Raw genomic sequence first — 576,716 nt, 5'->3', positions numbered from 1 at the left:
TGTTCATTAGATCCTCAGACCTTATTCACTGTATAGCTGAAAGTTTGTACCCTTTTACCCACCTCTCCCTATTTCCTCCACCCCCCAACCCCTGGCAACCACTTTTGTACTCTGTTTCTCTGAGTTTAACTTTTTTTTTTAAAAGATTCCACATATAAGTGATACCACGCAGTATCTGTCTTTCTCTAGCTGACTTATTTCACTTAGCATAATGCCTTCAAGGTCTATTCATGTTGTCACAAATGGTAGGATTTCCTTTGGCCTCTGGAGAAATTATGTTCTCTCTCAGTCCCAGTCTAAGTTTAACATCTCTACTTCTTGAGACGGTTTTCTTTTTCTTTTTTTTTTTTTTTAGTGATGAAAACTGGGCCAACCTTTTTTTTTTTAAACCCCACATTTGTTTATTTTTTTTTTGGCTGTGTTGGGTCTTCGTTTCTGTGCGAGGGCTTTCTCTAGTTGTGGCAAGCGGGGGCCACTCTTCATCGCGGTGCGCGGGCCTCGCACTATCGCATCGCGGCCTCTCTTGTTGCAGAGGACAGGCTCCAGATGTGCAGGCTCAGTAGTTGTGGCTCACGGGCCTTGTTGCTCCATGGCATGTGGGATCTTCCCAGACCAGGGCTCGAACCCGTGTCCCCTGTATTAGCAGGCAGATTCTCAACCACTGTGCCACCAGGGAAGCCCGAGACGGTTTCTTTTTAATAATAACAGTAATAATGATAATAAAGCAGTTATTGAGTACTTGTGTACCAGACACCGATCTAAGCACGTTGTGTGTTATACAATTCAGTCTTCACACAACCCTATACAGCAGGTAGCTTTGTCATCCTACCCCATTTTAGGGAAGAGAAATGGCACAGAGTTGAAGCCACATACCACAATTCAGGCCCATGAAATCTGGCTCCAGAGCCTTTACTCTTTTTTTCTTTTAATGTTTTGTTATGAAATGTTTTAATCATCTCGAAGAGTAGAAAGAATAGTATAACTAGTCCCCACACACTCACACCTAAACTTAACAATTACTAACTTGTTGCCATATTTGCCTCATAATCTTTACAAAACTATTTTGAAGTGATTTGCAGACATCATAACATTTCACCTATAAATGCAGCATGCATCTCTTAAATATGAAGGCATTTTCTTATCCACAACACTGCTAATCACATGTAACAAAATTAACAGTAATTCCTTAATATTATCTAATAACCAGTCTATATTCAAATTTCCCCAACTGTCGCCACAAAATATAGAACTCTTCATGAGTTTGCACGTTGTCCTCACACAGGGCCAGTCGAATCTCATCTGAATTATTCCAATTTTTGTTCATATGCTGCACCCAACCCCACCACCACTGTGCTATCTGCTCCTTGCTGTGCTTTTCCTCCTTAAATAGTCTTTTAAAATGAAAAATCTTCTCTCTTACTCTAATTCTCCTTCCACTCAGTTTGTGTATAAATCGAGTGCAAACCAGTCTTTCCTGGTAAGAAAGATGAACCTCCCCAATTTAGCTATGGCTTTACTGCAGCCGAGACCTGTAAGAGTCACAACAGAGAGCACGCACAAGACACAGCACTGCTTATGTCATTGTGAACAACTCAGAGAAAAGGGTTAAGGTGGGGAGGTTCCTGAAGAGATGGATGGGGGTCTCTCTGGGGTGAGTATTCTTGCCAAGAGGGAGGAAACTGGCAAATTTTGCTCCAGGTCTTTGTCTCTGTCACTCTTGTTCTGAAAACAATGTGCATGCAGCTCACGTGGTGGGAGGGAGGCGGAAAGGAAAGGCAAGGCTGGGTCACTCCAGGAACAGAGGGCCACTTCTGAGAGTCCAGACACCAACCAAAAGCAGTCCTCATACACACACCCGGTCTTTTCCTCAGGGCCCAGCTAATGAGCTCCTAATCAGATGTCATCTTTGGGCGCCCTCTCAAAAAATCTCAGATCTTCTCCCACCCCAGGTGGGCAGCGTGTGTGGCGGGGTTTAAGAGGACAGGTCACCAACACTGTTGCCTTTTATCCTGCTTCTGACCTCTTTGATGAAGGAAAGATGATGAGGAGAGAAGTGAAAGAAGACGAGCTCAGAGAAGAGCTGACTCGGCATCAGCTAAGTCTTCCCTCTCTACTATTCAGGAGCTGAAGTCCCTAACATACCTCTAAACACCAAAACCATAGGTCCTGCCTCTAAAGAGCCCCCAGAGGGACTTCCCTGGTGGCACAGTGGTTAAGAATCCACCTGCCAATGCAGGGGACATGGGTTTGATCCCTGGTCTGGGAAGATCCCACGTGCCACGGAGCAACTAAGCCTGTGCGCCACAACTGCTGAGCCTGCAATCTAGAGCCCGCGAGCCACGGCCACTGAGCCCAAGTGCCACAATTACTGAAGCCCGCACACTTTAAGGCCCACATGCCGCAACTACTGAGGCCACATGCTGCAACAGCTGAAGCCCGAGCGCCTACAGCCTATGCTCCGCAACAAGAGAAGCCACAGCAATGAGAAGCCCGCGCACCACAACGAAGAGTAGCCCCTGCTCGCCAGAACTAGAGAAAGCCCGTGAGCAGCAACGAAGACCCAACACGGCCAAAAATAAATAAAAGGGTGCCAGAGGAATCACAGCATTCTTCATTCACTGATTTTTTTAACAAAGTCTCTTACCGTCTCTCAGCAGTTTAAACTCCTTCTTGTTCTTTAAAGCTTAATCAAAATCACCTCCTGAGTTTGACATCCTCATCTATGCCTCGTTAGCATCCTGTGATGACCCAGCTGCAGGATGTATCACGATGAGCTATAATTATCTGTTTCCTTGGCTGTCTCCCCTGCTAGACTTCAAGCTCCTGAGGCTAAAACCATGTCTTATTTATCTCTGTACCCTCAGTCCTTAACACAAGGCCTGTCATATATCAGTCATTTAACAAGTGTTGCTCAAAATGTACTGAATTCTAGAACTTCTCCCAAAACCACCTTCTGTGTATTGCTAACAGTACTAGTGTTTTTCTTTATTTTTCTTTACTTAAAAAAAAAAAAAAAAATCCCCCGTTGCTCCTCAGTAGCTCACCTGATAATCAGTGGCTGGAAAACACCACACATCCCGAAAACTTGAGTCTGTGTCTATAGAGAAGTAAGCCTGCCCCTTATCAGTGTTTTGTGCATCAATCCTTTTATACCATGACTCCTGAAGGTTTGGCCTGGCCTTTTTTGATCCTTGCTACACCAAAGTCAGTGCTTTACATATGGCACACCCTCAAGAAACGCTTGTTGAATTGACCTGATGGTGTCCATGATCCTATCTCCCTGGAGAAGTTGACCATCTTCCAAATATAGCAACAGTGTTTTTTTGGTTTTTTGTTTTCTTGGTTTTTTTTGCGGTACGCAGGCCTCTCACTGTTGTAGCCTCTCCCGTTGCGGAGCACAGGCTCTGGACGCGCAGGCTCAGCGGCCATGGCTCACGGGCCCAGCCGCTCCGCGGCACGTGGGATCTTCCCAGATCGGGGCACGAACACGTGTCCCCTGCATCGGCAGGCGGGCTCTCAACCACTGCGCCAACAAGGAAGCCCCAAATATAGCTATAGTGTTTGAATTATGTTAAGTAGCTAACAAAGTTCAAGCAAGGAAGAAAATTACCAATCCCTCCTGGAAGTGAACAGAGAGAAGGGCTTTCTTGCTTCCAAAATGTCCAAACATCTTGTTCTAAATACTGACATCTGTTTGCCTCCAGTTTGCTGCTCCCAATGTTTGCCAGCTGGCCAAGAATATTTGTGTCTTTACCCACCATCTTTCCCCACTGCACCCACGTCACTTCCTTCCCGAGCTGGCAATCACAGGCACTACCATGTAAGCACCAAGGGCAAACACCCACCCCCACTGAGGAGGTGACGCCACCGCCTCTGTACCCTGGACAAGCCCTCTATCAAAGTGTTCCAGTGGCTCACCCCTCTACAAAAGTGCCATCATCCCAACACAGTCCCCATTGCCCTCCCCTCCTCTGCTTCTCTTCCCATTGCCCTCTTAAATCACATGTAATCTGGCTGCCATGACACCTTTAAAGACACTAAACCCTCATTCCAAATGCATGAGTCCTTCTGGAGACAGACTGACCGGCCTTCAGTGTTTGGTGACCACTTTCACACTCTTTATTCCTGAAGTCCTCCCATCGAGCTGTCCTAGCTCTCCTTCTGCCTCTCCAACTCTCCTTGGATGTCTTATGGACTCCGCAATCCCTCCCACCCTCTAAATCTGAGCTGTCCTGAAGTCATCTGTGAGCTCTCTCCTTACACAGCCCGGGGACTCCCACTCCTGGGAAGGCTCCACTGCCTTGTGCAGAAACACCTCCTCACACTTAAATGCATGGCAGTCTTTCTCCTTTACATCCTTCAGTGTCCCAGTCCTACCTCAGGCACTCCCAAATGCAAAGCTCAACCCTCTTCTCTCCCATACACTTTCAGCCCCACAGCCTCCAATGTGTTCTAGACAACTGCATTTTAATCACCTGCTGTCACCTCACATTAAATGTCATCCCTCTCCAAATTAGCTCCCTTTCCCAATGTCCTCCTTTCTTCCATTGTGCCTCCATTTTTCTAAGGCACCAAAGAAGTGTATGACGTCAGAAAAACAAGAGAAATAATTAGAGAACCGGTAGAGACTTTTATACTTGGAAAGTAGCAGGGAAGTGTTAACACCTACAGTGGAACACAGAAGTTAAAGATGTGGATTTCTAGGATCCACTCCCAGAGATTCCACTTCAGAAAGTCTGCGCTGGGGGCCAGGAATCTGAATTTTAACAATGCAGATTCTGATTCTAAGTGATTCTGATACAAACAGTCATAAGTCACATTCTGGGAAAAACTGGGTCTTAGAAGTTGGGTACAGGATAAAGATGACAGGACTAAAAATGTGTAAATGCCCAAAGGTGGCTTTAAATAGACGCAATAAACTGTTACAAAGCTCTGTTGCTTAGGGATTTCTACTAAAACCATAGAACCGGGATACACTGCAGAAATGATCTGGTATCACCCCTTCATTTAACAAGGGAAAACTGAAGCTCAGAGGATGTTAATTACCTACCCAAGGCCACACAAGTCTTCATAAGTGACATAGAATGTCTTTTCTCCATAGAAGTAAACAAAATAAGTACGCCCATACACACACACACACACACACACACACACACACATGCACACGCAAGCTTAAAATGGTACTTCCCAAAGTTTAATGTGCAAATGAATTCCATGAGGCTCTTTTTAATATGCAGAATCTGATTCAGCAAGTCTGGGGGGCCTGAGATCCTGCATTTCTAGCCCCAGGTGATGTAGGTGCTGCTGGTTCACGATCCACCCTTTGAGTAGCAGCTCTTAGAAAGTAAGGTAACTGCCCTCCTGTTGTTCTAAGTAAATGGTCTATTTCTTTACAGTGAGCACTTGTGCCACAGAAAGCCGAATACCTCGGATTTGGCCGGCCCATACTGTGTGAAGTGAATGGACTTACTACATCACTGCCTCAGGATTCAGGCCACTAATCACCTATTGACAGATAGCAGAGGTAGAGCTCAGAACAAAGGGGGACTAATAAGCCTCCAAATTCAGCCCTGTTACTGAAACTTTCATGTTGAAAAGTGTGATGAGATTACGAAATTTTAAAAAAGGATTTAAAAAGATGTAGCTATGTACTTTTCTTGAAAACATATTTAGAAAATCAGGAGATTATTTCATTTTGAAGAAAACTTTCAAATTAAAAATAAACGTCCTTGGCTTCCCTGGTGGCGCAGTGGTTAAGAATCTGCCTGCCAATGCAGGGGACATGGGTTCGAGCCCTGGTCCGGGGAGATCTCACATGCCGCAGAGCAACTAAGCCCGTGTACCACAACTACTAAGCCTGCGCTCTAGAGCTCGCGAGCCCTAACTACTGAGCCTGCAGGCCACAACTACTGAGCCCATGCGCCACAACTACTGAAGCCTGCATGCCTAGAGCCTGTGTTTCGCAACATGAGAAGCCACCGCAATGAGAAGCCCGCGCACCGCAACGAAGAGTAGCCCCCGCTCGCCCCTCGCGCGCAGCAACAGAGACTCAATGCAGCTAAAAATAAATAAATAAAATACATTTATTTTAAAAATAAATAAATAAATGTCCTTGTCTAGAAATACATGTAGAAGCAAACAAAAGGTTTTGTTTGGAACCAGGAAATAAAGATGCACTTGGGCACCATTACTATGAACAAAACTGGACGACACCCAGAAGGAGAACGCTCTCCTGACTCAGAGGTGGCCTCTAGCACCACACTGTCGGACCTCAAAACTTGGCTCCATCACTTAGATACCACAGGATATTGAGCAAGTCATTTGAGCCCAGTTTCCTCATCTGTAAAAGGGGGTCATTGTGAACATTCAATGAGTTCCTAAGGAAAGTAGGAAAGAAAGGACAGTAAACCGCTTAGCAGGATGTCTAACACATGGTGATCATTCAATACAAACTGGCTATAAATATTTCTAGAACTGTGAGCACAGCCAATGAACCACAGTTTAGTGAATTCCTCAGCTACTGAGGAATTTAGCTTGATCAGTCACAAGGTAGAACTCTCTACTGTACCTGCCTCCCCAAGGCTTAGAGGCCTCCTCTGGAAAAAGAGACCCACACAAAAGTTCCTGGCTCAGTCTCTCCCATCTACCTTGGGGCCTCTCAAGTGCAGGCATGTGGTCTGTGACAGGGGCAAGCATCATCACTGGCTATGTCTGGGTACCTGTTGCCCACTTAGGAATCCTCCATCAGCAGGGCCAGCTTTGGGGGTATGTAGTCACACAGGGTCTCACACTGAGAAGGCCCTGTGTTTGGGATTTAATGCTCTGTGGTCAATGTCTCAAAATTCTTAATAATTTCATCTTTGAATATGTGTTTTGTAAGGGAAGGCTGATGGGAAAAGGGAGCATGCGCCAGGGGACTGGGGCCCAGGCTTACACACCGTCTACCTCCAGCCACCTTCCAGAGGTGGGTTCTCAGGCCCCCATTCCCCCACCCTCTGGGGCTCCGGGTCTTGTCTGGCCTCCCCATCCCTATCCCCTAGCAGAGGCCTGGACATAAATATGGCTGGGGGAGGGGGTCAAGGTCAGGCACATACACCCCACAACGTCTCAATGCAGAGCATGGCAGCCATCCCTCCCCTGGGCTCTCTGCGCCACAGCATGCTCAGAGGGCGACTCAGCAGGAGCAAGCATCTCTCCCACCTGCAATCCAGGTTGCTAGCATGCCCCGGTGCTTGCAGTATCCTTGGTGGTTGCCCGTCTACTCTGGGTTGAAGCAGTGGGCCCATGGGAAGGAAAGATGCCTGACTCAACTTCTCTGCCCCTGGCCAAGGGTCAGTCTTGCAGCTGGTAGAAGGGGGGATCCCAGGAGTCCAAAGGCCACATGCACCGAATCACAAGGAGGGAGGGGGCCAGGCACCTGTAAGAGTCTGCACTGGCCCCCCGAGTATCCCGCGCTAAGGGAGCACATCATTAAATAGCAAATTTGAAACACCATGACAGGTCGAGAGAGAGACTGTGGGAAAAAGGAAAGGCTTTATATTTTAACAACTGTAATAGCACTTTTGCCCTGTTTTTGAACAAGAAGCCTCGAATTTTCGTTTTGTACTGGGTCCTGCAAATTATGTAGCTGGTCCTGACTATCAGCCTCCAGCCCCATCCCAACTCCCCTACTTGGTGCTATTTTCACCTCCCGCTCATCTCACGATGAGGGGGTAAGACCTAGCCCTTTCTCGTGACAGGAATCCCTGATAAGTACCCATCGGCCTCAAGAATGGTCAGTAAAGCTAATAAAGAGTGGAAAAGAAAAGTCCCTTGAGAATCAAGCCCACCTGGAAGCAAAGGAATTCTCAGGAGAAGATGTCTGACAACCTAGAGAATAGCAACTAGGCTGAGGAGATAAAAGGATTAAAATCACCCCCAGAAAAGAGTTCCCAACATTTATGCCACTATTCCCACGGTTACCAAACTGTATGTCCAATGTACCCTGGAGCACCACAGCAAATTCATAGGGGTTCCATGCGATATTTAAATTTTTGAGGGAAATACATCAATGCTTGACATCTGTCAGACACCACATGAGCTACTAGCACAAGATTTTAATAGTTCTCAGTTACAGCATTAAATCACACTTCATTCCTTTCGATGACATCATATCTTTGCAAAACTAGATTTGGGGCAGTTGCTATGAAAAAAGCAAGCACAGCACAAAAATAAATATAGAACGGGAAATGAAAGTAATATTCAAACTGATTCCAAGTTCTGAGAAGTTGTGCAGTGCCCAACAAGGGCATCTGTCTCAGTAGTAAGTAACCATAGTTATTTAAGAATGAAATAAAAATACTTTTCTTTCGATTTATGTGTATTACTTCTTCAAATGGCTACTACATTGTTAGGACATATGTACTTATTAAGGTTTTTGGACCTAAATATTTAATGAACAGATCTATGAAGTCCTTGTTTGGCCTAAGAATACCACAGAAAAATTAGTAAGATGTTAAAGAAGCATGAACTGAGAAAGTTCAGGAAGCTCTGCACTACACAACCACTTCCTTTTATATAACGAGAGTCTCTGGAAGGAGAGGACAAGGACGAGGATTGTGAGGAGCACATACTCAGTGGAACCAGAGTTAGAACTCAACCAGGTATAAACCAACAACTGACACAGGGACATTTCTCACATTACATTTAAAGAAGCTATGCCCAAAGTTCAAACTTCAACCTGAATTTAAAAAAAACCAACATAATAAATCTAGATCCTTTCATCTTCAGCCTGGAGGATGGATGGTCCAATGTGGAAAAGGGTGAAGGAGATGTTAAATCCAAAAGTGAGGGACGAAAAGACAGAGACCAGAGGGAAGCTCATTGATTTAATTGGACTGGATCAATACTAGTTAGAAATCACAGGAAAACCCAATTGCAGGTCAAGGCTATGAAGCCTGCAGTGCTGAGCCAGGCCACAGATAAGGCTGAGGCTCTCTGGCACCACAGGGAGAAGGGTAACTTCAAAACATTCAAGCTTGAGAGGGAAGAAAAAAGATAACTGAGAGAAGAGTTTGGATCAAAAAGCAATCAGGGCCTTCCATGTTGACAGAATCAAAGCTTGAAGATAAATGGGCCTCTTCAGGTCACAACATGTTTTATTTGTGGCCGGAAAGAGCATCTGGCCCACCTATCAAAATGAGTTAACCCCACCCAATGCCTCAGGAACACAAAGACGTGGCATCTGCCGAAGAGACAGAGGAAGACATACAGGTAGCTCCGTTACCATGAACTGAAGGAGGAATTTACATATATGAAGACGCCCTAGGGCTAAAGGATAATGTTCTGTGGGGAATCTGGATGCCCAGCACCTCACTTTCTTAATGTTGTCAGATGGTTTGAACCATGTAACACCAGGCTTAGGGAATAAGCCTGGAGGCCAGCAGGCTCACCAAATGGAGAGGGCATCTGTGAGCAGCACAAACAGTAGAAACTCATGTGCTGACTTGATACAGAAAGAGGCATGGGGACAGTAGCTGATGACATCAAGAGCTGCATCCCAGCCAGGTGCTCTCAGTGGGCTCCTCCTGCTTGAGAGCTGGTGCCTGCACATCCAGGGCACAGGGCCAAAGCAAGAAGAGTCCTCAGTCAATAAGGACTGCTGCAGCGAGAGCTCACATCCGTTGTCCTCTCTCCTGCTGCCCCTTCAGCTTCCGCAGGTGCCCTGGATGCTGAGCGGATCTGTCATTACTCTCCCTAACTGCCCTTACTCCATTTCACCTTCTTGGCCGTTATCTCCCTTCCTTGTCCCAGCCCCTTGATGTCCTGAATCTGGCTTGGGGGTGCACTCTGACCTGGCCACCCTCTCTTGGTCGTTCTATAAACTTTGAGAATTTCTTGACCTTTAAATCTTACTTGTGTTTCCTCAACCCCAGTTTCTCATCCTCAGCCCAGCTTCCAGAATAATACTCCTATTTGAAGACAGAGTGGCAGAAGAGGCAGTGCAATAGGGGCAGCTCCAAGAAAAAGAACAGGATATGGTCCTGGAGGCTTAATCTCCAGAGGAAGAAGCACGCTGAGGATGACCCCCTCCACCAGCTCTTCACCAGGCCAAATGTGATAAAGGATAAATCAGTGGAAGTTAAAACTCCCTCTACTAGAGAGGGAAAAGAGCTGGCAGGGCCAGCCAAGACAGATCTCTCTGGGGAAGAATATTTGCCAAATATCCAATTTAAAGAAGTTGAAGGCTCTGAGAAAATTCAAACAAAACTTTTCTCCTTTCAAAAATCCTCTCTACAGGCCAGGAGAGGAAACAAATCATGTTTAAGAGTACTTGTTATATATAGATTGTGGCACCCCAAAATTGTTGACTGCACTTTCTTGGGAAGCCTGTAAATATTTGGCAGGTCCTATAAAAGTATGAACTAAGGATACTCTAACTGGCTCAGAGTTTATCCTGTACAGCTCACCCAGAGATGGGCAAAACTGGGAGTTTGTCATTGCTGAATTTCTAATGGCTGGGGACAGATATCAGCCAATGACAATTTATTCTGAATTCTGTGTGTCACGTGTGAAAACAGGGATTTCCTCCCCACCCCCCAAGGCAATCTTTATAGGACTGTCAGAGCTGAGATAGGCAGAGGACCACCCTTCCCTAAAGAACGTTCTCAAAGAGACCTTGTAGACTTTCAACATGACATCCATTTCAGCACCTTCAGTCTCCAGGGAAGAAACTCAGGCCCAGGGAGGTGAGTGTCCTGCCCAAGATCACAGAGGAGGCCAGCACAGGGCTAAACGCAGCACACAGCTCTCCCAACCCCAGACGGGGACACGGCCCTCTGTACCACACTGCAGCCATAACTGTGCCACATGCCAGCCAGAAGACTTGTGAAGGCCTCTACTGACATCCAAAGCTGGGCCAACTTCCACTGATCACACTTTTGGGGAGTCCTCTGGCACCCCCCAAAAAAGATCATCATATATAAATTTCATTTCAAGGACTGAGCAGTGCCTGCAAAGTGCAGCCTCAACCACAGAATACATATGACACGCAAGGCAAGGGGCCGCAGAAGTGTAAACCACACTGAAGTCGACGATGAAAAACATAGGGTTAAAAGTCCTGACACCTGAAGAGATAAATTGCTTCCTCTATTCTTAACCTCCACAAAGCCTCTCCAGGAATTCACAGGCTCTCCCATTTAAGCTGATGTATGGGGAAATCAAACTGAATCCAACAGCCCAGAAATGGAAGAGTCCCGCAGAACAAAGCCTCAGGAGTACGTATATTGAGGGACCTGGAAGGAATGAATAAAGTGTGTACCTGGATGCAGAACCATTTAAATGCAGAAGAACTGAAAAGTCTTCGCATGGAAAAAAGCAACACCCACCAGAGTGCTTGACAGAGCCCTAAAAGGATTGGCCTTCTGCTCTACTTTAAAGAGATTTAGAGTTGGATTTGATGATGCCACCCCTGCCGTCAGATCCTGCCAAATCTAGAGTTCTATGGCCCTAGGGCCTGGGAAACCTAAGGTAGCACATGACTGCACACTTGGCCACGGGTCTCTCACAGAGGACCTAGGGGATCTGCCTTGGTCTCTGTCATGAGGAAAACTAAAACCTAAGGGGAAATCACAAACATGCTTATTCAATACCAACTGTGGTGCTAGATGGAATAATTAGGGTGGTCTGAAAAAAGTCTCAAAGAATTACCTCTATGCATAACAAATCAAATAAATCTTCTAAACAAACTCGGTAGAACAACTGAATGGCTGTAGGAGCTTAGCAACTGGGCCAGACCAGAGAGAAGACATTAGGTGATGTCCTCTTGGATTCAAGAGACACACTGGGTGGCATCAGCAGCAGGGCAGAGGGAGCATTCTGGCTGTCAGCAGACTTCTGTGAGCCCTGCACTCCTCCAGCAGCCCAGTTGTCCCAGCTCAAAAACCAGACGTTGCAATCAGATTCTATGAGAGTTACAGAGCACTAAGTTGTATAACCAAGCCTGAAGTGTGCCTGTGCTAGAAGTGATGCACTATCGAGTCTGTTGGGAAATGCTAAAAATCATTTCTGTTATCAATTTATGTAAAAGTTTTTGGCGAATAGAATTCAAACCCCACCTCCCTCCCCAAAAAGTAATTGTAACACCAGATAATATGGAAATCTAGCATTTTTACTCTTTGGCATGAGGAATTCACCAGGCTTCTTTTTAAAGTTCCAGAGGTCCTGAGGTTAATGGTTAACTAAATGAGCTAAGATATTTGCCATAATCCCGCTAATTCAAGAGCTACATTCAACTAGACTATAGACAATAAACTCCTAGAGAAACTTTGGCTAGACCTACTGATAATCATAACCCACAAAGTTTATCTTAAAGTTACTAAGTGCTAATCAGGACATCCAGAATTTCAGGTTATAGGAAAAGAATACACAACCATTCTTAGGGGGACTTTATCACACACTCACAAAGCTCCTACTGCCAAGATACTAATTAGTTCATCGGTGGACAGTACAGTCTAAACCACCCTGCTGTTCACAGGTCAGTAAATCAATGGTTCCAACTGTGGGAAAGATAGTCTGAAGGTCCCTGGTCTGGTGTCTGGACTCAGGCACAATGTGGTAAGGCTGGCTGTCTGGGCACCATGAATCTAGGGGCTACCTGTTATGAAGGGCCTTATGAGGATCCACCAAAGCCTGCAGGGAAGCATCAGGGCTGAGGCGGAAAAGAGAACCATCCCAGAGCTCTCTGATGCGTCAACACAGGTGGGTGGAGAATGATAGCATGTTCTCCATTTGTTTCCAGAGGCTTCTGCAACCTTTTAAATAAAGCAGTAATAGGAAGATGGGAAATAGAAGAGGAAATGGTACCACAGCTAATGCTGAAAAGACCCAAGCCTCTCGTATGAAGCCATCTCTACCCAGTCCCAAGTTTTCCTGTTGCCTCGGAACAGTCACAAAACATGCTGGGAAGGGTAGCTTAAGTATCCAGGTGCAGGCTCTGTGGGTTCCCTAGACCAGTTCTTGACCCAAACCTGACTTTACTCGTCTATCTGAGCTTACATTTGGCTAGAGGCCTAGGGACTTCCCCATTTTGCACATGTCAGACACTCTCCCCGGGAAGGAAAATGAATTAATTTGACACAAGCAATCAATCCCACTGGAATGTTTGTGCACACCGAGCCAAGCAGAAATGGATCCTGAAAGGAGCACTTCTGGGAGGTGACGGGAATTTTAATGCTGAAAAATGATACTGTGTCAAGAACCCAGTATGATGGAAGAAGCACACACATTTGTATCCAAAGCATGAGCAACACCACACACATGCACGTTGCACATATATGCACACAGGCATGCACACTCACCATCTTCATGGAAAAAGACGTCTGGGTACATAATTGTCCAGGCTTCCATCACTCTGTTTATGCTTTGTATTCAAAATGTTTTAAGAGGTTGAAGAATAGAGCAGTGCTAAACCCCTTTAAAGTAGAAAGCTAGAGGAGCCTGTGAAATATTCCTATGATTCCAACGTGATCCCTGTGGTGCCAGGCTTGGTGAAAGCACCCACAACCTCTAATCCCCCACAATCTCACACAACCATCTGCCTTTGACCACCCTTCTCCCTTTGCCAGGAATTTCCTCCCGACCCTGTCACTCTGGATAATGAGCGCATCTTCCAAAGGCCATTCAAGCATCTCCTACTCTATGACCACCACCATATCTGCCAAAATAGGCTTCACCACTCCCCTGTTTGTGGCCCTGGATTCTACTAGTGTAGTCGTATTATATACTTGGAATGTTTCGATGTACTTTAAAAAAAAACTCATTTGTTTCCCTCTATCAAAATATGAGTTCTCTGAAGGTCGAAAGAATGTGAGGGAAAGGAGATGGAGCTCTGGGTAGAAGGAAATGTAGAAGAAAGCCAACACAGCAGTTCAATTACCCAGTGCCTCCTCTTGAGATGATGCGGTTGGGCTGGGTTTGCACATGCCCTACGAAATGAAGATTTGGGATTGCTTTCACCATCTTCTCTAGGCAACTCAAAGGAAGAAAAGTTCAAGAACATGAGCTGGCAGGAAGATCATTTAATTAGTCCTCATGCCTCGAGAGAAATGGTAGAGCAGCTCTGATGGAGCCCTGGTGAGGGCATCCTCTAGGGTGTTTAGACACATCCCTAATGACAGACTTAGGGTCCAAAGGAACAGGCTGAGAAGTGTAGGCTTTTCAACACAGACCCAGAAGTCCCAGAAACCTAGCCCTTCTTTCAAAAGGTTCTAAGGGCCAAAATAGTTTGAAGCTACTGCTGACCGTCAGGATGATTCTCCTCAAGGGAATTAGAGCCCTTGATCACCAAGCAAGGATGTGGGGTCACCTGTGAGCTCTGGCACCAAGGGTCTGACCAAGCAGACTACAGCTGCTCAGACCAAAGGCCTCAGAAGGATGGAAAGTCTTCAGAGAACCACAGCATAAAGGTCCTGAGACCACTTACCACGGGGTTTCTATCCCTGCTGGCTTTACTGTTGTCCAGTTAGCTCAGAATGTTGAAGATGGAAGATACATTTGAGACTACCTAGCTCACCTCCCTCATTGTCTAAGAGAGGGAAAGGGGTTTACCAACCTCATCAATCAGAAAACTGTGCTCCTGACGCCCAGCTCCCCACTCTTTCCACTTGAACCCAACCAGCTGGCACCATCATTTGCCTGCTTCTTTGGTTTTTTTCTGTACTTTCCTGGCCCTCCTGTTTTGCCAGTCTCCCAGTTTCTGCCACCTTCACAGGGAACAGAGTTCTCATTTTCCCTGGTCAAATGAGAAACACTGCTCATAGCTACTAAGGCTACTTGAGTCCCAGAGCCCTGGAGTGAAAACAGTATATAAAACACAGAAGTCTTCCTGTGTAAAAGAAGTGGAAGAGGACTTCCCTGGTGGCGCAGTGGTTAAGAATCCACCTGCCAATGCAGGGGACACGGGTTTGAGCCCTGGTCCGGGAAGATCTCACATGCCGTGGAGCAACTAAGCCCGTGCACCACAACTACTGAGCCCGCATGCCACAACTACTGAAGCCCGCGCGCCTAGAGCCCATGTTCCACAACAAGAGAAGCCACCGCAATGAGAAGCCCTCACACCGCAATGAAGAGCAGCCCCCGTTCACCGCAACTAGAGAAAGCCCATGTGCAGCAACGAAGACACACGCAGCCAAAAATAAATAAATTTATTCTTAAAAAAAAGAAAAGAAGTGGAAGAATTTTGGTTAAAAATAACAGCAAATAAACAGCTCCACCACAAAAGAAGCAGAGCAACAGCCCTAAGCTGGACTTCATTTTTCTCTTTTTTTATTATCTATTTCAATTGATCTTATTTAACACATCCTTTCTATAGAATACATGTTCGTGAAACCCTAGGCTGATGTTAAAGGAATTAGCTTTATTTGGAAAAAGCAAAACTGACTAGAACTGGCCATTTTAGGAGGCTGAAGAGACTCGGAAAGCAGATCCTAGCAAGGTAAGAGGGAACCCAGACCCATTAGAGGCCCCTAACTCAAACATTAGTCATATTCACCAGACAGAAACGCAGGCATCAGCAGTGCAGCTCTGTAAGTAATCCATCACCACACATCGCCCTCCTAAAGCTGGAAGCTCCTTGAAGACAGAGACTGCGCCATGCTCCCCTCTGGACCACAGTGCATGGGATGTAAGAAGTGCTCACCAAATGCTCGCTGGAAGAATTGACAATGCCGTGCTCTCGCATGCTTACATGCACATAAACGCATACATGTATGTAGACAGAATCCCCGTGAAGGCAGTCTTAGAAGCCCCATTTCTAAACCTTTTTTCCCCAAAATTATTGTTTTAACTAGGGTAACACTGTTTAAAAATACAATGTATTTTTCTCTCTTGCATGTCCTTACATATGCTTAACCTCCCCCTTACTCTGTCAGAAGCATCTACTTGCCTCAGGGAAGATCAGGATAGTCTTAGCAGCAGGCAAAGAGAAAGGGTCCATGTTCAGCTGCTGACATCCTGGATAGGAATTTTTTTAGTGCAGCTTGAATTCTCAACACATTCTTGAGGTGTAGGAATCAACATATCAAGCTCCAAAATGGGTGTACTTGACCACAGAGACCATCCTAAACCAAAGGTAAAGAGTACTCAAGATGCCACATTAGGGAGATCCTTGCTACAAGAGAAGGAGAAGAAGCCCTCTCCCTCAAGCAGCAGGAGAATGTGGCAAAAATCCAGTCTAGGAGATGGGACACCAGGGTCCCAGCTTCCTCCTATCTACCACCTCAAGGCCCAACCAGGGTTTGGGGTGAAGGGGGCAGCTTTAGAATATAACATCTCAATAGGTGTGAAGGCACCTGAGAACCCTAAGGCCACTCCTGAGGAGGCTGCAGGCCTCTAGCTCGATGGCTGCCATTCAGTCCCATACCCTGATCCACACGGTGTGGAGGTGACGGGATGAAAACGCACCACTGGCCAAGTGGGTATCTAGTTAGGCAAGCCAGGCGTAGAGGTCCTGTGTTTTCATAGTTGGTACTGAGTAAGCTGGGGATCTATATATTTCTTCATCCCCTGACGATGGTACTCAGAGATGCTTAGAGAGCCACTGACTAGGCAGAGGCCTGGGGTCAGGACTAAGAGGCTGCCACGTGTGGGGACTTTGACCCCATAGGCAAATAGTCAAGACACGAATGTTAGTGCTGTGTATCAGCACAATACCCCAGAAAGCAAGACACCAGTACAGGGATCAGATCAGACCAGACCAGCCCCCATGAAGCAAAGATCAGGGGAATCCAACCATCATGCCATGGCTCCAAGCACCCCTCTCCCCTTGCCCCCGCCACTATCACCACAAGTTCACAGGTGCACCTCTACACACCCAGACCCAGAGAAGTGGAAAAACAGAAGAAAATCGCAGTGAATGAGAAATTCACCGGAAAGAAACAGTCATCCAAAAAGACCAATCAGGGGGGAGAAAAAAAAAAAAAAAACACATGACATACTATAAACTAGCCAAGTTGGGGTGGAGGGAGATTAGCTCCACATTAGAAAATTTTAAAAGCTACATTTTCTTTGCACGTCTGGGTGATAAAGAGTGTGCAAATGAGCAGCAGTGTCACCCATCAGAGAGAAACCCACAGCCATTCTGGGCAGTTAGATGAACCACTCTTCCACACATCTCTTTTCCAGAAGCAAATGGAACATATCATGAAACGTTTCACTCCATCTCTAGTGCTACCAATTTCCTACCAGACATGAAAAAATGTACAGCCTCAAACGCGGTACGGCTGTCACTCCCATCTGAGTACCCTAGCTCAGCTTTCAACCACACTCAAAACTAAGGGAGACCCCAGAGAAAGGCAGCAAACAAAAACCCTTTTCATTGAGTCAGCAATTTTATTTGTCCAAAGAATTTTCCTTCTATTATCTCACTTTATCTCATACTACTCCTATGATGTATGGCAGGGCAAGTATGTTTACCTCTTTCTTCAGATGAGGAAAGACAGGTTCCATCTGTAAAAACAGACATTTTAACTGGCTTAGCCAAGTCACAGAGATAATTAGTGGTGGGCAGAATTGGAAACCGAGGTCTCCCAAATCACATCGTTGAATTCTTCTAGCCAAACACAGACTATGGCTTTTGCACACACAACCTAAAGCACTTCCATACCTGTGGTATTGGAATTAACTTTCACTCAAACCCACAAAACACATGTGGCTTTTTTTGGCTAATTGTGACTGCAAATCTGGCTCCTAAGTCACTTAAAGGCATACAGCAAAAAAAGCCAAGAATGGCCTCTATCATTTATTTAAATGTCATTAATAAAAGCGTCTGTAAACATTGCACAGAAAATTAGCCTCCAGAGAACAGGACTGGCTGTTCTCCCTCCCTCCTGAGGATAAAAGCAGAAGAAACATCCTGATCTTACGGCTGTCTCACAGTCACCTTTGAAAACGATCAAATAATGGGTGACCCTTCTTGCTACTCTTTGGGCCAAATAATGTCCCAGAACAAACATTGGTCCTCAGAAAAGCTGGTTTATAAATGTCCATCATTAGGAGAATGGTTAAATAAAATGTGGCACATCCACACAACAGAAGGTAACACAACTCTTCAAACAAATGAGGTAGAACATATGCACTGACATGGAAAAATGTCCATGATTATAAAGTGATAAAAACAAATTGCAGGGGCTTCCCTTGTGGCGCAGTGGTTGAGAGTCCGCCTGCCGATGCAGGGGACGCGGGTTCGTGCCCCGGTCCGGGAAGATCCCACATGCCCCGGAGCGGCTCTGCCCGTGAGCCATGGCCGCTGAGCCTGCGCGTCCGGAGCCTGTTCTCCGCAACGGGAGAGGCCACAACAGTGGGAGGCCCGCGTACCGCAAAAACAAACAAACAAACAAACAAAAAAAAAACAAACTGCAGAATAACAGGTATAGCATAATTCTCTTTTTTTGTTAAAATATGAAAGAAAGCTATGCATTTGTATAAACACATATTTGTATATGTAGCAAGTACATACGTCCATTGAATTTATCTTAACATCAGGGAAAAGGAGGGAGAAAGAGCATTCACTTTTAACCATAGATCCTGTACTTCCATTTTGTTTAACTATTTCTTACAACAGTAAGTTGACACTTTACCCCTCCAGACAACCAACAAATCCTCTGTCTTCTTACGTTACCCCATGTAAAGGGTACTGGCTTATGAATGACTCACATTGCTCAATAGATACGTGTATACTGATATAAGTTAATACATTTGTATTAATTGGGGAAAATGGTTTCATTTAGGAAAAAGTCTAAATGTCTAAATAAATGTTCTATGAAGTATAAGAAAATCAAATCTCTCTAAATGAAACATTGTTTACCACTTACTTAAATTATCTTTTAGCTTACAGACAATAAACACATATTAAATGAATCAATGAATGAGTGAAATTCCCTTTCTGATTGACTTCCAATTAGCCATTTTTTCCTATACTAGTCTCCCCCTAACCCAACAGAGCATAAACTCTTCAGGAACAACGTGGGTAACATTTGTTACCCACCTTTAGCAGCCCCCTTAGTATCTGGCATAATACTGGGCACATTGCAGACACTCAGTCAATATTGATTAGTTGGTCCATTTGAATGTTTGAACTTCCCTATGTGGATTTTTGCAAAAGAAGGGTGCTTCTTTAGTTTTCCAGTGCCTATGGAATATTTGTAAACAAGCAATAAAAGGGATCCCCTCTAATTAATCCAGAATAAACAAGAGTTTTTCGCTATATTTCACAGTAAATATTGATTTCATAGGTCTTTTTGTTTGAGGTACAACTGCCTGTCCACAAAAAAAAAAAAGATTCATTTCCCTAACATAGTGTTTAATTATAGAACTCCCAATGACCTACACACCAATAAATAGCTCTCTAAAAAAAAAAGTCAAGGCAACAAATACAAATCAAGTAAGTATCTGCAAGGCACTAAATTGAGTGTTGAGAAGCAGACAGACAATTCCAAAGCAAAAGGTACAGCCTACTTGGGGTAACCAGACATGACCATTTTCCAAGGTAGGGCTTCCAAAATGTCTTGGAGTCATCAATGTTGAGTAAAGTTCTGGTAAGAGACTAGTGTCCAAACAACTCTGGTGCACACCTCACCTCCACCTTGGACCTCTCATCCAAGTCACCAAATAAGGACTCAAGAATCCTGTTTTCACCTCTACTCCAGAGGCTCCAGGGCTGAACAAGATGCAGAAGTCTGAACACCTAGCCCACTCTGAACTCAACTAGACAGATCATTCTTTAATGCAATTCTCACTCATTCTCCAGAGAATGGATCCAATCCGTCTCCTCTCTTCGCAGGATCTCAGCACCCCTCAGTCCTTCAGATGACCTTGGTTCCCAATCCCAGAGAAGACTGAGGTCAGTTTTCTTACTGAGTTTAGTAAGGGCTCTACTGTCTGACCTGTACACGTGACCTGAAAACCACCTGGTCTTTTCCCATAGCCACAGAGGAAGAAGTACCCTTCCATCCCAGAGATAACCTCTTCGCCTGGGAATTCTCATCCTTTGCTGACTTTTGAAGAAGCTGGTGCCCATTCTGGTACCCCATCCCCACACATACCACCTTCTATCACCTTCAGTGCCTACCACTACCTCCTCCCATGATTTTTTCAAACACTCAAAGATTTTTCTCTCTCTTTAAAAAACAAAACTTCACTGGACCTGATAACCTTTAAAAAAATTTTATTGAAGTATAATTTGCATGCATAAAATTGCACATAAGTCTACAAATCATTGAAAGTGCACACACAGATCTCACCTATCATCAAGAAACAAAAGAGTACCAGTACTCCCAAAATACCCCTTCAATTACCATCGTATTAGTCTCCTTACTTTTATTACCAAACCTCTTCAACAGTGGTCTATTTTCGTTTTCATCACCTCCTCATCTATTTCAGCATAAGCATCCCCTCTTCAGTGAATCCTCGCCACACTCATGCAGGTGAGGCTGTTGATCTTTCATTATGTTCTCAATGTACAGCATGCAATCCTTTGTTTGTGTGTCAGGCAACCCCACCAGACTGTTATTCTCCATGTGGGAAAGATGATTTCTAACTTGCTGGTGTAGCCCCAGTGCCTGGCACTTATTAGGTTCACAGCTGGTATTTGATACTTGAATGAATGAATGCAAGCATGAATGAAGAGATCCACTCACTTAAATCTAGTGTTCGCTGAAACTGATCAGTCTTTGTCCAGTTCTCATCAAAAGTAATCATGATATTTAGCTGTCAAAACTCAATGGCTAGGACCATGAAGAATGACTAAAAAATTATATTGTTCCAATAGTTGGTTAAGCATTCTCTTTATATCCAAGTATTTGAGCCTGTTATGTGCCAGTGGACTGGGATACAGAGAAGAGACAACATCTTGCACCCACCCTACAAATTAAAGCTGTGACATCACTCCCAATGGCACTCTGTCCTTCCATGGCCACAGACCCAACATGGAGTCCTGCCAATCTTTTCCCCTAACTGCTCCTAGAGATACTCCTCCCTCTCCCCACAATCTCCTTTCCAGGAGAATAAGAAGTCAGAGACAGGAAACCCCCAGGAGCCCCAGACCCCTCCCCCAGTCCCCTTTTGTCACATCCAATTAACCATCTGCCAGTCTCCTGGGTCTCCCTCTAGGCCCACTGTCCAGCTGCCAACTGAACACTGTGTTTCCCCACCCCCATTCCCCATAGATGCCCATTGTCCCCAGGCTGCAGGGTAAGAGTGTAAAAGGCAAGGGGTGTAGGCACATTCCCAGACCCTGTCTGCCATACCCTGGAATAACTGTAACTGCAAGCTTAAAAATCACATCCCTGCCTAACTATGCACAAGGAAGGGAGCAAGGGAGGAAAGAAGGAAGGAAGCAAGGGAAGGAGGAAGGGAGGGAGGAAAGATGGGGAGGGTATCGCAGGGGAGGGGAGTGGAGAGGAGGAAACAAGCTACTGAAGCATAATTTTCATGATTTGGAAATTCTAACTAATAATATATACAATATAGTTTTACTAGTAATATTATATATAGTCATATTCTATTACTAGTAATATAATGGCATTTCTATTACTATTTACAATATGAATATAACTATCACAATCTATAACTACCAAATCAAGTGATCCTGATAGGTAAGATTTTTTTTCACCCATTCTACTCATGAGGAAACTGAAGCTCAGAGAGGCTGTACCTTGCACAAGGTCACACAGCTAGTAAGTTCCTGTACTAAGACTCTATGATTCTGAAACTGAGCCATATCTAAGGAAACTCCCACCTCCTCCTGCTCTCGGAAATATAAACCCAGTCCCCCACAGCCCACCTTTTGGTAACAGGAACCCCTGGATTCCTACTTCCATCCCCTAGAGGGCCATATAAGATGCCTCACTTGATGACAGTTCTTGGGTTTGTCCCTAAAATGAGAGCTGAAGGGAGTACTTTGGGGCCAAAGGAATGGGTGTTCTCATTGGCATCTTTCCTCTGCTGTGAAGGGCTCCTCTTCATGGAGAAAAATGGGAAAAAGGCTCCTCCATGACCCCTGGTCTGCTTCCTCTTTCTTCTAGAACCTCTAGAGGCATTAAGGAAACCAAAAATTCAAGGGCAGGTCCATCCCTCACAGAGACAGTACCCGATGGCCAGGCATGACCCCTCCTCAGGAGGCTGCCCCTACACCTTCTTGTCTGAGTCCTCCTCCTTCTGTCCTGTCCTCACTCACCCTCCACCCCACCCCCCAACTTGCCTTTCTGACTCAGACTCTGTAGGAAGTGATTCTGCAGACCCCTCTACAGCCTGAAGCAAATCCCACCTCAGCCTGCCAAAGGAAGCCACTAGCACTTCTAAAAGGATTGCTATTTTGGGACCTCCCAGCCTTGCTTTCTAGCTTCTCTGTCCAAGGGGCCTTCTGGAGCCACACCAACCCAGCTCACCCATTTCACAGCTGCCTTCAGCTTGAACCATCCGCCCCAAGCACAGTACCACAAGCCCCTGAGTCTCCAGGCCAGCTGATGCTCTCTGTGCTGGGGCTGTTGACCAAGCACATTGTGCCCTCAGCAGAGCTGCTGGCCAGCCTACTACTTACTGAAGTCTGCCTTCCCCCAGTCTCCTCCTCTGGCCAAGGCTCACCCCCCAGCTACCTTGAGATCCACCCTTACAGGCTCATCCAGGATCTACTTCCTTCAACTGCTCCTCTTTTCTAAATATTCATTCCCTTCCCCAAGCCTGCCTTCTCCCTCCTCCCCACCCGTAGGTATTCACAGATCTTCCCTACCTAAAAAAATCCTCCCCTCAACTCTGCTACCCATCTCTAACTACCTTATTATTTTTAACCTTCCCTTCACAGCCAAACCTTTCCAAAGAGTCATCTATATGCACTCCCACCACTTCCTCCCCACCCACTCACTCCCCATTTCCCTTGAAATTTGAATTCCACCTCCCATACACAAGTGAAACTGTTATTTCAAAGGTTACCAGTGATCTCCCAGTTTCCAGAACCCACAGGGTTTGCTCAGTCCCCCTCTCCCTCAACCCCTCTGCAGCATTAGACCCTATTGATGACTGGACTGTTTCCAAGCCCTGCTCTCTCCTGGTTCTCTTCCAGCCCTTCACTTGAGTCTACAGCTCTGTCCTTGGCCCTCTGCCCTTAAGACTCTATATGCTTTTCATTTATTATCTCATCTATTCTGATAGCTCCAGCCACAACTTCTTACGGATATCTCCCAAATCTATATTTCAGTCTCTGGCCTCCCTCCAAAGCTCCAGACTCCCTCCGCTATCTGCCTACTGAATCAACACCTCCCTAAGCTATTTCACTGACACCTGAAAAGCAACACGTCCCAAAGTAAATTCCCAAATCCTGCCTCTCCTCCTGCCTCCCCACAGTTTCTCCTCTTCTTCCTTAACTCCTAATTTTCATTTAGGGTACTTCCATCCTCCCCAGTCACCCAGCTCTAAGAGCTGGAGTAATCTTTGAGTCCTGACTCTTCCTTAACACCTCTACATCCAAGTTAACAAGTCCTGTAGACGCTACATCCACGAGCTCCCTCATATCCATCCCCTCCTCTCCATTTCCACTGTGCCATCTCAAGTTCAGGCCCTCCTAACCTATCACAGTGGTCTCCCAATCCAGCCCTGGCTAGCAGTTCCTCCCCCATTCCAACTGACACTCCGCAGGACTGCCAGATTTATCTTCCTCATCATGTCACCACCCCATTCAGACACTTTTAGTGGCTCTTGAAAGCTAACTGCAGAAAGACCAAACTCCTTGGCCTGCCATTCAAAGCCCTTGATTATCTAGGAGTCCAATAAAGGTTCAATAAATGAAGCAGTCAATCAACTTGGTCTTTACCCGCTTCTGATTTTTATCTCCCATTGATCCTCCACCTGAATCCTCTAAGTCACACAAACTGGACCACTTACTGCCCCCAAATATGCCATGGATGGTCGTGCCTTTTTCTAACACTGTTCCAATACCTTCTGTCTTCCCCATCCAAATCCTACCCATCCTTCAGGTCTCAGCTCGAGAAGTATCGCTACTTCCTTGAGAACACAGTTCATTTGCCACTTTTCACTCTCCTTGTTTATCCCTCATATCTGTGTTTTCTAGCTAATAACCAGCTCCCTTCTAATAATGCCATGGGACAGAAGGGGAAGAGACAAAGCTAATTCTCCAAGTTTCTTACTTCCCTGTATTAATTCCTCTGTTCTCCCAGCTAATTCCTTCTGTTCCCTCACTCCTCAGCAGACAGGATTTCAAGCAGCTCTATTGATCCAACAGCCCTGTGGCTGTCAATCATTTCCTAGTTCTTTTGCTGCCAGTCATTCACACTCAAAGGCGTGGCAGGAGGAGTCTGAACTGCACGCAGACAGAGAAGGAGCGAGAAGGGACTGATTCACTGCACCCACCTGAGGCTCAGTGGAAGCAGGAACCCCATTCTCGCTGGGCTCCTCCAGATGGCATGGGACCATGTGGGCCAGGGTCTGGGGAACTGGCATTTATATACTTTTGTGGAGGAGGAGAGAACAGGAGTGCCCTGATTTGTTGTAAGGAGGATGCCCCATCCAGTCTCCTTGGGAAACCAAATTGAGAAGGATTGAAAAATGTCCCATGAAGGTCAGATTAAATAAGATAATACTTGTCAGAGGTGGTACTTAGAGTAATAGAATGTTTGATTTGGAAGGAACTATCTACACATATTTGGACAGAATTGTACAACTTATAAAGACCTCTCACACACACGGTATCTCATTTGAGTCTCTCAACAGCCCTATAAGGAAACTGGGTGGTGGGGCGCGCTATCCTCATCTTACACAGATGTTACTCACTTGCCCAAGTCATGCAGATAAGTAGAGAGCAAAGGGGAGGGTTCACCTCCTGCTCTCTTGCCTGACCTTTCTGGCTTCTTTCACAGGCTTTTTCTCCCTTTCCCACCCCTTAAATTCAAGTGCTCCCTGAGGAGGGTATTGTAATTCTATTCATTTTCCTTCCTGCTCTATATTCTTTCTTGCAGTGATTTTATACACTCCCAGAGCACAGTACATGGCTGCACTAGGAACTCGATAAATATTTGTCAAACAAATGATTAAATTAATGAATGAAAAAGAGCTGAGGCCCAGACCCTAGCCTTCTGATTCCACCCAGGCTCCTGCACACCATCGTGACGCCTCTCCAGCACCCCTGCCGCCCCGTGTCAAAAACCCTGCACAGTACCCTTTCTGGAGATTCCCTCAGCCTCTGTGCCATCACATTCACTTAATAATAAAAACAACAGGAACAGCTAGTATTTTTGTGCTCCTACTGTGGGTCAGAAACCACTAGATGCTTTTTACACATGTTTTTCCTATTTAATCCTCTCAATCTGTGAAACAAGCATCCTTGGTCCCATTTTGCAGAAGACTGAGGATGACACAGATTATATAATTTACCCAAGATTCTGCCCCTGGTTAGTGCTGAGCCTATCTGATCCAAAGCCCATGGTCTTCTGGCTATAACCAGGGTTTCTCAGCCTCAGCACCGCTGACATTCGGAGGCTGAAGAACTCTTGTCCTGTGCATTATAAGATGTTTAGCAGCACCCTAGACCTCTACCCACTTGATGCCAGTACAACCCCCCTCCCTGAGTTGACAACCCCCAAAAATGTCTCCAGACATTGCCGAATGTTTCTTGGAGGACAAAACTGCCTCCCGTTGAGAACCACTAGACTATACCATACTGCCCATCTCCAGAAGTAAACTACCAAGTTCCAGAACCAGAAAGAACTTGGAAAAGTAAAAGTGTTCATTCTCCAACGTCTATAAAGGACCTGTAGTTCACCTGTTCTAGTGTTTTATTGACACCGACAGTCAGGAATATTTTTTGTCACTTCTCACCTAATTTCTCTCTGTAGCTCCAGTTTATTCCAACACCTCTTCCATCCCCAAGGGATTATCAAATACAATTGGACAGAATGTGCCAATAATTGAGTTCTTGATGATTGGTGGCTCAAGGATAAAGCCAAGCCCCCCAAATATTATGGAGGTGTACCTAAATGTTGTTGATATGTTCTAAAATATATTAATGTAGAAATAGCCTTCCCTCTTCAGAACAACAAAGTCCTCTCAATACTCCATCAAAAGTTCTTGGGAAATGGCGTGACCAAAAGCCCAAATCATGATGGGTTTAAGTGGAGGAGAATCAAGAAGGAATGGTAAATATTGAATTAAGTGTCACGTTTACATTCTGGAGCGTCAAACGCAACGTCAAAAAGAGATGTTTTCCTTTGCTACAAAAGAGAGCTCAGGAGGTAAAAGACTCTACCCCTTTTAGGGTGCCTGGCAATGCCCAGACAGGGTGATATTTACTCAAAAAACTGCACACCAACATAGGTTGTTATTCCAAGTCAGATGTGGACCTGACAATGACCAGTTCTCTGTCTAGGTGGGATGGGGTTTTTATCTGAGAAAAGTCTAAAGAGTTGTACACTGAATACCAATATATCACCACCTAAATTCAGCAACTGCTTATATTTTTCTGTGTTTGCTTTATCTGCACAGGGGGGAGACAGTTTGTTTTGGTTTGGTTTTGGTGAATCACAAGCTTTTTAAAAGATCTTTTAAAGGACAAATCACTTCATTGTATGAAAAGGATAAAAACAATACAATACCTCTGATGAAGTGAGACAATGAGTATAGACAAGTGAGTGTTTATGGAATTCAGAGGAGAGAGTTGGTCTTGTGAGCTATGAAAGCTTCCAGAAGAATGTGGTGTTAAAGTCTTGATGAATAAGTTGCATTTGTAGAGTAGGGGTGAAGGGGTGGATGATTCAAAGGGAACATGAGTCAAAGTGCCCTTGGACTCGAGAAGAGCAGGCTGGCTCTGAGGTGTGAAGGACAGACTTGACCCTGAAGGCACTAGAAAGTCACTGTAGGTTCATAAACCAGGTGTGACGAAAGTAGTTCAATCTCCTTTAGGAAGTGCAATCTGCCTGCAGATGCCAGTTGGAGTGGGGGTGAGAGAGCAGAGTCCAAGGGCCAAGAATACAGGCTAGTGAGTCCATGAGCACCATAATGGGTCTCCTGGCCTAGGGCAGAGGCCCTGAGGATGAACAGCATGGGCTCACTATGAAAGCTAATAGAGTTTGCTAGAAGATTGAGGTTTCTCAGAGACAGTAGCAAGGTGCTAAATATCATGACTAGGAAAGGGAAGGTGCCACTTATAGGATTAAAGAAGACAAGAGGAGAAGCTAGTTTAGGGACTTGGAAAGACAGAGTTGAGTTTGAGGCTGACCAAAGTCCAAGTAACAGCAAACAGTCCAGTTAAAAATATTTGGACGCACAAGACCAAAGCTCAACAGAAAAAAGATATTTCCACATCAATCTCATTAAATTTATCCTCTGAACTTTCTTCCTTTGAGTCTTATAGAAGGACGTTTCTCCTCTGCTCACCAAAGTCAAGATTTTACTTTCGCTAGGGAACCTCCTCTTGTCTCACCTCTTCAGGTATCTAACTCAAAAATCAACCAAGCATCTTCGGTTCTTCCTGTGCACAATCTCTCCCTTCCACATCCAAACCTGTTCTGACTGTCCGACCAAAAAATGAAAACCCCTTTTCTTGGTACTAACATGCCATCTGACTAGCACCCAAACTCTTCTTCCTTTCACTGGTAAATTCTGCAAGTAATTGATTCCTACCCACCACCCCAAATCCCTGCTCTGAATGCCTCTTCTAATACTGTGCTCCCAAGAGCTCATAGTGGCTTTCTTTTTATCACATCCACTGACACTTGACCGGCACTCCTCTTATTCAACCTGTCTGCAGCCTGTCATCACATCAGAACCCACGCTGACTCCCTGGGGTCTCCAGGATCAAGTCTCCTTTGCTGCCACTTCCTAAACAAGGGTTTCTCCCCCAAATTCTAACTTTAGCCCTCTCCTCTTCCCTCCACGCCCTCCCTCTGATGCATTCACAAAGCTTCAGCTGCAGCGAGCCTTGATTCAGGAGGCTTCCGAGGCCACAATGCCAGCCCTAACCTCCCACCTGTGCTCCTGTCTGAAGTCCCATATCTCCCACAAACCAGCTCCACCTGGATGCTCCTCAATCACCTCTAATTTTCCACATCCAAAGCTAACAGCATTATCTGCCCTGCAAATCCAGCTCCTGTCCTCAACCAGAGTGCTTCAGTCAGGACACTGTTGGTCCTCTATGCTTTTAACCCAGCTACTCCCATTATTCTCGAGGGCTTAATTTTCTTTCCCCCTACAACTAGTTTGTCAACAAATACCCACATTTCTGCCTTTGACAATGTCTCTCAGAGTGGTCCCTGAGTCCCCGTCCTTTCTGCCACCAGCCCAGACCAAGCCCCTCCCCCTCAGTTCCAGATCACTTTTGCATTTGGATCCTTTCTCTCTCTTTCCACTTCATCTATCATGTGACCCCCAGATTAACCTTTCCAAATACCACTTTCTTCAGGACATGCCCTTGCTCAGGAACCTAAAGTGACTCCCTATCAGTCCTGAATCAAATCCAATCTCCTCTCTTGGGGTCCCAAGATTCTGCCTATCTGGCCTTGCCCTACTTACCCAACGCTGTTTCCCATTCCTCCTTACCCTACACCTTCTACTCAGTCTTCCCAGGATCCTCAGTGTCAATGCCTCAACCTCCCTGAGCTTTTGCCCATGATTCTCTTCCCACCCTCCATCTCCCCTTCAAGGGCTACCCTCAGTTCCACTCCTCTGTAGTTCTGCCAACTTTTTATCTTATAGCACCATAATGTTCAGCAAGTAATTAATCTCTAATTGAGCAGTAATTGTCAATCTTCTTTTAAAAGCTCTTGGAGGGTAGAAACCAATTTGAATATTTCTTTGTATCCCATAGCACCCTGGACAGCAGAAGGGTCCTAGTAGAAGCTGAAAAGACCTTGCTGGTTTTCTATTCCAACTGATTTCTATTCCCAGTTCTGAGTTCCCATATTTCCCCTCCTCTGCCTCATAACCATGATCAATAAAATTATTGTGACACACTTTCCCAGGCGTGGATCAGAGAATTCCCAGAAAGACGACACAGAATACACCAATCTATAAGAATAATGGTGGGGACAGGGGGTGTGCATGGGTGTTTCTTTCTGTCCGTGTACATGTATGGATGTAGGATTTGGGGAATGTCAAAAGAACTGAAATACCAAAATAATCAGAAGAGGACAAGTAAAGAACCAAAATGACAGAATAATTGGAAACATGCCTAATTAGAGGCACAGTATGCCAGGGTTTTGACAGAGCAATTGCCAGTGTGGTCTCTGTGTATGCAAAATCTTCCATCAGAAAGTAGGGGGTAACCCTGGCACGAGGGACTTTGAAAATGTGTTTGGAGCTTTTTCAACTGTTCAACTAAATAAATTTATCATCTGTCCAGCCTACCAGGTGTAGTGTTATGTTCCATAAAGATGGGGACTCAGAAGGGAGACGATTAAGAAATATGGCCTTTTCCAGGTTTAAGAATCCCCAGCAAAAGCCCAGGCTAGAGACTGGAAGGGGGTAAGATCAGGAAGCAGAGCACAGAGGACCACTCAGGGTGGGTGGTGGTCCTAGACCCTACCACAAACAGTCTGCACCCCCTCGTACAACTTGTTACAGGTCGTCAGTCATTTCCAGCCTTATGCGCTAAAGATTTCACCCTTCTCTGATTCAAAGTGCACATCAGACCTAGGCCCCCCTCAACAAGGCTGCCTGAGGAGGAAGAATATCCCCAACAGGATTCCATAGGAGAGGGACCCAGTCTGCTATTTACTCTGTGATTTGAGCCAGGGCTAGACAATGTAAGCCCCATGTTGTGTTTTGAAAGGCCCTGGGAAAAGTAACACATTGGGCCATTATAGGCCATTAACACCATTAACACTGTGTGAATTCATTTGTCAGAAATTAGCAAGCCTCCAGAAACTGAGATCTGCTCCAAGGGCCTGGGACAGAGAATAGACAGCATCTAGTGTTTGGATGGTAGAAAAGGCGAAGGAGGAGTGGATGCCAAAAGATAAAAGTGGGTCCAGAAAGGGAAGGTGGGAAAGCTCACACTCCAAGAGTTTTCCCCAGAGCTAAGAAAAGGCAGTTTTGTGCCAGATGGGAGGCAAAGGGTGGATGGTAGGGGTGTCAATGAAGATGTCCTGGTGAATGTTTCCAGGTATCACTTCACCCCCAGAACCCCTCCCCTAGATAATAAACTAAGGTTATCAGGTCAGGCACCTCTTTAGAATTCATGCTTTGGTTCCTGGGCTGTGTGAGTGAGTGAGTGAGTGAGTGTGTGTGTGTGTGTGTGTGTGTGAGAGAGAGAGAGAGAGAGAGAGTATGTGAGAGAGAGAGTATGTGAGAGAGAGAGAAGGGGGGGATGGGGAAGGTGTATATTAGAATCCACATCTGGGGAAAAGGAAGGAGGGAGGCAAGGCTGAGCCCTGAGAAGCAGGATAGGATAACAGGGGCTCCCTCTGCTTTCTCCAGGTCAGCTCCTATCAGCTCCTATCCTCCAGCTCTTTCCTCTTCAGACCAACTAGAAAATGAACATATGGGCTGACCAAGTCTTGACTTCCAAAGCCACAAGTCTCCCCAACAAAGCACCCCACCCCTTCCCTCAGATGACCTCCAGGGCAAGGCAATGAGGTTAGGAAACAGATGGGTGTGCAGGGAATCTTCAAAGCCAACCTGCTCTTTGACCCCATCAGTTCACGTCCTCCAATCCAATTTACAGAAAGAGGGGAGATGCCCAGGGTCCCCATAACTTACTGGACTCTTCGGGAAAAAGATTCCAGACCACATGGTTCCAGACATGGAAGATGGGGAGCTCTACCTACCCCGTTGGTGGAAGCCACAGGTAAAGAGGAGATGGAGAAACCCTGGTCATCAGAGAAACAGGGCCACAGGTGGTGGCAGATGAGGGTGGTCGGTTCTGCTCTGGGAAAGGGGCTGTGTAGCCAAGGAACATGAGGAGCTATAGACCTGGGGGCTGGGAAGTGGCAGGGGCCGAAAATAGCCGTTAAGGCAGATCTGGGGTGGGGGGCGGTGCTCTACATACCACAGGCAAGCAAAGATTCAGTGGGTGTGTATGAGGGGGACGCTAACTCACACTTCCAGGAATGAGTGATTCTTATGAAAAGCTCATCCGTTCCCAGAACTGGAGAAGAGGAGGACAAGGAGGAGGTCCCAGGCGCCCACCGCCCTCCCTGCCGGGTCTGCCTCTCAAGTCTGAGACTCTGGCTCCCCACACGCACCAGGCACTACAGTCCTCGGTCTGCCCCGCTCCCGACTGTCAGTCTGCAGCCTGCGCGACTCCCGGTCCCCACTGTCCCTCTTTGCACATCGGGGCCGGGGGCCGCCGGCCGGAGAAGGGGTGCCGGCCCAGGGCGGCGGGAGCCGGGCTGACAGGCGCTGGGGGGAGGGGGTAGCCGAGGGAGGGGCGGGGGACGCCGGTAGCCGGAGCGGCGCACTGCAAAGTGATCCAACATCGCCCCATCCCCGCGCTCCCGGAGAAGGCGGCCCGAGGGGACCGCCTCTCGCCTCCCCAACACAGACTCCCGCAAGTGGGGTGAACGCCGAGGGGCGCCGAGCTCCCAGCCCCCACCCCTCCCAAAAATGCAACCCGCATTGCCATAACAACAAGAATCTCGGCCACTCCAGCCCCGGCGACGAAGGGGACTGCCCCCCAATACGCACACCCCAGCAACAGCCCTCCTTTCCCAAACTTGTCCAAGACGCCGCATCCAGGGCAGCAGCCTCCTCCCCAACCCCCCGCGCCCTGCCCAGCTTACCTGTCCGGAAAAAGGCGTCCACGTCCGAGTCGGCGGCTCCTCCTTCCTCCGCTGCCCCCTCCGGGGGGTTCATGACTGGGGGAGGGCGTCCGCGGGCAGCCGGGGGCCGGCGAAGCCTGGGGCCGAGGGCTGCTCGGCGCCCTGTGGGCGGAGGGCGCGGGGCGCAGCGGCCGCGGCCGCAGACCCGGAGGACACCGGGCTTCAAGGGCGGGCGGCCGGCCGGGGTGGCAGGGCTAGGGCAGAGGACGCCGAGGCTCCCTCAGGCAGAGGCGCGCGGCGGGCTGGGGGCGCCTGCTGCCGGCTCCCCCATGGTCCCCCTTCCCCGGGGGCGCTGGCCGCCTGCGGTCTGGCCGGGGCCGGGGTACGAGCTGCCTGGGCGCCCGCTCTCCCTCAGCGGCGGCAGCTGGCTCTCCTCCTCGCCCGTCTGCCTGTCTCTATTGTTCAGCCCTGCTAGTCTCTCCTCTTTATTTTTCCTCCTCCCTCCCACCCTCCCTGTCTCTCTACCTCCTCCCTCCCTCGCTCGACCGCCCGCTCGCTCTCAGCCTCCCTCCCTCGCTCGCTCTCTGGCTCCCCCTCTGGCTCCCTCCGCCGCCGCCGCCGCCTCGCAACTCCTCCCCCGGCTCCCGCTCCTCAGTCCCAGCCAACAATGACCCGGGCAGCGCCGAGCTCAACTAAAGCTCCGGCCCGGGCCGGGGTCTCGCTGCGGCCCCCCGGCGGCGCGGACGCCTCCCTCCCCCGCCTCCCCGCGCCGGCCTCTCCCGGAGCCAAGCCCGGGCCCCGAGCTATTGTTCGCTGCTGTGCTAGGCCGGCTTCCTGAGCCCCGCAGGAAAAGCGCCGGCGAAGGAGGCGGCCGGGGAGGGGGCGGGGCCGCCGGGCGAGTCCCCGGCCACCGGGCGCAAGCCGGGCTCGCCGTGGGGGCTCTGGTGCCCCAGCCTTTTGCGCTCAGCCTCGCCCCTCGCGCGGTCCGGGCTCCGGGCCCGGCGGCCGCCTCCTCCACCCCACCCCGTTCCCAGGTGTGAGAGGGCCCGCCCCCCCAAGCTGCGTGTCCCCCAAGCTGGGCCGATCCGTCCCTAGTGGCTGGACTTTTCCCCTCTCCTTCCAGACAGGCTCTCTCCAGTCTCCTTCACCTCCTGAGCCTTTCGCATTTTCCTCACCAACTCTCCTTAGTTCCTTTCTTTTTTAGCTTTTCTCTTCCTTTTTCCCCTTTTCAACGCCCCTTTAAACATCCCTGCCTGTCGCTGTGACTCTTTGTCCAGTTCATTCCTATTGCGATGTGTCCCTATCTTTCCCTCTGTGACTCTCTTGTCTCTCATTTGTCTCTGTCCTGCCTCGGTACTTGGCCCGTATCTCAACGCTCCTCTTGGACAGCTGTCAAAACTCCTTAATCCCCCGGGCCTTCTCTGTTTTGTTCTTCTCCCTCTTGTGAATGGAGAGATCCAGTTGGCCAGGAGAAAGGAGGTGTTACAGCAAGCTGAATTTCAATTAAAGTGGGGAGTGGGGCTGGGGAGGAATGGGGAAGACCTCAAAAAAGAAAGCAGATGCTGTATGGGGTAATTAATGCAGTGATTGCATTGTGCCAATTGGTTTTTTTAAGCAATAATTAAACAATAATTAGCCAGTATTCTGTTTATAGTCCTAGTGACTGCGAAGCTTACAAAACAGAGGCTCTTTAAACCTGAGTACTTAATGTGGTGTGTTGGGGGCTGTTGCTGCTGCCTCATCCAGCCAGATGGAGAGGCTGTGGCCTGACCTAGTGTGTTAAAACACGCCTCACAGAAAAACCAGGTCCTAGTGTAAAACTGATGGCCTGCTACCCAACAGCCAGAATCTTCTGGATCTATCTTCGCTGACCACCTACTTGGTTCCATCTCTCTCCAGGTCAAAGCACCTGGAACCTTTCCAGATCTATTAACCGGCTGACTCTAACAGCAAACAGGATTAATTAAATATGTTTTTAGTGAACGCTTTCTGGTTCCCTGTACTCCTTCCTTTCTTTACTGAATGTCACAATTTTTTTTTCACCCATTGAAAAAAATAAGTACAGTTGCCTGTCCCCAATCTTGGCTACATGTATCAGACCCTGTTTCTTAAAAATTAATAGAGACTCTGACATCACAAGTTCGTTGCCATGAGATCTAATTCATCTGGTCCTAATAGCCTGAACTGACTTAAAGTAGCCAGATGCTCCCTTTCTTACCACCTTCCCTGACAATGAAAGTACTTCTCATTTGTCTTTTCTAAATTTTGCCTTCCCCTTTACCCTGAGCCGAAACCCTGGCCTACACTCCCACACATGCACATGATGGCAGAGCTGCTGTTAACTGGCACCACTGTGCAGATAGAGAACTGGAGGCCTGGCAAGAGCATTAGCTTATCCCAAATTCAGAAGAAACATAACATGTTTAGAGAAAGGTTCATATTAAATTTTAAAAAGATGTGGACAAGAATGGGGGAAAACCTTATGTAATGACACATATATTTTTGAGAGGAAATTTTGTAATGACACAGATATTTTTGAGAGGAAATTTCTATAAAGATTTTAGACGTGTCTATTAAGCAACTTCTATTAAGATTTTAAATGTTCATAGCTATATTAATATCAGACAAAGATTTCAGAGCAAAAGCTGTTACTAGAGATAAAGAGGCACATTTCAATTCATCAACTGCACATAACAATCCTAAAATTTTTTGCATCTGGGAGAGTTTCAAAATATATGAAGCAAAACTGATAGGACAAAACAAGGAGAAATAGACAAATTCAAAAGTATAGTCAGAGATTTTAACATCTGTCTCACTCAATACTTTATAAGGAAACAGATCACCAGTAAGGATATGGGAGACTTGAACAATGCTATCAACCAACTTAACTGACATATACAGAATACACCACTCAGTAACAACAAATATACATTGTTTTCAAGTGCACGGCTATCAGCTGCATAAGATAAACTATATGCTAAGCCATAAAACAAGTGTTGATAAAGGTAAGAGGATTAACATCGTACAAAGTGATATGAAAATTATACCTCAGTTGTTTTGTTTTAAAAAATCGTACAATGTTCTCTGAGCACAATGCATTAAACTAGAAATTAATAACAAATATATGAAAAAATCCCCCAAATATTTGAAAACTAAAAAAATAACCCATGATCAACTAAGAACTCAATGGAGATAACAGAAAGAATTTTTAACCAAATAAAGATGAAAAAACATCATATAAAAATCTATAAAATAGAGCTAAAACAGTACATAGAAGGAAATTTGTAGTACCAAAATACCTATTTTGTAAAGTCTCAAATCAATGATCTCCTGTTCTAGCTTAAGCGCAAATGAAATCCAAAGCAGAAGAATAGAAAGTTTAAAAGATTTGAGCATAAAGAAATGAAATATATAACAGAAAAACAAAAGAGAAAAATCAGTGAAACTAAAAGTGAGTTCTTTGAGAAGATAGATAAAATTGACAAACCTCTAGCCAGACTGCAATAAGAAAACAGAGAGAAGACTCAAATTAGTATTATTAGCAGAAATAAGAGAAGTGACATCACTATAGATTATAGATAGGTAAAAAGAATAATAGGGAAATATTAATGAACAATTTTATGCCAACAAATTTGACAACTTAAAATGGACAAATTCTTTGGAAGACACAAACTACTAAAGCTCACTCAAGAAGAAATAGATAACTTAAATAGCCATATAGCAATTAAAGAAATTAAATTTGTAGCTTAAAAGCTTCCCACAAAGAAAACTCAAGACCCATATGGCTTCAGTGGTGAACTCTATGAAACATTTAAGGTAGAAACAATACCAATTCCATACACACTCTTCCAGAAAAAGTGAAGAAGAGAGAATATTTCCCAACTATTTCTATGAGGCCAGCATTAATGATGCCAAAACTAAACAAAGACCATGTAAGAGAAAAAAACAAAACAAAACTATAGACCGCTATCCTTCATGAACATAGATGCAAAATTCTTAATAAAATTTTAGCAAATCAAATCCAATAATATGTAAAAAGGATAATACAACGTGACCAAGTGGGTGGGTTTATATCAAGGAGGCAAGATGGATTTAACATTTGAAAATCTATCAATGTAATTTAACATATGTTATGGATTGAGTTGTGTCCCCCAAAAAGATATGTTGAAGCCGTAATCTGAGGTACCTGTGAATGTGACCTTATTTTGAAATAAATCTTTGTAGGTGTAATCAACTTTGGATGAGGTCATTAAGGTGGGCACTAATCCAACATGACTGGTGTCCTTTTAAGAAGAGAAAAACTCCATGTGAAGACAGAGACACAGAGAAAACACCATGTTACAATAGAGGCGGAGATTGGAATGATGCAGCTGCAAGCCAAGGAACCCCAAGAATTGATGGCCACCACCAGAAGCTAGGAAGAGGCAAGGAAGGATTCCACTCAGAGTCTCAGAGGGATCATAGCCCTGCTGACACCTTGATTTCAGACTTCTGGTCTCCAGAACTGGAACAGAATAAATTTCTCTTCTTTTAAACCACCCAATTTGTGGTACTTTGTTATGGTAGCCCTAGAAAATTCATATACCATATTTTAAAAGAAAAACCATATGATCATTTCAATAGATACAGGAAAAGCATTTGACAACATACAACATCTATTTCTGATCAAAACTCTCAGCAAACTAGGAATTGAAAGAACTTCCTCAACTTAATAAATGGCATCTACAAAACACCGACAGTAACATTATACTGAATGGCAAAAAACTAAATGCTTCCTCCTAAGATCAGAACAAAGCAAAAATATCCACTCTCACTCCTATTCAACATTGTACTGGATAGTCTAGCCAGTACAATAAGGTAAGAAAAAGAAATTAAAGGCATCCAAATTGAAGAGGAAGAGGTAAAACTGTCTTTATTCATAGACAACATGATTGCCTATTTAGAAAATCCATGAAATCCATCAAAATGTCACTAGAACTAGTAATGTATTTAGCAAGATTTCAGGATGTAAGACCAATATTTAAAAATAAATTGTGGGGCTTCCCTGGTGGTGCAGTGGTTGAGAGTCCGCTTGTCGATGCAGGGGACACGGGTTCATGCCCCGGTCTGGGAAGATCCCACATGCCACGGAGCGGCTGGGCCCGTGAGCCATGGCCGCTGAGCCTACGCGTCCGGAGCCTGTGCTCCGCAAGGGAAGAGGCCACAACAGTGAAAGGCCCGCGTACCGCAAAAAAAAAATAAATAAATAAATTGTATTTTTATACACTAGCAATGAAGATTGTAAATGGAAGTTTAAAAGCATCACTATTTATATTAGCTTGGAAAAATATGACATATGAAGGCTAAATCTGATAAAAGATATGCAAGACCCTTGCAGTGTAAACTATAATATATTCTGAAAGAAATTAAAGACTTAAGTAAATGGAGAGTTATACTGTGTCATGATCAGAAGACTCAAAATGCTTAAGACATCAATTTTCTCCAAATTGATCAGCAGATTTGATGCAATCCCAATCAAGATTCCAGAAGGTTTTTATGTAGATATTGACAAACTGATTCAATGCAAAGAAACTAGAAAGCCAAAACGACTAAGAAAAAGAGGAAAAAAGTTGAAGGACTTACACTACCCAATTTCAAGAATTATTATAAAGTTACGGTAATCAAGACAATGTGGTGTTGGTGTAAAGATAGACAAATAGATCAACGGAATAGAATGGAGTACAGAAACAGACCCACACATGTATTGTCAATTGCTTTGCAACAAAGATCAGAGGGAATTCAGTGTAAAAAGGAGAGCATTTATACATGGTGCTTGAAAAGCTGAAAATCTATATTCGTTTTCTATGGCTGCTATAACAAATTGCCACAAACTCAGTGGCTTATAACAACCCAAATTTTATTTTCTTATAGTTCTGGAAGTCAAAAGTTCAAAATGGGTCTCACTGTGCTAAAATCAAGGTATTGATGGGACTGCGTTCTTTCTGGAGGCTCTGGGAGAGAATCTGTTTCCTTGCTTTTTCCAGCTTCCAGAAGCCACCTGTATTTTTTAGCTTTTATCCTCCTTCCTCCATCTTCAAAATCACCTATGAGTCTCTCACACTGCCATCTCTCTGGTTCTCCACTTTTAAGGGCCCTTGTGATTATAGTGGGCCCACTCAGAATAATCTAGGATAATCTCCCTATTTTAAGGTCATCTGATTAGCAAACTTAATTCCAGCTGAAACCTTAATTGCCTTGTAATTTGCTGTGTAACCTAACATAATCACAGGTTCTGAGGACTGGGAGGTAGACATCATTGGGGAAATGCATTATTCTATCACAATATCCATATTAAAAAAAAGATAATTTGGATCAATATTTCACACTAGATACAAAATGGATCATAGACCTAAATGGGTACCTAAAACTATAAAATTTCTAGCAGACACTGAAGAAAATCTTTGTGATTTTGGTAGGCAAAGATTTCTTAGCTATGATACCAAAAGCATAATCCTTAAAAGGAAAAAAATGATAAACCTGACTTCATCAAGATTAAGAGGTTCTACTCTTCAAAAGACATTGTTAAGAAAATGAAAAGACAAGCCATCAGGAGAAATATTTGAGAGTTACATATCTGATGAAGTGCTATACCCAGAGTATATAAAGAATTCTCAAACTCAAAATGAGAAAACAAACAACCCAATTTTGAAAAATTGGGCAAAAGATTTGAATAGACACTCACCTTAGCAGATATATGGATGGCAAATAAGCACCTGAGAAGATGCTCAACATCATTAGTCATTAGGGTAATTAAAATCACAATGAGACACTACAATCTATATGAATATCTAAAATAAAAAGACACTCATATCAAGTGTTGGTGAAGATGTGGAATAACTGGAACTCATACATTTCTGGTGAGATTATTAAATGATACAACCACTTTAGAAAAGAGTTTGGCAGTTTATTTTGGTTTGGTTTTTTTGTTGTTGTTGTTTTCTTTTTTTTGAATTTTATTTTATTTTTTTATAGAGCAGGTTCTTATTAGTTATCTATTTTATACATATTAGTGTATATATGTCAATCCCAATCTCCCAATTCACACCACCACACCCCTGCCACCCTCACTTTCCCCCCTTGGTGTCCATACGTTTGTTCTCTACATCTGTGTCTCTATTTCTGCCTTGCAAACCAGTTCATCTGTACCATTTTTCTTGATTCCACATATATGCATTAATATATTATATTTGTTTTTCTCTTTCTGACCTACTTCACTCTGTATGACACTCTCTAGGTCCATCCACATCTCTACAAATGACCAAATTTCATTCCTTTTAATGGCTGAGTAATATTCCATTGTATATATGTACCACATCTTCTTTATCCATTCGTCTGTCGATGGGCATTTAGGTTGCTTCCATGACCTGGCTGTTGTACATAGTGCTGCAATGAACATTGATGTACATGTGTCTTTTTGAGTTATGGCTTTCTCTGGGTATATGCCCAGTAGTGGGATTGCTGGGTCTGGCAGTTTCTTACATAAACATGCCCCTATGTTATGGCTCAGCCATTCTTGGTATTTACCCATGAGAAATAAAAGCATACATCAATGCAAAGACTTGTACACACATGTTCATAGCAGCTTTATATTTATAATAGCCAAAAGCAGGATGCAATCACAAAATTCATCAAGTGATGAGATAAACAAATTGCAAGATATTCATAATACTCAGTAATAAAATGAATGAATTATTGATATACCAACAATACATGGATAAAATAATTATGCTGAATGAATAAAAGTCAGACCAGAAGAGTCCATAATAAATTATTCTATCTATATAAAATTATCGGAAATGCAAAGTAATCTATACTTATAGAAAAGTGGATCTGTGGGTGGAGATGACCAGAACAGGAGACTGGGAGGGCAGGAGCAAGCGGGTAGGATTATGAAGAGGAACAAGGAAACTTCTGGAGATGATGGATATGTCCTTGATTGTGGTGATGGTTTCATGGGTGTATGCTTATGTCAAAACTTGTCAATTATACCTCAATAAAGCTATTTTTTAAAAAAACAAATTTTTAAAAGAACAGGGTAAAGCTGTAACTACTATATACAAGGCTATAGTAATTATCTTGAGGGGGATTATATGGGATTTTTATGGACTATAAAATATATATATATTTAAATTTTCATAATACGTATTCTTTACAATGAGGAAAGAGAGAGAGAGAATCATGACCTGGGGAAATTTTTCCACACGGTGCCTAAGAATTCAGGGTGGAGGAAGGAGGAGAGATGTTCAGGACCAAGTATTTAGAAAAAACTCTCAAATAATTTGACAGACACCCCCTTCTCTCCACCCCTCTTTGAAGATTTAAGGAGGAAGGGGACAGGATGATACAGAAGACTAGATGGAAGAATGATGAAGTGTATTGTGCCCAGAAGCCTTCAGAGTGTTACTGACCTGGGTTCTTGGACTCCTTAATCAACAGAAATTGATAACAGGCCAGAAGAGGAGTTCAGGCAAGGCTTTTATTGGGACTCATGCTGCAGCACGAGGGAGCAAGAACAAGTAACAGGTGCCCTTGCTCATTCCCTGAGGCGGAGGCGAGCTGGTTATGGGGTGAGGGTAGGAGCGGATTGGTGGGTTTGGTTGGAGGGGTGGCTTAGGTGGTCTGCCCCGCCCCTTGGTGGTGCTGTGTGCAGGGAGCATGCGCACTACCCTGCTTCCGTTCCTGACACCTCAGAAGTGGCAGGTGGGTTTTGGCCTTTTTGTATCTTATTGTTCGTAATTTGCCCCAACTGCACCTGTAGGCAGTTAATTTTATTCCCTTGTAGTTTCTTTGTATCTGTTGCTGGAGGAAACATGTATCCAGGTGCAAGCACTGTAGCAGTGCAGCAAAGGGTCCCAGGCCCCAGGTCCCAGCCTGCCTCAAGAAGAGTTCAGAATTCCTAGAAATAATCAAGGAGCAAGGCGGTAAGCACCTCAACGACGGTGTGGCTGTGGGAAGGAAACGGAAAACTGTGAAAGTCTCCAAGAAGGAAAAGCAGTAGCATGTGTTGATGGCTTATATGTGGAGTGGGCAGAAAAGAGGAAGAGGTGGTGAACTGGAATTCAAGGCACCGCTGGGCACTAGGTAACAGAGAATGGTGGCATGACTAACAGAAGAAAAAAATCTAGAGGAGAAACCAATCTATAGAAAGATGGGGAAGTGATGATTTAGTAGGAAGGTGATTTACTTAATCTAAACCCTCATTTCATCATTAGGAAAACTAGAGAATAAAATGACTTGTCCAAAGTCACATAGCAGACCCTAGAATTCATGCCTCCTAGGCCAGTTTTCCATGCTGCTTCCCTGTAACACATTTCCTCCTACCTGAGTATCTGATGTGATGATGGGCATCGGGTGGTAATGTCCAATCAGCAGTTAGAACTGTAAGCACAGAACCTGGGAGGGTTAGGAGCTGGAAATATTAAGTAGCTAGGAGCTGGCTGAAGCAGCAAGGGCAAATGAGATAAATGCTTTTCTATCCATTTCTATTAGCTTTCATCTTTAGACATATTATCCACTTGTATGTCCTGCTTTCCACTCAAATAAAATTTGCCTTAGAACCAGCACCTCTTCCTGTCTCTCCTGACTTCATTATTCCATTCCCACAGACTAGAACCGTGGGACACTTGCTAAGCTTCTCCACCTCTTCTACTTCCAGCATCCATGCCATCATTAAGCCAAAGTTTTCCTTTGAAATGTCACCCGTTGCCCCCTTTTCCCTCCAATGCCATCCTAGCCCAGGCTTCAGCTCTGTAATCTTTTTTAAAAAAAATAAATTTATTTTTTTTCGGCTGCATTGGTCTTTGTTGCTGCGTGCAGGCTTTCTCTAGTTGCGGCAAGCAGGGGCTACTCTTCATTGCGGTGCGCGGACTTCTCATTGCAGTGGCTTGTCTTGTTGCAGAGCACGGGCTCCAGGCACACGGGCTCAGTAGTTGTGGTTCACGGGCTCTAGAAAGCATTTGTGACACTCGGGCTTAATTGCTCTGCGGCATGTGGGATCTTCCTGGACCAGGGCTTGAGCCCGTGTCCCCTGCATTGACAGGCGGAATCTTAACCACTGTGCCACCAGAGAAGTCCCTCACCTCTGTAATCTTGAATTTCCACAATAGCTTGTCAACTGGCTTCCCCAGGTAAGGTGGGGGGGAAGTAAAGCCAATGCCTGAAAAAAAAGATAGACCAGCAAGACAGACAAGTCAGAGAAACATGTTGGCCTTGGAGACGAAAGACAAGAGGGTGTCAGGGACCAGACTGGGGTCAAAAACGGCAGATGCCACAGATAAGTGAGGGGCAACAAAGACTGGGATGTGGAGACAGGATTTGGGTAAGTGGTAGATTTCAAGGCATTTTTGCGAGAGAAAGAGGAGGCTGGAACCCGATTGCAGGAGAGCATATGTGGTGAGGGAGCGAAGCAGAGGGTGGAACCCGAGTGTAGACAGAACCGGGGCCAATGTGTGAAGAGAGAATGGGAGGAGCAAAGCTGAAACATCTGTTCATGATGTTTGGTCAGTGATAAAAGAATATAAGACAGTAGCTAGACCGGATGGTCAAGTGTCCAAATATTTATTTCATTTTGTTTTGTTTTTCAAAATGGAGTTAGCTGTGCAGAGTTGAAGGACACAGCTGAGAGTAGAAGAGAGGGATAAAAAATTCTGAAGCTGGAAAACGATGAATATCATCGCAGAAACCGGAAGGGCGGGTGGCCTTCCCTGTTGCAGGGATCAGCCGGCATCCTGAGGGTTGGTCTGCATAGAGGAAGCTGGTGGAAGGTATTTGGGCCTCAAATCTTGATTCCCAGCCCTCCATCCATACTACACAGGAAATTTCTAACACAAAGCTGTTTCCTTTGTCACACCATATTCTGTTCAGAGTGAGCATAGGAAGTAATCTGTCCTGTTCTTTTAACACTTCCAAGGGAATGCCAAAACATCCCCCAGTCTTCACCTTGCTTGATATACAGTTGTGACAGAACCAAAGTTCTTCCTGACCTCTACTCTTAAGCCTTCCTGCTGCAACTGAAGCCCATTCCCTCTCATCCTGTCTTTGGGGAAAGCATGTGGGGGCCAAAAAGCGTGCCTGCATGAGGAAATCTGCAACAGGTAAAGATATGGATTTCCTCCAGACCCTGAGGAAGTTGCGCTTATAGGCTCCACACCCATGTTCCTGTCAGCCTTGCCTATCCTGAAGAGAGGGGGTAACTCAAAAAGACAAAGGAGCATTCAAGTATACCTCAGTTTCCACTGAAATTTTGAGAGAAAGACCCCCTTAGACAGTTGAGAGATTCAGGTCCAAAGGAAGCCAGAAGAAATTCCACAGCTAATAAACCAAAGCATATCTGAAGCTACTCAAGAGTTACATGTGCTTAAGAAGTGAAGAGACACATAATCCAGTCAGCCCAGGAGCCTCTCTGTGTCACTAAGTGGACTCGAAGAGTTAAGTCTCCTCTCTGATGCCATCTCAGAGGATAGGACCTGCCAAGCATCCCTAGGAGATATGTCTCACAGCAAGTGACAAGAAAGGAATCAAGATGTGAAAAAGAAAGCGAGAAACAGAAAGGTCAGGATGGAAAACGAATAAAGACAAAGGTGGAAGAAAGATGATGATAAGAACACAACAAAATACGAGAGAGGGCACGAGAGAGGTGGAAAAAGATGTAGAGAAAGGGAGAGAATGTCTTCCTGCTGTTCACTTATAGCAGAGGTTTTGTAAATAAAGTTTTATTGGAATGCAGCCATGCCATTCTTTTTTTTTTTAAACATCTTTATTGGAGTATAATTGCTTTACAATGGTGTGTTAATTTCTACTTTATAACAAAGTGAATCAGCTATATATATACATATATCCCCATATCTCCTCCCTCTTGTGTCTCCCTCCCACCCTCCCTACCCCACCCCTCTTGGTCATCACAAAGCACTGAGCTGATCTCCCTGTGCTATGTGGCTGCTTCCCACTAGCTATCTATTTTACATCTGGTAGTGTATATATGTCCATCGCGCCATTCTTTTATTAGTGTCTATGGCTGCTTTTGTGCTACAACAGCAGAGCTGAGTAGTTGTGACAGAGACCTGTGGCCTGCAAAGTCAAAAATATTTACTATCTGGCCTTTACAAAAAAAGGTTTGCTGGCTCCTGACATAGAGTAATAATGTCATAACTTCCTCTAACGCTAGTAAGCTCTCCCTGGTTTGTCAACTATTCTTTATGCCTAAAGTTATCTTCAGAAACCATTATCCTGAAAGAAACCAAGGCGAGAGCCAAGCAATGGGAAAATTATTCAGAGCTGTAGCTTAGAGAGTGACCGAAGCAAGACTGCACCAAGATACAAGAGAAATCTCAAAGCTGAAGAACAAATCTGACTCTCAGAAAGATAGCTATAGATGGAAAATACATATGTGTGTATATATATATATATATATAAGTATGTGTGTGTGAAATATGAATTTAGCCGCATGTGCTAAATACAAATCAGAAACATATACATAAATATATATGTATATTTCTGAGGAGCATTATGTTTCTGTATATACATCTTTCCTGATTAGTATTTTAGCAATGCTAAAATCACATTTTGTACATTACTAAAATCACAGTTGTTTCATGGTGATAAGATTAATACGATTTGGGAATTAAAGCAATTGATCAATACATGAATAATAATAATATAAAACTGAAATATGGATAACAGGGGAAATTAGGGAAAGAAAATAGTTTAAATGTTTCCATTATCTTCTTCTGATATTAACATGAGAGTACATGTTTGAAAGTGGTATTTTTTATATCTCTATCCAAGGTGCTTGGTAACATGAGACTAAGGAGGAAAAAGACTGGGAGTAAAGGGTGAATTCTACCCCATGAAATGTGAAACAGAGTCATCTAGGCTGTTCTGGAGATCTGCAAAGAAATTAAAGAACCACATGTCTCCTGCATTTTGACTCATCTTTTTCCAGTCTTATCTTCCTCAGATTACTCCTCCCCAAACTCCATGAAGCCATCCCACTCTATCTTGTCCTGCGCACTCAAACACACACACACATTCATGACTCCAGGCACAAGGTTCTACTCTTCAGCCTCTCAATTATCCAGCAATCCTCACGCTGTCCCCATTTCTAGGCTCCTGTTCGAAGGCAAAAACACTGCTGGTTACCTACCCAAAATCCATTCTCCTTACTAAGACAACTGCAGTGTTATCCAGGAGGGCAGTGTGTCCAGCTAAAATGTTCACCTTCCCCCAACTCCTTTGCAGCTAGGGGTGACCATGTAACCTATTTCTTGTCATGAGACATAACTCAGAGAAAGTCTGCTAGGGAGTTGGGGAAAGTGTTTGCCCTCCTTATACAGGCCCTCCCTTTCCCTCCTACATGCCTCTCTCCTTTCTCCATTCTCCTTTCCTTCCTTCCTTTCTTCCTTCTTTTTCCTGCCTGGTCCACAAACCGGAGGCTTGAGATAGAACAGCCATCTTGGGAGCATGACACAGCAAAGCCACAGGCTAAGGATGGGAAGCCTAAGGAGAGAAGAAGCCTGAGACCCTGAGGACAGCTTGGAGCTGCTGCATCAGCCTTGGACTTCTCATTAAGTGAGAATAACATGCTGTCATTTAGTTAAGGCTCTATAGGCAGGTTTAGGTAATGAGTAGCCTAACGTAACTAATACCCTTCCCTCTACCTGGAAAGTCACTCTCCCCATTTCATAGCCAGTTTTTGAAGACCTACACTTCCTTCAAAATCCACCTTAAATCCCACCTCCTTAAGAAGGCATTCCATAACGTCTCAAGATTAATCTCCTTCTCTCCCGTGGTCACATAGGGCACAATTAAAATCATTAAAGTAGCATGGATATATCAAGCATGCTTCATGTCATAAATAATTACGAATGTTTATTCACACATACCACGCCACTCCCAGATTGAGAGCTACTAAGGGCAAGGATCTTCTTCACTCATTTTGAATGCCCGGCAGCACCCAGCACCTTGTCCAGAGCAGTCACTCAATGAAGGATTGTTGAATTACTTTGATAGGAGACATGCTCTCCCTTCCCAAGTATATATTATGGGTCATATTAAAACAACTGGCCTCTATGTATATAGGGTGGAAAAGTTACCAAATGGAAAATAGACTTTAGAAATCCTGGTCATGTTTTGACCACATTTTGACAGTTTTGAAACTGTACAGCCTATTGCTGACTAATGGACCAGATGTATAAACTGAAGTTAAAGAAGGGACAGAAATGAGATGGTATTTAAAGCCCAAGACTGGGCCTATATACTATCAAAATAGTATGCTGGTTTCACCAAACTCAACCTCAAAACAGTATCTGCTGAAGGTAGACCCCTATCTACAGCAGTTAATCCAACTTTTACACTTCTACTGCTTATTTATTTCCTTTGTTTGACAATTTTTTTTTGAGCACCTACTATGTGCCAAGCCTAGAGTGACCAATCATCCCATTTTGCCTGTGACTGAAGGGTTTTTGAGATGCAGGACGTTTAGTGCTAAAACCAGAGACTCCCAGGCAAACCAAGATGGTTGGTTACCCAAGAAGCTCTGTTCTCGATACTGGATATAAAGCAGTAAAAAAGACAAATGTGGTCGCTGCCCATATGGAGCTCTACAGTCTAGTGGGCTTTTATTGGGGGGATCCTAGTAATTACAAATAGGTTTGCAGCCTTTAACTATATTTTCAAGTCATTCAAGTTAGATTTTATTACACAGGAATCAAGTCCATCCAACACTTCCAGGTGCTAACACCACAAATCTCTCAGCACAGCTGGCTGTCCATGTGGAGGAAAGATGAAGGATTTGGAATAGGAGAGTAAGCAGAAGTTCAGTTCATGAATGTGGTCATTGTTCTGCCGGCTGTGAATTCCAACCAACTTTAATCACAGCCTGGACCAGTCATCTGTTGTTCTTGGATCAGCAGGCAGACTCTATCTTCAGGTTCTCAGCCCTCTTTGTGACACAGATTTTGACCTGTTGGGTGGAACAGTGCCTTCTGTGGAAAGGGCCAGGAGATGTCAACTTTCCCTGGGGGAGTATGGAGGTAATCTGACTGTGGCATCTGCTAATGTAGCCATTGCAGCTTAGTGGGGATATGGCTTTTTCTCCATCATTGATCCATATGCATTCCTCCTATAGCTGGATACTGGATTAAAGAGAAAAACCCTCTCACTCTTGGGTCAAGGGCATATGATGACTTATTCTCCCTCTCAGAATGTCAACCCTTCTCCCAGGTAGATACAGTCAGCCCTCTGTATCCACAGGAAATTCAAGGACAAAGTCTATTTAAGAAAAAATTTAAAGAAGTTAAAAAAAAAAAAGAGCCTACATGGCACAAAAGGAGGCATAGCGTAGTATCTCATAAACAACAGCAAGGGTCACCCCTATAACAAGGTGTGAATCAATATTCTAAGTAAAGTAAGTAAATGGCTTTTTTAAAAAACTTCAGCCACATTGCAAGGAAATATCTCTTTATACAGCAGACCCTCTTTATCGGCGGGTTCTGCATCCGTGAATTCAACCAACGGCAGATCAAAAACAGAAAAAATTCCAAAAAGCAACTTGAGTTTGCCACATGCTGGCAACAACCTACATCACATTTACATTGTATTTACAACTATTTATATCGTATTTACACTGTATTAGAAATAATCTAGAGATGGTTTAAAGTATAAAGGAGGATGTGCATAGGTTAAATGTAAATACTACGCCATTTTTTTTTTTTTTTTTTGTGGTACGCGGGCCTCTCACTGTTGTGGCCTCTCCCGTTGCAGAGCACAGGCTCTGGACGCGCAGGCTCAGCGGCCATGGCTCACGGGCCCAGCCGCTCCGCGGCATGTGGGATCTTCCCGGACCGGGGCACAAATCCGTGTCCCCTGCATCGGCAGAATACTACGCCATTTTATATAAAGGACTTGAGCATCCCCACATTGTGGTGTCTGTGAGGGTCCTGGAACCAATCTCCCATAAATACCAAGGGACAACTGTAATATGCTCTTCTGAGTTTAATAATCTGAAGTTCCTGTGCCCCACAGTAGCTATCAACGCAACCAAGGCTTAAGGTCTTGGTTCCTCCATTCCCAGAATCAGTGGATTACTTCTTACCCTGTGGTGGACTTTTTCTCTTCTATCTCCAGACTTCATTTCTGTTTGGCTTTAGTAACCACCAATTAGTTTTCTACAATTGGCTAGACACCATGCTAGGTATTTTTTATATCCATTATCTTATTTAAACAATAACTCAAAGTAGATATTGTTATTCCCACTTCCAGATAAGAAACCGAGGCACAGAAACATTAGGGAACTTTCCCTGGGTCACATATTATAAATGGACAGAGCATAATTTGAATCCCACATAATTTGAATCTCTCTCAGACCTTTCTGAGAGCTGGTTTGATGCTCTGAAAGGGAACAGATCTTGTACACTTAAAGATAAGTGTGAGGGCTTCCCTGGTGGCGCAGTGGTTGAGAGTCCGCCTGCCGATGCAGGGGACACGAGTTCATGCCCCGGTCCGGGAAGACCCCACATGCCGCGGAGCGGCTGGGCCTGTGAGGCATGGCCGCTGAGCCTGCGCGTCCGGAGCCTGTGCTCCGCAGCGGGAGAGGCCACAGCAGTGAGAGGCCCGCATACCACACACACACACACAAAAATAAGTGTGAGAAGAACTTTGAAAAGAGAAGCAATTTTGGGTCTGTTTATTTCTAAATTTTGCTTGGGGAGAGGGCGGGTGGAACAAGGAACACACTCCAAATCAGGGAGAGCGGCTGGACAAAAGTGTTGGTTTATTGCCCTGCACTAGATCAAATGTTAACTTAATTTATAACTATATGTGAGTTTGTGCTTTGAAGCAATAAGGAATTAATTTAAAAACCACCTTAGAGGGTTTTAAGAATATTTTTTTCAATAAACAAAACTAAAATGCTTAATTTTATTTCCATGGAAATTTTTATGGCAAAGATGCTTTAAGTGGCCTAGAATTACCCTTTGGAAAGATACAGACCAGAGTAGTTAGGGAGTTCTCTCTTTGTTGTTCCTCCTGGGCAGCTTTATCACTGAGGCACAGCATTGTGGGTCTCCAAGCCTGACCACACCACTACCCGTGCCTTCCGTCGGTACAGTGGTAGGACGTTGCAGGGACCCCAGAACAGCCTTTACAAATGAGGCAAGAAAAACCTAGAGCCATGTATCCCCAGGGTCTTGCCGATGGCCTGATTTGTAGCAGGTACTCAATAATTTTATTGAATAAATGAATAAGTGAACAAATAAATAAAGCGATTTTTTTAGAAGGTCACACAGCAGGGACAAAAATCCAGTGTCCTAAGTCTTCACGCCATCCTTGATCTAGTTACATCATTCTCTGGGTAAGCCTGCCCAACTTTAAAATGGATATTTGGATATCAGAATGAATAGGGCACTGTGCCTGACTTAAGCAATACCCCAAATTTAATTACAGATGTGGAAAAGATCGAGTTGGTGAAGACCTTCTGCTATCTAGATGCCAAGACCATTCGGTGTGGTTGGTTTGATTTCTAATGAGCATCTGCCCCAACTCACCGACCCCTTTACACTTTCATACAATGCACAGCTCACGTCACAAAGTCAACAGTTCTTTATTATCTGCGCGGCCATTCACTCTTTTGCTGTCTCTCCCTGGTAATTGTTTAATCTGGCTTCCCCTACCACATTTCTTGGCTGCCTGCTCCCCCTTGCCCCTGTCAATCAGGTTGTACTCAGGGAACGTAAAGGCACAGAGAGCATTCCAAAGTGAGTTATAATTGATGAGGTGTTTATCTACTGCTTTGGATTAGCCCCATGCCCTGTATGGATACACACAGCTTTGGCTGGTTGAACAACCATCCACGGATAGGGGCGCATTCTAAGATTTAGTCTCAGCTTTCCATTGTCTGTGCTAAGAGAGGGGACAAGGAGTGTGGATGCACAGCAGATACATTTTTAAAAATCAAGGTATAATTTACACCCATTTTAATTCCACATTTTAATGAGTTTTTCCAATGCTCTACACCTGTGCTACCATCACCATACTTGAGACAAAGCACATTTCCAGCATCACAAAAGTGCACTTGGGCCTCATCTCTGTCAGTCTTCCCCTACTTTGGCCTCAGGCAACCACCAATCTTCTTTCTATCACTCTAGATTAGATTTGTCTTTTCTAGGGTTTCATGTAAGTGGAATCAGAGAGTATGTACTCAACAAAAGTTATTTTTACTTGACTTTGAAATAGCTTCTCTGATTTCCTTCCCAGTGATGTCTGGTTCAGGCTGATATTAAAATGAGTTCATGTTTCCAGCACCCACACTGATTTGACAGGGCGGGCAGAGCTAGGACTTGGAGGAAACCTGAGAGGTAAGAAGCAGAGGCTGATGGAAATAATCACTGGCAATGAGAAGAATGCTGGCTCTTCCCAGCATTGGTAGAATATGATCAAGAGTGTGTGACCACTTTGTGCCCTGAACCCGTTTTCAGTGTCGCTCAATACGGCTTCTCCAAAACCTAACTGCCTGGGAATTTTGCCTGCTTTGCCTTGAATGGGCATTTTATTTGGAAACTCCAGCCTCCAGCCAGCCTCTCTCAGCCATGGAGTCATTGCACCCTCTGGTGTAAACACAGGGATCTGTCACCCCCATGGCATGAGGCATTCCCACCCCACAGCCATCCATCACCCACCACAGCCCTGCCCTGGAATGTCAGCTCCCTCCAGCTGCTGTTAGGTTCATGGGTCAGAGCTGAGCTTGTGAATACATGAACGTACAGGGATCCCAAGAGTTCAAGCGCTTAAGAGAAGACAGGACCAGAGAGAAAGGAAACCGCAGAAAAGACAGAGCAAGCTAGACGTGAAAGATGAAGAGGTGAAGGGCAGAGGCCCGGCCCGAAAAACAAAGCAGGAAGGAATAGAGGGATGGAATTTCTTTTCACTCTGAGAGAAATCCTAAAAATTCACTCCTCTGTCCAAATAAATAGATTCAGACCCAGGCTATGAAAATCCTTGAAAAGTGGGTTTTAACAAGGAAATGCTGATAAATCTTTTCGACCACCTACAGCTCCAGGTGCTGCTGGACCTGCTTAATTCCTTTAAACCTCCAATAACTTGAACTATGGTGTTTAAAGTCTCATAAATCTTCACTAGCTTAAAATAGGGCTTCCCTGGTGGCACAGTGGTTGAGAGTCCGCCTGCCGATGCTAGGGGACACGGGTTCGTGCCCCGGTCCGGGAAGATCCCACATGCCCTGGAGCGGCTGGGCCTGTGAGCCATGGCCGCTGAGCCTGCGCGTCCGGAGCCTGTGCTCCGCAGCGGGAGAGGCCACAGCAGTGAGAGGCCCGCGTACCGCAAAAAAAAAAAAAAAAAATAGGGAAATATAAATCATGTTCAGGAGCTTAGGCGTAGGGAAAGAAGATGGGCATCCCAATGCCATTTAAAACCACACCACAGGCTTTTCATCAAATTATTCCAAGGAAAGCTGAAATGGGAAATGCTCAGGTTTCCGAGCTGTTGTTCCATGCGTTCTCAATTTGTTCTTTTTCCTTTTCTCAGGGGGTGAGGTGGAGTGTTAGGGAGTGTTGATAGGCTATTTAGTTGGAGAGAAAAAGACTGCAAAGACCTAGCACATTTAGTCCTATTTTTACACAAAATAAAACCAAAACCAAACAACAATAATTTTTAAAAAAACGAAACCTACTGCCAGAAGTTATTAGAAAACAGCACTGTTTCCAGTAAGGTAACAACATAAATGATGTCTAGTTTTTGTTAAAATATTAATTCATGCCAAAACATAAAAGTTATGGATACTATGCTACTAATAGTATATTTATCTATTTCTAATCTAATCTATCTATTTCATCCTCACAGTAGCCCCATGAGAAATATTATTTTCTCTGTTTTACAGATGAGGAAATGAGGTTCAGATGGTTTAAGTAACGCACCACCAAGTCGCACAGCTGGTAAATGATAGAGCAAAAGTTCAAACCCAGAGTTTGTTTTGAAAGCCCTTATCTTATCCAGGATGCCATCTATTGGGCTGGCCAAAAAGCTTGTGTTTTTCCATAACATCTTACAGCCTACCCGATACCTTCTGGGCTGCAGTGGAACCAGCCACAGACCACCTGGAATAATCCCATATATCATGCTCTGAGAATTGATGCGTTTTCCTCTTTCTCTTTCTTGGCCTGGTCCCATGAGCTTTTCAAACCCCAAAGTCTTAGAAAAGTCTGCTATATTAGTTGAATCTTTACTCAAAATTCAGACAACGCAGAGAAAATGAGAGTCCCTCACTTGTGTTGCTGGCTGCAAGTCGCAGTCTTCTTGCCGTGGTGTACTACCAAGTGATCCTGGAGAAACCTCTGAACTTTAGTTTCCTCACCTATTTAATAAGGATGTATATGACCCACCTTCGGGGTTGTTATGAGGATTAATGTGCGGGAAAGCAGTCTGGAGACTCTGCAAAGGCCAAGCAATTGCTGGGTCTTATAATGATTATGGTACCTGAAATATAATAAGGAGGAACAGCCCCTTTCCAATGCCAGCTTCACAGACAAGAGAAAAGGGAAAAGACATTTCGGTCACTCAGATGGAGACCAGAACTCATTTCAAAACACTCATCATTGAAAGACCTGAGAGAGGGAAAATACACGTCTCTCTACCATCACTTCCCAAACTGTCTTCAGTGGGGTATTGACAGATGGTTCCTCCAAAAGTCTGTGGCCAGAGAGATTTGGAAAACACCATATATGTGATCCCTCCCTCAGGGAATCACAATGTACTCTGTCTTAAAGGTCCTGAGAAGTCCTACCATAAAATAGTCTCTGCTTGATCCAGCAATTCCCAAACATTTGACCATAGGAACTTTATTTTGGGGTTTCCACTTATTAAGCATCTCCCAGAACACGAGGGAACACAGTGTAGGGGGTGCCATTCTCAATACCCACAGTTCCTCTCACTCACCGTCAGCACAGAATCGGATCTACTCTCATTCATTCCACTGTGACCCGTGTTCCTTCATCAAACACTCACATCACAATGAGGAGACCCCCAACGCCTGTGAACATGTTGTTACAATACCAGGCTCTTCACAGGGGACAGTATATGCAGCACATTCCACAGATCTCTGGGTTTAGTCCCCACTGCCTCAGACAAAAACAGAGGAACAAGAAGAGGAAGGGGTGCCTGTCTCATCTAGCAGCTCTTCTGCAACGTGTGTTTAATGATGCTAACTTAACACTAGAGAATCGTCTTCATTTGCTGTCCTTCAGAAGCCGACCTTGAAACAAGGATTTGAGAGCAAGTAGTTTGTTTGGGAGTTAATCCAAGGAAATACCAGCAAGAGAGTGAGGAAGTGAGTCAGGAAGGGGAAGACAGCCAATAAAAAGTGAATTATTAAGCCAACTATAGCTTAAGTAGACAGCTATAGCTTAAGCCTACAGGGAAACAGTGTAAAACACACACTTCAGCATTATCCCACCCACGGGATGAGGTTGCTGGGATAGTCACACATCATCTCCCATCACTCGTTGGTTGAAGGATGCTCTGGGTTGGTGGGGGGGGGCGTGCAGGGCAGTTCAACTTCCAGAACTTCTGAGCCCCCATGTATCTTGGGCATAGTAACCTTCCAGGGTTCCAGATAAAGTCTTCAAGCACCAACTTGTAGATACGTGCAGCTGGACGATGTCTGGAGCCCACTGAAAATGATAAAACCTGAGAGATATGGGTCTGCCTCACCGTGTCTCATACTTGCTTTGTATTTTCAGATGGGAAAACCAAGTTTGAAGAAAGTTAAATGTACCCTTACTTCCTGAGCAGCTGTTCCAGGTATTTTTGAGGTGCAGGGTGGGCAGAATGTGACCTTGAGTCTATAGTCCCAGGCCAAGAAGATAACTGAGCCGAGGACACAGACGACCGACCACCTCTCCTCTTCCCCCTGAGACAGTGGCTATTGGACTTTTTCTGGCTCCACATCACTAATATTGCTCATTACAAGCAGTGATTCTCAACAGCTGAAGGTGAGGAGAAGCTACATTCCACCAGAGCTGTGCATGGGAATCCAGGGGGTCAGAATCTGTACTTAAAATATCTGTTTATATGACTGCCTCACTCCCACACCTGATGCTAGGTCACTGTGATAGCGGTAATAGGAACATAGGATGGGCTAAGGACTGATCAGATGAGACAAGTCAATGTGCCTCCGAAACCAGCAACTATTTCAGCTGAAGGCATCTCTTTTATCTAAACATATAAGAAAAGTTACGGTGCGGCAGCAAAGGAAGAAGTTTTCACTGTAAGCCAAGGATGTTTGAGTGTTTCAAGAAGTTGGCAAAAGACCAGAGTTTAGGAGAAGCTTCAAGGAAAATTGTAATTGACTCAATTTATGGTTGTTCAACTTAAGACCATCATTCAACATCCAGTTAAGTTGAAAGTCAGAGGTTCCCTGTTCTGTTTCAAGGGATTATTACTTTCTGTTCCCTTTTCCCCAAATCTTACCTGCTACCCTTCCTCTTTCCTTGAGTTCATTCCTATTATATAACATTTACAGATGTGGCTAAATTTGGAGCAATGTCAGTAATTTACACCGAAGGGAACTCAGTTACTTTGTCTCCACAGTGTTCCAAATTATAAAACCTGATTATACCTATGGTTTGAACCTCTATTTCATCAGGTTATGGAAAATAAGTTAAAGAGAAGGAAAGGCAGCATTTTAGGAAGGGCCAGGGTAGAGATTCCTCCACCTAAGTTGTGCTTCTTTTACCAACATTACATCAAATGATTCTTTGGCCCTTAATAAAAGTAGCCATCGGTGCTTATAAATTTTCTCTCCAAGTTCCTAAGCATTTTAACTCAAAGTGCCTCCTTTCTTGGTTGACATCTTCATTCCTGGATACAGCTTTCAAGGGAGGCAGTAACAATACTGCTTCGCCTGATTCTGACCTCTCCAAGCTGGAACTTCTTTTCACAGCTCCTCTAAAAACAATGGCCTATACACCATTCATGATGCTAGAGATACAAGAGTGGAAGAGTGGCTTTCAGATATTGACTAAGAACCTCCATCCATCTACCCTTTATCCCTGGGAAGAGAAGGAACGCAAGCCATCTTTACTTCTCCCCATGTCCCTCACCTCTGTACCTCAAGAAGAGGTCATGCCAGTGTGATGGAGAGATCTTAGCACACTGAGTGGGAGTGGCTTAGAAAAGATGGTGGGCCCCTCTCTGCCACCCTCCTTTCTCCCTATTCCCTTTGCATTGCTGAAGAGGGCATCTGGCTCACAGTTTTCTTTTCCCATGCCTGCTGCAGTGCATTCATCTTTTTGGCGTCTTGGCCCGTGAAGGTGCCCAAACTTGGGTTTGTGCTTAGGAGAAGGAACAGCACAGGTAAGCCTCTGGCCTCTGCGTTGTGCTCTAGGCCACCTAACAGAGCTTTCAAATGCAAGCTCCTTCGTCATTGCTCCCTGTGCATGTATTATCCTTAGGAACCTTATGGAGAAGAGAGAGAGAGAAGATTATGTGCCTTGTTTGGGAAAAGGATTTGGGCATTTCCTAGGTGTCCTGGCCTCCTAATTCATCAACTGTTAATGTTTTGCCACATTTGCTTTATCTATATGTATGGTATGTTTGCATGTGTATGTTTGGGGTGTTTTTATTTTTTCTTGTTTTGAACCATTTGGAAATAAGTCATAACATCACAGTTACCATTTTAACCGTTTTTAAGTATACGATTCAGTGGTACATTGTTGTGCATCCATCTCCAGAACTTTTTCATCTTCCCAAACTGAAACTCTTCCATTAGGCAACAACTCATTCCTCCTTCCACTAGCTCCTGGCAACCACCATTCTGTTCTCTGTCTCTATGCAATTTGACTACTCTAGGTAACACAGGTAAGTGGAATCATACAATATTTGTCCTTTTGTGTCTGGCTTATTTCACTTAGCATAATGTCATCAAGGTTCATCCATGCTGTAGCGTACGTAAGAATTTCCTTCCTTTTTAAGGCTGAATAATATTCCATTTAACATATATACCACATTTTGTTTATCCATTCATCCATTGATGTCCACCTGAGTTGCTTCCACCTTTTGACTATATTAAGTAATGCTGCTATGAATCTTGGGTACACAAATATGTGTTCGAGTCCCTGCTTTCAATTCTTTTGGGTATAAACCCAGAAGTGAGATTTCTGGATCATATGGTAATTCTATGTTTAATTTTTTGTGGAATTACTATACTGTTTTCTGCAGAGGCTGCACCCTTTTACATTCCCATCAGCCATGGTTCCAATTTCTCCACATCCTCACCAACACTTGTTATTTTCCATTTTTTAAAATAATAGCCATTCTAATCGGTGTGATCTCATCGCGGTTTTGATATGCATTTCCCTAATGGTCAGTGATGTTAAGCATATTTTCATGTGCTTATAGACCAGCTGTATATTTTCTTTGGAGAAATATCTTTTCAAGAGTTTTGCCCATTTTTTAATCTAGTTCTTATTTTTGTTGTTGTTGAGTGGAAGTTCTTCATATATTCTGGATATCAATCCCTTATCAGATATATGATTTGCAAATATTTTCTCCAATCCCACGGTTTCCTTTTCACTCTGCTAATTGTATCCTTTGATGCATACAAGTTTTTAATTTGGCTGTAGTCCAATTTATTTTTTTCTTTTGTTGCCCATTGGTGGCTACTAGAAAATTTTAAATTACCTGTGGTCCACATTATACTTCTGTCGGACAGTGCTGGCCTGAAAGTTTGATTAGATTCGCTTTGGGTGAGAATATGTTACAGATGATGCTGTGTACTTCATAGTGTATCCCAGCAGGAGGTGTACAATTTCAGGTTGTTCCACTAGTAGTGATGCTAAGTTTGATTGTCGGGTTAAAGTGGTAACTTTCATATATTTGGATTACAAAGTATATTTTTGCCTTTGCAGCTTCCAAATAATTTGTGAGATGACACTTTTTACCAGAATATTTTTTTAATTATCATCAAACCTTCTTAGCTCTCTTAGAGAAACCAACATCTACAGATCAACACTAAGGTTAATCATCAATGAGTCAAATCCTGAATGCATGACCTTCCTAGGGAGGGCAGTTCAGATAACTCTTGGCCTTTTCAGCCCTTGACTTTTCCATGGCTGCAACAGGCAGAAAACACACCATGCCTGACCTTCCCCAACCTCCTTCCTAATGGCAATAAGTAATCCATAGCACTCACTTGGGCCAGTCGTTTCCATTGTAACTGTCCCTAAAGCTTACCCAGCTCGCCTTTCCTGTCTTGTTATTGGCAACAACCTACTACTCCTGAATTTTGGAGAGTTCCCCAGGGGAGTCTCTCATGCACTCCAGAACCTCTCTTTTGTTTTTCAACTCTGTCCCCACTTCTTTTTTTCTGTGACCACACTAACATCTGTGCCAAGGCTGGTGGCTCTCGGAGCTCCCAGATCGGCAAACTCCCATGGTGCCAAAGATGCCCTACACTTCCCAGAGTCTTCCCTGGTTAAAGTCATGCTGGGTCTATGTCAGGTGGAGAAGACCACCTCTGTAGGGCACTTTTCCCCTGGGTGCCAAGATAGCATCTCTGTTTGTATTCCTCTGCCTCACAGCATCAGTTGTGAAATCATGTTTTTCAGTTTCTGCTTGAGTCTCAAGAACTTGGTTCATCATAAATATCCAGGATAGACACCTTGCTTTCTTCTGATCTCCCTTGTCTTTCCAGAGGCCTGAGCAAAAACACCTTCCTTCTTCCTTTAGCCAAATCAGTTCTTAGCACTCCTGCCCACTTTTCTTCAGAGGGATATGAAATTCATTTAGGCTCCAGATGGGACAACTAGTCATATTCTACATTACAGTCCTAAGTAGGAGAGAACCACTCAGTGAAATTTCTAAATTTTCTTCTATATGTTTGTGTGGCCACGAACCCATATGGCTGATGATATAATCAAAGGACTCCAACTAGGTCTTAAGAGTTATTCCCATTACAGATAAAAAGAGATGCTACTGACCTTTCCAGGAAAGACCCACGACCCAAGGATATCAGAGAATAGAGGAGGAAGTTAAGATTATGCACAAATGCTATAAAATCTTAAACCATTCTAAAAGAAAACATAGGAGAAAATCTTTGCAACCTTGGTGTACAAAAAGATTTCTTAGTGTACTCAAAAGATAAAACAAAAAGTTAATAAATTGGACCTAATCAAAATTTTAAAATGTTGCTCTTTGAAATACATTGTTTAAAAAATGAAAAGTTATGCCACAAAATAGGAGAAAATATTTGCAATATACATATCTGGCAAAGGATTTATATCCAGAACATATAAAGAACTCTTACAACTCAATAATAAAAATACAAAAAAATGCAGTTTTTAAATGGGCAAAAAATGTGAAGCAACACTTCATGAAAGAAGATGTATGAATGGCCAATAAGCACATGAAAAATGCTCCACATCATTAGTTGTGTGCTAATTAAAATCATAATTGTATATCATTTCACACCCATTAGAATAGCAAAATATTTAAAAGACTGACCATATCAACTGCTGACAAGGATGTGGACAAACTGGAGTTCTCCTATAATACTGTTGGGAATGTAAAATGGTACAACCACTTTGAAAAAGAATGTGGCAATTTTTTTAAATGTTAAGCATACACCTGTCATTTAATCCAGTCATTGAACAACTATTTATCAAAGAGAATTAAAGTAAACATGAAAGTTTGTACATGAATATTCATAGCAGCTTTAATCATAACAGCCCCAAACAGAATGCAACTTAAATGTCTCTCAACAAGGAAACAGATAAAATGTCATGTACTCATACAATGGAATACTACTCAGCAATAAAAAAGTATAAATTATTGATATGCCAATAGGATGGATGAATCTCAAAATAATTATGCTGGATGAGGGACTTCCCTGGTGACACAGTGGTTAAGACTCTGAGCTCCTGATGCAGGGGACCCGGGTTCCATCCCTTGTCAGGAAACTAGATCCCACATGCATGCAGCAACTAAGAGTTCACATGCCACAACTAAGGAGCTGGTGAGCCACAACTAAGGAGACCACCTGCCGCAACTAAGACCCGGCGCAACCAAATAAATAAATATTTTTTAAAAATAAGCTAATGTATACTTAGCCATTGGCACAAAATAGACATTTAATAAATGCATTTTGAAAAATTATGCTGGATGGAAAAAGCCAGACACAAAAGAGTACATACTGTAAAATTCTATTCATGCAGAATTCTGGAAAATGCAAACTTCCCTATAGTGACAGAAAGGAGATCAGTGGTTCCATGGGGCTAGGGGCAGAGGGAAAAATGGGCTGCAAACATGTCTAAGGAAACTTTTGGGGGATGCTGGAAATCTCCTGTGGATTGATTGTGTTGGTGGTTTCCCAGGGGTATGCATCTGTCAAAATGCATCAAATTGTATAAATTTTCAAAGTGGCAGAGAGAGTTAAGGAAGAGGGGGAGTTGGAAGCTGAGAGCCCCTCATACCCCCAGGGAAATTCAGAGAAGATCTCTTTCTTTGTATGGGAGGGCTATGGGAGGTTGGAAACAGGCTGGACTGAGTGCCAGATAACTATAGTCAGAGGAGGAGAGATCACCTCTGCCAATAAGGACCACTCAACAGTGATCAGTCCAAGCCCCTGTGAGCCCTGCACACATCCTTCCTGTCTGGAAGGCTTTCCTCTTCCCAGCCACATTCATCACTTCTTGTAAGACTCTATTCCTCCAAGAATTATTTTCTAATTTATTCCCAACCGTTCTGCATTCACAGCATGATTTCCACTAAATCACCTATACTTCCTTTCACAGCTACTTGTTGCCCATAAATATATGTGCTTTTTGAGTCAGCTATTATTAAGCATTGGCAAGGAGGTAGGGAAATCGAACCCTCATCCATAGCTGGTACAGCCATTCTGAAGGAGAACTGAGTACCTTAAAATCTACCAAGCCCACTAATAGGTATACCCCCAGAGAAATTCTTCCTGGGGAACACAGGAGATGTGCCTAAGGAGGTTCATTACCTCAGTGTTGGGGGCCAACTAGGTGTCCATCTCTAAGGCACATGCAAGTAAAACTTGGTATATGCATACAGCAGAGTAATGAACTAGATATTCATACAGCAATCTGGATTGAACTCAAGAACAGAGTTGAGAGAAGAAAAGTAAAAACAGAATGAGATTTATAGCCAATTCCATTTATGTATTACACACCCACATAAAACAGCTTTGTGTATTTTTGTAAGGGTGCTCATATATCTAAATAAACATCTGTCAGATGGATTGGAAGGACTGTATTAAATATATTAGAGTGGATGCCGATGGGAGGAGGGCAGGAAGATTGGGAATGGTGGGTGAAGGGAAAAAACATTAAAATTAAATATTTTTTCTTAAAAAGAAAGAGGGTCGTTCCATGGATAGATGATGATATTCCATGAACTGAGAATGGGATTAACTCAAGCATGTGCACCTGAATCCCAAAGGATACAAAAAAGAAAAAAATTAGAGATAGATGACAGGTAGATAGATGATTGATAGATAATTGATAGATAGGTAGATAGATAGATAGATAGATGATAAATTTTGCCTTTCACATTCAAAATGAAAGAACTAATTGTTCCCTGGTGTGATGTATTAGTTCCCTATTGCTGCCATAACAAAGTTCCACAATTTTAGTGGCTTAAAACAACATAAATTATTGTTGTACAGCTCTGCAGGTAACAAGTCCAACAGAAGTCTCAATGGGCAAATATCAAAATGTCATCAGGGCTGCGTTCCTTTCTGGAGGCTCTAAGGGAAATCCATTTCCTTGCCTTTTCCAGCATGTAGGAATCACCCACATTCCTTGACTCATGGCCCTCTTCCTCCACCTTCAAAGCCAGTAAAGGCAGGTCTAATTTTTCTTACATATCCTTCTCTGACTCTGACCTTCTTTTCTGCCTCCCTTTTCCACTTTTCAGGACCTTTGTGATTACATTGAGTCCATCTGGATAATCCAGAAATATCTCCATAACCTAAAATCGTCTAACTCCCCAATACCATGTAAGTTAACATATTCACAGGTTTCAGGGGTTCACAAGTCCCATGTTGACATTTTGGGATCCACTATTCTGCCTCCCACACCTGGGCATATGGAAAATCATGACAAGCACAGAACCACATGTCCTTTGTTATTTTAAGTCAGTTATTCAGCTAAATAACAAAAACAAAAAGGTGTTGAGTCCTACCGTACGCCAGATCCCTGTGAAAAGAGCCGAGGTTGGCGCAGGGGTCAGGGATTGCGAGTTTGATGATTTCTCCCTCCCTTTCAAACAAAATTCCCATTCCGGCTTATTTTAGCTAAGGGATAAATGAGAAGTAATCTGCTTAAACCATTCTCATTATATTGTAAATGACTGGCCTATGGTAACCTTCTAGAAGAGACGTTTACATTCTTTTTTAAAGGAGCACCCTAACGCAATGCTTCTTTTTTTTTCTTTTTTTTTTTAACACCTTTATTGGAGTATAATTGCTTTACAATGGTGTGTTAGTTTCTGCTGTATAACAAAGTGAATCAGCTATACATATACATATATATCCCCATATCCCTTCCCTCTGCATCTCCCCCCTACCCTCCCTATCCCACCCCTCTAGGTGGTCACAAAACACCGACCCAGTGCTTCTTAACCTCTAATGAGCATACAAAACAGCTGCGAATCTTGTCAAATGCAGTTTTGATCCAGTGGGTGTAGCATGGGGCCTGAAACTCTGCTTTTTGACAAGCTCCCTCCCAGGTGGTGCTGATGCTGCCTGTCCAGGTCGCCAGGTGGAGGAGCACAGCCCTAACTCAAATAAAGCTCTAACCCTAAGCAATACTTAGTCTGACCTTGCCACCGATCTATCCTTATGAAGGGTTTGCCTCCATCTAAGAGTTTATAGTCGTCAATCAGTTTGCCAAAACATCACACTTTGTCACTGACAAAACACCTGTAGTAGAGGGGACACTCTGCCTATTGGTAATGGCCTTGGTTTCCCACCAAGGTTTCTGACCAAGACTCAAATTTATCCTTAGATATGGAGCATACTATTCACAATCCTTGATATAATAGTGAGTCACTTGTCTCCTAGACCAGGACTTCCAATATCCAAGGCTGACAACCCCCAGACAGTGACCCAATGACCCAGTACCTGGATTCATACATATTGTCGGAAATTTATAAGGTTTGAGCTATTTAAGGATTCCCTAGACAAAGGGATAAAATCTGATTTAAGATTCAAAGTTATCTGTTGAACAGGGTTGAGCTTTTGCATACTAGCTCCTTTGGGGCAGTGGGGAGAGATGAGCAAGAAGCAACAGAACCTCTACAGGTAGCTTAGAGATCATCTTGATAGGGACCTCTGGCCAATGAAACAACCTTAGTAAAGTTCAGGAACCAATGAGAGGACACATGATTGCATCAAGGTGAACTGATAATGTAATGTGTAAGGTAAACGAACGCAGCGTGTTCCTGTATATACCACATGGCTGCTCCTGATTCCTGAGCTTGGGCAATACTACTTCAGAGAACACGTCTCAGTATTGGTGCACTTTGATGTCCTCTGACCTACGACCTCCCCAAATCTTTGTTTTGGCCTCAGAAAGAGATCACATTGGGGAAATGAAGCAGATCCATACCTGCAGTTCCATACCTTCTATCTGCAAGACAGCTAGGTCCATCTCATCTCCTTGGCCGAGTGCTGTTATGTTGTTCCCCTCAAGGCCTCCTTGAGGAGCCCCCATTTTATGTTCTCTCTAGGTCTCCTTCCCATCTTATCCTGGGTGGGTAATTGCTAAAAACTCTCTTGTATGGGCTAACACTACTGGGGCCCCCTGATCTACTCTCAGCATTCATCCAAGTGTTAAAATATAGAATTTTACCCCTGGCAGCAGCTTTTAAGACACAGTCTAATATGCATCAGTGTATGGATAAAGAAAAGGAAGTCTACAGAGGGGAGTAAGTAGATCAAGATCAACTGCAGTTCATGGCAGAGTCTATATCCAAACCTAGCTCACAGAGGTCAGGTGACTTGTTTGAGGTCATATGTCCAGTTGATGGCAACACTGAGTCGAGAACCCAGCTCCAGCTCCAAGACTTTTTTCCACTACAGCCTCCTTCAACCACAGCTAGACCACCACTGCCCACCCCTGATGGGAGGACCCCCCATTATTGATTCACTAATGCCTTTGAAGATATTCACCTTGAGGGCTGAGGGTCAAGGTCTGCTTTGGGCGAAAGGGTAAATGGCGCTACCTGGGAATGCTACTGACCAAGTCTGGTCTTTTATCTCACGACTGTGTTAGCCTTCCCACCTAATTCTGTTTTTATGGCTTAAGCTTTTTAATTCTTTTCCTACCCAATCCCTGTTTCTGGCCATGTGTGATTACTATCCTGCTATTTCAAGTTTCTTTCCAGTTGGGTAAGTCTCCACTCTTTTTCCTAGCACAAGGTTTTTCCTTTTGATTTCATCTCACCTGCCTGGGGGGTGTGGTGCGGGGAGCAGCTTACCTTCACACCCTTCTGTTCACGTCTCACTCACTTCTTTCCACCTCTCCACTTTTCACCACTGTCTTACTTCCCATTTCCTCTCTCCCTTCCACTTCTCTTGGAATGATGGCCCCTGAATTTCTTGCCCCCATCAAGATGGATGGCTTTCCTCCTTCTACTTAAGGGAGGGGGGGAGCCGTGAAAGCCCCAAATGCCATCTTTCATCTTATTTCCTATTTCAGCACATATCCTATTTATAACTCTGCCTCCTTCTTAGCAGATTGACACAGCACTCTGCTTGGTTCCCAGAATAAATGCAATTCAAGAATGAGTGGCAAGTCCAGGCTCCCAGGATTCTTCTGTAGGCAGGCATTTGTTAGGCGTGTTGCTGCCAGCACTGGAGAAGTGTCTCTGCTGCATCTGTGCTTCTCTGAGCCCATCTTCCGCTGTCCTGGAAACTCCTCCCATAGAAGACTTTCTTCCTAGCAGATTTCACTTCCTGATCATGTTAGCACCAGCTTACATTAAAGGTGTTTTTTACTCCCCTAGCATACACTGACTACACTATAAAAGATACTTAAGAAATACTTGTTGGGTGAATGAATGTTGGCATATTAATAATAGGTCATAACTGAGTTTGTAGGAAGCCAATTTGGAATTATAGCTGATCGTCAAAGTGAGCAATACACATTAAAATTCACATTTTAAAAATAAAAACCAATTTCATATTACACCCAATATTGCTGATGTTCCCAAATCATTATAAAACATGAATGAAGGAGCACATTTACAGAGCAACTTCCACTACTAGGAACTGTACTTTCGTTAAATGATTTCATTTATTCTACAACCTCCGAAATAGGTACTGAAATTATCCTCATTTGGGGGTAAAAAAACACAGACTCAGGTAGGTGAGCAGTTTGGCCTAAGTCACAGAAAGAGTAAGTGAATTCAACCCAAGCTATGTGCCTTCAAAGCTCACTTTAAATACTGAGGGAGGATTTGGGGGTCTCTGAACACAGCATCTAAAGTAGCACAGGCTAATAACTTCTGCTTCAGAAGTTGTCTATTTCTTTCCTGTCTATTTCTTCCCTTGTCTATTTCTTTCCTGCCTGGCACATAGTAGATGCTCAAACAAATATTTGTTGAATTAAATAATTGAATGTACCATTTAGACTCAGTTTCTTAACCTGGCATTATTCTAATTTTCCGGGCTTGACGTACACACATCAGAAGAAACCCAGCATCGAGCCTTGGAGGGTTATCAGATGGGGATGCACGAGCCAATGTTTCTGTCTTCATAAAGGAAAACAGATATGGGATGAAACCTTCACAGGCAGGATTTAGGTCAGAACTAAAGGAAACACTGTAAGATACTGGAGCGGGCCACTGAAGAAAACCAAATGTTTTGTCTACAGATCCCCATCTCTCTGAGATGAGCCAGATTCCTGCCTGCTGGGAAGGCTCTGCTTCTGAGGGTCTGCAGAGGCACCAGAAGCTGCTCTTCTGCACTTGTGGTAACAGTAGGAAGAGTGCTGCAGAAGCTGCCCTAGTTCAATGGCACCCTCTTCACAGTAATGTGGAGTTGTTAGTTCCCTTGATTGCTCTCTGATGCGTAGCTTTAATTGTATCCTTGCTTTTATGGAGAGAATAGAATCATGTTCCCAAGAGGAGAGCTAGGAAAACCCACTCCCAGCCTCCAATGCAAAGAGGAGACTGCAGAAACTGCTGCTGCATGGGTGGGCACAGAAGAAAGGTGATGAAGGAGGACAGCTACCTCCAAAGGTGTGGGGTTTATGCATGGAAGGATCACTGTCCCCTTCGCCTCTTCTAAGAGTATAAACAGCAGAATTGTATTCATAGGAAGCTGCCTGGAAATTGCATAGGAAATTTCCTATGCATAGGAATTGCCTGTGGAGGAGGGTTTATGTGGTGCTGAAAAGCTACCATCCTCCGAAAAAGCTGTCCCTCACCCACACTGGAGCTTCCATGGACTAATACCACTACTGACATAATTGTCTATTGCCTTCCTCAATTTTTATGCATGTTTCTATGCAATTGAGATCATACTGTATATACATTTTGCAATTCGCCTTTTTCACTTAACACTGTAGTTTATAAGCCTTGGAGGGTGGGAGGATTTGGTAAAATCCAGCCATTTTATAGTTGAGGGTGATATCAGGCAGAAACAGCAACAATGACCAGCACTGCTGGGTTGGCTCCTGGGAGCTGGACCAGCCCTGTCCCACTGGTGGTAGGGTTCACCCATTTATACAACTTCATGAGGCAGTAGGCAGTGGTTGGTTCTAGGAGTAAAGCAGTTTTTTAAAAAAAATCTGCTCTTAACTGTTTTTTTCCAAATTTCATAATAAACCAATATCACCTTTATAGTCAGAAAAAAATTATTGTAATTGTTTCTTCTCTGTGCTGCCAAGAAAGCAGCAAGGCATTAGAATCTGAACCAGCCGCAGAAGAGGAAGCCACCCAGGCTCATCTCACCACGCTTCAGGCTCTCCATCTAACGGGAAAATCACCCTGGACCCTCTCAGAGTAGAGACTGTAACACCATCACTATCATACAGAGAAGGTATATGGGACAAGGTAAAGAGATTAGCATCCTGGATCTGGGAGGTGGCTGAGCTTCATGGTCCACAGCTGCCCAAGCCTCCAGAGCCCACCCCCCCACACACACAAGCCTCTCAGAGGAAGAGCATTTCATTCACCTTATTTATGATCATAACCTCCCAACGTAGGCATCATTGAGAACAGATTGGAACCCAGGTATCTTTAGACCCTGAAAAAAGGAGTCAAGCTACTTTCTTTTCCCATCGCTCACTTACAGAGCTGACTAATTCATTATGCACAGGAGACACAGTGCCTAGGGACCAAAATACTTTTAGGGGTCCATAAAAATGTTTTAATATATTATATCAATGTATTTGCCATATGCCAACACAGTTGTAAAATATAAGTTTTGATGTTTTTAATGGTGGAAGGGGCGCACAAAAGCAAACGTGCCCAAGATTCATGAAAGTCATAATGTGGTCCCACTCAGCCTACATCAGCTTTGTTTTTTCCGGGCCCCACTATGAAATCACCAAGGTGGATTGCGGACCAGAATGCCTACCATTCCTCTTCTTTATCTTTCTGGTACAAAGGAAACAGAACTTGAGTGTGGATATCTGGCACGACAAATAACCAGAGCCGTGAGGTGAGACTGAGACCTCCACAGTAGAGTTAGGCAGATGGAGACATATTTCGCAGACAGCAGAAGAAACAGGTCTTTTAATTGCCCACACAAGCAACCATTATAACACAGGAAGGACAAGAAGCCACAACTCTAGGAAATAACTTGGCATTTCCCCCTTTTCTTAAGAATGATTATCCCTTATTCCTTAGGATAAGGTTTCTGTAAAATGTGAACACCCCCTTTAATAACTCTGGTCCTTCTTTTCAAATTAGAGTTATAAATAAATAAGTACAATTTGCAAACCATTTGACTACATCCCTGTAGTTTCCCAAGATTCCCTGAGGAGGCACTTACACCAATTTTTGCCTCATTAATATTTAAATAAAACCTCGAATTGAGTTGTGGGACAAACAGGCATTTACCAAGCACACGTTTGGGCACAATGCAGCACGAGGTTTAGACTTAGGGAACCAGTGGAACATTTGGTCTTTGCAGACCAGCGATAGAATAATGCAGCAAAGACTTTCGAAGGGAGAGAATATTGGTTTCAAGAGAGGAAGCCGGGGCAAAACCCCCCAGTTTTACTTGGAGTCCCTTATTCAGCAGCCACAAATACACAGGCTGCCATCAGCTACCAGGAAGTAAGCGAAACAGAGCAGCTGAGCAGGCAACCTCAAGTCCCAAGCCCAAGCCTCAGTCATTTTTAAAACATCAAGGAAAAGTTACTAAGTTCAAATCACCAAGATACTTGTGCTACAAAAGAAAATAAGTAATTTCAATTCCAAATGCTTTGTTTATAAAATGAGGTGATTTTTCAGTACATTTTGTTGTAATTTTCATTGGTAAACACTTATAGAGCACGGCACTTTGCCAAGAGAGTGTACACGATATGCTCAATAGCTCAAGCCACAGGGGTTTGCAATGTGTTTGGGAAACATGAGAAATACCAGATGTAAATGGATCACAGCAGTGTGGGGCGTACACGCTGAATGACACGGCAACAGTCCTGACTCTAAGATCTGCATGGGAGCCAAGAGAAAGGCGAATCCTCAAGTGACTGACGTGTCATCAAGGATCCAGCAGGAAGCAGATGGCACGCTCAAAGGATTTAACTGAGAGTTTAAGAAAATACTGACTGGGGTGCGGGCAGAATTAGCCAGCTGATCACAGTGGCAAACAGGTCTAGCAGCAGTGGGATGCTGGTACCACTCTTGGCCTGAAGGGGCAGAGCAAGGAACGAGTCATGGAGCCCCACTAAGTGCTGCTGCCTGAAGAGGGGGTGCTCCATAGGAGCTGAGGCCAGAAGCTCGAGATGGGGCTTGCGTAGTAAATCCCCAACTGCTGGTCACCTGCTGATGCCTCCCACAGGCCCAACCAGAAACTGGAGGGCAAGGGAGCCGGGAGATGCTGCCGTGGGGCACAGATCAGGACAGACGAGTGGAGAGTGGACCCAGCGCACAGTCTGGACACCTTACTATGGGCTTTCAGAGAAAGGGGAGATTTCTTGGCGTAGAAATGGAAGGGGGAGGGCACCTCGGACAAAGGAAGACATGCATGTATAAAAAATGGGAAATAATTTATCTTTCGGCCAGGAATGTGTGCAGAGTGCATTTTCTGAAGAGGCAGGCTGTAATGTTCAGGAAGCTTGGAGGGACAGACATTTGTGGTGGATAATGCTTTGTGCATTGCAGGATGCTTAGCAGCATCCTTGGCCTCAATAGCACCCCACCCCCAGTTGGAATAACAAAAAGCGTCTTCAGACATTGCCAAACGTCCTCTAAGGGGATGCAAAATTGTCCCCAACTGAGAACCACTGGGAAAAGAAAGGAAACGAGACTATAATCAGAAATCTGTTGAAACACAGGGCAGACAGGAGATTCTAAAGGCTTGGAACAATGTGGAACAGTAAGATGGACAAGAGAAGGACAAATGACACACACCCTTAAAAAGAGGAGCAGGCAGGCTGTGTGAGGAGAGGGGGGAGTGGTCGAGGGTAACTTTCAGGTTTGCAGACTGGACAGCAGGGAGGATTATGTCTCCGCTGACAGAGCAAGGAAGGGCTGAGGATGGTCTTAAGCAAAAGTGATATGTCTGTTGTGAACTTATTTGAAGGAAGCCAAGGATGTTTAGACAAGGCACTGAGTTGAGAAGGGAGATTGGGACTAGAGGTGTAAATCTGAGTCATCCACACAGAGACAGACTTCTATCCTCCTATGGAGAGAAGGAAAAGTAGAGAAAACCAAGACTATGGTTTTCTTTTTTTTCAGGGGAGGAGGGGGGGCGTGGGGAGGAATGGTGTTCCTATTTAGAAGAAGAATGTGGGATGGAAACAAAAGGTTCCAGAGACAAGAAAACCAGGCAGTTTTCTGAGGGGAAATGGGCTGAAGCCCAGCTCCTGCCCCACTCATCAGTTCCTTTGTCCCAGGGACTATGCCTGCTAAAAAGGAGAGACCACCTTCTTCTAATGTATACAAAGGTGCCACGTAGGCTGGGGGTGGTACTGAGAGACTCAAAGCCCCCCACAAAAGCCACAGGAGGGAGGGAAGTCAAGGAGGGAGGAGCCTTGTTGGTCCCACCTCCCCAGTGGTTAATGGTCCCCTTTTTTTTTTTTTTTTAATCACTCAAATCTGTAAAGAAGCAGACTTTGGGGGCTTCCCTGGTGGCGCAGTGGTTGAGAATCTGCCTGCTAATGCAGGGGACACGGGTTCAAGCCCTGGTCTGGGAGGATCCCACATGCTGTGGAGCAACTAGGCCCGTGAGCCACAACTACTGAGCCTGCGCGTCTGGAGCCCGTGCTCCGCAACAGGAGAGGCCGCGATAGTGAGAGGCCCGCGCACCGCAATGAAGAGTGGCCCCCGCTTGCCACAACTAGAGAAAGCCCTCGCACAGAAACGAAGACCCAACACAGCAAAAATAAATTAATTAAACTCCTACCTCCAACATCTTCTTTAAAAAAAAAAAAAAAAAAAGAAGTAGACTTTGATTATGTAGACATTTTCACTTAAGTGGAATAGACAGTTTGTTCTCCATAAGTGAGTGGTAATAGGAGGTATTACCCCTCCAGAGTTCTGAAGAAAAAGTGACGCACAGATATAAGCGGGAGGATCATGGGATCCAGAAACACAAGGGGTATCTGTGCTTCTCTGTCTCTGTGGTTCACTCTGAAGAAAGATGATGGATCTTCTTGCTTTTTTCCCTCACAAAGATTCATTTTGTGGTAGGCAGAACTCTCAGATGTCCCCCAAGATCATGGGCCCCTGGTGTATGTGCTCTGTATAGTCTCATCCCTTTGAGTGTGGGTAGGACCTGTAAATACAATGGGATACCACTCCCGTGAGTAACGTCATGTGGCAAAAGGGAATTTTCAGATGTAATCAGGTCTCCAATTAGTTGACTTTGAGTTGATCAAAAGGGAGATTATCCTGGATGGGCCTGAACTGATCAGGTGAGTCTTCAATGCAGACAAGCAGATGCTCTCTGCGGACTGGAGGAAAGCCAACAGCCATGCTGTGAAATGCTGTGAGGGCCACGTAGCTGGGGCCTGAAGATGGCTTCTAGGGGTGGAGAGGGATCCCCGGCCAACAGCCAGGAAGGACACAGGGACTTCAGTCCTACAGCCACGAGAAACTGAATTCTGCTGACTACCAGTGAGCATGGGCCCCAAGCCTCATACCAGATGCAGCTGACACCTGAATTGTAGCCTGATGAGACCCTTAGCAGAGGACCCAGCTAGGCTTTTACTGGGTTCCTGCCCCAAGGACAATGAGATCGTAAATTTATGTTGTTTGTGATAATTTGTCATACAACAAAATAAAACGAATGCCTTTATGGAGAGAAATCATGTCCACAGGGGGTACTGGCTCCACAGGGAGACTGACAGCCACACCACACAGCTGAGCCCCAGGAGTACATGGGGCCTGAGAGGAGACCAGACTGGGGTGCGACCGTCAGTACTCCTCGGTCCCAGCCTCACCGTGACCCAAGCAGCCTGTAGGATGGGGTCACATCTCATTTCCTGGAAATGGCAAACTTAAACTTAAGATCTAGGAATGTGAACCATGACATAAGCCACACAGGAGAGGCAGAACTTACTTTCTGAGCTAAGATGGTGGTGACACAAGGACGGTCAGGAGTCTAACCCTCATGCCACACTTTTCCTTACTTGACCAAATACAACGTTAGCCCCTAAGACACTGAGCTAAAAAGGCTGAATGGACACTGAAGTATCACTTTTCAGGAGGGCCTCTTGGAAGTAGAAAGGAGGAGGAAGAAAAGTGGAAGGAGAGGAAAAAAAGGAGAACATTATTCAGTAAACAAACATTTATGGTGCCCATTATGTGTGCAGTCCTGTTCAAGGCCCCAGAAACACACATGAATAAAACGAAAACCCATGTACTCCAGTGAGAGAATATAAGTAAATTGATAAAAACAAATCTTTAAAAATACATAGCATGGGGCTTCCCTGGTGGCACAGTGGCTGAGAGTCCGCCTGCCGATGCAGGGGACACAGGTTCGTGCCCTGGGCAGGGAAGATCCCACATGCCGCGGAGTGGCTGGGCCCGTGAGCCATGGCTGCTGGGCCTGCGCATCCGGAGCCTGTGCTCCGCAACGGGAGAGGCCACAACAGTGAGAGAGGCCCGCGTACCACAAAAAAAATAATAATAATACATAGCATGTAGTGATAGTAAAGTAGGAGGCTGGTATTAAATTTTAAATAGAGGGGGGAGGTCCATGAAGTCTCCCCCAAAAGGTGACATTTGAAATAGACCCAAAGGAGCTGGGGAGTGAACCATGTGGTTATCTGAGCAAATCACATTCCAGGCAAAGGAAATACAAGTGCAAAGGTCCTGGGGCAGGAGAGGGCCTGGCCTTGCTAAGGAAGAGCAAGACACCCAGTGCCGCTGGAGGGAAATAAGGAAGAAGAAAATGATGGATCCAGAGAATTTAAGGCCTTGCAGATCACTTTGTCTTTTGACAAAGTGAGGTGGAAGCCACTGAGGACTCTGAATGGAAGAGTGATGAGATCAGTCAGGTTTTCAAAGAATCGCTCTGGCAGCTGAGCTGAAAATAGACTATAGAGTGGCAAGGGCAGAAACAGAGAATTGAGTTAGGAAGGCACTGCAGTGGTCCAGGTGTGAGATGAGGTTTACTCTAACCAGTGTGTTGGTGGTAGAGGAGGTGAGAAGCGCTCAGATTCTGGATATCTTTTGAAGGTAGAGCCAACAGTATTTGCTCAGATTGGATGTAAGGTGTGAGAGAAAAAGCAGCCAGGGATAATGCCAAGGATTTTAGCCTGAGCAACTGGAAGCATGGAGTTGCATTTGCTGATATGGGGAAGACTAGAGGAACTGGTTTGGAAAGGAGTATCAGGAGTGCAGTGCGGGGCGTGTTAAGTTCCAGAAGCCTCTTAGTGGTGCTATCAAGTAGACAGCTGGATATGCGGGAGTGGAGTGTAGGAAAGGATTAGAGTTGGAGATATAAATTTGGAATTGAAAACATGAGATTGGACGAGACAAAAAAAGGGGGTGAGGGCTTCCCTGGTGGCACAGTGGTTGAGAGTACGCCTGCCGATGCAGGGGACACGGGTTCATGCCCCGGTCCAGGAAGATCCCACATGCCGCAGAGCGGCTGGGCCCGTGAGCCATGGCCGCTGGGCCTGCACGTCCAGAAAAAAAACAAAAGGGGGTGAATGTTGATGGGCAAGTCCAAGGGTAAATCCTGGGACACTCCACATTAAGGTATCAGGGAGGGGAGGAAGGACCAGTGTCTTAGTCAGTTTGGGTTGTGTGATATCGTGATTTATAATAAATACATATTTGGTCTTTGTTGTTTCTGGAACCCTCGGAAATTCCAAGGGTTCCAAAAAGCCTTGGAATTTCCTAAGTGATGAGAATGACAAAGGTGACTTTTGTTATGTTAATAAAGTGACTTTTGGATGTCGCTAAGGATGGGGGCTGATTGCCAGAAGAACTAGACATGTCATTAGAGGGTTGGAAATTTCAGTGCCACTCCCCTGGGGAGGGGAAAGGGGCTGGAGGTTGAATCAATCACCAATGGTGGGTAATAATTTTATCAAACATGCCTATGTAATAAAGCCTTCATAAAACCCCAAAAGGACAGAGTTCAGAGCTTCCAGGTTGATGAACCAGAACGCATCCACGTGCCACAGAGCAGGGCCCCAAGCTGCACAGGGACAGAAGCTCCTTTATTCTGGACTTCACCTTATGTAGCTCTCATCTGACTGTTGATTTGTATCCTTTATACTAGTCCTGATCTAGTGAGTAAACTGGTTTCATGAGTTCTATGAGCTGCTCTAGCAAATTAATTGAACCCAAGGAGGGGGTTGTGGGACCTGTGATTTATAGCCAGTCGGTCAGAAGCACAGGTGACCACCTGGATTTGAGACTAGCATCTGAAGTGGAGGGCAGTCTTGTGGGACTGAGACCTTACCTGTGGAATCTGATGCTCTCTCCGGGTAGATAGTGTCAGAATTGAGTGGAATTGTAGGACACCTAGCTGGTGTCAGAGAATTGCTTGTTGTGTGGGGGAAAAACCGCACACATTGGAACTGGATGCAGAATAGCAGGCTGCTATGACAATATACCATAGACTGGGTGGCCTAAAAAACAGAAGTTTATTTCTCACAGTTCTGGAGGCTGGGAAGTCCAAGATCAAAGTTCTGGCAGATTTGGTCCCTGTGAGAGCCTGATTCAAGGCTTACAGACTGCAACCTCCTTGCTGTGCCCTCACATGGCAGAGAGAAGGTCCCTCCCTCTTCTTAAAAGGACACTAATCCAGTCATGGGGCTCCACCCTCATGACCTCACCTAAACCTAATCACCTCCCAAAGGTCCTGCCTCCAAATACCATCATACTGGGGTTTAGGGCTTTAACATATGAATTTGGGAGGACACAACATTCATTCTACAGCAACCAGCAAAATAGACTGAGAAGGAAGAGCTAATGAGGAAGGAGAAAAACCAAGAATGTGTCATATCCTAAAACCAAGCAAAGAGTTTCAAGGATGAGAGAGTGATCAACAGGGTCAAATGCTGCTGATGAGGCTAAGAGACAACCTTTGATTTAACATCATGTTGTCTGAGATCTTGACAAGAGTACCTTCAGTGGAGTAATGAGGATGAAAGCCTGATTCAAGTGGACTCGAGAGAGACTGAGAGGACAAAAATTAGAGGCAGGAAGTACAAATAACTCTTTTAGAGAACTTTGCTGGGCTTCCCTGGTGGCACAGTGGTTAAGAATCCGCCTGCTAATGCAGGGGATGCAGGTTCGAGCCCTGGTCCGGGAAGATCCCACACGCCACGGAGCAACTAAGCCCGTGCACCGCAACTACTGAGCCTGTGCTCTAGAGCCCGTGAGCCACAACTACTGACCCCGTGAGCGACAACTACTGAGCCCGCATGCCACAACTACTGAAGCCCATGCACTTAGAGACCGTGCTCCACAACAAGAGAAGCCACCACAATGAGAAGCCCGCACACCACAACGAAGAGTAACCCCCGCTCGCTGCAACTAGAGAAAGCCCACGCGCAGCAACGAAGACCCAACACAGCCAAAAATAAATAAATAAATTTAAAGAACTTTGCAATAAGGGGAGCAGAGAAACGGGGCAAAGCTGGAGGAGAATATAATGGGAGAAACTGCAGAGTATTTGTATGTTGCTGAGAATAAAGGGAAAATGAAATGATGAAAACAGATATAGTAAATTCTCAATTACACAAGAAAACAGACAAAAAATAGTGTGACCTATTTGATGAGTTTACTTTAAAAGATCTTATGGACTAATATCTGAAACATATTTTTTTAAGTGTATGTAAGTTGTGAAACATAATAAACACCCACAAACCCACCACCCACATCAAGAGCTAAATCACCACCAATCACATCTATTCATGTGCTCTTCTCTCTTCCATGACCCCTGCCTCTCTCTTAGAAGAAAGCAACTTTCCTGAATTTTATGATTGTGAATTCCTTGTAAAGTTATATTCTCTTCACTACATCCTGTTGTATTTATTGACTGACGGAACTTCAACCTGGCCTCCTGCAGACTGTCACACCACTTCGGTCAGACAGTAACATGAAATTACTTTCTTACACCTAACCTCCCACACTAAAATTCCATTTTTCACCTTCCATCTCTAGCTTTGCCTAAAACTCCCCTTCTTCTGCATGAAGATAATTATTATTCTTTCTTCTCTGTATCATTTACCCTGCATGAAAGCAGGAAGGGCCCAGCACACCTTCTTCCCTTGTACACACACAGAACAGACCCTAGTGGCCACAGCATTCTTTTTCTCCTGGAAGATGCACCTGGAGCCCTCAAACCTCCAGCCTCCCTGTCCAATCCTAAGGCACACACTGCCCAGCAGATGCCTATACCAACAGCTGGTGGCCCCTCAACAGAGGGCTCAGGAAGGTGAGTGATGGCCAGTGATTCTGTTTCTTTTATCCCCTACTTGCCTGTGGACAAGTGGCCATCCTCAAGTCATCCAGAATTCTCCACGTGTGCAAGGACCTGCAAGACTCTAACAAATGCCAACAGACTGGACCCTTTGCACACAGATGACAGCAAGCTCTGAAAGCCCTCTGCATACATGAAACAAAAACCCAGCTCCCCCACTTGCTCACAGATGCTTGAAATTGCTTTAAGGAGAGACAACAGCTTTCATCTCACAACTACAGAAACCTCTGAAGGCCCTGGATGAACTAACTCACTGATTTAGACCAGCGCACACTACTGTTGGACTGAAAGAGTGGATGACGCAATGGGCACCTTAAAAATGGGTATGAAATGCCAAGGGTTATAGCAGAGAAAGAGGGGGCTTTTTTTGCTTCCTTGGGAGCTTAAGAAAGAAAAATCTTGAAATCAGAAGACTTTGGCAAAGGTCTTGTCAAACTCAGCCTCACTGCCAGTTGTCTGACCATAGGCAAGTTACTCAACCTTTTAAGCCTGTCTCTTATTTCTAAAGGGAAGGTAAATATTGATACCTACCTCCAGAGTTACCGTGAGACTTCGATGCCATTCTGCACGTGACTATTTTCCTTCTTACCCTGTTGCCTCTGGCATCTTGAGCTCTGTTCCTATCCACACTAGCTCCATTCCCCTTTCTTAGCATTATAGATGTTAAAAGCGAGAAGTCTGGAACCACGAAATGTGGGTTCAAATCCTAACCCTATCACTTGCTGTGATCTTGGGCAAGTTACTTAGAGCTCTGTGCTGTTTTCTCACCTGTAAAAATGAAGACAATAAGAGTACTTGCTTCATGGGGTGATTGTAAGGACTGAGCGAGTTAGTATGTTAAAAAAAAAGGGGCGGGACACTGCAAGAACTGCTGTGACAACTGTTCCCCAGGGCTTCCCCTCACGTGCTCACTTTCCGCAAGCCAAAAAATCACTGAAAACTCCTCCACTTCCGCTCTCTAACGCACAAAAGCCCACTGTAAATTGCTACACATTCCCCCAGGTTTCTCAACGCCCCAGTCTCATCCCTAAACCGCTAGGCCGTCTGGTCCTTCTGCCACACACAAAAAAAACAAAAAAACCCGAAGCAGTTCTGAGTTTCATAGCCCCGCCCCGGGCGGAACTTCGGGAACCCAGACTGAGCTGGAGGCTGTGGCAGAGGCCTGAGCGAGACGGGAGGGGCGGAGCCGCGGGGTGGGGAGCGGGGGAGGCTCGGTGAGGTCGCGCCCGCGCCCGCGCCCCCGCGGCAGCGGTTGCCAGGCAGCGCAGCCGGCGTCCGCGTTGCCAGGCGAAGGCGAAGAGCTAACAAAGCCGGGTCCTGCCCCGCCTCTCCTGCGCCTTGAGGCTGAGGCCGGTGCCGCCCTTCCCCGCCCAGATTCTGCTGCTTTGCGCCCGACGGAGGTGCGAGGGCCTGGATCTCTCCCCACACCTCCCGCCTGACGCCAGGCGCGAGGTGTCGCCCGGTGCCGGTGCCGGTGCCGGATAGCCAGTTTGGGAGCGAGCCTCAGGTAACCACCCTGAGGGGAAGTAGAGGGAGGGGAGCACCCTGAGCGCCCCGACGGCCGCCCGGGTCGGAGGGAAGAGTCCTGCCCGATGGGCCCACCTGGATTTTGAACCCCTCTTCTTCACAAAGCAAGAGGAGGGGACTGTGATCTTTAAGAGAACGTAACCATGGATGATTACTGTTCTCTACCCAAAGTATATGTATATTTTATACTCAGAGCTACCATTTTATGATTTCTTACACGGGGGGCAGTGATTTGGAAACACAACAGAATCTGGGATCAGATCCTCCCATTGACTAGACAAACCTCTGCTTTTTCACCTCTAACATGGATATAAGAATACCTACGGCGGGATTGCCATGAGGGCCAAAGGACATGACTAGTACTTTATAAACCGCTTGTCATTCATTCATTTTCCTCATATATATTGAGAACTGACTGTATTCTAGGCACCAGGCTAGGCACTGGGGATTCTATTGTGAGCAGAAAGTGACCGTCCCTGCCCTCAAGTTTACAGTCTATTGGGAGAGGCAGGTGTTCATCAAAAAATCATACAAATAATGTAAAATTAGAGCTGAGCTAAGTGCTGCCAAGGAGAGGTGACTAAGTGATGCTCTGAGAGGGTATAAGGAAATTGACAGTCAGAGAGGTCAGGGAAAGCTGATCTGAGACCCAGAGAACCTATGGAAAGGTGAGGAGTGCATCCAGGCAAGGGTAACCATGTGTCCAAAACACATCATCTCCTATTCCAAACCCAAGCAAGTACATACAGTTGCCTGGTCCTTGGTTCTAAGAGCAGTTCATAGAAACTCCCTCCGAAATTCTGGTGTCTGGAGCCTTTCATTCAGGTAACTGCAGGCTTTCATTTATATAGTTGAGGCCCTGTTTAGGGCACACCAATAAAACCAAATAAGAAATTGCAGAAACAAATCTATATTTCATATTGGATAAGACCTATATTCTTCAGCACTCAGCACACACGTGTTGGCCTGCCTTTCCACGTTGGGAGGCAAAGAGGAAATCTGTTGAATTTTAAGATTTGTGGGAGCAGGGCTAGAATGGATAGACAATTGAGGAAGGCCTACCATAACGGGAGTTTTAAGAACAGAAAAGAACTTCACAAAGCATTGGAATCATGGAATGTTAAGATAGAATGGACCTTTCCCCACTTCTTTTATCAGATGTGAACAAATGGTCCACATTGCCAAAAAGAAAACATTGGGATTCATTGCCTTTCCAACCTAAGGAGTCTATGATCCTAATTCTCTGTGGCTCAAAAGTGCATGGAAGTCCTGAGAGATCCATGGGGACACGGGTGGGGAATTTGACCTGTGTTTGCCATTTCTACTGTGGTGCCACCATCTATCCAGTCATCAAAGCTTGAAAAGTAGGGAGTCACCCTAAACTCTTCTCTCTTCTCATCCATCTCCCCCAGTGGTTACCAAGTCCTGTAGCCCCTGTCTCTCCTATCCCTCCCCATTGCAATTGCTTTTCAAGGCAATGATGCTCTCCAGAGTTGTCACCAAAAGTGCTGCCATATTCTCCTAACCAGGCTCCCTGCGTAAAGCTTCACTCCACTCTCTTCAGCGCATCTCCACAGCTTTCAGTCAATGTGTGTTTCCGAGTCCAGCAAAGAGAAAGAAATCATACAACAATTTAACAAAGACAGTTCAATATAACTAATTTTTAACTATAATCGATTGGAGTAATGGAAGATTGGTTAGCAAGACATAAAGATCCAAAGTATACAGGAATCACAGATATACGAAGCAATCACTACCCATAAGATAGATCGTCCAAGAGAGGGATGACCTCCCAAGAGTGTGTCACAGAGGGTGTAACCACAGCTCATTAGATGGCAGAGAAGTTGCTGAGGTTCCAGGCAGCCAGAAATCCACTGTCTGGGATGCGAAAGAAGCCATTCATGAAAAGGTGAGAGTACACTGGCTGTAGTCTGCTGCAAGCCTTCCCAAAAGAGGCGTCAGGGGAGGCGGCTAGCCACCGGGCGCTGCCGACTGCTGTGCACCGCGGCCATCGGGCACTTAAGAGGTTACATACTGCAGGCGGCCCAGAAGCTGCGCACTGCAGGACCCCGGCACTGGGGAAACTGCACGGTCCTGGAGCCTAACGGCAAGAGCCTGTGGAACCCACAAAAGAAGCCCCTTCCTCCTCCAGTATCCCTCCAGCGCCCTCTACTGACAAAGCTTCACATTATGCCAGCTGGCAAAGGGAAACTAAAAGACCTAGTTCCGTTTTTGCTGAGGAGGCAATGCAGGGTGAATGTGGAGCAGAGAGGAAATCAATTGATAACTGGAGCATCAAGTGAACACCAAAAGCTGATCGAGTGACTCTAGTGCTTAAATCCTCTAGTGGCTCCCTATTGCCTTTAAGATAAAGTTCAAAAGCCTTACCATGGCAAACCAGGCCTTTTATATTCTGGTGTTGGGCTATATTTCCAGCCTTAGGCACAGCCACTCCCCCTTTATCCACTCTAGCCCTCCATAATTACTCACAAGTCCCTGAATTCTCCATGTTCTCTGACACTTCCACCCCTTTGTCTAAGTAGTCCTAGCCACAAAGAATTCCCTCCTTGCTCTGATCAGATACCTACTCTGTACCTGGCACTGTTCTGGGGCTGGGAATAACAGCAATGAACAAACCAGGCTTCCACAAGTCTCTGTTCAAATATCATCACTATTTTGGAAGTATTTTCTGACCACCTTCTCCAGTCTTCAGATGAGTTAGATGCCTCATCTAGGAGTTTCTGTTCTCCTATATCTAGTACTTACCATACCCTATTGTAATCACTGATTTTCCTGTTAGTCTCTTCCACTGGCCTATGGGCTCTCTGAGGGCAGGGTGTGTGACTAATTTATTTCTGTATCCCAGTATTTATTCAGTGCTATTGCTGACACATAGGTTTTATTGGATTGTTTGTCCAGGATCACATAATTAAGTCAAAGATAGACCCAGGACCAGAGTCCTGGTCTCCTGTTTCATGGTCAAGAGTGCTTCTTCACTAGAGTTTGATCCGCCCTATGGAATCTGTGTTTTGTATCAGACAAGCCAAGTGCAATGTTAAACATCATCAATAATGGTAGTGGAGGGACGAACTTGGTGGCGCAGTGGTTAAGAATCCGCCCACCAATGCAGTTGACATGGGTTCGATCCCTGGTCTGGGACGATCCCACATGCCGCGGAGCAACTAAGCCCGTGTGCCACAACTACTGAGCCTGTGCTCTAGAGCCCGTGAGCCACAACTACTGAGGCTGTGTGCCACAACTACTGAAGCCTGCATGCCTAGAGCCCGTGATCCGCAACAAGAGAAGCCACCACAAAGAGAAGACTGCACACCGCAACGAAGAGTAGACGCCACTCGCAGTAACTAGAAAAAGCCCGTGCGCAGCAACGAAGACCCAACACAGCCAGAAGAAAAAAAAAAAGAATGGAGAGAAACATAGCCCTGATCTTTTGTTGAAAACTATGGTGCATTCACCTCTCATAGCCCTTATGTACTTTGAGTCCCATATCATAGGAATGCTATGATGAAATCAGAAATAGAGAAAACAAGTAAATGGATGAAATGATGTAGGGGAATATTCTGAGTCTTCACTCTGAAGAAATGGAGACTTTCATTTACATGAAAGACAAGGTTAAGGTGGCTCCAGGTTTGTATGCCAGGTCCCAAAGTCAGGGGGTGTGTTCCCAGAGGAAGAAGGGGCTTCTCTTGTGGGTTCCATATGCTCCATCACTGTGATTAGGGAGCACAGTTAACGTAGCAGTCTGTAAACAGTATCCCTGGGCTTGTGGACCATGATATGAACATGGGGGAAATCTCTGAAATATGAACATGCCTAAGTTAAGACACTTCAAACAAGGTAAATGTTCACTTGTTAAATAATAAACATGTGGAACTCATAACTTTCAAGAGGTGGTACTAGCATGATATATAAGCAATTTGGAGAAATTTGCTAATAACAGAGCCAAAAACCACTACTCAAAAAAAAAAAAAGGACAAGGTCAGGTAGGACTGCTCTTAGCAATATTGCTGTTGGCATCCAAATGCTGGGTTGGCTTGATCCAGGGGTTGGCCCAGGGTAGAGAAAGATCCAGACTTCTGTGAAGTAAAGTTGGAGAGGCAAGCTAATATGAATAAGACAAATCACGGAGAGCTTGAAAGTCAGACAGGCCATCATTTTGATGAGAAATGAAATGAAGATCCACTAAAGGTTTTAGAAAGTGATGTGATAACATGAGTGGTTAAGACATTTTATCTGGGAAAACTAAACCTCCATCTCCTGGCATTGGAAAATGATTATAATATTAGAACCTACCTATAGATGGATATAAGGATTAAATGAGATAAGGAATGTGCATTGACTTTCAAACCTCTCTTAACGCTGGGCACCCTTCCATTCTTTGGAACTGTATGGAATATGGCTAACAAGACAATAATCATGTTTTCAGGACAAAAAATTACAACATACTCTGACAAATAATTTTTGTTCCACTTCCGGGTGCTAAAAATGTACTTTTCATGATGCAAATGGGAATATCCAGGATATTTCAGTAATTTATGGAGAGAGTCAAACATAATGTTTGAAAGTAGGATTGCCCTAGAGAAAATCCATGATGTGTAATTGCCTTATTCTGAGAGAAGCAGTATGGTATAGTGTGGGAAGAGCAATGAAGGAGACCTACGTTCTTGACTCAGCTCCAACAGAAACTGTTAGCTTGTGCCAATCACTTCACCTCTTTGTACATCAATTCTCTCACTTGTAAATTGAAGATATTGAACTATATTGTAAGTCAAATTAAGTCCCTTCCTTTTTTGGGAAAGATGTTCCTTTTTATTTTCCAGACAGATTTTTTTTTTTTTAAGTCCACTGGGACTAAAGTGGGGAATGAAAGAGAAGGATGAATAAAAATGGCCATGATATATCAGACTAATGCAATTGAGAGAGTAAAAGAAGTTTGTTTTGGATGCTTTTATGGAAAAGAGGGATTCTACAGTAGGTACATGGTGGATATGACTGTAGCATGGTTGAGAGTTTGCAACTGCAGATTTGGGAGTCATCAGCATAGGGCTCTGGTTAAAGGCCCCAAAATGCCTCTGCTTCTAGTTAGAATATAGTAGGTTGCAGCAGCTCAAGCCACCCACTGCAACAAATTTAAAAATCTAGAAAAATTATTTTTTAAGATATTGTAAATACATCAGGGAGCTTTAGAAGCAAGGAGTACTGGATCAATTCAAATTCCAGGAGGGTGCTGAGCCCTTCCAGGGTGAACTGGCTTATTTTTAACAATGGAGACCAAAAGACAATGGGATTACATAAAGTGCTGAAAGGAAAAGTTACTAACCTAGATATTCTATACTCAGTGAATATGCCCTTTAAAAGAAACGAGGCAATTAATAGACAAACTGTTCAGAGTATTTTTTTTAGCTGTTTACAAAATACACACCTTGAACAAAAGGATACCAAAACATCGAAGGGAAAAGTTTAGAAAAATTTTAATCTTGCAAAAATTAAAAGAAAACTGGCAGGCAAAGTTGACTTTAAGACAAATAAAGTGAGGCATTTCATAATGATAAAGGTTAAATTCAAGAGGAAAAAATTTTAAATCCTTAATATTTGTGCAGCTAATAACAGAGATTGAAAATTTATCAAGCAAAAATTGACAGAACTAAAAGAAGAAATAGACAAAACCACCTTATAGATGGAGATTTTAAAAACACTTCTCTCGGTTACTGATAGAATAAGCAGACAAAAAAATAAATAAGGATATAGAAGATCTGAACTACATGATTAAGCCTCTTAACATATATAGAACATTACACCCAACAACTGCAGAGTAAACATTCTTTTCTGGTACACATGGAGCATTTATCAAAATTCTTAAAAACAAACAATTTGAGAGAAAAAAAAAAGTATAGCTTAGAAAACACAAACATCCAGGGACTGAGCCTTAGGCAATACTTCTAAAAAGTAGTGGTGGAGACAAAGGTGAGCAACAGAAATGAACAAGGAACAGCAGAGAGTTGGGGCAAGCAAGACTCTGTACAACCATCATCCAGTGGAGCAAGATGTTTCATCAGAGAGGGATCGATTTCTCAGATGCAATACAGAAGCCAAGAAGTGTTGTGGGGAAACTCACTAGATGTAGCAGTCAGGGAGACCGGTGATATTTACATTTATGAAAGCAGTTTCAGAATAATAATCAAGATGGAAGCTTTATAGGAGGTTAAAGCAGGAGGGATCATGTGGAGAGGAAAGAGAGTCAGTCCTTAGTGCACTTGGGAAGTCTGACAGTGAAAAAGAGAATTAGACCATTGGGAAAGATAGTAAAGTAAAAAAAAAAAAAAAAAATGTTTTTAAAGGGAAGGCCAGACAGTGCCCGGAGGAGAATGTAGAGGGTCAAATGCTGGTTCCTCAGGTCTTGGACAAGGCAAGAACTAAGAGCTCAAGCAGCAGAGGAAAGACTATGAGGTCAAAGGGATGGACTGGTGGCAGAGGATGGCAGTGTGACTTCATTCTGATATCCTTGATCTCACTCAGGTAGGGCGTGAGGGGAAAGTCATTCCCTGGAGATTAAATAAGAAGTAGAAATGTGTTTTGGGGGGATGGCAAAGATCAATGCAGGGGCTTCCCTGGTGGCGCAGTGGTTGAGAGTCCTCCTGCCGATGCAGGGGACGCGGGTTTGTGCCCCGGTCCGGGAAGATCCCACATGCCGCGGAGCGGCTGGGCCCGTGAGCCATGGCCGCTGAGCCTGCACGTCCGGAGCCTGTGCTCCGCAACGGGAGAGGCCACAACAGGGAGAGGCCCGCATACCGCAAAAAAAAAAAAAAAAAAAAAAAAGATCAATGCAGAAGCAGGTGTGAAGGAACTAGAGAGTAGAGTTGATGCAAGACTGGAGTGTGCTGTGCTGAGTGATATTGCAAAGATGACTTTTGTGATGTTATTGTTTTACAAAATAAAAATAGAGTGAGGCCTGAAGAACAGCCTGGGTCCAAATGTGATTGCCAATTAGATTAAGCCTCACTTGATATAAGCCTGCTTTTCTGCTTTTTTTAAATATATATATATATCTTTATTGGAGTATAATTGTTTTACAATGTTGTCTTAGTTTATGCTGTACAACAAAGTGAATCAGCTATATGTGTACATATATCCCCATGTTCCCTCCCTCCTGTGTCTCCCTCCCACCCTCCCTATCCCACCCCTCTAGGTCATCAGGAAGCATCGAGCTGATCTCCCTGTGCTATGCAGCAGCTTCCCACTAGCTGTCCATTTCACATTTGATCGTGTATATATGTCAGTGCTGCTCTCTCACTTTGTCCCAGCACCCCCTTCCCCCTCTGTGTTCTCTTCTCCCAGCTATCCCTCCCCCCTCAAGTCTGTTCTCTACGTCTGCATCTTTATTCCTGCCCTGCCACTAAGTTCATCATTGCCGTTTTTTTTAGATTCCATGTATGTGCATTAGCATACGGTATTTGTTTTTCTCTTTCTGACTTACTTCACGCTGTATGACAGACTCTAGGTCCATCCACCTCATTACAAATAACTCAATTTTGTTCCTTTTTATGGCTGAGTAATATTCCATTGTGTTTATGTGCCACATCTTCTTTATTACTTTTCTGGTTCTTTCAAACTCAGCTTATTTCAATCTTAGAATCACATGACCATCTTAAAATTTGTTCATGATTTGGTGTTTTATAGGTGTCAGAAATCTTAAAGACACCCCCCCCCCACTCTACCAGCCTCAGAAAGCAACTTCAATTCTCCTGAGGAAATCCCAGCTCCTTTTCATAAACTAATGCAAAGTTACACTGCCTTATCCTGCTGCCTCGGTAAGGGAGCTGCTGCCAGCGTCAGATGTTGCTCTTTCTTCCCCTTGGCTCCTACTTTCTTTAGAAAGTACCAGATGTCTTCGGCCTTTGTGACATTCTGGGAACTCTATTTCTCTGCAATTGAAAGAAGTTTATCCACTTTGCTAATTTGTCTCAAAATTTCTTGCTGGCTTCTAATCAATACTTTAGTTGAGTCATTTAACTTAGAAGCTAATTGCTTCCTTAACAACCAGTATTTTTACAGTTTACTTTCTAATTACATTCTTTTTAAATTATATAAATTAGATTTATAAGTTAGATATATATAAATCTCAGCTTTTACCAGAACTTGATTTCAATAATCACCAGAATCTCTTCTATAACACACAATCTTAAAACACTGAAACAACAGGCTTCCCTGGTGGCGCAGTGGTTGAGAGTCCGCCTGCCAATGCAGGGGACACGGGTTTGTGCCCCGGTCCGCGAAGATCCCACGTACCGCGGAGCGGCTGGGCCCGTGAGCCATGGCTGCTGAGCCTGCGCATCCAGAGCCTGTGCTCTGCAACGGGAACTTAAAAGTTTTTCAACTGGGGTGTCTGAAACTGGACTTTACACCAGAGCTTCCTAACCTTTTTCAACGTCAAGGCACACAGAAATCTTTATAAAGCACACTGGGGTACACTGTAGGGTTTTGGGAGGTCTATATGGAGCTTATGAAAAATTCAATATAGTTTTTTTTTTGAATCTGAATAATTTGATTTCTTCTGTCTTTGAAATTCTTAGGATAATGTGAATGGATTTCTAATGCACTTAAATTTTTTATATCATGTTTTTCCAAGTAACGTGACACCTAACAGATGTTTTGCTACCAGTCTTCTTTAGAGTTGAAGTTAGAAATATTAAACTCCCCCCGAACTACTTCTAACCTCATGTTTTCTTTGAATCTATGAGCATTGTTGGTACACTTTATTATATTTTCACACATTCATTGTGATTTTGATTAAATTCATTCTGGTGCTCGAAAATGTCCATTAAGCCAATTTTCTGAAGACAAGAAACTCTCCTCAACAATTCTGCAATAAGGATCATTGACATTTTTCAATTCCTCTTTTAGCTCCTAACCTCCAGGGTGGGGGAGGGAAAGCTTTTCCTTTGATAGGTGACTTAGTAGGAGACAGCAGACTGTTTCTTCACATAAAGCTAAAAACAGACAGAACCATAGCAGCCTGGATTTTACTAGCAACATCCTTTAATATGGAATTCACATCTATAGGCAAATGTACAGACAAGAGCTCTATGTGAACAAAACAATGTCTTGCATCTCAGGTATTCAGAACATGGAGAACAGATATGACATAAAGCCTTCCCACCTCCCTGCCATCACAGCTTTCCCACCAGTACAGAAACCGTTTTGCTTGCATAATCCAGAAAATCTTATTTGTTTTAAAATGTTTAGTTCCTACTCCAAATACCTGATCCTGAGTAGTTTGTTTTGGTACTTTCTGGCAAATCAATATTCTTCCAAGCCTTCCTCTCCAGGGATTCTAACTAGTGCTATTAACTGAACATTGTTACTAACATCTGCAGATGCATCACCCTTCAGGGAAACACTTTGCTTTGGTCTTGTAGCGACTACCATCAATGCATATTCTAATAGTAATACTCCATTTTTATATTTCCTTTGCTTCATTTGGTTCCAAACATGCTCATTTCTTAGGCAGGCTGTTAAAATGAGTGATTCTGTAATTGTGGGAGACATTTTGGCTTTAGTTCTTCCTGAACCCAATCTGATGTAAACTACTGTTGTAGTTGTAAACACTGCTGTAAACAGTCCCACTGAACAGTGGTTTTCAAAGTGTGGTTTCAGGGACTTCTGAGGATCCTTGACACTTTAGGGGGTAGGAATCCATGAAGGTAAAACTATTTTTGTAATAATACTAAGACATTGTATGTCCTCCTCACTCTCCTTCTTAAGAGTGTACAGTGGAGTTTTCCGGAAGCTATATGATGTGTGATTGAATTAAATCAAACGGATTGAATGCAAAGCAGATATGAGAATCTAAGTGTCTTCTACTAAGCCAGACATTAAAAGATTTTCAGAAGATGTAAAACAATGCCATGCTTCTCATTAAGGATTTTTGCTTGTTTGTTTCTGGAAACTATAGTTATTTTTCATAAAAATGTTACTTATGTTAACATGTAAAGGAGTTATTTTTATTTTAAAATAAATATTTTTGAATTTCTAAAATGATAAATATTGCAAGATATAACCCACATTAACAAAAGATCTTTAGGGTCCTCAATAACTTTTAGGAATGTAAGGGGTGCTGAGATCAAAAATTTTAAGAATTAATCTCTCAAAAGACTATCTGTATAATATAGATATTTTCTATTAAGGCTCTGGCATAATTTACCTGCCACAAGTTTTTTCATTTGATAACTTTTCCATGAAAATGAGATATTCAGGCAGATATTTGGGTAAAGAAAAAAGTTATCAGAGCGAACAAATCCAAATTTGAAATAATCCTCACTATTTTGTCTAATAAGTGATTTAAATTTATATTTTTGACTACATGTATATGTCTGTGAAACTCTAAAAAGTATGAAACTATAATTAGACTTTAATATTTAATTTAAAATTACCCTTTATAGTGGGAAACTAAATCGTATATTTAAAATACTTAAGGAGACTACAGAACTTTTTACTACAACAAATCAGTTTTCAGAGAAAATAAGATTGTCCATTTTCTTAAGAATATTTTTAAATAAATCACAAAACCTTTGAAAAATTAAGTATTTGATAAGGGGAATTTTTAGAAATATTACCATTTAATTTAATAATTAAAATGCTAAATTTTCCACAAAATATAAATATTACTTATACTCAAGTATAGTTAAAATATTTTGAAAAATATTTTTATAAGAATATTAAAGGCCTACAGTCCCTTTACTGAACCAATTAAATTTTCCACTATTATTTGCTTTTAGAAGCAAACTTTTTTTTATTTCTATAAACAAATAATGTCATTATAAAATTCCATTCAGAATCAGATTTTGGATATTTTACATCAAAAGCCAAGGATAAATAAACCTATAAATCAAGCCACAATTTAAAAAAATAAACAAAATCAATTATGTTTTATCAGAGACAAATGATGATGATGAAAATATGCCTTCTTTTCGGGGAGAAAATAATTTAAAAAATAAGAGCAAATTAAATCAAAGGAAGAACTAAGTATTTGAAACACTTATGCACAAAAGATTTCACTGACAATAAATACATTGCAATTAAAACAATAATCAGACTTACAGAGATGGTTTTAACATGGTGGTTAAAGGGGGAAATTCTATATAAGCATCTCTGCTGGCAGGTGCTCTGCATAAAACCTTAAGTGCAAAAACAATAATTACTGAAATCTGGAAGTTTACTGACTGAGCAAAATATGTATCCAAATATAATTTCAACTGTTACAAATTTGTGAATGGTTGTAAATTTTGTTATCACTATGAAAAGTTTACAACCATGAGTCTCTCATGGCACACCTGTAACCCATTCTGCCATGACCACTTGTGGGAAGCTCAGCTTTAGAGATCTATATAGGCAGAATAGGATAAAATGGTAAAATGTGTACTACAAATAATATTTGATGATACTCAAGCTTTGTAGGAAGGCTTATGGCATAGTATGGACTCAAGATGAACCTTGGCCGGGCTGTGCAGGTTTTTAACAGATGGCAGGGAAGAGGGAGGGCACCTCAAGTAAGCCAGCCAGAATTAACAACATACTGAGGATAGGGTACTGCTAACAATGGATGAGAAAGTGTTAAGCTTTGAATATATAATTTCTTGGAAAGTGGCCAGAGTAGACTATGTGTTAGAAATTTGTGTTCGTAAATTCTAGTAAAAAATTATATTAAAAAAATTATAGTATAAAATTACATGTATAAATCATGGAGAACCTTGAAAGTCAGGATATGATTATCATTTTGTGAGCTGGGCTCTCTCACCTATTAACAACAGTAGAAGATAGATCCCGACACACCGGCCAGAATAGGCCAGAGAATGACCCGAGACAGGGTTGCCTGTAAGGAGGCGAGGGGCCGAACCAGACTAAAAGAAGTGGAAAAAGAGAGGAAGGGATGAGTTTGGAGACACATTTCCAAGGAAACATCAATGGGATTCAGTGACAGAGTCAACAGATTAAAGAGAATAGAGGCCAAATGACTGAGGAAATGGTGGTATCGTGTTCTGAAACAAATCTGGAGAGAGGACTTAGTTGGGAGATGGAGAATGAGTTTTAGTGGAGATGTCCTGGAAGCAGTAAGGAGTGTGAAATGTAGCACAGGTCAGAGGTCCGGGACGGACCAACAAGTGTCATCAATACCATTTCGTGGTAGACGTGAGCTCTCCAAGAATGGCAGAATGCTAGAGACTGAGCTTTGGGAAGATTACTAAGTCTTGCTTAGCAGGAGGAAGGGGGAAGAGTTATGGAGACAGGAGGGGTGCTGAGGAAAATATAAAAACAAGAATAGTGTATGCCATCAAAAAAAGAGAAAGCCTCAAGAAAGGAATGACAGTCATGTTTAACTGGCCATCTCCAGCCTCAGACTATGTATGTTCAAATCCTGCCTGTTACTTATTAGTTACGTGTCGTTTCAAAGGTTTTATCGTCTTTCTTAGTTTCATCGTCATCTGTAAAATGGTGATAATATACCTGCCCCATATGGATATGTTGTGGATTAAGTGAAACAAAATGTATACGGAATACTTAGCACAGGATTATCTCATCTGGCACAGATAAGAAGTTAATAGATGTAATTGATGACTTTAAGGGACCGATGGAATGGTGAGAGCAGAAAAAGTTGCACGAGATTAAACAAGGATTGAGCATTGAAAAAAAAGACTAGGTATGAAAAACTTACTAGACAGTCTTTGCCCCAAAATGAAGAGAGATCACAGAACAGCTGTTAGAAGAGGCAGTAAGGTGAAGTAAAGGCTTTCTTATATTTGCTCTACACCAACAAAGGGTTATCATTAGTATTGTCATGGAGGCCTATTTAACTAGAGTTGGACCATCCTTCTATTGACATGAGGCCACTGAGCCTTCAGAATAGAAATCAAACAATTGCACAACAACTTAAAAGGTCCTGTCAAAATATATGCAGACAGTAAAATGATGCAGGCACTGTGGAAGACAGTACAGTGGTTCCTCAAAAAATTAAAATTAGAATTACTATCTGATCCAGCAATCCCACTTCTGAGTATATACTCAAAAGAATTGAAAGCAGGCACTGGAGCAGGTACTGTTCATGGCAGCATTATTCACAATAGACAAAAGGTGGAAACAACTCATCAACAATTCATCAAAAGATGAATGTATAAACAAAATGTGGTCTATACAAACAATAGAATACTATTCAGCCTTAAAAAGGAAAGAAATTCTGACACATGCTACAACATGGATGAACCTTGAAGACATTACACTAAGTGAAATAAGCCAGACACGAAAGGGTGAATATTGTCTGTTTCCACTTATATGAGGTCCCTAGAGTAGGCAGATTCATAGAGACAGAAGGTAGAATGGTGGTTGCCAGGCGGTGGGGAGGGGAATGGGAGTTATTGTTTAATGGGTACAGTTTCAGTTTGGGAAGATGAAAAAATTGTGAAGGTGGGTGGTGGTGACGGTTGCACAACAACGAATGTATCTAATGCCACTGAACTGTACACTTAGAAATGGTTAAAGTGGTCAATTTTATGTTATGTATATTTTACCACATATATATATATCCGACAATATGAGCAAAATAAGTCACTGTCCTTTGCTAGGTAGAATGAAAAGTTATCAGAAACAATCAACTTGTAGCAGTAACTCTTTTTAAATTATGAAATATTTCATACATACGAATAAAATGCATAATGTAAATTTAGGCAGAAAGAATAATGAAACAAACACGTAGGCAGCTACCATCCAGCTTGAAACAGAACATTACTAATAGTGTTGGAACTCCTGTTGTGTCTCCCTGATGATATCCCTCTCCCTCCCCTACCGAGGATAATGCCATTCTGAATTTGTGTTTATCATCCCTTGCTCTTTCTTATATTTCTTTATAATTAAACTTCTTATAATACTGTTCTTATTATATTTGTGACCCTAAACAACATACGGCTTTTTCCACCCAGCATCGTGAGATTCACCCGTGGTGATGTCTGTAGCACACTCATTGAGAACTGTGCTATCTTCCCAATGAATTGAAGCTTTTATATTATGTAGTGACCTCTTTATTCCTAACAATGCAATTTGCCTTAAAGTCTCTTTTGTCTGGTATTAACACATCTACATCAACTTTCTTTTGGTTATTATTTGCCTATTTATCCACATATCCTTTTACCTTCAGTCTTTCTGGTCCTTGTGTCTTTTCAGATGTGCCTACAGCTGGATATTTTAAAAAAATCCAGTCTGATAATTTCTGTATTTTAACCGGCACATTTAAGACCTTTCCTTTTTATTGTGATTACTGATATATATGGGTTCTCCTCTATCATGTTGTTTAGCCACCTTTCCTATGCTTCCCCCAGCCCCTCCTTTCTTGCCTTCTTTTGGATCAATTTGTTTTGTGTTGTTAGTGCTTTTAATTCCTCTTCTCCTTTCTACCGATTTGGTGGTTATATTACTTTTATAGTAATTATCCTTGAAATTTTGCCATGTGTACTTGACTTTTTACAAAGTTTAAAATTAATATCTTCATACTCTCTTCCTCTAAATAAAAGAACATAAAGTAAAAGATAATGGAGTACCACCAACCTGAGGCCACTTTGGTTTCTTGTCTTGGGATTTCCCAACCAGGCTGGTGGTATAAATTTAAAACTTAGACCTAGATTGTGGCTACAAATTCGTGGAAGACTATTTCTCCCCCAAAAAGTAGCAGCAAGAGAGAAATATTTCTGTGCCCCTTCCCCCCTGCCATTAGGCAGATATTTTCAGTCCCACCCTTTCACACTGAAAGTGTGTGAGCCTTGGAGGGTTTCAGATTTGGGGGGATGAGAGAGTCTTCCGTTCAGCTATTTACTTCTTCAGTCCTTGCCTGACCATTTGTCTCAAAGCTTCAAGTCCCTGGTGTCTACATTTGCCCCCAGGTCAGCCCTAATTTCTTCATTTGCTTTCCACACTGGTTTCTGCTTCGCTCACTTATCTAGCACATGAGGATTTCCCTCCCTTTCTTGCAAGCTCAGCAAGGCAATTTGAAAGGTACATTTGCTCGGATTTGTCTCGTATCCAGGTGTTTTGAAGAGACAGGGCTTTTCAGAACATCTAGTCTCTCTTTCTCTACTAAAAGCAAAGACTTTTCACCTGCTGCTTATTTGTGTATAGTGTTGCATACCATCTATGGATTTTCATGTTTTGTTTCAATTTGTCCTGGAACTTTTTGAGTGAAATATGCAAGTTTCTCTTTTACAATTAAAGTGGATGAGTACCTGCAAATGTACAGAGAGATGTTCATCAAATGGCTGTTTAATGATTATTTTTATTTGGAAATACGTAACCCAACGTCAAGTAATAGAGGATTCACAGAGTAAATTTTGCTACGATGCTTATTGGGCCAACAGGAGTTGTATGATATGGAAGATGGTCATGATAAGATGTTGAGTAAATAAGCTGTTTTGTATGTCCCCATTTTTATATATACAAATATATATTTACACTGAAAAAATTCTGGAAGGAGACAGCCAGTATTTGGGGATATCGTCAGGGATATTTTTGCTTACCTCTTGTTAATATCTACTTTTTAATGAACAAATAGTATTCTGTGTTTTTTATGTAAACGAAGGAATTACAACAACAAAAAGCAGGGATTAGTGAAACACTTTGTAACCTTGGAGATCTGTCTTGTGGGGTAGTGAACTCCCCAATACTGAGAGTGTCTAACAGAGCCTGGATGACCTCCTGTCCAAGATTCCTGTCATTTTATGATTCAAAGATTCTCATTTTGTTTATTCCTCCCCCCCCAACCCCGACAATAGGTCAACCAATCAATGCCTCAGACACATAAGCAAATATGCATCCCCCCGGAGCTGCCGGAATTGCTGAAGCAATTTACCAAAGCCGCCATTCGGTCCCAGCCGCAAGATCTCATCCAGTGGGCCGCCGAGTACGTACTCCTTTCTCACCTCCAGCCCGTGGTTCCCATTAGAGGTGGTGGTAGGGGGTGGAGGAGGGAAGGTCTTGGAAAACTGAGAAGGTTGTCACGGCTGCAGCCCGGGAGTCGGGACTGATCGGCATAATCTTTGGGATGTTCAGTTCTTGCATTGCTTTGGTGCTTTAAAATCCACACGTAAATACAGCAAACCGAGCGAGGATGGAGACCCTCCCCCCAAGGGAACGAGACTGAGCAATAGGACGCCAGGGCTATAGGCAAAGTGTCCTAGGGCAATGAGCAAGTGTTAGATTACCACATCACATCACACACGCACACTCCACCCTGTCCCTGCACTCCACCTCCACCCCTCCCCCACCCCCATCCCAGTGGAAAGAAGGGTTCAGAATCCCGCGGAGCTTAGCCTGCCTTTCCCTGGTGTAAACCAGGGCCTCATCCTCAGGTTTAACCACTAGATGGTAGCAGTGCACCTGTGGGGGAGCGATGTGATGAGCCCAGGTGGAGGATTGTGTGGGATCAGTCCAAGTGGCTTCGCTCCTGAGTTTACTCCTTCAATGGGACACCTTCCTCTACTGCTGTTAAAACTCATTCTTGCGCCCCAGCCAGAAACTTTGTATCTTGTCTTTGGGGAAATTGTTATTTTCTTGACTGTCTTTGAACTAATACGTTCCTTCAGCATAAGGATGTCCACACAGTACACGTTGCATTCTGGAGAAGCGAGGCAAGCGTGATGGGAACAGGCGGAGCACCGGCTCGGCTGCAAACAGCGTGCCCCCACCACAGGTGTCCTCCTTCAGGAGACACCTCCAGAGGCTGCTCAATGGAAGGAGCTTACACAATACCTGCTGGCTGAGGCTGAAAGAGCTTCACACACAAAGCCTCCCAGCTACCAAATGGCTTCTTAGACAAAAAGTGCCTGCTTGAACTGGGGAACTGAGGCTTGGGGCAGGAGTCAGGAGCTGACCAGACCTCCCGGCGACCATTTTCAGGCGATTTTTACTGCTTGGGGATGACCTCCTTAGTAGGGCTTCAGTGGGAGAGGGGGATGAGGAGAGAGAGGCTGCAGAGTGGAGCTGGTGGGTTGGGGGAGGGGAGAATGTCCGCAGCATGAGGTTGAGGAGGTGCAGTGGGCAGGTGGTGAGAAGAAGGTGCGGACACCTTTGAGAAGGCTCACGACGCAATCTAAGAGGGGCCTCATACAGTCTCCGGCTCCTGGGCTGGGCTAGGACGAAGCTTTTACAAATGGAAGGAAAATAAGCCTGTGGTGTTCATAAAAACAGACACAAATAGGGTTGCTTTGCCTAGTAATGAACTCTGTTTAGTTTTCTAGTCTAAATTTTATATATTACCTCTAAGATTGCACTTTAGCATCAGAAGGCTAATTTCTTTTAGCACACTCAGACAGACTTTGTTCTATACTATACAATAGTTTAAAACCCCATTTTATTGTTCTTGCACTGCTTTTATAGCAAGAAAAATGACATTTCTTGGTATTGTCCCTGACATTTACGGGAGAAAACATTCCACTGTTGTAGCCTGCTTGCTCCCCCATATTGTATCATGTGCTATAAATGTCTTAGATATCTGTGAAGAATCAGTTTGTAGTTTAACTACAATGAAAAAGGAGAACATGATCTAAGAACACTCTCCATGTATTCAGACACGGAAAGCACTTGTCAGACAGTTTAATGTAACTTACAAACCTGCAGCATTTTAGAGGTAAAACTCCACAAAGTATTTCCAGGATGAAATGTCTACTTAATTCACCACAAGCAAAAGTTTCCCTGCATATGTGTTGTCCGTGAAGAAACCATCTACCAGACATCAGCAGGACATAAACTAATTTGTCTTGTGGTGGGTAAGTGTGACCACACAAATTTGAAGAACCATGGAACTGCTCACTGCAGAAGAAGCTAAATAACCCATAGAGGATGAAATCCATGACTACAGCCTCATTTCCACGTTCTCTAACCAACTCTGCTACAAGGTCCAAAGACATCGCTGCTGAGCCACACCCACCCGACCACTGACCTGTCTGCGGAGACTGCTCATGCACATTGGTAGAGGTCACCTGAAAGTATTTCTTCTGCTCCCCCTGCTGGTGACCTCCAACGGGTGCCTGGAAGGTGTTTTGGTACTGGAAGCCGTTGCTCTGCATTGTGCAGTGGCTTAGAGACAAAGAGTGGTTTGCCCCATCATTGTATGGCTTTTATAAAATTCCCTCTGTGTTCTTTTTATATTACCTGGATCTGGAGAAATTAATAAAATAAAATTAATAAGAGAGGGGACAGAGGCTGTGATCCAGGGGTAGTCAATAACAAGGCTTCTGATGAAGACAGGCCCTTCCATATGGCACCGGTGCCCCAAGTATCAACTGCTCGTGTCCAATCTCTGCTGCAGGCAGCCTCTTCCCATCATAGATCAATCCCCAAACAGGGCTCAGTGTTTGTCCACACTGCACCAAAACAAAGTCCATTCCACAAGGCACTGATGGGCAGGCAGATGTTACTGACATTTCTGAAGGAAGATAGAGGAGGATTTTACAGCACACACCCCACGTGAGTTCACCTCAAACCCTTTTTGCGCTTGTCTTCTCACCTGAGCCTCCATTAGTGCCCTGCCAAACTTCTGTCCCCTCCCTGATGGAGCCCCAAGCCTCACTTCCTCCAGCTGGAAACCCTTCCAGGCTCACCCCTCAGAGCACCCCATCTCCTCCCCTTTCTTATGGAAGTCATTTTAATCTTCTTCCAACTTCTCTTTCCAAGATTACATACCCCTACTACTACCTAAGACCAACTTTAAGTATGTAGATAGCCATCGTACCAAGCATAAAGACTTTTATATTTGAAAGAAAAATCTCCTCCAAGTACTAGGATTCTTCCTTCATAAAAAAGAGCGGGGGATTTAAAATAACAATTTTCTCTCTCCTTTAATATACATACACATAAAATAGACATGCATATGTCCATATACAGTACTTATATCAATATATTATCTGTCTCAATATATATGCCTATATGTGTGTATGTATGTGTGCGCACGTGCACACATGTATATAAAACACTTAGGAGGGAATGACTGAAAAAAATACCCAGACCTAATAGGCTTCAGGGAATTCCATACCAAACACTTGGTACTCCTCATCCTTAGAGAAGAACAAATCTTTTTATTCCCTAAGCCATCTCTATACCTTAAGTGTAAAGTAACACATTCAGGCTTTTCCTGTACATAAATGAACTAAAAACAGTGTCTGGCATATAGAAGCCACTTAATAAATGTTCTTTCCTCCATCCCTTCCCTCAAAGAAAAGGGAGAGGGGATTCCCAAAGCATCCAGAGGCCACTGAGGTAGAGGCTGCTCCCCCTAGCCCCCCAACTTTTTTTCTTGTAGTTATTTTGGGGCCATGTCCCGTGGAGAGGTTCCTCCAGTGAGAGAGTGGTCTGAGCGAGTGACTTTGTCTAACTGGGCTGAGCTTACACCGGACCTGCTAAAGATCCTGCATTCTCGGGTAAGGGCCAAACGGCAGCACGGAGGGGGGATGTAGGGACGATGTCAAGGTTGGGTGCGTACAGACAAAAGTCACCTGGCCACTCACCATTGTCTTAAAATTCACTAAACCATGCACTGAGAGTAAATCTTCCTGTGGGGAAATAGGAATCATGGTGAAATAGGCTGTAAGCTGAGTTGTCAGTTGGGTCATCCCATGTCGTCCTGAAGCTGGCAGAATGTCCAGGGGCTCAATGCAATGTGAATTCCTTCTCTCCAGAAAGTGCAGGTCCACATGCCTTGCCAGTGTCTCCCTTACTGATCAAGCCCAGATACGATGCCAATCACAGTTGGGGAGGGCCATATTATAGTTCCCCAGTTACCCCAGGTGCAGACATAGCCTAGCTTTTAGGCTCTCTCCACAGCCATATCGTCCTGGGAGCTGTCCTGTGAATGGATGAGGAGGGTCTGTCTTGAGAAAGCTTGCAGTTTGGCCAACTCCCAAGAAAAATGGCTTAACACTACTATACCTCACTTTAGGATCCAGGACCAAGAGGTTTGGGGTGATTCAGGACTGACTTAGCCAACTGCCTTGGTCCCAGAGGCTTAGCATTTCACTGGAATCGGAGGACCAGGGAAGGTGTAGTAGCACTTCACTGGGGCATCTGCACCATTATTGCATTGTTGGCCGACAACTGGCCATTTGCGCCCTTCCCTCTTGACCACCAAGCACCTTGTGCGGTAGACACGGCAGAGATCCGAGGTACCTGGGACCAAGCAACATTAGGCATCCAGACCACAGACCCCATGTTATTCCCAGGAAAGCGTGAGCGATGCATTCAGGGTCTAGTGCAAAGAACTCAGCGGAGTCTAGAAGCAAGAGATTTAACATCTAGTTCTAGTTTCACCACTAATTAGTGGTCTCAGACAAGTTCTCTGCCCCTTGGTTTCATTTTCGGGCTGCTTTATCTGCCTTACAGGGACAACCTAGGGATGAAACAGCAGATAATAAAAGCACTAGAAAAAAAATTAAAGTGTAATATACATGTATGTTTTCCCCATAACTCTGATACCTGAAGTTTGAATGATTATGTCTCAGCACGTTCTTCACTAGGCTGAATATTTCTCTACCCTTACAAAGAGAACTGCCAAACAGAGTCTCTGTTGACCCCTGACACCTTCCCCCACCCCTTGCTGTGTGCTAGGAGAACCGGGGCCTTGCCCCGGGTAGGTTTCTCAGGGCCTTCTCTTGTCCTGTCCCTCATTCCCTGTCTTGTGTCTGTCCCCGGCCCCGCAGGTTGCTGGCAGACTGATTGTCCATGCAGATGAGCTGGCCCAGATGTGGAAGGTGCTGAATCTCCCACCCGACCTGTTTAACAGTGTGATGAATGTGGGCCGCTTCATGAAGGAGATTGAGTGGCTGAAGTTTCTCGCCCTTTCTTGCAGCTCTCTTGGAGTTGTAAGTTAGCTTTAATGGTTTTTGTTCCTTAAGGGAAAATCTCTAGGGACCTGGCGGAGGCGGGGAGGGCTGGTAAGAACACACAGTCAACTCTCCAGGGTTCATGAGGAGCGTGCCCCTTCTTGTCTACTCCTTCTCCTCTCTGAATTAAGGTCATTTCTCTGCTCATCAGCCAGAAGCAGGGATTAGGAGGAGAGAGGGGAAAGCTGTCATCAGGCTCTGGGGAGAGGTTGACTAAAATGCAGGTTTGGGATTATTTATGAATTTCAGTCACTGCACTTAGGTTTATTTCCATTACCACTCCACTCCCTCCATTCATATTCCTAAAGGTAACCAAGAGCCAGCTGTAGAAGATGGGCTTATACTTGGGTTTCAGACACCTAGAAGATATACCAATAGAGATTTTTAAAAAGAGGTGCAGCCTTATCAAAAACTACTATTTGATAAGCATAATTGGATAGAAAAATCAGAGAGAAGAGAGCAGGAAAGGAGAGATGAGGCTATTTCCAGACTCAGAGTCCTGACATCCCCAGGGATGCAGGATGCTCATACAAATTCATGCCTTTTCCAAATTTGACTTGATTGACAACGGCAAAAGCCGTTTTCCTGTTTTAAAGAAACCAGTTCATATACATACTTAAAAGCTTTAGGTATCATCTTATATGTGGACTCACTCTTGTTAAACACTATTATAACTTAAATGAAAATGAGTCAGAAAAATGATTTTTTTTAATCCCTGAAATACATACAAGTTTAAAACTTAATGAGAAAATTATTGCCTCTGCCAAAACTAAATGGTACGAAAAAGGTAGTTTGAGTCATTCAGTATATTTAAATACAATCTTGTTCTTTCTTCTCGAATATCCTGGGTATGCACATTAGACACTTTTGTTAGTGAGAAAAGTTACCAGAAATACCGTATTCCAACTTTTCCTGTGGATGCTGCTGAGCTTTCAGCATAATTATCTCTTTAGAGAGGAGAGGCCATTTGTGGGTTATTTTTTTCCTTCTCCGCTGCCCTTTCTAGCACCCTTATGCAATGAATAAACTACCGTCAGCAGCAGAGGCAGATAAGTGGCCAGTCAGCACTGCCACACTTCTGTGGAATTAGCCCCAAGGATTGGGGAAAATCACAGGGGAGGAATAAAAAATGGGCACGTTTTATGAAATTCTCACGGGGTCACAAGTTCACTCACACCATATTCAGAGACATCCAAGGAGGGGGGAAGTGTACCAATACTTTCTCTGTCGTTAATCCTGCTCTTCCCCATCTATCCTACCCGTGAAGGGTGGAGTAAGAAAATAAGTAGATTCAGCCCAACCCAGGACTTTTCATCTGCTGCAATAACTGAAAACAGCTTCAAGGTGAATTGCTCAGTCTCTCAGATGTTTCCTCACTGCTCCTCTCTTCAAGGTGGCAGTTGTTCAAGGAAAGTGGTGATGCTGGGATCACAGAGCAGCCAAGAGGAGAGTTCCCACATCGCTTGGTCCTCTCTGGCATCTCTTTTTTTTTTTTTTTTTTTTTTTTGCGGTACGCGGGCCTCTCACCGTTGTGGCCTCTCCCGTTGCGGAGCACAGGCTCCGGACGCGCAGGCTCAGCGGCCATGGCTCACGGGCCCAGCCGCTCCGCGGCATATGGGATCTTCCCGGACCCGAGCACGAACCCGTGTCCCCTGCATCGGCAGGCAGACTCTCAACCACTGAGCCACCAGGGAAGCCCACTCTCTGCCATCCCTTGTCTCCCTGGAAATACTCATCTGTGTGGTCACTAGCTGTGCAGCTGAAGTCTTTGGTCTCTCTCACAGAACGACGGTCCCCCAGCCAGCTCACCTCCGTTCTCCCTGGTACTCAGGGCCTCTTTAAGTCTCTTCTGGGTTGCCCTCAACTGCTCCCTGCCTTTGATGCTCTGTGTCACAGCCGCTCAGCACCTTGGAGGTGTCTGAGTCCTCTCCTTGTCCACATACCTCGCAGTAACCAAGAGTGACTTCGGAAAATCAGATTCCAACCCTCCCTCTGCAGCTGTAAGGTTTACTTTGATATGGCTGCCACCCAAACTGGGCAGAGGAAACCATGAGGTGAATTCTTTCTACCTCCCTGCTAAAACGGGGAGGTTGGCCTAGATGTTCCGTGAGGTCCTTTGATCTCCAACATCCTGTGGTTCAATTCCACCTTCTCTGCTTCCACAGAGGCACCATCAGGCCTGGCTCTGGATGACAGTGGAGCCCGCCAATTCTGAGAGGCACTCAGGTGTCTGACTTTGCTCTCCATCATCCCTATGTCAAAGAACACCTAGAGGTTAGGGCTTCCCTGGTGGCGTAGTGGTTGAGAGTCCGCCTGCCGATGCAGGGGACACGGGTTTGTGCCCCAGTCCGGGAAGATCCCACATGCTGCGGAGCGGCTGGGCCCGTGAGCCATGGCCGCTGAGCCTGCGCGTCCGGAGCCTGTGCTCCGCAACGGGAGAGGCCACAGCAGTGAGAGGCCCGCGTACCGCAAAAAAAAAAAAAAAAAGAACACCTAGAGGTGAAGTCAGCATGAAACTCTAGTCTGTAAATAAAGGGTGCCCTATGGATCCAGGGCCCATCCCATTTTGCCCACTTGGTTCGTGTTGGACTATTGCTGGGAACTTAAATGTAAGGGTGGTCAGGATGTCACCATCTGGAGGAGGGTGGCACTCTTGCTAATTGCTACATTCTCGGAGGCAAGCCCAGAAATGCCCTCCTTTCTTTGCCAGCTCACCAGCCAGCCATGATCTCTGGGCCATGTGGAAAATCCAGCCCCCTCCTTATAGAAGAATCTAATGGCAGGAATTTTAGGAAGCAGGTGCATTTACTTCCCAAATCTGCATGTGATTCACAATGCTACAGTATGCAGACCTGTGTTCCTCTTCCCCTTCACCACTCCTTCCTCTAGAATACCTACCAATCATATACAAGAAGAGATCGTGTAATCGTGTTCACTGGAAGGAAGGGCATGTTTTGTTAGCAAATAATTCACTTTCTGAGCCTTTCGCCTCTGAGTTTGAAAATGAGGCTTGTAAGATGCTTACAGGCTATCTCTATGGAGTGGATCCCCATCTGACGAAAAATTCTTGTGCAATAGAATGCAGATCTCTGTCTACTTTCAAGTTATTTAAGTTTACCAAAAAGCTCCAGTCTAGAGAGTTCTTATCCATTCATCTGTTTATTAAATATTTGAAAATCATATAAGGGCAATAGAATTTGAGTTATCTGAATAATCAATAAAAGATGTTCAGGGTAGAAAGCACCTTTATTAGTGTGCTAAGGCTGCCGTAACAAAGTACCACAGACTGGGTGGCTTAAACAACAGCAATTTGTTTTCTCACTGTTTTGGAGGCTGGAAGTCTGAGATCAAGATGTCTCATTGGCTTGTAAATGGCTGTCGTCTCCCTCTTTCTTCACGTGGCTGTCCCTCTCTGCATGCGTGTGTCTGGTCGGTCTCCCTCCCCCATTCTCTCTCTCTGCATCCTAATCTCTTCTTATAAGGACACCAGGCCTATTGGATTAGAACCCACTATGATGACTTCATTTTAACTTAATTAGCTCTTTAAAGGCCCTATCTCCAAATACAGTCACATTCTGAGGTTCTAGGGGTTAGGGCTTCGACAGATGAATTTTGCGTGGACATAACTCAGCCCATAACAGCACCCCAATTTGGATGAGGCTGTAGGAAGAGGACTACAGAACAAAGGCAATAGGGGAGTAGGCTTTTTTTTAGAAGCAGAGAGGATGAGCTATAGATGGAAATTGGGAAGTTCAGTGCACACATGCTCACAAAACTACCCAAAATCACTGTCATGCTGACCGCAAGTCATGCACGTGGCCTCCCATCCTCTCTGACAACCTCTTACTAGCCTCCTGTGTGCCCACCCTCCCACCCTCCTTTGTGGAAGGGCCTGGCACACTGCCTCACACAGTGCTTCACGATGACCTCCAGGAGAGAACTCCCAAGGGCAGGAGAGAGGAAATGAAAGCAGTCTCCTCCCCTGCTGTGGCATTGCTCCAAGTGTCTCACTGGAGTATACAAGCTAGACTAATCATTTCAGCCCCTTAGAGAGAAGACTGCAGGGCAGTAAGAAGAAATCATTCTAATTTTGTAGATTACAAAAGCAAATTCCCCTCCTTTAGTGAGATTATTCTAATTAAAGTAATAAATGTCTTAAAGCATTCAACAGCTTATAAACTTAATTCCTTGAAAGTATCCCTCCAACCAAGAAAGGAAAGGAAAAAGAAAGGCACCCAGTAGATACTCAATATTTTGGGATTGAGTTAAATGACATTTGGGTGTAAAAAATTCAAGCTTTCCAGAATATTACATCATCCCCACTTTATTTTACGAGAGCAAGGTGTTTGTTTTCTTTGTCGTTATCTAAACTGATCTTAGGAATTTAGTTTGGAATAGTGACCTTCTCCTCATTTAACCTTATGGCTTTACAGACCATTGCCAGAACCCTCAAGATAGTGTGTGAAGTGCTATCATCTGACCACGATGGTGGCCCTCCCCGGATCCCTTTCAGCACCTTCCAGTTTCTCTACACATATATCGCTGAAGTGGATGGGGAGATCTCTGCATCACACGTCAGTCGAATGCTCAACTACATTGAACGGGAAGTGTAAGTAAACATTTACCAATTGGAGGGGAAAGAGTGTGCGGAAAACAAATATAGCAGGCCAAGATATAGTGAGGTTACTGTGTTATACTGCTCTGGGAACAGAGGCATATTGTGAAGAACAATAAATAGGGATCAGAAAGAGAAGGAGAAACAGAAGAGAAAGAATGGTATAGAACAGTGATTCTTAGAGTGCTACCCAGACCAGCAGCAGCAGTACCTGGGAACGTGTTAGAAATGGGATTTCTCAGGCTGCACCCTGAGTCCATCAAGTCAGAAACTCTGGGGGCGGGGCCCGGTGGCTGTGTCTCAGCAAGCACAGTAGGTGACTCTGGCTCCCTTTCAGGTTTGACCAGTGGGGTAGGAGGGGAGGAGGAGGAAAAGGCAGTCCAGAGTTCGGAGAAATAGAGGGTGATGAGGGCAGGAGCCACAGCAGAATTAATTTGGAGGGAGAGAGTTATTTATATATTGTCTTTCTTAAGATTAATTGTTAAATGAGCTAACCCCCAAATATCTATTTTTTCCCAAACAGTATTGGTCCTGATGGTTTAATCAAGGTGAGTGACTTTACCCAAAACCCCAGTGTTCGGCTGGAATAAAAGCACAGTTTTGGCAATTTTAAAGGAAGATACAGAGACGATTGTGCTTCAGAACGACTGAACCGTATACACCATCCAATGTCAATTTTCCTGTGAAACTGGTGCACACTAATAAACGATTAGGCAAACATATGAAATCAGAAATGTGTGGAATTGTGATGTAAACTTGTTGGAACCAAACACGTCCATTAACAGAAGATTAGTTTTCTTCCCACATGGATACTGAGTAAAGTGGCTGATGACGCATTGATAGAAAATGCATCTCAGGTGAAAGCCAGGCTGTCAGATTTTCAAAGGTAGAATGTTATCCAGACACAGTTTTGATGTTTTATAATTGTTAGGCATAATTTACATGAGTAGCTTTTACATGGTCAATCCATGTTTTTACCCATTTATTTCTTCATTTGTTGCTTTGATGGTCATTCATTCATTCATTCACTCACTCATCAATATTAATTAAGGTTAGCTGTATGCCAGGGATAGGATTGCCAGATAAAATACAGAAGACCCAGTTAAATTTGAATTTTGGATAAAGAATAATTTTTTAGGAATTTCTGTTTTATTCTTTTGCTACACCCAGCAACCCTAGCCAGGAACTATGCCGGCTTCTGGGCCTATACAAATGAATCATATGTGAATTCTGCCTTCTAGGAGCTCACAGTCTAATGTGAAGATAAGACACGAACTTAAATCACTTTAACGTAAGTGGCCCTGAGAGATACTAAAAAAGCATTTCAGAGATGATTATTGAAGTGTCCACATTAAGGTGTCCGACACCGTATCCAGATGTAATGAGACCCTCTCAGGAAGATCCCCTGCATGAGCTTAAGACCTTCTGACAAGGTCACCAGAAGATTTTTCTTTCTCCCAGGAAGCAATGAGAACCACAGGCTGTGTGGTTATTGTTCTTAAGGCCAGGTGTGCCCAGGTTGCCCGGCCCCTCCTATCTGTAGTATTATCCCCTCTTCAGAGTTGTTTTTTGTATAAAAATCATGTTTAGGTTGCTTTTTTCATATATATGCATCTCTCTACTGAACTGGGGACATTTTTGTCTATTAGTGTCTAACTAAGTAAAAGAAGATTGTGATGGGATATCACCACAGGCCCTTGATTTTGACCTAGAGTGAAACCGTAAAAGGGGCTGAAAGGAAGTCTACCCCCACAGTCATCTGTCTGTACGTGCAGGGGGCGGGGAACAACTACTCCTCCCCGCGGTTTGCCGTCAGCCAAAGCGGCCCATCAGTTGCATCCACTCTGGGACCTTTGGCTGTTTGAAAGGCTGAAGCACTGCAGGTGAAACCCTGAGCTGTAATTAACCAGGTTTAGAGAATGAGTAAAATACTTTAACCTGCCTCAGTCTCTCTGTTTCTCTCTCACTGCAGTCAAAGAATTTAAATATGATCTGGCCTGGGAGTGAGGAGTGAATGGGAGCAGAGGGAACTGCCCCAATGTGAAAGGCCCTAAGACAACAAGTTCATAAAATAATAAAAGTTAAAAGATCCTTTGTACCTTTGAGAAAAACAGCTTGAAATTAGAAACCAAACCTCAGTAGCCCTGAGCATAATCCCTGAAGAGTGAAGCTAATGAAACCCCAGCTATCAGAGTGAATCCTGAACACAGATATGAAATCATTGATGACACTATAGCCATCGGTTGAGACTAAGCGCGATTGGCAATACCAGTGGGGCACTGCCCATTGCTTGTCTTCAAAGCCACCACTTGGTGTCTGCCGTTTTCCTCCTCTCCTGCTCTGGCTCACTGTGGTGATGCTTCCTATAAGCCACTGATATTGCTAAGCCACAGATGCTCATCAGGTCCCAGCACGTCTCCCAAATCAGCCTGCTTCAGCAGTCACCCCAAGGGTGTAAAACCTTTCCCTCTACCTGCGCTATGCTGTGTTAACAATACTAAGAATACTGTGGTAATGATATTAGCCAACATTTATTAAGCACTTACTATGTGCAAGTCACTGTGGACAACACTTTACATACATTCTCAAATTTTTCTTTATGACCTGACCTTACGAAGTCAGTACGATTATCCCCATTATATAGATGAAAAAACAGTCTTAGAGAAATTAAGCTATTCATTGTCGCTGGTAAGAAGGAATTTGAATCCAGGTCTGTCTGATTCCAAACTTGCGCTGCCCTGTATGCACACTGCCTATGTTAGTATGGAGGTTCCCCCCAGAAACAGCCTCTGAGACAGGGATTTAAGTGCGTGCAGTTTATTTGGGAGGTAATCCCAGGAACAGTGGAAAGGGAGTAGGGAAAGTAAGGTGGTGAATGGAAGAAAGCAAATAGAGGTGTGTTATCAAGCCAGTTATCCCTGGAGCCCAATCCTGCTGGAGGACTCTGGGAGACAGTGCAGAACACACCTCAGAGCTACCCCAACCTGAGGGGTTAGGAAGTTCTCCATCACTGGCTAAGGGCTGCTTCCTCGCCCTGTTCCCATCTGTCATTGACCGAGGGCTTCTTCCAGGGCCATTAACTTGCTGGCATTAACAGCCTGCCCAGCTCATGGCCTGAGCTTGCTCTTTTTGCTCCAGAAAAAAAGCTCTTAGGTAGGAAGTCACATTTGTACACAATAAGCAACCTTTTTTAAAAAAAATTATTTATTTATTCATTTATTTAATTTTTGGCTGCATTGGGTCTTCACTGCTGCGTGTGGGCTTTCTCTAGTTGCAGCGAGCGGGGGGCTACTCTTTGTTGTGGGGCACAGGCTTCTCATTGTGATGGCTTCTCTTGTTGCAGAGCACAGGCTCTAGGCGTGCGGGCTTCAGTAGTTGTGGCTCACGGGCTCTAGAGCCCAGGCTCAGTAGTTGTGGCGCACGGGCTTAGTTGCTCCGCGGCATGTGGGATCTTCCCAGACCAGGGCTTGAACCCGTGTCCCCTGCATTGGCAGGTGGATTCTTAACCACTGCGCCACCAGGGAAGCCCCAATAAGCAACCTTTGAAAGCATGTGGATGGGTGCCAGCAATCTCTGCACAATGCCTTACAGAGATTTTAATAATTTTTAGCATTTTAATCACTACTGTTTCTCTCTTTCGGTAAGGGACAAGTCCATAGGGGCTGCAGGGCAATAAGTGACTGACACTGTGCTGCAGTAAAATCACACTTGACCTTCAAACCTGACACATTGTCCCAAACCAGCTACTTTGTGTAACTTCCCTAGATGAGATCATTCCGAAGGGGCTCTCTTGATCCTTGCTGCGTCAGACCCATCCCACTGGCCTTCCTATCATGACCAGAAATACCCGAATCCTAGGATGACCTCAGTTAAGCTGTCAAACTGAGACCCCTGTAACATATGGTTTGTATTTCTCCTTTAAAAAGAACAACACTCAGGAAGCAATAAAACCAAGATTTTTTTTAAGAAAAAGAAGTGGGCTCTTTCTTTCCTAAATTAAGCTATTTTGATTAAAGTGAAGACTGCAGATACTTTTAAAGCTTCTGTTGGAAGTGCAAAGATTATGGCTCAATTCCATTTTCTCCGTGCTCCATGCCCTCTCTCTCCTTGATGCTATTCAATCTGGCACCTCCTTCTCCCTTGTTAACCAACAGCTTCCAAGATCACCAGGGCCCTGTAGCAGAAGGCGCTGGACACTCAAGTGTGGAAAGCTGGTTTTGAATCATGTAAGAATAGGATGCTTAACCTGAAATTCTTGGAGAGGCTCCTGAATGCCTCTGATAAAATTGTATACATCAATATGTTTCATAAATGTGCACATTAGCATTTTTCTGAGGAAAAACTATACAGCTTTTAGCAAATTCTCAAAATTGAATAGGATTTCAAAAGATTAAGAACCCTTGTGTTAGAATTAATTCCAGATGTCACCAGATGGCTTGAGGAAAAGCAGTAGGGCAGTCTCAGATCTTTCCAAGCAGAACTGAGCTCGTGTTCCTAACATTTAATTTATTATTCAGTCCACAGCTTTTGTGAATCTTGTCTCCTAGCTACAGATCTTAACTGTGTTTTTAGTTTGGATTTTTATATACTTTGCAACTTTGGTGTTTTCCTATAAACTGAACATGGTTAAACATGAACAAAGGTTTTCACACTTTAGAGGCGAGCTGATTGGATAAAGCCACTGGTCCAACGTACTAAATTACAAAATACTGCCTAGACCAAGCTGAGTTGTTAACCATGACACAAAACTTCGCTATCAGGGGTTCCCTGGTGGCGCAGTGGTTGAGAGTCCACCTGCCGATGCAGGGAACACGGGTTCGTGCCCCGGTCCGGGAAGATCCCACATGCCGCAGAGCGGCTGGGCCCGTGAGCCATGGCCCTTGAGCCTGCGCGTCTGGAGCCTGTGCTCCGCAACGGGAGAGGCCACAACAGTGAGAGGCCCGCGTACCGCAAAAGAAAAACCAACAAAACTTCGCTATCAGGCTCAAAGGGCTGAGTCCTGAATAATCCTGAGTCTTGGAGCATTCAAGTGGCTGGCAGCCCCAGTGCAAGAAAGCAGCCCAAGCGCTGGTTGGTTCATTTATTTACTCAACAATTTAAAAATTCCTACTCTGTGCGAGGCATTGTGTTACGTATTAGGGATGCTACACTGAATAAGTTTCCTGCTTTCATAGATATTACATTCTACTTGGGAAGACAGACATTAAATAACTAATCACGTAAGTGAAAAGTGATGCTGTAACAGCACAGTATAGGGGCACATGAACTAGGTTGCGGGAGTGGGGTGGAAGGAAAAGCTTTCTTGAGAAAGTAACCAGAGAGCAAACTCAGAAGCCTATGGCTTCAGTTACCACAGATGACTTGAGAAATGTGTTTCTGTAGCCCATATCTCTCCACCAAGCTCCAGACTCAAAGGACCAGTAGCCTACTTGATATTACTTGTATGACTCCAAGGCACTTCTAATCTACATGCCCCAAAATGAGAGTTCCTAGTTTGTAATCTTTTTCATAATAAAATGTTGGGGGGAAATGAGTTCGTTAACTTCCCTCCTAAATATCGTCTCTCCCACTACCCATCCAGATGCAAAACCTAGAAACCAAGGCCAATGTAAATACCTCCCCTTTGCCTTACTTCCCAAATTGATCACTAAGTCCTGTTCATTTTACCTCCTATGCTTCTCTCACATCTGTTCTCTCACATCTTCCCACACACCACCCTCCATTCTAGCTACTAACGTATTTCCTCTGGACAATATGGTGGCTTTCTATGAGTCTGATCGTGGTAGGAAACAGAAAACACTCTCAGCTAGACTTCTAATGACAGAGTTGTGGATGAGGAAACCAACAAGGAGTGTTCAGATACCCAGAGAGTAGCAAAACATTATCACCCTGAAGGGACAAGGGGAGCAAATGTTTTATTGGAGCCTGGAGAGAACTGGAGCCCAGTGGCTTCTCTGAGTTGTAGTCTCAGAGAGCCAAGGCATCAGCCAGAATGGTGCTAAGAGGGGAGGAATTCTCCAATATCTCTCCTCTTTCCCTCCTATCTTCTGCCAGGTGACTCCTATTGACTAAACAAAACCTAAAGCTGAAACGCAATTCTGAGTGATGCCATCCTTGCACACAGCTTGTGGGAAGGCAAAAATCTCCCTGTCCTCCAAATACTGCATATCTGTGCTCTGATCATTGATTGATGTTTCTGATCACAGAGGTGCAGACAAATAGGTGGGTGGCCACTGTTGTTGCACATCCCTCCATTGTTGTAAGCCCCTCCCCCTCTGGTTGAAGTGACTCATGGGATTTAAAGGGCTGGCACCCTTTCTTCCTCCTTTCATTGTTCTCTTTTTCCTCTTTTGAGAGTCAGACATTAAAGACTGGGATATTCAAAAGCAACTATTGTTGCTATACAGGGAAAATTAGAATGTGACCATGCATGCCCAGGGAAAATCTTAAAGATTCAACGCACACACAAAAACGTTAGAACTAATAAATGAATTCAACAAAGTAGCAGGATACAAAGTCAACACACAAAAATTAGTAACATTCCTGTACAACTAACAATGAACAATCTGAAAAGAAAATTAAGACATTTCCATGTATGTACAATATGGAAATTTCCACTATGTATAATATTATACATATTATAATTCCATGTATAATAGCCTTAAAAAGAATAAAATACTTAGGAATTAACTTAACCAAGGAAGCGAAAGACTTGTACAATGAAAACTTCAAAACAATGATGAAAGAAATTGACATAAATAAATGCAGCACATCCCATGTTCATGGATTGAAAAATATTTTAAGATGTCACTATTACCCAAAGTAATTCACAATTCCAATCCCTATCATAACCCCAGTGCCAGAGATGGAAAAACTCATCCTGAAATTCATATGGAATCTCAAGGTACCCTGAATAGCCAAAACAATCTTGAAAGAGAAGAGCAAAGCTGGAGGAGTTACATTTCCTGATTTCAAACTTACCACAAGGCTACCATAATAAAAACAGTTTGGTACTGGTATAAAGGCAGATAAATAAACCAATGGAATAGATAGAGAGCCCAGAAATAAACCCTTACATACATGGCCAAATAATTTTTGAAGGGTGCCAGGACCATTCAATGGGGAAAGGACAGTCTTTTCAACAAATGATGCTGGGAAAACTGGATATCCACATGCAAAAGAATGAAGTTGGACCCTTACCTAACATCATATATGAGAATTAACTAAAAGTGGATCAAAGATCTAAATGTAAGACTTAGAAGTATAGAAATCTTAGAAGAAAACATAGGGCAAATCTTCATGACATTAGATATGCCAATAATTTCTTGGATGTGACACCAAAGACATAGGTAACAAAAGAAAAAAGGGACAAATTGGAAACTTCATGAAAATAAAAAAACTTCATTTTTCAAAAGACAATATCAACAGAGTAAAAGGGCAACTCACAGAATGGGAGAAAATATTTGCAATCATATATATGGCAACAGATTAATACCCAGATATGTAGAGAACTCCTAAAAATCAACAACAAAAATACAAACAACCCAATTTTTAAAAGGGCAAAGGATTTGAATAGACATTTCTCCAAAGAAGATATGGAAATGGCCAATAAGGACATGAAAAGATGCTCAACATCACTAATCATTAGGGAAATGCAAATCAAAATTACGAGATACCACCTCACACCAGTTAGGATGGCTACTATTAAAGAAACAAAAAAATAGGGCTTCCCTGGTGGTGCAGTGGTTAAGAATCCACCTGCCAATGCAGGGGACACGGGTTCGAGCCCTGGTCCAGGAAGATCCTACATGCCGTGGAGCAACTAAGCCCGTGCACCACAACTACTGAGCCTGTGCTCTAGAGCCCACGTGCCACAACTACTGAGCCTGCGTGTCACAACTACTGAAGCCCACGTGCCTAGACCCCATGCTCCGCAACAAGAGAAGCCACTGCAATGAGAAGCCCACGCACCGCAACAAAGAGTAGCCCCCGCTCGCCGCAACTAGAGAAAGCCCGAACACAGCAACGAAGACCCAACACAGCCAAAAATAAATAAATAAATTTAAAAAACAAAAACCCGAAAATAAGCATTGGTGAGGATGTGGAGAAATGGGAACCCTTGTGCACTGTTGTGAAGTAAATCAGAAAGAGAAAAGCAAATACTGTAGGCTAACGCATATATATGGAATCTAAAAAAAAATAAAATGGCACTGATGAACCTAGTGGCAGGGCAGGAATAAAGATGCAGACATAGAGAATGGACTTGAGGACACGGGGGGGGGGGCGCCGGGGGGTGAGGCTGGGGCGAAGTGAGAGTGGCATGGACATATATACACTACCGGATGTAAAATAGTTATAGCTAGTGGGAAGCAGCAGCATAGCACAGGGAGATCAGCTCGGTGCTTTGCGAGGACCTGGAGGGGAGGGATAGGGAGGGTGGGCGGGACGCTCAAGAGGGAGGGGATATGGGGATACATGTATGCATATGGCTGATTCACTTTGCTGTACAACAGAAACTAACACAGTATTGTGAAGCAATTATACTCCAATAAAGACCTATTTAAAAAAAGAAAATATCATAAATCAAAGATGCATTTAATACACCTAACCTACTGAACATCATAGCTCAGCCTAGCCTACATTAAACATGCTCAGACACAGTACACTGTAGAGTATCCATCGTTTACCCTCCTCATTGCGTGGCTGACCGGGAGCTGAGGCTCCCTGCACTGCCCAGCATCATGAGAGAGTATTTTACCTCATATCGCTAGCCTGGGAAAAGATCAAAATCCAGAATTCAAAGTACAGTTTCTACTGAATGCATATTGCTTTCATATCATCATAAAGTTGAAAAATCCTTAGTCGGACCATCATAAGTGTGGACTGTCTGTACACAGTTGGAAAAAGTCTAGAAGGGAATGCACCAATGTTAAGAGTGGTGTTCCCTGGGTAGTGGGATCATGGGTGATTTTTATTTCTTATCTATAAGCATGTATTAATTAATACATGCTTTCTTAAAATAAGCAGGTATTAAGTAAGAAAAATCAGAATAAGTTTGTTTTTGTTTTTTTTGCGGTACGCGGGCCTCTCACTGTTGTGGCCTCTCCCGTTGCGGAGCACAGGCTCCGGACGCGCAGGCTCAGCAGCCATGGCTAACGGGCCCAGCCGCTCCACGGCATGTGGGATCTTCCCGGACGGGGCCACGAACCCGTGTCTCCTGTATCGGCAGGCGGACTCTCAACAACCGCGCCACCAGGGAAGCTCCAGAATAAGTTTTGACAAGTCAAGTCAACTAAGAAAAACATCTGAAACCTCAGGTGAATATGTTAAACACTTATAGAAGAGGGATGAAGAAGGGAGAGGTTTTCACAATTTAATCTAATTCAAAGCTAAATTTATTAAATACCTAGTTTCCCCAAATCACTCCGTATGAGTGTGCAATATATTGGTGGACAGATTTCAGTTTCTGGGTTATTTTAATTCTAATTAAGACTTTCAAAACGTAGATTTTTTTCCTTTAAAAAAATGAAATCAATTGGGTTATTAATTTTCCCCAACTTGATTTAAAACATTAACCCAAAACTAAATGCCTTAAAAGAACAAAGCCATTCACATTAAAATTCGTGCAGCATGCCAATGGTAAGAATATTGTTATTCTTTATTAACAGTGATTACTTCCACTGAAGAGTAAACAACTATGCTTGGAAGTAAAACCAAAATCGCAACTAATGAGCGCCGTTCTGAGATCGAGGGCCACAAAATGAAAAATTTGCAACTGTCATCAGAATTACGCAGAGATAACGAGACCGAGGATTGATTTTTATTGATTATCAAGAACAAATACATTCAAAATGGTATACTAAACACCAACTAAAAATACAGTCAAAACCCAGAGCCAGAGGAATTCCTTCAGAAACCTGTTCGCCCTCTACAGCAGTCCCTTCCTCTGGTCCCGGCGGGGCCCCTTCGCCACTTCTCCCAGCTGATGCAGGGCAGCGCTCCTCCATGGAAACCCTCGCTGCAGGGACGCAGGACGCAGAACTCAGGTCGCCCAGGTGACCAGAAATCCCGCTCAGCCCAGCGCTCCAGCTGCTCGCCCGGCCCTTCCCGGCGCGGCCTTGCCCCGGCCCCGCCCCCGCCCCGCCCCTCCAGGCCCCGCCCCGCCCCCTCCAGGCCCCGCTCCGTCCGACAACCTGGCCACGCCGAGCTCGCCGGCGTTCTGTGCGTCTCTCGCCCTCCGCCGGAGTGTGACGAGCCGGGGTCCGACAGGGGCCTATTGCGCAAGCGCAGGGCTGCGGACTGCGGGTTGGAGAGGTTTGTCTGCGCGCCGGAGACAAGGAGGCGCGGCGTTCGGCGGGCTCCTTCCCGGAAGCGGAAGCTTGGGGGGCGGGCCAAGGGGGGTCGGGAGTCCGCGGCGGTTAATTCCTTTTACAGTGCGGCTCTGCTTCCCTCCGCTTGGGCCTTTCTGAAGCTGCGAGAAATGGTCAGGTCCGGATCTCGACCGGGCCAGGTGAGGTCTGCGGACCTGAGGAGTCCACTGTGAGGGTGGAGAGGGACGGTGGGAGTCCTCGGGCCGGGAGACGTGCAGAGCTCCCTGTGACAAAAAGTAAAAACGGAGACAGTGCTGCCGCACTAAAAATAAATGGTGGGAGAGGAGACGAGGCGGGGGTGGGGTGGGGACCTAATCGTAACACCCTAACACAGCCGCTCTGCCCTTAGATGTATATTCTGTTGTAATCGTTGGGGTCCACCTGAGCGCTGGCTTTGGTATGGGCCCCGGGTTCGTGTCCAGCCTCTGCCGCTGGGTGGGTGACTTGACCTCTCGGAGTCTCAGGACGTTGTTGCATCAACTACAGGTTCTCGGCTTTTCCAACAAGTGCCGCTACTAGCTGGATCTTCCGTCACAGTTGCTGGTATTTTACTACTAGTTAAAAAAAAAAAACCACAACTCTCCCAGTTAGTGTCCCTGCATTTAGCCTTACCCCTCCTCAAATGCACGCCCCTCATCGATTCTCTTTTCTGCTTAAAATCCAGCTCTGGAACACTTCTTCCTGTTTTTTTTCCAAGATAAAATCTCAGTTCTTTGGCCTGTCCACACAGCCATTTTTCGATCGGGCCCGTGCATTCCTTACCAGCCTCCACCCCCATTCCAGTAATACCCAGAGCTCTTCACCTGTGTGTTCTCCAGTGCCCTGGGCGCCCGTGTTCTCTCAGGCCTCTGTGCCTTTGCTCTTTGTTCTGACTAGAATGCCCTTCTCTGCCTGAAATCTTCACTTTCCGTCTCTTGTCCCTCAGCTCAAGGACCACTTACAGAAGTCTTCTCTAACACTCTCACATTTCCATCGTTTGGGTGCCCCTCAGCGCCCCTTTTGTGCCCTTGCTAACCCTTATCAAGCCATTTTTCAGCCTAGAGACATTGCTCGGCTTCCTCCGCTACTAAACAGTTTATCTTTGTATTTTCAGGTAATCTGTCAACCAATAGGAATCAGTCAGTCCTCACTCAGACCCTCTACTTAGAGTGATCTTACTCCTCCTCAAGCATATCCACACATGCATCCCTTTGTTTGGTCTTCCTGCATTTATCAACTCACTTTTAATGCTGTCTTCCCCATTAACGTGAATTTTACATTTTTTTTCAAAACCTGGCTCCAGATTTTCTTCATGAGTACTTCCAGAGCAGCCCCACCCTTATAGATCTTTCTTTTATATTGAATGAATGCAGAATACGTGCAGTCAGCAAGGGGGAAAAACATGGTTTTTGTAGTCACAGTCACCTCCGGATTCAAATTCCAATTCTGCCACTACTGTCATAGTGATAGTAAGCAAAGTACTTTTTATTGCTCCAAGCCTCCTTTTCCTTATCTATAACATAGGTGTAAAATTCTGCCTCAAAGAATTGGGGAGATTAAATGAGAGAACCTGATAAAACATCTGTTTCACACTTGGCATAAATTGTGCAACACAATTTAGCCCCCTTAAAAACAGTTTATTACCATCTCAATGATAATAGTAGCAGCTAACATTTGGGTAACACTACTACAGATATTACATGTAATTTCTCATTTAATCTTCACAACAATCTTAGGAGGTAGATAACACTCTTCATTTTATTGATGAGGAAATTGAGGGATGGAGACTTCAGATAACTTCCTTGCAGTTACACAGCTGGTTAGCAGTGGAGACAGGATTGAGACCCACATAGCTGGTGCCAGAGTCCATTCTTTTAAACATTACTCTTTTAAACATCTCTTAGATATATGACTTTGAACAAGCCACCTTTCTGAAATTTAGGTTCCCATCTCACAGAAGTAATAACAACTCACAGCGTGTGGATTAAGTGGAAATGAAAGGCTTTAGTACACTAAATTATTCTACAAATGTAATTTTATCTTGCAGTTGTTGGTAGGAGATATGACCCCTAAGAAATATTTACGATTTTCTCAAATAACAAAGTAGAAAGTTTAATGATAATACTTAGCGGGAGTAAATGTGAGATAAAGCAAACTGATTCTGTCATGCATTGCCATTTGGGGCACTTGTTTTGGAAAGTGGTTTTGCAGTTTGTATCTAGGTCCTTTAAACAACTAATAACCTGTTATCAAATAATTAAGCTTTTAATCTTGAATGTGAAAGCCTATTTTCAGTATATGAAAACATTTCAGGTTTGTTTTTTGACTGTGAAAAATATGAAGCAAACCAAGGGCATATTATATTACTTCCACTCAAGGAAATACTACACAACCATTAAAAAATTTGAAGACTATGTTAATATGGAAAAAGACTTAAAAGTAAAAACACAAGACTCAAAATTGCAACTATCTGGTCATGATGACTAAATAAATAATCCATATGAAGCCCCAGTAGCAAATAGCACAGCTATTGCCTAGATCTTGGTTTTTAAATACTGTTGTCCACTAAAAGGAACCATGACTTTTGGGAGAAATGGTCAACTCTAGAGCTGAGACCTAGATATATAAAAATAAAATGGAAACAACAGAGTGAAAAGGCAACTTATGGAATGGGAGAAGAATTTGTAAACCATATATCTGATAAACGGTTCATAAACAAAATATATAAGGAACTCCTACAACTCAACAGCAAAAAACCAAACAACCTGATTGAAAAATGGGCAAAGGACTTGAATAGGCATTTCTCCAAAGAAGACGTACAAATAAATGGCCAACAGGTATATGAAAAGATGGTCAACATCACTAATCAAGGAAATGCAAATCAAAACCACAATGAGATATCACCTCACACCTGTTGGGATAACTATTATTTAAAAAAGCACAAAACAACAACAGCAAAAAACAATCCAGAAAATAACAAGTGTTGGTGAGGATGTGGAGAAATTTGAATCTTTGTACACTTGTTGATGGGAACGTAAAAGGGTGCAGCCGCTATGAAAAACAATGTGAAGTTTCCTCAAAAATTAAAAATAGAACTATCACGTGATACAGTAGTCCCCCTTTGGATATTTATCCAGAAAAATTAAAAACAGAATCTTGAGGAGATATTTGCACTCCTGTGTTCATGTAACATTATTCACAATAGCCAAGATGTGGTAACAACCTAAATGTCCATTGATGGATTAGTGGATACCCAATGGCATGTTATTCAGCCTTAAAAAAAGGAAGGAAATCCTGCTATATGAAACATGAATGAGCCTTGAGGCTACTATGCTAAGTGAAATAAGCCAGTCACAGGGCAAATATTGCATCATTCCACTTATATAAGGTATCTAAAAATAGTGAAACTCATAGAAGCTGAGGGTAGAATGGTAGTTGCCAGGGGCTGGAGGGAGGAGGAAATGGAGAGTTGCTATTCAATGAGTATAAACTGTTAATTATGCACGATGAGTACGTTCTGCTATAATCATACTATAGTTAACAATACTATGTTGTACACTTAAAAGTTTGGTAAGAGGGTAGATTTCATGTTACCACAATGAAAAAAAAATTGGATCAGGTTATTGTAAGCATTAGCTCAAAAAATAATGGGGACATGTTAAAAAGATAGAGGAGCCGGTTTGAAAACACTCCTACTGACAGAATCTGGGACAATTTGAGCGTTAGTATAAATAAGGATAATAATGCATCATAACCCATTAAGTGAAATAGGAATCAGTAAGTCCATACTAACAAATGAAGAAGTACTTCACTAAGGTTGAATGCCAACTAATAAATGTAGAAGGAATGATGTAAGTTAGAAAAATCACCATTTGACAAATGATTAAGGCAAGAATCCTCAATGGATGCTACTGGACAAAAGTTTGATTAATAGGGTGTCTGTGTAATTTCAAAGTATCTCCCCACAAAATGCTTAATATTTACAAAGGTAAAAATAGTAACCTTGTAGTGAAAACTCTGATAGGCACCATCTTTAATCAAACTTAACATCGCCAGTAATGGGACAAACTGACATCATATGCCTGCTCATATTGTATCGAGAAGGATACAACATCCCTTTTGTGGTATTCCTGCCAAAAAAGCACAACCTGAAACCAATCATGGGAAAGCAGACAAGTCTACATGTCCAGAGGGACATTCTACCAAAGTAACTGCTCATACTCTTTAAATATGTCAAGGCTGTAAAAGACAATGAATGACAACCCGAGGATCTGTTCCAGATTAAAGGAGGCTAAAGAGATAGGACAACTTAAAATGCAACATATGATCCTCGACTGGATGGGGGCCAGAATTTTTTTTCTATAAAGTACAGTGTTGGGATAATTGGCAAAATGTGAATAAGATCTGTAGATTAGATTATAGTATGGTTTCAGTGTTAATTCCGATTTTGATAATTATACTTTGGTTGTATGAGAGAGTGACCTTGTCCTTAGGAAATATTTAGGAATAAATATTTTTTTATAAATTTATTTTATTTATGTTTGGCTGCGTTGGGTCTTCGTTGCTGCGCACGAGCTTTCTCTAGTTGCAGCGAGCAGGGACTACTCTTCATTGCAGCGCGCGGGCTTCTCATTGTGCTGGCTTCTGTTGTTGTGGAGCACGGGCTCTAGGCACGTGGGCTTCAGTAGTTGTGGCACAAGGGCTTAGTTGCTCCCCGGCATGTGGGATCCTCCCGGACCAGGGATCGAACCCGTGTCCCCTGCATTGGCAGGCGACTACCCAGCCACTGCTCCACCAGGGAAGTCCCAGGAGTAAATATTTAAATATAAAGTGGTATCGTGTCTGTAACTTAATCTGAAATGGTTCAGACAAAACGTAATTATATACTTTTTTTTTGAGAGAAAACATGGCAGATGTAGTAAAATGTCAGCAGTTGGGGAATCTTGGTGACATGTATACAATTATTTGTACTATTATTTCAAAATAAAGAATACAAAATAAATTTGAAGGAAATGTGCCAGTGTGATACTGTTACAGGGTGCTTTATTTTGGTTAATTTTCTCTACCTGGTTTTCTGTAATATAACCTAATGTGTGTGTTTTTTGGAGAAATGCTGTATATAATCTTACAATTATGCCATTATTTATCTCAGATAGTATACTAATTTTAATTTTGAAAGATAATTATTGTGGTAGTTGTTTTTAGACCTAGCAGCACAATGGTTTGGCTTTTTATTGTGGTCCTGGCCAGGACACCGACATAGATATTGTGAAAGGAAAGACCCTGAGGGGGTCATGCAGGGGCCAGTGGAGCTATGTTATATGGGATCTTACTTCCACCAATGTTGGTTCTCACTGCTGGCTTTATGACTCCATCATATTCGAAGTTATCTTAAGGAGAAGTAAAACTTTTTATCAACCCAATTTAAAAAAATGTATTCTCAGTAGCATTCTTAGAAGGAGAGTGTACATATTCAAGCAAATAATAGAATATTGTATAACTCCAGAAAGTTTAATAGTTAGTGCTCAAAGCTGTCTTGGAATGAAATATGTAAACATGTCAAGAAAAATCCTAAGTGTAACTGCCAACAGTGACTACACCTGAAGGCTAAAATGAGGGAGTGAGTAGGGAATTTAATTGTATCTTTTAAAAGTTATATTTTGAATAGAGATTATATGATATAAAGTTTTTAAGATATAAAAAGGTATACCATGGAAAGTTTCCCTTCTTACTCTGTCTCCCAGATTGTTTCCCTCCCCAGAGGCAACTACAATTAACTATTTCTTTTGTAACTCTCAAGGTATTGGATGCATGTAGAAGCAAATTTTTTCTTTATTCTACACAAAAGGTAGCCCACCTAAGGTATTTTTTAAATCAAAAATTTAAAAAATAACATATGTGTTTAAAAAGAAAGATTGAGAGAATGAGATATAGATAAAGAGGAATGGTAGAGTTTTCATGTGCTAGTCTTGTCAGGCATTCTAAAGAACGTGGATAAATAAAATCAGAGTTATGGACTCTGCCCTGTATCTTGAATTAACTTGTATGTTTTGAAAAACTGGGGAATGTAAAACATGTTCAGCGGTTGAGTATAGTCCAAACTTACTATAGTATATACTTCTGATTAAAATAATATCTCAACTTCATTTTCAGCTTAAATAGACTTAAGACACAAATGTATGTGTTGTTTGCTTGACATTCTATGTAGAACAAATTATAAGAGTTCAGTTGTAATTGTGGGTTTTATTAAAAATAGCATGGTACATATATAAAATGGAGTATTGGGGCTTCCCTGGTGGCGCAGTGGTTGAGAGTCCGCCTGCCGATGCAGGGGACACGGGTTCGTGCCCTGGTCCGGGAAGATCCCATATGCCGCGGAGCGGCTGGGCCCGTGAGCCATGGCCGCTGAGCCTGCGCGTCCAGAGCCTGTGCTCCGCAACGGGAGAGGCCACAACGGTGAGAGCCCCTCGTACCGCAAAAAAAAAAAAAAAAAGGAGTATTATTCAGCCTTAATAAGGAAGGAAATTTTGTTACAACATGAAGATATTGTGCTAAGCAAAATAAGCCAGTCACAAAAGTACAAATAGTGTATGATTACATTTATATGAACTTCCCAGAATAGCCAATTAATAGCAACAGAAAGTAGAAGGGTGGTTACCAGGAGCTTAGGGGAGGAGGGGATGAGATGTTAATGATTAATGGGTACAGAATTTCAGTTTGGGAAGATGAAAAAGTTCTGGAGATGGATGGTGGTGTTGGTTGCTCAGCAATGTGAATGTATTTAATGCCACAGAACTGTATACTTTAAAATGGCTAAAACGGTACATTTTATTTTGTGTATGTTTTACCACAGTAAAAAAGGGAACGGAAACAATGAATAACATTTCAGGTTTTGTCCAAACAGCATACTGAGAATGTAATAGAAAAAATATTTGTATATATACTACAATATAATGCATTATGTCATAGGTATTATCTTCAGGAAAGCACACTGGAGCTGCTAAATTAACAAATGGAAAGAAAGGGTAAGTACGTAAAGAAGTTTACAACTTCAGGAAATCTCAAGAGATTTTCAAGTGTTTGGGCTAGACTAAAGTTTTCCTACCCTAGAGAACTAAATGGGTCTCTACCTTCACAAAAGTCTGCGGAGGGACTTTTCATATCTTACCCATGTTGATCATTTTAGTCTTTACAATCTTCATAAAGTCCTGCATAAATCCATCTTTTACATGGACAAACTTTCTTATCCAACCTTCACTGGAAAGAAAATGTCTATTTATAATATATTTTGGGAAAACAACTTTTTGTGTCATAGGTAAAGATATTAACAAACTTGTTTTCTAGGACCCATTTGAGAAAGATAGCTCGTCTTAATGCAGATTCTGGCTATCCCACTCATTCTGATTCAGAAAGTCAGGTAAGATTAAACTGAATAGATACAATATATGCTATTTTAATTAGTTTTCAGGTAAAAGCTAAGAAGTGGGAATAAAAATTCAAAAGTAAAGTATTAATTGCTCTAATGAAGACTTTTTACTTTAAAACAAGTCTTCTACCAATAATAAATTGCTTCTAAATAGGGAAATTTTTAAATTACAGAATTTTTTTTCCTGCATTAAAATTTTGTATACAAATTTCTAAATGACTTTCTCTTTGCAGACTGAAACTGTACAAGGGCTTGATGGTTGTGCTTCTTTGCTGCGGGACATTTTGAGAAATGAAGATTCAGGTTTTATTTTTTAAATGCTTCTTTGCTGGTCACCTTTTCTCAATTAAGTAGTTCTTTTAATGCTAATGAATTTTTGTTTTAATTAATAGTAGGTTCAGAAATAGCATATTCAGAAAATAGATATAACCCCAGACCTGTAGAAAGCAAACGATATGGATCTAAAAAGAAAGGACATGAAAAACATACTGTACCTTCTGTAGTCTGGAAGGAAATTTGTAAGTATTTTTTCTCATTTATTTAAATATAATACTTAATTCTGGGGGTTTTGATAAATTATTGGGATTATGCAGTTGGATTCATTTTAATAACATTGGTTATTCAGGTGTGTGTGTGTGCTTGTGCTTTTTTTCCCCTCTGTTCAGCTTCTAATCACTGAGTAGTTACTTTCCCAAGAAGAAAAGTAGAAAAAAAAGTGGCTAGGTTTGTAGGAGGAAAGGTTCAAACTCACTTTGACATTTGGGAGGTATATAGAGTTATCTTTGTTCTCCCTGCCCCTTGTTTTCATAGATATTCACAAATTGGTTGGGTTTCATGTGTATATTTATTGTTTTAAAAATACTTTATGTATATATATATATATATTTTTTTAAGTAGGTTCAATAGCTCAATTTTTGAGCTGCACAGTTAGAAGACATGATAATAGGAAGGTAAAATTCCAAGTTAGATAAGATATGTAAGGAAAGAAGGCCTGCCACTGATTGATGGTGACTGTGGCCAAGGATGTTTTATACCCTCACAGTTAATCTTGCTGACTTAATTAAGTGTAATAATTCAGCAAGCAGTTTAGAATAATCAAGTTTTGATTATGCTGTTCCGTAGAGGCCTATAGAACAAGATAGCCCAAAATGGAAATGAAAAAGTCCATAATGGGGCTTCCATGGTGGCGCAGTGGTTAAGGGTTCAATCCCTGGTCCGGGAAGATCCCACATGCCATGGAGCAACTAAGCCTGTGTGCCACAACTACTGAGCCTGTGCTCTAGAGCCTGTGAGCCACAACTACTGAAGCCCGTGCGCCTAGAGCCCATGCTCCGAAACAAGAGAAGCCACCACAACGAGAAGCCCTCACACCGCAACTAAGAGTAGCCCTCACTCATTGCAACTAGAGAAAGCCCACATGCAGCAACGAAGACCCAACACAGCCAAAATTAAATAAATAAATTTATTTAAAAAGAAAAAATAAAAGTCCACAATGGGAATTCAGATGGTCAAGAATGGAACCAGCTAGTTCCACAGTTCAGGTGGGCCCAAAATGTTAACACAGCAGTGCACGCTTAGATTCGGCTTAGGCAAGGAGTGAAGTCTAGAAAATTATCTACAGCAATAGCCCTGGGTATTAAGAGATCAGGATCCAGGCAAAGAGGCTGAGAAAACGAGGGCAGAACATTCATAGGACTAGAGGTTGATGTTGCAGGTGGTCCTGAGTCAGAGAACTAAGGCAGAGGAAACAATTTACTAATCTATCTTGGAGGCCAGTCACATTTAGCCTCGTATTGTCTTGACCTGCTCTGCTCAAGATGGCAGTCTGTAGCCAAATGTGGCCATTGAACATTCCAAGTATGGCTAGTACAACCAAGGAGCTGAATTGTAAATGTTATTTAATTTTACTTAAATTTAATTTTAATTTGAAAACTGGTACTTGATCCAGTTATTAGAAAACTTTTAAGTATGTTTGGAATAACAGGTACGTGAATCTACTTTTTTCAACTGTAAATTTTATTAAATCTAATACAGATCAAGGATTTCTGATGAAAATTTACCATCCAGATTGAGATGTGCTTAATAGTAAAATCCACAGTATGCTTAGAATATTTAATGCAAAAAATAACTTAATGTTAATTACATATTGAAATGTTAATATTTTGGCTATATTGATTTGAATAAAACATGAAAATTAATTTTACCCATTTTTAATTTTTTTAATATTGCTACTGGAAAATTTAAAGTTGCATATATGGTTTACGTTATATTTCTATTGGACAACATTGGTCTAAACCAGGGTCAGCATACTACAGCCAGTTTTGCTTTATAAATAATGTTTAGTCATTTATTTTGTAAATAAAGTTTTATCAGAGCACAGCCATACTAATTCATTTATGTATTTTCTTCTTTTTTTAAGTATTATTATTATATTTTTTTGGCTGCATTGCGTCTTAGTTGCGGCACACTGGATCTTCATTGAGACACGTGGGATCTTTTGTTGTGACCCACGGGTTCTTCATTGTGGTGCACAGGCTTCTCTCTGGTTGTGGTGTGCAGGTTTTCTCTCTCTACTTGTGGCACGTGGGCTCCAGGGTGCGTGGGCTCTGTAGTTTGCAGCACGTGGGCTCTCTCCTTGAGGTGCTCAAGCTCAGCAGTTGTGGTGCACAGGTTCAGTTGCCCGGCGGCATGTGGGATCTTAGTTCCCCGACCAGGGATCGAACCCGTGTCGCCTGCATTGGAAGGCGGATTCTTTACCATGGACCACCAGGGAAGTCCCTCATTTATGTATTTTCTATGGCTACTTTTGTGCTGCAGTGGCAGAGTTGAGTAGTTGTGACAGAGACAATCGGCCCTGCTAAACGTAATATGTTTATTCTCTAGCCTTTTAAGAAGAAGTGTGCTAACCCCTGGTCTAATTCTTAAAGTAGAAGCCCATTTTGGGGGCCCAGTGGACAAAGAAATGAGTGGTAGCGCCATCTACCTATTCCTCCAGTCTCTTACTTTTTTTTCTCAAGGCAGGTTATTTTTTGTCCAGGGCTCCCTTTCTCAGGGAACTCTCATTTAGAATGTACATGGCTGGCATTGGTGCCGTGGTAGCAACTTGTTGGATCCCAGCTTAGCTGTTTGTTATCAGAGTTCCAACAGAAAATAGATGGCTACACTCAAATTAAGATAATTCTAAGATGGTTTATTTACAAAGAAACTCATTACAAAGACGTGACTAGAGTATACGGAAACCACAAGGAATTGTGCTAGCCCAGTGCTAGCAGCAGGAACAGAGCTTTTATTATCCTTAGGCCTTAAGGAATGAGGTGAGGAAGAGGGTACTGGGACTCAAGAGATACTGTTGTGTAGAGTAGGCTGCCTTGAGAAGAGCAGTGACGAAGCCAGCCCAAGGTGGCCTCATAGAGAGGGAGTTGGGAATAAATACTTTGAATTCATGCTTCTTCCTTTCCATGATAATGCTGAGACTCCCATTGGATTGGACCCAACTGGAACCCTGTTGTATATCTGGTCTGGGATTTGATTTTCATTCTTACAACTAATAATTTAGCCTTACTGTGTCATGCATGTTGACAGGAGACACGAGACTCTGGGTCAGAGACAAAGGACTTTATTACTCATGCACAGCAGCATATTTGTCTTGGTTCTCCCTTGCTGCCACTTCCCACTGGGATGATGGGATGGACCCAGGTGGATACTGCACATGCTGTAGGTTTAAGCTTCAGCTGACGACCGCTGAGCTTGGGGAATCCACTGATTTTGTAGTAAGTAGTGAGCAAGCCTGTACTTGTCTCAGGGGGAAACATTACCTTATCCCTCAAAGTTGCTCAGTACAAACACAACCCTGAGAAATGGCCCAGGTAAAGAGCTTAGGTCAAGGCCTTACTTTTTTGGTAGACCCAGCAAAACATGTAGGAGCAGAAGAGACCCATGAAGGAATGTCTCTTAACAATGTAATCCATACAGATTAGCATCCCAGAGAGAGCAGAGCAGGGTGGAGACGGGTAGAAGATGGGTTTGGGGAAGCAAATGAGGGAGATCTAGCATTCTGGGTCCCTGGCATTAAATTCTTCTTTGGATTAGAGTCAGATCAGCAGTTCTGGCCTGTGATCAGGATATAATCTTATTGTCATTTCCCCTACACTTTCATCCGCGGAAAGACCTATATCCCATAGGACAGTCTCCTTTAGGGTTGCAGTATTAGAAGTGGTTCTCATTGACTTACTCCTAAGGTTGACTCTTCAGAAGCAGAAGCCTCTTTCCCTTTGCTTAAATTACTCTTTTTTAGTTTACCAAACTGTAGCACTGTCTAGAAAGGATCATCTTTTTTTTCTTTTTTGTGGTTAGCAGCTGTTAACCAGTACAAGGTTTTTGCTCTGTTGGCACAGTGCTCAAAATACACAAAAACCAAACTCAGCACTTGCTTTCTTTTCCATCTCTGCATAAGTGAGATAATCATAACTAGGACTTTAGGAATCTATTACAGCATGTTAACTGGTATCTATGTATCATTTTAACTTTAGCATACATTATCTTACTATTTGGTGTTAACTGTCTTCTGGGGCTTGGGCTCCTTACTTACTTTCTGTCTGGTACCTGCCTGATCACTGAGCGTCTGTGGAGTCACGCTCACCCACCCCGTTGCATACTGGGAGGAAGGAGGCAGAAAGGCAGTTCCAGAAATGCGTTGAGAGCTTGCTTGAGAGTGCTCCTGACACTCAAAGAAAAAAGACATTTTTTTAATAAGCAACTTTTTACATTTTGATAACTGTGTTGAATGCTGTGGGCATGTGACCTACTTTCAGTATCATGTATATATTTCTGCCCTCACCTTGGGGAAATAAACTGCTACAGGCAGAATATTTTGAGCTTTGATTGCCCGTATCAAGGCCAGGTGTTCTTTCACGTATTTCACATTATAATAGGCATCCAGCAGCTCTTATCCGCAGTAGATGTCTGTTCTGTATTTGGGTGGCAGGAATTATCTTACCTGTCAGACAATGCTTGTACATCCAAGCAACAGTGCTGTACAGCAGCTAAAATTCAAGGACAGAAAGTTTTGTGGACTGAATAAATAGTTATCACCTGACACCAGTTAGGCATTGCTGTCCTAAGCTGTTTGGTAAAATGTTTATGTAGGGTGCTTTTTTATAGTGAACAAGAGCAAGAAAATATACTTCATTTGTATTTGTGTAGTAACAGGCTTATTTTGTTGTTGGTGGGTTTTTTTTTTTTATTTTAAAAGTGTGTATCCATTTATGATTTTTAACTTGTCTTTGATAATTTGCTTTAAGATTTTGTCTCTTAAATACAGATATACAACATTCTCAGTAGAGTTTCACATAGAGTGAGTTAATAAAGGAGCAAAGTAAGTCATGTTAATTCTAAAGCTTTGAATTTTAAGAAGTGTTTGAGGTTTATTAATTTATGTTGGATGATGCCATCTGCTGGCAAAGGCATAATATTGTAGCTCCTCTTTATCAGAGATTGTGAAAACCATCCCTTGAAAAGTGAATGAGCGCCAGTGCTTGGGAACTATGAGTGTAAAATCTGAGAATTCCTCAAACCAGACAATTCTTATCTTATGGGACCAAAAGAAACCCAGGAGCAGAAGAGAGACCTAGGAATCAGGAGGAAAGGCCAGGAGCAGAAGAGAGACCTAGGAATCAGGAGGAAAGGAAGAGTAATGTGCTGGATGGCCGTGGGCTGCCTGTGATCTCACCCTTCATCATTTTAGATTTCAAAGTTAAACTATTTTAGGAGGATGCTTTTCCATTTGATTTATTATAAAATTGTATTTCCACTAAGAAATAATTTTTTTTTACAGAAATGTTTATTAACCAATTTGTTGTAGCTCATATATTCAGGGAGTGAAGAATAATTGTTACTGCATGTCACCTCAGAGGGCACATGGTTAGAGATATTTTATTGATAGCAGTTGGGAAGATTTGTGAATATGAAATATTTATTTGTCCGTATTAAGACTTTGTAGCCATTTGGTAACAGATATAACATTTATTGAGTTCTCACTATGTGCTAGACATTGATACTTTACATGTGCTGTTTACTTTTCACAACAATCTTATGAAATAGGTAATGCTCTTATCATCATTTTTCTGATGAGGAAGAGGAGGCCAAGAGAGGTTGAATAATTTGCCAGAAGTTATTCAGCTAGTAACTGTTAGAGCTCATATTCAGGCCAAGGAAGTATGTTCACAGCAATAGATTATCTCAAAAGGAAGAGTATAGCCCAAGTCAAAATGGAAGCATCCAATATCTCCAACCATTTTCATAGTCAAATATTAATTTAGTAGTATTTTTCTATCTTTATTGGTTATAATATTTCATCTGCCTTTAACTTTTTGCTTTTACTTGTAAGTTTTATGCTTTTAGCAATGTTTTTATTTTCAATAAATTGTATATGTATTTGGGGAATTCCATACCATTTTTAAAAATTTAACTGTTTTCACTTTTTAAATAATTAAGGAGTAACTTTCATAAAGCAAGTGCATAAATCTCAATAAATTTTTGCATATGGGGTACACCCATATAGTCACCACCCAGATGAAAATATAGAACATTTTCAGTACCCTACCAGGCTCCTACCCCTCAGTATTCTCACCACCACCTATCTCCTCATCCTTGAGTAACCACTTTTCTGACTTCTATCTCCATTGGATAGTTCTATTATTTTTGAACTTCATGTAAATGCAGTTGTACACTATGTAGTCTTGTGTCTGACTCTCACACAATATCATATCTGTTAATTTCATATAGGTAGTTTGAGTATATCAGTAATTTGTTCTTTTCCATTGCTGTATATTTCAGATGACTATACCACAATTCATCCATTTCTACTATTCATGGCTATTTGGGTGTTTTTAGTTTTTGGCTACTGCAAATAAAGATGTTGTGAGCATTCTTGTACACATCTTTTAGTACAGGGGTCCCCAATTCCTCCGCCCACGGCCTCTTAGGAACCGGGACACACAGCAGGAGGTGAGCCACAGGCGAGCCAGCAAAGCTTCCTCTGCCGCTCCCCATGGCTCCCCATGGCTCCCCACCGCTCCCCATCGCTCCCCACCGCCCCCCACCGCTCCCCCTGGCTCCCCATCACTCCCCATGGCTCCCCATCACTCCCCATGGCTCGCATTACAGCCTGAACCATTCCCCCGCCCGCCCCAGTCTGTGGAAAAATTGTCTTCCACGAAACCGGTCCCTGGTGCCAAAAAGGATGGGGACCACTGTTTTAGTAGACATAAACACTCATTTCTGTTAGGTATATACCCAGAAGTGTAATTGCTATGTCATAGAATATATATTTAGCTTTGGTAAGCTTTTGCCAAAAGCTGTATGTTTTTCTGAACTTACTTTGTACTCTGATAACCTATGATCTACCAAGAACACTCTCATTTCTATTAATAGTCTTTAAAAAAACATTTGGGAAGGGGATCTTATTAGACAAAGAAATAGATTTTGATAGTGATCTATAGAGTAGTGCTATGTAGAAAACTCTTGTTTTTCATGTATTAGTTTATTAATACCAGGTTTCTACTTTGTACTGCTTTGTACATAGATTAATACAAGACTCTGTGGGAGAAAGTAATGAAGTATAAATACAGTCCTGCCTAAAGAATCTTATAGTTTAGTCAGGTAGACAAGAGAATGAAAGATAAGCAATATAGTACAATATGCAAGTGATATATGATTTGTATAGACAATATGTGCTCTGGGATGGTGAAGAGCAGTCACTAGACTAGAATGACTGGAAAAGGCTTCATGGGAGAGAGAAGCCTTCAGATGAGCTTTGGTGAGTAGGTAGAATTGAATTGGAAAGAATGGTTCATCATGAGTAATGTTTTGGGAAAGTGAGAAAAGCTTGTTTTAGGTGTCTAAAATGGCCTGACTGGAATGAAAAATTTCTTAGTTGAGAGTGTTGGGAAGATGGTTGGAAAAGTATGTCATGGTTAAGCTTTGGAGACTTTAAATGTCAGGTTAAGCTCTTGTCTGAGAGCCCAATGTGTAGATTAAATCTACTTTTATTCTCACTCTAAAAGCTCTCATTTATTTATCTTTATCATTATTATTATTATTGTCAAAGCATCAGAATTGTACAAGGTATCTGTCTTTTCTATTGCATTCCCCCTCTCAAGAGCATGAACTGGACAAGGAGCAAGGTGAAAGAGTTTCACTGGAGTTTAGAGAGAAGTAACCCCCCCTAAGAGAGGTCTTTATAATTGGAGAGATTTTATTAGTAGTGTTTAATAAAGATTTTAAAGACATAGTGTAGATGATTTTTGACTGGAGAACCTAATTCATTACTTACTTTTAAAAAATCATTTGAGGGCTTCCCTGGTGGCGCAGTGGTTGAGAGTCCGCCTGCCAATGCAGGGGGATACGGGTTCGTGCCCCGGTCCAGGAAGATCCCACATGCCGCGGAGCGGCTAGGCCTGTGAGCCATGGCCACTGAGCCTGCATGTCCGGAGCCTGTGCTCCGCAACGGGAGAGGCCACAACAGTGAGAGGCCTGCGTACCGCAAAAAAAAAAAAAAAAAAATCATTTGAGGTGATTTTCTTTAGGGGTGATAGCTACTTCTGAGAGTCCTTTTTTCCCTATCTTATGGTAAAGGTTTTTGAAGAATCGTATTTCAAGAACTTTTTTCCCTTCTTCCACATTAGTATCTTCAGATGATAAGAAACAGATTCCTAATGATGCTTCTGCTGGAAGTGAAAGAGACTCATCAGATATACCACAAAATTGGTCACTACAAGATCATTATAGAATGTATTCACCCATAATATACCAAGCCCTCTGTGAGCATGTGCAGACTCAAATGTCACTGATGAATAACTTGGCTTCAAAGAACAACCCTAAAGGAATTCCCACTGCACCTTGCCACACTGCGTCTGGTTCTGGTTAGTATGAATGACGTTTTAAAAGGCATGATTATAAGCTCTAATTAAGTTGCCTGGTAATTGTATAAGCAGTCTGAGATGTGAATGACTTTTTTTTCCCTTTTCCCTTTTAGAATCTCAGGCATCTCCATATTCTAATTATAGCTTATCCACCTCTACCCCGGTCCAGTTACCTCAGCAACCACCCTGCCCTCCAGTGGTTCATTCTGTGAGTACAGTTTATATACTATATAAGTAGTAATTTGCTTTTAGAAATTGTCGTCTTGAGAGAAAATTGAATTTGCTCATTGTATCTTAATGCCCTAGGATGTAAAGACCAATTATTTTTTCAAGTTATTTTGTATTAGAAAAGTTTTACCTATTAATTGGGGGAGGGGGAAAGGGTGAAGGGGGAAAGGGAAAGAGATTACTTGAAAAAAGAAATCACCCATACCTACCACCCAGGCATAATTGCTGTTAACACGTTGATAGAGCATGTTCCAGTTACTTAATTCTCTGTGTAGGTTTTGTTTTCTGGTTTTAATTTGTTAAGTTAGTTTTCTTTTAAATATATCATCATAATTAAATTTTATAACGTTTTATATACTGCTTTTTTCACTTAACATTTTATTGTAATTTACCTTTTTGAAATTTTTAATAAGTTGTTAATACTCTGTGTAGTGAATATACCATGGTCTGTGTGACTACTCACCTATGGTTAGACATTTAAGGAAGTTTTTACCACTATAACATTTCTCTAAATATATTTGTGCAAAAGCTTTTTCACCTTATTTTCTTACATTGTAATTTCCCAAAGTGGAATTTTGTTTAGTCCCAAAGTAGACTAATTTTTGATGTCTTTAAACCATGTGTGGTATTTGTAAACGATCTATTTTAGTCATGGCTTTATAATGTTCCCATATTGCAGAGGCTTTAAAAAGCTAGAATATTGTGCTGAGGGGAAATTCAGTTTATTTACTGGTAATCTATAACTCTATCCTGCAAATGTCATCTTCTAACATTTTTCGTTTGAGTTTATTATAGTTAATGCCTACAAGTCAGTGCTCACATTTTTGAAGGCTTAACTTGTTTTTTTCTTTCTTTAGGAAGTTCAGACTGATGGTGACAACCAGTTTGTATCACAAGGTAGAACAATTCCTGTGGACTGTACTGATGATGTTCTAAGGAATTCCTTCAGTACTAGTCTTGGAGTTCCATGTAGCCTGCCCCAAACTGACAAACCAGCTACTCCAACATTTCAGCAGCTGGGTCTTGCTAATGGGATTCTGCCACAACAAAGAGTTCCTAAGGAACCAGACCTACTAAAGTGTTTCCAAACATACACGAAACTGTTGGGTTCTCATCCAGACAGTCAGACTTGCTGCAGCCCCACCCTATTACAGCCAGATTTCTTGGCTATTAAAGAAGAAAAATATGTTAAAGAACAAATTGGAGAGGTCAGAAGTGAAAGAAAGGATTTAAACATACCCGTGCAAGATACAAGAATAAAGGATGTGCAGAATGCAAAAAATGTGAACCAGAGTGCTGAAAAAGTTAGAACTATCAAGTATTTGTTGGGAGAGCTCAAGGCCCTGGTAGCAGAACAAGGTAGATGAAGACTTTCTTTATAATTTTCTGTGACACGTCATTTATTTTATATTTTTTTATAATTTTAGCATTAATTAATTAATTTTTTAAATTATTTTTTATGGCTGCGTTGGGTCTTTCGTTGCTGTGCACGGGCTTCCTCTAGTTGCTGTGAGCAGGGGCTACTCTTTGTTGCAGCGTGTGGGCTTCTGACTGCGGTGGCTTCTCGTTGTGGAGCACGGGCTCTAGGCACACGGGCTTCAGTAGTTGTGGTGCGCATTCTCAGTAGTTGTGGCACAGGCCGCAGAGTGCAGGCTCAGTAGTTGTGGCACATGGGCTTAGTTGCTCCGCGGCATGTGGAATCTTCCTGGACCAGGGATCAAACCATGTCCCCTGCATTGGCAGGCAGATTCTTAACCACTGCACCACCAGGAAAGTCCCTGTGGCATGTCATTTAAATTCAGAATAACTGACATGGAGTTTGTGATATTTTCCATAGAAATATGTCTTGTGCTAATGAGGAAATGAATTTTGTCTGTTTTATTCTTATTTTTTAGGTTTTGCTCCTCTTGTTTCCTGTGGATTTGAAATGTGCTAGGGAATATCAAACAGTCTTTTACTTGAAAGTGTGTATTCATTCTGCTTGATTCAAAGGACCTTGAAAAGATTCAACCAGTTATAGAGATAAACTTTAAGGGGTTAGAGGACCCTAAACATGATTAACTCCCTAGAATAGAATGATAATTTTTTCCTATTTTAAAAAGGTACAGAAAATTTCCTCTCATCATTTCTTTAATAACCAACTGTTATAATGTTTAACAAATCTCACTTTGAGAAGGAACCTAAAACTTTTTATGCCCTTTTAAATTCACTCTTGGGATTTTTTAATTAAATCAAGAAAAATGTCTTGGGTGCAGTTAAGAGACATTTGAGCCAGGTCATATTCATATGTTTTCATTATAGGTGTATATTCTAAATAATGGCTTTCATTTGGAGTGAGTTACAGATTTGTCATCTAGAAAACACAGTAATTAATTGTGGAAGCACTGATTGAATACCTAATATTTGCAGGCTGACAAAAAAAGTACCAAATGTTAAAATTTATCTAAAGGATTGTAGCAATGTTGATCCAGTGGTTTAATATATTAAAATCTCCTGTGGTTTTAGACTTTAAGTTTGTTACTATTTTCTTAACCAAATACTTAATCATTGGTAACAATAATAATAGTAACAATATCATTTACTGAGCGCTTACCATGTGCCCAGCACTGTGCTAAGTGTTTTATATGCATTATCTCGTTTAATCCTCACAGCAACCCTATGAGGTACTGTTGTTATCTCCATTTAACTACGAAGAAACCTAGGCTTCAACAGTTAAGTAATTTGACTAAGGTACATTGCTAGAAAATGGTGGAGCCCAGGTCTCGGCCTCCAATGCTTACAAGTAAAACCCCTCTATGGAGGATTGGTAGAAGTCTGCTCTGTAATTGGGCACAGTTGTTTACTATGTGCATGTAAACATTCCATCAGGGTGTTAAAATACTCATGGAGTTGAGTAAATTTTTGTAACTAGAATACACTTTACCTCTTTCGGATATCAGACAGTTAATATTATATTTATCAAATGTTTTCAGTTCACAGAAAATTTGAATAGAAATGAGGGGACAAAAATAAAAGGACAAAAGATCTAAAATCTACCTTCTCCGTGTGGCTGTTTGCCACCTCCCAAACCATCCACTCCCCACAATTAATAACAAAAATGATAACTGCTTTTGATGCTACATCAAATGAAGTGTAGCTGATTGTGTTAACCTACTTTATAAAATTAAATAATAAAATCTTACCTTAGTAGACCTTTCCTCAATGTGTTGCCAAATTGAATCACCTAAAGTGAGTTATTTGTTTATGCCAGGATCAAAGGTTGTATTATAAATGTTAATACTGTAATTAATTATAGGAAACCCTTTAGCAATTATAGGAGTCTAATATAGTCTTTTGGTAAATGTGAACTAGGAGATATATATAAACCATCTTCCTACTAGACATTTTAACTGAAAAAATCACTGATATAATTCTGTGACTTAAGATTAATCTTTAGTTTACTGAACTTAATGTCTTTAGAATCCTTTTCAGTAAGGAAATGCAGGTGGCAGGAAAGAGGAAAATAGGATTTGTATAATAAATTCATAAATAACTGAGTTGAGTTTGTTTATAGCATGTATGTATATTTCTGAAATATTTTCTTTTTTAGTAATACATATGAATAATCTTATCCAAAAATAATTTATGATATTGTCTTTACTCATTTCTTCTGCCTTTTATAGAAGATTCAGAAATTCAGAGGTTGATTACAGAACTGGAGTTGTATATATCTCTGCTTCCAACAGTAAATGGAAACACAAATATTCAGGTTGAAATAGCACTGGCCATGCAACCACTAAGAAGTGAAAATGCTCATTTACGCAGGTAAGAATTGCTCTTTGAATTTTTTTGTCTCCATGCAAAGATGTCCCGTGGCCAGAACAAAAGTGCCTAATGATATATCTAGGGCTTCATAAGGAAAATAGATATATACTGTCTTACTGTGCTTCTACTTTTTCTTCCCTATTTTCCAAATATTGCTGGCATTCTCTAACTCTTCTGTTACTTCTGCCCACTAGTACATATTTTTTTACATCTGTTATCACTTGGTTGGTAGTGAATGGAGAGGAAAATGAACTACCTCAAGGTATTTATCAGGCCAGTCTAGGCCATACAGTAACAAACTCCAAAATCTCAATGGCATAGCACAGCAGAAGTTTATTTCTCCCTCACACCAAGACCAGCATGGGTCATCTGAGGCTATCCCGTGACTCAGGATTTAGGTTCCCTCCGTCTTAGGATCTACTATCTCAGTATATGTTATTTAGGAAAAAGAGAACATGGATATGGCAAACCAACTCTTACATGCCCTGGCCCAGAAGTATGATAGTCTCACTTCTACTTGTATTTTATAGGCTAAAATGAGGAATATGGCCCTGCCTCATATAAAGATCAGGGACATGAAAGTTTCTCATACTTCCATGTACTCCAAAGGAAAGGATAACCTAATATGGGTGAACACCAGTCGCCCCACTACATTCAGACATAGGAAAAAACTCATTTAAATTCTTAGATAATTTTTCTTTTGGCTATCTTAACTTATGTTGATATTATGGCCTTAATTTGTTTAGAAAAGATATAAACCAGGTATCTAATCTTGAAATACAGAAATCACTTACACGTTATCAATAATATCTTAACTTTGAACATTTCGGTGGTGATCACCAAGGCCCCTGCTCCAGTGTCTGTCAGTACACTTTGCAGAGGATTGGAGGACACTTTCAGGTGCTTCTGCAGCACTGCAGTGTGTGAGTGTGCCCTGAGAGGGCATTATAGTTGCGTGAGCTATAGACATTGTACCAGATGGGAACTGCAAGGACCTGCATAATTTTAAAAAACTGGAAAGCAACAAAATAGGATTCCTAGTTGGAGGATAGCTTAAATTCATGGACCTGGAGCCTGCAAAGGCACGACACCTAGTGAGATTTACTCGTTTAGGATTATTTCTCTAAAGGTCATTAGTCTTTAGATACTGTGGTATATGGTGGGGTTTCTGGTTTAAATTCTAATAATACTGTCTTTAGTCCTGACCTAAGGGATCCCTATAATAGCATTAGTTTTTCAAAAGCAACACCAAGTATAAATAATAATAATGGTAATAGCCAATACTACTACTAACATTTATTGAATGTTTCTTATGTGCCAGGCCATAAGACATAATATAATATGTGCCATATATTATCCTTTATATGTCATCTCTTTAAATTCTTACAGCAGCTCTATGAGGTAGGTATTATGTTATTCTTATTCAGATGAGGAAACCAAGGCACAGAGAGGTTATGTAACTTAACCCAAGGTCACATACCTAAGATGTAACAGAGACAAGACTCAAACCTGGCTGGGCAGTTTGATTTTAGAGTGCATTGATTTTAATTTCTACGCTTCTGCATTGCTTATGCTAGGAAGTAGAGACTAACTTATTTATGCTTCAGTATTTATGTGCATTTTGTGGAACAAAAGAACATACTGTAATCCATTTAAAATAAACACATATGTTTTTAAAGGTATGACTATCAAATAGTTTCTTAAACAAGCATACTAAAACTTAGTCTCCAGATATTATCTATTTTAACATTGTGACCATGGGAAATATCAGTAGGTGTTATTTATTTATATTCCTTAGAACATTTTAAAATTGCTTTAGGAGCTAATTTATAAGCCACTTAAGAAAATGAGACTTAATACTTTATTGGTCACTGCTTGTTGTTAATTTTTTTTAAAGGTATTAGTTTAATGTCTCACCTAATTCTTCAGACTTGGCATCAAAGCTTTTTGGCTGTGTCCTTAGAGGACAAAGATTAAATAGCATGCTACTGCCATTGTTTACCTGACCTTCTAAAATTGAAATTATTGAAAAATGAGGAATTTGTCAGATACTCTTTTTAGCAGAATGAGATTTCCAGCACAAGTATAGGAATTTTTTTGCCTCTTTGGTAATCTTTATTTGGAAAGAAACATCCATAATCTCCATTACAAATGAAAGTTGGAATGCATAGGCTTATTCAAAAGTGTTTTTCAGCTTTTTCAATCAAAAAAATTTTTTCTTTCCTTTTTGGGCATTTTGAAACTTCCTGTTCCTTTATGGCCAGAAAACTAATCTTTAAGGACTTTCTTGGTGTTTATTGCCATCTTGTGGCTTAAAAAAAAATAGCTAGGTGCATTATTTCTTTGGCATTTGGGTCTGGGCAGTTTTTATGTGAGACTCCTGACACAGTGCTCAACATTTGGCCTTCCTGGTCCCTACCCATAAAATGTTTGTAGTGCCCTATTCACTGTGACCACCAAAAGGCCTGGCACGTTCCAAACTTTACTAGGTGAGGGCTGTGGGGGTTCCAGTTCAGCTAGAGAGGGACTTTAATATTCAAAGGGCAACTTAGAATTCACGACCATTTCCTGATATTAGACTCAAATATGAGACCATTGTGTACCCACACAGAACAAAAGCTGAAGTGGATGTCAATGGGAGGAGCTGGAGTGTGGCCTTCAGTCTTTTGGCCTGATAATTTGACATATGGTAACATAATTCTTCCAGATGGAAGTTACTAGAGGAAGAATAGATAGTTTGCTTTTATTTCACTTTTTATTTTTAGCTTTTTATTTAGTTTTTGAATTTTATTTAATTTATTTTTTTATACAGCAGGTTCTTATTAGTTATCTACTTTATACATATTAGTGTATATATGTCTATCCCAATCTCCCAATTCATCACACCACGACCACCACCCCCTGCCACTTTCCCCCCTTGGTGTCCATACGTTTGTGCTCTACATCTGTGTCTCTATTTCTGCCCTGCAAACCAGTTCATCTGTACCATTTTTCTAGGTTCCACATATATGCATTAATATGCGATATTTGTTTTTCTTTTTCTGACTTACTTCACTCTGTATGACAGTCTCTAGATCCATCCATATCTCTACACATGACCCAATTTCGTTCCTTTTTATGGCTGAGTAATATTCCATTGTATATATGTACCACATCTTCTTTATCCATTTGTCTGTCAATGGGCAATTAGGTTGCTTCCATGTCCTGGCTATTGTAAATAGTGCTGCAAGGAACATTGGGGTGTATGTCTCTGTTTAATTTCTGGTTTTCTCTGGGTATATGCCCAGTAGTGGGATTGCTGGGTCATATGGTAATTCTACTTTTAGTTTTTTTGTTTGTTTGTTTTTTGGTTTGTTTGTTTGTTTGTTTTTGCCGTACGAGGGTTTCTCACTGTTGTGGCCTCTCCCGTTGCGGAGCACAGGCTCCGGACGCGTAGGGTCAGTGGCCATGGCTCACGGGCCTAGCCATTCCGTGACATGTGGGATCTTCCTGGACCGGGGCACGAACCCGTGTCCCCTGCATCAGCAGGCGGACTTCAACCACTGCGCCACCAGGGAAGCCCTATTTTTAGTTTTTAAGGAAACTCCATACCGTTCTCCATAGTAGCTGTATCAATTTACATTCCCACCAACAGTGCAAGAGGGTTCCCTTTTCTCCACACCCTCTCCAGCATTTGTTTGTAGATTTTCTGATGATGTCCATTCTAACAGGTCTGAAGTGATACCTCATTGTAGTTTTGATTTGCATTTCTCTAATAATTAGTGATGTTGAGCAGCTTTTCATGTGCCTCTTGGCCATCTGTATGTCTTCTTTGGAGAAATGTCTATTTAGGTCTTCTGCCCATTTTTGGATTGGGTTGTTTGTTTCCTTAATATTGAGCTGCATGAGCTGTTTATATATTTGGGAGATTAATACTTTGTCCATTGATTCGTTTGCAAATATTTTCTCCCATTCTGAGGGTTGTCTTTTCATCTTGTTTGTAGTTTCCTTTGCTTTTCAAAAGCTTTTAAGTTTCATTAGGTCCCATTTGTTTATTTTTGTTATTTCCATTACTCTAGGAGGTGGATCAAAAAAGATCTTGCTGTGATTTATGTCAAAGAGTGGTTTTCCTATGTTTTCCTCTGAGAGTTTCATAGTATCCGGTATTACATTTAGGTCTCTAATCCATTTTGAGTTTATTTTTGTGTATGGTGTTAGGGAGTGTTCTAATTTCATTCTTTTACATGTAGCTGTCCAGTTTTCCCAGCACCACTTATTGAAGAGACTGTCTTTTCTCCATTGTATATCCTTGCCTCCTTTGTCATAGATTAGTTGACCATAGGTGTGTGGCTTTATCTCTGGGCTTTCTATCCTATTCCATTGATCTATATTTCTGTTTTGGTGCCAGTACTATATTGTCTTGATTATTGTAACTTTGTAGTATAGTCTGAAGTCAGGGAGTCCGATTCCTCCAGCTCCCTTTTTTTCCCTCGAGACTGCTTTGGCTATTTCGGGTCTTCTGTGTCTACATTACAAATTTTAAGATTTTTTTGTTCTAGTTCTGTAAAAAATGCCCCAGGTAATTTGATAGGGATTGCATTGAATCTGTAGATTGCTTTGGGTAGTATAGTCATTTTCACAATATTGATTCTTCCAATCCAAGAACATAGTATATCTCTCCATCTGTTGGTATCATCTTTAATTTCTTTCATCAGTGTCTTATAGTTTTCTGAGTATAGGTCTTTTACCACCTTAGGTAGGTTTATTCCTAGGTATTTTATTCTTTTTGTTGCAGTGGTGAATGGGATTGTTTCCTTAATTTCTCTTTCTTATCTTTCATTGTTAGTGTATAGGAATGCAAGAGATTTCTGCACATTAATTTTGTATCCTGCAACTTTACCAAATTCATTGATCAGCTATAGTAGTTTTCTGGTGGCATCTTTAGGATTCTCTATGTATACTATCATGTCATCTGCAAACAGTGACAGTTTGACTTCTTCTTTTCCAGTTTGTATTCCTTTATTTCTTTTTCTTCTCTAATTGCCGTGACTAGGACTTCCAAAGCTATGTTAAATGATAGTGATGAGAGTGGACATCCTTGTCTTGTTCCTGATCTTAGAGGAAATGGTTTCAGTTTTTCACCATTGAGAATGATGTTTGCTTTGGGTTTGTCGTGTATGGCCTTTATTATGTTGAGGTAGGTTCCCTCTATGCCCACTTTCTGCAGGGTTTTTATCATAAATGGGTGTTGAATTTTGTCAAAAGCTTTTTCTGCATCTATTGAAACGATCATATGGTTTTTATTCTTCAGTTTGTTAATATGGTGTACACATTGATTGATTTGTGTATATTGAAGAATCCTTGCATCCCTGGTATAAATCCCACTTGATCATGGTGTATGATCCTTTTAATGTGCTGTTGGATTCTGTTTGCTAGTATTTTGTTGAGGATTTTTGCATCTATATTCATCAGTGATATTGGTCTGTCATTTTCTTTTTTTGTAGAATCTTTGTCTGGTTTTGGTATCAGGGTGATGGTGGCCTCATAGAATGAGTTTGGGAGTGTTCCTTCCTCTGCAGTTTTTTGGAAGAGTTTGTGAAGGATGGGTGTTAGCTCTTCTCTAAATGATTAATAAAATTCACCTGTGAAGCCATCTGGTCCTGGACTTTTGTTTGTTGGAAGATTTTTAATCACAGTTTCAATTTCATTATCTGTGATTGGTCTGTTCATATTTTCTATTTCTTCCTGGTTCAGTTTGGAAGGTTATACTGTTCTAAGAATTTGTCCATTTCTTCCAGGTTGTCCATTTTATTGGCATAGAGTCGCTTGTAGTAGTCTCTTAGCATGCTTTGTATTTCTGCGGTGTCTGTTGTAACTTCTCCTTTTTCATTTCTAATTTTATTGATTTGAGTCCTCTCCCTTGTTTTCTTGATGAATCTGGCTAATGGTTTATCAATATTGTTTATCTTCTCAAAGAACTAGCTTTCAGTTTTATTGATCTTTGCTATTGTAGTCTTTGTTCCTATTTCATTTATTTCTGCTCAGATCTTTATGATTTCTTTCCTTCTGCTAACTTAGGGCTTTGTTTGTTCTTCTTTCTCTAGTTTCTTTAGTTGTACAGTTAGATTGTTTATTTGAGATGTTTGTTGTTTCTTGAGGTAGGATTGTATTGCTATAAACCTGCCTCTTAGAACAGCTTTTGCTGCATCCCGTAGGTTTTGTCTCGTGATGTTTTCATTGTCAGTTGTCTCTAGGTATTTTTTTATTTCCTCTTTGATTTCTTCAGTGATCTCTTGGTTATTTAGTAATGTATTGTTTAGCCTCCATGTGTTTGTGTTTTTTCCCCCTGTAATTGATTTCTAATCTCATAGTGTTGTGGTCAGAAAAGAGCCTTGATATGATTTGAATTTTCTTAAATTTACCGAGGCTTGATTTGTTACGCAAGATGTGATTTATACTGGAGAATGTTCCGTGCACATTTGAGAAGAAAGTGTAATCTGCTGTTTCGGGATGGAATGTCCTATAAATATCAATTAAATCTATCTGGTCTATTGTGTCATTTAAAGCTTGTGTTTCCTTATTAATTTTCTGTTTGGGTGATCTGTCCATTGGTGTAAGTGCGGTGTTAAAGTCCCCCACTGTTGTGTTACTGTCGATTTCCTCTTTTATAGCTATTAGCAGTTGCCTTATGTATTGAGGTGCTCCTATGTTGGATGCATATATATTTATAATTGTTATATCTTCTTCTTGGATTGATCCCTTGATCATTACGTAGTGTCCTTCCTTGTCTCTTGTAACATTCTTTATTTTAAAATCTATTTTATCTGATATGAGTATTGCTACTCCAGCTTTCTTTTGATTTCCATTTGCATGGAATATCTTTTTCCATCCTGTCACTTTCAATCTGTATGTGTCCCTAGGTCTGAAGTGGGTCTCTTGTAGACAGCATATAGATGGGTCTTGTTTTTATATCCATTCAGCAAGTCTGCGTCTTTTGTCTGGAGCATTTTATCCATTTACGTTTAAGGTAATTATCAATATTTATGTTCCTGTTACCATTTTCTTAATTGTTTTGGGTTTGTTTTTGTAGGTCCTTTTCTTCTCTTGTGTTTCCCACTGAGAGAATTTCCTTTAACATTTGTTGTAGAGCTGGTTTGGTGGTGCTGAATTCTCTTAGCTTTTGCTTGTCTGTAAAGCTTTTTATTTCTCCACCGAATCTGAATGAGATCTTTGCCCGGTACAGTAATCTTGGTTTTAAGTTCTTCTCTTTCATCACTTTAAATATGTCATGCCACTCCTTTCTGGCTTGTAGAGTTTCTGCTGAGAAATCAGCTGTTAACCTTATCAGAGTTCCATTGTATGTTATTTGTCGTTTTTCCCTTGTTGTTTTCAGTAATTTTTCTTTGTCTTTAATTTTTGTCAATTTCATTACTTTGTGTCTTGGCGTCTTTCTCCTTGGGTTTATCCTACCTGGGACTCTCTGTGCGTCCTAGACTTGGGTGGCTATTTCCTTTCCCATTTTAGGGAAGTTTTCGACTATAATGTCCTCAAATATTTTTTCAGGTCCTTTCTCTCTCTCTTCTCCTTCTGGGACCCCTATAATGCGAATGTTGTTACGTTTAATGTTGTGCCAGAGGTCTCTTAGGCTGTCTTCATTTCTTTTCATTCTTTTTTCTTTATTCTCTTCTGTGGCAGTGAATTCCACCATTCTGTCTTCCAGGTCACTTATCCATTCTTCTGCCTCAGCTATTCTGCTATTGATTCCTTCTAGTGTAGTTTTCATTTCAGTTATTGTATTGTTCATCTCTGTTTGTTTGTTCTTTAATTCTTCTAGGTCTTTGTTAAACATTTTTTGCATCTTCTCGATCTTTGCCTCCATTCTTTTTCCGTGGTCCTGGATCATCTTCGTTATTATTATTCTGAATTCTTTTTCGTTAAGGTTGCCTATCTCCACTTCATTTAGTTGTTTTTCTGGGGTTTTATCTTGTTCTTTCATCTGGTACATAGCCCTCTGTCTTTTCATCTTGTCTATCTTTCTATGAATGTGGTTTCTGTTCCACAGGCTGCAGGATTGTAGTTCTTCTTGCTTCTGCTGTCTGCCCTCTGGTGGATGAGGCTATCTGAAAGGCTTGTGCAAGTTTCCTGATGGGAGGGACTGGTGGTGGGTAGTTGGCTATTGCTCTGGTAGGCAGAGCTCAGTAAAACTTTAATCCTCTTGTCTGCTGATGGGTGGGGCTGAGTCACCTCCCTGTTGGTTGTTTGGCCTGAGGTGACCCAACACTGGAGCCTACCCGGGCTCTTTGGTGGGGCTTATGGCGGACTCTGGGAGGGCTCATGCCAAGGAGTGCTTCCCAGAACTTCTGCTGCCAGTGTCCTTGTCCCTTGGTGAGCCACAGCTGCCCCCCACCTCTTGCAGGAGACCCTCCAACACTAGCAGGTAGGTCTGGTTCAGTCTTCTCTGGGGTCACTGCTCCTTCCCCTGGGTCCTGATGCACACACTACTTTGTGTGTGCCCTCCAAGAGTGGAGTCTCTGTTTCCCCCAGTCCTGTCAAAGTCCTGCAATGAAATCCCACTAGCCTGCAAAGTCTGATTCTCTAGGAATTCCTCCTCCCATTGCTGGATCCCGATGTTGGGAATCCTGACACGGGGCTCAGAACCTTCACTCCAGTGGGTGGACTTCTGTGGTATAAGTGTTCTCCAGTTTGTGAGTCACCCACCCAGCAGTTATGGGATTTGATTGTATTGTGATTGCACCCCTCCTACCGTGTTATTATGGCTTCTCCTTTGTCTTTGGATGTGGGGTATCTTTTTTGGTGAGTTCCAGTGTCTTCCTGTCAATGACTATTCAGCAGTTATTTGTGATTCCGGTGCTCTTGCGAGAGGGGGTGAGAGCACATCGTTCTACTCTGCCATCTTGAACCAATCTGTCACTTTATTTTTAGTTAGAAAATGTAATGGGAGAGCCAGTGAGTTAAGAATTAGATATGCTGGATGTATCATTTAGACCATCTGGAGACATGTATGGTATGATCCAGGATAGAAACAGACTTGGGAGTTATTCACTGACCACATTTTTATTGAGCATTTACTACAGGTCTGGCACTGTGTAGACACTGGAGACAATAATAATTAAAAGCAAGTGATTTGTTATCAGCATGTAAGTGGTAAATTACCCAAGAAGGTATAGAGTGTGAACGAAGCCAAAGGGGAATTGCTGGGGAACAACAGCTTTTTAAGGAAAGAACACAGGAAGAGGAGCCTGTGAAAGAAACCCAAGAAGGAACAAGTAGAGAAGGATCAGGAAAACTGGGAGAGAGAGATACCACAAAAGCTGGGAAGAAAGAATTTACGGAAGGGGAGAGATGTTTGTATAACATTCAAAATAAACAAATTCACAAAAGGGACAAAGGTAGGTCAAGAATAAACATCACAAGACAGATCACCCGAAGAAAACCCAGGAAAACTTGAAACAGTATCTATAGGTTCAAGGAAATTAAATATAATAGAGTCTCTCTTAGAAGCAGGAAGACAGAGGTTGAAAAGAGAGAGTGCTTAAAGAAGAAGAGACAGTAAGAGGAGAAGAAAACTGGATTAGGTGACCTTGGAAAAATAAAAAAGCTAAAAATTACAGAAATGAAAGCCCTGTTAGAAACAAATAAATTAACACCAAACAAACATCAAGTCAGGGATATTGTATTCCATTAGAACCTAAGCAGGGGACTTTCCTGGTGGTTCAGTGGTAACGAATCTGCCTTCCAATGCTGGGGACGAAGGTTTGATCCAGTTGGGGAACTAAGATCCCACACACTGCGGGGCAACTAAGCCCCCGTGCCACAGCTACTGAGCTCGCACACCTCAACAAGAGAGCCCGCATGCCGCAACCTACAGAGTCTACACTCCCTGGAGCCTGCACATCACAACTAAAGAGAAAACCTGCACGCCCCAACTAGAGAGAAAACCCCGCGCACCACAACTAGAGAGAAGCCCACACGCCACAACAAAGACCCCGTGTACCACAACGAAAGATCCTCAATGAAGACCCCATGTGCTGCAACTAAGACCTAATGCAGCGAAAAAAATAAAGAAATAAAAAAGAAGCTAAGCAATATGAAGGCTGAATTTTGTTGTTTTGTTGGTTTTTGTGTTTTGCTTCCCCCCCACAAATATTTCTGTTTCAGTTGCTACTAAATTCATAGTTCACTGTCTCCTGTAAGCCTTATCTTATTTCTCTTTATAAACCCCTTAAATATTTTTTATTAATTTATTTTTATTGCAGTAAAATATGACATAATATTTATTTTTTAACTACTTGTAAGTGTACGTTGCATTAAATGCATTCACAATACTGTGTACCCATGACCACTGTTTGTACGTAAAACTTTTTCATCCCCAACATAAACCCTGTGCCCACTAAAAGTAACTCCCCTTCTCCCTTGCCCCCAGCCCCTGATAACCTCTATGCTCTTTTTTGTCTCAATGAATTTGAGAAGGCTGAATTTTTGTCTTTTTTGTTTGCTGCTGTATTTCTAGTGCCGAGAATTGTGCCTAGCACTCACTCTAATAAATACTTGTTAAATGACTGAATGCGTGGTGGATAAGCTTCAAGAAATCATACCAAAAAAATAGAAAAAGATTGATCTAAAAATTATTTTTAAGAACATGATATACATGGAAGAGAAACAAAAGAGATGCAAAATTGGCATAGTGTTCCTGCAAAAGAGAAGAGAACGAATAGATTAAATATTAAAAGATAGATAAATAAAGGGAAACTTACTAATCTAAAGATCTGTGTCAGCAGATCAATAGGGTATAGAAGTTCTCAGAAAAACTATGCAAAACGATCAATACCAAGACATGCTGGTGAAGTTACTACACCTTGAGGACAAAAAAATTTAGCTTTTACAGACGCTCAAAAGAAAAAGCAAATCATAAGGAGAAAAATGTCAGATTGGCCTCAGCCTTTTCACAGCAATATTAATTGTCAGAAGATTATAGAACATCATTTACAAAGTTCTAAGGGAAAAGAAAATATGTGGTCCAGTGATCCTTTTAGTGTAAAGGTAATAGTGATATTCTAAAGTGTGGGAAAACTTAGGAAATATAGCACCCTTGGCCTCCTTTAGAAACAAAGATTCTTGAATGGCGAAGTCTAGTCAACCAAGAGGTGAGTTCAGGTAAAGTAGATCAGAGATGAACATTGAATCTATACATAGAACTAAAACAACTGGAGTTATGGGCTCAGAATAGACTGTTAGTAATCTTGACAGTAAAAATTCCAAAATCAATGTTTTTCATATCCTATTTCCTTTAGGCTGTTTACGAATAATTTTTAAAAATTTGTTTTACTGAGGTATAGTTGACTTACAATGTTGTGTCAGTTTCTGCTGCACAGCAAAGTGACTCAGTTATGTATATACATTCTTTTTTATATTCTTTTCCATTATGAAAAGTAAACTTAAATAGAATACATAATACTTTTAAATAGCACATGTAACATTATCCATTTTTAAAAGACTTTTATTTATTATCATGTATCATTTTTATAGAACAATCATTTTTTAAAAGTCCGGCCCCAAAAACTGGGAATGAGAGGGAAGAGAGTAGCTAGTGGTACAATTAGGTTGGAGGGAATGTTTTCCTAAATATGGGAGCAGTTTTATTATGCTTCTCAGCTCAGGCCCATGAACTTGTAAAAGAGAAGAGGAGAGAAGAATCTGACCAGGGACATACAGAATTGTCAGGCAAAGCTTCTGTCGCACACTTGGTGTGTACAGGGACCTGCTGTTTTTCTGGAAAATATCAGCAGAAGCATTCCAGTTGGAGTTATGGGTTACCAGTCTATGCTGCCTTTTCTGAATCTGCCCTCTTTGTTGTAAAGGAGAAACCTTTTCAGAAAAGCTGAATTTTATTAAAACAAAAATGGAATCATGTTATACTATTGTTCTGTAGCTTGTTTTTTTCACTATATAAGGTCTCTTGGAAATCTTTCCATGACAGTCTCTTTATTTATTTATTTTTAATAAATTTATTTATTTTTATTTTTGGCTGCGTTGGGTCTTCATTGCTGTGTGTGGGCTTTCTCTAGTTGCGGCGAGCGGGGGCTACTCTTCGTTGCAGTGCACGGGCTTCTCATTGCGGTGGCTTCTCTTCTTGCGGAGTACAGGCTCTAGGCGTGTGGGCTTCCATAGTTGTGGCATGCAGGCTCAGTAGTTGTGGCTTGCAGGCTCTAGAGCACAGGCTCAGTAGTTGTGGCGCACGGGCTTAGTTGCTCTGCGGCATGTGGGATCGTCCCGGACCAGGGCTCAAACCCGTGTCCCCTGCATTGGCAGGTGGATTCTTAACCACTGCGCCACCAGGGAAGCCAGTCTCTTTTTTAAAATACCTGTGTATTAGTATTTCATAGTATGGATATATCATAATTTATGTAGTATTTTGTTTCCAACTTCTATTAAATATTGCTGTTGAGAACATCCTTATATATATCTACAAGATTATAGATGATTTTGCACATATAGAACTATTTCTGAGGCTAGATAACTTAGAGCTGGAATTATTTTGTCACAGATTATGAACATTTTACATTTGTTGGATAATGCCAAATTGACATCCAAAATGGTTACACCAGTAGACTCCCACCAATTGAAATAATCCCTTTCCCTATACCGTCACCAACAAAAAGTGTTATTTCCTTTCATTTTTGTCAATCCTGTGGCCATAAAATATCTCCTGTTTTAAATTTGCATTTCTTCATATTAGTGAGGCTGAGCATTTTTCATATGCTTATTGGCCATTTCTTTTTCTTATGTGAATTGCCCATTCTTATCGTTTGTCACATTTTATTGCCCTTCTTCCTGATTTTTAGGAGTTCTTAAATGTTACAGACCCTTTGTCTGTTATATTTTGATGTAGTTAAATCCGTCGTTTTTTTCCTTGGTGGTTGCTGGATTTTGAGTCTTGCTTAGGGATGCCCATCCCACTTTTTAAGATTATGTAGATTTCTACCTAAAACTTGTATAGTTAAGTTTTGTTCATTTTTATATTTTATGTTTAGCTCTTTAATCCATTCTGAATTAATACATGCAAATGATGTGAGGTAGGATCTATAATTTTAGATTTCGTAACAATAATACTTTAGTTTTGATTTTTTCCAGGTAAGTAATTCTGGAAAGATACCAGAGATACCTTTTTTTTAAGTATTAACTTCTTAGAAGTAAACACTTCCTTTTGTATGTTCCTATTTGTGAAGCAGCCACATATTGTGAAGTTCATTTTGGGGAAGAGTTGCTGCTTATTAGCATTCTCTTTACTTAATGACATTAACTTTTACATCTAATAAATTAGTAGAAGCATAAATTTGTGTTTTCCAATTTTTACAGTGCATGACAAGCCAAGCAGATAGATGTCTGATAGCAGGCGGTCCCTGTAGGTATTCTGGTTCGTAGTTATGACAGATCTTTTAAGAAGTAGATAATTACTACAGTAATAAAAATACTTCCTGGGAAGGAAGACAGAAGAAGAAAACAGCAAGAGGAGACAAATGAAAGAAATAGAAACAAACAACGAAATCACTGAAAAGAGAACAAAAAAGGGAAGGGGAAAAATAAGTTAACCTTTTTCTAGTGAGGGGTGGTTTTATGCTATCCCAGACAATCTTTTAAAAATTATCTCAGGCCTTCTAATAATAGCAGTAGTGTGGTTTTGTTGCTTTGTTTATTTTGTTTTTGTCTTATATTTGGGGGATAAGATGGAGTTCTGCTGTTCTAGCCACTATTTGTGTTGTCTATTTTAATAGGCTGTCAAATGTTTACTGTTAAATGAGCTTGGGATTCTTGCATTCATGTTTCTTCATTATTTCATTTAGGCAATTGAGAATTTTGAACCAGCAACTTAGAGAACGAGAAAAAACTCAAAAGTCATCTGGTTCTCTGGAATGCAACCTTGAATGTAGGTAAAAGAACTTAAGAACTGATGGTAAATTCTTTGTGGCTCTGGAGATGTTGATAAAGAATTGAACTTTCTTAATTACTTTGTGTTAAGTGGACTTTTTGTTAAGAATCAACATGAAAAAAGTAAGAATAATACTCATTAAAATTTAAAATAGTGCAGAAACACAAAAATAAAAGATTTGTGCTGTGACTTCCCGATAATACCCCTATTTTTTAAATTTATTTATTTATTTATTTATATTTGGCTGCATTGGGTCTTCGTTGCTGCTCACAGGCTTTCTCTAGTTGCGGCAAGCAGAGGCTACTCTTCGTTGTGGTGCGCGGGCTTCTCATTGTGATGGCTTCTCTTGTTGCAGAGCACGGGCTGTAGGAGCGCAAGCTTCAGTAGTTGTGGCACGAGGGCTCAGTAGTTGTGGCTCAGGGGCTCTAGAGCACAGGCTCAGTAGTTGTGGCACACGGGCTTAGTTGCTCCGCGGCATGTGGGACCTTCCCAGACCAGGGCTCGAACCCCTGTCTCCTGCATTGGCAGGTGGATTCTTACCCACTGCGCCACCAGGGAAGTCCCAATTCCTCTATTTTTTTAAAAAAAGACTGTTATTTCCTTTCACATATCTCCTGTTCATATATAATTGATTTATTTCATAAATACTGCGTATCTACTAACAGACGGGCACTAATAGAACTATATATGTACTTCTTTTGTGAAAATGAGATTACACTGTATATACTCCTGCAGCTTGTATTTATTCACTTAATATGTAGTGGACATTTTTCTCTATCAAAATATATAAATATGTTTCTTTCTGTTTAAGAACTGTGTAGATATTCTGTTTATGTAGTTCTGTCATAATGTATTTAAAGTCCTCCACCGATAGATATCTAGGTACTTTCCCCATTTTCCCAGTACAAATAATCCTGCAACGAAAATCCCTGTACAAATATCTTTGTGCACATGTGTGACTGTTTTTGTAGATTATAGCCGTAGAATTTCTGAGTCAAAGGGTATATACTGTTGCAGTTTTGACAGATATTGCCAAGTTGTCCTTATGGATCATAGAGCTTAAAGTAAAAGAAAAGAAAAAAAAAAACTAATAGTACTAGAGGAGAAGATAAGAACTTTTTTTGTATTCTTAGGAACTTTTCCTAAGCCCAACAAAAACTCACATGCTACAAAGGAAAGATTGATAAAGCATGTCCCAGAAACCTTTTTCATTTTATGCACAACAAAATTATAAATACATTCAAAAAGCATCAACAAAATGGGGAAAATTTTTTTGTGTGATATGACAAAGGCTTGATTTTCCTAATATATAAAAATATCTCTTACAAAGAAATTTTAAAAATATGAGCACCCAACAGAACATGCACTTCATAAACACATTCAACTTCACCAGAGTAATTTTGGAAAAGATCACTCTGGTTCCATTATGAATAAACCATGGGGTTGGGTGGGAGAGAGGAGGCCAAGATGGAAAGTGAGATCAGTGGTTGCCATTCTAAGCAGCCTATCTGTTTTTATTCTCTACCATCTCCCTTCTTGTTGCCTTGAGAGCGTGTATTACTATTCATAATTACTTGTTTGCTATCAGCTCCATGAGAGCAGGAACCATGTCTCTGTTGTTCACCACTGCATGCCCAGATTCCACTTCACTCAAGGCTGCAACTGTTAAATGAAAGGTGCTATTTTATAGCCATTAGAAAGAATGTGATAGATCTGTGTGCTGATACATAACAATCTTATGGAGGGGGGAAAAGGGAAGGTTAGAAACTACGGGTATAGTATGATTCATTTATGCTTAAATATATGTTATATGCAAAAGTATTTTCCAGAAGGTTATCAAAGTTAATATTGCTCGCTTCTTGGGGGAGAGTGGAGGTGGGGTGGGAAGGGAGACTTTTCATTGAGACTCATTTGGTATCATTGGTATTTCATGGTGTTTGAATTTTTTTTACTTTGTATATATATTACTTTTTTGTTAAAAAAGGTAAATGAATTTTTTTTACTTTGTATATATATTTTTTGTTAAAAAAGGTAAAAAAATTAATGCCTGAAATATCAATTGGAGAAGAAAGATATGACTTCTGCCAATCAGTTTTTTTAAATACATTTAGTATTTACATAGAACTGCTCAAGCATATAATTGTTAAGCAAAATCAATAAATTCCAAGCCTTTTCTTTTAAAAAAAACAGCTTTTCCAGGTTTGTAGTTTTTAAATTGGGGTAATAATTGTTTGATCTATTTTGTCTTACAGTGTTTTCTCTTCAATCATTGAACAAGTCACTGCAAAATCAATTACAGGAGTCACTAAAGAGCCAAGAATTACTACAGAGTAAAAATGAAGAGCTTTTAAAAGTGATAAAAAGTCAGAAAGATGAAAACAAAAAGTTTGCTGGTATATTTAAAGAGAAAGATCAAACTTTACTTGAAAATAAACAGCAATTTGACATTGAGACAACAAGAATGAAAATTGGTATGTGTTTGAACTACAGTTATGGTCACTTTTTAAAAAGTAATAGGGGGCTTCCCTGGTGGCGCAGTGGTTGAGAGTCCGCCTGCCGATGCAGGGGACACGGGTTCGTGCCCCAGTCCGGGAAGATCCCACATGCCGCGGAGCGGCTGGGCCCATGAGCCATGGCCGCTGAGCCTGTGCGTCCGGAGCCTGTGCTCCACAGCGGGAGAGGCCACAACAGTGAGAGGCCCGCGTACCGCAAAAAAAAAAAAAAAAAGTAATAGGGAAACTAAAACTTTTTTGTTGTTTTAGAATTGGAGGAAGCTTTAGTCAATGTGAAAAGCTGCCGGTTTAAGTTAGAAGCTGCAGAAAAGGAAAATCAGATTTTGGGAATAACATTACGTCAGCGTGATGCTGAGGTGACTCGACTAAGAGAATTAACCAGGTAATATTGACATCATTTGAATAACTTATGCCTTTTGTTAGATGTGTTTATGAACTTCAAAATAATTTTGGACCTGCTTTCTTACCCCTACCCTTTTCTCAATGTTTTTGCTAATTTCTAATGATGTTTTCTTCTGTTCCAGTTAAGATAAATTCCAAACATGGCTAACTGCTTTTTTAAACCATGTGAAAAGGCCTCTGATGAGGAGCTAAAGACTTATTTGGCAAAATGGTTAAGAGCTCTCTGAAGCCAGAGAAATCTGAGTGGAATCCTAGCTCTACCATGTATTAGCGTATGACTCTGAGCAAGATAGTTAACCTTTCTAAACCTTACCTGTAAAGTGGGGACATGATTAGGGTTGATAGGAGGACTAAGAAATCATTCATGAAAAGCACTTAGCACAGTAAGCCCTCATTCATAAGATCTTGGGTAAGTCATTTAGCCTCTTTGAGCCTCATTCATTTCATCAGTAAAATGAGGGAGTTGGCAGCAACTTCTAAGATCCCTTTATTCCTTAACATGTCTTACATAAATAAAACCACCTCACTCAATTTTTAAATGATATGCACTTATAAAGTTCAGTTTTCTCTTGAGATGGTTCACGAGGATTAGATTTTCAACAAATTTTTTAAATCCTAGAGTAGTCAGTTATTTTAGGCCTGAATATCATCAGATCTGACATGCCTTTGAATGATCCTGGAAATTCATAGTTCTAAGCATAAAACAATCCTGAATATAAAACAATCTTCTTCGTACTTCAAATGAGAAGACCCATTTTGAATTACAAACTTTTTTTCCCAATTTTGAACTATAAACTTTTAGGGAAATAGATGAAATATATATATAAATAATAATATATATAATATTAATTTTGCTTTGTAAACATATTTGAAGTGACTTTATAAAAGCTATTATTAATATAGAAATATCACTTTTTTTCCTCATTCATCTTTCACAGAATAATTTCACTCAAACTTTTGTTGAACAGTGAAAAAAACAAAATACACTTCTTGTATCCATGTAGTATTATAATTAATTAGGTTCTAGGCAGAGTTTCTAAAAATTGGTTTATACCACTCTTGTTCAAAGTGAAGTAATTAGGAGAATGTCCCTTCTTATGAAAGTCTTTATAAGGTCTCCAAAGAAAAGCGTCTTCTTTTTTCTGAGGAGTAATTTGGGGTAAAAATTCTGTTATTTTTAAATATTTATGGTAAAAGAAGCCAATCACAATAAGCCACATATTATATGATTTTATTTCTAAGAAATGTCCAGAATAGGCAAACCCATGGAAACAAAAGGTAGATTAGTATTTGCCAAGGGCTGGGAGAAGAGGGGAAGAATGGGCAGTGACTGCTAATGGGCACAGAGTTTCTTGTGAGGGTTCTGAAACTGGGTATAGGTTATGGTTGTACAACTCTGAATATACAAAAAACCCACTACATTGTACACTTTAAAATGCCGTATTTTATAGTTTATAAATTATATATCAGTAAACTTTTTTTAAGTTAAAAAATAACTTTTTTAATACATATTTTTTAACATATGTATTAAAGTACATATGGTATATAGTCAGTTTGGAAAAGAAAAACAGGACAGCAAGGTAACATGGTCAAGTTCCATGAATGGTTGCTTAGGTGTCACTGGCAGCATCTCCTCATTCTAAGGGGCATGGTTGTCAGCCCCGAGCAGAAGATCTAGCTCCCTGGGAGTTTTCTTCCCTCAATTTCTTTTTCATACTACTAAACCCAGCTCCTTTATGGGCATGACATTAGAAGCTGATGTTATCTTTTATTTGTAAAGCACTTGGATTTTTTTCAGAGTCCTCTCTTTATTATTTCATTTGTCCTCATCTATGGAGGGAAGATTTAAACATCTGCATTTTCATGGTTGGGGAAACTGGGGCCGTGTAAGTTAAATATTAATAGAGAGTTAATAACGGAGCTGGGACTAGAACTCACATCTCCTAATTCCTAGCCAGGTTTGCTTTCACCCTCATACATGGCATGGTCTTAACTAAAACAGTTTATTCCTGGTGACGACTCCGTGCCTAATCTAGTCTACGTAAACCTTAGCATTTTTTCCCCGGGGAGATGGATGGATAAATGGATGGGTTCATCTGCTTATTCATTTATTCAACAAACATTTATTGTATACTGTGGTCCAAATATATGAGTGTGAAACACACACAAAAATATTTAATCATTTTAGTTGCTAAATATCCACATCGTTAAGCAAAAAGCTATTCTAGTTCTTTGATGATGTATGAAGGGAAATAACATCTTTTTTAAAGGATAAACGTGTGGTACATTTGTGAAGAAAATTGATAGCAAAAATATAAGAACGGTTTTCAGAGTAAGTAATAGTACAGTTATTCTAGAAATTAGCATGAATGGAAGCCCAAAGAAATGAAGGCACATACCTGACTTTCACACCTAGTTGGGACATGAGCTGGACTTCAGCCAAGACATCAGATTCCCTCCTTAGCCTTGCTTCCTGTTTTGAAAAGGACAGCTTCTCTCTGAGAGAAGATGACCCATTATTAAGAGATTCTTCTGCATTTTTAAGAAGATACCTTAGTGTCTGCTCATACTTCCCAAATAACACACAGTATGCCTTTCCCAGTGTTTATTAGGAACAAAAATGGATTCGTTTGCCAATTGGAGCCTTTTCTTAACATTTACCCTAACATAGAAACTGAGAAAGGTCATTAATTCTTATATATTATCTGCTTTTAGAAAAGACTGTGTCTAAAATGTTAGATATAGACATTTTGTTCTCCTTTTCTTAAGACTCTCAAGAACTTTCCTGTCAGTTTTTTTCCATTGTTGTTAAGGACCTTTTCTTTTTATGCTGAGCGTAAGTCCTACCTCATGACTACTATTTCACCTATTAGTCAGACTAACTAGACTCTAAATGGTTATAGAAACATAGTAGGCAGGCTTAGCACAGTGTCTTATAGTTCTACCACTGCCTTTTCTGAAGATTCAGTACTAGCTTCAAAATGCTAAGTATATATACCCACTGATGGCAATTTTTGTTTTGCCCTTTAAATTAAAGAGCAAAACAACAAAAAAAATGCTCTTGGAGCTCAGATGTCAAAATTCACCCACACTGGTGATTTATGATATATTTGGTGGTACCCTATGTAATTCAATTAATTAGGAACATCTCCAGTCCTATAGCTGGGCTAACTGTGACCATTTAAATTTTACTTTTGACATTAGAGAGTAAAGCAATGACATCTGACAATACAGATAAATCTTCATGTTCATCTATCCCATATCTTTTCCCTATAGCCATGCACCTCAGATAGGTATATATTTTTGTGTGTGTGTTAAATAGTCTCAGAGATTTCACAAAATTGTTTAATGCCTTTCTCAGACTACTGGGGAGGGATGATGGAACTAGAAGTTTCACATACAAGTTCTAAACAGATTTCCTAAACCATTTCTTTCTTCAACCTTCAATAGTTTTTTGTTTTGTTTTGTTTTGCGGTACACGGGCCTCTCACTGTTGTGGCCTCTCTGAGCACAGGCTCCGACGCGCAGGCTCAGTGGCCATGGCTCACAGGCCCAGCCGCTCCACGGCGTGTGGGATCTTCCCGGACCGGGGCACGAACCCGTGTCCCCTGCATCGGCAGGCGGACTCTCAACCACTGTGCCACCAGGGAAGCCCCCTTCAATAGTTTTGAAATACATCTTTATCACTTTTTAAAGATTTTACTAGAATACATGTTATAAAACCATTAAAATGTGAGGAAAATTAATATATTTTTCAGTAAATAAGTAGTAAATATTCTTCTAATAGCTTCTAAGAGCACTCTTACAAGTGCTGATAGTTACTTAAATTATTATAAATAGCCAAGAAAGAACTTTACATTTCTTATTATGAAAATGTGCCAGTTTTCCAAGCATTAAAAATCAGTGTGTTTAGCTGAGTCTCATATAATAGAAACACAAATATAACTACTTTGTAGCTATCTAGGTGCTTGTATTGCTTCCTTTTAAATTTTGGCCTATTTTTACTTACAGAGATTTAATTTCAAAGACAATGGTGAGTCACATTTTGTTTACACATGAGAAGCTTAGTGATTGCTATTAATTTCCAGCGATTAAACTCTTATTACATTGTCCTTTCCTTCCTTTCTGTATTGCAGATTTTGTGCACAGCAGAGATAACATTTTTAAGTCTGGAAAGGAACTTCAACATAAGGATTTCTTTACTAAAAATAAATAAAAATCGCAGTGTGCAGTCTTGTTGAATTAACTAGTGGATCATTATTCATTACAGCATTTCTTTAAATATACATTTCTATAGCATATTTTTTAATCTTTTAATAGTAGCTCATTAGCTTCTTGAAAGAGGTATGAGGAAAAAGTGGCTGGAGCCATTGCCATTTGAATGGTAATCAGAACTCAAAACATAGCATATTTAAGATGACAGTGAAAGCCAGGTTGGAAAAAAACTATTTTTTTCCTTTTGTAGGAAAAGAATCACTCATTCTATATCCAAAGATATAATCACTGCTAATGGTTTCATATAAAGATTCCTTTTAGTATTTTATTTGGATGTGTGTAACTGTTTTTACAAAAGTAATATTGTTATTGTGTTGCTTATGGTCTGTCTTTTAAATTTAACCTGGTATAATAAACATTTTCTTATCAATAAATATTCTTTACAACATGGCTATAGATGGCTGTGATGCAGTAAGACCATAGTTTACCTAAATCAGTCCACAGTATTTGAGGATATTAACCCCATTTATTTTCTGTTATAAATTACATCTTTGTAAATATATCTGTGGGTACAGCCTCTTGGTGAATATCAGTAGGATAAAGTTCCAGAAGTGCAACTTGGTGGGTCAAAATGTGTGGGATATACAAATCTTTAAGGCTTCTGATATATTGCTGGTCTGCTCAGAGAGTGTACACTCCCACTAGTAATACCTGCTTCTCCAAGCCTCTCTAACAATGGATATTCTTATTTTCCTATGTTAGCTTGATAGGCCAAAAAAAATCACATTTAAAAACTTTGAATTTCTCTGATAAGAGTTGAACTTTTAAAACATGCTTATTGGCTAACTGTAGTCTTTTAAAATTACCTGTTGATGTTCTTTGTATCTTTTTTTAAAATTGGTGTGTTTCTTTTTCTTATCTGTATTTAAGAGTGTATTATGATTCAATTCAAATAGACTAAAGCCTTGGTATAAAATGGTTTTAATAGGACTACTAATAAAAGCTGCCACGAAATAAAAACCCACTTAGCCTGAAACTCTGCTAGGCACTTTACCCTCATGTTTTATTATTTTATCTTATTTTTTTTTTGGAAAGAACCTTGTTGGCTACTTTGTATGGGCCAGGAGCTGCTGTAAGCATTTACACAGATTTGCTCTTTTATTCCTAAACGCACACACACTTTTTTTTTTTATTTTTGCTGTGTTGGGTCTTAGTTTCTGTGCAAGGGCTTTCTCTAGTTGTGGCAAGCGGGGGCCACTCTTCATCGCGGTGCGCGGGCCTCTCACTATCACGGCCTCTCTTGTTGCAGAGCACAGGCTCCAGACGCGCAGGCTCAGTAGTTTGTGGCTCACAGGCCTAGTTGCTCTGCGGCATGTGGGATCCTCCCAGACCAGGACTCGAACCCGTGTTCCTGCATTGGCAGGCAGACTCTCAACCACTGCGCCACCAGGGAAGCCCTATTTTATCTTATTTAATGTTCACTCTAATTCTGAAGTAGTTACCTTCATTTTGCAATTGAAGAACTTGAGATTCAGGAAGGTTGAGTGACTTGCCCAAGATCACAGCTAGCGATAGTGTGAAGATATGATTCCATTTCTGTCTGACTTCAAACCCTGTGTGGTTTTCCTTATATCACACTTTTCCTGGAGTCTAGCTGTTGCTACCTAATTATACTAGATAATTATCTCTATCCTTTTTTTTTACCCAGCATTATTCCAGCGTCCTTTGCATATATATTTTGAATGGAAAGTAATTTAATTACTAACAGAATCCACTAACAAATGAGTAGTATATTTACCATTTTGCAATGTTGCTCAAAAATAAAGCATCTCTGTACCTTAAGAGAGAAATTTTTCTGAGCCTCTATTTTTAGATATAATAATAATCGATTTGATGCAGACCAAGATCTTTTATCATTTCTTATTTTAATTTACTCTTTCCAGAGCATATTCTGTGATTTTGTGCTTTTAGTTGCTTTTTCCTGTATTAAGAACCAGGTGCTTGCCTCAAATACTTTCTTTTAAAGATGAGGTATATTTAAATAAATGTAAGAAATGGGTACAAAGAAATAATTACTGTACTAAATTCTTCTTAACAGAACTTTACAGACCAGTATGGCAAAGCTTCTCTCAGATCTTAGTATGGACACTGCTCGCTGCAAGTCTGGGAATAATCTTACGAAATCACTTCTGAACATTTATGAAAAGCAACCTCAACATGACCGAATCCCTGCTCACACTTCCATAATGAGCTATCTAAATAAGTTAGAACCAGTTCACACTATTATTACACGTTCAGAGCCACTTTCTACAATTAGCAATGAGGAAAACACAATGCCAGATAGACCCTATGAAAATGTTCTGCCCTCTAAAGGCCCTCAACATACTAATGCTAGGAACGTGGTGGGAGCATCAGCCCCTGGAATCATTTCTGCCCTTTCAAAACAGGATTCTGATGAGGAGAGTGAAATTACAACTTTAATAGAAGATGAGTGTAATTTGGATAAGACAATTTACATTCCGTTTGCTAGAAGCACTTCTAAAAAGAAATCACCACTATCTAAGAGATTATCCCTCCAGCCACAGATCAGTGTTGCTCCACCGCAGATGGTCAGTGGACTTGTTGCCGAAAAAGAAAATAAATTGTGTGCACCTGGAGTTTGTTCCTCTTCCAAAGAGGAAGGAGTTGCACCTGAGAAACTTTCCAGAACAGCTGATATGGAGGACAAGCAACTCCTCAGGAAAATAAAGGAAGCCATTCTCAAGATCCCTCCTGCCACTGAGGAGCCAGAGGAATTGGCTGCGTGTCATGGCCCCTCCACTTGTCAGAACAGCAGCATTCAAGTGAAAAGTAGTGCAGTCTCTGATGGTAGCTTTTTAAATTCTGATTTAACCTCTGACTGGAGCACTTCTTTTTCAACGTTCACTTCTCGTGATGAACAAGACTTCCAAAATGGCCTTGCAGCACTGGATGCCAACATTGCTAGACTCCAGAAGTCCTTGAGGACTGGTCTTCTGGAGACGTAAACTCAGAAGAAAAGTTGTTTTTAAGAATAGAACTTGGCTACATTGAATATATATTTTAAATTTCTTTAAAGTTTTATATTAATTATGTGTGAAATAATAAATTGTATGAATAGTAAATTTATTATTGGAATATAATTGACACTGGAACTTTAAAAAACAAGTCATCTTAAGAAATTGACATTTGCTAAGAGAAGAAGGTTGTGTGTAACTAGGAAAATATTGTAAGTATTGTAAATAATATTTAATTTAGTATTTATCAATTAAGAGTTTATTCTTACTCTGCTGGGCTAAGGGTGCAGGTTGGAAGGACTCTGGTAATTCTAAAGGATAATGGGAAGGGAGTCTCTGGGTACAATTTACTATATTAAAACTAGAGTTTCTTTTCTCTTTCAGGATTCCTGTTTGGTTTTTAATGGCATTGTGTTTTTATGTGGGATGCTCTGTGCTACAGGCTGGTGTTATTGATGAGACATATAAACATTTATTTTAAGAGAAAAAGTGCCAGTATCTCTATTTTAAAAAATCATTGATTGGTCCAAGAAAATATAGATAACATCCTAAGTTAGCATATGGTTTCTTAAAACTTTGGCACTTTATCTTTGTCACAAATGCGTTTAAGACCATTAAAAAGTAAAAGACTGATAAATGCTAACAAAGAAGTTTTAGTTTTGGAAATTTGGTTTTTTAAATAAAGAAGTGTTTGTTTTTTGTCATTATATTTGAACATGATGGACTTTTAAAAAACAATATTTATTTATTTTGGCTGTGCCGGGTCTTAGTCAAGGCAGATGGGATCTTCATTGTGGCATGCGGGATCTTTTAGTTGCAGCACGCGGACTCTTTAGTTGTGGCATGCGGACTCTTTAGTTGCAGCATGCGAACTCTTAGTTGCGGCATGCATGCGGGACCTAGTTCCCCGACCAAGGATCAAGCCTGGTCCCCCTGCATTGGGAGCGCAAAGTCTTACCCACTGGACCACCAGGGAAGGCTCTGAACATGATGGATTTTATAAATCTTGCACTGGTTGTAATTCTGCCTTTCTGGACCAATTTTTTCTTTTTTTCAGCACTTTCGCTGAGAACATTTTCTATTCTATAAATAATATGAATTAGGTTGGTCTGTGCTTCTCTAAACTAGCACTCCCTAACTACTTGGTATCATTTCCTTCCATGTAAACAGCACATTTTAACTCTTAGAAAACTGCGTAGTGTGCTATCACTGATACGTCATACAAGTCACCTCCCTGGTGTCATTGTATTTAGTGTTTGGGCAGGCTTTAGCATTAAAGAGTGTTCTGCTGGTCCCAGAACCTCTTCCTGCTAGTTTTTAAGTGTTGGGGCTACAGATTCTAAAGGGCCCAGATATAGTCTCTTTGACATGTTCAGATTTTATAGAAAGAGATTTCTTAGGTCTAAATATTAAATGAATTCTAAGCTATTTTTACAGAATTGTCCATTAATATTTTTAATTTCTTACTTCCAGTATTCATAAACTAATTCCTTATTTTATGTGGAAGTAACAGTTCACAACCCTTGAACACATAAGTTCAGAAGTACAGTTCAGAAATACAAAATAATAAAGCAAGGGAGAAAATTGTGTCATCTGTGTATTCCTAAATATTCAGTTGTTATTCATATGCAGAAGTAAATTCTTAAGATTATTATATGATATCCAAGAAGATTGTCCTCTTTTACCCTTAATATAGGACGGGCATCCTAACATGCAAAGAAACATTTTTAATGTTTATGGGTTCAGTTAACTAAGGGTTAATAATTTGATTGAAGAACAAATGAGACTAGAAAAATCCTTGGGGGACCTTTACCAGGAGCTTACTGTTTATTTGATTAAAGACATACGCATGGCATAGAAACATGAAAGAATTTGGTTAAATTTTAGGATGGAATATGACCCTAGCAAAATGGATGGAATAGACAGTGAGTTTCATAGAAGTTTAGAGTAGAAGGAAGTCCCAAAATGGTAGAGAAAGACCTAGAAGAGAAGAAACTTCATTTGGATCTTAAAGAATATATAGGATTTGAATAATTCTGTAAATATCCTCAAAATGTTAACCCCCTATAAAGTCAGCATCATCAGAATGTGGAGGCTGAGTGGTATATTCAGAGAATGTTAGGTACAGCAAGCTGACTAAAATAGAGGGTTGACGTTCCTTTATGATAATGGTAGTAATAGATGATGGTAACACAATTTAGAAGAGCTGGGGTCAGACTGTAGAACGTCTTGAGCTCCAGGCTGAGGAATGACCATTATACATTATGAAATCATTGGGTGTAAGGGTATCCTGGGGGTGTTTTTTTTTTAAATTGAGGATCACCAGATGAAACTGGATGTTCTTAAAACTGCATAGAGTAATGGTAAATAAGAAGGATTAGAGGAGAGAGAGGCTAGAGACTACCTAGAAAGCCATTGCAGTAGTCCAGACATAAATTGATGAGCCTTTAGCAATAAGAGTGAAAAAGGAGAGACAAATGGAAACGTTTTCAATAGGCTTGGTGACTTAATAGGAAATGAAAGAGAAGGAGAACTCAAAGATGACGCCCGGGTTTTTAATTTGATCAGTTCAAGTCTCACTGAGCAAGCACTGTCTAAAATGAAAAAGCAAGTTCTTGGTTAAGTTCAGAGTTAACAAATTCCAATGTAAGTCTTGATAACGGTAGTGATAATGGAGAGTGGGCTAAAAAGGAGAGGAAGAGGGCCCATTCTCAGTAGTTCTGATCTTCACACTAGGAGTCATTGTAACTGCCTCATCATCGTCTCAGTAGGGTCATTCTATTCCCAAATCCCGGTGCTCTCACAAAACCTTTTCTGATATCCCAGAATGTGAAAAGCATATGGACTGTCCCCTAACCTCTGAAAGGATGAATTCGGCGTCTCCTGATAGGTACTGGCCGTAGAATAGGAAGGAACTATTCTCCAGCACTTTGTCACTATTCTACTGTCCTTTCTTGGATCTGTGGAGATAATGTACAGGTTGTTCATATGGATTTAGTATTTGTGAATACCACTGAAGATGGAACTTAGAATCTGATTCTATTTGACCAAGCGTAGGGATCCTAGGATCAGGGCTAAAGAAGCCAAAGAAGTACTTGGTGCACATTTTTCTCTTATTCTTGCCACCCTTGGAGTTTAGTGAATTGTCCAGAAATCTCTACTTTTTACTAATGGTGGCATTTATGTCAAGTGCCTTAAAAATAAAGGCCTTCAACTGCATGGAAAGTAGGGCAGAATTGCAAAGCCTAGTTACGTAGAAAGGGCATATGCAGCCAAATCACAACTTAAGTGTATCTAGTGCTCATATTATGGGGCAATCCCTTCAGCTAAAGGTTCATTCATTCATTCAATGAATAAATGAAATGAAAGCTCTAATATGTGCCAGGTGCTATTCTGGGTTCTGAGAAAACAACAGTGAGCAAGACAGGTATTCTCTACCCTCAAGGAGCTTATGTTACAGTGTGACACAAGCAAAGGGTAAGTGCTGTGAAGAAAAAAATGGGGTAAGGTCACAAAGAATGACAGAAGTGGTTAAAGTTTTAATTATTAGAGTAAGAGGCCCCTTCTCAAAAATTATTTTTAGGAGTCTAGAATTTAAGCATTACACTAAAGTTGAATTTGATTTATGAGCTAACACTCCCTTAATCATTTTTCAAATCTGTTAATTCTTGCTTTCTTTTGCCTAAAGTTGCTTAAACAAATGTGTTCTATGACTATATAACTTATATATTGGTGTTTTAGTATATCATGTGTAGAGAACTGGGCATATTTTATTTAAAGCAGTTGGCCCGAGTATGACCTCCCAGAGAATTATTATCAGAGATGGTAAGATCTTAGGGACTTCTGAAGGGCTTAAAATTGGTTTTTGAAAGCACTTCTATCTATAAAAGTCTTCTCTCTCACTCTCATACCCGAAGAGGGAATCTGTTTTACAGTGATACCTACTACTGGTAATATCCCAAATGTACCTTTTGCTTGGACCACCCTTTTCCTCAGGCTCCTGACAAATTCCTACTCATTCTTCAAACCCAGAGTACAACTTCTGCACCTTGCATATACCTCTACTGACGCATCAGTTTACATTTCAGCCTCTCCTACCCTGTGTATGTAAGAGCAGGGACCAGGATTTATTCATCTTTGACACCCCGTGACACTGGGTACCTATTACATAGTAGGCAGTTAATAACTACTGCTGGACTTAACTAAATCCCTGACAAATGGTCATCGAGGCTTCAGTTAATTTCCTCCTGGTGTGGGCAAGTTCATGCAACAGCTTGTTATAGCTTTATTACATACATCTAAGCTCCTAGCGTTAGCCTCCTTGTAACTTTTATTCTTTATACCTATTATTAACTTCTGAAGCAAAATTCACTTGTTTAGCAAACAGTTGCACACTACTGCTTGTGCTGTGGAGAAGCCACAGATTCTTAGATCTTTAGGAGGGGAGATAGGGCAGAAACTTAAACTGTCACCAGTGCAAGGATAATTTAGAAATATGGAAATTGAAAACAAAAATATTAAAGACGTTTGCTCAAGGCCCCACAGCTAACACCTGAACCAGATATTGTGATTCTCAGTCTACTTTCTTCACTATGCTGTCTCCTTGATATCAGGTGAATCTCATGACCACTTGAACCCCTGGGTCCCCAAATCTGTCACCAGAATCTAGCTGTATGCCATTCTCTCTCTACTAGCATGGTCTAATAATAAAGGAATTCCTTCTGTAATTTATCATGAGGATTAGATAAGTAAAAATGCTTTGCAAACTGTCAGTGGTAAATAGTTGTTAATGATCTCTAATTATATATAGTTGGTCTACATGTATATGGGCGTGTACTGTGCTAGACACTTAAGGTTTCATCTTTGCTTTATGAAAGACACACAATGTTCTTAAATTCCCTGTTTAACATGTGGCATAATGCTAGTAAAACAATTTTCCCACTTGGCCATTTCCATCAAAAGTCATTATCTAAACTTGCTTTTAAAGTGGATGGAGAAAGTTACATGAGTTTTCTCCCATCAACACTGGCATTCACAGTGAGTTCGGACATTTCCAGGACCCCAGCAATATCTTCTGTTCCGCTGGAGAGTAAGAGGGCTCATTTTCCATGGAGATCTCAAGGAGACATGCAGAAGTATCACAGACTCTCCAGCAGGAAAATGTGGTCCCCTTTGGAGCTGGAGACTGACACATTTGTTCAAATCTAAAACAAGGAATGAGGTCCACTGCCCAGCAGGGAGCACACAGCCAAGGTACATATTTTCACCCCACCATCCTTTCCAGATTATTCTGCACTTGGCTGTGAGCTCTAGCCCCAGAATGGGGTTGGAGACCAGAATCAAGTATTTTAAAAGTCAGCAGCTCCAAAACAAGCAAAACAGATCCTTCTGGAGGGTAGTAGTTTGTGGTTTGGCAAGAAGAAAGGAGTAAAGGAAAAATAAAATTTTAAATCCAGAGCCTCAATAGATGGAGAGAAAATTAATCTTTTTTCTTTTTCTTTTTTTTAGGTCTATACTATCCGACTTGCTGTCTTAGGATAGGGAGATAGATTGGTGGAAGATGGTACACAAACTAGAACAAGCCAATAAATATTTGAGTAAGTAGGTCTTCACCATTTAGAGCAGTGACCTCTGTGCCACCACTCCACCCTTCCCCTGCCACAAAGCTAATGATCATTTTTTTTTCACCAGAGACTCAGACCACTTGTCATCACCTCTTCCCTCCCCACCATCTCAACTGGTCTAAAAAGCCATCTGGTCAGATTTCTGTAATGATGGATGACTAACACATAAGGCAGCTCCTCTTGTCCCCTAACTTACCCATAAAGAGTATGAGAATTTAAATTGTCGTTTTGTATCTCTGGCCAGAGTTTGAGAAAAGGTCATGATAGATCATTGATGAATGTAAGACACTTGAAAAGGCAATGATATTTAAGTCTATGGGAAAGTTCATTTTAATAATGGTGCATTAGAAGAGAATGAGCCCTGGATTGGGAGTCAGGTGACCAAGTGAGTCTGTCTTCATAGTCTTTGTGACCTTCAACCATTTATAATTCATTAGCTCTCTAGTGTGTGCCACACTGAGTATTTAAACACAAGACAAAGTGTGCCTCTGAGGGACCTAGAGCCCGAGGACCTGCCAAATGAGGAAATATGATCTCAAAGACTCTCCAGCTCAAAATGCTACAACTTCCAAGGAGATGGTTTGCAACCAAAGGAACTAGACACATAGCGCTGATGGACACTCACACCATGTTGGTGTCATATAGAATTTTAGCTTTGGGTTGCTGTTCTTTCTCTTTTCCTCTAATACTCATCTCTTAGGTGTCCTCCATATTTATTTTTCTTCTAGATGATATCACTTTTAAAGAGTATCTTTGTGTGGTGACTTTCTGAGGACTCGAATATTTTTATGTCACCCTCACATTTAAACTATAGTTTCCATTGGATTTCAATGTGAAGATGGAAGTGTAAAGTTGTCCTTTCCCCTTCTTTTGTAGAAATCAAAAACAAGAGAAGTACAAATGCCATTTGTGAGGAAAACTAGGAGGCAGCTCTAAAACCAAGTCACAGATGAGCTAGAAGAACTGCCAGAAGCAGTAGTTATCAAGCAGGGTACATATGATAAGAAACAGAGAGGGGATGCTATGGGTTCCAGGTAGCAGAAAGAGCTAGCAGAGTACGCTTCTTAATCATGAACAGCTCACCCAGAGGGAAACGTTGTAAATCCTTAGTTTACGACAATGGAAAGAAATTCCATAAGCTTTATGTTGGGGGAAAAATATAGATGCCTATTGCCATGTAGAGAAGTAACGCTAAACAAATCACTGCACAAAACTGAAGATTAAGGGAAATCCCAACCCTTCTTATACACAAGCATTCTTCAAATAGCTGATCCAGGAAAACCTTCCTTATCTGCTTCAAAAAAAAATCAGTCATCAAGAAGGACCAGCAGAGGATCTATACTAGAATATTTTGAGGAAAAAAAGAGAAAAGAAATAGAAAAATAAAACTAAATTAAAAACCTTATCAAGGACGTCCCTGGTGGCACAGTGGTTAAGAATCTGCCTGCCAATGCTCGGAACATGGGTTCAATCCCTGGTCCAGGAAGATCCCACATGCCACAGAGCAACTAAACCCGTGCACCACAACTACTGAGCCTGTGTTCTAGAGCCCGCGAGCACAACTACTGAGCCTGCCTGCCACAACTGCTGAAGCCCACGTGCCTAAAGCCCGTGCTCCACAAGAAAAGCCACCACAATGAGAAGCCCCCGCACCGTGAGGAAGAGTAGTCCCTGCTCGCCGCAGCTAGAGAAATCCCGTGTGGAGCAACAAAGACCCAATGCAGCCAAAAATAAATTTTAAAATAAATAAATAAAAACATCAAAAAAATGTTGCCATAGGGCTTCCCTGGCGCAGTGGTTGAGAGTCCGCCTGCTAATGCAGGGGACACGGGTTCCCGGTCCGGGAAGATCCCACATGCCGCGGAGCGGCTGGGCCCATGAGCCAAGGCCGCTGAGCCTGCGCATCTGGAGCCTGTGCTCCGCAATGGGAGAGGCCACAACAGTGAGAGGCCCGCGTACTTTTGACTAAAATTTGGGCATGAACCTTTTTTTTTTTTTAATTTTTTAACTTAAAAAAATTTTTTTTGGCTGTGCCAGGTCTTAGGATCTTTAGTTGCAGCATGCGGGATCTAGTTCCCTGACCAGGAATCGAACCCGGGCCCCCTGCATTGGGAGCACAGAGTCGTAACTGCTGGACCAGCAGGGAAGTCTCTGGCCATGAACTTTTAAAACTGATTTTAACGAATATTTATTCAAATCAAGAACATTGAACAGAGAAGCAAAAACTTAGGGACAAGGTGATGAGACAGCAGGAGGAAATAAAGCAGAAGCTGGCAGAGTTTAGGAAAGAAATGGAAGGAAAAGATTAAGCCACCTCAGAAACGAAGGCAAAATTGACAGTAGGATGAGGGAATATCAGACTTAAAACATAGTGGCTTTGATATAAAACCCTAGGTTCAAACTTGGGTTTTCCTTCAGCACTTTGCACATTACACTGTTGCCTTCTGGCTCCCAGTGGCTCTGAGGAAGACTGTCATGGACCAGAGCCTTGTTGCTTTCAAGGTGATATAATTTTCCTCTCTGGAAGCCTTTAAAATTTTCTCTGGCTTTGATGATCTTAAATTTCACTCTAATGAATATGACAGTGTTTTGTTTTTGTTTTTAATGTCTCCTGTTAGTGCTCTATGAGCTCTTTAAATCAGTGATCTTACATCCCTTTCTAATTCTGGAAAATTCTCAGTCATTATTTCTTCAAATATTTCCTTGTAATTTGTTTTTCTCTCCGCTTTGATTCCTATTAAGCTTCTACTTCAAACCTATGTGTCGCTTAACTTTTATTTTGACCAAATAATGTACATATGTAAGATCATATCATGCTTGCTTTTTTTCACCAACATTCATTCTACACCTCCTATCCCCATATTAGCCCCTTTTGTATTCCCTAGCCACACACCTGTAACCTATATTCATAACCAGTATTTTCTCCATGCTCATAAAATCCTATGTGGATCCTTGTATTTATAGAAATTTCAGGGAGTTGATCATTGTTTTGCAAAAATGGGTCATAAGATACTCATTTTTCTGTATTTTTATTTTCTCACACTTAGAAGTACCTATGAAAATCCCTCTAGATGACTAGTATGTCATTTATATGGACCTAATTCATTCTTTTAATATTCTATGATATGGAGATGTAATACTACAATTTATTCAATAATTTGGATCAGTTGTATATAAGAGAAACTAGTTATTTTAAGAAGAAAATGATTTAATGTAGGAAATTTGGGACTTAGTAAATCATTAGAGGGACCCATATAGCAGGCTCTAGGCTGGGCCTCCAGGGATGACTCCCACAACGGTCCCAAAGAACCTGCCCCCCAAGGGAACTACAATATCCATACAGTCAGGAAGTTGCTGTCCCAGCTGCAGGTTCCAGAATCATGCCACCCTACCTGCAACTTGGGGGGTTAGGAAGCTACCGCCAGAACTTTTGACTCCAGACCCATACTGCGTCTGTCAGAGCTGCACTAGTACATCTGACTGGTGAAATTAAATCACAGTCTAGAACACTAGCTTCAAGGCAGTCTGGGAACCATGTCTTTAGTTTTTCAGCCTCTGCAAAATAGAAAGACACATAAGAAGAGGGTTAACTAGAGGGAGTGTGGACCAGTCTACGAAATCTGCTGTAGACTGTAGATGGCTGTAGATTGGGTTCCCCTATGAACAGTTTCACAGTAAACATACCTGTAATGTGGCTTTGTGGATTTCTACTTCTATTCCTGAGGAATAGGGCCCCAGGAGTAGAATTTCTGGGACAAAGGATATATGTATTTTAAAAAATAGATCTTGCCAAATTGCCTTCTGCAAAGGTTGTAACACTTTACATTTCTGCCAGCCATGTGTGAGAATTGCCTTCATGCATACCACGCAGTCAGCAATAGGAACGATTGCTTGGTGTGTGTGTGTGTGTGTGTGTGTGTGTGTGTGTGTGTGTGTGTGTGTTATTGTGGAGAATGTCAAACATGCACAAAATAGGCAGATAATATAATGAATTATCATGTTCCTATCTGGCAGCCTCAACCGCCATCTGCCATGGCTGATTCTGTCCCTAATTCCCCCTGTTTTATGTTATTTTAAAGCAAATTCCAGATGCCATATTATTTTATTTATAAATATAAGTATAAATGTATGTCTAGGGCTTCCCTGGTGGCGCAGTGGTTGAGAGTCCGCCTGCCAATGCAGGGGACACAGGTTTGTGCCCCAGTCCGGGAAGATCCCACATGCCGCGGAGCGGCTGGGCCCGTGAGCCATGGCCGCTGGGTCTGCGTGTCCAGAGCCTGTGCTCCGCAATGGGAGAGGCCACAACAGTGAGAGGCCCGCGTACCGCAAAAAAAAAAAAAAAAAAAAAAAAAAAAAAAGTATGTCTAAAAGATAAAATCACACAATATTATTATAATATCTAAAAAATTAACAATAATTATTCATTAAATATTCAGCCAGTGTTTACATTTTATTTGAGTAAGGATTCAAATAAGGCCTACAAATTGCAACGAATTAAAGTGTTTTATGTGTCATTTAATTTATAGTCTCTCTCTCCATCTTTTTGTTCCTTACAATTTATTTGTTAAAAGAACTCAGTTGTCAGTGCCGTGAAGTTTCTTGCAGTCTGAATTTTGTAGGTTACATCCCTATGTTGTAGTGGAATGTTATCCTAGTTATTTCCTGTGTATTGGTAGTGGAATCTAGAGGCTTGGTCAGATTCAGGTTTGACCTTTATGACAAGAATAATTCATAGATGGTGTCTGTTCCTCCACTGGGACTCACATAATGTCTGGTTGTCTCTCCCTTTGTGATGTTAGCAACCACTGATTGTCAATGTCCAGATCCGTTAGGGTTGCAAAATGATGACCGTCCAACTCTATCCTTCTTCATTTGTGACACAGAATACATCTATAAAGAAAAACTCCCTCCCATCTGCTATTTGGTTGCCCAACAGTTCATTTACATAAATAAGAAAAATGCTTAATTCTTTCCAGTTACTTACCAGTTTTCAAAATAATGAATTGGTTCCCTAGTATCCTTCAGTGGTGAATTGTTTTTCAGTATCGTTATGAATTCATGGATTAAATTTATTTGATGTGTTTTAATCCACTGTTGTTATGACTCTTATTGATACTTAAATTGTCCCACATTTGATCAGTGGAAGCTTTGCTATAGCTGTTTTTGTGTTTGCCAGTGTGATGGGTGTCAAGCAATTTTATGTTACTTTCATTTTTATTTCCCTGATTTCTACCATATGAATGAATTTCACCATACTCATGTGTTTGTTGGGCCCTTTGGCTTTACTCACTAGTGAATTGTTTGTCTGTATCCTTTGCACAATTTTCTATTCCCATTGTTGGTTTTGTCTTACCAATTTTTAAGGGTGCTTTGTATAGAAAGTAATCCTTTGTGAGAATATAGTAGCACAAACATTTTTCCAGACATATTGATTGCAACTAACTGTCTTAGTACCTTTTGCCAAACCAAAAAAAAAAAAAAAATTATTTGTATATGGTCAAATATGCTTGTTTTTATTTTATAGTTTCTTAGTTCTTGGTAAGGGAAGTCTCCCCAAACCATAGATTGTACATATAATCTCGTAGAAAGTTTTCTTCAAGTTTAAAAATATTTTTCTTTTACATTAAAATCTTTAATCCATTTGTAGTTTACTTTTGAATTTAGTATAATATAGTAGTCCATTTTTATTTTCTTTCAGATGGGTAGCCCATTATGACTGCACTTTAAAAAAAAAAGAATTCATCTTTTTCCCATTGAACTACCAGTTTGGCACACAAACAATAGCCACTGTAATATAATTATCAATTATTTATTCTGTTCCACAAATACATTTTTATACACCCTTACTAATGCCATACTGATTTGAATACATAAACTTTATAGTACAACTGATATCTTAGTAAGCCCCTGTACATACCCACTCTGTCTTTTCTTACATTTTTATAGTTGTGTTAACTATTCTTTGGCATTCTTTTTCTATTGAATTTTAGAATCATTTTATCTAATTCCAAGAAAAACCTTGTTGGAATTCTAATTGGAACTACATTAAATATATATATTAAAATTTGTAGAATTAACAGTTTTTTATTGTCTTTCCTTCTAGGAACATGATATGACTTTCAATTTATTAAAATCCTATTTTGTGTCTTTTAATAGTTTTTTCCCTCAGTTTGTTTCAATATAGATTTTGAGTCTATCTTGTTAAATTTATTTATAGTATTTAGAATTTTTGTCACTAACATGATTTGAATGGATTTTTATTAGCAGCATGAAGATTATAAAGGCATAAGAAAGAACTTTTTAGACAGACTGTCCAGTCACTGGAACTTGTAATTGAATTGAAAGCTCCTTCTCATATTATCAGGAAGGAAAGGTGGATATGCATCTCTCTAAGATCATTTAGGTAAGGTCTTGCTAAGAGGTTGGGGGAGGGAACTAGATGAGCCCTGGAAGACCCACAAAGAAGAGGAATCTGGAATGTTGCTCTTTTAGCCAACATCCTAATGTCAGCCCTCACGTGAGGGCTCTTGACTTAATTAGCCAGTTTTTCTAGTGGGTACATGGACATGTAGGAGACCATTATAAAACATGCTGGGATAATCCAGGGTAAAAATTTCCCAAGGAAGTTTTTCTTCTGTTTGTTTTATTCCTCTTAGAAATGCCATTTTGCTGTTATGATGTTGTTTGATTGTTTTGGTTTTGCAATGAATACCTTTTTGTCGTTGTTTATTTCCACAGATAAATAATTACAATAAATATACTCCTTCATTCACTTTGTGTATTCATAAATAATGGAAAGAATTTTAGCCCACTGGAGGCCAGAGTTAATATGATTTGCAGTGCATCTTCTCATTCAAGTTTCAAAACAACACCATGAAGTAGACAGGGTTTATTTCATTTGTATCTCATTTTTTAACAATTAGGAAATTAAGGCCCAGAAGAATTTACTTGTCCAAGGTCACACAACTAGTTAATGACAAAGCTGCCATGCAAACCAAGTGGCTGACTCAGAAGATCTTAGCACTAAACTATACTCCCTTCACACAACAAATTTGAGGTGGAAATGTATGACTTACTCTCTAACCTCCATTTCTACTTCTGAAAAACAAAGGATTTTTAATAGATGATATCATCTGGCCATAGATTCTCATTATGCAGAAAACTGAGTTTTAACCTTAATCCACTAATGCTGATCTATGTGGATTTAATGAATTCATAAACTAAGGTGAGCTATTTAATATTTGACACTTGTCAGAGATTAATCAATTATATTTTACCTTCTCTTTCTTCCCTTTCTTTCTTCTTTGGCTTTCCTAATAAGGGCCCAGCAACGAAGAGGACCAGGCCAGAGAAGGGATCCAAAGACAGGAAGGAAGTGCAGAGGATGTGCACAGACAGATGGAGGCCAGGACTTGCAGATTAAACTTCCTAGGAAGGCAGTAAAAATAAATGGAAACCCCATCCCCATCAAGCAAAGGAATATTTTCTACAACTAGTGTCTTGCTGTGGGGCGATGGGGCTAACTTGCATTATTTCAGGACATCAAAGGGGACAAACAGAAAAATTTCTCTCTGAAGCTGATTTATTTAATCTTGACAAATCAGCCATCATGCACTAGGTTTGTGTGTTTGGACCATGGTATTTTTCAGGTTAAGTGATATATTTCCAATAACTTTATGCAAACCCTCTTGATCTCTAGTCATTAGCCACAGTTTATAAGGACTGGTACAGTCCAGCCCCCATTAACTCTTAAAACTGACCAGCCAGGATTCCCTTTCAGGACAGGACTTCACATTAAGGATAAATTTTTGGAAGTGGAATAAAATTGTCATAATAGGGCAGGATACAAAATCAATAAGCAAAAATCAATTGCATTTCTATATGCTAGGAATGAGCAATCAGAAAAGTAAATTAAGAAGACAATTCCATTTTCAATAGCATCAAAAATGAATAAAGTAGTTAGAAATAAATTTAACCAAGGAGGTGAAAGACTTTTACACCAAAAACTACAAAACATTACAAAAAGAAATGAAAGAAGAAAGAAAATAAATGAGAAGACATCTTGTGTTTGTGGACTGGAAGGCTTAATATTATTAAGATGACAATACTATCCAAAGCAATCTACAGATTCAATGCAATCTCTCTCAAAATCTCGATGTTTTTTTGCAAATATAGGGGGGGAAAGGTCCTAAAATTCATATGACATCTCAAGGGACCCCCAGATAACCAAAACAATCTCAAAAAGATGAACAAAGTTGGTGGTCTCACATTTCATGATTTTAAAACGTAATACAAAACTCCAATAATCAAAACAGTGTGGGATGGCATAAGGACAGACATATAGGCCAATGGAATACGATAGACAGTCCAGAAATAAACCCTTGCATATATGGCCAATTGATTTTTGACAAGACTGCCAAGACCATTCAATGGGGAAAAAACAGTCTTTTCAACAAATGGCACTGAGAAAACTAGATACCCACGTGCAAAAGAATGAAGTTGGACCTTTACCTTACCCCATTTACAAATATTAATTCAAAATTGATTAAAGACCTAAATGCAATAGCTAAAACTATAAAATTCTTACATAGGAGAAAATCTTCATGACCTTGGATTTGACAATAGTTTAAGTATGGCATCAATATCACAGGCAACAAAAGAAAAAATAGATAAATTGAATCTCATCAAAATTTAAAACTTTTGGCATCAAAGGACACAATGATGTGAAAAGGCAACCCACAGCATGGGAGAAAATATTTGCAAATCATATATCCAACAAAGGATTAGTATCCAGAATATATAAAGAACCCCTAAAGCTCAATGATAAAAAAAAACAACAATCTAATTTAAAAAGGGGCAAAATAATTCAAAGACATTTCTCCAAAGAAGATATACAAATGGCCAATAAGCACATGAAAATATGCTCAACATCATTAGTCATCAGGGAAAGGCAAGTCAAAACCACAATGGGATATACTTCACAACTGCTAAGATGGCTATTATAAAAAAAAAAGAAAGAAAAAAAAATCCCAGAAAACTTAAAATGTTGATGAGAGACTTCTAGTTTCTGGTCTGGAATGTAAGAAGTATGGACATCTCCACCCTGACAACACATAAAAAGCTGAACAAACTGAAAAATTAACAACACTTCTTAGATCTGTAAGAGAAGTGATCTCACAGGGCAAACCATTGCTTCCAATATTGGAGAGACAAACAGATGGAGACAAAGGATCACAACTTACTGCAAAAACCCATGAACAGACACCTCTGCAGGAATGAGCGCCAGGGGAGGAAAAACCTGGATTGACAAATTGACAATTGTCAAATTGACATCAATTGACAAATTGATGGAAGCTCAGTGTAGATGAGTCTAAGAGTTAAAAAATTTAGAGACACCCAGACATGGAGTGGGGAAGTGGCCTACACTTTTGTGCTTCACCTCCAATACCTCAAGTTGGTTCTCACAGTGAGTATCAGAGAAAAGAACAAGGATAACAAATAGAACATAGTAAGAAATATGGTAGCTTATTACCCAGCTATACCAATAATCACTTTGAATGTCAATGGTCTAAATGCACCAACTTAAAAGACAGATATTGTCAGAGTGGATCAAAATACAGGACCCAATTCTATGCCGTCTACAAGAAACCCACTTTAAATATGACACATTCAAATTCAAAGTAAATGGTTGGATAAAGATATACTATTCTGGGCTTTCCTGGTGGCGCAGTGGTTGAGAGTCCGCCTGCCGATGTAGGGGACACAGGTTCATGCCCCGGTCCGGGAAGATCCCACATGCCGTGGAGCGGCTGGGCCCGTGAGCCATGGCCGCTGGGCCTGCACGTCCGGAGCCTGTGCTCCACAACAGGAGAGGCCACAACGGTGAGAGGCCCGCGTACCACAAAAAAAAAAAAAAAAAAAAAAAAGATATACTATTCTGACACTAATCAAGAAAAGCAGGAGTATTTATACTCATTTCAGACAAAGCAGATTTCAGAGCAATGAAAGTTAGGGATAAAGAATGGCATTAAATAGTGCTGAAGGGGTCAATTCTCCAAGAAGACATAATAATCCTTAACATGTATGTGTGTAACAGCAGAGCAACAAAATACATGAGGCAAAAACTGATAGAGCTACAAGGAGAAATAGATGAATCCACTATTACAGTAGGAGACTTCATCACCTCTCTATCAAAAATAGATAAGTCAGCAGGTAGAATCAGTAAGGACATAGTTGAATTCACAACACCATCAATCAACTGGAAAAAAATTGACATCTATAGACCATCTAACAACAGAAATATACACATTCTTCTCAAACTCACATGGAACATTCACCAAGATAGACCACATTCTGGACCTTAAAGCACACCTTAAATTCAAAAGAATAAAAACCACACAATGTCTGCTCTCAGACCACAGTGGAATTAAACTAGAAACCAATAACAGAAAGATAGCTGGGAAATGCCCCCAAATACTTGGAGATTAAACAATATGCTTCTAGATAACACATAGGTCAAATAAGAAATCTCAAAAACATTGGTGAGGATGTTGAGAATTTGGAACCTCTGTGCATTGTTGGTGGGAATGTAAAATGGTACAGACACTATGGAAATAGTTTGGTTGTTCCTCAAAAAGTTATAAAGAGACTTATCATATGACCCAGCAATTCCACTCTTAGATATATACCCAACAGAGTTGAAAACAGGGACTCAAACAGATACTTGTATGCCAATATTCATAATGTCATTATTCATGATAGCCAAAAAGTGGAAACTATTCAAGCAGCCATCACTAGATGAATGGATAAACAAAATTTGGTTTATACATACAATGGAATATTATTATTCAGCTATAAAAAGAAATGAAGTTTTGATACATGGTACAATATAGATGACCCTTGTTTTATGCTAAATGAAATAACCACACCAAAAGGACAAATATTGTATAATTCCACTTATATGAGGTATCTATTAGATTAGGAACATTGATAGAGACAGGAAGTAGAATGGAGGTTACCACAGACTGGAGAGAAGGGGGTATGGGGAGTTATTGCTCAATGTACATGGAGTTTCTGTTTGGGATGATGAAAAAGTCTGGAAATACATAATGGTGGTGGTTATACAACACTGTGGATGTACTTACTGTCACTAAATTGTACATTTAAAAATGGTTAAAATGGTATATCTTACGTATATTTTGCCACAATTTTTAAAAAGTGAAAAAAAAAATTGACATGATAGGGAAAACAGAGTTGAAGGAAAAGGAAGAGCCAGATAAAAGTGAGTGAGAGGAGCAAAGCCAGGAAATCTCAGAAATCCAGCCACCAAAAATTTTTTTAACATTCCACAGAAACAACAAAATGGAGAGTTCTGTAAAGTTAAAAAAGCTATCTGGGGCTTCCCTGGTAGCTCAGTGGTTGAGAGTTCGCCTGCCGATGCAGGGGATGCGGGTTTGTGCCCGGGTCCGGGAAGATCCCACATGCCACGGAGCAGCTGGGCCCGAGAGCCATGGCTGCTGAGCCTGTGCGTCCGGAGCCTGTGCTCCGCAACGGGAGAGGCCACGGCAGTGAGAGGCCCGCATACCACAAAAAAAAAAAAAAAAAAAGCTATCTGGATTAAATCTCCTTCTAGAAGTTCAGGAAAATAAAATTCATGTTAAAATGAACAACGGAAAAGAGTCAAAGTCAACTCTCCGGCAAAACTAAGGAAAAAAAGGGAATAAGGATCAGATCAGATTAACATCCCTACAATGAATACCTGCCAGAAAGATATGCTCAAAAGACAAATCAAAGCTCTAATGGCCTAAGAGAGCTAAAAGTCATTGAGAAAGTGACATAAGAACAACATACATCAGAATTAGAGAAACTCAGAAATTGGATCAGAATTCAAAGAAGAATTAGAATAGTAAAAAAAAAAAAATTGAGAAATGAAGATTAAAGTATAAGTGACACAAAAGCAAAGAAACACAACAAACAAAACATTGAAAGAGAAGGTGAAAAGGAGAGAAAATTTTAAAATCAAAAAGAAATGAAGGGGGGTTCGCTGGGGCACAGTGGTTAAAACTCTGCCTGCCAACTCACGGGACACGGGTTCGAGCCCTGGCCCGGGAAGATCCCACGTGCCACAGAGCAACTAAGCCCATGCGCCACAACTACTGAGCCTGCATGCCACAACTACTGAAGCCCACGCACCTAGAGCCCGTGCTCCACAACAAGAGAAGCCACTGCAACGAGAAGCCCACGCAGCACATCGAAGAGTAACCCCCACTCACCACAACTAGAGAAAGCCCGTGCGCAGCAATGAAGACCCAAGGCAGCCAAAAATAAAAATTAATTAATTAAAAAAAAAGAAATGAAGAAGGAAATTCAAAGTATTTGAGGGAAAGGAACAAATATTGGAGACAGGCAAAAGAGGTCCAACATACAGATGATGGAAGTTCCCAGGGAAGCAAGTTAAAGCAAGGGAACAGAACAAATATTAAAAATTATAATTACAGAAAAACTTTCCTGAAATTAAATATATAATGTAAATATAGAGAAATTTAATATATATGTTTAAAGCTACATTTTAAAAGAACACACTGTCTACCTGAGAAATAGCAAACCAGAATAATCAATATACATATTCTAGTAAAATTACTGGACTTTAATGAAAAAAGATAAAGTTCTTTAAGTATCTATGCAAAAAGAGCATATAACTTAAAAGGGATAGAAAAGTAGACTATCAGACTTTTTAAGAGCAATTCTTTATGCCATAAGTAAGTGTCAAAACATATTTAAGATTTTCAAGGAAAGAAAATGCAAGTCAAGTAAAATATCCAGTAAAATTGACCTTCAAGTATAAATGACATAGACATATTGTAATCAACATAAAAAAATTCAGGGAATACTCTTTCCATAAGCCCATTCTAAGGAATCTACAGAGGACAAGCTTTCAGACAACCAAAATGGCTAGATTAGAGAGACATAAGGAATTAAGGATGAGGATTAAATATATATTTACCTATGGAACTAAGATTAAATGAGGGCTGGGAATTTCCTGGCAGTCCAGTGGTTAAGACTCCACGCTTCCATTGCAGGGGGCATGGGTTCAATCCCTGTTTGGGGAACTAAGATCCTGCATGCCGTGTGGCATGGCCAAAAAAAAAAAAAAAAGATTAAATGAGGGCTAAATGAGGAAGATTATAGTACACACAGGCTAGCTATAGAGGCTGACAACTATTAGAGCCCAACTATAATAAAATGGATAATATATGCAAAAATTAACTGTTTTCAACAATTAGAATTGGTGATGATAGTATTAATATTGTTACTTTGTGATTGTTGTGTGTTTAATATGAAATAAAACAAAGTAGTAAATTGGGATATTCTAATTGCATCATCCCATAAATTCTTGTTTTTTCAATAGGTTTTATCTCCAATTGTTTATTGCTAGTAAATAAAAATAAAATTACTCTTTGTATATTAACCTATTGTTCTCTAATGTTGGTAAATTTATTTATTAAATATAATAGTTTTGGTGTATATTTCTTAGCATTTTTAAAATAACAATTATGAAATCTACAAATAAAGACACCCTTGCTTCTTCCTGTCCAGTCTGAATGTCTTTTAATTCTTTTTCACACGTTATTGCTGAAATGTTGAATAAGAGTGATGAGAGAGGACAATCTTGCCGTGTGCCGAATTTTAGAGCAAAAACATACAGTGTGATAACTAAGCATGGCGTCAGTGCTATATTTTTCTGTAGAAGTTCTTTATCAGATTGAGGAAGCTCTGTTCCTAATTTGGTGATAGTGTTTCTTATCAATTTGTTGTTAAATTTTTGTTATATGTTTTTTCCTGTCTCTATTTAGATGATCATATGGATTTTCTCCTTTATTCTGTTAATATGGTGAAATGTATTTCCAAATGTAAAACCAAATTTGCACTCCTGATATAAACATTACTTGGTCAATTACTTTATATATAAATCTTTTTTTTACTGGATTTTATTTGCTAATATATAAAAGTTTTTTCTTTTTGATGATCATATGGTTTTTATTCTTCAATTTGTTAATATGGTGTATCACATTGATTGATTTGTGCATATTGAAGAAACCTTGCATCCCTGGGATAAATCCCACTTGATCATGGTGTATGATCCTTTTAATGTGTTGTTGGATTCTGTTTGCTAATATTTTGTTGAGGATTTTTGCATCTATATTCATCAGTGATATTGGTCTGTAATTTTCTTTTTTTGTAGGATCTTTGTCTGATTTTCGTATCAGGGTGATGGTGCCCTCATAGAATGAGTTTGGGAGTGTTCCTTCCTCTGCAATTCTTTGGAAGAGTTTGAGAGGATGGGTGTTGGCTCTTCTCTAAATGTTTAATAGAATTCACCTGTGAAGCCATCTGGTCTTGGGCTTTTGTTTGTTGGAAGATTTTTAATCACAGTTTCAATTTCATTACTTGTGATTGGTCTGTTCATATTTCCTATTTCTTCCTGGTTCAGTCTTGGAAGGTTATACCTTTCTAAGAATTTGTCCATTTCTTCCAGGTTGTCCATTTTATTGGCATAGAGTTGCTTGTAGTAGTCTCTTAGGACGCTTTGTATGTCTGCATTGTCAGTTGTAACTTCTCCTTTTTCATTTCTAATTTTATTGATTTGAGTCCTCTCCCTCTTTTTCTTGATGAGTCTGGCTAAGGGTTTATCAATTTTGTTTATCTTCTCAAAGAACCAACTTTTATTGATATTTGCTATTGTTTTCTTTGTTTGTATTTCACTTGTTTCTGCTCTGATCTTTATGATTTCTTTCCTTCTGCTAACATTGGGTTTTGTTTGTTTTTCTTTCTCTAGTTCCTTTAGGTGTAAGGTTGGATTGTTTATCTGAGATTTTTCTTGTTTCTTGAGGTAGGCTTGTATTGCTATAAACTTCCCTCTTAGAACTGCATCCCATAGGTTTTGGATCATCATGTTTTCACTGTCATTTGTCTCTAGGTATTTTTTTATTTCCTCTTTGATTTCTTCAGTGATCTCTTGGTTATTTAGCAACATATTGTATAGTCTCCATGTGTTTGTGTTTTTATGGATTTTCCACATAATTGATTTCTAATCTCATAGCTTTGTGGTCAGAAAAGATGCTTGATATGATTTCAATTTTATTAAATTTACTGAGGCTTGATCTGTGACCCAAGATGTGATCTATCCTGGAGAATGTTCCATGTGCACTTGAGAAGAAAGTGTAATCTGCTGTTTTTGGATGGAATGTTCTATAAATATCAATTAAATCTATCTGGTCTATTGTGTCCTTTAAAGCTTGTGTTTCCTTATTAATTTTCTGTTTGGATGATCTGTCCATTGGTGTAAGTGAGGTTTTAAAGTCCCCTACTATTATTGTGTTACTGTCAATTTCCTCTTTTATAGCTGTTAGCAGTTGCCTTATGTATTGAGGTGCTCCTATGTTGGGAGCATATATATTTATAATTGTTATATCTTCTTCTGGGATTGATCCCTTGATCATTATGTAGTGTCCTTCCTTGTCTCTTGTAACATTCTTTATTTTAAAGTCTACTTTATCTGATATGAGTATTGCTACTCCAGCTTTCTTTTGATTTCCATTGGCATGGAATATCTTTTTCCATCCCCTCACTTTCAGTCTGTATGTGTCCCTAGGTCCTAAGTGGGTCTCTTGTAGACAGCATATATACGGGTCTTGTTTTTGTATCCATTCAGTGAGCCTGTGTCTTTTGGTTGGAGCATTTAATCCATTCACATTTAAGGTAATTATCGATATGTATGTTCCTATTACCATTTTCTTGGTAATTGATTTGGGTTTGTTTTTGTAGGTCCTTTTCTTCTCTTGTGTTTCTCACTTAGAGAAGTTCCTTTAGCATTTGTTGTAGAGCTGGTTTGGTGGTGCTGAATTCTCTTAGCTTTTGGTTGTCTGTAAAGCTTTTGATTTCTCCATCGAATCTGAATGAGGTCCTTGCCAGTTAGAGTAATCTTGGTTGTAGGTTCTTCCCTTTCATCACTTTAAGTATATCATGCCACTCCCTTCTGGTTTGTAGAGTTTCTGCTGAGAAATCAGCTGTTAACCTTATGGGAGTTCCCTTGTATGATATTTGTTGTTTTTCCCTTACTGCTTTCAATAATTTTTCTTTGTCTTTCATTTTTGCCAGTTTGATTACTGTGTGTCTCGGCACGTTTCTCTTTGGGTTTATCCTGTATGGGACTCTGTGCTTCCTGGACTTGGGTGGCTATTTCCTTTCCCATGTTAGGGAAATTTTGACTATAATCCCTTCAAATATTTTCTCGGGTCCTTTCTCTCTCTTTTCTCCTTCTGGGACCCCTATCATGAGAATGTTGTTGCATTTAATGTTGTCCCAGAGGTCTCTTAGGCTGTTTTCATTTCTTTTCATTCTTTTTTCTTTATTCTGTTCTGCAGCAGTGAATTCCACCATTCTCTCTTCCAGGTCACTTATCCGTTCTTCTGCCTCAGTTATTCTACAATTGATTCCTTCTGGTGTAGTTTTCATTTCCGTTATTGTATTGTTCATCTCTGTTTGTTTGTTCTTTAATTCTTCTAGGTCTTTGTTAAACATTTCTTGCATCTTCTTGATCTTTGCCTCCATTCTTTTTCTGAGGCCCTGGATCATCTTCACTATCATTATTTTGAATTCTTTTTCTGGAAGGTTGCCTATCTCCACTTCATTTAGTTGTTTTTCTGGGGTTTTATCTTGTTCCTTCATCTGGTACATAGCCTTCTGCCTTTTCACCATGTCTATCTTTCTGTGAATGTGGTTTTTGTTCCACAGGCTGCAGGATTGTAGTTCTTCTTGCTTCTGCTGTCTGCCCTCTGGTGGATCCGTAAATTCTTGAGAACTGGAATTCTCCATGTGGAATTTCTTCTGAGATCCTGATGTAATTTAGAAGGGGTTAATTGAAAACACTGTAGTCCTGAAATTGAATTAGAAATAGTAACATGAACTCGTGAAGTGTTCTATCCCAATTCTACCTATTGAAAAGACCTAGAAACAGTTACCAACCTAGTAGCAATGAACACCCCCTAGTGTCCATATCAATAAAGGTATCAATAAATAAAGGTAATTAGTGCTTCTTTTGGAGAAATGGCTGATTCCAGGTCTGGATCAGCAAATGTACAAAATGAGCTTGGAACATCTTGTCATACTAGGTAGAAAGGAAGATACCTACTGGCCAAAGATTGGACAATTTGAGCTTTAATAAAGATTAGAATTACAGTAGATTGAAATACATCAACTAGATGTAAATCCATGAATTATAATGACACTAAGAAACCTAATTAAGTCACCTTTTGAGGATGACAGAGAACCAATTCATTATCTTGGAAACTGGTAAATTAAAAGAAAAAAGCAAGTATTTACCCAAATTTTCTCTTAAGAACTTATCTCATGGTAACAAAATACTGGATGAGAGGAAATATCTCCTTATAAACTTATTCAGCTAATAAATAAAAACAAAATTATAGAATTAAAATATCACCATTTTGCAACCCTCAATGACTTAATTCAGGGTTCTCGGAATTCAGCATGAACACCTGCTAGCCTCAAAAGAAAAAGAGCAAAACCAGACATTACCAACCTCCTGATGAAAGAACACACCACCATCTGCAGTTTTGCCAGACAGATGGAACCTCAGACTGGTGAAACCTCTGGGGCAGTTGCCAGTTTGCAAGAAATGCAGAGGACAGAGGAATGTGCCAAAGTACCCTATTAAAATACAGTTCTCAGGGCTTCCCTGGTAGCGCAGTGGTTGAGAGTCCGCCTGCCGATGCAGGAGACTCGGGCTCGTGCTCTGGTCCAGGAAGATCCCACATGCTGTGGAGCGGCTGGGCCCATGAGCCATGGCCGCTGAGTCTGCGCGTCCGGAGCCTGTGCTCCACAACAGGAGAGGCCACAGCAGTGAGAGGCCCACGTACCGCAAAAAAAAAAAAAAAAAAAATACAGTTCCCAGACTGTGGGAAACTCCACAGGTCAAAAGGCCTACTGTCCTTCAACAGATAAATTGTAATAAAAGGCTTAAAAGGCACATCAAGTTAAAAAATAAAAATGGGCAAGATGCAACTTGGGAGATAATTATGTAAAGAAACTAGCAAAAGTGATAGGGATAGGGATGGGGCACATGGAGAGGCTTCTGGGGTGGCTGGCAGAGGTCTATTTGCTGACTTGGGTGGTGACTGCAAGGATGTTTGCCTCATAAAAATTCACCAGTCTATATAATCTATATATTTGTTTTGTGTGGTTTTTCTGTACTTGTGTTTTATTTTACTATAAAAAGCATAATAAGTACTCCTTTACCTGGAATAAACAGTTTGGGGGGGGGGAAGGAAAGGGTCCAAATGAAGAGATCAGGAAGCTCTACAAAATATTTCATATCAGATGCAAACTAAATATTAGGCAAGAGGAAAAATATTAATTTTGAAAAGGCTGTATAGTTATCCTCCAAACCAATGAAGGATTCTTAACACACAACAAAGGAAAATATCAGAGGAACCCTGGGGCTAAAGTTTCAGAGCTGGAAGATGCCTGAAAAAAACAAAAAAACAAAAAACATCCCAAGGAGCTTCCTCATTTTCCAGATTAGAAAACTGAGGGCCAGAGATGGTGACTCCCACAAGCTCCACGAAGCTAGTGCCAGAACCAGGTCTAACACTCAGGTCTCCCAATTGGGACTCTCCACCACAGAACAGACTTTGCTTCCTTTAGATTCAATTTTTTTTTTTTAAGAAGTAGCTGAGTTGAACATTTTTAATATTTATCCAGAACATCCCATGATAACGTTTCAAATTGCATTCACAGCTGGATCTTCTGAGGGGAAATAAGATATAGAAATGCTTTCTCAGAGCTGGGTCTGGTTAGCCTAACAGCAGAATTGGGTGGGGGAACCCTGGCCTGAACCTTTGAGAGACTGTCTCTAATCTTAGGCCGTTCTCTCTTTGCCATCTATAGCCTCTTCCCCTACCTCTCCCTTCCTCTTTCTTGCCTCGCTGTGGTCTGATTGCCTCTCCATTAAGTAGATATAGATCATACTCGCACGTTTAAAAGTTGCCTCTCCATTAAGTAGATATAGATCATACTCGCACGTTTAAAAGTAACTGTTAGGCGCTATCCTAAGCACTTTACCTGGCTTATCTCAGTGAAGCCTTTACATTCCTATGAGGCAGATTGTCCCATTTTAGAGATAAGAAGACAGAGTAACAGAGATTAGTAACTTGCCCAAAACTTTGCAGCTGTAAAGTAAGGGGTAGGGTTCTCAACTCCAGAACCTGCCTTTTTTTTTTTTGCGGTACGCGGGCCTCTCACGGCTGTGACCTCTCCCGTTGCGGAGCACAGGCTCCGGGTACGCAGGCTCAGCTGCCATCGCTCACGGGCCTAGCCGCTCCGCGGCATGTGGGATCTTCCCGGACCGGGGCACGAACCCGTCTCCCCTCCATCGGCAGGCGGACTCTCAGCCACTGCGCCACCAGGGAAGCCCCAGAACCCGCCTTTTTAAGGACTATGTTATCTAGGCAGAACAAAATTGCACCTTGTGTCCAATTTTGAAAATGAGCAAGTTTTTCGCGATACTTTGTCCAAAAACCAAAATTGCATTCATTTGGGGGAATCTACTCGATTCGTTGTTGTTTTTGATAGCCACATCAAAGAAAAAATTAATTTTAAAGTCTACAGAGTTTTTCCAGTGTGTTCTTCTTTTGTGTATCGAGTGGTCTTCCACGGGAAAACATGAGAAAACACCCTGAAGGCCACCAGTCCGGTGTGCAAGGAGGAGTTGGGGCGGTGCGGGGGAAGGGCGAGGTGGACCGACGTCCAGCGCTCGGTTCCGCTCCGGATTCTCCTCTCCCGACCAGTGGGAGGAGGGCGGGTAGGCGTGGCGGAAGGACCGCAGGTCCATTCCCAGAGCGCTATGCAAATGACATGCAAATCAGCGCGTGTGAGCCAGAGGCGGCCTTTTGGGTCTGGACGCGGAGCGCCGTGCTCTCAGTCGCTAGCACACTCGCGTTTGCTCTCCCACTTGCTCGCTTTTTCGCCGGCTATTCACCCTCGCCCCGCCCCGTCCCGTGCGGGACTCGCCTCGCGGGCTCCCAGCGCCGCCTGGTCCGCAGCCGGCGGCGGGTTGAACGCTGAGCCTGCGCTGCGCGCCGGTGGCCGGGACGCCCCCGCCGAGCGCCGTGCCTCGGCTCCCGGGCCGCTTTCGCCGCGCGGGTGAGTGAGCCCGCCCCACGCTTTTGTCCCGGCGCGGTCCCTGGGAGTCATTCCCCGAGGGCGGGGGTCCCGGGGTCGGGACCCTCCCTTGGGAGCCTGCCCCTGGCTCCACTGTTCGAGAGGGGTTCCTACGTGCGGCGAGGAGTTGGGGCGGGGTGTGGCGCGTAAGGCGGCGACCCCAGCGTTTCCAGGCAGCACGGTTTTCTTTTGAAAGGTGAGGTGCTTGGGGACAGTTATGCCGTTGTCTCTATAGGCGTCATCCGAAGGGGGCGCTTTTGATTTGAGGGCTGCAAATCGCCGCTAGCCTTCAAGGAAGAGAGGTGGGCTCTTCTCCCAGCTGCGGGGGCGAAGGTGCCACGTGAAAGTCCTTCTAGCCTAAACGCGAGTCAGGGAAGATAGGGCAGTGGCGGCAGCCCCGGCGTCCTAGGCAAAACTGGGGCGTCGGGCGTCACAGGCTTGCTCTCCCTCCCTGCTCCTCACTGAAGCCCCTCGCCTGCTCTGCCTCCTTGTCTTCGACCGGAGTTTCATGGTTGAAGGACCCTTGTTCGCAGATCATTGCGGTTGGAAAGTTTAGGCTAAACTAATTCCCAGGTGTTAGCTGTCTATGGTTAAGGCAGAGCTCCTCCCTGGGACTTGTGGCTACTTACACTCTTCAAGACCCAAAGGGCTGAATTTCTAGGAGTGGTATTGCAGATGTGAAGACGGGCTGATGGGGAGAGCATCTCGTTGTTGTTGGGAGGGCACATCCTCTATATAGTAACCTGAAGGAGAAAGACCCAGCTTCTTTGAGTCCTAGAAGGGGTAAAAATAACCCTTGCAATTGAAGGAGCTGGGCCCTGGTGGGGGAACACCCGGGCAGTGGGAATAGTGCCAGGCCTCAGGCCGCTGCTTTTACCATCCCTCCTCTCTCCAAGTGCAAAGAGCAGAGTATGTGCAATCCGCCCCCGCACCGCCCAAGACCTCGGGAGCCTGCCTAGTGTTGCATCCCCCTTCCAGCTGGGGCTGTAGGTTCTTCCCTGCTTTAGTGCAATCTTTTGTGAAAATGCACAACTTGTCAATGAGTTATTTGCAAATGAGGGGCTTGAGAGAACCGTTTAGGGAACCCCTCACACTTCAAAGCATCAGGGATCCACAATGCAAGTCTCTGGGGGAAGTGTAGGTGCTTCTGGGTGCCTAAAAGGCATTTCAGGTTCTAGTAAAATATTTTTTGTTTCTTTCACTTTATTTCCCTCTTCCCCTCCATCTCTTTACTTTTAAATTCCTGACCCCCTTCCCTTCTCTCTTCGGTGATCCTCTGTCGTGGTCTCTTTCCCTGCCCTGCGTACTGCAGGGATGTAAAAGGTGATGCTGCTGGCACCATAGTGCCCTAGGCTGGTATGGAATGTTCTTTCTTCATGCCCAGAGTGAGGTTGGCCCTTTGTCTCCCATCCTAGGTGGGCCAGTAGCCTTCATCCAGAGCAGGGAGGAGCCTGGGCACTTGGCCCTGGGTGGGGAGTGGCTGGACGCTGGCTACTGGATGGGGTAGTGGGTACTCTGGGGACAAGAGCCTTTTCACCAAGATGTGCCTCTCTGTCCCTTCACTCATGATACAAAAAAATGCTGGTCCTCGTGCACTACTAGGCATGAGCTTGGAAAACTACCCCACGGTGGCAAAGGATCTGTGTGTTTGGTTTCTTTTGTGCAGTAACTAAATAACTGGGGGGGGGTAGCTGGGGCCTTGGAGTATTTTCTTTATATGAGGTTTGCTGATCCTCTTATCAGGAGACTTTCCTCGGGGGTCAGACCTTGGCGGACATGTACAGAGCAGACTAGGCCCTGGGGAAGTTCCTGGTCTAACTGGTAAGCTTAGGCGGACTCACCTGCAGCCTGGACCTTAGACAGACAGGTGTAGTCACCATAGGGCAGGGGCCTCTGGCTGGCAGCTGCAGGGGAGTCTGCTGGGAAGGCTTGTCAGAAAAGGAGGCTGGCCCCAGATGGTGCTGGGGTTGAGAGGCCCTTGCAGTGCCACAAGTGGAGGAGGGGTTTTGATCGTAGCTGGGGAGTTCTGCCCCAGCCTCAGAGAAATACACTGTGAATGCTCTGGGGTCACCATGTACTCAGTGTCTACAAGAATGACCCCTTGCTTCCTCCCCAAGATATGAGTCTGAGTCTGTGAAACAGTTGATTTATTGGCTCTTTGCTTTTTAAGAGGTTCAAGAGGTGACAGTTTGAGAATGCAGCCCAGCCTGGAGGTAGGGGTGCAGAGATCCCATGAACACGTGGACTTTTAGTATCTTTCTGAGAACAACGCTTCTTCGTATTCTGGAAATATACACCAGGGCCGCTTGGAAGCCTAACTGCCCTTCCCCCAGTTCAAACCAACACACTCTGATTGGGAAATTGTTCATTCTTAAAAGCTTCCTGTCCTATCCTTTCTGTAAATGTAGGGAAATTTAGAGTACAACCCTTAGAAAGTAACCTTTCCCAACAGAAGACGTTGTCCTCTCCCAACTTGACTATTTGTCATTCTCCTCTGACCTGCAGAGGGTGCACCCAGAGGACGCGAGGTAGGACTGTTTGCATGTGGACACTTGGGTGGCGTGGGGCTGGGAGTCCAGGGTGAGAGCAGTGCCGAAGAGTCACTAGGACAGGACCCTGTGCCATGTGACGTCTGCCCCCTCCCTTCTGCTCCCTTAGCCCCCTGCTCCACAAGCACTGAAAGGTGAGTGTGCTGGGCCAGGGTCTGCCGTGTGAGCCTCTCCCACCTGTGCAGTTCCGCAGATGAATCCCTTGTCTCTTTATTGAGTTTTGGCTTCATACTTTTCCGTTTGTTTTAAGCCAACAGGTTGAGCAAATGCAGTTCTTACACTCTCAAGGTGGGTGGACCTCAGTATTTGTCACTACAGGTCAGCAGATGCATCCCTCCTGCCCTGTTGGATGCACCTGTTGTCAGGGCTGCAGCCCTTGTGAAATGGAGGCGAGCCAGTAAGAATTGTTCCCTGTTTGTAGCTTGTGGGGATAAGGCTGGATTTCCAGATGCTCACATTGTCCCGCTGTTCACTGTCCCTTTTATCTGAGGGTGAATGCGCACAATGGACACCCTACAAGGGAGCTGTGGCAATTTATGTATAGATCTGGCTTCTTGAATATCCCACTGTTGTCCCCTCCCCCCATTGTTGGTACTTCTGTCTCCCTTTCTCCCCTCCCCTCTTCTCTTGGGCCGTCTGGAGACAAAAGAAACGGGATGAGGAGAGGATTTACTTTTCTTTTGGATCTGCTGCTTGATTCCGCCCTCCTCCCCCCACCGCGGACCGTGGGCCCCCAGATCGGATGGATGCTGATTTGTTAACGCAGGACCTTATGAGTTAGTTCTTATAATCTTTCAGGAACCAAATAGCTACACTGTTGAGCTTCTGTCGTTGAGGATGCTGTTTATGTTTTTTGTTTTCAGAGATTGATATTTCTGGTACAGAGTAGCTCTCCTTCAGATTTCTGGCAGGACAGGCAGCGCGAGAGTAGAATGTGATCTTTGGAGTTAAACTTGGGTTCAGAGCCATCCTGTTCACTTACTGGCTGGATGTTCCTGGGTATGGTATTCAACCTCTGTGGGCTGACTGCAGTTTCTCCTTCTGACAATGAAGGTGGTCATAAAAATGAAATGAATATGTGGATATAAGGAGGCACAAAAGAAGGAATACCCGTTATTCTACATATTGAGTAGTGTTCGCTAGGTCTGTGGAATGACCTGTACCTCGGCCAACAAACATGAATTACAGACCTCCTCTCCACCTAGCCCTGTGGAGGATTATAAAAGGAAGGTAGTATGCCCAAGAGACTTCGGGTTTTTGTGGGGAGACAGCTAACATGTATGAAGTATATAATTAGAAAACAGGGATAAGTTCTGTGGCACAGACTCATTTGGGGGAATTTCAGAGGCTGGCGTGATAAGGAAAGGCCTCGAAGATGAGGAAGAGGGAGGGTGGGTACAGGCCCGAAGAGAAGAAGGTGGGAACACTTGGTTCCAGTGTCCAGACGCTCTCAGCTCCTCCTTTGTTAGAACCTGGTGAAGAACCTTTGACCCTGTGGTGAGCTCTCAACCATGCAGGACAGCTTGTCCTGAGATTTATTTTGGGGGTGTTTTCCCTCTGCTGCCCAGAATATTCCTGGAACAATTTTGTTTTCACTTTATACTGGATCAAAAATTATGTGAGGCAAATCTATAGCCAGAGTGAAAGCCCATCCCATGAAGACTTCTGGGTTCCCGGGGCTCTGTGTTCTTTCCTCATGCTTCATTTCTGTCAGTCCACCTGACACCTGCCTTATAGTGAGGTGGATGGCCTTGTCTAAGAGGCCAAGGCGTTGGTGGCAGAACCGGGAACAGCCAGAGTTATTGTCACTCCACCCTGGTGGGGGATGGTGATGGGGTGGGAAGGCCTGACCCCGGCCAGAGAAATGGATGCATGTTGGTTCTATCATCTGTCCCACCAGGTTCTCCGAAGTCCTTGAAGGCTGGCCTCTTCAGTCTGAGGGTGACCTGGGGAGCAGAGGTGAGTGTTCCTTATCTGGCCTGACTCTATGATCACTGCCATCTGTCTGCTGCCAGGGCCCCTGCGTACCTTATATCTGCCCACACAGCTTCCACCCATCCCTGAAGTCCTAGCCCGCATCCCACCTGATAGCTAGACTCGACACCTGTGGCTGACACTGTCTTCTGGGTCTGCCTTGACTCTGGAATGTACCATCTTCCACAGGAATTTTCACCCTATGAACAGTTGGAGGCTCTGGCCGTCAGCACTGACCCTGGCAGGAATGCTTTTCTCCTTTTTTAGGTCTGGACTAGGTAGAATGTCTCCTGAGGCTGTGTGACAAACCAGGAAGAGGCCGTGGTTTGGAGTCAGCTCCAGCGCTGTCCAGGTCTCTGCAAAGGCATATATAAATGCAGCCCAGCCTGGAGTTAGGGGTGCAGAGATCCCATGAACACAGGGACCTCTTCTCTGCTTGCCTGAGGAGGCTGTGGGCAGATAAACAAATGCTTGGTAACTTTTATTGCGACGCAGTTATAAGGTGTGGTGGCCCACTAGGCCTCAAGTTCCTGAGGGCAAAGGCCATGGTTCATCTCTGTGTCCTTACTCTTAGACCAGTAAGTCGTCTTAGTACCTGACACGCCACAGGTGCTGGGTTGAAGGCCTGGCTAGTGAGTGAGTGGGAGTGTTCAAGAAAGATCCTAAGGCATCTCCCATCTGCTCCCAGAGAAGGTACTTTCCACTCATCTACCTCATGGTTAGGCATAACTGTTCTATTTTTCTCCTAAACATTATGCACTTTTCCTGCGGAGTACTAAGCCTATTCAGAGAATGTGCCTAAAACGGACCTGTTTCTACCCTTCCTCATTATCCAGGTTCAGTCCTCAGTCCATATTTTTGTTTTAGTGTCAACAGAGCATGGTCGCTTGGTTGGTAACCTTGTGGAAATGGATATGTTCAAGAAGAGGCAGTCGGCTGTTTCAGTGCCCGTAACCTTCCTCTTATTACTACCGAAGCTTCTGTCTTCATCGTAGGGCCTCATGCTGGGCATGAGACAGTTAACGCAGCTGCTACTGATTTTACCCCATGGCGTTTCAACTGAAGTGTTTTAGGGAGTTCTCAGGCTTTTGTTGGGATTGGGCAGTCACCTAGGGCACCAGCTGGTTGCAGAGGACCACGGCCACGCAGCCCCTCCTCTTGTGGTTACCCCCTGCTCTGATTATCCCAGGCAGAGAGAATCCCTGGGTTTTACTTTCATATTGCTGTTGCTCACGACCAGACCTTTGCTAGCTCACACTTGGACTACAGACTGGCTTCCCTGTGGCACAAATACATTTTACACTTGATTGCTTTGTTAATCTTAAAGCCCAGTCTGGCTGTGTCACTCCACCTTCAGAAACCTTCAGTGGCTCCCTGCTTCTCACAGAAAAGCCTTAACCTGAAGCGCAAGGGCCTCTGTAATCTGACCTCCAAGGCAACAAGACTCATTAACTTATTGTCCCTGAACCCAGTTTCCTATCTCTTTGCCTTTATGAGTTTATCCTCTCCAGGAATATTCTTTGCTTGCCTCTTTGTCTGACAAGTTCTTCTATCCTTAAATATTTGTTCAGGGAATGAATTAAGTTCCTAATACGTGTCAGGCACCTGCCCCAAAATGGAGACTGCCTTGGACCTCCTGAGCTTCAAGTTCCCCTCCTCATTTGAACTTCCGTAGGAACCTTGAATTGGTCCCTGTAAAATTTGTTTGATGGTGACAAGTCATATATTATTATGGAAAGTTTACTTGTTTAGTTTTATTCACGCTAAAATTTTTATATCTACAACCACACAGAAAAAACTTCAAGGGAAAGACATGCCTAAAGCCTTTATTTCCTAATAGCAGTCTTCCAGATCCCACTAATAACAAAAATTCCTTTGGGAGCCTTGTTGGCAAAATAATCCATGCCTCCTAGTCCCCAGCCTAGACCTGGGTGTGGTCAGGGAATCTGTTTTTACAAAGCTCCCCAGGTGTTTCCAATGTCAGCCAGATTTGAGAATCAGTCTTGGTTGCTTTTTCACTATGTAATTATTTCTTTGATTTGTGTATTAGGAAAGATTCTTCAAAATTAACAGAAACCAACTCAGGCTAGTTGAAGAGAAAAAAAAAAGGTAATAGTTGTATAGTGAAAGGAGATAACATTCCCATATTTTCTTGATTTCAAGTTACCATAGGCTGTAAGATTCATATCACTTTTTGGATTCTTAGGGGAAAAAAACACTTCCTTTAATACACACAATTTTAGAAGAATTTCTAAATTTCAATATACTTTTATTCATATTCACTTTCTTCATCATTATCACAATCAAAGTATTCAGATCCTTCTGAATTGTGTTTGTCTATCAGAATTACACAAAACTTTAAGATAAAGTGCTGTTTTTGATAATCTGTGCTCATGATATTTGAATGTTGAGCCATCCTTGAATTCCTAAGATAAATTCTTGAATAAATACTTGGTCATGTATAGTTTTGGTAAACACCTTGTTGGCTTTGATTTTCTAATACTTTATTGGAATTTTTTTTTTTGCATTTGTGGTCATAAGTGAGATAGAACTATTAACTGTCTTTGCTATCCTTGGCTGATTTTGTGTGTGCCCACGATTTTGACATCTTCAGCCCCTTTAGGATCGACAGAATAATTCTGAGGAGTACTAAAGTATACCAGGGTTTTATCTACGTTTCATTTAGGTTAAACTTTTAGCTCTGGTTTAAGTCCTATAAGAAAATAATGTTGCTAAAAGTCTTCTTCTGAAAGTTAACTGGAAGCTTTGAAAAAACTATCGTTCAGTACCCAGCTGATCATGTGTTGCACATGAATTAGTGACACCAACTTTTCCTATCTTTGAAAAGTCTATGCTTTATTCTGATACATGTGGCAGTTTCTATTGCCTTTGATCCCATTGCTTGACAAGTGGTAGGCGTTGTTTTAGTTACACAATAACTTTTCTTTTCCATGCTGCATCATGGCGGAATCTTTTCTTTTTTTTAATTTTTAAAATTTTGGCTGCATTGGGTCTTCATTGCTGTGCACGGGCTTTCTCTAGTTGCGGCGGGCGGGGGCTACTCTTCCTTGCAGTGCATGTGCTTGTCATTGCATGGCTTCTCTTGTCACAGAGCATGGGCTCTAGGTGCACAGGCTTCAGTAGTTGTGGCTTGCGGGCTCTAGAGTGCAGGCTCAGTAGTTGTGGTGTACGGCTTAGTCGCTCCGTGGCACGTGGGATCTTCCTGGACCAGAGTTTGAACCCGTGTCCCCTGATTTGGCAGGTGGATTCTTTTTTTTTTAATTTTTATTTATTAATTTATTTATTTTTAGCTGCATTGGGTCTTAGTTGTGGTGCACGGGCTTCTCATTGTGGTGGCTTCTCTTGTTGCGGAGCACCGGCTCTAGGCATGCAGGCTTCAGTAGTTGTGGCACATGGGCTCTAGAGCACAGGCTCAGTAGTTGTGGCTCACAGGCTTAGTTGCTCCACGGCATGTGGGTTCTTCCCAGACCAGGGCTCAAACCCGTGTCCCCTGCATTGGCAGGCGGATTCTTAACCACTGCACCACCAGGGAAGCCCTGGCAGGCAGATTCTTAACCACTGCGCTACCAGGGAAGCCCACCTTGGGCACTTTTATAGTCAACTCTTCTACCACCTGAAGACCCTAAGTGGGAATCACTGGTCTGATTTCTGTACCTATGATTTTGCCTCTCTCAAAATGTCATATAGTACGTAGCCTTTTAAGTTTACCTTCTTTCATTTAGCCTATATTCTAATATTCATACCTATATTCTAGTAGGTATACTTTTATCAGTGTGTTGGAGAGTTATCTGTGTTGTTGGGTATACCAGTAGGTCATTCCTGTATGCTACTGAGTGTTATTTCATTGTATGTATTTCTCTATTAGCCAGTTGAAGGACATTAGGGCTGTTTCCAGTTTGGGGTAATAATGAATAATTCACTCTGAGTATTTGTGTACAGGTTTTTATGTGAACATAGATTTTCACTTCACTTGGGTAAATAGGAATGGGATTGCTGGGTGATATGGTGTATTATAATAAAATGGCAAACTGTTTTCCAAAGTGGCTCTACCATTTTGCATTCCCACTAGCAATGTACAAGGGTTATAGTTTCCATATCCTTGTCAGCACTTAGTATTGCCAGACTTTAAAAAATTTTTAGATATTCTAATAGGTATACTTTTATCATTGTGGTTTTAATTTGCAATTCCTTAATGAATAATAATGTTTAGCATCTTTGTTTCATTTTCATTGAGTTTTGAGATATAATTTTTCATTTTCTGGACGTGAGTCCAGACATGTTTAGCAAATATTTTTTCATTGTCTATAGCTTGTCTTTTTATTCTCTTAACAAAGTCTATTTTTGCAGAGCAGAAGTTTTTAATTTTGCCGAGGTCCAATTTATCAATTGAAAAAATATATTCTTTTGGTGGTGTATCTAAGAATTACCTAATATGAAGTCATTAAGATTTTCTCCAGTACTTTCTTTAAGATGTCTTATAGTTTTAGGTTTTACATTTAGGTCTAATCCATTTTGAGTTAGTTTTTGTACATGGAGCAAGGTATAGTTAGAGGTTCTTTTTGCATACAGATGTCCAGTTTCTCTAGCACCATAGTGAATTGAAATGACCTATCCTTCCCCTTGAAGGATTGAATTGCCTTTGTATCTTTGTTGGAAATCAGTTGAGAATATATGTGTGTGTCTGTTTCTGACTATTCTGTTCCATTGGTTTATGTGTATATCCTTTCAGCAATACCACGCTGTCTTGATTATTGTAGGTTTGTTTTAAGTTTTGAAATCAGGTAGTGTGAATCCTTCAACTTAGTTCTTCCTTTTCCAAATTGTTTTGACTATTCTATATCTTTGCCTTTCATATATATTTTAAAATCATTTTATTGGTTTCTGCATAAAATTCTGCTGGAAGTTTCATTAGTATTGTATTGAATCTATAGATCAGTTTAGGGAGAGTTGACATGTTAACAATTTTGGGTCTTCTAATACATAAATAAACTCCATCTCTGCACTTATTGAGGTCTTTGATTTCTTCATCAGTGTTTTGTAGTTTTAGCATAGTAAATATTGGACATATTTTGCTAGACTAATAGCTATGTATTTCATATTTTTGGTGTAATTGTAAATGGCACTTTCAGTAAAATTCTGTTTTCCAGTTGTTCATTGCTAGTACAGTTGACCCTTGAACAACTTGGGGGTTAGGAGTACTGACCTTCCTTGCAGTTGAAAATTCGTGTATAACTTAGAGTCAGTCCTCTGTATCTGTGATTCCTACTTATCTGAGGTTCTGCATCTGCAGATTCAACCAACCGAGGATCATGTAGTACTGTAGTATTTACTATTGATAAAATTCATGTATAAGTGGACCCACTTAGTTTAAACCCATGCTGTTCAAGGGTCAACTGTAAATACAATTGACATGTTATTTCAGTGGATTTTAAAAAGATTTAAATCAGAGGATAAAGTGTACCAAAATATGTACCTATAGAATTTGGAAATTAATATAATTGGTATATAATTGTTTGAAGCTAACCAACACCATAAAAATATGTAATTTAGGGGCTTCCCTGGTGGCGCAGTGGTTGAGAATCCGCCTGCCAGTGCTGGGGACATGGGTTCGAGCCCTGGTCCGGGAGGATCCCACATGCCGCAGAGCAACTGGGCCCGTGAGCCACAGCTACTGAGCCTGCGCGTCTGGAGCCTGTGCTCCGCAACAAGAGAGGCCGCGATATTGAGAGGCCCGCGCACCGCGATGAAGAGTGGCCCCCCCTTGCCGCAACTAGAGAAAGCCCTTGCACAGAAATGAAGACCCAACACAGCAAAAATAAATTGATTAATTAATAAACTCCTACCCCCAACATCTTCTTAAAAAAAAAATATGTAATTTAGGAGGCTGAGTTATAGAACCAATTTTCAACCCTCCTCTGCCTCTTAACTATTTCCCTGAGCTTTTCTCTTTCTAACAATTGATTTTTGTATATTGATCTTTGTATCTTGTGACCTTTCTTATAAATTTATTTATTTATTATTTTTGGCTTCATTGGGTCTTCTTTGCTGTGTGTGGGCTTTCTCTAGTTGTGGCAAGCGGGGTCTGCTCTCGGTTGCGGTGAGTGAGCTTCTCATTGTGGTGGCTTCTCTTGTTGTGGAGCACAGGCTCTAGGCATGCGAGCTCAGTAGTTGTGGCTCGTGGGCTCTAGAGCGCAGGCTCAGTAGTCGTGGTGCACAGGCTTAGTTGCTCCATGGCATGTGGGATCTCCCAGACCAGGGCTTGAGCCCATGTACCCTGCATTGGCAGGCAGATTCTTAACCACTGCGCCACCACGGAAGTCCCTGTATCTTGTGACCTTTCTAAACTCACTAGTTCTAGTAGCTTTTTTTAAGATTCTTTGGGATTTTTCTATGCAGGTAATATGTTATCTGTGAATAAAGACAGTTTTATTTTCAATCTAATTTATTTGGCTTGTATTTATTTTTCTTGCCTTGTTGTGCTGGTTAGGATCTTCAGTATAATGTTAAAAAGGAGTGGTGAAAATAAACATCTTTGTCTTATTTCCAATCTTAGGTGGCAAGCATTCAGTCTCATACCATTATGTTTGATGCTAGCTGTGTGATTTTTATAGATATTCCTTATTATGTTGAGGAAGTTCCCTCTACTCCTAGCTTGTTGAGATTTTTTAATTTGAATGGATAATGATTTTTTTTCAAGTGCTCTTTGTAGATCTGTTGAAATGACCATGTATATCTTTTTTTTGTCCAAGAGTTGGCAGATGTTTTCTTAAAGGGCAAGTGTCTTAGTCTGTTTAGAATGCTATAACAAAATACCACTGAATGGGTAACTTATAAACAACAGAAATTTATTGCTCACAGTTCGGGAGGCTGGTAAGTTCAAGATCAGAGTTCCAGCATGGTCAAGTTTTAGAGTGTCCTCTTCCTGGTTCATAGCCAGCACTTTCTTCCTGTGTCCTCTACATGGTAGAATGGGTTAGGGATCTCTTTGGAGTCTCTTTTATAAGGGCACTAATCCTATTCATGAGAGCTCCATCCTTATGACTTAAGCACCTCCCAAAGGTCCCACCTTTTAATATCATCATCTTTGGGCGTTAGGATTTCAACATATAAATTTTGGAAGGACACAAGCATTCATAGCATTCATAGCAGCCAGAGAGTAAATATTATAGCCTTTGTGGGCCATAAGGTCTCTACTCGGCTCTTACAAGGTCTCTAATCAATGACTCAGCTCTGCCATTGCAGCATGAAACCAACCATAAACAATACATAAATGAATGCGCATGTCTGTGTTTCAGTAGTTATTATTTACAAAGACAGGCTGCATAGTTTGCTGATCTCTGCTTTAGTCTGTTGATATGCTGAATTACATTAATTAATTTCTGTATGATTAACCAGCCTTACATTCCAGGAATAAACTCCACTTGGTCATGATATATTATTTATCTTTTTGTATATTGCTGGGTTGAATTTACTAACATTTTATCAAGGTTTTTTGTGTGTGTGCATTTATACTTATGAAGGATATTGGGCTAGTTCTCTTCTTATAATGTCTTTGTCTGATTTTGGTGTCAGGGTATTGGTTACCTCATAAAAGGAGTTGGGAAGCGTTTCCTCCACTTCTATTTCCTGGAAGAGTTGTACAGGGTAGCTATTGTTTATTTCTTAAATTTTTGGTAGAATTTTCCTGTGGAGCCATTTGAACCTGGTGTGTTTTCTGGGATGGTTTTAACTGCAAACTAAATTATTTAATAAGTGTAGGGCTATCTAGGTCATCATTTTTTCCTTGAGTGATTTTTTTAAACATCTTTATTGGAGTATAATTGCTTTACAATTGTGTGTTAGTTTCTGCTTTATAACAAAGTGAATCAGCTATACATATACATATATCCCCATATCTCTTCCCTCTTGCTTCTCCCTCCCACCCTCCCTATCCCACCCCTCTAGGTGGTCACAAAGCACTGAGCTGATCTCCCTGTGCTATGTGGCTGCTTCCCACTAGCTATCTATTTTACATTTGGTGGTATATATAAGTCCGCGTCAACTTGAGTGGTTTTTGGTAGTTTGTGCTTTGGGGGTAATTTGTTTCATCCAAAATGTAGAATTTATGGGCAAATATTGTTGATAATATTTGCTTATTGTCCTTTTAATGTCTTTAGGGATTATAGTGATGTCTCTTCTTTCATTACTAATATTTGTAATTTGTATCTTTTTTGCTCTCTGCCAGTCTGACCAGAGGTTTGCCAACTTTATTGATATTTTCAAAGAACCAGCTTTTGGTTTCTTTGATCATTCTCTGTTAATTTTCTGTTTTCAAGTTCATTGATTTCTTCTCTTTATTATTTGTTTTCTTCTGCTTGCTTTGGTTTAGTTTCTCTTCCTTTACTAGTTTGCTAAAGTGGAAGCTTAGATCATTGATTTGAGACCTCCAGAATTCTCCTTTTTGGGGGTAGTTGTGTTGGGAAGGTGAACATGGAGGTATAGAAGGAGTTTTTCTGCATCTACAAGCATTTATTATGAAAGCTTTAGTAAAAGCCTGTGCCAGATTCTTCCAGAGAGCCCTGAGGTTTTTACCTGCGAGTGGGACCGGTGGGAGGGAGGAGTGGAAGTCGTACCTTGGACTGTTTTCCTTGTGGAAGGCAATGGCCTGGTCTTCCAGCCCTGAGAGTCTGGGACCCTAATGCTCGCATCTGCTTCCCAACCTGGTCTGTAGAACAGAGAGTAGAGGGAGTTGGAGTTGCTGTAGTTTTATGGGTGAAAGGGCTCTTTCCCAATAATTTAGATCAAGGGTCAACAAACTTTTTCTGAAAAGAGCCAGTAGTAAAAATTTTCAACTTAGCAGGCTATATAATGTCTGTCACAAGTATTCAACTCTGCCACTTTTTTTTGTAGAATGAAAACAGCCATAGATAATATGTGAATGAATGGTCATGGTTGTGTTTCAATAAAACTTTATTTACAAAACCAGACAGTTTGGCCTATGGGGCATAGTTTGCCCACCCTTGCTGTAGTCTGTTAATATGGTGAATTACATTGATTGATTTTCAAATGTTGAACCAGCCTTGCATTCCCGAGATAAGCTTCACTTAGTTTAGAGCATCTGGTCTGCACCTATCCGTGTCTTTGTTTCTTAGCTTGTCACCAAGCTGGGAGCTTCTCAGGAGCAGGGTCATAGTATAGTACCACCTCTTATCTCCCATCAAGCATATAGTGGATGGTTAGTAAATGTTTGCGGCCCATGGAAAGAACTGTGCATGTCCATGGTGCTCCTGCTGACCTCCCTTTATGGTCCCCTCAGGGGCTCAGAGGAAATGGGGGCTGTGTGGAGGAGTTGGGCCCAAGTGCTGTCACTGCAGGCACAGGCTGATCTTTCATTTCGGAGCCTATTTTGGAAACATGACTTAAGTTTGGTCTGTGGGGCACTGCTTTCTAATTACTCTCTCCTTTTCCTAAGAATTGTGGTTGACACAGGAAGTCAGGCATCCAGATGCCAGCCTAGTGCTGGTGTTCTGAAAGGGCTTGACTGACCCCTACCAGGGCCCTGGTCTCCTTTTACAGAGGGTGTGCATGTGTGTGGGAGAGCCGGAGCAGGAGGGGGTCCCATCTGGCTCCTGAATGTGAACATGCCTGACCTTTGTGTCTCTGGCAGCTATGTGTTGACCACATAGTGCCATGGCAACTTGGTGCACCAGCCAGATTTTGTATAGGCAGGTTGCAGAATCCATCTCGGCTACTTCTTCTCATTGACTGGGAGAGCAGGTGTGTGGTTGATGGGGAGGTCCAGGCTTTGCAGCTCACACACCTGGGTTTGAATCCCAGCTCAGCAACTTATTAGATGGGTGAGCCTGGGAAATTATTTAACTACTCTGAACTTCCCTTCACTCATTTCTAAAATGAAGATGCTCACAACCTCCCAGCATTGTTGCGAGGGTTACATTAAACGCCCCACCCCCTCTCCTGAGAGATGAGGGGGGACTCTGAAGGATATTAAGCAGGGAGTGGTGGGCAAAAGAAATGCAAAACAAGTTACAAACATGATGGGAAAATCCACTAGACATCTAGGGTATGGAGAGGGGTGTTAGTCACTTTCTCCCTTCTCAGGTATTTTTTGACTGAAGGCTGGGAGGGGTGACTCAGGGGCTGAGTGTCTGATTTTGCTCTGGAGTAGGGAGGGGCCGACTGCCAGGTCTGGGTGGGGCCTTGGATTGTTTTGGTGCTTTTGCCTTATTCAGCCCGGTTCACTGGGATGGGAACAGGGTCCTGGGACTGCGCCAGACTCTGGTGAGTGGAACCGATTGCATAATTGCCTGGTGTTTGACAGTGTCAGACCCCTAGGACCTGGTGACAGTAATAACCCTCCTTTATCCATGTGTAGGCCCTCACTGTGGACAGAACACATTTGTACCATCCTTACTGCCCAGTGACGTGCGGGAGGGGTGAGGAGAGTTCTCCCCAAATGCCATCAGGACGCCCCCACCTCTTTGTGTGCTCTGGGGTCTCTGCTTTCCTTTGCTGGCATTCTAGACCCCTGAGTACAGTTGTTAGGGGATGAGACCCCTGTGTCTCCTGCCGGAAATCAGTGAATCAAGGAAACTGTTGCTTCCAGGCCCACCCTGCCCACCCTCTGGAGGAATCAGACCAGGGCTTTTACTAGAGAGCTCATAAAACTTGTTAGAGGATTGGAAATTAAATAAAGTTCCAGTTTGGTCATCCTGAGATGATTTTATATTATCGTACCTCAAAACAACATTAACGTGTAACATCCCTGGTTAAAAAACAGTGTTGATCTTCTACTACATGAAAGATAAAATTCTAACTGTTCAATTCGGCATGCAAGATAGGCTACAATTGGACTCCTACCACATGAGATACTCAGTTGTCATTGAGTCTGTAAGTACTTTTCATTTGGATAATGATTTTATAGTTTACTTAATGCTTCACACATTTTGCATTTAATTTTTTCAGTCTTACGATGTTATTCTTGTTCCTGTTTTATAGTTGAGGGCCTAAGGCTCAGGGAAGTTAAAAAGAACTTGTCCTATTTCACATGGCCATGGTAAAGTCATGACTCTAAGCAGAGGGCATAAAGTAGTGGTCACTTGCCACTTGCTAGCTGTGTGACCTTGAACAGGTTTATCTCTACAAAAAGGGATAACACAGCTTTGTCATAAGATTTTTATGAGGGTGAAATAAGATAATCCAAGCAAAACATTTGGTGTATTGTCTGCCATATAGTAAGGGCTCAGGAAATGTTAGGTATTATTATGACACTCTCTTTTAACTGTTCTGCAATTAATGTTTCCAGTTTTTATTCCACAATTATGAGTAACACTGCTATAATTATCTTTGTCCAAATTGTTTGGTTTTTTTCTGTTGTGTCATTTCCTTGGTATTCCAAGAATAGCATTAGCAGGTTGAAAGGTACATTACGATCCTCTTTTTTTTTTTTTTTTTGCTTTTGTTCCATATTGCCAAAGAGCCTATTACTGGGATGATTTTTGTTTAATAGGTCGCTATTGGACCCATGAGAGTGATCGGTCTTCTGTGGATGGTACTTCCCTGTGACCTCTCAGCCTGTCACAGGGACCGTCAGTCGTTCTTAAGTAGGGTAAAAAGGCCAACAGATCCTAGACTGGTTGGAGCCAAACCGTATAAAACAGATTGTGCCCATAGCAAGACATAGACCAAAGTGGTCAGCAAATTGTACCCCAAACCCTAGGCATGACTGCCTTCTCACCTGCTTCCTGCAGGCTCCCTGGGTGGACTCGGTACATGCACTGTTGGTAGATATGAAGGATGAGGAGTGGTGAAGGGGGAGGTGGGAGCTGCTTCTGAGCACCTGACCTGGAATTACAGGGAGAAAGCCTGTGTATGGGGACCACGGGTACCTCCAGACTTTTTATATACGCAAGGGTGCTAGTTTCTTAGGGCTGCTGTGACAAAACTACCACACACTGGCTTAGAACAGCAGAAATTTATTCTTTCACAGTCCTAGAGGCTAGAAGTCTGAAATTACGGTGTCAGCAGAGCCACACTCCCTTTGAAGGCTCTAGGAAAGACTGCTTCCTTGTCTCTTTTAGCATCTGGTGGGTTGCTGACAAACCGCTGGCATTCCTTGGCTTGCACATGCATCACTCTAATCTCTGCCTCCATCTGCATGTGGCTGTCTCTCTTCTGTGTCTCTGTGTATTGCGTATGTGTCCAAATTTCCCTCTTCTTGTAAGGACACCAGTCATTTCATTAGGGAGCATCCTGCTCCCGTGTGAACTCATCTTAACTTGCAAAGACTCTATTTCCAAATAAGGTTATATTCACAGGTTGGATGGGAGGCGGGGGGGCGGTTAGGATTTCAACGTGACTTTTTTTTTTTTTTTTGCTTTTATTTTTAGGTATTTTTTTTGAATTTTATTTTTTTATACAGCTGGTTCTTATTAGTTATCCATTTTATACATATTAGTGTATACCTGTCAATCCCATTCTCCCAATTCATCACACCACGACCACCACCACCCCCACCGCTTTCCCCCCTTGGTGTCTATACATTTGTTCTCTACATCTCTGTCTCAATTTCTGCCTTGCAAACCAGTTCATCTGTACCATTTTTCTAGGTTCCACATATATGCGTTAATATACGATATTTGTTTTTCTCTTTCTGACTTACTTCACTCTGTATGACAGTCTCTAGATTCATCCACGTCTGTACAAATGACCCAATTTCATTCCATTTTATGGCTGAGTAATATTCCATTGTATATATGTACCACATCTTCTTTATCCATTCATCTGTCGATGGGCATTTAGGTTGCTTCCGTGACCTGTCTACTGTAAATAGTGCTGCAATGAACATTGGGGTGCATGTTTCTTTTTGAATTATGGTTTTCTCTGGGTATATGCCCAGTAGTGGGATTGCTGGGTCATGCGGTAATTCTATTTTTAGTTTTATAAGGAACCTCCATACTGTTCTCCATAGTGGCTGTATCAATTTACATTCCCACCAACAGTGCAAGAGGGTTCCCTTTTCTCCACACCCTCTCCAGCGTTTGTTGTTTGTAGATTTTCTGATGATGCCCATTCTAACTGGTGTGAGGTGATACCTCATTGTAGTTTTGATTTGCATTTCTCTAATATTTAGTGATGTTGAGCAGCTTTTCATGTGCTTCTTGGCCATCTGTATGTCTTTGGAGAAATGTATATTTAGGTCTTCTGTGCATTTTTGCATTGGGCTGTTTGTTTTTTTAATATTGAGCTGCATGAGCTGTTTATATATTTGGGAGATTAATCCTTTGTCCGTTGATTCATTTGCAAATATTTTCTCCCATTCTGAGGGTTGTCTTTTTGCCTTCTTTGTAGTTTCCTTTGCTTTTAAAAGCTTTTAAGTTTTATTAGGTCCCATTTGTTTATTTTTGTTTTTATTTCCATTACTCTAGGAGGTGGATCAAAAAACATCTTGCTGTGATTTATGTCAAAGAGTGTTCTTCCTAGGTTTTCCTCTAAGAGTTTTATAGTGTCTAGTCTTACATTTAGGTCTCTAATCCATTATGAGTTTATTTTTGTGTATGATGTTAGTGAGTGTTCTAATTTCATTCTTTTATGTGTAGCTGTCAGTTTTCCCAGCACCACTTATTGAAGAGACTGTCTTTTCTCCATTGTATATCCTTGCCTCCTTTCTCATAGATCAGTTGACCATAGGTGCGTAGGTTTATCTCTGGGCTTTCTATCCAATTTCATTGATCTGTATTTCTGTTTTGTGCCAGTACCACGTTGTCTTGATTACTGTAGCTTTGTAGTGCAGTCTGAAGTCAGGGAGTCTGATCTTGCAGCTCTGTTTTTTCCCCTGAAGACTGCTTTGGCTATTCAGGGTCTTTTGTATCTCCATAAAAATTTTAAGATTTTTTGTTCTAGTTCTGTAAAAAATGCCCCAGGTAATTTGATAAGGATTGTATTGAATCTGTAGATTGCTTTGGGTAGTATAGTCATTTTCACAATATTGATTCTTCCAATCCAAGAACATAGTATATCTCTCCATCTGTGTCATCTTTGATTTCTTTCAGCAGTGTCTTATAGTTTCCTGAGTATAGGTCTTTTACCACCTTAGGTAGGTTTATTCCTAGGTATTTTATTCTTTTTGTTACAGTGGTGAATGGGATTGTTTCCTTAATTTCTGTTTCTGATCTTTCATTGTTAGTGTATAGGAATGCAAGAGATTTCTGTGCATTAATTTTGTATCCCGCAACTTTACCAGATTCATTGATCAGCTATAGTAGTTTTCTGGTGGCATCTTTAGGATTCTCTATGTATAGTATCATGTCATCTGCAAACAGTGACAGTTTGACTTCTTCTTTAACAATTCGAATTCCTTTTATTTCTTTTTCTTCTCTAATTACCATGGCTTGGACTTCCAAAGCTATGTTGAATAATAGTGACGAGAGTGGACATCCTTGTCTTGTTCCTGATCTTAGAGGAAATGGTTTCAGTTTTTCAACATTGAGAATGATGTTTGCTGTGGGTTTGTCATGTGTGACCTTTATTATGTTGAGGTAAGTGCCCTCTGTGCCCACACTCTGGAAAGTTTTTATCATAAATTGGTGCTGAATTTTGTCAAAAGCTTTTTCTGCATCTATTGAGATGATCATATGGTTTTTATTCTTCAATTTGTTAATATGGTATATCACATTGATTGATTTGCGTATTGAAGAATCCTTGCATCCCTGGGATAAATCCCACTTGATCATGGTGTATGATCCTTTTAATGTGTTGTGGGATTCTGTTTGCTAGTATTTTGTGGAGGATTTTTGCATCTATATTCACCAGTGATATTGGTCTGTAATTTTCTTTTTTTGTAGTATCTTTGTCTGCTTTTGCTATCAGGGTGATGGTGCCCTCATAGAATGAGTTTGGGAGTGTTCCTTCCTCTGCAGTTTTTTGGAAGAGTTTGAGAAGGATGGATTTTAGCTCTTGTCTAAATGTTTGATAGAATTCGCCTGTGAAGCCATCTGGTCCTGGACTTTTGTTTGTTTGAAGATTTTTAGTCACAGTTTCAATTTCATTACTTGTGATTGGTCTGTTCATATTTTCTGTTTCTTCCTGGTTCAGTCTTGGAAGGTTATACTGTTCTAAAAATTTGTCCATTTCTTCCAAGTTGTCCATTTTATTGGCATAGAGTTGCTTGTAGTACTCTCTTATGATGCTTTGTATTTCTGCAGTGTCCATTGTAACTTCTCCTTTTTCATTTTTAATTTTATTGATTTCAGTCCTCTCCCTTTTTTTCTTGTTGATTCTGGATAAAGGTTTATCAATTTTGTTTATCTTCTCAAAGAACCAGCTTTTAGTTTTATTGATATTTGCTATTGTTTCTTTGTTTGTATTTCATTTATTTCTGCTCTGATATTTATGATTTCTTTCCTTCTACTAACTTCGGGTTTTGCTTGTTCTTCTTTCTCTAGTTCCTTTAGGTGTAAGGTTAGATTGTTTATTTGAGATGCTTCTTGTTTCTTGAGGTAGGCTTGTATTGCTATAAAATTTCCTCTTAGAACTGCTTTTGCTGCATCCCATAGGTTTTGGATCATTGTGTTTTCGTTGTAATTTGTCTCTAAGTATTTTTTGATTTTCTCTTTGATTTCTTCAGTGATCTCTTGGTTATTTAGTAACATATTGTTTAGCCTCCATGTGTTTGTGTTTTTTACGTTTTTTTCCCTGTAATTGATTTCTAATTTCATAGCGTTGTGGTCAGAAAAGATGCTTGATATGATTTCAGTTTTCTTAAATCTACTGAGGCTTGACTTGTGACCCAGGATGTGATCTCTCCTGGAGAATGTTCCGTGTGTACTTGAGAAGAAAGTGTAATCTGCTGTTTTTGGATGGAATGTTCTATAAATATCAATTAAATCTATCTGGTCTACTGTGTCCTTTAAAGCTTGTGTTTCCTTATTAATTTTCTGTTTGGATGATCTGTCCATTGGTGTGAGGTGTTAAAGTCCCCCACTAATATTGTGTTACTGTCGATTTCCTCTTTTATAGCTGTTAGCAGTTGCCTTATGTATTGAGGTGCTCCTATGTTGGGTGCATATATATTTATAATTGTTATATCTTCTTCTGGGATTGATCCCTTGATCATTATGTAGTGTCCTTCCTTGTCTCTTGTAACATTCTTTATTTTAAAGTCTACTTTATCTGATATGAGTATTGCTACTCCAGCTTTCTTTTGATTTCCATTGGCATGGAATATCTTTTTCCATCCCCTCACTTTCAGTCTGTATGTGTCCCTAGGTCTGAAGTGGGTGTCTTGTAGGCAGCATATATATGGTCTTGTTTTTGTATCCATTCAGTGAACCTGTGTCTTTTGGTTGGAGCATTTAATCCATTCACTTTTATGGTAATTATCAATATGTATGCTCCTTTTACCATTTTCTCAATTGTTATGGGTTTGTTTTCGTAGGTCCTTTTCTTCTCTTATGTTTCCCACTTAGAGAAGTTCCTTTAGCGTTTGTTGTAGAGCTGGTTTGGTGGTGCTAAATTCTCTTAGCTGTTGCTTTTCTGTAAAGCTTTTGATTTCTCCATCGAATCTGAATGAGATCTTTGCTGGGTAGGGTAATCTTGGTTGTAGGGTCTTCCCTTTCATCACTTTAAATATATCGTGCCAATCTCTTCTGGCTTGTAGAGTTTCTGCTGAGAAGTCAGCTGTTAACCTTATGGGAGTTCCCTTGTATGTTATTTGTTGTTTTTCCCTTGCTGCTTTCAGTAATTTTTCTTTGTCCTTAATTTTTGTGAGTTTGATTACTATATGTCTCAGCATGTTCCTCCTTGGGTTTATCCTGCCTGTGACTCTCTGAGCTTCCTGGACTTGGGTGGCTATTTCCTTTCCCATGTTAGGGAAGTTTTTGACTATAATCTCTTCAAATATTTTCTTGGGTCCTTTCTCTCTCTCTTCTGCTTCTGAGACCCCCATAAGGCGAATGTTGTTGCGTTTAATGTTGTCCCAGAGGTCTCTTAGGCTGTTTTCATTTCTTTTCATTCTTTTTTCTTTATTCTGTTTTGTTGCAGTAAATTCCACCATTCTGTTTTCCAGGTCACTTATCCATTCTTCTGCCTCAGCTATTCTGCTATTGATTCCTTCTAGTGTATTTTTCAGTTCAGTTATTGTATTGTTCATCTCTGTTTGTTTGTTCTTTAATTCTTCTTGGTGCTTGTTCTTTAATTCTTCTAGGTCTTTGTTAAACATTTCTTGCATCTTCTCGATCTTTGCCTCCATTCTTTTTCTGAGGTCCTGGATCATCTTCACTATCATTATTCTGAATTCTTTATCTCGAAGGTTGCCTATCTCCACTTCATTTGGTTGTTTTTCTGGGGTTTATCTTGTTCCTTCATGTGGGACAAATTCCTCTGTCTTTTCATTTTGTTTATCTTTCTGTGAATGTGGTTTTCCTTGCACAGGCTGCAGAATTACATTTCTTCTTGCTTCTGCTGTCTGCCGTCTGGTGGATGAGGCTATCTAAGAGGCTTGTGCAAGCTTCCTGATGGGAGGGACTGGTGGTGGGTAGCGTTGGGTGTTGTTGTGGTGGGCACAGCTCAGTAAAAGTTTAATCTGCTTGTCTGCTGTTGGGTGGCACTGGGTTCCTTTCATGTTGTTTGTTTGGCCTGAGGTGACCCAGCACTGGGGCCTACCGGGCTCTTTGGTGGGGCTAATGGCGGACTCTGGGAGGGCTCACGCCAAGGAGTACTTCCCAGAACTTCTGCTGCCAGTGTCCTTGTCCCCACGGTGAGCCAGAGCCACCCCCTGCCTCTGCAGGATACCCTCCAACACTAGCAGGTAAGTCTGGTTCCATCTCCTATTGGGTCACTGCTCCTTCCCCTGGGTCCTGATGCATTCACTACTTTGTGTGTGCCCTCCACAAGCGGAGTCTCTCTTTCCCCCAGTCTTGTCAAAGTCCTGCAATCAAATCCCACTATCCTTCAAAGTCTGATTCTCTAGGAATTCCTCCTCCCATTACCGGACCCCCAGGTTCGGAAGCCTGATGTGGGGCTTAGAACCTTCACTCCAGTGGGTGGACTTCTGTGGTGTAAGTGTTCTCCAGTTTGTGAGTCACCCACCCAGCAGTTATGGGAGTTGATTTTATTGTGATAGCACCCCTCCTATCATCTCATTGCAGCTTGTCCTTTGTGTTTGGATCTGGGGTATCTTTTTTGGTGAGTTCCGGTGTCTTCCTTTCGATGATTGTTCAGCAGTTAGTTGTGATTCTGGTGCTCTCGCAAGAGGGAATGAGCGCACGTCCTTCTACTCTGCCATCTTGAACCAGTCTCTCAACATGAGTTTTTGGAGGACCCAGTTCAACCCACAACAGAGCAACTAAGAAGAGAAAGTGGAAGACGTCCATTTTCTGTGTCACTGACTGCATTGTGGAGGGGCTGTTGATGGAGGTGTTATAGGCATTGGTAGCACTATTGGTGGGAATGCTGGCTGTTGTCTTGGGCCAGTGCTGGTTCTAATCTTGGACTCCCTTACCCAGCCACTCTGGGGACTGGTCTCAGACTATGTCAGTGACAGATGGGGAGGATCAGGTGCATCTGGCTGGGGTGATGCAACCAAGGGAGAAAGAGCTTAGTTCCCAAGGGAGAATGGTTTTCCAGTCATCAGTGGAGAGTAGGAGCAAGAGCACAGGGCTGGGCAGACGTGCATGTCTCAGGTTAAGTCTTAGGCCAGCTGGAACACCACGGCTTCAGTTTCTCCACTGAAAGGTGAGGGGGTGAGAATGGATGGCTTCTGAGGGCCCTTCCTGCTTTGGCATCACATAATTCTTATTTGAGAGTTGTTGTGCTGGAGAAGCTCCTTGACCCTGTGGATTTTTGTGAGGTCTGTCTAGCTGATGGGGTATGAGCAAGTGACATGGGAAGGGTGCTTAGAAGGAGACAGCCATGGGGACCTGGTATTCCCATCCCAGGACTTTCCAACAGGGCTTTGTTCAAGTCACCTTCTCCATGAGGCCTTTCCTGGCCACCCTCTCTAAAATATTGATCCCACACCTGATATTTCGTAGCCCGTCTCCCGGCTTTATTTTCTCTCCTTATATTTAACCCCTATCCAGCATGGTTTATATTTTCCTTACTTGTCTCACTTACTGTCTGTTTCTCCACTAGGTAGTAAGCTCCCGGAGGGCAGGGATTTTTATCTAATACTAAACAGTAACTGTCACATCTAGGCAATTAATACGTTATTTGTTGAATGTTGAATAATTGAAGGTATTATAAACTTGATAAATGGGGTAAAAATTTTAAAGGGGTGTTCCAGTTATAATCTTTGGGGGTGTCACTCTTTGTTGGATTCAGGGCCCCGGCTTAGGCTGCCCAGGGCCCTGCCATGAGTAGCACTTGTTTTTGAAGGGATTGTTCCAGTTATCCATTGCTGGTAACAAGACACCCCCAGACATAGCAGCATAAAACAACATTATTATGTTCAGCATAGTACTACTAATAAATATTATTCTTTATTATGCTCAGGAGTTCTGCAGGTCAGGAATTTGAACAGGACATGGTGGGGATGTTTTCTGAAGACCTGGATGGCTCAGATGACTCAAATGCTTAAGAGCTAGAATCACTGGAGGCTTTACTTACAGTCTGGTGCCTAGGCTGAGATGACTTGAAGGCTGGGGTCAGCTGGGGCCCATGTAGCCAGAGTACCTACATGTGGCCTCTGCATGTGGCCTGGGCTTCTTCACAACATGGTGGCTGGGTTCCAAGAGGGAGTGTCCCCAGGAGCCTTTGGAGAATGAGCATTCCATGAGAGCCAGGTGGAAGCTGCCTGGTCTTCTATTACCTGACCTCAGAAGTCACACAGTATCACTTTTCCTGTAGTCTATTGGTCAAAACAGTCACAAGCCTGCTCAGATTCAAGGGGGAGGGAACACAGATTCTCCCCTACCTCAGTGGGAGGAGTGTCAAAGATTTTGAGGCCATGCTTTGAAACTGCCACAGGGATCCCACTACACTTTCACCAGACTCAATCTGAAGTGAACCTTGAGTGAGATTTCTGGTACTGCCACCTTCAGGATAGGACTTACTATGAGTTATGACTATTCTTCAACCTTACTCTCACTAACTGGATTTCTTCAGGCTGGGGTCCTGTCACTTTACCTCCTTTGCAGCCTCTAGCAGATTATCTGGCCATAGTAAGTACTTAGCAAGTGAGTTAGAGAGTAAATGAATGAACGAACAAGTGAATAAAGGGAGTAGGTGCTTTCTGTGCTGGCGTAACACTGCTGAGTCTCTATAGGAGGCCTTGAAACTCATACCTGTCAAGGCCAAAGTTTTCTGACCACCTTCTGTTCATATGCTGAACTGCTGAGACCTGTAGCTGGGCCCCTGGACACCCAGGAATAGATTCCTGTAGAGGAGGCAAGGGTGTTGGGATAGGAAGTGTGTGTTGTGTTAGGGGATAAGTAGTTATCTCGTTTGACGGTAGCCAAGAATTTCTGTATTTCCATAGGGCGATCGTATTGATAGAACGAGGCCGGAATGCAAAGGCCTTGTTGCAGGCTGAGAGTTTTGAGATTGTTAATGGAGAGTCATCAAAAGTTGCTGAGCAGCAGCGTTCACAGAATAAGAGCTGTGAGTGAGAAGACTGAGATTCAGGATGGATTGGAGTGAGGGAACACCAGCAGTAGGGAGGACAGTAGGTCTGCAATCCAGGCACGAGTCCATGGCTTGGACCTGGCTGCAGATTGCAGAAGAGCCAGCGAAGGGAGGAATGTGAATGATGTAAAGGTAGCAGGTGTTGGAGACCATGTGAGTGGTGATAGGAAAGAGGGTAAAAGATGGTAAAGCAATCTTATATTGTAGGTACTATTTTCTGTTATTTCATTATGAAAAGTTTCAAATATGCAGCAAAGTTGAAACAAATGTACAGTGAATACCTATATACTCTCCACCTAGATTCTAAAATTAACATGTTGCTGTGTTTGCTTTGTCACGAATCTATCCATCCTGCTGTTATCCATCCGACCACCTTGTTTTTGTGATGCATTTCAAATTAGGTTGCAGACATTAGTACATTTTCCCCTAAATACTTAAGCACACATAACCATTAACTAGAGCTCAATAGTTGTTTACATTACTTTCCTTCTGAGAAAAATTTACATATGTGAAATGCACAGATCTTAACTGTACCGTTGTCTGACTTTTGACAAAAGCATGCAACTGTGCAACCCAAGCCCCTTTCAAGATTTGGACATTACCAGCATCCCAGAAAATTCCTTCACGTTCCTTCTCAATCAGTCCCTGTCCCCACTCTTCAGAGGCAACCACTGTTCTGATTTTTAAATCATAGATTCCTGTGCCTTTGCTAGAACTTCATATAAATGGAATTGTACAGTATGTACTCTCTGGTTTGAAGTTTCTGTCACGTGGTATAATGTTTCTGAGATCCATCCATGTTGTTGCGTGTATCAGCAGTTGCTTCCTCTTTATTTCTGAATAGTATTCCATTGTAAGGCTGTACCACAGTTTTGTGTCTCCATTCTTCGGTTGATGGACATTGGGCTGTTTCCAGTTTTTGGCTTTTCTGTCTAAAGCTGCCATGAACATCTTGTACAGGTCTTTTTTTTTTTGGTGGACATATTTTTTCATTTCTCTTGGGTAAACATCTGGGAGTGGGTCATAGGATAGGTCTGTGTTTAGCTTTATAAGGAACTGCCAAAGTGGTTGTACCATTTCTATGCTCCCACAATGTATCAGAGTCTGGTTGGTTGCACTGCATCCTCATCAACATTTGGCATTGTTAGACTTTTAAATTTTAGCCATTCCGGTGGATATGTAGCTATCCCCAAATGGTTGTAATTTACATTTCCCTAATGATTAATGATACTAAGAACTTTTTCATGCACTTACTGACCGTTTCTATATCTTTCTTTCTGAGTGTTGTTCAAATATTTTGCCCATTTAAAAATTGTGGGTTTTGTCTTTTTCTTATTGAATTTTAGGGATTCTTTATTTATTCTGAATTCTCCTTATTTGTCAGATATGTGATTTGCAAATCTTTTTCCTAATTGTGGCTTGCCTGTTCATTTTCTTAACAGTGTCTTCCGATGAATCGAAGTTTTAAATTTTGACAAGGTCTCATTTATCATTTTCTTTGTAAGGCTGTTCTTTTCTCCATATCCTAAGAAACTTTTGCTGACTCCCACGTTACAAAGATCATCTCTTATATTTCCTTCTAGAAGCTTTATAGCTTTAATTTCTATGTTTAGATCTATCATCCATCTCAAATTAATTTTTGTGTAGCATATGAAACGGGGGAGTCAAAATTCTTTTTTTCCCCTAATGGATATCCAGTTGTTCCTGCCGCATTTGTGGCAAAACACTTTCTTTTTTGGTAGGTGCTGCTTTTATCCTCATTTTGCAGATCAGAAAACTGAGACAGAGCTAGATTAAGTAACTTGTTCCTAGGTCCTGCAGCTGGTAGGGTCAGATCCAGAATTTGAACCCAGAGCCTGTATTTTTATTCAGTATGCTCTGTTTCCTTCTCATGCTGATGACTCTGAGGTTTCAACGTGAATACCAGGCAGCTAGGTGTAAAGCGTTGGCAGAGAAGTCAGGAAGCAGGGTGAGTTTCATTTGGGGTTGAGCTGGGGAGCCCGTGGGATACCTGAATGGGTGTATTGGGAAGCAGATAGAAAAAGGAGAGAAGGACAAGTAGGGAAGGGGGAGGTGGACAAGGGAGGAGGGATGCAAGAGGTGCTGAAAGGCGATATTATTCGGCCCAACCTGAACTTCACCTTTTTTGTTTAGTGTCAGGGGTTTGATAACCTGTCACATCAGACCTGGTCCAGAAGAGCCCGTGAAATAGGCAAGATCCAATTTGTTTAGATCTTTTGAATATAGGTGGTAAGGGTGACGTGAGCAAGAGTCATAAAGCTAGAGAAGAGAAATAGATTAAGTGAGGCAGGGAGAGTCAGCAAGCCTCATGATCAGAGTGCTTACTCTCAGACCGACTTGGCTTCAGGCCTTAATCCAGGCCTGCAGCTCACTGACCATGGGAGTACAAGCAAGTTACTTCATTTCTGTGTCTCATTTTCCTCATCTGTAAAATGAGAATAACCTCCCTGAATTAAATTAGACAGTGGTCTGAGGGCACTTAACAGAGTATCTGACACATACTCAATATTCAGTAAATGGCATGTTAGTCATTTTTATTACGATTTGGTATTTTAAGAACGTGGTTAGTACCTGGAATATAGAAGACCCTCTAGGAAGCTTGCTGAATGAACAAATGACCTCCAGAGACACAGGATTCTCCAACTTAAATTGCACAACTTGGCAGTTTGAGAACACGTGGCCAGGAGGTCAGAGTACGAAGCTAGGATTGTGAACTGGAGCTGGTCTCTAAATATTCCAGGTGGCACAGGAGCCGGTCCAGATGGCCGGGGCTTAGCCAACAGGGCCTTAAAGACTTCCTGGGGAAAGATGCAGACTGCTGCCTAGATTCTGCACGGGGTCTCTGCAGGCCTGGAGTTCTGCTGCGGGCAGGGAGGATTCTCCTGCTGAGAGCGACGAGAGCTCCCAGACAGCGAGTAAGAGAGCACTCTGCCTGTGGCAGGGATGGCACCTTCTAGTGCTGTTGTCCAGTGGATCACAGAGACCCATCTCTATCTCTGGTTTTGATGAATGTGTCCTGCAAAGTTTAGCTGCACTTCTAGAAAAGCCCATTTAAATGGAGTTTGTGTGATTAATTTTGAGTCCAGTTCACTCTGCATATGAACAGCTAGCAGGGTCAATCAGATATTTGTTGAGTGCTTACTGGGGACCAGACTCTGTGCTAGGTGAAGACACCACTTCTGCCCTCCAGGAGCTCACCATCTAGTTAGGGAGATGACACACACCCAAAGGGCTACGAGGTAAGTGTCAGAGGTAAATGGCTGAACACATGAAATGACCAGAGGACAGCTTGGGCAGAGCGCATGAATAAATGCCTTCTACAGGGGTTGTCAAACCAGTGATAGACATTCAACTCCTCCAGCATTCTCTCCAGCCCACCACTTCTCCCTTCCAGGGGTGATAACTAACATTTGAGTGCTTCCTTGGAGAGCAGCGCTTTAAATGGATTAACTCATTGCCCTTTCTGATGACCCTATGTGGTGAGCTCTTTTAGCATCCCCATATTTCAGACGAGGAAATGGGGGGACAGAGACGCCAGGAGACTTAGTCAGGGTCACTGAGCTGGAAGTGATGGTGCTGTGGAGGAAACCCAGCAGTCTCACCCCAGAGCCCACCTTATTAGGCCCACAGGACACAGCTGACTCTGTTTTATGGCTTTCTTCTTTCAGCTATACAGCAGGAAGGAGGATTCTTGACATTTCTTTCATGATCTTAACATGTAATCATTGTGTCCAACCAGTTTTTAACTAAATACAGCCTCCTGTACATTTTGCCCTGGCACTAATTCAGCTAAAATATTCTTAATTTCAGAAGAGAAGACTGAACCACTGTGTTTATTGACCAATTTAGACTGTCTCAGGGCACAGCTTTGAGGATTGGAGCACGACGTGAGTGAATATTTTAACAGGCTGTGGCAAGATGACAGCATCTTGGCCTCAGACGCAAGAATTATTCTCAGACAGGGCTTTTTTCAATGCCGTAACTTTAACCAGCTGGAATTCTTTTCCATCCTATTCAACCTCCCGAAGTCAAGAATTTTGCCTTTTATTAGGAAATCTGCATTTCATTGTATAGATAGAACACTATGTCCTTGGCTCAGTGGGTCTCCAAGAGAAGCTGAGTCTTTATTTTATTGCAGGCGCTGGGTGTCCTAAGGGCTCAAATACCAGCAAGCCTGTTTCAAGCATGAGAGGTTGGAGACCCAGCAATGTTCTGATCAAAGAATGTGAGAGGCAAACTGTCCACCCCAGTGCAACCGGAGCCTCGTACGTGAGAGAGTGGGGAAGAGAGAGAGGGGTGTTGCTGGACAGCATGGCGTCCTGTGCTGGGCCTGCTGGGGATGGGCGCTGCCACACCCGCCAGGATAGGCCAGCAGAGTTGGGAGATGGGTGTCTGAATCACCACATTAGGAAGTCCTCGTCTAAATCACAGTAGTCCTCTTAGGAGGGTGCGTATTATCACCTCTTCATTTGGTGATGCCACATTGCTGTAAATGTTTTCCGAATTTCAGTTTTAGAATAGTGTTTAAGGTTTAGAACAGTTCCTTCTTCCTTCTCAGGGTGAGTTTTGCTTTTTATTTAGCTGCATCTGAAAACACTGAAAAATCCCCTTAAAAATGTATTTATGTATATGAAGTTATTGTTTCTACTACCTACAAGAAATTACTGGCAACAGTTTGATTGCCCGTACCTTACCAAAGCCAGATGACATCAGTCATTTAAATTTTTGTTAGTCTCATGGATAGTAAATGCTATCTCACTGTTAATTTAATTTTTACTTACCTCTGGTAAGATTGGGCATGTTGCCATGTTTTCTGGCTACTTGTAAATCGTTCTTGTCCTTGGCTCACTTTTCTATTAAATTATTTGTCTTTTTCTTCTTGAGTTATAGAACCTCTTTATATGATAGTGATATTTGGACAGTCTTTTTAACATCTTGTGTTATGACACAAGATCTTGTATTATGACACTTCATCTTTTGAACATGGGTTAGATTTTTGGAAATGGCTGGCATTTGGTATGATTGAATCAGGCTGAATTATATGTGAATTCACTTATATAATCTAATTAGTAAATACAATTGGAAAAAGTGATTTTGGGGACAAGCCAGCTGACTCTTGCAAACAGCTTACCTGGAAGGAGCAGAAGGTTCAGGTATACTAGAGAATACCTGGTAGCCCTGAGCATTCAGCATGGTGGCATCAGGCAGTATCTGGTACAGAGGGAACGGAGAATGTTGCCTAAAAGGGTATTCTGGTAAGTGGAGGTTATTTAAAAGGGCTTCTACTCTAGCTAACATTTATTGAGTAGTGCTGTGAGTCAAATGTGCTGTGGGCCAAGAACCCTTCTGTCCACTCCAATTGAACGGGCATCCTTTAGAAGACAGTGTGTGGGAGGGTCACAGAGCCTAGCCCTTCACCAGTCAAAATATGGTGTTGACCAAGCATTGCCCAATCCCCCCAAATCCCTGTAACTAATTACAGACACATATTTTACATCCATCTTTTCGGTTTTTTCTATGAGGCTATTTCTGTAGTAGTTTAGCGTACAGCCTCTGCATCAGACTGCTTGGTTTCAAATCCTAGCTCTGTCATTTACTAGCTGTGCGATTTTGTGTAAGTTATAAAACTTCTCTTTCCCTTGGTTTTCTCATCTATGATATGGAGATAATAGCACCTATACCTCATAGGATGTCATAAGGATGAAATGAAGTAATGCCCACAAAGCACTTAGCACATTAGGTGTCAGGATGGAGTGGGGAGAAGCATTTTGGTGAGCTGAGGCCCATGACTCTCCCAGGCTGTCCAGGGAATTACTAAAGAGGCCAAAGGAGTGAGTGGAAGGTTAGAGCCCATCCACATTTCTGGGAAACCAGCTCCAGTTTTCCTTTCCTTAGTACTTCGAGGCCTCTCCCTTTCTGGAGACCTATCAGTTCTTCCAAGTCCCACTGCATTTTTCTGCCTATTATATACCATCCTCAGGGCCAAGGCCAATACCACGGGATCTGGGCACCACTGCAAGTGATAAAAATAAGCTTGACAAGGAGACAAATCCCCAGAGCTTAGGCAGCAGGAAAACTACCAAACCTTGGGGCCCTGAATGAGAAGGGCCCAGAATCCAATACCAGTAGCGACCCAGAAGAGAGTTGTTAGGTCATAGGCCGCAGAAGCACAAATGGCAGAAGGGAGGTGGGAGGGAAATGAATATATACAGGCCAGGGGACAGCTCCGGAGTAGGCTGTTTTAGGCTGGCCTTGCCTCAGCGTAGAAAACTTAGGGCCATAGCCCGGAACACAGAGCTTCTCTATAGGAAAGAACGGGTGTCCTCAGATTGCAATAACAAAAACATTTTTGGTTTTGGAGTCATATCCAAATTCAAGCTCCAGCCTGTGTGACTTGGAGAAACTACTAAACTTCTCTAAGCCTGTTTTCTCTATTGAAAAATGAAGATAACAGTGCCTACTTTGAATGACTAGCGGTTGTGAAGATTAAATGAGTTTGTAAAATTCACTGTCATGCAAACAGAGGTCCCCATTAAATAGGAGCTGTTATTATCAGTAAATGCTCAATAAATATTTGAGTGAGTCGTGTAGCTAAATGGAAAACTGGCCGTGTTACGGCAGACTTGGCAAAAAGCAAACCCCCAGATAAGCACACGTACAAAAGTAAACCCCTGGAAGTTAGTGCTGAAATTGATGTGCCCCATCTCATCCCACCTGGTACCTTGATGAGAGCAATTCGGGGAAGTTCCCAGTGGATAAACAGATGAGAGTTGTGGTGGTGTGTTGTAGGGGAATGCCAAATTGAGTTGTTCCAACTGAAAGTGAAATTTCTCCCTATATGCTTATAGGCAAGGAAGACGTCTCTTTCCAGGTCAAGGGGAAGGAAAGCTACTTGCGTTGTGCCTTCTCCGCTTATTGATTCCAGACTAAGTTATATTCCTTTATTTGTCCAGTAACTGTAAGGACAACGTCACAGACACTGAAGACTCAGGTGCCCATGCCCCAGTGTAGCAAGTTCTGTTCCGAAAAGAATGGACTTGTAGTTTTGAATATGCCACATCACAATATTTCCTGTGTCCTCTTTCCATCCCATTCTTTCTAACTGAAGTTTTTGAATGAATGGGAAAGATTATATTAGTCTTTCAAGTTTTTGCCAAAGTCCTCTGTTCTGGTTCGTTTGATCAATAAATAGCTTAGATCTAAAAGGAGAAGTTCCCAGATCTCCAGGGTATATGGTAGCCAAGAGCAGTGGTTCTCTTTGCCATCCTCACCATGCTTGCCTTTTGGACAGAGAGGCTTTAGTGAGGTGGAGATGCTTCTCTGGCTTAAGAGAGAAATGATTGGCATTCACATATGATCCCCTTGTCCTTTTTTAAAGTTTCATTTTGGGGGCACGTGCAACTTTGGGAAGGAGGACCAGATTCCTAATGTACATTTTGTTTACATTTTGAAAACTGATTCCCCAAACTCATATCTCTGAGGGACAAAAGGAAAGAGAAACAAAAAATGAACATCACCAGCCTCAGATGTGAAGTAACCATCTCTGTGGATCATAAAAGAAGAGAATTGCAAAAAGGTGATCAGAGACTGAAGTTTCTTGTGCTGTAGGTTGGTTGGAGGCAGTGGCTATGAAGAGTTTGGCTCCTAGGAAATAAAGGGACCAGAAAAATAAGAGTGCTCTGCAGGCATGGAGAAACCAGAGTAAGGCTTGAAGCCAGGGCTGAAGAAGAGCTCACCAAGTCAGGAAGGAAGGCTGGGTGTGTGAGAGGGAAGGAGGAGACTGGGACAGGAGTTGTGGGCTAAGGAAGGCAAGAACAAGTACATAGCCTTGCTACCAGGAACTGAGCCCAGCTGCCTGCTGGTTCTGTGACTGCGGCTGCCATGTTCTTATGGGACTGTAACACCCAACCTGCTTCTGCACTGGGGGCTCGGAGGGTCAAGGAGAACTGGGGTCAGAGAGAGAGGAACAAAGTAACAAAAGTGAGAAGAACAGACTCAAAAGGAACTTGCAACTCCAAAATTGCAAATAAATCAGGTAACAGAATCAACTGTAAGAATAAGAAATTATCCCAAATGAAATTAATTTTATAGACTAGTCTGAAAATAACTTTATAATAAGTAGGTAGAGGATATGCCCTGCCCTAAGAAAAAAGGCATAACTTTCATGAAAATATAAGGAATTATGAAAAAAAGCATAAATAAGATCAGATATATATAAAAAATTAAAATGTGAAATGAAAACTGTAGTTATTGAAATAAAGATACAATAGATAGGGTACACTGATTCCTAGATACCACTGAAGTAAGTTAACAGATTGGAAAGCAGTACAGAGAAACTTACCCTGTAAGTTTAGAGATATGAAAGATAAATTGACTGGCTTCAACATTCTATAATAAAAGTTAAAGAGAGAACAGAGGGAATGAAAGAGAAGCAATATTTAAATACATGGCTAATAATTTTCCAGAGTTGACTAACTATGAATTCTTGGATCAAAAGTATCTCCGAATACTACGGAGGTTAAATAAAAGTTAACCCACAATTACACATATTGCAGTGAAACTGCATACTATCAAGGGCAGGGGGGAGACCAGTATATGAAGCTGCTTGGGCTGCCATAACAACATGCCATAGACTGGGTGGTTTAAACAACAGACATTTATTTCTCACAGTTTTGGAGGCTGGGAAGTCCAAGATCAAAACTGATTTAGTTTCTGGTGAGAACTGTCTTCCTGGCTTGTAGATGGCCACCTTCTCACTGTGTCCTGACGTAGCAGGGAGAGAGAGAATGCGAGCTCTCTCCTGTCTGTTCTTCTAAGGACACTGATCCTATCTGATTAGGGCCCCACTGTTATGACTTCATTTAACCCTAATTACCTCCATAAAGGTCCGGTCTCCAAATACAGTCACATTGGGAGTTGAGACTTCATCATATGGATTTAGGGCGGACACAAATATTCAGTCCATAGCAACCAATTAAAAATCAGAGTTAAAAATATGTCATGGGGCTTCCCTGGTGGCGCAGTGGTTGAGAGTCCGCCTGCCGATGCAGGGGACACGGGTTCGTGCCCCGGTCCGGGAAGATCCCACATGCCGCGGAGCGGCTGGGCCCGTGAGCCATGGCCGCTGAGCCTGTGCGTCTGGAGCCTGTGCTCCGCAACGGGAGAGGCCACAACAGTGAGAGGCCAGCGTACCGCCAAAAAAAAAAAAAAAAAAATCATGTATAAATAAATGACTAATAGATGTTTCAGCAGCAGGAGAAGTAAGAAAACAGACTTACAACTTCTAAGTGTTGGACCTAGAATACTATGCCTAGACAAACTATCCTACAGCAGTGAGAGAAAAATAAAGACCAAAGGTATAAACTCAAGACTCCCATTAAAAGAACTATTAAAAGACATACTTTAGAAGGAAAAAAATCAAACAATGAGAAAGGATGCACAATATAAGAAACAACAGTGAACACAGAAATTGATTAAATATATTTATATTCATTTAACTGTTAACCTATAAAAAATTCCCGAGTGTGTGTGAGTGTGTGTGTGTGTGTGTGTGTGTGATTTAAAAATATGATTAAAATGAAAATTAGGCGACAATAGCAGTATGGGGCAGGCTATTCTGGGGGGGAGGGATGTTAAAGCCATATTCAGAGTTAGGAAGATGATAATTATGGACTCTGTAAAAAAAAATTATAATTGTAACAGTTGAGGTTTGCTGCATAACAAACCACTACAAAACTTAATGGCTTAAAAGAAACACTATCTTTTTCACCTCTAGAATCTTTGGGGTAGCTGTGTAGTTTTAAAAATCTGGGCCAGCTCAGCTGATCTTGACCATCACACACGTCTGTGATGGGCTGGTGGCTGGCTAGATGATCTAGGATAGCTTCAATGTCTGGAAGTTGACGGCCTGCATGCTGGGATGCCTTAGTTCTCTTCCAAATTGCCTCTCATCTTCCAAATTGTCTACTGAGGCTGTTCACATGATAGTCCAGGCTTCCAAATGCAGCCAGAGAGCAAGCCTCCTTTTGCAAGCACTTTTTAATCTTCTGTTTGTATTACATTTACTAATGTCCTGTTAGCAAAAGCAAGTCACGAGGCCAAGCCCAGATTCAAGGGGTGGAGAAACAGACTCCACCCCTTGGTAGGAGGAAACGAATTTGTGGTTGCTTTTATTTTGTTTAATTAAAAAAATTTTTTTAACATCTTTATTGGAATATAATTGCTTTACAATGGTGTGTTAGTTTCTGCTTTATAACAAAGTGAATCAGCTATACGTATACATATATCCCCATGTCTCCTCCCTCTTGCATCTCCCTCCCTCCTCCCCTCCCTATCCCACCCCTCTAGGTGGTCACAAAGCACTGAGCTGATCCCCCTATGCTATGTGGCTGCTTCCCACTAGCTATCTGTTTTACATTTGGTAGTGTATATATGTCCATGCCACTCTCTTACTTCGTCCCAGCTTACCCTTCCCACTCCCCGTGTCCTCATGTCCATTCTCTACGTCTGCTGCTTTATTCCTGTCCTGCCCCTAGGTTCTTCAGAACCATTTTTTTTTTTAGATTCCATATATATGTGTTAGCATACGGTATTTGTTTTTCTCTTTCTGACTTACTTCACTCTGTATGACAGACTCTAGATCCATCCACCTCCCTACAAATAACTCAATTTTGTTTCTTTTTATGGCTGAGTAATATTCCATTGTATATACGTGTGTGGCTGGTTTGAGAATCTACCACAGTTTGCTCCTTTGCCACAAATTATTCACATTTCTCCCACTTTGCATGTCTCATCCTACATATAGCATCAGGCTGGAAGGATGCGATCTCATGATCTTATCACATCAGGATGAATGAGGATCCTTAGATGTGGCTCCTTGGGTAAGGCACCTCTTGATTCAGAGATCTGTGAATTAAAATGACAAGTCACCTTCTCCCTGCACACCTGACATACAGTGGTGAGACAGAGACAGGTTAACTGAACAGACGCATCCCTTCAAAAGGGGGAAGATCAGAGGATACATAAAATCACTGGTCTAAAATTCCCCCTAGGCCCTTGATTAGGGCTCAGTTCTGCTTTCTGGGAGTGCCTTCCCATTCCATTGTTCTCCAAGGCCCTAGACTCCATTCTCTAGTCCCTTGGTTCCTCATCTTGAGAAATCTTTCCTTTCCATAAGAAATGGCCATGTTAACAGTTCAGCAGCTTTCTCATCTGGCTTCCTGCCCATAGGTAGTTGAGAGCCTAGAGACTTCTTTGCAGTTTAATCAATCTTAGTTCCCTCTAGTCCAAGCTGATGGTGCTTTTGCTGGTATAGTTTTGTTTGTTTTTGTTTTCTTTAACATTTTGGGCTTTCGGTGTAACAGATTATAGTCTCCTTTATTCAAAAAAAGCTATACCCACAATTCTTTTTTCTCTAGATTTATTCACTGTGATTTGGGATTAGGCTTCTGTCATGCCTTTTCGTCTAGTTGAGAAAGTATACTAGGCACTTTCTTAAATCTTTCAGAGGTCTTAACAAGTGGCCATACCCTTGCTTTTCTCTTTTCCTAAGGTCTCCTTTTACTTTAAGAATCTTGTGCTTGAAGACTATTCAGACATGGGGAGACTGGAGATGAGAGTTTTCTTTTCCAACACAGCAGGCCCTGGGCCCTCTGTATTCCATCTAAATTCTGGTTGCAAACTGAACATTTCCTTCTTTTGCCCATTCTTCTGTCTTGTCATATTTTATCATATGCAGTTAAGAGTACCCAAGTGGCACTTTCCAAATTCTCTCTGGAGATCTACTTAGCTGTAACCGAAAGTTCATTAGGTTCATTTTTTTTCCTCTCAAGGTAGTGTCAACTTCACTTTTACCAACTGTTCTGTCTCTACATAGTATGAGTCGTCATTTTCCAGACCTGCTACAGCAGGTGGGTTTTTGGGTTTGTTTGTTTTTTCATTTTTGCAACCTTTGCAGTCTGTTTCCTTACTGATTTTCTGGTCACTGCCCTATTCCAAAGCCAACACCACATGTTTTAGGATTTTGTTATGGCAGCATCCGACTCTTGAAACCAATTTCTGTATTAGTTAGCTTTTACTGTATAACAGACCACCCCCAAATTTAGGGACTTAAACCATGGCCATTTTCATTTATATCACTACTTTTTGGGTTGGCTAGGTGGTCTTTCTGGTCTGGACCAGCACAGTTGATCTCTCAGTTTAGTCAAGAAAGCTTTTCTTTCAGGAAGATTTATGACCTTAAATACATTTATTAAAAATCAAAAAAATGGGCTTCCCTGGTGGCACAGTGGTTGAGAGTCCGCCTGCCGATGCAGGGGACACGGGTTCGTGCCCCAGTCCGGGAAGTTCCCATATGCCGCGGAGCGGCTAGGCCCATGAGCCATGGCCGCTGAGCCTGCGTGTCCGGAACCTGTGCTCCGCAACGGGAGAGGCCACAACAGTGAGAGGCCTGCATACCGCAAAAAAAATTAAAATAAAATAAATAAAATGAAAGATAGTTGAATATTGTATTATTTAAAATGGCATTTGGCTGTGTGTAAATGATCATGGGTTAAATGACCTAGAGGTTTAATCTTGTGATGTAGCAGGAAGTTTGTTTTGTCAAACTCAAGTTCCTGTACTGATGCACAGTGAGGCCAACCAAACTGAAACATCAGAGTTTGGAGCAGTTTATTGATAAGAGGGTGCCAACCAAAAAGATGTGAGACATAGGTTTTTCTCAGATCCATCTTCCTGGCTGGCTGGACTATAAGGTTTTTAAAGGCAACATTTGGGCTGAAGGTTGTGGAGGGCGTGATTTTCTTCTGATTGGTTGGTGGTGAGGAAACAGTGTTGTGTTTCAGGAATCTTAATCACCAACCTTCTGGTTCCAGCCAGTCTGGGGTCTCTGTGCTTGTGGTCAGCATGTAGTCACCATCCTCCACCTGGGTGGGAGTCTTAGTTCCTGCAGAACAACTCAAAGATATGCATCAGATGGCTACTTATATCCCTTGAAGAGGAACTAGGACTCTTGATTGCTGAACTATTGTTTCTTGACTGCCTTTCCTTTGTTTCTGCATTCCCTCACTTCCCTAAATCATAACTGGCTCTGCTCTTTGGAAATCAGGGAAGGCCTAGGACACTAAAGCCTTTTTCTACAAACAGGAAACAGGGGACACAGAAAGGCTTTTGTATCTGGGAGGGCGCTGCAGGGTCCTGCTCAGTTTCAGTCCCCCCTTTTCTTTGATACTCCTCAATCCTGAGGAAACTGGTGCAGGATAAAAAAGGAAATAAAGTTTTGGTTGGAGAGGTTAATCATAAACTTTGCAGAGGTGAAACCGCACACCTCAGATTGGGACTTGAACCCAATCACACCTCAGATGGGACTCAAACCCAGCCAAAATTCAGACTTGGACTTGAACCCACTGTCTTTTCATTGAAATCGCACACCTGGTCTCAGGATTTAATGAAGCTTAGGTTCTTTATGTCTCATAGCAGAAAGAATTCAGTGAGAGACAAAATGATAGGTAAGAAATGGATTTATTTAGAGAGATACACATACCATAGACAGAATACAGTCTTATCTCAAAAGGCAAGAGCAGCCCCAAAATACGGGATGGTTAGTTTTTGTGGGCTGGGTAATTTCATAGGCTAATAAATTGGAAGTATTCCAACTATGTTGGGGAAGGGGCGGGGATTTCCAGGAATTGGGCCACTGCCCACTTTTTGGCCTTTTATGGTTGGCCTTGGAAGTGTCATGGTGCCTGTGGGTATGTCATTTAGCATGCTAATTATTACAGTGAGTGTGTAATGAGGATCAAGGTCTACTGGAAGTCAAATCTTCCACCATCTAGGGCCTAATAGTTTCTAACCAGTTTATGTCATATTCTGTTCTTAATGGTTGTATCATTCTTTTAATGGTTGTGCCCTGCCCTCTTCCCTCCTGTCTCAGAGGAACACAGTTTTATGGGGGACTTGATTTCATTTGGAGGTAGACAGTTCAAATCAGATGTGGAGGTTCCATGATGCCATGATAGCCCAGGCTCTTCTAACTTTTGACTCATCTAAACTTAGTTTTCATACTCATGCTAGCTGCCTCATGGTTGTAAGGTGGCTGCTCTACTTCCAGTTTTGTATGCACATTCCAAACATGATGAGGAAAAAAAGGACAGGTTATGAAAGAGGCATGTACCAGCTGAGCCTGCTATCTGTAATTAAAGAGTTTTCCTGGAAGCCCTACCCAGTAAGTTCCACTTATATGTCATTGGTAACAAGTGTGTCATATGGCATTTCCTAGCTGCAAGGGAGTCTGAAAAACATAATTTGTTTGTCTTTTAGCTTGGCATATTGATTTCCCAAACTAAACAGGGGTTATGCTAATAAAGAACAAAGGGAGAATACATATTGTGTGGATGACTATTACTGTCTATGCGTGTCCATCTCAAGAAGATAGACAAGGAAGAAAATAAGCCTTTAGAAAAGTAAAAGTAAGGAAACTAAGAGGACAAACAAAATGAAGTAGAAAGCAATTTAGAGGATCAAAAAGAGTTATAAAATAGATAAATCCGTAGTTAAGTTTCTTTTTTTTCAAAAAAGAGCTACAAATAATATTTTGAAAGAAAGGGAACTATAAGTACAGATGCGTAATAGATAATAAAAATCATAAGATTATACTCTGAAGAATTTTATGATAAAATTTGGATTGGGAAAAGACTTAGTTTTCTAGGTAAATATAATTTGCCAAAACTACTTGAAAAAATATAGAAAATACCAAAAAGCAAAAATCATTAAAGAACTTAAGCTGATAACCAAGACCTCATCTCTCCAAAATATCAGGCTTAGGTGGTTTACATCTGTACTTTATTCAACTTCTAAGAAGTAGATAATCCTAATATTAACAAACTGTTTAAGAGAATAGAAAATTAGGAAAAGCTATCTACTTTTACAATGATAATATAACCTAAATACCCAAACCAGACAAGAAGAATACAAGAAAGGAAAATTATAAAACAGTCCAATTTATAAACATAGATGCTTATGGAATAGTTGCAAATCTATTTCAAATATTTACATTCTAAGTAGAGTTTATGCATGAAATTAAGAATGATCCAACATCAGAAAATATGTTAATGTAATAAATCATGTTAACAGATCAATAATACCTACAATCTGTAAGAAACAGAAAAGTTAGTTGTCAGAATTTAGTGCTTGTTCATGATTGAATAGACTTCTCAGGAAACTTAGAAGGGAATTTCCTTAACTTGATAAAGAACATCTATCAAAATATTCCAGCAAAAACTATCCTTAACAATAAGACTCTAGGCTTCTTTTCAGTAAAGACATGAAAAAGATAAAGATGCCTTTTCTCACCATTCATATTCAGCATTGTACAGGAGATTCTAGCCAATGCAACAAGATAAGAAAAATGTTGTGAATGTTGGAAAGATATGTCCTTATTTGCATACAATATGATTTTCTTGAGTTTTAAGTAGAAAATATATAGGAAGAGCTTGCCAGTTTCCCTAGACACAAAATCAACATATAGAAATCTTATCACCGGTAATAACCAATTAGAAAAATTAATAAAGGATCCCATTTTCAATAGTAATAAAAGCTTCAAGATACCTAGTGGTATGCCTAACCAAGATATGTACAAGAAATTTTTGGAGGAATTACAATTACTGAAAAGAAAAAAGTCTTAATAAATGGGAAAAAAGGCAGTGTTCATGAACTGGAAGACTCATTATAAAGATGCCAGTTGTCGCCAAATTAATTTATAAAATGAATGCCCTTCCAAGTATGGATAAGGACGTGGAACAACAGACTCATTCACTTCTGAAAGGAGTGTAGATCAGTACAACAGCTTTAAGAAACAATTTAGTTACACCTTTTTTTTTTAATGCTTCAAAGACACAAGTCTGAAGATTTATTGAGGACAAGGTTATATACAAATCAGAATGTTCCCTAGAAATGACACCTGAATAAAAAAGGACAAGTGGCCCCTGGATATAAGAGATCATTGGTGATCCAAGGAAATGTTTTAGGTTAGAGGGATTAAAAGTAGAAGTTGAATCACCGTACATTGTCACAAACTTGGTGAAGGGAAGCATGTTACCTGGAGTTAAAGTGCACAGGAAAGGTAACAGGCATTTTAAAGTGACAGAGAATTGAAATATTCTTTTGTAAGCTGAAAAGAAATGAGAGGCTCAATAATTGTAGTTTATTACGTTAGAGAGGTAAAAAGCCAAAAAGAGGTAGAGGAGCCAAGTACAGTTCACCCCTTTTTCTCTGGTAAGAAGCAAAAGAATTTCTTAGAGGGCTAGGTTTTGAGTGCTTCAGCTAGATACTGTTAGGACCACACAAGATTTTAAATGCGGCGTCTGTCCTGGATGTATTAAATAACTATTATCTTCTTTTATTCTGCCAATGCGTAGATCAGTGTGAAGATTCAGGTGTCCTCCAGAGTTCGTGGGTTCTTACCAGATTTTCCTCTTTACCCTCTTTGCGGTGCTGGCATCAACAGCTTTCCTCTTTCTTGGTAAGGAGTCCTTATATTCAGCCCTGTGGACTTTTGACTTGGAAACTGCCTTCATTTGATTTCACACATTGCCCCAACTGACTCTAGAGTTGCTCCTGAATACGTGAGGTAGGAACTTCCTAGCAGTAAAACAAGACAGTAAACAGGATGTATCCAAAATGCGTTTATTGGGATGGTTTCCCATTCATCTTGATTCTGGGTGCTTTTAGTGCTGCTTCCATCTGAAGGAGCATCCTTCTGTAAGCCTTGCTTTTCCTCCTGTAGGCTGGCAGAGGACAATAGGGCAGCCAAGACACAAAACTACTGTTTGTGCATGGCTAAAGACGGTGGTGATTTTATAGCAACCTGGGCATTTCACATCCATGAAATAGGAATTGGGGCTCTGTACCAGGCACTTCTTCTTGTGTTTCTTCTCCTCTTCTGGAGAGGGATGAATGAGATCCTTTGCGAGAGTCATGTTATCATGGGGAGGTCATCTCCACCAGAAAGCTGGTTACACCTTTTAATGCAGAAATTCTAGTCCTAGATGGAGAATCTTTCTTATGTTTCAGCAAATGCATTAAAATGTCTATTGCAGCAAAGAAAAGAAAAGAAAGAAACGGTTTAAATGTCCATCAGTAGGAGAATGATAATAGTGGTGTACTCATAGAATGAAATGCTGTACATCTTATGCACAGGAGCAAAAAGAACTATCGCTATATTTCTTAACAGATGGATCTCAAAAACATAGTTGAATGAAAGAAGCAGGGTATGGAAGGATATGAAAAGAATAATATTTATATAAGTTTTAAAGTCTGAAAAGCAATAATAAATAGTGTTTATGCTTATATTTTCTTTTTAGGAATCCATGCAAACATGCCAGGGAATGATAAACAATGAGTTTGTGATGATGCTTCTCTAGGGAGAAAGGAAAGGGCTTGAAAATGGGAAGAGAGGGCTCAAAAATAGCCTCAAGTGTATCTGATGTTCTTTTTATTGAAGATCTGTTTGTCGCTATGTTGGAAATCTTTCACCATTTAAAAGTTGTTTTATCCTAAATGCAATGAGGTATCCTGGATTGGATCCAGGAGCAGAAAAAAAGACATTAGTAGAAAAATTGGTGAAATCCAAATAAAATCTGGAATTTAGTAAATAATGTACCAATGTTGGTTTTGTAGTTCTGACAAATGTACCATGGTAATGTAAGATGTTAAAATTAGGGGAAATTGGTTAAAGGAACTCTCTGCATCATCTTAGCAACTTTTCTAAAAATCTAAAATTATTCCGAAATGAAATGTTTATTTTAAGAAGTGAGGGCAGAGTTTAGAACACTTTAGAACACTCCTAGAGGGCAAGACCAGTCTCTCTGGTAAGTCTGATTTATTCCCGTTTCATGTTTGGTACTCCCTTAAAGTTCAGAGATCTTAGAGCAGGAGGGGGCTCTAACAGAGCACCCTATCCAGCCCCTTTCCTCTGGGAGGTAAGACAGGTAAGGTATTTAAAAAGAAACTCCTGGAGACCAGAGAGGCTGAGGAACTCAGTGAGCAGGGAGGACTGGAACCAAGTTTTATCTCCTAGGATGATCTTTGTTCCTACTTCATTGCCTCTCATAATAAAGGCAAATGAGGTTGAACAGCCTCCCTTATTTGTTTGTTTTGAAAACGGGAGGAAAAGAATTACATATCACCCAGAAATGACCAAAGTCACAAGGTAGAGAGGTCAATGCGAGGTTGGTACATCATTTTGTCTCTTTGTTATGAACCTCCTTAGGATTTGAGACTGCCTACCCCCTGAGGGCAGAGTGGGCTGGGCTGGGAGGGAACTAAGAATTGTAGAATGTATCTGTGTCCTCAGTTCTTCTCAGAACCATAGATGTAATTGCCCCCATCTTACAGAAGAGGTAACAGGCTTAGAAAGGTTAAAAATCACTTCCCCAAGGTTATAAAACTAATAAGAGGTAGGCCTATTGTGATATGCTGATGTAATAAATTTGTCATGTTTCCTGGAAATAGCTCTTAAAACCTTTGTAATTTCTTAAGTGATAAGAGCTATATGGACATCTTTTGTTCCTAACTCCTTAAGTAGCACTAGAGCATAAAGATGAAATGGGTGTTTTTTGTTATTCATAAGAAGCCTGTTTCAACCACTGAGTTTATATTAATGAGGTGGTTTTTGGAAAGCCCCTAGAAAACCATAGGAAGGGGGATAGTTGCCAGCAGAGCCAGCCAGGTGATTAGAGAGTTGGAACTTTCAGTTCCACTTCCTGACCTCTGGAGAGGGGGGAGAAGGGCTAGAGATTGACTTAATCACCAGTGGCCAATGATGTATTCATTCATACCTATGACAGGAAGCCGCCATAAAAACCCAAAAAGATGGTGTTTGGAGAGCTTTTGGGTTGTTTCATCTATGTGCCAGGAGGGCGGTATACCCCAGACTCCATGAGACAGAAGCCCCTGTGCTTGGGACTTTTCCGGACCTCACCCTATGTATCTCTTCATCTGACTGTTCATTCATGTTCTTTACTATCCATTGTAATAAACCATTAATCTAATAAGTAAACTGTTTTCTTGAATTCTGTGAGCTGTCCTAGCAAGTGATCAGACTCAAGGAGGGGAGTCGTGGGAGCCTCTGATTTATAGCCAGTCAGTCAGAAATCCAGGTAACAACCTGGACTTGCAGTTGGTACCTGAAGTGGGGGCAGTCTGTGGGATCTAATGCTCTCTCCAGGTAGATAGTGTCAGAATTGAATTCAATTGTAGGACACTCAGCTGGTGTTGCAGAGAATTGCTTGGTGAGGGGCAAACCTCTACACATTTGGTGACCAGAAGTGAAGCAGAATGTCATCACAGAGTAGAGAAAAGTAAAGGAGAGTTTTCCTTTTACATCTATGTTATAGGAAGCCAGGGCAGACTCTAAGAACTCATATTTAAGGAAGACCCCTCTGAAGTCAGGGAGGATAAATTCCCCAGAGCCAACAGCCACTCTTGGAACAGCTGGGGCTGGGAATGATGTAGAACATGAGCCAAGGCAGAACCACAGCCCGGAACGGACTGAGAAGAGCTTCAGGGGAGTGGGCATCAGGCCTGCCAGGGTTAGAAGCCACTGCAGATTCTTCCCTCTGGAAAAGAAAGTCATGTGGGTAAGCTTCCTGCGCTCCCACTCCTCCTTCCTCTGTCCCGTCTCAGCTGCAGGGCCTGTGTCTGCTAGCCTTCCGGGGAAGGGCTCCCTAAAACCAAGGGCCTCGTTTTGTTTAGTTGTTGTTGAAGAGGCTCATGTGACTGAAGAGGACTCCTCAGGTCTTGATTGAGGTGATGTGGTTGAAAGTAAACTGTAAATCTCTATGTAAATATGGTTGTTGGCTGAACAGTGTAAACCTGGGAGGTTTGTGAGGGCAAGGGGAGAAAAGTGCCTCTTGAGAGAGGTCTCCCAGGAGAATATGAGATTAGTTGAGGTTCAGTGAATTCCTTTGTTGCTAACTCAAGAAGCATATTTGAAGGATAAGCTTCCTCACTTAGAGTAGAGCATCCCAGACTTGTCGCCATAGTGACAGTGCTCAAACGGAGGCTTTAAAGCCAGAAAACACCAGGTCAGAGGGATTCTTTTGGAGCCATGATTCTCCAGTAGAGGACTCAGCTATTGTGTGCTATGGAAGAGAGGGACAGGGAGTTTGAATAGCTTCCCTTCCTTCCTGTCTCTTGCTGTGGGGCTTTTGTTTTGGTTTTTCTCTCTGAACTGATGTGGCCTTTGGAAAGGGGTGCCTCCCTGCAGAAGGAACTCGTCTTCATTAAAACCTGTGTCAGAAGCTGGAGGCACCAACAATAAACTATCCTAAAAAGAAATTAAGAAAACAATCCTATTTACAATAGCGTTAAAAAGAATTAAATACATATGAATAAATTTAACTAAGGAGGTGAAAGACCTATACACTGAACACTATAAGACATTGATGAAAGAAATTGAATAAGACACAAGTAAATGGAAAGATAGCTCGTGCTCATGGATTGGAAGAATTAATATTGTTAAATCATCTGTACTACCCAAAGAGATCTACAGATGCAATGCAATCCCTATCAAAATTCCAATGACATTTTTCACAGAAATAGAACAAACAATCCTAAGATTAGTATGGAACCACAGAAGACTCTGAGTAGCCAAAGCACTCTTGAGAAAGAAGAACAAAGCTGGAGGCATTACAATTCCTGATTTCAAACTATATTACAAAGCTATACTTATCAAAACAGTATGGTACTGGCATTAAAACAGACATGTGTCAGTGGAACAGAATAGAGAGCCCAGAAATAAACCCATACATATACAGTCAACTAATCTTTGACAAGGGGTCCAAGAATACACAATGGAGAAAGAAGAGTCTCTTCAACAGATGGTGTTGGGAAAATTTTGCATATCCATATGCAAAAGAATGAAATTAGACCCTTATACTATACACAAAAGTCAAATAAGAATGGATTAAAGACTTAAACAGAAGACTTGAAACTTTAAAACTCTCAGAAGAAAACATAAGAAAAAAGCTCCTTGACATTGGTCTTGGCAGTGATTTTTTAGATATGACACCAAAAACTCAGGCAACAAGAACAAATATAAACAAGTGGGACTATATCAAACTAAAAAGCTTTTGCTCAGCAAAGGTAACCATCAACAAAATGAAAAGGCAACATACAGAATGGGAGAAAATATCTGAAAACCATATATCTAAAAAGGGATTAATATCTAAAATATATAAAGAACTCATATAGCTCAATAGCAGAAACAAAACAAACAAAAACCCACCACAAAGAAATCATAACCCAATTAAAAAATGAGCAAGGGACCTGAATAGACATTTTCCCAAAAATGACATCCAAGTGGCCAATAGGTATATGAAAATGTGCTCAACATCACTAATCTTACTGATAGTGCTGAAGGACAGACAGAACAAAAAGTAATTCTGAAGGAACTGTTACTGTAATTGAAGCTTGTAGAAGGATAGGGATTTTATATATATATATATATATATATATATATATATATAATTTTACTCTGTTATATATCTGATTCTAAGTGTTGAAAACTGACCTAAGTATTCTTCACTAGTTCATGTCTTTATCCTTGCATGTGTTTTGTGAATTCCTATAGATAAAATGTGTTTTATGGTTATTAGTCTTACAGACAAAAAGTTCAAGTCATCTCATTGCTTTGAGTTCTCTGCAGGGTTCAAGGGTATCATAGGGTGTCTGACCCACTAATTGCTAATGTTATCTGGTAGTGTTATTCTTGGACTTTAATGACCTCAGAGTTTCCATATTACCTCCTTCTGTTATAACACAGCATACAAGTAGGGCCTGAGGAGAGTTCTCCAAACTGAGAATTTCAGGACAATTTCTCTATAGAGGGTTCACTAAGAAATCCACAGGAATCATGTAATGCCTAGCAGATGCTCCTTCTCTTTAGGGAAGGCACACATGTCTCTGGGGTGTTGTATGTTTCCAGATACTTGGAAGTCTTCTAGGTGGTTCTTGATGTGTCTAATATGGAATAATCCCCAAAATATATTAAGTGAAAAAAGCAAGGTACAAAACAGAATGTGTCATATGCTATCATTTGTTTTTAAGAAAGAAAGTGGGGACAAAAACATATATGTATTTTTATAACATATTCCTAGAAGACACTGATGACATGGCTGATTCTGAGGAAGGGAAGTTGGAGCTGAATACCTAGGAGCAGGGGAGGGTGAAAGACCTTTTACTGCATACCCTTTGAATCTTTTGAATCATATAAATGTATTGGCTATTCAAAGAGAAGTACAAGTTTGAGTAAAAACAAAATCCTTCTACCAAGAAATAAACCAGCACACCTGTGGTCACTTTATCTACAGCAAAGGAGGCAAGAATATACAGTGGAGAAAAGATAGTCTCTTCAATAAGTGGTGCTGGGAAAACTGGACAGCTACATGTAAAAGAATGAGATTAGAACATTTCCTCACACCATATACAAAAATAAACTCAAAAAGGGTTAAAGACCTAAATATAAGACATGAAACCATAAAACTCCTAGAGGAGAACATAGGCAGAAAACTCTTTGACATAAATTGTGGCAATATTTTGGGGGATCTAGCTCCTCATGCAAAAGAAATAAAAGCAAAAATAAACAAATGGGACTAGTTAAACTTAAAACTTTTGCACAGCAAAGGAAACCATCAACAAAACAAAAAGACAATCTACTGAATGGGAGAAAATATTTGCAAATGATGCAACTAACAAGGGATTAATATCTAAAATATACAAATGGCTCATACAACTCAATATAAAAAAAAAAAATCCAAAGAAGAAATGGGCAGAAGACTTGAATAGACTTTTTTCCAAAGAAGACGTAGTGATGGCTAACAGGCACGTGAAAAGATGCTCAACATCGCTATTAGAGAAATACAAGTCAAAACAACAAGTTATCACCTCACACATGTCAGGATGGCTATCATCAAAAAGTCTACAAATAACAAACGTTGGTGAGGATGTGGAGAAAAGGCAATCCTTGTATCCTGTTGGTGGAAATGTACATTGGTGCAGCTGCTATGGAAAACAGTATGGAGGTTCCTCAAAAAACTAAAAATAAAACTATGATATGATCCAGCAATTCCATTCCTGGGTATATATCTGGAAAAAATGAAAACACTAATTTGAAAAGGTACATGCACCCCAGTGTTCATAGCAGCACTATTTACAATAGCTAATATGGAAGCCACCCAAATGTCCATCAACAGATGGATGGATAAAGAAGGTGCTGTATACAATGGAATATTACTCTGCCATAAAAAAGAACGAAATTCTGCCACTTACAATGATGTGTATGGACCTAGAGTGTATTATGCTAGTGAAGTAAGTCAGACAGAAAAAGACAAATACTGTGTTATCACTTATATGTGGAATATAAAAAATTAAATATATCTAGTAAAACAGACTCACCAATGTAGAAAACAACCTAGTGGATACCAGTGTGGAGAGGGAAGAGGAGAGGGGCAAGATAGGGGTATGGGATTAAGAGATACAAACTACTATGTATGAAACAGATAAGCAACAAGGATATACTGTATAGCACGGAATTATAACCATTATTTTGTAATACCTTTAAATGGAATATATAAAAATACTAAATCATCACTACGCTGTAAATCACTGTAAATGCTGTAAATCACTATCTGTACCTGAAACTAATATAATGTTGTAAATCAACTATGTTTCAATAAAACAAAATCCTTCTAGGGTGGTTAATCTGACTTGAGACTTAAATTGGCCCCTGATAATTCACTCTTTGCTCCCATTTCTCATCACTTAGGTCTTCCCTCTCAGACCCTCTGCCTCTGATCATTTGCCTGCAGCAGACATGTTGCAATATCCCCCTCCCTGTCAGAGTCTAATAGAGACTCCGCACAGGGGTGAGCCAGCATTTCTAAAATATCTCTGGTGACCAATTGCCATGTTCGGCCCTAAACCTTCTAGACTGGTTATTCTCAAACTTGAGCCTGAATCAGGCTCACCTGGAGGGCTTGTTAAAACACACCTGGCTGGACCCACTCAGTTTCTTCTATTCAGCCGGTGTGGGGTAGTTCCAACAAGTTCCCAGGTGATGTTAGTTGGGAACCACACTTTGAAAACCAGAGCTCTAGACTAGTTTCTCCTGTGATGTGTTGATGTGCAGTTTTGATGTCCCAACTGTGTCCTCATTTAGACATATAAAGAAATAAAAAACGGGAGAGGTTTGTCCCTTTCCACAGGCATGCTTATAGCTCACCATCATCCAGCTCTCTCTCTAACCAGCAGTACTCATCAGGCTCCAATCCCTTTATAAAATGATCGGCATGTCACCACCAGCAGGACTGACACTTCAGAAGCCTGCAGCCCCCTTCATCTGTACTCCCAGAGCAGACATCCTTGTAGTCTTTGCTGTCAACTCTCTGTGAAGATTTAATTGGTATTTAAGGCATTAAAAGGGTCATGCTAATTACTGATTCCCCTTCCACTGTTCCTCAGCAGGGGTACTATTAGCATTTTAGATGAGATAATTCTTTATAATGAGTATTCTGTTTAATGTAGCATTTTAGCATTCTTGTCCTCCCACCCCCAAGTCATATGGGAATTAATAATCCCACCACATTTCCCAGTGCCCCTCCCGCTCGAAACTTCCTCTTCCCCTCTTTGCTGTAGAATGCGTGGTGAGGTGCCCTGAGAATCACTGTGCCTAGTACTTAAGCTTCCAGACTCCTGCCCAAATGACATTGCTTTAGTTCCCTGCAAAAATCTCAAGTCACGTTTTAATATTTTTCTTACTTTCATAAGTGTTGATGTTAAAAAGGGGCCAAATAGTGAGCGTTTCTTTCTGAAAACCCTATGGGTAGAATCATTCATGTGATGTTCAGTTCCCTCTCTGCAGAGATGAGCACTGTTTCTTGATGAAGTGCCTTTGCATCCTCACAGCAAGGAGAATTATGTGACCCATTCTGTTTCCTTTTTTTTTTACTATGAGTGTCATGAAACTTAGGGGACAGATGTAATGCTTGATACGTTTGTAAAATTAGTTTAGAAAACCATTTTCCGTATATTATCAGCTTTTATACAGTTTTAGTTTTTAAATAATCAGTTTAATTTTGTATTTTCTTGTGAGTGACTTCGGGTCCTTTTGGAAACCATCCTTGATGCAGGTTGAGCTGTGAAAGGATTATAGCCGGAAGTGGCCTAATCCGCTGGACAAAAGAATGGGCTGGGCGGAGCATCCCCGGCTCCCATGGGCACCGGGTGGGATGTGGGCCTGAGGCACAGGAGAACAGGTGAGGAGGTGCCTCCTGCTGGCAGCCAGCGGAAGAGTGGCTGGCGAGGATGAGATGCCAGGTGTGCTCCAGCTGGAGGTGGAGTCAGGGTCAAGCCACAGGTGCCTGAGCCCTTTACCAAGGGTGGAGAATCCTTGAGTAGAGGGGCAGCAGATGGACTGACCTTGCTGGGTGGAGAGCAGTTCCGCTGGGACCGACTGGCTTAGGCCATGAGAGACACAGAAACCATTACTTATAGGAGCACCCATCCTGCTTCAGCTCCCACCTGGTCCTGTGGCCACACGGGTTACCAGCAGCAAGTGGGTTCAGGTGGGGCTGGCACCCTTGGGATTAGCTCTCTGCTGAAGCTCCCTGTCCAGGTGGGAAAGAACGTCTAGCCGCGGCACTGTAACAGGGCGAGGATTGCACCCCACCCCACCCCTCTTCAGAGGGTCCAGTCACTCCCATTTCTTCTTCAATGTACACCTCAAAGTGGGGGGGACCACCATCCTAGACTGAGCATCCACCCTCTAGATCTCCTGTGTGATGGAAGGGATGTGTAAGGACCTTTCCGCCTGAAAGTTCCTCTGCTGAAATTCCATCATGAGCATTTGATTTCCTTGGGTTTACAAAGAATCTTTTACTAATACACCTTCTGGAAGGGCAACACATAATGGGCTCAGAGATAAGTCATTCGTTCCTTTGAGAGAATGGATTTACTGCATACGCTTGATGTAAGTATTTGTTTCCCTCTTAAGGAATATCTGAGATTTGCTGCTGGAGGGAAACAGGTTTGTGAAGGGGGGAGAAGGGGTGAACTTCGGGAGCCTGGACCAGGCTGAGGGGTGGGCGCCATGGGCTGCCTGCATGTGGGTTCTGCGGGGCATGGGACGTGGGCTGGGTCCTGGGACAGTGGGGGCCGGGGGCTCACTCACTCCTGAGGACAGTCTTCTCCCAGATTTGGGTACTTTCTCCCCGTCCTGTGGGCATCCCCTTCCCCTGGCTGTGTCACCAAAGCTGGGCCCCTCCAGAGACCCCAATGGCCTCCTGAGAGGCCTGCCGGGTGTCCTTCCTCCCTCATCCCTTCTAGGGCCTCTCCCCGGACACTGCACCCTCACCCCAGCGCCATCCTCCCTGGCTCTCCTGCATCTGTCCTCTGTGGCGGAAGGAAGCACCTTGTTCTGGTTCTCCTCGTAACCATTGTTCCTGAACTCTAAACCCATAGCCGCCCACACGTGGTCATAAAAGCAACAATTGTTGACCTTGGGACATTTTCAACAGCCTCTCCAGTGATGAGGTCCTCCGGCTGCCGCTACCACTCCCTGTTGCATGTCTGTCCCCGCCTCGGCTTTCCTGTCCTCCTTTCCGCCGGGCATCGGCCAGGTGGCTGCCAGATCGGCTGCCCCTGCGGCAGTCCAGAGCACTTCAGGAGTGTCCCGGCTGAGGGCTCCCCACGGTGAGGCAGACCTCCAGGACTTCTTTCCTTGTCCTCACAGCCCAGTTACCACAACAAGCAGCAGAGGAGACATTGGTGAGTGGGCAGAGTTTAAATTGTGCTGTTGACCCCGCCCGCTCAGTCCGCCCTGAGGAGCTGCCGGAGGGGACCACAGTGCCCAAGGTGAGATGACACCTGGCCGGGTGCCCAGGCAGGTGGGGGTGAAGTCAACATGCTTTAGCATTATCTGTTGACCTTGGCTTAGCCGGTCAGAATTCTAGAAGTGGTCGAGTCAGTGGGAGCCATCAGTGGAGCCAGCCAGGAATCAAGATTGCTTAAGTGTCTGCCGGGTGCCCTGGCCTCTGCTAGAAGCTATTCGTACTGCCAAACTGTGGTGCTCCAGCTTCCCGACTGCCCCAAGCTTCTTCCTCCACTGCTCCAGGAGGCTGCTGTGATGAACGCCACTTGTTTTTTTGTTTGAAATTAATTAATTAATTAATATTTATTTTTGGCTGCATTGGGCCTTCGTTGCTGTACACGGGCTTTCTCTAATTGCAGCGAACCGGGGCTACTCTTCGTTGTGGTGCGCAGGCTTCTCGTTGCGGTGGCTCCTCTTGTTGCAGAGCATGGGCTCTAGACGCACGGGCTCAGTAGTTGTGGTGCACGGGCTTAGTTGCTCCGAGGCATTTTGGATCTTCCCGGACCACAGATCAAACCCGTGTCCCCTGCATTGGCAGGCGGATTCTTAGCCACTGTGCCACCAGGGAAGTCCCTCCATTCGGTTTTGATTTCCCCTTTGACCCTGTGTTTCCTTGTCAAGCAGACCTCGTTGGGGTTGGCGCACAGGTAGAATTCCGTGTTAATGTGGGCCCAGCTATTCCGGGTGCTGACCAAGAGCTGCACAGACATGGTCATCTCCACTCTGTTTAGTGAGAAGTCCTGTGTTAGGGTGACATAGAGTGAGTGTTTAGATGGGGACTTCTTTGGGCAGCTATTCAATGGTGAATAATATTGCAAATAATATTCTGAAATATATTTCTCAATAGTATTTCAAACATGTCAGTGATCTTTTGGGATTTCCTATGTGTTATTTGAGGGGGATCGGGATTCATTGCTTTTTGCAGGTTTAGCCAGTGAGGGAGATGGGTTTTCTGTTGCCACCATGCTGACCCTCAGGCTTATAGCGTGTCAGGGGTCCTCAGCCAGGGGGCCATCTGTTCACTCTCAGTGCAAAGGAGGCTGATGGGGCCACAACCAATTCTAGTGAAGCAAAGAGTGTGAGAAGGAAGAGGAAGGGAAAGAGGAATTAGTGAAAGGAAGCGTGGCCTGTGATTTTATAGCACTGATTGTTTTCCCCATGGTTCTAAAGGTGCTCTGAGCTATGGCCCCATCACTGAAGTGAGAGAGTAGCCTCTTAGACTACTTGGAAAGGCAAAAAAAAGTATGTAGGGGCTGCACTTTCATTAAGAAAATAAATCCTGTAACTTTAAAGGAATTAAAAAAAAAATGACAGTGAGGTTGGACTCTGAAGTGGCTGATAAAGAAAAAAAGTAGTGGTGTCCTACTGCTGCCTGAAAGAAAATACAGAACCTGCATCTGAGATGGGAGGCATTATTTTAGTATTCAGGGGAGGCTGGATCAAAGTGAACACTCTGTATGTCTGAGCATGGCTCCCTTGGAAGGTGAAGCCTTAAAGCCATGACTTTGTGAAGCAGCAGAGGCAGAAGATCAAAGGATGGAGAAATTAACGCAAGTTGCTTTATTTTTATTTATTTATTTATTTGTGGTACGCGGGCTTCTCACTGTTGTGGCCTCTCCTGTTGTGGAGCATAGGCTCCGGACGCGCAGGCTCAGCGGCCATGGCTCACAGGCCCAGCCGCTCCGCGGCATGTGGGATCTTCCCGGACCGGGGCACGATCCCGCGTCCCCTGCATCGGCAGGTGGACTCTCAGCCACTGTGCCACCAGGGAAGCCCAAGTTGCTTTATTTTAAAGGCAGGTTTGCCTCGGCTAAAATGGGGCTGAAGGTAGAGCCACTGGTGCTGAGAGGGCTGTGCATGAAGCCCTTTCTGTGTAGTTACCAGCTTTATGCTCAGGACAGGGAAGTTTGCAATGAGGAAAAGAGGACAGGCAAACTTCTGTTGTAAAACCTAGAGCAGATGGGGCTGCAGAAATCATCCAGTACTCTTTTTCCTCCTTAGTGAGGAAACAGGGCCTCATGAGTATAGCCGTTAACCTGGTCGGTGTAGAGGCTAACCAGAACTCGGTGCCCTTCTCCAGGGTCCCTTAAAGTCTGAGCCAGTGGACCCCTCATAGATGATGCAGGGACCTTTAGCAAATATTTCTTTCTTTTTAAAAAAATTTATTTATTTATTTTTATTTTTTGTCTGTGTTGGGTCTTTGTTGCTGCGCACGGGCTTTCTCTAGTTGCGGCGAGCGGGGGCAACTCTTTGTTGCAGAGCACGGGCTTCTCATTGTGGAACACGGGCTCTAGGCACGCTGGCTTCAGTAGTTGTGGCACGCGGGCTCAGTAGTTGTGGCGCATGGGATCTAGAGCGCAGGCTCAGTAGTCGTGTCGCACGGGCTTCGTTGCTCCGCGGCATGTGGGATCTTCCCGGACCAGGGCTCAAACCCATGTCCCCTGCATTGGCAGGCAGATTCTTAACCACTGCGCCACCAGGGAGGTCCCGCATGTGTGTATTCTTTTTCAGATTCTTTTCCATTATAGATTATTGCAAGAAATTGACTACTGTTCCCTGTGCTATACAGTAGGATCTTGTTGTTTATTTTATATATAGTGTGTATCTGTTAATCACAAGCTCCTAATTTATCTCCCCTTCCCCTTTTCTAACTGTAAGTTTGTTTTGTGAGTCTGTTTCTGTTTTGTAAATAAGTCATTTGTATCATTTTTTAGATTCCACATATAAGTGATACCGTATGAACTTTGTCTGTCTTACTTCACTTAATATGATAATCTCTAGGTCCATCCATGTTGCTGCAAATGGCATTATTTCATTCTTTCTTATGGCTGAGTAGTATTCCACTGATTGGGTTTTATTGATCTGTACCTGTGGGGGTAACCAGGTGTGAAGGTCTGGCCACCTCTGACTGGGGGGGACAGTCTGTTGTGGAACAGCCTCAAAACCCCCTAAGGGTTGAGTACTTTAGGAGTTAATCTGCGTAGGTAGAGAGATGAGTTTTCTGACAATCGGGAGTCTGGGATGAGATTTGGATCCTGTCCTGTCTCTTACCCAGACATAATGAAACCGGAGGACCGTTGGATCATAGGAAAGCATAGAAGCAGTTTTTGGATGTGACACTGTGAGAGCTTTGAAGAGATGGGAGGCCACCTTGAGGAGGCAGGACCAGAAGTTGAGAGCCCTCTATAACACAAGGGAGACTTGGGGTGTGGGATGAGAGTTGAAGCTGGTAATAAGCCTGCAAGCCAAGGATCCATCCCCTGGAGTTATCCTGGGAACCTAATTGCTAAACTCTCCTGGGTAATCCTTGACCATGGGGCCTGATAAAGTCCAAGCTTACTGCTGAAACTATGTTATTATTCATTTGATATCCATTAAAGCCGTCACAGATTAATTATTTTTCAAAAGAAAGAAAACTATGCCACAGTTCTGCAAGTAACTTATGACCAGATGTTGAGATCTTGGTATACCCAGTCATGCTTAAAAATATTGTAAGAAATCTTCAGACAGTAAAATCTAAAAATAAAACCCCCTCAATTTAAAAAGATGAATAAGAGAAAAAGCATTGTAGTTCAAGAGATTTATTGGCTCACTTATTTTTATTTATTTTTGAAAAGAATCATGTTATAATTTAATGCCAGATGCTGAGACCCAGATATACCCAGTTTTGTGGTGGAGAGGGAGGGTACATATAAAATGCAAGAAAGTACCCAAGGGACAAAACGATGAAAATCACTGGTTGCTTATCTGAATAGTCAGTGGGTACCTGTGAGCTAGAGTTTGTCACGTGTACCCAAGGGACAAAACGATGAAAATCACTGGTTGCTTATCTGAATAGTCAGTGGGTACCTGTGAGCTAGAGTTTGTCACGTGCGTGAATCCTTGATCTGAAAATGAGGGACAGTGGTAGTGGCAGTGGTAGAGGATGGGAGTAAAGATCTTGTCCCACTAATTTACGGTGTCTGACAAAGATTTGGAACCACTGACAGCTTCATATCTACCGGCCTCCTACTAAGCTACCTGGGGTGAGTTGAAATTGCATTTCATAACGTTGTCCCTAACTGTGCCCCTGTCTTTCTTAGTGCCAGAGATGAGTCTGAAGCACATACATGGCAGTATGTGCACTTCCCTACCCCATTCACACAGCTGCCTTCTCAGATCTCGACTTGCTCTGGGTTACAACCTTAGTGGTTTTAGGACAGATTTCCCAGCAGGACGTGGGTGTTCTTACCTCTTCTTCCTAACTACACCAGCTGGTGTCCTGCTGATCTTCAGCTGTGTCACATCCCGTAGGTCACACATCTCTACCTTTTGGAAGTGGAGGTGTTAATACAGAGGCTCACCCAGTGCTCTCAGTAAAGGGTAAGGGGAGAACAAAGAGCATCCTAGGATGATTGTAGAACTCACCGTGCTCTTAGCCACAAATTGAATGAAGGTAGAAACCTGTCAAGAGCTTTATACAATTCAAACTGGTGTCTCATGCTATGGATGAGAACCTAGATTTAGAAGGAGGGTCTGCCTGGTCTGGTGGGAGAAGTGAGTGGAACGGGAGGAGAGACTGTGGTCTGTGCACCTCTGACAGAGGCACTGGAAAGGGGGACCTTCGAGTTCAGAAGCTGTCTCCCCTCAAAAAAGCTTTAGAAGACACCTCAAATGAATGGAACTTTCGATTAAAATCAAGAAGATGAAAATCGAAATGAATAAATAAGGAAATAAATAAAAATTCTTCACTTAGAATTTTTAGAAAATCAGCTAAGTGTAGATAAACTATGATAAGGTTGATGATAGTTTAATATCTTTACTGTAGGGGTCAGGGGGTGGTTATTTTGTCACTGTCTCTTCTCTAGGTTGTCTTTAATCACTATGGAGGGTCTGAGATTTCACCAATTGGCAAGCTAGTGAGTTTGCTGCCAAGGTTTCATGAATGCTGGCAGAAGCTGAGCTCCATGGGTTAGGGACAGGACTTTATGATTCATAACAATGACAGTGACCAGAGAACCAGCATTTTCTCTCACTGGTTCTTTGAGCTCCAATTTCCATAGGGTGACACCTGCCCACACAGTGGAGAGAAATCCTGAGATTAGGGAACTCAGACCTTTTATAATGGACAATAAGCGTGCCTGTTCTTTGCTCCAAAGAAAGACACTCTTTCTTCCAAGGTTGTTCATGATACAAATATTCTTGAAAAGATAATCTGGAGCAAAGGCAGTCAGTGCCTGTGCTTGCCGGATATACAGCACATGAGAGACCCATAGAGAATGGCTCCTAGCTGCGGCATCCGTACAAAGGGGAAGGAAGCTAGTGTATATGGCCTGCTTGTTCTGCACCACACGCTGACCAGGAGACTTCTCACAACTCACCTCATCAAAGCTCAGAGGTGGTACTGTTGTTTTCTGAGTAAGAAAGCTGGTGAGTAACGGAGTATCAGCTGCAGGACTTGCACGTGCATCGCATACTTCTTACGCTAAGCATTGTGCCAAGAAGTAGCTGAGACTTAATTAGCTGCTTACCAGCTGCCTCGCCAGGCACAGCTCGAAGAGTTCTCTGCGAACGGACACGCATTTCTCATGCCTAAGGTTATCGGCTGCTGCAGAGGAAACTGCAGAGGAAGCTGAGGCATGGGGGATGGTGGCGCCGAGATTCAAACCTGTGGTTTATCCACTGTGCTCCTGTGTGCTTTCCTCAGTCCTCAGGCTCACCCCAAGGGGGTCCTGGTGAAACTAGCATGAACCCAGAGGACGTGAAACGGTTTGGAAACAATGGCAAGTAGGAACAGCCGAAAGGGTCGAGTGTGTTTCATCTGCAGAAGGATAAAGGATAAATGATGATTGTCTTCAGATATTTGTAGCCGTGTCTTGTAGAGAGGTAGAGTTCATGTGGCTCCAGGGGACAGAATTGGGTCCAGTTAGGCGAAGCCATATCACGGCTCAGCAGACCCTGCTGTACACAGTGACTGGAACTCCTTCCCCTGCCACCCCTTCCTGTCCCCTCTCTGAGCATTTTCCCCTGTCAATGCTCAGAGAGAGTTCCTGCATGAGTGGGGCGGGGGAGAGTTCTAACTCTAGGGAACCCCAGCCTGCCCTAAGGGGGCTGGAGGGGTTAGTCTCAGAGGCATCCCTAGTCCTGCAGTTCCCGGCATTCTTACGGAGGGACCCACCAGGATCTTGGCTAAGTCCTCCCTCCATCCCTGATGGGTTTGGTTCCATCCCCGTGATCAGCAGCCTCATGGCTCAGCCAGGTCCTGGCAATTGTCCACAAACATGTCAGTCCCACCCTTGCCCAGTTCGGGGCAGAACAGCATTCCTCTACTGGATGGGAGGTTGAGTTCGAAGATCTCCCTGCACTCTTAACTGTGTCTGTGGTTTTGTGATTTACTCTTTCCTTGTCGAGTAGCCCATGCTTTAAAAAGCAAGTGGGAGCAGGCGGTTGGGTCCATTGCTGCTCTGTAAGGACCTGGCTGTGGACCCGTGGTCACTCCCCTGGTCTTGGGCAGCTCCAGTCCTGAGTGGAACAGGTCTGGTCCAGGTGCAGGTCCAGGAAGGAATTTGGGAAGATGGTGAAAAATAGGAATGGTGGCAGCTGGTTTAAATGGCATCTGTTCCACTCAGCCAGAAACATCTGTCAGAAGCGACAGACACCCTAAATGTGGTCTCAATTAGCCTGTGCGTATCTTTGCAATAAGTGCATTCTCATCAAAGGATTTTAGAGAGTGATGTTTAGCCCCATGTAAAGGGCATGATCAGGATCTGATCTCTGATCCCGAAATAATGTCTCTGCTATCCCAGATGTCGGGAGTAACTAAAAATATACTTAAAACTCTGAGGAATTCTTGGTTTACTGGACCCATCTCCTTTTTCTATCGACCTCCCTCCGGAAAGCAAGAAAACAAAGAAGTGAGCCAAAAAGCTTTAATTATCTAGTCTGCTGACATTATTTTATCTGAGCCGCCGATATTAAATTTGCACAGCGTTGCATTTCAATCCCAGAGCTAAGAGCAACCTCTGCACACTTGGGCCTTTGTCCTGCTGCTCTTTGTGGCCAGTATTCTGTTTTCTACCCCATCCCACCCTCCCTCAGATTTCTTAAATTCCAGAGTTCTGGGTGGCACTGGAAATTATCTGTCTGTGGAATGTCCATACTTTAGGAAAGTCCCTGAACTTGTGTGTTTATTCCCTAGTTCCGTTCCCCTCAACTCATCGTGGCCATTTGTGGTTGAGTTCTGGCATGTGCCCATCATTGAACAAACCTGGATGTGGTAGGAGCATTTTGCCCTGTTTCTATCACTGACATAAATGAAGTTCTATCAGTTTCTATCATTGACATGTGGAGAAGGAAGAGAAAGTCTGGCCGGTTTGTTTTTTTCTTCCTTCATATACAAATTTAATTTTCCCTGTTATATCTTTAACATTTCTGGCCTGTCAAATGTACCTTCAATTTCAGTTTGGTTCTCTGGGCTGTGACCTTTCACCTGGTTTAATGTTGACACAGTCACCTATTAGCTGGTTTATTTAGCACCCAATTGATGCTATTGTTATTGCTACAACTAGGTCACATTTACTGAGGGCTTCTGGTGTGCCAAGGACTGTGCGGAGGGCTTCCATCTTCAAGCCTCTTCAAGCAAGTACTGTTACAATCCTGCCCATTTTACAAGTGAGGACACAGGCTGAGAGGAGAAAACATTTGCTGAAGGTCCTACAGCAGAGCTGGGATTGGAAGCCAGGCACCGTGGCCCCAGAGTTGGTTAATTTCACGCCCTTTTTCAAACCACCCACAGGCCCTCTGCTGTGCATACAAGTGTCCCCACTAATGCTCCAGGGAGTGTCAGTGTCTTTATGAAACCCCATCCCCTGCAAGTGTTTAATAAGAAGTGACTGTGCAGGACATCACCATGGAGATACAGCGATGTCCAAACCTGAGCCCTTCCCCCCACCCTCCAGGGCGCTGCGGAGACAGAGCCTCCACAGTCAGAGCTAGGGCGCTGTTTCAGGGCCTTCTCGGCCTGGTGATAGTGATCCTGTAAGCTAGAGACGCCTGGGGGCACTCCCCTGGGCCATGCTACTTGTGGTGGCCCCCCACAGACATTTTTTCCACCTGGAGCCAATGTTGTGGCTGGACCGACCCTTGTGGTTCCTACTAAGACTGCAAGACGCAGCTCAGTAACAACCATCAGGGAACTTAGAAAAGACAAGGCTTATTGCTCACAGGTCCCTGAGGGTGCAAGGCCTCCCCGGGACCACACAGTGAGGGGTGGGGGGAGAGAGGGAGAGAGAGCACGAGATCGAACAGACCTGGGGTTCTGCCTTTATTGGGGTCGAGGGTTGGAGGACCTAGGGTTTCAAGTGTTCACTCTTTATTGGTGAATTTAAAGCATAAAAGCAGGAATTAAAGCACAGGAAGGGAAAAACCGTCGAACGGTCAGTTATCTAGGTCACCAGAGCTCTCTCTAAAAAAAAGGGAACCTCACGGGTGGGGCGGCCTGGCTGTTTATCAAGTCCTGTAGCTGGCATTGTGTTTATTCCAAATGGCTGTCTTTGAAGTGGAGGCCTCAGCAATCAAAAGCTACATGTCAGGCACTTATATCACAATCAGAAAAGCTAGTTGTCAGGCACCTTTGTCTCTTGTGTTTGCTGCTCTGTCTCTAGGGTCTAGAATAGCACCTGGCAGGTAGTGAGCTGTCAAAACATATGCGATAAGTAAACGAACTACTAATTAAAACAAAGCCACGGACAATTTTACAAATAAATGAAAGAATACATTAATTCCAAGAAAGTGTGAAGGACATAAACTGAGATTAAAGGATGGCCTTTTAAACTATGTGCAATGAGCTGTATGAAAAATTCCACGTATTGTCCTCGTTTTCTGTATTTTATCACAGATTGGAAAGTTTGTCCGAGTCTGTGCTTAAGAACCTGTGTCATAAATCCTGCTGGGAAGGCCTTAGAGAAGAGGATACCTTGAGGTTAAGGTAGGGCTCAGCTGGGCAGAAAAGGCTCAGAGGCATCCGGGGCTGCCCCCACTGGCAGGATTACAGAGGAGAGAGAGCAGAGGCCCCATGTTTTGCTTGATAACTATAGTTGTTTTGAACTTCATGACTCCTTGGGGTGGGATCCTTCCCTGTCTTGCTCAGTACTTGCCTCATTTCCCAAGCCTTGCCTAACTTGGTCAGATATCTAAGTGCACATCCCTTCAAACTGTGCAGGAATCCCTGGACCTGGCTCATACCTGGGCCCTGGCACCAGATCAAGGAGCTCAAGATCAAACTGGGGCTGAGGAAGGAGAGCAAAATATTTGGGGAGCCAGGAGTCACCCCAGGTAGTACATTGACAGAAATTAAGAGGACCTAGATTTGAGAGCCATAAAAATTTCAAGCACTTTGACTTAGTAATCGAAATTCTTGAAATATATCTTGAGTAGATATAATCTAGAGTGAAGGAGAAGTTATGTTCATGAAATTGTGACTTGTGATGTTTTTTGTTTTAGTGAAATTGGAAACAACCTAAATGGTAAATAACAGGGACATGATTGAGTAAATGATGGTTCATCCACTTGACGGAATGTTACAAAGTTATTAAAAATGAGACTTAGGAAGAATGTTCCGTAACCAGGAAAAATATTGTGGTTTAGCATGAACAAAAGTATGAAGATGAAGGCAATGATAGTGTATATGTATAATTTTGTTTTAAAAAGTACATATATAGAAAAATACCGGAAAAATATATAAAAAACGACAGCATTTATGTTAGGAAAAAAGTTTGCAATCATTTGCAATCATACTTACAACCAGACTTTCAGCAAATATTATTTACTTATGAACAATGACAAAAGTGGATGGAACAAAGGAACTAGAGTGAGTTTAAAGTTCATGCAAAAAGTCAGCAAACAGTGCAGAAAAGGGAACCCTCCTACACTGTTGGTGAGAATGTAAATTGGTGCAGCCACTATGGAGAACAGCATCGAGGTTCCTTAAAAACCTAAACACAGAGCTGCCATATGATCCAGCAATCCCACTCTTGGGATATCCAGAAAAGACAAAAACTCTAATTCGAAAAGATGCAAGCACCCCAGTGTTCATAGCAGCACAGTTAACAATAGCCAAGACACGGAAACAACCCAAGTGGCCATCAACAGGTGATTGGTTACAGAAAATGTGGTATATATATAATGGAACATTAGTCAACCATAAAAAGGAATGAAATATTGCCATTTGCAGCAACATGGATGGACCTAGAGAATATCATACTAAATGAAGTAAGTCAGACAGAAAAAGACAAATATTATGCGATATCACTTATATGTGGAATCTAAAAAATAATACAAATGAATCTATATATAAGACAGTATACAAGACAAAAACAGACTCACAGATATAGAAAACAAACTTATGGTTACCAAAGGGGAGGAGGGATAAATTAGGAGGATGGGGTTAACACATACAAACTACTGTACCTAAAATAGATAAGCAGCAAGGATTACTGTATAGCACAGGGAACTATATTCAATATCTTATAATAACCTATAATGGAAAATAATCTGAAAAATATATATATAACTGAATCACTTTGCTGTATACCTGAAACTAACACAGTATTGTAAATCAACTATAGTTCAAAAAAACAAGTCAGAAACTAAGACACTGATGGTCTAGAAAAGGAGCGAGGACAGATATGAGAACATGTCCAAATATAACCCAGTGCATGAAATAACATAACAGTTTCCTGGACTGAGGGCATGTGAAGTACAAGCTTGGCCAGAACAGAGTGAACGTGGCCAGGGAAAACATCCTTGAAGTCATGTGTCACATCCAGACTTAGGGAGATGGTGGGAGTGATTAGGGTGGTCACACACATCCTCTGTCCCCTGGACAGTCCCGGCATAAGTGTTAGTAGTTCCTCTCTTCACAAGAGTCCTGGTTTGGGTAATATGTCATGTGGTCACCCTAGTTATTGAAAAGGAAGGAGGAGGACAATCTAGGTTGATGGTAATTGCTCTGCCGGTTTCCTCTAGTGCATAAGAGCTGGTGAGTTAAGATTCCCTGATGCTGAGGCAGGCCCAGGCCTGATGGAGAAGTGGCCCATTTGAATACAGCTCTGCTTCCTGATTAGTTGTAGGATAATCACAGTGGTTATTCCTAAGCTGCTGTAGCATGTAGCTAGAATTCATATTTCACTCTGACCCAGGAGCTCCTCTTTCACTTCCATCCTTCCTTACCTATCCCACAAATTGAGTGCATGACCGTTACAGTTTTCATTGAGCAGAAGAGTATCTACAGTGAGAATAGATAATTTGTCAGCTGAGCCGTCCTCCTATTTGTGTACCTGGGAGCAGTTCTCCCTAGAAAAGTTCTTGAATTTTAATAGAAAAGCCTATATGTGGCTAGTGCAGAAATACATTGAAATGGTAGAAAATAACTTGAAGCAAACAAGAACTCGGCCTGGGAGAGCTCTGTTTCTTTCTTGGTGTCTACCCCGTGTTCCGTTGGCTCTGTCAAGGCTGCCTTACTGGGAACCCCCTTTCAGAGCAGAGCACCAAGCTGACCATCTGTGATGCAGCCTGGGAGCCTAGCCTTAGGTTCAGCTTGCAAGAAAAGTGCGATTGTGGAGGAGGCCCCTCCCCTGTGCCCACGGGAGGACGGGTCTGACCCCGAGTGCCCAGAGATGCCCAACTGGACCTCGTGGGGCTCGGGGAGTGGACTCAAGGGACGTCCTTTAGGCAGCATCTCCTCACAGTGTCAGCTCAGAGGGGCTTCTGGTCAATGGGGAAGCCATACAGATGCAGCTCACTGTGCACACGAACAGGCAAAGAAATGCTTCAGGGATTGCAGAAGTGAAGAGATAGCTAGATCTTTCGTAGATGGTTTGTCCTGTTGTTTGGTTGAGCATTGCAGGTGGCAAATGTGGGGATAAGCTAGCTCTCTTTGGCTTTTCCTGGGCTTAAGCAAGAAATTACCTTCTGGAACCTGGATATTATTTTATTTTTCTAGTTAAGAGGTGTGGGAAGAGGGTGGGGGGGAGCATTGTCTCAACTAAGAGAGAGACTTGCCAGGAACCTGCAAAGATCAGCTGAGAGAGAGGACACCCAAGCAAGTACGCACTTGTGCCAAATTGCAGCTTCCCAGAAGCTCACTTTGGCCTAGAAACCAAGAGGAACAAAGCCATCGGGGAGATGGAACCAAGCCCCAGCTAACAGGTGTGAGGGGGAGCAGAGTTCTTCAGTATAAATAATTTCCCCCCATCAAACACTGGACTCTAGGAAGTCCCAGGGGACTGCTTTCTCTCAGAAAAATCCCGAATTGAGTAATCATAAAAAACCAGAGTGAGAGTAAAACTGATTCTTACTTCAAGCGTGAATGATAAATTATTTCATTAGAATAATTAGAAGTGCATTATTAATTTAATAGGTCTATTTGGTATGGATAAGCACATTTAGTAGTCCTATTTTGGCCTAATCTACCACACCTGGAGAGGCCTAGCTGGTTGGCTGCTATGTACAGGGGGTGGAAGCTTACCCAAATTGCCCTGGAGAAAATGTTCTAACAGCTAGGATGGCCATTTCAAAGCTTTGCAGTGATGGTAAACAACGTACTTCGTTTCAGAGTCCTGTAGCCATCTTATTACTGCGGGGGAGAGAGAACACTTAACACCCAATAAATGCTGGGCCCATGCTCCCCTCTAGGCAAATGCTAAGAAACGAACTGCTGATTTGTGTTGGCTGAGTGTCCCGAGCAGGGTGCAGAACTGTGGGGTTCAGGAGTGGAAAACGGGAAGGGTTTACCAAGTCCCAGTGAACAGGCCAGGGCCCACCAGCTGTTTTACTTCCAATCCCACTTTCCTGGCCCCTGTGGTTATATTGTTCTCCTTTGTTGATCTGGCCTCCCCAATAGGATTCCAAGTCCCCTGTCTTCAAGGTCTGTGCTCCCCTGGCCAGGTGTGAGCCCCGCTGACACATGGGGTAGCCCTTGATCTTCCTGCTGGGCCCCTGTTTCCAAGAGAAGATTGGAGGGACAGGGGCCCTCTCCTCCCCACTGAGGCCAGTTGAGCTGACACCTGTGAGCTCGGTCCTCTCTCCAGAGGGTCAGTCACACTTGGCTGTGTTCCTGCTGATGCACCGTGCTCTCCATTGCCCGTCAGTTTTCTCCATGCCCTTTCCTCCGGGTTCCCAGGGGTCACCATTTTCTTTCTCAACAGCGCCCGTCCGGAGCAGGTTTGGTGTGGGAGAGGAGAAGAGACACATGTTAGCCTTGTCAGTACCTTCAGTGACGCCTGAGGAGGAAGGGAGGGAGACATGATTGGTGGGAAAAGTCCTTACAGGAGAAAATGCGTCACTCTCCGTTATCGTCCATTGTTGCAGATGGTAAGAACTGGATGTTCTCAGCAACATCCCTAATCGCCTGCCGAGACAGAGAAGCAGAGGGCGTCCTTTGGGAGGGAGGAAGGGAGGCAGGCAGGCGTGGTGCGGAAGGGCCTTGAGCCGCAGCCCAGCGTGAGGGGACAGCAGGACAGCCGAGGGCCTGCACACCTGGTGCTTGAGTGGCTTCTCCCGCCTATTCAAGGAGCACGAAAGGGAAGGTGAGAGGCGGTGGCCTGCCCGCCCCCAGCCAATGTCCTGGGTCCCGGAGCCTGTCTAGAAGAGGTGTGAGGGGCTCCCCAGTCAGCAGCTCCGGGGGGAGCCGGGACAGGCTTAGAACATCAGGTGGGGCCTGTGTGAACCTCGAGTGGCTCAGCTTTAAAGAGCCACAGCTGGAGGCGAGACTCTAGAACCTGCAACATGCTCAGGAGGAGCTGCAACAGAGCGGGTGGGAGCTGAGGGGCTGGGCTGGGCTGGGGAGAAGCAAGCAGGCTGTGAGCTGCCTTTAACTACTCTCGGTGGGGGGGGGGGGGCTCTCCCCCAGCAGGCTGATGGTTCCTGCTGTCCAGAGGCCTCCTCAAGGCCAAAGTGAGGAGTGCTGGCCTTTCCAAAGCTGCTCCCTGAGTCTCAACTTTCTCGAACTCCTGTGTCTTCACCCCCTGATGTTCTGCTCCCTTTTCCTCCCAACACACAGAGCCCCATGGGGTCCGGGACAGAGCTGGGTAAACACACAGTGATGGGTGTGTGGACAGACTGTGTGTTCTGACCCTTCAGCCAGGATTCTTCCAGCCCTGCTGGGAGCACAGTGTTGATAAACCTGGCTTGATTGGCTCAGGCAATCAACATGGGTACCACAGATAATGTAAATATTCTAAGCAGTCACAACAGAGTCGCATCTTTTCAGCATGCTTTTGTCCAGATGTGGAGTAGGCTTTTTAGACGACATCAGAGACCTAAGAAGTTGGGATCTGGAAGAAGATTCTTATAGATGCGAACCACAGGAATGAATAAACTTCTGGAATTTCCTTGCTGAGAGGGGTGTGCGTGCTTGTGGCTGTGGCTTTTGGCTACTGTGCATACATTCTGCTTCCTGGCATACAGGCCTTAGCTAATGACTAGCAGGCTGGTTGATCAGTTCAGAAGCAGGAGTGACTTGCAATTGTCAAACAAGTTCCCTTAGCACGCACCCCCCCCACCCCCCACCCCAGTCCAGCCCCCTGGCAGGAGGTTAAGGGTAACTTGTCAGAGCTGCTGTCTGCAGACCAAAGTGAATGAGGCCCCCGCAGGCGCTCAGGCTCACAAAGGCTGACAGGATGTGCAAGTCAGGTTATAACTGGTACATTCAGGAGGGATGTTAGAGGTCTTCTAACCCCAGAGAGGTTAGGATACTCCCACAGAGCCCACTGTTAGCAGATGCTGTCTCTGAAGTTTGGTGGCTCTGGCCTTAAGTTGGGCTCTTCTCTCTGAGCCTCAGTTTTCTTATTGATAGGCCGAGGGTAAGCTAAGGCACCCTTGTGTTCTGGGGCTATGCATAATAATCTAGGACAAGACACCAGCACCCTGGACTCCGACCCACTCCCAGCTCCTCCCTCTTGCGTCACTAACGGTATGACATTGTCACCAAGGCTCTGAACCTTGGACTCAGAGGCCTGGGTTCAAATCCAGCTGATAAGAAGTAGGTGTCATGGTTAGCTTTGCGATTTTGGATATATTGCTCAACTTCTGAGTCTTCTTTTCATCTTTAAAGTGAAAATCATACCTCTTACAGAGTTGCTTTGAAAATGAAAGTTAACTTAAGTAAAACTCTCAGTAGAGTACCTGGCTCGTGGTAAGCATTCAGTAAATGGATTATTTTTATTAGTAATAGTAGATATTGTGGTTCACGGTCACTTCACTTGGCTGGACCTGAGGTTTCCTTTCTGTGATACAGGGTTTGGGTGGGAGCAGTGCTTCTCTGACTCTGCCATCCCCAGGGAATTGGAGGAAGAACTAGTATTCTGAGGGTAGGGGCTTGGAGTGTAGCCTGAAGCACCTTGCAGAAAGCATCACATTTCTTTGAAGTCTTAGGGTAATTTGTAAAATCAACTTATAGTTGTCATTTGGTACAACAATGTGAACACATTGGTTCTCATATAGAAATGCTTCCCCCAGATCTTTGAGTATAGTTGACGTTCCAGGAATGAGTTGCTCCACTCCGGGGTTGGGGGTGTGATGGCATCATTTCTTTTTTTTCTTTTTTTTTTTCTGTGGACTTTGCCTTTTTTTTTAAACACATTTATTGGAGTATAATTGCTTTATAATGTTGTGTTCATTTCTGCTGTATAACAAAGTGAATCAGCTATACGTACACATATATCCCCATGTCTCCTCTCTCTTGCATCTCCCTCCCTCCCACCCTCCCTATCCCACCCCTCTAGGTGGTCACAAAGCACCGAGCTGATCTCCCTGTGCTATGCGGCTGCTTCCCACTAGCTATCTATTTTACATTTGGTAGTGTGTATGTGTCCGTGCCACTCTCTCACTTGGTCCCAGCTTCCCTCTCCCCCTCCCCGTGTTCTCAAGTCCATTCTCTATGTCTGTGTCTTTATTCCTGCTCTACCACTAGGTTCATCAGTACCTTTTTTTTTCTTTTTAGATTCCATATATATGCATTAGCATATGGTATTTGTTTTTCTCTTTCTGATTTACTTCACTCTGTATGACAGACTCTAGTCCATCCACCTCCCTACAAATAACTCAGTTTCGTTTCTTTTTAATGGTGGAATAATATTCCATTGTATATATGTGCCCCATCTTTATCCATTCATCTGTCAATAGACACTTAGTTTGCTTCCATGTCCTGGCTATTGTAAATAGTGCTGCAGTGAACATTGTGGTACATGTCTCTTTTTGAATTATGGTATTCTCAGGGTATATGCCCAGTAGTGGGATTGCTGGGTCATATGGTAGTTCTATTTTTAGTTTTTTAAGGAACCTCCATACTGTTCTCCATAGTGGCTGTATCAATTTACATTCCCACCAACAGTGCATGAAGGTTCCCTTTTCTCCACACCCTCTCCAGCATTTATTGTTTGTAGATTTTTTGATAATGGCCATTCTGACCTGTGTGAGGTGATACCTCATTGTAGTTTTGATTTACATCTCTCTAATGATTCTTGATGTTGAGCATCCTTTCATGTATTTGTTAGCAGTCTGTATATCTTCTTTGGAGAAATGTCTATTTAGGTCTTCTGCCCATTTTTGGATTGGGTTGTTTGTTTTTTGATATTCAGCTGCATGAGCTGCTTGTATATTTTAGAGATTAATCCTTTGTCAGTTGCTTCATTTGCAAATATTTTCTCTCATTCTGAGGGTTGTCTTTTTGTCTTGTTTATGGTTTCCTTTCCTGGGCCAAAGCTTTGAAGTTTCATTAGGTCCCATTTGTTTATTTTTGTTTTTATTTCCGTTTCTGTAGGAGGTGGGTCAAAAAGGAGCTTTCTGTGATTTATGTCATAGAGTGCTCTCCCTATGTTGTCCTCTAAGAGTTTTATACTCTCTGGCCTTACATTTAAGTCTTTAATCCATTCTGAGTTTATTTTTGTGGATGGTGTTAGGAAGTGTTCTAATTTCATTCTTTTTTTTTTTCAATAGATCTTTATTGGAGTATAATTGCTTCACAATACTGTGTTAGTTTCTGTTGTACACCAAAGAGGCTGTCTTTTCTCCATTGTATATTCTTGCCTCCTTTATCAAAGATGAGGTGACCATAAGTGCGTGGGTTTATCTCTGGGCTTTCTATCCTGTTCCATTGAGCTATATTTCTGTTTTTGTGCCAGTACCATACTGTATTGATTACTGTAGCTTTGTAGTTTAGTCTGAAGTCCGGGAGCCTGATTCCTCCAGCTCCATTTTTCTCTCTCAAGATTACTTTGGCTATTTGGGGTTTTTTGTGTTTCCATACAATTTGTGAAATTTTTTGTTCTAGTTCTGTGAAAAATGCCAGTGGTAGTTTGATAGGGATTGCATTGAATCTGTAGATTGCTTTGGGTAGTATAGTCTTTTTCACAATGTTGATTCTTCCAATCCAAGAACATGGTATATCTCTCCATCTATTTGTATCATCTTTAATTTCTTTCATCAGTGTCTTATAATTTTCTGCATACAGGTCTTTTGTCTCCTTAGCTAGGTTTATTCCTAGGTATTTTATTCTTGCAGTGGTAAAAGGGAGTGTTTCCTTAATTTCTTTTTCAGACTTTTTTGTCATTAGTATATAGGAATGCAAGAGATTTCTGTGCATTAATTTTGTATCCTGCTACTTTACCAGATTCATTGATTAGCTCTAGTAGTTTTCTGGTAGCATCTTTAGGATTCTATGTATAGTATCATGTCATCTGCAAACAGTGACAGCTTTACTTCTTCTTTTCCAATTTGGATTCCTTTTATTTCTTTTTCCTCTCTGGCTAAAACTTCCAAAGCTATGTTGAATAATAGTGGTGAGGGTGGGCAACCTTGTCTTGTTCCTGATCTTAGAGGAAATGGTTTCAGTTTTTCACCATTGAGAACGATGTTGGCTGTGGGTTTATCACATATGGCCTTTATTTTGTTGAGGTAGGTTCCCTCTATGCCTACTTTCTGGAGAGTTTTTTTCACGAATGGGTGTTGAATTTTGTCAAAAGCTTTTTCTGCATCGATTGAGATCATCGTATGCTTTTTATCCTTCAGTTTGTTAATATGGTGTATCACATTGATTGATTTGTGTATATTGAAGAATCCTTGCATTCCTGGGATAAACCCCACTTAATCAAGGTGTATGATCCTTTTAATGTGCTGTTGGATTCTGTTTGCTAATATTTTGTTGAGGATTTTTGCAGTTATATTCGTCAGTGATATTGGCCTGTAGTTTTCTTTCTTTGTGACATCTTTGTCTGGTTTTGGTATCAGGGTGATGGTGGCCTCGTAGAATGAGCTTGGGAGTGTTCCTCCCTCTGCTTTATTTTGCAAGAGTTTGAGAAGGATAGATGTTAGTTCTTCTCTAAATGTTTGATAGAATTCGCCTGTGAAGCCATCTGGTCCTGGGCTTTTGTTTGTTGGAAGATTTTTAATCACAGTCTCAATTTCAGTGCTTGTGATTGGTCTGTTTATATTTTCTATTTCTTCCTCATTCAGTCTCGGAAGGTTGTGCTTTTCTAAGAATGTGTCCATTTCTTCCAGGTTGTCCATTTTATTGGCATATGGTTGCTTATAGTAATCTCTCATGATCCTTTGTATTTCTGCAGTGTCAGTTGTTACTTCTCCTTTTTCATTTCTAATTCTGTTGATTTGAATCTTCTCCCTTTTTTTCTTGATGAGCCTGGCTAATGGTTTATCAATTTTATCTTCTCAAAGAAGCAGCTTTTAGTTTTATTGATCTTTGCTATTGTTTCCTTCATTTCTTTTTCATTTATTTCTGATCTCATCTTTATGATTTCTTTCCTTCTGCTAACTTTTGGGGGTTTTTTGTTCTTCTTTCTCTAATTGCTTTAGGTGTAGGGTTAGGTTGTTTATTTGAGATTTTTCTTGTTTCTTGAGGTAGGATTGTATTGCTATATGCTTCCCTCTTAGAAATGCTTTTGCTGCATCCCATAGGTTTTGGGTTGTCATGTTTTCATTGTCATTTGTTTCTATGTATTTTTTGACTTCCTGTTTGATTTCTTCAGTGATCTCTTGGTTATTTAGTAGCCTATCGTTTAGCCGCCATGTGTTTGTATTTTTTACAGTTTTTTTCCTGTAATTGGCATCTAGTCTCATAGCATTGTTGTCGGAAAAGATACTTGATACAACTTCAATTTTCTTAAATTTACTGAGGCTTGATTTGTGACCCAAGATATGATATATCCTGGAGAATGTTCCATGAGCACTTGAGAAGAAAGTGTATTCTGTTGTTTTTGGATGGAATGTCCTATAAATATCAATTAAGCCCATCTTGTCTAATGTATCATTTCAAGCTTGTGTTTCCCTATTTTCATTTTGGATGGTCTGTCCATTGGTGAAAGTGGGGTGTTAAAGTCCCCTCCTATTATTATGTTACTGTCGATTTCCCGTTTTATGGCTATTAGCATTTGCCTTATGTATTGAAGTGCTCCTATGTTGGGTGCATAAATATTTACGTTGGTTATATCTTCTTCTTGGATCGATCCCTTGATCATTATGTAGTGTCCTTCTTTGTCTCTTGTAATAGTCTTTATTTTAAAGTCTGTTTTGTCTGATATGAGAATTGCTACTCCAGCTTTCTTTTGATTTCCATTTGCCTGGAATATCTTTTCCCATCCCCTCACTTTCAGTCTGTATGTGTCCCTAGGTCTGAAGTGGGTCTCTTGTAGACAGCATATATACAGGTCTTGTTTTTGTTTCCATTCAGCCAGTCTGTGTCTTTTGGTTGGAGCATTTAATGCATTTACATTTAAGGTAATTATCGATAGTATGTTCCCATTACCATTTGCTTAATTGTTTTGTGTTTGTTATTGTAGGTCTTTTCCTTCTCTTGTGTTTCCTGCCTAGAGAAGTTCCTTTAGCATTTGTTGTAAAGCTGGTTTGGTGGTGCTCAATTCTCTTAACTTTTGCTTGTCTGTAAAGGTTTTAATTTCTCCGTCAAATCTGAATGAGATCCTTGCTGGGTAGAGTAATCTTGGTTGTAGGTTTTTCCTTATCATCACTTTAAATTTGTCCTGCCACTCACTTCTGGCTTGCAGAGTTTCTGCTGAAAAATCAGCTGTTAACCTTATGGGGATTCCCTTGTATGTTATTTGTTGCTTTTCCCTTGCTGCTTTTAATATTTTTTCTTTGTATTTAATTTTTGATGGTTTGATTAATATGCATCTTGGCATGTTTCTCCTTGGATTTATCCTGTATGGGGCTCTCTTTGCTTCCTGGACTTGATTGACTATTTCCTTTCCCATGTTAGGGGTGTTTTCAACTATAATCTCTTCAAATATTTTCTCAGACCTTTTCTTTTTCTCTTCTGGGACCCCTATAATTCGAATGTTGGTGCATTTAATGTTGTCCCAGAGGTCTCTGAGACTGTCCTCAATTTTTTTCATTCTTTTTTCTTTAGTCTGCTCTGCAGTAGTTATTTCCACTATTTTATCTTCACGTCATTTATCTGTTCTTCCTCAGTTATTCTGCTATTGATTCCTTCTAGAGAATTTTTAATTTCATTTATTGTGTTGTTCATCATTGTTTGTTCACTCTTTAGTTCTTCTAGGTCCTTGTGAAATGTTTCTTGTATTTTCTCCATTCTATTTCCAAGATTTTGGATCATCTTTACTGTCATTACTGTGAATTCTTTTTCAGGTTGACTGCCTATTTCCTCTTCATTTGTTAGGTCTGGTGGGTTTTTATCTTGCTCCTTCGTCTGCTGTGTGTTTTTCTGTCTTCTCATTTTGCTTATCTTACTGTGTTTGGGGTCTCCGTTTTGCAGGCTGCAGGTTCGTAGTTCCCATTGTTTTTGGTGTCTGTTCCCAGTGGCTAAAGTTGGTTCAGTGGGTTGTGTAGGCTTCCTGACGGAGGGGACTAGTGCCTGTGTTCTGGTGGATGAGGCTGGATCTTGTCTTTCTGGTGGGCAGGTCCACGTCTGGTGGTGTGTTTGGGGGTGTCTGTGGACTTATTATGATTTTAGGCAGGCTCTCTGCTAATGGTTGGGGTTGTGTTCCTGTCTTGTTGTTTGGCATGGGGCATCTAGCACTGGAGCTTGCTGGCCGTTGGGTGGAGCTTTTTCTTAGCATTGAGACAAAGATCTCTGGGAGAGCTCTTGCCAATTGATATTATGTGGGGCCGGGAGGTCTCCGGTGGTCCCGTGTGCTGAACTCGGCTCTCCCACCTCAGAGCCTAAGGCCTGACACCAAGCTGGAACACCAAGACCCTGTCTGTCCCACGGCTCAGAAGAAAAGGGAGAAAAAAAGAAAGAAAAAAAATATATTAAAAACAAAATTTTTTTAATTATTAAAATAATAATGGTAATAAAAAAGAGAGCAACCAAACCAATAAACAAATCCACCAATGATAACAAGCACTAAAAACTAAACTAAGATAAACATAAAAATCAGAAACAAATCAGTCATAGACAGCAAACCCCAAATCTACAGTTGCTCCCAAAGTCCACCGCCTCAATTTGGGGGTGATTCGTTCATTGCCTATTCAGGCATTCCACAGATGTAGGGTACCTCAAGTTGACTGTGGGGATTTAATCCACTGCTCCTGAGGCTGCACGGAGAGATTTCCCTTTCTCTTCTTTGTTCCCATAGCTCCTGGGATTCAGCTTTGGTTTTGGCCCCACCTTTGCATTTAGGTTGCCCTCAGGCACCTGTTCCCGGCCCAGACAGGAGGGGGTTAAAGCCATGGCTGATTAGGGCTCTCTTGTTCACTCAGACTTGGGGGAGGGAGGGGAACGCTAGTCGTAATTGGAATGAGGGGTGAGCCCGCAGCAGCAGGGGCTGGTGTGATGTTGCAACAGCCTGAGGTGCCCTGTGTGTTCTCCCGGGAAAGTTGTCCCTGGATCACAGGACCCTGACAGTGCAGGGCTTCACAGGTTCCCAGTGGGGTGTGTGTGGGGTCGGGGTGTGGATAGTGACCTGTGCTTGCACACAGGCTTCTTGGTGGCTGCAGCAACATCGTTAGTGTTTTATGCCTGTCTCTGGGGTCCGAGCTGATAGTCGTGGCTTGTGCCCGTCTCTGGAGCTCACTTAGGCGGTGCTCTGCCTTCTGTGGGCACACAGGGAAGGAATCCCCTCTCCTCGCACACCCCGAAACAATGGTCTCTTGCCTCTTAGGCAGGTCCAGACTTTTTCCTGGACTCCCTCCCGGCTAGCTGTGGCACACTAGCCCCCTCAGGCTGTGTTCACACGGCCAACCCCAGTCCTCTCCCTGGGGTCTGACCTCTGAAGCCCGAGCCTCAGCTCCCAGCCCCCACCCATCCCAGCTGGTGGGTGAGCAGACAAGCCTCTCAGGCTGGTGAGTGCTGGTCAGTACTGATCCTCTGTGCAGGAATCTCTCCGCTCTGCCCTCCGCATCCCTGTTGCTGTGCTCTCCTCTGTGGCTCCGAGGCTTCCCTCCGGCCCACCCCCCATCTCCGCCAGTGAAGGGGCTTCCTAGTGTATGGAAACTTTTCCTCCTTCACAGCTCCGTCCCCGAAGTGCAGGTCCTGCCCCTACTTTTTGTCTCTGTTTTTTCTTTTTTCTTTTGCCAGGTACAATTTTTTGCCAGAAAAATCCCCACCCAGGTACGTGGGGATTTTCTTGCCTTTTGGGAAGTCTGAGGTCTTCTGCCAGCGTTCAGTAGGTGTTCTGTAGGGGTTGTTCCACACGTAGATGTATTTTTTGTTTGTTTGTTTTGTTTTGTGGTACGAGGGTCTCTCACTGTTGTGGCCTCTCCCGTTGTGGAGCACAGGCTCCGGACGCGCAGGCTCGGTGGCCATGGCTCACGGGCCCCGCTGCTCCGTAGCATGTGGGATCTTCCCGGACCGGGGCACGAACCCGTGTCCCCTGCATTGGCAGGCGGACTCTCAACCACTGCGCCACCAGGGAAGCCCATGCAGATGTATTTTTGATGTATTTGTGGGAAGTAATGTGATCTCCATGTCTTACTCCGCCACCATCTTGAAGGTCCCCCCGATGGCATCATTTCTAAGGTCCCTTCCAGCCCTGACATTTCAGGTTCCCAGGGTGAGCAAGTCTCCTCCACAAAGGGCCTGAGGTTGGTACCCAAGAATCCTAAAGGAACCTCGAGAGACAGGCTCCCCTGTGCCCCTCACCCTAGTGGGGCTGCACAGTGCTAGGTGGGTGCCACCAGCAGAGGAGGGAAGATGATGCAGCCCCTCAAAGTGAAGACTGAAGAAGCCTGAAGGAGGAGCGGGGCTGTGTCTGAGCCTGACATTCCTCCCTTGGGCTGATAAACCTGGCTGGGTTGGGTTGGGTTGGCATCCCTCCACCACCCCAGGTAAATTCCAGGAAACACTAAGCCATTGTTTCTCATCTAGAGCTGGAGGCTGTACTGGGGACAGGTCCTCATGTCATGGGAGGGTAGGTAAGGGCAAGGGGTGAACTGCCTGTGGAAACACAGGGCTTGTCACACTGCCAAAGCATCCTCCTGGCCATTCTAATGCAGCACCCAAGGCCAGGGTCTGGGGTTGTGCCCAGCCAGAGGGAGGAGAACCGAGGGGAGTCTGGAGAAGAGCAGCACACTTTGGGGGAGAACAGAGAGATGTCTGGCCTGTGAATGGGAAGAGAGAGCATCTCTGTGCGTGGGGTGAGGCATATCTACTGATGGTGGCGTGAGTCCTACATAGACTTGCTAGAGATTAGCCAGTAAGCATGGTCTCTCCCTCAGGCATGAGGGATTGAAATGAAGTCACCTATTTCTTTGGGACAAATAAAAGGGGCTTTCTCTGGGCAAGGGATTGACTACATTAGTCAAATCTGTACCCATCAGATATCATTCCAATAAAATCTGAGGGAATATCAACACAGTTGTTATACTGGAAATTTCCTTTTGGGCATGGTGTTTATTATGATAAGATTCAACATATCTTGCTGAATCCTTCCCAAGCATGTTACCAAATTGAGCCAGGATTTGGAGTAAGAAGGACTGGATTCTAGTTCTGCTTTATTAGCCACTGACTTTAGGCAAGTCACTGGGTCTTTAAGCCTCAGATTTCCTATCAATAAAATGGGGTTGTAACGTATCTCAATATGTTGTCAAGTTGAACTGAGATCTTGATTGGGAAAGCATTGCATAAATTGTCAGTAGCTCGAAGTTTATTATAAAGCAAAAGCTTTTGGTAGCATTATCTAAGAACATGCTACCCTCTAGGCCCTCTGCAACCTAGTTTCAATCAATTTAATGACTATATCTCTCAAAACCTCCCTTGACCCATCCCTTTCCCAGGTGAGTTTCCTTGCACTGAGACATGTACCAACATCTTCCCCTGCCCAGCTCAGCTCTCTACTTGCTTAGATGATCATGATTCATTCTCATGAATTCTCGTGCCTTGGAAACGTCAGAGATCCCTGCCCTCCTCTGGTCTTTGAGGATACATAAGTCCACTCTGGGCCCACTTCCTCATCTGTAAAGTGAGGGGGTTGGGCTAGATGATTTAGGTCCCCTACCAACCCTCACATTCTGCGATCCAGCCGTATTCCACTGTTCTAACCAGGAAGCTAGAATTTGGGATGAGAGCAATGCATATTGTCTAGCCAATGACAAGTAACTGAGTAAAAGAAGTCAATGTAAGAGTATGAATTAGTAATCTACTCTCTGTGATAGATGAGGCTATGTTTGAGGCAGTATTTCTTTTTTTTTTAAATTTCTTTCTTTTTTTTTAGTCTGCATCGGGTCTTAGTTGCACGCGGGGTCTTCATTGAGGTGTGCAGGATCTTTCATTGAGGCATGGGCTTCTCTCTAGTTGTGGTGTGCAGGTTTTCTCTCTCTAGTTGTGGCGCGAGGGCTCCAGAGCACGTGGGCTCTATAGTTTGTGACACATGGGCTCTCTCATTGAGGCACGTGAGCTCAGTAGTTGTGGCGTTCGGGCTTAGTTGTCCTGCGGCATGTGGGATCCTAGTTCCCTGACCAGGGACTGAACCCATGTCCCCTGCATTAGAAGGCAGATTCTTTACCACTGGACCACCAGGGAAGTCCCTGAGGCAATATTTCAATGAATGAGAGCATATAAGTGAAATGTGATATCTCTGATTGGTCCTCCTAGTTGACTGTTACCAGAGAGTCATCATTTGCTAAGTGCTTGCTATGTGCCAGGCATGGCTAGAAATTGCATTGCAGTTCCAGTGTGTTGGGTATTCTGAGTATCTACTTTGTGTTAGATACTTGACCTTCCCTCTAATCTCCACAGAGCCCTACAGAACAGATTTACGGATGGGAAAATTGAGGTTTAGCGAGATTAAGTAAATCACCCATGGTCATCTGGCTACTAAGTGGCAGAAGCAGGTTCAAGTGCAGCATGTCTGACTCTACAGCCTGTGATGGGATGGCTTGCCCAAGTCCACTGGCTGGCATCACCACCACCAGCTTACTCGTAGACTGTCAATTTCTTGTTCCTAGTGTCCCAGGAGTGGCGGTTACCCCAGCAGTGTTCTTGATTCAGTTCTGGGCTTGACCCTAGAGTAGGAATTGATCATTTCTCTCTGGTTGGGGCAGCCAACCTAAACATTCCAGGGGAAAAACTCACCAGGATTTAGCACCCTCCCTCCTCTGGCACGTTGGCGACACCCGGTCTTGGCTCCCTCCTCATTCCTCTTCTCTGTGCACCTGCCCCCTTGTCTCAATGCCAGCCAAGAGTGGGAGAGAAACTAGAAACATTGTTGGCCAGGCCTTTGGCTTCAGCTGGAAGAGGCAGGTTTCGTCTGTGGGAGTAAGTAGAAAACAATTACAAATTCGCATTTCAAATCCCGGAGCCTGTGGGAGTTGGTGAAGCAGGCTGGCTTTCCTCATATTCTCATGCTGTGTCAGGGTTTGCCAAAGAAGGATCCCCACACCTCTCAGTAAGGGAAGCTCGGGGAAGCAGGGATGTGGTGGAGGCAGCTTGGGCCCCGGGAGGTCCAGCAGGAGCTGTGGACACCTATGGCTGGAGAGAGTCTTCAAACTCAGCCCTAGTACTTATCAGCATCCACATCTCTGCAGACCCTCCTGTCGACTCAGCCAGTGCCTGAGCCTGTCACGGGGAAAGGCAGGCCTCCCATGGAAGGGTCTTTCTCATTCTCTCTCCTCGCATCAGCCAGGCATTGGTCCAGCCACAGGGCTAGTGTCTTCCCAGGAGACACAGGCCATGGGGTGCTGGCAACTCCCCTAAACTGTGGGGAGAGAAGCTGGGTCCGTGTTCAGTAGCTGGGCCTGGGCGAGCTCCGCTCACAGTTCACTTGCAGCCGTGTCCTTAGCATCCAAGGGCCCTCCCAGCACAGGATCCTCTGGGCCGGTCCCCTCAGATCATCACCACAGGGCCAGCTCCCGGCAGAAAGCTGAGGGGCAGCATGTGCTTCCAGTGGCTCAGAAAGACGGGATGGGACATGCCTGTCTGGAGCTGGAGAAGCTGCTCAGGGTCCCTCCAGGGAGGGTGTGATGAGCAGAATCGTGGACTCCCTTCCTGGGCCTTCTTTTCCGGAGCTTTCCTAGGCTTCACTAAAGACCAGGAGAGGAATGGCCGGGCAGACTCAGGGCACAGAGTGGGGACCCTTCCCTTTTCTCCCTCTCCTCCACTCTCACCCCTCGGACACCACACCCCTAATAGTGCACCCATCACCCCTGCCCACCTGCCACCCCTTCCATGTGCTCCCCCTGCCCCAGACTCCGGTTTCAAAATAAATGACTAAATGTTGGCTAAATGGGAGGGAGGAGAGGAAGAATGAAGTGGTAGAAAGAAAAGGAATATATTCCACTTACTTTATGAGCGAATGACTCTCCCCAGCACCCTGCCCCATTAATTTTGCTGTTAATATTTGCCGCTTTGCTAAGGGAATCACCTTAAGTACTTAGTCCACTCCTGACACTTAATAAGTGCTCACTAAACAGGAACTATTATTGGTTCCTTTTTCTCCTCTTTTTCCTGGGGTTTCCCCTCAGCTCTTTCAGCCCCAGCCCCTCTCTGGACAGACCTCACAGAATCAGCAGCTCGACCTGGGAAAGGCCAGAGGCTGCGAAGCCGGAATGACTGCATTCATGCCCATCCTAGCGCTGGCCCAGGCTTCAGTCTTCATGGCTTGTGCCTGTGTCTCACAAGTGTGCGCCGAGGACCAGATGCGCCTGTCAGCCTGTGAAGCCCTCCGTGGAGGGCCTGGAACAGAAGTCTCTTCTTTCTCCTCTCCTGGTGTCCCAAAGCATCTTGTCTCTGCTGTGGGCTTGGCTCCCCCTGCTGGAACCTTTCCTACCTGCCCAGGTATCCTATGGAGAGCTGGCAACAGTCCTAGAGACACAGGTGAACTAGGGCAGGAAGGTCCAGAGAGGCCCTTCAGGTCAGAGAGAAAACCGGAAATGGGAAGTGGCTTTCTCAAGGTCACACAGTGGCTAGGGTGCAGCCACAGTGGGCACTGGAGCCTCTGACTCTCCTGAGCTACTTAACCGTCAGGTGCTGCCTGCCCATTTTCCTGAGCTGGCCCCCTTGTTGGCCAAGGCTGCTTCTATGCTCTGAGCTTCTGACAGAAATCTTAAAACAGCAATGACAGCAACAACATTAACCATAGCAGCCACCATGGATTGAGCTCTTATTCTGTGCCAGACACGCAGGCCGCTTGACCCCATGTCCCCTGCATTGGCAGAGACTGGGCTGGGCTGTTTTTTATGCACATTGCTGACCCTCATAGCAACCCTGCAGGTAGGAGAGTATTAATAGCAGCTCCATTTTACAGATGAGTAAACTAAGACTTTCAGAGGTTGTCACTTTTTCAGGCCACAGTTTCACAGTGGAGAATGCACATCTGACTGCACAGCAGTCTGTTCCCTGCTGAGGGGCATCCTGTTGATGGAAGCCACAAGCACCGTTCCTGCTCCCCGAGTGGATTTCCTGGGCTCCCACGGAACGAGGTGGGGCTGCTCCTGCCTGAGTCCTCACTGTGCTCATCTCACGGGCACATCGGCGTGGCTTAGCAGGATGGAGAGGGAGGCAAGGTATTTGAGAAGGGGATGGTTGAATAAGCACGCCTGTGACCCCAAACTTACTTCTGCAGGGATGATACTGCTAATGAGCTGAGTGAACTTTAGGATGTTGCTAAGACTGTGATAGGAATGTGCATGCTGTTATTAATTATAATCAGGGTTTCTGGCTCTGATTTCTTTTTGCATGTGACTTTTACTGCAGAAAGCTTCTCTCATCTGGTCTCATTAAATCTCAAATTAAGCAAGAATCCCAACAGTAAGAGAGCAGCTCCAGGAGAGCAGGCCTCACTCGTTCACACTGTGTGTTCATTTGGCTGTGTTTTTTTGGGTTTGATCCCCTTTTAAGAAAATTTAAAAATAACTTTCTGCCAAAGATGTGGGCACTCAGGGTAGAGCTGCTGAGTGGACACCCTCCTCCTGCCCGTGGTCTGCTCCTCTGATGACGTGGCCGGGCTGAAGCGGGTAGGTCACCTGCCTGTAGAAGCCCAGCCTTCCTTTCTTTAAAAAATGTATGTATGTATGTACGTATGTATTTATTTATTTATGGCTGCGTTGGGTCTTTGTTGCTGCGCACGGGCTTTCTCTAGTTGCGGTGAGCAGGGGCTACTCTTCGTTGCGGCGCATGGGCTTCTCATGGCAGTGGCTTCTCTTGTTGCAGAGCACGGGCTCTAGGCGCACGGGGTTCAGTAGTTGTGACACGCAGGCTGCTCGACCCCATGTCCCCTGCAATGGCAGGCGAATTCATAACCACTGCACCACCAGGGAAGTCCGCCCAACCTTCCTTTAATGTGTCTTTCAAGAGGAAAGGCCCAGGACGCCATGGGGAATGAAGGGCTGCCTGTGGGCTCAGGGAAGAACTCACCTGGGGGGGGGGGTAGGAAGGAGTGGGCTGGCTTTACCTGATATCCCTTAGGAACCTGGAAACCTGGGCCCAAGTCTCTCAAGGATGCCAGCAGGAAACCCAGAGAGTGTACCCAGGGCCGGGTATGATTGCGCTGACTTCACACCCAGGCAGCCTGAGAAGCAAAGAGGGGAAAGGATTCACAAGTTACGTGCCAGCTCTAGAGCCAGGACTGGTACCCATGTGTCTGGAACCAAATGCCTACAGGCCCCAGAGAGGTAGACTGTTTATTGTTGTGACCTGTTCGTCCACTCCTTTCCCTACATCCTCTCCCTAATGTTCACATGTTTGCTCCACAACAAAATTAAGTGATACCATAGTTTGGAAGTGCTTTTTTATGCTTTTTTAGCCCAACTTTCAGTTTATTCATATATTCCACAAGGATTTGTCGAGAACTTACTGTGTGCTCATCCGTATTCTAGGCATTAGGGATACAGTAGTGAGCGAACCACCCAGGACCCGTGACCTAGTGGAGTGGCTTATGTTCCAGTGGGGGAGACAGATGTTAATCAAATAACCACATGACTGCATGGTGGCCAACTATGATGTATGTGATAGACACACCTTCCATGATTTTGTCCGAATTACTGTCCTTAGTTCTGTCCAATTCAAAATGACTTTCCAGTCTCTGGTGGCTCCCCAGAGACCTCTGTCTAGGAGACCTAGATCTGGAGTCACCTCTGTTACTCAGGGTGAGTAGCATTGTTTTTTTGGATTCATTTCTTCCTTTATTATCCATAAAATATTCAAATATCTACCATGTGCAAGGTCTTCCAGAGTCTGTGGTGCATATCCAGTCTTGACCAAGAACTCAGTTGCCTTAAAGGTGTACCCTTCATCAGTGTCTGTCTTCACATCTCTCCGGTCCACATATGTTCAACCATTCCCCTTGGAAACACAGATGGAATCAAATTAGGTATTGATTCACCCTCTCTCCCACCTGCCCCTCAAAGCCTCACACCACTCCTCCTATAAAACCACTATTCCCCTTCCACTTGTGTGCTTTACAGAGGACAGAAGAACAGATGGTGATGGGGAGAGCAGGAGATAGGGTAGAGCAGTGGTTCTCAAAGTGGGCCCTGGGGACCCTGGGACTCTTTCATGGGCCCAGGAGGTCTAAATAATTTTTGTAATAAGATGTCATTGCTTTTTTCACTCTCCTTTTCTCTCAGACGGAGTTTTCCAGCAGGTACGCACACCGTGATGCCACAACCAACCGGATGCAGAAGCACATATGAAAATCTGGCTGTCTTCTATTAAGCCAGACATTAAAGAAATTTGCAAAAACAAACAACTCTTCTTACTAAACTTTGTTTTTGGTTTTGTTTCAGAAAATGTATTTTTCTTTTAAAAGTGTTACTTATGTTAACCTAATGGGCTTATTATTGATGTTTTAAATGAACTACTATTTCTTAGTTTTAATACAGTAAAAATTTAATTTAATACAGTAAAATATTGATAGCAGCAATTCACACATAAAAGCTCTTTGGGATCTTCAATAATTTTAGGAGTATGAAGGGACCCTGAGACCAAAATGTTTGAGAACTGCTGAGCTAGTGGCTAAGGGGCCAGCTAGGTGTTAGGAGAAGGCCAGTTACTCAAGAATCAGACATGAGCCAGTAGAAAAGCTTAAATCCACATCATTTCTGATTTGGACATCTGCAGTCTGTCCCAAGGTGTGAGTTGCATAGAATGAGAGATTCCTTTGGAACTATGGAAATACCTTCTGTCCCCTGGAGGAGAAGGACTGGACTGGGCATCACCTTGCTACCATGTTTTGGAAGTATGCGCCAGGGACCACTCCTGAAGCTCTCCAGGGGTCAGGACCCACGCTGCTAGGTCCTGTTCTCAACACCGTGAACACAGTCTGTGGAGCATGGTTCAAATCTCAGCCCAGATTCCTTAAGACAGGAGCACAGGAGTCCCCCATCCATCTGCTCTCTGAGCTTGCTCCCACTCCGGGGATCATAAACAGGGCTTCTTCAGCTCAAGGAGGAGGGAGCTGGGTCTCAGGAGGCAAGGGTCCCACGAGCCCTGGGTGGTAATCCCAGGCCACATGTGCCTAGGGATGGGTAGTGTTCCAGGCCAGATGTGGAGTTGGGGGTGTGCCCAGCCCCTCCAAGGACTCAGCTCTCAGCTTGACAGTGTCTTCCCTTTGCTCCACACTCAGATTGGAACCTGCAGCTCTGAACAAGTAAAAACCTGTGAGCTTCCATCCCTGGTTTCCCCGGGACTCCACTCAGAGCCTCTGCAGCTGGCAGCCAGGGGTTTCAAAGGTCACCCCAGCCGGGAGGATTGGAACTACCCATCCCTCTGACCGGGTGAAGTTGGCTGCTCCGTGCAAGGCAAGTTGCAACATCTGTGAGCAGTCAGACAAACGCCCCCTTAACTTTTCAGTCTGGCACTGGGCTCTGCTACATCTCTGGCTCTCCTTCACTGTCTTCCTTCTCGGACAGACCTTGGACAGGCGTCTCTGCAGTACAGTGGTAAAGCGTGGCCGTCCACGCGTCCCAATTCATGGGAGAGCTGCCCGGGGAAGAGGTCACGGTAAGGCGTGTCCGTTCTCTGGTGTGTGACCCTGCCGCACTGCCTGCTCCGGTGGGTCACAGCAAGTCAGCGGGCACAGCCCACAGCCAAGGAGCAGCTCGTTCCAGGATTAGGAGAGATTAGGGAGTTTGTCAGGATTTGAATGCTCTGAAGAGAGGGGATTAAGGTGGGGAGAGGAAGCTGTCATTGCCTGGGGCATTTGCACCTCGGTGGGTTGCTGTGTTTGTTGTGTGCCTGTGGCTCCGGGGGTTCATGGCTGTCGGCCAGGCTTCCAGTGCAGAGCCCACTGGGAGCCCTTCCCTGTAGGGAAGGTATGGTATCTCCAGGATGCCTTGCTGCCAGATCAGGTGCTTAAGGACTACGATCATTTAAAATGTATGCACTTTGGGTAGGGAAGGGGGCAGCTGGTTGCTCTAAACTTGTTCTGCTGTGTAACTTGATTCTTGATTTTAAACTTTTCTCTGAGGCTTTTTGCCTCAGTCTTTTTGCCCTCTCTCTTGGCCATAGTTGAAAGTGTTCCTTTCTGGGTTCAGGAGACAATTGAAAGTGCTTCTGATCGAATTAAAGTCAAATTAATTTAGTGCTGCTTTGAAGGATTAATAAATTCTGCTACTTGTGAAAACCTTATTTGGAGGTGAGCTTTGGCCCAAGCATTGTGTGTATATGGCGGCGTGTGGCTTCCAGCCCTCAGACCACTGCTCTTCTGATCCCCTCCTCCGTCTTTTTTTCTCTTCTTACTTCTGTCTCTTCTTCTTTTTTTCTTTTTACATCTTTATTGGAGTATAATTGCTTTACAGTGGTGTGTTAGTTTCTGCTTTATAACAAAGTGAATCAATTATACATATACATATGTCCCCATATCTCTTCCCACTTGCATCTCCCTCCCTCCCACCCTCCCTATCCCACCCCTCTAGGTGGTCACAAAGCACCAAGCTGATCTCCCTGTGCTATGCGGCTGCTTCCCACTAGCTATCTATTTTACGTTTGGGAGTGTATATATGTCTATGCCACTCTCTCACTTTGTCCCAGCTTACCCTTCCCCCTCCCCGTGTCCTCAAGTCCATTCTCTAGTAGATCTGTGTCTTTATTCCTGTCCTGCCCCTAGGTTCTTCATGACCATTTTTTTTTTTTAGATTCCATATATACGTGTTAGCATACGGTATTTGTTTTTCTCTTTCTGACTTACCTCACTGTGTATGACAGACTCTAGGTCCATCTACCTCACTACAAAGAACTCAATTTCGGTTCTTTTTCAGGCTGAGTAATATTCCATTGTATATATGTGCCACATCTTCTTTATTCATTCATCTGTCAATGGACACTTGGGTTGTTTCCATGTCCTGGCTATTGTAAATAGAGCTGCAATGAACATTGTGGTACATGACTGTTTTTGAATTATGGCTTTCTCAGGGTATATGCCCAGTAGTGGGATTGCTGGGTCATATGGTAGTTCTATCTGTAGTTTTTTAAGGAACCTGCATACTGTTCTCCATAGTGGCTGTACTAATTCACATTCCCACCAGCAGTCAGGAGTGTTCCCTTTTCTCCACACCCTATCCGGCATTAATTGTTTCTAGATTTTTTGATGATGACCATTCTGACCGGTGGGAGATGATATCTCATTGTAGTTTTGGTGTGCATTTCTCTAATGATTAATGATGTTGAGCATTCTTTCATGTGTTTGTTGGCAATCTGTATATCTTCTTTGGAGAAATGTCAATTTAGGTCTTCTGCCCATTTTTGGATTGGGTTGTTTGTTTTATTGTTATTGAGCTGCATGAGCTGCTTATAAATTTTAGAGATTAATCCTTTGTCAGTTGCTTCATTTGCAAATATTTTCTCTCATTCTGAGGGTTGTCTTTTTGTCTTGTTTATGGTTTCCTTTCCTGGGCCAAAGCTTTGAAGTTTCATTAGGTCCCATTTGTTTATTTTTGTTTTTATTTCCATTTCTGTAGGAGGTGGGTCAAAAAGGATCTTGCTGTGATTTATGTCATAGAGTGTTCTGCCTATGTTTTCCTCTAAGAGTTTGATAGTTTCTGGCCTTACATTTAGGTCTTTAATCCATTTTGAGCTTATTTTTGTATATGGTGTTAGGGAGTGTTCTAATCTCATACTTTTACATGTACCAGTCCAGTTTTCCCAGCACCACTTATTGAAGAGGCTGTCCTTTCTCTACTGTACATTCTTGCCTCCTTTATCAAAGATAACGTGACCATATGTGTGTGGGTTTATCTCTGGGCTTTCTATCCTGTTCCATTGAGCTATATTTCTGTTTTTGTGCCAGTACCATACTGTCTTGATTACTGTAGCTTTGTAGTATAGTCTGAAGTCAGGGAGCCTGATTTCTCCAGCTCTGTTTTTCGTTCTCAAGATTGCTTTGGCTATTCGGGGTCTTTTGTGTTTCCATACAAATTGTGAAATTTTTTGTTCTAGTTCTGTGAAAAATGCTAGTGGTAGTTTGATAGGGATTGCATTGAATCTGTAGATTGCTTTGGGTAGTAGAGTCATTTTCACAATGTTGATTCTTCCAATCCAACAACATGGTATATCTCTGCATCTATTTGTATCATCTTTAATTTCTTTCATCAGTGTCTTATAATTTTCTGCATACAGGTCTTTTGTCTCCTTAGGTAGGTTTATTCCTAGATATTTCATTCTTTTTGTTGCAGTGGTAGAGCAGGATACAAAATTAATGCACAGAAATCTCTGGCATTCCTATACACTAATGATGAAAAATCTGAAAGTGAAATTAAGAAAACACTCCCATTTACCTTCTGTCTCTTATTGATCTGCATTTAACTGGTGCTGAACAAAACCCCCTGGGTAGGTGTATTTGACTCCAGCCACTGAGTACTGCTCTGCCGATAGAGAAATTATTGCAGAAGCCACCCAGGGCCTCTGGTGCTCTCGACTGGAATGTGGTCCACAGGCTGGATGAGGGGTTAGAAGGGAACAAGGATGGTTTGGTGTGATTTATAATTATTATAATAATTATTATTGGTAGAGCATTCCAGATATGCCAGTAACCATTAATTGGCAGTGTGGACGGAATATGTTTATGTGGCTGATGGCAGTGGGCTGGGTGATGGGCCGAGCAGAGCTGTTTGGTGTGCCTGGCCAGCCTGGGATTGGGCTATGGTTCTGCCTGTGTGGTGGTTAATAACTGCCCTACCCACCCTCCCCCACCCCTCACAGGGCACTTGCTGTATTGACTTGCGTGTTCTGTTTCTGACCTGAAGCCAGACCTTCCCTTCTGCCCAGGGATGGAAGACTTCTGTCTTCTGTGTGTATGGGGCCGAGCATGTTCCTTTTGATGATAGCATCCAGGGCCTTCGGGAGACCTCAGAAGGTCAAGATCAAGAGGATTTATAGAGAGGATTCTGAGCCCGATGTCACCACTCTTAGTTTCCAGCTCCCCCGAAAGCAGAGTGGAAGCGTCTTGTGTCTTTGAAAGCCAGAAGTGAGAGCAGAAGGGGGTGTTACATTCCCCCGCCCCCCTTCCTTTGTGCAACTCCCAAGCCTCTGCCTATCGCATCTCCCATTACTGGGGAAGGCGGGAAATGCCTAGTCTGGGTCCGGGGGCCCTCCAGGAAGCCCACAGGATATGGCTACGATCAGAATTCAGTTTGGTTTCAACTTCTTAGCTATGTGACCTTGGACAAATGTAGTTGGTTTTCTGAGCCCTGGTGTCCTCGTTTGTGAAAGGAACATAATCAGAACTGCCTTGCAGGACCAGGAGATTGAGTGAGATTAGGGCTGAGCACGATGTCGGGTGCATGCACCCTGCCCGTTCCATGCTAGGACACACAGGACAGTGCTGCGGAGGCTGTCAAGGGGCCCCAGGCCCTCCTACCCACCTTCTCATGGTCTGCCATATGCTTCCCACTGCTGTTATACAATAATCCCACTCAGATACCCTTGCCCTGAGGATAATCAGGCTGGCCTGGGCTTTCCGTCCTTGGTGAAAAGGGTCTGTCCTGCAGGGTTGGGGAACTTGCTTTCCCTTTGGGAGCTGGATGATGACCATGTTGACAGCTACCAATTATTGAGTGCCTTTTATGCTGTACTAAGTGTTTTATATATACTGTCATTCAGATCCTCCCCTCATCTTTGTGAGATTGATATTATCATTCTCATTTTATAGAAAAGGAAACCGAGGCCAGGAGAGTTGCAGTACGTTGCCCAGCTAATAGCTGGAAAGTAGCAGTGCCCTGGACTTGCAGCTGGCGACGACCCTCATGACACCTGCCCTCACTCCACCCCAGCCCTGGCGCTGGTAGCCCAGAGTGCATTTGTCACCTCACTTCAGTGGCAGTGGAGGAGGGCAGAGGGAACAGTGTCCCCTCTGGGGTATGGTCCTGGGAGGCTCTGCAGGATATAAGAACCCCATGTTATCACACTCACCACACACACACATGTAATTGTTCACTGCTGTATCCCTAGCCCCTAGCTTGCAACATGGTGGATGTTCAATAAATTTATTTATTTTATTTATGTATTTTTTTTGTGGTACACGGGCCTCTGACACGCTGGACACACAGGTTCAGCGACCATGGCTCACGGGCACAGCCGCTCCACGACATGTGGGATCTTCCCGGACCGGGGCATGAACCCGTGTCCCCTGCATCGGCAGGCGGACTCTCAACCACTGCGCCACCAGGGAAGCCCCAATAAATATATTTTAATTGAGTGAATGACTATATCCTGATTCTTGCCATTAAAATTATATCCTGATTACCTTGAAATGGTTCTGCAAACACATACACAAACAATGATATAAATATGGCAAAATGTTAACTGTTAAATCTAGGTGATAGGTATTTGAGGTACTCATTTTATCATTCTTTCTACTTTTCTGTTTGAAATTTTCCATAATGAAACTTATTTTTAGTTTAAAATTTCTATATCATTAAATTCCTATTATTATTTTCCTTGTAAATATACACTCATATAACTGCCTGATATTCTACTGTATTTAACCAATTCTCACTGTTGGATATTTAACTGGTTTTTTTTTTTCTATTTCTATTTAACTGGATTATTTTTCTGTTTATTTTCTTGTAAGTAATGTGATTAGCATTCTCATATATAAATTTGGGGCTGTATCTCTGATTCTTTCCCAATAATACATTTCTAAATGTAGGATTACTGGGGAAAGTGATGGACATTTTTCAGAATCCTTTTGACAAATTGCTTTCTAGAAATATTGCTTCAGTTTATACTCCTCAGAAGGGTATGAGTACCCAGAGTCTCACCGGTATTGTATGTTATCGTTCTTTTTAAATGTCATTTGGTTAGTTTTTTAAAATAATAACTTGTCCTTAATTTGCACTCTTGGGTTCTGATTGAGGCTAGGCAGCTTCCATTTGTGTTGTGGTCATTTGTCTATCTTCTGTGAACCGTCCAAGTGATAGCTCTACCCATTATCTGTCAGGCTGTTTTCTTATATATAAAATATCCTAGTCCTTCATTCTTGTTGCAAACATTTTATCCCAGATCATCAAATGACTTTTAATGTTGTCGTTGGTGTGCTGTGTCATACGGAAGATCTCAGTGTTATGTGTGTGTGGTAGCAGCTGTCAGCTTTCTCGCTTATGACCCCAACCTCAGACCCCCTTCCCACCACCCAACTCTGACTGCTAATAGGAAGCAAGAGGGTCCAGTGGGGGACTTCCCTGGTGGCGTAGTGATTAAGAATCCGCCTGCCAATGCAGGGGACACGGGTTTGAGCCTTGGTCCGGGAAGATCCCACATGCCGAGGGGCAACTAAGCCCGTGCACGACAAGTACTGAGCCCACGTGCCACAACTACTGAAGCCCATGTACCTAGAGCCTGTGCTCTGCAACAAGAGCTGCAGTGAGAAGCCCGCGCACTGCAACAAAGAGTAGCCCCTGCTCGCTGCAACTAGAGAAAGCCCGCATGCAGCAACAAAGACCCAGCGCAGCCAAAAATAAATAAATTAATTAATTAAAAAAAAAGAAAAGAGGGTCCAGTGGTTAAGAATAGGAGCTTTGGTGCCAGACACCTGGGATCAAATGCCAGTTCTGCCCCCTACTAAATACTCTGACCCTGGGCAAATGACTTAATCTCAGTGAGCCTCGGTTTCTAATCCATAAAATGGGGATGATGAGATCATCTGTCTCACAGTGTTGATGTAAGGAGCAATTGAGCTATTATTTGTAAAGTGTTTAGAGTAGTTCCTGGTATATAGTAAGTGCTACATAAATTTGATTTTTATTGTTACTTACTACAGTGAACCTGTGAGTCTTATCATTTGGAAAGGATTTTGTTTGCAAAGCTAATACCTCATCAGTGAAAGAGAAAGCTGGCTTTGTCAAGCAGGGGATGTGTCCTGTTACAAACAAACCTAGGTCTTTGTTACTTTAACCTGTAACCTCCATTTTAGTTTTGTTAGATGTTATTAAATTTAAACAAACTAATTACATGCCCAGATTATCACTGTTCATTTCTGTCAGCTCACCCCACTTGGCATGGAACATAGGCTTGTGACTGACGATCCCAAGAAAATGAACAGAAAAATAAAAACTGGAAATACTCTTCCTCTTCAGTTTAGCAGACGTTTGTTGCAGGGCTGTGATAGGCCAGGTACCGTGGATTCCATGCTGAGTAAGATGTGGTCCCCAACCTGGAACCATCCCAGCCTGGTGAGGCTCCTACCTGGACTTGAAATCTGGAGCAGGGATACTTGGGACATATTCCAGGGGGTGGCAACGGGTGTCCAGTGACCTTGGCTAGGTTCTGACAACCTGGCTTCTCTCGATTGCTGCCTGTTTTCCCAGCCTGGTTCTCCAGCCTTTCCTGTGGACTTTGATAGCTTCCCTACTCCCTGTCTTTCCAACAGATCCCTTCTCCATTTATGAGAGCCAGAGTCCATTTCTGTAATTTGCAACCAGGAACTGATTCATACCTGTTACTAATTCCACTTCTAGAATTAATCCTAAGGAAATCCCTTCGTTCCAATCAACCTGCCAGCCCCCATAGACATCTTGTCTAGTCCCAACGGGGCCCTGGACCAGGAGTCAGGAGCCTGAGGTTTACTTGCCAGTGATGCCATCATTTTGCTTTGTCTCTTTGAGTGAGTGACTTACCTTCTCTGGGCCTCAGTTATAAATGGAGGAGTGAGCCTGGATAACCTTAAAATGCTCCCTTCTCTGACGTTCTATGGCTTTTGAAGCTTTTTCACACTCTGGTCCCCAGAAGTGGCTAGGGTCCTCCCTAGCCTTGCTTCCTTCCCTGCTTTCAACCCCGCACTCTCACCTCACCTCACCTCACCTCACCCGGGATCCTTGCCGTATTAACCCTAAATTCTTTTCTTTCTTGGACAGTGGATCCCATTTTTCTTTAGCCCAAGAGCCCTCACAGTTCAGGCAAAAGCAGCTTTTACTTTCATCTTGAGTGCCTAACGCAGATATAGATTCTGAAGGTTGAGTGACTTAAGTATGACTTCAGATATCCATTGTAAAATCGCCGAGAAACATCTGATTTCTCTGTTCCTGCTCTAGCTGCCCCCTTCCTGGAAGTTCTCCACGGGGTTTTGGGGAGACCAGGACGTGGCCCTGGGAGCTGGTGTCTGGGGCAGACTGGGCTTCACCCCTGCAGCTTTGCGTGTAGGGAACACAGGGACTCTCATTCCCAGAGAGGAGCTCCAGGCGGCCCCTGACCTAGTGGGGCTCCCTGTAAAGCCCACGACGCTGCGGCCCCAACCAGCACCCTGGGCACGTCGGCCGCCTGCAGGGAGGACGGGCTGTACTTTGTCTCATCTGACCTGATCTATCTTCCTGTTTGCAGGCCACGGGGGATGTGAAGCTGGCTGCCTCGACACACGTTTCCAAAACCTCCCTCACTGTGGATCCCTCGAGAGTCGGCTCCATGCCCCTCACCGAGGCCCCTGCTTTCATTTTGCCCCCTCGGAACCTCTGCATCAAAGAAGGGGCCACCGCCAAGTTTGAAGGGAGGGTAAGGAGTGAGGCTGGGTGGGCGGCTTGCAGGGGATGTGGAGCAGGGTGGTTGCTTCTGCTCCAGCCCTCTCATCGGCAGGCTGACCTGCCAGAAAGCCTGCTTTCCTTTTGGACTCACAAGTAAAGTGGATATACGCCCACTGGCCCTATTTCTTTTGTTTATGGTTGACTTTGGGCCGTGCTGGAGAATTTGGGGGTGGGGAGGGACGCCGATGTTTTGTTATTAATGCAAGTCGTGTTTTGGGTTCGTGCACCTGATTCTAGGAGAAGAAGAGGGGGGCTGGTGGCAGGAAGTCTCAAATCTGACAATTGAGAACTAACTCTCACTTTTCTCTCACTTCCTACATGGAAGGAGTGTTTGGTTAACTCACCCTCTCATGTAGCCACATGGTACACCCAGAGCAGTGGGGTGGGAGCTAGGACCACTTATCTCAGTTCTGTCACCTTTTGCTAATGGGTACTGGTCTCTTGCCCTTACTGGGCCTCCATTTCTTCCTCTGCAAGCAGGCAATGATAATTCCTCGTCCACCTTGTACTAGAAAGGAGAAGAGGAAGATGGGAAAAATAGCTGTAAGAATATCGAGGTTATGCCCCACTGGAGAGACTTTTAGTAAGCTGCTGGCTCAGGCCGCCAGGGAGTCAGATCATCAGCTTGATGCAGAGATGCACATGGAAGTCAGGGGTTTGCAAGTAATATTTGTCCTGGATTAAACATGGACGATCTCCCCCAGGAAATGCTTTAGCAGCTAGAAGGCTTTGATCCGAGCAGAAGACAGCTGAGGTGATGAGGTGATGAGGTTGTGCTATGAGTCTACAAGTTAAGAGCAGGGACCTGAAAGCTTGTGGAATGAAGGACTCAAGAGCATCACTCTTCCTGGATGACACTGGGCCTTGCCTCTGTTTAAGTGGCATGTTTGGCTGCGTGGTCCTCTGGAGTGTATTCAGGGGCTATGTGCTCTGCACAGGCCTGTGTAGTTAACTGTTTGCTGGTGGATCTGACGTTCCTCGTCATATGTTTTACTTGAAGAAGGGGAATGTTGGTGATGCTGCTGAGGGGTCTGTTTCTTCTCTCTGGGCTCTACCAGGATGAGGGCTTTTTTCTGTTGCCCTGACTGTGGTCCCTCCATCCCCACATCCCCACCGCTGGCAGGAAAGAAGCAACAGGAAGAGTCCCTGGGGATTTAGAAATGGGAGTGAAGTACTGATGTACACGACAACATGGATGAACACTGAAAACATGCTAAATGAAAGAAGCCAGACACAGCAGGCCACCTGTTGACTGCACGTATCTGAAATGTCCAGAACAGGCAAAAGTATAGTGACTAACAGTAGATGAGTGTGGTTGAGGGCTAGCGGGGAGGAGTGGGGAGTGACCGCTGAGCGGTGCGGCGTTCCTTTTGGGGATGATGACTGTTCTGAAATTAGGTAGCGGTGGTGGTTGCACAACTTCGTGAATATGTTATAAAACACTGGACTTACACTTAAAAAATTCAAAGTGAACTTGTGAAAAACGGCTTAGCAAAACTGATCCACACCCACCCTCCTGCCCTATTGCTTGTCAGAGATGAGCTCCTCCCTCAAATTCAGAGAGTAAGAGATGACTTAGCTTCTACAGATGAAGAGGCCTTGCTTCCTTTGCTGACTTTGGAGGTCATGAAGGAGCGGAACCTTTGGGCTGTTTGCCCTGGAACCTTTGTAGAATGAGCACTGGCCCAGGAGTCCACACACTGGAGATCTCTGTTGCTCAGTTTTCCTCTAGTTGGCAGGTCAGACCTTCTCTGGACCTCAGTTTCCTTATCTGAGAAGAAATAACTAGTTGTTTCTATATTTTCTGGCCTGCAGGGATGTGAAAAGAAAGCGAGTTGAAGAAGAAAATGGTCAAAGCAGTTCATAAAGTCAAGAAGTATAGCAATAACAGTATTTTTTTTAAGGAGGTGACGTTCATATACCTAAATTTAACTGTCTTAAACAGTTCAATGGCATTTCATGCATTCACAATGCTGACTGCAGTATTCTTAAAGTAGAGCATTCTGTATGTGAACATTTTATTTTACTTATATTGAGGAAATAGTTGACTTTGTATATTACACGTGGGCTATAGGTCAAAGGGAATGTGTTCCTTAGAGGTCAGCCTTCGGAGCTCTGTTACCACTCACCAGCTTCCTGGAATTAACCCAGAACAGCACCTTGAGAGCATGCTGGTGTATAGTGGACACAGAAGGAAGACAATTCCAGAGAGGTGTTAGGTGGAATGTCTAGCTCCATCTCAGAACTTGCAGAGAGAAACACAGAGGGAGGGGGCTGTCTTAGAAAGCGCTCGGTAAGCTAGCATGCTGTGAGTGTGTATTATCACTGAAGCAAAGGAACACCTTGCATCGGGGAAGGGCCATGTCAAGTGACTCCAGAATGAGGAATTTTTGGATACAGAGATGCAGATGAGCAGCGGGTGTTCCTGGCCTGGCCCCCTCAGAGAAGGGAAGGGTAGGGTGGTGGTGACCTGCGTGACACGAGCTTAGAGCAGGAGTTTCTAGTTTTAAAAGACCGAGCGCCAAACGGTCATCCCCTGATCACAGCCAGGGGTTCTCTGCCTCTAGGGCATGTTAACCTGCTCTGCTGTGGCCACTTGACCTGTCCTGCAGCTGACCCCTCTGTCCAGGCCCTGGGACACATCCTGTTCTAGAGGCTCATTCTGCACCAGCCAGTCCTGGTGTCAGTTTCACAGCGACCTCAGAACCTCAGCTCTCCAGTCACTGGGCTCTTGCAGAATCTCTTACAACTGAGCGACTTTTAAAATAAGCCTTCAAGCTACTTCTTAGGTCCAGGCTGGCACCCATCGCAGCCAGCAGGAACCCTTCTCTTCCTTGCAGCAGCCCTCAGGGCCTCTGTCTGCTTTCCTCTCCCCCCACGCCCCTCTAAAAAGTTGCCACTACCAGCTCAAGCCCTAAAGCCTGGGTGTGGAGGGTACTAGGATGTCCTAGCTTCTTCTGCAGAGGGCACGGGATCCTCCCATAACTGTAGAAACACAATGAACCCCACAGATGTGAGGAAGTTATAAAGGTTTGTTTCCTACTGCCTTCTGAAGCTGGCAATCAGAAATTGGTTCAACATTGTGTTTTCTGGTTTTATTCCTGAAAGAGGTAAAAACTGTTGCCCACCCCCCCTCTCTTTATCCTATTTTTAGGCCAAAGACTTAATGAACCCCTTCCTCCCCGCCTTCCTCTTTTCTAGTGAAAAGACTTGGTGACCCTAAGACAGGACCACAGGTGCCCCTTGTGGTTCTTGTCTTTTTCTGAGAAGCTCCAAACTGATGTTCAGCTCTGTGGGTCTCAGTCCGTCACATCCTTTAGGGTTTTTCCACTTTGTGGCAGATACTTTGGACCAACGTGTAACCCACGACCAACCCTCTTTGCCCTTCCCTTTTCCATTCTAGAGGTCATTGCGAAGTTTTCCTTTGCAGCTAAGAGTTGCTCAGTGACACATTTGGCCGAAGTCAGCTAGTGTATTCCTAGGAAAGCGTTTGCTTTTCTGATTAAAACAAAACAAGGGCTTCCCTGGTGGCGCAGTGGTTGAGAGTCCGCCTGCTGATGCAGGGGACATGGGTTCGTGCCCCGGTCCGGGAAGTTCTCACATGCCGCGGAGCGGCTGGGTCCGTGAGCCATGGCTGCTGAGCCTGCGTGTCCGGAGCCTGTGCTCCGCAACGGGAGAGGCCACAACAGTGAGAGGCCCGCGTACCGCAAAAAAAGAAACAAACTAAAAGTCACTGGTTCTCTCATATTCCACCCCTCCCCTGCTTCCTGCCTTGAATGCAGATTTGATGGCTGGTGCTCAGGCAACCATGTTAAAACCATGAGGGAACAAGCCAGAATACAAAGGATTGGTTGGGGTGGGCATAGGGGGTGGGGGGGGGTACAGCTGTGGAGGGAGCATAAAGACCAGCAGCTAAGAGACAGAAGTCCTAAGGCTTAGAGAGTTTCCTAGATAGGATCTTTGGCTGTGGTTATTCACACAGGAAGTTTTATAGAAAGTGTTCCTAACTGATAAACAACACCTAATGAGATGCATGTGGAGATATCATCTCTTTAAATGATGGGAATAACAGGGGAAAAGACATAACACAGAGAAGGACTAAAAAACCCTTTCAGACCTTTACCAAATCTACCAACAGTGAGGGGAGTGCTTGAGTTGAATGTGGCCGTGCAGTTAAAGCATTCTAGAGGAATTTGTTCCTCCCTGGCTGTGGCCATCTGGCTTGAACCAACAGGGTCTAGGGTCTATGAGAGAGAGTCAACCATATGGCGCTAAGTGGTGATTTAACGTCATTACAGAAAACTATTTGATCAGGTCTACTGATTAGGGCAAAGCTACCTACCCTGCCCCACCTTTTTTTTTTTTCCTCTGCCAGCTTAAGGAGATTATAGTTACCAGAACTCATACAACTCTGGATCTATGTCTCATCAGTACCACCTTTAGACCCAGGCAACCTGAGCCCACATTCTAGAAACCCCTGTTCCTTCATCTGGCTGCACCCTTGCCCAAGAGCAGGGGATCTCTCTGCTCAAGGGATATACCCAGTGGAGCCACACCATCTGCCATGTTCTGAGCACCCAGGACCCTGGAATTCTCTACCAAGGGGCCCTGAGCCCACTTCTAAGGCCTGGGTGGGCCTATTCCCATGAGAAGACTTACCTAGGCCTGAGTGAGATGGTCAAGGGGCAGCTGTTTGCTTGGGGGGATAAGAAGGTAGATGGAACTCAGATGTGGGGATCTGTTGTCCGCCCACGGGTATAGCAGGACCCTGATAGCATAGGATGGACTGTGCCACTGCCTCGTGAGTGTTGCCGGGCCCAGGGTGCTGGGGGCCTCCACGGACAGATAGCAGAGGCCCGCACATGTCAAGGGCTGACTGAAATGCCTCCAGCTGCTCTGTTGCCCCCGAGGGCGGCTGACGGGCTGCTTCCCCCAACATGGAGTCAAGTGTGAAAGGAGCGAGATGGTAGGAAAAATACTAAAATTACTGGAGATTTCTTCCCTTCTGCCCTGGAATTCATTCTTATCAGAAAAAGCAAGCATAGTGATAGGCCCTGGCTGTGCTGTGAATGAAACGAGCTGATACTTCAGTGCCTCTTGAAGTACAACCCAAATGAGGTTTCAGTCCAGACTGAGGGGCTCAGCGTTCACTGAAAGGGGGCTTCACAACAACGGGCTAGCCTGGCCTCATTAAGACATGTTTATGTTTAAGGCGTGGAAGGTGGAGGAACGGAACAGGGAAGGCCTGACCCATGAAAGCGAGAATAACTCAATTTCCACTTTAACCAACATTGGTATCCTTCCCCCACTAACTGCCCAGTTCGCTTCTATCTCAGAAGCGCTCAACCACTTAGAGAAGTTTGAAGGAAGCATCTGGTCTGCTTTCTGCCCTCAGAAGTCTTGTTTTCAGCCATGACTTGCGGGATCTTAGTCCCCACTGCCCCCAACGAGGGATCGAACCCGGGCCCCGGCAGTGAAAGCGTGAAAGTGCCGAGTCCCAGCCACTGGACCATCAGGGAATTCTCTGTCCTTAGAAGTCTTAATGATGTGGTTCTTGAGAATAAACGTGTACCTATAAAACAGTAGGATATGACAGTATAATTAGATGCTTGAAATAGTTCAATTAAATAGTTTGTACTATAGGAATTTAGAGGAGATTAAGATGAGGTTTGCAGTGGCTTGGAAACTGGTTTCTTGCTTCCTGACTTCTGTCCTTCCAGTTGGTCCTTCCGACAATGCAGGTCTGACTATGTCACCTGCCTACCTCAGTCCTCGAACCTGGGATGAGGTTCCTCAGCGCTGCCCACAAGGCCCTTCCAATCAGCTCCAAGCTCTCCAGCCCTGACCCCTCTTCCTCCCTTGCTCCCTATGGCTCACTCCAGCCCTGCTCACCCACACAACGGTACTTTGTTCTGGTATCACCTTTGCGGAGAAAGGGTAAACAAGGAAAGCATTTTATCTTCCCTATCGATTGGGAGTGGGGGCAGAGTGTGAGAGGCCTACTGGCGCCAGGCATATGGTCTTCGTCATTTTGTCCTCATGGTAAAGTAGCCTTATACCCATTTTTAAAAGTTAAAAAAAATTTTAATACAATTTTTAAAGGTTATACTCCATTTACGGTTATTGCAAAATATTGGCTGTAGTCTCCATGTTGTTCAATACATCCTTAAACCTATCTTACAGCCAGTAGTTTGTACCTCCCATGCCCCGCCCCTGCAGTGCCCCTCCCCGCCCTCCCCGCTGGTAGCCACTAGTTTGTTCCGTGTCTCTGCTTCTTTTTTCATATTCACTAGTTTGTTGTATTTTTTAGATTCTACATATAAGGGATATCATGCCGTATTTGTCTTTCTCTGTCTGACTTATTTCACTTAGCATAATGCCCTCATATCCCCATTTTTTATAGAGGAAGAACCCAAGGGCTCAGAGTAATTACATACCTTGCCAAGATTATGTCAGAAAGTGAAGGAGGCAGTACTTTAGCGTCCAAATCTTGTGTTCCTCACACTATTGATGTCGTCCCTTTTACAGGTCTCATCTGGTTCCTTGAACTCAGTAACTGTTTCTTATTCATCTTTGTGTCCCAGGAGTAGCACAATGCCTGCCACATGATGGGTGCTCTGTAAGTGTTTGGTTCCCTCGAGAACCAGGTTGGTAGGGTCTGACTCAAGACCTCCTGGCAGTCAAGCCCATAGGGCTTTGGTCCCATGCTTCTTAGGGTCTTGTCTCCCCTTCCCCCATCCTACTCCCTGCTCCCTTCTTTACCTGAGGCCATGCCTTTAACAAGAATGCCCTTCCTTCTCCCACTGCATCTTAGCCAGCATCAAGGTCCTATTTAAACCCTACCTCCTTCAGGCTACTTTCCTTAAGTATGTCTTCTCTTTAAAGCATTTTAGTAGAGGACAGAGGAGCCATGGTAATAGGATGTGGAAGATTCCCAATAATCACATAAAATCATTCATGAGTAATAACCGCAGGAAAGAGTTGACTACTTTGGCCTTTTAAAAACGTATTATTCATTAATTATCTCTGTGCCTATAATTTTATTATAAAGAAAAAAATGATTTAAATGTTAAACTTTTTTTAAAACAAAAACTCCAGCAAAGTAAAAATGTTGCTTGCCCTTGACCTGTACTTCTGCTCTCCAGAGGTAGCCACCATTAACAATTTGGGTATCCGTCCAGAAATATTCTATGCAAATATAGGCATAAATCTGTATATGCTTTTACATATACAAATGGACCCATGTACATATACTGATCTGCACCTTGCTCTTTTCGCTAACATCTTTTGACCTTTTTTCTTTTTTTTTAACAATAGCACATAGATCTACCTTATAGGTAGATCTGAGCTAATCCTGAACTTTCCAACCCTCAATTGCTCCCTCCTCTGAATTCCTAGAATACTTACTTATCTGACTCATTTTTTCTTTTATTAATGTGCAGCTTTATCAGTTACTGTTTATTGTCTTTTGCTTCCTCAATGCGAACGAGTTGTTTGAGGTCTAGAGCTGCGTTGTCCAGTAGGATAGCGATTAGCCACATACGGCTGCTTAAATTTAGGTTAAATGAATTAAAATTAAATAAAATTAAAAATTCAGTTCTTCAGCCATGCTAGCCACATTTTCAGCACTCAGTATCCACGTGTGGCTGATAGCTACCGTGTTGGGCAGCGCAGATTATTGAACATGTCTATCATCACAGAAAGTGCTGTCAGAGAGGGCTGATCAAGGCCACTCTTGCACTTAATTCAGTCCCCACGTACTAGAGATCCACAGCTAGAAGATATATTGACAATGGCTGTTCCATTCACAATAGAAATAAGACATTAAATTCTTGATAATTTCCTTAGGGCATAAAATCATTCAAAGAAAAATGTAAACCCTTGATGAACAAATCTTTGTTTTCCATTTTTGTTGAAGAGTAGTAATCTTGGTATCCCAGAAAGCTTGAATGTGCTCCTCAAAATTTCAATAGCTGTCTGTTCCAGGTGGCTCAGAAATTCTCATGACAAGGAGGCTGGTTCCTGAAGTATTTAAAGGAAAAGCAGCAAAATGGGAAATGACAGGGCAAGTCATGCTGAAAGTACAGTTGTCAGAAGTTGGTGGCCACTCTGATTCAAAATGCCAGACTGAACAGATTTATTAACTCCTCCTCCCTCCAAATGTGCCATTGAAATGAACGTAAAGGGTTAAAAAGAATTAATTCAGAGTTGCACTGAGAACAGGAGAGGGGAATTAGTGGATGAGGGATTTCCATGGGTTTGCGTGGACGGATACATCAGTGCTACCCACCATAACATATAAGTGAGAGCCACATATTTGAGATGAAAGGATTTGGAGACTAGCAGTGGGCTGTAGGGCAGAAATTGGGGTGATTAAAGGATGTTTACTTAATATCTCTATGGAGAAAACTGAAGCTCTTGGTGTGGATATTAATCAGTATCTCCAAAGAAAGTCTTTTTTTACTTTGCCACCAGGTGAAATGTGTTGACTGTCCAGTTGCTGTCCAGCTGCTCCATGCCCAGACACTCTAAGTGAAGCCCACCAGTAGACGTGCCCCACTCAGGGACACGAAGCTTGCAGTCAAGCCCCTCATTCAGGGTGACAGGAATACACACAGTGATGGAAAACCTCCATTTAGGAACTAGTTCTTCAATCATAGATTGTGAATAGTTAACTCATGGCCACCAGATGTTTGAAGAAAATATTTATACAATATAATATTGCTATCAAGAAAATTGTTCTTTTTTATACATTTTTTAAAAGTTTTATTAATTAATTAATTTATTTTCGGCTGCATTGTGTCTCCATTGCTGTGCACGGGCTTTCTCTAGTTGCAGCAAGAGGGGGCTACTCTTCATTGAGGTGTGCGGGTTTCTCATCGCAGTGGCTTCTCGTTGCGGAGCACGGGCTCTAGGCTCACAGGCTTCAGTAGTTGTGGCACATGGGCTCAGTGGTTGTGGCACGCAGGCTCAGTAGTTGTGGCCCATGGGCTTAGTTGCTCCACGGCATGTGAGATCTTCCTGGACCAAGGATTGAACCCGTGTCCCCTGCATTGGCAGGCAGATTCTTAAACACTGCACCACCAGGGAAGTCCCTGTTCTTTTTTTAAAAGTCAATCTATAGACAAAGCTCTAAAGTGTTAGTTAGAGTTACAGAACAGAAGGTAAACTCTGTAAGCTTTGACAAGCCAAAAGTAAAGGAATGATGAATGGTAAGGTAGAGGAGGGAAAGAGAGGAAGAGAAAACTACAAGGGCACTATTGTCCTCATCTTACATGGTGGGAAGTGAGGAGATACCATCTAAAACAGATGGATCAAATAACAGAGGCTTGAGTATATGACTTAAAACCATAATGAAAGAGGTAAAAAATGGTCAGCTCATCAGCCATATTTGGTACACAGACATTTTATGTTTGGTCAGCAGTGTTCTCAAAACATTTGAGCTAAGATTTACAAATGGAAAACTTATGCATACAATTCATTTCTGAATGGCTTTTCTCAAAAAATAAGATCTGGCAACACTTGGTCAGTGGGTACTACCCCTACATCTAAGCATGTCTTTGCCAGGTTGCTATAGTCCCAACCTACTCCGATTCCCAGTCATCTCCCAACACATGGGCAAGCGTCTCTTGCCAGTTTTTTTTTGTTAGTTTGTTTTTATACAGCAGGTTCTTACTAGTTATCCATTTTATACATATTAGTGTATATATGTCAATCCCAGTCTCCCAATTCATCCCACCACCACCACCACCACCCGCCGCTTTCCCCCCTTTGGTGTCCATATGTTTGTTCTCTACATCTGTGTTTCAATTTCTGTCCTGCAAACTGGTTCATCTGAACCATTTTTCTAGGTTCCACATATATGTGTTAATATACGGTATTTGTTTTTCTCTTTCTGACTTACTTCACTCTGTATGACAGTCTCTAGATCCATCCACATCTGTACAAATGACCCAATTTCGTTCCTTTTTATGGCTGAGTAATATTCTATTGTATATATGTACCACATCTTCTTTATCCATTCATCTGTCAGTGAGCATTTAGGTTGCTTCCGTGACCTGTCTACTGTAAATAGTGCTGCAATGAGCACTGGGGTGCATGTGTCTTTTTGAATTATGGTTTTCTCTGGGTATATGCCCAGTAGTGGGATTGCTGGGTCATGTGATAAGTCTATTTTTAGTTTCTTAAGGAACCTCCATACCATTTTCCATAGTGGCTGTATCACTTTACATTCCCACCAAGAGTGCAAGAGGGTTCCCTTTTCTCCACACCCTCTCCAGCATTTGTTGTTTGTAGATTTTCTGATGATGCCCATTCTAACTGGTGTGAGGTGATACCTCATTGTAGTTTTGATTTGTATTTCTCTAATAATTAGTGATGTTGAGCAGCTTTTCATGTGCTTCTTGGCCATCTGTATGTCTTCTTTGGAAAATGTCTATTTAGGCCTTCTGCCCATTTTTGGATTGGGTTGTTTGTTTTTTTTAATATTGAGCTGCATGAGCTGTTTATATATTTTGCAGATTAATCCTTTGTCCATTGATTCGTTTGCAAATATTTTCTCTCAATCTGAGGGTTGTCTCTTCATCTTGTTTGTAGTTTCCTTTGCTTTTTAAAAGCTTTTAAGTTTCACTAGGTCCCATTTGTTTATTTTTGTTTTTATTTCCATTACTCTAGGAGGTGGATCAAAAAAGATCTTGCTGTGATTTATGTCAAAGAGTGTTCTTCCTATGTTTCCCCCTAAGAGTTTTATAGTGTCCGGTCTAACATTTAAGTCTCTAATCCATTTTAAGTTTATTTTTGTGTATGGTGTTAGGGAGTGTTCTAATTTCATTGTTTTACGTGTAGCTGTCCAGTTTTCCCAGCACCACTTATTGAAGGGGCTGTCTTTTCTGCATTGTATATCCTTGCCTCCTTTCTCATAGATTAGTTGACCATAGGTGCATGGGTTTATCTCTGGGCTTTCTATCCTGTTCCATTGATCTATATTTCTGTTTTTGTACCAGTACCATATTGTCTTGATTACTGTAGCTTTGTAGTATAGTGTGAAGTCAGGGAGTCTGATTCCTCCAGCTCCATTTTTTTCCCTCAAGACTGCTTTGGCTATTTGGGGTCTTTTGTGTCTCCATATAAATTTTAAGATTTTTTGTTCTAGCTCAGTTTAAAAAAAATGCCATTGGTAATTTGATAGGGATTTCATTGAATCTGTAGATTGCTTTGGGTAGTACAGTCATTTTCACAATATTGGTCCTTCCAATCCAAGAACATGGTGTATCTCTTCATCTGTGTCATCTTTGATTTTTTTCATCAGTGTCTTATAGTTTTCTGAGTATAGGTCTTTTACTTCCTTAGGTAGGTTTATTCCTAGTTATTTTATTCTTTTTGTTCCAGTGGTAAATGGGAGTGTTTCCTTAATCTCTCTTTCAGATTTTTCATCATTAGTGTATACGAATGCAAGAGATTTCTGTGCATTAATTTTGTATCCTGCAACTTTACCAAATTCATTGATCAGCTCTAGTAGTTTTCTGGTGGCATCTTTAGGATTCTCTGTGTATAGTATCATGTCATCTGCAAACAGTGACAGTTTGACTTCTTCTTTTCCAATTTGGATTCCTTTTATTCCTTTTTCTTCTCTGATTGCCGTGGCTAGGACTTGCAAAACTATGTTGAATAATAGTGGTGAGAGTGGACATCCTTGTCTTGTTCCTGATCTTAGAGGAAATGCTGTCAGTTTTTCACCATTGAGAATGATGTTTGCTGGGGGGTTGTTGTATATGGCCTTTATTATGTTGAGGTAGGTTCCCTCTATGCCCACTTTCTGGAGAGTTTTTATCATAAATTGGTGTTGAGTTTTGTCAAAAGATTTTTCTGCATCTGTTGAGATGATCATATGGTTTTTATTCTTCAATTTGTTAATATGGTATATCACATTGATTGATTTACGTATATTGAAGAATCCTTGCATCCCTGGGATAAATCCCACTTGATCATGGTGTATGATCCTTTTAATGTGTTTTTGGATTCTGTTTGCTAGTATTTTGTTGAGGATTTTTGCATCTATATTCATCAGTGATATTGGTCTGTAATTTTCTTTTTTTGTAGTATCTGTGTCTGGTTTTGGTATCAGGGTGATGGTGACCTCATAGAATGAGTTTGGGAGTGTTCCTTCCTCTGCAATTTTTTGGAAGAGTTTGAGAAAGATGAGTGTTAGCTCTTCTCTAAATGCTTGATAGAATTCACCTGTGAAGTCATCTGGTCCTGGGCTTTTTTTTGTTGGAAGATTTTTAATCACAGTTTCAATTTCATAACTTGTGATTGGTCTGTTCATATTTTCTGTTTCTTCCTGGTTCAGTCTTGGAAGGTTATACCTTTCTAAGAATTTGTCCATTTCTTCCAGGTTGTCCATTTTATTGGCATAGAGTTGTTTGTAGTAGTCTCTTAGGATGCTTTGTATTTCTGCAGTGTCTGTTGTAACTTTTCCTTTTTCATTTCTAATTTTATTGATTTCAGTCCTCTCTTTTTCTTGATGAGTCTGGCTAATGGTTTATCAATTTAGTTTATCTGCTCAAAGAACCAGCTTTTAGTTTTATTGATCTTTGCTCTTGTTTTCTTTGTTTCTATTTCATTTATTTCTGCTCTGATCTTTATGATTTCTTTCCTTCTGCTAACTTTGGGTTTTGTTTGTTCTTCTTTCTCTAGTTCCTTTAGGTGTATGTTTAGATTGTTTATTTGAGATGCTTCTTGTTTCTTGTTTCTTGAGGTAGGCTTGTATTGCTATAAACTTCCCTCTTAGAACTGCTTTTGCTGCATCCCATTGGTTTTGGATCGTCGTGTTTTCATTGTCATTTGTCTCTAGGTATTTTTTGATTTTCTCTTTGATTTCTTCAGTGATCTCTTGGTTATTTAGTAATGTATTGTTTAGCCTCCATGTGTTTTTTACGTTTTTTTTCCCTGTAATTGATTTCTAATCTCATAGCATTGTGGTCAGAAAAGATGCTTGATATGATTTCAATTTTCTTAAATCTACTGAGGCTTTACTTGTGACCCAGGATGTGATCTAACCTGGAGAATGTTCCGTGCACACTTGAGAAGAAAGTGTAATCTGCTGTTTCTGGATGGAATGTCCTATAAATATCAATTAAATCTGTCTGGTCTGTTGTGTCATTTAAAGCTTGTGTTTCCGTATTAATTTTGTCTGGATGATCTGTCCATTGGTGTATGTGAGGTGTTAAAGTCCCCCACTATTATTGTGTTACTGTCGATTTCCTCTTTTATAGCTGTTAGCAGTTGCCTTATGTATTGAGGCGCTCATATGTTGGGTGCATAAATATTTACGATGGTTATATCTTCTTCTTTGATTGATCCCTTGATCATTATGTAGTATCCTTCCTTGTCTCTTGTAACATTCTTGATTATTTTAAAGTCTATTTTATCTGATATGAGTATTGCTACTCCAGCTTTCTTTTGATTTCCATTGGCATGGAATATCTTTTTCCATCCCCTCACTTTCAGTCTGTATGTGTCCCTAGGTCTGAAGTGGGTCTCTTGTAGACAGCATATAGATGGTTCTTGTTTTTGTATCCATTCAACGAACCTGTGTCTTTTGGTTGGAGCATTTAATCTATTCACCTTTAAGGTAATTATCGATATGTATGTTCCTATTACCATTTTCTTAATTGTTTTGGATTTATTTTTGTAGGTCCTTTTCTTCTCTTGTGTTTCCCACTTAGAGAATTTCCTTTAGCATTTGTTGTAGAGCTGGTTTGGTGGTGCTGAATTCTCTTAGCTTTTGCTTGTCTGTAAAGCTTTTGATTTCTCCGTCGAATCTGAATGAGAGCCTTGCTGGGTAGAGTAATCTTGGTTGTAGGTCCTTTCCTTTCATCACTTTAAATATGTCATGCCACTCCCTTCTGGCTTGTAGAGTTTCTGCTGAGAAATCAGCTGTTAACCTTATGGGAGTTCCCTTGTATGTTATTTGTTGTTTTTCCCTTGCTGCTTTCAATAATTTTTCTTTGTCTTTAATATTTGCCAGTTTGATTACTGTGTGTCTTGGTGTGTTTCTCCTTGTGTTTATCCTGTATGGGACTCTCTGTGCTTCCTGGACTTGGGTGGCTATTTCCTTTCCCATGTTAGGGACGTTCTTGACTATAATGTATTCAAATATTTTCTCAGGTCCTTTCTCTCTCTCTTCTCCTTCTGGGACCCCTATAATGCAAATGTTGTTGCGTTTAATGTTCTCCCAGAGGTCTCTTAGGCCGCATTCATTTCTTTTCATTTTTTTTTTTCTTTATTCTGTTCCATGGCAGTGAATTCCACCATTCTGTCTTCCAGGTCACTTAGCCGTTCTTCTACCTCAGTTATTCTGCTATTGATTCCTTCTAGTGTATTTTTCATTTCAGTTATTGTATTGTTCATCTGTGTTTGTTTGTTCTTTAATTCTTCTAGGTCTTTGTTAAACATTTCTTGCATCTTCTTGATCTTTGCCTCCACTCTTTTTCTGTGGTCCTGGATCATCTTCACTATCATTATTCTGAATTCTTTTTCTGGAAGTTGCCTATCTCCACTTTATTTAGTTGTTTTTCTGGGGTTTTATCTTGTTCCTTCATCTGGTACATAGCCCTCTGCCTTTTCATCTTGTATATCTTTCTGTGAATGTGGTTTTTGTTCCACAGGCTGCAGGATTATAGTTTTTCTTGCTTCTGCTCTGTTGCCAGTTATGACTTTGCTTTTTCCCTAGCCACGTTCAGGTTAACAGTGGGAAAGCTATAGATGGGCAGGAAGAGCCTCATGACATTTCTTGTCCCCGCCCACTTTGTATACTTGGGTATCTATAGGCGTTTGAGTTTGTGATCTTGTCATTAATGTCCAATAGAAGATCTAAAAATCAAAAAAGGACTGGTGAGAGAGGGGCAGTGTAAGCCAGTGAAATTTCTCATCATTCATAGTGGGAATCCACTAAGTGTTCTCTAAATTCTTAAATCAAGAAAGAGACCCAGAGTATATTACCTAGAATTACAGAGTTTAATGATAAGAAGAATGGAAAGATGATTTCAGTGGTTATATCTGGAAAATGATACTGTTCCAGGAAGAGGAAAGAGTGAGAGGGGAGGAAACCTTTTGTCAATTTATGCCTTCAACTTTCACCTTTTACCTTGTACACATTCTTACAGCTTGAAATTTTTTAACAGTAGAAAGGAATTACTTCTGTAATTTCTAAAAAAACACAATAAAATTGCCAGTAAAAAGAGTTGGTATATCTGCCTGAGTTCAATGTCCAGATTCTATTTGATAAATGGTCAAAGATGAATACACTGTTTACATTGAAAGGAGCATAAAGTTTAAGTGTGGAAAAATCTATAGCACTGCATCAAAATACATTATCCAACACTGCCAGCAACTAGACAAATGGAAATTAAGATACCTTTAAAGTATTTATGTACCTGAAAAACTAGCAACGCAAAAGATGCCAAAAGCCCACTGTTGGTGCTGTGAGGAAACAGGTGAAATAGGAAACCATGCCGGGAGCACCGATCGTTGGTTCAGCCTCTTGGGGCCCAGACTGGCAGAATGTTACAGGCATGGTAAAACTGTTCATGTGCTTTGCCAAGAATTCTGCTTTTGGCACTATAAGTTAACTCTTAAAGGAGAAGGAGAAAAGTAGATGGTACTAGGATGTTCAGAGCACTATTTAAAATGACAAAAAGGAATTAGTTTGTGCTCAAAAGGAGGTACTTAAAGAAACACCTCATTTGGGGAGCTATACCCCTAAATGGGAACGTGTGTGCATAACACAAAGTGGAAAGAGAAGTGGAGTATGGACTCTATGCAGTGTGAGCACTGCCATCTAAAAGCATCTACGTGTTCACTACCTAAAATTAGAAGACGAATCGGAACCATGTAAATAGAATTTTTTGTTGTTGTAAGTTCTCTGTGTGTCTGTGTTTTTTAATTTTGTGGTGACAGTTTACCTCTCAGGGAAGAGAAGACTGTGCTTTGTGGATACATCTGTCTCTACTAATAAGGCCTTTGGGCCTCTATTATTTTAACATGTTACCAATTACTTGAATGTCTGCTTTGAAATGGAAACAAAATTGTGTGGCAAAATGAGCACTGAGAGATGGAGACACCGGATTCGGCTTTTCTTATTCTCTGTGTTTGCTCATGGTGGCCCGAGGGACAGGTGTGCAGCTCCAGTTTGGCATTCATCAGCGGGAATCTACATGGGCATGGGAGAGCTTGTGCAGGCCTGGTTTTTTTTTACATAGATACAATTTCTATGGAACCTGAGATGTTCACATTCCTTGTAATATACAACTTCCTTCCAACTTTAAATGAGGTTAATTAAGATACAACTTTCTTTAAAGTTGGCCAACATGAGTTGAGTTTCCTCTGTGCTCTGGATCCTGGGACTACAAAGAAAAAGAAAACGTGATCACCATCATTAGTGATCTTGCAGTTAATGGATTATCAATTTTGGTAATGGAGAATTAAGCTTTTCCTCCTCTCTGAAGCCTTTTCCAGATCCTCCAGTCCATTGTATTCTTTTCCATTGCCACATTCTAGGAGGGTTATATTCTACAAGTTAGGATTTGATTGGATGGATAACATAATATATTGTGGAAAGAACACTGGACTGGGGTTCTGGTTCCTATGAAGCTGCCTTAAAGCTTTCAACCAATCACCAAGCCTCCCTGAGTCTCAGATTCCTCCTTATAATAAATTTAGATGACCCTTAAGGCTCTTTGCAATCTGAAGTTCTATGATTCATATATTGTACTGTTTGTTCCCTATTTCACATGTCTGATTTTTAAAAAATGTGTCTCAGTCCCAGCTCCTGGTAGGTGCCCAGTAATAAGAGATTATTTGTTCAGTCTGTGGATTTTCTAAATTTTAATCTCTTGCATCATTAATGTTCTGCTTTTACGTAAGGTAGATTTTGAGTGTTTGGATTTGATTCATTTACCTTGTGTTTATCGAGCACTTTACCATGAGCCAGGTACTGTTTTAGCTGGTCAGGACCAGACGTGTTTAAGGAGGGCTGTATCGGCTTCTGAGGGCTGTAGTATTTGGGATCCACAAGTCAGGTTGGGAGTTGCACCAAACAATCTTGACAGTTGTTCCCATATTTAACATATTATTATTTTATTCAGTTCCAACATCTTGGGGTTGGAGATCTCTTTAAGGATTTTTTGATGTGGACCATTTTTAAAGTCTTTATTGAATTTGTTACAGTATTGCTTCTGTTTTATGTTTTGTTTTTTTGGCCACAAGGCATGTGGGATCTTAGCTCCCCGACCAGGAATCGAACCCTCACCCCCTGCTTTGGAAGGCGAAGTCTTAACCACTGGACTGCCAGGGAAGTCCCTGGAGTTCTCTTTATATTTTGTTCTGATCATGTCTTATTTTTAAATTGAGATATAATTGACATATAGCATTATATTAGTCTCAGGAGTACAACATAATCATTCAATGTTTGTAGAAATTGCAAAGTGATCGCCACAATAAGTCTAGTTAACATCCATCACCACACAGTTATAAATTTTTTTTCTTGTGATGAGAATTTTTGAGATCTACTCTCATCACTTTTCAAATGTGCAATACAGGGCTATTAACTATAGTCACCATGTTGTACATTACATCTCCAGGACTTTTTAATTTTACAACTGGGAGTTTATACCTTTTGACTCCCTTCACCTATCTCAAATCATCCCCCCACCCACACCCCGGCAACCAGTCCTCTGTTCCACATGTAAGTGAGATCATACAGTATTTGTCTTTCTCTGTCTGACTTATTTCACTTAGCTTAATACCCTCCAGGTCCATTCATGTCACAAATGACAGGATTTCCTTTTTTTTTTTTTAAAGCTGAGTAATATTCTATTATATATATATATATACACCACATTTTCTTTATCCATTCATCCATCAGTGGGTGGATTTTTAATAATACACCATTCATTTGGATAGCACGTTATAATGTACAAAGCCCTTCTAGGTTTGTTAGGAGGTAGAAAGTGCTGATCACCCTGTGTCCCATTTCTAAGCTCTTGGGAAAGAATAGGCAGGATTAAATGGAATGAAATGTATGAATGGAGGCCCAATGACTCCCAGAGCACAGTGCTCTCAGGGAGAACTAGACTGAAGAATGATGCCGGGTCTCTAATCACCTTCTGTGAGTCGAATCTGCCCATCCACTAGTGGACAGCAGAGCTGAAGAATGGCTGGCACCCCTTGAGGGGTGAGAGCACACCCATCAGGTGGGGTTAACCTGCCAGGGCTCCCGGGTGCTCCTCACTCAGCCCCATCCAGACTTCATCTTCTGCAAAGTTCTTCTTTGAGCTTTTCTTCTTGGCCCAGAGCCTTCCATGGTTTGGGGTCCAGGCTCCCTGCCTGGCATTCGGTGTTGTCCACAGTGTGGGTCAGTCCCCTGGGCCAGTGCTTTTCCCAACCACCCTACGACCTGAGCCCACCATCCCTGGGTCCTGGGCTTTGTCTCCCTGACTTCTGTCATATTTCTAACTGGAACCTAGACCCCAGATATATAAGTAATACCCAGGCTCTTTCAACAGTCACTTCTACCAGGGAGCCCATCGTGCTTCTCCCTGCCAGTTACTTTCCCCTTCCTTCTGAATCACCTGGAGCTTTCTTATACTGTCTGTCTTTGGCTTTATGTTCTGGTTATTAATGTGCTTGCCACTAGAATGAGAGCCCTTTAAGGGCCATTTCTTACTCATTTTTGTATTCTTCATAGCATCAAGGATGATACCCTGCCATGGCAGGTATTCAGTAAGGCGTAGTTAGATCATAGCTAACAAGGATTTAAATTTAAATACAACTGCAGTCAGCCTAGTGATACTAAAATCCCATCCTTCGCAAACTTCTTTGCTTGGCAATCTGCTGGCCATCATAAGGAGCTGGATTGTCTCAGGACCAAGGGTGTGACGCTAGCAGGAGGGTTGGGCTGGTGGTCCTATACCTGGGTCTTTGTCTCTAACTTGCTCTGACCTCTGGACTTTAGTTTCCTCATTTATAAATAAAGAGGTTGGACCAGCTGACTCTGATGCCTTTTCCTGCTCTAACATTCCATGATTCCATAAACATAAAATTTAAATAAGATTTTGGAGTAGAGACCTAGTGGTTTTATTCGTGTGCCCACCAGCTGACCCCCAGTGCTACATGAAGTTGCGACGCTCAGGAAGGCTGGCCTGAGGGGGTGGTTTACAGGTGAACTCAGTTCAGCAAACAGTAGCTCTCTGCAGGGTGTTAGGTGCACCTGGGGTAAAAAGATGACAGGACCAGGAGACCGTCCCGTCTCTCCATTCAAAGAGATTCACACTCTCAGTCAGCTGAGGCTGTGAATCGGCCCTTCCACACTCGTTCCACACACACGTCCCAGACGGCTGGGACGCCATCTGGGAAGGTGGGATGTCAGACCCGATGGCTCCTTCAGGGTCGCTCCTGGACCTCGGCCTCTGTTCAAGGACACTCTGAAATGAGAGCGGGTGGGGCACTGTGACAGTGAATAGATGCTGTGTCCCGACAGGGCTGGCTGAGTGGTGTGAGAATGAGAAATAGGCCCAGTCTTTTTCTCTCACTGGGTGACACACTGGGTCCCTGAGCGGCTCCTCTAAGAGATGCAGGTCCGTCCCCCTCAGAAAACTCCTGTGGGATTCAGGGCAGGCTGAGGCGGTGGGAGCAGGGTGGGAGCCTGCGTGGAGGGCGGCGGGGGAGGCTTGTCTGTGGAGTGTGAAGGTCTTGGCTCGCCCGGCCCCCCAGCCCTGGAAAGCCTGACAGGGGAGTGAAAAATGAGCCTGGAAGAGCTGGAGCCAGGAAGGCAAGGAAAAGCAAATCAAATCTGGATCCTGATTTTAAAGGCATGAGGCCGAGGGATCCAGGCACCTGGACATACTTTCCACAGCCTGTCATGCTGGCCTCACCTCATCCGTGAGCAGTGTGGGGAAGCCGAGGCCGTGGAGGCCGGTTCCCCGGGCTGCGGCCCTCACAGCCAGGCCACTCGGGGCCAGGCGCCACCCCAGTCAATGCCATCCCCTGTGGGGCCAGAGGACGGGGAGACTTGCCACAGTTAAGTCCAGAGAGGAGAGGGGAGACGCTGGTTTCTGGAAGTGACGAACATAATGACCTAGAACTGGTGGGTACGACACACATGTAAGGAATGCTGGTGCTTGATTAATGACTTACCTGGGGCAAAGCTCTTATAATAAAGTCAAATCAGTCACCTCCCCCATCCCCACCCCTTCCTTTTTGACAGTCAGGGCATGAGTTTTTTGGAGTTTGGGGTAAAAATCTGGATACCTAGGTGCCTAAGTCATTGGTAGAGACCCTGTGTAGAGAGTGTGTCTCAAAGTGGGGTCCATCAGAAGCCACTGGGGTGCTTGGAGTTTCCCATCCCAGCCCCACTGAGGTGAGACCACGGGGTCTGCATCTGAGCACCCCGGCCCTACACAGGCTTTTCTCCACACCACTGATGTGAAATCATTGGTCTCAGGAGGTAGAAGCACAGGTCACGGCTACAGGTCTCAGCTGCACATGGGTGAGGCTGAGGCTGTGGGGCAGGAGGGGACCGGACTTGCGTGCGCCACGTAATTTACTTCTGGGAATGATGTGTCTGACGATCTGCGGTCGAGGGAAGGTGTTCTCTTTATTGCTCGAGCACGGGGTTGACTCAGAGATCAGCCGTTCTCAAGGATGTACTCTCTCTTTATGAACTGTATGTATATAGTGCTTTATACATAAAAAAGAGTAAAGTTTTTTGCCCCCTTCTCCCCAAACCAATTTTCACCCCCTTAGGGGTGGTATTGCCCTTGTATAAATTAAATTTTATAATGCTTTGAATCCTTTACTGGCATAGAGGTGAGAGATCAGAAAAGAGCAAAGGGAAGATATGGGGAGGGAATAATAGACCCGGGATAAGACGAGCACACGGAAATGAGTGTTGTACAGTCTTGTAGAGTTGATGGAGATGGGTTTCAGATGTGACGATAAGCTTCCTAAGAATCACGATCCGGTACAAGACCCATTTTGCCCTTCAAAAGTAAGCTCATTTACTCAGGAGATGTAATCACAGGACATAACTAGTAGGAGCTCTCCTGTGGTATGTACCTGGGGATATGTGCACATTTCCTGTGTGTACATAAGGGGAACTATCTCGATTTTAAAGGCAGTGAGAGATGCTATTGGGCAGAAGAGTGGAGGACCCTGGCTCTGTCGTCGTTCTCTGCTCTGCGATCCCCTCCTCCCCAGAACTCAGATCACCCAGCCATCTGCTCTTCTTTGCTCCTAAACCAGCTCAGGCCACCCCCCAGTTGCTCCACACCTCATTTCCCTGTGGCCCTGAGCTCTCTGTTCTACATTTGGTGATGCTCCCCGGACCTTTCAGTTCCCCCTAGTCAGGTGAGAGGCATGATCTCTCCAAGGTTTCGGGGGTTAGAGGGATGGGTAGGGAGACGGGACTCCAGCCGCGGCAGAATGTGGGTGAATGCCTCTGGGAGGCCTAGTTCATCTTGCCTTCTTCAGGGAGCAGTGGTCAACCCTGTGCTTGTAAACATGGCCTTGCCAGGGCTTAAATGGCCATAAAATGTAGTGTAGGGAACCAAGAACCTCCGTGCCATAGGGCAGTGGGAGGGGTAGAAAGAGCACGGGCTTTAAGATCTGTTCTCTAAGCTCTATAGTGAGCAGGGAATAATAATAATAATAATAATAATTGCCTCACAGCAATTATTATTGGTTGGAGAGTTGATGTCAACACACAGTACTTCCCTAATAAAATGGTAGGCATTATACTAGTAACATGATCATTAATCTGCCCATAGTACCACTCTAAAGATCATTTATACTGTCCTAAAACCACCTAAAAACTGTTTATACTGTTTTGTATCCTGCCTTTTCTCACCCAACATATCATTTTTCAAGTCACTCTGTCAGTACAGTTTTAATGGTTAATATTCCATTAAATTTGATACGCTACAATTTACTGAATCATTCCTCCATTGGTAGTTATCTAGATGGTTTCCAGTATTTCCTTTTACAAATTAAATTTTGGTGAACATCTTATACATGAAGCTTTCAATTCAGTAATTAATATTATTTCCTTGGGGTTGATTAGTTTGCAGTAGAGGGACTACAGGGACAAAGGCTTTGGGGCCTTTTAAAATTCCAGTGCTTTCCCAAAGGCTGGTCTTTGGCTTGACATCGCTCCTTCATCTGTGAGATACAAACTTAGTGTGTCAGTTTGTCCCCAGCTTCTTCCTGCCTCAGCTCACAGCCTGGTTCTTTTCTGTATCTGCCAAACTGCTGTCTGAGCCAGAATCCTTCTCTAGGCCCCAGTCTGCCTCTGCCTGTGCCTTAACCTCCTAGTGCCAGCTTCCTTGACACTGACTGACAAAGGGATGGGCTAGATCTCATAGTTTCAGGCTCGGAGATTCCACCAACCACACAGGGTCAAGTCCTGAACTACTCCTTGTTTTTCCTTTTCCCTTTTCTTCTCCACACATCAGGTCCTGGCCCAAATATTTACTAATTTTAATCTTCCCCTTTGAATCATATCCTTATTCAGAGTATCACTTGGTCTTCATTGGATCCCAGAGGAGGGACCCTTAGAGGTGGATACTGTCTCCCCCAGTAGAAAGGGGCTTCCTGAGATAGGGGCCAGGCCAACTGTACTGACTCTAACATAGGTGTGCAGCAGATACAGGGCTAGGTCCTATGAGCAGGAAAACACTGAAGACTCGGTTCTTGTTCACTAAGCATTGATGCAGCCTGATTAAGGAGGTAAAGTGTGTGTGTGTGTGTGTGTGTGTGTGTGTGTGTGCGCACTTGTCTTATAAGATTTCCTTTGTTGAATCTGTCTTCTCCATCTCCTCTCCGAGAGTTGGTACTCCCTGAGTCGAGACTAGTTCACAATCATCTGTGTATCTCTTACAAATGACTAGCGCAGTACCGGGGAAGGGTGCTTTGCAAGCTTTTGTCAAGTGAGTGAATAAACAAACCCTCCTCAGTAAATAAGACCTAATGCCCTTTGGTCAGAGTATAAAATACTATAAAATATGTGATAAAAGCTATTGGCAAGAAGCACTCAGAAGACCTCATGGAGAAGGTGGGATCCATCTTAGGTCATTCTAGGAGTCACTAATTTATTCAATTACAAAATAAGGCTGTGGTGCTTAAATCTTGCCGAAAGACCAGATGGTCTTAGAATAGCTTTTTGATACGTGGAATTTTCTTGCCCACAATCCTATTTGACCTCCTTGGAAGGCTGTAGTGGAAAAAGCATGAATTGGGGATCTTGTGAAAATGACTTATCTTTTTTGAACTTCATTTTTATTACCTGTAAAATTAGCATAGTAATGCTGACCTTCCAGGGCCATTGGGAGGATTAAATGAAATGATGTGTATAATGTGGCTTGTACATCGTGAGGCCAAATGTTCAACCCCTCCATCCTTGTGTAGCAGGAGGAGGCATAGTAATGGCCTCGGGAAGCCTGTGCTGTGGTCTCCGTTGACCCCACAAAAGCTCTGTAACCCCAGCCTGACCTGCTGGTAGGTTGCTTAGGAGAGGAGCTAAGAAGTGACAGGAAAAAGGTTTCATGTGCAGTTCATGAGTTAAGAGAATATTACTTAATTGTGGGTTTGATGGAAAACATTTTGTGAGGTTGGTTCAGATCTTTCCAGAGGTCTGCCAGCAACCTCAGAAGTGGAGCCTTATTGAAAACAGCTGGGGAGGAGTCGGGCGCCCAGCCTCCCCTTGCTTTTCCATGCCCAGAACTGTCTCGCTCCATGGATGGAGCTCAGCCCCAGGACTCTGCCAAGGCCCTGGCAGCCTCAGCTGGGGACGGGCAGTGGCTCTACTCAAGATCAGACTCCAGCTCAGAGGTTGAAACCAGTTAAACCTGAGAGAGGATTTGGCCAGGACCACAGTCGCTATTTCACTCAAGGCTTGGAGTTAACCACTGACTTGCATCCTTGCAGGATGAGTTAACCAATGCGAGGTTCTCTGGGCAGGGGTGTGGGGTGTGGGCTGTCTCCTGGGCGAGCGACGGATGGACTTCATTGTCCTTTGAAGTCCTTTCAGCGGTCCTGCTGGACACCAGCTAGGGAGTGAGGACACTGTTCTAAGCTCCTATTCAGAAGCCTCCCACCCTTTGCTGCAAAGGGCCTTCCATGGAGAATGCTGCCAGCTCTGCTACAGCTGCAGCCCATTTGGTCTTATTCCAGCTGGTCACCAGCCGTGCCGATTTCAGCTGGATTTTCTTACAGACAAGTATGGCGTGCCCTTCCCTCAGTCTTCCTTTCTGAGGGGACTTTTAGTCACAGCCGTTCTCTTTTTTAGTTACTTTCCAAAATATGGGCTCCTAGAAAATTTGCATAATTTGAACTTCAGTAAGTTAGGTTTTTAAATGTTTTTGGTGTTGTTCAAGAAGGTAAAGTATATTCACTGTAAAAAAAAAAAAAGTTGGAAATACAGAAAAGTATAGAAAAGAAAACAATCCCACCACCAGAGAAAGAAGCTGTTTCTATGCTTGTATATTTCCTTTCAATTTTTCTCCTTTTATACCAGGAGGAACATATATGGTTATTAAACACCATATTATACATATTAAATAACTGTAGTTTTATAAGTTGCCTTTTTATGTAAATTAATATTTAATGTTTTCTTGTGTGCTGCAAAATTATAATTTTTAATAGCTGTATAGTATTTCATCCCGTCTTTGTACCATAATTATTTAAATTTAATTAATTTATATGCCTTAGAACAATTCTTGAAACAGATTTATTCACTCTCAGCCCATAATTGTTCAATTAAATTTTTCTTCTAAAAATAACTTAGAGCAAGAGAATCATTCATACATATTCAAAAACAGAACTCATCCATATTCTCCAGTGTTCCATGGAAGGAAAAGCTGGTCCAATGGAACAGATGAGACAAAAGGTATGCTTCCTATTTTGGCTTCTCTGTTTTAATGAGTAGAGTAAATCCTTTTGCTGTTTTCGTCTTGGTTTCCACATCCTGTCAGTATCCTTTTATCCTCTAAATTGATCTGGCATCCAAAATAGATCTTTTACATTCAAAAATGAATATTTCAAAGCTTTGCAGTTTCCTTCCTTTAAACAGTGCTGACGGAATTTTCCTTCTGGGACATGATGGTGTGCCCGCCACTGTAGCCACGACCAGCTTCCATCCCCAGTAGCTACCATCTGGCTGGATAGTTATTTTAAATAGACTAAGTTTTGGACATTTGGATTTATAATATTTGCTCTTTTAAATAACTTAAACTTACATCCATCATCATGGACAACTTCGATAATTCCTAAGGCAGATATTAGACTTATTGAATCTTTTAAAGTCTTTTGATAGCTATTTCCAAGTTGTTAAGACAGCCTTGTAAGATCACCATTACTATGTTAATTTCATAGGTAAGAAAAATGAAGTTCAAATTGTAATTCTCACATCAGCAGTGTTTAAGAATTTAATTTTCCCATACTCTTATAAGCACTGGTTATCACTTTACCTATTAAGTTAACAAACTTTAATAATGAACAATATCACATTTTATTTCACATTTGCTTGATCACTTTTTTTTTTTTAACATCTTTATTGGAGCATAATTGCTTTACAATGGTGTGTTAGTTTCTGCTGTATAACAAAGTGAATCATCTATATATATACATATGTCCCCATATCTCCTCCCTCTTGCGTCTCCCTCCCACCCTCCCTATCCCACCCCTCTAGGTGGTCACAAAGCACGGAGCTGATCTCCCTGTGCTATGCGGCTGCTTCCCACTAGCTATCTACCTTACGTTTGGTAGTGTATATGTGTCCATGCCACTCTCTCACTTCGTCCCAGCTTACCCTTCCCCCTCCCCGTGTCCTCAAGTCCATTCTTTACATCTGCATTGCTTGATCACTTTTAAATTAAACATTTTTGTATATGTTTGGCTGTCTCATGAACTTCTTGTCCATACCCTTTACTTTTTTCTTTATGTACTCGTTTTCCTTAGTTATACAAACTTATGTATTAAGAACTTCCACCTTTGTTTTCTATATGTAATTCAAATAGTTTTCGTTCATTTACCTTTTAATTTTGGTCATAACTTTACTTTTGTACAAAAGTTTTAAATTTAAGTGGCTAAATATCTTTATAGTTTCTGCCACTGTTATCATAGTTGGAATCCCTAAGATTATATATGCATTTTTTCTAGCTTTTTTTTTAACTTTTAACATTTTAATCAAAATGGATGTTTCGGGGCCTCCCTGGTGGCGCAGTGGTTGAGAGTCCGCCTGCCAATGCAGGGGACACAGGTTCGTGCCCCAGTCCGGGAAGATCCCACATGCCGTGGAGCGGCTAGGCCCGTGAGCCATGGCCACTGAGCCTGCACGTCTGGAGCCTGTGCTCCGCAACGGGAGAGGCCACAACAGTGAGAGGCCCACGTACCGCAAAAAAAAAAAAAAAAAAAGGATGTTTCTCTGTGTAGTGTGAGGTAGGGATCTTAAATGTGATTTTTAAAAAAATGATCCATATTTACTTAATAATTTATTCTTTTCTCATTCATTTGAAGGCACTTTTATCATGTACTAAAGTCATATGTGTAGAGATTGTTTTTGGATTTTCTGGACTGTTTTATTAATCAACGCATGTATTTTTGTATCCGAACCAAGACAGTTAACATTTTAATATTATAGCTTTTTAACATTTCCATATTTAATAGTATAATCCCACTGATTACTTTTAACCCAAGGACAAAGTATTTTTCTTTATTTATTCAAGACTTCTCGTATGTTGTTTAGAAAGTTTTGAAACTTTCATTACATAGATCCTTGCACATCTTAAGTTTATTCCTAGATGAAGTGTGTGTGTGTGTGTGTGTATGTGTGTGTGTGTGTGTGTGTGTGTACCTTTTCTAACTGGTAATAGCTACTAGATTTGAAAACAATCTTGCTTTTTGAGTAGCTGGTTTATAACTGGCTAAAGCCAGTATCAGAGGTATATTCATAGTCTTTAATGTTTTTATTATAGAACAAAAAATACTAAAAAATAATGAACCAATTATTCAACTCACAAAATCAAATAATAGAACAAACCAAAGGAGACCATTTCTTTTATTTATATAAAGGACATGAGTTCATTAAAAGTAGAAAAATGATATTAATGAATATGTTTAAGGACTAGTCTTGGAAATAGGAAATAGGCAAGGCCAACCAGACCAACCAGAGAAAAACAGGAAATATAAATAAAATTTAGAAATGAGACTCTAACCACAGATCTGGAGTTGACAAAATGAGATTTCCGTGTTCAGCTCTGATAATACATTTGGAAATCTTGAAAGAAATGTATTTTTTCTAAGAAAATAGGAACTACCAAAATTGACTAAAAAAAGAAATTGGAAACCTGAAAAGTTCAGTGGAAGAAATTAGAAGATTGAGGAAACATCTCCTGAAAACATGCTGGATCCACATAGTTTTGTGGGTGAGTTCATTAAACTCTTCAAGGAACAGATCGTTCCAAGCTCTGTATTCATAGCACAAAGGTTATTTATAGCATAAATGTAATGTTTCTTTCAAGTTCTCTCTCACCTTTATGCATTCAGCTCTGTTAATTTCTTAGAAGACTAGGATTTGGGGTGGAAGTCATCTTAGAGGGGATGAAGTTTCCCTGGACAACATCCCAGCCAGATGGTTCTCCAGCCTCCTTGTGAAGACTTCTGGGGATGGAGATCTATCATGTTACACTTGGTCCCTTTCATTGTTCAGGTATTGTTACCCTTCCTTGTATCAGCTTAAATCTGCCTAGATTTTGGACCTGTTCATCCCTGTTCTGGAGCTATGCAGCACATAGATTGTTTTATACAAGAGCTCTTTATATATTTGAAGACAGTTATGTCCTCCTTGTGGTGTGTTTTATTCCAGGCTAAATATACCTATTTCCATCAACTAGCCTTTATGTTCCTTCAGTAAACGTCTGTTGAGCACCAGCAAGGTGCCAGCGGGGCAGTAGGCATGGTCATCACCTCACAGATCATGAGCCCCTTCATCCATGTCCAGTTAACCTGTGGCACCTGGCAGTGGTGGTCAGGCAGCATGCGGCTGCCCTCTCCTTGTTCACACACCATGCTCTGTAGTATAGCTTAAGGCTGGATGAAGTTTAGGAGACTCTTGCCAGCTCCTTTGACACATGAGCTGCCCCTGCCACTCTGATTTTGTCTAGCTGATGATTTAGAACCTTCACAGTACTTGTTCTCTGCTAACTTTCTGTTTATTTGGACATTTGTTCTTTTAGCATGTTGATTCTGTTAGGCTATGTGCCCCCAGTATTGATGCTAACTCTAGTTCTCAACGAGCAGCTTTGCAGTCTTCGTTCAAGTAATTAATAACAATGTTGGTGCAAAGGAGAAATATGAAGTCCTGGGACTTACCAGAGAGACCAGGTCATTAATGTAAAAATGCTTGTTGATCACCTACTACGTGCCAAGGAGTTGGTGATTCACTGATGAGCCAAACCTCTGTAGTTCTTTCCACAAGCAGTTGTGGTCTAGTGCTATGAGACAGGCAAGAATAACTAAATACAGATGAATTATGAACTCTGATGAAACCCACTGAAGAAAGAACGTGGGGTGCCCTGAAAGCATAACAGCATGACCGAGTTTGGGACATCAAGAAAGCTGTTTCTGAAATGATAGTTGAGCTGGGACTTAAAGATGGGAGAGGAGAGACATCAGTCAACCGTCCACTCAGTAGTGGATTTAGTAGTCCTGCTGGACATGGAGAGATCTTCAAAATAGGTAACATGTCTAGTTCCCCCTCTTAGGTAACTCACAGTCTTGTAGGGAGCTATGCTGAATGTGCCTGGAATAAACAAAAGCATAAGCTGCGTGATGGATAGTTGGTTGTTTCCAACTTGGGCTATTATGAATAAAGCAGATGTAGGCATTCATCTAAAGAAAAAAAAAAAAAAAGCATAACCTGTGTTACTGTCATAGCTGCTGACATCTCAGATTGTTGTCAGCCATTCTGATTCAAAATATTCTCATTTTTTCCAGTAAAGTCATCCAAATATTCTTGGAGTTCCAGTGTTTTGATGTTGAGACTTTATAACACCAATTCCTCCTTGCACCTGGAGGTTGCCCATGAATCTCTTGTCAGATAATGTGTCCTGATTTTATATGGAAAGTATGGTCACTGTGCTTGCTGTAGGGCAGAAAGAAATATGAAAGGTGATGTAATGGTGATTAGTTTGGCCCAGATTTCCTGGAACAGGCCTGATTTTAAACAGATAAATGTCTGCTTGTTTTTAAAATGCGGTCACTTTAGAGAATAGTGTAAGTTCTGAAAGCTGGGCAGTGAGAGAGATCAGAGGGCGCTGGATAATTGGGGAGACTCTCTAGGGGGGAGTGAGTGGTTCTGGAGGAGGGGGCAGAGAGGGGGAGGGTGTGGTGTCTTGGAACTGCTCCTCTCTTGGTCCCGCTAGCCGCAGGTCTCTAAGGTATCTATCACGTTCACCTAATGGTGTATGGTGAGCATTTTTTAAAAGGACAAAATTAGGAGGATAAATCTGATGTAGGACACATCCTGTAGACAAATAGAAATAGAGCTTTGCATCAGGGAAATAACTGAGAATTGGTTGTACTGGCATTTAGCCCTGGCTGCAGTATATTTCTTTTCAGCTTTAAAAATAAGTACTATCTCTTTAGAGCGGGAGCATTGTCCCCAGTACGCAGACTACAGGTATATTTAGAGAAGTAGGCCCTCTTTGGCCTAGGTGTGGAGTGAGGACAGGAGCAGCAGTGGCCTGAGCCCTGAGTGGTGTCAGGGATCTTTGCCTGGGTGAGTCACGCGGGTCTGGTGACCCAGCTGGGGAGCAGAGCTGAGGACTCTGACGCTGCTGTGGCCCGCATTTGTGGTTTGCATGTCAGACCCTGCCAGGGGGAGCAAAATCAGCTCCAAAGAAGCTGAGGGCCAAGGCAGTGCTGGTTTTTTCCACTTCTCCCTGTCCAGCAGAAGGAAGGGAAAAACACCAACCTTGGAAATGGGGCCCCGGCCCTGGACCCGGCTGAGAGGCTCTTGACAGAAAACGGCTTTGGAATAAACACTGCTCTCACACTTCCCTCCTGCCCCTGAGAGTGATGGGCTCTGGACCCCAGGCATGCCCCTTCCTTCTGGGCTGCAGACTGGCCTGCCTCCCCTTGGGATCTGGACCAGGAATTCCCTGTCCTGCTCAGGCTACAGTGGGCCCCAGTGTGGGTGAAGCAGCTACCATGGGAAAGTGTCGGGTGAGAGGCAGAAAGTGTTACCAGAATTCCCAGAGGCTAGGGTCTCTCTGAGAAGGTGAGAGTGGTGGCAGTAGAAAGAGTTAAGCTTTTCTAGGCTAAGGTGGATTCTTAGGGGCACAAGAAGTTTACAGACCCTTTAGTAGCCAACCTGAAGCTGACCCTTTTTGCAACACAAAGTATGAACCAGGCCATCTTTTCAGCAGTCCTCTTCCCTGAAGGCACCCCAGAGGCACCATTCTTCCCTGTAAATTGCTTCTCCCTGCCGCTTCCTGACACTCCCCCAGGGACTGGCAAACCCATTCTTACCTCTTGCCTGTTCCTCAGGCCTGGAGTTGTCTGTAGCCGACTTGCTCTGAGTCAGTAGAGACCTAACTTATAAGGGTGACCCCGGTGCCTGCCAGCACCTCCACTCATGCTTAGCAGCTTCATGGACTGCACCTGGAATCCTCTGAGCAGTTACCCACACTGAGGCCGTGGCCAAGCCCAGCCTACAGGCTCCTGGACACTGATGCTCTAACAGTGGCGCCTATCGCATTTCTTACAGTACTCTGTGATTAGAAAGGAAAACGCATGCCCAGGCTTTTTGCAGACTGTTTACCCTCCTCCTTTCACTAGGGATATTCTAGGACGTGGGGAGAAGGGCTATTTGGGCTTACAAAGCTCCCAACACAGGAAACCCTCAAGCTTCTCTTGTAGCAGTCTGGGAAATGGGCTGGTTTTGATTCCTCTCGACCAGCCATGTGTTGGTCAGGCGGAAGCAGGCTCCATTGACCCTGAGCACACAGCTTTGGGGGCTGGGGAGGTGTCTTAGCCTTCTAGCCAGTGATTAGAGCTGGGCCCCAGCCCCCGTGGATCCCTGAGGATCACATACTTTAAAGGGACATTGGCAGGAGGGGGGAAAGGAAAGTTTGGGTTTTGTTTTTACTAAATAACTGGGCAGCTTTTCCCTCCATTTTTCCAGATGCTTCTTCAGAAAAGAAATATCAGTTGTTCGGACTGGGAAGTCTAAATCTGCTTTAAATGTGTGTTTCGAACTAGGACTCAAACCCTTTTGGCGTTCCCTGCCCCCAACATGCCACCAGCAGACACCCATGCCACCACAACGCACAGGCTTGTTCACAATGGGACCTTCTGTGAGGGTCCTGGCATTTGTTTCTGCTCTCTTTCCTGTGTCCCCTGGGGCCCTGCCCTAAAATTCCTGAACAACAGCTTGTGCAAGAGCTGCACTGCATGCAACTCAGTTGGCAGGAGCAATGAATCAGGCAGAAGTGGCTGTGGATCACTGCCCGGATGACACTGGGATGTTTGTGGAGGGAGATTGGAGCCCCAGGGCTCCTCCCAGGCTGTGCTCCCACTGCCCTGGCCTGGGATCCATCTCCGCTCACCTCTCCTTGAGCCCATCCCAGGGTGGGGATCCCGAGGGGCTGCTGCAAGGCTGGCAGAGCTACTGGGAACCATCTCCTGCCTAGTCAAACTTGAGTGGCTGGTTCTCACCTACCCAGCTCTATCCGCCACCCCACCCCAGCTCCCTGGGGGCTGACGCTGTATTGGGAGGTGGCCCCCGGAGTCCTGCTCAGCTCACAGCAGCAGTGCCACCACGGGGCTCCCCCCATCCTCCACGGGCTCCTTCAGTCCTCCGTCCACGCCTCTTCTGCGGCACTGACCGTGCGTGCTCTGGTCGATCGCGTGCCCCTGTCATCCCGCAGGTGGGGACCCACTCCAGGGTAGAGTACCAGTTGTCTTCATCTTATTTCCTGGTGGAGAGAAGACCTGTGTGGCAGGGGTACAGTGGGCAAGGGTGGAGCGGGGAGAGAAATAGGCAGGAGCCAGGGCACACAGGGCCTTGTAAGCCATGGTAATTGGGTTTTATTCTTAGTACAGTGAGAAACCATTGGAAATTTTTTAAATAGAGGAGTGACTTTGGTCTGATTTACATGTTTTCAAACTTTTATTTCTTGATTTTAGTACCTAACATAAAGCTATTGTACCAAAGGCAGTGTAGTATTTGGCAAAGGGGTAAACATACAGATAATTGAAACAGAGTTCAAAAATAGATCCACATATGTATGACTCACTGATTTTTTTTATCGTGTAAAATATACATAGCAGAAAATCGACCATTTTAACCGTGTTTAAGTGTACGTACAGTTCAGTGGTATTAAATACATTCAAATGGTGTGCAACTAACACCACCACCCATTTCTTAAACTTTTTCCATCTTACAAAACGGAAATTCTGTACCTATTAAACACTAACTCCCCATTTCACGCCTCCTCCCAGCCCTGGCAACTACCATTCTATTTTCTGTCGCCATGAATATCATCACACTAGGTCCTCCTCTAAGTGGAATCATCTAAGTGTTTGTCCTTTTGTGACTGGCTTATTTCACTCAGCTTAGTGTCCTCCAGGTTCATCCATGTTGTAGCATGTGTCACGACCTCCTTCCTTTTTAAGGCTGAGTAGTATTTCATTGTGTGTATGTATCACATTTCATTGTATGTACGTATCACATTTGGTTTATCCAGGCATCCATTGATGGACACTTGGATTGCTTCCGCCTCTTGGCTATGTGAATAGTGCCGCTGTGAACATGGGTGTACAAGTATCTGTTCATGTCCCTCCTTTCAGTTCTTTTGGGTTTATACCCAGAAGTGGAATTGCTGGATTGTATGGTAATTCTATTTTTTATTTTGGGGGGAACCACCATACTGTTTTCCATAGCAGGTATATACCATTCTACATTCTCACCAGCAGTACACAGGGATTCCAGTTTCTCCACATCCTTGCTTATTTTCTGTTTTGTTGTTGTTGTTTTTATGATAACCATCCTTAAAATGAGTTTTTATTAAAAGAAAATGAAAACTTATTAATCTGTGGGGACAAATAGAATGAGAGAGACAACAGCTGATGAGCCATGTCAACGAATTGATGGTTGATGGAAAATGAATAGATGATTGGCTGACAGGTTTTAGCTTTCTGTGTCATGCTGTGCCTGTGGCTAGGGAGTGGGAAATAAGAAAAAGTAAGCCTGCCTGTGCCAAAACAATTCCTAAAGAGGCTGAGAAGTGGGAGGCACCATGTATTTTGAAAGCCTGGGTTGTGGAGTGAAGCTGAAAACTGGAGGATTGGTTAAAAATGTAATAAGGAGGTGGGCTTCCCTGGTGGCGCACTGGTTGAGAGTCCGCCTGCCGATGCAGGGGACATGGGTTCGTGCCCCAGTCCGGGAAGATGCCACATGCCGTGGAGCAGCTGGGCCCGTGAGCCATGGCCGCTGAGCCTGCGCGTCCGGAGCCTGTGCTCCGCAATGGGAGAGGCCACAACAGTGAGAGGCCCACGTACCGCAAAAAAAAAAAAAAATGTAATAAGGAGGAGTTAGGGTCCCCAGTCCCCTTCCATACTCCATGTGCTGGGCCACTGCTCCTCCCCTCCACCTGAAAGATCGAAGTTTCTCTGAGGACAGACTGAACTTGACCAACTCTCAACTCCTGGGCACAAGGCACAGCTGCAGGCAGGGTGAGGTGTTGTACTCGAAAGGGCAAGGGGCTAAGTGAAAGTCACCATATGAGATGAGACCCCTCAAGGCCTTCCCTCAGTCAGGGTCCCAAATGCTGGTAGACAGACTTAATTACTGTGTCCAAACCACCACCACCACCTAAGCAGGGAATCAGAAGATTTTCTCTTTGTGAAAACTGATCGTCTCAAGAAACAAGATCCACAGATATGGATAGTTGAGAGTTTTTACCCATTCACACTACTGGGAGATCCAGCAAATTGATAAGGCCCCACTTGTGTGCACAGAGCTTTTAATTTCTTCACTCACATGCGTGAAGAGTCAGTGAAGGACCATCAGCTGTTCAAGGGAAGCCTCTGTTATGAAAGAGACAAAAAGAACCAGAAAAGGAACCAAGTAGGAACAGAAGACTACAGAAGACTTTGAAGACATTTCATCTCACCGCAGAGATAAGATGTTGCTTCCATTAAACAAGAAGAGGAGTTTATTCAAAGCAGTTTTGAAAAACTGAGAAAGAAGATTTTTTGAAAAAATTAATGATAGCTAAAATATTAACTTCAATAGACTGGCTGGAAGATGAAAGTCAAGGAAGTCTCCCAGAGAGAACAAAAAGAAGGGGAAAATAAATGAGAAAAGAAGAGAAATGTAAAGGGTCAGTCTAGTAGGGCTAATATCCAACTCGGGAATTCTGTAAAGAGAACATAGTAAAAAACAGTAGAGAGAGAATTGTCAAAACACAAAAATTCCTCACAATTGGAAGATATGCATTGCCAATAATGAAAAGACCTATTACCAAGGGTCCAATACAATGAGTGAACTAAGACCCACACCAAAGCAAATCGTCACGGAACTCTAGACTGTCAGGGATAAAGACAAGATTCTAAAAGTTTGGAATGAAAACACACACACATGCACACGCACGCCACACACCACACACCACACACCGGGTCATAGAGGAAGGACCGCCTTGGCGTTATACCTCTCACAGCAACACTGGATGCCAGAATCATTGCCTGCAGATGCCGTGAAGGAATACCTTCAAAATTCTGAAGAGAAAAAGATATTCTGCTCTAACTCCTTTCCTAGATAAACTGTAAGTTGAGTATAAAGTAGAATATTGATACTTTTGGAAATGCCAGGTTTAAAAATTTAACCTTAAGGAAGGTTAAATTGTCCTTAAGAAACCACTGGAAGGGGACATGTTTAACCAAAGTGGATGGTTAAAGTGGATGGGTGACTGGAAGTCCCTGGACCACTGTGTGTCAGACCTAGACAGCATAGAGTTTAGATTGGAGGACAATGACAGAAGATTCCAGAAGGGCTCTCTCCAAAGAAGAAAAAAATAAAAGCCACTGATGAATTCATTATCTGATGCATTTGACCATTGCTGAGAAGAATTTTATAGTTCTCTTGAAAAGTTGGGTTCTTAAAAAACGAATCAAGCCAGAAGTATGGCAGGTATTAACTCCGGGAAAAATGTAATCGTAATATACGATGTAGCTTGGCAATGAGCAAAGTTAAAATGAAGCAAACACTAACACACTGGCTTAATAAAAATTGGGATGTGGTTATTGGGGGGATGGGGGGAAGGGTTTATGTGGGGGAAGATTTGAGAGCTGAAAACTCATATTCCATATAGAGATGTTAAGAAAGTCTAAAATTAAAAATAATAAAATAAGTAGTTTGTGAGGCTGTTATTTAGAAATACAGGGAAAAAAACCAAAAGAAATGGCTAAAAGACTTGAAGGTGACTTCCTGAAGGAAGTGGAAATTGGGGGTGGGAGGGGTAGCGCAGAGGCCTGCTTTTTTTTTAATGACTTAATGTACATTTTAACCATGTACCTGTCTTGGTGAGAGTGAAACAGTTTAAGACAGCATGTTTGATTGTGTTTTTCAGCCCAGTGGGCAGTCAGACACTGACCTTGCCCAGGGAGCAGCTTTCAGTTCCTTATCTGGCATGATTCTCTATGCAGATCAGGGTACCTTTGAACAGCAGGGCCTGGGGAGGACGTTGTGCCACAGAGTAGCAAACTCACACAGCTGCGTTCTACCCTTTGTGCCAGGTATTTTCTGACAGCATCACAGAGACCCCCTCCTGGCCATACGGATGCAGGCAGCCCGCAAGGTCCTGCTGCCAAAGCCCCACCTGCTCCCCCACCTCCCTCGCAGGCTGCCACCTGGGCGAGTCCGAGCAGAATGCAGGCTTTGTACGATGACGTGCCTGCGGAGCGGGTGGTCAGCGGCTGCCAGGGGAGCCCATTTAAGCCAAGGGGGCCAAGCCGAGATATTCTTAGGTTGTTGGGACCCCCTGGTCACTTTGGCCCGCCTTTGCTTTTAAACAGAATCGCCTCATATTCTTTGAGAGTCCTCATAGGCCAGGACCTTCCCAGTACAATCTGTGGCCAGTTTTTGAGTCTTGTGGCATCTGGGCTGTGCTGTTTGAGGGGTCGTGAGCCATTGCCAAGTGGGCTGCGCGTTATTTGGGGAGGAGCCCTGTGCTCCATCTCTTCTGCCAGTGAAGTATGTCTCTGTCTCCCCAGATCCAGCCATGACTGGCCAGAAACTTCAGATTTATTACCCCAGATTTATTTCCTTCCCGAAACTTGCCCATGCCCTTGAAATTCCAGGGCTGCATAAGTCAGTGAGGCAGAAATCAAGGGGATGGCCTCTGTCTCAGAGTTGCACGTGGTATTACAGGAGTGGAATGATGGTGCAGACAAAACTATAGAGTGGATATTTGTTTCAAAATGTGCTTTGTGATGTTACATAAAATCAATGATCACTTTTCAAAAGGGGTTTGCTCTTTAAATAAAAATAATAAGCCAGTTCAGCTAAGGCAGAAGGTGTTTTCAGTTTAAAGGGTTAGGTTTTTATCTAATTAAGGGTGTGATGCCTCGAAGTTGTCTATAAGAATTCGAGTTGTGTAAGATGAGGTTCAACAAGCCCAGAAGTTCACAAAGTAGTGGTATTTCTTAGGGCAGAAATACAGCTTCGTGCTGTTAAAGCTGGGAGCTGAATGGATTCTAAGGTAACTTATTGTAAGGAATTCCTGACTTTGAAGAAAAGGAGAGACAGAGGATCTAACCTTTCGAATTTGTTAATATACTATTGTACATATGCTATGTCATTTGGTCAGAAACTTGTCCATGGAAGTGGATACTGATATCATCCCATCTTACAGTTGTATAAACTGAGGGTCAGATAAGTAACTTGCCCAACGTCAGGCAACTGTTGCTTGGTGCAGCCAGCATCCAACACAGGTCTGTCTGATTCCAGATGCCATATACCTTCCTGAATTAGTCAGGACTCTTGTTTGCAAGTGACAAACCAACTCCGTGGGTTAAGTGAAAGACATGTACTGTCTCATATGACTGAGTGGATCCCGGCTCTGCCATAGCCCTGCCAGGCTGTGCCTCCCTCTCTTTTCTTCTTCACTGTGTATGTGATGTCTTATTTTGCACATGGCTTCCTTCCCTTAGGTGGAGGCAAGAAAACAGGGGGCAGGGATGGGAAAATATGGCTGTGGACAGATAGCTTCAGGCTTACATCTTCCCAGCTTAGGGTCCCTGTGAAGAGACAGTTTGGTCTCCCTTTATTCTAGTTGAAATTGCAGGGGAGAGCTCTGATTGGCTGACGTGGATCATGCTCATTTTGGAAGTCTGAGCGTTTTGGCCAGGAGGCGGCTGCCTAATGCATCTCACCTGTGGTGGGTAGAGGAGTGAGTCTGCTACCTCAAAGGAGTAGCTTACACTGGGAAAGGTAGGCAGGAGATCCTGAGCAAATCAAACAAAACCAGCCACAGCAATAATTAGTTAAACTTCTATGATACCACACGCCTCTTATTAATATTTTAATATATCTGAGAGTATATCTCAACTTGGCAGTAGAAACTGGAGAGTGAGCTCCCAGGCCAGCTTCACCAGCTGGAGATGCCGTGTCCTTGGACACCATCGTGATGGGGGTAAAGCCAGAACTCAGGGCTTTGAGTAGAGAGGTTTGCAGTAAGGCTGGAATCCCACAGCCATCCCACAAGGACTAGAGTTCAAACAGAAGAACACTTGTTTTTGTAGGAAAACTCTGAATTTGGAAAAACTAGGAAAACATCAATGTGAGAGTTTCCCTATTACACTTAGAATTCTATTTCTTTGTTGGACAGCTTCAGAATTTTAGGTGCTTGTGTCATTGAAAAGGAATCAGGGGCTTTCCTGGTGGCACAGTGGCTAAGAATCTGCCTGCCAATGCAGGGGGCAATGGGTTCAAGTCCTGGTCCGGGAAGATCCCACATGCTGTGGAGTAAGTAAGCCCGTGTGCCACAACTACTGAGCCTGCGCTCTAGAGCCCGTGAGCCACAGCTACTGAGCCCGTGAGCCACAACTAATGAGACCACTTGCCACAACTACTGAAGCCTGCACGCCTAGAGCCCCGTGCTCCACAACAAGAGAAGCCACTGCAATGAGAAGCCCACGCACTGCAACGGAGTAGCCCCAGCTCACCGCAACTAGAGAAAGCCCGCGCAGCAACAAGGATACAACACATCCAAAAATAAAATAAATTAAATAAATAAATTTTTTAAAAAAAGAAAGGGAATCAAAAATGTACATGCATTGATAAGGTGAGCTAGATAAAAGGAAATCAAGCTTTTTGTTTGAAACATTCAGAAGGCCCTGAGGTATAACCCAAGACTGCCAAGCTATAGCCTGTCTCGTACTCTCTGTGGGAGAAACAGGATGTTCTCAGTCTGGCAGATGTAGGGATATGGGGTTGTCTGTGTCTTGGGCCAGAGGAAAAGAAAACGCCATAGAAAGTGAGAGTGCAAAAAACTAAAACTCAAGTTGCTGTATAATCCAGCAATCCCATTCCTGGGCATACATCTGGACAAAACACTAATTTGAAAAGATACCTGCACCACAATGTTCATAGCAGCATTATTTAAAATACCCAAGACATGGAAACAACCTAAATGTCCATGGACAGATGAATGAATAAAGAAGATGTGGTATATATACACAACGGAATATTACTCAGCCATAAAAAGAATGAAATAATGCCATTTGCCTCTACATGGGTGGACCTAGAAGTTATCATACTAAGAGAAGTAAGTCAGAAAGAGAAAGACAAATACCATATGCTATCGCTTATATGTGGAATCTAAAATATGACACAAACAACCTTATCTGTGAAACAGAAACAGACTCACAGACATTAGAGAACAGACTTGTAGCTGCCAAGTGGAAGGAGGGGTGGGGGAGGGATGGATTGGGAGTTTGGGATTAGCAGATAAAAACTGTTATATATAGAATGGATAAACAACAAGGTCCTACTGTATAGCACAGGGAACTATATTCAGTATCCTATAATAAACCATAATGGAAAAGAATATGATAAAGAATGTTAAAAAAAAAAAAAAAGAAAAGAAAGTGAGAGTGGCTGATCACAGAGGCTTTGAGCATCTTTCCCTGATGACCCAGGTGGCATTCTCTGGGCCAGTTTGAGGAATGATTCTCTGCATTCTGCTTTTGTTTTTCATGGAACTGCTTTGGTCCTTGCTGTTTCACAACTTGAACTTAAGGGCAGGGAGCATCCAGCAGTTTAAGCCTCTCAGTAGTTGCTGTTTTTAGCTGGTATGATCTCTTCCTGATGGGTTCTGTGGGTTCACTTAAGGCTTTTGACTGTTGGTTAACAGGATTATTCAAAGCCTTAATTAAGTTCCGCCTGTCCAGTGGGCCATGTGCCAGTTGCTGACACAGACCCAGGCCGCTAAGCTCGGTCATGCCATGCCCATGGCTCACCCTTCACTCTCCACTCTCATAATACACCCATGATGGAAGTTTCATAGGCATTTTCTGTGGTCTGATTTGCTGGGGGTGTTAATGTTTTAGTTCTCCTTTCTGTGCATCCATGTCCATTTATTATCTGGGTGAGCTTATACTTGGAGATGGGACAGAGAATTCTTCAACGCATTCCTCAGCATCACTGATGAACTTCCCATTTTTCACTTTTTAAATCACCAGCCCTGTTCTAGTCATTTATCATAGGAGAATTTCTTTATTATAGAAGAAGCTGCCTTGAAACAGGGGAAGAGGTTCAGAGTGATGTGCTACAGACAGGCCGGCAATCATAGGAAGCATGGAGACAGTTGTGTTGCAGAATCAGCTTGTCCAGCTTGCGGTGGGGTGAGGTGGGGCATCTGTCCAGCAGGTTTCCTTAATTTCCCATTCTTCAGGCTCAGCCGTTCCCATCGTCGATTCAGTTACTCAACAGGTTTCAAAGAAATACTTATTGACAACCCCTCCATCTATTGTTCCCAGCCCCAAGGACTTCTCAGCTCACTGCTCACGTCTTCTTTGTGTATCTTCCCAACTCCCAGTGTCCTGCCGGGCTGTCTCCTTTCACCCTGGCCTTAGGGTAATTCTGGTTTCACTCGTTTTGGTCTCCCTCCGTCCCCCATGTGGGCAGAGTCTCAGTTTCAAGCCCTGCCCAGCTCTGCACTGCAGCTGTGTGGGCTTGCATTGTGCAAACAGGGACAGGCCCACCCAGGAACAAAAGACGTGCAGGAGATCATCAAAAACAGCAAAATCACCCCCTTTCTACCACTCACCGAGCTGAGAAGGCAGATGTGTTGCTCTGAGTCTTGTAGGGGTTGTGAAGGCCAGAGAACCTGGCCTTGTTCTGGGCTTATGCTCTGGTAGCCTGTCCTGGGCAAACTGGAATTAACTGCAAGCCCTTCACACACATCAGAGAAAAATGAAGAGACAGTACCCTTAAGAATGTTTCACTTTCAATCATTAAGTAGATCTTGAGACAGCACCAGGTTCTGAAAAACTCTCCAGCATGGCCAGCTGGTGTGACATGGCAGTGAGCAGCTGCCCGCCTGCAGCCCAGCTTTCGCCTCACCATCCAACACACACAGAATGAGCCCCCATTCCTTTTAAAGGCCTTTTGAGGCCGTAAAGTCTCTGGGGACATTTTATGGCACTGGAGCACAATTTTACTATTTTAAATTATTATAGGGGTTATGGTTACTATATCTTTATTTGTATGACAGATTGTCAGCTATGCCCTTGATTTATTTGATCCCAGGCTTTTGTTCAAGAACACAACCTCCAATTAAATGTGGTTTACTGTGGCAAAAATATGATTCTCCTTAGAATGACCCTCTTTGGGGCCATTTCCAAAAACTCATTATGGTGACAAGTCAGGGCTGCCCACTCATGTTCACAAGCCTTTTTCCTTGTGGTCACTTGATTTTCCCTTATGGAGGATTAGAGAGTATTAAGGCTGTGGGCTGGGGCCCAGGGTAGACTGGAGGGAGAGGAAAGAATCCTCCCCCAGAAGCTAAGTGGGTCACTATTTAGATCCAGACTATTTCAGGAATGGAAGGAGCCGGAGCTATCAAGAGCTGTTTTCTCTTCAATGAAAGGAAGGAATTACAACCTGAAGAGGCTAGGAAGACAAGTCAGACCCAGGACTCAGGCCTGGCTCTTACACTGTCTTCCCTGTTCCACAGTGACTTTCCTAGGCGTGTCTTAGGCATGTGCATGGCACCCATCCCTGTCTATCTTAGACCACTGGGCTATTTCTGCTATAACAGAAATACCACAGGTGGGGTGGTTTCAACAACAGAAATTTATTTCTCACATGTTTGGAGGCTGGGAAGTCCAAAATCAAAGCACCAGCAGATTCAGTGTCTGGAGAGGTCCGGTTCCTGGTTCATAGCTGGCCAGCTTCTCACTCTGTCCTCACACAGTAGAAGGGGTGAGGGAACTCTCTGGGATCTCTTTTGTAAGGGCACTAATCCCATTCATGAGGGTTCCACCCTTCTGACCTAATCACCCCGAAGTCCCCATCTCCCGATATAATCACATTAAGGGTTAGGATTTCGACATGAACTTTGGAGAGACACATTCAGTCTATAGCACTGTCCTCCTGTTACTCCAGGGAAACAGCCCAAGACTTGCTTATGGGATGGCCATGACTTTTGTGAGTTCTTTGTCTTTCTCCCAAAGTGGGGAGCAGATATTGCTGTAACCTAGAGGAGGCTTAGGGTCTATTAGAGATAGACCCTTATTAATGCTTTGGATTCTATAATATTTATGTCACCAAAAATATGAATTTACAGTGAAGCACAGAGAGACAGCCACTCAACTTGGAGACCAAAATTGTGGTCCCAGATCTGCCACTTTACTGCTGGCAAATCATCCACTTCTCCAGGCCCCTTTCCTTTGCTCTCTGGGCTTAATAATATGATTGGCCTTGCATGCTGTCACAGACACTTTTGGTACCCCACTCAGATCCCCTGCACCAGGCTGCTACACCCATTCCCAGCTTCTCTGATTGTTGACTAAGACCTGGGTTCCTGAATCCCTATCTCAGGTTCTGCTTCCTGGGAACCCAACCCAAGACACCTCCCTTGTAGTGTTGCAAGAATCAAATAAGATTCTATATGTGGAAGACCTCTGAAAACTAAAGTATCACTGGGTTTTTACTGTGGTCTTAGACTGGGCTGTAAGAAATCCTCCATCTGTGGATTCTTGGTGGAAGGCCCGTGGTGAAGGCAGATAAGGCGTCCAGGGAGGGCAGGGCTGCTGTCACACAACCACGGGTGTGAGTCCAGGCTTCTCTTCTTTCCCCACCCAGGAGCCCAGGATAGTGGGCCAGCAATAGAAATGAGTTTACTTGAAGTTGAGTAATTTTTAGGTAACGTTAGGTAGTGGTTGAACAAGTTTTTCCTTATTGAGAGGATAAGAATTGGAGCTGAAAATCATTCAGACCTTGGAGCGGAAAAAGGTCATAGAAATTCCTGCCTTTGCTTCAGATGCAGGGTGTACAAAAGTCCATTGCGAACCACAGCTTTCTAATTGGTACCAATTTCAGCATGTTTAAAAATCCCTGGATATTTTAATATATAAGGGTGTTGCAAAGGTGGATCTGTTGGTGTGGGGTGGAGGGGAATGTATATGTATGTAGAAAATGAGAGGGACTTCCCTGGTGGTGCAGTGGTTAAGAACCCAACCTCCAACACAGGGGACTTGGGTTCGATCCCTGGGCAGGGAACTAGATCTCACATGCATGCTGCAACTAAGGAGCACACATGCCGCAACTAAGACCTGGTGCAACCAGGATAAATTAAATAAATAAAAATTGAAAATGAGAGGAAAATGGAAAGGGAAAGAGGGATCTGTGTCCCTGAGGTCTGGAGCACTTGTAATGTCCCCAGTTAAACATTGACGCCTCAGGCCCTGGTGGCCACAGAGTCGGCACCGCTGCAGGGGGCCAGAGTACTTGCTCGTGGAATGCTAAGGACGCCTTTGGTGAAGTTAATGATTCATCTCCTCCCAGTCCCAGGGTTCTGCACTGCCTTTCTCTGACGCTGACAGAAGGCCACCTGATCATCTGGAGGTGGGGCTGGCTCTGCTGACAGGATGGAGGAGAAGATGATGATTCGCAGATTCACTATATGACCAGACTCCCAAGGGGCTTCCTTCTGTAGGAAAGAGTTTCTTTCCTTAGCTGTTTCCTGAAAATATGCTTTCACAGAGAAGAAGAATGCTTTAACACAGTGATTTTCTGATATTCCTTGGCATGAACCTTTGTGCCAAGATAGTGCCACAAGGTGATGTGTTTTATACAGATATGTGGCAATTGCTACCTTCAAACATGCATAATGTTTTTTGTGTACCACTTTTATTTCCATTTCTAGATTTAAGTACCCTGAGGGGCTCCACAGATTAATGAATGGTTGTGCTATACATTCATTATACAGGCGCACGAATATAAAAGGAGCACATATTTGCATTTAATTTTTTTTCTGTTTTACAAAGGTCAGGGGTGTTATTTGCAGGAACATCAGAAAATGATAGTTAAGTAAAAGGAAAAGAGAGACCTAGAGGCAATCGCTGTTAACACTTTGTTTCATATTATAATAGGCATTATGATATGCACGTAGTCCCCTTCAGCAGCATCACCCTGAGATAGGATACGTGCTTGGTGAGGCTGCAATGGCCAGGCGTGACGGCACAGCCACCTCCCCTCCCCTTTCTCCCACGTGCTAATAAAGCATCCTCTCTGACCTTGCTGGGGCGTATGGGAGGATTATTGCTGTCGGTCACTTAAGGCTTTCTTTGTAAATGTAATTTGGGGTCATCCAGGGAATTTTGGTTTGGCTTCATCTGTATCTATGCTCTCTTGTCTTGGAGTGGATCCGTGGATAAAAGCTACTGTTACAACCTATTTGTAACGCCAACACTTTCTTTCTCAGGAGGTTTCTGTGATGTCTTCTGTGCATTTCCAGTGCTAGAATCCCCCAGTTCAGGTCCCAGGCTGTGCATTGACGGGCCAGTCTGAGCCCTGCTCCTCCGAAGATGAGTCCGTTCCAAAGGGCCTGTTGAGTTTCAGGGGTTTCAGCGCCCTTGGGGAACTTCCTCTGAAACTCAAGGTGATTTCTTGGAATTTGTCTCTCTCTGCATTTTCTCCTCTTTGGGGAAATATCTGCTCTCTGAACAAGTTGCCGTGAGGCTCAGATATGCTGAGTATTTAGAAAAGTGCTTAACACTTAGCACTCAACAGATGTTAGCTGCTAACTATTTGTAGAGAAAGAGTGGTCTAGGGCAGCACCGCCTGATAGAAACATCAAGCAAGGCATGTATGTAGCTGTACCTTTCCTAGTAGCCACATTAAAAAAGTAAAGAGAAACAAGTGAAATTAGTTTTAACAATATATTTTATTTAACCCAGTATATCAAAATGACTATCTTTTCAATATGTAATCAGTATTTTAAAATTATCGAGGTAGTCCACATTCTCTTTTCATACTAACTCTTCAAAACCCCACGTATAATTTACATTTACAGTGCAGTTACAGTGCAACTCAGGATCAGCCACGTTTCAAGCGCTCAGTTGCCATGTGTGGCTAGTGGCTGCCATTACTGGGCAGCTCAGATCTAGAACCTTGCTACCCAAGGTGAGTTCTAGGGACCAGCAGCCTCAGCATCATCTGAGAGCTTGTCTGAACTGCAGAATCTCAGGCCCACCCCAAACCTATAGAAGCAGAATCTGCATTTTTAACAAGTGATTCATGTTAGAGTAGGAAGCACTGCTCTAGAATCCCCATGCTCAGTCCCCACACACTGGGGTTCTGATATAATTGGTCCAAGGTTGGACCTGGGCACTAGTATTGCTTTAAATCTCCCCCTGGTGATTCTAATCATGCATCCAGGCTTGAGAGACACTTGTGTGGTGGGCTGTGGAGCCAGGATGCCTGACTCGGCTACTTGCTACCTTCAAGACCTCGAGAAATCTACCAAAACCCTGCATCTCAATCTCCTCCTCTCCAAAATGGAGATGAAAATAGTATTTGTTGCAGGGGATGTTATGAGGATTAAAAGAGTTAATACATGTAAAGCACCCAGAACAACACCTGCCACATAGGAAGTACTCCTTATGTACAAGCTCTCACCCTTTCTTCTTTTCCTTGAAGGTCCGGGGTTACCCAGAGCCCCAAGTGACATGGCACAGAAACGGGCAACCCATTGCCGGTGGGGGCCGCTTCCTGCTGGACTGTGGTACCCGGGGGACTTTCAGCCTTGTGATTCATGCTGTCCGTGAGGAGGACAAGGGAAAGTATACCTGTGAAGCCACCAATGGTAGTGGTGCCCGCCAGGTGACAGTGGAGTTGACGGTAGAAGGTGAGTCCCAAGAGGTGAAAGCCCTGGGGAGAAATGAACCATCAGTTTCCCCAAGGCCTGCAGCTCCTGCCTCAGCCCTCTCTTGGGAGAGGGACGCACAAGAGAAAGCATCCCCATTCCGGAACTCAGGACCTGTTAGTCTGATGGGGGCAATGTGGTCCCTGGAACAAGGGAGGCATCCCAGGAGACAATGTCAGACTGCACATCACCTCCCTTTCTGCTCCAGCCTTCCCCTCGCTTCCCCTCGCACTGAGACTGGCACCAGCCTCCCCATCATGGCCTTACAAAGTGCATCCCGCTCCTGCCTGGCTCTCCAGACCCTTCTCCTACCACTCCTCACCCTGCTCGCTCCACTGTGGTCACACTGGCCCTCTGCTTGTCCTTGAGCAAAGCCTCAGGGCCTTCACCCGGCTGTTCCCTGTGTAAAGAAGAGCTCTTTCCGCAGCCCGGCCCCTGACTCGGCCCCTCACTTCCTTCAGGTCTCTGCTCAGACGTCCCCTCCTTAGAGAACCCTCTCTGACCACCTCATCCCCTGGACTCTCCATCCTCTCACTCCACCCCAAATTTTTCTCCTAGGACTGTCACTGCATCCCATTTGATTATCTCCCCCAAGCCCCACCTCTAACTGGAAGCTCTAGGAGAAGAAGGACTTTATCTTGTTTACTGCTGTTATCTCCAGCATCTAGAAAACTTCCTGGCACATGCTAGATACTGAACTATTTAGAGAATGAGCAATGTTTATTATCATCATTATAAAGTAGTACATGCTCATCATAAAAAACTTTGTAAAACTCAGAAAAATATATAGGAGATAAACATACAAGTGTGTTAACACTGATTAGTTATTTTGCCTTCTTTTCCCTTTGTACTTAAATAAAATTCTGTTAAGTTTATTAACTTTAAAAATTCCAGGAAAACATTTGACCATAAGTAAAACTGTTCCTTTTGCTGCCGGTGTATCTCCCACATGCTGAAGGCACTCCACTGGCGAGAACATTTCCAGTTCAGGCCTCTGGCTGCTGCTTAAAGCCCTGATGTCTAAAAGGACAGGTGGGTTCGTCAGACCCTCAGAAAGATGGCAAGGTTCCCTCCACCCTTCCAGGCCTTTCTAAGGGCTTATAAACCAGAGGGTCAGACTCATTTCTCCTCTCTCAGAAAACAATCCTCCCAGCCTGGTTTTCAGGGGACACTGTGTGCCAGAGAAGGTTCCAGAAGGGGGCGAGGTGTACCTCGGCCAGTGTTTTTCTTGTTTGCTTGCATCATGAAAGGACAGACAGGCTGTTTCACAGAATAGAATATGCATAGTTTGGGTACTTTCCCCAAATTCTTTAACTGAGTGACTCATTCCTTTTAATGGCCTTCAAGTACCTGTGGGCTGGGGCATTGCACATGGAAGGTGGCCCCTGGTCACTCTCTGAATGACCCTCATCTCGGCCAGTTCTGATGCTGTGCTTTCCCCTACAGTATACACTTTTCAATGCCCAAACTTTGAGTTGAGGCCCACAAATAAAATTTACTTTATCCCCTTGTATTAGTCAGCCCAGGCTGCCAATACCAAATACCGCAGACTGCGTGGCTTAAATAACAGAAATGAATTTTCTCACAGTTCTGGAAGCTGGAAGTTCAAGATCAGTCCAGCAGGATTTGGTTTCTGGTGAAGGCTCTTTTCCTGGCTTGCAGAGAGCCGCCTTCTTGCTGTGTCCTTACATGGCGGAGAGAGGGAACTCTCGTGTCGCTTCTTCTTCTTCTAAGGGCCCCACCCTTAGGACCTCACTGAACCTTTGTCAACTCCTCACAGGCCCTGTCTTCAAATACAGTGACACTGTGTGGGGTGAGGGCTTCAACATATGAATTTGGGTGGGGACACAAAAATGTAGTCTATAACACCCCTTTTCTGATTTTCTGTTTGGAGCTGGGGAAACGGGGAATCAGAGGTTCAAGGTTCTGGTCCCAACTTTTGCCGGTCAATGTGCGACTTTAAACTCTGGATCTCTGTTTCTGTAGAATAAAGGGTTTGAATTCAGTGGTCTCTACAACCTGGGCTAGCCCTTGTTTTTTGTGATCCATTGTAAAGGAATGGAGTGGGTTAGGAGTACAGGAGAGCTATATAAAACCCAGGTCGTATGAAACCTTATTTTTTTTTTTTTTTTAGTTCCCATCAGTGAGGACATTAGATCTGATGTCTCAACTAAGCAGGAAAATTTTTATTAGGTCATGGTACTCCGGGCAGAGGAAAAGAAAGAAGGCAGGAGAACTATAGCAAATGAGAGAAGGCTAAGGCTCTCAGCCCTGCGCCCTCCCCTTTGGTTTCAATTTGAGAATGATTGAAGATGCTTTATGCCTTCTAACCCTAGGAGGTAGAGAATGACCTAAAGGCTGCAGTACCTTTAAATGTGAATGGCCTTGTATACTCTCTGCTTCTGCATCAGAGGCCAGTTTCAGCCTATGTGTGGTTTGGGACTACCCCATAGACCATAGCCCTGGAAGGATCCACTCTGGTCTCTTATGCCGTGGATAAGTTGTTGACGGAGCCAGGCTAGCCCAAACCCTTACAAAGGGAATCCAGCAGCCCTCCTGCTTCTCGCCAGCTCTCTGTGCTTTGCTTCTTAGTTATGCTTCTTATTCGGAAAGAGCAGAGCTTCAGGAATTAAGAGTATGACTCATATATGGAGCCTTTTGACCCCCTAATGGTCAAGTTTAGAAGGCAGTGCTATCCAACGGTCTTGGATTTTAGCTCCACTAATTTCTAACTATGGGGAAATTAACCTTTCCGAACCTTATTTCCTTTTCCGTAAACTGATGCTAATGGCTGCCCCATGGGTTGTGTAAAGGTCAGCGCAGCACTGACAAATAGTAGGCACTCAATAAATGGTAACCTTGTGATGTTCAAACGTGGCATTAATATCCTGAGAACTACTTGCAGAGGGAAATCCTTGTGCGGAGAATAGAGGAGAAAGCTTTCTCCCCTGATTTCCTTTGGTAACCAGGGCCAAGAAGCATGCACTCTCCTCCTTGAGGGCAAGCATCTTCACGACAGGACCATTCATGACCTGTGCAGCCCTAGTCTGAGCCCTGGAAAGGCTTTGTGTAGCCAGCCCTGACAAAGGCTTGGTGCAGAGCAGGGAAGAGACGTGGTGCCTGCTTTCTGGGAGCTTTCTGTATAATGTAGGGGCCACAGCCTGTTCTCCAGCCCCACGCTGTCCAGAGAAATACAATTGACCCTTGAACTATATGAGTTTGAACCTCGCAGGTTCACCTATATGGGGATTTTTTAAAATAGTAAATACCACAGTATTACACAGTCTGAGGTTGGTTGAATCTGCAATGTGGAACCGCAGACACAGAGGAACGACGGACATGCAGAGGGGCTGACTCTAAGTTGTACATGGATTTTCAACGGCGGGGAGGGTGGGCACCCCTGACCCCCTCATTGTTAAAGGGTCGACTGTATAATGTGAGCCACATGTGTCATCTCAAGTTTTCTAGTAGCCACATTTTTTTTTAAGTTGAAATCGAATTTAATAAAATACTTTAACTTAACCCAGTATATCCAAGATACTATCATTTCAACATATAAAAATTATTTCTGAGATATTTTACATTCTTCAACATTTGCAGCGTATTTTACATGGTAACACATCTCAATTCAGACCAGCCGTATTTCAAGAGCTCAATAACTACGGGTGACTAATGCCTACTGTACTGGACAGCACAGCTCTAGAAGCTTGAATAGGGGTAAACAAGGCTTACACGGAGAAAAAAGAGAAGCCCACGTGTAGGAACAAGGTGGCAGGTTGTCCTGGGCAATCACATCCACAGAGTGAACCTAGGGCGTGGGGTGGAGTGAGGGGCGGGGCTGAAATGAGAGATTTACCCGAGACGTGGTGGTCTGACTTTGAGAAGGTCCTTTGTGTTTCAGGGACCAGAGAGTCACTTAAGTCATTTCAAGTAATAGAGGGTTAATTTTAAGGCCATGAGTTCAGGAACCCAGGGAAAGCCAAACTGGAGGCCCAGAGGTGATCCAGGCCTCAGGATGGCTCATACTCACCTTATAGGCTTGTTTAATACAAATGCAAGGGCACCCAAATCACCTGGGGGAATCTTGTTAAAATGCAGATTCGGGTTCTGTAGGCCTAGAGTAGGGCCCAAGTGTCTGCACTTCTAACCAGCCCCTGGGTGATGCCCGTGCTGCTGGTCCACAGGTCACACTTTGAGTAGCAAGGAAGGATTCAGTTACAGATGTGATATATTTTTCCTAGTACAAATGATTCTCAAATGTGAGCATTTGGGCAAGTGGTTGCCCTTTTGCAGACCCATGGTCACAGCAAGTGTCCTTAGGGTGACCATTCATCCCAGCATGCCTGCTCTACCAATGTAATTATAAATAGAGCCTCCTTTGACTTTCAAAAGAGTCCCCGTTTGGATAATAAATTGCATGGTTACCCTAGTCATGATCAACATGTCTGGTGCACTGGGCAGTGAGTAAAGCTTTAAAGATGATGTTGAGAAATAAGGGCTTATTCTAGGGGAAGAGGAGTAGCAAGAGAGTGGAGAGCGATAGTTTCAGAGGAAGTGGATAAAGTTTATTTTCATCTCTGAAAAATAAATTCTAAGCCATTAACGACTCCGCCTAAGAATGCAATGAACAACTGAAAAAATAACTTTAAAAATAGCGAATATGTATTCGCTGGGGAATAGATTCGGCCAGGGGCTCCTTCCTCTTGGGAGTTTTCTTTGAAATGAGTAAATGAAGGTGGAGGGTAGGCAAAGACCTGTTTCCTCCCTCCTTTCTGGATCCAGCCTTGACCATCACTCTTTCTTCTCTATTAAGTACACTATCCTTCATGCAAATTCCTCCTCCTTCACCTCCATTCCTGGGTGATTCTTCCCCCAGCTCCCTCCTCTGTAGGTGATAGGTTCTGAGGCTGCCACTTTTGTCTCTGTCGAAAAGCAAAGACATGTCCCCTCATCTTGGAATGTCTCACACAAGCAAAGAGTGCATCCCTCTATCCATTGCCTCGTTCACCACTCTGTTTCTCTCTGTGTCAGGCCCAATTCAGACAGGCTTTCTGCCCCCTTGGAGTTTACTTCCAATGGGGAAAGAGAGACTATAAATAGGTAACAAATATCACTTTTGCAGTAGAATTAAGTGCTCCCTGACCATGCGAGCGAAAGAGAGCCAGGTGGCAGAAAGAGAGCCAGGTGGCAGGCCACCTAGAATGTGGCGGCAGAAAGGAGAGTGACCCCATGTCATGGGATTTAAGGGAGAAGACTGGCCTTAGTGACCGCTAGCCAAGCTATTCTGGTGCTGCTGGCACCAGCATTCTCTGGTGATTTTGAATTTGTAGGAAATGCTTCTGCGCCATGTCTTTTGCTACTACCCTTTTCCAGGGTCAGACTTCTCAGATGCCTTTATTTTCACATTGGATTGAATTGATGACATTATATACTTGAACCCATGTCTATTTACAATGGCTGAGTTTTAAATTATTGTATTCCTCAAGAACGTCTTTCGTGATTTTCCTTTTGTTTTGTTGTTCTCTTCTTTTGTACTGTCTTCTTTTACCTAAATTTTCTACCTTCTTAAAGACCTGTAATTATATTTCCCATTTGTATTCTTTATAAACTCTTTTCAGTCTGTTATACTCACTGATGACTCTTCTTTCTGTAGGGGCATATGCCCTATTTTTTTTCTTACCCAGTCAGAATATTAAAATGTTCTGAGTTCTTGTCCTTTTCTGTCTCATCAATGGGAAAAATATAAATATGGTAGAGATAAAGATTATTCTTTTTGCCCCTCCAGTCTCTTTGCTGTGAAACAGTTGTGTGTCAAGACTGCCTCACTTATTTGCTACACGGAAGAGTTAGATGACAAATGACTTGGTCCCATTCTGTTCTGGAAGCATGCCTTCCAAATCTCCTCCTCCCCTCCCTCTGTTGTTTTCACCTTCCAGTTTCACTTTGCCTCTTTTCCCCTCCAAAATACACGCCAGTACCCCTGGCTGGCCCAGCTGCCATCTTTTCTTCCCATCTCTAACTCCTCTACCCATTTCTCCCATCTCCACCCCCAGACCTTTCCCATTTGCTTGTAGTTCTAGCCTCTTCTTCATTCATCAGACCTCATTGCTCGTGCTAACTTTGTGCTGGGATCTAAGAGCAGCAAGACTTGGTTATTGCTCTCAAGAGACTTTCTCGACCTCATATTTCATTGTTATGTTGCAATTAAGTAACAACATGAGGATGCATTTAGGAAGTGCTGGCTTTGTGCGGTGCCCTGTGGGAGATGAAATGCTTTGTCACATCCTTTCTGCAAGAACCTGTTTGGTCAGCTAAGACGTAGACACATTAAAAGCTAAGTAAAAGCACAACCCCAAGACAGCACAGGTTTACTTGCCAAATGATCGGCACTTCCGCTCTGTAAACTTGGAGGAGGACGAGACATCTGGAGGCTGAAGTGGTCTGCGATATCTTCTCGGAGGAGGAGGGGCTTGGCTAGCCCGGACAGAGCGAGTGAGATTTGGATGGCAGATTCTGATTCTGATGCTGGGGATAGGAGGAAAGTGGTTAAGAGTTAGGGCCTGGGGTGGAGGGTGGGGTGAGTGGACGGGCAGGAGCAGAGAGTAGTGGGAAATAAAGCTGAAGGACAGATTGGGAGGAGACTGTGGGAGGTCTGGAGCACAAGGCGAGGCGGTTTTTAGAGTCATATCCGTTCCAGAGTATGAGTGGACGATTCTGCCCTTAATTGTTGCTTTTCCATTTTCCTACGGCATGTAGCTCTCCAGGTGAACTGCTGCCCTTAGCCACAGCTTGAGGGACAGACCTACTATGTGCTTGCTTTGCTTCATGAATCTTTTTAACTTTACCTTTATTTTTCTGAACACACGGGTTTATTACAAGTATTACGATCACAGATTTTTCATGTGTTCTGTTAGTCTTTGATACATCATCACTTTGCATGATCCCCAACAAAAATGGGTTGCTTATTAGTACGATGACTTTCTCCAGAACCATGCTTAAAATAACCTTCCCATATGCTGCACTTGCTCACTGGGTGGCTTCTGATCAGACACCTGTACAGTAGCCACAGCCAGATGACTCCTACCACATCAGACCCACAAGTGGGGAGCGGCTCAAACCAGAGGTAAATTTCTCTTTGTTTCCTCCCTGATAAATTGATACAAGATCAGTCTTTATGACTTAAGTACTGAAGGGAATACCTGCTACTTGGCTTGGTGTTTTGGGAGGGAATCACAGTGGAAAGTGACTCTTGAGAAGTGAGCTGGCATGCCTGTGATCCTTGGCCTCAGAAAGAAGACTCTAAAGAAAACAGCTATTTTGTCTCTGCAGAGGATCTAAATTCCTCTTTAGAGTACTTATGTAAGACAGTTGAGAGATCACTGGCTGCAATTTATTGAACTCTTCCCCCCTCCAAAACAAAACTTCGCGTCCCTACTCCTTTGAACTCATTGGGTAGGATATATGACTACCTTATCCATCAATGACCAGGAAGTGATCTGTCTTCTAAGTGGTGGATATTTTATTTCAACCCCCTGAGGAAGAACTGGTTCTTTAGTGCATCAGTTTCCTGAGGACCCAAACAGAACTCCTGAAATGTCTACTAGGCGCCCTGGGATAACCTCCTTAGCCTCTATGCAAGGATGTATGGTTGACCCTTGAATAACAGTTTTGAACTGCATGAGTCCACTTATATATGGATTTTTTTTCAATAAATAGAGTACCTGTATTTTCATTTTACAGATATTTAAATTAACTTAGTGTGGGAGGAAGTTTGTGTTCAGTTAGAGATCACAATATGCAGAATCAAGAGAACTAGGGTTTGAGTCCTGGTTCTGCAGAACAGCTTCAGCTTCCTGCCCTTGGGTGAGTCATGTATCAGTTCCTTCATTTTTGAGGCAGACATAGAGTACGTGGATTTTCCACTGCACGAGGTTGGCGTCCCTAACCACCGTGTTCTTCAAGGGTCAACTGTGCTTGTTATTGAGTGTCATAGTGTAAGAATAAGGTACATGTGCACATTCCAGTGAACGTGGACTGTGGCAGTGACCTCCAGAGCTCCCTGCCTGAGTGGAGGCTGTAGAGTGAACTGTTTATGTAGGGTGAGGCCCCCATTTATACAGTGACAGGCAGCCCCTGGCAGAGGTGCAGTAACATTTATGGTTAGGACTTCAGTGCCCTCTGGAAGACACAGCTGAAACCTTGACAGGTGATAACCCAAACCTCCTTTGGAAGCAGGGCAGCCCAGCCACCTCGTCATCCTCAAGTGCTCCCTCCCTCCCCTTCCCTGGTCAGTCACCAGACCCTGCTGTGCCAGTTCTCATTTGTCCCCACTGCCACCATCGTGGTCCTATCCACTCCGTCCTGTTGCACAGATTTCCAAATGGTCTCCCCAGTTCTACCCATACCCCACTCTAATCTCCACATTGCTGCTGAAAATATCTTTCAAAGAATTCAGATGGGATTTTATCATTCCCTCCCTTCGAATCCTCCAATGATCCACCTTTAAACTGAAACTCAAGATCTTCAATAGGCCCTGCTCTGGGGTGTCCCCTCCCCCATCTTTGAAGCACTTTGCCTTTCTCTTAAGGCTCAAGTTTTCTTCTAGCTTTTATTACACACATCAGTCTACTTGCTGAAGCTCTAACTAATGCCTTATGCGTAATAGGGACTGAATCAGTGTTTTAGTACAGATGAGGTCTCAAGGATCCCATGTCATACAGCAGAAAATTGTTTTGACACCACACTTACAGTCATTTTTTCCCCCATTTTCTCTACTTCAGTGGTCTGTAACTTGTCTCGCTGTGTTACCTTCTTTTAAGGTTTCATTCTTTCTTTGTTATATAATGTCTTCTCTGTTATTTATCCTAACACGACTCTTTCTTTTTACTATACTAATTTTTTCTTTTTTTCTCTTTATTGAGATATAATTGACATATCACATTGCTAACACTACTTTTTATTCTAGCATCCACCCGTATACCTGTGTGCCTTCATTTCCGTGACTACTTGTACAGTGTGTTTTTTGATCATTCACCTTCAAATCCAAACATGCAGATGAGTCAGTGTAGGCATCTATTTCGTTATGTCTTCTGAAGTGCCTGGGCATTTACATTGAAATAGACATGCTTGAACATCTATTGATGTACAATATCGAAATATTGAAATTCCATATGGAAATAAACATCATTATACTTCCCTTTCCTTTTGTTTCTCCTTAACATTTTAGTCAGGGCTTTACATTTGTTTTCTTTTTGAAGTTATATATATGGACGGTTAGCGGCAAATATTGATTCAACACGGCACAGGGGACATTGCTAAATACATGTTATAAAAAGTGGGTATTTGTTCTGACTGAGTGAAGAGCCACTATTTTAAGCAGTCCTTAAAATCTCCTTTGAAGTTGCCTGCAAGTGGGGTGACTGCACCCTGGTTTGCCTGGAACAGTCCTGATTTTACTCCTGTTGTCCGGGCAGAATTATTAATTATGCCCCTTTCAGTGTCCAGAGTCTCTGTTTGGATGATAAATTATATCATTGCACCTTTTTAGAAGTATTTCTTCTTCTTACCATCATGATCACATTATTCCCCTTTCAGCAGCGTTCTCTGTGTCTACTCAGTCTTTGACAAAATGTGCTTAGTACCTCCACTATTGAACTTTTCATTCCTAAAACCTGCTAGCATCCTCTTTTACTCATTCTTGAAAAATCTGAGATGACTGTTTAAATACCTTTGGTGCCTTGGCCTTTTTTTCCCTCTCACTAACTCGATCCTGTCTTCACTAATTCTCTTAACCTACTCTTCTATTTTGGGCATTTCTACCTTAATCCCCTTTCCACTTATTTTTCTACATAGCCTTGCTGTTCTGCCAGATTTTCATACTTTCACAAAATTAATTTTGCCTTATCTGACAATTTGCAACTTCAAATTTTTGCCTATAAATAGACCCTGTTAGCTATTTTAGCCCCAATTCTCTGTTTGCTTTGATGTATGTCTCTGGTGTTGACACACATTAAGATGAGCATTCCTCAATTCCATTTTTAGCTGACTGCTTTATATGTTACCTTTGGATTGTACCATAAACTGCTCTTACTCTGATACAGAAGGACCTCCAAACAGCACACTTTTGGTATTCTTTGAGGAAATGCCATATTTTTGCTCTATCTTTTAAGGAGTAGAGGAATTTTAGCCTTTGGATTAAGACATTTAGCTCCCAAGAGTTTTAAAGGTTCTTAGTATAATTTTATTGTGATAAAACACATATTACATAAAATTTGCCGTTTTAACCCTTTTAAACCATGCAACTCAATGGCATTAAGTGCATTCACAATGGTGAGCAGCCATCACCACTGTCTAGCCCCAGAACTTTTCATCACCCCAAACAGAAACCCCACACCCAGTGAGCAGTCACTCCACTCCCCCCTCCCCCCAGCCCCTGGCAACCACTCAATCTGCCTTCTGTCTCTGTGGATTTGCCGCTTCAGAACATTTCATATAAATGGAATCATACATTTTCTGTGTGTCTGGCTTTTTTCACTTAGCAAAAATTTTCAGGGTTAATCTTTGTTGTAGCATGTATCATTACTTTATTTCTCTGCATGGCTGAATAATATTTCATTGTACAGATAGACCTTATATTGTTTATCCATTTGTCTGTTGATCAGTCTAATTTTTTAAATTAATTAATGAATTTATTTTTATTAAAGTATAGTTGATTTACAATATCGTGTTGGTTTCAGGTGTACAGCACAGTGATTCAGTTTATGTACACATATTCCTTTTCAGGCTCTTTTCCCTTATAGGTTATTACAGAATACTGAGTGTAGTTCCTTGTGCTATACAGTAGGTCCTTGTTGGTTATCTATTGACCAGTCTAATTTTTATCAGATCTTTACCCCAGTGTGAAGTGAGTGGTACAGTAGCATGATAAGTGCAGTGAATGGTACCTGGATATTTTCGATGAGAGTCTTAGTGATTGGTGTGTGCCTAATGCTGTGGAATAGAGCATGTATAAGAGGCGATTACGTTTTGATATATTTTCTTCTGGTTGTTTCACTATGGGTATTTTATCTTATTTTTACCTGATTATGATCGCATTGAATAGACAATTTTGCATGCTGCTCTTTTTTTCATAAAATTCATTCGTTTAACAAATATTTGAATACCTACTATGTGCTGGGCACTGGCCTGGATACTTCTGAGGAATAAAAAGTTCTGGTGGGAGTATGGTTTGGGAGTTATTATGGATATTATTTAAAGCTATGGGACTAAGACCCCCCCCCCCCCGGGGAAGAGTCCATAGCGCTGAGGAGAGGACCCAAGACTCAGCCCTAGGGTGCTCTCAGAGATAAAGTTCCAGAAGAGAAGGAGGTTGAGGAAAGAATAGGCAACCTGGTAAAAGCGGGAGAGTCTGGAGGAGAAAGTGCTTTGGAGAGGAGTGGCCCCTGCTGTCAGGTGCTAGTGAGTGGGATTGTGAAGAGGATTAACCACTGGGTTTGGCAAGATGGTGGTCGGAATGGAGCTCAGTGGAGTGGAGAGGATCACAGCCCAGCTGGAGTGTGCTGAAGAGCAAATGATATAATATTTTTAACATATTTCTGCATGTTTCATATATTATTAAACATAATTTGGTGGCAGAATACGATGTCTAATTGTACATTTCACCTAGCCACTTATTGTCTCCCTACTGTGTGACATTTATGTTGTTTCCAATATTTACTACTACAAACAAGACCAAAGTGAGTAGCTTTGTAAACTTTCTTTCCTACTTTTAGCATCGTTTCCTTTAACTGGAGAGACAGAAAGGAAGATGCTGATCTAAGAGCAGAGCGTCTTTAAAGCTGATGATTCTCATTTGCTCAAATACCTTATAAAAGAACTTCCTCCAGCGGTGTCCGAGGGACCCCAGCATCTTGACTGCAGTTGTCAGTTGGGCCTTCCCAGAGCAGGTCTCTCCTCTTATCAGCTTATAAATTCTTTTAACCTTGAACAGAGAATTGAATGACAAGAACTAAACCCACATTATGGGATGAAAACTATACACGGCTCACTAAATAGTTATGTTAAGCAGAATGCATGCACAACAAGTGTCACCCCGTATGGCATCACAACTTACATGGGATGCAGGCATTGTTATTAACCCTTTTTCACTAAAGTCCTGGTATAACCTTAAACCAGGTATGGCTGAGGGAGGTACTCAGCCATGATCTTCACCTTCCATTCCTATGTTCCTATGCATTCACATAGATGTGATCAGTGCTGGAATTTAAGGAAGTTTACCCTTTTCCGGGAGACACCCTGCAGATCTCCCATTACAGCTGCCTGCCGATATCAGGGAATGACTTCTACCCTTTCCATGCGTGCCTTGGGTGGAGTTTAATAAACATTCCCGGGCTTCCCTGGTGGCGCGGTGGTTGAGAGTCCGCCTGCCGATGCAGGGGACTCGGGTTCGTGCCCGGGTCCGGGGAGATCCCACATGCCGCGGAGCGGCTGGGCCCGTGAGCCATGGCCGCTGAGCCTGCGCGTCCGGAGCCTGTGCTCCGCAACGGGAGAGGCCACAACAGTGAGAGGCCCGCGTACCGCCAAACAAAAACAAAAACAAAAACAAAAACATTCCCAGTATGTCGCAGAAAGAGAACAACTTCTAGGCTGATTGTCATCTCAAAAATGCCCTCCTCTCCCCCTCCCCATTCCTCAAAAACACCCCACTGCTGTATAGTCACTTCCTGGTCACGTTATGAGTTGCTCCTCCCAGCAGCAGCAGTTGGGTGAAGGAGCTGAGCCCAGCCGCCTTGCACAGTCTGTTGTTTAACTGCTTCCCGCCCAGCACAGCAGCCCCTCACCCAGGACTGGCAGTGCCCAGCGTCCCACTGGTGCAGGTTCTGGGAGGTGCTGGCTGCTCTGGAGCTTGTCTCCTGTGATCTGCTCCGTTCCAGCTTGACAGACCCTGCTGTTTGCTGGGCGTTAAGTGGAAGGGTGGAGTGGTGATGGGGTCAAAAAGGAGTAGATGTAGTAAGAGAGATGCATGTGCATCTCCCCTGTCCGTTCAACTGGCTCCTTTTCTGGAGAGGTCCTGATCGCCACAGATCATCCCCGAGTGGAAGGTCCAGGGGCATATAACCACTCAGCAGAATGGTGGAGTGTTCTAGAATAGGTAAACCGGGATGCTTTCCGGTACCATTAGTGGTTCTGTGACTCAACTGGGCGACTTTATGTCTCCGAATCTCATTTTTTCTCACCTGTTTAAAAAAATAGAAGGATGTTGTAATACCAGCCTCCTTAAAGTATTGCGGGAAATCCGTGCGACGATGCATGTAAAGCGCCCACCATAGAGCCTGACCCAGTATGGGCTCAGTCAGGGTGAACTGTTCCGTCATTATCCGCGCCCCGCCCCCGCTGACTCTTTCTGGCTTTTGTTGCTCCCAGTGTGTGGCTCAGACCGGACTTTTCAAGCCTCTTTCTCTTTGTTTCCTACTTGCAGGGGGCTTTGTGAAGAAGCATGGTCAGCCTCTTGTTTCCAAAGCCTTGGGGTAAGTTCCAGGATGTCCAACCCAGCATAAAGTAACTGGCGTTTCCTGAGGCCTTGGCAGAACAGCCTGGGGAGCAAGTCTTCTCAAACATCTTGGGTTGTGATAACTAAAGCGGGAGCCTATTGTGGTGTGATGTGTCAGACCTGGAGGCCTCTATGGATACCCCTTTGACGAGTCCAGTTGCTAAATGGAAGTGGGCTATGTGGCCATAGTCTGCAGGAGTCCCTAACAACCGAGGCAAATAGTCAGAAGACTTAAACAAGCAGACTTATAAGGGGCAGTCAGTATGTGAATTTCTTATGGCAAGTAAGCCTAAATTGGTAAGGGTAAGTAACAGTGGCTGCTGTAACAGACAAGCCCCCAAATTGCAATGGCTTGACACAGGGAAAGGTGATTGCTTACTCAAGCAAAGTCAGTTCACATATTCTTGGACAGGTGGAAAACCTTCCTATTATCTTTCAGGGACCCAGGCTCCTTCTGTTTTGTGGCTCCATCATCTCCTAGGCCTTGGAGCCTCAGCAGGACTCTCTGCATCTAGCCAGAAAAGTGGGCAAGAGAGACTGTGGAGAATAGCACAGGAGGTTTTGATGGGTCCAGCCTAGAAATGGCACATGGTGTTTCTGCTTTCTGATCACAGTCTGTTGGCCAGAGCTGGGCTTTGGCCAGACCTCAGTAGAATTCAAGCATACCTAACTTCAAGGGAGGCTAGTAACTGAAGGCTAGCTGCATGCTCAGGAGGTGGAGGAAATAGGTTTTGGTGCCACAGATTTTTCCAGAAATGTGTTTGAGGCACAGAATTGGGAAGGTTGCCCTTTGCTGGCTTCTGAGCTCAACTTAAGTAACTTGGGAGGGGACAGAGAGAAAAGCATCTGCATTGCTGTAGATTCTCTGCGGCTTTCTTTCCAGGGACAGATTTGCAGCCCCTGCGGCGGAGACCCGTCCCAGCATCTGGGGAGAATGCCCACCGAAGTTTGCTACTAAGCTGGGCCGAGCGGTGGTCAAAGAAGGACAGATGGGGCGATTCTCCTGCAAGATCACTGGCCGGCCCCAGCCACAGGTCTCCTGGCTCAAGGTGAGGTTTTGTCTGCCCTGACTCTGGGTTAGGTCCCTGGACTACGGGGAGTCGGTCTTCCCCATCAGTCCCTTCCAATTCAACTGTAGAGCGTCCTTGAGGTTCTCATGTGTTTGGTAGCCGTGCCCGTTCTTGCCCCTGTTTGCACACTCTCCCTGTGTTACTCAGCCCACGATGTCCTGTAATCCACACACTCACAAAACAGTATAAAACTTCCGAGTCAAAACAGACCTGACCATGTCAAGAGAGTGGAGTCTGAAGTCTGGGGCTGATTTCAAGCCACAGCTCCCTGATTGACAAAGCATGAGATGCTGGGCAAAGCATTTGATCTCTTAGAACCCCAGTTTCCTTATCTATGAGGCAGAGATAATCCCACCTACCTCCAAATACTGTTGGGAGGCTCCACGTGGGAGTGCTTTATAAATCATTCAGGGCTGAACAATGTGAAGACAGAGGTGGGGGAGGGGTGGGGGAGGGGGAAGAGGAGGCAGCAGTGGCGGGGGGCAGCCCATGTTAACAGGGCAGTGAGGAGCTCTGGGGGTCAAGGCCAGGGCGAGGAGCTTTTTCACAGACGGAACTCCTGTATAAAAATGAGTGACAGGATGCCTTTTCCCTGATTCCTGATTCTCCTGTACTGACCCTGGAACATCAATAAAAGGAAGAGGAAGACAGAGGAGAACTAAAGTGAGGAATATAGGATTTCCCACCTCAAACTAGGGCTCCTTCGAAACAGGTTCCATACACCTGCCCTCAGCTGGACCGAACACCACAGCGCATCCATGCTCCTCGAGTCAGGACCCTTGGGTTGCCCTCAGGCTGCTCTCCAAACATGTTGACAGAGCCCAGAGCTGAGGGCCCTGCTGTGCATGCCTGGTGTCTGTCCCACCTGGATTGACAGCAGGTAGGACAGAGTCAAAAGGTGAGCAGTTTCTCTGACCAAGCTGCCTATGCCGTCCCCAGGGAGATGTTCCCCTACAGCCCAGTTCCCGTGTGTCTATGTCTGAGAAGAATGGGGTGCAAGTCCTGGAAATCCACGAGGTCAACCAAGATGACGTGGGAGTGTACACGTGCCTGGTGGTGAACGGGTCAGGGAAGGCCTCCATGTCTACTGAGCTCTCCATCCAAGGTATCAGGCGGTGGGAGGGCTAGTGCCGGACCGTCCCGACCCTCCTAGAAGGAGCTGCTTGCTCATTACGTGTCTGTGTGTGACACGTGTCACACTTACCTACTCATGTGTCCCTCCCCAGGGGCAGGGTCTTGAATCAGAAGAAAGGGTAGGCGGGTAGCACAGACACGGCCATGGAGGAAGATGCTTCACGTGTGCCTGCACACCTGTGTTCAGTTTTTCCTTCTTGCTCAGACTCCTTTTTTTTTACTTTTTTTTTTTTTTTCTTTTTTTTTTTTGCGGTACGCGGGCCCCTCACTGCTGTGGCCTCTCCCGTTGCAGAGCACAGGCTCCGGACGCGCAGGCTCAGCGGCCATGGCTCACGGGCCCAGCCGCTCCGCGGCATGTGGGATCCTCCCAGACCGGGGCACGAACCCATGTCCCCTGCATCGGCAGGCGGACTCTCAACCACTGCGCCACCAGAGAAGCCCCAGACTCCTTTTTTATTTACATCTCTAATTGCCTTTTGGAAGAGTGGGCGTTGCTAATGTCTTGCCATCACCTCAGATTTAACCTGCCTGAAATTGATCTTGTCATCCATCCTGTCGTTCAGATCAGGTGCTCCCTCAACGTAACTCTTTGCTTCCCACCAGACTGGGCATTTCAGCATCGCCTATGACTCCTGTCTCTTCTTGCTGTAGTCACCAGCCCCAGTAAACTCTTCTCTTGAAATCTCTTTGAATACGCCTCTCCCTTACATTCCCCTTGGTTCTGCCAAGTCCAGCCTGGGGAAGCCAGAGTGTGTGGAGGCGGAAGGGGATTGACGTCACTTCATTCTAGCGGAAACCTTGAGCGGGGTGGGATTTGGGGATCTGGGAGGGAAACGACCTTACCCTCTCCTCCTCCTTTCTAACCCTCATTTCTTTGATTTTCCTCTTCCCCTCCTCTTTCCTCTCTCAGAAAATACCCCTTCTTGCTTTCTGTACATTTTTGGCCCAAGTGTGTTCGCTACCCACAGAAACAAATTTATTCTACATTGCAACCCAGGAGATAGATAGATAGATAAATAGACAGATAGATAGATGGAGAGAGAGAGAGAGAGAGAGAGAGAGAGATTTAACTAAAACAAGTTTTATGAAACAATCCTGAGTAGTATTATGTACAGTACATGCTGGCATTTTCTCTTCCATTCTACACCAATAAAAGAAAAAACCCTGGGGACTTTCCTGGTGGTCCAGTGGGTAAGACTCCATGCTCCCAATGCAGGGGACCCGGGTTCGATCCCTGGTTGGGGAACTAGATCCCACGTGCTGAAACTAAAAAAAAAGATCCCCCGTGCCGCAACTAAGACCTGGTGCAGCCAAAATAAATACATAAATAAATTAATATTTAAAAATAAATAAAGTGTAGGACTACCACATAAGAAAACGTTGGCAATTTTAAAAAAAGAAAAAGAAAAACCCTGGTCCTGACCATAGCATTTGACTTCACAACTCACTACAGGCTCAGGACCTGCTGTTAGTCATCTGGAGAAGTGTTTTAGTCCCTCTCCCTTTACTTGCCCTGGCCCTGAATTAAAGAAATGTCTCCTTCTGAAGCACTTAATGACATTTTGTTTGAAAATATTCCCAGAAAAAGCCCCTCAAATAACCAAAACAAAAAGGGATAGATAAGATTGGCAAAAGGTTGATATTTCCCTAATCTGGGTGTAGGCTTTCAGTGTTTGTTATATCCTTCTCTGTACTATTGTATATTTTGTAATTTTCCGTGATAAAAATGTTTTAAAATCATGTGGCAAGAAAAACGTATCTAGTAATTGTATGTTTTTTCTTTGAAGAACTGAATAAAATTACACTTTCTCTGTACACTTTAAAATGAAGCAGGTATTTGTCAAAAATGATCACTGGGGGTTTCTTTTTGAGGGCCACATGCAAGTTAAACGTTCTGGGTTTGAAGTTTTCAGTAGAGCGGTGTTTGTTTCCTTCTGTGGGCTGGAGAACAGGAAGCTCCAGTGCCCAGGGCGGGGCAACAAAGGCTGCCATAAAGGTCCCAGGGCAGTGCTGGAAGCTTAACAGTGTCTCCAGGGCTCAGAGGAGTTTATCAGATTAACCCAAGAAGTTCAGGACCAGGGAAGCTGAAAGGAGAGAGGGAGGGAGGACCATAGGTGATGGGGAAAGTGAGAGTTTGGGAAGTCAAACTCTGTCATAAACAAGAGATGGTTGTCGTATCACTTGCTGTTCTTGGTGTATAAAACATTCCACTAACGATCTTTCTACCTTCTCCCTTTTTCCAGGCTTGGACATTGCCAATAGGTATGTGTAGGCTTTGTGATTATCATGTTTCTATCTTGAAACGCCCTGAGAGAAAAGAGGGCTCATCATCAAGGAACGCCCTGAATTTCTGAGTCACCGTGTAGGGGGGAGAACTGACTGTTTGGGAGGCACTGTTTTATTTGGGGTGTTTAGTTTTATTCTATTGTAATTTGCTGTCCAGATCCCGTGTCAGGCTTGCCATCAGCATTGAGGCTCTTGAAGACCCTGCTCAGTATATTTACTAGTTAGCTGTCATTAGGAAGGGCACTGCTCTGCAAGGATGCCCTCCACGTTCAAGGCCAGAATCTACTTGCTCACCCAGCACGTCTTCATCGGGAGAGCTTCCTTTCCTGAGCGTGAGGCTCTGTGCTAGATGCTGGGTATGCATGGCGAGCTGTCTGGTGTAGAGAAGGGCCTTAAACAGAGCCACACAGAACATGAGCGCTAAGCATAAGTCTACGAGAAGCGCTCATTTGGAGTAGAGTGTCAGAGGACCCCTTTTCGAAAGCTTGATGTTTGAGCTCAGGCCTGTGAGGAGTAGTATGAGCTAAGAGAAGAAAAGCTCAGGGAGAAAGTATTCCAAACAGAGGTGCTGCAGGTGTGAAAGTGGTGAGTTGAGAGGGAGCCTGGGGCCCAAAGAACCCCGAGGGGCTGCAGCCTGGTAGGCACTGGAGACAGGGTTTTGGGGGGGGGGGTGTCCACGCAGAGCCCCTCCCACATGGCATCCCTGCAGGCCGTCTTGAACAGCTCAGTTTTACTCTTAATCGAGTGGAAAAGCTGTTGGAAATTCTTAAGCTTAAAATGGCGTCATTCAACTTATGTTTTTAAAAGATGGACTGTGCGTGCTACGTGGAACTTGGGTTAGGGCCAGTGTGGACAGGGGACACCACGTGTTCGAACCAGGTCGGGGCTCGTGGAGAAGAGAAAAAGGGCAGATGTAATAAGTGTGGATAGAACACTGGGCTAGGGATGGGTTTGAAGAATGGCTGCTTGCTTTCTGCCTGGAAACTGAGCAAACTGCATAGAAAGACCTAGGCTCTTTCTCTGTCTTGCTCTGTGGGCTGTTGTAATCCCTGGAGTCTGGGCCTGTAATGCATAACCAGATGATCGTTCTACTTCTTCTTCTGCCCCACTGTCCCCCGCCACACACCCACCAAACAGGTCGCTGGTGAGAGGAACAAAGGTGGCCAATTCAGACATCAGGAAGGACGTGAACAATGGAATCGCTCGGGGGCTGAAACTGGACGGCTTGGAGGCTGCAGCTGAGAGTAAGAACTGCTCCAGCGTCCAGAGAGGCGGCTCCCCGACCTGGGCCACGGGGAGCCAGCCTCAGCCCCTGAGGGAATCTGAGCCGGAGCCAGCGGGGGACTCGCCCGGAAAGGCCCTGAGGACCCCCGTCCTGCAGAAGACTTCCAGCACCATCACCCTGCAGGCCGCAAAAGTGCAGCTGGCACCGAGAGTGCCAGTCTCGGGTGCCCCGTCTCCTTCCAGAGAAGAGAGGGAGAAGCCAGCTGCTCGCCCTCCAGCCGCCCTCCACGCCAGGCAGTGTGGCCTGGGAAGCCAAGACACTGTGGGCCAGGTTGCTACCAGGAAGGTCCCCACGGAGGGCCAGGGGGACACAACATTCCCCAAATTTGAGAGCAAGCCCCAAAGCCAGGAAGTCAGTGAGGACCAGCCGGTCAAGTTCAGATGCGAGGGTGAGTAGAGCTGCTTGAGGCCGCTGGTGCCCACACTTAGCCCCCGGGTGGCCACTCCCATCCTTCTGCTCAGTGGTCAGAGTCTCCTGTATCCCCCGGCCCCTTGGACTAGAGCCCCATCCCCGACCCCAGGAAGCACCTTACACGGGTCTCCCCTCTGGAAGGACTCAATCTCGTCATGTCTCTTGTTCTGGAGAAACTCCTAGCAGTGACCCGTTGTTCATGGTTGGAGACAGCACTGACCCTGAGCCCTAATTCTCACCACCCTCCGCGGGAAACCCATCACCACCATCTCCACCGCACACAAGCCGCAGGGTCCCCTCCTCTTTCCTCCCTCTGGCTGATCTGGAGACCTAGCTTATCACCTTGTAGCCCTCCTCCCCAGGGACCCTGCCTCCGTCTTGGGATGTGGGGTGGAGGGGTAAGAAAGCAGGTTGAAGCAGGAGGGCGGCTGCACACGGGACTGGGCTCTGCCCTCCGGCTCAGCCTCTCCACCCCTACCTGCGCCCCACAAGTACAGCGTGCTCTCGGGGGCCTCCCGTCCTTCACCTGGCCCTGTAGTTTCAGGGATCCCGAAGCCTGAAGTGACCTGGTTCCTGGACGGTGCCCCCTTGAGGAGAAGAGAAGGCACCATCGAGGTTTATGAAGCTGGGGGGACCCATTACCTCTGCCTCCTGAGAGCCCGGGCCAGGGACAGCGGGAACTACAGCTGCACAGCCACCAATGTCCGAGGCCGGGTGTCCTGTGGCTGGACCCTCCTGGTGAAAAGTGAGTACATTCCTCCAGGTCACCCCGGGTTCCCTGAGGGAGGACCTCTGTGGGGTGCTTCATACAGCGCACAAGCGTCACCTCCTGCAGCCCCCTGCCCAGGGTGTACCACCCGACAGAAACATCGCCCCCACCCACCGGCCAAGGCCAGAGTCACTGCTCCAGGAGAGTGATTGCTGATCAGGAGTTCGCATCCGAATCACCTCAGAATAAACATGCCCAGGCCCCAGGCCCAGCCCAGCTGTGAGCTGCCGAGTCTCACAGAGAGCCAGATCCACACACTGAGAGTGATGTGAGGTGATGTGAGTGCCACATCTTTTGTGCTCACTATAGTGTCTGTTTATAAAAGTAGTGCATGTTCATTGAGAGGAGTTTAAACACTCTATATAATCTTATGACTCAGAAGTAAATGATAGTTTAATATTTTTAAAACACGTTTAGCTTTGTGCTATTTGTATACTGCTTACTATTCTAATTTGCTCACATTACATAAGCATCGTTCTATATTTTTTAATATCATTTAAAAGCATGCTTTGGGGCTTCCCTTGTGGCGCAGTGGTTGAGAGTCCGCCTGCCGATGCAGGGGACATGGGTTCGTGCCCCGGTCCGGGAAGATCCCACATGCCGCGGAGCGGCTGGGCCCGTGAGCCATGGCCGCTGAGCCTGCGCGTCCGGAGCCTGGCTCCGGGAGAGGCCACAACAGTGAGAGGCCCGCATACTGCAAAAAAAAAAAAAAAAGCATGCTTTGTAATGGCCTTATAATATTTCATAGAACGATGTTTAGGCATGGTCTTATTGTTTCCATTTAGATTGTTTCTATTGTTTCCATTTTTTCACTACTGTAACAGAACTGTGTTTAGGGACCCTAGACTCATGTCATACCATTGAGGAACTTATTAAACCACAGCACACTGCAGGCTGATGGAAACTCTATGGGACAAATAACCTTCACCTATTTTTTCAGCACGTAAATTGCAAGCCAAAAGGAAAGAAGGAACAAACTGTAGGAAACTTAGATGAAAAGACACATAAGAGACAGCAATAGTTGCAATACATGGACTTTGCATGGATCCTGATGGAGACACCTTAAAGAAATTTTGTTTGTAAGAACATCAGGAAAATTTGAGCACTGACAGGATATCCAGTATAAAGGAGTTAGTGCTATTTTTAAGATGTGATGGTGGATCTCGTGGTGATTTTTTTCAAAGTCCATATATTTTAGAGATATAAGCTGAGTTATTTACTGGTGAAATGATATGATTTGTGATATTTACTTCAGATATAATCCATGTGTTGTGGGACTCAGTGGCGGGTATGAATGAAGTGAGATTGGCCATTATGAAGGTTGAGAAACAGGGATGTGATGATTCACTATACAGCTTTCTCCACTTTTGTGTATGTTTGAAATTTGCCATAATAAATGTTTCAAAAAAAAGAGCTTACTAGTTCATTCACACAGTAAGATGCCATGAAGCCAGGGGAACGAATGTGCCTGACCTGTAGACCCTGCTAGTGAAACCCGTCCAAGGTATGTTAGTACGGGGGACAAGCCAAGTGCAGAGAGAGCCGTGTGTATCATATGCTGTTTGTGTTCAAGGAAAAACAAATCTGTGTACACAAAGCAAACTGATGCTTGTGTGTGCATAAACATTTCTGGAAGGGTCCACAAGTTACCTCTAGGAAGAGAAACTGGGGGTCCAGGAAGGAGTGAGAGGTGGTCTTGCTTTTCACTGTATACCATTGACTCACTTCTTAATTGGGAATTTTACTACATTTGTGAATTCCTCCGCAAGGAGTAGTATCCATTCATTTGGAGGTGGGAGCGCCTGTAGGCAGAGGTCCCAGGTCGGGGAACCTGAGCTTCATCATCCAGGGCTCTGTGTCAGGGCGGGGGACTCACCTAACATTGGGTCCACCAAAGGTTAAGAACCAAGAAGCTTTGATTGGAGTGTTAGCTACTCTTATTAAATGGAAGCTGTGTGTGGAGACCGTACCTGCAGCAAGTTGGGGGTGAAAGACGCTGTGGGTTTTAAAGCCACCTCAGAGCTGGGCAAGGGGGTGGAAACTGGGCACGCCACAAAGCTAGCTGTGCTTACCAGGACTCAGCTGTGTGTGTGTTTGTTTCAGAATGAAGGCTGCTCGGGATGCTGCAAGCCTTCGGGTAATTTCCAGAGCTCTGAGAAAGTTGGTGTTGAGTCCTTTTGTCAGCGTTCCTGTTCCTTGTCTGGAGGAGCAGACTTGTGGAAGTCCTTAGTCTGCCATTCCAGAAGCCCTGCTTGACTGCTTTTCTCCTTAGCTGTTCTCTAGAAGGCTTCACCAAGATGTAGGTCGTCTAACGCCTCTTCCTCTCTTTCTTCCTATCACTGCAGAAAAGCTGCCTGTTTCCCTTACCAAGACTTCTCTTTCCATCCCTCCCATCCCCACAAAGATTGGGTCTAATAATGATTGACTGTCCCACCATTTCTTCAGTCTCTCCCTGTCCCCCTATCTAGAGGCCTCTTTCTCCTCCCTACGGATGTGCTCTGCTCTCCCCTCAACTAAAAAGAAAAAAAAACTTCCTTCTGCTTCAGTGACCCTTAAGCTCCCATGTTCTCTCTCTCACTCTTTTACCCCAAAACTTGGTGCTACTCCAGCCTCCACGCCCAGCTTCCGTCTGATAATAACAGCTAATCCCCCACGGAAAGCCTGTTCAATGTGCCAGACTTCGTGCTAAAAGCTTTACTTGCATGGCCCCATTCAGTTATCCCAACAATCTTACGAGATAGAGTTACACCCGTTTTCCAGATGAGAATACTGAGCTGTAGTGAGGTTAAGTGACTTGTTCAAGGTCCCATGCCTTGTAAAAAATAGCATATTCCTAACCCGTGTTGGTCTGACACAAAAGCCCATATTGTTTTCAGTGACTCCCAAAGGCATTTCTCTAATGGGGGAATTTGATGCCGTCCAAAGGGGTGGAGGTGGTGCCTCCCCCCACCTGTCCAGATAGGCTGGCATCCCTTCCCTCAGTACCAGTCCCATTCAGATGCACCACATCCTGACTTGTAGCTGTGCTCCCACTGCCTACTCTCCCTTTAGGGGAGCTCGGGGCTAGAGGAAGAAGTGTGGATATAAAGTCAGAGAACTGGGTGTAAAGCCTTGCTTCACTGTTGGGCTTGACTATGGGAAATTATGAACTTCATCTATACAACGAGCTAAAGATAGCAGTCTCGTGGCATTGTCACCTCTGGAAAAGTACCCGGTAAGCCCTCGAATATTAGCCTATGCCCTTAAGCCTTTGCTGTATAATATGGTTTTCCCCTCATCACTGTGTTGAATAGCCTCTCTTGAAAAGTACCAGTGAGGTATCTTCTCATCACCAAATCCAGCTGCCTTTTCTCAGCTATCAGCCACCTTGACTCTTCTGCAGCATGTTCTGGGTGTTGTAGAAGAGATTTTCTATCCCTATTGCTCTTAATTATGGCCCCCAAACTACAAAACACTCCCCAACTCACCTATTTAGAAGGCTTCTGGAAAGTTCAGCTCAGTGGTTCTCAGTGAGATTGTGCATTAGAATCATGGGGGGGACTGAGTAATGCATTGTCCCAGGCCCCCAGTGCTTCTGAATCACTGGCCTAGGTTGGAAAACTAGAGCCCATGTAAGTCCTTGTCATTTGATTCTGTCCTGGAATTGGAAACATTAATTATAATAATTTAAAATTGAATTGTCCTCACCAATGGGCATGTGGTCTCTACAAGTGAAAAAGATATTCACAAGAGTATGCAGGGTCTTTAGCTATTACATACAATGTTTCGGTGTTCATCCTTGTACATATATCTCTTGAGTAAACCATAAGGGGATATTTCTATGATTAGATCATAGAGGTTGCCAGTCTGTTTTTTTAATTTATAAATTGTTCTTTGAGTCAGCTTAGGCAATTTATGTTTTCCTAAAAAATCTATTTTATCCACATTTTCAATCTAATGAAACATTTCGGCCAAGGATTTTTAAAATAAAGAAAAAAAATGTGTGCATCGTCTGAAGGGACACGTCAAAGACGATAAAAGACACCAGAAAGTAGAATAGGGCCAAGAAAGGGGGAAGGAGGAGCTCTGCGGATGCTCCAGAATAATGAAAGTCAAGACAAGATGGGGAGTGGGGGGGGGACTTGTGTCCCGGAGGAGAGGAGGCCAGCCTCGTCCTCAGCACTCCCAGACCTGGGGTGTCTTGTGACAGTGAAAAAGCCCCTGCCAGTGACTCTGCCTCAGGTCTCTGCCTCAGTGGCGCTGACTGCCTCCCTGTGTGATGATGGGTCAGGCAAAGCCAGGCCACCAAAGAAGCAAGCCCTGGGCGCCCAGGGCAGTGAGGTGTCAGCCTCCGGTCAGTCAACGGCACGGGTCAGCTGTGATCTGAGATGGCCTGTCTGTTCTTTGCCTTCACAGGGCTGGCCGTGATGGAGGCGGCCCCCTCATTCTCCAGTGTCCTAAAGGACTGCACTGTCGTTGAGGGCCAGGACTTTGTGCTGCAGTGCTCGGTGCAGGGGACCCCGGTGCCCCGAATCACTTGGCTGCTCAATGGTGAGTCCCCCCTGCTCCAGCTGCCTGGACCCTTGACCCTGGCTGCATTCCCACTTGGCTTCCCCACATATCACTCTGAACCATTTATGCATGAGAAGGAAGCACGGGGTACAGAGAGAGCACGGGACCTGGGAGTCTGCTAATGCCTGGCTGGGGACACTCGGCAAGTTTTACTCCAGTCTGAACCTTGAGCTCCTCGTCTGCAAGACGAGAATAATGCCACCTACCTTCCAGGGTGGCAGTTGTGAAAATTAAATTAGATCCTTTATATAAAACAGTTAATGAGATGCCTGGCACCTAGGTGCACAAGCAATTTAGTTCCTTTTCATATGGCCAGGCTCAGAGTGGGCCTCAATAAATATTTGTTGAGTCAATAAATGAACAAATATACCAACAGATTAATGAACCACACTAGCAGTTGCTCATGGGATCTTGCCTTTTATTTAGCGGCAAGTGGTTTGGGGGTTTATAGACCAGTAATTCTTTTTAACATTATAGTCCTATAGAGACATCCCAACTTTTTTTTTTTTTTTTTTTTTTTTTGGCAAGTAAGGTCCTTTGGGGAAAAAAAATTATTATATATTATCACCCTTCTCTTTTTTTAAAAAAAAAAAAGCCTTTAAATTCCAAAAGTATGGGAGTACTCTATTATTAGAATTGAGAACAGTCCGTAAAATTGGTGAAATTGAGTGGGGTCTGCTTTGGGGATCTGCAGGGAGAATGAAGGATCTGCACTTGTCCTTCTCCGTATCGAGTGGTTGGGTGACCTTGGACACCCCCCTTTACCTCTTTGGGCATCGTCTTCTTTATTGGTGAGGAGTTGGGCTGGAACAGAAGGTTCGGGTCTCTGCCAGCTCTCATGCTGATGGAATAGGCTCCTTAAGGGAGCAGCGGCCCGTCACCTGTGCACCAAATAGCCCCAGTCATTTCTGCACCATTGCCATGTTGCCTGTGAACCTGCCTCATCGGTATAGTTTGCTTAAGCTTTGCAAGAAATGATCTTTAGTCAGCGAGAGAAGTTGCCTTGGGGTCTCCCTATGTGTGGTCTTCTTGGGCAGAGAGGTGAGAATTGGGGTCTCCACCCCGCTCTACGGACAGAGCTCCTATCGGATTCCGTGACTGAGTGAGGAGGCAGCCTCCTTGCAGCTGGAACAGAGCATGGATGTTAAGGACTAAAGGAAGGGCTCTGAGCAAGAGAGCTTCCCTTCCGCCTGGCTCACACTCCAGGCCAGACATCAAGAAACATTGTCAATAAAGGACCAGTTGGTAAGTATTTCCAAATTTGCAGACCATGCAGTCTCTGTCACAGCTACTCAACTCTGCTGTCATGGCACAGAGCTCAGCCAGAGACAACATGTCAATGAACGGGTGTGGCTGTACTGCAATAAAACTTTATTTATGGACACGTGAATTTCACACAATTGTCACACGTCATGAAATATTCTTCCTTTGATTTTTTCCCACCATTTAAAATATGAGAAACTATCCTTAGCTTTTGGGCTATACAAAAACAGGCGTCAAGTGGGATTTGGCCCATGAGCAGGAGTTTGCTGACCCCTGGTCTACACCTCTCCAAACTGAAAAGCAGCCCCACCTTACTCTTGGCGAATCTTGGCATTTTCACACTCTTCCCACTAGAGGGCGATCATGCACAAGTCGGGGACCCTTGGCCGCCGACTCTGATCTCACCAGTCTTGGAGCTGGGAGTTCTGTGTTGCCTAATTCTGAGTGCCCTGAGCCAACAACTCCTTTCTGGAGCCACCATTTCACCCCATGCTTGTGAAGCCAAAATGAGCTGTGCTCCAGTAAAAGGAGAGCTCTCAAACAGCTTGTTGGCACAGGTTTCAATAGCAGAGGCACTTAGATGGCAGTCATGGAATGTACTGGTATTCCCAAGGAAGAGAGGTTTTAGGTACATGCACACACACACGCACACGCACACACACACACACACACACACACACACACACGGGTGTTCAGTCCTCTCAGTAGCAGGATCCTGGCCCCTGGTTCTCCCAGCCCCCAGCCCCACTTCTATGAAGTGCAGTCGGGCCAGCGGAATCTCTTTCCTCTGGCCCTGTGGCTGACTTGGCAGTGCCTGTCATGGAGATGTGAAGTGTTGCTATGTGCAGAAGAAAACATTGGATTGCAGGGAGAGGACCTTTTTCTGCACTTTCTCCCTCTGCCACTGCCCACCCCCAGTTTTATGATGTGCAAACCAGAAGCCTGGGCTGACAAGGGAAGGAACTGACAGTTGCTTCGTATATGGTGAATGGAAACATTCCTGCTCTAAGGCCAGGATCTTCAGTAATGAGATTCTTTTTTTTTTTTCCTGGAAATGAAAGCTCACATCCTGGAATGATAAAATCCCGGGAACATATAGCATTAAAGAAACCACTGAATTTCACGCCACACACTTCTATCTCCATGCAGGACTTTATGTGACCTGAATAAAGGGCCCTCCATGCAAGGGACTCTTGGAAGAAAGGGCCAGAGTCGTTCTTTAGTTCCTTGTATTTATCTTTTCTGTGACTCCTAAAATGCATGTCACTGCAGTGTTAGGTTGAGGGTGCAGAATTGCTTCTGGTAAATACCTGCAATGGGAGAGGGAATCATTGATTCTGGAGACTCTAGAAGGAGCCGGGAGCCTCATGTGCAGTCTGGGTGAGGTCTGCTCTGCCTGAGGCTGGGCTATGGGCCAGATGACCCTGTCAGATTCTTTCCAGGCTCAGGACTCTGTGAAGTCTAGGATGTGGATTTGGGGACTGTTTATTTAAACAGAATGCACAGGACTCTGTCCCTTTCCTGCTTGCATTCTAAGTGCCTCCAGAATCTGCCCCCCAAGTCCTACCAGCCCCGGCCTTGCTCCTGCACACACACAATCACTCCCTCTCCTTTACCTCCCTAGCACCTGCCTCTTTTTCCCCTCCTTGAACCTCTGTCCAGTTGGCTGGGGGTGGTCCCGACACATCATTAGCCCTCAGTGGGGCCGAGCAGGTATGGGGAACATCGCTGTCATGACAACAGCTGCCCTGCTGAGGACAGGGCTCACACCCTGCCACTGGGTGCTCCCTGCCTGAGCCTTCCTGTGCTTCCCTCCACAGGGCAGCCCATCCAGTATGCTCACTCCACCTGCGAGGCTGGCGTGGCTGAGCTCCACATCCAGGATGCCCTCCCAGAGGACGATGGCACCTACACCTGTCTGGCCGAGAACACCTTGGGGCAGGTGTCCTGCAGCGCCCGGGTCACTGTCCATGGTAGGAGCCCCTGGGCACCTCTCTGGAAGCACCTTTCCTGCCAACACATCTGCTTTGGAGAAAGGGCACCTCACCTAAAGGCAGGTGGAGGCGATGGCCTCCAGGAGCTCACAGTGACCAGGGTCTGCCATGGGAAATGGACATGCAAGGCCAGTCCCCACCCCCTCACCCCACCAAGGCTGAGGGAAGATGCAGGGGAAAGAGGCAAAGACTCCCTTGGCTCAAGAAGCTTCCAGTCTGGTAGGCAGAAAACCGCACGCACTGAAAGACAAAGTATCCCTGGAGGACTTAGGCTCTCACAAATGACCCCTCACGCCCTGGGGGACACTGGGAGACACCGGGTAATGAGTGCCAGTATTGAGGCTTCCAGAGGGCCACTGTTTGTCCCCCTTTTCCTTCTGCCCTTGCTCCTCCCCAGCGCCCCAGGCTTGCTCTTATACCTCACCAGCCTGGTGTCCAGTAATCTGATTATTATGGTTGTCCCCCATTGATCAACACCAAGCGCTTAGTCCCAGGAAGTCCCTGGAGAGCCACAGACTCAAGACAGAGCTGTCTGGGCTGTGGTATCGGCAGGCATGGTGACAGTGCCAGGGAAGGACTTCTTGGGCCCCAGGTGTTCAGGTAAGCCTGACTCCCCAGCCCCAGCTGAGCCCGGGCCCCCAGCTCCCCCGGTGGCTGGGGCCCGGGTGCTTGGAACAGATGCACTGTGCCCTGCTTTTCCAGCAGCCTAGCAGGAGACATGCCTCCCCGCTCTGTTCCCGCAGGGCTCGGCCTCCTGGGGAGAGTCTCCCTGTATGTGGGCAGCAGCAGCCCAGGGGTGGGGGGCAGTGCTCTTCCTATCTTACATAGAAAGGTCTGAGGGTCTCAAGAAATCAATGTCACTTGCCTAAGCACCCCAAGGTTGTGAGCCACACTGGCCTTTTGAACCCAGATCACCAAAGCCACTGAAACTTCCTGCCCTTTTGCAGAGTGCAAGTCCCCTGGCCCCAGAGTGGGGCTGACCCTCGCCCCTGGGGCTGGCCATTGTCGCCCCTAGGGATAGAGGAATGGCACTGGTGCCCTGACTTGGCTGTGGCCTGGCTGCAGAGGCTCTCTCCAGCCTCTCTGAGTTCTCTGCGATTCCTGTGAAGTGCCCGTGTGCACTGGCCAGCCAGCCGGGGACTGGCCCTGCTTCTTCCGAGGAGGCCCTCCCACTCGGCCTGGGGGCTGTCCTCCTTGCCCCCAGGTCTGTGGGAGGGGCAGGTCCTGGCTGGTTGCCCATCTGAGCATGTTTCAAAGCAGAAACAGAGAGGTCCCCGGCAAGAACTCTGCCAGAGCCATGTGGATCTGCTCTGAGAGCAGCCCTGTGTGAGCGAGGGCCCCCTCCCAGTGTGGGGATGGACTGGCCTGTGAAGGCCAAACAGAGGCTCAGCTACCATAAATGGTGAAGGAGGCTGAGACGTGGCCGAGCTCAGGCTGCTGTGCTGGGCTGCCTGCACAGGGTCGGGGCAGGCTGAGCCTGGCACCGTGACAGCCCTGGCTCTGCTCCCAGGGTCCCCAGGAGGCTCCGGTCCACGTCCCGCACCAGCCTCAGCCGTGGAGTTTTTCTTTCTTTATTGGCAGCTTCTTTGGCTGCAGTCTCTGGGGCAGCTCAGGGGGAGGGAGACGACTGTGGTGGAGGCATTAGTCCCCTACTATGCCGACCACTGTCCTGGCCTCTCCCTCAGCTGCCCAGGCCTCCTGGCCTTTTTCTCCCATCCGTGTGGCCCCAGACCACGGCTGGAGCGTGGATTTGGAGCACCTGCCCAGGTGTGAGTCCTGAGCACGGCTTGCTAGCCCTGCCGCTGGGCTGCTGTTTCCTCTCCGGGCCTCACTTTCCTCTTCTGTGTGATGGGGACACTGAGAGTCACCCCAAGTACTGCGAGGATTACATTAACAAACACACTAATGATCTCCAAACATGGGACGTGCTCAGTAAGTGGGTGCCTTTATGACTGTCCAACGGAGTCCCGACCTTTAAACAGATGAACTCCCTTCAAAATGCAAGTCTGAGGAGCAGTCTTACCAAAGGATCAACTTTGCCACACTGGGTGGTTGTTTTTCTGTCTGTCTGTCTGGTCGTTTGGTTTTGGTCAAGGGAAGAGAGAATCAGAATCAGAGAAGGGAAGTGTAGGGCCACACACTAAAGCCATAGCCTGAGCATCCGTTCTGGGGGCTCTGGCCACGAGAGGGCGCCATTCGGCAATGGCTCTCCTTCCCCTGGTCTGGTTTCCAGGGAGGAGCAGGTTCCCGGGCAACTTTTGCTGGAGGAGAGCTCAGCAGATACTTTGTTGAAGGCCAGACATGGGTGCTCTTTCTCACCTCTTTAACCTTTCGCCAAGGTTTTGCAATCATCCAGAGATTGCTGGCTCAGCAATTTCTGGCAATCACTCTGACGTGATTTCTGCAGCCTCTTTTCCCTGCTTTCTCTGCCTTCTCTCCTCTGTAACCTCTTCCTCCCCAAATCTAACTCCCTCCCACAAATGTCACTTCCTCTGGGGTGAGTTCTCTTACCAGCTCTACCTCCCTTATGGTTGTGCTTTCTTATCAGCAAATCTCTACTGAGCACCTCCTTGGTGCCAGGCATCGTTCTGGGGAAGCGGCCATGAACAAGAGACAGGTTCTGTCTTCCTGCCGGTTGCATTCTGATGGAGAGATGGGCAATCATCCACACCTGGCTTAATCCAATACCGACAAGTGCTATTACGAAAATGAGAATAGAGAGGGGGGTGGAAGGAATCCTTTCTTAGTTAGGTGCTGGAGGAAACCTCTTGGGGAAGGTGACTTTTGAGCAGAGACTTCATGAACTGGAAAAAGAGTGCTCCAGGCAGGCGGCACAGCAAGTGCAAAGGCCCTGAGTTGGGAATCAAGTCAGCCTATTTAAGAGACAGTGAGTCTGGAGCAAAGGAAGTGGGGGGCCCAGTGGTAGAGACTGGGTTCAGAGAGAGGCAGGGCATGTGTTAGTGAATGAATGAAAGAGCAACGGCGGTGGGTGAGTCTGCCCGGCAGTGCAGGGGGTGTTCCCTCCACCTCCTCACATGTCCAGGGTCTCAGGGTTCATGGGAGTGCTCAGCAAACCCACACACTAGCTCTCAAAAGCCCCCCAACAAATATTCCTGCTTTCCTCCTCCCACACTAGGAAAAATGTCCCTAGTAGTTAACCAGACCGTGAAAGTCTTCCCTCCTGACCCAGATGGAGCCTAAAGGATGATTAATCTAAATTCCTGCAGAAGCCAGGAAGATCTGAAGGGGAGTGAATATTTCAGTGTATTTGCACTGAGTCATTGGTGTGGAGGCTTCCTTAGGCTAGAATATTTTAATTTATCTCCCCCTGGAGTATCTTTGTCAAGGCTAAAATTCTTAAGTGACTAGATTTGTTAACCTGCTAATAGTGCCCATTTAGACAGTGTCTCAGCCTAATGGTTTGTTTATTTAAGTGAAGACCTGCTGGGCTCTTAAAGGCACCTAAGGACGTAAAATGTGGGTAAGTTAAAAAAATTAAAAATAAAAAACCTGATTTCTAAAATAAAAAATGAAACTTAATAAAGCATATTTATTAGAGTATTTGTTTCGATAAAGAGCCTCTAAGGAAAGCAACAGGCACCAGGGAAGTCAGCCATTCACTAGGCAGTAAAAGCATCCGTAGAAGCCCAGCTGGTTTTCAGATTAGTGACAAGCTCACTGTGGGGCAGCTTTGAGTACTGACAGCCTCCTGCCATTAATTGGAGGATACTGGCAGGCACTTTGGACGTTGTATAATCTTTCCCTCTATGAGTTTAAAAACACTGAAAACATTAAAAAAAATTTTTTGAGATAACCCTTTTTTGTTAATTTTTATTGGAGTACTGTATAGTTGATTTACAATATTATGTTAGCTTCTGCTGTATAGCAAAGTGAATCAGTTATACATATACATATATCTACTCTTTTTTAGATTCTATTCCCATATAGGTCATTGTAGAGTATTAAGTAGAGTTCCCTGTGCTATACAGTAGGTCCTTATTAGTTATTTAGTTTATATATAGTAGTGTGTACATGTCAATCCCAATTTCCCAATTTATCCCTCCTCCCCCTCCTTTCCCCCTTGGTAACCATAAGTTTGTTTTCTACATCTGTGACTCTGTTTCTGTTTTGTAAATAGGTTCATTTGTACCATTTTTTTAAGATTCCACATAGATTGAAAACATTTTTAACACTTATGTCAGCTAAAGAGAAACTTATTGAGGGGAAAGGATATACATCAGTTTTACCTTGTCGTTTTTGTTTGTTTTTTAAGAACTTTAGTCCGCCTACAATATGTGTCCAAAGTCTTCTAAATTCTGTGAAGGCCAGCAAATCAATGTTAAATTATTTTATAACCAATATTTTAGTTTTATACAAGTTAATACATCAGAACTGGTGTTGTGCGCCATGTGGGCCCTTCTTGTCACAGAAGGACTTCCAAGTATTTGTTTGTTTCTGTGTCATGGATCTGGAGCCTTATTTTACTAATTGGACAATTAGAGCTACATCGTGGTCTACTTCTACAGCCATTGCAGGTCATCTCTAGCATTTATTTGCCCAGAGCTCTTGGTCAGGAATGCCATCCAGAATTACAGCTTTGTGTTCCTAATGGCAAAATGTGATGTGTGCTTTGACAGTGTGGTGGAGAGTATGGTTCCCAGACATGCCTCGGGAGGGAACGTCAGCTGGCTTGGATGGTTTACCTTTACATTTAGAGTTTGATTATAACTTCTAAGGCAGTAAGAAGGCTATGGTTGCAATGATTCCTGCCTCCCATCTGGCAACCCTATCATTACTGGTCAGAGATCCTTTTGGGGATGTCATTCGTCATTGTTTCCTTTCATTCTTTTTCTTGCCGCTTCTTTCCATTTGCTTTTTAGGTTCTGGAGAAATCAATGGGGAGAAGAAAAGCCAAAAGAGAGAGCAAGGCTATGGGGGGAAGGGTCTCTTTTTATGCCCAACGAAGTAGACCTTTTGCTGATGCTCCAAATAGGTTTATTTGGTTAAGAGACAGACTTTTGTTGGAAGAGAGCTCGCATCCGTCCCCGGGGAGGGATTTGCACCGTGCATAAATGCTCTGCAGATGGGGAGTGGCTGGGTGAAGGTAAGCTTCCTTGATGAGCCCTCTAGAGTCAACAGTCCTGGAACTTAGGGAAAGGAGGAAGCTAGACCATGATCCCTGGACCTTGCTGGATTTTGAGCACCAAATAAAGAAGAAGGGAGGATTGTGCTTCCAGAACAGCCTTTTGTTGGTAATTTACTTAATTTCCACAGTATAACAGGGTTTGGAGTGAATCGGATTTGCTGTTGGAATGGTATTTTGCATTTTTATGACTAAGCAAAATAGCTCAGGTTCAAAGCTTAAGGAAAATCTTCAGCAGATCGGAGATAAACGCAATCATTTTCCCTCCCCCTAACTATGCATCTTCAAAAGGTCCGTGTGGCTGCATACCTGAGAGGAGTGGGGGATGCTAGGAAGTAGGGGAGGGCCCTTCCATGTCCACCTTTATTTGGTGACAACCTGTGGGTCCAGGGACGCTGGTGTCAGAGCAGGGAAGATTCTGAGAGACCGGGCCTGAGGCTCTGACAGCAGGACTTAGTAAAAGCTGTGACAGGCAGTGGTCCCTCCCCAGGTGGGAAGCCCTGGGGAGTGATGCCAAAAATCTTGGCTCTCTGTGCATCAATGCCAAACGGAAATATGGAGACAGTTTCGGAGGAAAAGAAATAGAGAAGCTTTATTTGTTGCCAGGCAAAGAGTAGGCTAGCACCTCAAGAACTGTGCGCCCCACCCCCAGGAATCAGAAGAGGTCTTATAGGTGGAGCTCACAGTCTGGGGTAGGTGATAAGGATCAAAGTAATGAAGGTCTTGCATTTTTCGTCTTGGATTATTTCAAAACAGTCACAGCTGGTGTCAGGCAGCCTGGTAATTGCCTGCAGCAGCTCAGTCTGTTGTGTCTGAGTTACTGGCCCACACCTTTCTGAAATGCAGAATGCTACAAGGGGTGATTTGCTACAAGAGAGTTCAGGGAGTATAAACACCAGGTGCAGGATGTAATTCACACAGGATCAGAGAGTGTTAGGGGCAGGATGTAATTCACAGGGAATTAGGGCGTGAGAGGTGCAGGATGTAATTCACATAATGTCAGAGAGCCTTAGAGGTTAGCTTTTGAAGGACAAATCTAGTTACAGACACTACAGATTAGTAACAGTTAAAGTAAAACTAGGATCCATTAATTCTTTCAGGTCAGTTTATCTTTCTTCTCTCACCTGTTCACTGTTCCCTTTATTTTCCTTGTTATCAAGAGAGGAAAAACTTCATTTCTGTTTTTGTTACAACATGGCAAGGACCCAGGGACTTGTACACGGTTTCAGGAGCTCTTAAGACGGTAGGGTATTCTGTCTCTGTTCCATATTTGTGTCATCTGTTTAAACACTTGAAAGGTAACATTCTATAATTTTTTGTTTTAATCTGACACAAGTTTTGAGTGAGCTGGGAGCCTGCTAAGGGCCATTTTCAAGGCAAACTACTCAATGTGTATGCAAATTCAGATCCATAACCATGGGGGCGCTTTAGAGAGCAGCGTGTGGGCTAGTAAAAGTTGACAGGTGGAGAAAACTTCCAAGAGAAAATTTCTAAGGAGAAATTCAGAATTGTTTTTCTTGCTAAACCCATAGAAAGAGAGGAAGGACCCAGACGGGAAGAACAGGAGAATGACTGCAGTATAGAGGGAGACACTGCCGTCACACCAGCACTGGGACAAAGGCTGTAGGGGCTTCTTAATTTCAAGCCCAAGAGAAGCCAAAGCCCTCACTCGTGTCTCCAGGTTTGAGGAGCAGGGTTATACCGGTTATTGTATGCGAATTCATGAGAAAGGTAACAAATAGCACCTGTTGTGTGGGTACTTAACTTCCTCTAGATAAGAGCTTTTCAAAATCTAGTATTGGGTTAATACCAGTTCCTATAAGTGTTGAAACAAGACCACTATCAATTAGCTTTTCTAATGAGGAACATTGTTTTGATAGACAAAATCTAATCAGTTAGAAAACCTGGTGGGGTCTTATTTAATTCCCATAACAACTCCACTTTCCACTTTTGAATTAACTCTGCTTTACAGATGAAGAAAATCGATGCTCAGAGGTCAAGTCACAATAACCCAGCTAATAGGCAGCAGCTCTAGGCCTCCAGCTGCCTCAGCCCATCCGCCTTCTACTTTGCTGCTCTGGGACCCTGAGAAATCATTTGTTTGATACTTTTGCTTCCCCAGAGCAAGAATTTTATGCTTAAGTTCATGACTAGGAACTGTCTTCAAAAACAGTTTCTGATGAGTCAAAACAGGGCAATCATGGCCAAGGAGGGAAAATTCGGAGGGTCTGTAGGGTCAGAAAGCAGTGCTCCCCCCCATCTCTCTCCTTCCTTTTCCCTCAGTCCCTCTTCCATGTTCCTTCTTTCTCCCGCCCTCTCTTCTCTCCTCTCGCTCCTCTTTCCCTTCCTTAAGTCTTGCTACAGCTTAGTCTGTGTGGCATCATTTTTACTTGTCAATAAACTGCTTATAAGCATTCTTTTTTTTTTTAGTTTATCTATTTATTTTTGGCTACGTTGGGTCTTCATTGCTGTGCACGGGCTTTCTCTAGTTGTGGCGAGCAGAGGCTACTCTTCGTTGCAGTGCGGGGGCTTCTTGCGGTGGCTTCTCTTGTTGCGGAGCACGGGCTCTAGGCACGCGGGCTTCAGTAGCTGTGGCATGTGGGCTCTAGAGCGCAGGCTCAGTAGTTGTGGCGCATGGGCTTAGTTGCTCCGCGGCATGTGGGATCTTCCCGGACCGGGGCTCGAACCCGTGTCCCCTGCATTGGCAGACAATTCTTAACCACTGCACCACGAGGGAAGTCCCAGCATTCTTAATCTTAGTTCTTGTCTTTCCCACTGGAGGACAGGCCGGGTCCTTTTCCTTTCTCTCAAAATGGAACAGAGCCCCCAGTACCTGGCTGCTAAGTTTAACAGCAGAGTAAGTCAGTGAGTGAGTGGAGAGCCACTGGCCAATTGATCAAGTACCAGAGCAACAGATAAGTCCACTTCAGATCAGTAAATCGAGGAGGCTTGGCCCATCCTTTATTCCAGAAAGAAGGGCCCCTCTGGGGTTGGTCTCAGCAAAGCAGAGGAAGCACAAGTGTGGGGAAGCCCTGGGGTCTATCTAGTCTGGCCCCATTTGAGCTGGGTAGCAAGTCTGTCATAGGGTCCCAGGGACCCCTCCCTTGCTATTGGTGTGCCATGGCCAGTGCCTGCCTTCCCCAAATGAAGGAGGCTCAGGTTCCCTGAGGCTCCATGGCCACTGGGGCCCTCTCACCTCAGACCCTGGCCCGCCTTCCCCGCCTCAAACCAGGACTGTGCCAGGTGACAGCTAAAGCACAACCCTAGAAGAGACATCTCTAGGAGAATCGGCGACTCTGGGTGTGAGCACAGTGACAGAAAGCTCCCAGTGGAATCTAGGCAACTGGCCTTTGTTCTCAGGACAGGAAGGGAAGCATCTAGACCAGGACTCCGTTGGTCATGTCAGCTCTTAGGACAGACCAGCTTCCTTCTCTGAAGGAAGTATATAAAATCAGGGCATGAACATGACTTGACAAATTAAGTAGACTTAATTTCAATACTATAATAAGAGGGACCAATTCAAATTCTCACAATTTGTTTCATACCCACGAAGACCACTTCAAGGGCATTTACGATCTCTCAAAACTGATCCGTTTTGTGCAAGTAAACCATGTTTCTTTTAAAAGACTCGTGCACTTGCCCAGGCTCGAGGATATTAAAACCTAGCACATAAAGCCCGTTACTAGAGGTAGAAATACAGGCAATATACTCTTACGGCAGCAACCATCAATTACAGTTAAGAATTTTTCTGTAACAACCAAATGGATAATCAAATATTGCAACAACTCAAGTATTACTGAGCAAAGTGCATTTCTACCGTATTCAGTGTTGCTCTTCAGTTTTCTAACTTAAAACAGCCTATGATAACTGGCAGCAAAGGTCTTTGCAATAGACTGCCTCTGCTTGAGAACTTATGATGTAATATTGCATGCTGCATTTAATATACTATCTAAACATTAAAGATACTCCTAAAATATTTGTTGGTAGACTATGATTAAGACATTACACTACAAAAAAACCTTATGCAGAAGGAAATCCTAACTGACATGCTTCTGCTTTAAATACTGTGAAAACTTTACAGCAGAATGAATTTTCACAGTGGTTAGGTCAAATGCAGTTACCTCATAGCCACAGTATGTTTTCCACAATTTAAGGCTTTGGCTGGTTCCTTTATAGTCAGCTTCTTCTGATTCTTCTTCATCAGCAGTTTCTAGCCAGGTTAGCCACTGATTCACCTGGAACAAAGCCTTGCCTTTCCCTGGAAACTCTTGGGTTCTATCTTCTTTCCAAGCCAAGAAAGCTTCTTCTTCAATAATCTCCATGTCATAGAAGTGAACAAAAAAGAGGAGTAACATGCCTTTCGGGAAGTTGCTATCGTAGCAGTGCACCTGAAGAGCAGAGAGGGCACTAACTTGTAGATCAGCGTGATCATGAAGGAATTTCTGCATTACTGGCTTGAAGGAAAGAAGCAGTTGTTTTTCGGAAGGAGCAGAAGAAGAATCTGTTTCATCACTGGGTGGGTTTACTTCACTAGAAATGTACTATAAGAAGCTAGTCATTAAGATGTGCACAAATCCTTTCTCTACATGAAGTTTGGGAGAGATGTTATCTTTAATCCACTTATATATGGTTTGAGGGGATGGATTCAACTTTATTTGCTTTAACAGTTCCTTCTCCAATTTGAGCCTCAGCTCTTTCTGCTGTAAAATGAGGGCATAATCTTCCCTACTTCAGGGGGTGTTGAGGATAAACTGAGAGCTGCAGACATCCTTTAGAATCCTTTAGAATGGTGAGGTGCTAAACTTTGTAAGGAATTATTATAATGTTATCTCAATGGAAGCTGAGACCTTTCAGATCTCTGCCTGATTAAATGTGAATGTCCAGATTTGGGAGACTTTTCTCATCGTAGTTATTGTCAGGTTGAGTTTGCTCAACCAAAAACAGTCAGTTGGGTTAGGAAAAGCACAGAACGTTTATTCCTGTAGTTACTATGTGTCAGATATTCTTGCAGCCGTTTTATGGGAGTTATTTCTTTGAATCATCTGAAAACCCTGCAGTATTTGTCATGCATTACACTGACGATGTGTGCATTACCCTTATCACTGTTGCATGATTGTCAGTAACCAATGATAACTGTAGTGTTCTTATCCGTTTAGAGGAGAGAACACTGAGACTTAGGATGGGGAACTTGCTTCAGATCACGCAGCTCAGGCTGTGAGTTCACAGCACCTGTCTCCATCTGTCTCTTCTTGTTTTATCTAAGTCCACACAAGAGTGAGCATAAACTGATACGTGGTCAGTCAGCCACAGATGAGCGAGAAGAAGTTGTGTGTGGCTTTGGAATTAAATGACATACACACGCCTTGCCCTTTTCCCCGGCTTTCCCTGCTCTGCGTTAGCTTTCTGCCTTGTCAAGGATCAAGAATGGGGGTCAGCATAGGACATTTGCCCTCATGGGGAGTTCAGCATGGGCATCACGGGAGGTGGCTGGCTCCCTTGGAAGAGACAACCTCCAGAACACCTTGGCCTTGCAGTCAGGAGACCTGGGGTGAGCTCTAGGTCTGCCTGTCACAGGCTCTGGGACCTTGGGCAACTCCCTTCACCTGAGCACGTCCTGGCCTCACTACCAGTAAAGTGGGGCGGTGGGGTTAGGACTGGGGTTTCAGGATTCAAGTTAGGGATGCTTCTCTCAGGTCACCTAGAGGAAGCTGCTTGTCTCAAAACTGACATCCTTGTTGGCTCCTGGACCCCAGAGCAGAGTATAGTTGTAGGGGGTTGGTTTTCTCACTCTGTGAAGATTCTGGGGAGGTTGAATGCTGGGGATGACTCAGCCACCCACTAGCCCGATTCACCGTAGCTCTAGTCCCATGTGACCCTGAACGGCAGGTCTGAGAATAGGTTCATTCTGCACGTTTCCTCCCAGTCACTTCCCCCTTCTCTCCTTACAGTGGGGCTTTGGGGGGGGGGCAAGAACAGGGTCAGAGGCGATCGGTGACATTGGAACTAAATGCCTACCAGGGGCAGTTCCCACAGATTCAGGCACTCTCTCTCGTCTCTCTCTGAGGGAATGCAGTGAAATTTTGTTCTCAAATTGCTTTAGATTTACTTTAGATATATCCATGATATTTTTAAGCAACACATTTGTATTCCTAACAGTATTTCCCTTAGGTTACATCAAAATGAGTCTGTAATCCTGGGGTGAGGGTCCAGGCTCTGTTTGTTCTTCTTTCGCTGGTAAACCCACCAGCTAATTGCGCCCAAGCGGGGAGGTGTGAGTCAGCTCTCGTGCCAGCCTCACACACTTGCGACTATTGATGCTGGATGGCCGGACAAAGTATTTTCACAGATTATCTCTTTCAAACCCCCAGGTCCTGTGATGATACTATTATTACCCTAAATACAGACGAAGAAGTCGAGCTTCTGAGAGAGGCAGTGACTTGCCCAAGACCAGGACCCAGCTTCAGATCCTACATTTCAGTGACTTTCAGAGAACCAGTGAGCTGCCACCTGGGAGTCAGTGCCCAGGCCAGTCTCTCAGGACAGGGAGCTATAGATAGGCATTTAGTCCCCACTGGCCGAGACCCGTAGGGTGGCCTGGTTTTGCCAAAGCCCCAGGCCAGAAAACTGGGCAGTAGAAAGACCCAGGAGACGGTGGGGGTCAAAGAGGAGCTGCACTGGCTTGAAGGAAAGGGAGCTGGAGTTTTTGATGTTTCCACAGCACCTAGGAATAAGAGCCCGTCTGCAGGGAGCTCTGCGAAGCTGGGGACTCTGGCTGAGACAGCAGAGAGGCAGGAACAGGGAGGGCCCTGGACAGGCAAAAACATTTTGTCCTCGAGCCTTCTCAGTCTGTGCAAGACAGGAAATTCCTCAACTCTCCTGAGGCAGCCTGCTTCCCTGGCTACTGCCACTCAGTCAGAGAAAGGAGATCTCTGCATTTCCAATATTGGGCCCCCGGAGCCCACTCCCGGGGCCTTCTAACAAGGCCAAGGCTGCCAGGCTGCCCCCTGTCAAAGGCAGTGATGCCAGGGGCTGAGACAGGATGACTCTGAGAGCCCATCCTCTGGTCATAGGCCCTGTCTTCCCTTGCACTCTGGCTCCACTCCCTTCACACGGCACGGGGAAATTGTCCTCCTACCTACCTGGTCTCCCCAGCCTCTCTCACCCTCATTCACAGAAGCCGTGCTGGGTGTGCTCTGCAGTGCACCATATTTTGTTCTTCAGTGCCAGCAGATAAAAATCAAGTGGCCAGTTTGGAGTTAGGCCTTTCCCAGGTATGGAAAGCACCCTGGAAATGTGTCCTCATGGCTGCAGGCTTCCAGGAGAAGGTCTGGTACGTGTGGCCCTGTGCTAAAAAGAACTCAAAATACCACAGTCCCTCTTCCCCCAAACTTAGAGTTTAACTTAGAGATACCATAGCCTTCTTGGTCCCTACCCCTGCCCCCCTCCCCCAAAGACAAAAATAAGAAGGCTAACAAAGAGTTATTGAAGGTCAAAGCCACCTGGCTCACAGGACGAAGGGCAGGATCAGAGACGGGGCAGCTGGGAGCTTGCCCTGCACGAGGGCCATCCTGTGTGGGAAAGAGACACCAGCCCAACCTAACCTTACGGCTCCTTCCCCTGTGCGGCTCACACGAGGCAGGTCAGAGCCCGGCGCAGGGAGGACTCTAAGAATAATGGAAAGCCTATTTGTTAACCCATCTCCCCAGCGAATGGAGTGGGAGTGAGTAGGCCAGCCCTGAACCCAGAGAGCTGTTCTAGTTTTTGTCTTTGTCTAGCCGGTGCACTCCTTCCCCCTCCCAGAGAGAGATTCCGCCACCACCACCCCCTCCCCGTTTTGGTTGTACAACAAACTGTATATATTTATGGTGTTTAATTTGAAGGCTTCACCCATGAAACCTTCACCACAATTTTTAAAAATGAACATCTCCATCACCCCCAAATGCTTCCTTGTTTCCCTTTACAATCCTTCCCCACAACGCCTGCCCCAAGCAACCTTTCTGTCACTATATTTTGCATTTTCTAGAATTTTATGTAAATGGAATCATCCATTAGGTACTCTTTCTTCGCCTGGCTTCTTTCATGCAGTGTAATTTTTGTGAGATTTGTCCCTGTCGTAGTGTCTCTCATTAGTGCTGAGCAGTATTCCATTGTACGGATATATCATAATTTGTTTATTCATTCACTTGTTGATGGAATATTTGAGTTGTTTCCAGTTTGGGGCCGTTAGGAATAAAACCGCTATGAATGTTTGTGTGCAACTCTTTGTATGGATATATGCTTTCATTTCTCTTGTGTAAACACCCAGGAGTAGAATGAATGGCTCATATGCTAAATGTATGTTTAACTTTTTAAGAAACTGCCAAACTGTTTTTTTGGGGGTTTTTTTGCGGTACGCGGGCCTCTCACTGCTGTGGCCTCTCCCGTTGCGGAGCACAGGCTCCGGACACGCAGGCTCAGCGGCCATGGCTCACGGGCCCAGCCACTCCGCAGCATGTGGGATCTTCCCGGACCAGGGCACGAACCCGTGTCCCCTGCATCGGCAGGCAGACTCTCAACCACTGCGCCACCAGGGAAGCCCGCCAAACTGCTTTTAAAAGGCTCTGTACTATTTTACACTCGCACCAGCAGTGTAGGAGAGTTCTAGTTGCCCCACATCCTTGCCAGACCCCAGTACTTAGGTTGATCAGTCTTTAATTTTAGTTATTCTAATTATGTAGCATCTTTGACTTTCCTGAGGTGCTTAAAATCTCAGGAGATGGTAAAGGAGCATCATGCAGTCATAGAAAACAATGAGGAAGCTCTCCAGTTCTGTTTTATGAGAAACATCAAGATATAGAGTCAGCCCTCATGGGCTCTGCATCTGCGGATTCAACTAACCACATATCAAAAATATTCGAGAAAAAGAATTCCAGAAAGTTTCAAAAAGGGAAACTTGAATTTGCCGCACTGGCAACTCTTTACATAGCATTTACATTGTATTAGGTATTATAAGTAATCTAGAGATGATTTAAAGTGTACAGGAGGATTTTAGGTTTTGTGCATTTTATATAAGGGACTGGAGCATCTGCAGATTTTGGTGTCTGCAAGGGGCCCTGGTACCAGTACCCTGCAGATACTGAAGCATAGCCGTATTGTTAGATGAAAAAGCAAGATGCCAATCACTGTGTATAGTGTGCTATCATTTTTTTTAAGAGAAGAAAAATTAAAGAGTATACCGATATGCTATTGTGCGTTATACGCATGGACCATCTTTGGCAAGGTGAACAAGGAACTGAAAATCGGTTGCCTCTGGGGAGAGACATTTGGCCAGAGGACAGGGGTTGAAGGGAGACTGTACACATACCCTTTGTACCTTTTGAATTTTATGTTATATGAATGTATCACTTATTCAAAAGAGTAAATACAATTTAAGGGGAAAAAAAGTCTCATAAGATGCCAAGTTTTGGCTCCGCCACTCCCAGCCTCCATCCCCTGGAAGTGCTCCTGGGGAGCCAGAGCCTAGGTTGGACATGGCCTTACAGAGGCCTCATCCTTTCCTGCTGTGAGGCAAGAGCACTGTCGTACCACACAGGGAAATGGGCACGCCTTGTTCCTAGGCATCTCCAGGGCCTCCTGAGCTCCTTATCTGGCAGCGGTCAGTTTCTGGTGGGAACTTGAGCCCCAACACATTCATGTGCTGAGTGCTCATTTCGTCTGTGTCTGCGGAATGAATGAGTGACTGTTCACCCCACATTCTTTTGCCACGCAGAAAAGAAGAGTGACGAGAAGAGTGAGTACCTCCTGCCCACGGCCTCCAGCAAGCCCGTTGCACCCCTCTTCCTGCAAGGCCTCTCTGATCTCAGAGTCATGGATGGGAGCCAGGTCACCATGACAGTCCAGGTGTCAGGTCTGTCCCTGCATCTCTGTCCCCGGGGTATACGTGAAAACGGGCATGGTTGCAACATGGGCTTTGCTTCCCGACATCCCGCTCAGATCACTGTCTACCAGAAAGGCAGCCTGGGACTGTCAGTCAGTGGGCCCAAAGAAGTGGAGCCTCTTGGTCCCTCTCTTCTGCTATCTCTGGGCTGGATTTTCTGGATTCGAGGTTAAGTGGTCCAGGGAAAAAGATGGCCATGCTAGAGAGGTGAGGGATTAACTGAGAACATAGTATGGCCAATGTAGCTGGAAGATTGTGAACACAGGTCCAAAACCAGATGATGTGAGAACTTTCTAACCCTTGGAAGGTAAGTCTCAGTTGCTCTATTCAAATGTTAGGGTGAGAAGATAGAACAGGGGTCCTTCTCAAATGGATGGGGTGACACGAGTGTGGGATGAACAGCCCAGTGAGAGATTTTACTGTTTTTGCTAGAAGCCGGCAAGCGAAGCCTGTGGAATATCCTGGGACAGACTTACTGACGCAGGCTCATGCTGGCCTCTGATCAGTCCCGCGACAGCCTGGAGGTCCTTTCTGGTTTTTCAGTTCCTTTTGAGTTGTAGAAGCGATAAAGATGAGTTGGGAGAGAATCCATGGGCTCACCCTTTTAGGGATCCTAGGATGAACTCCCTGCTCCCTGCTGAAGGCAGTCCCGGGACAATGCAGGCAGAGGCTGGGTCCCCTCCCCTGCACATACTCCTCGAGTTGATAGAAATCAGAGGTACCCTGCACCTGGCCTCCAGACACATGCTGGCTACCCCATCAGAGACAGATGATGGTCTCCTCTGTCCTTGAAAGGGCTTGATACCACACAGCCTCCCTCAGCAGCCGTTCCCGGGGACTTGCTCCCCTGGAAGCAGAGTGCAATGGCTCAGCTCTTTCTGCAGAGGAAACCCTCACAGGTGGCCATTGTTTTATGCCCAAACAAATGGCTAGAAGCTACCTGGGGAAGTAGACTAGTAAAAGTGAAAATGCTCTCCACCATGAGCTGGGTTTAGAAAGCCTGGTACCCATCGGGAAAGCCTGGTACCCATCTTCACCCTTGGACAACATTTGTATGGTAGCAAAATGAAGCGCTAAGGGAGCTTTCCCTTGGTGAAAACTGACAAGGGAGTTTCTGTGAAGTCCCCATGGCGTTGCCTGGGCATGTACACAAGGTGTGAGGTGTGCACAGCAGGAAACAGTGTGGAACCCACTGATCCAGCTACCACTCAGCATTATCAAGCAGTTTGAATTCTAATTTTAAAAACCATTCTTCTAGGTTTCCTCTTTTATCTCTGAGGTAATATTTTTCACTTCTGGATTCTTTCTGGTTTCCCCAAATCTGTTGTTAAGTAATTACAATGAACATGCACTGAGTACTTTCTTTGTGCCAGATGCTATTCTAGTCATCGTTTCTGTGGGCTGCTAAGGTATTAATTTATTTAATCCTCCCAGTGAACCTTTGAGATAGATAGGGTTAGAATATGTTATGGATGGGAAAACGTATGCAATACAACGTCATAGTATTAAGTAGAGTTGCTGCACAGCCCAGGGAAGCACCTCCCTGACGAGCTCCCCTGCCTCTCCTCCCCGTTCAGGGAACCCACCCCCTGAGGTCATCTGGCTTCACAACGGGAATGAGATCCAGGAGTCAGAGGACTTCCACTTTGAACAGAGAGGCACTCAGCACAGCCTTTGTATCCAGGAAGTGTTCCCGGAGGACACGGGCACTTACACCTGTGAAGCCTGGAACAGCGCAGGAGAGGTCCGCACCCAGGCCATGCTCACAGTGCAAGGTGAGGCTGACCCGCTGACCAGCGGCGGGCAGGGGCAGGGGCAGGGGCAGGGAGGCTTTGCTGCCATGGTCTCTCCAAAGGTGATTTGGAGGCGAGAAAAGCATGTGAGTCTACTTTGTCCCCACCACGGACCCCACGCTCCCTTGGTCCCATCCCAGCCCCAGTGGCAGCTCCCCATCCTACATCTGAGGCTGTGGCTGAGTGGGGCCACCCTTCCCTACCTTCTGAAGCTCCTGCCCTCTCTGGGGTACTGGTGTCAAGCTGTGGAGAGTGCTGGGAGAGATATCTCCTAACACACTAACACTTTGGCAGTGACAGATGAGTTACGGCCTATGATGGTCCTAGCCTTTAGAGAACCCATATTTAAGAGGAGAGACAAATTAAGCACGCATGAAGCAAGTGACAGCCCTTAATCATACACATGTCATGCAGATCATTGGCACCTATGCCAGTGCCCCTGTACCTTCTGGACAACCTCCCCATGATTTGGATATACTAATTCATGTTAATATTATCCTGTGAGTAGTAACCAAGACAGATTTGCCATGAGAAGGATGTGCTCTACCTGTATGTTCAATAAAAGTGATTTCTGGACAAGCTGTTCTTTGGGTAACACTCTGTCTTCCGACCTTCACTGCCATGGAGAGTTGAGTGAATGCTCTCTGCTGAAAGGCCTCCCTCTCTAACTCGATCCTTTGCTAACTTCAGAGCCTCAGGACGGCACCCAGCCCTGGTTCATCAGCAAGCCCCGCTCCGTGACAGCCTGCCTGGGCCAGAGTGTCCTCATCTCCTGTGCCATAGCTGGGGACCCCTTCCCCACTGTGCACTGGCTCCGGGACGGCAAAGCCCTCTCCAGAGACACTGGCCACTTCGAGGTGCTACAGAATGAGGACGTGTTCACCCTGGTCCTAAAGAACGTGCAGCCCTGGCATGCCGGCCAGTATGAGATCCTGCTCAAGTGAGTCTGCATGACCTGCCAACCTCCTTTAACCCCTACCCCCCAAATTCCTACCTCCCGGCAAAGTCCCTACCTGGGACTGGGAAGCCAGAGGAATCACAGAGTAACGTGGGGTTGGGCTTCAAGGTAAAGAAAGTGCAGGCTTGGTGCTGCTGCTTTTGTTTCTTCCACTTCAGTACAACAGAGGTTCACTGAGAGCCTTCTCCTCTGAGCTCCGTTCCCCAGAGTCCTCTGTCTTATTACATCCTGACTTTTGTTCCCCCATTATTTGGTATATGAAGACTGTGAAGGAGGGAAGATGGATTCAAATTGGAGAAGCAGCAGGATAGAAGGAATGTGTTCATTATCTATTGCAGAGTAACAAATTACCCCCATACATAGCAGCCTCAGACAACAAACAGTTGCACTCTCATAGTTTGTATGGGTCAGGAAGTTGAAGCTGCTTAGCTGGGTGAGCCTGGGCTCAGGGCTTTGCGTGAGGTTTCAGTGGAGATGTCAGCAGGGCTGCTGTCTCTGAAGGCTCGACTGAGGCTAAAGGGTCCACATCTATGACGGCTCACTCACGGGGCTGTTGGCAGGAGGCCTCAGCTCCTGGCTGTGTGGGCCTCTCCCTAGGGCTGCTTGAGTGTCTTCATGACGTGGCAGCTGGCTTCCCCAGAGTTGGTGGTCCAAGAGAGAGAACTAGTTGGAACTTGCAGTGTCTCGTATGACCTATCCTTGGAAGTCACACACCATTACTCCTGCTACACTCTGCAAGAAGTGAGTCGCTAAGTACAACCCATACTCCAGTGGCGGGGAATTAAGTCCCACCTCTTGGAGAAAGGAGTGTCAAAGAATTTGTAGACATTTAAAACCACTGCAGGGACGTTCACTCTCCCCATTCCTTCTTCCTCCCTTTCAAGGTCTTTCTAGGGAACATGGGAAGGTAAGCTCCATGAAGGCACACTGCCGTGTTCCCAGTGCCTAGAACAGTATCTGCCCGTAGTCAGCATTTGGTAACTATTTGTTACATGAATGTGATCCAGAAATGTTCTTCTACCTTTAAAATGTTCTAACTCTTAAAATTCCATGCCAACCCTGGGTTGACAGAGACAGAACGCCAGCCCCTAGGGTTGGTATGAGCATTGAAGAAGAGCACGTGCCTGCACCTGGACTCTGCAAACAGGTTGTGCCACGTCCTGAAGGTGGCTGGACTGCTCTAGCTCGGGTGCCTGCCACTTTGCAAGGGGCTTGCTCTCCTGGATCAATCATTTCCCTGTACTGAGCCCATCGTGTTCAAGTCTCTGAGCTCCGTAGCAATATGGCAAAGCTACCGCCATGATGGAGCATCGTTCCTACAGTAATGACAAAACCCAGCATGTGCTCCATCTGCTTGGGTCCTTTCTGGGCATGTGCTTTATATTTGCATCATTAGCTTTTGCTGCATAACAGATCATCCCAAGACTTAGTGACTTTTAAGAAAATACCCATTTATTATTCATTGGGCATCTTTGGATCTGCTAGGAAATTCTACTTGGCTGGGCAAGGCTCAGCAAACCTCAACTGAGCTAATAACATGTCTGTGGTCAGCTGATGAGATGTTCATGGGCTGACTGGTCATCCTACCACCATCAGCAGTATGCTCAGAACACATCAACGGCCTTTGCCTTGTGTCTGAACCATTTATTATCAGGAAGGCCAATCTGCCTCCAAAATGGAGAGAAGATAGTTCCTTCTTCCTCTAGGCCAGTACAAACAGTGGAAACTGATGGTATGTTAGAATAGAGCTTGTCTGTATGAAAGGAGTGGTGCTTGGAGATAATACTCATGTAATCAAGCTAGACATCCTAGAAGAGATGAGGTTTTTGTGGGATTCTGAGGCAAATGAGTAAAGTCTCGTTGGATAGGCTGAGCACGAGAGGGTAGGAAAGAACAAAGCAAGGCTGTGGGAAGTCTGCCAGGCCAGAGTGGAGGGTTGCACTGGGAGGTCAGCAGGCAGACTGTCTGGGCCCAGCTGGGGACAGTCATAAAACTTAGACTGTCCTAGCTGGAAGGGACTTCAGAAGTTATCTAGCCACCTCCTTGTTTAATAATGGGGGAAGCTGAGGCCTCAGGGTCACGGCCACCCAAAGGTGAGTAGCAGAGCCTAGACTGGAACCCTAGCTCTGTCTTTAAATCAGATGCTCCTCCATTCTTTGTTTCAGTGCACTGGGAACTTGGGAAGCCTGGGACATCGCACTAGGGTCCCCACACGTGCAGCCCTTGCCCCTTTTCCCTCCGCAGAGTCCAGCCTCTTCATTCCTTTGGGAGGCTGCTGCCCTGGCCTTGGCTTTGTCCCCAGTGAGAAGGAGCCAGTCCGTGGAAAGTTGCCCTGGGGAGTGTGTGCCAGGCCTGCCAGGGGGCCCGCTGCCCTGTGGCTTTTCTCAGACCCCGACCTAGAGAGAAACCAGACCTAGACCCAGGACAGAATGCCTTTCAAGGAGGGAGACTAGGAGGCTGGGAGGAAGCCAGGCTGAGGGTGGGAGTGGGACAGGTACTCTCTGTCCTGCTGAAGTTTGGGGTACATACGGGTGGTTGATTTCTACCTCCCCTTCCCTCCCCTAGCCCTTGTCTTCTGAACTAAAAGGGGAAATGTCAAAAAGTCAGCTCCAACTTCCAGCTGAAATATTTCAAAAATTGATACTTGCCAGGAAATTAGTTCTTTAAACTAATTTTGCATATAAAATCCATTCCAGCGGTGGGTAATTCAGAGTGGGACAGCGTCCAAGGCTTTGTAGCCAAAGACTGGGGCTTCTTATTCAGGGTTTAGGAGGCAGGGAACACAAAGGATTCTGTTAGTTGTAAAAGGTACAGCTTACAGGGCGACAGCCGCATGTCCTCTGTGGCAGCACCTGGGCTGTGCATGGGGGTCGTGCCTCAGTCTCAGGCCTGACTTTGTAACTGAATACAGTATGTGCAGGCACCAAAGAGGGCCAAAGGGACTTCCCTGGTGGCGCAGTGGTGAAGAGTCTGCCTGCTAACGCAGGGGACAAGGGTTCAAGCCATGGTCCGGGAAGATCCCACATGCCACGGAGCAGCTAGGCCCGTGCGCCACAACTGCTGGGCCTGCCCTCTAGAGCCCGCGAGCCACAACTACTGAGCCCGCGTGCTGCAACTACTGAGGCCTGTGTGCCTGGAGCCCGTGCTCCACAACAAGAGAAGCCACCACAATGAGGAGCCCGCGCACTGCAAAAAGGGGTGGCCCCAGCTCACCACAACTAGAGAAAAGCCCGCGCAGCAATGAAGACCCAATGCAGCCAAAAATAAACAAATAAATAAATTAAAAAGAAAAAAACAAGAGGGCCGAAGAGGCTGATCAGCTGGTTAGATTATCTGGGGTGTGGCTTCCAGGCAACAGGCCTCTCTGACCTTTGCAGGCTCCAGAAGAACCCAGGATTAGCCTTCAAAGTCTAGCAGAGACTTAAGTTTGTGGCTGCAGGCATAGTGACCCCCATGCCAAGGAATGATATACATAGTGGGCCAGCCATGGTATCCCAAGTTCTCTACCTCCCATCTGCCCCCTCAGACTGCCTGGGTACCTCAGGGTGAGGCCTGGGGAAGGCCACCTGTACCTGCCTCCTTCAAGGCAGGTAATAGGAAACAACAGAAGTGCTTACCTGCTTCCCCCATGGGGAGATAGAGCTTACTCCAGCTTGGGGGTCAGGGCACCCCACCATTTAGAGCCTCTGAGGGGCTTGGCGAGGGCACAGCAGGGCCATCTGGTCAGTGTCTGCTCCTGAGTTTTGCACCTGGGCTGTGTGCTACTTGTGAGAGGAGGAAACTCAGCTGAGGGGGTGTCAAAAAGGGCTCCCCAGAAAACATGGCCCTTGGGCATCTTGTTGTCCTGCCCCACGCCAACCCCAGGCCCCGTACCCTGTGCTTGAAAGAAAAGTGGGAACAGAGTGGGCTCTACTGGCCAGCAGCCTGGCAGAAGGGGGGTGCCAGGGGGCTGGGCCTCACCCCCAAGGGACCTCCCATGGTTGACCCAAGCCCTGTTAGCCTTCTGTGCTGAGTTCTCAGGATGCTCTGAGGGCCTCCCAGCTTTCCCAGGGCCTGGCACTGAGGAGGCACCTAACTGCTGTTTGTGGAGCACAGGAGCACCCTGGGCCCTCAAACTCCCCAAACCTTGAATCTGCACCCCCAAGAGCTTGAGCATTGAGGAAGGTGACCAGGAGGGGACCCCAGAAGATGAGAGGAGGGTTAGGGAGCACGAAAGATCAACCTCTCCTTCTGTCATGTGGGTGCCAGTGTCTAGGAGTGAACAGTGACCCCCCCCCGGGACCCTCAAGAATCATCTGTCACACAGTGGGCTGCTGGGGCCTGACCCGGAGCTGGTCCTCCATTGGGAGGGAGGCCAGGCAAAGCAAGGTAGATACCCACATGCATCGGCAGAGCTACGGGACACATGCTCAGCTCTCTGTCCACGTGGGGGTGACATAACACACGTTCCCAAACATGGGCCTGCAGGCACAGGTGCCCATCAGGTGGAGCCCACATACCTGCAGTTGATAATACACATAAACACAGAGACACACACAAACACACACATGTCCCAGAGTAGATTTGTACTGATCAGCAACCAGTAGGGTGGGATGGGAAAGTTATAGGTCTTGGATTCAAGTAGACCCAGGTCCCAACCCCTTCCCCTGCTAGCCAGCTCTGTGAGTTTAGGCAAAATTACTTAACCTTGATGAACTTCATTTTTCTTACCTATAAAAACAATGCTGGGCTTCCCTGATGGTGCAGTGGTTAAGAATCCTCCTGCCAATGCAGGGGACACGGGTTTGAGCCCCGGTCCAGGAAGATCCCACATGCCGCGGAGCAGCTAAGCCCGTGCGCCACAACTACTGAGCCTGTGCTCTAGAGCCCACAAGCCACAACTACTGAGCCCACGTGCCACAGCTACTGAAGCCCGAGCACCTAGAGCCCGTGCTCCACAACAAGAGAAGCCACCGCAATGAGAAGCCTGTGCACCGCAACAAAGAGTAGCCCCTGTGCACTGCAACTAGAGAAAGCCCACACACAGCAAAGAAGACCCAACACAGCAAAAAATAAATAAATAAAAACAAAACAAAAAACAATGCTGACCCCAACCTTTCAGAGCTGCCATGAGTAAGTGAGATGGATTGTGTCTACGGTAGGGTCTGGGGCATGTGCCAGCCCCTGAAGTGCAAGTAAGATGGCCAAGTGCAGGGAATGAGTGCGAGACCCCAAGAGCCCAACACTGCATCCCGGAAACTCCTGGGCCTCCCTTTCTTCCCTTTGCAATGAATGAGCAGAGCAGTGCTCTGAGCCTCACTGGGCTGTGTGGGGACAAGAAAGATAGTGGCTGCAAGTCATGAAGGCTGGAAGGTGCTGCATACGACGTGGTTATTATCAGGCAGAGTCACCTTTGGCTCTCAGATCTGCCCCTCCACTTCCCCTTGTCTGAGCAGAACCTTCTTGGCTGGTCAGAGCCCAGAAATGCCAGCAGGTGGCAGCCTTGTGGGGTCAGAGGGCTGATCTGCTGTAAGCCCAGCACAGCGAGCCTGGTTGCAGCCCCTTTCCTGAGCAGAGGGGCCTCAGCTGGTCATGAACAGCTTTAACAATGGGCTGAAGAATCCGGAGCCCTCTCCATCCAATGGAAGAAGAAAATGGGTCACCCTTGTAGGGAGATACCTGTTAGGTTTTTAATACGAAAAGTTCTGATCTGAGGGCATTCGCCGATGGGTAGGGATTGGAGGGTATTTTCATTTCATGAGCAGGTGAAGGGGACCTTGGCTGCTCCGTGGCATGTGGGATCTTCCCGGACTGGGGCTCAAACCCGTGTCCCCTGCATTGGCAGGGGGATTCTTAACCACTGCACCATCAGGGAAGCCCAGCATTGTTTTTATAGGTAAGAAAAATGAAGTTCATCAAGGTTAAGTAATTTTGCCTAAACTCACAGAGCTGGCTAGCAGGGGAAGGGGTTGGGACCTAGGTCTACTTGAATCCAAGACCTGTATCTTTCCCATCCCACCCTACTGATTGCTGATCAGTACAAATCTACGGGTAGGGGCACCTTGTGAGGAGAGGGAATAAACCACCTCTGTATTAAGGGAGCATGGAGTCAGACTCAGGGTCACTGGGCAGGCTGACCGGGGCCACAGTCTAGACCAAGGGGCTCCATCACAGCCCTTAGCTGTGTTAGTCTTCACTCTTCCTTGACTGAGTGATGGATTGATCGTATAATTTTTGTAATATACTTACAGAAAAGTAGTCCTACTTCTGGATGCCTACCGTAGCTATTGCCCAGAAGATTCTTTTTTTTTTTTTTTCCTTTTTAAACAAAAGCTGGAAAAATAAAGCGTGACCAAAGTGGGGGAGGGCCCTGCCCTAAATCTAGGTCTGGTGTGGGTGTGTTAGGGTCACAGCTTAGCCCAGGGTCCTGTCTTCCCTGGGGTCAGCCAGCCAGCCCATGGCCAAGTTCCTGCCTGCCCCGCCCTCCTCACAGCCCTAGGCTGGGCAGGCCCTTGGCCCAGAAAACCTCTTGATCTGTACTGATCCCTTGAATTCTTCAGGAACCGGGTTGGTGAATGCAGTTGCCAGGTATCACTGATGCTACAGAGCAGCCCTGCCAGAGCTGTCCTGCGGTGAGTACCACCCAGGGGCTGCCCAGCCAGGCCCCGTGCCACCACCCGCCCACCTTCCTCCTGGTCCCAGCAGGCCCAGCCCAGCAGCCCCAGATTGTTTGTATCCTCCAGTAGAGGCTGCCCGAGCCAAGAGGGAGAGATTGGAAGGGGAATGAGGGAGGGAGAGCAGGGGAGGAGAGGGGGGTGAAATTTTTTATTTATTTATTTTTTTTTGGCATACACCCTTATAAGGCTACTGAAGTCATTACCGATGTAACAAACCAACTAAGCAAGCAAGCGCCTCTCACCAAAGTTCCCTTCTATAAACACGGCCTGGCCAGCCCCCCTCCCCTCCGCCCTCCTTCCCTCCCTGGGGATTTGCTCTCCCCGACGTCGCTTTCTTACCCAGCCCCTTTTCCTCCTGCTACTTTCCTTTTTCCCTTCACTGGTCGCAGGGGAAGGGAGCCTGCCAGCGGTGAGGGCCTCTGCAGCCGGGGAGCTGGCGCTGATGGTGGTGGCGGTGGCGGCTACGGGAGCCTGAGGCCCGGCTGGCCAGCAGGAGGGCAGGGCGGGCCCGACGAGGGAGACGACGAGGGCGTGCGTGGGGTGCTCACGCGGCGTGTGGAGACGCGGCAGCACACCGAGGAGGCCATCCGCCAGCAGGAGGTGGGGCAGCTGGACTTCCGCGACCTCCTGGGCAAGAAGGTGAGTACCAAGACCTTGTCTGAAGAGGACCTGAAGGAGTTCCCAGCCGAGCAGATGGATTTCCGCGCCAACCTGCAGCGGCAGGTGAAGCCAAAGACTGTGTCGGAGGAAGAGCGGAAGGTGCATAGCCCCCAGCAGGTGGACTTCCGCTCTGTCCTGGCCAAGAAGGGGACCCCCAAGACCCCTGTGCCTGAGAAGGTGCCACCTCCAAAACCTGCTACCCCAGATTTTCGCTCGGTGTTGGGCAGTAAGAAAAAATTACCTGCAGAGAATGGCAGTAACAACTCTGAAGCCTTGAATGCCAAGGCAGCAGAAGGTCCCAAGCCTGTAGGCAATGCCCAGCCTTCAGGGTTTCTGAAAACCGTGGGCAATGCAAAGCCGGCCGAGACCCCCAAACCCATGGGTAATGCCAAGCTGGCTGAGACCCCCAAACCCATGGGCAATGCCAAGCCTACCGAGACCCCCAAACCCTTGGGCAATGCCAAGCTGGCCGAGACCCCCAAACCCTTGGGTAATGCCAAGCTGACTGAGACCCCCAAACCCTTGGGTAATGTCAAGTCAGCTGAGACCCCCAAACCCATGGGCAATGCCAAGCCGGCCGAGACCCCCAAACCCTTGGGCAATGCCAAGTTGTCCGAGGCCCCAAAACCAGCTGGGAATGAAGAACTTAAGAAGGAGGTTAAGAATGATGTGAACTGCAAGAGGGGCCATGCAGGGGCCACAGATAATGAAAAAAGACCCGAGAGCCAAGGGACAGCCCCAGCCTTCAAGGAGAAGCTACGAGATCTCCGTGTGGTGGAGGGTGAGAAACTGCTGCTCCAGTGCCAGGTGTCCTCTGACCCCCCGGCCACCATCACCTGGACCCTGAATGGAAAGACGCTCAAGACTACCAAGTTCATTGTCCTCTCCCAAGAAGGTAACACGGTTGGGGCCAGGAGGAAGGGTAGCTCTGTCCCAGCCACCGTCAGCTCCTGGAGCCCTGGCTTGTTGATGGTGTTGGTAGCCCAGAGCCTGGGTGGGAAAGGCCACTCTCTGTGCCCCTCACTCACGGGATTGGTGCCCGCCACACTCCATGGCTGGGGGACAGGGGTGGGTGCCTGGTCCCCCAGGCACATTCCCAGATCTCGGCATCTGTCTGGCAGAGCCCCCTCATGGCACCCCTAGGCGTGGCTCCTCAGAGCAGGCCTGGGCTAATGCCCAGCTTTGGCCCAGAGAAGGCTCCGATCATAGGCTTGGAAATGGGGGCACTGGGGTTAGGGCTGACCAGGGGCTTGGGGCTGAGAACTGCCTTTGAAGCAGTATTTTAGGTTCAGGTCAGGGTGTGCAGTGACGGGATGTGATTTGGGGTCAACAACTTAAGTCTTGATAACGTTGTGTGTTTGAAGGGACCCGAGGGGCAAAGCCAAAACCCCAAGCAGCCCCTACGGCACATACTCACAGGCAGACAGAGCCACTCGCTTCCTAATTTGGATGAGACTTTTGTTTGCTGGTATTTCACATTCTTGGGTTGTGGAGAGAAGAGGGGGGGCCCTAAATCCTGCCATCTGGGGCCTTTCAGGGTTTGGAGTTCTCAGATGGGCCAGTTTAACCTAGAGAAGAGGTGGGGACGAGACAGGTATTTTCTCTGACCCCTCATTTGGTTTGAAATGTTTCCGTAAATCCCAGTCCTGGATGGGAGCTCCAAGGACAGCAGGCTTCCCACGCCCCACTCTGGTGGCCGGCCCTAGGATAGAGTCTGGCCTGACTCGAGGCTGATGCTGGTAGCTCTGGACAGGGCAGGGCACAAGCTCCCGGGGTCGTGGCATTTTAACCTTGAGGGGTAGGGGGCGGTCAGGGCAGAGGCCCTAGCAGACAGGTCCTGTCAAATCCAGATCAGCTGAGACAGAAGCACTCCCCCCGCTGTGCTGCCTCCCTTCCCGTCCTCTGACGGCACCCCTCTCCACCCCTCCCTCACCCCTCATCTGGCTTTCTTTCTTCCTCTTAAAAACCCTAATGAAGCATTTGAAAATAGCATCCCTCTCCCCTCATGATGGAGTTTCTGTCTTCACTCTGCAGCTCAGACAGCAAATCTGGAACAGCTGAGCGTTTTGAATCTAACTGCTGAAGGAGTAAAGGGGAAATTAGCCAGGAGAGAAAAAAAGGGTGTCTTTTCTGCTAATGTGTTGACACGATAGCTTTTCCACATGAAAATCCTCAGCTTGGTAGGGGCCTCCAGAAGTCATCTCATCCATCCCCCTGCCTCTGCTAGTTCGGCCTTTCCACACACAGGAAGGTATGGGGGATCACCACAGTGGGATGAGATGTCCAGGGGAGCGGATGCCAAGCCTCCCCTGCCACCTCTGTGGGCCCCTCCCTGTTGGAAAGTTTCGGGTAAAACTGACCCAAAACCTTGACCAGGAGAATTTCCCAGGTTACCCTGTGGTGACCTCTCGGGGCGGGACGGAAGGTGGGCAGCTGCCATCGTGGGGACATGTGTGGTCCCATAGTCCTACACGCTGTGAGGTCCGTGGCTGTACCACCCTCGGGGAAGCTGATGTTTGGACGGCTGAGGGCAATGCCCATGGCTGTGCAGCTGTTGTGGGACCTGCGTGGAACCTGCAGAGCCACCAAGAGCTGCTTATAAACAATCAACTGGACAAAGCAGTGTAAGCACGCCTCAGCTCTGGTCTCAGAAACGCACCTGAGCCCTTAGAATGGGCTGTTCATACCCAGGGTGCCTTGATGTAGCACAGCTGCTGGGCGCCGAGACCCTTTTACACTGGCTACTCCAGTGTCACCTCCCACAGAAAGCACCTCAGACAGACCCTTTAGGTCTAAAGCTGGGGAAGAAGACATGATTAAATGAAGGCCAGCACAGTGAGAGGATAGAGAGAGACTGGGGCAGGGGGGCGGGGGGGGGAATTATGGAGATAGCCCCCAAACCGACTGTTAAAAAGGTTCTAAATATTTGTAATTCTCCTTTGAAAAATAAGAATAGCCTGCACTAATTGAACACCACGTGCCAGACACTGACCCAGGCATCTTACTGTGCTTTTCACTCATTTAATCCTCACAACCGCTATACTGCCCATCTAACAGAGAAGTTAAGCGCTTTGCCCAAGGCTGCACAGCTGGTTAGTAACAGAGCTGGGATTGGAAGGCAGGCAGTTGAGTCCCAACGCCTAGACCACTGTGCTGTATCACCTCTTAGTTAATTCTTGTTAGCGTGTCAGCATCCTGGTCCTTCCCTGGTCAGCTCCCCGAGAGCGTTGTCTATCAAGGGAAAAGGCTAATGGCTGTTTATTCCGCAACACGGTCAACAGTTGTCAGGAGGCTGGAAGACTGGCGGTGCCCTCTGGGCTTGTGAGTTTCCGGTATTTTCACTGCAGTAGAGGAAGCTGACCTTGAAACAGGCCTGGTAGGGAGAAGGCCTGGTCTCAAAGCAGCAGCCACACTGTGTCCACTGTCCCTTCTCTAGTGCTTCCCTGTCCAAGTCTACAAGAGCCCGGGTCAAACACAGACCCAGGAGAAAAGCTGCGGTAAAGCCTGGTCAGTGACCCCTTCAGGAGGCTGCGCTGCAGGGAGTGGGACCTCTGAGAGGTATGAGTAAATCTGCTCCCGATAGATCTGGAAAGAGAGGACACACACGCACAGTGATAAACCTCTTCCAGCCAAGTACCGATGATGGCTGCTGGGAGTGAGAGGAGAGGGAGCTGAGTGCTGGGCTGCAGGGAGAGGCTGGTGGTGAAAGAGCAGGGCCTTGATCTGAAGTGTGAAGGCAGGCAGGGCCCGCAGCAGGAGAGGGAGGGTGTGGGCTTCCCAGGCAGGAGCACAGGCGGCAGCCAAGGCAGGCCCGCTCCCAGCATCATCTAGGCTCGAGAGGGAGGCACGGCCCCATTGCATCCTCTATCACGCTAAGAAGGAACCCAATTCTAAAGGCAGCAGGGAGCCATGTAAGAGTTGGGAATGGAGAGCAATAGACACAAAGCTGGGGTTTACGGCTTTTGATTGATTCTGTGCCCAAAGACAAGGAAGGAGCTTACCGAAGAGGGTGGGGAGAAAGGTGGTGAGGCCTGGACCAACAAGGTAGCCATGGGCACAGACAGAAGATAACCAGTGCAAGAAGCAAAGGCATGACTGGGTCACAGTGACGGCACCAGTGGAAACAAGGAAGGAAGCTGGTGTTTTGAGGGGTTTGTAGGGAGAAGGGGGCTGCTAAGTGGGTTTCCCTATCCTTCACACCCTCCTGAGCATCCTCTCCACCCCCGCCTCCCTGGCTCGGAACCGTACTTGCTCCACTGCACTGAACCCCCTTCTGTTACCTCATCTAAGATCAAGATTCACTTCCCCCAGGACTCCTTCCCAGACTGTTGTCCCTGGGGCCTTTGGCCATGACAGACTCTTGTGCCCTTCCCCCATCAATGTGTGTGTCTGTGACCTACTGCTGGTGGGCACTGTTGATAGGTTTCAGGGGTGCTTCTCTGAACCCTGTACTTGGATAGGGCTCATAGCCCACAGGCCCCCCAAAACATGATTATGTCCACTCTGTCTAGCACCAAGGAGAGCAGGAGAGGTGTGATGGCAGGCAGTTGAGTTGACTGTTCCTTCTTGGAGGGACCTGTGGAGGAGTCCTTGCTCTTCTTGCATCCCTGGGAGCGGCAGGGCGGAGGGTGCTCACTTACAGCAGCTGGGCCTGCCCTCCAGGCCTGCAGGGTGGCCTCACCAGGCCCTCTCTGGACCCGCAGCAGTGCTGCTCAGGCCTTGGCCCAGGACTGGGAGGCCCATGGCTGGCCAGTGGGCTCTGCGCTGCTCCTGAGAAGTGCTTTCATCTTTATGCCTTGTTTCCTGTCCCCGGGCCAGGCTTCTGTCCCTGGCAAACATTTCTCCCCATCTATGAATGAGGGTTCATTTTTGTTGCTGCTGTCAACCGATGATTCATTTTTAATTGCCTTCAGTGTGGGATCTTGCAAAGGCTTTTTCAAAACCTGTATAAGTCCATCCTACAGAACACAAGGATTTATACAGCACCTACTATGTGTGAGGCAGTTTTCTAGCCCTTTTCATTGTATGCATAATCCACTTGAAGAATTCTGTGTCAGGCATTTTTTTTTTCCTTTTAGAAACTATACTATCTTTTTCAGTGGTAGGTTGTTTGATTAAGTGTTCGTGACTTTCTGTTGCATAGATCCTACCAGATCACCTGCTCCAGAAATATGCCTTGGACATTCTCAGAATGGCAAATTTTTGTTTTTAAACTGACTGCATTCCAGGCTCAGGAAAAACATTCATAATAGTCACTGCCCTCCATGATCTAGCGTGGGAGAGAGGCGTGTGTTTCAGTAACGGCCTTGGGAGGCCAGCTCTGATAAAGGTGAACTCAGGGCACAGAAGAGGTCCACCGACGGCCAGGGGTGCTTAGAGATGGCAAGGAAGGCACCATCCCTGAGGAGGTGACCTGGAGCTGAGCTGTACTGTCCTGGCATGCCGGGGGACCAGGTCAGGAGACACTGCTCACTGAGGGCAGCCTCGGAGCAGAGCCTCTAGGGCTTGAGACCACTCCCTCTACCTCGTACACCCCGCACCTCCTCTCTCCACACACTCAGAGGAAGCACAAGACGGTGGGGTGGTCTTCAGACTCTGTGGCCTTGAGGGGCTCTCCCAGGGACCGGTCTAGCTGAGCCCTTCATTGGATCCCTGGTTCCCATCCCCCTCCCTTTCCTCTAAAATTCCCCACCAGGCTGAGGCTTCTCAAAAAAAACTCTGGGAAACAGTTTTTCTTCTGGAGGTCAGGAATAAGCTGTCCCACAGGAAATACCAGATGCTTCAATCTGGGCCAGCCCAGCCTCCAGGCCTGCCGGGGGCCCTCCCCCAGCCCGCGCACATGGCCAGGGGTCCAGGCTCTGAGCGGCTTGGAAAAACTGCCTTTCTGATGCTCCCCTCGCCCCGTGAAGGGCGAGGGCCGTGGTCTACATGCTCCATCTCTCCTGGAGGTCTCACTACTCTTGTCCCATTTGGGTTTAAGACTGAAGGCAGCTGGGGGACTGAAGCTGAGAGACGATCAAGGATTCGACCAGGATGTCTGTTGGCAGTAGGATATCTGCTCCCCGAGCCTTAGCCTCAGACTGAGGGAAAATGGCAAGATGGGGTCCGTTTCTTCTAAGCCGCACGTTTGGGGGCCGGAGGTCATCTGCGCATGCCCCTGCCCTCCCAGATGAATGGAAGTGTCTCTCTCTAGAAGATAGTAACCCTCGTTCCCTGAATCCTGTGCCTCATATAGTTCTCGCTCTCACCACAGAGTTCCTAAAAATCCAACCTAAATCCTTTCTCTTGCAGCGTCTGCAAATTCTGTCTCCTAGCCACAATGAGAAGAGATCCTGAGGCATTGCCGACCCTGGTGGGAGAGCATAGTGAGGTCCTTCTGAGAGGTGGGGTCTCAGTGAGAGTGTAGGAGGGAGGGGCGCAGATCAGCCATCCTGCCCCAAGGGGTCGGCAGGACTGAGGTTTCCCTGTTGAAGACCTTACCCAGGTCTCCTCCAGCCTTAGTGAGGTTCTCTGGGCAGAACTGACATCACCCTTCCTCTCTCTGAATGTCCTGGTATTTGTTGGTCAAGTCTGTGCATCTGTCTCATGGGGTTGCGGGGACTTTTGAGATCAAAGGCCATGCTGATTCGCATACGCACCTGGGATGCACACAGCTTTGCCCGCTCAGAGCCAGTGACTTGTGCCGGGCAGTGTGGCGGAATGGGAGGTGGCCGGAGCCAGTGGCTCCAGGCGGCAGGATGCACGTGGCTCTGGCTGTATCCTCCTCCTCGTATGATGACGGCTGCCCTGACCACAGGGCAGCTTTGGGCAGGACGCCGTGCTGCTGGCTTGTGTGTGTGTCTGATGGCAGGGACGAGGGTACTGCTGCCCTCCTGCCTGGCCCAGCGAGCCCAGTCCTCAGCCTGGTGTCTCCCCACACCCTAAGGGAAACTCCCCAAACGTGTCCCCCAGGGAAGTAGCCAGCCCTGGGATGAGAGAGCTAGGATGGGTGAGGACCAGACTTCTGTTCATGCCCAGCCTGACTCCTCCTTCCCCCAATCAGGCCAGAAGAGGTGTGCTGGGGCAAGGGTAGCCCTGTGGAAAAGAAGGCCATCCCTCTCTGAGGGGACCAAAGGACCCTGCACTGAGAGAGGCAGCCCCACAGAGGCCCTCTCCCAGCCCAGCGCCCCTCATCGGCCATGATTCTCAGCTCAGATACCATTCCTGAAAAGCCAGCTCCAGGGTCCCAGGCTGGTCACTGTCTCCTCCCAACAGATCAGCCCATAGGCCAGTGTCCCTGCTGGACAGGGGCTCCTGCCCTCCCCCGCTCACCTCTTTGTTCAAAATGCCCTTTTCTAGGATGCATTCCCAGAAGCATTGCTGTAAGCAGGGCAGAGTGTCCTCACCTGCCAGTGTCCCTACCACAGTCTGTGGACCTGAGCCTGACTACTGCTTGTCTCTCTCGGTGACATCCAGTGTGAGGGCCTGGGTCCATCTGCCCCTTCTATTGTGCTGATGCTCTCCAAAGGCAGAGGCTCTTTCTCTCTCTTCTTACCTTTCTATCATATCCCCATGAGAGAACTTGCCTGGGTCGGGGGCGGTTGGGTATACTTAGGGATCAGTTATTGTGAATCTGGGTTATCAGCAAAAAGTGCCTTGGCTCTGGTGGGGCGAGCAGGTTGGTTCCCACAGGGCCTCTGATTTCTGGGCGTGTGAATAACACTTGCTCTGATGCTCCAAGTGCCCGGCAGGTGTTGGGCTCAGACCTGGTCCACTCAACAAATGTTCCTCTTCCCACCCAGGCTCACTGTGCTCCGTCTCCATTGAGAAGGCACTGCCCGAGGACAGAGGCTTATACAAGTGCGTAGCCAAGAACAGCGCCGGCCAGGCTGAGTGTTCCTGCCAAGTCACCGTGGACGGTAGGTCGTGCCCACCCACCCCTGCCACACGTAGAATCCCGCTTCTCAGCGCCCCCTTCCCACCGTACCTGAACAGGGCTGCAGCCGAGGCTGCCATCCCAACCTGAGGCATTCACTTTGTGGGTGACAAACCATCTTTTGCAAAACAATGAGACAGGAAGGAAAGTGCGAGCTCTACTTGGTGGTCCCCTGTGACCTCACAGCCCTGCCCCCGGCTGGGAAGAGGGCTGCTCACCTTGCTGGTCCCCCTTCCCCAGTCCTGACCCCCACATGCCAGGCAGGAAAGGGTGAGACAGGGCAGGAGAAAAGACACACCCACAGGAAAATGACTACATAGTATTTTACAAGCCGCAGAGAACAAGTGTCAGTGCCAGCAGGACAGACCCGTGAGGAAGAGGGAGCAGAGTGAGGTCCAAGTGGGGACACTTCCTCCAGGAGGTGAGTAGGGGCTGAGGCTTCGGGTAACGGGGACAGGCCTGCCTCTGCAGTTAGAGAAAAGTACTCATAATACAGCAGAGGGAGAGGAAGAGACGCATGGGGACGGAGAGGCTTACCAGGTCTGAGTGGAGTTTCTTGTGAGGAAGGGGCGAATCCAAGCTGTAAGGAATGGGGATTTGTCCTAAAGAAATGCAGGTAGTGTGTTTGTGACTTTCCTTTTCTCCTCTGTGTAGGGTTAGAATAAGAGGCTTGGAAGTAGATGTTTTAGGCCACCACCCTCACTTGGGACGGGACACCCAGGCTGTTCAGAGAGGGAAAGCTTCCCTCATGAGGCTCCCTGCTCTATTGAGGGCCAAGCCAGGGCCAGAGTCCCATCTTGGGACTTGCAATCCAGTGCCCTTTCTTGGTATTTCGTTACTTGCCTGGAACTGTCTAAAAAGGTAGTTTGGGGGACACAATTTCTTGCCCTTGAAATGCCTGGTTAGTAACTCTCAGTGACACGTTAAAAGCTAGTGTCCAAATAAGGCATCTTGAAGACCAGTTTTGTTTTTCCTCTGACTTTGAATATAATCACTTGGCTTCTAAACCCCGAATCTGTTTCACTCCCGTGCCACAAGATGTGGAATCCTTGTCTCCATTCTGGATTTTGTAATATGATTTCCTGATCATAAAAGCCGAGATCCGTGACACCTAATGAGTGGGAGAAAAGAAAAGAGAGTCTTAAAAACCAAAGTCTTTTTTAAAAAAACATATAATGGTAACACAAATTAAATTGTCAGTAGCCAACAGTAAACCTGAAACTGTAGAGTATTGTGGGTGTCTCCCTGCAGTTCTGTGAGTGTGTTTGTCACAGGGGCTCTGGAGTCTAAGGGAGCAGATTCCATGGGTCAAAGTGTATGGGCAGTTCAGAAGGGGGCTCGAAACACATGTCTTGAGGCTATAGGGGCCGCTGCTTCTGATTACTTCTGTCACTCACCCACGGCAGAGTTCCGCTTCTTTCTAGACAGGTACTGCAATTGAAAAAACAGTGTTTCTGGGAACTTGACCCCAGAAACCTATTTCTAGCAGCGCCACACTTGGGACCCATGCTGGTTCCAGAAGGAAGCCCTGCCTGTTAATGAGGTTATCTGCTTTGGGAATCCCTAGCCTCTTTGGGTCCTATTTACATGGCTAGCTGAAGGCAGGACTGCAATTCATTCTCCTTATCTGCAAAGTGTCAGCACCTTTTCCAGAAAGAGCAAATGGCTCATTTTTAAAAATTTCCTTTTTCCCTAGAGAATACATTTGGGGATTCTTTTTTTTTTTTTTTAAGGTTTGGGAATTCATTCTGCAACTTAAAGGGCTTTCTTTGCCCCTAAGTTAGTCTCCTTCTAATCTTAGCCATCATAATGTCCCCGATCCTCTCAGCTCTCCCCGCACCCTTAGGCGAGAGTACCTGGCTTAGAGGTCCCAGCGGGCCCATGCACCCTTTGATATTATAGGCAAACTTTTATGTGTTTGTGGGTTAGAGCATTTTTCTGAAGAAAGGGTCCACAGGTTTTAAACAAATTCTTAAAAGAAGTCATGAATTAAAAGACAGTGAAGAACCGCTTGCCCTAAGTAACCTTGCCTGAACTTTGGAGCCTAGCTGTTGGGCAGGGTCTTCCATTGCTCTCCATCTGCAGCTGCCCTGCTAAACCTCTGGATAAGACCAGTCTTGCTTCCCTCCTAAGGGGCTGCAAGGTCCTTCTCGTCTCGGGGTGAGGACCACAGCTAATGCTGATGTCAGGCTGGCCCTGCCCCCGACAGTCACTCACTGTCGCTCACGTAGCCTGTGCTGGACACCATTTAGACTATATATCTGTGGCTAATAGAATGATATATTTCAGGACCTCATGAAAATGACTTTGGCTCACTGGCTGTTCCGTATTAGCCACACTACTACTTCCCTCTTATAGGAAAGACAGAGGGAGGTAGCCTTCATAATGCAGCACATCTGGCTCTTTTAATCCTGCCATTTGGGTTGTTTCCATAAGAAAAAGCGTGCTCTGTGCACTTTTTTTTTTTTTTTTTTTGCGGTATGTGGGCCTCTCACTGTTGTGGCCTCTCCCGTTGCGGAGCACAGGCTCCGGACGCGCAGGCTCAGCGGCCATGGCTCACGGGCCTAGCCGCTCCACAGCATGTGGGATCTTCCCGAACCTGGGCACGAACCCGTTGTCCCCTGCATCGGCAGGTGGACTCTCAACCACTGCGCCACCAGGGAAGCCCTGTGCACTTGATTATGGTCATACCGCCGTTCCTTCCAGGTTAGCAGCAGACATGTCAACTTGTACCACAGAAGGCAGCTGAAGCCTGGGGTGGGTAAGGACTTGTCAGAAAACTCACCCAGGAGGAGAAAAAGCTGACCTTCAAGACCTGCCATGGCCTGCCGTGGCCAGAAACTCTTCTGCATTTTTAGTTTATGCAGTGGTTGGGCAGGGTATCTTTCTCAGTGGGAAAACCCAGGCTCAGCAAGGGTCAGCAGCCTTCCCCAGTCACTCAGACAGTAAGCAGGAGATGCCGTTTCCCTGGGTGTCTCTGATCCCAAAGCCCAGGCCCTTCGAGCCACCCTGCACAGGGAGTCACATGACTCCCTGGCATGAGTTACCCTGGCAGGACTCCAACCCAGGTGTGTCTGGTTCCAAAGTTTGCACCTTTCCACCACCTGCATGGCCTCCCTGTCTAGTGAGTAACATGGCAGTGTCCACTTTCCAAGAGATCCAGGTCTTCCTTACTAACAGCCCTTCTTGCTGGGAAGTCCTTCTGCACCTCTGGCCAGAGTGGCCCACTCCCTCTCATTCAGACCCAGGTGAGAGGTAAGGAAGCAAAGCCCTTTGTAGGCCCAAATCCCAAGACCGGGCAGATCAGGCCGCCCTTCCCAACCACCTTGCCAAGGGCATCGGGCCTCAGCTACCAGTGAGATCAGGGGCTTTGTAACCATGGAGGCTGGTGTGTGCATTTGGTAGGGGGTGGCGTCCCCATGGGCCTTCTCTCAACCCGTATGTCAGTGCCCGCTCTGCTCCTGGGGCTGGGGTTAAAAGCAGTGAACGAAACAAGTTCCTGTTCTCAGAGCCTTTACATTCGAGTGAGGGAGAGACAAAAATAAGGATGAACAGCTATGTCATACGATCTCAGGCAACAACACATGCTGTGAAGAAAGCAAAGCAGGGTGATGGGGGAGCGTGCTGTTGTCGGAGAGGGTGAGGCCTCTCTGAGGAAGAGGCATTTGAACAGAGGCCTGAAGGCATCTGGGAAGGCGTCCCAGCAGTAGCACGGCACAGGTCTAAGGAACAGGAGCAAAACCCTGAGCTGAGACTGTACGGGAGACGCTCCCAGAAGGAGAGGTAAGGAGGCCAGGGTGGCCGAGCCCCGGGCCAGGGGCAGAGTGGTGGGAAATGAGACTGAGGAGGACCAGATCTGCAAGGCCATGTAGGCTGTGACCAGGACGCTGGATTTTATTCTAAGTGCGGTGGGACAGCCCTGGCCGTTGTAAAGGATCGCTCAGGCTGTGACCAGACCCAGGAGGGGTGAGAGGGAGAGCAGACTCGAGGTTGCCACGGTAACCCAGGCATGAGGTGATGGCAGCTTAGACTCTATGGAAGAGGTGGGCAATGACCAGATTTATGATGTTTGGACAGTACAGCTGATAAGATTTGCTGCTGAATTGGAAATAGAGAGAAAGGGAAGTCAAAGATGACCCTTAGTTTTCATGAGGGAGCACAGGTCAATGGCGGTACCACCTACTAAGATCAGGATGGGTAGGGGTGGGGGACAGTCAAGACTTTCGTGTATGTGAAGTTTCAGGTGTCCATTAGACATCCAAGTGGGCCTGTCACGTAGGTTGACCTTTAGATGAATCTGGAGTTGAGGAGGGAGGCCGGGGTTAGAGGCAGGACATGAGGAGCCATCTTCATGAGGCCACTGAATGCCCTGGGAGTAGATGAGGTCCCCAGGGGTGGATGTGGATGGAGGAGGGAAGGAGAGAGTCCAACACTGACAAGTAAGGCAGGACAGAGGTCTGCGAAGGAGACGGAGAAGGACTGGCCGTGGTGAGACAGGAAGAAATCAAGCAGAGAGGGGTGTCCCAGAGGCCAAAGGGTGATCATTTCAGTAAGAAAGGAATGGTGGAGATCCTTGTGTCAAAAGGCTCTGCCAAGTATAATAAGTTAAACCTGAGCATCAGCCATTGGATTTGGCAACTCGGGGCGGTTTGCAACTGTAAGAAGGGAGTTTAAAGCCTAATTGGAGGTGTGTGCAGCTAATAACTAGCTGGGTAGGGATTTAAACCCACACCTTGGCTCCTAGCCACTGTGGTCCACTGCCTCCATGGCCAGGGAGCCCTTGTGACTGTGGCTGAGCCGACCCCCACTTCTTTTGTTGGCCTCAGTCTGCTCCCACTCCCATTTGTTCTTCATATTGTCTCAGGCAGCTAAAATGTATTAGGTTGAACTAAATAAAATTGCTATTTTAGTAGGTCAGAAACACTTGAATATTGGCGAATGGTGTGGTTCAACCCGAAACAGGGGTGTAAAGCACTTAGCATGGCGCCAGGCACGGCCTGAGTACCCAATAAATGCCACCTCTTACTCCGCATCTCATTCGCTCCTCTGCTGGGGTGTTGTTATTCCCTGTTTCCTGGTGAAGAAGGTCAGGAACTTGCCCAAGGGCTCACAGTCACCAGCCTGCAGAGCCAGGAAGGCACTCATCCTGACCAGAGCTCTCTCCCTCCTGATTTTGCCAGCATGCTGCTCGCTCCTGGGCAGAGCGAGCGAGAGAGCGAGAGGGGGAGAGAGCGAGAGAGAGCGAGAGAGAGAGCGAGAGAGAGAGAGAGAGAGAGAGAGAGAGAGAGAGAGAGAGAGAAGAGAGAGAGAGAGAGAGGCAGGCTAGCCCCTCTGCCCTGCCCCCTCCTGGGGCTCCTGGAAGCTCAGACCGCCCCCCAGAAGCCTCCCAAGACTTCACTCCCCCTACCTAGGGTTGCAGCTCTGGGAATGACCTCTCTCGGGGGAGACAGAAGAAGAAATGCTGCGTTGGAAGGCTGAGCCCAGAGCTAGCCCAGGAGTGGAAGGGGTGAGGCATTGTCCATATAAGGACACGTTTTCCTCTCTATGTTGAGGCCAACCCCCTCCTCACACCACCACCTTCCTCCCCACTGCTTCTTTGGGGGCACCAGCAGACCAGCAAAGGACTCCAGCCCTGGGGCCCAGATCTAGAAATGGAGTTCAGCTTCATCACAAACTGATTAAAATAGACAGAAAATACATGCTGCTCTTAAACTTTTATTACTATTATTTTTATCCCCTGGGCAGCCATGTGAGCACAAAGCTGGTTCTGATTAAGCACGTGGTCCTCTCAGCGCACTCCTTGCTGTGGTTCTCACGGACAGACTGATGGCTAGTGGCTCGTGGTGCAGGCACAGCCCACAGGGGGCGGGGGTGCTGCAGAGGGAAGAGGGGGCTTGTTGCACCCCTGTGGGGCTCCAAGTCTGGGGGTGTGCCTGGTCAGCCAGGGAAACGTGAGCCCCTTTCCTCACGGCCAGATGGAAAGATAAGGAACATTTACAAACAAGGCTCAAAGCACATGACGGGGTGGTGTACACTCACAAGTCAGTGTAAAGCAGGCACCCAGGAGGTGAGGACGGATGAGGAGGCAGGAAACATACAGCAGGGGCCCATCCGGGAGGGCTTCGTGAAGGTGGAGGACTCTAAAGCGGATTTGGAAAGGAGGCGAGGAAATGCGGCGAACAGGAGAAATGAATGAACAGGTGAATGATCACCGTCGCACACATTCTCTCCCTAGAGCCTTGTAGTGCTGTGAGGCAGAGAAAACAAGTGTAGTTTCCCTTGTACGAATGTGGAAACAGAGACCCGGGGCAGCTGAAATTACTTGCCCACGATCCCAGGATTGCTGATGACAAAGCTGCAACTAGAGCCCTCTTCTCTCCATCCCTACTCTAATGATGCTTGGAAGCAAAGCCCATCATGACCCATGAGGAGAGAAGGAATCTCAGTCCCCAATTCCTTTCTTTCAGGAGCCCAGGAAAACTGGGCCTCTCCTCCTTTGCTTGCTTATGCCTCAGTTTCCCCATCAATTAAAAAAAAAATCTTGCTCCTTCCTTGTCTCCCTCCTCTGGTGCCCCGGAACTCACTGGGAAAAAGACGGCAAAGCGAGTACTCATGCCAAGGAAGAGAGGACTGTCTGTGCACACTCTGGCCTCGCCTCCTTTTCCTTAAAAGGGGGGAAAACAAAGACATTTATGGGTGCGCCTTTCTTTAAATTGTCATTGGTGCTGTCAGAAGTGCTGGTCTTGAAGGAAGGGAAGAAGGGAGGGCCCCAGACAGGGAACCATAGACTCACCCCATGACCTTGGTTTATGGCAGCCTGATCTGCAAATGTCAAGCGAAGTGTACCCGCCCAGCCCCTAGTTCTGTGCTTCCGAGCCCCAGAAGCCCAGTCTAGGCGAGAGCACGTGTTAGAGTCTGGGATTGCCCCACCGTGGAGGCGGGGACAGAGAGATGGCCCTTCCTCCCCAGACAGGCCACAGGAATGTGGCCAAGCGGCAGCTGGAAAGTCCCACCCCCTCCTTTCTCCCTCTGCGCTTCCTCTTCAGGAGCAGGAAAAGGATGCACAGGAAGGGGCTGGGAGGGGGAAGCTCCCTCCCAGCTTAGTCCCTGAAGAGAGTTCCTTGTGGGGAAAATGCTGGAGCCCAATGATAGCGGTACAGCCAGCCCCTTCTTATCCCGGTCCCAGCAGCTTGCTAGAGTCCAGGCTCTTCTCGGCCCAGTGAGGGCCTTTTCCACCCAGCCCAGCGCTATGTCACCCTGCTGCCCTGACAAAGGAGGGTTTCCCCCGACATCTTCCACACTGGGCATGAATGGGAAGAGGGGGAGCGGAGGACAGCCCCGCGGAGTTGTGCGCTCACCCGGGCAGCATTTCAGCTCTGCCCAGAGGCTGCCGCTGCAGGGTTCCAGTGGAGGGCTCCAAGGCTCAGTCCAGAGCCCATGAGGCATGCCGGCCGCCTGCTCAGAGGCCTTCATCTGGTCTGGAGGTCTGACTGTCAGTGTCCCTCGGTACAAGAGTCAGAGACAACAGGCTGCAAGCCCTCTCCAGACCATGAGGCCAGGGCAGCAACCCATGCTTCCCCTGTTCAAGAGACCTCTCTACCCAGAGCGGGCTTTTGGAAATCCAGAATGTTTAGCCCAAGTGCGTTAAGACCCAGTGAAGGGAGAAGATAGGCACTGGTGAGCAGAGGTGCTCTGACTGTGCCCCAGCCCTGCCAGTGATGCGATTCTGGCGGCCCGTGCCTGCAGCAGAGGCGAAAGCGCTACCCAGCTCCCAGGGTAGCCTGTCCATCCATCTTCAGGGCAGCTGTGCTCTGCACCTGATTTATAAGGCCGGGTGGCGAGGACACTCCTTCTTTGGTGCTCTTGAGAGGAAGGTGCCTGGCCAGCCCAGCAGGCGCTGAGGGCCCTCAGAGTGGAGCCGGGACGGGGAGGACCTGTTGGGGTTGAGGTAGGATGTTTATTGCGATGCCTCTTCTGCTTCCCTGGGCAGCTGCCTACTCATGTTTGTCGTTAACCTGTTTTGTTCCAGATGCCCCCACCAGTGAGAACACCAAGGCCCTGGAGATGAAAGCCCGGAGGCCAAAGAGCTCTCTTCCTTCCATGCTAGGAACAGAGAGTAAGTACTCGTTCAGCTCTTCCTGGCAAACCCGGGACTGAGGGCCGGCCGCTTCCCTGCCTGTGCTCCTCGGAGCCTGGACCCTGCCACCACCCTGGTGCCCTGTGAGCTCCCGGTGATCGAACCACTGGCCTTTTCTCACCCCTCCCACCTCTCCAAGGCCTGAGTGGTGTTGCACATCCACATCCTCTGGCAGCGTCACTCAGGCCTCTTCTGCTTCCCACCAAGAACCCTGGGAGACCTTCCCCTAATCTCTCCCAGTTGAGTCTTTCCTGCCACATAGACCTTCTTACACAGTGGCTCTGATCACATCACTCCTGGTTGGAGTGCCCAGCGGTCCCCAGAGCCCACCAGTCCCGTGGAAGTGAACCCCTCACACGTTGCCATCCTGGCGCACCTGCCACGTGTAAGCACACACTCTGACATCCAGCCTCAGCCTTTCTTTCCAAGCGCTGCCCCCGAGCTCCTTACTCCTGTTTCATCCTCAAGCCAAACTGAGCTCCTCTGTGTGCACCGGACATCCCTGTGTTCCTCCCTTTGTGCCTTTGCTCTGGCACCTCTCTTGTGGGACAGGCTTCCACTGAAAAGTCATCTCATCCCTGAGCTTGTCTTTGCTCCAGCTGAAAGGAACTCTTCCCTCCCGTGAGCCCCCGTAGCACTCAGCATCCCCCTTCTGCCATTGGCTGTCCTGTTCCCAGGGTCACGGTGACGTGTCTGTGTCTCATCCTCCTTCCTCCTTTTTAAGTTCCGTGGGCCTCCAGCTGGGCCAACTTAGGGGTGCACCTTTCAGGATGCCAGTGCCGTGACCTGCTCATAGAAAGGCCTTACCACCATCTCTTAGAACAAGCTTGCAGCTGTGGTCTAAACAGCCGAGCAGGGAAGGGGCTTCTCCTATGACTCTGCCTGACTCTCTCCCTCATTTTGCATCTTGGCTTCCCCCAGAACCCGTTATAAGCTTTTAGGCACTGTGCCTAGGGTCCACGGTGCTTTTACAGGCCCACAAAAATATTTCAATATCTTATAAAATTAGGGAAAAATTTAACTTTCAGGTCAAAAAAAATGTTTTAATTCATAACATTAATATATTCATCTTTATACCAGTGCAGTTGTAAAATATAATTTATGTATGTATGTATGTAAGTATATACATTTTTTTTTTCTTTAGTGAAGGGAAGGAGCCTTCAGAGGCAAAAGTGCTTAGACTCCACAAAGGTCATAATGCAGCCCTGGCTTCCACTACTGATTAATTATCGGTCTAATTTTGTTAGAAGTATGCTTCGAAACCTCCAATTTTAACAAAAGATATGGAGTTGCTTGGGCATCCCCAACACACTCTGTGTTTTAAAAGAGCAAAAGACAAGACAAACTCTTAATTACCGATACTAATAAAGGGAAGTGAGCTAGATTAATTCAAAGGCTGCCTCTCTTTTTCTGTTACAAGGCAGTGTTCTGTAACTTAGTTTTGTTCTCATCTCTTCAAAGCAACCTATTTACCTTCCCAATGAGGAGCTTGGGTTCCTCATGCACATACCAGCCAAGCTTTTGGGGGGCGGGGAGCACGCTCAGCCTTCAGTATGCCAGGGCAGCCAAATTGGAATGATAATTTCTCATGGATATTTATTTATTTTTGTCTGCGTTGGGTCTTCGTTTCTGTGCGAGGGCTTTCTCTAGTTGCGGTGAGCGGGGTCCACTCTTCATCGCGGTACGCGGGCCTCTCACTGTTGTGGCCTCTCCCGTTGCGGAGCACAGGCTCCAGACGCGCAGGCTCAGTAGTTGTGGCTCACGGGCCTAGTTGCTCCGCGGCATGTGGGATCTTCCCAGACCAGGGCTCGAACCTGTGTCCCTTGCATTGACAGGCAGATTCCCAACCACTGCGCCACCAGGGAAGCCCTCTCGTGGATATTTAACCACTGGGAGCCTCCGATTATCAAAAGTGGACGTTTAATAATAAGTTGTTGACAATGCATAAACAATTCTAAGAAAAACCTAGTGAGAATGGGTTAATGATTTTATCTTCCGAAAGGATTTCTTGGGCCTGTGTTCTATTTAGTTATGGGAAAAAGTCCTCGGGAGAGACATGGGATCTCATGAGAGCGCCAAGTAATGGTGAACTGGGTCTGAGGTGATTGTTCTCCTCTCCTGGGGGCAGAAGCAGGAGTGCCTGGAGTTCGAGCTGGAAGGTCAGCAGCCTCCTGTCCTCAGCTCTGGCACGTCTATTCCGGTGAGATCCCGAGGGAAGTGAGGTGGGGTCAGAGGAGAGCCGTGAAAGAGAAAAACAAACTGGAGACAGGGAGCAGACCCGGGACCTGGGCTCTTTGCCCTGGAGAAGAGAAGGCTGTGGAAAACCCCAGCCAAGCTGTCATCGTGCAGTCCCGGGGCAGGGGCTCTCGACCCTGGCTGCATGTTAGATTCACCTGGGGAGCATTTAAAACCACTGCTCCCTGCCGCACCCCAGACTAATTAGATCAGAATCTCTGGCAGTGGGATCCCGGCTTCAGTGTATGTTTATGCTCCTGGGCCATTCCAAGGTGCTGTCAGCCAAGCTGGAAACAAGCTGTCCAGAGGGCAGCCCGGTGCCCTGGCACCGCTGGTCTTGAGAAGCAGAACCGGGTCTAACTCTTCTAACTCCATTAAATGTGGAACCACCGCGGGCCCCCGGCCCAGGTCCTCAGGGCATTTCCATCACCTGCCTTTAGGGAGAGAGCAAGATGCTCTGGTGGAGTCTGTGCGCCATGGGTCTTTCCCCTCCGAAGGGTGCAGAGAAGGGGGCTCAGTGGGCAGTGCTGTTCAGAGGAAGGGGCAACTGCAAGTGCTTCATCTCCGTGGCAAACAAACACATTCGTGACTGCATCAACTCCAGCTGACACTGCTTGTCTGCTGAAGGGGAATTTCACTCTGTGTAGAAAGCCTTCACGGTGGAGTTACAGACAGATGTCTTACTCCCAAAAGAGTGGAAGTGTGTGTCTCTATGTATAGTAATGGCCGTGTTGAATCCCTCTGCCGGCCCACGCCTCCTGGCCCCCATCATCCCAGCCTGTCACTCCCTGGGGCACTGAGAGCATTAGCAGCATTTTTCCTTCGAAACCTGCAGAGTTTCCTGGGTGCCTGTGTACCACTGTGGGGCTTCCTTCCCAGGAGGCTCCTGAGAAGGCAGCTGCCCAGAGATAGGGAATGAAGGGAGTGTCTTTTAGGCCTGCACCCCCAGTTCTCTTCTCACTTTGGGGGATAATTTATATGATTTATCAATTACATAAGTTAAATATGCATGCCTTCTTGTTTCAACATTTTAACTAGTACAGAAGTTTACCAAGTACAATGTGAAAGCCCTCTTTCATCTTACCCCTAATTTCACTCACCTCCTCAAATTAATTCACAATTACTTTTTTCTGAATATTCACATATACACATGCAAATATTTCAGTTGGATTTTTTTCTCACAGAAATGGAATTATGCAGCCTGTACACCTCTGCAACTTGCCTTTTTCTCTTAGCATTGCCGTCCCCAGTCCCAGACATCTCTGTTTCCATGAGAAAGCCCAGATTCTCACGTTGCTGAGTGGTCTGGCTGTGTATGTGTGTTCATTTTCATCAAGGGCTGGGAAGTACCTAATCTAACCAGGAAATCCATCTTTCCTCCAGTGACCGAGGGAAGGCTGAGTGGTTTCCTAGTCAAATAGATGGTGGCCAGATGCCTGTCTGCATGCCCTCCCCTCCCCAGCTCGGATGTTTGGTCCTGTGAGGGAGCTGTCATGTGTGAAAGTAGATGGTGCTTGTCTACACTGGCCTGAGAGCCCCTGGGGGCACCGCTGCTGTCTAGCTCTGGGGAGCATGAGGGAAAAGCCAAGCTGATTTGCCCAAACCCAAGGGGCCGGATGAGAGAAAACTGACGAGAGTACAAGTTAACCTGACAGACACCAACTCACAGGTACAGAAGTGAGGAGGGGGTCATCTGGGAAGGTTTTGGGATGAGGGAAACGCTAGGCAAGGTTATGAAAGAGGAGAGGAATGTGGTTTGGTTGAGGAGGAGCTGTAACACTCCTCTTGTGAGGGGAGACTGGAGGGAGGAATGCACAGGTACTATCGTGAGGGCCTCCGATTCAGTCACCTGCCTATCACACAAAACAAGAGTTTTTTGAGCACCCATGCAACAGGCATCATCTTAGCCACTCAATCTACGTCACTTCAGGCAAGTCTTATTCAACTGAGCTACAAATAGTTGTTCCCATTTTACAGATGAGCAAATCTGAGTCTTAGAGAACTAAACTGTCTTGCCCAGGGTCTCACAGCTCACAGCTAGTTACATGTGGGCACTGTGAGGGCAACCCTGATCTCCGTTCCTCCCACGCCACCCTGTGCCTTCCATAGTCTCAGGGCCATCCCTTGTGCTGTCCACACAGTGGACACTGTCCACCAGCGGGGACAGAGGTCTGACTGCCATCAGAGCTGGGGGAAAAGAGTGTGACAGCCGGCATGCTTCCCTGCTTCCCTGCATCTTGAGACCTGTCAGGGTCTTTGCTGCATGCCTCTCAATGGGAATTTTTTTCTAACTTTATTTTGATATAATTTCAAATTTACAGAAAAGGTGCAAGAATAGTACAGAAACTCTTGTATACCCTTTACTTAGATTCATCAATTATTTGCATTTTGTTCCATTGTTTTGTCATTCTCTGTATATAAACTCATATATATATATATCATTCATCAAATATTCATATCTATGTATCTATATACACTGTATACTATATATACACTGTATCTGTTCATATATATTCACCATTCATCATATAGACATATATATATACCATTTACAAATAGAGACATCATGCCCTTGACCTCTAAATATCTACTGTGTATCTCCTAAGAACATAACCACAATGCAATTATTAAAATCAGGACATTTAACATTGAACCGATACTGTTTAACCCACGGTCCCATATTCAGTTTTTGTCGATTGTCCCACTATCCTTTATGGCTGCTTTCCCCCATCTTGATGGGAATTCAGTCTCAGCACTCCTGGAAAACTTTATGCACTCCTCCAGCCCAGAGTGGGTCACCTCCCACCTTTGGAGAGAGAACAAGAGAGACGTGCGTGGGCCTGGGGGAGAAGTATCCCCACCTGTGACGGGGATGGGGGGCATGGGTAGACAGCAATACCCTTCCTTGTTGGACCTCCAGATGCCCATTTACTGTGCCCGGTGGGGCAGTGCTCAGGCACAGGGCATAGCCAAACAAGCCCCTGGGCTGGAGAGCAGGAAATGAACGTCTTGGTTCTGCCTCTAATTGAACATGTGGCCTTAGTCAAAGCCCTTCCTCCCTCTGCACCTGTCAAATGCAGACTTTCTCCAACTAACCCCCCAGGCCTTTTCCAGCTGTGACATCAAGACATTCAATAGAATGCTTTTCTTTGGAGTGATACAGCGCAGGTGGGGTTGGCCAACACCCTTTGTATCATCTGGTACATGAAGGGTGGAAGCTCCGGCAAGCATGAACACACAGCAGCAGAGATATCCTGATGGGAAGGAGGCCATATGCATAGAGTCCAGGCTTAGTGTGTCCAGCTGGAGGGGATCTCACTGGAATTTTGTGTGAGAGAGGCATTGATGGGGCTGAAGGATGGTTTGAGAAAATACAGAGAGGCACTGCCAGTGCGATAACAGGCTCAGGGGTTCCTCCTATCAGTCCGTAAAGCTGACGGTCTTTTAGGAAAGAGATAGAGGAACATCCACAAGATGCTTTTACAACTAGGGGACGGGAACCAGTGCCTGTCCATCTCTGAAATTTCAGTGCCTGGTGTGAAGTAGGGATATAATAGGTATTTCACTTTTCCAATGTATTTATGAGTTCCCCTGCTTCTGGGATCTGGGGAGGATGCAGGTGGAGCACCACTTTATGTTCCATGCCTGGCCTTGACCTTGAGCTTAACCTCTCATACCGGTCACTTTGACCTCACTGACTACGATCCCAGATTATGATGCTCTTAGATATCTTTGCCTTGGTCTCCTGTGTGTGTCTCTCTCTGAACCCAAAAGTCATCTTTGAAAGCATCTTTGGATATCAAAAACAGTGTCCAGTTATCCAGAAGATTTTCCCCAGGATCAAATCTTTCTTTTGATCAAACTCTCTTCAGGATTCAGAGGGCTGGAAGGAAATGCTGGAGGGGTTAAGACTTGACATCAAGACTTGCTTGACAGGGAAAGATATGGGACCCTGGGAGAGAAGTGGGGCTATTTCCATGAATGTCTTTGAAAGCTGGCACCAACTCCTGGTTACTCCCAACCAAAATACTGGTCTCTGAGGAGTGATGGTGGTCATGCCACCCTCCATCACACCATGCATGTGGACCTGTGCTTCCACTCCCGGGCTGCCACCTCCAGATCCTTCCCAGCTCTTCCATTGTCTCCCACAAGCCAGTTTAATGGCAGGATGGGTCCTCCCAGGGAAGGGCCTGGAGGATGCCCATCAAACAACACTGACACTGCTGTCCTGGCCATGCTGGGCTGCCTCTTTCACAACTGTCCTGACGTTCTGTGCCTTGGGGGCTCAGGGCTGGGTGTTTGTGGTAACAAGAGGAGCAGTGTTCCTCTGGAATCTTCTTACGTGACAGCCTTTGCTATGAGGGGATGTGTATAGGAAATTTGCCCAGAGATGTTCATTCTGGGAAAATGACTAATATTTTTCCACAGGTTTGTAAGGAGGGGTTGGAAAGGGCCTAATGTGTATGGGGGGAGGGAGAGGGACATTGTTGGGGGCGGTTTTCAAGTCCCCTGGAGCCCTGAGCCTCCCCCAGTGCAGGACAGTGAGATTCAGCCTTCCATCCCCAGGTCCTCACCTCCACCGTCCTGTTCTGACACAGCCCTGCAGGGTGGGTGCTGTCCCTCCACACGTCACCCAACCCGAGTCCCCTTCAGGAGCTCGTGGCAGAAAGTTAATGCTGATTTTGGGAATTGTGAAGGGTTTGATGTCTATTTTTAGCTAGCTACCTAAAAAAGGAAATGTCCCCGGAGAGGCAGAGATCCAGGGACCTCCCTGTACCCTAGGCTGTTCATGCCACCTCCCCAATTCCCTTTGGCTTTCCATTATCTCAGACTCTTTTGAAGCTGTAAGACCCGTCTTCAGGCTCTGTAAATATCTTCCAATTGCTGGCTCTGATCTTTCTGGAGATCACTGGAGAGAAGGACTCGTGTCTTCAGATTGAGCAGTCTGGAAACTTCTGTGGGGTGCTGACCTCTGCCCTCTCAGGGCAGAGGAAGGTTCATGAGGCCAGGACTAGGTGGGTGGGGGCAGGCTGGGGCAAAAGCAGAAGATGGATTACCCAGATAACTAGAGGCCAGCCTTCCCAGCCCAGCCCCATGTTTCCCAGGAACCTTCTAAATTCAGTGCTTTGATTTGTGATGTTCTTATTGGGTTGCTTCACTTCTTCCAGCCTCAGTCCCCTGTCTGGGGTAGAAGGCCCAGCACCTGGCAGCTTTGATCTAACTGGTAACAGAGCAAGGGACCTTCTCCTTTTTGTGGAAAGTTGCACAAGGATTCAAGCCAATGGGCTTTGTCTCTGAGCATCAGAGCCCGGAGGTGGGTTGGAGTGTTCTCGGGAATTCCCATGTTAACAGAGATCCTCGGGGGTTCCATTTATTCCTTTAAGAGCTGTTTTCAAGCCTGTGCCAGGTACTGAGTTATGCACTGGGGATACAGAAAATGAACAGGATGGGCCCCGTTCCTGTCCCCAGGGAGCTTGCTGGGGTGTATGCGTGTTGGGGGCAGGTTTCTGCAGTTGCAGTGCCTTGTGATGACTCCTGATTGAACTGCCTTGGAGGGGCATGGAACCCAACCTGGCAGCAGTGATGCGTGAACTGAGACCTGTCCCAAAATGTGCAAGAGTCAGCGGAGAGTTGACAGCAAAATCCTGGCATTGCAGAAACTGAAAGGCCTTCAGTGTAGAGTACAGAGCAGTTCCCCCCAGAAGCTGGCACAGGAACCGGCAACATCCACACCCCAGGAAGGTCAGGAATCTGTGTCTTCAGCAAGTCTCTCGGGTGATCATCATGCACGCTAGATTTTGAGAACCACTGACATTGAGCATACAGGGCATGGGTGAGGGTGTTCCCCAAGAGTTAGAAAGAAGGCTGGGTCTGAAAGTCGGGGACAAATCTTGAAGGCCCTTGTCTGGTGAGTTGGACTTGATCCTAAGAGGCAGTGGGCAGCCACTGGAGAGGTTTCAACAGTGGAGTGACATCAGACTTGCGTTTGAGAAAGACCATTTTGGCCACCGAGTGATGGATGTATTAGTGTGGGGACAGGGGACCAGAGGTCTAGGGGGTGGTACAGTTAGGACTAGAATGGTGACAGCGGGGATGTGGAAGTGGGACCAAGGAGGTTATCTCGTTGATGGAATTGAAAGATGTCAGCTCGTGACCAGATATGGGCAGGGAGGGGGCCTTGGGAGAAATGGGGATGAGAAGCAGTATGGGGAGAAGAACCTGGATTTGGTTTTGGATGTGTTGGGTTTGCGGTATGTGCCTAGGGAAATGGTGTCAGGTAGTGGGATGTATGGGTGGGCCCAGGAGAGAGGTCTGGGCTCCAGGAAAAATGAGGGCAGCAGAAAGAGGGATTAAAAAAAAGGAACTCAGAGGGCTTCCCTGGTGGCGCAGTGGTTGAGCGTCTGCCTGCCGATGCAGGGGACACGGGTTCGTGCCCTGGTCCGGGAAGATCCCACATGCCGCAGAGCGGCTGGGCCCGTGAGCCATGGCCGCTGAGCCTGCGCGTCTGGAGCCTGTGCTCCGCAACGGGAGAGGCCACGACAGTGAGAGGCCCGTGTACCGCCAAAAAAAAAAAAAAGGAGAGGGAGAACACTCTGCCCTCCTTGCCTCACCCTGTGTCTGAGGTTTGCAAAGATGGTTGGATTTTATTTTCCTTCTGTGATACTCCTCTCTGGCAATGGCTAGCACAGAAAGTTTGGGGTGCTGGAGAAGTGGGTGAGGGACAAAGGGCTGACAGCAATAATAAGATAATAAGGGTGCATCCAGAGGAAAAGAAACTAGTGACCCAAGAAGTACTGAGAGCTTGGGCATCTGGACCAGCAAGAATTTTCCCTCTACTGAGGACCTGAACTGGGGAAGGAGCTTCAGGTGCAGCATGAGTGACCTCGTGTAGGTATAAAGCTGACCTGACCAACAGTGTGGAGACTAAACAGGTGAAGGAAAGTACAGAGCAGTCCTCTGGGGAAATGTTTGGGGAAGAAAGGTGAATGGGTGGTAGGGCTGGTGTTAGAGCTTGCACTTTATTGCTATACCTTCTTTACAATGTAGCTTAATTCTTTACCACAAATTTTATTTATTCTTCCCACATTCTTTGAATGAGGAAACTAAAGCTCCAAGAGGTTAAATAACAGGCTATAAGTCACACAGCTTAGGAAGTAACAGGGCAGTATTCAAACCCAAGTCCAGTGCCAGAGCCTACACCCACTGCATTTCTGCACAGGGACAGAGAAAGGTTTCAAGGACCTGGTTTGAGGACGGGGCAGAGTGTCAGCTGGAGTCAAGAGGAAACAGGAGGAAAGCAGCCATACACTGGGCAGCAAGAGGGTTAAGTCCTGTTTCTAACTTGGCCACATGTCGTTTTATAAACCCAGCAGGTCATCTAACTTTTATTCAAATCCATCTCCTTTTTCATGAAATGGAAACAACGTGAAGTGCCCTGCTTGTGTTTGGTTGGGGTAAGAACCCAATGAGAAAAAGGATGATGACATCATGGGTTAGAAACTCAACTTGCTGAGTCTAGCTCTCTATGAGAAACCAGGATTAGAACCCAGTGACTCTGCTTCCTAATCCATTAAATATGTTCCCCTAAGCCCAGAACGCAATTAATGGGTTTCAGCAGACGGTCCTATAAAATATGTATAGAAGAGGACACAGAACATTGTTAATGTTTCAAATAGTTGTTACTGATAGGAACCAAACCAGTTTCAAATGCTAACCAATTCAAACAGGAGGTGCTCGAAATTTGTAGAACTACCATGAAACTTTGGCCTTCAATCTTATTTAACTGTAACATAGAAATATTGCTATTAGTTCAGGCTCTACTTCTGGCCAGGTAGGTTTACCCAGAGCCCCCAAGAATAGTATGGGGGGGCACTTTGGAGTCATCTGCTTTCATTTTGTGCCCTTCCTTGCCTTCTGATTAACTCCTAGCCCACCACTCCAGGGGCTGGCACCCTCCTTCCCTGCCCCCAGAGCCCATCCGCAGCTACAGTGTGCTAGGGCTGCCATAACAAAGTACCGCAGACTGGATGACCTAAACATCAGAAATGTATTGTCTCACGGTTCTGGAAGCTGGAAGTCCGAGATCAGGTGTCGGCAGGTTTGGTTTCTCCTGAGGCCTCTCTCCTTGGCCTGCAGGTGGCGGGCTTCTTGCCTCACACGGCCCTTTTTCTGGGTGTGCATCCCTGGTGTCTCTCCGTGTGCCCAAATTTCCTGTTCTTATAAGGACACCAGTCGGTTTGGATGAGGGTCCACCCTAACAGCCTCCTTTTAATTTGATCACCTCTTTAAAGTTCCTGTCTCCAAATATAGTCATATTCTGAGGTATTGGGGGCTAGGGCTTCAACATATGGACTGCAGGGGACACCACTCAGCCCATAACAACAGCCCTCCACACAGTTCCTCTGAAGAGATGGCTTTCCCTCTCCCAGGAGGTCAGATCCCGGCTCTGGTAGGAGCCCCTCTTTCCTTCCCTTGAGGGCTGCTCTCTTCCAGTTGTGCAATCTCCCTTCCAGCTGCCCTGGATGCAGGGGAGCAGGGGCTTTGTGGCTCGGCCAATTCTGAGGGTTCCGTATCCCATCCAGTACCCACTCCCGAGGGATCTGGCTCTTCCCTGCCAGCGTCTCTGGCCTCTCCCTCTCCACCTAGTCCTAGCCTTCTGCTTTCACACCCGTTCTCTTCTCTCTCACCTTGGAAGAAACGTTAGCTTGACATTTCCTCTTCTTCACCCTGCTTCTCTTTGTCCCTTTCACCTCCAGAATTCTTGATGGATTAGTTGACTCCCTAGCTGTGTCCTTGAGAATCTACTCTAGAGCACCTTCTGACCCCACAATCCCACAGAACCTGCCCTCTCAAATACCACCCATCACCTGATGCTGGTCGTATCCTCCCAGTACCCATCCTCCTCCACCCTGGGTTTCAGGGACAGTCCTTCCACAGCCCCTCTCCTTCAGCCCAGCTCCTCCCTGAGAGTGTCAGCTCAGATCAGACCCTGGCCCTTTCTCATCTTTCACTGTACTCTTTTCCCCAAAGAACTGACCCATCCTCACAGTTTCCATTAATGATTGCATGTTGGATCCTAAAATCTTTCTCGTTCAGCTTCCACCAACTATCTCTAGAATTCTGATCCTGGGCTTCTAGCCAATACACAGATTAAACTCTTTCATTGACCGCATTCTCTTGAGCCAAGCCAAACTCCTCATCTTTCACTCCTAGATTCCACGTTCCATCGATAAAATGTTTCCCATTTATTCAAGGAAGATGTCCTTGAGAAATCTTTGTTCCTCCCTCTTGTTTAGCCCCGGAATTCTTTTAACTTTTCTTCCATCTCTTCTTTGTATTTTCTTTTCTGCTGCCTTTGCCAAGGCTGGACCTTGATGTGTTTCTCCTAAGAGTATGGCAATAGCCTCCTAGTTGGATATTCTTGTGCCCTGGAACTAGAAAGACCTCCAGGGGTCCTCTAGCCCAGTTGGACTGCCGTTTGTGTCAGGACTTCCTGTTACTCAGGACAGAGACCTAACTCTCAAACTTGATATTCTAGACCAGCACTGTCCAATAGAACTTTCTGTGATGATAGCAGTGCTCTCTGTCTACACAATATGGAAGCCACTAAACATGCATGGCTATGAGCACTTGAAATGTGACTAGTGTGACCGAGGAACTGAATTTTTTATCTTCTTTAAATTGTCACGCCATCTTCGTGCCACTGCTCTCTGAAACCAGCCCTGTGCTCCAGCCACCCTCCACCAAACATCACCCTGACTCTCTACTCTGAGTCACTCTGTTCCTGATCAATGGGGCTCTTCTCTCCAGGTCAGATCATCTCGAGTCCTCAGGTCCACCCTGTGTCGCACCTCCCAGCCATCTCCTCAACAGACACTGCTTTCTCTTTCTCCCTCATTTGAACAACTACATCATGTTGGCTGGATAAAACATTGTTTAGCTTTCTGTTTAACTTTTAGTTTGAAATAATTTCAGAACTATGGAAAAGTCGCAAAAATAGTACAAATATTTCTTGTATACCCTTCATTCACATTCTTCAAATATTGTTTTATCATTTTTGCTTTATTATATGTTCTCTCTCCTTCTCTTCCTCTCTTTTTCAACCTCTCTTTCCTTCTACCTCTTCACACACACATATACACGTATACATACATACGTACACATTATTGTTTATGAACAGTTTGAAAGTAAGTTGCACATGTGGTATCCTCTATACCTCAATACTTCAGTATATATTTCCTAAAAACAAGGACAATCTATTATAAAACCACAGCTATTTGATATAGTGTGGTTAGGGAGGATCTCAGTGGTTAAGCAACTCTTTCCCATTTTTCATATCATAATTTACATACAGTAAAATTCACCCATTTCTGTTGCACAGTTCTTGACAAATGCGTATAGTCCTGTAACTACCACCACGACCAAGATATGGTTTCTACACCTTAAAATATGTCCTATGCCCCTTAGTAGTCAACCCCTCCCCACCCACCTTTTCTCTGTCCCTACCGTTGTGCCTTTTCTAAAATGTCCTACAAATAGAATTATACAGTACACAGCCTTTGAGTCTGACTTCTTTTAGCAGAAGAGAAAAATGAGTCATTGAGATTCATTCATGTTGTGTATATCAGAAGTTTGTTCCTTTTTATTGATGAGTGGTATTTCCTTGTATGAATGTACCACAGTTCATTCATTCTCCAGTTGAAGGACATTTGGATAGCTTCTAGTTTTTGGCAATCACAGATAAACCCACTACAAACATTCATATACAGGTGTCTGTGTGCATGTAGGTTTTCATTTCACTTGGATAAGTATGTTAGGTGACTTTTGAACAAAGACCTGAAAGAAATATGAAAATAAGCTATGAAGGTAGCTGAGGCTATTTTTACGTATTCACCATATTGCTATTTAGACAAATGAATAGGTTTGTGTGGCAAAACTGGTCTGTCTGGGTCAGTTTTCTCATGTGAGTTATTTGGAGAATGGGAGGGGGGTTAAGAATGAAGGAGACCATTGGTTTGTTCATTCATTTGTTTGTTCATTCATTGATCCATTCAACAAACATTAAAAAAATAAAAGCCACAGTCCACAGTCTGTGACCCAAAGGAAGCCTGAGACCCTTGGATCCACACCAAGGACTAAATTTAGTCAGTTTATCTGACATAATTTCCCTTATGAGTTTCCTGAAAGGGTAAGAGAAGAGTTAGTGAGTTTGGGGTTATCATCATTGAAATGGACAATGGAAGCTTAAGCATTTTTCAGAGTTTTTATCTCCCTGGAGGCTCCGGGGACCCCTCAGAGGCCCTGTTGAGAAGTGGTATTCAGTCGCTCATGAGGTTGTCCATGTGCGACTGCAAGGTCTCCAGAAAGACATATTCAAGGGAGGGCTCCATCTGGATGAGGGGCCAGTGGATCAGACTGTGCCCTCCTAGGATTCAGGAGCCTTGTAAAAAAATAAATAAATAACAGAAAATAACTTGTGAACTTCTTTGTTTCAGGTGATGCAACTGTGAAAAAGAAACCTGCCCCCAAGACACCTCCGAAGGCAGGTAATTGGTCACAGCAACATTTGCGGGCGAGGGAGTCATCTGCCATGAGGGGTTTACCCTTTGCTCTGCTAGACTGCCCACTGGGGATGTGGTCCCCGATTCAAGCTCTGCATTATTCAGGCTGAAATTTCCCCAAGAGTCTCTGTACACCTTGGTCCCCCACCCTCTTCCACTACTTGCCTTTTCTCCTGCTTCTCTGGTATGGACAGCATCACGCGATACTGGTGACTTTCCCATCCCTGCTGTGAAATCCTGCTCACCTCCCTGTCCTCCAGTCTGCCCCTTACCGAGATAATCCACTTTGTGCTGTTTTCATGCTCTGCTCTGTATGTCCCTGTGATAGGAAGCCCTGTCTGTTTTCCATGGAAAGACATTTGAGGATGTGAACCATATTGAGCCTGTCAGCCAGGGTGACCTGGAGGTTAGAAGGCAAGATGCTTTGTAACTAATAAAGGAGTAAGGTCACAGACTCAAAAAATTAGGGTAAGGCACAAATTCCACAACAACCAACGAACGGAGAACCATGCCTTGTAAATTGTGTAGGTCACTTCTGAGGGAATCAGGATCAAGAGACCAACAAACCTAGCAGATCCGTCAGCCCAGGTGTCTGAAGCAGTGGTCATTGCTCAGTCTTACCCTGAAGGTTCCAGAAAGTGAGAGAGAAGCAACAGACCAATGTGGCTGGCAGCGTCGAATGAGATTAGAATGTCTGAGGCTCCCTCCTCCTCGGAGCTCACTCTCTCCCTTGTGCTCCCCCAGCCGTGCCCCCTCAGATCATCCAGTTTCCTGAGGACCAAAAGGTGCGTGCAGGAGAGCCCGTGGAGCTGTTTGGTAAAGTGGCCGGCACCCAGCCTATCACCTGTACCTGGATGAAGTTCCGAAAGCAGGTCAGTAACAGAGGGCAGTGGCCCGAGAACAACCCACACAAGTTCCAGAGCCGTCCTGGGCCGAAAGGGATGAGAAATGCTGTGATGAAGGGCAGCATCGCTGCTCATCACAGGGGCCTGAGAAATGGGAGAGCCCCTCACACCCCTGTCACCCACCCACCAAATCTGAGCTCTTAATAACCTTTTCTTCTACATCTAGCAAGGATGCCTGTTTTATAGACAATTTGTGTGATAGAGAAGAATATGAAGGAAAAAACAGAAACCACCTATGGCCCCCACCTGATTTGGGTATCTCTGTCTAGAATTCTACTCGGAGTCAGGAAAATCGAACCAGTGACCTAAATGACCTCTCAGACTCTAGAGCTTTCTGTGATTCTGTGCCAGCTCACTGAACCCTATCTGTGGCAACCACTTAAACTTACCACATGCTGGAGAGATAAAAGTGCACCTGAGTATTGGAGTAGATCAATTGTACGTTAAACAGAATTTTGGCTTACTGACCCAGAAATCTAACTTCCATTTATAACAACAGTCCTACAGGAAAATGTTTGAATTTCCAAACAACCAGTTCCTTTTAGAGAAACTTGGGGAGCCTGGCCATTTTTCTGATCCCATGTTGGTAGTGTGTGCCCATGTGCCTGATCAACAGGGGCCCCAGACCGGCAGGCTGGCCCTGGATCAGGACCTCTACAGAAGGTGTGATGACTTCTTCTGAGCCCTCTGTTGCTCTATTTCCAACCCATTCAAATTGTCCTAAGGCCCAGAGGTGGGAGGCTAGTACTGGGGAAGAAAGAAGAGTTGGACTCAAAAGATGAAGAAGAGAAGCTGGCCTTATCCCAAAGCATGTTTGCTTGGGTTTTGTCTGGGCTAGTGGTGTCTGAAGTGAGATGGAACCTCAACCCTCTTCAGAGACATTGAGCCAAGTCCCAGCTCCATCCAGCAGAACTTTCTGTAGTGATGTAATCGTACTATGTCTGTTATCCAATAGAGTAGCCACTAACCATATGTGGCTATTGAACACGTGAAGTGTGACTAGTGCAACTGAGGAACTGGATTTTATACTTCAGTTAATTAAAAATTGTTATAACAGCTTTGTTGAGATATAATTCACACACCATAAAATTCATCCTTTTAAAGTGTACATATATTCACAAGGTTGGGCAACCATAACCATTTTCTAATTCCAGAACATTTTTATCACCTCGAAAAGAAACCCCAGACCCATTCGTAGTCATTTCTCCCCTTCCCCCAGACCCTGGCAATCTCTCACCTGCTTTCTGTCTCTTTGGATTTGCCTATTCTGGGCATTTCATATAAATGGAATCATACAGTATGTGTTTTTTTGTGTCTGGGTTTTTTCACTTAGCGTTACGTTTTCAGGGCACATCCATGATGTAACATGAACCAATATTTTATTCCTTTTTTATGGCCAAATAATATTCCATTTTCTGGATGTTCCACATTTTGTTTATCTGTCCATCCGTTGATGGACATTTGGATGATTTGCCACTCAACTAAAATTTGAATAGCCACATCTGGCTGGTGACTGTGGTATTTGACGGCACAGAAGAGGTCAGAACCCACTGGGTGGGCTTTGTAAGTGACTTTGATCAAATCTGTTCTCCCACCATCCCATCCCAGAGCAGTGGAGGGGGCTGGAATGTGCCCCGTTTCCGGTCTGGAGCAGAGAGTGACAGCTCACTCCCGGCCACCAGACCCTGCAGCACCCTCCCTGCTTGTCCCAGATCTCGACCCTGTCAGGGCAGCTTGGCTCTAGATGCAGGAGAGGGGGAAGCTCAGAGTATAGACCTTAGGGGGTCTTCCCCGCTTAGGGGGAAGCTCAGAGCCCAGACGAGACCAGCCCCACACAGCTCGGGCAGCTGTATCCACATCCCCAGGGGTGAGGAGTGTGGGTCGGAGCCCCCTTCCTTTCTGGCTCAAAGTCTCTAGTGCCTGCCCCACTCTCTGTCCCAGATCCAGGAGAGTGAGCACATCAAGGTGGAGAACAGTGAGAATGTCAGCAAGCTCACCATCCGGGCTGCACGCCAGGAGCACTGTGGCTGCTACACTCTGCTGGTGGAGAACAGGCTGGGCAGCAGGCAGGCCCAGGTCAACCTCACCGTTGTGGGTGAGTCTGGGGACGGGGCGTAGGGAAGGCGGGATGATGGACTTCCAGGCCTCATCTCCCGGGGCCACTGCTTCAGCACGCGTTCCCTCTGCCCACAGGCTCCCTTTCTCCCTGCTCTCCCACTCCCTGCTCTCACACTGCTGCTGCCCTTCGTGCTTGTTGAGAATCCCAGACCTTGCACACACAGCGTTTTCCTCTTCCTATGAATCCCCTCCCGGTTTCCCTTTCTAGCCAGACTCTGAGCTCTACCATTCCAGCTCTCTCCAGCTAGCCCCTGTGACCCCTTCTCCCCCTGGTCCACTCCCTGCCCCCAACCCCGGTCCCCTCGCAAACCCTCACCTTGAATCAGTGCTGCCTTTCAACTTCACTGCCGCTCTGCCTGAGTTTGGGGCACGGCAGAGAGACCACATCAATCTGCAGACTCAGTGCTGGGCTCTGTCAGTGTCCAGGCTCAGCCAAGGCGTCAGCGCTGGTCAGTGCCCTCTCCCACACCCTGAGACAGCCATTCCTCGAGACCCCCCCTACCCTGCAGGCCTTGGCCACTGGCCTCTCTGAGAAATAGGAGGCATCAGGCATGAACTTGCTTAGCTTGGTGGTCCCACACCTGCAGGCGTCTCTCTATCTGTCCCCGTGCTGACTCCACCCTCCAGGCTCTGGGTGTTGCCCACCTTTCTCCTGTGCTCCGGACCTCAGGCTCTTGAGGGCTCCAACCCCCGCCACCCCCATTCTCTTCAACTTCTCCCCAGTTTCTCCCATAAATGTTGCCAGGACTCTCCCATCGTTGCCATGCGCACAGGCACGCATAACTCCTGCAGTATCTCGTCTCACCCTGGCCACCCTAGCATCTTTCTCCTGCTCTCTCTTCACGGCCAAACCCTCTGAAAGAGCCAGTCTCTCCTCTGAGTCTCCTTCTTCACCTCCCTGGCAACAATCTTCAACTCCCTGTAGCCTCACCCCCAGGCCCCATTAGTCTTCAGGGACTGATCTTCTGAGGTCACCTTGCCCTCCTAATCCCCAGTCCACTCCCTTTTTCTTATCTCCTACATCCCAGGATTGAGTTCAGAGTCTGTCTTCAGACTGATTGTAAGGTCACTTTTTCCTCTCCATCTCAATCACTGTGTTTTTCATGCCCTGGTCAACTCTCTCTTGAAATATCAAACTAGCTTCCTAACTGGCCTCCCACTGTCCGTCATGCTCAGCCCACTGCCCCCCCACACGTGGCAGGCGCTCAGGACAGCGAAGGAGCAGCAGATGCATAGCAGGCTGGTCCTAGAGCACTTTCGGGCCTTCATACGTGGTGCACACGAAAGCCTTTCACCTGGTGTTCTTTTTTTTTTTTTTTACCATCTTTATTGGAGTATAATTGCTTTACAATGGTGTGTTAGTTTCTGCTGTATAACAAAGTGAATCAGCTATACGTATACATATATCCCCATATCCCCTCCCTCTTGAGTCTCCCTCCCACCCTCCCTATCCCACCCCTCCAGGCGGTCACAAAGCACCGAGCTGATCTCCCTGTGCTACGCGGCTGCTTCCCACTAGCTATCTATTTTACGTTTGGGAGTGTATATATGTCTATGCCACTCTCTCACTTTGTCCCAGCTTACCCTTCCCCCTCCCCGTGTCCTCAAGTCCATTCTCTAGTAGATCTGTGTCTTTATTCCTGTCCTGCCCCTAGGTTCTTCATGACCATTTTTTTTTTTAGATTCCATATATACGTGTTAGCATACGGTATTTGTTTTTCTCTTTCTGACTTACTTCACTCTGTATGACAGACTCTAGGTCCATCCACCTCACTACAAATAACTCAATTTCATTTCTTTTTATGGCTGAGGAATATTCCATTGTATATATGTGCCACATCTTCTTTATCCATTCATCTGTCTATGGACACTTAGGTTGCTTCCATGTCCTGGCTATTGTAAATAGAGCTGCAGTGAACATTGTGGTATATGACTCATTTTGCGGTACGCGGGCCTCTCACTGTTGTGGCCTCTCCCGCTGCGGAGCACAGGCTCCGGACACACAGGCTCAGTGGCCATGGCTCACGGGCCCAGCCGCTCCGCGGCATGTGGGATCTTCCCGGACTGGGGCACAAACCCACGTCCCCTGCATCGGCAGGCGGACTCTCAACCACTGCGCCACCAGGGAAGCCCCATGACTCATTTTGAATTTTGGTTTTCTCAGGGTATATGCACAGTAGTGGGATTGCTGGGTTGTATGGTAGTTCTATTTTTAGTTTTTTAAGGAACCTCCATCCTGTTCTCCATAGTGGCTGTATCAATTTACATTCCCACCAACAGTGCAAGAGGGTTCCCTTTTCTCCACACCCTGTCCAGAATTTATTGTTTCTAGATTCTTTGATGATGGCCATTCTGACTGGTGTGAGATGATACCTCATTGTAGTTTTGATTTGCATTTCTCTAATGATTAATGATGTTGAGCATTCTTTCATGTGTTTGTTGGCAATCTGTATATCTTCTTTGGAGAAATGTCTATTTAGGCCTTCTGCCCAGTTTTGGATTTCACCTGATGTTCTTTGATCTGATCCCCTTCCTTTAGTTTCCTTAGGTCAGGAGTTTTATCTCTGGGAAGGCCGGCGGACCAGAGGCTCAGGGAATAGGTTTCTCATCTATAAAAGACAGGAGAGACCCTTGACGCCCTCGCTCTCTCTGTGGTGACTCCGGGTGCTTATTTTAATTGTCTCCTCCTGGAGTCAGGAACACTTTGGGGGCGGGGGATTGGTGCCACTTAGACCGGAACCTGAAGTATTGATTTGGTGCCACGCCCCACCCGTCAGCTAGCAGCAGTATCCAGTTTTCCTTGGTGTTCTCTCTCATCTGCTCCTGCTGGGGGAACGTTAGGGTCAAGTCCATGGAACTGCTTTTCTGTGACCAGCGCCCCCTGCCCCCATGCTCCCCACGGTGCCACCCGCTCCCCTCCGCCATCACCACCATACGGGCTGCATTTGTGGCCTTTTATGGTTGAGTTTCTCATTCTCCTCGGCCGGTGCTGACAGGGCCATTGGCGTGGCTGTCCGCCAGCTGGCAGGAGCGGCATGTTAAATGCCGTCCTGGGAGGGGAATGGAATGGAGGGGAAGGGCTTTCTGTCTGCTTCCCCCTTGGAGAGCTAAGAATAGAATTGCTCAATAAAATGAGGACTCACGTTGATGGGTACAGCAAATCCACATTCATTCAGAGCCTGTGGATTTAGAATCAGTCCAAAGTAAATCTGGATGAAGCCCAGGTTTACCTGCATGTCTCTAGCGACATCTGTGTATTATCTGATCAGGGTTGATTAAGTAGATGTAAAATGTAAATGAGATGAAACAGGAGTTGTTTGGCCTATTCCAGACAGTTACAAGCACTTTGGAAGCACCCACTTGTAAGCCAGCTAAATAAGGCCAGTTTAGCACAACTTCTACTAATTAGCGGTAAACTTCTCTTCTTGTATGTTTTTTAAAGTACCCCTTTCTTTTCAGATAGTCTCTGATTCCTATTTTTTTAAATGATGATAAAAATTAGCCTTTCCCTGGGCTTCCCTGGTGGCGCAGTGGTTAAGAACCCACCTGCCAACACAGGGAACACAGGTTCGAGCCCTGGTCCGGGAAGGTCCCACATGCCGCGGAGCAACTAAGCCCATGTGCCACAACTACTGAGCCTGTGCTCTAGAGCCCGCGAGCCACAACTACTGAGCCTGCACGCCACAACTACTGAAGCCCACGTGCCTAGAGCCCATGCTCCGCAACAAGAGAAGCTACCTCAACGGGAAGTCCGCGCACCACAAGTAAGAGTAGCCCCTCCTCGCCACAACTAGAGAAAAGCCCGCACACAGCAGCGAAGACCCAACACAGCCAAAAATAAATACATAAATTCATTCAAAAAAATTAGCCTTTCCTTCAGTTACTTTAAATGAGTGATGTTTAGCTATTTTGAAGGCTAATTATTATTATATGTTAAGAGATAGTGCAGGGATTTGTGATGCGCAGAGGACCTCTGCCCACGAGTGGGCCTCCAGCCTCAGCCTCGGAAGGGTGAGGGAGGGGCCTCTCAGGCAGGAGAGAGCAGCTGGACCCAGATGAAGTCCTTCATGCGACTTGTCCGACACAAGAAAACAGGCCACTCGGCGTATCTTTAAAGGAGAAAAACAAAGCAGAGAGGATCCCAGATACCCAGTAATCCCCCAATACTCTCTGAGCTTGGAACTTGCATGATTTTTAAGGGCAGGAGATTTCTCGGCGTAATGCTTGGCTTGGGCTTAAGCAAGGTGCATTCTTGATCTTATTCAGCCTGATAGCTGGGAAAATAACAGGCCCCTGGAGTGAGGGTTCAGAGACCTTTTAGAATCTCCTTTTGGCTCCGTCACTGGCCAGCTGGGTATTCTTGGTAAGCAAAGTGCCTTGCCTAATCCCGAAGGGCCGGGATTACCCAGATAGATAACCTGGGGGCCCTTGCAGCCCTGCCATTCTCTAAAAGCTGCAGGTGGTTGCTGAGGTGCCAGTGGAGGGAGGCCCAGGTGGGGTTAGGCCCAGTCACAGACCGTCTTCAAACACACAGGCCCGCAGGGACTGCCAGCACAGTTACTCCAGAGAAGCAGCAGAGATGAGATCCTCCGTTTTCCCAGGAGTGAGAACATTTGCTGAAGAGAAAATCCTGGAACTGGTGCCATCAGAGCCCCTTCCTTTAGACTCAGCATTTCCCATTCTGCTAGTCAAGTCTCCAGGGAGCCATGAAAGAATTCCAAGGAAGCATGGAGCTCGGGGCCCTGGACACTGAGCCCGCCTGGCCTTTGCCAGGCCATGCCCAGGCCTCCCTCCCAGACTGAGTGCGTCTGTTTCTTTGGCCCTGAGAGCAGGCTGTTCTGAGGACGTCTATTCTGTCCTGAGGGTTTTCGTCCCCAGCTCATCCGGCCTCCATGTGGAGCTCTGTAGGTTGGAAAGAACAGAAAGCATCAGGCTCAGCCCGTGGCTCCCGGGGCAGGCATGCGGGTGGGGCCTCCTAATCTCCTCTGACTTCAGACTTGCGTCTGTTCTGAACTCCTTAATATGCCATCAAATTCCTTGAAAGCATTGAGGTTTCACTTTGAATTAAAGCCACCCTCCCCAAACTTTGCATCTTTTCTCATGCTGCAGGCAGTGACATATGTCCTGTGTCAGTTCTCTCTCTTTTAGCCAAGAGACTAAATTCGGAACAGGGTAGGGGATTAATAGTACCTTTTCCAAAATACCCATTTCTCCAAGTTTTCTTTTCTTGACCAAAGCAGGAGGGGAGAATATCAGTCAGTGGAGTGTATCTGTATTCGTCATCTCAAACTACAGGACATTAAACGTGTCCAGTCAGAAGTTTTCCAGGCATTTCCTTTGAGGGAGGGAGGCAGGGAGTCTGGCCTTCATCTTTCTTTAGGCCTTTTTACTTCCTTAGCTGGGTCTTGAGAGGACTTGAACCACTTGCCTGTAAGAGAGTTTAGAGTAATAAACATCTTAGCCAACACCAGAGATATTTCTAAAAAGACCAATATATCTTTCAGAACAAACAGTTTTTCTAAGAGAACATATTGAACAACCAGTGAAAGTGGTTCCATCATAGGAGGCCTCCAGAGTGACTGCCACCGGTGGGGAGTGGCTGTCACAGTCCCAGAGTCATTCCAGGGCGAGTCAACCCAGGCTGGGGTTGCTGGGTATGGATGGCTTCCGGGCAGTGCGTTCTTGGCTGGATGTAGAAGCAGCAGGGCTGGGGGAGGGGGGAAAATGAATATGTATGTGTATATGTATATGTGGATGTGGATGTGTGTATAGGTATATATGTATGTGTGTGTGTATGTGTATGTATGTATAGGTGTATGTGTATGCATGTGTATGTGTTTATGTATATGTATACATGGACACATACACAGGCAGAATGTTCTTTTTCTTTTCAATATGCTTAAGTCATTTGCAGGGATTTTCTTTGGCCTTCCTACCTTGCTGAGGGGGAGGAGAGTAGAAATCAAGTACTTTTACCTGGGTTTGCTTATTTGATGCTTGCAAAACCCCTAAGAGGTAGATATATATTAACCCCATTTTCCAAATGAAAAAGACAAACTTGTCCCAGAAGTTAAGGAATTAGCTGGAATTCACATAGCTTATAAATTCACAGAGCATAAAATATGGCTTTTAATTGCTAGTTTGGGGAGCTCTAGGACTCAGATTGTCTTGGAGGAGATGAAGGCTTAGTGAACACTGGTATCTGTAACTAAACCAACCACCTGCAGAGACTAAATCTGAAGAATAGAATGCTGTTCAGATGAACACCTGCCAAAAATCAGCAAAACTAAAGAACCTCATTAATGAACACACTGACTACCGTGATTTGCCTTGAAGTTGGCAGTGTTAATGGTTCTTAGCATTACTGGTCTGAATGGGAAGGCGGCCAGACAAAGGGCCGCTCCTAGTTTGTGTCCTCAGCTCATTTTCTGGCCCTCAGTCAGGGATGATTGTGATTTGCTACTGTGGTTCGCTTTGAAATTCTCTATCTCATTTTATACCAGTCCTAGGAGGATGACAGAGAGAGAGTAGGAGTAATTTTTTGTATATTATAAAGTTAGAAATAAACTCCTGCAATAATGATGACAGCAAAGGCTACTCAAACAAGACGCTTTCTAAGAACATCTCACAACAACCTTGTGATACAGTGCTATTATCATGCACATTTTACAGACGGGGAAACTGTGGCACAGAGGGGTTAACAAGTAATGAATGAAAACAGAGCTGTATTCAAACCCAGTGTGTGACTTCAGAGCCCACTGTGCTCGCAGCGGGGCAGGTGTTCCCAGGTCCCAGAGAAAGTGGAGACTGACCCCTGGCTATGTCACAGGTCACTGACCTCAGGCCCGAAGGAGACACACACACACACACACACACACACTGAAATCTCTCTCAAAGCATATTTTTGATGGGAAGCAGTCCATGCCTCCTGGGCAGCTTCCTAGGTCTGTTTACACTGAGAAATATGTTTTTGACTTGGGCAAAGCACAGGAAACCATGACGTGTAGACTGGAAACTAGCCAAAAAAGAGGTTTTTTCTGAGCAAATCGGTATTTGTGGGGCTTTCCATATAGGCAGGTGTGTACCTAGGTGTGGCCGTGTGGATGAGGGAAGGAGAGCCAGGACCAGGGATCGCAGCTCCTGTTCTCCAGGCCTCTCCCTCATGACAGAGCCAATTAAAGAACTTCTCTCCCTGCAGTCCTGCAGAGTTGGGTGATGTTGTGCTTCTCTCTCCCCAGACAAGCCGGACCCCCCGGCCGGCACGCCTTGTGCCTCTGACATTCGCAGCTCCTCGCTCACCCTGTCCTGGTACGGCTCCTCGTACGATGGGGGCAGCGCCGTACAGTCCTACAGCGTCGAGATCTGGGACTCGGCGGACAAGAAGTGGAAGGAACTAGCCACATGCCGCAGCACCTCTTTTAACATCCACGACTTGCTGCCCGACCGAGAGTATAAATTCCGTGTGCGCGCAATCAACGTCTACGGAACCAGTGAGCCGAGCCAGGAGTCTGAACTCACAGCGGTGGGAGAGAAACCTGAGGGTAGGCTGCCTTCCTTTCATCACTGGCTTGCGATAAATGTGCATGACTTACCTTGTGTGTATAGAAGGCTGAACTGAGATGGGTACAAGGGAACTGACAAGACATCACTGATGGCTGGCAGAGTCTTTTGGGATCTTGATTTCCAATGTTGTGATGCTGATCCATACTCTAAAAGAGGTACCTACGATCCTTCAAAAAATATTGACCCACTGGGTTTGGTACATTCCCAGCAGGGGTGGCGACGTGTTAATCAGAAGCACAGCCCTGGGAAGCGGGAGCTCAGGTAGACCTACAGTTTCGACGTCTTGCCCTCCCCACTCATCCAGCTCCCTCCTCTCTTGCACTCATATTTGAGGGCGAACTCAGTGTCAGGGAAGACTGATAAGATTGGGAGCGTAGACTCTGACAAGGAGGACAGCTAACTATAATGAGACGGGCTGCATCCTATTAGACCAGCATAAACAAATTGCGGAGACATAGCGGAAGGCATGAATGATTTTGCCATGAAGGTTGGGAAAGACTTCCTAGACGTAATACTTATGCTGAGTCTTGGGAAAAGGAATAGGATTCCAAGAGGTAGGGCAGATTGGGAGAGGCATTCCTCGCAGAGGAAACAGCGAGAGCAAAGGTACAGCAAAGTGGTAGAAATGCATGGCATTTTGAGACTCTTGTGTGTGGCCAGGGCATATGCTGTGTGAGATAGAACAGGAGGAAGCAACACAAAAAGGACAGTGTGGGTAAAATTGTGAGTTCGTCAAAGGTTTTCAGGCAGGGGCTTGATGCAATTAGATCTGTTTTTTCAGAAAGAGAGTTAGAGGAAGAATAGACCTTTGGAACTCAAGGGGTGGTCTGGACCACTAGTCTTGGGATCCTGGGAGCCTGTTAGAAATGCAGACTCTCTGCCCCCCACTTCCCTAGTCCCTTCTGAACCTTCATTTTAACATTATCCACCCTCACCCCCCATGGATTCATATACACTTGAAAGTTCGAGAAGCACTGAAGTGGACTAGGGGGATGAGATTGAGTCAGTGAAATACCGGTTGAGGCTCTGTGGTGTAGTCCGGGAGAAGTATAGTAAGGGCTCCTTAGGAGGTGGAATTGACCATTCCTGATGACTTCTGGGGCAGAGAATTCAAGGGAAAAGTTAGAAGAGTCTAAGATTACTCCCAGGTCCCAGCTTGGGTAACTAAAGACAAGTTCAAGAGCCATTTAGAGGTTGATTATTATGATTCATGGTGGCTAACATATATTAAACACTTGCTGTATGCTAACCATACATTAAGCACTTTACGTGCATTATGTCATGCATCTAACTCAACGAAGTAGATACTGTTATTACCCCCATTTTACAGATAGGGGAACTGAGGTTTAGAGGGGTGAAACTAGTTGCCCAAGGTCACAGAGCTTGGAAATGGTGTGTTGAAGCTTGAACTCAGAGCTGTCTGACCCTGAGCCTGAGCTCCGTTGGTTAAACTAATGGAGGAGGCCAGGCTGCCTCCCAGTGACTTGGAGGTTAGATAGCAGGGAGTCCCAGAGAAGGTGGAAGTTCTGGTTTCAGTCCTGTTGAGTTGAGGTGTCTGAGGGATATCCATGGGGAGGTGTCTTCAGACTGCTGGATGGTTGAATCCAGAGCTCAGGAGAAAGGTTTAAGCTCGAGCTACAGGTTTGGGGGTGTGGGGCCTTCACTATTTAATTGGTAATTGAAGCCATGGGCATCAGTAAGTTCATGGAGAGGGGGGTAAAGAAAGTCTACACTGATACAGAAATGAAGGAGCCTGCACGACCAGGAGAAAGGACTGAGAGGGGAGAGAACCAAGGGGAGGCTGGAGCTGTGTTGCAGAAACATGGAAGCAGCGAGTGGCAAAGAGGAAAGAGATGAGGATGCAAGATCTTTGGATTCAGCCCTTTGATAAGCCGTGGTCTTTGAGAGCAAAGTCCATAGTGTTTCCACAGGGTGGAAAATGGTTGGCCTGGGGCTAAGGAATAAATGGAAGAAGGAGAGGCCAGGAGTATGGAATGTTACTTCAAGAAGTTTCATGTGAAGAGAAGAAAATGAGTGCTGTGAATTTAAGATGGAGGCAAAGTTGGGGGCAGGGAGGAAGGTGGAGGGAAAACAAGTGAAAGACTTCTAGGAGAAGAGAGAGCTGTAAGATGTGAGGTAGAGAGAAGACTAAAGGACCAGGAGCTGGACAGGGCACAGGTCCTGAAATTACCATATAGCCAGAGGCATCATACGTATGGAAACTGTCATTACAGTTTGATACCCCTCTTTAGTTTCAAAATTTAGGCATAAAACAGATAGTAAGCTTTACTTTCAAATTAAATGAGGGCTCCAGAAAGAAAGTTTGGAGGTTGCCAGTGGAAAACACACCAAATTTATAATTTTGCCTGTGCAGCCCTGTCTTGGGGGCCTTTGCCCAGTGAGCCCTAGAGATCCCCAGAGGGCAGGTCTCTCTGAGAGCCACAGTGTGCTGTGGCGGCGTGGATCGTGGAGCCCGGCCCGAGAGAGCCCTGCCGGACCTCTTTGCAGTTTCATGGGGCTCCTGCCCACTAGCCGCTCACAAATGTCTTCTGGGAGAAACAGTAACAAAACTGCCATCGGCCGCCCTTTGACATCCCCCTTTGACATGAGCAGAATGGGAAGCAGACTGGTTAGAGTGGGCGTGCCAGGAGAGGCAGCCAGGTTCCAGTCTGCACGTTTTTAGCATATTACTTTGTCCAAGAAGATGACTCCCAACTCCTTAGAAAAGTGATGGAAAAGGGGTAACGTGGCAGTGAGATGTGCATTAGCCGGAAGGGAAAACTTCCAGGTCTTTTAGGGCATGTACCAGGAGAGACTGTAGAATACCTGTTGAGCCCCACACAGAGGACCAGAGGCCACAGGAGCTGCGCGTGTGGCTCTTTGGAGGCCAGGACAGCAGCTTCCAGGGCTGTGAGGACGGTCTGTGGGGAGGAGGGGCTGGGACCACTTGGGTCCAGGCAGGTGGCCTCTCCCTTCTTGCCTGAGGCCAGCTGAACCCCCTTCTGTGGTCCTCAGATTCTCTTCCTGGGGCCCATCCTGACTGGGAGCAGACAAAGGGAAATGTTGAAATTGCCTGTAATCCAGAGGAGGGGTCCAGGCCACCCAGGGCTTCCAGGCTGGAAAATGCTCCCACCCCCAGGTCCAGCTGGCTTGTCCCTGATGGGAGGGGGAAGGGGCAGAACAGCACAGAACATCCTCTGAGGGGCAGAGGATGAAGGGGGGAATGGGAGGGTGAGGGTAAGCGGGTGTGGCTTCCAAGTGAAGCTCTCTGTGGACGGCTCAGAAGCCTGTCAGTTATAGCCTGGGTTGATCATCTCTCTCCTCTTTAAAAGTGCAATGGCTCTCAGAGAAGTGGAGGGTGTGTGTGTGTGTGCACATGTGTAGAAGGGGGATGTGATTATAGTAGATCATTTCTGTGAGCCCGTGGGGTCTGGTGGTCATAAAAAGGCAGTGCCAATTGACCCTCCCCCCTCTAAGCACAGCTAATGTTGGCTCTCACCTTCCCACCGCTACCACGGCCCCTCCAGCCTCTGCCTCAGCAACTTCAGTTTTGGGCTTCATCCGGACCTCTCAGTTCCATCCCCGCCCTCACTCTGCATTCACTCAGTGTGTCCGGTGCCCCTCCTGTGTTCCAGGTGCTGCAGGGGCGCTAGGGATACGGTGGAAGACACAGCATAGCATGTAGGTCTCCACCCAGCTCTGTGGCCTCCTTATGCCAGAGCCCCCCACCCCCCTCAGACTAGGACCCATAACCTGACAGCTCCCCTCCTCGTCTTCCCAAACCTGAGTAAACGAGCACCTCCCCTTCCCCCTCCCACCCAACGCAGCAGCTCTCTCCCATCCCAACCAGGTCTGGATCTCCACTCCCACCATACTCAACTCTAACTCTGAAATCCGCTCCGTCCTTGCTCCTAATCCTAATTTGTTCTAGTCTGTATAGTTGTTAGCAAACAGCTGTGATAGAGGCTGCTTGCAGAGTAGGGTAGAGATGCAGAGCCCCCAGAGAAGCAGCGGAAATCAACCGCTCACCCTGAGCTGGCGCGGGCGCCCTCTAGTGCCCGCTGGGCGCCCAGCAGCCCTCCGCCGTGCAAAGGGACCGCTCTGTCCAGGGAGCCGGCTAGACACGTGCCACGTGAGGGCCAGAGCGCTCAGCCGGCCCTCCCCGAAACACCACTTCAGGGGGATGGTGTCATCTGCCTGCAGAAATATCTTGGAGCCATCTTCCAAATAGTTCTTCCACTTAGCTCTTGGATCTCACAGCTCTTTCTGAGTGGATTTTTAAAAAAGTATCTCGTTGAAGTCCCTTCTACTGCAGTTTAGCTCCTTCCTGAACGGAAATATGGACACCACGTGGCCACCTCTCTCATTACTACCCCTTTATGCTCAGAGAGCTTGGCTAATTGAATTGTGGTCTTTCCCCCACGCCTCTGGGGTTCCTCCTCTCATGGCCCTTTCCCTTCCAAATAGAGTGGAGACAGGATGAGAAGGAAAAGGAGGAAGGGAAATGTCTCAGCCTGGAGCCTTGGTCCGAGTTCCACACAGAGGAAGGGTTGCTGTGTAACAGTGAGCCAGAGGCCGGGGCCTGGGTTCCCTGAGATTGAGCTGGACCCCACAGCCCTGGTACCGGGAAAGCACGCTGCATCTTGACTGCTAAGGAGAGAGGCAGGAGTTGAGGGTAGGTGTGGTATTTGAGAGGAGGGCAAGAAGGCTAGCTCCATCTCTAACTGGTGTCAGAGAGATGGGGAGAGGCCAGTTCTAGAACTGCATGCCCTTTCAGGGCCACCTGGAAGATGCCTCTGGGAAACAGGTCATTGGAAAGCCCCTCATGGGCTCACAGCGCTGCTTCTGTTCCTTCACGAGGAGAGGACAGACGGTTCCTCCTAGAGATTCCAGGCCAGGAGAGCCTGTCTCTCTGTACTCTCTCATCCTGTTGCTCATTCTACACCAGGATATGTGGCATGGGGACAAAAAGGTCAGGAGAGGTCAAACCACTGTCTCAGCTAGGGCACCACAGATCAGGACGATGGGGCCTCCCTGCCACTAAATGTGGGTATTATCATTAATGTTTTGTCTCTAAGGCCCCATCCAGTCACTGGCATCCACAAGTGCTCAGTTAGTGATTGTTGAATTGACTTGAATCTCTTGCTTTCCTTAAATCCCCGTCTGAAATACCATTGTTGAACTAACCTAAACATCTCTTGAACCTATTTATCGTTCTTACGGTGGCTCTTGAGATGTGATTTCCAGATGCCTGCAGCCTCCCTCCTATGTGAGGTATAACGCTAAATTGTTCTCCCACGTTATAGTGTTCATTAGTTGGTGAAAGTTCGTAACCCTAATCTCACCCTTGGCTATTGTGATTTTTTTGTTTTTTATCATGTCTGCTTTAGGCTTCTTTCCCAACCAGAGAGGCCTAACCTTTTCTGATCGTCTTCACATGGCAGCTCTTCCTTTCAATGGCCCACGCCTCCTCCAGCTCCACTGAGACTTTCTCAGTGCCAACAGCCAGGGTTCTAGGATCACATGACCCCAGGCTCTACCAAGGGCAGAGTAATAATACCTGTTTGCAGCCGGTGCACACGTCCCCAGTGACAGCATTCTGTTGGCCAGAGCAGCTGGTTGAGGAATGGGGCTCCCACTTTTGGTTCTAACTAGATACCCTAGGGCTTGTCATGCTGAAAGTCTGAATGATTCAGTTCTCCCTGAACACATGACTCCATTACTACCTTCCAGGTGTGTTGCTCTCAAGTACATTTTGGTCATGTGTGAATTTGACAGTGTCACTGTCAACTCTTAAATCTGTGATTTAGAAGACTTGATCAGTTATACTCACATCCGGACAGTATCTGTGAACCCCACCACTAATCTGAGAGTCCGCATCCACCTTATCCTTTTTTTATTTTTCCATGGCATTTTCCTTTCTGTGACAAATATTCCTCCCAATCCCACTTGTGTTGGTTTTTTAAAATTAAACTTCATCAACAGCATTTTAAGGACTCTAAACAAATCATAGCCTCTCTTGTTCCCGGTCACATGCTTATAAACTCTGTCAAAACTCTTTTCCAGCAATGGGTACTTATCTTGCATGGGAACTGTGTGACTTCTCTCAGATTGCCTGCTTAGGTTTCAGTAATTTGTTCTGCCCTCAGCCTAACAGAGAGGCTCACTGTCCACAGCTTCAAGCTGAACCTGGTCCCCGACCCACACCTTCACCGCCACCATTCCACTTGCGAAGCACACAGAGCTGGGCCCGCTCCCACACAAGCCCTCCTTTCTGGGCAGTGTCTGACCAACCCCTCGGCCCCGTCTGCTCTGGCCTTCCTTCCATCTGCCGTCCCTTTCCTGTCCTCAGCCTTGCTCTGCTGGGAGCTTCAGCAAGTCACACCCTTTCCCCCAGTTGTTCACACACACAAACACACACACACTTTAGAAATCCTTGGCCTCCCTCTCTGGCTTCCTCAGGTCTTTCTACCTCTTCAGGAAGCCTCCCTTGGTTCCCTCTGTCAGACGGGACACAGCCCACATCTTGGCTGAGCAGCACCTAGCACATCACAAAGCATGGCATCCAGGGCTAGCCAAGGACCCGAGAAACCACCGAGAAATACAGTGCTTTCCTTTTACAGATGAGGAAACTGAGGTCCAGGAAGGGAAGGGCACTTGGCTAAGGTCAAGAAGCCACAGTGGCTCTTTAGGGACTAATTATACCAAAGCAAAGGAAAGCCTGGACTTCTGAAGTGGGTGTATTCCTCTGGCCACCAGCCTGTCCCCTCATGACCCCCCATCCATGACTGAAACATCTGTGTGAACGGCCAGTGTGGGATGCTCATGTCCCTCCTTGCCATACCCATAAACACCCGCTGGCTTCCTGCATGACGTCACCCACCTCCTCGCTGTGTTCCATCATTTCCGTTAAGACACAACTCAAGGGCTCCTTCTTCCTAGACTAATTGCTCTGACTTTATACTTGCCCCACTTTTGTCACCTTCCTCCATTGTCTACTCAGTTTGTACTGCGATATCACGTGCTTGATTATATAACACTCGTAATGGATATTTCAAGGATATGTGTTTTTGCCTCTCCAGCGAAATTATATATAAGCTCCAAGAAAGGAGGAGAGATCATGCCATCTGTATTTTGTTTTGTACACCCATGATCACTGGCAAAATAACTGGCACCTAGCTGGAATTCCAGAAAAAGTTCTCAGCAAATGGATAAATGGATTTGACACTAGTAGCAATTATAAGTTGCCGACTTTTGAGCCAGAGCAGAAAGGGACTGTCGTAGTTGTGTGTAGGTTCTGAAAGTCAGAGAGACTAGAAAAGATGTGAAGAAGGGCATGTCTAGGGGACCTCAAGGCTAGAGGGGAGTGGATGGAGGGGAGAGCTGGCAGAGGAGGGGCTGGGTGGGCGCCAGCGCCTGCCGGTGTATACGTGGCCCTGTTGCAGCGTGGAGCCACTGACCCCGTGGTGGTGCCCAGAGCTCTGGGCTTGGTGGTCCTGTGCCTGGGCAGGCTGAAGTCTGACAGGGCCCCCGGCATGCTTTGCTCTCGGTGGGCCTTCGTTACTAATCACCCACGCCCTGTCTCCCCCCAGAGCCGAAGGATGAAGTGGAGGTGTCAGATGATGGTGAGTGCTGGCCTCCGTCCTCGGGAAGACTCGAGGGGTGGAGGGGGGTGGGCAAGGGGTCTGATGGCTCACACTCACCCCGACCCCCACCCTGCAGACGAAAAGGAGCCCGAGGTCGATTATCGGACCGTCGTGGTCAATACTGGCCAGAAAGTGTCTGACTTCTACGACATCGAAGAGAGACTAGGATCGTAAGTGGAGTGGGAGGCACCCTTCCGGAGCCCAGGGTGAGGGTGGCGCAGGCCCCGAGGTTAAGTTCCCTGGTTCCTCTTCCTGTCCTTCCCTGGGTTCTGCCAACTCCCCAGACTGAGGTTCCTGCAGAACCGGGAGGGCTTGACCTGTTGGCACCCGTGAAAGCATCACCCGGCCAGGGCTCTCTTAGGAGCTGCTGTGCCCCGGGATCCCTCCGCAAGCTTGAGCAGGCCCGTCCTCCTCTGCAATCCACCCCTCACATAGGACATAACCCAGAGCAGCGGGTCTGGCCCGGCCCGTCCTTAGGATCCCTTCCCTTTGATCCGCGCTCGCCATTCAGCAGTTCTAGCTCTAGTGCTTCAGGAGAACGCGCCCCCTTGACATGCATCTCCTGTCATCACCCCTCGCTTTGTGAACTCAGGCCACAGTCTCTGCTCAGGCTCTTCCCTGGGCTGCGGAGACACCAGTGGACTCAGACCACAACCCTGGGCCCTCCGCACAGCCAGGCTGTGCCCACCAGCAGCGGCACCCAGGGCTGCCTGTCGCCCACTGACTATCCCTGGAGGAGGAGGGGAGGTGGAAGAGAGAGGGATGGGGCTCAGCTCTTTATTTCCGGAGGGTTTCTGTCCAGTAAAGGAGTGACACCAACCTCATCGCAGTCCTGAAGAACGAGGACCCTGCTCCGGGGCGGGAGTGGTGTCAGCGTAATGCCACCACTGCCATCCCTACAGTGGGAAGCAGGGGCCTTGCTAGGCTGTCTCCAGGGCCCCGGTACTGGAAAGGCGTGGAAGGAAGGCAACCACTCAGAAATTCTCGGTACCTGGGGAGGACTTCCCCAACCTGACATCACGGGTCCTTTCGTGGGGGAAAGGGAAAGAAGTCTGTCGCCAAGATTGAGGCCTCAGCCCAAGGAGATGACAGTCCTAAAAGAACAGCAAGACTGGACAGGGTTAGGGCAGGGTTGGGGGCCAGGCCCGGGCTGACATTGACAAGTGATGGAGAGTAGGTTTGTCAGCATCAGCAGTGCGCTTCACTGACCTAGAGCAGGGAGTGGCAAACTTTTTCTGTAAAGGGCCAGATAATGGATATTTAGGGTTTGTGGGCCATTTGGTTTATGCTGCAATGACTGCTCTGCTACTGAAACCCAGAAGCAGCCACAGACAATCTGGGCACAAATGGGCATGGCTGTTTTCCAGTAAAACTTTATTTAGAAAAAGAGGGAGGCCAGATGGGTCCCACGGTCCATCACTTGCCAATCCCAGGTCAGTGGAAAGCTGGGCTAAATTGCTTTCTCTCTCCTCCTTTCATTCACAGTGGGAAATTTGGACAGGTCTTTCGACTTGTAGAAAAGAAAACTGGAAAAATCTGGGCAGGGAAATTCTTCAAGGCATATTCAGCAAAAGAGAAGGAGAACATCCGGCAGGAGATCAGCATCATGAACTGCCTCCACCACCCCAAGCTGGTCCAGTGTGTGGATGCCTTCGAAGAGAAGGCCAACATCGTCATGGTCCTGGAAATGTGAGTGTCCCGCCGCGGGACGGCCCAGGCGCCATGGGCCTGGGATCCCCTTGTGTGACTCCCCCGCTGTCCCGCCACCACCCTCCGCCCCAAGATGGAGAGCACTGTGGGCCAGGGTGTGATGTGCACGGCACTCGGCAGCCCGTATGGCCGGGTGCTAACCACTAGGGACAGTCCGTCTGTGCATGATGCTGGCCCTGACCCACTGCCCACCAGCCCCCTCTGCTCATCTCCAGAACACACTGGCAGGTCTTTGAGGACCCCTGCCCCCTTCTCACCCTCACCTCCCTGTGAAAGGCTCAGGGCTATCCCTCGGTTCCTTGGTTTCATTCAGGGCATTCTGACCTAGAGGTGGCTTTAGAGCAGAAGAGGGGGGACAGGGCAGCGTCCCAACCGGCCTGTGAGAGAGAAGGGGGCCCAGGGCTGGGAGCTCAGAATTCAGGAGTGTAAGCCTCGCTCCCGTCCTCCTGCTCTGCTCTGTGTGCCCCTGGTCCACGCTGGTTTGTTCTCTCTTGACCTCTCACTCACCAAAGAGTAGTGCTTTCTGAGCTGGGCTGTACAGAGGCAGGGGGAGGACCAGATGACGTCCAGCCAAGGCTTTCCTGGACTCCATTGTTTCTTCGAGTCCCAGTCCTCCACCCCTCTCCCCTCTGAGTGCTGGTCTGCATGTGCACAAACACACACACACACACACAAACAAACATACACACACACACAAACACACACACACACACATACAAACATACTGGAGTCAGTAAGCCAGACATGCTCCGTAGTGTGGTTTTTTTTTGTTTTTTTTTGTTTTGCGATACACTGGCCTCTCACTTTTGTGGCCTCTCCCGTTGCGGAGCACAGGCTCCGGACACGCAGGCTCAGCAGCCATGGCTCACGGGCCCAGCCGCTCCACAGCATGTGGGATCTTCCCGGACCGGGGCACGAACCCACGTCCCCTCCATCGGCAGGTGGACTCTCAACTGCTGCCCCACCAGGGAAGCCCAATATGTATTTTTTAGTCATTTCTTTTCCTTTTTTAATCTGAATTTTAAAAGTATATGATACAATCATATCAAAAAATATAAGAGAATACACAATGAGAAGTCCCATTCCTACCCCTGTCTCCCGTCTACCCTGTTCCTACCCTGCCTCAGCACCACTGGTAACCAATTTTGTTGGTTTTGTCTGTGTCCTTCCAAAGTTTCTTTATGAAAATGCAAGCATATATTATTTATATATATTATTCATATTCATATATGTATATATATATAATGTATGTATGTATGTATATATACACATACTTCCCACCTTTTAACCCAAAGACAAGTTTCACTCAATATTCTATACTTGGCTTCTTTCCATTTAACAGTGTATCTTGGAGAGAGGCCCACATCAGTAGCCAGGGGGCTTCCTCACTCTCCCTGCTCCCTGGGATCTCAGTGCACGCATAGACCACAGGTTATTCGTCTTCTTTTGATAGGGTTTTGGATGGTTTCCAGGCTTTGGCTTTTGCAAAAAGGCAGTGTTTATAACCTTGTACATACAGCTTTACACTCATGCCTGTGTACATCTGTAGGGTAAACTCCCAGAAGTGTGGGAGTGCTGGATCAAAGGGGATTTGAAAGCTTTAGCAGTACTCTGAAAGTGCCTGCAGCATCCTTGAACTGCTCATCCCGAGCTTCAGGGATCTCAGTCCTTCGGAGAGGACTCTGTCAACATCTCGGTGTTCTTTCCGGGGAACGGTGAAGCCAGTGAGGCATCCCCAGTTTGAGAAGTGACTCCCCTCACTCCGTGAACCTTTGCTGTGTTTCCTTTCTGTTTGTGTTCCTCAGGAAAGGCAGTCGTGGTTAAGAGACAGACTTGAGTCTGAGAAACCTCACTTCAGTCCCTGCTCTGCCTCTTGCTGACGACCTTGAATAAGTTGCCCAACTGTGCCGATCATTAGTTTTATTATCTGTAAAAGGAGGTTATAAACCATCTCGTGTACAATGTGGGGATTAGATGGAATACCATGTGTTAGGCACAGACTGTATAATTGCGAGTTATTCCTAGAGTATGATGCATTGACTTTTTCTGTATCCTGGTCTTTTTTCCACTTAAAATTATTCTGTGAGCACTTTAACACCCAACTGGTTGTGTGGAACAAGTCCTACTATTCAGGAAACCTGGGGTCAGCTTCTATTACTGTCGAGCTGTGATTTTGTAATTATTAAATCCTTTCAGCGAGGAGAGATATTTGGATTAGACTCCTTTTTGGTTCTAAAATTCTGCAGTTCTGTGGAACTTTTACACAGATTCAAAGAAAATCTTCCTTCGTCTCCTAGAATCAGTTTTCAGCCCCGAATTCAAACTTCCCTCCCCACTTCTAGGAAAGATTTAGCCCATGTCCATGGCCTCACTCATTACACCCTCACAATAGCCCTGTGGGCTGCAGCCTTTCACATTTATTGTAGAACAGGTTGCTTGGTCCAGGCAGCGTGGGCGTGTGGGGACATGTGAAGAAATGTCTTATCTTTGGAAGTTAAACCTTGAGCAAGCTCGTGAGAAGGTGCAGGAGCGGGTAGGAGGCAGCCAAGCCTGGGTGAGGCTGGGCAGCAGAACCAGTGGGCAGAATACCATACTTAGCTTGGAATTGGGAGTTGGCAAGCTGGATGGAAAATGTTGGGAGGAAACGTACGAGGGCTTCAGCTGGTCTGGCTTTCATCCCTCCACCCCACGCCTCCCCCGTGGACAGGAGTGAGTCTTACATTCACAGATGCCAGATGATTCTCCTGCACTTGGGGTAAGGAGCTTGCCCCTTGATAGGAACTCGACCAAAGAAGAAGGAGCAGATTCATACTCAATCTGTACTTCCCTTCCAGCTTAAACAGACCTGGCCACTGAGAAGGCAAAGGTTGGCTTTCAGCAGTACGATTTGCTCTTCTCCTTGTTCGGTGGAGAAACTGAGATTAAGAGAAGGACAATCCCTGGTGATACAGAAAACTGAAAATGTATTGCAGGGCCCCAGCCTTCAGATCAGCCGCCTCAGATACAGTGAGAGACCAGAATTAATGTGTCTTCAGCCTTTCTGACCTCCGATTATGAGACAAGCCCCTATCGTTGTAGCAGTGTTGCTCTGATACAGGAGTTCCTTCAGGCTCCGGGCCTGGAGTCAGGGCTGGTCCTTTTGGGACATTCCAAGGGCTGGTGGGCCCCTGAGCACTGAAGCAGATGTGCAGCTTAAGCTGAGTCATCCATCCATTGCCCATCTCACCTTCATGCTGCCATTGGCAAAACTGATCAAAGAATAAGCAGCTAGCTGCCATGAGACAAGGAGGAGAGGGTCTGGGTTTGGAGCCCCATGAAGTGTCATCCTTCTGGCTGCCAGTGAGCGCTGGCCAATGTCTACAGTTGGGGGATAAATTTGATCCCTTGGAATAAGGTAGGTTTTCTTTCATTCATTCACTCACTCATCACTGTTAATTTATTAAGCACACATTTCCTCCGCCCAGTCTTGGCCCATGGCTTTATCCCATCTCTGTGGGTGGCAGCTTCTTTCCACCCACAGTCTTGAGCGTTTTGAAAAGAAACCTATATAGAACTGTTTATGTAACCCCTTCCATCCTTGAAAATGGACCACAAGGACAGTTTTCAAAATACATCAACTAAATTTGAATAGGTTTGAACCTATATTTGCACCTCTACTGAATAGGTTACCTCTAGAAATGCAGCAGTAATTATCTCCACGGCTCAGATTTCCACCACTCATTGCCTCAGACGTTCCCAAGGACACTGCAAAAAATGGTTTCTTGCTTTTTCAGAATATTTTAAATTTAAAACCAAACATTTTGGGGTACCTTGTCTGTGCCAGATATTGCCAGGTAAAAACAAGGATCTAGAGATGAGCCGTACCTTTTCCAGACATGTTCACAAACAACTTTAAGACAAGGCAGACTTGATGGGGAAAGTGCAGAGATGAGAGTGTGGGAACCCAGGGAGGGAAAGATCATATGGTGAAATTGGGAGTGATTTCTCGGAGGACATGAATTTCAGCTGGCTTCCCAGGGGTGGTAACTGAGTAAGCCAATATTTCTCAAACTTGTCTGATTTTAACAATGACCTGGGGTACTCATTAAAAATATGGATCACAACCCTTCCAAGATTTTCTAAATCAGAATCTTCAGGGGAGAAGCTTGGGAGTCTGTATTTTCAACAAGAGCCCCCACTGGTTCTTTAAAAAGGAAAAAAAAAAAAAAGATAATTAACTTTATTGAGCACTTACTATGTGCCAGGCACTTTTCTAAGCACTTTACCTGTATTAATTCACTCAATCTTCACAGCAACCCTGTGAGATAGTGCTGTTTTTATCTGCATCTTACAGATGAGGAAATTGGGGCTCAGAGATGTTAAGAATGGCCTGAAACCTAGGAACCTAAGAACGGAGATTAGAGTTTGACCTAGAGCCTGGGTGGAGGGCAACAGAAATGAAGGGCTTGAGGACAGAGGCACCACCTGCTGGCCACACAAGGACGTCCTTCTCGGTTGGTTCTAAAGCATTGGTTCCAGCGCCCCCCCAGCGGCCACTGGCACAGACTGACCTTTACCCGCTCAGCCCTCCCAGAAGTCTTTGTCCTGTGGTGATGGAGACCCACAGAGGCTTCCGTGTGCTGGGCCCCATGGTGTGTCCTTGTCTGTCTCTCCCTCAGGGGTCAGTAACAAGATCCACTTGGCCCGCAGCAGGTTGTCAGATGAAAATTAATATGTGCTGAGCACCCACTGTGTGTCAGGCATGATGCTTTACAAAAGTTCCTTCATTCCTAACTACTGCGATGTAGGGACAGATGAGGAAACTGGGGCTCAGAAAGATTAAGTAACTTGCCCAAGCCACAGAGACAGGATTCAAACTCAGCTCTTTCCCATCTTTGTGATGACTCCCTTAGAAGAGGGAAGCCCCTTGGAAGAGGACAGGCTCAGAAGGAAGCCCACTCAACCTTGTTCAGCTGGTGGATCCACAGGCCATTGTAAAGAAAGAACTTACTGATGTCTGGATGCCGCATAAGTTACCAAGGGGATGCTTTAAGGTTTCTGAGCAGCGAGCAAGGAAGGTGGGTTTGGAAGGCTGGGAGAGGGGAACAGAGAGGCCCCATGTGACTCAGCATTTGCACTGAAGGGAAATATGCTGGCTGGCCAATCCTTAGAAAAGACGCCCACTGCAGGCCCCAGAACCACCATGGCCAGGATCCAAAGTCTATCCGGGCAGGAAGGATGTACTACACTCCCAGCCTGGGCCAGGGAGCAGGGGAGGCAAGTTAGTTATGGCTGGAAGGAGTAAACTGATGTTATAGGCCTAGCCAGAGGAAGCAAATCGATTACAACTGTAAGTATAATAGGTTACAGCCAATGCCTTTTACAAAATGTGCTGATGCTCCGTATTATTGAAGACACTTTTCTGTTTCTGGCTATGCAAAACAAATGCTTATGGGTACTGTGAGTTTTTAAACTTCAATTCTTTATGACTAAAAGACATGGCTGGAGAACAGGATAATCCCTTACATCTATAGTCATTTGGGGGAAAGAGTTTGTCTGGAAGTTACCCTTTTTGCTTAGGAGATCATTCTAGATCTCTCAGTTCATGGCCACCTCTGAGACTGCCTAGGAGATGCTTCCCTGAACCCCTCCAAAGCTTAGTGGGCACAGGCAGGGTCCCCCAAGCAGGAAACCAGGAGGACCGGGCCATCCTCACACAGTGGAAGACTGGGACTGACATAACGGGGCAGTGGTCTGGGACTCAGGAAGCTGCAGAAAATGCCTGGCACCCCCATACACTGGGCTTTCCTGGCCATGACCCCTTCCCCCAGCCTGCCCTGGCCAGGCTCCCTGCCAGCCAGGCTGCCTGCTCCTGTGGTCTGAGCACCCTCTCTGTCCCCGCAGCGTGTCCGGGGGTGAGCTGTTCGAGCGCATCATCGATGAGGACTTTGAGCTGACCGAGCGGGAGTGCATCAAGTACATGAGGCAGATCTCGGAGGGGGTGGAGTACATCCACAAGCAGGGCATTGTCCACCTGGACCTCAAGCCCGAGAACATCATGTGTGTCAACAAGACAGGCACCAGGATCAAGCTCATCGACTTCGGTCTGGCCAGGAGGTTGGGTAAGGCCGAGCCACCCCTTCTGTTGTTACCAACACGTCATGGCAGTGGCCGTGGCTGTTTGTGTTCCAGGCACTGTATTAGACACAACAGTATTAGAGGGGATGCCCTGGATTGGAGCTGAGATCACAGACCGTGGAGACTACCCCTCCCACTTACTAGCTGTGGGAGCCTATGTCTCAAATTTCTTATCTGTAAATTGGGGTAACAGTAGGACTCACCTCATAGAGTTGTTATGGGATCACTGAGTTAATATAGGTAGAGGGATAAGAGCAGTGCCTCGCACATAGTAAGCACTTTGTGGGTGTTTTCATTTATTTTATCATTATTATTTTCTTCACTCTGGTGCCTTCAGCAGCAGAACATTTTGCTGATGGTGCTTCCTCACATTTGCACCCTACCGTACAGAGCACTTTCCAGAGCACTTTCACCTACTTTCTCTCATCTGATTCTCACAGCAACGCTTTGAGGCAGGCAGGGCAGATTTTATGAGCCTCAATTTGTAGACCAGGAAACCGAGGTTCGCAGTAGCTTTGCCCAGCAAGTCCCACGATGAGCTGGGGTGGAATGAGGACCTGGGGCCTAGTCCAGGGCTCTCTGAAGCATCACTGCTGTTCCTGCCCTTTCAGGAGGCAGGGCACGTTAGGGGAAGGCGCTCAGGGCCTGAGTACCCAACCCAAGAGTCATTTTGGTGGGTGATGGTCCTCTATGGCTCAGAGGCACTACCTCAGGGTTACGGTTTTTCCCAACTAACCTGCCAGCAGCTCCTGGGAAGAGAGATGTGACACTACGTGTGGAGAGGTGGGTGGGGGAGGGGAGGAACATGGCTCAGGAGTCAGACCCCCTGGGTTAGGTCCTGACCACCATTTACTGGGAGGCAGGGTGGGGGGAGGCGAGTCACTCCCTGGGCCTCCCTTTTCTCCTTGGGAGATGGGGTCATCCTCCTTGGCCAGAGCATTAAATAGGAAAGTCCTCATAAAGCATGCAGCAGGGTACAAATGACAGAGTGAATGGTAGAGATTATTTTCAAGCACAAGTCACCACCCCTGTCTCAGGGAACTCATGGGAGAGACAGACACATGGAAAGCCATTCCATCCGGGGCAGGGCGGCTTCACTGGTGTGTCGATGCACTCGTTCCACGAGGAGGCTGTTGTCCCTGTGCCGTCCTGCAGAGGGAGAGCCTCCCAGGCATCTGCTGACCTCGGGTTGGCTTAGGGACTTTCTGGCGATTGATCCCTCTCCATCCTGGTTGCAGAGAACGCGGGGTCTCTGAAGGTCCTCTTTGGCACCCCAGAGTTCGTCGCACCTGAAGTGATCAACTATGAGCCCATTGGCTACGCCACAGACATGTGGAGCATCGGGGTCATCTGCTACATCCTGTGAGTCCTGGGGCACACGGCGGGAGGGTCCCCGGGCTGCCCTGATGTTGAAGGGACCAGGGCGGGTCCTGATGGGGAGCCCGCCTAGAGTCAGGAGGGCGGTAGGCTCCCAGCCCCCTCCTCGCTGGCCTGCCTGGCTTCTGTGCTCCCGGTGATGTCCACAGCCCACGTCACACTTCTGCAGGAGCGTCTAGCTCTACACAGCAAGAGCCCCGTTCTGGGGCCCTCACCATCCTTGATGCTAGCCACCTAGGGGCCTTTGGTCAGGAGGACAGGAACGTGGCTGGTGCCGTGGAATTTACCTTCATGTGTGTACATGGGTCCATAGAGAAGCAGGGAGAGAGCCCAGGTGTACATCTGCTGTGGGTGTCATCTTCAGAGGACCGCACCCCATCCTCACAGCAGAGGGACCCCAAATTCCAGCCTCATCTCTGCATCCAGTATACGGACTAATTAATAAGCACTTTTGATGATAGAGCTTTTAGTGGGACCCATAGACAACAGAAAGCTACTGTGTAGTAATTAGAATTGGGAAATTAGGTGGAAAATAGGAAGCCATTCCGTTAAAAACTGCTGGAGAAAAGAGGGAAGGCCAGTAATCTAGACCAGTGCTTCACAGACAGTAACATGAGGGGATCACCTGGGCTGCCTAGATTACAAGTTCTGATTCAGAAGCTCCAGGGGACCTGAGAATCCACATTCCTAACAGGCGCTGGTTGCTGGTGGTGCTGGTCTAAAGACAGCACTTTGAGTACCAGGCCCTAGAGCACACCCTCTTGTTGGGATTTGGCTGATTTGGCCTCTGAAGCCTGAGGCCGCAAGCAGGCACTAGCCTTAGTGGCAGCCCCTGAGTTTGTGTGACATCACACAGTTATGGGATGGTCTCCCTGAAAATGCAGATATGCGTGTAGTCATTTTGTAAAAAAGTTTTTGTTGTTAAAGCAAAAGGACAAATTAAACATTTTCACAGAAAACTTGAATATTGACCTCTAAGAATCCTTTCTTAGATCCATGGGGTCTTCAGACCCCAGTGTGAGAAATGGCTTTAGGTCATTCTACTGCACAGCCAGGTTTAGGAACCACTGTTACAAAAGCTTTAGCAGAAGCAGAGTGATTTTGTGTGTGTGTGTGTGTGTGCACCAATGTGGCTTTTTCACGTGCTCAGGAGTCTTACTCTCCCTCTGGGCTATTAGGACAGCCTACCTCAGTTGAACCTGTGTCACAGGTTCTGTACCCCAGAGAGTCATCTTCTTCCCTGCTTGGGGTCACCCCCACCAACACAGCCTCCCCCAGAGCAGCAGAGAAGAAACTCTGGCCAGGAGAGCATCTTCCTGCCTCTCCCTACCCAGTCCCCTCCAGGAGAAAGGGAGCTGAGGAGTGAAGAAAACTGTGTCAGATTCTGTAGTGCTGGCCCCTTGGTAAATAAAGGATAGCAGGGCAGTGGGGACTGCCCCAGGCTGGACGGGGCTCACGCCGGATCTTTGCCCAGGAGAGGCTCTTGGGAAACGGTCTTTTGTCAGCTCCCTCTGTTCAGACCCAGCTGCCCTGTGGCTTGGCTTGGTCCTGGGTCCCCCTGCAGCCATCAAGGAGACTTGCCTTACTCTCTCCATCGGTTTTCCCACTGCCGTAGAATCAGGACCATCTGTTTGGTCCTCAGAATAAACCTGGGAGTGGGGCATGGCAGAGATTCGGTCTTCAATTGGCATTGAGGTCACAGGAGCCAGGGAAGCCCACATGGCTGCCCACTTCCCACAGTCCTAGAGCATGGCCAGCTGTCCCAGTTCACCCAGCACTGATGGGTTTCCCAGGATACGGGACTTTCAGTGCTGAAGTGAGGACCATCCTGGGCAAACTAGGACGATTGGTCTCCCTACGGGTCAGGGCCAGACCAGTGACTAGACGCTCAGTGAATTTGCACAGTAAACACACCTATACCCAGACCCGGAAACCACACAATACCAGGCCCGCAGCCCTCCCGGTGCCCAGGCTCTGGTTACTCCCTCAGGGGTAACCTGATCCCCATTCTAACATCACGCACCATGTTCACCTGCTTTTGAACTTTATATAAACGAAATCATACAGAAAGATGTGTCTGGCTTCTGCCCCACCTTGTTTGTGACCCCCATTCATGTTATGATGTGTAGCTGTAGGCTGTTCATTCTTGGTGCTGTATAGTGTTTCACTCTGTGAACTTCATCCAGTTTACTTATCCATTCTGTGCTGATGGACTAGATTCCAGTTTGGGTTATTGTGAGTATTCTGGTACACGTGCTTTAGTGAATATCTTTATGCATTTCTGTTGGATATATAATCTAGAACTAGAATTACTGGGTCATAAGAGCACTTTATTTTATTTTATTTTATTTATTTATTTTTTTGCGGTACGCGGGCCTCTCACTGTTGTGGCCTCTCCCGTTGTGGAGCACAGGCTCAGGACGCGCAGGCTCAGCGGCCATGGCTCACGGGCCCAGCCGCTCCGCGGCATGTGGGATCTTCCCGGACCGGGGCACGAACCCGTGTCCCCTGCATCGGCAGGCGGACTCTCAACCACTGTGCCACCAGGGAAGCCCGAGCACTTTATTTTAAAATGAAAATTCTTTGAGGTGGAAGAAGTAATTTGGATAACATGTTACATGGTTTGCTAGATTACTTTTAAAGCTGAGACCTAGGAATAGGGAAGGGCTTTTTGAACTGGGGGGAAAATAATTTTGATGAATGGGGCACCAGCCTGAAGGCATCTGGACGGAGGCGGGAGGAGGGTGGAGAGGTGCCTGTGGAAGGGGGGCAGGTGAGCAGTGGGGGTGACGGACACAGGCCAGCCCTACACAGCCTCCTGTAGCCTCCTCAGCATCCTGGCTGCTGGGGAGCCAGCACCTCTGTGGGCTGCTCTGCCCTGTGGGACTTTTCCTGCTGGCTCTCACAGTGGGGATTGAGGTCTGGGAGTCTCTCTCCTCAGCTAGGGCTGTCAGCAGGGCACGTGGTGTGAGAACAGAAGGTGGAGCCAGCCAGATTGCTTCCTCTCAGCCCTCGCTCTGCAGAATTCTGGAGCCACTGCCGGAAGCCCCCATAAGAGGTTCTCTGGCGGCCCTCGTGCACCCTCCATCCCTCTCTTTGGAGCTTGGAGTCCTTGTCAGGGTCACCTTCCTTGTTTGTTTGTGCCAGAGGATGCCCCCCCCCTCCCCACCATCTCCTTTCTGGGGCCAGTGAGATATAGGGAGCTGGGGGGACAGGTGATAACAGGTGTATCCCTCAGTGCAGATTTGGTGAGCACCTCCTAAGTGAGCAGCTGTGTCCCATAGGTTGTTTTGACTTTGCTGAAGGAACTCCTTCTCACACCCTCGGAGAGATCAGGGCAGATCCTGTCACGGTACGGGAGACCTGGCTCCACTACCTGCCCAGGGTCCCCAGGCAGGGTAGAGATGTAGCAGGTGGGGTTCGGGGCCCCTTACCCTCTCACCCCTGATTCTGAAGGGAGAAGCAGATTTCGTGGATCTGCTGGAGACTTCTGCTATTACCAATACCCATTGGTTTCTGGCAGGAAGAGAGAGGACCAGGCTCTCTAGGCCACACTTCAATGGTGAAGAAATTCTAAGCCCCGCCTCCTTTTCTAAGACCTCCTTCCCTCTCTTATCTCCCTCCCCCCATTTCCTTAGGACTTGCTGTTCCCTTTACTGCCTGTGGAGACACCAAAACCCTTCTCTGTGCCCTGCCCTCACCCCTACCCCAGAATTCCTTCTCCTCCTCCCCTCCCCCGAACTGCTGCCCAGCTTTCTCCTCCCTACCACCCTCCTGCTGTGCCCAGCAGCAGACTTCCTGTCTCAGCTCATCTGTGAGCACGCACCACGGTCCAGAGAGCCAGGTCCATCCCCACCTGGAATCTAACTGCTGGGGACAGCAGCCTAGTGAGCTGGGGAGAAGTCCCAGTGCCCAAGCATCAGGTACCTACTCAGACTCAGATTTGGATGCAGGGCTCTTCAGAGGGATCCAGTAGCTCCACCCAGGGCTGCTGCTTCCCTCTTAGCCGCTGAGTCCAGACATGCTCTCTGTTGCAGGTCCTGAGAACTCCAGGCACCCCCCATCCACACCAGGCCCAGACACCACCTGCAGGTTTTGCTCTCCAGGGACTTGGGCTGTGGTTAACATGACTAAACCCTGGGTCTGTCTTTCCTAGGCTACTGCACAAAACGATGCCCAGCTCTTCCTGTGGGGCCTGAGCAGCCCTCTCAAATCTTCCCACCACACCAGGGAATGAGCATCCCAAGGATAAAATGGGATAAAATACTAACTCCTTCCTGAGCGCTCAGTAGTTCTGCTGGAAGATGTATGGCCTCCTTTGCTGGCCATTCATGCAGTGGAGTCATCTGCTTAAAAAACACCATAGAGAAAGTGTAATTCGAGAGGCATTTCTGCCTTCTGTCTCCTCATGCTCTGTCCTCCAAGCAGAACAGGCCCCCGCATCAGATTCCCTGGTGACGTTTGGCTGCAGTAAGAGATTAAGAATTAAGAAGTTAGAACACCCTGCAGTCATGTCCTTAGTTGACTCATTAGCACAAAGACTAATATTTAACCATTAAAAATGAACATTAAGACTCTGTATACACTTGTGAAAGACAATGTCAAGTGAGGAAAAAGTAGAGCGTCCAAGAACTTGCCCACACTGATGACAATTTTGTGAAAACCAGACAAATTCACTGGTTATGTTGGGGAGAAAAACACTTTCCTCTACCTCTTTGGTTCAGTTCTTGGGGGTCTGCAAGTCAAATGACAAAAGATAGATTAACGGGACTTCCCTGATGGCACAGTGGCTAAGACTCCATGCTCCCAATGCAGGGGGCCCGGGTTCGATCCCTGGCCAGGGAACTAGATCCCATATGCGTGCTGCAACTAACACTTCACATGCCACAACTAAGGAGCCCACATGCAGCAACTAAGACCCGGCACAACCTAATAAATAAATAATTTTTTTTTTCTTTAAAAAGGACAGATTAACAAAAAGAAAACAGATTTAATTATGTACATATGCACAGGTGTTCATAAAGAAATGTGACTCAAGGTACCTTTAAAATTTGGGGCTTATATACTACTTTAACAAAGAGTGATAAATTATACAGAAATAACTAGACGAAGGAAAAAGGGTTTGGAGCTTCTGGAGGGAGTAGATTGTGACAAGGTGACTAGGAAATGTATAGGGACTGTTCAGCGATATCTAATATGCAGATGACAGTCTTTCTCCTCTTTCTGGGAAGAGAAGAAATGGACAAATAGAACAAATGGAAATTTATGTCACCTTAATGAAGAGAAATTTATGTCCTGCTTTTAGACAGAAAGAGGGAGGACAAAGGGCTAATTGCCTTCAGCTCAAGGCAATTTTTATGCCCAAGTTCATATTTTGGGGTGGTATACTCTGATCCCCTTCAGTTAAAACCTAGGTAAGACTAGGAAAAGAGGTGAGTAGCTGTGTTTTTAATGCCAGGGTTACTATGTTTGTTGATTGGGTTGAACAACCCAACCATATATGATCCTATGCAAATTCTAGCAATAAAGAAAAAGTACAAGAAAGGAAGTTTAAAAATTCTGCAAAATCCCACCGCCACGGAAGGGCATTGCTAAAATTCGCATACTGTCTTCATCGTCAGGCTCTGTATATTCTTTATTTTAGAGGCGCACTGTTTATCGGGGGATGCTGGGCAGCTGGGGCAGGTGAGGAGCCAGCCAAGGCTTGGGAGGGACTTCAGATGGATGGGCTGCCAGGAAGGAGGAGTGCCAGAGGCCAGAGGAGAGGAGGCTCTCCCCAACTATGAACATCACAGAGATTAAGCCCTATCTCTGCAGGATGACAGTTCCTAATTAGGAAAGGAGGTTTACAGAAGGCGGCCTTTCAGCATTCCACAGCAGGGTTGTTTACTCCCCTGCCCCACCCCGCTCCCGGCAATCTCTTGGAGTGCTATAGGACTTCCCCTCTTTGTTTCAAATGGAAAGTGCAGAGACAGAATGAAGCATGTAGCTGGCAAGCAAGAGTCAGGCTGCTTCTTGACGGGACTAGTTAAGCCTATGGGCTTCCTGGGAGCCCCTAGGAATTCTAGTCCAGTACCCTTGGTGTATAAGGGGGGAAGCTGAGGCCCAGAGAGGGGAAAGGAATAGCATATAACAGCACAGACTCGGGCCTGGTGAGATCCCACCCTTCCCTCATTGTGATATGATCGAGAATGATTATCTCCATGCCTTCTCAGAACATAAATGGGTGTCTTGCTTTAAGACATTTTAATGCCATCTATAAAACTCTTTTATTCAAAAGCACAAATATGTTGATTCGGGTGAGATAATTCACACTGAAAAAGCTCTTTTTCTTCTTTTTAATGAAGATTTTCACCAGAGGGTTCCTCCCATGCAAGCTTTCCTTGCAATATTTCAATAGATTTTGTTTTACAAAACTTAGTTTTCAGGGCCGAGTGTATTTCATAAGCTGATGCCTCTTGGATGCCAAAACAGCTCCCGAGGGCTTTGCATTATTGTTTATGATGAGGGATTTGGGGAAAGGGATGTTAGTGAAGCCTTAACTTGGAAGGTTGATGGCATGAGGGCCCTAGATCCATCTCATGGGGCTCAGGTGGGGCCAGGGCAGGACCAGCTACATAAATCATGGGGCCCAGTGCAGCATAAAAAGGGGGGGTGACTTGTGTAAACATTAAGAATTTCAAAATGACGGCAGCAGAGCATTAAGCCAAGAGTGGGGCTCTTCCAAGGCCCATGAAGCTGGCCCTAGGTCCGGGTGAGTGGCGGGCTGCATGGCTGGGGGGAAGATGAGGTGCCCGCCAGAGGTGAGAAGTGAGGCCAGTAAGCCAGACGTCTGCTCCATTCGGCTTTGAGATACTTTACCTTCCAAATTTTATTTGGCTTAAGCTATTGGTAAGTGAGTCATTCCAGAGATCACAGATTGATGGGGCAGTGGGGGTGAACTGTGTACAGAAGAACTGCATAATAGCTACGGTCACAGACCAAGCTCCTTACTGCGGACCAGGCCTCCTGCCAGTGCTGTACGCTGTGATTTACTTCATCTTCCTAGAAATGACTGTACAAATTAGCGGTTAAGAAACAGGCTCATTGGGCTTCCCTGGTGGCGCAGTGGTTGAGAGTCCGCCTGCCGATGCAGGGGTCACGGGTTCGTGCCCCGGTCCGGGAGGATCCCACATGCCGCGGAGCGGCTGGGCCCGTGAGCCATGGCCGCTGAGCCTGCGCGTCTGGAGCCTGTGCTCCGCAAAGGGGGGACCGTGACAGTGAGAGGCCCGCGTACCGCAAAAAAAAAAAAAAGAAAAAGAAAAAAAAGAAATAGGCTCATTGACTGCAAATCCTTGGGCAAGTTACTTACCCCCACTTGGTGCTTCAGTTTCCTTATCTGTTAAACGAAGTAATGAGTTACCTGCCTTAAAGGGTGGTGTTAAGACTGAATGAGTCCATCTGTTTTAGCTCTCTGCCCAGTGCATGGCACATAGTGAACATTTGATAGATGTCTGCTGTTATGAGAATGAGGACGCAGGAGAAGGAGAACAGGGAGAGGTGGCAGTGGTGACCACTCCAAGTAGCAGGTTGTCCATCTAACAGAGGAGGAAGCTGACACAGAAAGATGAGGGGAATTGTCCAAGGTCACCCAGCGAATGAACAGGCCATGGTTCCTCTGGGGAAGTTTTCTGGTTTGGCCTAAATGCCTCAGGCGCACTGACGTCAAGTATAGATGGATCACCGACCCGCATTGCAGGTCCACCCTTCGTGGACACACCCTTGCCGAGCCCCACTCGGGCTGGCCCTGTTCTTGATGCTAATGGTGAGAGGTGGGAGGGCGGGACAGGGCGCGGTGATGAGTGCTGTACCACGTGACCAGTCCACGTGTGTGTGTGTGTGTGTGTGTGTGTGTGTGTGTGTGTGTGCGCGCGCGCGCGCGTGCGTGCCTGGAGCCCTGCGAAGGAGGCCATTCCTCCCCCCAGGACCTTGGAGAAGGTTCTGCGGGGCGAAGTTCTCGCCTGGGTGTTGGGGAAGAACAGAAGGCAGGGAGGAAGGCCCTGCAGTGCTGTGTGGAAGTGGTGAACTGAAGAAAAGTCCCTCCGCCTCAGCTTCACAGGCAGGTGGTGTCAACAGGCGGGCGACACCCCAGAAGTACAGTGAGTGAGCCAGCGGGCAGAGGCTGAGAGCCACGCCCCCTTCTCTCCTGGGTGGGAGGAGAGGCAGGCGCGGGGGCGTTTGGGGCGCTCTCACCTCTGACCTCAGGGAGCGCTCCCCTGGCGGGACCGCCCTCCCTGCTGGCCTCCCCCACTCACTGCTCTCCTCTCTCATCCCCCAGGGTCAGTGGACTGTCCCCCTTCATGGGTGACAACGATAACGAAACCTTAGCCAACGTCACCTCAGCCACCTGGGACTTTGACGACGAGGCCTTCGATGAGATCTCTGATGACGCCAAGGATTTTATCAGCAGCTTGCTGAAGAAAGATATGAAGTAATGAGTCGAGATTTCAGTCTTTTCGGCCTCCCCACTCCCCGGACTGGGGTCCAGAGGCAGGGACTCTCTTTCCCTGTCGTGGGCCCCTCCGCACCCGAGGAGGGGAGGATGGGCACTGCGTGCGCGAGGGTCCTGCTCCCTGGTGCCCGACACTCTCCTGTCTTTCGAAGCACAGAAACCTCACCTGAAAAGCAACGCTTGACTGAGTGTTGATGGAATGAGGCAGCTTGCGTGTGAATAACGACAGCCCCTTTTATTTTCCGTGTACAGCTGTGGCCTGCGACCGCCCTGCTGAAACCTCAGCCCCCCTTCTGGGGCTTGCAGGGGAGGTACCCTATTTGCCGGTCCTGACCATACTCCTAGCTATTCTGGCTGGATGCTTATTTTGTATCTAAATCATGTAGGAGCTGCCTGCCTGAGTGTGGCCAGGTACCTTCCACCACTGGCCAGTTAGGCTGTGACCCCAGGCCACTGGGCCCAGCTCCATCTCTGTCCCCTGCAACCGTGCAGACTGTGAGGTTCTCTCCTCCACCTTCTGGGGCTGCCTGGAGCTGCCCAGGTGGTCAGCAAATGACTATAAAGAACATCTGTGAACGTCAGGAGGCCTGAGCGTTCAGGCATATAGACGGCCTAAGGCTGTGAGGAAAGGTCAGACGCCCAAGGTGCTCAGTCAGTATTTCAGGGGGAAGAGGATGGAGGTGGGAGCAGTAGAGGAGGCTAGAGCAGAGGAGGGGAGGTTGAGGGGGTCTTGGTGTGGCTGGAGAGAATTCACTGGCGAGGGGAAGCAGCTACCGTTACGGTAGGAAGTGGAGAGGGGCCGTGCACATGCCGGGAGGGCCGGCCTGCACCAGGGCAAGGGAGTGGTGAGGTGTCGGCGGGGGGCCACGGGCTGTCGGGCGCCTCACCCACTCTGTGAACAGGTGGCCAGATGAGGCAAGGCCTGGCTCCAGGGGCCCCGGGGAGTCGTATTTGGCAATACGAGCAGCTGTAAGCTTTTCCCCAGAAGGTGGTGTTGAAACGGGTGGTGTGCCGGAGGAAGGTGGGAGGAGTCAGCCCAGAGGCTCTGCATGTGCACCAAGGGGACTTTGTGGCCTAGGTTCTGCCCTGTCTGCCTGGCCCGCAGACCCCTGTGAGGCTGTCGGTCGTCTTGCCCCCTCTGGGGGAAATCCTGTCTGGGACATGAGAGCACAGTTGCTAAAGGAGCGAGGCTAGAGGGTCTCTTAAGTGGTTCGGTCTGGTTTTCTGGTTACGCACCCACCTCTCAGTCCTTTTTAGCCAGCTCAGGGCCAAACTCCTCCAGAGGAGACATTCCACACTCCTTGACAGCGAGGTCTTTTTAGCACTTTGCTGCCCCAGTCTTCACCTCAGAAGCAGGCGTGACCCAAGGAGGATCTAGATGTTGCGGGGGGCCGAGATGCCCCTCCCGTGGGATGGGTCCCCGCTCCCCAGGTGCCTCAGGGAGGTGCGGACCTCCTTCCTAACAACTCTGGTCCAAGGATGGCTTCTGTCAACCAGGCTTCATTCACCCAAGATGTGGTAAATGAGGTATTGTGTATATACCCTATTTTCTCACCTGACCTTGAGTTTATTCAGAAACGTGTTGGCTTCTCTGTGCTCGTAAAATGGACTCACCAAAGAATTGATTTCATATACATCAAGACACTAGATTCCCATAAACTCAAACGCAGCATCTCTTCAACCAGAAATCTCCATCTATCAGCACTTTAAAAAATGTTTTTCTATTATAAATTAATACATGTAAGTTGTACAAACTTTGAATATAAGAAAATTAAAATAATCCATATCCCCTTATCTAAAGACCACTACATTTGCTATAGTTAGCAAATTTACTTTTACTCATTTTTCTACATATGTTAGCACTTGGTACTTTGGACTTCATTAGTCCTATGACAGTTAAGGTGATGGCCCTGAAATATTTCTAGATTCCCAGAGCTTTCAGAAGATTAAATGAGTTTCAGTGCAGTTCTAAGGTTGTCATAATTCATAGGTTGTACAAAGGACATACCTCTGAGTTTTAATGGGAAAAACCTGATACTCAACCACACCATAAGATTTGAGAGTTCACTGATTCTCGGAGGTTTGGGCCTAAGGTTTCACTCTTCTCTCCATCAGACAAGGAGGCAGAAGGATCGGGCCTCCACAGTTCCCAGCCCCCACGTGACCAGCAGAATGACCCGACCCCGGAATACGGTGCCAGTCATTCCCAGACATGTCTGCCCTCCAGCACTTAGCCTCCCTAGACCCCAAGGGCAGGTCATGAGACTCCAGTTGCTTACTGGTGTTTAGGGCTTCTCAGCACTAATGTATTCTGGGTCTAGTCAGTGTAACCCAGACCAAGAGAGGAAAAAGGCCAAGAGCACAGTGATTCTCACCATGGTGGATGGACTGGGAGCAGAGAGCCCTGGGCTCTGCCCTGTGTAACTAGGGACAGGTGACCTCCCGTTTCTGATCTGACCAGCAGTCTCTGTGGTCCCCTTCTGCTCAGAAACCCTCTGATCTCTGCCTCTATTAGAAACCGCTTGGACTGCACCCAGTGCCTTCAGCATACATGGCTAATGAAAGACACCAAGAACATGGAGGCCAAGAAACTCTCCAAGGACCGAATGAAGAAGTACATGGCAAGAAGAAAATGGCAGGTAATGAGGGGTCACTTTGGACTGGGATGTCGCCCCTCATAATTGCTTTATTCAAGCTACCCTCATTCCCAACTTGCCCTGGCCTTACTCCAAAAATGTTTACATTTGTTTCTGAAATAGTCTGGGACCAAGACTGACATTCCATGTCTTCGTGACTAGGGACGAACAATGTCACCTTTAGGACTATTTGGCAGCCCTGGAGAATGTGATCCCCTTATAGGCAGCGTGATGGTCTTGCGTTTCTTTACAGTGAAGGAGGTGGGCACATGTTCCACAAAGAGAGACATGGGAGAGACATAGAGAGGTTGCATGTTACTAGCTACGTGTCCTTAGCCAAGTTACCTAACCTTGCTGTGCCTTCGTTTTCTCATCTATAAAATGGGGATATTAGTGGTACCAAATCTTTGTGAGATTCTCACTGTTGTGAGAATTATATGAGATAATATTCATCTGGCCTTTAGCACATTGCCTGGCCCATAGTAAGTGTTCACAAATGAGATGGGTAGCCAATATGTACGGAGGGCTGGCCACGTATCAGGGAACATTCAAAGCACTCTCTATGCATTGTTTTTTAATCCTGGGAGGCAGGTACTATTGTTATCCCCAGTTCTCAGACAAACAAAGCAGAGAAAGGTTAGGAAGGTCACCCAGGGTCACAGCTAATAGGTGGGAAAGCCAGGATTCAAACCCAGAGACTGGCTCCAGCGCACACAGTCTTAACAGCACACAGTTTAACGACACAAATCGCCTCTGATTGTTAGCAGATGGAGAAAATGATCATCCAAAACCATAGAGAACTTACCATGGTCTACTATATTCTGTTATCACTACTAGTATTATAAAATTCCTGGGCTCCTGGAGGGTGCATGGTCTCTATACTCAAGGAATGTACAGTGTAACAGGGACCTGAAGCAAACAGACATAAAAGGACATAACACACACCAAGAATTATAAATGTTCACTATAGCTCTCCATTCCCATATATGTGAGTGCGGACAGAGAATGGAACCAGTCACACCAGAGGTGGACGTGGTTGTGAAGAAAGGCTGCCAAGGGCAGGAGTCTGAAGTTGGCCATGGAACATGAGTAGAACACAGAGAGGAGGGGATAACAGCACAGACGGAGGAAAAGGCGCAGAGGTGGGAACTGGACCTCACCCTGATCATGCTGGCCTGGCAGGAGCAGTCTTTTAGCTGGGCATTCAGGGGACTGGGGCATTTAGACCTTGCCTTTGTGGCAGAGAAAAAGGAAACCACCATTTTAGGGGCATCTGGGACACTGGTGATTTGCCACACAGAATGACTAAACCGCAGTTCACTGAAAAGTCCAAGTTCACACAAAGGTTGAGAGGAGCAAAGGTGAGAGAGGGGCTTCGGGTGTGTGGGTCTGAGAGACTTCACCCCCTGCACATCTCACCAGCCTCCCCGAAGTGGGAGTCAGTTCTTGGTTAGCCCCGCCTGAAGGTTCGGGTGGATCTCCTGGCCTCTGTCAAGTACCTGGTGAGTTGGAACACCTGTGCCGCTTACCTTACCCTCTGGTGCCATTAGGGTCCAGTGAAATCAGAGGAGCAAATATTCTTTTAAAAAAACAAAGCCACAAGGGGGCCACAAAATCAAAGGTTGGCTTTATTAATGATCCTGTGGCCAGCAGATCTCAAAGAAATAGTGGTATTTCTGGAGCAGATACGGTGACTGGTATGGGGGTGGGGCAGTTCTCAGAGGAGGGAATTGCACTGGGTTTTGGTTGGATGAGGCCGTGGGCTAAAGGGCAGGCTTATTACTTCAGGCTTCTGGAGGCATCCACACATCTGTTGATGAACCAAAGGCAGGAAGAGCCTAAACCCAGGGGATAGGCGCAGAGAAGAGATAAGGAAATGGGAGAGGAAATAAATGGAATTTTTCAGTGAGACGGGTCCGGAAACCATAATTTGTGGTGATATCTGAATCACATTTTTTTCTTGTTGTTTACAGTGTTATTAGCCATAAGGTTTTCTGAAAGTGAGAAGGGAAAGGACAGAATTCAGAGAAGGACCATTAATATCCTATTTTAATATAGGTAGCAGCATTTGGAAATGGCTTTTCCACAGAAACAGTGGTGAGGTTTCACAAAATTACATAGAAAAGTAGTCTGCAAAATCCCATTCAACACGTAATGTCCCTGAAGCATATTGTCACTGGTAGTAGTTCAGCTGCATCTGACCACCTTGTGTTACAGCTCCTCCTTAGGAAAATGTTTTCCACATTTTAAACTCTGGATACCAGGACCTTAGCACCCCTGGAATAGGGGGTTCCCTCTGAGAGCAGCTGAGGTTCTGTGTGCTGAGGCGGAGTGGAGTGGAGGGGGATAGAACGGGGTGTGCTGTGGAGGGAGAGGGCCAGGGCAAGCACAGGGGGCCCACAGCGCTCTACAGCTGGGTAAGAAAAGCTTCCTTGCTATCATTCCGGTGTGGTTTTTTTTTTTTTTTTAAAGCTTATGACATTCTTAAGGATTTTTTAAATTTATTTTTGGCTGTGTTGGGTCTTCGTTGCTGCACGCGGGCTTTCTCTAGTTGCAGTGAGCAGGGGCTATTCTGTTGCAGCGCGTGGGCTTCTCATTGCGATGGCTTCCCTTGTTGCAGAACAGGGGCTCTAGGTGCGGGGGCTTCAGTAGTTGTGGCACGTGGCCCCAGTAGTTGTGGCTCACGGGCTCTAGAGCACAGGCTCAGTAGTTGTGGTGCATGGGCTTAGTTGCTGTGTGACACGTGGGATCTTCCCGGACCAGGGCTCAAACCCATGTCCCCTGCATTGGCAGGCGGATTCTCAACCACTGTGCCACCAGGGAAGCCCCTGGTATGGTTTTCATAAAAGGGGAAGGAAGTAACATGGGAACAAGCCCCAACAAGCAATCAATAGATAGATGACTCATTGTATTATTGATCTTAGAATGAAGTTATTCTGAAAGAGGGTAGGTTTTTTATTTATATCAAAAGAATGTTGAAGAGACGTGGTGGTGAGTAATAGCATTGAGGGTGGGTAAGTTGAGCAGGATAACAGGGCCTCTACATGCAAAATGGAAGCAAAGGACTAGGAATTGGAGGCTTGTGGGCAGCCATCTTTATTCTCTGAGAACCACAAAGACTTCAGCAGTATGGACCAAAGGGCCTTGAGGAAGAAAGCTTTTGACTCAGTATAGCATGGAGTACTCTTGGCCATCACATTTAGATAATACGCATTCTCAGGGGAAATTGTAGTCTTGGGGCTGTTGGTGTTTATGTAGGGCCCATGATGGCTGGCTGGCTCTAGGGTGATCACCTTGCCAAGGTTTTCCAGGGCCTGTCTCAGCTTTATCCCTGAAAGCCCCTCATCCTGGGCAATCCCTCAGTCCTGGGAAACCAGGCTGGTTAGTCACCCTCGCTGGCTCTCCCAGGGGAGGGAGTCTGTGCTCTGTTAGGGAAGCCGTTACAGACCCTGCCCGCCTGGAACACAGGAACCCAGCCTTGGCAAATTGCCCTCCAACAAGAAAAAGGCCTCCTCAAGACAAGAATGGAACTTATCAAGAATTGAATCTTTCTTTTTTGATGTTTTAAAAATTTCCAAAGGTCTCAGTTAGTAAACCAGCAACCAATTTTCAGCTCAAAGGCATGAAACTGGAAGGCTAGAACATATAGTTCTGACAGATAACTTCCCCACCAACTAGTTTTTCCCATGAAGCAGCTTCCAAAGATTGACCTCTGATGTGTGGGTTATTAAGATTTTCCCTATTGAGCACTTACATTTCTTCCTGTTTTAGAAATTATACGGTCTATTGCTCCATCTGATGGAAAATTTCCCCCAATGTGTGGTCTATTCATTTGTTATCTGCCACCTTCTCTGAAATATTGTAACGCTTTGATTTGCCTTGTTCTCATAGCTTCCTATTAGTCATTTTGTTAACAGAAGAGGAAAGACTTCATTCTTCCACACCATACAAGTGAAGACAGTCCTGCATCCAGGTGTTTGGAATTAGGGAGCCCATGGGCTCAAGGGGAGCGTTCCCTGCTACACATTTGCGTGTCTGAATCACAGTCTTTCTGTAGAAGACTAGAGCTGCAGGGAGATTTGAATCTTCAGGTCCAACAGTGAGGCCCAGAGAGGGGAAGTGATTTGCACACGTTAACAGAGTAATGAGTGGTTAGAGAACTGACCTGTCCCTTGTCAGGCTGTTTCCTTCCTCTCTCAGCAGCTAGTCTGTGGTGACGTTTGCTCCCTGGATGCACAGCATCTGGATGCCTCAAAAGACGCTTTGGGTGCAGGGCTGGAAAGCAGTGGTTATGCCTTAGTTTATCTTAGTCATTCCATTGACCTTAGAAAAGGGGGGAGAATCTTTACTTAAAGGTGAGAAACACAGACACAATGTGTATCATTGGGGACTTCTTGACCTAAATCCTATGCTTGGTAGAATTTTCACAATGCAAAGAAAATTTTCAAGTCCTGGCATCTTTTTCAGTAAAAATTCTGTCCTCTCCCAAGGTGCCTTGACTAAGAAAAGCAAAGTGCTGTGCTTTTCATTTCTTTGGGTGCTGCTTTTTGACGCTGGGTGTACATCAGGGAAGAACACCCCTCCAGAACTTCACTGTAGACTTGTGCTGGGGCCAGCCAGAGTATTTCTCGAAATCTCTTAAGTATCTGAATCATAAACAGAACTAAATGAGACCTTGGAGATCATCCTGTCCAACCCCCTCCTTATACAGAGAAGGAAACTGAAACCCAGGGAGGTTAAGTGACTTGCCTATGGTCAATAGAAGGCTTTTTTTTTTTTTTCCTTTCCCAACGGGACCTGTGGGATCCGTAGTAACTATTCTCTTGGCCAATTAAAATCCTATCACTAGCATTGTTTTATGAGAAACAGCCTCCACTGGGCCCTGTCAGCAGTTAAGTCTTTGGAGCCGTCTCAGCCTGCAGTTGCTTTATATAAACTATCCCTTTTATGGGAGTTGAAGCACAGTATGAAAAGGGTTTTTGTCTCATGTTGACCTTGTTTAGTCACATTAACGCACACATCGGTCCCAGGCCCCATTCCATTCTCCGAACATCTTCTGACACGCTGATAGTGCCGAGCAGAGCAAGGTTGGGCTCACTCCTCTGCAGAACCTCGGCACTCAGGAGGCCCTTGTTTCAAGGACAGCTGCTTCTCCTGGGCTGGACTCTTCTCCCTGAGCCCCGCTGCTCAGCTGGAACCAGTGACAGCGCCTGAGTCCAACGCCAGTGTCTATTTTCCAGAAAACGGGCAATGCTGTGAGAGCCATTGGAAGACTCTCCTCTATGGCAATGATCTCAGGGCTCAGTGGCAGGAAGTCTTCAACAGGGTCACCAACCAGCCCACTCAATGCAGAAAAACTAGAGTCTGAAGGTAAGGAGCTCCAGGAAGATTTTCTCCAGCCAGATGGTGACAAAGGAAGGGTTGGGGGATGGAGAGGCATTTAGAGGTTTTTTTTTCCTTAAGGTGGGGGGGTTGGGTTTTTTAATAATACAACCTACAAGGAAAAATTTGAAACTACTTTTACACTGCCCTGACAATAATTATTAAATGTAGTAATTATTCTTTAATTGTTTCACCTTAGGTTTAACTATTTTCAGAAGGAAAGTTATTATTTGTCTAATAGAACTAGATGATCTCCGCTAATCTTTTCCCTATATTTTACATAAGAATTAGCAAAGGCTTTATTAAAAGTCTCGTTTTTCTCATTACAAAAGCGATGCTTGTATAATAATAGGCAAACATAAAATTAAAATCACATATAGCAGTGTACTTTTAAAAAATATCCATTTTTTAACGTGTCTTTGCGTTTTCCTTTTAAACAAAAATTGACTCATATAGTCCATATTTGTTTGCTATTTTTCATGATGCTGAAATATGTCGTTTGAACTGGGTAGACAGTGACTGGCAGGGCCCCTCCTAGAGACCAACAGGGTTAGTTACTTGCCCACCGTCTTTGAGGTGCTGCCCCATCCATCTCCTCAGTGAAGGCCTTGGCCTCTTCCTGCTTCAGATGCACGTAGGGTCTGGCCCTTATCCTGAGGTGCTTCATTTGGCCTGAGACACTCCTCCACCTCCTCCCACTGCCTGATGCTTTTGGTATCCAAAGGCGAGAAGCTGAGTCTAGCTCCCTTTGTGCGTAAGACAGGGTAATCGGTGAGGCTGCCTGCTGAGCTGCTCTGATGCAGCCGGGGACCGAGCCTGCTGCACATGGGCCTGGTCCCTCCTGCTCCAGCCCTGCCACTCTCCAGGTGACCCAGAAATAGCCTGAAGGGGAAGGAGAGGATCAGGAGCCACTCAAAGTTACAGCTTTTCCCTGGACCAATCCCAAACCCTGGTCCAGAGTCATACACTGTGAAGGCAGTATCCGTGTGGAGAATAGAGCTATTGGCAAATCGAAGATGCCTCTAGGACCTGGCCCTTCCCTTCCAAGGAGCAGATAAAGGGCCTGCTGCTTCCAGAGGAGGGCAGAGGGGGTACAGAGATCAGGTGGGCTGGCGTGCTTCCGTCCTTCTTCGATACCCTCAACTGAATCCTGAAGCAGCATGAAATGCAGCCAGATAACTTTTTTAAAGATTATTTCCTTTTTCAGTGTGTCAGCACGAGGGAGGGAGTCCAAACATTTCCCCAGTTTGGTCACAGTTCTCTCTTCCGCCAAAATCATTTGGCAGCAGGCCAGCCAGTCCCCAGGAGAAAGGTGTGCTTATGATTCAGTCCTCTAAGCGCCATTATTTGCTAAATTATAACAACTTAAAAAAGAAAAAAAAAAGTCAGCTTTTTTAAACCAGGGAAGAGGAGAGAACAAGGAATAAAGAAATTACCATGTCCTCTTCCCTGTCTTCTAGAAGATGTCTCCCAAGCTTTCCTTGAGGCTGTCGCTGAGGAAAAGCCCCATGTAAAACCCTACTTTTCTAAGACCATTCGTGATTTAGAAGTTGTGGAGGGAAGTGCTGCTAGGTTTGACTGCAAGATCGAAGGTAAGTTTGTAGCTGTTCTTCCCTTACCTACAAAAGGGGTATGGTTGGCTGGTGGGCCCCTACTGTGTGCCCTTGGCAGAATGTCAGTTCTGGGGCAGCCAGGCTGTGAGGGAAAATGGGTCAGGAGGAGTTGGCCCACTGCCCCACTCTACCTGCTTAAGATTAGGGCCATTCAGTGACTCACTGAGGGCACATCGGATATTTCACCTACTTACATCAGCCACTACACCCAAGTTAAAAGTGGTTTATCTTGGACCTATTTGGCTATGGAACGTGCTTAATGAAATGAGCTTTGCAAGCTTATGGGAAGCATGTGAACTGCCCACCAAAGGCTCTCAAAGGAAGGCTGGCACAGAGCACAGGATGCAGAGAAGGCAGCTCTGCTGTTAATCACTGGGCTTTGTGACCTTGGGCGGTGATTTAGCTCTTCTGAGCCTCTAGTCCTCATCTGTAAGACAGTGTCTAATGCCTTGAGTGGCTCTGGAGACTGTGAGATAACATGTGGAAAGGGGAAACCTTTCAAGTCTTTTAAAGATGTCATGGAGTCAAGGGAAAAGTTGTGGAACTGGTAAGTGCAGAGACAGCCTGCGGTGTGACTTTAAACTGAGGGAAGTTGGGATCCAGGCCCCTGTGCTGTCTTCCCCATGTTTCTCTGCCTGCTAGAAATAATGTGGCCAGAGTGAGTTGTTAGAGCTCAAGGGACCCTAAGGGATCTTAGCATAGCGCCTTAGAAGTTAGCAGTGTTGGTGACACATAGCATTTCAGTCTCAACAGACTGCAACATTCTAGAAAGATAAGTAGCAAGACAAGACAGGCCTCTTTGCTTCAGGTCTGTGACTTGTGTGCCAACCAGAGTGGAGGGCTATCTCCCATTTCGGTCAGACCAGCTTCCCCAAGGCAGCATAGCACAGGACAGCAGTGATAACGAACCATGCCTCCCACTTTGTAAGATTCTCCAGCAGTATGGCTAGATAATGCCTTTTGGGTAAAGTAACCCAAAGGTAGGAATGAAAAAACAATTTTTCTCCTGCATCACTATATTACCAAGATGCCTTATAAATGCCTCGCCTACCATAATCTTTCTCTTTTTTCATTCAATTTTTTTTAAAAAGTGGATGTGCTGCCTTTGCTAGTGTGGAAGTGCTCAGATTGGGGGTTCTGCTGAGAGTTCTGGGCCACTGCTTGTAGCTCTCACCATCACCACTGTCTTTGGGTCTTAAGTTCTTTACTTTTTCCTTTATTTTTTAGAAAATATTATTTCATAATAATTATCTTTTTGCTTACTTTTCTCTTTGGGATTCTCTTCTTGGTATTTGCATTACTTTGGAGTGCTGAGGAGAAATTAAAGCATATGGATGCTGTTTGTTAAAAACAAAATTCTACTTGAAAAGAATGTTAGAATTCTTATGTGTAATTTGTATTCTAGCTGGGGCTACAATTTTGTCCTGTAAAACTACTTCTCCAAAGTTTAAAAACAAGTCAGTTAGTATTATTATGTTTTTAAAGGCACAAAACATATATATTTTAATGCTGAACTTTGCAGCAACACGACTAATGCATAAAATGAGACGAATGAGTCTGTCTTTGGATCAAACTAAGACAAATACTGCTTTCTTTTTCCTAGCAGTATTGCCAGTTCCTCTAATTTATGTTTTACAGGTCTGTTATCATCTTTGAATTATAATTTATACACCATAAAATTCACCCATTTTAAGTATACAATTCAATTATTTTTAGAAATTTACAGAATTGTGCAGTTATTACCACAATCCAATTTTTAAACATTTCCATCACCCCCAAAAGATCCCTTGTGCCCATTTTTTCTAACTCTTATTTTTTTATTTAAATTTATTTAAGTTCTTTTATACAAGATAAAAAAAAGTTTTCTTTTAATCCAAGAAGATATTTAGCTCCAGGCATGTGGTTGGAACTGGGACAGTGTTCCGGGGAGTTATCTATATCTGTGTTAAGGTGGGAGGTGGTACAAGCCCTACATGGGTGGGGAACGGGATGCCTGTACAATACCTTATGTGGCGTTTCTGATATTAGTGTTTACAATACATGCCCCTATTCAAATGTAAATATCAAAATAGATGGTAAAAGCCAACATAATTTCTTTCCCCTTTACCCCCTTAATCAATAGAGGTAGCTCAAGAGTTTGCATGAACTGATAAGAAGTTTTCAATAATAGTTTCTGCAACTTGTGTTCCCTCCCTGTGATACAGGATACCCAGACCCTGAGGTCGTCTGGTTCAAAGATGACCAGTCAATCAGGGAGTCCCGCCACTTCCAGATAGACTATGATGAGGATGGGAACTGCTCTTTAATCATTAGTGATGTTTGCGGGGATGATGATGCCAAGTACACTTGCAAGGCTGTCAACAGTCTTGGAGAAGCCACCTGCACAGCAGAGCTCATTGTGGAAACCATGGAGGAAGGAGAAGGAGAAGGGGAAGAAGAAGAGGAGGAAGAATGAAACAAAGCCAGAGAGAAGCAGTTTCTAAGTCATATTACAAAGACTATCTCTCTAAAGCTCAAAAAACCCAAGACAGTAAAAGCACCTAGTGTGATAGATTACTTACTTAGGTCATTTGGGGGTTGATTCTTCAGCAATAGTGGTTGATACCCAGCAGCGTTACTGAGGGGCATTAATTTAAATTAGCTGGCACCTTAAGATTCTAGTACAGCTAGATTTCATTTTGGGAAATCACCAGTAACTTGCCTGACCAACCAATTTTAGAGAAAAAGTAACATAAGGATGCTTTATCTGGACAAAGTCATATAAATTCTCCAACTGAAAGTACTCATGAAAAAACAAGGTCACAGCCCTGCCCAGAGGGTCCCTGGAGATGGGGGTCTCTCCCAGCTCCTACTCCAGAGAACCGGGTCTCCTCCAGTCCTGTAGCACTTCATTCTGCAGGCAGTTGAGCCATTTTAACTAACGAGGCACAATATTTCCAAAGTATACTATAGACATTTGAACTTTTCATTTCCATCCCCTGTTCTACCTGCCAGTTTTTCTGGATCTGGACTTGCCATGAGTTTAAGCATTAGGGACATTACACTTCTTAGATTCTGAAGACACGTCTCCTGCTCATGGATGACTGGCTTCCTTAGGAAAAACAGAATCTCCTTTCTTCCAAAATCAGTAGGAAATCTAAACTTATCCCCTCTTTGAAGATTTCTACAGGTACCTATGGAAAAAAAAATGGAAAGAAAATCCTTGTTAATGTGTTTTTCTGAAACCAGGATTCATACCTGCGCTGTTTTAGAATATCAGCTCTGCATGTGTGGTAAAGATTTTTGTGTTTGAATGTATGAAAAAACAGTTTGCTGAAAAGTTAGTCTTAATTATTTATTGGCCACTATGAAATAGATTTCAGCTATAGAACTCCACATACTTTGGAATCTCATTCAGGATAGTCTGAGTTTAATATACCTTCATTTTTAAAAGTGCTCCAGAGAACTCTACTTACCTTATGGATTCCACGAGACTTTTATTCTCGAATGTGCATCAATCATGCCTTGCCCCCCGACCTTGAAATATATTCTTAACCTGATAAATGCACTCAGATTTGCATCTTTAGGAATTTTTAACTTTCTTTCACTACATTGGCACTTAAATTTTTCTTTATAAAACTTTTTGAAGGGCATAAACAAAGACCATAAACTGATATGCTTAATACATTTCCTCTGTGTGTGTGTAACATTCCAAATACTTTTTTCTTTTCCACTGTTTGTAAAGCGCAGCAGTTTAATATTTCAAGGGACTTTTTGCGAGTTCCTTAAGAACTAATTTTAAATTACTTCAGTGCAATCCTACACAGTATCAACATTAGAATTTTGATGTTACTTAGTCTTATGTTATCTTCCATTCTATTTTTATCTGCTTCTTGCTGCTAGTTTCAAATTGCCAGTATTTTTCTTTTTGCTTTTTAAGCAGTTACAACATTTTTCATATAGCCACAGTATTGCCACAGTTTATTATAATTAAAGTGTTTTAAAATTTGATTTAGAGCATTCAAAGCTTTTCTTCATCACTTTTGATTGTGTTTAGACTATAATCTTTGTGTGCATGTATGCTGTATATGTGCGCGCATGCGTGGTGTGTATGTTTGTTTACAGGTTTTTTGATGCCTTCTTGAAGTTGTGTTAATGTTCTCCCAGTTTATTATGCCATCAGAATGGTAAATGAGAACACTACAACTGTAGTTAGCTCACAATTTTTAAATAAAGGCTACCACAGTGCATGCTGTTTGTTCAGTCTTTGCAGCCTTCTTTTCCCTTCCATGCCACCAGTTGTAGACGACCCAAACAGATGTCAGAAACTAAAAACAAATGCTCTGCTGCATAAATGGCTTACATGCTGGGAGAGACTTCCCTGGTGGTCCAGTGGTTAAGAATCCACGCTTCCACTGCAGGGGGCATGGGTTCGATACCTGGTCAGGGAACTAAGATTCCACATGCCTCGCAGAGCAGCCAAAAAAAAAAAAAAAAAGGCTTACTTGGTTGTGCTTTACTAAGGAACAGAATGACTTAGGCACTTCTAGTTTACTAGGTAGCCTAATTTGCACATTTACTTCAAAATTTCTCTCGAGCATCATTTTGGTTCAATTACATTCTAGTAGCTACAGTACGCTCATAATGCTAACATCTTACATTTTTAGTAGGTCACAAAATCATCATCGTCATTAATATTTACCAAGGCTTGGTCTGCATTTGTAACTTTGGTGCAGTTTGTTACTAGCAGCCGAGTGCTATCTTTCCATGTCTTGATAGTGAAGCATTTGTTCTCAGGAAACCATCACTCCTACTTCACAGGAAGTCTGTTTTCAGATATCAGATGGTGGGGCCCCCCCCAGGTCTCGAGTATTCAAACAATACTGTAGATATTCTAGAAAGAATCAAGACATACTATTAAATGTTAGACTAGATGATTCTATGATTCCACAGTATAGTCTGGAAAGAATCCATTGTCCAGATAATATTTAAATTGTTTCATTTTTTTAAGGCAACCACAATCCACAAATGTTCCTAGTGAGGAAATTATTATTTTTAAAGAAAAGGACTTTTTATTCCTCGCTAGTGAAAAATGTACCTTATATTCTGAAAGAAAACAAATAATTTCCTTCCATTCCATTCTCTTCCCAAACATATAAAAAACAATCCACTGATTATTCCTTACGTCGCAGAGCTTCATATTAAATGAATTTCTATGTATAACTAAAAAGACATGCTGACTGTTGTCAGCTCTAACTTAAAGTCTCTTTTTATCAAGATGTTTGAGTTCTACACATTTTAATAAAAATCTGTGCTTTTAATACATCTGTGCTAATGAGTATCAATGAGCTAAAGAATAACTGAATTCTAAAGAAACTCAACTCTCCACTTTTCAAGAAAACACAGGTAATACTACTTTCTTTAACCCTTGGGAATGCCTCTGTATTTCAAAAGGGAAGCTAATGTCTGTGACAGTCATTACTGAGGCTCTTTGCCCCCTGGCACGTGATTAGGACCACATTCCTGACTCCCTGTGTGAGATGGGAGATGGGGCTGTGTGAGGGACCTTCCAGTCAGCGAGGTAGAAGCAGAAGTGATGTTCATCCCCTCTGGTCCAGAGAATTTAAGTACTGGTGCAAGACTCTCCATAGTGACTGGCAACATGTCAGATGGTGGCTACTTTATCCACCTAGGTCCCAAGCCAATCCCAAATGAGTACATAACACAAGCAAGAAATAAATCTTTGTTCTTATAAATCCCCAAGATTTTAGCATTCTTTGTGGCTGTAACATAGCCTAGACTATCCTGTTATAAGGTCATCACTGTATTCTAGATCTATTCTGACCAATATGGTAGCCATGACTCACCAGTGACTTTAAATTTAAATTAATGAAAATAAAATTTAAAATTCAGTTCCTCAGCTGCACTAGCCACATTAAGTGCTCAATAATCACATGTGACTAGTGGCTGGCTATCTTATTGGACAGCACAGATTAAAACGGTCTATAAAGTTCTATTAGACAGCACTGTTTTAGATGGACTAGGAGGAAAAGAGAAACTCCAAATTTTACCTTAACTATGCATATCACTTTTCAAATTGTGAAATTAAAACATAAAAGTTTGCGTGAAATCAGTCTGGAAAGTATGGTCTATAGTTTCATCAATCATATTGGATAACACAAACTCAATACTTACGTTATTGTGTTTGATTATTTACATTCATATATTTTTTCACTTTTTAAGACATTTTAAAAGTACCGGTTCTGTGCTTCTCACCACAAAATCGAAATAGAGACCTGCAATTCACAAGCAATTACCAGATTACTTGTGATATGAAGCAACCAGTTAGGCAAAAAAAATCTCTGGTGTTTTTGGCACTTGTAGCTACTTGAGACAGGGGAGCATCCAACAGGGACAACTGAGATAGCAGAGAAAGAGACAGCATCCCTGGGGCAAGATTTCCCCGACAGTGAACCAAAAGGAAGGGGGAGGGGCCATCCTGATAGCTACAGTCATTTTAACCTTAGTGGCTTTGATCATAACTCCCTTCCCATTGGAACTGGAAATACCCAGGAGATCTACAGCACTTGGAGACAACAGTCAGTTTCTAACTGCTGGTTGTTTGAAATTTTAGCTCATAGGCGTTGCCGGTGTTCCAAATGCTTGTACATTGCAAGGAGGGCTTCATGTCAGAGACCACAGCCCCAGTAGTGACCACACAGAAGTACATGATAAATCTTCACAAGACATCATTATTTGACTCTCTGGGACTAGATTTCCTCCAGCTGGAGATAACTAAGGAAGAAGAAGGTTACAAATTAACCTAAAAGTCAATTCATTATTATTAGCTTCTTTTGGGCAGACACCAGTAGCTTCCAACAGTTAAGAGACGGTTAAGCTATAGGGCTTCTCCACAGTCTTGCTCCAGATAGTATGTTACAATGACCAATAGCCTCTGGTCAGATTCAACAGACATTTATTAGCAAGCAGTCATACAGCCTATTCTGTAAGCTCCATGAAGTCCCAGATCTGTCTCTCCAGAAAGCATCTCACCTGTTCACTGAAAGCAAGCACTGCAGGATACGAGGGGTAGGATCTAGCTGACCTGGGAAATCAGCCAAGTGGAATCAGTTCCAGCTCTGCTTCTCACTGGAGTTGTGTAGCTTGTGCTTCAGTTTCCTCACCTATAAAATTAGAGAAATTATATTTCCTCCTTCACAGATCGTTATAAAAATTAAAAGAGCTCATGCACAGTACCTGATCCTTACGGTCAGCTCTATTCTTCTAGCACTCGGAGATGCTAAAGATGTGTCAGGAACATCCTCTACCCGCAAGGAACTGATAATACTTCTGTAGAAACAAAACAAATAAGTGGAAAAGTTATACACTAATGAAAGATGGGAAGAATTATTGAAATTCACCCACCTCCGGAGAAACATCTTTGTAACTGAAAGTGCACGTATGAAACACAACTGCTCTGAGTTTAGGAAATGCTACAACTGCCTTCTTGGTCTCCGGAAAAGTTTTAACTTCCAGTCTCTAAATACTCTCTTCTTCATAGTCAAAAGAGAAAAGCTCATCTGACCTTATGAGCCTTATTTTCCAATCAAGAGGAAATTTCTCAAAGTTGGCTTGACTTTAAACTCACACTTAACCTTTAATCCCCAAAAGTTCTCTAATTTTTAATTTATATTTACAAAAGCTAATTCACATTGACTTGTTTCTGGCAGTATATTAACCACAGAACAAAGAGGGCTCTGCTAGGCAGTCCCAGGAAAAGACTAGGTAGACACCTTTTTTAAGTTGTCTAGAAAGCTCGAAATGCTCCTATTTTCTGGAGAATCAAGAGATTAAGGGTTTAGAAAATGGGAAGCTACCATAGTCGAGAGAAGACCAAACATGAACTCCAGAAGACAAGCAGTAACCGTTCTCTTCAGAACCCCATTAAACCAAGGGTGAAGGAATACTTTTTTTTAAAGCTATAAACCCCTCAAAGACAAATATGGGAGAAGAAAGATGAAAAATACCAGAATTTTGGAAGATGGAAAGCAAACGGATGAGCGGGTAACTTACTTAGAGCACAGAAGCTGAAACCTGACTTCCTGCAGAGAAGAAGGCCAATAGGAAGGCAAGTCGGTTCTACTCTGAAGAAGCCTAAAAGGTTAGAGACTGAGGGAACCATGTACCTATGAAGGGGAGCCTCAAAAGGAATGTAAGGTATCAACTCACTGATGCATTGAGGTCAATGCAGGTCAAAAGTCCAACCAGGAAATCAATGCAGAAGTAGGATGGGATACATAGGAGTTAGGACAGACAAGGGTCCAGAGTCCAGGAAGTCAGTCTGAACACATCAATAGTACCCATGTTCAAAGTACAGAAAAGAGCCTGATCCTGGAAAGGCATCTGCTTGCTCAAGGAGTTTTTAAAGACAGATAAAGTCATTTAAAGTTAAATTGGTTGTCCAAGAAGCCAAATCATTTAGACTTTTAATAATGCACCCAGTTAATGAGGGAGATCAGCTCGGTGCTTTGTGTCCACCTAGAGGAGTGGGATAGGGAGGGTGGGAGGGAGACACAACAGGGAGGAGATATGGGGGTGTATGTATATGTATAGCTGATTCACTTTGTTATACAGCAGAAACTAACACACCATTGTAAAGCAATTATACTCCAATAAAGATGTTAAAAAAATAAAACAGAAATAAAATGCACCCTGTTAATGAATGTCTTATATTCATTTATTTAATGTAGAAGCTCAGTTAACTAATTTCCATTTAATCCAACTTGCCCGACTTAACCACAATTTTCATTCTTTCTGTAAAATAAATGAACTGGAGCCCACACACTTCTGTTCTACTAACTGATGGCCACTGAGTAGTAATATTTACCAAGAGTGAACTGGATTTGTTCTTAAACTTCTTTATGCCAGTTGTACAACTGTAATTACATAATTTAATCATTATATAAATCAATAAAAATGGGGTGCTAAAGGGAAGACAAGCTGTTTCTATGGAAACTAAATTGAGGCTAGTGGTCATACGTGGCGGATCAGACACCTGAATATATCTCCTGCCTCCCAAAACCTCACTAAAATGAAAGTAAAGGCACAAAAGGCATTAAACCCACAGGGCAAAGAATAAGAGAGGTGATACATTAGACTTGAGTTGTTGACAAAATTTTGGGATAGACTAATTGGTAAGTAATTTCGTTTCAACTTTTTCCACTCTGCAAGCATCTTCAGGCGAGAAAGCGTCAAAAAGCAAGCTGAGTCCTACCACAGAACAAGGCAAAAAACAGAGGAATTAGACTGACTGTCCCCCCTCCATCTCCTCCTTTAGCCCACAGGCCCTCTGACAGTCTCTCCTCAAACGCTGGCAGGAAAAGGGGTCTTTTAAAGTTAGACCAGAGGGAAAAAAATAAATAAATAAAGTTAGACTAGAGAAGCTGTAGATTGGTGGACAACAGGCACAACTGAGAGTGAGAAGTAGCAACTCAGAAAACACAGGGATCGGGCAACAATCCCAACACAGAGAACATCAACGTGTTCTCTGTATCTATGATGTTGGTTGGGTTTTTGTTGTTCTTGTTGTTGTTGTTTTATATTGCACATACAAGAGATGTCACAGTATTTGGCCTTCTTTGTCTGACTTATTTCACTTAGCATAACGCCTTCGAGGTCCATCCATGTCACAAATGGCAAGATTTCGTTCTTTTTTATGGAGATTATATATATATATATATATATATATATATATATATATATAAACATCTTTATCCATTATCTGTTGATGGACACTGAGGTTGTTTCCATATCGTGGCTATTGTAAATTATGCTGCAATGAACATGGGGGTGCATATATCTTTTCTAGTTAGTGTTTTCATTTTCTTCAGATAAATGCGCAGAAATGGAATTGCTGGATCATATAGTTATATGATCATATAGTTACATTTTTAACTTTTTGAGTGATCATATAGTTATATTTTTAACTTTTTGAGGAAACTCAATACGTTTTTCCATAGTGGCTGCACCAATTTACATTTCCACCAACAGTGCACGAGGGTTCCCTTTTCTCCACGTCCTTGCCAACAATTGTTCTTTCTTGTCTTTTTGATAAAGTCATTCTAACAGGCGGGAGGTGATGCTTCATTGTGGTTTTGATTTTCATTTCCCTGATGATTAACGATGCTGAGCATCTTTTCAGGTACCTGTTGGTCATCTGTATGTCTTCTTTGGAAAAAAAATGTCTATTCAGATCTTCTGCCCATTTTTCATTTTTATTTTTATTTTTTTTTGCGGTACACAGGCCTCTCACTGTTGTGGCCTCTCCCGTTGCGGAGCACAGGCTCCGGACGCACAGGCTCAGCGGCCATGGCTCACGGGCCTAGCTGCTCCGCGGCATGTGAGATCTTCCAGGACCGGGGCACAAACCCATGTCCCCTGCATCGGCAGGCGGACTCTCAACCACTGTGCCACCAGGGAAGCCCAAGTTAGTGATTCTTGATATAGAATGCAGGGTACACAAGTTCGTGCCCCGATCCATCCAAGATGGGGGGAGAAAAAACCAACATGTCACTGCTATCTACCCTCATTAGAGGACATAAAGGGATTCGTTTTTGATAAACTTAAAAAAATTTTTAAAAAAAGGAAAAAATTTACTCACAAAACCACTCATTGGGGGAAATAAAGCAGAATACATATAAACAGAAAGAACATTAAAAAAAAAAACCTAGGGCTTTCCTGGTGGCGCAGTGCTTGAGAGTCCGCCTGCCGATGCAGGGGACATGGGTTCGTGCCCAGGTCCGGGAAGATCCCACATGCTGCAGAGTGGTTGGGCCCGTGAGCCATGGCCGCTGAGCCTGTGCGTCCGGAGCCTGTGCTCCGCAATGGGAGAGGCCACAACAGTGAAAGGCCCGCGTACTGCAAAAAAAAACAAAACAAAAAACCTAATGCCCTTACTCAGCCAAAGATAAACACTAATAATATATTGGTATATCCCCTTATAGATTTTTTTCTCTCTATAGACAGATATACCTAACTGTTTTAAAAATAAGATCTTAGTACACATCATGTATAGTCCACTTTTCTACTTAATATATTCTAAACAATTTCCATATCAAATGCATCTCTGCATTATTTCCCCAACTTTTTATTTAAAATTTTTTCAAACTTGGAGAAAGACTGAAAGAATAGTTCAATAAACACTCTTAAACCCTTCAGTAGAATACTGTTGGGAGATGATCCACTCCATATTGTTCGAAGATGATCCACTCTGAACATCTCACTTTTCTGGACAATTCAGGTCTTCTGATCAAAAGCATTTACAATCAATTCCAGTATTTGTATAAGGAGCTGAAGGGGATCAAAATGTACCACCCCCAAATACGCCACTTTGGCATAAGGACGATTTTGAGCTGAAGGCAAGTGAGAAACAGCAGATACAGAAAAGGCTCTCTATCCTCCCCCTATTTGCCTAAAAGCAGGGCATAAATTTCCCTTTGTGAATGTGTCCCCATCCTCTCTCATATATCAGGAAGAGCAGGATAACAATTAATCACCAGACACGAGTTGACTCTAAACTCGTCTCAGCCCAGAGATGGCAGCTACATAACAAACTTTACTAAAAACAACCCTTATCTTCCATTAATTTTCCCCACAAGTTTACCTTCCCACAATTTACTGCCCATAAAAACCTAAACCCACGTTCCTTTGTCTTGTCACTTCTCCACAAATTTATTGCTCTTTGTTAAAATGGTATATAACTCTCTGGGTCTGACCACCTCTTTGGGGTTTTCACTTCATTTCTGTGAGGCCCCCCACATGTATATGAAGTAAACCTTTTTCTCCTGTTAATGTTTTATCTGTTCAATTCGCAGGGTCCCAGACACTGAACCTAAGAGGGTAGAGGATAAAGGGTTTTTTTTTTTTCCTCCCCTACAGAGACATTCCAGTAGGGAAAGGATTAGATATGTTTCTCTTCCCAGAGATGTTCAGAATAGTAAAGATAAAGACCACTCCTTCCCATCTTGGAGAAGACTGGCTTACATTCTAGAATAAAGACAAGGTTTCTCTCTCTTTGGAGGGCAGGAGAGACAGGTCACCAGCAGCCATATATAAGATCAGAGTTTCCTAATATTTGTATAAGGAGCTGAAGGGGATCAGAATGTACCACCCCCAATATGCCATTACAGGGTTCCTCTCCTGTAATGCACCCCACTGCATATGCAGGTACCATCTGGCCCTCACTATGTTGCCCTGTGTGGATGGGGCTTGGTAACCAACATAAGATGTTGCTCTGGCTGCTGCTTTTGCCATGAATGATAAACTGTTTTTGTTTTGTGGCTCAGAGGGCTCATTATTTGTGTGTGTGTGTGTGTGTGTGTGTGTGTGTGTGTGTGTATATGTAACAGTATAATATATATATAAATAACATGTATATTTTATTTTAAATATATAAACATATACATACATCCTCTTCCTGCCCCTCTATCTGGACCCAGACTAACCCCCACACACATACCTTAAGCCACAAAGTGTACCCTGAGATCAAGCTCTGCCCTGCTCCTCTTCCTGTGAAACCCCACACTCCATCCACCTGGACCAGGCCCCAGACCATGTGTGTCCCCCATGGTATTCAAAAGAAGAAAACATTTCCTCATTGAGGGACCTGGGTGAAGAGGCCAGCTTCCTCAGCACAGGGTACTGGAACTTGGGCTGGGTCACAAAGAGAGAACAATGCCTTGAGGCTGTCCTTTGGGAGGAAGACCCCAAGAATTGGCAGTAATGGTCTCCAGGGACAAAAATCTGGAGCCCCTTGCTGCGGCTGGGCCCTGAAAGAAAAATATACATGAAAATACAAGAGTGTGTGGGGTGGGGGCCAGGCCACCTTGTTAGCTTGCAGGCAGAGTAGACATTTCTGACCTGTTATAGTTTTTGTCTTAATCAAATCATTTTCCACATTTGCCCTTTGCTCACAATTGCTCTCACACTTGTGCTCTGTTACACACACACACACACACACACATTTATTTTTGCTGAATCATTTGAAAGTAAGTTTCTGCAAAATCATTTTTAATGTCTGAATGTTATACTATTTTAAACCTCTATCATAATTTAACCAGTCTGTACTGCTGGACATTTAGATTATTTACAACAGTTTGATACTGTAAATAGTATTGTGATGAGCATTTATAACTAACTAAATCTTTTTTCACACCCTAAATTTCTTAAGATAAACAGACTCACAGACAGAGAACAGACTTGTTGCCAAGGGGAAGGGGAGTGGGGGAGGGAAGGACTGGGAGTTTGGGATTAGCAAATGCAAACTATTATATATAGGATGGATAAACAACAAGGTCCTCTACATGGGAACAGAATCTAAAAAAGAGTGAAGATATACACATACACACACACACACACACATATATAACATTTACTTTGCTGTACAGCAGAAACTAACACAACGCTGTAAATCAACTATACTCCAATAAAAATTTTTTTTAAAAATCAAGGTCCTACTGTATAGTACAGGGAACTGTATTCCATATTCTGTGATAAACCATAATGGAAAAGAATATGAAATGAATATATATAACTGAATCACTTTGCTGTACAGCAGAAATTAACACAACACTATAAATCAACTATACTTCAATAAAATTAAAAAAAAAAGTTGAGCTAAATTCCTTAAGATAAATTCCAAGAAGTGTACTTATTGGGTCAAAGGACATTCATGGTTTGAAGGTTTTGCTATGTATTGTCAAGCTGCCTTCCAGACAGTGTATCTATCAGTCTGTACATTCAGTAGCAAAGTTTCAGAATACCCATGTCCTTATATCCCTGCTAACAGTATTATTTTTATCTTTGACATTCTGAAGAAGAAAAAAATAGAGGGTGTCTATCTCATCATTTTAATCATCATTTGTTCATAAATGTTATTTATCTTCATTGGTGTGTTTATTAACCATTTATAAGGAGACCTATGGTCTGAAGCTGATCATAGAAAGTCATCAAGTACTAAGGCAGTTATCTCACAGTCTCTCATAGAGGGTCTCCTCTCTCCACATCTGCTCAGGTGTCAGTTTCCCCAAGCTCAAATTCTCAAAAGAATAATGTGATATAACCTTTTCATATTAGTCATATCACTGGCCATTCTATGGGCTAACTGGAAGTTTAGAGTGGAATTTAGAGTTTGAATCCTATCACTCACCCCTCCTTTTCTGCAGGGTTTTGTATGATAATGAAACTATAACAATTCAGGAAGGTGGGGAATGACCTCAGCACCGTCTCCCATCTGGCCATTAACAGAGAGCCCCCCACATGAAAAGATGCTCAACATCATTAACTATTAGAGGAATGCAAATCAAAACTACAGTGAGATACCACTTCACACCGGTCAGAATGGCCATCATTAAAAAGTCTACAAATAACAAACGCTGGAGAGGGTGTGGAGAAAAGGGAACCCTCTTGCATTGTTGGTGGGAATGTAGATTGATACAGCCACTATGGAGAACAGTATGGAGGTTCCTCAAAAAACTAAAAATAGAATTACCATAGGATCCAGCAATTCCACTCCTGGGCATATACCTGGACAAAACTATAATTCAAAAAGATACATGTACCCCTATGTTCATAGCAGCACTATTCACAATAGCCAAAACATGGAAACAACCTAAATGTCTATGGACAGATGAATGGATAAAGAAGATGTGGTACATATATACAATGGAATACTACTCAGCCATAAAAAGAACGGAATAATGCCGTTTGCAGCAACGTGGATGCAACTAGAGATTATCATACTAAGTGAAGTAAGTCAGAAAAATACCACATGGTATCACTTATATGTGGAATCTAAAATATGGCACAAAGGAACCTACCTACAAAACAGAAACAGACTCACAGACACAGAGAACAGACTTGTGGTTGCCAAGGGGGAAGGGGTGGGGGAAGGACTGGGAGTTTATGTAAACTATTCTATATAGGATGGATAAACAACAAGGGCCTACTGTATAGCACAGGGAACTATATTAAATATCCTGTGATAAACCAAAATGGAAAAGAATATAAAAAAGGAATGTCTCTATGTGTATAACTGGGTCACTCTGCTGTACAGCAGACTGGCACAACATTGTAAATCAACTACACTTCAAAAAAAATAATAAAAGAAAAAGAGCGAGCCCTATAAGGGTATGTTTTGGGGTATGTGACCAACCATGAAGATTGCTGACATCTGGACTTCCAGCTTCCTGAATTGAAGATAGCCTGGCCAGTAGCACAGGGCTGATCAGAATTACATCCTACTCCCTATTCCCAATCACAGGCAGAGAAACTAGAAAAGAGAGAGAATGGTGCACTGCAGGGCAGAAGTAAGAGTCAGCCTGGCTGCCTTTCCTGACTGTGCAGAATCCCTCGTCCCCCGGTTAAAACATGGCCCAATGAATTTCACAGATCTTAATCATATTACTCTTTCCTCCTCCCTGCGGGGCCAGATATGTTTATTTCTGATATTTCCTGTGATGGGTGTCTTTCATTTTTGGCCACCCAGTATCTAAACACACTTCCTATTTGGAGGTAATTCCAATAAAGAAGCTCAAGTGTGGGCAAATAGCCCCTTTCCCATCTGCCTTGTCTCTAGAATTTGGGCATGTCAACTTCCAACAATATGCTCCTACCTACAACCTTGACTCTGGAGTATATAACGCAGAGAAGTAAATGGCAGTTTAGAATCTTTCCAGAGGTGACAGAGGAAACAATAATGGCAGCATCCGATGCCCAATGGTGGCTGTGCCAATGACAGAAGTTGTTAGATACTAACCAGACTCTTCCTGTGTATTGATTTGGTCTCTATTTTTAGAGGTCTAATTTCCCTTGGCTCCTGTCGATGTTCCAAACCTTATTCTTCAGCTTTTCCATCAATTTTGTGAGCTATCCAATGTCCTTTCAATACACTCCTCTCTAACTAACCAGTTTTGGTCTCCTTTGTTCAGGAAGCTGGAAATCTGATTAGTACATAACCCCTTTTGTACAGAAGTTGCTTTTTTATGGAGATGAAAAGACAAGGAAGAGGGGTGCCTCCCTATCAATAACTCCTGGACCAGGTGCCCAGCTCAAGCCTAGAAGTATCCACTATCCTGAATATGTGATAAACATTTCATTGCTTTGTTGTATAGTCTTACCATCTGTATATGTATTTCTATCTGTAGTCAAAGGGATGAAGATAATAGGGTACAAAACATGGCCACTATCTGTCACCAGGGTTTTGCCTCAGCAGCTTCTCTTAAAAAGAGGTGCTAGGGACTTCCCTGGTGGTCTAGCGGGTAAGACTCCATGCTCCCAAAGCAGGGGGCCTGGGTTCAATCCTTAGTTGGGTACCTAGATCCCGCATGCCACAACTAAGACCCAGAGCAGCCAAAATTAATTAATTAATTAATTAATTTTAAAAAAGAGGTGTCAGCGATGCTGTCCCCTTAACATCTTTTTTTAAATATATATATATATATTTATTTATTTTTGGCTGCGTTGGGTCTTTGTTGCTGTGCCTGGGCTTTCTCTAGCTGTGGCGAGCAGTGGGTACTCTTCGTTGCAGTGCACGGGCTTCTCATTGCAGTGGCTTCTTTCGTTGCGGAGCACAGGCTCTAGGCGTGCGGGCTCAGTAGTTGTGGCTCCCGGGCTCTAGAGCGCAGGCTCAAAAGTTGTGGTGCATGGGCTTAGTTGCTCCACAGCATGTGGGATCTTCCCGGACCAGGGCTCGAACCCATGTCCCCTGCATTGGCAGGAGGATTCTTAACCACTGCACCACCAGGGATGTCCCCCCTTAACATCTTCATTATACCCAGATTAACTACAATAGCTTCTTACATGATCATCCTGATGCAGTATTTCCTACTATCAGGACTCCTCTTTATTTTTATTATATATCATTTATGTACATCAAGCATATAAAGTATATCTAACATATAAAGTATAAGCAAAAAGCACCCAAAACATAAATATACATCTCAATGAATTATCACTAAGAGAAAACCTATATAACCACCACCCAGGTCAAGAAATAAAGCACTTCCATTACTCCCAGAACCCCTCTCCCCACCACTCTCCCAATCCTTGCTACTTGTCCCCTCTTGGTCATAAATTCCTCCCTCCCCACTATCCACCTATCTTACCTATCCTGGGTAAGTATCCACTATCCTGACTTTTGTGATAATTTCTTTACTTTTCTTTAGTTTTACCACCTGTGTATGAATCCCTTAAACAATATAATTTTTCATTTAGCCTGATTTTTAACTTTAGATAAATGAATCATACTGTATGTATTCTTCTGTGCCTTACTTCTTTCACTCAATATTGTTTGAGATTCCTCTATTATAGCTGAATAGAGCTGCAATTTGTTCACTTGCATCGCTGTAAAGTATCCCATCGTAAGATCTACAATTTATTTATTTATTCTACTGTAGATAGATGTGTTGCATTCAGTGTGGGACTATAACGAAAAATACTGCTTTGAATATTCTGATATATGTACCCTAGGGAATCTTTAAGGCCATCAACCTGGCATTAGAAAAACAGTCATGGGATATATGTATCTTTGACTTTCCTAGATAATGCCAAACTGCTTTCCAAAGTGAATGCGCCAACCCACCACTTGCAGTCCCCTCACCAACAACTGGTGTTAATCAAACAGTTTAATTTTACCCACTCTGGAGAATGGCTAATGGTATCACACTGTGCCTATAATTTTCATTTCCCTGATTAATAAGAGGTTGAACATATTTGCATATGTTTACTGGTCATTTATATTTTTTCTTTGGTAAAGTCCCTATTCAAGTCTTTTGCCCACTTTTTCAATGTAATTATCTCTTACAGATTTGAAGGAGTTTTCATATGTTGTGGAGACTAGTCGTTTATTAATTACGTGTGGCAAATATCCTCTCCCACTCTGTACCTTGCTTTTTTTTGCTTGTTTTATGCTATCCTTTTATGAACAAAAATCCTTTACTTTAATATAGTCAAAGTAGCAACCTTTTCATTTATAGTTGGTACTTTTTTTATCTTGTTTTAAAATTCTTTCCTTACCTTTGAGGTCATAAAGATATTCTCCTATACTAATTCTAAAAGCTCCACTTCTGATCCACACTTTGGAGATACCCTTTACTTTCCTGCAAAGTCAGCAATGGTTTAAAAAGAATGTTTATCATTTTTCAAGTCTTTGGGGTTTTCCCTCCCTCCTTCCCTTTCTTTTGGTAATGGAATGCGGTAGGCTGAATAATAGCCCCCAAATATGTCCATGCTCTAATCCCCAGACTGTTACTTATAAGGTAAAGGGGACTGGCAGATGAGATTAAGTCAAGGATTTTAAGATGGGGAGAGTATCCCTGACCATCAGGCTGGGCCCAATGTAATTGCAAAAGTTGTTATAAGAGAGAAGCAGGAGAATTAAAATCAGAGAAGGTATTCCAACAACAGAATCAGAGACTGGAGAGACTGGAGAGATGTGACTGTGAGCCAAGGAATGGCAGCAACTTCTAGAAGCTGGAAGAGGTAAAGAATGGATTCTCCCTTGGAGCTTCCAGAAGGAACCAGCCCTGCCAACACCTTGACTTTATCCCTGAAAGAATCATTTTGGACTTCTGATCTACAGAACTTTAAGAGAATAAATTCCATGATGTTTCAAGCCACTAACTCGTGATAATTTTTTACAGCAGCAATAGGAAACTAATAAATGGGAGTTGATTTTTCTTTTCAGATAATACTTTCAACCTATAACTATTTAAGAACCTGATTCATTACCATGTCTTAGTTCAAATTTAAATTCCTCAGTCCAGCAATCAAGTCCCAACTATTTATTTAGACTTATTTTTATCCCTTCACCCTTGTTAGCCTTCTGTAGACACATGGCTGTGTCCTCTTACATTTTTTACCTTTTATCTTCTCTCACTTTAATGACTTTCAACCTTTTCATAACACATCCCTATGATTATGTTTGAGACATGCCTTCGGGAAGCTTTTCCTGACTTCTCTCCTCACAACAATACTGCTTTGTAGTCCTCAGAAATAATGTTTATTTAGACCACTCTAACCTGCTTAACATTCTCAATTGTTCTTTGAATGTAGCAATTCTCCCAATACTCGGCTTGGAGTAAGATACTTGGAGGCATATAATATGCATTCAGTATCTGTTGTTTTTATCTGCTGTATTAGTTTTCTGTTGCTGCAGTAACAAATTACCACAAATTGGGTGGCTTAAGACAAATTTGTTCTCTCACAATTCTCTAAGTCTGAGATCAAGGTATTGCAAGGCAAGTCTGTACTGCCTCTGGAGGCTCTAAAGGAGAATCCATTCTTTGCACCTTTCAGATTCTGGTGGCTGTCAACATACCTCGATTTGTGGTTCATCACTCCAATCTCTGCCTCTGTGGTCACACTGCCTCCGTGGTCACACTGCCTCCTCCTCTTCCTGTGTGACTCTTTTTCTCTGTGTGTCTATTCTACAAGGATAAGTGATTGCATTTAGGGCCCACTGGATAATCCAAGATTATCTTCTCATCTTAAGATCTTTAATTTAAATGTATTTTCCAAATACGGTAACATTCACAGATATTTGACATCAATGAGGGGGGGCATTTTTCAGCCTACCATACCTGCCCAACATCTATTCTCTTCTTCTGATAACAACTCCCTTATTACTTTTGGGGGCACTATATCCCCCAAATGCGGGGGATGCATAAACTCAATTTATATAGTTTGGGTGAAGCCTCCCTCCTCCTGCTATGTGTATATGACAAAGACCTGGCCAGTCAGCATATTCTATCCCCTTTGGCTGCAATGATTGGCTCAGTGATGGGCATGTGACTCAAACTAAAGAGATTACTTTCCAGGGCTTTTATTGGAACAAATGGGATAGAGCTGTGGTTTGTTGTTGTTGTTCTGGGACTGCTAGATTAAGCAAAAGAAATATAGTGACTCCCTTGCTGGGGAGAGTAATGAGAAAACCCACAAAATTGAAGGAAAAGCATCAAGTACCAGACCTCAGGGACTGAAATCAAGACCCAAAGCCCTCAAAACACAGAGTTCCTCGTGTTTGCTTGGTTTCTCCTCTCCCCACATGGAAGGGAAGGTGACTGTCTGGAGCCAGGAGCGCAACCTGTTATTTTTAATAATCCTGACAAAAAGATGAACGCTACACCCCAGCATCCTCATATCAATTTCACAGAAGAACTCTAATGAGCTCTGCTTGTGTCATGATAGTCCTAAGGCTTGAAATAATTACTTTTGCTAGAGAAATCATGCTTGATCCAGACAGAATCATGTTGCTGGCAATGTGTCAGGCAATGAAGGGGAAAAACACAAACACAAACAACTCAAACCACTACTACAAGAAAATACCACTATTCTTATGAAACGTGTGGTCTATTGGGGAGAGAAGTCACACGAGTAAATATAAAATTACTGTGGCCTGTGTCATGAGAGGAAGTACGTGGAGACAAGGTGAATGACTCATTCCAGAAGTTTAGGGAAAGTGATAGCAAACTTAGATCAGAAGGAGGAAGGTAGGGATGGAGATTCTAGGCAGAGAGAACAACAGGCTCAAAGCCCCTGTGGCAGAAAGGCTCATCACTCATTGGAAGAACTAAGATAAAGGTAGTATGTCTAGGGAGAGCATGGTGTGACGTGAGACTGAAGAAGCAGGTAGGAGTTAAGACCATGCACATTATTGTGGGTCACATTAAATATTTTATACTTTATCATAAGTGCCATTAAAAGCCATTTAAATGTCATAAGAGAGTGGTGGGGAAGGTAGTAGACATGAACAAGTTTGGATTTGGAAAAGATCACTGTGGCTATACTGGAGAGAACAGACTGGAGTCTAAGTGACTGTAAGAAGATACGTTGACTTTTAAATTGATTTCCGACAGAGCTTTATGCATTCCTGCCTCCTACTTTCCCACTAAGCAGGTTATATTGGGAAAAATATCAGTTAAATGAATGAAAGAAGCTTTTAGTGATTATCTGCTCTGCAAAATGACTCACTTCATTTCCTTTGCAAAATTTTTTCCCTCTGATCACAGTCTGCAATGTGAGTACACCAACTTGCTCTTTAAAGAAGTCAGGAAAACCAGGCAACAGGATCTCTGCACAATCTGTGGGGCTGTAGGGATGGGACACTGACAACCGTTTAGTTGTTACCTCTCAATCTTTAGATGTCTCATGGCTCTAAATACCATCACCGCCCTGATGGCTGTTAAATTTATACCTCTAGTCCACACTTCTCCCTGGAACCTCAGTGTCTATATCTGTCTACTCAACCTCTCCACTTGAATGTCTAATAGACGTCAAGCTCAGCAAGTAAAAGATAAAATCTCAGATTTCTGCCTTCAAAATAGCTTCTTCTACAACTCAATTATTCCAAGCTACTCATAATGTCTTTTACCTCACACTCCACAGCTAACGTATCAACAAATCTTATCAGCGCTACTTCTAAAATATGTCCAGAATTCAATTCAGTTTTCATCACCTCAATTGCGACCACCCTGGCCCAAACCACTACTCGCTACGGCCTGGATTACTGAAACAACTTCCTAACTGATAACACTCTTCACCAACTAACACAGTTATTTTCACCTGGCTCCCTCTATAACGTCTGGGAGACCGAGGACTTGTCTTTCACTTAGTGCCATGAACCCCAGTGCAATCTCGCAGACGCTCCATAAAATAAATACTTACTGGAAAGAATAAATAAGCATTGTATACCACCACATGTACAGTAATTAATTTAAAAAGAGATTTGGGCATGAGAAAATTGACGGTTAGGAGACTTCTAGTACAAACCAAAAACCGCTAGAACAAGCAGTGAATGGAAAGTGGGGTCAGCTGGTTGAAGCAGGTTCCACAAGCTGTCCCGCTTTCCTTAAGCAGACATGTTTTCGATATAAGCCAACATCCCTCTACCTTGGAATACTGTGGGTGGAAAGCTTCTCGCTCCACTGGACACCTCACCCTTAGCCGGCAGCCTAATCGTCTCATCCTCGTCCTGCTTCGACGACGGGCTTCGGCGACGGGCGAGCCCACGCGGCTTCGGGCTGGAAGACGCATTTGGGCATCCTCTTGGCCCTCAAGAATGACACTGGATCCTAGGCCACACGGGCAACTTTAATCGGATAGGAAAAGGGGCATACTTCTCGTTGACGTTCTCCACTGTACAAGTAACTTAAAATCGAAAGGCAGGGAATAACCCTTCAGAGACAGAATCTTCAACCCGGCTAGCAGTTAAGATAAAGGGCAGTTCCCGCCGGCCTCTAGGGATGATGGGAAGCGAAATCAGCGTCAATTGCCCTGACCCAAAATGGCAGGTTACTCGAACCGCGTGTATAGGGGTGAAGATACGACCACTGGGAGAAGTCAAGATGAGAAGGGAAAATGAAAGCATCATTTTATTAATCCCACACAGAGGCGGAAATTATAGGAGAGAGAATAACCAGGGATGACAAAACATCCAGACGGCAGAAACAAGTGGCCTGTCGAATAAGGCCAAACACAACATTGACCTAATCCAAGATGGCGCCGGAGGTTATTACCGGGAGCGCAAAAGCGGCGGTGATTACCCTGTTCCACGATGGCGGTGGCGACTGAGGCGAGTGGAGGGGCGGGAGGGCCGGGAGCGTCTTTGCCCTCCTCCAAGATGGCGGCAGCCGTGGGCGCTGTCCCTGGCTCCGCCCCGCGGCCTCGGCCCCGCCTCTCCCTTGTCCTTCCCTCCACCCCGCTCGCAGTGGCCAGTCTGGGCGGAGGTGTTCGCGCGAGGAGAGCGTGCTCCCGGCGTTTGATATGGCGGCAGCCGCGGCGACTGCAGCGACGAAAGGGAATGGGGGCGGCGGGGCCCGGGCTGGGGCCGGCGAAGCCAGCGGCTCACGAAAGAAAAAGGGCCCGGGGCCTCTGGCCACGGCGTACCTGGTCATCTACAATGTGGTGATGACCGCGGGGTGAGGCTGGGGCTCGGGAAGGCGGGGAGAGAGTCTGGCCGGGGAGGGGGCTCTGCGGCAGGAGGAGCGGCCCGGCTGGCCCGCCGCGCGCAGCGCAGCCCCGGTGGCGGGAGTCCGGGCCCCGGCACCTGGGCTCCGGGGGCAGTCGAGGCTGAATCCTCCTGGGTGCTTGCTGGGGGCCGAGCAAGTTCCCAGGTACCGAGCTGGAGTTCCAGTGCTCCAAGGGGCTCGGGGGAGGCTGCCCAGGCGCTGGTCCGGAGGGCCTTGGGAGGACGTATGGGCTGGCCACACGTCCATGTCTGGGGGGCGTTGTGCCGGGCGATCCTGCAGCGCTGAGAGCCCAGGCGGCAAGGCACGAATGGCGAGCTGTTCTCCCCAAAGGGAGTGGAGGGAGCTGTGTCTGCAGAGTTGACCATTTATTTCGGCGGCTGTTTTCAAAGTCCAGGACGAGCTTTAATGGGAAAGGTAGTGGAACAGCGTTCAAAGTTTTTGCCCAGTGACATGAGCAGTCCTGTGCTTTAGGTGAGTTTAGACTTCGTAGGATGGATTGAGGTGGGGAAGACACTAGAGATGGAAGGCAGAGTTACTGGGGAGAAGCGGAATAGACCCTGGAAACAGATTTTACCCCCTCTTGTTTCTCCTTTATTTCAGTCCATCCCTTGTCGCAGCGAGTTTTTAGTTCTAGTTATGACACTGTGTGACCTTGGGTAAATCATTTTATTTCTCTAGACCTCCGTTTTTTCATCTGTAAAAACTAAAGAGTTGAGCTAGGTGATCTCCAAGATTCCTCTAATTCTCTGACCCCATGATTTTTGATGACAAGGATCACAGGATCAGCCTGTTATATATTTTTAAATTTTATAAATTTGTAAAAAAAAAAATTCTTAACATCTTATTATGAAAATTTTCAAACATATAGAAAAGTTGAAAGAACTGTATAATGAACATCCAGTTTTATTTATTTTTAAAATAGATAATACATTGGCCAGGTGCAAAATTGAAAATGTATGCACGGGCATACAGTGAAAATCTTCCCTCTACCTTCCCTTCCACCCAGATTTCCTCCCTGGAAGGCAGATAATTTTGTTTATGTTTCAGATACTGATACAAGCAAATATGTGTACATGGGTATTTTTAAAATATGAATGCTAATGATTAGCATTTCAGCACCTTGCTTTTTTCACACACACACACACACACACACACACACACACAAACACATCTTGAGAGGATCATAGGCTTTATGGCTAGTATTAGAAATAGCCAGTATTGAAACCTAGGCTCAGAGAAGTTGTGACTTGCTTGACTTGAGGTCACAGAACTTGTTAGTAGTAGTTCTGGGTTTAGAAGCCATATTACAGATGCACGTTTTCTTTATCACATAAATGGTCACAGAATGATTTTAAAAGAATATTCATCAGTGCATATGTGTGTATTTATATATAAAAATTCTTGTCATCTTAGCAAGGACTTTGATGAGAGCATTGTGCTGAAGAGGGATTTTAAGATACATTGGGGAAGACGAAAAGAAGCCTTTATTCCTGAACCATGAACATGGAGAATGGGGTGGAGGGTAAGGAGTGGTATCTTAAACCAGAAGAAAAGTTGGGGATATGAGAGTAAAGTAAGCTTTTTTTCTAGGCTACTGAAAATGCTGAACCAGTTACACCATTAAGGAATTCATTTCTGTTTTTTTTTTTTACAAACTCTTGTTCGATGTATTTGTATGATAGTTTCTAGAAATAACATAGACCACATACCCCACTGCCTAGTTAAGATTTTACACATAAATAAATCTGTTAGCACCTTCAAGGAGACACACCTTAATAATGATATACCTCATTTCATTATGGAACTTAACAAATAAAAAACTACAAGGCCTGAGAAATTTATTTTGGAGGACAGTAGAACAGAAATGTAGAGTTCAGAGCCATATGCCTAAGTGCTTCCCTGTTTTGTATTGATCTGGCTTTCTTTACTAAATTGATTTTGGGAATCTCAGCTTAAAAACCTTTTATTCTTTTTAAAAAACCATTTATTCATATGTCATTTGCAGTCTTTTAAAAGAATAGATTTTAAGGTAGGGGTATGTTCAATGAGATACTTCTATAAATAGTTTAAAACATCTCTCCACCCTGTTGTTATTACAGACCCTTTAACTGCACAGGGCATTTAAAATTTTCCTTTAATAGTTTTTTTCTCTTGTCTTGGACTTCCTGGCACCTAATTTAGCTGCTCAAGGACCAATTTAGCTTATTTCCCTCCTTTTGGTCTTGTTCTCAACGGGCAAGTTTGCCAAAAAGCCGAGCTCCAGATGGGTGAGGTGCCACTGTGCTTTTACAAAAAGCACTCTTCGTAGGGTGCTGCTGGAGGTGCAACATTTCTGTGCATTACATACAGCTTAGCGTTTGAGAGTGATAATCAATAAACCTAGGACACAGATCTTGAGGTCACCTTTAGTAATATCTGATTGCCACATCTTTCTATTATAATCCTACTTACTTTTTTTTTTTCTTCTGATTGCTCTTTTTCTTAGGTGGCTCGTTATAGCTGTTGGTCTGGTCAGAGCATACCTGGCTAAGGGTAGCTATCATAGCCTTTATTATTCCATTGAAAAGCCTTTGAAATTCTTCCAAACTGGAGCCTTATTGGAGGTGGGTCCTGAGATTTGTTGTTGTTGATTTCTGTTGTTTTAAAATTAAAAACAAGCTACTAAATTATATTGAAGTAGCCATGTTTCTGCTGGATTTGCTTTAAATGTTGAAAACTTGCCTCGTAGAACGCCATGTATAATGTTGATACCTGGTTTATCTTTTTGACATTCTACATAAATAAGATCTCATTTAACTTGTATTACCTGGAATATATTTTACATTTAACTTTTATTGGCAATCAAATGAAACAAGCTTATATTAGGATTTTAAAAAATTCTAGGGACTTCCTAGGGAAGTGTTAGCAAACTCAGGTACTTACAGGGACCGGGCATATAATGGGAACAGTGAAGTTGGTGAGTGTAGGATGTCAGGAGTGATAGATATAAGAAATAGTAGAGCCTGTTTAAAATCCTCCAAAAACCTTTTTAAACAATAGTTTATTAATTTCCCTGTATTAAGGGTAATATATATATCAAGTCCTGTCTTCTGGGGTAAGTATATGATAGGATTTTTGACTTGCAATTCAAATTATTTTAAGCAAAAGGAAATTTATTGGCTTCTGTAGTTGATAAAGATAATAGGGTTAACTTACAAAATCAAAGGAACCAGCTTGGGAATGAGAACGAAGGATGTGATGTTGCAGCACTCTCTTTCCATCTCTCATCACTGCTTCTCTCTATTTCTCTTTGAATATTAGTCTTAGGCTCTCCTACTGCAGATTGCCTTCTCCACCTGGTGGGAGAGAGCTTATTTTTTCAGCATTAGGGAAGGATTCTGGTTGGTCTTACGTAGACCAATCACTCTTGCCAGTGATGTGAAATACTTGATTAGTCAGATCTAGGACACATGCCCATACTTCTGGCCAAGGGACTGTAGACTTCGTTAATGGAAAAGGGGGAATGAGGTAGCTTTGGGCACACACCATAGCTGCCATAGTTCATTATGGTGAAAAATTTTCAGGTTGCAGAGAAGATCTGATATTCAGTTTCATTTTACCTAGCCTTTAGGCCAAGCCCATCATGACATTTGGAAGGCTGTTTAAGAAAAGACCATTTATCTCCATGAAATGAGATGTTACCTCAACCTCTCACCCTCTTTTTTTTTTTTTAATTAGTTTATTTACTTATATTTGGCTGCGTTGGGTCTTCGTTGCTGCGCGCAGGCTGGGGGCTACTCTTCGTTGTGATGTGTGGCCTTATCATCGCAGTGGCTTCTCTTGTTGAGGAGCACGGGCTCTAGGATGCATGGGCTTCAGTAGTTGCAGCATGTGGGCTTCAGTATTTGCAGCATGCGGGCTCAGTAGTTGTGGCTCACAGACTCTAGAGCGCGGGCTCTGTAGTTGTGGCACACGAGCTTAGTTGCTCCACGACATGTGGGATCTTCCAGGACCAGGGCTCGAACCTGTGTCCCCTGCATTGGCAGGTGGATTCTTAACCACTGCGCCACCAGGGAAGCCCTCACCCTCATTTCTGGAAGCAGAAAGTTGTAGGTTTTGGGTTTTTTTCTCCCAGAAAGCAGAGAGATTTCAATACTGTCCATACTTATATGTTTAAGTTAGATGGTATGATGAAATGAACGTACAGCTGGAGGCTGAGTGCCCTTATTCTAAGCATGCTGGTTTTACCAACTTACTTTGTGAATTTGGGCGAGTCATTTATCTCTTGTCCACCTTGTTTTCTCATTTGTAAAATAATTAGTTTGAAGTAGATTTGTAAAGTTCCTTTCTGCTCTAACAGATTGAGTTTGAGGAGAGTAGCAAATCCTTGTGTGGGCCATATTGTAAACTTAGAGGCTTAAATTTTGGGGGGAAAGGGGCAGTAGTAAATAAGTATCACTTGTCTGTCAGAGCTTTGGCCAGCACAGTTCTCAAGCTACAGAGAACCAAGTTTGGAGTCAAGACCATCAGAAACTGCCTGAGTGCTTGATATAGTAAGAAGTTGTATCCAACTGGAATACTTCAATAATTTACTAATTTAAAGGGGGTTCTGTCTCTGTAAGACTTGGTAATATTAGAGGTATAATTTTTAAAATTTAAGGATATCTTAGGGAAGGTTGTGACATTAAATAGTGTGATGCAAAATCTACTCAGGAACCAAATCTTAGACTTGGAGGGATTAGCGCATTTATCCCTATAAAATTTTTAATAGGGATTTAAGAAAATATTTTGGAGTTCTGGTTTTATCTCTGTTATCCCCACTAAGAACCAATTAGGTGACAAACCCTGGATTTGATTTTGGGAAAAGAACTCTGCAAAATGAATGAAGACTCCCTGGGATGTGCAGAGAATTAGCTTTGTAGATGGCAGTGATGGCAGTAGACCCCTCAACCTGGGACAAGAGAGCAGGCTTGCTAGAGCTGCGTCTCCTGAGCCATCCATTAAGGAATGTTTTATTGCCTACCTAACCTACATAGTATAATAATGTGCTTAGTGTTGTTTAATTACAGATAAGTTGTCCTTATGGGAATTACTAGTGCTTGACAATAAACCGTGTTTATAGGAGGAAAAAATGAGTCCAGGGAGGTCAGCTACTCACTTATATCTCTGCATGAATATTCTGAATAGTAATCTGTGTGATTATTCTTTAGTAGGTTCTGTGGGAATTTGCTTTAAGAGGAAATAGAGATTACTTGTTCTCAAGAAACTTCAAATCTTCTTAGGAAAATATAACACTTTGCTTTTTAAAAATATAAAACATTTACTAAGCAAGTGTAAATGGGCATGTAGTAGTGTAATACAGAAAGACTTTCTGAGAAAATTAAATGATTTTTTGCAAAATGGGTACAAAGATATATTGAGTTTGTGATACAATAATATAGCTTTTTAAAAAAATATTTATTTCTGGGGCTTCCCTGGTGGCGCAGTGGTTGAGAGTCCGCCTGCTGATGCAGGGGACACGGGCTCGTGCCCCGGTCCGGGAAGATCCCACATGCCGCAGAGCGGCTGGGCCCGTGAGCCATGGCCGCTGAGCCTGTGCGTCCAGAGCCTATGCTCCGCAACAGGAGAGGCCACAGCGGTGAGAGGCCTGCGTACTGCAAAAAAAAAAAAAAAAATTATTTCTTTGGCTGCACCAGGTCTTAGTTGCGGCGGCAGACAGGATCTCCATTGCCGTGTGCGGGATCTTCATTGTGGCATGCAGAATCTTTCTGTTGTTGTTGCAGCATTCAGGACCTTTAGTTGCGGTATGCGGGACCTTTAGTTGCGGCATGTGGGACCTTTAGTTGCAGCATGCGGGATCTAGTTCCCTGACCAGGGATTTATCCTGGGCCCCCTACGTTGGGAGCATGGAGGCTTAGCCACTGGACCACCAGGGAAGTCCCAATAATATAGCTTTTTAATAAAGTAGACAGAAATCCTAATTTTTTTCCACATACGTATCCAAGAATGTCTTCAGTAATTTTTATAGATAGTTTTTCAAAATATTCCACAGGTGACAGTTAAATAAGTATGTGTTTGAGTCACTGTAATGGGTGCCATGGAGGTTGAGCCCTTGCTAGTAAAGACATTAAAATCTTACTGGGTAGATGACTATGTTAGGACTCTTGGCTGGAGATTATAGAAACTGCCTTAACTGACTTAAACTGTAAGGGGAATTTATTATAAGTGTATAGTATGTCCCATGGAATCCAAGGGTGGGGATGCAGCTGGCCTTTAGGAATGGCCTGGAATCTGGGACTGGAGCACCACAGGGAACCCAGGAGGTCTTGCTCTGTCTCTTATCTCTACTATTGTCTCTCTCTCTTTTTCTCTGATTCTTCTCTTCTTGCAGACTGGGGTTTTTTTTGGTTTCTTAGTCTGTGTGGCAGACAACGGTAACAGAAAACTCCTGAGATTGTAGTTTCTGCAATCGAGAGCAGCTAATTAAAAACAATATTATTTCCATTTCCATATTCCTAGCGAAGGGCCTAATATGTCCAGCTTGAATCAGGTGCTTATTCCTGGACCAATCACCTGTAGACAAGAGTAGGGTCACATTAACCGTATAGAAGTTGGAGGGAAGGGACAATTTATAGAAAAGTGGTGCTAGGCATTAAGTCCAAGAAGTATTTACCAAAGTAATGAGACGCAATACAGTGAAGATGATAAGGTATGAGATGATTTATAAATTGGTAGAAAGTAAAATACTGATAACTTTGTGGGCCAAGGGATCAGTGTGTGAATAACTACAATGTGTCTTGAGTTGAATCTGAGAGCTAATTAACATAGGTAGCAAAAGTATATTTTTAAAATGCCATTCATAGGTAAATAAAATATATCTCCATACCATAAAATGAGTGAATTACTGGTACTTGTTATAACATGGATGAATCTTGAAAACATGCTTTGTGAAAGAAGCCAGAAACAAAAAGCCATGTGTTGTTTGATTCCATTTATACAAAATGTCCAGAATAGGCAAATCATAGAGACAGAAAGTAGATTAATGGTTGCCAGGGGCTGTGGGGAGGAGAGAATGGGGAGGGACTGCTAATGGGTACAGGATTTCCTTTTAAGGTGATGAAAATATTCTTGAATTAGATGGTGGTATGGTTGCACAACCTTGGGAACATAACTAAAAATCACTGAATGTACACTTTAAATAAGTGAATTTTGTGATATGTGAATTATATCTCAATTTTTAAAAAATGCCGTTCAGGGGCTTCCCTGGTGGCGCAGTGGTTGAGAGTCCGCCTGCTGATGCAGGGGACGCAGGTTCGTGCCCCGGTCCGGGAAGATCCCACGTGCCGCGGAGCGGCTAGGCCCATGAGCCATGGCCGCTGAGCCTGCGCGTCCGGAGCCTGTGCTCCGCAATGGGAGAGGCCACAAGAGTGAGAGGCCCGCGTGCTGCAAAAAAAAAAAAATGCCGTTCATCTATAATGAGCCAGATAAATTTTCTTTTTACTTTATTCTTTTTTTTGGGTCCATGATGTTCATGGATAAGGACAGACTATCTTTCCAGCTTTGTTAAGAACTGAGTTAAAGTTTAGAAATTAAAGATCCTACATTATGGCGCTTTAAAATTATTTCTAAGAGAATTTGGATTTCTAAATATATTTAGTTAACATAAGAATGTAATTACAGCAAAGACATTTTCAAATACTCGTAATTGGGTGTGCCTCTGTGATTGACAGTGAGGATTCCAGTAGGTTAAGGACTGCTCTGCAGAGACATTAATTGTTGAGACTAATACAGACCATCTTCAACACATGTACATCAGTACATATATTCAATATCATTTACCTGCCACCGTCCATCTTGGAATATCTAATGGACCACAGGCACCTCCTTTCCTTCTTATTCTCTTCCATCTCCTTCTAATGCTTGGAACCCTCTTATCTACCGAAAAATAAAATAAAATAAAGAAAAATAGTGTCATTTGTTATCTTTTCCTAGAGTTGATTTAGGACTGGGTCTGAAATGGCAGAACTGGTTCTGGAGAAGCAGTGAAGGAGAGAAGATAGCTTTTGTTGTTTTCTAAGCCCCATCTCTGTATTCTGGTCTAATTCTCATGCCTCACGTCACAACTCTCCTCAGATCCTTTAATGAAATAATAGGAAACTGATTTTGGATATTTCTCTAAAATATAGCAAAATCTTAAGAATTTGTAGGAAGAGGGCTCCCATCTTGTCTCCCTGCCAGTTTTTGTCTTTTTGCCTCAACTACTGGATGATTTTTTCCCACAGAGATACTAGGTGGTTGGGTTCTGTGATATTACTAATACTTTACTTTACTTTAGGCACTAATTACTAATACTTTAGGCACATTATATATTAACTTTGCTTTTCTGAACTCATCTGGGGACATAACCATCATCTGTAATATTTTTCTTCCTTTTGGAAACATGCTAATTTCTCAGTAATTTTAAAAAGGAACTTCTGAAACACAAGCTATATGCACATTTTAGACTAACTTTATTCTGAGGACTTGTTTTGAGAAACCAGCCCTCTAAAAGAGACTTCTGAAAAGCTAGCAGAGCAAGTCATAGTAGAGCTATCTGACACAAACAGAAATGACAGCAAACCCAGACAAACCAGCTTCAGAAACAGTGTGAAAACCAGAGGGAAATAGAACTTGGGTATAATTAATAAGTGTCACAACATTAGAAGGGAAGAGGGAGACTGTGGGAAACAGGAGTCCACCCACACAGGCCTCACTGCTTAACAACTCAAGCAAATAGAAGCAAATTGATACGGTATTCAGAGAAGATAGGTATTGGCTATAGAAAAGAGTGTGCTAAAATTTTTTTTTTAAAGAGAACTAAAAATGTCAATGGTGGCGGTTCAGGGCAGGAAGCAGGCCACAGTGCAGAGAAATAAGTGATACTGAAGATTCAAGAAAGGCAGGAGTTCCTAGTTATAGTCTCAGATAAAACAGATTACAGAGCAGAAACCATTGGGACTGTTTAGAGTGTACTATTTGAATGTCAAAAAGAACATTACAAAATACATAGTGCCAGGCATATCAGAGTTATTATGTGTTGATGGACTAGCTAATGCATGAATGATTATCAGTAAAACAGAAAAACAGTATACAGGAAAGTAGTGAAACTTAACAGATGAATAGCATAGTAGAACCAAGGTATCTAGAAAACAGAATGAGGGTATACAACCTGTCAGAAAGTACGGCTACCAGAAGTAGAAAAGATTGGAAAGTATAACTCAAAGACAATCAGGAAAAATTCTAGAAAACTATTCAGAACGGAAAGCCCTTCTCAGTGCGGTTATTGAGAGTATATGGAGTTGTACATAGGCACTGTTTTTCAAGGAAAAAAATCCCTTCCCTTCCTGGGCACCTATTTGTTAAATTTTTAAACTTAAAAGAAAGATAAGTGATTTCTAGCAGAGAAGAGATCTTAAAGTGTAATCGTAAAACAACTTGGGACGTTAGACTTTGAAAAATAAAAAGATTCATATGAAGCTAGGAGACAGCATTAGGTTCCTGAATAACAGACCGTGCAATTTCCTACAGATGGAGACATTTTGAAAACACCTACCAAAATAATAGAACTTTGAAAGAACCTTATCAAAGGGTTTTTAACTGATATATAAGTAAATAAAATTAACCAATTCTTTTTTTTAAATAAATTTATTATTTATTTATTTATTTTTGGCTGCGTTGGGTCTTCACTGCTGCATGCAGGCTTTCTCTAGTTGTGGCGAGCAGGGGCTACTCTTTGTTGCGATGCACGGGCTTCTCATTGCAGTGGCTTCTCTTGTGGAGCATGGGCTCTAGGCGTGCGGGCTTCAGTAGTTGTGGTGCACGGGCCTAGTTGCTCTGCAGCATGTGGGATCTTCCTGGACCAGGGCTTAAACCCGTGTCCCCGACCTTGGCAGACGGATTGTTAACCACTGTGCCGCCAGGGAAGTCCAATAAAATTAACCAATTCTTTAGACTAGCACTGTGCAGAAGAACTTTCTGCAACGATAATATTCCAAATCTGTGCTGTCTGATATACTAGCCGCTGTTGAGCCCATGAGGCAGGTGAGACTGAAAATCTTCACTTTTTAGTTTTATTTACTTTTAACTGAAATTTAAATAGGCACATGTGGCTAGTGACTACTGCATTGACAGCATAGCTTTAGACCGTCATACAGATTGCAAGGTATCCACATGTAATTTCATAAAATATATCAGATTCTCCCAGGGTAGAACGAAGTGGGAAGGAGGGAAAGCAAAGGAAGACAAACCTTGTGATGTAAATTTTAGGTCACAACAGAGTTTATAAACTTTTTAATTCATAAGACAAAAGTAATGAGAATAATTAATAAAATATGGTGATGTTTTCAGGTTAGGAAAATCAAAAGAAGAAAAAGCAAATTGCAGATATTGGAAAAGGTATGGAAGGGTGCATATCAAACTGTTACTAGTGCTTACCTCTGAGAACGGCTGTGGTATTTAGGGGGAATACAAGGGAATTTCTGCTTTTTATTCTATATACTTTAGTGTGCATTTACATATCACTTTGTGAATCTTTAAATTAAAAAGGAAAGATATAATATGTAATAAATATGTAATAAAGTATAATAGAAAACAAAAATGAATTAGGAAAATAAGATTTAAAAGTTCTTTGAGGGCTTCCCTGGAGGCACAGTGGTTAAGAATCCACCTGCTGGGCTTCCCTGGTGACGCAGTGATTGGAGGTCCACGTGCTGATGCAGGGGACACGGGTTCATGCTCCGGTCCGCGAAGATCCTACATGCTGCAGAGCGGCTGGGCCCGTGAGCCATGGCTGCTGAGCCTGCGCGTCCGGAGCCTGTGCTCCACAACGGGAGAGGCCACAACAGTGAGAGGCCCACGTACCACACACACACAAAAAAGAATCCACCTGCTAAGGCAGGGGACACGGGTTCAAGCCCTGGTCTGGGAAGATCCCACATGCTGCAGAGCAACTGAGCCCCATGGGCCACAACTGCTGAGCCTGCACTCTGGAGCCCACAAGCCACAGCCGCTGAGCCCGCGTGCCACAACTACTGAAGCCCACACACCTGGAGCAGGTGCTCCGCAACAAGAGAAGCCACGGCAATGAGAAGCCCACACACCACAACGAAGAGTAGCCCCCGCTCACTGCAACTAAAGAAAGCCCACACACAGCAAAGACCCAATGCAGCCAAAAATAAAATAAATAAATAAATTTATTTTTAAAAAAAGTTCTTTGAAAAAAGAAGAAAATAGGCAGCTTAGATAGGTTATCTTCTGATTTAAAATAAAGTACAGAATTTTACATCTGTTAAAAAGACAGTAGCAGGAACAATAAAATTATAGGATGATTGACTACACACAAATGCATTGTTTCTGATGTCTTTGCAAGTAGACTCATTAATTTTATCAAAGTAAAAAAGTAGGATGGTGGTTACTCGTTTAAAAAGCAAAATTCAACAATCTGTTGCCTGTAAAAGACTGACGTAAGCTTACTTAAGGACAAACCAGCCTTCCACGACCAAGCATACAAGAAAAACAGGACCATCCTGCTTAAGATAAAGTTGATTTCAGAGCAGAAGCCAAAGAGAAACTTGCTGCATTTACAATTTGTCACGCAGAAGGAACATGATAGACACATGTTGGTGAAATTTATTAATGGCTGAATGATTATCATAGAAAAGCTGGCAGAAATGGCTAAAGAAGTAAAAATAGAATTGTACTTGAGAAGTGTCACAGTATATGTAAAAGAACACTGGAGACAAAAAATTTGGGTACTAAGACTTGGTTGTGCCACTTGGTCTCAACTTCTGTAATGAATATTCTGGATTAGATGACCTTAACACTTTTTTTCCAGTTCTAAGTGCTGTGGGGCTTCAACATTTCAGTCAGAATGTGAAAATAAAGCAGATAATGAATTAATAAATTATAGAGCCAAATACAGCAAAAAAGGTCAGATTAAGTGACAGAAAAAGTAACAGTGATTAAGGAAATTTCACCTATTTCCTCCTTCAAAAATGGATATAAAAGGATTTTGAAAACATGTTTGGATTGAAACCTTTGAGAGAGCGCACTAAATACCCTCTTTTTCTTGCTTATGTTCTGAACATTGGGAAATAACTCATTGTATAAGGACCCTAAAAATCACCTTTATTAGTGATAAAGGCCTAGCGGGAGGCTGTGTGTTAGTGTGCAAGTCAAGCAGGTTTGCTAGCTGAACTCCAGAGGTAGACTCTGCCTCCCCCAGGCAGCAGGGGCCAGGGCAGCATGGAGAAAACCAGAGAGCTTGGGGTTCTCTGTGGAAGCCCTAGGGTGGAGCTGAGGTACACATGCCCCATTCTTGCCAATTTACTGATCAGATGCGTCATCCTTCCTTTCCCAAGTAAAGTGATTAATGGGTGGAGAGAGACCAGAAATATTTGGAAGAAAAGCCTTCTCATGAAGCCAGAGGAGAGGGGAAAGGTGTTTGCCTCTAATCATAATCATCTATAACATAAGTGCTATATATTCATTGTAGCAAAACCCAGATATACATAAAGAAGAAAAAACATGTCCGTCATAAGCTAATGATAACTGCTGATAACATATCGATGTCTTTCAAGACTACGTGTTATTATATAGGCAAGTTTTAAGAAAAAAAGATGAAATCATAAATACATATAATTTTCAAAACTAACCAAATACTGGTAAACATAACCCAAATTAGTTCTAGACCTCTCCATAACATGAGTGTAGTAGACATGCTTTGTGGAGCTGCCCAGCTCAGGGGGGTTTTATTCTCTGGAAATTTTCGCAGTTCTACCACTAGACCCATACCAGCTGCATCTCTACCCCTGACTCTGCCTCTCAGGCCATAGCTCGCTGATCCAGGGTTGCACACCTGGCCCAAACTGGGCTGGTCAGACTTTTCTCCAAGAATGTGGAATTTTGAATTGAAAGACAGAAATTGGGACTTACTATAGCTGAATGATGTTAAATCCATGAACTAAAGCTGCTTGGGTTCGTATTCCTCTTGAGACTTGTTACTCTTTTTTGGACTTTGTTATTGTTATTTTACCTTGGATTAAAAATGAAACTGAAGGGCGAATAGACACAGCACAGAGGATTTTTACGGCAGTGAAACTACTCTGTATGATACTGTAATGGGGGGTACATGTCATTATACATTTGTCCAAGCCCATAGAAGGTATAACAGCAACATTGAACCCTCAGCTACGGACTTCGAGTGACAGTGATGTGTCAGTACAGGTCCATCAGTTGTAACAAACATACCACGCTGGTTGGGGATTTTGATAGTGGGGAGGCTGTGCTTGAGTGGGGGGCAGGGGGTAAATGGGAGAGCTCTGTACCTTCCTCTCAGTTTTGCTGTGAACCTAAAACTACTCGTTAAAAAATGGAAGTCTTTTTAAAAAATGAAACTGAACAAACTTGTTGGTAACTTACAAAATTAATTTCCTTAGTGCAAATCTTAGAAACTTTTACAAAAAAGATGTTTCGAAGTAACCTATTGTGAAAGATGACATTCAACATTGAGGTTGAATTTTGAAACTAAAATGAGCTTATTGCCACTGGGTGGAAATGGAAAGGGTTCAGGAGGAGAGAGATGTTTACTGCTTTTTTTTTTTTTTTTTTGCAGTTTTTCTTTCTGTAATTGGTCATGAGGTTATAGTTGATACCTGTGGCTTCCTTCTTCTACTACCTATTCCATATTTCCCTTACCCACAGCAGTGACCCAAACCTTCATTCCCAAGGGGTCTGAGTCCTTAGTCATTCTGCCTCTTTTTGGTTGCTGTAGTTTTCCATTAATGTTTACTACTGGAAATGCTAAGAGGTGCCTCAGAACCCCCTGGCTTCCATACATGGTCCGCTTTGCCTCGATTGTGTATGGCAACATGATATCCCCTTGGCAATCAGGACTGACCACTCCATCCATAGATAAACCCCCTTTTTTTGCCTGTTGGTGCAGTAGCATGAATAAGGAGCCCAAAATGGCCAGATGGCAGTCTTATCTTCCAATTCAGTAGAACCATTGTTGTCACCTGGTGCAACCAGTAACCTTGTGGAGACTAAGCTCTCCAAACAAGTAGAGCTCAAAGTTGCCAGGATGGAAGGCAGAAATTCTTTAGGTGGGTTAATAGGTATAATAGTGAGAGTAGCCACTCCTACTTCCTCCCCTTGATTCTTGGGCCTTTGTAATCCGGTGATGAGGAATACAGCATCTGTGATTCAAAGTATAAACTGCGTCCTGTAAGGCAGAACCCTATTCTTTCAAGGTGCTGTCTCCCAGTTGGCATCATAACTGAGTCTTCGGTAAATCATTCTACCTTTCAACTAAGCCAGGCATTTCTGGGTGATGGCATATGTGGTTAAGAGCAAATGATTCAGTGGGCCTGAGCCCATTGATGTATGTATTTCTTTTGCTGTGAAGTGAGTTCTTTGATCAGACACAATACTTTGTAGAATGCTATGATGGCAGATCAGGCACCCTGTGAGTTCATAGATGGCGACACTGGCAGAGGCATTGTGGGCAAGGAAGGCAAATCCATATCTAGAGTATTCCAGTGAGGGCAAATGTCTGCTCCCTCCTTGGTGGAAGAAATCCAATGTAATCGACCTACCATCAGGTTGTGTGCTGTCCACCTGGGAAATGATGCTTTATAGGGCACTTAATTCTGATCTCGGCTATTGGCAGATTAGGCGCTCAGCAGTAGGGTTAACCAGGTCTGCCTTGCTAAGAAGAAGTTCATGTTGTTGAGCCCATGCGTAGCCTCCATTCTTGTTAACGTGGCCAATTTGTTCATGGGTCTATTGAGGAAACACTGGGATGGGTGGGAAGAGTCTAGTTGACGTTAATAGTGTCCATCATTTTGTCCACCATCATTAAGAGTCTCCTTTACAGTAGATGCCATTTGGTGAGCATTCACGTGAGACAAATATTTTCAATGTCTATGCCCATTCTAAGAGATCCATCCACATACTTCTTCCCCAACTTTCCTTGTCACTGTCTTCCAATCCTGTTCCTTCCAAGTCCCTGAGCATCCAGCTAGACCATTAGAAACTGCTCATGAATGAGTCTCAATCTGTACTTCTGGTTATCTCTCATTCCAGACACAGGAGAGAAACAAATGTACTGCTCAAAGTTCTGAATATTTATGGTTTGTAAGGCACAGATCTCAAAATCAATAATATATGTAGTGGTTAAGAGCACCAGCTCTGGAGCCTGGCTGCCTGTGTACAAATTCTACCAGTTCCATTCATGCCCCAGTCTCCTGCTGGCTTTGGGGAGTCTCCTGGAGAGGCTGGGGAAGGGGGGCTCACCCAGGGAACACAGACACTGGTGGCAGACACATTGGGGAGCATTCAACTGCGTGAACACTCCTAGCAGCTGACATTGGATCATTAGCACTATGACATATTTTCAAGGGAGATTTTGAATATGGCAAGTCTTCTGAATGAGGTATGCTTATTTTAGTTCAGTAATTCTCAGTAGATCTCAGCAAGAGCAGTGTGACCCCTCTAGAGTGCGATTTAGAAAACTGAGAGGGTATTTTGATTGCCACAGTGAATGGGGGTGCTATAAGTAGATGTCCTGTGCTGTCTGAGACAGTCCAACTCAGTGGAGGTCTGTATTCCCCCTGACTTTTGTATATACCATGGGCTGATTCCTCTCCAAATATAAATTGATAGTTTTGTAGTACATATTCATACTAAAAAATCTTCACGAGAAATTAAACAAAAAGCTTATTAAGTTAGAAGAAGGTCATTGTCTTAGTTTTCTCTTGCTGCATGACAAAATACCACAAACTTAGTGGCTTAAAACCACACTCATTTATTAGCTCACAGTTCTATAAGTCAGAAACTGGGCTTGGCTGGGTTCTCTGCTCAGGGTCTCACAAGACTGAAATCAAGGTGTCAGTTGGGTTGGCTTCTATCTGGGGGCTCTGGGAAAGAGTCTGCTTCTAAGCTTATTCAGCTTGTTGACAGAATCCACTTAACCTGTGGTTGTAAGTCTGAGGTCCCATTTCCTTACTAGCTATCAGCTGGAGGTCACTCCTAGCTCCTAGAGGCTGCTTTCCAGTCCCTGCACATGGCCTCCTCCATCTTCTAAGTGAGAAATGGCATATTGAATATCTTTTGTTCCTTGAATATCTTTGAGTTCCTCTTCTGCCACCAGCTGGAGAAAACTCTCTGCTTTTAAAAGGCTGGCCTGGTTGGATCAGGCCTACCCACATAATCTCTGTGCCTTAAAATCAATTGACTTCGGACTTGGACTTTAATTACATTTGCAAAATTCCTGCCCTGTGGTACCTTGTTTAGTGTTTGATTGGATAACCAAGGTACAAGAATCTTAGGGAATCATCTTTAGGATTCTACCTAGCACAGTTGGTATGAATAGGGAGCTTAAGTGAAATAAAGGTATCATCTCAAAATAATTGAGTAATTTGTTCACTCTGCACATTCTGTTCTGTAAACATTATAGCATTTCCAGCTTGCATATTTAGTTGAAAAGGATTTCAGTGCAACAGTGTTATAACTGCAAAAGCAATGAAATTTTTGATTGAAAATATGGAACAGATTGAGATTCCTGTTCAGACTTTAAGTTATGGAGACTCGTGAAATGCAGGGATCTCATTCAATTTCTTTTTTTTTTAATGAATTCATTTATTTTATTTATTTATTTTTTGGCTGCATTGGGTCTTCGTTGCTGCGTGCGGGCTTTCTCTAGTTGCGGCAAGTGGGGGCTACTCTTCGTTGTGGTGCGTGAGCCTCTCATTGCAGTGGCTTCTCTTGTTGGGGAGCATGGGCTCTAGGTGCGTGAGCTTCAGTAGTCGTGGCACGTGGGCTCAGTAGTTGGGCCCATGGGCTCTAGAGTACAGGCTCACTAGTTACGGCCTATGGGCTTAGTCACTCCGCAGCATGTGGGATCTTCCTGGACCAGGGATCGAACCCGTGTCCCCTGCATTGGCAGGCAGATTTATTTTTTAATTAAATTTAAAAAAAAATTTTATTTATTTTTGGCTGCACTGGGTCTTCATTGCTGCGTGTGGGCTTTTCTCTTTGTTGCGGTGCATGGGCTTCTCATTGTGGTGGCTTCTCTTGTTGTGGAGCACAGGCTCTAGGTGCACAGGCTTCATTAGTTGTGGTTCACAGGCTCTAGAGCGTACGCTCAGTAGTTGTGGCACACAGGCTTAATTGCTCCGTGACATGTGGGATCTTCCCGGACCAGAGCTGGCACCCGTGTCCCCTGCACTGGCAGGCAGATTCTTAACCACTGCCCCACCAGGGAAGCCCCCTCGATTTCTTTAATATAACTATTTTAATAATATTTTATACGGCCTTTTTTTGAATCACTACAGTTCAGTTTTATCCTAAAACTATCCACAGTTACACAACTACTTTATCACATCTTGCATTAACTGTTTTTTTGTCTAACCCATCTTCTTTTCCTTGTCACACCATTCAAAGAATATTGTTTCCAAGTTCTTTTTACAGACCAGGCACAGATTGTATGTCCCAGTGGGATTTTAAAGCAGAAGGATGTTTTCTGTGACACTTTCTTCCTACCCTATCCCATGACATAATCTAGGGGATTATTTTGACACCACACTTACAAATAAATAAGACCTAGCTTCATTTGTGATAATGTTGTACTTCCTCATTTTCTCTACTTTGTTATTTACTTGCCGTGTTGTTTTAACTTCAGTTAAGATTACTCCCCTATGTCCATTATTATCTTAATACTGTTTTTATTCTAGGGTTGGTCTGTACCTCTGTTCTTTTATTTTCCTATTCTTATCCAAAGTGCTTTCTGGTATTCTTATTTTTAAATCCAAACTTATTCATCATAAGTTGATACATATATCTGACTGCTTCATTATGTCATTGTGTCCCCAAGCATTTATCTGTGGAAATATATATTTTTTTAAATAAACTATCTTTTTATTTCTTCTTTACATATTGGTTAGGACACTTCATTTGTTTTAATTTTTCTGCAGGTAAGTTATATCATCTATGAATTTTACATTTAGTAAAGGAGGCATTATAAAATATGTGATTAAAAAGGGGAGATTGGGTCTCATAGGACTAAGATTTGTTCTATCACACAAAGAAGACATGATAGGCCTGAAGGTTATCCATCCTTTCCTGCAGTGTCCTATTGTAAATCAGCAGCCTGGATGTCTTGCCACATACATGAATAGAATAGGTTTTCTATCTAGGCAGTATCATCTGTCTTGTCTCAAAGGATGCTCATCACTCATCTTTCATTCCATTTCATTTCAATCAGCACGTATCTTAGTTTTCCTCAACTTTGCAGTAGGAGGTTTGGCTTATCTTGTAATATTCACACATTTGAGATTCTTAGCAGTGTTTTCTTTTGAAAAATATAAGATTTGCAGTCTGGTAATTCTTTTATCAGCTATCGACATATTTGTGCAGCTTGATTTTTTTTTTAATCCAAGCCACCCCCATCCTCCTCCCTTCAGAAAAAACTTAGTGAAATCATAGACTTGAGCACAGAGTCTTATTAGGCATGGTTTTTTTTTGTTTGTTTTTTGTTTATTTTTGGTTGCGTTGGGTCTTTGTTGCTGCACACAGGCTTTCTTTAGTTGCATTGAGCGGGCTTCTCACTGCAGTGGCTTCTCTTGTTGCAGAGCACAGGCTCTAGGCACACGGGCTTCAGTAGTTGTGGCACGCAGGCTCAGTAGTTGTGGCTTGCAGGCTCTAGAGCACAGGCTCAGTAGTTATGGCACACAGGCTTCGTTGCTCTGCAGCATGTGGGATCTTTCTGGATCAGGGATCGAACCTGTGTCCCCTGCATTGGCAGGCGGATTCTTTTTTTTTTTAATTAAATTTTTTTTTAATTTTTAATTTATTTTTGGCTGCATTGGGTCCTCACTGCTGCGTGTGGGCTTTTCTCTTCATTGCGGTGTGCGGTCTTCTCACTGTGGTGGCTTCTCTTGTTGTGGAGCACAGGCTCTAGGTGCACAGGCTTCAGTAGTTGTGGCACATGGGCTCAGTAGTTGTGGCACACGGGCTCTAGAGTGTAGGCTCAGTAGTTGTGGCGCACGGGCTTAGTCGCTCCGTGACATGTGGGATCTTCCCAGACCAGGGCTGGCACTCATGTCCCCTGCGTTGGCAGGCAGATTCCTTTTTTTTTTTTTTTTTTTTTTTTTTTTTGCGGTACATGGGCCTCTCACTGCTGTGGCCTTTCCTGTTGTGGAGCACAGGCTCCAGACACACAGGCTCAGCGGCCATGGCTCACGGGCCTAGCCGCTCCGCGGCATGTGGGATCTTCCCGGATCAGGTCACGAACCCGTGTCCCCTGCATCAGCAGGTGGACTCTCAACCACTGTGCCACCAGGGAAGCCCGGCAGGCAGATTCTTAACCACTGAGCCACCAGGGAAGTCGCTAGGCATGTTTTAGATAGAGCTAAGTCTTGTCAAGTTATAGCTTTTTCAGGTATAACTAATATACAGTGAAATGATAGAAAAAGCAGTATAGTAGGAATAAAATCTAGGTTCTTGATCCGCTACATCACTTACTACCTTGGTGAAGCTGAGCAGTGTTTCTAAGCCTTCGTTTTCTCATCTGCAAGTAGAGATATCTGTCCTGCCCATCTGCCAGGGTTATTGTTAGTTTCAAACAACACAATGACGGCTTGAGAAATGTATTCCAAAATGCACTGCAATGGTTGTTAGGTCTTATCATCCAGAAAAGCTTTGGTCATTAAATCAACCTTGTAGATGGCTTCAAATTACTTCTTTACTACCACCACCCAGGTTAAAGCAGTGCCAGATACAGGATGAATTGGAAGGGGATTTGGAAGAACCTAATTGGCTGGTTAGATGGCCATTGAGATGGAGAGGAGATAGCAGTCTCACCCATGCGCTGGAAATAAAAAACTGGGGAATACATGCCAAAAGCATTGGCAGGACTTGGAAACCTGTTTGTCTTGGGAGTGAAGGAAATGAAAGAGCAGTTGAATCTGAGAGTGGGGGGGTTGGTGATCAAGAGGCATGGTAGGTATGAAGGAAAGGAGGGGTGAGCTTCCTGCTGAAGCATGCCATCTTTTTGTTTTGTTTTGTTTTTGTTTTGTTTTTTGTGTGTGTGTGGTACGCGGGCCTCTCACTGTTGTGGCCTCTCCCGTTGCGGAGCACAGGCTCCGGACGTGCAGACTCAGCGGCCATGGCTCACGGGCCCAGCCGCTCCGCGGCATGTGGGATCTTCCCGGACCGGGGCACGAACCCGTGTCCGCTGCATCGGCAGGCAGACTCTCAACCACTGCACCACCAGGGAAGCCTGCATGCTATCTTTGAGTTGCTGCTGGTACACCTAGATGGAGATGTCCAAAGGAATGTGGGCCTGGAGTTCAAAGAAATCTGGGGTTAGAGATTAGACTGGGAATACCCCTATAATGAGATCACAGAATGAGATAAGATGGGGTCCAAGGGTGGAGCTTTGTAGAATAAATGTCAGCATTGAAGGGCCTGCCGGGTAGGAAAAGGCTCTTCTGATCTTGTGTTCCATAGTCTGTGATAGTTCTGTTCTGTACAAATGGGACATGGGAGTTGTTGTACACTGGCTGCTCTTACCATTTTATGTATTATAGAAGAGGTCCTTGACATTTGCTAAACTACTGGGTAAGATTTATTCCTTAGGAAATCTTCCATAGATACACAAACTAAAAATGAATAAACAAAAAACTGAACAAGAATTTACATTTTGTTAAATAGTCTGTAGCCAAGTTTAAAAATTGAATGTTCATTTTTCGAATTCAATATGCTGGCAGACACTGCTCTATTCTTCTGAAAGGCTAGTTTGTATGAAATAAAACTATAATATTATTGATCTTTACTAATTCTCTTTTCCCCCCTTTTTCTCTCTAGATTTTACATTGTGCAGTAGGTGAGTATGGAATTCCCCCCCAACTTATGTAGAGTGGATTCTGCTTTCTTTTTTTAAGTCATGAATGATAGGTTGATTAGATTCTTACTGAACATTGAAAAAACTAACCTATTTAATCATTATATATAAAATTGCTTAGGCTTTTGGTTTCTAAAATCATGGGTACTATTTAGATGTTATCACTGAACACTTTATTAAATGCCATGGCTATTTTTCTCTGTCAATTTAAAGAGGCCTCTCCTACCTTCTCAGTACAAGGGTAAATAGAGAAACACCTAGCATATTTATAAAAATGTGACTTGGAGTGCTGGGCTCTGTTGAAAGCCCTCTCTGATTACTTAAATGTTATACTCTCTTTCCTTATTTTTTAAAATGGAGTACTGCGTATATTGCCTACCTCTCAGATGAATATTTAATGTATGTGAGAGGGATTGGAAAGTACAAGTACAAAGCGTTATACCAATGTGAGAGATTTCTGCTAAAAGCAGATACAATGTGATTCCTCTTTGGGGAATACGGAGGGCCATCAAACTCTGCTCTGGAACTAAGGCATAGCTTCTAGTCTGGGGCGGCTAGACTCCTCTAAGCAGAAATCAATTTTGGAAAGTTGATAGACCCTGTGGAGTAAACCCATAGCGGTTGCTGTGCATGTGGACTTGTCTCTCCAAGGGAGGATTTGAAGTTGCTACTCACTGAGAAGCACCAAAAGTCTGAAAACTCCAGAAAAGTCTGAAAACTATGCATTCAAACCATTATGGCCCTGATCAACATAATGGATATATTAAGTGGGTACTTACTATATTCGGGGCACTGGGGAATTCAGAGATGAGGAGACTTACGGTTCAGGTGGATGCACCGCAAACTCTCCACCATGGGCCTTAAAGGGATCACTATGATACCAGGGCTCTATTACTTTTAAGGAAGACAAACATCTTCCTTATAAAGAATTGCACCTCGGCTATTTTCTCACTAGGAGGAGGTCTACAATCAGAGATTTCTTAAATGATTTGCAAAATTTTGTATGGATGTGTCTGTGTTTGCTTGGGAAGGTGGGTAGAATTCATAGCTTTCATAGATTCTCAGAGGAACGTGATTCAGAAGGTTAGGAAACTGCTTTAGCACCTTTAAGCAAGAGATATGAAAGGAGCTTGGAGACTCATTTGTCATGTGGTCTGCTTTCCCAGAGAAGGTTAAGGGACCTGGTCCCATAGCCAGTAAATGGCACAGCCTCACTTGGGACCTGGCCAGTCTGAGCCAGAGCCCACCTGACTGACTTTATTTTACGGTGAATGGGTTTCAGCTAGTGAATAATCTTACATACATTTCCTTTTTAGTCCTTTATCTAGAGTTTTGAGGTGAAAAAGTTGTCCCTTCTTAAGTGCTTAAATTTGTAGATTGGGGGATATGTTCAGCCAGAGAGAGTTCTGGAACCAGTTCAGGCCTTCTCCATATGACTGAACCCTGTGCCCCCAGTCTCCCCCCCTCTCTTAACCTTTAGCTGCCTCGGTACAAAGCTCTTAGATGCATGTTTTCCAAGCATGTGTATTATTATTTTAATTAATATTGCCTTGTATTTTAATACACAAATTCCTTTTATCTGTCTTAGAATATATTCTCATGCCTCTATAAAATTTCTACCCCTGGAAATAAAGTTTCTGACAAGTATATTTATTCATTCATACCAAGAACATGATTGAATGCCTACCAGGTGGGGCCAGACACTGGTGGGTAGTGGGAGCAGAGAGGTGAACAGGCACAGGCTTAGGCTCAGGAAAGCCACACTCAGATGGGCGCCCCTCTGAGCGCCTCTGGCAGGATGCACTCTGAGGAGTAGTATCTATGTCACACTCCTCTCTGATGGTTTGTTGACAGGTGTCCCTAGGTCTTGGTTTGGTGCCTGACACACAGGAGATACTTTAAAATTCCTTCTTATTTTCTCAAGAACCTTGTTCCATCAGTGATTCTCTCTCTTGCATCATCACCCTTTGTCATCTGCCTTTTCCTTCTCAGCTCACAAAATGCTCAGAATGCTCCATCCTAAAAATAATTTTTAACCTAACCTTTGACCCTGCCTTCCCCCCTTATTACTACATAAGTCCTCTTCATCCCTTTTACCAGATTTCTGGTATACTCTTTCCACTTCCACGCTCCCATTTATACCTTAACCCAGCAGTTGTGCTTCTGTACCCCTTGTCCTACTAAAATTGCCCTCTGGTCTAAAATCAGCACGAGTTTCTGTTAAATTCTGAGGAATTTAATGTTTGGAATTTACTGAACTTCTCAACTACGTTGGGTACCACTGATGACCCCCTCTGTGACATCCTGTTCTTTTATCTTACATCATACTGAGCCCTCCTGGCTTTTCTGGGCTTCTGTGGTTCTTTTCTTTCTTTGGGGCCTTTTCTTTCTCCCCTTGCCCCTTAATTGTGGGTGTTCCCAGTATCTGGCCCAGTGCACTGCTCTTCTGCCTGAACAGGCCCTCTGGGTGATCTCTTCCCTTCTCATGGGTTGAGGTACTTAAGACCCTCAGTTCTTTAACTCCAAGCCACACCTGCACCCCAGACTCCAGACTCACCCCATGAGCTCCTGGATGTCCACTCCTGGATGTACACCTCCCTCTCCTCAGCAGCCTCCTTCTTCTTGTCAGGTGCTCCACCAGCTTCCAACCGCTATCCATTCAGTCACCCATTCTAGACCTAGTGCTCATCCATGATGTCTCCTCTCCTTTCCCCATACTCCCATAGCCAGGTGGTCGTCAGGTTTTCTCAATTCTGTTTCCTAAATAGTTCTCAGATTGTCCTGTTTTTTCCAGCCCTGTTCAGGGTCTGAGTATGTCTCATCTGGACTCCCATATCACACTCCCTGAACTTGTAGGTTTATAATATTAATATTAGTAATAATAAGAGCGATCATTATAATAAGAGTATTTACTATGTTTCAGTGCTTTACATTCATTATCTACTTACTTCTCATTATACGGTTGACAGAACTGAGGCTTAGAAGGTTTTATATCTTGCCAAAGTTCACTTAGCTAATAAGCCCTAGAGCTAGAAGTTGAACCTGTGGCTGTGTGGCTCCAAATCCATGCTTACAGTCCTCGAGGGATTTAGTTAAAGGATGATTCTGAGCATGTCACTTCCGTGCTTAAAACCCTTCGCTGGTTTAAACATCTTCATGATTTGGACCCTGCCCACCTCCCTAGCCTCACCTATGTCCATTCCCTGCCTCCCACTCTGTGCTTCAGCAACCCTGACCTTCTTGTGTCCCCCCGGCCCCCCATACTACTGCACTACTTCCTGCCTCTGGTCTGTGCCCAGGCTTTGTGCTCTGCGGGAGTGGTAGCCCATACCCTGCAGCCGGCAGCTTCCCCCAGTAAACTCTCCTGCCACCCTCTGGCTAGATTACATACCATTCCTCACTTTTCTGTAATACCCTGCAACTCACTCTGTTATCACACTTTCCACAATGTATTATGGTCTGTCACTATACCTATATCTCCCACCAAGATCACTGAATTTTTCCAAGAATGAGAACTCTCTCCTATTGATTTCTGTATCCCAGCACCTAACAGTTCATGACTCCTAGTGGGAGCTCAGTGAACATTTGATCATAATCTTACTAAATTCTGGTGAAATTTTCTGAAACTTGTTTCAGAATGTTTTCAGTTTCTTAAAAAAATCAATAAGAATACTAATAAATAGGCTATTTCTAGCATTAGCCTAAAGGCAACCCTTTATTTTTTTTACTCATACGACTTAAGTTTACTTTTGGAATGACGGTTTATTTTCCTGTGGCTTTCTGAAACTTTTCACTGTGATAGCTTGGTCTTTTAGAAACTTGTTTTAATGCCTTGAGATGTCTTTAGTTTACATATTGTTGATGAGAAGTCTAGACCTCAGTCAGACCTGGGTTAGTTACTAGCTGTTACTTTCAGGATGTAACTCAACTTTTGTGTGCCTTCATTTCTTCCTCAATAAAAGGAGGATAATAATACCTACCTCTAGGGTTGTTGTGAAAACACGAGAGGACACACATGAGAAACACTTAGCTTAATGTCTAAGATATAGCAATGTTGAAAATTGCCCAATAAAATGATAGTTCTTATTATTAACAATAATAATGTCATAGCATGTTAAAAATTTTATTCTGTCCCTAATGTAATGTTCCATATTTAGATTTATATAAGTGTAACTCTTCCATATTCTTATTTTTCCTAATTGTAATTTCTGTGTAAGTGAGTGCTTCAGGGCCACCTGTTCTTAGTATGGGTTGGAGTTGCTTCTTGTCCATGGTTGTGACAATGCAACTTGGCAAAAATAGCCTCCAGAAATAGTAAACTAAAATTCCACGTGAGGGATTCATTTCTGTAAGAAAGTCAGGCCTCTGTCCTTCTAAATGGGTTTCCATGCCCCAACTTCTTTAAAGTGGGTTGTTTGCTCTCCACTGATAATGCAGGAACAAGATTTCTTTTGCGGGGAGGGAAAGGGGACAAGTGATAGCCCTTTTGAGCACATGTTGGGGACATATTTTTTTAAATTAAGGTATAATTGACATATAGCATTGTATTAGTTTCAGGTGTACAACATAAGGCTTTGGTATATGTATATATTGTTAAATGATCACCAAAATAAGTTTAATGTCCATTACCTCATACAGTTATAATTTTTTTTCTTGTGATAAGGACATTTAAGGTCTACTCTCTTAGCAACTTTAAATATGCAATTCAGTATTATTAACTGTAGTCGCCATGCTCTGCATTACATCCCCAGGACTTGTTTATGTTATAACTAGAAGTTTGTACCTTTGACAACCCTCACCCTTTCCCCGCACCTCCACCCCTTGCTTTTGGCAACCACCAGTCTGTTCTCTGTATCTATGAGTTTTGTTTTTTGTTTTTGTTTTGGTTTCCTAGATTTCACATACAAGTGAGATCAAACAGTATTTGTCTTTTTCTGGGATAAGATTTCTTAAATACTGTGGTCGCAGCCCTCAGACCAAAATTCATAATGCTTTTATTTACACAGTGTTTTTCTTTTTGGAAATGAGAATTTAAAAACCCAGTTGAGACATGTCTTTTACAAGACTGCAAAGAAGAGTTGTGGTTTTCTTTAACCACATGGTACAGTTTGTACTGAAAGAAGTATTACCTGTTTTTCTGTGTTGTGCTCAAGATTAGATTGTGGAAGAGGCATATTGGATATGGGTGGTTCTCAGCTAACTCCAGAGTATGGTTACCCCACTTTGTTGGGATAGAAATTAGAGGTAGAGAGACTAGAACTGATAATAATCTTTTTTTTTTTTTTTTTTGCCGTACGCGAGCTTCTCACTGTTGTGGCCTCTCCCGTTGCAGAGCACAGGCTCCGGATGCGCAGGCTCAGCGGCCATGGCTCACGGGCCCAGCCGCTCCGCGGCATGTAGGATCTTCCTGGACCGGGGCTCGAACCCGTGTCCCCTGCATAGGCAGGTGGACTCTCAACCACTGTGCCACCAGGGAAGCCCCTGATGATACTCTTAATAAGATGTAACATTGTGTGTTTGGTGAACCTTTGTGTTGGAAATTATACTGTCAATATAAATAACTTTGGAAGTTCTCTTGATTGAAAACTGTAGAACAGGAGCTCAGTCATAGCCCAGAGGGTGTTATGTCTGAAGTTGAGTATTAGCACTCTGATCATCAACAGACAAGGACAGAAGCCCTTTCACGTAGGTATCCTAGATTTGTGGTTTCAAATATTTGCTGTACATTCCAGCTTGCACTCCTCTCGTAAACTGATACCTTTTACTTAATTATTTCTTAAAAATTAATTTTAAGAAATTTGTAATCACCCTAATATTAATAGGTAGCATATGGCTTCAGACTGATTTTATTAAGTAACAAATGGTGCCAGGGAGGAAAGGGGCAGCTGCCGGAGAGACAAGCACCAGAAGACCCAGTCTCCTACCAGAAATCTTATCCCTCCCACCAGTGAGAATGAACTAAATCCGCTCCAAACTGCAACGCCTCCTCCCATCCGCCGCCCCCCCCCCGGCCCCCCAGAGGTTCAAGCTTTTATTACTCATTTACAGTGCAATATTGTGAAGGACACGCCCTCACGTATTACTAAAGCCAGACCCAGAACCTTCCGTGTTGCAGCAGAAGAGAACTCTGGAAGGAAAGCATTATGGAGGAAAGGGGTTATTCCCCCAGTTTTGCTCACCTGGAATTCTGCTTTCACCCCTGCGCCCAGCCCTCATGGGTATGGCTGGGCACAGAAACAAAACTGCCTTCTTTGGTGCCTGTTAGCTTAGTTGACATTTTTTAAATGAACTTTACCAAAAGTGAGGAAGAACAAAAAGGGAATGAGTATCAAAAATACAAACAGTATAAAAATAGCCATATTCCCAAAGTACAAATTTCTGATCCTGAGATCTATGTCCCCTTTTGTTAGTGGGAACTGACACAGGGTCACATGGACCTTGCTGGCTCTCTTCCACCCTGTTCTTAGTGTGTTCAACCCTGGGACCCATTTCCCCAAGCCAGTTTTCCTGGCTTACGGAATACAAAATGGTGCAGATTTAGATTCAGAAGTTGCTTTCTGCCTGGGGGCATGTTTAGTGGTAGTACTGACAGGGGAAGGAGAAGCCCTTTGAGGTGGGGAAATGGACTTAACCTTTCCCAGCAGGCCGGCCTGTGTCTGCTGCCTAGAGGGCTCTCTGGGTGCAGTGGGCTGTCTGGGTGCAGTGGAGAGGTTAGAGGCCTGGTCAACTCCTTGCTCTTCTGTCTTTGTCATTTATTAAGTACAGTCATTTCCCAGCATCCCGACACCAGAACTCTACCAAGACCATGTTCATATCTTTCCCAAATCAGCCAAGCCCTTCAGACCAGTCTAGCTTAGTCTCCCTCTACTTTGGAGCTTTGATTATTCTGTTGCCTCCTGATCACATTTTGCCTCCTCCCCTCTAGACAGAGAGAGAAGAGGAAAGAAAGATTGTTTTAGCACCTGCGTCTTCTGCTCCTCATACCCAAAGTTTCAGCCACTTTCTCTGAATAAACTTTGCATTTTCACACTCCATGACTTCGCACATAAAGTGTCCCTTTGCCTAGAACATCCAGCTCCGTAAGTTGTTCCCGGCTGTGAGCGAATGTACTGAGATGAAGGGAAGGGACAAATAGGGCGTTTGCTCATCAGGAGCCCAACGTGCCTGAGCAGGGAAGGCGAGGGGCTTACCTAGAGCTCACGCACACTGCCTGGCACCTGGCAAGCACTCAGTAAGCCGTAGCAGCTCTTCCATTGATTATTAGTGGGCAAAACATAATGCCTGAGGGTTTCTGTGCCCAGTTGGAAAAGGGAAAGCCATGAATAGAGCCTAGATCAGGGAATTTTACCCTTTGCCATCCTTGCAGGAACAGCTAGGGGTTTGGTTTGAATGGAAGCCTGTTACTGAGATATTTTAAAATATCTTCTCGGTAAGGTAATATTATCTTGTTTTCCAGTCCATCAGGAACCAAGCTAAGGCAAACCAACCCCATTGGAAACACTACTAGCTGTGTAGCAAGTCAGGCATCCTCCCTCTGGGCATTAGTTTTCACATCTGAAGAAGTAGGAGTTTGACTAGATAATAGATAATCTCTAACATTCCTTTCAGCTGGATGATTGAAATTCCATGAAACTAACTGTGAAGTAGCTTCAGAGATGGTCAGTTATCTGGGCAATAATAGAAAAGGAGGATGCGCTAGATGTTTAAATATACCTATGTATGAGTATTAGGAAACTTGTTTCAAGTATAGCATTGATAGATTTAGTACATTTTCCCTCTCAATGCATTTTTTATTGAAGTATAGTTGATGTACAATATTATATGTTACAGGTGTACAATATAGTGATTCACAATTTAAAGGTTATCTCCATTTATAGTTATTATAAAATATTGGCTATATTCCCTGTGCTATACAATATATCCATATAGCTTATTTATTTTATACATGGTATCAATAGTTTGTACCTCTTAATCCCCTACCCCGATCCTGCCCCTCCCTGTTTCTCTCGCCCCACTGGTAACCGATAGTTTGTTCTATATATCTGTGAGTCTGTTTCTTTTTTGTTAAATTCATTAGTTTATTGCATTTTTTGGATTCCACATATAAGTGATATCATACAGTATTTGTCTTTCTCTGTCTGACTTATTTCACTTAACATAATGCCCTTCAGGTCCATACATGATGCTGCAAATGGCAAGATTTCATTCTTTTTTATGGCTGAGTAGTATTCCATTGTATATGTATACCATATCTTTACCCATTCATCTGTCAAGGGACACTTAGGTTGCTTCAATATCTTGGCAGTTATATATAATGGTGCTATGAACATTGGGGTGCACGTATCTTTTCAAATTAGTGTTTTGGGGTTTTTTTGGATATATACCCAGAAGTGGAATTGCTGGATCATATGGTAGGTCTATTAGTTTTTTGAGAAACCTCTTCTGTTTTCCACAGTGGCTGCACCAATTTACATTCCCACCAACAGTGTGCAAGGGTGCCCTTTTCTCCGCATCCTTGCCAACATTTGTTATTTGTGTTCTTTTTGATGATAGCCATCTGACAGATTTGAGGTGATACCTCATTGTGGTTTTGATTTGCATTTTCCTGATGATTAGCAGTGTTGAGCATCTTTTCATGTGTCTGTTGGCCATTTGCATGTCCTCTATGGAAAAATGTCTCTTGAGTTCTTCTGCCCATTTTTTAATCAGGTTGTTTGGTTTTTTTGATGTTGAGTTGTATGAGCTGTTTATAATTTTGATTAACCCCTATCAGTCATATCATTTGCAAATATTTTCTCCCATTCAGTAGGTTCTCTTTTCGTTTTGTCAATGGTTTCCTTTGCTGTGCAAAAGGTTTTAAGTTTAATTAGGTCCCATTTGTTTATTTTGCTTTCTCAATGCATCTTGAAAGCCCCAGCAGAAAACTGAATTGGGGTGGGAGATGGACACACACACTTTCTATGGCATACATTTACCCATGACCATCACTAGATGGCACCCTTGTATTAGTAAGGAGACACTCTGAAGGTAAGGACTTCTGGAGGACGTCTAATAAAAATAGTAATGAATCAATAGCTGAAACTGAAAAGAGAGAGAGAAAAGAGAAGTGGATGTTTTTCCATCGCTCTCTCATGCCTTGATCATTAATATTTTAGGTAACAAAAAGCTGAAACTTCCTGCATTGCCCTGGAGATTATCTCATAAATATTTCTTAATTATAGGCACAAGGTATCTCTAAAATTAAAAATTACCTTAATTTGCTTAATTAAAAAGCTAGAGACAAAGAAAGTATTTCAGAAGATCTCTGGTCAGATGGTTTGTGACAGTCTGAAGTCAGTAAACCTTCCACTTACGTTCTTAGCTTCAAAAGCAAGGTTAGTCCAGCAACGCTGGAAACACCATCTAGTGACCGAGTTAATTGCATTGAGCCAAAAAGTGAAAGTTTAGCAAAAGAATTCTTTGATGTATGATTCCACAGCAGGAGTTGAATGCTAAATAGTGTATTAATGAAGGAAGCAAGAACACTTTGGAATATCTGGAATATCTGTATGACGTAGTATGTCTTTTATAGTTTTGTACAGCTTTCCTAGGAAAGGAATTTTTTCCTCTTCATTCATAGTGAACATCTTTCCACTACTATTTTAATAACAGTTCCTACCTCACAGCGTTCTTTCAATTAGCAATCTGCTTTTGAGATTCATCCATATCTTCACATGGTTTGAAAGTTCATTCTTTTTTATATCTGAATAATATTCCACTGTATGGATGTACAGTTTGTTTATCCATTCACCTATCGAAGGATATCTAGTTTGCTTCCAGTTTGGGATGGTTATGGATAAAGGTGCTGTAAATATTTGTGTGCTGGTTTTGTGTGGGAAAAAAATTTTTTTTGCCTTTTCAGATCAGTTGATTATGTACCTAGTAGCACAATTATTGGATCATATAGCAAGACTGTTTACTTTTGTAAGAAACTGCCAAACTGTTCCAAGTAGCTGCACCATTTTGCATTCCTGTCAGCAATGAATGAGAGTTCCTGTTGCTCTGCATCCTCACCAGCAGTTGCTACCTTGGGTTTTAGCCATCATAGTATATATGCAGTGGTTTCCTTTATTTTTTTTCTTTTAATATTCATTTATTTGATTGTGCTGGGTCTTAGTTATGGCAGGCAGGCTCCTTAGTTGCAGCTCGTCTGCTCCTTAGTTGCGTCGCGTGGGTTCCTTTAGTTGCGGCATGCGGGCTCCTTAGTTGTGGCATGTGAACTGTTAGTTGCAGCATGCATGTGGGATGTAGTTCCCTGGCCAGGGATCTAACCTAGGCCCCCTGCATTAGGAGCTTGAAGTCTTAACCACTGCACCACCAGAGAAGTCCAAGTTTCCTTTATTTTAATTTTCATTTCTCAAATGACAAATGATGTGCACATTTTTTTATATTTTTATATGCCATTTGTATACCTTCTTTGATGAGATGTCTGTTCACATCTTTTGCCCACTTTTTAATTGAGTTGTTTGTTTTCCTGTTGAGATTTTAAAATTCTTACTATATTTTGGATGTAAATCCTTTATCAGACGTATGTTTAGCAAATATCTTCTCCCAGTCTGTGACTTGTCTTTTCATTCTTTTAATAGTCTCTTTCACAAAGCAGAAGTTTTTAATTTTAATGAAGTCCAACTTAACCAAAGTTTAACTTAAAACCAACCAACTTTACACTTAACCAGCTTAAAACCAAAAAATTGCTTTTATGAAGGAATTTTTTTCTTTCATGGATTATGCTTTTGGTGTTGTATCTAAAAACTCATTACCAAACCCAAGGTGACATAGATTTTCTCCTGTTTTCTTCCAGAAGTTTTATAGCTTTACACTTTACAAATAGGTCTGTGATCTGTTTCAAGTTAATTTTTGTGAAAAATGTCAGGTCTGTTTCTAGACTCACTTTTTCACATATGGACATCGGTTGTCCCAGCACCATTTATTAGAAAGACTATCCTTTCTCCATTGAATTGTCTTTGTGCCTTTGTTGAAGATCAGATATTTACATGGGTTTATTTCTGGGCTCTCTATTCTGTTCTGTTGATCTAAATGTCAGTTATTTTTCCAATACCATACTGTCTTGGTTGTAATAGATATAAAGCCTCCAACTTTCTTCTTTTTCTTCAGTATTATATGGGTCTTTTGACTTTCCATATAAACTTTAGGATCAGTTTGTTAATATCTACAAAGTAGCTTCCTAGGATTTTTGACTGATATTGTGTTGAATCTATAAATCATGTTGGGAAGAGGTGACCTCTTAACAATATTGAGTCTTTTAGTCCACAGACATGGACTAGCTCTCCATATATTTACTTGATTTCTTTCATCATTGTTTTGACGTTTTCCACATAAAAATCCTGTACCTATTTTGTTAGATTTGTAACTAAGTATTTCCTTTTTTTGATGTTATTACAAATTTTTTTTTTTTTTCAAATTCTGGTTGTTCATTGCTGGCATATAAGACAGCAATTGGCTTTTTATGTAGTGGCCTTGTATCCTGCAACCTTGCTCTACTTGCTTATTAGTTCCAGGAGGTTTTTTGGTAGATTCTTTGGGTAGATCTATATAGATAATCATGCCATCTATGAATAAAGATAGTTCTGTTTCTTCCTTTCCAATTTGTATACTTTATTTCTTTTTCTTGTCTTACTGCACTAGCCAGAACTTCCAGTTTGACATTCATTATGTTCTTTACTCAGCCTTGCTTGTGTGTTTCTCCTGGGAGGTCTGATACCAACCTAATATCTTGCCCTTTTAAGATATTTTGTCTTTTGGGGACTTTCCTGGTGGTGCAGTGGTTAAGAATCTGCCTGCCAATGCAGGGGACACGGGTTCGATCCCTCGTCTGGGAAGATCCCACATGCCGCAGGGCAGCTAAGCCCGTGCACCACAACTGCTGAGCCTGTGCTCTAGAGCCTGCGTGTTGCAACTACTGAGCCTGCGTGCTGCAACTACTGTAGCCCGTGTGCCTAGAGCCCGTGCGCTGCAACAAGAGTAGCCACCACAATGAGAAGCCTATGCACCGCAACCAAGAGTAGCCCCCGCTCACCACAAATAGAGAAAGCCCATGCACAGCAATGAAGATGCAACGCAGCCAAAAGGAAAAAAAAGATACTTTTTCTTTTTACCTGAAAATCAAAAAAATTTTTCTGTTTTTCCACCTTTATTGAGATATAAAAATTATATATATTTACAGTACACAGTGTGATGCTTCAATATAAATATACATTGTTAAATGATTGCCACACTCAAGCTAATTAACATATCTATTACCTCACAGTTATCTTTTTTTTTTTGTAGTGAGGACATTTAAGATTATTCTCTTAGCAAATTTCATGTATACAATATAATATTAATTACAGTCACCATACTGTACATTAGTTCTCCAGAACTTATTCATCCTGCACAACTGAATCTTCGTATTCTTTGACCAACATCTCCCCTTTTTCCCCATCCCACAGCTCTAAGCAGCCACCATTCTGTTCTTTGCTTCTATGAGTGTGACTTCTTTTAGATTCCACCTATGCGTGAGATCATGGAGTATTTCTCTTTCTTGCCTAGCTTATTTCACTTAGCATAATGTCCTTCAGGTATACCCACATTGTTGCAATGACAGCCTTCTTTTTTAAGGCTGGGTAATATATGTGTGTGTATCATGTTCTCTTTATCCATTTATCCATCAGTAAACACTTAGGTTGATTAAGTATCTTAGCTGTTTTGAATGATACTGCAATGAACAAGGGAGTAAAGACATCTCTTCAAGATACTGACTTCATTTCCTTTGGATGTATACCCAGAAGTGGCATTACTAGAACATACGGTAATTCTATTTTAAATTTTTTGAGGAACCTCCATACTATCTTCTCTAATGGCTATACCAATTTATATTCCTAACAACAGTGTGTAAGAGTTCCCTTTTCTCCACATCTTTGCCAGCGCTTGGTATCTTTTGGCTTTTTGTAATAGTTATTCTGATGGGCGTGAGGTGGTATCTCATTGTGGTTTTTGATTCGCATTTCCCTGATGATTAGTGATGAGCTTTCTTCATATACCTATTGGTCATTTTGTATGTCTTCCTTTGAGAAGTGCCCTTTCAGGTCCTTTGTCCATTTTCTGTTTTGGTATTTGTTTTCTTGCTATTGCGTTGAGTTCCTCATATATCAATATTTTGGATATTAACTCCTTATCAAATATATTATTTGCAGATATCTAGGTAGGTTGTCTTTTCATTCTGTTGATTGTTTCTTTTGCTGCACAGAAACTTTTTAGTTTGATGCAATCCCATTTGTCAGTTTTTCATTTTGTTGCCTGTTCATTGAGGGTTATATCCAAAAAAATTTGCCCAGACCAATGTCAAGAAGCTTTTTCCCTATGTTTTCTTCTAGTAGCTTTGCAGTTTCAGATTTTATATTTTAAGTCTTTAATCCACCTTGAGTTGATTTTTTTTACATGGCATGAAATAAGGGTCCAGTTTCATTCTTCAACATGTGAATATACAGTTTTCCCAGCACCATCATTGCAGAGACTATCCTTTCCCCATTATGTGTTGTTGGCAACTTTTTCAAAGATCTTTTGACCATAAATGTGTAGATTTATTTCTGGGTTCTCTATTCTGTTCCATCGGTTTATATGTTTGTTTTTATGCCAGTACCATGTTGTTTTGATTACTGAAGCTTTATGGTATATTTTGAAATCAGGTAGTATACTGCCTCTAGCATTGTATTTTGTTTGTTTGGGGGGTTTTTTTGGCTCAAGATTACTTTGGCTTTTCAGGGTCTTTTGTGTTTGTGAATTTTAGGATTTTTTTTTCTATTCCTATAAAAAACACCATTGGAATACTGAAAGGAATTGCATTGAATCTATAGTTCACTTTGGGTAGTATGGACATTTTAACAATATTAATTCTTCCAATCCATGAACACAGGATATCTTTCCATTTATTTGTGTCTTCAATTTCTTTTATCAGTGTTTTATAATTTTTAGTGTACAGATCTTTTATCCCCTTGGTTAAATTTATTCTGAAATATTTATATATTTTTTGATGATATTGTAAATGGAATTGACTTTAATTTCTTTTTGGATAGTTCATTGTTAATGTGTAGAAACACAACTGATTTTTCTCTGTTGACTTCCTGTCCTGCAACTTTACTGAATAGTTGTGTTTTTTGGGGGGGTGAAGTTTAGAGTTTTCTATATATAAGATCATGTCATTGGCAAACAAAAACAATTTTCCTTCTTCCTTTCTGATTTGGATGCCTTTTATTTCTTTTTCTTTCATAATTGGTCTGGCTAGGATTTCCAGTACTATGTTAAATAGAAGTGGTGAAAGTTGGCATTTTTGTCTTGTTCCTTAGAGGAAAAGCTTTCAGCTTTTTACCATGGACTATGATGTTAGTTTGTCATATATGACCTTTATTATGTTAAGATACATTCCTTCTATACCTAATTTGTTGAGAGTTTTTGAGAAGGTTCAGGATTTTGTCAAATGCTGTTTTGCATCTATTGAGATGACCATATGACTTTTATCTTTCATTTTGTTAATGTGGTGTATCGCATTTATTGATTTGCATATGTTGAACCATTCTTGCATTCCAGGGATGAATCCCACTTGATCATGATGTATGATCCTTTTAATGTGCTGCTGAATTTGGTTTACTAGTATTTATTGATGATTTTTTCATCTGTGTTCATCAGAGGTATTGGCCTGTTATTTTATTTTCTGAGTTTAGAAGTATTCTCTTCTGTTTTTTGGAGGAATTTGAGAAAGATTCATATTAATTCTTCCTTAAATGTTTGGTAGAATTCACTGGTAAAGCCATCAGGTCTTGGGCTTTTCTCATTGGGAAGTTTCTGATTATTGATTCACTCTCTTTACTCATTATTGGTCTGCTCAGATTTTCTCTTTCTTCTTGATTAAGTCTTGATAGGTTGTATTTCTAGGAATTTATCCATTTCTTCTAGGATATCTAGTTGGCATATAAATGTTTATAGTAGTCTCTTATGATCCTTTGTATTTCTGTGATATCAGTTATAATGCCTCTTTTTTCATTTATAATTTTATTTATTTAAGTCTTCTTTCTTTTTTTCTTAGTCTAGCTAAATATTTGTCAATTTTATCTTTTAAAAAAAACCCAGCTCTTAGTTTCATTCATCTTTTCTATTGTTTTTCTAGTCTCTGTTTATTTCTGCTTTGATCTTTCTTATTTCCTTCCTTCTGCTAACTTTGGGCTTAGTTTGTTCTTCTTTTCCTAGTTCCTTGAGGTATAAAGTTAGGTTGTTTTAGATCTTTTTTTTTTTATTTATTTACTTATTTACTTATTATTTATTTTTGGCTGCATTGGGTCTTTGTTGCTGCACACAGGCTTTCTCTAGTTGCGGCGAGCTGGGGCTACTCTTTGTTGCAGTGAGCAGACTTCTTATTGCGGTGGCTTCTCTTGTTGTGGAGCGTAGGCTTCAGTAGTTGTGGCACGCAGGCTCAGTAGTTGTGGCTTGCAGGCTGTAGAGTGCAGGCTCAGTAGTTGTGGCGCACAGGCTTTGTTGCTCCGCGGCATGTGGGATCTTCCCAGACCAGGGTTCGAACCTGTGCCCCTGCATTGGCAGGCAGATTCTTAACCACTGCGCCACCAGGGAAGCTGAGATCTTTCTTAATGTAAGCATTGTTGCTGAAGCTTCCCTCTTAGAACTACTTTTGCTGCATCCCGTAAGTTTTGGTATGTTGTGTTTTCATTTTCATTTGTCTCAAGATATTTTTTTATTTCCCTTTTGAATCTAATTTTCCAATTTTATTCCTGTTATTGGTTTTTAGCTTGATACTGTTGTGGTTGGAAAAGATACTTGATATGATTTTAGTCTTCTTAAATTTGTTAAGACTTGTCTTGTGGCCTAACATGTGATCTATCCTAGAGAATGTTCCACGTGCATTTGAAAAAGAATGTGTATTCTGCTGCTGTTGGATGGAAAGTTCTCTGTGTGTCTGTTAGGTCCTTTGGATCTGTAGTGTTGTTCAAGTCTGCTGTTTCCATATTGATGATCTGTCTTGGATGATCTGTCCATTGTTGGAAGTGGGGTATTGAAGTGCCCTGCTGATTTTGTACCACTGGCTATTTCTTTCCTCAATTTTGTTATCAGCTTTATATGTTTAGGTGCTCCAATGTTGGGTGTGTATATAATCAAAATTAATATATCCTTTTTGATTTGACTCCTTTATCATTATGTAATAATCTTCTTTGTCTCTTGTGACAGTTTTTTACTTAAGGTCTATTTTGTGTGATGTACTTTAGCCACCCCTGATCTCTTTTGGTTACCATTTGCTTGGACTATCTTTTTCCATCACTGCACTTTCAGCCTATGTGTCCTTGAAGCTAAAGTGTTTCTCTCGTAGGCAGCATATTGTTGGATCTTGTTTTTTAAGCTGTTCAGTAACTCTCTGTCTTTTTTTTTTTTTTTTTTTTTTTTTTTGCGGTATGCGGGCCTCTCACTGCTGTGGCCTCTTCCGTTGCAGAGCACAGGCTCTGGACGCGCAGGCCCAGCGGCCATGGCTCACGGGCCCAGCCGCTCCGCAGCATGTGGGATCTTCCCGGACCAGGGCATGAACCCATGTCTCCTGCATCGGCAGGCGGACTCTCAACCACTGCGCCACCAGGGAGGCCCACTCTCTGTCTTTTGATTGGAGAATTTAATCCATTTACATTTAAAGTAATTATTGGTGCTATTTCTATTGCCATTTTGTTAATTGCCTTCTGACCATTTTGTAGTTCTGTTGTTCCTTTCTTCCTCTCTTGCTGTCTTCCTTTGTGATTTGATTTTTTTTTATAGTGGTATCTTTGATTTCTTTATCTTTTGTGTATTTACTATAGTTTTTATCTTCGTTGTTACCATAAGACTTACATCAAACATCTTGTAGTAAAATAGTCTCTTTTAAGCTGATAACCACTTAACATTGACCACATATAAAAACTACACTCTAACTTTTACTTCACCCATGTTTTTTTGTTACTGGTATCACAATTTACATCTTTTATGTGTTGGGTATCCTTTAACACATTATTGTAGCCATAGTTATTTTTAATACTTTTGTCTTTTAAGTTACATATCAGAGTTAAAAGTGATTTACATACCACCATTCCAGTATTAGAATATTCTGAATTTGACAATATTCTTACCTTTACAGTAAGATTTTTACTTTCATATGTTTTCGTGTTGTTAGTGTTCTTTCATTTCAACTTGAAGAACTCTTTTTAGCATTTCTTCTAAGGCATGTCTAGTATATTGAACTCCCACAGCTTTCGTTTGTCTGGGAAAGTCTTTATTTCTCCTTCATTTCTGAAGGGGAAACTCTTTCTGGATATAGTATTCTTGGTTGGCAGGGGTTTTTTTTTCTTTCAGCACTTTGAATATATCATCATCTCTTGGCCTAACAGAAATCTGCTGTTAGTCTTATAGGGATTCCCTTGACTGTGATGAGTTGCTTTTCTCTTGCTGCTTTCAGAATTGTCTTTGTCTTTGACTTTTGATAATTTGATTATATTGTATCTCAGTGAAGATCTCTGTATATATTATTTCTTTGGGGTTCTTTGGGTTTCATGGATCTGGATGTTGTTTGCTTCTCCAGATTAGGGAAGTTTTCTATCATCATTTCCTTAAATAAATAATGCCATAATTTCTTTCTCTTCCTGCCCATTTCTCCTCTGGGACTCCCATAATGTATGTATTGGTTAGTTTATGGTTTCCCATTGGCTTTCATCACACTTCTTCATTCTTTTCTCTTTTCGTTCCACTGACAAATTTCAAATGACCTGTCTTCAAGCTCAGTGATTCTTTCTTCTGCTTGATCAAGTCTGATCTTGAAGTTCTCTGTGGAATTTTTCAGTTCAGTCATTGTGTTCTTCAGCTTCAGAATTTCTATTTAGTTCTTCTTTATGATGTCTGTTTCTCTGTTGAACTTCTCATTTTGTTCATGTGTTGTTTTTCTTGTTTCATTTTGTTATGTAATTGCATTTCTTGTAGCTCACTGAACTTCTTCTGTGATTATTTTGAATTCTTTGTCAGGCAGTTTGTAGATCTCCATTTCTTTAGTATCAGTTACAAGTACTTTATTCATTCCTTTGATGGTGTCATGTTTCCCTGTTTATTCATGCCCTTAGCCTTGCATTGCCGTCTGTTTTTATAAACTGGCTTCAGTTTGGAAAGCTTTTCACCAGTCCACCTGGCCAGAAATTCTGGGCAGGCTATCTGATGAGGTCTGTGGGTCAGCTTGCTGCTGGAGTCCTCAGGCGAGCTGGCTTTGTGCCTGGGTCAGCAGATTAGTGGGCCTGGTGCCTGAGTCCGCTGGGGTGTGTCTGAATCCTGGGTCCATAGGGGCCAGTCTGGCACTGGAGTGAGCCTGGGTCTGTGATCATAGGCCTGGGTCCTAGGTCCATGCAAGCCAGTCTGGAGCTGGTGGCCATGGAGGTTTGCCTGGCACTAGGGCCAGCTTGGAGCCTGGGGCCCTGAGGGCTGGACTGGAGCCAGGGGCTGCAGGGATAGGTTTAGTGCTGGAGTTTGTGGTGAAATTGGATGTTTACTTCACTCTCCTTCCCCCATCGGAGGGTATTTCCCTCTGTACTATGCTACCCAGGCTTGATGGTGAAGGGTGATGCAGGTCATCCTTCCTATTCTGGTCTTCAGTGAGTCTTTTCTTATTTCTGTGCTTCACCCAGGTGCTGTAATCTCTCACCTGGAATCCTTAGCTATTGTGAAAGTACTTTCATGTGTGGATAGTTTTTCAAATTGATGTTTCATGCTGAAAAATCCTATTCTGCCAACCTGCTGATATCACTGAGGATTTTTTTCTTTATATTTAAAGTCTAATAGTTTTACTAGGATATGCCTTAGAGTTGACTGTTGCAGGGCAATTTCCCAGGTACCTAGTAGCCTCTTTTGATATGTAATTCAGGCCTCCTTTTATTTCTGGAAAGTTTTATTGGATTATAGTTTTAAATTTTAGTTCTGTTTCATTACCCTTTTTTTTTCAGGGGCTCCAAATATCTGTATGTTAGATCTTGTTTGCCTCCCTTCTTTTTCAGCCATTTTCTCTCTGATCCCTTTTACTTTAATTTCATTTTTATTCTCTTGGCTGTTTTGCTTCCTTTCTTCAGTGCCCTTTGTTAAATTTTCATTTGAATGTATTCTCTTTTGATCACTTGAAATTTAAGTAGTCCTTAGGTCAGATATCATTTTGTCTTTCTCTTCTATTTGTGTCCTGAGCTCAGCTTTTGTTTCATTTCTGCCTGGTTTGGTCCATTTCTGTTCTTAGTTTTTGAACTTCTGATTAAAAATAATTTTTCATATACTCAAATGCTTATTTAATAATATTCAGTTTGGAGTGTTAAAGTTTCCTTTGTGATTTTTTTTTTGAGTGCATTTTCATTAGCTAAAATGTTTGATCCTCTTTTTTTGTTTTCTTCTGATAGTAGTTTTGTACAATTGTAAGTTGCTTTTATGTATTCATTGTGTGGCTAGTGTTGGAAGTTTGGTTTGATTTATAAGATTACTAGCTTGAGGACACTTTTATCTGTAAACATAGTGAAGTGTAGTCTCTTCAAAGGATGCCTTTTTGTTTGAGGAGGTCAGTAGGAATAGGATTTGTAGGCCTGTCAATTGTTTTGAGCTCTCATTTGTGTTACAGGAGTGCAGATTTCCTCCTGTCTCTTTCCTCCTTCACCATCCATTCACTAAAAGACATCTCTCCGTTCCCTTTTACCCATTTCTTCCCTAGAAGTGATGCCTTTTTGAGATTGCCACTTGGGTCCCACAGGCTTAAGTAATTCCCTTCTCTGTCGTTAGTCTAATCAACAAAGTGTTTTTCTCAGTGCTTTTGTACCTAGGGTGGACTGCCTCTTCCTGGGGGAATTTTTACCTCAAATTTCAGCCCTCTGTTCCTCTCTTCTTGCTAACATGCCATTTTTCCAGACTCTCACTTTCCATAAAGGTTTGCAGTAGAGGCTCAAGACATGGCTCTGCTGGAATTTGGTGTTTATAGTTCTGCTTGCATGTAATTTGAGTCTGTAGTTGTCTATATCTTTTAGTTGTGCTGAGGGTTTAGGTTTTGTATAGGTTTATTTATTATTGATGGTCAATAAAAATTTTTGGAGCTTGTATAGTATTCATTATGTAGACATTGTGATTTTTAATCAATGCTCTATTTGTTGAATAAAGTTTTCAAATAACTGCATCTATATCTAAAGCTATACACAGTTGTGACTAGTCTCTATAGATAAATTTATAGAAATATGTCAAAGGTCATACCATATTTTAAGACTTTTACTAATGCATACTTCCCATTGCCCTTCAGAAAACCTCGAAGCATTTATTGAGTTTGTGCCGGGTGACAAGCACTGTACTGACTAAGCACCGAGAATACAAATATCAGCAGACCCCATCCTGTTCTCAAGCCAAGGACACAAACATGAAGCAGAGTGTGACAAAAGTTTTGCCCAAAGGATAAGTTCAAAGGGGTATGGGAGCACAGAAGGAGAGATGACAATGCTTTTTGGAACCCTTTTCCACTGGAAGCAAATTCACCTCTGTTTTCACAGAATAATTCCTCAACTTTCTTACCTTAATGGAAACCTCATTCTCCGTAAGGACAGCACTTCCCTTGCTGCTTCTCAGTTCACTCTTCCACCTGCCCATTCCCTCTCCTAGCTCTCTTCCTGTGGCTTAGGTCACCTGCACCTGTCCTTAGATTCTTTCATGAGCTCTTCTTTCTCTCTGTGTCCCTCAAATATTGGTGTACTTGGGCTTTGGTCCTTAGCCTTCTTCTTCTTCCCTGTGCAGTTTCCCTCTTTGACCTCACCACACCTTTCCCATAGCTTCATTGGCTCCCACATACTCTCTTCTGGGCCACACCAGCCTTCTGAGTTTCCAGCTCAGCTGCCCAGATGAACATTGCCACTTGGCTCCTTTATGCACACCACAAACTCAAGATGTATAAAGTTTAAGTCATCATTTTATCTCAGACCTGCTTTTTCTCTTATTCTCTGGATCTGTTAGTGGCATTCCCAGTTTCTACTAGTTGCCTAATGAGAGACCTAGAGGTAAGCTATGACTCCCCTGCTTCTTTGCCTTTTTCACCATTTATCCCCCCACACACCCTTCTCTCTCTCACACTTGCTCTCTTTTCCTTGAAGGAACATTGTTTCTTTGCCTTTCCATGTTCTTATTCTCTCTGTGCTCTCATGTCTTCCTCTGAAATCTCTCTACTCCTCCTTCTTTTCCTCCTTGCCTTTTCTTCCTCCCCTCTGTTTTTCCTGCCTCTTCAGTTTTGCTCATTTTCTCCATTTCCTTTTCCACTTTCATCCTTATCTGTTCCCCCTGCATTTCCTGTTCTCAGACTCTCCTCAGCCCTCATTGCCCAGGTATGGTCATGCCTCTACTCTTCTTCCTTTAGAGAATTTGAGTTGGCCAGAGTACCATTTCTAAAGCCTGAAGCAGGGAGAATGGTGTGGACAAAGTATCAAATACTTCTAGACTAGAAGCCAGCTCACTGTTTTCTCTCTTTCCCTTCTACACCAAGAGGTACACTAGTGTTTGTCTTCTGGGCATACATGGGTTTCCAAATGACAGCTCTGGAGTGCTTTGAAAGCCACAGACAGTTAAAACATTGGTGCAGGAAACACCTTCAGAAAGACTCCAATCTGATAAAAGAGACCTAAATGATTAGGAATGAGGGCTTTAACGGAATATCAATCAGTGAGCGTCAACTAATCTTGGTGTATGTAATGGTGGCTCTTTTTCATAGCCTTCTTGAGACTCGGTTCATCTTTAGCTTTTATCATAGTTGTAACCTTGAGATGTATGACTAACAATTCCAGGAGGCAGTTGAGTTGAATAAAGAATGTTTTGAACTCTTAAGTTATTCTGTTAATGACAGCTGCTCAGAAAGGAATCAAGTCTATAAATAATGGCAAATTAGCACCTTAAATAGACTGTTAGGAATCAAATAGACAGTTTGTTCTTATGATAGATTTTTGGAGCTGGAATGTATTATTTCTTTATTGACTTATAAGAAAAGAGAAAAAGTAAAGAGTATGTGACGATATAAGGCAGGAATAATCTTTCTACATGTATATATGTTTAATATATGTTGTTTAATTTTTTATTAAGTAAATAGAGTAGCTTTTGATGGGACATTGGGGATATGTTGTTCTACCCTTCTGCAGTGATTAAAATGGTTACTGCTTCCACGGAATGAGCAGACACTCAAAATCATTTTTTACTTAATTTATACTTACATATAATTATATAATTACATATTACATGTAGTTACATATATGTGGGTATATGTTTTATATATATAACATGTACATTATATTGCTTATACATATAGTTATATATAATTACAGATAGTTATGTAATTATACAATTTGTGTAATTATGTAATTACACATATTAATTACACAAGTTTTTATATATTTTACACAAAATGTATTAAAATATAATTTTATATTGAAAATATGGTTCTGATGAAAGGTTCTGTGTTTATTGATACATTAAAATTACCCCCAAACTGAGTGACTTAAAATCACAAACATTTCCTCTCTCATAGTCTCTGTGCATCTGGAATTCAGAAGCAGCTTAGCCGGGAGGTCCTGGCTCAGCCTCTCGTGGTTGTAGTCAGATGCCAGCCAGGACGGCAGTCAGCTGAAGACTGGACTGGAGCAGAAGGATGTGCTTCTGAGATAACTCACTCTCATGGCTATTGGCAGGGGACCTCAGTTCCTCACCGCTTGGTCCTCTCCACATAGGGCTGCTGGAAAGTCCCTTATGAAACGGCAGCTAGTGTCCCCCAGAGTGGATGATCTAAGAGAGAGGGCAAAGAGGAAGCCACAGTGCTTTTTATGATCTAGTCCCTAACATCACACACTATTACTCCTACCTTTTTCTTTTTGTTCAAAGCAAGGCACTAAGTCCATCCCACACTCAAGGGGAGGAAATAGTAGGCTACCTCTTAAAGGGAGGAGTATCAAAGAATTTGTGGGCATATTTTAAAACCATCCACAGGCTTGTTTTGCTTGATTTTCTCCTTCCTATAGTTGGAGGTAGTATAGCTTAGTGGTTAAGAGCATGGACTCCGAAGCCAGACTGCCTGGGTTTGGTTCTGCTTCTACCACTTACTCATTGTGTGATTTAGCGCAAGTTACTTACCTTCTCTGGACCTCAGTTCCCTTCATCTATACAATGAGAAAAATAGGGACTTTTCTGGTGGTCCAGTGGTTAAGACTCCACGCTTTCACTCTGAGGGCCTGGTTCAATCCCTGATCGGGGAGCTAAGATCCTGCATGCTGTACACGGCGGCCAAAAAAAAAAGAAAAAGAAAAAGAAAAATAATAGCACCTATCTCACAGGAGTTGTGAGAAGTAAATTAGTTAATTTAAGTAAAGGATGTAGAACCATGGTTGATGCATAGAGTACTCTCAATTAATAGTAGATTTTTGTATTATTGTTGTAGGTTGAGCAACAACATAGCCTAATTGTTTCTCCCTTTACTTCTATATAATTTAAAGTAAATCATGGTCTAACAGATAGCACCTAATACAGAGTTTCTGGTCATCTTGGCAAGTACTTCAGGGATACATGGTAGGAGCAAAATAAGCTGGTGACACTCGGTGTAGATTCCACCTGTAGTAGAATAGCCTGTGAGAGATTTAGCTTCATAATGGCACACCATGAGGAAATGGTATCCCTCTCCACTCTGAAACTCTAACCTCAAAAGGGGTTTCTCCTAAACTTTATAGGAACCTGCTCTGGGATATGTGTTCTGTGTTCATTATTCTTAGGGTTCATTCACACATTCAGCCCATAAATATTTATTAAACTTCTTTGGAATTCAAAACAAAGTGATTCTTCATAGTACTTTGTTTACTGTGAAGAATCAAGTAAAATACATATATTCTAGCTCTCTAGAGTTTATCTCCTTTCATATAACATTTTCCTCTTAGATCTGTGGGTGATTTGCTTAGATAGAGTATGGTGCTTATGGGTAGAGTTTTTCCTTAAAATAATCTGTGCAGGGGGAATAGGGTAATCACATTTCCAACACTGTTAAAGAAAAATGATTCATTTAAGGGCAACGAACTGTTTATGATAGTTAAATGTTGCAGTAAATACTACAGTTATATCTGGTAGATCTTGACCTGGCAAGCCACATTCTTGGCTCCAGGAAAATGTTTTTAAAAGATGCTCATGAATACCACATGTCATAATTGCAAAAGAGAGCAGATTTTTTGCTATTGTTTTTGGACATAAAATATTAGTGATTTTGTTTTGAGATATGAAATCTGGTTTATAGATGATTTAGGAAATTGTTAACCAGAAGAAAATATTACACCAAACTTTCACCATCTTTCTTACAGATGCCATTAGTCTTCATGACTGGAAAGTGTAATTGGAATAGCTTCTTTTTAAAAGTGTTACCTTGTCCTGCACTCTGATATACTTTGACTTCTTAAGTCTACTCAGATTCCCTTCAGACTTTTGGTTCATTTTCTCAACTGCAAAAGAAAGAGTATATAAGTAGGATTGCATTTGGCTATACGTGCCAGAATTCTGACTACTGTGTGTTAGGCAAATAGGAGTTTCTTTTTCACGTATAACAAGTAATCTGTCTTTCTGCTCTACCGTTCACGGAAGTGTGTCACTTTTGTCTTGGTGCATGTGGTCCTGTAGTTATAATGTGGCTGTGATGAGTTATGTGGTGTCATGTCACATTACAGGCAGAAAGTGGCTGCACAGCAAGGCTTTCCAGAAACTGTTTATTTTTCATTGGTCAGAACTGTGCCACATGGCTTCTTCCAACTGCAGGGGATTCCAAAGAAGCTAGTGTTTTAGCAGGGTACACTGCTATTCCATATAAGATCAGTACTCTGTTAGTAAGGAAGAGAGGAAAATGCACACTGAATAATCAACCGGTAGTGGTTGCCACAAAGGATTTGAATGGTTGCTCAAGTCTTGAGCCAGTAGAGCAATCCATGAGTCCATCCACTTGGCAACAGAATATTGTGATATTAGAGTACTTGATGTGAATAATTAATCTGCCTTATATTTTTAAAGTTGGATTTGAAAAGCAAAAACATAGATTGGTTTACTTCTAGACAATATGTATGGTCATAAATCTCAGTACCCCTAAGTGATACATGTGATCATAAATCTCAATAATGACTTTATATATGATCAACTCCTCCCAGCAGAGTCTTTATTAGAATAGGGGGTACCTGAATAAATAAACTCTTCCAAAAGCTGTTTGCAACTTAGATTTTTGATTACATGTGATTTTTTTTTTTGCTAAAATAATTGTAAATCAGTTGTGTGTGAAAACAATTATACATTGTTTTGATTGAACTTCTACCCATTTTTATTCTTAACAGAATTTGTAATGTGGTGGCTATTAAATCATGTTGTGGTGATTTTTTTTTTAAGTGAAAAGGCCTTATTTCTAAAATAACCTTATTTCTATATAAAAGTGTACATGCACATTATTTTTAAAATCAGCTAATACTGAAAGACATAAAGAGGAAAGTAAAAATCAATTTAATCTAACTACCCAGAAATAGTTATCATTACCTTTTAGATATACATTTTAATGCATATAAAGTATTTGTTTTTTAGGGTAATGTATTTTAGGTGTTTAAGTAATATATTTAGGAATTATTTGTGAACACAGTTCAGTGTAAATAAGTATATTAACTGAGATAGCTCGTGACATAAAAATTTGGAAGGCTCCGAATAAATAATTTCATTTCAAACTTGAAAAGGTAAATGGAAGTGACTGTTTAATTTTCATTATTCATAGCTAAAAGTTTTTAAAGTAATGTTTCTGGAAAAGCTTGACATTAATAAATCCGTACTAATTTTGACTTAAAACAAGAGCTAAAAGGTTTTGCTCTGAGCCCAGGATTTCCTTATACCTCCTTAAGTCCATTTATTTATTTGAGGGGTTCACAACTGTGATATATTCAGAACAATAGCACATGATTGATATGAAAATAGAAATTGTTTTTATGACGACCCTTTAAAGTTCTGTGGAGGTTGGGCCTTTTTGTACCTGAACATTCATTTGCCTATCGTTTTCAAGCTGCAGATATATTCCACCTCTCTAGTTAAATTTAGCTGAGGAATTGTTAGGTTCAGGTTATAATTGCTCTTTCTCTTCTCTTCACTTTCCCAGCCTCTGCAGTACTTTGACAAGCTTCACTCCTCCTGCAAGTAGCGTTTTCAGTGTGTGTCTTTTATGCGCTGTCAACAGGCTCTTTCCGTGTTCTGCTGGCCTCCTACTCAGTGAATGCCACCACCGCCTCCACCCCCGCATTAGTGCAGGAATGGGAAATAGAGCTGGGCAGAGTCATTGTCCTTTTAACATCTACTGTATGAACAACCCTCAGTATACCCTTTCTTTTATCCTTCTTAGATCTCTTGCTTACAGTAAGAGTCAAGTTGCCTGCAAATGGTTCTTAGTGCCTTGATTATGGGCTCAAGGTTCAGACATCTGGGCTTTCCTACAAGTATGGGTAACAGAGTGAAAACACTATGTTTCCCATTTAAATGCCACCTTAACATTATTTATTGGACAAATAACATTATAAATATAACAAGGGAATTCGTTTTAATGTAAAGGAAAAAATGCCCTGAATTCTGCAAGTCTAGTCAGCAATTTCGTTTTTCTGTGTTTCCTTCCAGGCCTGGTCTGCGTGCATATACGATTTTTACATTATTAAAATCAGAGTGGCTACCGTTTGATTGCTGAGTTTTTTCCTTTAATGTAACCATTTTTCCATTTTTTTACGTAATCTCTATAGTGATACTTAAATGAGTTTATTTTTCAAATAGGTAATTCATTAAAGGGTATACAGTGAAAAGTGAGCCCCTGTCCCACCCTGGCTCTCCACTTATCCAGTTCCCTTCCCCCTTTCCCAAACTGCTTTCCTTAGTTTCTTGTGACATAGCAAGATATATATATTCTTTTTTTTCAAGCTTGATTTTTTTCCCTTTACCAGTTTTCAGAATAATGTGTTGGTTTCCCAGAATCCTCTAAAGAAAACCAGTAAAAGTTTGTGGGTTTTTTCCCCATATACAATATTTTTTGTTCTTTAAAAGGGTTCAGGGTTTGGCTTTAAATCAGCAGCAACACTTCTCATCAGTCTAACAGCTCTGTCACCATGTCAGACTGGCTTCAACTAGCAATACTTCATTAAACCCAAAAGGAAAAGCAGTTTCAATTTTGAGGAAAAAATCCCGTTCTGAGAACAATTGACATTAGTCTGTAAGTTAAAACAAAATGAGGGCTGGCATTTCATGTTGCTTTATACACCGTTGTCCTCATACAGAACCAGAGATGTCATTTTCCTGACTCAGGCAGGCACTGATACTAATGGACACGCGCATGCATGTTCATATACACGCGCACACACACACTCCTTCCTCCATACAACACAAATCAGAGCATGTCAAAGGGACAGTGAAGGTCTTTGCTTCTTATTTTATCATCATGAACTCATGAATTTTAACATATCCGGTGTGATTCAGTCCATTGTATTTCTTCTTTTTAATGCTCAAATTGGCCATCTTTGGCCAGTGGGAACATCTTCAGATTGTCTTCCGAGTCCTTTATGATAGAACCTCAGTCACCTTTTTAGTGTCCTTACTTTCTGATATGACAGGGTGTTTCACGCTTATCTTGTATTCACTGATATTTTTAAATTACAAAATATCTCATTGAATTAGATGTATTGTCATGCCTCCCAGTGGAAAATGTTTAGATTGCCCCCATTTTTAAATATTAATTTTTCAACCAATATCTGTTGATATGTGAACTTTTTAGTCTTTGGATTATGCCTTTTGCATACATTTTCACATGTAGTTACTAATTCAAAGAGTATGAAGATTCTTTTAACAAAAATATTGCAAAATTGGGACTTCACTGGTGGCCCAGTGGTTAGGACACTGTGCTTCCACTGCAGGGGCCGCTGGTTTGATCCCTGGTCTGGGAACTAAGAACCCACATGCTGCAGGGCGGGGCCAAAAAAAGCCAAATTGAATTGCAAAGGATTATTTTCAATATTCACTAAGTTGATCATATAAGATCATAGGTTACTTTTGTTTCTTACTTTTCTGCTAATTATGAAATTGTATATACCTCCATGTTTGTTTATTATGTTTTTTATTATGTGAATTATCTACTATGCCCTTTGCTTATTTGTCCATTAGGGTCTTGATTTTTTAAAAGACAAAAACAATTGTGTCTTTATATGCTTCGAATGTTAACCTTTTGTCATATTGGTTGCTAATACTTTAATTCTCTTATAGCTGTATATTGACCAATAATTAACCTTCTTTGTGAATAACCACCAAATTTTAAACATAAATTTGTTTAATATTTGTTGTATTCAGCTATCATGTAAGCTTGGCAAGTCACTTTACCTCTTCACACCTCAGTTTCCTCATCAAGAACTGAGTCGAACTTGATCTCTTAGACCCTGTCCAAATCTGACAGCCAAGATTTTCTTAGCTAAACATCATCATACTTAAATAACACTTGTGGTTACTTGCTCTTTTAAATAAAGAATCTTTCCCAAGAAAGCCTTCTTTCACAACCTTCTAGTAAAGTTAAACTTCATCTTCAATCTTCCTTCCCTACTCACAGGGTTTGGTAGAACTCTGAGAAAAAACATGGTTTAGCAGAAGTGTATTTCTAGGTTTGCTTAAGTGAAATCCTGTGATTGTTGGTTTTTTCAAGTAGTAAGGAAATGATTATACTCTCAAACTTGACATTAGATCTTCTGTTATTTCCAGTAAGTGACAATCAGATTGGGTTCAGCCTTTTGAAAAAGCTTTACATAATAGAATTTTCATAAGCATATTAAGACAAAACTTGATAAGTGTAAAAATAGAGATACTAATAAATCTTTTCTTTTTTTAAGAAAAGCTTATGATGTAGTTTTGCTGGTGAAATATATATGAACTATCCCTATTTCAAGGCTGCACTTAACAGTCTGATCTAAAACACCTACAGCTCTATGAACAGTAAAACTTATCAGATGACAATTTGCTGTTGGAATGCTAACTCTAGTATAGAGGTTTGAGTGAGGTTCCATGACTTAGAATTGACTTGTTGTGTCCTCTTTGAGAATAGCTTCTAATATTTTTATGTTTTCATCTTTTTCAAAATGTGTCACCCTTTTATAATATGTTATCTTCAGAATGGTTGTAAATGTGTCATTTTTTTAATGTTTATATTTTGCTCTCATTCAGAGATTAGACTTCCAGTAACTTTGTTTAAAAATGGAGACCCCCAAAAGTAAACAAACAAATGAAAAAAAGCCTCTGAATATTTGATAAAACCCTCCAGAGCTCATTTCCTTCAGAGGCCTCTGGATCTCTTAAAGCCAGTTTATTGTTACTTTTTACATGTAAGAACCTCAGTTAAGTGGAAGAGCAAGCTAGTGGCAGACACTCTGAGAGCCGACTATCTGAAACAGGAAACAGTGAAAACAAACAGAAAAGTGTATAGAGGACATCCAGTAAACTTGAAACTACTACTGTAGTCAAAGCCATTTTACGTATAAGTACATGCTCAAACCGAGCCCCTGGACTTCCCTGGCAATCAAGGGGTTAAGACTGCACGCTTCCAATGCAGGGGGCGTGGGTTTGATCCCTGGTCGGGGAACTAAGATCCGAGGCCCCGTGAGGCGGCCAAAAAAAAAACACAAAACAAAAATGAGCCCCTTGGTTCTGTTTTTTTCATGTACACTGAAATTACACGTGGATTGTTTTCTCTCGTTACATTAGTCATAAAGGAGCTCTAAGCCAAGTTTGTGTTCTGCCCCAAGCAAGTGTACAGGCCTTCACCACATCCATTTAGGTATTGATTTCTCCCATGGTTTCAAGAGATTTTTTCTACCCCTTTTTCCATGCACTCAACTTCCTACCTTATATTTTTATTACGTATCATAGTGCTTTTCCAGCTTTTCTCAAGTCTGCCTAATATCTGTGAGGAGTATACTTCCTCTCCAGGGGTTTGAGAGTAAAGACCAGATAACTTGCCATAAATATGAAACACTTGAAGTCCCCTTCTTTATGTTTTAATGTAAAAATGGATTTCCCCCCGCCCCCGAATTTCAGGGAAAATTAATGAACCATGAAGATGCATTATATATATCCTGTGGCTTTGTCTTCTAAAGTGGAATTGCTTATGTAGAGGTAAAATTCCAATGAAAAACACCTGAAATTGTTCATACAACAGTACAACTTAGTATCGACTCTCAGTGAGTCCAGCACAGGCACTTTTCCCTCCAGTGCTGAAAGTGTTTACTTTTCCTTCATTTGAATGCCGGATAAAATAATTGGCTCGCATTTAGGGCCTCATTAGATGAATATTGTATTATCTTTGAACAGTAAAATCACAATCAACATGGCCAGGAGACCCGAGACCACTGCTCACTCCGGTGCACACATTCACACTGTGAAATGCTGGGTAAAGTTGCCCGCATGAATGTATTTTTCTATCTTATTTTCTTTTGGTTGAGTTCACACTGTTGAGTTTGAGTAAGTTGACTGCTAGTAGCATGTCACTGGATTGGACCCTAAAGCACATATTTGGGGTATACATGCCCCAGTGTGAGAAGCACCTCTGTGTTTAAAGTTTTGTCACATAAAGGGAAAAGATTTCATTCTAACTACACGGTTTTTCCCAATGCTAGACACGTGAAGTATCATTGTACCTGATTTCTTATGCTTCTCCTTTATATCCATTTCAATTTGGTAAAAAAATAAGCACTTAGTAACATTATCCTTTTAACACAAAATGTAATGCCATCTTACAGTTTAGTATATCTTTTCAAAATGCCAATCTCAAATAAATCCAGAGGTTATCATATAAATACCATAATTTTGCTGTTGATTTCAGTGTAAGACACAAATTTCTTTTGTCAGAGCCCAATAAAGTAAGTGTGGTTATGATAAATATATTGAAAATTGCTTTCTGGGGGGGTCAGGTGCTGCAAGCCCAAGAGTCATGGCCTTTCTATGTTCTGGAAAAAAAAGAAAAGAAAATTATCTTCTGTCAGTCCCTCTTTAAAAAACAAAAACAAAAGAAGCCAGTAATCTTCTTCCTTGAATTTCATACTCCCACCCTTCTCTTCGTTTTGGCCAGAAATATTTTGTTTCCCTAAGAATAGCTTGTACTCTAAGAGAAAATATTTAAGAAAATTCCTATTTAAGATTGGAATTAGTTCAGTTCCAGAATTATCTTTTGCTGATGCCAAATGTTTCATTTCTTGTTAAGAACGATGATTTTATTAATTTAAATTTTTAACTCATGTTTTTTATGAGTTCAAACAATGTGTAAAAGTACATAAAGTTTTAAAAAAACTGTACCGGTAGTGCTAATCGTCATCTATATTAGATAAACATCATCCCAGGGAGCATTCTTTTCACATATATATTAATATAAGGAAGAAAAAGTAGATGGATAGAAAAATCAAGTTATATAGCTCATGCTATACATGCTAGTTTTCATTTAAATTATTGAGTTTATAAAAAATATGGTGTAAAACCTTTAACCATGAGAGATATATTATTTACTAAAAGGCCCCTTAAAGTTTAACAAAAAGATTATGAAAAATTTAGATTAGAATTACATTTAGCAATATTTTAGGCAATATCTCTTAATTCTTCCATCTCTTCTTCCCTGACTCCATTTTTAAATTGTTACTAATTTAATAATATTATAAATTATAAGCATTTACACTCTGTTCTATAACCATAATTACCATAATTGTTTTGTCTTAGTGTTATATATGAATGGATTCATTGCCTACTGTGGGCCCTTTTGTCATGACTTCTCCATTCCTGAGTTCTTTATTTTGATTTGTATCTTGTTTGGCTGAATTTCTGACAGCATGTGTTTCTCGGGGTCAGTCACATAGGCATTATGTGACAAGTTCATTCACATTTAGTGATGTCTACCTTTTGCCATTACACTAGAATGACATCTTGTCTGGGTGTAATATTCTTGAACATACTTTCTTTCCCTCAGACCTTTGTAGTGTTGCTTCATTGTCTTTTGACATTGAATGTTGCTGTGGAGAAGTCTGAAGCCAGGCTGATTTTCTTGCCACTTTGTAGGTAACTTGCTATTTTTCCTGGATCCCAAAGTATTATTTTTTTAACCAAGAAAGTTCTTGGTTTTACTTATTCACTATCAGTTGTTTTCTGAGATACAGTGTATTCTTTCAGTACAAATTTAGTTCTTTCATTTCTTGGATTACACCCAAATACATTAAAACATTAATGTATTTAAATACATTAAATACATTTTCTGTTCCATATATTGGGTTTTCTACTTTGGGGATAACCATTATTCTTGTGTTGGATTGTCTTTGTCTTCTGTAATTATTATCTTCCTTCCAGTTGCTTTAATCTTTGACTTTTCCCTTAAATGCAATGCAAGCTTTATTTTATTCTTGATTTAATTTTTTTTTTCTTTTTGGCTTAAAACAGCGCCTCTTTATTAGCTCATAGTTCTGTAGGTCAGAAGTCTGAGTGGGCTCAGCTGTGTTTTCTGCTTAGGATTCCAGAAAGCCAAAATCAAGGTATCAGCTGGGCTGGGTTCTTATCTGGAGACTCTAGGGAAAAATCTGCTTCTAAGCTGTTGGCAGATTTCAGTTCCTTGTGGTTATAGTGCTGAGGTCCCATTTCCTTTCTGATTATTGGCCTGAGGTTGCTCTCAGCAATTGAATGCTGCTCTCCAGTCTTTGCACATGGCCTCTCCAGCTTAAAAGCCAGCAGTGGTGCCTCAGATCCTTCTTGTGCTTCGAATCTATCTGAATTCTCCTCCTGCCGTCAATGCATGCTTTATTTTTGTTTTTTTCTTGCATTATGTTCATATGGTTGCCATGTCTTTTCGTCTTGCTAAAGGGCAAGCAGCCCTGTCCAGCCATTTTATTTGCTGTGTTACTGAATCCTCCCTGACTGCATTTCCACAGTATTTAAGATTCAGTTGTCTTCCCCTCTAAGCTACAGTTTAAGGATGAAGGTTTTCCTGGTTTATGTATTTTTCTACATGCTGAGGGCATGGTGGTAGGGCTTAGGAGAGTACACAGATATTGAAACATAAAGCCTCAGTAATTAAAAGTGTATGCATGTATTGATATAGAAAGATCATCAGGATATTTTTAAAAGAAGAAAAGACTGTCATTATGGAAAAAATTGGAAAAAGAGTGTGTATAAATGTATCTTTATATATTGACTTACATATTTGCTGTTGTATACCTAAAATATATCTCTGGAATGATAGACAAAAAATTAATTGGTTGCCTGTAGGAAAGGCACCTGAGTGGTAGTAGGATGGGACTGGGAGGGAGACTTTTCTCTGTGTATCTTTTTATACTTTAAAAGCTTTGAACAGTGTGAACGAATTACTTATTTAAAAACAGGTGAGCTCTTCCTTCTCTTCTGAGATTTAATCGCTGCATCATGGGATTCCTCAACCCTGTAGAAAGTATATCCCGTCCTCATAGGGAACTTTGTACCAGTCTTCCAACTCTGTGGGGTCTGAAAGGCTTAGTTAGCATCTGTGAGGTGGCTCCCAGTTAGTTACTTCTCCATCACTTTTCAGCCTCCACGCCTGTTACACTCCAGTCAGAAATTTATGTTTCTCTCCCAATCTCGGCCTGTTAGTGAAAATTCTTGTGATTTTGTTGATTCACCAATATCACTTTTTGGGAGTTGGGAACAAAGCAGGAGGTGTACAATAATCCTTTCTTGGCTAGCACTTTTTAAAATATATGGTATAAAGTTGTACCCCATTCCTTTCTGGTTGCTGCTAGTGATTTTTGTTGTTGTTATTTAATGTTTATTACTTTTAGTTCAGTGGATTTGGAATTTCGGTAGGGAGATTCTGATTTCAATTTCCATCATTTAGTTGAATTGCTGGCACCGACTTTGTGTCTCCTTTCTTGCTTTGGTAGTGGGCTCCGTCTGAACACTATGCTACTCTGCTCCCAGCCTGTGTTGCCTTTCCTGTGCTTAACTTTCAACCTGGTCTTGGTCATATGTAGCCAGTCTCCCAGTCCCACTACCCTGGCCCATGTGAGGGCTGCACCAGGCAGGGAGGATTTCTAGCGCTACTCAGCTTTGCAGGGCTCAACTGTTTGGAGAGTCCTCAGAGCACCCTGGTTCTGGAGAAACTGATTGCCGAATCCCCTTTATACAGCTTTTGCTTGTTATGTGCACTCACACAAGTGCCTGTGCTTCTTTTATCTGCCAGTGTTTTGCTTCAAAAGTTCACTGCCTTTTCAACATAAATTCTCATAATTGTTTCTCAATTTATAACCTTGCCTTGCCAAAGATTCACTCTGCTGACAGAGATATCTTTCTGAAACCAAGAAGCACTCATGCCATTTTCCAGTTTATAAATGTTTAGTGGCCTCACATCAACTTCAGGGAAAACGTGCTAAAAATAAAAGCTATCCCAAAGTAAATCAGTTATAGCCTGAGAGTGTAAGTTCACAAGGGCAGGGGCATTTCCTTCACTGTTGTAACCCTAGCATGAAGAACAGTACCTGGCACGGAGCAGGTACTCCAAAAATGTTTGTTGAATTAAATTAACAAATAATAGGTATCTAGTAATCATTTTGAATGAATTTTGATCTAGTAATAGCTTACTGATAGGATTGCAGAATCTCTCCGTCATTTGGAAACAACCAATTGAAGCAGTCAACAATAAAAAAAAAATGTGCGGTTTGGGTAGTTTAAACATGCTGTTAATGAACATTGTATTCAAATAAAGGGTAATGGTATAACAAATGTTAACACAGTGGGATTGACTGTAAGAAGTCTAGAAAAGAAAGAGGATCTGGTCTGTCTTATCTATCTATATTCCTCATTCCACAAGGATCTGTGGTAACTTAAACACAAAATATAGTACTGTAGTATGCTTCATATTTGGCTTGAAACTTTCTGACTACCAAGTTGAAAAGGGCAACTGAGTTATATAATTCTTATCATTGGAGAGGAATGATGAGAGGAGAGGAGAGGAGCAAACACTTCTTAACGTTAAGTTTTTAAACAAACTTCCCACTTGAGGCTTTATAGAAGGGGCGTTGAGTGATAGGGTGGATATTACACTGCATACCATTCCTACAGCAGATAAGGTAATAATTTTTTAACCAGTTCTTATGAAACCGACCTGATGATAACAATAAACCCAACTCAGTGATGTCAGTTCTTTTCAGAGCTAAAATAATATGTTTCATCTGTGTGGCCCTTTGTTGTTTGTCTGGCTTGAATCCAAGGATAAACTTGGAGCTCCTGGACTTCAGATGGTCTTCCCTATGAAAGGGTTCGTTCCTCCCACTGGCCTTTTTACTGATCCCTTAGAGGAGGCATTTTGAGATTGGGCTGTCAGGTGAGGGCCAGCAGTGCTGTTTGCTGAGTGACTGGTTGAGGTAGGTTCATATGCTATAGAAGCTAAGTGAGAGTTGGTATGGATGGCATCACTTGGAAAAAATTCAGGTGCCTAACTAGGCAGATTCCCTGGATGGGGAATGCAGAAGCACCTGCAGGCAAAGCCAGAAACATCTCTGCAGCTGCATCAAATTAGAAAGCATCGATCGGCTTTTTATTCCCTAACTTACTAAGATTTAAGTTTACTTCTGGGGCTGTGCTAAAGCAGGCACTCTTTTATGCTGCTGGTGGGAGTGTATATTGATACGAACTTTTTGGAAAGCAATTTGGCGGTATATTTCAAGAGCTTTAAAGGCATTCATGCCATTTGACCTAGCAGTTATACCTCTGGGAACTGTCCCAAGGAAATAATCCTTTTTTAACAAAAGGGTCTAAAGGGGCTTCCCTGGTGGCGCAGTGGTTGAGAGTCCGCCTGCTGTTGCAGGGGACACGGGTTCGTGCCCCGGTCCGGGAAGATCCCACATGCCGCGGAGCGGCTGGGCCCGTGAGCCATGGCCGCTGAGTCTGCGCGTCTGGAGCCTGTGCTCCGCAACGGGAGAGGCCACAGCAGTGAGAGGCCCGCGTACCGCAAAAAAAAAAAAAAAGGGTCTAAGCCTCAAAAAATTTTAAGTGTTATTTGTAATACTGCATTACTTCATTTATAGTGTCAAGAAATTGGAGCAATTTAAATGTCTCACAGAAGGAGAATAGGTAAGCAAACATATTCAACTCAAAGGAATATTATGAATCAAGTTAAAAATTTTGAAGAACATGTTTGTTGTAAGATAGAAAATTTCTTAAAATGTTAAATGAGAAAAGCAAACCACAAAGAGTATAAACAATAGAAGTTGAACTGTATTTAAAAATATACTTAGACGAAAAGACTGGTGGGAAATTTACCAGAAAAGTAAATCTTTGTTTTTGGTTACCAAAACTTACTTTTAAGGAAAACAATCAGATAATTTTTGTTTAGCACTTTTGAAAGGGAAACGTATATAAATATTCATGTTTCCTAGAAAAGGGAGCTTTATAGTAGAGAAGGAATAATTAATAAAGCTGTATATAACTGAATTGTGATATTCATCTTCAGATCTCCCAAATGCCTCTGTTTAAAGTCACACTTACAAAGCATTCTGATTTTGACAGCAGAAAAAAGCACCCCTAGATGAGGGTCTCTAAAATCCCAGACATTTAGTAATTACAAAGGCTGTGCCTTTATTACAAGTGAATAAATTGACATTTTGGTTTAATAACTAGGATTTGACTAATGAGTCAGTCTCCCAAGAGCCTAGTTCTTGCTCGTGAGTGGCATAAAATTAGATTTTTGAACTTGGAAATCTGAGGTCCAGGTCCTCGACTTTTTTGATCCCTACCCAAATATAGCAGCAACCCTGGAGCACTGCTCAGACCGTTAGCAGTCTAGCCCATTGTTTCAGTGGTAAAAAAGAAAGAGCAGAAATAAAAGGAAAAAAAAATCATGTTTTTATGTGATGAACTGGCCTTTGAGTTAAAAAAAAAAAAGCTAGAAAGAGTGGTGATCTTTCCTTGAGTGGCAAGTGCTTAATAACTCATTTAGGAAAACTTTTTGTTTGTCAATCTTTTTTAGTTTTTCTTATTTGAAATGCGATCTGGCTAAGTATATACACTTAATGTTTGACTCACTAATTAGCCTCTTTGGCAGTATTACATATTATATCATCAGGCTCTGTACTTCATTCGTACATATTTTTAAATAAAAGGTTTATTCACATATCATTCAATTCATTCATTTAGAATGTACAGTTCAGTATTTACAGTTATGCAACCATCACAATAGTCAATTTTAGAACATTTTCATCACCCCGAAAAGAAACCCTGTACCCATTGGCAGTCACTCTCCATTTTCTTCCTAACTTTCCAGTCCCAGGTCACCACTAATCTACTTTCTGTCTCTATAATTTTGCCTACTCTGGACATTTCATGTAAATTGAATCATACAACATGTAATCTTTTGTAACTGGCTTCCTCGCTCCGCATAATGCTTTAAGGTTCATTAATATTGTAGCATGTATCATTACTTCATTTCCTTTTATTTATTATTTATTACTTTTTATTTATTTTATTTCTAATGTCCCATTATATGGCTTTGCCACATTTTATTTATCCACTCATCTGTTGATGGACATTTTTAATATTTCCACTTTTTGGCTAATATGAATACCACCACAAACATTCATGTACAAGTTTTTCTGTGGGCATATGTTTTCATTTCTCTTGGGTATATATATTCCTAGGAGTGGAATTGCTGGGTCATAGGGTAATTCTGTATTTAACATTTTGAGGCAGACTGTTTTCTAGAGTGTCTGCACCATTTTCTAATCCAATCAGCAATGCATGAGGATCCCAGCTTCTCCACATCTCCACTTGTTATCATCTGTCTTTTTAATGATAGTGGGCGTGAAGTGTATCTCATTATGATTTGAATTTGCATTTCCTTAATGATGCTGAGCACCTTTTCACGTACTTATTGACCATTTGCATATTTTCTTTGGAAAGATGTCTATTCAAATTCTTTGCCATTTTTAGATGGGGTAGTTTTTTTAATTGTTGAATTATGAGTTCTTTATATATTTCCTTATTATATATATTTGTAGATATTTTCTCCTACCTGGGGGTTTTCTTTTCACTTCTTGATGGTGTCCTTTGAAGCACATAAGTTTTTAATTTTGATAAAGCCCTTTTTTTTTTCTTGTGCTTTCGGTATCATATCTAATAAACCATTGCCTAATCCAAGGTCACAAAATTTACATCTATGTAAATAACTCTATTCCAAGAGTTTTATAATTTTACCTCTTACATTTAGGTCTTTGATCCATCTTGAGTAACTTTTTATATATGGTGTAAGAAAGTATCCCAGCTCCATTCTTTGGCATGTAGATATCCAATTGTCCCAGCACCATTTGTTGAAAAATAAATATTTTTCCATTGACTTGTCTTGGCACCCTTGTTGAAAATCAAGTGACTGTAAATGTGAGGGTTTATTTCTGGACTCCCAGTTCTATTCCATTGATTTATATGTCCATACATTTATATTTTTCTTTTATTCATTCTACAAAGGTTTATTGAGCATCTTTATATGCCAAGCATTGTGCTTGACATGTCCATTTTACTTGCTTTTGAGAACCAAATCCTACCTCTTCAAAGCCCAGATCTTCTTTAAAACTCATTCTAAGATATAATTTTCTTTCATAGCCATACCTATAGAGCTTTATATGATTTGCACGTGGTCTTTTGGCAAGTTGTAGTTTGTCCAACTATATAAATGTCTAGAAGTCTGAGTGTATTTTAGAGGGCTTAGAAGAATGAAAATTGATCAGGGATAGTCCACTGAATGTATTGTAGATGAGGTTAGTTTTAAAGCGGAAGAAGAATTTACAACCCGTGATGAGGGATTCCTGGCAGGTGTGGAGTTGCCCACGTGCAACTTGACAGGTCCAGAAAGTTGTTAAGTCTAGTTGCTGGTAGCAGTAAGACCAGTGAGAAATGGTGGAGAGGCTACTGGACTGCATACCCATAATTCTGCTTCCAGATTTTATTTTTGTAGCAGTTCCTTGCCAGTGTAAATTTAACAAAGATAGGAGAATGTTTTCAGATAATGACTTATTGCTGGGTTTAAGATGAATTAAAGGAGGGAAGAATTTTATATAATGGTGGTGGCTGGTCTCTAGATTGTGGTTGTAGGAACTGAAGGGAGAAGCCAAAGAAATGTAAACTTAGCAGAACTTGATGATTATCTGAAATAACTAAACATGATTCCAGTGTTATAACTTGAGAACATTGTGAAGATAATTGTACCAATGCTTACTGTTAAGAACAAGGTAAGAAGAAATGGTATATAAACTTTGATTTTGTCCACTTGTTGGCAGAATCTTCAAGTGGGTTATAAAAGATGCCAATTTAACCATTAGATAGTATATCATATCAAGTCTGATATCCAGGAGCTTCCAATATTCCAGTGACACAAATACCACTGATTTTCCTTCCATAGTTGCCTGTTCATTTTTGAAACGCGTATTGTAAAAGGAACTTTCAATGTCTAATTTTAAAGGTTAAGCAGCGGTTTTATTTTCTCTACCTGTATAAGTGGTTTTGAAAGACCTACGAAAGGTACCTAGATTCTGTGGTTTGCTATTGCCATTAACAATTTTATTGTTTTGAGGGAGGAAAAAAGTTTTAATATTGACTACATAGAAAAACATAGTCTATATAGCAATGCAGATAAGTTTCAGTTGCTCATGATAGTTTTGGCTTTAAACATTAAAATTTGGATGTTTTAGAAAATCTATTACATTTTGAAACTAGTACAGTACATTTATTTACCCATCCTAAAATTTCTTTCAGGAATTGTTCCATCTTCTGTTGTCCTGACTTCTTTCCAGGTGATGTCAAGAGTTTTTTTAATATGGGCAGTAACACATAGCGTCAAAGAGGTAAGTGTTTAAATTGACAAAAATAAAATACTATCAGCTTTAACAAACGTTAGTCAACTTTTCTTTCTCACATGTGTGTTATGGCTAAAGATGGAACTCCAGGTCATATCAGTATAGCCCAGATAAAAATCCCTTGTACTGTAGGAATTGGGTTACTAGTGGGAAACATACCCCAAATATGCAGTGTTGTAAAGAGAAGGCTTATTACACAAAGTCCTGAAATCTCAGTTCCCTTGGAGATTTGGCTGGTATGGATGTGGTCTGCACCTCAGTTATATTTTTCTGCTTTCTTGTTTGGATCCAGCACCATAAACTCTGGACATCGTCATCCTTGTAGTGGGACCGTTGTGGAAGTGAGAGACATTAATGCATTCCCAGAACAGTCCAGTCTTTGTAGGACCAGGAGAAACAAACTTGTTTCCACCCAGCCCACCAGGGTTAATGGAATTCCCAAGTGTGCTGAGTCTAGTGGTTCTGGGAGGTCTGGGGTGGTGGATACCTGGGCAGGCCCAGGGATCTGTGGATACCCTCTGCTGGGGGTCTGGGGTGGTGGATACCCTCTGCTGGGGGTCTGGGGTGGTGGATACCCTCTGCTGGGGATCTGGGGTGGTGGATACCCTCTGCTGTGGATATGGGGTGGTGGATACCCTCTGCTGGGGGTCTGGGGGTGTGGATACCCAGGCAGGCCCAGGGATGCTTCTTGTAAGAACTGGAGGGATTTACCATGGGTGTAAATCCACAACTGAGCTTTCATTTTCTGGTATCAGGGAAGAGAATTGTTTTCTAGTATGTTTTTGGCTTTTTAAAAGTCAATTATTACTTGCTAATGTCATCGTGAGGAAGAGTACCTGTAGCCACCAGGAAGATTCAGTTTTCAGTTTTCCAGTCCCAGTAACTTATCACCAGCATTATTGGGTTCTTTAGCCTCATGAAATGTGCTAATCCGTTAGCATTATTCTGGTTTTTTCTTTGTCTTCTATTACTCTGAAATCCCTGTCAAAACATTTTGTTTTTCAGAATTTACTTAGTTTCATTTGTATTTTAACTAATGATTTTTTTAACTTGTTATTGGTGTATGATATACATACAGAAAAATGCACATAGGTAATGAGTTTTTAAGCAAAATTGACTAAGCTAAGTTATTGTTTCTGTTATAGATTCACAGACTTTTTCTTTTAAGCTCTTTCACTCATTGAAGATGTCTGTCTACACTTTCTGTGTAGGAAGAATGTAAAACAATCTCATACTTTTACATGATCACTTTTTAGAGTAATCACATTTCTTAAAACAAAAAAAAAAGTCAAAAACAGGCAAGTAAATCCTAATGTAGCATATTGCCCCTTGACCTCATTCTTGTTTCTGGAGTAAGGAAAAGTTATTGTTTACATTGGTTTCAAAGTTCTTTCTATAAATCATTTTTAACCTGTATTTCTTCCTCCTTTACTTTTGTGTATACACTCTGTCCTTTCCATTTTAACCAGCAACCCAAATTTTTAATTTCCCAATAGTCTTAAGTGACTTAAACTTTCTTCCTAATAGTAACTCATTTATATTCTTAAACAGGTAATTATGTACTTTCGATAATTAAATGAAGATAGAGTGTTTTCAACTCTGGAGTGTTTAATCAGTTTGCCAGTAGAGTCAGACCCTAGGTGTCCAGGAGCTAATGCTCCAGGTGATGGGTTGTTCATGACCTCTGCTTCTCCTCTCCTCTGCTTCAGTAACCACTCTTCGGGCTTCCCTGGTGACGCAGTGGTTGGGAGTCCGCCTGCCGATGCAGGGGACGCGGGTTTGTGCCCTGGTCCAGGAGGATCCCATATGCCGCGGAGCGGCTGGGCCCGTGAGCCATGGCCGCTGAGCCTGCGCGTCCGGAGCCTGTGCTCTGCAATGGGAGAGGCCACAACAGTGAGAGGCCCGCCTACCGCAAAAAAAAAAAAAAAAAACCACTCCTCTGCTTATTAGCACTTCTGGCAAACGGGGTGGTAGACAGGTAAATCAAAAATGATTACAGTTCAAGTTAAGCAGTTGTTACCATATTGCTGTTACCGACATTTGCCAGGATTTCCTGCAGAGCAGGAAGACAGCTTGGATTAGAAAGCTATTAAATGTCTCTGTGGATTACAGCTATGTTGACCTGGCCATTGCCCTCAGTAACCTCCTGCCTGACAGATGCACAGACTTGACATTTAACAGATGGTTTCACAGGTAGTGTCATATTTGAGCCTTACAGTAATTTAAGTTATATGCTTGTTAGATTTGCATATTCATAATGGTTTCTCTGCAACCAAACTTACCCAATTTCTACTATTGTTAACATATCATTTTCTTAGGAATGTAGTAAATTTTATTGTCTTTCTGTCACCTCTTGGGTCCTCTTCTTTTCACATATACCCTATTGATTAATTGACTTACTCCTTTCTCACGTAAATAGTATTTGCTGTTCCAAGATCACACTTCTTTTCTCCTCATTCCCCTTTTCTTTGAAAAGAACCCATTCATCGTTTTGTTTATGGCAGTAGATTCCCTCCTGGCCCACCCCAAGTTGCTAATAGCTAATAGCTGTTGCTGTGGCGTTTCAGAGGCCAGTCTGCTGTCTGTGACCTGTTCCTCACCCCCTTCTCTTGGCCAAAGGCTGTTTTTCCTGCCGTAGAGTTTCGTGTTAGCTATAATTCAGTTTGTTATATACAACATTACATATGGCTTCCCTGTTAAACTTCCATTCTTCTGTTTTACTGAAACATCTTTAAAATATCTGTATTTTCTTTATATCCAGCTTTCTTTATTTTAATGGTGGGAATCACATAACCAATGCATAGGGAAATTGACCTCAGAAAAAACTGCTTCATAAAATACATATCATTTTCTCATAGTAATGTTCAACTCCTTTTCACAGTACTCTACTTTCATTCTCAGTTTGTTTTTACATCATATTTCCCTCTAAAGTGGACACAGGTTCTTCATTTTCATAGCATTACGTTTGGATTTGGACTCTTGTTCCACCCTCTCTGGCCTGCTTATATTTTCTATGCTAATTCCCCTGTTTTCTGTAATTGTACATGATGTACTAAGGTATAGCCTGTATACCTTTTAAGACTAGATACTACTTTTTTCATATTTGAGGTATATTTTCTTTTAAGACGCCCTTTAGGACATGCATCCTTACTTGTCATTATAATTCTTTACTGCATGGAATGCTAGTCACGTAGATGTCACCAGGTATATCATAGAACTAAAAGGTGATCAGATGGTTTTCTTTTATGATGTATAAGGACCCACCATCACTAGCAGGACACCTTGATGAGCAGGATATTAAAGAAAAAATGTCTCTATGCTCAAAAGCTTTTTCTTGACCTAACAGAGCAAATAACCTTCCCACTTCTTTCCTTTTAAAAGGACTTTTTATGTAAGCAAAGTAAAACTTCTGATAAAACAGACAAGCTCAGGGTGGGACATAGGGTTTGAGGGATACAGGAGGGAATCAGAAATTCTAGCTAACCTGTTTCCTTTCCAGTTTTCCCACCTGACCTCCAGAACTGAACTGGCTTCTTTCCCATTCCTTAGCCAGGCTGCCCACTGCTACTGCCACATCAGGCCTCTATGGGCATTTGTTCCCCTCACCCTCTGTTTGGGTCTGTGTCTTTGTCTCCTCATTGAACTGAAAAAAGATTGACATTTTTCAGAGTGAATTGCAGTGGGAGATGCCACCTTCTGTCCCTCACTATGACCCCCCTTCAGAAACAGACAAGTCCACAGGGCACATATTCTTCCTTGTCCAAAAGTAGCTAAGCCAAGCCCCAGATTCCTGGATACACAGGTAGGCCACTGTCCCTTTTCCTGGCCCAGCCCTCTTTGGAGAAGCCCACACACATCCTCTCCGGAGTTCTTAGTGTAAGATCGCCATGTTCTTGGAGCAGAAGTCCCAGGGCATGGGCAGCTGTTGAGTAAGAAGTTGCTGGGCTCTCGCTGTGACTCATTTCACAGAGTTTTTGTGGAGATTAACTGAGGGGAATACATGAAAACAAGGCAGCAGTGTTTAGAAATCAAGGTCTCTAGCATGCAGTTTTTTGCTGAGCAGCTTCTGAAACTCCTTATAAAGCAGTTTCACTTCAGAAGGATTGCTACTTCCTTCATAGATGCCACACAGGTTTTTTTTTTCTTCCTCTTTTCCTCTCCTTTTTCACTCTTGTGGAAGCTAAAGGACTAAGTACAGTGGTATCCCCGATACTCCACAATTGTTTTCCTGGAGGATACTCCATGATCCTTTTCCTGTTGTGCTGCATTATAGGTTTTCCTTCTCCGCTCGGTCCTCCAGCTGGGCTCGTGGTGCGCTCATGCTCTTGCTGCCTCTTGAGGTTGCTTCTCTTGTTAGCGTGTTTCCTGTGGCTGCACGTGCTCCTTGTCCCTAACGGCCATCCATGAACATGGGCTTTCGGGTAGGCAGGAAGGGCACCTTCTTATCCATATCATTCAGATGAGGAGCTGAGAGGCTGCATGTGGGGCACGTTGTTCCCTCCTTGGGTACTGTTCTTGGACCAGAAGCCACGCCACTGTCTTCTAGCCCAGGCCATTTCCACAGTGACGTTCCATCTCAGTTAGCAAAGGACATTGGGAGACATTCAGTATCTTTTGGCCCCTTGAGTGCTAAATGTCTAAAGTTCTCCACCCTACTCCATCTGTTCCCTTACTTTCTATTTTAAATATTTCTGTAGGTGGATTTGCATCACCTTCACTTTTAAAATTAGCACCTCTCCTAAAGGTGGGAAACCTCATTATTTGATTGCTAATCAGACACTGTCAGACTTTAGAGAACTCCAAGACAGTTGTAGCAGTACTTTAATGCCACTTCTGCATCTGTTAATAATGGACACTTAAAGATAGTGTTACTTTTCCCAAGGCTGGATGGTTCACTTTGACATTGAATATATTTAGCGTAGGTGATTTTGGCAAAATCAGGTTGTCTGTTTTTCTGTCCCTTTTCAACATTTTCTTGAACCATGTATAAAAATTTTATTGCAAAATATTTAGATCCTTTTGGGTTCAGTGTAGGCTCACTTCTGATGTTCCATGTTGCATCTTTCTCCCATTGTCTTAGTTCTTTTGTAGTCCTTGGAAAACTTCAGTGGCATTCCTTTGTTCAAAATGTATTATACTCTGTTCTTTGATAATTAAGTCAGTTGTGTTTAAAGTAAAATAAAACATCTTAAACCATACAAGTGAGTGTTACCACTACATCCTACAAGAACATAGCCTCCCTTTGTCAGTTAATAGTTGAATAGGTTCCAGGCCCAGCAAAATCAGGAAATCAGTTTCATTTGTGTTTAATGTTAATCTTTTTCTCCTCTTGGCTCTCCTCCACTGCACCCTCCTCCATCGGTGACCCTGCCCCACAAACACCCTCACACTTGAAGTTTCTCTGGACCTTTTCTTTTGCTTTCTTACCCCAAGGGCTAAATCTGACATCATCCATTCCCATTCCTCAATTCTGGCACGAGAGGGAGCAGTTAAACCAAACTCCCTGGAAGATTGCACGGTTATCTTCATTTGGGGGAATGTCATTCAGGGCAGGAAGGGCCAGGGCCTGACCTGTCAGCTCCAAAGGAAAGTGACCCACTCTATGAGGTTCCTCTGGGACTCAAAGCCAGACCTGCCCCAGCCTGCCCAGTCCAGACTGCCCTGCAGGTGGCCAGGCCTTTCAGGCCTGAGCACTATTGGCTTCTTCCTTTCCCTCTGCCCCAGAACTACCAGATCTTGGGTTTCCCAGTGCATTTACAGTTCAGTTAGTCTTTTAAAATATTATGCTAAAACGCTTCTCCCCCATTTAATTGACGTTCTGGATGTATCAGTGGTGTCTCCTACTTTCCTCCTAATTTTTTTTCCTTCTGTTTCTGATAATGGAATTTCTGACACAGAAGCTCATTGTTGGAATGAATCCTCTTCAAGCATAAGACATTTTCATACTATTGGGTAGTATCTTAATATATGTAATTGCTGCTACTTAGAAATAGTAGGCAGCCTGTTTAGAGTCAAATCTGGATACTTGGAGTCCTGAGATTAACAAAGATGTTTGACTTTTGGCACTAGGAAACTGTCATGGAATAGGAATGAGAATGATGAAAGAAAAAAAAGGTTACCTTGTGTGTAAAATAGTAGTTTCCCAAAGAAGCACCTGAGATGAGATTTACAGGCTGGGAGCCTAAGTGGTTTCAGCTTTGGTTATATGTCATCAGCTTGAGTTGAAGAATAAATAATGCAGGGAAGTAAGCCTGTGTCATAGAAGTGTGCTGTCAAGTTGTACTGTCAGTAGAGAGTTACCAATAAGTGAATTTGACACTCAAACCAGTTTTCATCCATGGTTTGAAAGTGAAGTGAATTCAGATGTTTATTTCAAGCCAAAAAGGGTAACTTTCTGGTCCCATGTAGTGATAGAAACGTGTTGGTTACGAGCATTTTTCTTTTGGATATCTCCTCTGTCCCAGGACTATACAAAGGAACTTTTGGTAATGGCAGAAATGTCCTGTGTCTGTGCTGTTCGATATAGTAACTACTAGTTGTATGTGAACACACACTGAACCCTTGAAATGAAGTTAGAGTGAATGAGGAACTGAATTTTAATGTAATTTAATTTTAAATAGCCACATGTGACTGGAGTTTACTGTATCGGACAGTGTAGCTGTAGTTGTTCAGTGTAATATTATTTACCATTCTCTTTATTTCAGTCCATATATTTTATCTCATATGTGCATGACTGTGTGATTTAAAAAAAAAAAAAAGTAGGGCTTTCCTGGTGGCGCAGTGGTTGGGAGTCCGCCTGCCGATGCAGGGGACACGGGTTCGTGCCCCGGTCCGGGAAGATCCCACATGCCGTGGAGCAGCTGGGCCCGTGGGCCATGGCCACTGAGCCTGCGCATCCGGAGCCTGTGCTCCGCAACGGAAGAGGCCACGACAGTGAGAGGCCCGAATAAAAAAAAAAAAAAAAAAAAGTAGCCAAAGGAAATTTATGTGGTATACTTGGTATGCTGTGTTCTTTAAATCTGGGGACTTTTTGTTTGGTACTCTAGATTAAATTGTCATAAAAATCCTGATTGCAGGTGTGGGAAACAGTGTGGATGGTATTCTTATCTTTTGCAGAGGTAGCAGTTGATTAACTGGTGAGACAGGAGGCCATATAGATCCTACCTTTGAGAGACCTGCAGTTTGGCCTTTGCAGTGGGTTCACCATGATAACATGTCCCACATTTGCCTTTGTTGAAAACCATTTCACAGGCCTTTTCTCTCCCATTTGAGTTCAAAGATACCATAGAAATATAGTCAACATTATTATCCCAGTGAGCTCAGAGATTCTCATTTCACACTGTAAAAGTGAGCTGGTGGCATACATCGTGAGCATTGCTAACATATGTCAGCAAAGTCAAGGAAAGTTAAAAATTATTAGCTATAAACTGCTTTTAAACAGCTGTGCTCCACGGTACAATGAGTGGCATTTTTAAAGCATTGATAAATATTCATTGGAAAACTTTTTTAATATGTAGGAGGAGGAACTGTCTCTTAAATTATCTGCTCCTTTGCCAAATCGGTCCTTTATATGCTGTAGCTTTTTTCAGTATAAGTGTATTTTCAGCATAAATATGGAGAATCAGGTAACTTAATTAAAAATATATAAATTGACAAGAATACCAGTACATTCAGTCTCCTGACAGTTGACCTGCACAGTGAATGCAGCAGGTAACTGGTCTCAGTGGGAATCTTGAAGATGACAGGGGAACCTGAAGAAATCATCCCTATCCCCCTGCTCCTGTGAAATATATATGAAGTGTATTTCTATTGCTTCTGGGAAGAGGGTTCAATAACCTTTTTTACCTATCCATATCAAGAAGCCCTATATAGTCAAGAAGCTCTCATTTAAAAGCTGTGATGCATCATGTATAAAATAAAGCATATTACTAAGTCGTCTGCATTTTCCAGAGAGAGGACCCTTTTCCAGTCTGAAGTGACCCTGGTGCGCTTTGGGAACTTGTAAGACGTGACTTGGTACACATGTGTGGTTGTGTGTGGAAGCATGCTGAGGGTGTGCTTGCATTTGGAAGGGAGGGAAGAGGCTAATTATTAGGCTTGATGCATTAAAGGCTTTTAACTTGTCTTTTCTCTAAATTGCCGCCATAATCGTTTCTATTGCATCTTCTCCCCTTTACTATATTTTTCTCTGGCAAAAAAATTACCAGGATAACCAAAAAGTCGATAATCATGCATCTTTTTTGCCTTCTGCATTGGTGCTGTCTTTTTAGGTCAAGTTTAGGGAATCTTTTATTGAGGTTACTGCTTCAAAGAAGTGTATGTTGAGAGCTTCAAGTGTAAAAACTAATCAAATTAACCAAGTTTTTATATACTACTTAATAGCTTTTAAAACTTCGGAGTTTTTCAAATAGTCATGTTACATTTGTGTAGCACTTTGCCATCTGTAGCAGAGCTTATCAGTTGGCACTAGATGTCTGTCCCACAGGTGAGTGTTAAAGGAAAGTTCAAGGAGAATATGATGACTAGAGGGTGTACATCATCTCAGAAGAAAGGCCGTGCTCACCTCAGCTAGTGATTGGCAAATCGATCGAGTGTTATGTAGTCGCTCTTTTAAGAAAAAGTAGAAATACAGATTTTTTTTTTTAAATGTAAAATCTCTAACTTAAAAAACTGGCTCAACTATTTTTTAAAGCACTGTACAAACTCAAAATATCTGTGGACCAGGATCATGGGACATTGTTTTAATATTTATGCTCCAGGAGATGGTATTCATAGCCTTTGGGGTTTTTTTTCTTTGTTTGTTTTCATTGGGGCCTTTGTTTTTATTTTCTGTCTTACTGACATTTTTGCAATTCTTAAACCATCATAGAACAAAAGAACCTTGACATTTCACAGTGTATATTGCCAATTTCGTGTTCTTTTGACCATGTCAGTTACATTTCTGACAATGATCAATCCTGTCCCCTCTAGAGTGTTGGGTAGGCACACTAGGATGATACATTTAGAGGTCTGGGGCGGACAGTGGGGTGAGTATGCCCCAGCTCTCCCTATGCGGCCACAGTAACCTACTGCTGGGAATACTGTTCTCGGGCTGTCTTGCTGTAGTTAAAGGACTGTTGCTTCGTAGAATACTCAGACTGTATTGGGTATATATGATCAAGGTGGGACTAATTATGACCCCATTCTGATGCAGTCCTCCTGTTTGAGTTTGGTTGAAGGAAATAGTTGCACGAAAACTTTTCAGTTAATAATGTGCTCTTTGGAGGTGAGAAAATGAAACAGAACTCAGGAAGATCATTGGGAAAGGCTAGCAGCTGGTGAGATCCTTAGACATCCCAGAGTTGGTACAGGCTAATGCCTTTAACACTTACCAACAGGAAGCAAAACAACAACAAACAAAATATCATCTTGGTAATTAATTAAGCCTAAGAGGCAGCCACCAACCTGTACTGGGTCCCAGCAGTGGCTAGCATAGATAGTAGAAACGTAATACAGATTTGTTGAATTGAATTTTTCTTTCATGGAATAATAGTAATAACTGCTGTATATTAAATGGCTAGCATTTTACTAAGCATTTGATAGGTTTTTCTGACCTCACGTCAACCATGCAAAGGCAGATATTGCCTCAGTTTCCATATGAGGAAGCTGAGGCTGGGAGAGGGAAGGATATGCAGCCTGGAAGCCTGGAGGTCTGTTTAATTCAAGAGTTGCAATGATTGGAGAAGAGGCTAGTGGTAGGAACCTGCCGCTCTTCCTTCATGTTTCCCAGGAAATGGGCTGAGCAGATAATAGCATTAAAGTTGGACTAATGGGAACATATTAGCATTCAGACCTGCATGTCTGTCATAAATATAGAATTGATCATGCATTGCTTGTTTACCGCATGCTTATACATTTTTCTCATTGCATGTTCAGAAAAGTTAATTTCATGACCAAGACTTGTTTTCGTAGGCCAAAACGTTTAACTAGGCCATCATCCATATCAAAAATTAGTCCTTAGTTATTGTGTTGTAATTGAAATAATTTTTAACCAGTTCCCTTTGTCATTGTAGGTTAAGAAAAATCTATGTAGATGCACATTTTTTTCTCCTTTAAAGGGGAAGAATATTAATATATAACTTGCATTTTCCATAGAAAAGGAATATTATTTTCTGGTTTGTTTACCATGTACCCTATCATGGATTTTTAATAAACACTAAATCATGAAGGACACTTTACACATGAAACTGCCATGTGAAAAGACGCTAATCCAGACATCTTTTTTTTTTTTAAACCACCACATGTCAATATTTATTACATTTCAACTTCTTGTCAAGGATGACATTCCTTTTAAGCAGATAACTGAGTTACATTTTTATTCAAAAAAGCTTCAGAAAGTTATGGAAAGGACCAGGATTGTCGTCAGAATTGTCCAGTGCTCCAGCCCAAACCTTCTGCTGGCGTCACCATCCAGGCAGCAGCCCTGTGGCCTCACCCTCCCTGGGGAGCTGCCCTCCTCACCCAAGGCTGTTCCAACCAAGGCAGAGAAGCAGAGAACATGCAGGCCAGGCTGCAGATGGGTCAGAATACTCATTCAGTACCTTCTCTGCTCCAGTATTGTGCTAAGCACTAGGAAGCGTGGGAAGGAGAAGTCACAGGTGCTGCCCTTACAGGGCTTGCTCAGGAGCAGAACTGAGCAGTACGGCAGAATGGGATAACTGACAAGGCTGGAAAGACAGGGTGCTGGCACCATGTCACGCTCCCGCTGCCCAGCTGTCTTAGCTCCTGAGGAGCTGTTCTAGTCTCCCAGGCCCTGTTGTTCCTCCTCATGGGGTGGTCTTGGGGGTGCAATATGTTAATACATATAAAGCATTTAGAACAGTGCCTGGCACTTAGTAAATGCTCAATAAATGTTAGGTACATATTAGCTATAATGTAACCTAATCTTTTCCCAAAATTTTAGTGACAAATTTCTACACAACCATGTTGAATTCTCTGTCCTGAAGCAGAGATATAATTGACTTTTAAAAGAGATATAATTGACTTCACATAGGAATGAATTCTTTTATACTTATTAAAATGGTTTCACAGTTAGCTGGTGAAAATTTAGACATAATTACTTTTACCATACTTAAGGAATAATTAGCCCTGCTAAATGGGAGTTATCATTATCTTAATCATCATTATTATCCTAATCTAAAGCATTTATTGAAAGTCTGATTTTGCTTTTTAAGTAAGCTAACCCCTTTTCAAAGCAAGTTTTTGGACCTGCCCTTGGGGTACTTACAGTGTAAGACAATAGTAATGTCCATACAGATTTAGGATCAGCATTAAACCTGTTGTTCCTTCTCAAGTGTGCTCTTATTGGTAGTTTTTGTTATAAATGTTCTTATATCTTCTTTTATGGTTATGTAGCCCGCCTCTTCCAGCAGATTTAGAGGCTTCATATCAAAAGCAATTTATAGAAACCAGATGATCTTGTTTGCTTCTAATTATGTCCTCAAAGTGGTTGCTTAGTTCTCAGGTGATATTTTAAAATAATTTCTTTAGAAGTAATTTCAAATTTACAGAAAATTTGAACTAGAGCAGTACAGAGAACTCTCATGTTTCCTTCATTCAGATTCCCCGACTACTGACATTTTACTACATTTGTTCCTGTTCCTGTCACCTGTTCCTCTATATTTATCTACCCGTTATCATTCGTTTTTTTCTGAACCTTGAGAGCAAGCTGTACATGACGTCCTGTCACCCAAGTACATGTTTCATACACTCTCCTACATCACCTGCATAACAACCCCCCAGTCTGGAAGCCAAAACTGATACAATACTATGGTCCCATCCGCAGGCCTCATTCAGATTTCACTAACTGTCTAAACTAAGTGTCCTTTTTTTTCCCTTTCTGGATGGCACATATTTACTAAGTATCTTCTATGCTCCAGGTATTGTGCTAAGCACTAGGATACACAGGGAAAGGAGAAACATGGTTGTTGCCATATATACAGTGAGTTGTCAGATCTCTTTAGACCCATCAGTCTAAAGAAGATACACATATGACCAACAAGCACATGAAAAAAATGCTCAACATCTCTAGTCATTAGGGAAATGCATATCAAAACCACGACGAGATGCCACTTCATACTCATTAGGATGCTACTGTCAGGAAGAAAAAAGGAAAATAACAAGTGTTGGTGAAGATGTGAAGAAATTGGAACCTTTCTGCACAGTTGGTAGGAATGTAAAATGGTGCAGCCAATGTGGAAGACAGTTTGGTAGTTCCTCAAAAAGCTAAACATTGAATTACCATATGATCTAACAATTCCACTCCTAGGTATACCCAAAAGAATTGAAAACAGGTACTCAAATAGATATTTGTACATCCATGTTCACAGCAGCGTTATTCCAATAGCCAGAAGGTGGAAGCAATGCAAATGTTCATCAATAGTTGAATCAGTAAACAAAATGTGGTATTTACGTACAATATAATATTCAATCTTTAACAGGAGGGAAATTCTGATACATGCTACAACACGGCTAAACCTTGAAAACATTATGCTAAATAAAAGAAGCCACACAGAGAAGGACACATTGCATGATTCCATTTAATTGAGGTACCTAGAATGAGCAAGTTCGTTTGTTTTTTTTTTAATTGAAGTATAGTTGATTTACAGTGTTGTGAAATGAACAAGTCCTTAAAGACTAAAAGTAGAGTAGTGGTTACCAAGGGCTAGAGGGAGGGAGAAATGGAGAGATATTATTTAATGGGTACAGAGTCTGGGATGATGAAAAAGCTTGGAAATGGATGGTGGTGATAGTTGCACAGCATGGTGAATGTACTTAATGCCACTGAAATATACACTTAAAAATGATTAAAGTGGTAAATTTTAAGTTATATATATTTTATCACAAACATAAGGAGATTACTAAGATTTTAAGATGACATGACATGAAAAACTTGCCTATATGTATTCTTTTAAGACTACTTTTTCCATAGCGTCCTTTGGTTATAGATATATTGCCTCCCCCACCCCCCAGCAAAACACAACACATACACACACACACACACACACACACACACACACACACACACACACACACAGTCTGCCAAAGGAAGGCTGAAGAATGATATTTGTAGAGGTTAACAGACAGGGAAAGTTGGTGTCAAATGAATCTAAAACAGGGTTGACTTGTGGGCTACATGTAGCCTGCAATTTCTGATGGTTTTTACATTTTTAAAAGGGTATAAGAAAACAACAAAAAAGAATACCTGACTAAGGCTGCACATGGCACAGAGCCTAAAATATTTGCTGTTTAGCCCTTTTCAGGAAAAGTTTGCCAACACCTGGTCTGAAACGATGCTTTGGACTGAATTGTGTCCCCCAAAATTCATACGTGGAAACCCTAAGTCCCCCAGTGTTAGGGTATTTGGAGTGGGGGCGTTTGGTCGGTGGTTAGGTTTAGATGAGGTCGTGAGGGTGGGATCTTCACGATGAGATTCATGCCTCTAAGGCACTAATATCCTTGCACATGATACCTTTTACATATTTTTAGAGAGAACTTCCCTCTCTCTCTCACGTTCCTCACAAGGAAGCAAACATGCTGGCACCCTGAGCTCGGACTTCTAAAACTGCGAGAAAATACATTTCTGCTGTTTGAGCTACCTAGACTATGGTATTTTATTATGGCAACCAGAGGAGACTGAGATAAACATACTGTTCACAGTTCTTCCCAGAACAGACTCTAGTTCTCACCTCCGAGATTTTACCAAAATCTCTTCTCTTCACAAATGAAAAGGGTATATCAAGAAGAGGAAAGAACACCTACCAGAGAAAGCATGATCAGGGGATTTCTTTGAAATAACCAGAGTGGTAAGCAGTAGGTTCCAGAATGCTAAGAATAGGGTTTCTACAATAGCGATTTTCTTATGTGGCACCATTTGTTTTTCTTTGAATGTAATAAAAATGACAGCTTTTCATATACTGATGCTCCCTGAGCCTTTTAAAGCAAACAGACGATGCTATTTGTTTGTAAAGGTTTTTCTCTTGCACCCATTTGTTTCTCCAGCTTGAATTTCTTTGTAAACTCCCTTGGCTAAATTACACAAGCCACCCACTCCCCACGCCTCCTCTCCCTTTGTAGAGCAGGGGGCTGAAACCTGCTGTCTATGGTGTGGAGGGTCCAACACGCAGCTCACCGCACCAGGCAAAGGAAGGTTTCCTGGCCAGCCAGGTTGCCCCCGGCCTGTTCCCCCGTGTGTGCCATGATTGTGAACATGCAGCTTTGAAACATGGCTTCGAGACATTTTTGGTCAACCTAGCCCAAACCTGCTCATTGATCTTACTGGTTTTAACTCATTCCATTCTACCCCTATTTTGTGTTATTGGATAGTTATCTGCAAATTAGATAAGCTTGATCTCTGACTTTATGTGAGCCCCTCCCTAATAACACGTTGTACTTCCTATTGATCTGAAGATATCATTTGTACAGAATGATCATTTTCCCCATCCTTAGTCTTTTTAAAATTGTGACATGGTCTTCACAACTGGATTCTGGGAACAGACTGTTTTCACATTCATCCCGAGTCTGAGTTTGTTACAGTTCTTTTGTTTATAGTCTAATGGGGCGGTGGGACAGTGAATCAAATAACCTGCAGGCTGGATCAGAGTGGGAGGCCGGGGGGCTTCTTTGTTTGCTTTTCTCTTATTTGAAGGCCTCTAAGACAACGTAGAAACTAACATCAGGTATCAAAAAGCAGGCCACTGATTATGATTGAATTGTTTTGCTTTACCAATATCTGTTGAGCTCCTACTTATGAAAATCACAAAGTGCTTTTGGGAATCAAAAATGAATAAAACACGCTCCCTGCTTTCAAGACGATTACAATGCAAAATATTAGAAGAACTTCTTGTTTAACCCAAAGGTCTTTAAGGAAGGCTTCAGCCCATAGCTGTAAAAACATATCTCCTTAAGATGAGGAGGATTACAGTCTATCAAAAAGCAAAGTGTGCTCTGAAATTATATTTTAGTATAGATGGGTTTTAAGCAAGGATTTGGGGACAGACTGAAAAATGAAACATGAAAGCTTTAGAGGGGTTTAGCTTTTGCTTTACTTTGGCTAATATAAGAGTGCCAGGAAAACAAAAAGTACCCTTGCTCTTGACAGTATAAAATTCTTATTATTTTTAGAGGGTAGTAACTATGGATTTATGAAATTCTTTGTGAGAGCAATTTAGTTAATAGGTATGTAAATGACTACTTATTTCATTGTGTAGGTGGATCGCTCCATGTACACTTTCTGAGGAAGAATGTAAGTGCTAAATTAACATTGCAAATGCAGAGAAGCAAAAGTTAAGGTTAGAATGCCATACCTTTGTTGTATTAGATGTTAGGAGTAAGACAGAGACGATCCATCTTGTAATTGAAATTTGTTTGATTTCCTCAGTGGAATTTCTTATTCACATTCAACTCTCTAACTGCTCTTTTCGGATGTAAGAAAATATAAGTGAATTGGTGTGCAAGGTTGTTTCTTATTATTGGTTTCCAAGTGCCAAGGATCATCATAACCTACCTGGGGTGGGAAGAGGGGGTGCTGAAAGTTAATACCACGGTAATAAATTTTCATGCAAGATTTGCAGTATAAGGCATCTAGTGAATACATCCCCTAAAAAACATACATAAGGAGCTCTGTTTAAAGTATATTGTTTTGGGGACTTCCCTGGTGGTCCAGTGGTTAAGACTCCACGCTCCCAATGCAGGGGGCCCGGGCTCGATCCTTGATTGGGGAACTAAGATGCCACATGCCGCAACTAGAGAGCCCACATGCCGCAACTACTGAGCCCATGCACTCTACAGCCCGTGCACCACAACTAGAGAAGCCTACACGCCACAGCAAAGACCCAGCGTGCCAAAATAAATTAATTGATTAATTAATTTTTTTTTGAAGTTAAAAAAAAGTATATATTTTTTTCAGCATGAAAACAACTTCAGAGGAGGCTAAGTATTCCAAAGCTCTTCTGGCTTTAGCCACCTCCTATGATCAGCATGGAAGCTTCTGTAATCCTTGAGTTAAACCAGGCCTCATGGGGGGGGGGGGCAGAAGTCACCAGTGGGAGAGAATAAATGGGCCCTGCCTCGTGGCTGGTCTCCAGCCTCCCTCACGTGAATTCATCCTGCCCAGGGAATTAGCTCCAGTTGTGTTTTAATCATCATATTGCCCTTCTTTGAAACTTCCTTGGATTCCAAGTTGTCATGTAAATCAAATTGAAATTCTTGTTAATGGAACCCAAGGTTTCCACCAGTTCACCCTTCTGCCATCTTACCTAACCATTCTTGGCTCCCACTAACGCCAGTTCACATTCTCCACATCAGGTCAGCAAACGAACATGCAGAAACTCACTCATCGTGTTTGTTTCTCCCTGTGGGCTACAGCTCATATAATTTCCCCTCCCTGTCTCTCTTACTCATCAGTAAGCCCGCATTCCTTCTCACTTGGCTCTACACAATTGTTGTCATAGGCATGCATGTGTTCCTTTATGTGGTAAGCTCTTTCTGTGCTGTGCTATGGCCATTGAGAATAAAGACCAGGGGCTGTGTCGACTTCTTCAACCCACCAGCTCTGTAAGGGGGGTGAGGGACTCGGCTCCCCACATGGTGAGTGCTTCTTTGTTAAGATGTTTTATGTGTTTGCTTTTGCTTTTGTCTTCCTTTTCCTACAGGTACAGAGTGAAGACAGTGTCCTCCTGTTTGTTATTGCCTGGACAATCACAGAAATTATCCGTTACTCCTTTTATACATTCAGTCTATTAAACCATCTGCCGTACCTCATCAAATGGGCCAGGTAAAGAAGTACAGGGAATGAAGACTAACTTTTGAAGTGATCTATCACTGTATTTTTCCTTTATTGCCTAAATACTATTTTTTATTTCTAAAAATAAAATTGTGAGAATTCCCTGGTGGTTCAGTGGTTAGGACTTGGTACTTTCACTGCTGTGGGCCTGGGTTTGATCCCTGGTCGGGGAACTAGGATCCTGCAACCTGCGCGGCGTGGCCAATAAATAAATAAGTAAATAAATATGAAATTGTGTGAGACGGGTTAGGTAGAAATCTGGTCTGTAGATTTCATCAGAATAAGTGACTGTACATAACTTTGATTAATAGAAACACTTTAAAATTTTTTATCTCTACTTATTTCCTTGGGATCAATTCTTTTCAGTTAAATTATTCAAAAGAGATTTGATATACCATACATTTTTTGTCCATAGAAAATTTTACTGATGAGCTTCTGCCATTTTGATGGATTTTGGACCAAGTCCAATTCTTGTCTCAATTTTGCCAACAAGATAACTCTTAAATTACTTTTTAATTAATAACAAATGTTACATGGCAGTTTTAGCATATTGTCAGTTTAGTTTGCTCTGATTATTTTTAGCAGTAATATTTGTTATGAATTGTGTAAAAGGCTGATAGTTCATCTAATTATCTGAACTAATGTGTGACACAGTTGTGAGCAGTTTTTTGAGTTAGAAATGACTACAGGAAGGAGTGACAAAGCCAAAGGATCAAAATTGTCCTTGGGGGGCTTCCCTGGTGGCGCAGTGGCTGAGAGTCCGCCTGCCGATGCAGGGGACGCGGGTTCGTGCCCCAGTCCGGGAAGACCCCACGTGCCGCGGAGCGGCTGGGCCCGTGAGCCATGGCCGCTGAGCCTGCGCGTCCGGAGCCTGTGCTCCGCAACGACGGTTCCTAGACAATTTATGAGTCTAGTGATTAAACAGAGACATAAACCAAATGTCTCCAACATTTCAAGCATGTGAACTTCTCCTTTTTCTTTTCTTTTTTTTCAATAAACATTCGTATTAGGAAAATGGGGAAAATATAGCAGTTTCTAACCAAGCTGGGCAGACTTGTGAAAGCTGTCTATCCTGGTTATAGGGAAAGTTTATTGACCAAACCCTGATTTTACAATTAGAGAAAGATTCTTTTGTCCATTGTCGTCTGTGGCCCGTGGAAGAGTCTTCCTTTTCCACCATCCTCCTCAGCGTGGCTGAAGGTAGCAATGGAGAACATGTCTTTCTTTTGTCACAGATTTCTCAGCACGATTCCTGTACCTGGACATTGAGAGCCCAGTATTTATTGTCAGCCACAAACAGCCAAAGGCCTTTTAGAATCTGAGCTGATGATTTCTTTAGCAATACTTACACCTCAGAATGGCTTCCAGTTAGTTCCATAGGATGAACCTCTCTGAATTGTTTTTGAAACCTGAGGAACTCCTTTTTTTAAAGTGAAAAAAATTGTGTGGAGTCACCCATGTGATAGTAATTGTAGTTTTTTTGACTAGAAAATTATGTAATGACTAAAGGCTTATCATAAAAATTTTTAATGTCTTTTAAAATTAGGATATATTTTATTTTTCACAGTAGCACATACAGACATTTGAAAAGTTGTAGCAGTATACACACGTTGGATGTGCTGGGTTTTTCAGTCCACAGACCAGACTTTGGTGTACATTGTAGGGATTCCTGGACACCATGCTCCAACACCTTCCCCCCCAAACTCACCCCCACCCCACGAGGCAGGACCCTTCAGTATAAACCATGACTCAGTGCCCCTACTTCACCAATATTTGGCATCATCTCAATTATTTTAGGGAGTTGTTTTGAAGAGTTGTTTATTTAGGCCAAATTTTGAGGCTGACCAAACACATTTCTTTTAGAACATTCAGAAGCATACTTGCTTTGGCCCTTTTCAAAAACTGGCTTGTAAAACCTGAACTTAAGCAGTGGGTAAACAGGGAAATGTATAAACGATAGCTTTCTACCAAGTAATCAGTATTGGTGGGGATGCATCTTTCTACTAAAGCTGGCTTCGAACCTCAGTAATGAATATTTTGTTTTGTTTTAGGTACACGCTTTTCATTGTGCTGTACCCAATGGGAGTGTCAGGAGAATTGCTCACAATATATGCCGCTTTGCCCTTTGTCAGACAGTCTGGCCTGTACTCCATCAGTTTACCTAACAAATACAATTTCTCTTTTGACTATTACGCATTCCTAATTCTGATAATGATCTCCTATATTCCAAGTAAGTAGATGGTTATGCATATATTTATTTATGTTTCAGAAATTGGCTCAAGAATAACTAGAGTGAAATGCCCTTGGTTGTTTTTACACTGTAAATCTAATTTATTGGGAACGCTTTGGTTTTTGTCGAATGCCGACTGTCAGAGGGAATTTTCTCTGGGAGTAATTGAATAAAGATGAACCCTTCTCAATACAGCTGCCAAAATGCAGTCCTTCTCAGTGTGTGTTTTAAACAGTGAATTCCAGGATAGGTTAACTGTCTATTGCAGGAGAGTACTGAGTGGAAAGCAAAAAAAAAAAAAAAAGCCCTTAAAGACCTTACCTTGAGGTTTTCTGTCTCTTGAGAACTGCTCGTTGTGGGATTTGAAAAACACTGTAAAGAGATTTTTACATTTTTACTGTATCAAAGTAGACAGTTACTTCACTTTTAAGGAATTGATAGTTAACTAGAAACAAAATAAAAATAGATTAATTTATTTCTTATTTTCTTGTTTGGAAATAAAGCCATCTGAATAGGACATAGTGTTATCTTCAGGATGGTTTCCAATTATTTTAATAATTCTGAAGGTTTAAATATATGGATAATCAAACATGCCTATCAGCACATGAACAGAGAGAAAAAGCCATGTTTGGGGCTTCTCTGAAATGAGTCACATTTGCTGAGGAAGAGTTGTTTACTCCCTTTCTCAAATTCTGATGTTCAGTTGCAATCCTATGATTGATTTCCACATATCCAAAAGGATCTTGTTTTACCCAAGGACACGTAAAGTTAATGTTTCTTCTCATTTACCTACTTCCATAGGCATTGTGACTCTGAATCTTATTTTAGTCTGTGAGAGAGATGCTATGTTCTCCCCTAAACCTCAGGTTAAATTCAGACTAGAGGGTTGGCTTTTTCTTCAGCCCACAGCATTAACTGAATGAGTCCTCCTAACAATCGTAGGTGACAGGTTTGTGTCCCCCTGTGGAAAATTGCATTTCACGCGTTGTGAGAGAAAAAGCCCACCCCGATTTCATGCGAACATTTATCTTGGAGAAGTTCTTGGATGCAGTTCTGCTACATGATTCATTTTCTACTCTTTATTAATGATCAAGTCCTCCTCTCTGGTGCTAGAACCATGGTGGCTAAAGGCCATCTCTCTTCCAATGTAAAAGGTAGTTGATTTTCAAACAAAAGATAAATATGGAAGAGTGTAAAAATTTAAGTAATAAAAATTAACTTAGAGCTTTTCACCTTTCTCATTTTGTTCCCCTAGAGTTTCATTTCCAGTCTCTAGAGCAACAGTTCCTAATTGCAGTTTTGCCACACCCAGGCTAACACATATCCCAACGAGCACCACAGGATTTATTTAAATTCAGCATAAGTCTTTGAATGGCGATAGATGCTGTGTTGGGTAACTGGGAGAGGGGCAAGGAGAATATCATGAAATCAAACCAATAACAAGGTGCTGCGTCATTGTCAGAAATCTGGGGCCCCTACCTCAGAGTTGCTGCAACGTTTTCTGTCTGTGGAAGAGGAGGAGGGGCTCTGTTCCAGGAGCAGTTCTCCAGGGCAGCCCGTGTCTGTCTGCACCTCGGAGTCTTCTTTGTGCTCTGGTGGGCAAGCAGTGCTGCCCGGCCTTTTGCTTCTGCCTGCTGACCTCTCAGCGTAGCGAAGGGGCCTGGTCAAGCACAGGAGGATAGGATGATAGGGTTCCTGAAGGAAAACAAGCCCAGTTCTCTGGGATTGTCCTTCTTGGCCTGAAAAGAGAAAAGAGAGAAAACACAGACCTTAGAGCCAGCTGTCTTACAGGGAGTAGGGCAGCGCTGTCCTCTCAACAGACGTCCGCTTTTACCTCAATCCTTCCCCCTTCTTCCATTCTCAGCCTCTTTTTGATAAGAGAACTTGGCTTGGTTAAAAGCTGTATTCTTTCATTTCTAAGGCAGCTTAACTCTTGTAGAACAAGGGCAGGGATTAAAAGGTTCCCTCCAAATCCCTAACTCCCCACCCCGGCTCAGGATGGTCATGCAGACCGTATTTGTGTCTGCTGGCACTCACTGTGCTTCTGGCCTGAGCCAATGGCCCTGAATGTTTTCAGTTGTTTAGGTTGTTAATACTGAGACCAGTTTGTACAGTTCATTCCAGCCAGCTGCACATTTCCAACTTTCCAAAACTTGGTGTTTATGAGAAGAAAATGCAGAGTTAGGAGAGGTTGCTCTTGATAATGCAGCTTTCTTTACCAAATTTGGTTTCCTTTCTACAACTTACGTTTCTTTTAACCCTCTTTAATGGGGAGTTAATGATATACATATCTTACATAAAGCAGCACCTCTTCGTTATGGTCCTGACCTGCTGTTGCATTGGTGCACACATAGCCCATATTGTGTGTGGCCCATGAGCCGCAGCCATGGGAGTTTTCTCATATCGAGGTGCTTTGGAGTCCCTTGCAAGATGCTCTTTTCCTCCTCTGCTGCAGATGCAGTATGAGTATGTACAGTATCCACAGGACTCAGTAGACATCTAAGTCCTGTTTACATCACCTCCCCCCATCCTTGTGCAAATTGGTGAAAGTTAGCTATAGGGGTGTTAGCTGTAGCCTTAAAAAGGCTGTAGAAAGTTAGCTATAGCCTTAAAAAGGCTGTAGAAAGTTAGCTATAGCCTTAAAAAAAAAGGCTGAGAGAAATGAGAAACAATGAGTAGGGTGAGGGCACCAAGAAGCAGGGCACTCTCCACGTTGTCAGTAACCATAACCACACCTCTGATTTTTAGAGGAACAGAAGAAACTTACCCCAAGCAAAGAAAGCATTTCCAGTTGCTCTCAGCCTTCAAGTCTTAAGAGAGCCCATTTCCTTACAGGAAGGTGGGTCCAGTGACACGCACAGCTCCCTACCCCGACTCCGACACACCAAGCCAGACACACATAACGTGCACAGCCGCCATCTCCACCCTCCATGTCCTGAGCTGTAAGAGCAGAGGGTAGAATTCTAAATGGCCCGTTGGCAGGTTGAGATTTTCGGTGTAGTTAAAAGCAGTAGCCATGCATCTGGAATTGTTTCAGCCACTGTAGTTGGATTCAGTGTGAACTTGTGGGTAATTGAGATGGAGACAGTGTCACCCAAGTTCTGGTCACCAGGGAGTCACAGAGCAGTAGAGAATTTCCAACCCAAGTACCCCCATTCTCCTGGCCTCCCCCACACATTCCTTTCTCTTGGGCGCTGAGAAACCTCTGGAAGATGTAAAAAAATGAAAGGGCCATATCGGCTCTCCAGTTCTAACCCCTGACCCTCTGTAGCCAGCAGGCCCTTGCCTGGGGGATGAAGAAGGTGTACTTGGCCGTCTTGCTGCCACTAAGGGCCTAATGAATGGCTTCTGGATCGTTGTCCTCCCTCAGAGCCTGTGGGGCTACAGCCACCTTATGAGTGGCGTAATAACAAATGCAGCCAGTGGAAAAGTCCTTGGCGTACTTTGCCTCAAAGTTTCCCTTTACTAAAGTAGGTCTGTAGAAATGTGACTGGCCACACATTTTCAAATGATTACAATTAGCATTCCTTATGGTTTAATTATATCTTTACTTCCAGTTTTTAGATTATGGAGCTTGTCAAATTTTCTGGCTTTCATACCAAAATAGTTCTCTCACTGTTGAATTTTATGCACAAGCTGGGTCTTTTCTGTGAATAACTTCCTGCCTGCAAATAGTGAGTGGAGTGGATGGCAGCCCAGTTCGGCACTGGGGCCTCCTCTGCAGCGTGTCAGATCTGTGTGCACACACCCACTGATGTCTTGGAGTACTTTGGGAGGATCATTTGACATTTGGCCAACTTGGAATCCATTTAAAAAGGAAGAAACTGTGAGAGGAGAGTTGGCAGTAGTAGAAATTACCTCCCCCAAAACACAGGTTACTGTCTAAAAAATAGAGATTGGAGCGGTTGGGAAGGGAAGGAGGGATAGTGTACATCCAAGACCATCTCACTGGAGTTTTTCACATGGTTTTTGAACCCCCAGTTTACAGTAACCTTGTGAAGGTCAGGTAGTTTAAACTGGCATTTCCCAGCAGGGACACTATAAGCATTTGGGATGACACAGTTCTTAGTCATGGGGGACTGTCATACGTTGTGGATTTTGGCATTCCTGGCCCCTTGTGCTGAATGCCAGTAATCTACCCCCTTCGATACTCTCCCCCCACCCGCATTTCTAAAGACTCCCTAGGGAGGCAGGACCACCCTATTCATTTGAGAACCAGTCCTTTTTTAAGTAATCTATTAAATGACCCAGAATAGAATCTCCGGTGCCTGAGGGCTTGCTTTTCATATGGACTTTTTCCTCATCCAAACCTGGCTTAGTGGTGTTCAGATCAAATGTCACAGCGTTCCTCCCCCTCTTCAGTCTTCCCACTCAAAGAACAGCCTTTCTCTGGAAGTACTTTCAGGAGATCCTCCCTGATGACAATGCAGTAACAGAGAGGCCGAGACTAAGAGTCAGGAGCCCCGAGCCTGGTCCTGACTCTGTCAGTGATTTGCTGTGAGACCCCAGGCACGCGCCCACCCTCTCTGGGGCTTGAGTTCCTCCTCTGTGAATAGGAATAATAACTCCATCACTAGAATCCTTCCCCTAGTTGTTGGGGAATCAGAGAATAAATGTGAAGATAATATGAGAGAGTGTAAAGAGTATTATTTGGCGGCTCTGTGGCATCTTGATTGGTAATGGTAATGTCAGTAGTGTCTGTCATTCCAGTCCTCACTACCCTTCCCCCTCGGCTAAAGCGGGAAAGTCAGTCCCTCTGTGTTTTTCCTCTCTCTCCAGGCCCACTTTGTTACCTTCCTTAGTTGCTGAAAGAGAAGGTGGTCAGAGAGTCAGAGAGGACCTCAAGTCCATGTGCTTTACATAGAACATGTGATTTTAAGTCATCTCCTTAATGAATTCTTTCTTTTCTTTCCAGTTTTTCCCCAGTTATACTTCCACATGATACACCAGAGAAGAAAGGTCCTTTCTCATACTGACGAACACAAGAAATTTGAATAATTCCTGCTTCCTGCACACCCCCAGAAACAAACTTTCCAATGACAAAAGATGCTGCAGACTTTTTCTGTTCCCAGTACGTTTCATAGAAAATAAGTAAGAACTTTTTTTAAAATACTAAAAAAAACCAAAACAAAACAAAACCCAAAATCCAGTGTCACATGGGCCTGGGATTTTATAAAAAACAAAAAAAGCCGTTACATAAAACATCCTTGCTGGTCCATTTCAGCATGTTCTTTCAACCAGAAGTTCCCAATATTTATGATGGCGCTGGAAAGGGATTTGGCGTTTTTTATCCTCCTGTTTCCTTCATGTGTCTGATAAATAAAGATCTGTAATACTAAATACTTGAGCGTTACAGTCTGAGTAATGAAGTTGTGCCCGCTCAGTGCCCAGCTTGCAGCAGCTATGTTTCAGTCTGCAGTGTGTTTAGCATTCCCTCTCAAAGTGCTTGACTGCATGCTGGAAGCCATTTGTCCTCTGGAATGCTCTGAAGTTATGGCTGGGACCTTCCCCCCTATCTAGTGAATGACTTATACAATGTATATATGTCTGTGAAACTTTGGAGTAGTGCCTATAATCAGAAAACAGCTAGAACCCTTTTGTTTGTTTTCAATCGAGTCATTACTGCTTGCCACTACGAAGTGTGCCTGAATTTAATAAGTATGTGTGTATTGTAGAGAAGCTACTTTATCTGGGGCTCAGCCTCAGTCATATTTTAACAAAATGACAGTTCTCAGAAAGGGAAAGCTCAGTCACTAGTCAGCGACAAGTACCTTTCACAGTACCATTCTCAGAACACCCTTGAGCAAGGTGTTTGCCAAGAGCAATTCTTACTTAGGGACCTGACGCCAGTCTAGTCGCACAGGAGTAAAGAATCCATTAACAAAAGCACATGGAAGGCGTTACTCTAAAAATGGAGTCTGGAAGAACAGTCAGGAATGGGTTCATCTGCCCTTATTATTTTACCTTTACATTTTCATTCATCTCTTCTGTTTGGATACTTTTCCTAATTATCGTCCTGTGTAATTCCCACCAAGTTGTAAGTCCAGAGGCAGTGAAATGTTCCAGTTGGGCAGTCATGAGCTAAAAGTAGTATTGTCCCCACATTTTGGATCAGCCAAGAAATACTTTGGACATATGGACATTGTCTAATTAACATCATGTCGCCATACTTTAATTGCTAAACTGTGCGTTTAAGGCTCTTCAAGAAAGGGTTGGATAAAAATGTAAAGCCCAAGTTTAGATGTGCATTAGATTTTAAACACAGAATGTTCTTTGTGCAGACTTCACCCCCGTTTTTTTTAATTGGTTGATCTGTAAAAGTCTAGCTTACTGACTGATTATCAATTAAAATATAATTGCTAATATTAGAAGTGTCATAATGGAAAACTAACTTTTAAATGCTTATTTTCATAGAAGCTTGAAAATTAAGATGAAAATGAGAAGAAAATATGCAGCCTATAATTTAATGCAGGTAGATATGTAATAAATTATTTTTGAATTAAACATTAAAATTCTGCTTCTTAAAGTTAGCACTCTTAACTTGGGCGTGTTGAGATTAGAATCTATTCTTGTATTTGATAAACAAAATATGAGGGAAAGATTATTTTTCATGCTTTTTCTTTTTATTTTTCCAAAAATGTATTTCTACTATAAAATAGAATCAATTTGGGTTATATTAGCCTTATTATTAATTTGAGTAAGATTTTTTCACTTGTTTTTGGAATAGTTGTAGAAGATGGGATGAGAAATGCAGGTTTTCCAGGATTGCTGGCTTGGGGGTTTTATTCGGGCCTCTCTATTATAATTTGTCACTATGAAAAACAGCCTGTCACAAATAGTGGTTATGCATCAAATTGAACTTCGGCAACAAGAACGCAGCGAACAACTCCCTTCTCAAAAAGGGTCTCAACCCCAGTGTGCATTTTTGTCCATCAACATTTGAAATGCTCGTTGAAGATAAGTAAGCCATGCCACCGTGTCCTTCAGTCACCTCTCTCAGTAACTGGTTTCTTTACCTCTAACATGAATTCATTTCTCTTTGGAAGTGGTGGTGTTCTCTTATGAATTGGGAACACCTAACCCCACCAGATGTCACATCTTCTTATAAAGTGTGAATGAGGAAGGTGGTGTTTTGGTGGGTATTTTGTCAGACTTACCGTTTTCATTTCAGGGCACAGTCAAAGGCATCAACTGCCCAGCCCCCCACCTGATTGGGTGTTTCAGATCCCCCACTTCGGGTACCACCTTCTGGCAGAAAATTCTTTGAGGTACGCAGTAGTGCTTTGTAGACACAAGCTGCTAATCCGCATCTTGCTGTGTTCTGTTTGCTAAGGTTGGGTTCGTTCATTTAACACGTACTGACTATCGTCAGGCACCGTGGAGAGTTAGTCATGGAATAAAGCACATCCTCCCTGATGAAAACGTTCCTCTGGAGCAAACTTCCGACAGGAAGGGTTTAGACAATGTAGCGTTAAGGCACGTGAAGAGATTGTGCCCTCACTTCCACTCATGTTTCTGGTTATTCGTTTATAATAAAAGGTTGGCATTGATGTGGTACAACCTGCAAATTATTTTCAATTCTGAGTTTCAGATAAAACGTTATAAGACAATATCAGTACAGACTGCTCCTTTGAAATTTGGGTAAAAAATTATACAACCGTATATATAGTCATTTTTATATTTTTTCTATGTTGGGAAAACCAAAACTGTAATTTTATAAGTCTTTGATTCACTAAAATTATATAATTTAAATGTATTTTTTGTATATTTAGAAATAAGGAGTTCAAAGACTATGCTTAACTTTCTATGCATGCATTTGGAAGCTGTTTTTACCTGATAATGTTAATGTAGTAATAAGTTGTATTCATAAAATACTGATCTGTGTTGCATTTCAAAATAAACTGGTGTGTGCTCTGCCTGGATTTGAAATACTGACCAGTGAGTCTAGTGACTTTTCACACTGAATTGGCCTGAGAATGGTGTTGTAGGATTACGGAAGAGTTTCAGTTCTGTTAACGGATTCCAGCTCTTTCTTTACAGTTTTAAAATCTATTTCTGCTATTCACTAATGGTTCTACACTTACAGGAAAAATAAACAGATTATATTAAGAGGTTTCCAAAAAGTCCTTCTTCCTACCAGTCAGTCTTCAAGCTTACCAAGCCAGTCTCCAACCTGGCTGCAGAAGGACAAGACAGATTCCTCATATAGGTGACCAAGAAAAATAAAAAATTGATCAGTAAAAGATTGAGGGCCCTTTTCTTACAATGTGTGTGTGTGTGTTTTAATCTAACTTTTCTAATGTAAGTTGAGAGGGGAAATACTGTTGCCCAGCAGTGTTCATCTTATAATAAAACCAGTACTTGGTCAAGTGGTTGAGTACCTCCTCCTAAAAACAACTCCAAATACAGAGCAATCCGGGGCACTACTTTACACACTGACGTCCACAGTAACAAGTGGGCAGAAAGACACTGAGAAGGGCACTCAGCTCAGCCACTTCTGACCTGCTAGTACTAGACCCTAGATTTCCTCACCTCAAAATGAAAGTGCTGATGCGTCCCTGTGCCGGTCGCTTTCTAGTTATTTCTCTGGGTGATCTCAGGGTGCCTCCAGCAGGGACATGCCCCCTCCTGAGTCTGCCAGGTTTTTCTCAGAGTTGTCACCGTTGTCCAGGACCGTGGTCTTTGTTCCAAAGAGGAACATTTTCTTTCTGAACGCTGTCTGGTCACAGACATTACCAGCACAGTGGTTAGGACCACCTCTCTCCTCACATAGAGTTGAATCTGCTTCGGAGACAGGCTTTCATTTATGAAAAGAAAGAAAATTATTTCAACTGAAATTGAAGAATGGAGGTAAAGTTAATAGTAGAGGCTACACAGAAAACACAACCTTTCAATCTTAGGGTGGTAATGGGAAACCAGCCAGGGCTTTGTAATTTGTCATTGTCATATTTTATGGCAATTATGTGTACTATGTTAACATAAGCCCCAGCCTGAGGAATTACCATTGGTATAATTAAGAGACCTACTGTTACAGCATTCCGAAAATACTGCTGTGTTGTTCTGTTCCCTTTAACAAGAATGAAGACTAGCTTTGCAATTCCTCATTTTTTTTTTAATCCCAGCATTACAAATAGACTGGTTCGTTGTTATTTAGTGGTGAAGAAACTGTTCTAAACAGCTATTAGCAAAAATAGCCATACCTATTAACGTTCCCCTGCCGGCAGCTGGGAACCAGAGTTAGAAGAGAGAGCTTGTGGGGGGGTTTTTTGACCAACACTTTCATTTTAAACGTGAGAAACTAATCTTTTTTTTTTTTTTTCAAATTTAGAGAGATACCCCGATACCCCTTATTGTTATAGGGGTAGGTCTCATTACCAAAAATAATCTTTTTTTCCCACAAAAATGCAATTCACCTTGAAAGTCACTTGATGAGCAAAAATAAAATGTGAGAGGCAGTGTACTTAAGCACCTAGTACCCATTTCATAAATCTGCTTATGTTTGGAAATTGTGTTTTCTGTTCACTAATTCCAGAACATGGACTTATTACAACGGCAGTGCTTCCACATCTATCTTTGACTTTCGTGGATGCAATCCAGATGCATTTCCAGATGCTGGACTTGGTTAAAACCCAAAGGCGATTTCCGCCTCCGTGTTGTCGTAGCTGGGCTGTCCCGCTGGGGGGCAGCACCTCACAAGCGATCCGGGGCCTTGGGAGTCAAAGGCGTTTGGAACACAGCTTCGGTCCAAGGGCGTGGAAGGGGCAGAAAGGCGCACGATAGCAAATTAGTCACAGATTTCTCTTGTCCATATAAATTAAAGGCAGCCCGATCTTAAAGCATATTCTGGAGGGGTACAGGAAATAACACTTTTTAGAGCAAAAAACCCAGCTTGGATGCGTGCTTTGAGGCTCCAGCTATTCTCTTCTGCCTTGGGAGACCTCCCCGGCTGGGACCCTGCAGGCTGCCTGGCTTTGAAATGAGAGATTTTGGAGCTGGTCGTAAAGCAGGTGTTAGTGCTCCTGTTTAATGGAGAGCCTGCTTGTTAATCTTTGAAACGTTCAGGAAGGTCAGTTCCCACTCTTCTGGCTCTGGATATTTTTGGAGGGTGGCCGGGGCCATGAAAAAATGTCAGGCCACCTTATAAGGTCGTGTCTGGCCCCGAGAATGCTTGTCTGCAGCATGTCCAGTACACTCTGTGGGTGTGGGTTAACTTGACTCTTGGACTGTGAGTTTTCTCATAGATTTAAAATACTTCTATTCATGCCATGGATTATTTTCTCTTTAACAGGCTTAAAGTCTTCCTCAAGAGCTGTTTAAATGACACCGATTTGGGACATACCAAATAGATAACCAAGGGCATACGTAATGCCTCTACAACCACACTAGTTGACTGTGCCAGGGCAGACAGAGATAGTCTTACAGCAGGTGGTTTATTTAGCCAATGTTATGTCAAAGTGAAAGCCACAGAATATTAGTTTCGAGGGCATGGGAGTACGGGTATGCCGGGGGGGGGGGGGTAGCGGTTCTGTAGTTTAAGTTGAAACAAAGTTTTCTCTCCTGCTGTGCTTTTCAGACCTTTTTGCACCTGAATGCAGTTTGTGAATCTCCAAGAGACGGGGTGCTACTGCAGGCTTTTCGGAAGCTATTTTCAGTCTTTATCCTTGAAACATCTTCAGGGCTAGAGCTCCTTGAACACCATGAAAAATACTAATCTGTTAGCAGCTTTCCCCATCAGAGGATGTTAACATGTCCTGGGGGGAACAGAAAAAGAGATGCACGAGGGGTTAGCCTGGGCTCTGGGAAGATTTTCCTTGTCTTTTGTATTTAATAAACCACCATCTCAAATAGGTAATGAATTACACATGAGATTGAGAACCCAGGTGTCAGCAACCCTGGATGGAATCTACCATTTGCTACTTTCTGGTGCGTCTAAAGTGAGCCTACCAGTGGATGTGAACTTATCTGTCTGAGAAGACCCAGCTGGGACCAACAGCCCCAAATTGCATCAGCCAACTGCCACTCCCCCTGTGCCTACACCCCAGTTTAAGTGCCCGCTGTCAGCCCGTTACTCAGGCTCATGTCCTCTTTGAGGCTCCTGGTGTCAGGAAATCGTCTCCCTGACTTTACCCTCATTCCTGAACGTCACCAGGTGATGGCTGCTTTGTCCTGGTGTGCCGTGTTATCTGACAAGACCTTAGAGTTCCTTTCGCTCTGGGTGGCATCCTCCCCACATCAGCTCACCACCTAGATGCTTGGGAGCCAGAGAAGCCATCACTCTCTGTGCAGAGGAAACTGAGGCTCTGAGAGGGCACGTGACTTCTCCAGGGCCACATAGTGAGACAGCTGGGACCAGTTCTCTGCCCCCCCCCCCCCCCCCCGCCAGGGCAGCTCCGGAGCTATGCCCTGCCCTCTGCTGCTCACACCCATCCATGGCTTTCTGAAGCTTCCAGCTCTCTCACTGTTCCCCATCTATCCCTGTTCCCCGGTCTCTCTTGCCCATGACCCCTCAGGCTTCCCATCAGACTCTCCTGCCAGACTCCACCATTCTTCTCACTGTTATCAGAACCCCCGTGCCCCTCTGCCCTCCCACTGCACCCTCTTGGCAAAACCCTGAGCTGGGATCATCCAGCTGCTACCCTTCGCTGTGCCTCACCCTTGGGGCTGCCTGGCTGGCACTGCCCATGATTCCCTTTAGACTCCATCCTCCTTAAACCTCTGACTCACTCCCAGCCCAGGATAACACCCCCAATTTCAGAGAAATGTGCCATCAGGTAGCAATTCCTTCAACTTTCTATCACCACATCTATAGACTTACCTATACTGAGCATACCCTTTTCTTTTCCTCCTGTTAGAATGGAAGGGGTGACCTTCTGTCCAAAGTTAACCCCCTCCTTGTGTTCTAGATGTTTCCACCACCACACACACACACACACACACACACACACACACACACACACACACACACACACTTAGGGATCTCACCCCAGCCATCCCATCCTCTCTGTACTTCCTCTTTGCCGTCTCTTCCCATGGAGTGCCTCCGCATCTTGGCTTTGACCCCAGCCCTCCACCTTCTCTCCTCCTGTTCTCTCCTCTGCTTCTCACCTCCCACTCTTCCCGTCGCACCCAGCCTGGCTCTTCCTATCATGCCACCGACACGGCTCTGTTCCAGGTCACTAGTGACCTCCTTGTTATGAAATCCAGTGTATGCTTTGTGGTCCTTGTCGTACGGTTGAAATTGGGGTACTACCTGCTGGATGTTAGAAATACTGGTATGGTTTTGGAGTAGACTGGGGGCCCCAGCAATACCCAGTCCTGGCCCAGAACTCTCATTTTTTCTCCATGCATCTCTAATGAAGGTGTATGCAAAAGAAACAAGGGGGAACCAGCCAACAAAATGTGTAACGGTTGACTGTGGCTCGAGCCCCAGGGGAGCATTCTGGTAAAGCTCCTCATAGAACACTCAGGCTTCCTAAGCCAGTAAGAGGAAGCAGCTCAGACTAAAGGCAATCGTGAGACCTGCTCAGCTTACCTCTCACCCTGTTGCTCATAGGTCCTACCACTGTGATAGAAAGGCTGACCCAACACACCACCATCTCCAGGGAAGAAATACTCAAAGACTGAGTGCACGTGCCACCATGCTTGGCTCCAGGCTGGCCTAGGCTGGGAAGGACAGGAAAGCATCCAGGGAGAAAGAGCAGATTTGGCTCTGCTCACCACCTAATGGCTAGAAGACCCAGAAGAGAGACCCACACCCCTGTACACCAACCTCCTAATGATGCCCATTGACTCCACTCCCTCTCACTAGCAGATGGAGCTCCATCAGAATCTCGAAACTGAGCACAAAGATTAGCATTCCTCTTCCTTGGGAAGAAGCCAAGACATGCTGGGGAGAATGAAGAGGGATCTTGGAATCCCTCCCAGGAAGCCAACATGGTTCTTGAAATGATCTTTGCTCTGGACAGCCCGCTCCTCGGGTTTCCTCCTGCCTCCTTGACCAAACTTGCTCAAGTCTCTGCCAACCCCCTGACTCACAGGTTGAGTGCATCAAGAATCGCCCAGGGTACTTGACAAAATCAGATTCCAGGCTCCCTCAGAGCTACTGAATCTGAATCACTGGAGATAGAGACTGGGGCTGTATTTTCACCCGAGCTCCCGGGGGATTCTGGTCCAGGGGCTTACTCTGAAGAACATTGCCTTCAGGGCTCCTGACCCTGAAGGTTCCATCCTAACTCCTTACTTCAAATCTGAGGCCCCTGATCACCAGCCCCCGGAGCAGATTTGGCCCTTGAACATGTTCTCTTTGGCCCACATTACTTGTTTGTTTTTTTTTTTTTGCGGTACGTGGGCCTCTCACTGTCGTGGCCTCTCCCGTTGCGGAGCACAGGCTCCGGACGCGCAGGCTCAGCGGCCATGGCTCACGGGCCCAGCCGCTCTGCGCCATGCGGGATCCTCCCGGACCGGGGCACGAACCCGTGTCCCCTGCATCGGCAGGCGGACTCTCAACCACTGCGCCACCAGGGAAGCCCCCACATTACTTTTTTTAATTGAATTGGTTGAGAACACTTTAAAGTTGAGACATGTTATGTAACCATCTAAGAGAACTCAGAAGGTGAGGCAGCAAGAGTCACTTTCCCATATGTTGGGCATCAGTGAGAACCAAGGAGGGCTGCCCATGGGACTGGGTGCTCAGGAAGGGATCAGGCTCAGGCCACGGTGCCCCCTGTCACCGCCCAGCCAGGCCCCTCTGGAGTCTGACGCAGGAGCTGGAGAGGAGGAGCAGGGCTGCCACGGCTTCACGTTTCCTCTCTGTGCTGATGACTGCAGGCCTCTGACTCAAGCCTGCATCCATCTCAGAGCTCTACTAGACCCCTTCACTTGGGCATCCCATAAGCGCCCAGAGCTCAGCCTATCCAAAATGAAATTCCCCGCCTCCCCCTGCCACAATCCCTTCCTCCTCCCCCGTCCTAGTCTTTCCCACCTCACTGGATGGCATCCCATCCACCAGCTAGCTGGTCGAGCCAAGAACCTGGGAGTCATCTTCCCTCTTCTGCTCCCTCACCGGTCCTCACTTAGTTTTTAATCAGTCACTAAATCCTATTGATTCTATGTCCAGAGGATCAATAGAATTTATCAACTTCCCTCCTCCGCTGCCTCTTCTCTTATCTGGGCCACCACCATCTCAGCTGGACGGCAGCAGTGGCCTCCCAACCGGCTGTCAGCTCCCACCCTTGCCCTCCCCCCAAATCCATTCTCCATACAGCAGCCCAAACAGCCTTTTAAAATGCAAGTATTACCACGTCGTTCTCTGTCTCAGCCTGCAGTAACTATTGTTCTTGGTGCAACGTCCAGACCCCCTGAACCTGACCCAGTGACTTTCTGCAGCCTGTATGGGCTTTGTCTCCACCCTTCTGCACCCCATGTTCATGAAGGCCTATCAGGTCCTTGGGGCGCCTGGCTCTCACCTCCTGGTCTTTGTCCAGCACATTCCCTCTGCTGGGAGGTTCTCCCTCTCCACCTGGTGAATTCCTTCCTGTCCTTCAGGAGTGGCTGTGGCCTGGCCTCCAGGAAGTGCCTGTCCGAGGTCCTAGGACCGGCGCTGGTGTACTTCCTGGATGCTCCCACAGTGCCAGGGAGCCAGAAAAAACCAGGAGCACCGTTAAGTGAGAATTTCAGGCAACAGTGAAGTATGTCTCATGCAATATTGTAATTTCTGAGGCCACTGTGACAGCGCTTATATTTCCCTCCCATTTCTCACTGCCATCTTTTCTCACCTGTTTGCCTGTCAAGACTGCAGACTCCACAAGGGTGGGAACTCCTCCAGGCTTGTGGACCACTGTATTCTCAGTCCCCAGGCTTCTACTAGGGTCTGGGGGACTGGCAGGAAACATAAACAAATGATTAAATAGGGTCGTTTCAGATACCAGTAAGTTCTTTAAAGAAACTTAGGAAGTCAATGTGTTAAGAAGGGTCTGGGCCTGCAGCTTTGGCTCATGTGCTCAGGCTTGGCCTCTGAACAGGGATGGGTGCAGGATTTGATCCAAATTCCACAGATCCCAAAGCGCACAGTGGTTTCCCTCCACCATGCTGTCTCCCTGCTCCCTGGAGCACAGGGGCATTGGCAGGGGGCAGGGGGTTCATTTAGGATGACTTTCGGGGGCTGCCCCACCCAGATAATCTCTCAAAGCATACAGCTGCCGGCTCCTTGGAGACTTTTAGTCCTCTTGGTGCCCTTGGGTCCCCTGGCAACCCCTTGAACCAGGCTCCCTGAGAAGCCCAGTGGATGCAATGGGAGGTGGAGGTCCAGGAAGGGCTCCACCTCCTGGGTTCCAGGCTGCAGCACTCTGCTTGACACCTCCAGTCGGAGCCCTGGGGGTCTGTGCTTAAAACCCTACCTCCCCACCAGGCTCGGCCTTTTCCTCAGGCGCTCCTCATTAGCCAAGCTGAAGACAGCTGAGAGTTTGGTTACAAGGAATTCTCACAGCCTGGTGGCTGCTTATCCACAGCAGCTCAGGACCAGAGCTCCTCCCCAGAGCTGGGCTGGGCCCGGCCTCCAGTGCCCAGGGTGCCCAGATGTGTGCCCACATGCCATGGGCATCTCTGTCCACAGGCTAAAGCCTACATTTGTTTGATTATCTCTGCCTCTTCTCCCCTGCATTAAGACAGCTGATCAAACTGAAAGCTCCAGGCACTTATAGCCTGCCAGCGGCTTGAGGCTGCTTCATTTCATATTCAAAGTCAGGAGAAGATGAGCAGCCCCACCTGCTCCATGGAGAACTGTCACTGAACACCACCCACCTCGTACCTTCCCAAACCTCCAGCCCATGTTGTACATGAGGGAACCATGACATGTCAGAACTGGAAGGGGCCTCAGAAGAGCAGCGTCACCTGCAGCCTCCACTAGTCCAGAAACTGAGTCCAAGGAGAGACAGGAACACAGGTGGTCCGTGGCAGAGCTGGACCCCGCATTCCCAGCCCACAGCACGGCCCTGCAGGCCACTTCTGGGTGTACGGTGAGGGGATTTCATGCTCCTCCAGGGACTTGAGCTTCCTGTGAAGGGAGGCAGAGCCTCAGCTGCCCACACTGTGATTTCAGGTGCAGACTTACAAGAAGATTGGAGAATCGGGGGAGATGGACCCTCCCAGACCCTGGAAAAGATGTCAGGGACACTGCCTGTACCCAGAAGCTTGGAGGACACAAACGGGGGGTCTGTGCCAGGCAGCCCTGGGAAGGCTGAGGGCGACAGGAGGAGGAGGCCTGCTGTGGGGTTCCAGTGGCCCCTCTGACCGCAGAAGCCCCGAGGTGGTACAGCTTAACCCAGGCCTGTGAGGGTTTCCCAGAGTTCCTACAGGTATTAACCCAAGAATGGAAGTTTGTGGGCTTCTTCCGGAAGTCCCAGCTCCCGGCATCAGCCCCTCTCCCCTCATTGGAGAAGCACAGCCTGGGATGCAGCCTGCAAATGTGGGATCCCAGGGCTCGCCGAGCCTCCTGTCAGGAATCTCGATTCAGAGCCAGGCAAGTTGGCTTCCCTGGTATATTTAGAAAAGTCAGACTCCGGTTGCTCCCTGTTCCCTTACAAAGTGTGAACTGCACCCATCACATGGAAATGTGATTCACTTCTCAGCAACCAGGCTGAGCTGCTTCCCACCGCCTCCAAACAACCCTCCCTCTCTGCCCCACTCAGCCCTCCTGCGCCCATAGCTTCATGTTCTCCGCCTGGAGCTGAGGGCTCTGGCAATGCTGTGGCCGCGGAGAACAGGTGGAAGGCACCGCCAGGGTCAAAGGCAGAATGGCTCTTTTGCATCTTTTTGGCAATGCATTGGTCTCATTTAGTCTGGTTCCCTTCTAGAAAATCTGGATGCTTCTTCCTCACAGTCTCATAGCTCTCAATTCTCGATCCCCCCAGCCCACACTGCTCCTCCTGCGGTCTGAAGCCTTGGAAAGGCTCACAGTTTGGTGGTGAGATCCTCATGGAAACAAGTGCAGTAAAGCTGAGGTTGCACCCCTGCAGTCTGTGAGCTGAACATGGCTTTTTTTTTTTTTCTAAAATGATATGCTAAACTGTTTTGGTTACTAACATTTTTAAATTAAGAGGGTTCACATTTTTAAAAATTAATTTCCTGCTTCTCTTGAAAAAATGCCCTGGAGTTCTGGCAACCCTGGGCCCCAGTCCTACAGGGCACATGGCAGGGTCAGGGTGGAGGCTCTCCCTCTGGATGGGCAGGTTCTCCAGGCTACCCCACCAGGCCGTGCATTCATTTGTGTTTTGGATGTGTAGCTCAAACATCTAGGGTCTCTCTCCTACTATACCCGGATGTACCTGCATATAGCAGGTGTAAAGCAGCTGTATAGCCCCTGCTGTAGGGGACACAAAGAAGATGTCATTTCTCCCTCTCCTCTTTAATTTCTCATTCTTTTGATCCTCAGTCCCCCTAATTTATCTCAGTTTTTCTCTCCACCGCTCTCTAGTGCCCTATATTATTGGTTTGTGTGGTTCTATTTTTGCCCAGAACCAACCTCCCCAACCTCTGCCTGGTTACTTGGAGACAGAGCAACATGGAGCTTCAGAGTCAGGCCTGAGTTTGATTCCTGCTCCACTTTCTGCCCTCACCACTTCCCCGAGCCTCTTCGACATATAAGATAGGGACAAAATAATACCTAGTTTACAGGGTTTCTGGGAGGATTAAAGGAGCCCCTTCCCTGCTCGTTAAATGGCTGAAGGGACTTGAGTTTGCTTCAGTGGAGGGCAGAGCAGAGGCTGTGGCCGCCTTGCCAGGCACTGCAGGAACCTCAGCCTCTTCCTCACCTCGTGGTCCCAGGAAGTAAGTAGTCCAAGTGCACAGGCTGCTCTCCAGGGGCCCCAGAGGTGGCAGTGCCTCTGGCCCTTGAGGGCAAGAACTCCCTTAAATGACGGGTCTCATCTGGTTGGAGGACATTGTTCAGGCCCAGGCTGGGCTCCATCCGAGGAAGCCAGGCCAGTAGGACAAGCCAGGGCCTCAGACCATGTGTTCCCCTCCTTCCTCCGAATGACAAGCTCCAATGCCTGCCCAGACCCCGTATCTGCCTGGGGTCTTCCGGCTGAAGCCCAGTCATGGGCTGAAGGAAACCATCAGTGGAGGCGTGACCAAGGCCAGGGGTGAAGGTAACCGCCTCTCCTCCTACTGGGAGGCGCCAGCTTGGTGAAAGTACACTGGACTCTGTAAAGGACCACATCGCAGAGTCCCTGCTGTGTCACTCTCTCCCTCCCTGCCACGGGTCCCAGTGTCCTCCTCTGAACAATGAGGGGGTGAGTTCTGGGAACTCTCAGGCAGCCCCTGACACCATGTGATTTAGTCAAGCACAGGGGAGGGACCATATGTTTGGAGAGGTGCTCAGGTGATATCAGATCCACAGGTGCAGGAGTAAAAGCTGACAATATGGAATAAATATAAATCAAGGCAGCTGATCTGAGGCTTTAGGGTGAGAGAAAAAGGCCTGGAGCAGAAGGGGTTTGGTCCATGCTCAGCACCCCCAAGTCTCTCCAGGATGTCCTCTACCCTCAGGCAGCATTACCTCAGGGTAGGTTTCTTTTGGTATTTCTTTGATGACAATGTTGCCAGGGGACCCGGGAATATGAAAACCCAGAGGCACTTCCTCCAAATGCAGAGTGACTCACCCATGTGCTGGCCCCTAATGCAAGGGCGACCCATGGAGAATAACAGTAGCTAATATTTAACACATACAATGTGCCAAGCACTGTTCATATTTTTTCATGTATATTAACTTGTGTATTTCTCCCAACAGTTCTACGAAGTCAATACTGCTGGACTCCCATTTTACAGATGAAACTGAGGCACAGAAAGGTTAAGTAACTGGGCCATGGTGACCTGGCAGGTGAGTGGCAGAGCCTGGACATAAAGCCAGAGGGTGTTCCAGAACCCGCACGCTCCGTGACTACACTAATTATATCGCTTTTACTGTTGCCCCAGGGCCACAGGGTGCTCTGTGCTGTGCCCCCAGCCTCATCCCCTTCCACCTCATCAACACTGATTCAGGACTTGGGGGCGGGGCCCAGGGACGTGGTTTTCACAAGCGCCCAGCTGATTCTGATGCACACTCAGGTTTGAGAAGCATGCACCAGAGGACAGGTGGGGCAGCTAATGCAGACCGTGAGACCACCCAGGGCGCAAATTGGTTAATGTAGAAATTGGAAGCATGTCTGTGCATCAGAGGGAAAGGCTGGAAGACCCTCCCTGTGGCTCCCTCTGTGGGATGGGGTCCTCTTCCCTCTCCACCTGGTTAATTCTCACCTTTCTCTCAAATATCACTCCTCAAGGAAGACCCACCCCAGTAACCCCTGGGTCCCAGCTCCCTGCGGTCGTTCTTGTTGTTCTGTATTTCTTTCTTGGAGCCCTAGTATGGGTGGCACTAAATGACTGCCATTTGTAGGTCAAGTTCTGTGCTGCCCTCTACAACGTAGGCTCCGAGAGGGCAGGGATTTTCGCCTTGTTCACGGCTGCATCCCCAGAACTCTCACTGGGTTTGGCACGTAGTAGGCACTCCTGGATGTTTGTTGAATGTGTGACTCAGGTTGCAAAGCTGGGAGACGTAAGTTCAGGTAGAAGGAAAGAAATGTAGAAGAGGGACTGTGCCTTCTGGTCTGCAGGGCCTTTCCCCATCCAGGAATTGCTGAGCCCATGTAGGAATTTCACAGGGCAGTGGAATCCTCCTGCCATGGAATCAGCTCACCTACCTCCTTGCATCTAAGCCCTTCTGCTGTTCTTCTCAAAGATCCCTGCAAATGAAAGTTCCTCAGCTCTCCTTCCATGTTATTCCTTCCATGCTCTTTGCTGTTAGGGAAGTTCTCCTTTGAGTCTGACTCCTGTGTTTCCTATGCCATTTGTACCGCCCTTTCCCTCCTCTTGAACACAGCCTCTAACGTTACCAGAACTAGATAGGACCTTAGAGATGACCAAAGAAAGTAGCTTTCAAGTCTTTTTTTTTTTTTCCCTAAGCAGGAAAAGCTCTTTTCCAAAAAAATCAGAATCTGAGTCCTAAAATGTGAGGCCGACAAAAGGGGAGAAGCTCTGATTTTTTAGGGGGTGGAACCCCTCCCAGGGCACCCCCAGGAGCTCCAAGGTACCCAACTTGAAAACCAGTGATAGGTCTAAGCCTGACACTTTATGGATGAGAAAATCCAGAGACGGGAAGTGATCTGCCTCAGACAGGATCACAATCCAAGTCTTTCCTGCTTGAAGTTCATAGCCAGCGTTGTTGGACCTTGGTGAAAAAGGCAACATTTGGGTTGCTCTGCAGTTGTACTTTTTTTAAAAAAATAAATTTATTTATTTTATTTATTTGCTTTTGGCAGCGTTGGGTCTTCATTGCTCCACGCGGGCTTTCTCTAGTTGTGGTGAGTGGGGGCTACTGTTCATTGCGGTGCGCGGGCTTTTCATTGTGGTGGCTTCTCTTGTTGCAGAGTATGGACTCTAGGCGCGCGGGCTTCAGTAGCTGTGGCACATGGGCTCGGTAGTTGTGGCTCACAGGCTTAATTGCTCCATGGCATGTGGGATCTTCCCGGACAGGGGCTCACACCCGTGTCCCCTGCATTAGCAGGCGTATTCTTAACCACTGTGCCACCAGGGAAGTTCCTGTACTTTTTAAAAAGTGTGTTCTGGTATCATTTTGGGGACTACGTGTTTTGTGTTTTCTTTATGGTATCTGGTTCTTCACTATGCTAAAAAACTCAATGACAAATTGGGAAAGTTATACAAACATGTTACCCAAATCTCCAAATCTTTGAACAAAGATGGTCATCACATTTTCTCAAACATTTCCACATGGGGCTGCAGAGTAAGGCCCATCTTTTTTTATATTATTTACTTATTTATTTCTTTTGGAGTATATTTTGTACACAAACCATGGGATCGCAAGAAAGATCAATTGGAATGAGAAATGGTGGCATCCTTGGTGCTGGGAACTCATTAAGCCTTTCAGCCCCAGGGACTTGGGGATTTTCATGGAACCAATTTCCTTCTTGGGATTGTTAACATAATCCCATGATTGGAGGATTGAGGGACCTATTAGCTGCCAGCCCAGTGCTCTAAGGGAGCACATTCCCAAGGACCAGAAGAAAGGTCTAGGCGTCTTCATGGATTTCCCATGAACCACAGGCTCTCTGCCCACACCCTCATCCCACCCTCCACCTTCAGCCGGCTCCCAGACCCCAGCGCAGGGGAATGTGAGGTGTCTCAGGAGAGTGGGGTCAACAGGGGCTGGACTGCAACAGTACTCACTAGTCATTTATCCTCCACGTGCCACCCTTAGAACATTAGTCATGATCATCATGCTTCAGGTGCCATTTATGAAGCTTCTAGTACATTCCAGACACTGCTAATTCACCTAATCCTGACGACAAGGACTGACAATATTGTTATCTCCATTTTGCAAACAAGAACACTGATTTTTACTTTTTTTTTTTTGCGGTACGCGGGCCTCTCACTGCTGTGGCCTCTCCCGTTGCGGAGCACAGGCTCCGGACGCGCAGGCTCAGCGGCCATGGCTCACGGGCCCAGCCGCTCTGCGGCATGTGGGATCTTCCCGGACCGGGGCACGAACCCGTGTCCCCTGCATCGGCAGGTGGACGCTCAACCACTGCGCCACCAGGGAAGCCCCAAGAACACTGATTTTTAAGAGCTTGAACTGAGCCGAATCTTATTTCATTCAATATTTGCACACATTATTTCCTCTAATACTAATATTATCTCTTTTTGAATGTTCACTACATTCTAAGAGCTTCACATGTGTAAACTTGTTTAATCATTGTGACAACCCTATGAAATTGGGTACTATTATCATCCTCACTTTATATATGAGAAAACTGAGGCACAGAATGGTTAAGTTCCTCGGCTCCCAGGCTCATCATTAGTTCTAGGCAGTCTCAGTTCACTTCAGGCATTGATGTGGTCCTTCCACGACTCAGGGGAAACAGTACCAGGAGTGGTTAAGAGTGGGGACTTTGGAGTCAGACACACCTGGGTCCCAATTCCAGCTCTCTCTGCATGAGTGCAGGCAAATGGATTAGCCAGCTATTGCTACATAACAGATCCCCCCAGGATCTGTTTAAGTTCGGCTGCTTAAAACCACAAACATTTACTATCTCATGGTTCTGTGGGTCAGGGACGTGAGAGCAGCTTCCTGCATGGTTCTGGTTTGGGGTCTCTTATGAGGCTGCAGTCAAGACGTCATCTGAGGCTGCAGTCATCTTCAGGCTCACCTGGGGGAGGAGCAGCTTCCAAATGTACTCACAGGGACCCCTCTACTAGGCTGCCTCACCACCAGGCAGCTGGCTTCCCCCAGGGCGAGTGATCCCAGAAAATGAGAGTGTGCCCAAGATGGAAGCCACGGCCTTTTTATAACTCAGTCTCAGAAGCAACATTCATTACTTCTACCCTATTCTAGTCATTAGAAGTGAGGCGGTAAGTCCAGCCTGCGCTCAAACTGTGGGAGCTTACACAAGGATAGTGAACGTGAGCGGGAGGGGAAGACTGGGCCAGCTTAGAGGGCCTGCCATGCAAGTCACTCAACTTCTGAGCCTGGGTTCCCTCATCTGTAAAACGGAAATCAGAGTACCTGTCTCAAACAGTTCTTTTAAGTCCTCAATGAGATAACGCCTATAAAGAGATAGAAACAGTGCCGGCAAACAGTGAGTGCTCGACAAATGTTAGGTGCTGTCACCACCAAGGCTGTTAGCTACTTGCGGGCAGGGACACCGCCATCTTTTTCTATCACATCTGACCCTACAGTTCCATGCCTAGCTCAGCACCCAGCACTTCCTTTCACCGCACAGACGCCAGGCACTGACATCGCCAGTGCGGGAGGGGGGAAGGAGGAGGAGCTCGCCCTCCAGGCCACTCCCGAGGCCTGTGGGAGGGCCTCCCCAGGGCATCAGGAACTTCCTCTAAGAGCCAGTCAGGGTGTGAGGGTTGAGAGGACCCAGGGCCTCTGGCTGCTGCTGGCCTCAGCCTACTCTACCCAGACATGGTCACAGGGGACTAGTCATGGGTGCAAATCTGCCAGCCCTGCTCCTGTAGGCCCTGGCTTGACAGAGCTCCCAAACACTGCCCAGACGCTCCCAGGAGAGGCTGGCACAAGGGCAAGGACAAGTTCTGGAATGCTAGACCACCCTCCTGTGGTGACAGTAAGTGTCGGTGGCTCCCTGGGGCTTGTCATCAAGGAACAGCGTGTTGCCCTCTAGGGTGTTTGGCGATGGTGGCAGCTGCTGGCATTTCCTGCAGAGGGGAAATGGGGCAGAGGGGAGGGGACGGAGGGGAGGGGACAGGGAAACAGCCAAATCTTTGGCAAAGAACCACATACCCAGCCAGGCTGCAGACCAGGAGAAGAGACCACGCATACTGGAGAAGCAATGGGCTTCTGAAGGGGAAAGGCACAAGCTGTAGGGTTGTGGGTTTGACTCATGGCTCAACCGCTTGTCCACTGGATGGCTTTGGACAAGCTGCGTAATTACTCTTCATTTCTGGTGCCTCATCCACAAAATGACCTTTCACCTCGCCCAGAGATAGTGAGAATCAGCAGTGTGACCTGCAGTGCCTGGCTCACGGTAGGTGTTCCGTAAATGGAACCATCACTATTATCAGGGTGGGGGGTGGGAAGGTGCTTAGGGAAAGATTGAAAGCTAAGTTGTCTGTTTCATTTTGTAAATTTAATTGACGTATATATATATATATACATTAAAAGGTGCATGTATCATGTGTACAGCAAGACAGAAATTCCCAGTGTGTAACCAGCATCCCGGTCAAGAAAAAAACCATGACCAACACCCCAGAAACCTGCTTCATGTTCCCTACCAGGTCCTATCTACCTGCAAGGAGACCCACTATGCTAACTCCCAAGACCCTGCTTCTGCACTTTGTTTAACTGGAAACACACGGAATGCGCTCTTTTGTGTCTGTCTTTTCTGGCTTAATACCACTGATGCAGCTGCACGCAATTGTGGTTTGTTGGTTCTCATTGCTCTGTAGTGTTTCATTATGTGAATATACGCCAGCTTATTTATTAATTCTCCTGTCGATGGACATTTGGGCTGTCTTCAGTTTTGGGCTCTTAAGAATAGTGGTGCCATGAACATTCTCATGCCTGTTTTTATTTGATGGAATTAGGGTGGAATTAGTGGGTCAGAAGTCATCTGTACTTATAGCTTTAGTAGGTACCGCCACACAATCTTCCAAAGTGTTTGTACCAGCTTGCGCTCCCACCAGCAGTGAACGGGAGCTCTCCTTGCTCTGCATACTTGCGCTCACTTGGTGTTGTCACTCTTTTTCTTTTCAGTCATGCTACTGGGTGTGCAGTAGGGATTTTTCTTTTTTTTTTTTTTTTGCGGTACGCGGGCCTCTCACTGTTGTGGCCTCTCCCATTGCGGAGCACAGGCTCCGGATGCACAGCCTCAGCGGCCATGGCTCACGGGCCCAGCCGCTCCGCGGCATGTGGGATCTTCCCGGACCGGGGCACGAACCAGTGTCCCCTGCATCGGCAGGGGGACTCTCAACCACTGCGCCACCAGAGAAGCCCTACAGTAATGATTTTAATCGTGATTTTAATTCATATCCTCTTGGTGACTCATGAGGAGGAGCACCTCTTCCTATGTTTATTAGATAACGTATCTAAGTAGTTTAATTTCTGTCCTTGATGGGGACGCTCTAGAGCACTGATCCCACCCCCACCCCGTGCCCACTGGAAATTTTGGATTTCACACCTGAGTAAAATGTGGGAGTTGAGCAACAGAATTGCAGACTGGCTGAAGCAGCTCCATCCTTTGTGCAGCAGGCCTTACAGCTCCAGGTGCACACGTGACCCACCCTCTGCCAGGCAGATGTGCTGGCCTGAGACTGAGAAGGCAGTGCGCGGCCAACCGCGTGCTTCTGCGCTGCTGCTGTTTCTCCTGACTAGCGGGGAGACAAAAACATCTGGTTTTCCCGGGGGTGGCGGTAGCAGAGATTCCAGGCCCAGGCTCTAGTTTGGTGTGTCAAGGGGCCAACGTGTGGCATCCCTTTTGCTGATGTGGATCATGTGGATCACTGCCGGGGGTGATGTGGTCCTGGAGCCGGCAGACGGCTCCCTGATTCCCCAGAGTCCTGATCATGGCAGAGATGGCAGAGCTCCTGGCAGGCCGATTCTTCTGGGAGTTTCTCCGAGAAGCCCAGCCTACCTCAGCTCCACCAGCCCT

General features: G+C 43.9%; 6 protein-coding genes and 1 long non-coding RNA gene across 20 annotated transcripts in view; 4 read left to right on the top strand and 3 right to left on the bottom strand.

Annotated features, from left to right (window-relative positions):
- Positions 1–32,159, bottom strand: part of KALRN (kalirin RhoGEF kinase) — a 612,746-nt gene extending 580,587 nt beyond the window's left edge. The window contains exon 1 of the mRNA XM_029214081.1: positions 31,758–32,159. Within this exon, the coding sequence (XP_029069914.1) occupies positions 31,758–31,830 (73 nt within the window). The 5' untranslated portion in view covers positions 31,831–32,159. The remainder of the gene's footprint in view (positions 1–31,757) is intronic.
- Positions 32,160–76,188: 44,029 nt separating this feature from the next.
- ROPN1 (rhophilin associated tail protein 1) lies at positions 76,189–102,731 on the top strand. Its single transcript, XM_029215037.1, has 6 exons — positions 76,189–76,438; positions 92,283–92,410; positions 95,807–95,924; positions 97,200–97,361; positions 101,816–101,991; positions 102,521–102,731. The coding sequence occupies exons 2-6, from the start codon at positions 92,295–92,297 to the stop codon at positions 102,585–102,587; spliced, it is 639 nt and encodes a 212-aa protein (XP_029070870.1). The 5' UTR covers positions 76,189–76,438; positions 92,283–92,294; the 3' UTR covers positions 102,588–102,731.
- Positions 102,732–112,409: 9,678 nt separating this feature from the next.
- On the top strand, positions 112,410–157,532 carry CCDC14 (coiled-coil domain containing 14). Of its 5 annotated transcripts, XR_003792400.1 has the most exons (14): positions 112,478–112,507; positions 119,316–119,371; positions 119,691–119,763; positions 120,006–120,075; positions 120,165–120,290; positions 128,457–128,693; positions 128,807–128,901; positions 129,779–130,280; positions 132,584–132,725; positions 146,567–146,649; positions 148,905–149,123; positions 149,415–149,547; positions 155,881–157,029; positions 157,202–157,532. XR_003792400.1 is itself a non-coding variant. In XM_029214971.1 (13 exons), exons 1-13 carry the CDS (start codon positions 112,478–112,480, stop codon positions 156,806–156,808), a joined length of 2,691 nt encoding a protein of 896 aa, XP_029070804.1. In that variant the 5' UTR covers positions 112,410–112,477; the 3' UTR covers positions 156,809–157,192. The 5 variants fall into 5 exon arrangements, 4 of the variants coding, with proteins under 4 accessions (XP_029070804.1, XP_029070803.1, XP_029070802.1 ...); XM_029214971.1 differs by lacking the exon at positions 157,202–157,532 and having other exon boundaries at positions 112,410–112,507; positions 120,168–120,290; positions 155,881–157,192; XM_029214970.1 differs by lacking the exon at positions 157,202–157,532 and having other exon boundaries at positions 112,410–112,507; positions 155,881–157,192.
- Positions 157,533–182,435: 24,903 nt separating this feature from the next.
- Positions 182,436–452,758, top strand: MYLK (myosin light chain kinase). 9 transcript variants are annotated; one of them, XM_029214527.1, is made up of 33 exons: positions 182,436–182,661; positions 187,129–187,187; positions 273,998–274,165; positions 319,460–319,667; positions 333,163–333,211; positions 334,118–334,283; positions 335,244–335,409; positions 337,682–337,700; positions 338,862–339,397; positions 339,959–340,165; positions 344,585–344,719; positions 347,824–347,976; positions 362,889–363,026; positions 364,634–364,831; positions 365,540–365,789; positions 372,347–372,418; positions 372,853–374,018; positions 380,905–381,021; positions 389,068–389,154; positions 402,906–402,956; positions 403,716–403,843; positions 405,818–405,971; positions 413,233–413,535; positions 421,150–421,182; positions 421,280–421,373; positions 422,689–422,892; positions 428,797–429,014; positions 430,269–430,392; positions 438,725–438,877; positions 441,414–441,537; positions 446,775–446,904; positions 448,380–448,508; positions 450,734–452,758. In XM_029214527.1, exons 3-33 carry the CDS (start codon positions 274,079–274,081, stop codon positions 450,982–450,984), a joined length of 5,850 nt encoding a protein of 1,949 aa, XP_029070360.1. In that variant the 5' UTR covers positions 182,436–182,661; positions 187,129–187,187; positions 273,998–274,078; the 3' UTR covers positions 450,985–452,758. The 9 variants fall into 9 exon arrangements, with proteins under 9 accessions (XP_029070360.1, XP_029070356.1, XP_029070357.1 ...); XM_029214523.1 differs by having other exon boundaries at positions 448,377–448,508; positions 450,734–452,756; XM_029214524.1 differs by lacking the exon at positions 187,129–187,187 and adding an exon at positions 265,812–265,986 and having other exon boundaries at positions 182,515–182,661; positions 448,377–448,508; positions 450,734–452,756.
- LOC114890705 (40S ribosomal protein S27-like) lies at positions 224,523–229,160 on the bottom strand. Of its 2 annotated transcripts, XM_029214533.1 has the most exons (2): positions 229,137–229,160; positions 224,523–224,833 (listed from the first exon to the last, which is right to left on the bottom strand). In XM_029214533.1, exons 1-2 carry the CDS (start codon positions 229,158–229,160, stop codon positions 224,585–224,587), a joined length of 273 nt encoding a protein of 90 aa, XP_029070366.1. In that variant the 3' UTR covers positions 224,523–224,584. The 2 variants fall into 2 exon arrangements, with proteins under 2 accessions (XP_029070366.1, XP_029070367.1); XM_029214534.1 differs by lacking the exon at positions 229,137–229,160 and having other exon boundaries at positions 224,523–224,844.
- LOC114890706 lies at positions 452,408–471,171 on the bottom strand. Its single transcript, XR_003792347.1, has 4 exons — positions 471,080–471,171; positions 455,766–455,858; positions 455,562–455,692; positions 452,408–453,402 (listed from the first exon to the last, which is right to left on the bottom strand). It is a non-coding gene; the product is annotated as an uncharacterized LOC114890706 (long non-coding RNA).
- Positions 471,172–471,255: 84 nt separating this feature from the next.
- On the top strand, positions 471,256–556,642 carry HACD2 (3-hydroxyacyl-CoA dehydratase 2). Its single transcript, XM_029214532.1, has 7 exons — positions 471,256–471,481; positions 474,018–474,135; positions 492,416–492,434; positions 532,341–532,429; positions 549,133–549,254; positions 551,315–551,493; positions 556,409–556,642. The coding sequence occupies exons 1-7, from the start codon at positions 471,327–471,329 to the stop codon at positions 556,489–556,491; spliced, it is 765 nt and encodes a 254-aa protein (XP_029070365.1). The 5' UTR covers positions 471,256–471,326; the 3' UTR covers positions 556,492–556,642.
- The last annotated feature ends 20,074 nt before the right edge of the window (positions 556,643–576,716 follow it).

Source organism: Monodon monoceros, unplaced genomic scaffold (assembly GCF_005190385.1).
Source record: "Monodon monoceros isolate NGI ecotype Baffin Bay Population unplaced genomic scaffold, NGI_Narwhal_1 Super_Scaffold_11, whole genome shotgun sequence".
Classification (NCBI taxonomy): domain Eukaryota; kingdom Metazoa; phylum Chordata; class Mammalia; order Artiodactyla; family Monodontidae; genus Monodon; species Monodon monoceros.
The sequence above is the reverse complement of the archived record's forward strand: the minus strand, read 5'-3'. Positions and strand labels throughout refer to the sequence as shown.

Excerpts from the sequence above, each read along its gene's own strand:
- MYLK (XM_029214523.1), top strand. The coding sequence starts at position 274,079 with ATGCCCCTCACCGAGGCCCCTGCTTTCATTTTGCCCCCTCGGAACCTC. Across the intron at positions 389,155-402,905 it reads TTCCATGCTAGGAACAGAGA|GTGATGCAACTGTGAAAAAG; the intron begins GTAAGTACTCGT and ends TCTTTGTTTCAG. Across the intron at positions 438,878-441,413 it reads TTGCTGAAGAAAGATATGAA|AAACCGCTTGGACTGCACCC; the intron begins GTAATGAGTCGA and ends TGCCTCTATTAG.
- CCDC14 (XM_029214970.1), top strand. The coding sequence starts at position 112,478 with ATGGTCAGGTCCGGATCTCGACCGGGCCAG. Across the intron at positions 119,372-119,690 it reads TTAACAAATGGAAAGAAAGG|GACCCATTTGAGAAAGATAG; the intron begins GTAAGTACGTAA and ends CTTGTTTTCTAG. Across the intron at positions 149,124-149,414 it reads GACAACAAGAATGAAAATTG|AATTGGAGGAAGCTTTAGTC; the intron begins GTATGTGTTTGA and ends TTGTTGTTTTAG.
- ROPN1 (XM_029215037.1), top strand. The coding sequence starts at position 92,295 with ATGCCTCAGACACATAAGCAAATATGCATCCCCCCGGAGCTGCCGGAA. Across the intron at positions 92,411-95,806 it reads CTCATCCAGTGGGCCGCCGA|TTATTTTGGGGCCATGTCCC; the intron begins GTACGTACTCCT and ends TTTTTCTTGTAG. Across the intron at positions 95,925-97,199 it reads TAAAGATCCTGCATTCTCGG|GTTGCTGGCAGACTGATTGT; the intron begins GTAAGGGCCAAA and ends CCGGCCCCGCAG.
- HACD2 (XM_029214532.1), top strand. The coding sequence starts at position 471,327 with ATGGCGGCAGCCGCGGCGACTGCAGCGACGAAAGGGAATGGGGGCGGC. Across the intron at positions 532,430-549,132 it reads TAACACATAGCGTCAAAGAG|GTACAGAGTGAAGACAGTGT; the intron begins GTAAGTGTTTAA and ends CTTTTCCTACAG. Across the intron at positions 549,255-551,314 it reads TACCTCATCAAATGGGCCAG|GTACACGCTTTTCATTGTGC; the intron begins GTAAAGAAGTAC and ends GTTTTGTTTTAG.
- LOC114890705 (XM_029214533.1), bottom strand. The coding sequence starts at position 229,160 with ATGATTTCTTTGTGGTGGGTTTTT. Across the intron at positions 224,834-229,136 it reads TTTCTTTGTGGTGGGTTTTT|ACTCTCGCAAAGGATCTCAT; the intron begins GTTTGTTTTGTT and ends CATGATAACATG.